Genomic DNA, 576716 nt, shown 5'->3' on the forward strand with positions numbered 1-576716 from the left:
AGATCAAAAAGTATGCCTCACCTTCAACTTTAGGTTATGCTCTACATACCAGAAAAAAATGTTTTTTTATGTAGAACACATCCACTCAGCATCGTTGTCTTCTCCTCCTATGTAGTGGCAGAGTCAAAAATAGTGACTGATTAGCTTGTTACTGCCTCAGTTTTGCATCTTTCAGATCATGTATTAAATCTAGAGGTCTCAGATTCAGTCTTCTGCTGATGATGAGCCCCACAGTGACATACTAGAGGAGCCCACACCAATTTCTCCATTGTGCCCCTCTGTGAGGTGACTGAACAAGCATTGCCAGTAGAAACAGCTAAACTGTGTGCCCCCCAGACCACCTATTCCTTTTGCTGCTATAAACTAACTGTAAACAAAAATAATATCAAACTCCCAAAACATTGGCAAAGTTCTTTTCTTTTTGGTCTCTGCTATATGAAATTTCTATTTTATTAATGCTGTTTTATTATTCTTAAGGAGCAGGGCCTCTGACGAGTGAAGAAAATAAGCACTTTGAAGTGTTCCAGATGAATTCTCCTGATCCTTTCATCCTCTCACACATCCCACCACCATTATTTAGATCTTCTTTCTGTTTGTGCAGACAGCGCTACTTTTTATTGCTAATGCTGTCCTTATTGCCAATTAGTTATATGAGCTGTCAGGAAATGGAGAAACCATCCATGAATTTTACACTTTAAAGACCTTTGCCTTTTTGAGTTTACAAAGCTCTAAGCTGTTTTGTACCCAAAACATTACAGAGCAGTAAATAGTTCTGAAAAACAGCAGTTCTCCTTGAAATAAGTCTTTCTCAAAAACTTAAGACCTAAAAATAAGACGTAATTAGAATTTTACAACATACTCTAATGCATCAAAAATCCGTTATACAGCAAACAAAGATGAGAAATAAATATTTAGTTCTTATTAATATGGAGTATTATGACTCAAAATTTGTGTTATGATCTCTTCTCAGAACTAAAGTAAAACGTTTGAACAAATTCATTTGTTTTTTCTTGATACCAGATTGCTACTAAAGTCCCTTCCATGAGCTGGCTACTTCTGATTAGACCAGGCTCTTCTTGAACAGCAGTGTGATGGAATTTGTCATTTTTATTTTATTCTGAAAATACAAAAAAATTTTTTTTCTGATTTGTATGTTTTATAACTCAATTACAACTTATAAATCAATTGCCAGCTACTTTTTTCCATAATACTGCATTTAAGTTACTCTTGTCAACTAAATTTTGTCACCTGCCACCTGGCAGGCAGAACGAACACGTAAGTCAAACATTGGCTCCTGAGCTGCACAAGTAATCTCATCTGGTTTCCAATGAATTGATGGTGTATCAATGTGTGTAAGTATTAATATGTGTAAGTATATGAGAGGAGGGTGTCAAGGGGATGTGGCCAAACTCTTTTCAGTAGCGCCATGCAAAAGGACGAGAGGCAACGGGCACGAACTGAACCACAGGAAGTTCTGCCTGACCGTGAGGAGGAATTTCTTCCCTGTGGGCGTGACAGAGCACTGGACCAGGTTGCCCAGAGAGGTTGTGGAGTCTCCTTCTCTGGAGATCTTCAGGGCCTGCCTGGATGCAACCCTGTCTGACATGCTGTAGGTGACCCTACTTGAGCAGGGGGTTTGGACTAGATGATCTCCAGAGGTCCCTTCCAACCTTACCAATTCTGTGATTCTGTGATGGTTTGTAGCGAGGCACAGTGTGAAGCTACATTGATGTAGTATCTTTGTTTTGCTCGCATATCCTTAAAACCTTCCTCATTCCCACCTCTGTCTTCATTAACAGCAAGGTTAGAGGCAAGCTCAGTGCTGTTCGGCTACATATATCTTGGCTGGTGTCACAGGTTAAAAAAAAAAAAAAAAGGCTAAACTTTGAACCCTAAAAGGCAGCACATAACTAGATGTATGTGTGTTTGGGGGGTGAATGTCTGAAATTAAACCTCTGAACTCTCAAGCACAAGCATGCCACTTGCTAGCTACAGCTGATATGGGCTCGTTACAAATTTGATAACACCTCCTGAGTCCTCTAAGTAATAAAGAGGCAGAATCATTGACTACGAGGTGTTCACACATTGTGCTTCCACATGTTCACTATTTAGATTTAGAAAATGCTGGGGTTTTTTGGAATCTGGAATCCTGGCTTTGGAATCTGGAAATAACAGCTGGTGCCAGGAAGGAGAGTTTGTGAAAAGTGGTCTCAGAGAGAAGAATGGGGCTAGGAAAAAGGTGGTAGAGATCCTGGCTAGAAGAAGGATCCTAGAAATGGGGGAAGATACTGGAGATTGGGGAGCTGCATGGACACAAGTACTGGGAATGTTCAGGGACTCTGATCAGTAAAGCCCAATGACAGTAGCTGCAACAGCAGCACAGCAGTAACTGACCCAGCTTTTTGCTTGACTATCCCAGATGGGCAGTGACCTCTCTGTGGGGAAGGAAAGTCCAGACCTAGTAAACCTAACACTGTGGGCAAGTGCCTGAATGAGTGTGTGAGGTAATGCATAGAGTAAAAGCTCTGATTTCTTTGGTTCTTAAATATTCCAGCGTTCAGATCCAGTATAGATTGCCACCTATGTGACAGGTGGCTAGGCAGTATAAACAGGCTAAGTGACTAGTTCCAAGGCAAAAGGAAAGCCTGTTGAGATCAGACTTAAGATTTTCATTCAGCAAAGCATTTCAATCTTTCTATTCAGTTACTGACTTTCACAGAACTTCAAAGAAAGTATGCTTTCTCAGGCAAGCTTTCTCCTTCTTTTCTGCCCTCATCAGACATGGCCAAAATTATTCATCAGGTTCAAAAGTTACGGGAGAGGAAAGACAGACAGACAGGCAAACAGACAGTACAATTGCGTAAGCCTCATTTCCTTAGAAAAATGGACTAAAAGGAACTTACTAACAGTCATCCTTAATAATGTGTATTTTGAATCTTTTATCTGTAATTGTGCAACACAAGAAAGTTAATCACAAAGTTGCCTTGTACAAACTTACTATTTATTTAAATAGAAGTTCTTGCAGACATACATTTTAATACCTAATTGCAGAACTGTAATTGTTCTTTTTCATTGTTTTATTATAGAAGTTGTAAATGTTTACCTTCTTCATTGCAGAAGAGTGGAGGAAAAATACCAATATATAATTTTAATAGTAAAGACACATTTTGAGAGAGGCTAGATCTGGACATTAAAAGTGCAGAGAGAAGCAGTGTCACAAATAAAGGGATTACAGGTAGAGGAAGCTCAAGTTCAAATGTGTCTCCAACAGTTACTGTAGTGGTTATTGTATCTGCTTTATATGCTCGAATGTCCTGGGTTCAAGCCCCAGTGGAGCCAGCACCAGGAAATCTTTGGGAGGTCGGACTAGATTGTCTCCAGAGGTCCCTTCCAACCTTATTGATTCTGCGATTGTTAATGTTGTGCTTTTATTTCTCACTATCTTCTGATATGCTTTCGTATCCCTTAGGAGTAAATTGCAGTGAACTCTGAGCTTAATGAAATGAACAAATGTAATAAATAACAAAATTGCTGTATTCACTGCCAGTTCGGTTCCTACGTAATCATTTACCATAAAGACCGTATTCTACAGTGACCTGAGAGGATGTATCACATGTGGACCAAGATGAAAACTTTGCAGTAACTCAAATATGAATGTCTACTTCAGACAAAAGAAAAGAGAATTCTTACCAACATGTTCACAAAACCAAAAATTATGCAGTATGTATTGTATCTCTTTCTGTCTCTCTGTGGGCCAGTAACACATAAAAGAAGCCTTGACAGTGTCCAGTCATTTCAAAACCTACATGTTGAACACAAACATAGGATGGTGCCATTCCTACTCTACCATGAACAGTGTTCGGACTGGGCAGTACTTGAAAGATAAAAACTTAAAGGATGATCCCTTTTTTTGAATAATTTCAAATATTGACCCCTGTTCTTGAGTGTTTTTACAAAAGCTGTAGGAAGATATCTGTAAAATGTGTTCAAACTCAAACAATCTTCATTCTTATCCAACTGCACCTCGGCTGTTGGAATGAAACGACAGCTGTTTTGACTCCATATATCCAGAGAAAACCCCTAACTATTTCGAAACAGGAGATTTAGAAAAATTGGAATATAGTTCTGAAGTGTAAATAATTTATAACTTTAGGGGATAATAATTTCACAGAATTACAGGATAGCTCAGAATTGGAAGGGACCTCTGGAGGTCTCCAGTACATCCGTCATCCCCTTTCATGCTCAGGGCTGAGTCAACAAGAGCAGGTTGCTCAGGGCCAAGTTTAGTCAGATTTTGAATATCTCCAAGGATGAGATTCCACAGCCTCTCCTGGCAAGCTGTTCCAGGATTGGATCACCCTCTTAGGTTTAAGTGGATTTTCCTGTGTTCAGTTTTATGCCTTTCATTTTTTTGTAGGCCACCACTCAGAAACATCTGCTTTTACCTTCTTTACATCCTCTTATCAGGTGTTCATATACATTGATAAGAACCTCCTTGAGCCTTCTCTTCTGCAGGCTAAATAGCCCCAACTCTGTAGCTTCTTCCAATATGACAGATGCTCCAGTCAACTTCGTGGCCCTTTGTTGGATGCAGCCAAGTAGGTCCCCATCTCCCTTCTACGGGGGACCCTGGGACTGGACCCTGCACTCCAGATGTGTCTTGCTAGTACTGAGAAGAGGGGAAGAATCACCTCCCTCCACCTGCTGGCAACCCTCTGCCTAGCGCAGCCTAGGATATTGTTGGCCTTTCATGCAAAGGCACCTTGCACAGTGGCACTTGCTGTCCACCAGGACCCCAGGTCCTTCTCTGCAGAGCTGCCCTCTAGCTGATCAACCCCCAGCCTGTCCTAGTGTATGGGGATATTGCTCCCCGGGGGCAAGACTTAGCCCTTCTCTTTTTTGAACTTCATAAGGGTCCTTTCTGCTCATTGGTTCTTGTCAAGGAACCTCTGAATGGCGGCTCAACTAACTGGTGTTTTGGCCACCCCTCCCAGTACTGAATCATCTGCTAACTTGTACCAATACAGGGTTCAGGGTTATTCAACTTATTCATCAAGGATTTGGATGAACGGACAGAGTGTACCCTCAGCCATTTGCTGATAATACAAAACTGGGAGGAGGGACTGATACACCAAAGGACTGTGCTGCCATTCAGAGGTATCATGACAGGCTGAAGAGATGCTCGGAGAGGAACATCATGAAGTTCAACAAAGGGAAGTTCAAGGTCTTGCCCTCAGGGAGCAATAATCCCATGCTGCAGTACAGACTGGGGGCTGACCTGGTGGAAAGCAGCTCTGTGAAGGACTTGGGAGTCCTGGTGGACACCAAGTTGACCATAAGCTAGCAATGACCCAGTGAGCCAGGAAAGGCTGAGAGAGCTGGACCTGATCAGCCTGGAGAAGAGAAGACTGAGGGGAGATCTTATCAATGTGTATAAGTATCTGAAACACGGTGGAGTGGTGAAGAGGATGGGGCTAGACTCTCTGTGTTGCCCAATGATAGGACAAAAGGCAACAGGCACAAACTGAAATACAGGAAAGTCTGTCTGAACCTTAGGAAAAACTTTTTTTGCTGTAAGGTTAAAGAGCACTGGCACAGGCTGCCCAGAGAGGTTGTGGAGTCGCTCTCCTTGGAGATATTCAAAAGCCATCTGGATAGGATCCTGGCGAATGTACTCTAGGTGATCCTGCTTGAGCAGGGGGTTGAACTAGATAGTCTCCAGAGGTCCTTTCCCACATCAGCTGTTTTGTGATTCTTCAAAACTTGATGAGGGTGCATTCGGTCCCATCGTCCAGTTCATTAATGAGGAAGTTAAACAGTATTGGATCCAGTATCAATGCTTGGGGGACACCACCACTGACTGGCCTCCAGCTGGACTTCATGGCACTGATCATAACCTTTTGAGACCAGCAGTTCAGCCAGTTTTCAGTCCATCTCATTGTCCATGTATTTAGTTTGTACTTAATCAGTTCGTCTATGAGAGTGTTATGGGACACAATGTCAAGAGCCTTACTAAAGTCAAGGTAAACAATATCTGTTGTTCCCCCCTCATCCATCCAGCCATTCAGCCATCTCATTTTAGAAGGCTATTGGATTGGTTAACCCTGATTTCCCCTTCACAAATCCATGCTGACTACGGCTACTCATGTTCTTGTCCTCTGCATGTTTGGAAATTATTTCCAAAATTAGTTGCTCCATCACCATCCCAGGTATCAAGGTGTTGCTCACCAGCCTATTGTTCCCTGAATCTTCTTTTCTTGCCTATTTGAGTACAGAAGTGACTCTTGCTTTCTTCCAGTTCCAGGAACTGGATTGTCACAGCCTTTCAAAGCTAACAGAGAGTGGCTTCACAATGGCATCTGTCAGGTCCCTTACACTTGTGGGTGCATGCCATCATGTTCCATGGACTTTTGCAGGTCCAGCTTGTGTAAGTTTTCCCTAAATGGATCCTTCTCTATTGAGGATAATTCATTGCTTTTCATTGAAAATCCTCTTGGAAGAGGACTCAACTAAAAGAAGAACTGGTCTCCTTTGAAAGATCCAGCATGGCTTCCATTGATGTCATTTTTAATACGCAGGCATGAACTTCTGAAATACCCCTTTATACCGCGTCACTCCCATCCTTTTTTTTTTTTTTTAAGATAATGCTACTCTGCTTTGGGTGTAAGGGTTAAAGCCAGACTTAATGTGATTCAATTGTGCCGTTAAAACAAAGAATCTGCTGTGGTCTGGGGAGGTATCCTGACTCCCTCTAGGTTTTTCTCAATATACAATTGAAATCTCATGACTTACAACACTGATATATGGACTGCAGCATGTAACTGTGCAGTGGATCACCGTTACCTGATCCCATTTGTGAACCTCTATCCTCTCTAGAGAGTAAACAGAGCACAGCTTTTGTGATCCCCAATTCAAGAGACATTTTTACAGGTCTTTGAAGCACCAAAAATGATGTAACCTATAATGAGTGAAAAAACAAGTGTAGTAATATTCAGCATGACAAATCTAGAATCTGAAAAGTTAAAAAATGGTAAAATAGCATTTGGGGCAGAAATGGCTTCCTTTTATATATTTTTTCCCCACTTTTTAATGTGTGTTTTTAAGAACAGAGGATTCTTAAAAATGAGTAGACGTGGCAGCAGTGGTCAACATAGGTATTATTATGTGGTTAGTCTTCAGTTTTGTAAAGAAGCACTTAGAAAGTTTCATAAGCACCTGCAATTTCAATTGGAATGAAAGCTTCATTGTACAGTAAAATAGAATAGTTAATGACAGTTTGGAAGTACTGAGAGAAATAGATAGCCCACTGTAGACTCAGTTTAGTCCTATATGTCTTTAGCATGCCATGTGAACAGGATGTGAAATAAGATAAAACTGCCTGCTATATCCTCCTGTTAAAGTGTTCTCAGAATATTAGAAAAGCTCTATACTTTCCAAGAAAAAATGTATTGATAGACTTATTGTGTCATTTTGTTTCAGTAAGCTGCTAAATATATTAAAATTAGGGTCCGTCTTAATTTTTTTTGGGGGGGAAAGGACCTTAAAATTGAAGAAAAACAGGAATTTCTGATATGAATATCAAGATACATTCTGGTATAATGAAAATATTACATATTCTCTAATAGTAAGTCACCAGATTTTAGGCGAGAAACTCCAGAGCCAAAACTAAAGCCAATATTTTAAATCTGACATCTTCAAAATCTGGAAGTCCTGTTATCAAATTGAATGATTTTAGTCATTTTCACTGAAAATGTTTACAATAAGCTTTTTTGAGGATGGTACTATTTGTGATCAGACTTGTCCTCTGCTAGTAGTACACCAGAGTCAAAATCAGAATGAAAGTTTTTATATCTGATCTTTTTCCTTGTACAGTCTATGGTATATACCCCAATTTTATAACTTCTTGAATTAGATCTCTTTGACATTCTTTGCAAATGAACTGGCTGGTAAAGCATAATTGTTGGTACATACTTTATGCTGTATATTATTCAAACAATAGCATATGATACTAGGAAAATTTTCCTTCTTTTCTGATCAATTCTGTAAAGAATATTGATTTTCTGCAGAATATTATCCTTTGATCTTAGGAGAAGAAGCATTGGAGTCCGGTTTCTACCACTGTGTTGGGCAATGGTACAAAGCTAAATGTTACCCGGCATAATAACATAAGCAAGAATGACAAGTTTTAACAGGCTTTTACAAGAGCTTTGGTTAAAGAGGCTTTATAGTACAAATAATTTAGAGACTAATAATTACACTGAAACTATGTTTAAAGACTTCTGTTGAAGTTTTTCTCAGTATAAACTGCTTTATAGTTCTGAGTGTGTGGGATTAACTAGGTCCTTTAATAATAATTTAATAAGAGATGTTAATTTGAATGTAGGTGTTTCATCTTTAAGTATGAGGAAATTTTGAAGATGTATCCAGTGACTGACTACACCTAATATCGTAACAGTGGTGACAGAGAAAATATGTTAAGACAAGTTCAAAGGCAAAAAGAACCACGGAGAAGGTGCGGGGCGGAGAGAGAAAAGAGGGAGGGTAGGGAAAGGAAAAACTCTCAAAACTCTTGAAAACAAAACTCTTGAAATAGCAATTGCAATAGCTAAACAACTGCATCTTATTACTGTACTAGGCTACTCTTAGCTTTAGTGAGGTTAGCTAAACATTCACAGTTTTTTACAATGAGGCTTATTTTGATACCACGACATGTAGGAAGTTATATGCCACCCACTTTTAAAGAACACAATCTTAAATATTTACCCATGAAACTTGAACAGCTTCTCGCTTGCTTCAAAGTTGTTAATTTTATTTGTTGAGTTCAACAAACTTCAGGGTTCACATATTTTGCGGGAAAAAGTGTGCTTTGGATACACTATCCAAAGTGTATCCACTTTCTTTTATTGGCTGTGGAGGCAACAGCACACACCTTATGGCAGCTTGTTTCTGTGAGTCAAGTCAGGAAAACATACTTCAGGGAAACTTGATATTCCCCATTCTCCAACATTCCCATAATCGCAGCCTGCTCACATTTTCTATTTTGTAATCTTTGCTGTAAACATTTTTTTTTACTGTTTTTTTTTTAATGCAGAATTCATTTCCTGAGCTACATTGTCCAGGGAAATTATTTCATTTTTCATCTGTCACTAAACTAAAAGCTCCATTTATTATTGAAAACATCTGCTGATTTGGATTTAGGAAAGCTCTTCAGATTTAGAAATGCTAAATGACATAGCTAATTACAGCTAAACAAAAATGTACTTTAAAATCTACTGTGAGTGCTAAGATGGATATCAGCTGTGACTTTGATGTGTCTTCAGTATTTAATTAGCTTTAATCTACCTACATTGTATCAATTACTATGACTTTTATGGCTACTAATGGTGTGTATTATTAGTGTCAGTGTAGTGCATTACAATATTCATGTAGTATGTTCTGTAAAATCAGAATTTTTTCTGTACTATGGCTGTAGTAATCATGGTAAAACACTACACTTAAACCTGGATTGCTGCCTTATGGACCAAATTCAGATATAGGCTGTAAGAGCTGTTCACGTGACATACAGTCTAAACCTTGCAAACTGGATCCGTCCACTCTACCAAAATGCTGCAGTTTTATCAGATCTGGCCCCTGTGTAGCCTCTGAAGAACTATATTAAAAAAAAAAAAAAAAAAAAAAAAAAAAAGACAGCCCGCTGTCATATGACATTTAAAACATGCCTACATTTTTCTACCTGCTTGAGTAATAGCCAAAGACTTGAGATTTCAATGTTTCCCATTGCTTTGTCAGTTGTAAGTGTATCTCCTAAGAGTCTTCCTATAAGTTCAGATGCTTCCACGGAGCCCAGTGAAGGTTTAAGGAACTAAAAAGGACATTTTCTAAACCAAATATAGGTAATATATAAAATTTCATTGACATGACATATAAACAGTAGGTAAAAGCAGTATCTGCATTCAGATTTTCTCTGGCAAAAAAGAAAGGTGTAATTGTTTTTAGAGGTTTTATCATTTTACTGGGCTATATAAGAGTCTGATTCACTCCTTTAAACATAATATTCAAGGTTCACTTATTAAAAGAAATTTAGTATGTGTAAATAGAGATGTGGGTGAGAGGATATAAAGGTAGATAGGTAAAATGGTAAAGCCAACTGGTAAAGCCAAATGTGAAGAATTTAAAAAATGGTTCTTGTATGCTGAAAGAGTAATCTAGGCCTTATGGGCAAAGAGATACAGCACATCTGCTTTAATCAAGTTGGCTCACATAACAGAAGCAGTCCAGCTATTGCAGTTGGAGCACAGTTTAGGCTGCAAAGCCCATTCAAATAATGGGTAAGTATTTAAGCAGTTAACCTGTTTTGAACTCTTTGCAACTGAGGCTACACTGAGTTTTCATCTGTCTGTATTTCCATAAACCTAGTATACACCCATTAAACATCCTTGGAAGGAAGTCCATAAAAGGCCTTATTTAAGAAATGAATGTGCAATAATTTTAACAAGTCTCTTCCAGCATATTGATGACACAAAATATCATCCTGATGTTCTTGGAGAGTCTGGAACTACACAGAAATCCTGGCTAAATATTTGCATAAAATTCCAGGGAGGACAGCTTCTACAGCAACTTAGAGAAAAAAAGTGAGAAATTTGTTTTTAATACTTCCAACATTCATAGAATTCCCTCACCAGTCAGAACCAAAAAAATATTGACATCAATGAGTGGATGAAGAGATCAAAAATGATTTTTCGCTTTGTAAAAAGATTAAGTCCATGTCAGGCTTTTCTTCTGTTCAGAGGTTTGGCTTCCTGCCATATGTTCAGGCAATAAATTGGTTGTAACAGAGCTGCTTCCAGCACTCTGCTGAGTAGAAGTATTCCAACAGAGACAGTAGCTGGCATAATAAGGTAAGCAAAAAGGGAAAATTAAGATTTTACTGTACCACTCATTCAGAATCTGACAAATAATGATTTTTCAGCTGCATTTAAAGTTTTCTTTTGAAGTTTCTTCCTTAATCTGAACTTAAAACTAGTTTAGAGCCTGTAGCTTTCTTAAAGGTTAAGTAATCTGAAAAAATAAGATTAATAAACATCATTTATTAATTATAGGATAATCAAATTTCTTCCAATTTACTGTTAAATTGTAACAGACTTTGATGATCTTTGACAAGCAATGTTGTCAGCTTCAACACAAAAACACATCTGATCCCTTGAGATACTGTGTTATAAATGTGCCAGTGTAGCATCTGGTAACAGTTGGATTATGCTGCTTTTAGAATGAATAAAGTTTTTAAATCTTGTTTTCAGGTACTGAATTTAATTTACTTTTATGACCACATGTGTGGGGATAAGTGGAAGAGAAAATTGTGGCTGAGAACAAAAGAGAGCAAAGGGGGCCAAGAAAGGTTACAGAACAGATTTTCTCTGCTGCCTTCATAGAAATGCATTGATATAGTTTATGTAGCAGGAAAATTCTTCAAATTCCTTATGCTTTCAGAGTCACCTTGTTGCTCTTGGCCACAAATGTGCTTAAGTGTATCTGATTTCAGCATTTAAAATGGCCATAGTTCAACTTTTCTGCTTAGCCTGGTACTTAGCTTGGATGTGAAACGAAACAAAACAGACTAAAGTCGCCAGAACAAACAGTGGTGGATTAAGTCTCTAGCCAAGAACTCTTTATACCCTTCCCAAGCCTCCTTAAGCCACATATATCTAATAGAAGAGAGGAAGAAACTGAAGAAATAGACTTGAAAAAATGTTTAAAAAAAGATTAAAAAAAAAAAAAACAGATGTAAGGGCACAAGAAACAGTAACAAGTACAAGTGAAAATAAAAAAGCAGGAGTAGCTGATACCTACCTAAGCACATGGCATGAAAGTAAAGGGTTATCAGAATAGGGACATTTACATTTCACTGAGTCTAAAGTGACATATAAGGAAGTTTCATCTATGAAGCTTGGTAATACATCTTTGCTATTTATTTTAGAAAGTTTTATTTATTTTAGAGAGCTGAGCATTCTAATGCAAACACATTTCCATTTCCGCTGGTTTAAACTTGTCTGCTCATTCAAAAAAGCCTCAATTCAAAACAATTGAAATTAAGTACAATATTTCAGAATTTCAAGAGTAGTTTCTTCTCTTTCTCAATAGCAAGTTTCTTAAGAATTTGTTCAGTTCAAAATACACTTTTGAAAATTAGTTAGAACTGCCCTGTCCTCTTCAGGATTTTTTCAGGGTCCTACCTTGTAATCATTCTCCTTCTTTTCTGACAGAGGCGGAGGAGGTGTAAGTAGCACAGATGCAAGACTGAATGTAGGTGATTTGTGTGATACGACATTGGTTCTCCATAAAAGCGAATTTTATTTCATTAAGCATTTAAGACTAACTTCTACCTAAATTAGCATCAGTAACTGCAGTAAATGAAGGTGAGATCCAGGGACAGTTCCCTGACTGCTTCACTAGGTGTAAAAATCCAGAGTTTGGATCTTCAGAACCTCTGAGTGCTGCCAAACTGGAATTGCATTTATGTTTTCATCAGAAATGTTAGGTTAAATGCCTATTTTCTGGGCATCCCTAGATTTGACTAAGTCTTGATGCTTTGTTAATGTTGAATACCTAGTACACTATTATCTTTCAAGGTCTACAGACTAGTAATATCTGCGATGTATGTGGGCAGGTAATGGGTTAAGCATTTTCAGAGGTCAGCTCCTAGACAAGACCTGACAGAAAGCCAGAGTCTTCTCTTCCATTTAGCCCTCACTGGAAAAGTAATCTGAGCAGAATGAGGGAATCAGCTTTCTAACTCTCACTACAAGGTGTAATGCCTTTGAAAAATGAAATACTTTTTACAGAAGGAGTAAGTTAATCCTTTCTAATAAAGATATTTCATTTTTCAATTACATAAATGGCTGTTCTGTTATATAAACTGAGCTAAAGACAGTGGAAAAAAGCATTGCAGACTTCTTAGTCCAGTAACAAGAAAATTGCTAGTGAGAGAAGTCCTTCATTCCTGTCATTTCACAGAAGTATTTAATGTGAAACTCTGATTCAGAAAACTGAAACAGACTAGAAGATAGCACTCTTGTTCTCTAACTTGAATTCACGAATTATTATACTAATGTCAGAGTCAGGGTCTCAGTGGCCTAAGTGACATTTAATTATTCTGTGTAAAAGTGAATGGTGATAAAATTATATCCATACCTTTATTTGCTTAGTTCATTCACCAGGGAGGTGGAAAAAATGGAAGCTAATTGTTTTCTTTAGTCTGTATTTCGTCTTAAATAGTTGTCATAAACAGGCATATTTAGGAGAGTTTTTAGAATGGAGAATTATGATCTCCCTTTCTCAAACTCTCAGGTAAAGTCCTTAGCTTATTTGAAAAGGAATGATTTAAGCTCCATCTTCAAGACATCTTACCAGCTTGTTAGGTGGTTTCTCAGTAATTCCCATTCTTAGTCATCAATCTGTCCTTAAGTAGGTTAGCCTAGGTATTTCTTCAGTCTTTTCATGGATCTAGCCCTCTAAAAATGAAGAGCATTATTTTTGTAACCACAGTTACAAATATTAGATAATTTAAAAAAAGCAGAGCACACTGAGTCAAATGGTTACATGGTAAAGAAGACACTAAACACTTGAAAATATGAACAGTGACTTATGGTAGGAAATTGATTATTTTTAGTCATCCATGGTATTCATGAATGGTTGTAGTATATTCCTCAAATTTACTAACTCTGGTCTCCATTCATTGATAAAGTTCCTGAATCTCAGTTTAGGACTACAGTATGGTAAGTTTAAATGCGTGACTTTCATGAAAGTCTGATTGTGCTATGTTGAAGTTAGCATAATTTTCTATCTTTCACGAATGCTTGGAGAATTATAATGACAAGAAGAAAATGATTTTTCAATCTAGCTAGCAGAGACTAGCTAGCTTCCTTTGAATGAAAAGCAAAGCATGCATAAATAAATATATAGAATTGAAATCACGTAAACTGATTATATTTTATCAAAGGGATGTCTTTAAAAGACATTCCTTTACCAAAACTTTTCTGTATGCTAATCTGCACCTTATTGGAAATTAAGATAAATCCAATGAATTACCATCATTGGAAACACAGCATTTTGTCTTTCAAGGTGGAGGGTTGGGTGATGCAAGCAATCAAGAATTTATTGAGTTTATCTTCAAATGTTATTAATCAAAATTATACACTTTGTAAAGTTGTCCCTGATATGAAATATGAAATATTGTGACAAATGCTAATTTATCCTTTAGGTTTGGAAAACAGTGGCAACTCAGGTCACCAGGATTTCTCAAGTACTTCCACAATGCGTCTCCGCTCAAGCTGCCGAAAGCCATGCAAATTAGATAGAAGGCAATCTGTTAAAAAGAAATGTCTACTGCGCACCAGCAAAACAGTTTTAGAAAAGCCAGGTAAACCTTTCTTTCCTGTGAATGTAAGGTATGTCTGTAATCTGGGAAAGGTGACAAAAAAGAATTAAACATCTGGAAGAGCATATGCATAGTGGGTTAAAAAATGAAAATACCTGAAGGAATACAAATCAAACTTGAATTTAAAATAACCAGCACCAAAATATACCTCAAAGTAGTGACATTAGATTTGTCACATCACCATATGAGTCCAGTACTTCCTGGGTTATGTCTGTATCTCACAGGAGTGGAATGAGCAACATAGGAGGCCTGCCAACTGTTTTATTTCCAGTATTGTACTAATTACTACACTATATCACAATTATTCTACTATGCAATTACTATTTTTAGAGATTTTCTGTACTAATTAAGCTAGTTGTTGTTCTGTTACATTTTCAACTAATACATTCCTTCTGTGGAACTCTGACAGGCTCGTTTGCCAGACCCCTGAAGAGAAAGGCTTTGCCTTTGCATACATCAATCACGCCCGTGCAGAAGGTGCAGCACAGGATGTGTCAGGCCTGCCAGTGCCAGGATTGTGACCCAGGTCCTCAGGATGTGCACAGTTAGTCTGTTTTGTTCACTCTACGTACAAAGTTTCTGCTCACAAAGTTTCTGAAAATAATGCCTCTCAAAAACAACTCTATTTTCAAAATGCCTGCTGAGACACAGATGTTTCAGAGCATCTGCATCAGTATAATGTGAGTGAAGTTTTCAGTGAGGCCAAGCATTCCCAGAAGATTATGTCACTGTTAGTAGCTGCTGCAGATGCTGTTACTTTGCTTGCCTAATTTTTCTGGCCAAGGAAGGTCAGTTTATCTTACAGCACTTGCTTATGATAGAGGTCTGTGTTGTCTCAGGAATGTCTAAGGTCTGTAATGAATTTGCAAGTAGAAAATCTATTCCAGAAAGACAATATTTGGTTTAATGTATTGTGCCTTACAGTGTTACTCAGTAGAGGTTTGACTATGTCCTTTTAACATCCAGTTATGTTCAGTAGTGATGGTGAACAGTGAGACACCCAAACAAACCATAAAATCAAAAGTGGTCTAAGACAAATGCTTTCTGTCTTAGGCTTTTTTTTTTCTTCTTTATTTTACCTTTTCAGTTTATATTTTTACTGTTTGTATTAATACTGGAAACACTATTTCAAAATCTGTGGATAACCACGGTTGCTCCAGCATTTTCCCAATATGCTGTCTCCCTCTTTCGCTCTGTACTGCTCTTTGTGCCCAAGATGCTGATTGCTAGTATGTTCCTATAGGCAAGTCTTTCATTCTTAGTTTTCACTGCTCTGAATGTTCTTCCCTTCTCTTCTGATCTGATCATGTGTAAATCCCTGAGCCTTTAGTGGCCTTTTTAGCCACAGACAAAGGAAGCAGAAAGGAGGCTGATGAAATAAGTGCATTTGCTGGAAGCTAATGTGCTTCTGAGCAATTTTAGTGCTACTTCTGTGCTCTAACGGTCTTACATACTGATCTACTGATACTCTCAGTTAAAAATAATTGTCACCATAGTCTCTGGCTATGTCCTGTTATTGTGCTTACCTTCCTTTGACTTGCTTTTTTCTGCTCAGTTCTCAGTCTCTTGGCCTAATTTCTGATAGCTCAATTTCCCTTCTAACAATTTTTATCTAAGAATATCTGTTTTATTTTCTGCAAGAAGATTGGTGTCCAAAATAAATGCTGCTATTTTAGGTAACTGTATGCATCCTGAAACTGTTCTCTGAAAGCAGATTTTATTTTCCAAGGGCAAATAAAATCTGGAAACAGGCAAGCACTTATCTATCAGATAGAGGCAATTAGTTTGGAAACAGTAGGCCACAGAGGTACTTTCTGTGCTTAACTTTTTCCCTCTTTCAGAATGAAAACTTGTAACTTAGCCCTTTCTGTTCTTCGCTGTCCTCTGTAAATGCACACCTCTGCATACAACCCTGCTCAGGCTCTGTCTCCTCACAGGACAGTCTTCCCTGCCGTAAGACTAATAGATTCATCAGCTAATTGATAATTCAGGCCCTCCCTGTTTTGCTCAGAGTCCCATCAATCTCTTCCAGCAGAGCTCTCTGCAAGTTGGCCAGAAGCCTCCTACATTCATTTTCCCTCGGGCTTAACCACTTCTCTTGATTTTGGAATCACTTTTTCAAGTGCAAGTTTTCACACACATTAGCTCTCCAAAAGGCTCAGCGTACATTTCTTCTTTTCACTGAGACAGTCTTGCAAGAACCTACTCTTTTTCTTCCTTCTTGACAGAACTAGCAAACTCCCTAAAAGACCTGCTTAAGCCCATTCTAACATTTTTATTGCATGGTGCCTATACTGTTCTAGATTACATTTAGTTTTTGTGAAATATATAGAGATTATCAAGCAAAGGCTGCTGTAAAAGTACACTTCTTTATTACGGAATTTTGCCGTTTTTCTGTTACTATTAAATTAATTAAAACTTATTTATGTTTAGGGTTTAGTCTGCGAGAAACAATAAAATGTTACATACTGACAGAAGATTCAAAAACTGTGCATTTTGACTTAGATGAACATGGTCATCATGAAATATCCACAAAGGATTCACAATCTCATGAAGGTACAGTGTGCTTTTTGTACCAAAACTCAGCAAGTATAGTACTGTAGGACATTTTTGAATGTACCATTATGCTTTCTGTTTATCAACCAGTAGAGATAACCTTCTATTGCATCTTTATGAAGTAATGATGATAATATAAGGGAACTTATTTCCAGGTTACATTAGGTACCTAACACATTTGAATGAAAAGGAGATGAACTTGTTTGCTACCATCTGAGTTAATGGCATGCCTACATGTTTGCCTATTAAGAGATAGAAAGCAAAGGTAATCCTCAGAGACAAAGGCAAAATGAAGAACAAATAGAGAAAAATTTGGAACTTGTGGGATTATTTTATAGGGAACTCTTCTATAGCCTCAGCTAGGACTTCTCTAACTGACATGAAAAATGGTATCACAACTAATATCACAGAAATAGTTGTTAGAAGGTATGCTTTTGGCAGGGAAGATCCAAATAACAATGAATGCAATTATTCCAAAATTAGACATTTTACAGAGATATGAAAGTAGGGAGAAGAAAGAAAATTTATAACCAAAATATAGGGAAGAGTTAAAATCTCTAAGATAGCTGCTAATTCCTTGAAACTTTATATTCTTATAGAAACTCAGCTTTCATAGGAATGAAAAGTCCATTACATAGTCTTAAGATAAAGGCACAAAAGGCTTGTGTGATATATTTAGAAACTAAATTATGGAATTTTATTCTATTAAACTGTGACTAATTACAACTGCACTGACGAGTAAGGTATTTAAATGTGCTTTCTGTCTTTCAAAGCATCTCTTTTACATACGATAACTTCATACAAATTCAAAGTAACTCTGATAGTTAGTAATGCTAATTTTTGAACAGCAATAAAAGCTATACTTTTAAAGCTATACTTTTATATAAAAGAAGCAGTCTGTGAATAGATTTTTAGTGTTACAGTCCAGTGCAGAAGATATCAATGTGCCTGAAGAAAAAAAATGAAATGTATGTAATATCCTTATATGTGTAAACACAAACACACACAGATTTGTATATTCATTATAATATAGTTTAGGCAGCAGTGTATGAGGAACGAACAGTGAACTGGCCACTTCTGACTTTAAGCTGAAGTAGCTGCAGTATACCTTCCCCAGACAGTTGCCTGGCATAACTTAGGCCCATGTTAGAAAAGGCAGAAAAAACGCCATTGCTATCTGTTACCTTCCAGTCACACTCACTTTGTACGAAGATCCCAACATCTGTTGCTGAAGCTTTCCAGGCTTGTCTTTCATAGCATTTAAAGCCTTACATTTCATTACCAATCTCTGTTTTCTTAAATGAATTATCCTTTGTAATTAATAAATACATTTATTAGACTCTGAATTCAGATTGAGAGTACATGTGTATAAGTCTAACTGTACTTTGGTCAAGCTTTTATGAGTTCAGATACCTACAGGGAAGGAAGTCTGATACTTACTGCCATTACACAGTTTTTCAGATTATGTTTTAAAACAATTCTTTAAATGGTTTCTAACACTTTTTAGTTTGAAGAATAACTGTTCAGTTCCTGAAATTTATTAAATATGTTTTTTTTAGATATTGCATGGTTAAGCGTGTTCACAAGCAATGAATCAATGGTTCATGGTAAGACTTGGATGACTCGTGTGAAAACAAAATTATCTCGGGAAAGTAAGGAACCTCTCCGTGGTTTCATATGGGATACTTGCACTCTTCAGGGGCAATATGGAAAATTAGACTCCTTTAAATTTACTCTAACTAAACAATGTATAAGCAACTTGCAATAAACTTTAGAAACAGAGAAAGCCAAGAATGATAAGGATGTAATTCATAATAATTTAGATCATTCGTTGACTTGCTGAATTTCCACATTCCTCTTTTGATGTTACTCTTACACGTAAGTCAGGCAGTCTTATGACTTGCATATAAAATCTCTTTTACCCACTGATGTGCCACTTACTCACTACAGCTGAAGTTGAAGAACTGCAGCTGAGGCAATCTAAACTGACGTCAGAAAAAGATCAAATTTGGTAGACTTTAGTCTCTCTGCATTCTACTACATTTATCTGATTTATTTATATATAGGGCATACTGGGTAAAATAAAGTAGGCTAGAGTGTGTCTCAACTTCTAACAAGAATTTTTGTGCTATTTCATGCAGTAGGTGGCTCAGACAAAATTCCTTGCAGAGGCTTCCTCAAAAGCATTATGGTTAGCGTAAGTTGGGTAACTAAACTCAGGACTATGATCAGAGCAGCTAAAACCAGCTAGGTGAAATGAATATGTGCTGCTGATTCAAAATACCCTTCAAAAGATAAAAAATACCTTCAGTAACCACAAAAAATGTATCTTTAATTGCAATGGCTGGTGATGTTAATGCATAGTTGTGTAATATCTATAAAGATACTGCATTGATGGACATACAGATAAACAGATGCATTTTTTTTCTTTGACTTAAACAGTATGCCTGAGATATTTTTAAAAGCAAATGTGTATTATTTGAAGTAAATCTGGAAGCCAGTCAGATAATTATGCCATCACTGGATAGTTCTTAATGTCATTGACTTTGCTAGGTAACAATAGGTTTAAGCACCTCTTGTATGCCTTTCAGCTGACAAAGTGTATCTTAATTTATTTACTTTTTGCTTTTACCTTTAATCTAAGATCTGGATTTGGACTTGAGCTACCATTTGATAATGAATATTGTCAACCTAATCAGGTTGAGGATTATGCTGTAGTATTCACCTATTGTTATTTCCTGCTGCTAAGAACATAATGTTACCTCTGAAAGGAGTAAATCCAATCAGCTTACAACTATGTTATTGCAAACGCTTTTACCCAAGAAAGCAGGCAGGGAGAAAGAGGGAAAAAATCCTACATTCTGCATAGTGACTGTACATATTAATGTATATTACAAGAGCATGTACGTTACATGTTTTTGTAATTATTTATATATATGTCTTGTAGTTTGTATTATGTGTTTTCACGTATAATTCATATTTTTATATACATATATAGATGAATCAAGTATTTATATATGGCAAATTTAAGGATTCATAAAGACATAGATCTTTCAATACTTTACAGAAGTGGGTTGTGTCAATGATGCTTATATTTATTTCTCTTCCTATGCCTATCAATATAAAGTGAACCTGAATGTTGTCTCTTTACAACATATTTCTTCGCTTATGCTTAACTTTAAAGAGCAATAAACATTTTTTTACAAAATTCTCCTCTTGGTAAAACAGGTGCTAAAAATCTGGTGGTTCTCATGCAGAGATCAAAGCTTAATGAATTTGTCCTGTTGTGCAACGGTGAAAAGCAGCTCTCTCTAAAGGTAAGACATATTCATTTTCTTTATAACTTGTAGGTCCTCTTTTGGACTATAGAGCAACTTCCCCCACAGTCCTTTCTCAAATCCATTTTCCTTTCCTACAACCTTCCACATTTCACAGCTTCTGACTACCTCCTTGTGTGCCGTCTGAGGAAATATTTGGAATGGGTTATTGCAAAAAGCATTGGAGTGCAGGTGACTACTGGCAGTGGAAGACAAGTTGGAGTTCAACTTCCACGGAAAGAGAGAGGTTTTCCTCCCTAGAAAACATGCAGGAAATAAAAGGAGAGGAAAGCAGGAAAATATTTTCTGGGAGACAGATGAGATTAAGAAGGAAATTATTTTCTCGTAATATACCTGAATTTCAAAGTGATAAAAAAAATTACAGCTGCATCTAGTAACCTGCTTTAAACATTTGCCATCTGTTGTTGGAACATTCTAATTTTCACCAGTCTTGTCAATATTTGCTTATGGTAAAGAGAATAGGCAAGGTTGAGTTTCCTTAATGTAGGTTAAAACCTTTATTGAAAAGTGTCTCTGGAAGCTGGAGTTTACCCTCTAAAATTGGGCAAAGGTCTAAGCAGCTCTATTTGCACAGGTTGTTTGAGATAAAGAATGATGTCTAATCTAACCTTGGCCATGTATGATGATGTAAATCATCGAATGATTTCTCAAATCTAATCTTTAAGATTTTCCATTTATTTTTAATTTGTAGATGACTTTCCATCAAATCCAGTACCTGAAATTATCTGGGGAAATGTGTGCTGTAAGATATATTAATTGTAACATCTTTCTCTCCTTGCAAGAGCAACTGTTTATGCAAGATTTAACTGGTTCCAAAATTAATCTTTCATAAATTAAATCTTTGAAAGAGGTACTACAGAATCAGAGAAAGAACTATGTTGAACCGTAGTAGATTTAACTTTTTATTTACCTGTTTTAAAGTAGTAGATTGTAACAGGTAATGTTCCTTAACATGATTAAAAATATCTCTTATCTGAAAAAAAGATACGATATATTTAGTGACTCCTAACTGTAAAAGCTTTGGAAAGCTCATGAACTATTTTTTCCCCAGCCAAATATGGATGATTTTCTTAATCTCAGCAAGAATTCTCATATGGAAGAAGACAGTACCTTATCTACAGTATAGCTAGGGGCATTCTGTTACAACATAATTCAGCCTTGTCTGTACTGCAAAATAGAATCTGGCCTTTTAACAGTTTGAAGGACTGTCTTTGGTATTTGTTCATTTTGCATTGCAAATGGTAAGAAAGGGATGTACTTACAAAAGTGTGTTGAGAACTTAACAACCTAGTCATTTTGGATAATTTGAATTTAATAATTTATCTATTAGAGTTTTCTTTAAAATAAATAGTAAATATGGTGGTTTAAAACAGACCAAAATATCAAGACAAAATTACCAGTCTGAGTGGTTGTAAACACAGGTCTTAAAAGCATGCTGTTCAGAACCAGATTATCCTAAAGTGAAAAGATGCAAAATGAAAACATGCAAGCATGAAGATCCTGACTTCGAACAGGTATGTAATCATGATCAGCCAAATAAAAATTTTTGTGGAAAAGTGTGTATGCATGCATATGTGTAAAAAGGGGTGGAGCTTAATGCAATCCTGCTGTTACTCATTAAATGGTTAACTACTTGTGTTCATATTTTTGATGATTTTTAGTATTTTTCTCAGAAAACAGAAAATAAGGAATGGACAACTTGTCCTTACTTTTGCCTTGACTTCTTTCTGTATGCAAACATATCTTTCAGTCTACAGGCAGAATATCTGAGCTTAACTTAAAACTCAAGGACAAAAAGATCTTTCCCACAGTATTGTGCTTGTATAAAATAATTTTAATGAATAGTAAGTCCATCAATCAAAAATCAGAGCTTCCTGGAAATAATAAAAACAAAAAAGAGAGAGTGCTAAACACTGAATATAAATAAGAAATTAAAAATAAGCAGTCTCTGAAGTACTCAAGAATAATGCATTATGTATAGGAATATATGTAGCCAGTTGGTTTTTTAACACATTTTTTGTGACAGAAGCTTGATTTTGTTGGCTATGCTCTAGATAGAAATAATAAAATGCTGTGAATATAGAAAGAAAACTAGTTTAGTTGTATCATGATTTATTTTAAACAGATGTTCTAACCTAGAGGAAATCAAAAACTAAGAAGATGCAGCTAATAATAATTTCTGTAGGTTTATGCTCTAGCTGACTTACTAGTCAGGGAGATTAAAAAGACAATCTTTCCAATTTCCATAAGCAAAATTAAAGTTGTCCGGGTTAAGATGCAGAACTTCATAAAATCAAAACTGAAAAATTGAAAAGTTGAAAGTTGAAGTTCACAGCAAAATATTTCTAACATTTCTCCTAAATCAAAAAGGAGATCTGGTAGTTTAAGGAGTTGAGCTACATGGTAGCTACAAAGCTACATGGTTGCTTTCCTTTTTTATTGAAAGATTGTCAGTATTATGAGAAATATGAGACATCTGTGAGGCCTGCTATTACCTTAGCAGGAAGTTACATGTGGTGTTTTAAATTTCTGTTTCCCTAATAGAGTTGGAAAGAGACACGGTTAACAACCAATATTTATTGCCAATAAACATCCATTATTAATTAAGCTGTTACTATAATAAAATAAGAACAGCTTACAACAACAAGTTAACAGCTTGTAATAAGAGCTTCTTATGACAGGAATTGAGTTGGGACAGGGACTGAGATTACAAAAAATATTTATTAAAATACCACATTTTTAAAAGCTGAATAGCTATTCCCAAAGCATATTCAGTCATTCCCTCAGTCACTCACTCATGGTTACTCAGAACAGCAGTGGGGAAGACTAGTTGTTCCATTATGCAATTTTGTCTCCAGACCAGTTTCATTTAGCATTTCCTGTTGAGAAATGGCTTGATGTCAGACTCAAAGGTCTGAGCTAGACTCCTCCAGCTTTACAACCTTCCTATATTTTTGCAAGCTGTTTCATCAATTAGTATTTTCTAAACAGCTGTGTAGTATCAGGGCAGAGCCCTGGATTCTTGGGACACAGGCAGCAAAACAGATAGGAGGAGGAGGCACTGAGGGGGGAAGAAATAGCATGGGGAATTATGCAGATAGAGTTACTTATATTCTCAGTTGTTACATATATGTATAAACTTTTACCATTCTCATTTTACCATCTTATTTATTATGTATAAATTGTACATTTTTTTTTTTTACTCTTCAAGAAATGCTGAGTTTAATGAGGTTCATGGTTATCAGACATATCTTCTCCAATACTTACCCTACTCTCTCTTTTGAATGATACTTCTTTTCTGGTTCAGTTATAATGCTTTACTATTCACTATATATTACTCCCTCCTAGACCTTTGCATATATCTCCCTAACTTCCAATTCTCTCAGCTTTTATTTACTTAAGTGCTGATAGTACTCAGTAGGCTTTAGGTTTCAAACCTCCCTTGATCTTCCCTTTTTGGTTGATACCCTCTCTAAAAGCTTTTTTGACTTAGATACTTGCTTATAAGAAAAGTCTGTTGGACTGAAGTCAACAATTCTGTCTTTAGGCTTGGCTGCTTCTCTTCAAATTTTTGGCCCTCATAAGATTAAAACTAATTGAATAAAATTACTGACATTACTAGGTTATTATAACTGCAGAGCATTTTCACAAAACTTTGGCTTTGATACCCCAGCTTGCATGGTCTGAAATATTAAGAGCTGCAACTCTCCAAGATCCATTAAGAGCTGTAACAGTTTTTATTCTAGGGTCTTGTCAACCTCACCAAGCAGTTAGACTATCTATAGTACTTAGATAAGTTAGCTATCCAGTCATAAAAAATCTTATTATAGGAATTACTGGTCACTCCAGTTAAACAGACCAAAACAAAGAAAACAAAGCTCCAAATAGCCAAAATCTAATGAGAAGCCCCGTAGAATTAACTTAGTGCAGAACTTTTGGCCTTATTAGTAATAGTAATGCCAAGTTTTCTGGGTAAGAGGTCACTTTTTGCCTTTTTTTTGGTAGTTTGTAAATTAGGGGGTATTACTTAGAAGTCCAGGAATGATTCTGCAGACCTTCTTGTGGCATAAGTCCTCCTAACCAGGACGAAGATAAAGATCTTCTTGAAGGCGTATGCTCCCTGATATTGAGTCCTGCTTTGTGGTAACTCCTAGGAGCTGGAGGTTAGTTGCTTGTAGTTCTTCCTAGCAGGGTATATTCACTAGCTGATTTGCTCAGTGTTAACACAGTTTATAGAAACAGCAAAACTATTACTATAGAGCCAAGATAAAAATGCCGTCAACTGCAGGTAAGCTGAGTCCAAGTGAATGAACCACACTCACCAATTTGTGTGGCTCAAGGCCAGCAGCCGCTACCAAACAGGGTTCCTCAGACAAGCTGTGTAGCTCATCTCCTCATTCTCACCTCAGTTTATATTGCTGCATTATAACTGTGACAGCCATCACTTGTTGGCAGCACTGCAATGAGATATGCTGCCCTACAAAACTTCAGGACAAGCAAAAGCTAAAGCATAAAACAGGAGCTGTAGTATATCAGCATATAAAGAGGTCTAATACACAGATGCGAGTTAAAATAACATGGAAGCAAAATAACATGTACTTGTGTGCAATGATATTATACTAGACTGGTCAGATATACAGAACTGTCTTGAAGATAGGATTAGGGTTGTAATGCTCTAATATATTGACAAGAGAAGAAGAAACAATTTGGTTGTGATGTATTCATTTGCCATCTCTGTCTTCTCCAAAAGATGTTGTAAATTTCCTACATCCTGATAGCAGATGGAGTTGGATGACACACGGCTCACAAACTTTTATTAATTAAGCCTTTATTATTAATACCAGAATAGCTGTTCCCGAAGCACGTTCAGTCGCTCACTCCCTCGCTGCGAGGCAGCCGGAGCAGCAGGGGGGGTGGCCAGCTCCAGCGGGCTGCTCGGGGGCAGCGGGTTGTGCACCCTCATGCCTGGGGCTCCGGGCAGCCCTTCAGAAAGCCCCTCACGGGGTGCCACGCTTCGCCAGCCGCGCGTATGTTACTCTGTGGTCTCGGTCCCCGTAGAGCAGCCACCGCCGCCTTGGATGCGCGGTGGGTTACACAGCCGCGCATTGGCGCCGGCGCGTCCTGGAGGCTTTGGACAGGGGCGGCAGCGCCTCGGTACCCTCGGCTGATTGACTGTTGCTCTAAGACCAGCCTGAGCCGCTGGGAGACCTTCAGACGCTTCCTCTCAGCACATGCTTTCCCTCTCTTTGGCCTGGTGTTTACTGGTAGCTCTATCACATCCAGGTTACCTACAGTGCCCATTTGCACACACTCACAGAGATGGCTGTTACAACAATAGCCACTCCTCAAAAGATGAATCTGAAAAAAAATGGAAACTTTAGATATATAGAAAATCATATGTAATAGAACAGTTGTTTAAGAGTAATAGATTCTATAACATTCTAATTTTACTGTACAATAGGCAATGACAGTACCTTAGCTTAACAGAAACTGTGACTTGACATTATTTGCCAGAGGCAGCTGGCAGGGTATATTTGGTAAGAAAATAACAAGATAAAAATATAAGTGGTCTCAATGAGAGGTGTTTTGCAAAGGAAAACTGTGCCAGGCTTTTGGGGAAGCAAGGGAATGCAGCTATGTGTCTGGAAATACTCAGTCTTTTGAGGGAAGCAGGTATTTTTTTCATTTACAGTCACCATGGAATCTGTTGCAAGAAGATTAAGTATTCCCAAAGACTTATCATATAAACACGATAAATATATACTGCTGGAGAGAAACATTCAGAATATCATAAGCTTGCAACATTTCTGAATCGTCTTTGTATATCAATTCCTATAGAAATGCTTTACAAAATAACATGTTCTTTGTTTTGCATATTTCATAGCTGAGTGAAGACAATCTGTTTTTCATCATGCATTACCAAGGAGATTCAGTGAAGTTCCAGTGCTATGAAGACACAAGTTACTATCTGCATGTGAATGAGGACTCACTAGACATACGCAAGCCAGAAGACACAGAACCTGATGGAGAGAAAAATTTTTACTTCAAGGTGTCATATTTGTAGGAAGAGTAATTTGCCAACCTTTCAGCAGCTTAAGTGTCTATACCACTCCTACAATAAGCTAACAGAAATTTTGCCTTTCTTAAGACTTTTTTGTACCATCTTAAGTCACAGTTTTCCATTTTATAAATAACATCCTTTAGTCCTGTTCTATACAATAGGAAGAGAAAATGTCTAAGTTTGGAAAACAGGTCTGTTGGCGTCTTATCTTCACAATTATTGTTTTAAGTAGCTGAGTTCTTCCTGAAGGGGAAATATAAACAGGGTCTATCTCAAAAACAGAGATAAAATACGTTATCACACATAGGTATGAAATACAAACAGTTAGTTTTCCATGTTGTAAGCATTTTCTTCTTTTAAAGTGTGTCTTAAGAATGCATCTGAGCTCAAGAAGAAAGCATTCAGATGTCATTAAATGCATATGTGCATGTACATCCACACTGACTAACTTTAGGAGTGAAGAGGATGTCTCAAATCTGCAGGAAAACAAAGGAGCAGAGCTACTAGCTAGACAGAAGAGCTCTTCAACCTCCTCTGTATCTCACATAAGAAAATATATTCCATTATGCAATTTCAGCATCTGTCCGGCAGTCTTGCTCTGTACAAAAAAACTTACATATAGCCTGAGACTCACAATGTGTTAGGCAAAAGAAGGTAGGCAAACAGGACTGGCTGCACTTAACAGATGACTGAATATTGGCAGCAAAATTAGTCTAGCTGACTTACTGGCTTCCATCTCTGAATCTTAGAACCAAACTGAAGTGTTCAGTTGCAAAGCAGAGTGCAAGATAATAATTAAATGTTCAAAATGACTGGAAAATGAAAATAAACTCCATAAGCTTATCTCGTGTGGTAAGAGTAGCTGCCTTTAAGCAACAGGGTCTGGCAATGTGAAATGAAAGGTGCTGATCCTCAGTGTCCATACATTATAACCTAAAAGGCGCAAAACATTTCAAATGCAAGGGGAAACAAACCAAAACTGTACATAGGATCAGCAGGTGTGGAATAGCTGGTCCCCATTACTCTGCAGTAAAGTTTTCCCTAGTTTAATGCATCCAGGCATGTACATGGAAATGAATGCATCTGTAACGTCATGCACTGCTGTCAAGAAGTTGTGGCTTAGCTGGAGTGGAACAATCTGTAAGCTATTCAGCACTTGCAGGAACTGCTTTGTATAAATATAATAGAGTATGCATACCATACACAGGAATCCTAATGTCAGTCGTTCACACCAATGCACATGGCAGTAAGGCAATTTATCTAGAGTAGACAAAACCTCAAATGTCTGTGAGTCCTTAAAAGAAATTTTGTTTCTTTTCCCAAGAGCCATGCAGAGTTTCACTGCTGGACTCACTGCTGTTTCTCCAGACCATGAAAAACATTTTGTTGATTTCAATGCTGAGTGAAAAGAAGAAAGCTTTTGACTTTTCCCTAATTAATACTCATGGCTTCTGGATCTGTTAAGTGGTCACTGAAGTCAGTGGAAAAAAACAGATATTGACTGCAGCATATATTCCAGTAGAACTATCTATTATGTTGCACAAGGAATAAATTCAATCATGTCTCAGGTAAAAATTCACTAATTGATACACTAACGTATTATAATTGCACATTTATTTCCGATAATGTGATCAGCCCTGGTAGACCTGAAATATGTGCCTAGCATACACTTATTACATACTCAACTTCACTACGTGCAATCATAAGAACTAGAAATTAAAAGTAGAAATTGTTAGTTTAAAAAACATTTTTACAGTTTAAGTAAAATATAAGAATTTATGTTTTATTACATTATGATAATACATGTATATAATATATAATTATATACAATGTTAATTATATAATTAATTATTGTATTACTAAAAACGTTATAATAATTACTAATCTATAATATATAAGAATGTAATTGCATTACTGCAGTGACAACAATACTGACAGTTATAAATCATCCCAGTCAGTTTCTATTAAGGCTCTTTAGTAATATAATAAATCAAGAGACAAAAGGTCTCCTTTATGCCTCTTCTCTGATGTGTTCTTATCCTTCCAATCATTCACAATCTGAAGTCAAGGACTCTTTCTTCCTTAGATAGGATGATATGGTGGATGTTAATGTTACACTAGATATTTATATATATACTTATAACAATAGATAATAACCAAATGGTTACCCACTGATTTTAACAGAACAGTATTCTGACTGATAGTTTTAGATATATGTGTTACTTAAAACTAGAATATGTGTACAGGGATATTTTTTTAATGCTACCTTGGTCTTGTTTCTATTTGTCCAGAGTTTATTTAGCCAAAGAAATCACAGGCAGTCTAAATCCCTCTGACATTTGTGTCTTTTAAATGCTGCTCCTCATAATCCCTCTTTTGGGAACAGGGCAGAATAGCAAGTTCCCCTCCAGCGCCTCTCTCCATTTTCTCTGCCAAATTACACGAGCTCATTAGTATCACCGAGAAAATAATAGCTGTTCGAGTGCCTAGGCACAGCTCATTGAAAGCCACCATTCTCTAGCACCATCTCGTGGTGCTACCAGGTAAATAGCAAAATTCTTTCCAAATTTTACCACACCAGTAAACTACAAAAAAGGTATCACCAGCTGAAAACAAAAGCATTCTTCCTTTTGCAAATATTGATAGTTAATTCCAACTCACACAAAGCCTGAATCTTCCAGACTCTGGTCTGGAATGATAGAAGAAAGCCATGAAGGTCAAGGGAAGTGATTATTCTCCTCTATCTGGTATTTGCAAAGTCATATCTGGAGTACTGTCTTCTATTTTGGGCTCCCGAGTACAAGAGAGTAATTAAAAAGCTGAAGCAAGTGTGAAGGAGAGGCTCTGGGATGGTTAGGAGGCTGGAGCACACGAGGAGGAGATGCTACAACAGCAGGGTTTGTTTAAGCTTGCAGATGAGGTAGTTAAGCCTTCACCTAGATAAAGCGTAATAATGGAGAAATCAAAGCCAGACTTTCCTTAGAGATGTACAGCAAAAGGACACAAAACAGTGGTCACTAGTTGCAGCAATAGAAATTTTGTATTTAGAGAAAGAAAAATTCAAAAAGGTAGTTAAGAATTGAACAGGTTGCCCAGACAGACTATAGCTATATGACATAGCATTGAGTTTTTATGACATTTAAGTATTTGTTCATAACCAAAGGAAACTTTACTCTGTTACCTTTTGTTTGCAGGCATCAGCTCCACAGCAGCAACTGTTTTAAGTGCCTCTTTGAAGTGACATATATAATGACTTTTTTTCCTATATGGAAGAAATGCAGAAAAGAGTATATAGAATTAGATATAACTATCCACAGATTTGGGATACTAAATTTTGGCTATTTAGAGAGTCATGTGTTGCTGTGTTGCTCATGATTCACTGCAGCTTCATGAAAGAATATGCAGACTCTCTCAAGCAGTTTTCAACCTTTTTATTTGTAGCTTAGATAGTAATTAAATAGCAATCAGTGAGACAAAGTAATTAATTAGTAATTAAAACTTGCTTGCATTCAGACTGAGCTTCTGTATGTCAAGCTATTTTTCAGAAACAAGGATATACAATTAAAAGGTACTGTTTAAGAAGACTTGTGCATTCTGACTTTTACTTCTTCCTTTACTGGAAGCTCTCTGTTTCCTGGAATCTGAAATTAATTTAGTGTTTTCTTCAGAATTGTTTTATTATCTTACATAAAGTAATACTAAATACTATGAGTCATACTAATACTTTCATATGAAAACTGATATTAACTATCACCAAATGCTGACTACTAACATCATTATAAAAAACTATACTTTGTAAATATAGGATATATTTAAGGTGCTCCTTCTTGACAATTAAGCTTCACTCTTAAGATAAGCCTTAAAATTATTTTATTGGTTTTGAATTTCAACAGTACAGACATTAATATTTCACCATGTTACATTGACGTGCTCTTGTTATAAATTACATGTCTGAACTATGTAATCAAGATTTTAAGGGTCAGCTATGTTACTAAACACCATCTGACAAGGTACCTAGAGACATTCCAATATCTAGACAGTAATTACTCTTCCTATTTATCCTATGAATGAATAAAATAATTAACAATAATAATTGTTAATTCCAGAATTTAGAAACCATTGACAATGGTTTCTAAAACTAAAGCTAACAAAATGTAATCTAAATGCAGCACCAAAGTCAGCCCCTATGGTTTTGGTACATGAAAAGAACTTCAAGATTTGTTCTTGATAATCAGGTGGATCTCACAATCAACCATGAATTAGGTAAAAAGTGATGATGTGTATCTCAATTGATGAATGATATGCTCTAGTTGACCCTGCTTTGAGCGGGGTGGGGGCTGATGGAGGTTGGACTACACAGTCTAGAGAGGTCTCTTCTGACATCAACTACCCTGCAATTCTGCAATAATTCATGGCTTCTGTGCTGCAAGAGAAATTTATTCCATGAAAGACTGCATTTGAGAGAAGCATCAGACTTACCAGCATCGTTATAAAGTTTCATATATGAATGAATTGGTAAGTTTATTAGCAGATTCATGATTGCCTTTTAGAAGGCAATTGAAATTTGCTATCATATTAGTAGTCATCAATGCTCTCCTTACATCTATTCTGGCAAACATGATTGGAGTAAACTCAATCTCTTTGTTCAAATGGACCTTTCCATTTCAGAGAGACCAAGACAACTAACTTGCTGCAAACCTTTTCTTTGGGTCTGTCCTAGGCTCTTAAATTCAGTAAGATTTTGAGTAACTTATTTAGGCTAATGTGATTTCCAGACCTACACAAAAAGCTCTGGAATTTGCATTTATTCCTAATAAAAAGCATACAAACAGCTGTGAGACACTAGTAAAACAGGTATTTGGGGAGGAAGAAATGACAGACAACCTGTCAGGGTGTAGCAAAGGATGGCTGCTCTGCCAGGGACGATAAGCCAGGAGCCCAGAGTGCCAGGGGACCCTCCATGGTAAGGGCACATTCCCACAATGGCTGAGAGTCCAGGGATCAGTGGGATAGCCCACAGCGATGAGCTGGCTTGGAGGTCAGGCCAGCAAGGCCCAGTCAGGATCAGCAATGTACTTGCCCAGGCAAGGAACAGCAATGCAAGTCTAAATGCAGACCCCCCTGAGCCAAGGTGCAAGGTGGAGGTCCTGCGTGAGGCTTCTCTGAACTCTTTTTCACAGTTACACCATATCAGAGAATACCTTAAATAAAAGCAGCCAAGTAGAGTGGAAGAGATTTCAGGGTTACAGAGAAAGGTGGTTATAACCTGCTAATTCCTTGAGGGCCCTTCTTCACAAGAGACATAGAAAAATATTTGTTTTATTATAATAAATTAGCTGATTATGTCAAAACATATAGAAATACATGTATAAAATAAAGCACATCATATTTCTTTAATTCTATTTTGCTTTAATTTTATACATAAAATTTAACTTACACATATTTATTCAAGTCTGCCACAGTATATTTTTTAACAGGGGACAGTGATCAGGAAAAATGAGCTAATTTACCCAGCCTTCCTCTTGATTATTCAAAACACATTTAAAGCTTTGAAAGATTTGAAATAGTAATTCAGAAATAAAGAAACATCATATCTTCACAGTAAGCCATCTGAAAACCTAAATGTCAGTATACTTAGCTTCACATTATAGAGGGTATATCTTGGGCCTCTGTAGTCTTTATATATGGCAGGACAGGGCTCTGTATTTTTATGTGTAAATAAGACAGTTTGTGTAAATAAGGGATCTGCTGAAGCATAAAACCTAGTTGCTGAAATAAGAAACAAAACAGACACAGAGGCATAATTTAGTCTCCAGTCATTTAGCCCAGAAGAACTTATACATTCTCTGCTTCCTTCTTCAATCCCAAAATGCATCAAAACCCACAAAAAGTATAATGCTCCAGAGAAGAGAGCATGTCATACACAAGGTATACCATAACTCTTATCTTTTCTTGCCTGTAATCCTCTTCTTGTTATTGTTTGTTATACTCTCTTGTCATCTCACACCTCAGGCAGAAATCTAAACAAAATGTGTTTGAGTAAATTCAAGTCTCAATTCTGACTATATTAGTTACGGAGAAATAAGTGCTACAGAACATAGGTCTGTGAGAAAAGTAGAAAGCCACAGGGTACACACAAGAGCGGTCATCACTCAAGTGTCTTTTAACTTCTTAGACCTGGTCTGCCATCGTGTATGACAGGTGTTCAAGATTGTCCAGTTAAATTAACTCTCAAAGAAAAAGTCATGTTTAACTAAGAATCTGATGGGTTTTACATTCTCCTAGATATAACAATATACATAATTCTGTAAACCCATCTGCACATACCTTTCTTATGGTGTACTAAGAGAATGTTTTGCATAGCCCGGTACTTGTTCAGTTCTGCAAACAGACGAATCAAATACAGCTTGTTGCTGTCTCAGTAAACAGCGCTGTCATGGAAAATAGAGTGATGATATCTTGAATTAACATGTTCTTTAACAGAAAAAGATATACTTCTTTGCCACCCCAAAACTTTACAGACACATACAGGAAAGATTTTGGATTACTTTCTCTCAGTTTTCCTGGAACTCAGTACAGAAAGTCTATATGTTGATCTTTCCTCCTCCACATACACACACAAATCTGCGGCAATAAACCATATTCTTCTGTCAAATACTATAAAAAATGAATAGAAACAGAAAAACAAGAAGAAATGAGGCGAAGGAATTACCATAAGAAAAGAGAAAGCATCATTTTCTGTCTAGTTTGAATTAGGGAAACACTGCCTGCAATACGTACTACACCTGGTGCAAAAGCCTGGTATCCTGTAGAAGAAGGAATTGTTTTCCTAGCATTACTTAAAGTAACAAATTATCCCTTTTAACTGAGTTTAACTAAGTGTACACTTAGTTAAAAATGCTTCATGCTTCCTTAATGTTTGCTGTTAAAAATACTTATTTTGCATAAACAGACTAAAATGGATTATACTGGAATACCAGAAAGAAAGAAAAAAAATAAAATGGCACTGTTATATTCAAAATACAGAATTGGACTTCCTGTGAGATATTCACCTGAAATACGATCACTTTGCACTGTATTTCAAGAAGTCTGGTCTTACAGTGTGGTTAAATAACCATGGGACACTGCTCATTGTACAGAGCATCCTCCAGCAATGTGACTGAAATGCAACTCTTCCTATAAATTCCTTTAAATTAAAGGAGAAAATTCAGCATAGGATGGGTGTCCATCTTTGAAATACACAAGTGAAATGAACTCTTTGCTCTCCCTCCAGTGTCAAAGAATAACATGAAAGATTAGCATGTTTCTGCACAATTACGTCTGCAATGAAGTGTACATCTTGCACCACACCTGTTTGGAAGGTAATGCTCTTCCCAGTTAAAGGCATCAACTTACACACAGTGGTTTTCCTACAGAAATGCCAGTTTGCACAAACCATTTTTCCACTTTGGACTCCTGCAATCTCAGCAAGCTACCTGAGCTGGATCAGACATTAATTTGCTGGTCACATAAAGAATAGAGACTAGTCTTCATTTAAGGCTAGCACTTGGTCAGTTCTCTCTGTTAACAAACAACTCTCAGACAACAGAACTAGAAGGAGGAAAAAATGAGAAAAGCTTTTTCTAGGCACTAAGACTTTAAAATACTTCAATTTCTTTAGGAAAAGAAATTATTACTATTAGCATACACAAAATAGAATCCATATGGTATTATCTAGCCCAGCCTTTCTCTCTTTCTCTCCTCTGAAAGACAAAACGATAATCTGCATTTAAAATGCAACAGCATCAAACACACTGTCATAAACTCAAAGGGTACTCCCAGCAGTACAGCCTGGGATGGCAAAGAATCAGAAAAACTTGACTGTAAGGATTTAACACAGTTCTGAGCACAGCCCTCAGCCAGCACAAAAGATCTGTTGCCTTTAATTGTCTAACAGGCAAATTTGCATAGGTGTATAAGACAAGAGAAAAATGCTGGTGAGACTGAAGTAAGGCACAATACTACGTCAGCCAGAGCTATAGTTCATATAGTACAGCATTAGCAAATGATACCAAAACTACAATATACCTAGTACGTGCATTTGTTTCAGATCCATATGAAGTTAAGTGCTTCTGGATTCTGTAGTAAAATAAAAAAGCCAGCTTAAAAATTCTGATTAGAATATCTTTACAGAGCTCAGATTTTTATACCAAAAAGTAAATTAAAAAATCATACTATGTACAGCTTTTATTATATTGTAATAAAATTAAATTTTATAAACATCATCTTGATGTATTTTGTTTGCCATGGAACTACTTCAATGACCTGATGTTGTAACTTCTCTAAATATTGAGTTTTGTCACTTTTTTATTTACTCTTGACTGTTATACCAAATTTGCTTTCCTTAACTTTTTGTAAAAGGTAAATAAAAAGTGTATAAAATACTTCAAGTTGACTCAAGGAAAAAAATAAGAAGGATTGGCTTATTTTACAGACTACACTAGCTTTTATGTCAGCAAAAGATCTCATTTTATACTGACAGTTTTTCATGGTGCTCAGGAGAGAAAAAAGTCTTGTAGAAGCATGCTACACGGAAGAATAAAAATTGGAAAGCTATCTCTGGTACTGTTCTCTTTCCTTACCAAATTACAGCTGCTCAACTACACATTTTGCTGACTTCATGCTTAGGTAACTGTATGGTAACTGTTTAAGCCTCTCTTCATTTTTTCCAAGAAACAAAGTCAAGGGTTTTTACTGAAAACCAGTCAACATGGAAACAGTCCAGTTCTGAGTTCCAATCAATAAGAATCATTGCAAAAATCCACAAAGCACTGTGTCAACAATGAATAAGGATCAATTTTCAATTTATTTTCAATTAACATTTTCTCCAAGATTATGAAACACTAAGAATTTCTCTTTATTCCTTATATAGTCTAAACTCATCTGACTCACAGATCTTGTGTTGCTATGAACATTAAGAAACATACTTTCAATTTCTATTCAGTTTATTCCAGTAAGTGAACAAATCATAGACCCACAAAATGATTGAGTTTTGAAGGGACCTCTGGCGATCATCCAGTCCACCCCCCCTGCTCAAGCAGGGTCACCCAGAACACATTGCATAGGATGATGTCCAGGCAGGTTTTGAATATCTCTAGAGAAGGAGACCCCACAACCTCTCTGGACAACTTGATCCAGCACTCTGTCATTTGCACAGTAAATGACTTTTTCCTCATATTCAGGTAGAACTTCCCATGTTTCATTTTGTGCCTGTTGTCTCTCATCCCAGCACCACTGGAAAGAGTCTGGCCCTGTCCTCTTGACACTCTTCCTTCAGGTACTTGTACACATTGATAAGATCCCCCCTCAGGCTTCTTTTCCCCAGGCTGAAGAGGCCCAGCTCTCGCAGCCGTTCCTCATAGGGCAGGTGCTCCAGCCCTCTGATCATCTTCGTAGCCCTACGCTGGACTCTCTCCAGTAGCTCCATGTCTCTCTCATACTGGGGAGCCCAGAACTGGGTGCAGTACAATGCAGATGTGCCCTCACTAGGGCTCAGCAGAGGGGCAGGATCACCTTCCTCGACCTGCTGGTAACCCGCTTCCTAATGCACCCCAGGATACCACTGGCCTTCTTGGCCACAAGGGCACGTTGCTGGCTTATGGTCAATTTGTTGTCCACCAGGACCCCTAGGTCCTTCTCAGTCTCCCAGTAGCTCATCCCCCACCCTGTACTGGTACATAAGGTTATTTCTCCCTAGGTGCAGGATCCTGCACTTTGCTTTACTGAACTTCAGAGGTTCCTCTCTGCCCAGGTCTGCAGCCTGTCCAGGTCTCTCTGAATGTCAGCACAGCCCTCAGGTGTATCAGCCACTCCTCTCAGCTTGGTATCCTCAGCAAACTTGCTGAGAAGACACTCTGTACCTTTGTCCAGGTCACTTATGAATAAGTTGAACAAAACTGGCCCCAGTACTTAGCTCTGGGGGACACCACTAGCTACAGGCCTCCAACAGGACTCTGACCCCCTAATCACAACCCTCTGAGCTCCGCCTTTACAATAAGCTTTGATCTTTACAATGAACACAAAAGGTGAGAGAACTTGGCATTAAATGGTACAAACGGGTTTTGGACAAAAGGGACAAAACCCAACATCTTGAAGTTAAAAAGGCAGAAAAACTCCTGAGATGATTTAATTTGGATTTGTCTTGTCTGTGTGTTTCACATTAGCCCACTGGATGGCTCCATTATCTCTCTCTGTTTTTGTATTTCGTAACTATCACATTATCAAGGTGTCGCTGTATCTTATGGATAGATGTCTAGGGAAACTTTGCTCAGAGTAACTACAGAAGTTTATCCATTTATAGTCTACAAACTTGTAAATGCAAAATGTCCTCCCAAAGCAGTGAAGCTGTTTCCTTTGCAAAACAACCACAGATAATCTATGAGTGTAAAAGAAGGTGGAACTGATACACAATTAGGAAAAAACCCACACAATATGCTGGCAAACAATAAAAATGAATTGGGTTAGATTCTGTGGCATATTCTTATAATTCACTACAGCAAATGACAGACATAATCATCCTAACACTAAGTAATTCATCATACTTAGAAAACCTTTTAAAGGTAATGTGGTAAAGAAAAATCAGGAGCAGAGACATGTTCAGCCTTGTGGGAGTCTAGAATGATAAAACTGAAAAGTGTCCTGAGTTACAGCATGCTGACCCTAAAATAGGCAGTCCTCCTCACTGCTTTCTTCAGCTAGATCTAATAATAGTGTTACTGCAAGATGTGTCTGACCAACCAGTTGATTGCATGGAATTTTTCTGATATAATAGTTCTAGATCAGATGGTAAAATCTGTGACTGTAGGACCTCTTGCAAGGCATGGTGTCCAGCTATAGTGGGTAACATGAAACTACATCCTCTATGGTATAAAGCATTAACTTTATGGCTCTCTTATTTTTCCATTTTTTCCACATTGGTTGCATTATTAGCTGTATTTCTAAGGAAATCTTATTGCAAAGCCTATTACTTGCTAAAATCATCTACATGAGTCCTAAAATTCCTGTATGTCTCCTAAAAAAATCCTAAAATAAGAGTTGTTCTGTTCATATTCTATAGACATTTGTTTGAAAGAAGGAAACTCTAACTCAACAAAACAGGACTGAAGTGCAATTGTCCCAAACGCACACATGCAAATAAGGAAGAGTCTATGGGGATCATATTCTCCATATTATGGAGAAAGATCTCATGCTGAAGTACCTCTCTGAAGTGCATGAGCACTAATGCATGTGGCCTGGGAAACAAACAGGCAGAAATAGACGTCTGTGCACAGCTGCAACACTGTGATCTCACTGGTGTCACAGAGACATAGCTCAAACGACTGGAGTGGTGCCATGGATGGGCACACACTCTTCAGGAAGAACAAGCCAGGAAGGTGAGGAGGAAGAGTTGCCCTTTATGAGAGAGAGCAGTGGGAATGCATGGAGCTCTGCCTGAGGGTAGGCAATATGCTGGCTGAGAGTTTATGGGTACAGATTAAAGGGCAGATCAATATAGGTAACATTATTGTGGGCATCTGCTGTACGTTGCCTGATCAGGAAGAAGTATGAGACCTTCTTCAGAAGCTTCATGTTCACAGGCCCTAGCCCTCATGAGGGACTTGAACCACCTTGATACCTGCTGGAAGGACAGCACAGCAGGACACAAGCAAACCAGGAGGTTTCTGGAGTGCATTGATTTACCTCCTAACAGAAGTGAATGAGGAGTTGGTGAGGACAGATGCTCTGCTGGACCTCATACTTACAAACAAGGGAGCTGGTCAGGGATGTGAAGACTGGGGGCAGCCTTGGCTGCAGTGACCATAAGATGGTACATCTCAGGATCCTGTGAGGAGGGAGTAGGGCAAAACCCAAGATCGCAATCCAGGAACTGAGGAGAGCAGATCTGGCCTGTTCAGCGACCTGCTTGACACAATCCCATAGGATATGGCCCTGGATGGAAGACAGGTCCAGAAGATACAGTTGACACTCAAAAAACTCCTTCTCTAATGTCAAGAATGGCCCATTCCAACAAGCAGGAAATCAAGTAAAGGCAGCAGATGAACAAGGAACTCTTGACAAAACTCAGACATAAGAAGTAAGTGTACAGGAGCTGGAAGCAGGGAGAGGTGACCCAGAAGGAATATAGAACCACTGCCCTAGCAGGAAGGGATAGGGTTAGGAAAGCCCATCTGAAGTAGCTGGTAGGAATGGTAAGGACAAGAAAGGCTTCTACAAGCACATAAGCAGTAAAAGGAAGGCTAAGAAAAAAGTGAGCCCACTGCTATATAGGGCAGCAGCCATGGTGACAAAGGACACAAAAATGGCCAAAGTATTTACTGTCTTATTTGCCTCAGTCTCTATTGGTAAGACAAGCCTTCAGGAATACCAAGCCCCTACGATTAGAGGGGAAGTTTGGAGCAAGGAAGACTTCTGCTTATAAAGATGATCAGGGAACATTTAAACTAGACTTATAGAAGTGCACAGGACCTGATAGTATGCAGCCACAAGTGTGAGGGATCTGGCAGACGCCCGTGTGAAGCCACTCTCAATTAGTTTTGACAGGCTGTGGCAATCAGAAGAGGTTCCTGAGAACTGGAAGAAAGCAAGTGTCACTCTTGTACTCAAAAAGGACGAGAAAGAGGATCTGAGGAACTACACACTGATCAGCCTCACCTCAAACCCTGGGAAGATGATGGAGCAACTAATACTAGATACCATTTCCAGATACAGGAAGGATAAGAAGGTGACTAGGAGTAGTCAGCATGGATTTGTGAAGGGGAAATTGTGGTTAACCAACTTGATAACCTTCTAAAATGAGATGGCTGGATGGCTGGATGAGGAGGGAGCAGTGAATATTGTTTTACCTTGACTTTTGTAAGGCTTTTGACATTGTGTCCCATAAAACTCATAGACAAGGTAACTAATTACAGACTAAATAAGTGGACAGTGAGGCCACTTATTCAGTCAGAGACTGCAAATTAGCTGAAGTGCTAGCCTCAGATGGTTGTAATCAGTAGCATGGAGTCCAGCTTGAGGCCAGTCAGTGGAGGTATCCCCCAAGCATTGATACTGGATCCAGTACTATTTAACCTCTTCATTTACGACCTGGATGATGGGACCAAATACACTCTCAGAAAGTTTGCAGAGGATTCAAAATTGAGAAGAGTGGCTGATACACCAATTGGTTGTGCTTCCATTCAGAGGTATCTTGATAGGCTGCAGAAATGGGCAGAGAGGACTCTCATGAAGTTCAGCAAAGGGAAGGCCCAGGCCTTGTTTCTGGGGGGCAATAATCCCATGCACCAGGACAGGTTGGGGGCTGACCAGTTGGAGAATAGCCCTGCAGAGACCCCAGGTCCTGCTGGACACCAAGTTGATCATGAGCCAGCAATGTGCCCATGTGGTGAAGAAGGCCAATGGTATGCTGGGGTGCAGCAGGAAGGTTTCACAGAAAGTGAGCAAAGCTCTCTAAATGACCAACTCAACTATAGAGTTAGGCTAAATCTAAGTTTGAACTCCTTCAGTTTACAAGGCAGACTACTTTAAAATAAGGTAATCGGAGAGGGAAACAGAAAATCAATGTCTACCTGCATACAGTTGGGTCAATATGTACCAAATACAAGCTCAGGCACTGTCTTTATGCACTCATGGAATGGCTAGAGCAACAGCAACAAGAACTTGATTCTCTCATAAAATAAAATCCTTTATTTTCCACTGTGGGACAGACAGACTTGCAATGAAGTGGGACCAAGTCCCACAGGCCCACAAGCAGAACAGAATTATAGAAGGTCCAACAATGGGGCCAGAATAGCGTGCATGTTCTACCACAAGCAGTCAATATCTATTTTGGTGCAAGAGGTTGATACGATGCCTGCACTTGTAGCTTAGATAATTTGTAACGTTTAACAAAACATTTTGTCTGCAAATTTTTATTACTGAATACAGTGATTAAAGAGCATAGCTGCTCTTTAATATTTATTATGTTAATATTAATATGTTTATGTTAATATGTATATGTTAGTATTTAATATGTTTAATATTAAACATAGCTGCTATTCAAAACCAAAGGGAGATAGTAGGATCACCTTATATAAATTCTGCTTAGCACCAACAATATTTATAAGCCATTTTATAGCTACAGGTTTCTGAATACTATCTCATAATACAGAATTCCACTTAAACTGGTGGTGTGTAGGTTTGTATATATATCCATACGCTCTCTGCTAAACCATAATATTACTCCCTATTCTATTCTTACTAACTTGGTTTATACTATGTCCCAAATGTGAAAAGAGTTAAGCAAAAGACTTACTATAATACTAATAACACTACAGATAGCTATGAAAGTTTCACATATATAAGCTTGTGATCAGATTGTATAACAATGTATAGTGACCTTAAACACAGGTAATAATCAGAATAGCCATTTGTAACACAAAACAACGTGCTTAATTTTGTCTCGCTCACAGATTCTTTTAAAATATCATGGAGTGCAAACTAATATTCTGTAAGTACTGAGACACTTAAATACTTAAGACTTAGATAATAAAATTATATTTGCAGTTTCAAATAAAGACAAGGCCCAACTTAATCTGCAGGGCCACCGGAGTACTAACATACCATAGCCCTGGCAGAGGAATATCCTCCTCACTCTCAACTTACAATTTATATCCTGAACATACTACACCCGCAAATGCTCCCAATCTTAGTATTTGTTAGAGCAATTGCAAATGTTATTCTAGGTCATCTACATGGGCTTGCTTTATCTTTCAGAAACATTTAAGTTGTATCCTTGAAGCCCAGTAAAGCTGGTGTTGCCATTGCTTATAATACGGCACAGACTTTGTTTCAAGATAAAAACTGAGGACTTGTCTGGATTTTTCTTGGTCTGCTTGGAGCTCTATTTTAGCTTGTTTTGTTTTAAGAGCAATAATCTAACTATTTTGGTAATTATCTAATATCAGGTAATAGGTGACTATTGCCTAATACATTACAGTGTTTGCTTAGCTTTGCATTACAGTATGTTATAATGCCTATTGTAACTAACTGTGGCCTTTTTGTAACAAATAGATAGCAATAATCAGTATTTTTTTTTCTGTTGAATGAAGTATCAAGGCAGCATCAACGAGCAGAGAAACTAGATGACAGCCGAGGCCATGAGAGCTCAGGCACAGACTGATGCTATAGAGGCTCAAGGCTATAAACAGCTCACTGGCTATAAACAACACAGATGGGTCACTGGTCACTAAAGGAGAACAATCTTGGGAGCTGAGTAAAACCAGTCTCCCTGGTAACAATGAGAACCAAGGTACGTAAAATATACTTGAGGTCAGTTTCAATCTACCATTCTTGTGAAGTGAGAGCAAGGCATAAAATGTGCCAGCAAACATATAAAAATGGACCCAAACAGATCCTAAAGTCAGAAGAAAAAATCATCAGCATGAACATTTCATCCTTCCTAGCAAGGAGGATTCAACCATCAGGACCACACACCTCCCAGTGGAGGACCGAGGATGCTGATAGCTTGCTGAAACTGGCCCTCAGAGTGAAATCATTAATGTTTCAGACCCAGACTGTCAGCAGAAAGGTTAGCATCAGACAAAAGAAAGGGGGAGATACTGGAAAAGTTTTGTGCATCAGTTTTAATTGCACAAAGTTTGAACTATAAATTTTACTATTAATCTAAATAGACTAACCTTGATTAGGCTTGTTAAGACTTTACTTACACTAACAGTAGATTCTTGGCTTTGCATATATGAAGTATGTTCATAAACTGCAGAAGTTGTGTAACAAACTAATGGAGAATCAAACTAGTCTGTAACTTGGATGCAATAAATCAATAACAATATACACACACAAATATGCACATAAAAACTCATCCCATGTCCCCAAAAATTTCTTCTTGCAAAAGAATCCCATTTTTTTCTTTATCAGTAAATGCACTAATGACATGCACTGTTTTTTCTCAGGGGCTAGGAGGTAAGCCACCTTGTCCTTCCTCTTAACTGTGAAAGGTCTGTTAAACGGATACTAATCCCTTTACAGTAAAAAACAGTGAAAAGATAGTTCAGAAGAATGAAACTGAAAACAATAATATATCTTGTCATCCTTAAATCTTTTTTTTCTTAAAAAAAGGAGTTCTGTACATATCATTGAAAGAAACAAAACAAGCATTTGTGTTCAGAAGTTCCAGTGACTGATTAACTGAAGATCCAGATTTAGTTGTTTGTATTATCTACAAAATAGAATTTACTATCCCCTTTATTGTTTCTGTGCTTCTGGATCTGGACAACTATTATGTGTCAATTCTTAGAGTTCCCCACCCATCACACTCCTTGTTTTGGGGGTCCTTCTTGGGTGTCTAATTTTAGCATGTACTCTGTGAAGGAAATTTAAATAATACGGCATTGCTGTGAAGTAATTTCCATCCTTTGCACACATCATTACCAACTTTTGAATGTTTTGTGCAGTTCAATGATTCCTAAACTATCGGCTCAACAGACCCTCCAGTTTTCTTATAGGCCAGTAGGACAGCTATGAAGCACAAGAATCTTCTGCATTTTTTGTTTAATGAGAACTCTCTGAGAATCTCTTAGAGGCCTTGCATATTGTTGGTTTGGAGTTATCTGTGATCCAGGCAGCATTGCTGTGATGTACAATCAGGAGTGGAAATCTTTCTGAAAAGATACACTCTACAGTTAATACCAATTACATGACAAAATTATGAAGTTCTTCAAGAGGTAACATAGCTAGTCATACAGTTTCTTCATAACGTTATAAGCCAGAATCTTTTAGATAATCTGTATTTGGAGCTAGCGCCACAATAGACCCAGACCTTCAAAAATGTACCGTAACAGTTTTACTCAGAGATACAGTATAATCCAACTGATCTTACATTACTCATACATTTGCAGAACTTAGACATTTTTATTAGTCCTTCTCTTCATTCTGGTTGCTGTTTATTTCCTTATATTGAAGCAATACACAGTAGTGGAAAATTGATTATGAAAGAAATTGTAGTTCCATTGTTAAGTTGTATTTTCTTGAGCTTATGTTGCAGAGAAAAACAACTATTTCTGGCCTTGGTACAAAAGGTTTGCAGTACATTTCTTGCCAACATTTTGTTAATAGTCTGACCATTATGTAAGGACAACTACATCCTCACAAATGAATATATTTGTATTTTATGTAACTAAAAATTGCTGTATTAAAAAAAAATAATGTGGCAAGTATGTGCTCCCTATTGAGGACTAATTGCTTCAACTTTTGCAAATACATATTTCTCCAACCAAGACATAATTATTTGTAATCTATTTTGCCTTTATGTACTTTTCACTTGGGTTGCTAGTCAAATAGCACGAAAAAATCTACACAGCACGAAGTTCATTTTTTCAAGCATTTGTATGCTTGTTTCTGGGTTAACTAGTAAAGCTGAAAGTATTCGTTTGAGAGCTGTAAGCTTTATCCTTATTTTTTAAGGGGACCAAACAGGTCCAGCTTTTTTTATTGGACTAGAAATAATTTTCAGAAGATATGCATTAATATAATTGCAAAATCAGAACCTTCACTCCTGGGTTAATAGAAAAAAAGAAGAAATTTATGGCAGTAAGACTATGGCCAAGGTTAGTATTTGACTTAGGAAATGGACTAGCAAAGCCTGATGAGCTACAGTTATGGTTGGGTATGGTATGAAAATTAGACTGAAGCTGGTTCTGCTGGGCTAAGGTTTCAGTAAGGACTAGTAGGCATCATCAAACTAGAGAAAGATCTCAAATTAGGTAACGTGATCCATACTAATACCTGCTCATTGCATATTTTTAAATCACTGAGTCTTGTTCTTAGACTTAGGTTTAAACCTAGAAGTGGTTGCCAGACATGTGCTATGGCTAGTGTTTGCACTGGCAGAATACGATGTACTGTGATTACATTTTATGTAACCTAGGAGTAAGGTGTGGGACTGATGATCTAGGGTTAGAGTTGGCCTATTGACAGCTGTAAGCATTAGGATTAAAATTACTGCTTTGGCTGACCTGATCTGGATCCACAAGGAATTGCTGAGCTGGTTTAAACATGGTGCCATTAGAACAAGTTTAGAGCATAGCCTATTTTGAAACAATATAGGTTGACAACCTAGGTGTTATGGCTGGGTGCCATTGCCATAAGGAAACACATTCTGAGCATCAGTAGAAACGAGGAATTTCAGACTGAAGTGGATGATGGTTTCAGGCAGGAGTAGCCTTTACAAAGAACGTTCATCTATTAGCTCTTGCTTTCTACACACAGTCATGGTAGAGCTTCCACCCTGCCACCAGAGAAGTGATGGTATCTCAGGCAGTAAGGCTCTGATCCGTTTGTAGAATTGTAAAGGAAAAGCAACACTTAACTCCAAAATGGAAACCAAACCAAAGTCAGTGAAAATTATGATTTTCCAGTGAAGTATTTTGCCACAAATAAATGATGGGATTCTGCATTTTGCTCCAATTTCATTTTTTGGATTTATCTGTAGTTAGCTGATCCCGTAGCAAAGGCTACATCAGAATCATGCAACTAGTTTCAAACATGAAATTACCTCAAATGTCCCAGCAAAGTATTAATATTAAAACATGTTTGATAGATATTTGATTATCTAAAAATGAGTATCTATGAAAAAATGAATGATCTAAATTTCTTGTAGTTAAAATACCATCCAGTTCCCAGGCTAAAATTAACTCAAAACTTTCTAAATATTTGTCCTTCTACAACATTATTAGTAGTTACTGTTCCCTCATAGGTGTTCACTTGCTGTGTTTAGCCTTTATTTTGCTAAGATGAATCAGTTAGATCTCCTAATCTTCTAATACAGATTCTCTATTCTGTAAATAGTCCTAGAAGCAATTGTCCAGTCATGAGTTTTCCTGACACAGTAAACAGTGTTTTAGTTAAAGCTTTGTATGAGCTTTTTACAAATGGGGTCCCTATTTGAATCCTTTTGCATGTATCCAAAATTGCTTTATTAGAAAAAGTAAGATTTATGTGATGCAAATATCCCAGATTTTGGAAACATGACCTCCCTGAGGTGTGGAAGTGGCAATGCTGCTGTGCTTCATTTTTGGTTAATGTAACTACAGATAAGATTTTTTTTGAACTGTTTCTTTAAAAGTTAACTGCAAAACTGGGAAAGTACACTTTTCTTTGCAGTATTGGGGAGAGCCAAAGAATGCAGTGGTCCTCCATTAAGTGGATAAAAGGATAATTGTGAAAAAAATCTGTATTAATTTAGATCAAGTAAATTCTTGAAATGTACTGCGAAATAACACTAGGATTGCATATCACTACATCCAGATTATTCCATTTACCTGTTTTCTCTGCTAACCTATTTTCACAAGTTTATACTTTTGCAGTAAAAATTCTCACTAAGCTGACTTTTCACATGCTCTCAAATTAGAAATATATTTCCACATTTCAGCTATCTAACTAGCATACAGTTCAGCACAGAGTCGGTGAAGGTGAGATGTTTCTCTACTGACTATAACAAAAGTTGAATGGGGTCCCAAGAGGTGAAAGATCACAATAGCTTTGGAGTGATCAGCTCCATTCAATGTTGCAGGATGTGGTTCTTTAATCTAAACTGGAGATTTGGAGTGATCTTTTAACACAATTGGAAAACTGAGGCTTAAAAAAAAGTCATTCTACATGTCCTACATATAATAAATCTAGGTGTCAAGTTCTCCTCCTTCATGAATTCAACTTTGTTAAAATGAAAGGAGATGAACTACAGATTTGCTAATTTTGATAATTCAATAGCAATGCTCCATTGGTTTCAAGGAGGACTTTTATCAAATGCTAAGTCAAGAGAGCATTATAAATGCTCTACTGATTTTAAATGAGCTGTTCTACAAAGTTTGATTCAGATGCGATACTAATTCTCTACTGAACCTAATGCAGGATTTCTTTCACATACAGTGCAATTTAGGATTTACTAGAAAAGTTCAAGTAAAACCATGGGACAACTTGATTCACTGAATTTTTATCAATACATGAAATGCTTCCAGTTTCTAATGCTTCAGAATCAATTATAAAATCACCGTAGTGTCTCTTCTACTTGTGCAATGCCAAGAGCAGTGGCATATATTCTACTGGTGATGAAGAGTTTCTTCCCTGAAGCTAAAGACGTAGTAGCAAAATAAAAATATATCCTGTGAATCATATATGTTCAGGTTCAAATAAAAAGGTGTTTTTTAAAGAAAAAAACTTCATATTTCTAATAAATCCTGCAACAGAACAGTAGCTTACAGTAAGGTTGATGTTCTAGTAACATCAGGGCTCTATAAATTGCTATCCTGATTTTTTAATTTCTTTTGCAAGCCTGAACTATAAGATTAACATCTACATACACAAATAGCTTTAATCCTCACCAACAATGGAATGACATTATTTGGAAATAAGGCAATGTTTCTAGCCTAACTCTAGGTCTACCACAAGAAAATCTACAGCTTCAGGAAAATTTCAGAGTTTCCCTTCACAAAGTTTTATATTTTTGGAAATCACTGCAATGATAAAAAATTAAGAAAATATTGTAAGACCTGTGAGAAAAACCTTACATATCTAAGATCAAGGGCAGAAAGCAAACAGACTTCTAAAAAAGCTGAAAATTTAGGTTCTTTTCCTTGGACCAAGTCTCTTAACGGAGCAAGGTTTTGAGGACTGGGCAGGACAGACTTAAGACAAGACTGTACTAACATCACACTGTCTTCTATAAGGAAATCCCTGCATGCATAAATGGTAATAGTACTGTGGAAATTATTAAATGGTCCAATATCACCCTTCAATTTGCTCTCAAAAATTACAGACACTCAAGAGGAACACAGGACAATAATGCATAAACTCAGATGCGCCTCTTTCCTTCTGCATAGCAAAATGTGAGTATTTTTGACCAGGTCTGCTCCAGAGTTTCTGACATCTATGCTTAAAAAGAGCTGTGATTTCATCTTTACTATTTTAAAACTCTCAGTTGCCCAATTCACTGTTAGTAGCATTCATTGGCATTTAGATTTCTCAAGTAGTTACTAAATTACTTAAAAATAATCTGTCTACTTATAGTAGTCTGCTTTTATCATATGCATAAAGTATCTCTCTCTGATGTAGTTACCTATATATACTATGGTCAACACCACAGTTCCAAGCTAGGAACCTTGTTAGAAGAGATTCATACACAGGACGCAATATCATTAGATTTGGAAATATTGCCACCAAAATTATAAATCAAAACTTGAAAGAAAATGTAATGTCTCAAACATTTAAGTAATGTAGGACTTCTGCCAGCTTCTTTCTGCTTCCTTTGCTTCATATCACACTCCCACTCTTCCAACCCTTCCCTTATGTGTCTAATGCATTCCTTGCTTTCTCAAGCTCATCTCTGGCTTTTTCTGTCTATATTCATGACTTTATCCATATTGAAAACATTCAATCAAATAGGTAGTCTTTGCTGACCAACTTAAAATATGTAGGGCAGTCTCCTGAGTTTTTAAAATTTCATAAAAGATTTCAAGAACAAATTCTCAAACTTTTAATTATCTTTATTTACACTCTAGAGCAATCTACCTGTGGAAAATTACTAAGATACCAACATGTACAAAAGCTTAGTCTTCAAAAAGGTCACAGGTTTCACTTTACACTTTTGAGTTTCAATACTTACAATTGACATTGATCATGTATATCAACTCAAAGCCACATTATCCTATTTTCTCATGGATGGAAATACAGCAACAGCACTAGGCACACCTCATCTCCACATTACTATTTTGTAAATGTACTGCTTGACCTCATGAAGAATGACATGCATCATGGTTAACTTTTGAATATGTCATCATCACTTTTTTTCTTAACTTCACAACAAACTCATGCTTATACTATGTTCTTTTTTATTCTCAATTTATTTGATTTTAATCTAATTTTTCATTCTTATTCTTTCAGTTTTGCCGTAAGAAAACGACCGTCTTCTCCTCCAATATCTCACTTAAAATTTTATTTTTCTGTGCATCTTTATGCTTATCACTAATTTCTGTTTGCACCTCCAATTAGATCTTTGCATTCTCCTCACTGCTTCCATGTTTAACTTACTTATCTTTGACTTCTTTTCTCTGTTCAGCTCATCTCAGTAATTCTCCTGCTGCTGTCACTTCAGTACGTAATGCATACCATGCTGCTCAGTCAGCTTCTCCTTTGTCAATAACTAGCTTGCTCTTCAGCATACCCATAGCCCAAATAGGACATTATTGCCTCCTAAACAATCAGACGATCAGATCAAACTATCTTTCTCCTCCTCTAATCTCCTCAATAACTATCTCTTTTCACATTCTGCTGCAGATTTCCAATACAGCACCCTTTACACACTTCTTTCCCTTCATATTCTAGTCTTTAATCTATCGTATGCTTTATAGAACAGGCCACCTACAATCACTCCACAGCCATGTACTCTCTCTAACCAGTTAACTCCTGTGCCAGCAATTTGATCTCTTTTTTCTTTACCAACCAGGTAATATATTTCCAAATAGTGCTGTAGCAATTGATCCCCTCTCATTTTCTGTCTCCTTAAAAATAAATAAATAAATAAAAGTTTCCAGAATTTCCTGTTCTAGCAAGTCGATCCTGTGCTTTCTGCAAAGGCTCATAAGCAAAAAACTGATCTTAATCTCTCTGATGTAGTAAAACTTATCCCATTTCAGAATACTTTGAAAAAATTTTCCTTTTTGCAAAAGAGAGCAATGTTCAACTGCAAGTTTGAAGAGAAAGACTGTATTCTGCAAAAAAGTGAAGACTAGAAAGGGGATTCTAATGGCATTCAGCTCTTTTTACTACAGATTTGATGTGTAACTATTTCAGATAAAGGTGAAGACAGCTTCATTTCTTTTTTTTTTATATATGACCATTACATCACATTCCCATTATATTCTTCTGTGTTAAATGCTCTTAGAATGTTTCAGAGAACCCAGGAAAACCGAGGCCCAAAAATGCAAACAGGTCATGCACTACTGCATTCGAGTCTGAGTCTGTGATAATACCAATAGACTACAAACTAAACTGAATTTTTGTAACAGGCAATTTGATAACATGCTGCTGTAGCAACAGGTAAGAAAGTTGCATGCATCTCAACAAGAGAGACAAATTAGCAAGATAAAAAGGAAATGGACAGATTCTCAGAAGGACTAACAAATATCACTGCAGCTGCCATTGCACGTGCTCAGTTCTCAAAGATCAAACCCAAAGCAACTGAGCTGAAACAACGGTGGGAATTCTCAAATCTGAAAGTAAAACACAGGGATCTTTGCTGGCATTCTGTCATAAAAGCTGTGTTCGTGTGAATGGGCACTGTAGGTAACTCTGGATGTGATAGAGCTACCAGTAAACACCAGGCCAAAGAGAGGGAAAGCATGTGCTGAGAGGAAGCGTCTGAAGGTCTCCCAGCGGCTCAGGCTGGTCTTAGAGCAACAGTCAATCAGCCGAGGGTACCGAGGCGCTGCCGCCCCTGTCCAAAGCCTCCAGGACGCGCCGGCGCCAATGCGCGGCTGTGTAACCCACCGCGCATCCAAGGCGGCGGTGGCTGCTCTACGGGGACCGAGACCACAGAGTAACATACGCGCGGCTGGCGAAGCGTGGCACCCCGTGAGGGGCTTTCTGAAGGGCTGCCCGGAGCCCCAGGCATGAGGGTGCACAACCCGCTGCCCCCGAGCAGCCCGCTGGAGCTGGCCACCCCCCCTGCTGCTCCGGCTGCCTCGCAGCGAGGGAGTGAGCGACTGAACGTGCTTCGGGAACAGCTATTCTGGTATTAACAGCTTGAGTCTATTAATAATAACAGCTTAATTAACAAAAGGTGTTTAATAGATCAATTTAAAAATTATAGTTGTGATCTGTTTCTCCCCAACTCCCTATCAAAGGCATATATTTGTAACATCTGGTAAGAAAAAAAAGCCACAAAATTATATACGTATCATCTGGATCTTCTCAGTCTGTAAGAATTTTAATCCAACTGCCAAAGTTTTATTATTCAGACAATAGAGCTGCTGCAAATTCCTCCCAAACGCATCGGCCTCCATGATCCCATTTCCTGGTTTCCAGCAAGTCCCGTATCAGATACTTTCATAGTAAAATGCATGTCTGATTTGTGATAAAAATTAAGGTTTTTTTCTTTGACCTGTCCCACATTTGCATCTATAATAGGATCATCAGCTAGACTTAATCTGTATCTTCTAGGCAGAGCTAAATCTGGTTGAAATGTTCTCCGTTTTCAGAGATGCTGGGGCCTAGGTTTCCCCGCGCGGACACGGTTTTCCTTGGTGTCGATGGGGAATCAGGCAATCTCACGATGCCCGCCCGCTCGGCCAGGCCAGGCCGCAGGCCCTGCTGGCCCCCGAGGCGCAGGACGCGCACCCCCACGGGGAGCGAGCCTGGCGGCCCCGCTTGGCCGCCATGGCGACGTTAACGGCCGCTTCCCCCCGCGCGCGCCATCCCTTCCCCCCCCTCCTGCGACGCCGTCTCGCGCCAGCCGCCGGGCGGGTAGCGCCGCGGGGGCGGGGCCCGGCGCGGAGGGGGGCGGCGCCGTCGCGCGGAGGGGGCGGGGCCGCCGCGCGGGCTGGCGGCGGGAGCGCGGCGAGAGGGGGAGGGGGCGTGGTGCTGCCCGCTCCCCCCACCCCCCCCCGCCCCGGTGTTGTTGTGTCTTTACGGCCGCGGCCGGGGGCTCTCGCGAGATCAGCGTTGGCGCCGTGACCTCCATGTGAGAGCGGCGGCGCCTGGTAAACACTCCCCGGGGCTCGGAGATGGCTCCCGGCGGCGCCCGTTAGAGCGGGCCGTGCCGGTTCCCGCCAGGCTCCGCCTCGCGCGGCGCTGCCTCCGGGAGCTCGCGGCGCGGGCCATCGCGAAGCGCGGGGGGGGCGGCTCGCGTCTCCTGGCCTCTCCGCGCCCCCTGGAGCGAGGACGGCGGCCCGGCGGGCGGGGAGGCTCGAGCCTCTTCCGCGGGATTTAAAAATCCTGCCCCACTGAGCCGAACAAAGAGCGGGGGAAGCGCCCGGCCCCCTCCCCTTCTGCCTCGCACAGTGCAGTCGCGCACTCGGAGAGCGGGAGAGGACCCGCTTCCCATCGCCTCCCCGGTACCTCCCTCCCCTCCCCGCGGCTGGCTGAGGTAGCGGGAGGCGCGCACCATGTGGATCCAAGTCCGCACCATAGACGGCACCGAGACCCAGACCATCGACGACCTGAGCCGCCTCACCAAGATCGAGTGCCTGCGGGAGAAGATCCAGGAGACCTTCCGCGTGAGCCCCGACCGCCAGCGCCTCTTCTACCGGGGCAAGCAGGTGAGGCGGAAACGCCCCTACCTGGATGGCAAGGGTGAAGATGGAGGGAGGCTTCCCCGTTCTCCCACCTCAGGCTTTCCTCCTCCTACTCTGCTCTTTGTGTGAAGATCCCCATCCCAACCCATGTGTCGTCCTCTCACTCCGGCTTTTGTTTACTCCCGTCCTGGCGGGCCTAGAGGGAGGTGAGGGGCAGGAGGGAGCCGAGACCTCTGGCGTGACGAGAGGCTCTGCCGTCCAGCTCGGGTCTCTTGCTCCCCCTTCTTCCTGCTGACGGGCGTGCGGGTGCTGGAGAGGCCCCTTTGTGTTTTTGTTTTCCCACCTGAACCGGGGGAGGCTCCTCCCCCATCCTCTATCGTACCTAAATGACAGGGCGGCCGGGAGGTGGTAGGAGGGGGAGGCAGTCCCCCGCCCTCCGCGGTGCCCAGATCGAGGGTGGAGGGCACGGCGGCCGTCCCTAGCCTCCCGCTCTGCGCCTTGCCGGCTGCGGGAAGAGCCCTTCGCGCGGGTGTACCGCGGGCGGTTTCCAAGGCGGACGCCGCCTCCGGGGCCCGCACGTGGGGGAGGGGGGGAGGGAGGAAGGGGAGAGGCGGCGCGAAGCGAAATGTCCCGTCAGGACCCGCTGCGGGGTCGTTACGGAGCGCCACGCCAACGGCGTCCGGGCGCCGCGCGACGGATTAACGGTTTTCGGGGACCGTCCGTTGCGAACCCCTCCCACCGGGCGCGCGCGCGCGGGGCTGAGCGGGAGGGGGGGGGGCGCCCCCCCGGCGGCGGGCACGTGACCGCCCGGCGGCGGGGCGGGGCGCAGCTCGTACGCCCCGGCGCCGCATGCGGGGCGCGCCGGCGGCAGCCGGCAGAGGCGCTTCGTCCCGGCCCGGCTGTAGTGGTGTTGGGAATCGCTCTCTGCGAGCTCCTGCACCCCTCCCCGCCCGTGCGGATAGGTGGGCTTGAATCCAAATAGATTGCCTCAGGCTACTTTTATTTTTCTCTTTTTTTTTTTCACTAGGCAGTGCAGCCTTTAAAGCTGTGTTAGGTAAACTGCGAGGTGCGGAGAGTGCTCGAGTGATCAAGTCAGGCAAGATGCAAGCTGAGAAAAAGAGTATCAGATGCATGGTATATTTCTGGGACAGTGACTCTTATGGATGGGGCAGAGGACTGTTGTGGTGTTAACTTAAGCTGAGTGATGCAAGGCAGTGAGATTGTGCCTTAAAGCAGGTGAACAGGTGTTTCAAAGATAGAAACAGCCATAAGAGTTAAAAATTTGCTATTAACTCTGGCTAGAAAGTCTTCATTGGAGACTAAATGCTAAGTCTAGATTTTGAAGCCATAGTCTGAAATGTACTTAAAGCCAATAGCAAATACATTAATGAGAAGGAGTATTTCTGAGCATGTCTGTCATGGCCATTACAGACAATCTCATGTTTCTCTGAGGAAGCTAAATGCAGATGTTGGTCTTGAAGTTGTATAACTTGCTTAGGTTTGTGCTGTGTTTGTGCCAGCATACCTCTTCCTTCAGTACAGGGCTTGGCATGGAATGCATTTTGCCTGAAAAGCAAGGGAAATGAGTCTGTATTGAGTTGTGCTTTTCTATGTTGTCTGTCAGCAGCCAGACTAATTATCTTAAATATGTGGATTTTAGTCAACTGTTGTCTTACTTTAAAAGTAGAATAGTAAAATATTGTAGATGAAGCTACCTCCATGGGCAGTGTTTATTAGTCTAGTACTTAGTTCTTGCAGTTTAGAATATACCTGGGATGGTGTTCAGTAAAGCTAGAGTAACCAAGTTTTTTTTTTTTTGTTTGTTTTCTGTAGCGTCAGTGATTCTTGAATTACTTATGTCTGTTTTCTTGTATTTATTCTAATTATTTCTGAAGCTTCCTTGATGATTTTGTATCATTTGTTGTGATAGTGTGGTGCTAGTAAGTAGAAAAAGGGTCAAAGGGATTGCTCTTTCGTAACTAAAACTGGAAGCAGAGAGAATTAGCAATGGAGAATGTAAAGAGCTGCAGCTCTCCCAGGAATATGGGGAATAAAAAGCGATTGGAATAAAAAGGGCCTCTCAATTAAATAAGAGGTGAACAAAAAGCAATATATTGAGCTTAAAGAACATGGAAAAATGGGAAGATTGCTGCATTCAGCAAGGAAAAAACATTGTATAGTCCACACATTCTTTTTCTATTCTATCAGTTTAGCAGTCAGTATGGTTAAAACTGTATAGTATGCTAGTGGAACTGTGACTGTACTACTGAGTGCTGCTAGTAATCTGTCTGGGAATTCTTAGAGGTGCTTTGACCTAGCAGGTGATGGGTACAGGCAGACTGACTGAGCAAGTACCTTTCTTCTCAGAAAAGGGAGATGCATGAAGTCACAAGGGTACAAAAGCCGAAGTGAGCCACAGTTTATGGGCTGAATTTCAAAAAAATTCATATTCTTAGCTTTTGATAAATGTGAAAACTGCTTAAGCTAAGATTTTTGACTAAACACCTTTGCAATTGAGTTGGACCAATAGTGTTCACTTTCTGTTAATGTAGCTCACCTGGTATACTGTAGTTTGCTGTAGTCTGAGCTTCAAACACGTAGGACTTTAAGTACATGATATTTCATGGTCCTGTTCTTAAGGGTTAAAATATGCTACAACTACTGAAGAACCTAGTGTTGTGGTCAATGTAGTGCTCTGTATTACTAGTCGTCTTAGTAAAACCAGGAAAACCACTACATGATCAAACAGATTGGTTCCAATTTTTCACTTCCATTGCTAGGAGGACCTGCTGTGCTGAAGCAGCACTGAAGAGTGAGAAGGATGGTCACTCTGTAAATTATACCCACACCCTTAGTTCCCTGAGGATCAGTTTCTCTGTAGAACTGAATAATTGCACATCAGCAGGACAAATCAAGTCATTCTATAGATTGAGATTTTTCTAAAGATTGGCTGTAAGAGGGTGTGTGTTCTTTACTGTGTATAGTAAGCTAACCTACAGCTAACCATAGGACTGTATTGAACACAGGAATGTGTAGTGAAATGCTTCTTGCTTTCTTTAGTGGAAAAAAAAATAAAAAGATCGTCAGCTGGAGGGAGTTTCTTGGAGGAGCACAAATATTTCTCCCTGCTGGAGTAAATAACCCCATACACCTGCTACACTCTGAGGAGTTAGGTAGGAATGTTACAGATGTATCATTAAGTGTTAACTTAGTAGACCAATAAGAGTGTATTTTGTGTGGAGTTTGTCTGAAGCTGACAAAAATAAAACAAGCCAATCTGACTTTTGATAGAAAGTTCTCTGTATTAACTGGAAAACATGTAACACTTTTTAATGAGAATAGTTACATTCTTAATATTTATTAATGATAGTGAAGGTTATCTTAGAAAGTGAAGGAGATTTTAGAGCGGATGAGTTCTAGGCATCTTGACCTAACAAAGCAGAGTTTCTGGGACTAAGATGTCATTTTGGGATTTCCAGCTTTAAATTGCAATGCTGGAAAAAATGAGCAGTAAAAACACATTGAGGTTTCTGTTTGAAAACTTGCCACAGAATTTAAGGTTATCCATAAGACCACATGTGTATTAATTTGAACTTCTGTCTTGCATAGAACTAAACTTGCACACTGTTTTACTTCAGTAGACTGTGCTTTTAAGTGGTAGCTATAAAAGCCATTAGAGCAGTGTTTTTATATGCCATAAACAATACACAGTATAATCTTATTTTGACTTCTTCCTTCATCTTCTCACATACCCTTGGAATTTGAATGCAGAAAAAAAATTTACATGACTTTTTTTATTAAAGAAATCATCATCTCAATTTGCTTTCCATAGCACTTCAGAGGAATAGAGAAGAATATTGTAGCCGAAACATTTCTTCTGAGTACAGGTATGAGGCAGTGACAGAAATTGCTCTTAAGTTACTATGTTTTTGTGAAAAAGACATTCCAAACTTATTTCATGGAAGGTTGAGGTCAGCAGGTGGAAGTGGTACTGTTGAAGTTATTTTGTTGCTTAATGTCAGAAAGAAATTAAGGCAGCAAATCAGATTTATTCTTTTGGAAGAAGTGAAAATAAGATAGCATGTATCTGATTAGTTACTTGTGCAAGTTGACTCTTAAGTGCAGTTCGTCAGGCCCATGCTGTAATATCCAAGTGATTAGGGTTTTGTTTCTATAGACTTAAATTAAAAGATTAAGGGTAGCAGAAATGGAGGGGCTTAAGTTTTTATTTGAGAGCATCCTTGTGGTAAAGCAATTTCAGTGGAACATACAATTATAAATCTGACCATAGGACATGCCTTGGTTTACCTACAGCTGTTCTTATACAAGATCTCTTTAGCTTCTGCTGTCTTGGCCTGGCATGTGAGTAGTGGATAGAATGTCGTGAATTTGAGCTTGCAAACAAGGCCTATAAACTGTGTATTTAAAAACTTTTAAAATATTTAGAGCTTGGTTGAATTCCCTGAAAGATAGAAAGGCATTATTTGTGGAGGCTTGCCCCAAAGAATGAGAGTAGCAAGCCTATTCATAAAACAATTGAGTTTCTTAATACAGTCTTTTCCCAGCTTTGTTAGACAATTGTAAACGCTTCTGGATGAAACTGTCCAAAACCCATCTGCTTGAGGCAAATACTAAGTGTGAGAAATCTTCAACTTGAGCAGCTAAAGTTTCATGTCTTGGAGACATAATTTCCAACTGACTTAGAAAGGAAGTGGTTAGCATTCTTTGAAGCTGGTAGTGCTGCTCTAGCTGGATAAAAGAAGAATCTGGAGTCTTCAGGACAGATGAGACTACATCCCAAAATTATTGAAACATTCATAGTGCGTACTTCAGATTGACGTACTAAGATTGGTAGCCCTATTAACAGGGTATTTACAGGTTTATATAATCTCAGAAGTGTTTACTCAAACCAACTTCTTGCTACATTTTCACTGTAGAGTTATAAATGGAATTTAGCAATCCTTGGTACATGTTACTCAAAACACCTAAACAAACTGAAGGAAAACTTTCAGTATATGTGAAACTAGTATTCTTTATACTAATTTGTAGGTATGGCTTCAATTAGGAAGCTGAAAAAACAATCAATGTAACTTGCAGGAAATGACAGCCTGCTTTAAGGGTATGTTTTGTGGCCTATATATTTGTTTATGTAAACTAGATATGGTTTTTTTAACTTAATTTGCACTCTTGGGTTTTTTTAACTTAATTTGGAGGCTGTTGCAAATTGCATGTTTCCAAGAAAACCTTAAATGCAGAAAAAACCTGATGCATGCCGTGGACTGACAATTGGAGGGTGAGAATTGCTTGATGTGATGAAATATGATCAAATACTGATATTGTTTATATTGATAGAAATTGTCTTGAGATTATTCCTTTCTTTGAAAGCTATTAACTATTAGATGTCTATTTCTAACCATTTAACTCTTAATTTTGCTAAAATAACTGCCCTTGCATACTTGATTCTTACTTCAAATTTTTTGACTTATGTCATTGATTGTGGAAGGTCAGATAATAACTGCTTCTTCATTACAGGTATCCTTGCAAGCTGCAGATAGTCATTTGCTCTCCCTGGCACCACTGCTGCTGAACTTCAGTTGCTTGTGCTATGGGATTCCATTCCATCATACAGGAGGTATCTAGCAACTCTAATCTAATCACCACAAAGAAGTCTTGGCATGCACCTTTATATTTTGGTGTATATTTTTTACTAATATGTCAGGTAAGACTCAACATGAGACAAAAGACACCATGAACTTCTCCCCTCCTGTCCCACGATTGAAAGACTGCTTAGCTGAAGAAAAGACAACTTACTTCCCTATTTTTTTCTTCCAGCTAGGAGTTAATGAGCAAATGTCTGGAATTGAGAATTGCATCTGAGAAGAACGTGTCATAGCAAAATAAAACTTGTTTTGCATCTCACCCTATCATCTCTAAAGGAAGAAATACTCCCCAAAATAAGTTTCTTACTGAAAAGTTTAACTTGGAAGAGTTGCAGGCTTGAATCTTGTAGAACATCTGTCTCTGCTTGAGACTTGAGACTGCTTTCAACTAATATTTTGCTTATGTCAAGGAATCGTTTCTTGCAGCTCTTGGCTTTCAGCTGTTTTCGTGCTGGCAGTAATCTTGTGCACTCGAAGTTTTTGGACTATAGTTGGTCTAAATAGAAAGGTAAAATGTTTTAGCATCACCTGTGCGCTATGCAAACAATTGTGTAGTAATGGTGTAAAGAACACTGTTTTGTTGAAGAGTGTGGTCTTAAACCTTAATTTAAGCTTCTCTTCTTACCATTGATTATAGAACTTCTGGAAGAATACATTTTTTTTTAAAGTTAGCTAGCTAAATTGATTAAGTACCAAGATGACTAGTAAGCATTTATAATGGTGTTTGTCCTGCTGTAGGTGCGTAGTTTTTGACAGTGTCAGCAACAGGATACTATAATTTTTTACATTGTGTGGCTTTGTGTAGCTTTATAATGCAGCTTGCCAGACATTCTCTTTGTGTACAAAGTTGAACAAGGACAGTGTATTCACGCAGCCTGTGCTCTGTTCCAACTGGCTGTTGTCACTGTAACTCTAGAAAAAGCTTTCTTGAATAATGGAAGTTTGGTATTCTTCCTTGGTAGGAAGCAAGCTTCCTCTTGCTCTAAACTTTGCTGTGTGTGCTGTGGGAGTTCTCTAGAACAAAGGGATCTATTTAGATTATGATTTATTGTGAGTAAGAGATTTGGTATCTTTTGATATCATGACTACCTTTTTTTGAGTCAAGAGCAGATCATTAGCTATTGTATGATGTACATAGGCAGTCAAAAGAGAGCACTGTCTCTGATTTAAAAACTAATTCATGTTAAATTGTTGGTGTAATTTGGTGGTGTAGCAGGCACATCTTCAAGCATTCTTGTAGGCCACTTGGAACCTCTTGGGAAGAAGAGCAGCAGAAATGAGTCTGATTTGGGCCATGTTCTCCAAATGGTAATTTTTTTGTTTAGTTGTGTTTTTTAAAATGTTATAATCAACCTGTGTTCTGTTCTTAGGAGATATGGATCCAGATCTATCTGAGAACTTCCTTGTCCAGATGTTTCATCTAGTGATGTAGTCTACTCTGAAAAGTTTTAAGGGAGAGCAAGCAAGACAGAGGAATGATTTCTTTTTTTTTTTTATTGTTGAGTAAATTCTCGCTCTTGAAATGAGGGAGTGATCTGCCCTTCTAATCTGTCTTTAACAGCAGTCCACTAAGTCCAAGATACAGGAACTAAAAGTTCATACAAATCTCTGAGAACATATAATCAATGATAGAATTTCTAATGGAACTGTGTATTGAAGTGCTTTTAGTGGCAAGCAAAAATCACAAGGTTGTAAAATCTCAGTCCCTTTCTGCTTGGATTCTGCATTCATTGAGGAGCTTGTGGATTAAAAGATTAAAGATAAAAAGCATTGATGAAAGGCAACCTGGAGTTTCTTTGGTATTTCTCAATGTTATTTCCTTAAGGTTAATGTTAAGATTATAACCTTAATTATTTCACATTTAAGAAACTAAACCTTTATAATAATTAATCGTTGTATGAGACTAATAGGTGCTTCTGTTAGGATCTGTGCCAACAGCAAGGAAGATGGGGATTAGAGGGAATCATTCATAAGTGCTAAGCAAAAATAATCAGGACCAGGGTCTATTTATGACCACCTAGTGCAAAAACCTGGCTGAACATGGAGCCCATCTGATAAAGCCCATATGCACTTTAAAACCATGTCCTCTGTAGAGGTGAGATGGGGAGTCACTAAACCTCTTGGATGTGCAGTCTGTGCTTGAACATGCTTGGTTGGGGTTATTTGCTTTTTCTGTTCTTTTATTATAATGGATTGTCTGCAAGCCTAGGAGTACCTTTCTGGACCACCAAAAATTGCTGATTTCAAAAATCTCACTGATAGAGGTAGAACTGTCCCATGTACAAGTATAAAAGGAGATGAGAAATTTTAACAATGTGACCTAAAGACAAAATATTTTTTTCTGAAGAAGCAGCCTGTATGTTAACTGAAACATTTGCTATTAATATTAGAGATTGTTGAGGACAGAATGAACCTCCTGGAGCTACAAAGACTTTCAGATAGCACCTCTTAAACATTACAATTCATAAAAAGATAATCAATTCCTTTATGTAATCAGCTACTACTACGATCCTTTCATTTAATTTTTTTTCTTTGTAGGAGATGAAATAACAGCACCTCTTTAGGAAATAGTTCCAGTACACAGTTTTGAAAATTTCACTTTTGCATTCAAGCTCTGCATGTAGTTAATGCCAGTTTAAAAGCTCTAGAATCCTAATGCATTCCCTTCAGGTACTAGGTGAATCAAGGTCTGTGCTATAGTTTTCTTCATACAATTAAAAAATATTGTTCAAGTTCTTTGTGTTTTGAAAATATAAGTAAAACTGAGCAAACTTTGCTAGTTGCTGAAGTCTTTCAGCTATGTGTATAATGTAGTCTACTAAAGGCTATTGAAATTTTATTGATTTGAGTTGGTCCCACTGTTACATACTTAGAAACTGATTTTGAATTTTTATTCAAGTTTACAAGAGAGACTGGTTGGAGATATGTTTGAATGCTTACCTTAGATGACCAGACCTTTAGTGTCTAAGATGATGCTGAGATTCAGAATTGAAGTCTTTTCCTTTTTTTAATGGCAGATGACTTTTAGTCCTGTCAAAAGTAGGTAGTTCTATCGATTTGGCAGCAATGCCAGCCCAGAGCCATTTCTAAGCCATAGGTTTTTCTTTAGTCTTACTAAACTCGAGACTCCTCTGAAGCAGTCTGGAAATGATGGGAGAAAAAAAGATAATTCTTGACTGGTACACAAAATTACAGTATTTGGCTAGTGTATTAAGGCATTTGCGTAAAGACACTTGCATAAAGTCACTCTTGACAAAAAGAAAACATTCTTTGGCACTGTTTAACAGAGAATACTCCATGGAATGGACTCTGTATTTTGGATGTCTGGAAGCGTTAACTTCTAGAAAATACTACATGAAAGTCACAATTCCATCGGCCCTCTTCCATAAAGGAAGAGAAGGATTTGTACTTAAGTCTTGAGATTGAGAACAGTAGAAATTCTAGAAGTCCACTTTACTTTCCTTCTTTGAGTACACAACAAGAGGTTCTGGATTCTCCTGGTTTGTTCAGAGTGACTTATCCTATGAGTAGATTCTGTAAACAACCCTTAAACAAATTTTACTTACGGAACTTGAAATTGTTTACCCTTACGTATTCTCTGTTTAAGAAACTTGTTGCAGGGACCATGTTGTGCCTGTACAGAGTAAAGATTGACATCACTTAGCTTTCGGACCTCTTTAATTAAAAAACAAAACCAGCTCTGCTGTATTCCTTGCAGAATCTTTCATCTTTATTGTTAGGTCTAGGTACTGGTGTAGTCCTTAGAAACAAAAACCTCAGATGATTCTTAAAGACATGGCCATAAGTGATTAAAACTCTTGATGGTCAGGTAGAATGACTGGATTAAGGTGATGCAGGAATTTATCATCTTGGATTACACTAAGATTAAAAACGATAGGTAAAATATTCTTAAGAATTCATCTGCAATCATAGCATGCACTCTTGGGAGGCTTTGTACAGACAGTATAACCCATAATAAAATGAACTGTGCTTCTACTAGGGCTTATTGGTAAATTAATGTTACACTAAGTAGTGAACTACTTATCAGGCCTTCTTGGAAGTAGTGCAGTATTAATTTAGTGCTGCATGGTCATTCGTGTTTGGGTAAGTGCAGTTTTTAAATCCTTCTAAGTCATTTATGACCTGCTGTTAAAAGACAGAGGTGGTCTAACAGTGGTATAACTAGGTACCAATTCCAGTATTGCATTGCTACAGCTACCCTTGTGTACTGTGAGCAGAGTGTTGTACTGCCGTAAGTATTTATAATAATCTGCTCTAGGAGTACTGTGAAATTGGTAGCCTGTACAAAACTTGAAAATGTATATGAAGGATGTAATTTGTTTCTGTGCTTATGGATTTAATGTATTTAGTGTATTGAAAGAGCTAGTTTTGGTATATACAGCAAATCCAACTGTTCTGTCGTGACACTTTGTTCAAAATGCTTTTAGAACCATGACAAACATTAAAAGCAAGAAAAACTGGAAAATAAATCTACTTCTATGGAAACAAGTACTTTTTGTTTTTTTGTAAATGAAATCACTTTCACTTATTCTTGCTATGGTACATTAGAAATTAATCACTGACTTGCATGAGATATAGCTTGATTATCTAGTGTTTACATGACAACTTCTGCTCATAATTTGCATTTGTACGTTTGTGAATGGTGTCCTTATAAACACTTAGTTAATCATCAGATGGTCTTATGTAATTTTTTTTTGTTTTTTTTTTTTTGTTTTGTTTTAATTAGTACACTGGTCAAGCAAACTTAGTCTCAGGGATTCTTCTCATTGTCTTTGAACAAAGTTCATCCCATTCTGCTGCATGTGTATTTGCATAAATGACAGTTGTTAGAAATGAACATTCCATGAAGCTGATTGGGGAGCAGTCATTCATCACCTGTTCCCACAAATTGCCAGACTGATTTTGATGAAATTTTCTACCATTCTGGATTGAATATTTAATTTGTCTATAGGATTTCTAGGGACTTGATTTAGTCATGCTTTCATGAGTGTTGGTGACATAGTAAGGCAATGTTTGCTGGGAATAGGAGTTCTTTGGCAAGAAATACTGTATTTGAAAGTGGATTTAAAATGCCATCTCGGTGTTGAAAGTATCACACTTCATTATTCTCCTCCCCACCCCTCTCAACTTGTTCATATCCAGACATAGTGCTAGATCTTGAATTTTCTGCATCTGACACCGCTTTAATACGACTTGGAAAGTCATTTTATAGTACCTGGCCAACTTGGAGGAAAGTAGGAGCTATTATCTTAAATGGAGGGAGGAGTACATTGAAGAGGAATGTGTGGATGTTACTCTTCCCTTGCTACAGCAAGCTATGAGGATATAGCCTTGATGACTAAGATACCATTGTAATATTAACAAGTAATAAGTCAATAATTCAAGAAACTGTATCTTTATAATTTATCTCTTTCTGTTGTGGAGTACTTCAAACACTGATTTCCAGCTTCACAGAATGGATGAGGTTGGAAAAGACTTTTGGATATCATCTAGTCCATCCCACTGCTCAAACAGGGTCACATAAAGCAGATTACTTAGGACCCTGTTTAGAAGGCTTTTGAATATTTCCCAGAATTGAGACTCCGCAACCTCTGGTCAACTTGTTTCAGTGTTCTGTTACACTCACAGCAAAGAAGTTTTTCCTTAGGTTCAGATGGACTGTTCTGTGTGTCAGTTTGTGCCTTTTGCCTCTTGTCCTATTACTGGTTGCTACTGGGAAGAGTCTGACTCTGTTTCCTTTACACCTTCTCTTCAGATATTAAAATGCATTGATAAGATTCCCCCCTTGGTCTTCCCTTCTCCAGGCTGAACAGACCCAACTGTCTCAGCCTTTCCTCATAGGAGATACACTCCAGTCATCATCTCTGTGGCCCTTTGCTGGACTTGCTCCAGCAGGTCACGGAATCAGAATGATTGGGGTTGGAAGGGACCTCTAGAGATCAAGTCCAAACCCCTGCTCTAGCAGGGTTACCTAAAGCATGTTACCCAAGACTCTTTCAAATGGCTTTTGAATGTCCAGGAATGGAGACTCTGCAGCATCTCTGGGCAACCTGTGCCAGTGCTCTTTAACCTCACAGTAAAGTTCTTCCGGTTTGTGCACCTCATCCTGTTGCTGGGCATCACTAGGAAGAGTCTGGCCCTGTTTTCTTGACACTCTCCCTTCAGGTGTTTATACACATTGATAAGATCTCCTCTGTCTTCTCTTTTTCCAGGCTAAATAGTCTCAGCTCTCAGCTTTTGCTCATAAGAGAGATGCTCCAATCCCTTCATCATCTTAGTAGCCTTTTACTGGACTTCCTTAAGTGTCTCTGTGTCTGTCTTGTATTGGGGAGCCCAGAACTGGATGCGATACTGCAGATGTGGCCTCACCAGGGCTGAGTAGAGGGGCAGGATCACCTCTCTCAACCTACTGGCAGTGCTGTGCCTAATGTACCCCAGGATATCATTGACCTTCTTGGCCACAGGGGCACATGGCTGGCTCATGGTCAACTTGTTGTCCACCAGGACTCCCGGGTCCTTCTTTGCAAAGCTGCTTTCTAGCAGGTCAGTCCCCAGCTTGTACTGCTGCATGGGGTTATTGCTTCCTAGGTGCAGGATTTGGCACCTTCATTTGAACTTCATGAGGTTCCTCACTCACTGCCCAGTTCTCCAGTGTGTCCAGATCTTTCTGAATGGCAGCACAGCCTTCTGGTGTATCAACCTATCCTCCCAGTTTGGTATCATCAGCAAACTGGCTGAGGGTGCTCTCTGTCCCTTCATCCAGTTCATTGATGAGTAAGTTGAAGAGGATTGGACTATGTACTGACTGCTAGGGCAGTCTGCTAGTTAAAGGTCTCAAACTAGGCTTTGCCCCACTGATCACAACTCTTTGAGCTCTGCTGTTCAGCTGATTCTCAGTCCAACTCACTGTTCATCTAGCCAGCACTTCCTGAGCTTGGTTATGAGGATGGTATGGGAGACAGTGTCAACAGCCTTTGTGAAGTCAAGAGAGACAGCGTCCACTGCTCTCCTCTAATCTACTCAATCATTCCATCACTGAAGACTACCAGATTGATTAAGTAGGATTTCTCCTTTGTAGCTCCATGTTGACTACTGCTGATGACCTTATCCTTCATATGCTTAGGAATGGTGTCCAGGATTAGCTGCTTGTGTCCATGTCTCTCTTGTACTGTAGATCCTGCGGCGGACCCAGCACTCCAGGTGTGTCTCACCAGGGCTGAACAGAGAGGAAGGATCACCTCCTTCAGCCTGCTGGCAGTGCAGTGGCTGGTGCAGCTCAGGATACCATTGGCATTCTGCACCACAAGGGCACATTGCTGGCTTAAGGGCACATTGTTATTTTCCAGGTTCTTCTCTACAAAGCTGCTTTACAGCATATCAGTCTGCTTCTGTTACTCTTAATGTTTCAACTATCATTGATGCAGGGTAGCACTTGAGATTGATTTTGCTGATTACACTTTTATATGTTTGTCTCCAGAAGTGGGCACTGTTGCAGAGTAACTGACTTGATGTAAGTGTATACCTTTGCTGACATTCTAGGAACTTATTTTTGCTCCTACTATAAACAGATATTCTTTCACTGAATATGCTGATAGACACCACATCCTGCCTCATGTGAGGCATGCTTGCAGCAGTTTAGTATCTGTTGCTGTGCTTCCAGACTTAAACATGACATCACTAGCCACAAAATAGTGTCTGATCATAAAACATCTCTGCCAAGAAGACTGATGTTAGAAAAAAAACAAACCCCAACCCTTGGGCAGGGAACAAAACACCAATTCACTGTAAAACGGTATTATAAATTAAATAAACTTGCAGTCATCAGCCTAGTCTGTTAAGCAGTAAGCTAGTGTCAATCAAAGCTGGCACACTCTGAAGGAATCTGTAGTTTGTACGTGGTGATGTGTGTGTGTGTGTGTGGATCACTGGAGAAGGCTTCTTCCTAGTCAAAGCCTAGGTTAGGTAAGCTGGCTTTCTGAATATGTTAAATGTAACTATTCCTGGACAGATGGCCTAACTTCCTCAAGTCTTATTTCTTTGCCTCTTCCCTCTCCTGTGAATGGAAGGGATTCAGTAGTGGATTAAAGATACAACTTGTTTTGTAGTCATAACTGATGAATGTATCACACTGACTAAACTCAGGGTGTTCTTGCTTAGTGTTAGCACAGGATGGCTTCTGATGATGCTTCTCAACGAGACATAGCTGGGCACCAGAATTCTGACTGCTACCCTCTGTAATGCAGGTATTTTAGGATAATTAAATTTCCCCTCCCTGGTAAGTATTATGTTTATTATATCAAAACTATATCAATTAGGTGATGGGGTTTTTTAGGCAGGTATATTTATAAAGAAGCAAAACCAAAACTTCCTTAACTTCTCTTAAGTCATAGTAGTGCTTTTAAAGATATATTTGATCCTAACAACTGAAGACCCACCTAAATGTTCTTTCTGTTGAATCTGCTGTTTATTGAAAGTTCAGGGGAGAGTAATTTTTAGTTATGATGAACAGGCATTTCCAAGTAAAGGTGATACAATAGTTAGTCATTGAAAAAGTAAGCAGTGATTTGTTTCTTGGGGGTTCAGTTGAGCTGATCTGTAGCAATAATTCTGTATATTTACATTGATAAAAGTGTAAAATATGTAGCAGGACTACCTGACCTGTAACTTGACTATTTAAGCAAGAAGAAAATAAAGATGTATTAGCAGATTTCTCATTATTTCCATAAGTCATTTTATGGTATGCAACATCCAGTCGGATAAAAATTCTAGCCTTATATAAAAATCATTTATCAGGGGCAGTCTTCTAAGAAGCAACATGGGTTGAGATTTTGTAGACAGAGAAGAAATAAACTACTAATCTGTTCTTTAAACCTTTCCACATGAATACAATGCCTGGATGAGCTATAGGAAAATGATACTTCCAGGTGTCAGGTCAGTATCTCTGACTGTTCCTCTTTGGTCCTGGCCTAATTTCTTGATTTTTGCAGGACCAGGGCTGCTACCTGTAGAGTCGTCAGATAGAAGGATTTGCATACATTTGGCATCTACATTTTGAACTCGGTATAGGAGATTCGAAAGTACAGATGATCGTGTGCATGGAACAGTGAAGATAAAACTTAAGTCAACACTAAGGTGTTCAGCAGTCTGTAATCCTGACCTTGAATCTTTCTGGAAACTTGTGTAGAGAAGTACTAAATATAGGAATCCTTTCCACATACAAAAAAATGCAGTAGCTACTGTCTGGAAGAGCAGCTTTCAATTTGAAGTGCCTATGTATTAAAATAAAGTTTTGGTTCCAGTAAGGTGATATGACGATGCTGAAGGAAGAATAACTGAGGAAGCTAAACATAAGAATTACCTTATAGTAAGGAGCTGTCATAAATGAAATTTATGCGTAGGGGATAGGAATAAAGTTCTCTGAAGCCTACTGTTACTTTGCTTAAGTGATTTGATGGGGTTGCAGTATGGTGTCTTAAGAACTATTGGCAAAAACCTGCAAGAGATCTATATTAGTTTTGCAGTCTAGAACATACAAATAGTTGCTGTATTTGGTTTTTGTTAGAGCATTCAGGTTGTTCAAGTCAAGATCTTAACTGGTTTGGTTTCAGATTTCAAACTGCAGTGCCATAAAACATGTATTTCCTATCTGTCTGCACATAGCAAATCATGAGAGAAATGGAAGGATGACTTGTTTCCTCCCACATGTGTGTTATCTGCATGCCTTGAGTCTGTCAGAAGTCAGGTTATCCTTTTGCTTGCCACAGCATTGGCTTTCAGTAGCTTGGCACATATTCTGTCTAGAAATTATGCATCTGAGCCTCTGCCACAGCTTTTCCGATCTAAGTGGAAAAAGTAGAACACAAGTTCTGTTTTTTCTGATAACATCCAGCTTTTTCATCATTTCAGGAGTAGTCTGGTTTGCACATGTACTTTCCAACAACACTATGTAAATTAGAGTAATACATAATTCTCATAAATAGAGAATTTGGTCAGGGATTTAAGCTTCCAAGTGGGCTAGTGCTCAAAAGCATTAGCAGCACCAGAAATGGATGGAAATCTGTATTTTCTTCCTTTTTTTTTCCAGATGTGTCATTGCAAGATGATTATTTGTCTTTGAGTTTATTTGCACTTCAAATCCAAGAATCTCTATTTTTATACCATATTAACAAACTTTGTAGCAAAGTTATAGATTCATGTCTCCTGAAAAATCTCCTAATGTGGGTTGTCATAGGGCTACAAAGCATTTGTATGTGCATGGTTAAAAAGGTATCAAAGAATATAAACAAATACTGTGGCAGGAGGGGAAAGGTTGCTTAAACGTGTTGAAGTAGCTTATTCTGTAACCATTACCTAAAGCTCCTGACATATGAGGCAACATTGGTATCACTCCTAGAATAACACTTGTTTGAGGTTCCATTTAAAGACCTGTTTTTCAGATGATAAAGTTAGAACTGTTTGTACTGAAGATTTTATGCTGTATCTGTTATGTGTTGTACTGGTTTGAAAACTTTCAGCTGAACAAGGGTCATTCCCATAGTTGTTAAGCAGACCTGGTGCTGTTGTTCCATTGTAGTGCTGTTGCAGCATTACAAAGCATCATCACTAGGCTTTTTCTGTGTGTTTAGTTTTGCTGACTTTTGGCTATTGCCTGACTAAAGAGTGGAATTAATGTCAGGAGACTTTAATTTTTGACTTCAGTGTACTTACTGTTGCTTTTGGGGAATGCAGACTTAATCAAACATAGATGGCTAACTGAAGCTGATGAAGTTGTCTTTATATTGAAACATAGTAGGAGAACGTTTGTTTGCATATTTCAGCTGTGGATACAAAACAATGAGGAGTGTAATTTTCTACACAGATCTTAAATTCATAATGGGGACAGCTGACTCGTTTTTTTTTGAGTGTCAGACAGTTTGTGTTCATAGTTGTCCTTTGCCCTTTTGAGATTTTTCCGAAAAGGGCAGAGGGAATGGAGGAGAAAGAAACTTCCAGTCTAGTTTTGTCTGCCCTAAGATAGCTTGAATGTGACAGAATTCCTACATTTGTGGGAAGCTGAAGAATTCCTTCCTACCTTTGTCTTTTTTCTTGCTCCCTCCTTTTTGTTATTGAATTAATACTGCCTATGTTTTGATGAAAAATTTGAGAAGATTCCTAAAACAGCGGTGATGAAAACAGTACTTGCTGTCTTGTGAAAAAGTCAAGGAGTTTTTTGTTGCAAAAATAATTTTGTAATTGGGTAGGAGGTTTCTGAGGGTTTTCTTGTTTTTTAAGTTATATATTTCTTTGTCATCTTACATCTCAGCATGAAACAAAAGGTAACTACTTATATCCTAGTTTTGAAATTTGAAGAAGTGCATTAAACCTTTTAATAAGTCAGATACTCTCTCCTTCAAAGATGCTGCTGGTCGTTAAAGAGTATTTAACTGAAATGCCGTGCTCACTACTCTGTGTTTTTCCTCTCTTCTGTTAAACAACATGACAGCTGTTTTATGAATTTATTAGCTTCATTGTAGGTAGGTAAGATTATCAGGTAAATTAAAGGATAATAACTGGTAACTCAAAGACAGATGTGATAGAAAAATTCACTCATAGTCTGGCGTTCTGCAGGAACTGATTGCATCTGAAATTTGTAGGGGCTTACAAAGTTATTTGAAGGAAAACAATATTGTGCCTGTTTTTTCACTTTTATAATAGCTTTTTAACTAATCAGGTTGTTTTTGATGAATGAAATTTTATGTTTGATGCTTCTTGGGAAAAAAGAGGGAAACTGGGTAAATCTGGAATAATATTTTTGGATGCTCTTGATTTAAAAGAGTTCTTTTTGTAAACTTGAAGGCCCTATATGTATTTCTGGTGTTGTGTCTTTCTAACTCTAATTGCTCTTGCACAACACTTTCATATCTTAGTTCTGATAAGTAAATGAATATGCATGAGGTTTTTGTATCTAGATGTTTTTATTTAGGAAATAGTTTGCAAAACTAGAGAAATGTCAAGTACTGAGTTGCTTTTTAGAAAAGCTAGGGAAGGAATGAATTGTGAAATTATGTAGCTATGATGAACCAAATACTATGATTGTTGTTTCAAAATTCTCATTTTAATTACTGTGTATATAATATAAGAGGCAATATAGATCCTATCTATATTTTGATTAGAAAATAACTGCAGTATCTCAGATACCGCTCCATAATAAAAATGTCAAGTCGGTAAAGATACCTATTTTTAAGTCTGTGAGTGATGTCATTGTATGAAATTGTGGCCACAGTTAACTTGATGGAAGTTTTTTGTTGAGTTTGCTCAAGACATAGGATTTTATATTTGCCTGAAATAGATGCATCTTGAAAATAATAAATTTTGAAACAAATTTCTGGTCTATATGATTATTGTATTTAAAAGTAAGATTTGGAACCTACATATTTACCTCAAGATAGAATTTTACAAGTATGTTTTTCTCTTGACAGCTGGAGGATGGACACACTTTATTTGACTACAATGTTGGACTAAATGACATAGTTCAGCTTTTGATACGTTCTGAATCTGAAGCACCTACCACTGCTTCTGGTGCAGATCAGGATGGAGAGGTCAACCCCTGTGCCGTTTCCAACTGTAAGAACAAAGTCAAAAAAACAGCGGGTGGTGGATCACCCAATCAGCCATCTACATCATCTCGTTCATTTCTGATTGATCCTGGTATTGGATTGTACAAGGTATGTACAAACTATGAATGTTGGGACCTTCTCTCACACCTATGAGTTTAATTTTATTGTCTGTAAAAGCCTGTATCCTTATTACTTGCTTTCATGATTGACTTTAAATTTGACTTCAGTGGAGCTAGACTGTACTTAAGTAGGTATCTCTACAGTTCTCTGAAGCTTCACTGATACATGTGTTCCATAAACGCAGATATTAATTGAGATGATAACTTAATTGAGGAATTTATTTTTAAAATATAATTACTTTATGCCTAAGCAACAGTACTACATTTTCGAGCTATAGAGGGTAAATGTGTTAGGATAGAATTCAGGAGTGATTGATTCAGTGATTCAGGAGTGGTTGATAACCTGACAGACTCAGCTCTGCCAAAAAAAAACATGCATCCACTTATAGTTAGACATCATCAGTCTTCAGTCATCTATGTTGGAAAATCTGATTTAGCAGTAGTAGTTTGTGGACAGTGTTGAAGTCAAGCTTTTTAACTTAAAACCTTCCAGCTGACTCTTGCAGACTCATTGAAGTGTCTCTATACCACTAGTCACTACTGTTGCAGCTTATAGGAGGGTTCATAATCTTCAACACAATGCTGGCGGTATTCTCCAATACTCTCTAGTATTCTGCAGTAAGTTTTGGAGCATATCTGAAACATAAATAACTTTTAAAAGCAGAGGTAGCTAGTGCAAAAATCTGTTGAAGAATTCTAGTTTCACGCTGTTTATTTTCAATCTTAGCAGTATTGTCAATTAGGAGAAACTGAGCGAGCAGTGATAAAAATTGCTGTTCTCATAAAGTAGGATAAATGTCTTAGAGCAGTGTGAGGAGAGAATTCAGAGAAGACTCCTTAACTGATCTCACATGAATAATCAGTTGTATATTGGAGAGCTCTTGATTGGAATTAATAGTTGGAGTTGTGCTTGCTTATGGATCTAAACATTCCAGGGAAAATGAAACTGCATGTTTTAATCTAAAGGCTATGAAAGCAGTGTTAGGACAAGATAAATTGTGGAAAAACATGCTGCTTTTTAATTATATGTGATGCAGTAATTGATTTTTTTTTACTAGGTTGTATAGAATCATGAATATTATATTTATTGTTAGTTTTGTACCTCATTAGATTTTACCATATTATCAGGTAGGCTTGTACCAGAGTAACCTAAGTTTAAATTAAACAGAAAATCAACAATTTCTGGATTGCTGAATAGCTGGTCTTTTGCAAGATTTCTATATAAAAGGAATGGTAGCATTTCATCTGCTTTTCAGGTGTTTCTCTCAGGTAAAAAATATCAGTGACAGTGATTATTTTGCTAGAAAGTATCCAAAATTACAGAAAAAGGAAAGGAGGCTATGATTGCCTCATGTACAATTTTGTGTGAGTTAGAGGAATGTTCTATTTAGATCCATCATCCTGATACGCAACTTTATTAGTTTCTTGTGAACTCTTACTTGATGTTTGTGGTATAATGGGCAAGTAATCATTTAGTCATTCTCTGTTCCAGCAGCTTTTTGAGCAAGGAGTTTTATAGTTCCCTCTCTAAGGAAGCAAGAAGTCAGAAAATTAGCAAATCAGGTGCAATGATGTGAGCTTGCAAGCATCCCCTTCTGTTGTCCCGTCTCCCACAATTTCTTACAGTGGAAATAAACCTGTTTCTTCAGCTCTTATGCTTTACCATTTATACTCCGTATTGATTAATTGCACTATGAGAAATGATGAGAGAGAAAATAGGAGAGTTGAAAGGCCACAAGAGACGGTCCATTGATCCAAGCAAAGAAATATTAAAATGCATATATTCAAGAACGTTAGCAGTGATATCAGCTTATTTCTCAGCTGTCTTAGGTTAAAAACAGAAAAAAAAAAAAAAAGGGAGGGGATAGTGAGATTGGATTCAAGAAAACTTTCTGTTGAGTCAGCTGAAAATTTTGCTATCTCCACTACTAGGGACCTGGCACTACTTCCTTTCTTTTACATGGCTTTATTTCTTTTTCTTTGTTGGAAATTACAGATTAGTGATAATTAAATTACTGCCATGTGGTTAAAATAGTGACTTAAACAGATTTTCTCTGTATGGTTTCTGTATGTTACATAAATCAAAATGCTTTGCCTGATAGCATATTCCAGTTGTACCTGGCAATGGATACTAGCATGGGTCCAGAAGGAGTAGTAGCAGATGAAAACATGTTCAGCTCCTGTTTCTTGTATTGAGAATGAGAATTGTTAATGGTAGACACGGTTTAAGAACTGTGCTGTTATCAGCTCTTTGTAAGCAGTATTAAACAGTAACTGTTTTTAATTACAGATTCAGTTTTGTTTACAAGATTTTCTCTAGAAAAGTTAGTAAGCCTGGTTGAGAATGTGAAGGGGAAACATGTACACTTCAGTTTGAGCTTTGGCTTTTCTAACACTATTTCAGTGTGCTCAAGTAATGCTATTATGACATCTCTCTGTCCTTGCTGTACCTGCTGTATTCCTGCTTTTGGCACTGAAGATCAGTTATGGATACTCTGCCTAGCCAAGCTACTGTCCTGGTATGTCTGCTCATTTTCCTGATTGTGGGCATGGACCCTCCTAGTAGCTGGAGGAGGCTATCCTTGAAACCTGTCAGCTCTCTTGAGCTCCTTTTCGAGCTAGGGATGCCTTCCACAGGATTCCACCTACCAGTTCCTTGACTAAGCTCACGAGGTCTGCTCTCCTTAGGTCCCTGTATGTTGTTATTTGTCTTCATCAGTTCCTCTCAGGATCCTGATCTCACTGCATGAAAGGCTGTCACTGATGATCATGTTCCCAACAAGTTCTTGTCTGGGAATAATTGGAGCAGGTTCAGCAAAGCACTACCCTTGGTTGGCCCCTCTGCCATCTGAATTAGAAGATGCCCAGACACCTTCCAGAAACTTCCTGGATACCACTGTCTGGTAAAGTACGCAGAGGGCAACAAAAAGAGCTTTTATTGTTACAAACAAAGTTTAAACAAAGAAAACGTGGATTTATTGCTGAGTGGGACAAGTGATTTAGTGACAGCAGATGCAGATAAGGTTGAGGTACTCAATGCCTTGTTTGTATGGATCTTCAGCAATGAGTTGTTGTACCTAGAGAAAGTGTTTGAGGAGGAAAGGGACTGCTAGTGGTTAGAAAGAATTGAGGCAGAAATCTCTTGAGACATCTTGAGTGAAATGGGGAGATCTGGCTGATACCATTGTAAGGCTGTGAAAGGTCATGAAGATTGGGTAAGATCTTTGATGACTGGAGGAGGCAAATATTGCACCTGTCTGCAAAAAAAAAAAAAAAAAAAAAAAAGAAAAAAAAAAAAAAAAAAAGGCAAGAGGGCCATCCAGGCAACTATAAGCTGGTCAGTTTTACTTTGTTCTCTGGAAAAATCAGTCATGGAATAGTCTTTTTGGAAGCTCTTTCTGCGTACATGAAAAAGAAGGTGATAATTTGGAATAGCCAGCATGGATTCTTTTTTTTAAGGTAAGTCATGCTTGGTAGTTTGACTGCCTTTATGATGAAATGGCTAGATCTGTGGATGAGGGAAGGGTGATGAGTGTTGTCTACCTTGATTTTAGCAAAGATTTCCGTATGTTTTTCTACAGTATCCTTGTTTTAAGTGGGCCACTATGGTCAGGATAGGAGGAATACTAAAGGATTGAAAAGCTGGCTGGATCATTGGGCTCAGTGTAGTGGCTAATGTTTGATACTCTACCTGGAGGCTTGTTACAAGTGCGGTTCCTCAGGTGTCTGTCCTGGAACCTGTCCCGTTTAACATCAGTGGCATGGAGGGAAAGCTGAAATACACTTTGAGCAAGTTTGTGAACAAGAGCATAGTGGGGCTGGAGGAATGGGCTGACAGGATCTTTATGAAATGCGAAGTCCTGCACTTGGGATGGGCTAACCGCCTCCAGTAGCACAGGCTGAGGCATTTGCTACCCACCTGGGGAATGGCTTTGCTCTAGGGGGGCCTGGGATTGTAGGACACTTGGCTTACACGTAAGTCAGCAGTGCATCATAGCAGCACTGGAGGAAACTATATATCAACAGGTGCTGGCCTGTATCAAGAAGAGCAGAGCTGTATCAATGGGAAAATAGTCAGTGAATTGAGGGAAGCAACTATTCTTTTTCACTTGTAACTTGCTACGCAACATACCACATCTGGTTTGGGGTGCTTTATTGCAAGAAAGACATTGCTAAACTTGACAAGTTCAGCCGAGGGTCAGTAGGACTGTTAAGGTGGAAGCATGTGACTATCTCAGAGAGGTGAGATTTGTTTAGACTGGAAACCAGAAGGTTTGAGGGGACTTTCCAATACCTTCAAAGAGGTTACTTTGAAGGCAAAGCCAGACTTTTTATTGAAGTGCAGAACAAGAGGATGAAACACAATTGTTTGGCATTAAAAAGGGGAGATTCTGATGGATTATAAAGAAAAAAAATAACTTTTAGGGTAAGGAGATGCTGGAACAGGTTACTTTGAGAGGTTGTGAAATCTCCATTTGTAGATGTTTCAAGATGCAGTGACTAGAAAAAGCCCAGGAAAAACTGACCTAAATTCAGGACTGATCTTCCTCTGAGCAGAAGTTTCTCTTGTTAGGCACTCTGCAGACTGGATTTTCTTAAATCACATTTAGGAACCATGATTTTATATGTTGCTTGTTTTGCTTTTTTGATTTTGTAGTGTCTTGTAATTTCTTTGTTGCATGGCTCCTTACGTCAGCCATACAAGCCCTCTTGTATTTGCTACATTTTCTTCTGCCCCTCAGAGCTTTTTAATTTCAGGATTCTCTCTACGAAGAAATAAAATAAGAGTCTCTTGGGTTTTTCTCCTCTGCATATGTACATATGTATGTATTTATGACTGTACTTGCACACGATTTTATTTAATTATTAAATGTGTGCTTGCTCATTTTATTTGATAATAATGAGCTTGCACTGTTGGTTTGATTGGACTGAAAATTGCTGTCATTTGCATATATCCCACTAAATATTCGATTAATATAGAAATTTGCTGATACTGAATTATATGCAGTTGCAGCATTCCTATTTTATTTTTTCCATAAGTGTTTGATGTTCAAATATTTAGAATGATTGTATTGGTTGGTAACATTTCCTCCTTCAGTTGGCCTTAATTCATGTTATATGTTCTCTGTGACAATTAGGAATTCTTATTAATATTACAGTTCTACTTGTAGAACTTGTATCTATTCAAATACCCTAAGGTTATGCAGGGAGGCTTTCTTGAGGGTTCCTTACACACTTTTTATGTTTAAAACAGATGAATATATATAAGTTATCCTTTTATTTGGAGCAATTATTCTGGTAAAAGCTGTACTTCTGAATATTGTAAGATTTAATAAAAAGATAGATGTGATTTTTTTATGCAAGAAAAAGAAATGGGTTTTGGAGATTGATAATGTTTTTGACTTGTCCCTGTCTAACTATAATCAGGTTATTTAGTTTTTAGAAGCTAGTCTTTGGGTTTAGCAAGAAAACATACTCATTCCCGCCACTTTTGGGGTACTTGACAAAGGCTGTAGCATAAACCATGTATATACCTTACTAGTTGTTTTGAAGACCTTTTCTATGGTATGGCCTAGCAGTAGCTCTGTTCCAATGACGATTTTTTATAGTTGGTGTACAATGGGTGAGGTGTTCTTTAAATCATCTTTTGAATAGGCAGTGTTTTGAATCCAGTTAATGTTTAAAGACTGCTCATGGCTTTTTAACTCTAAAAATTCACTGTTCTCATTATTAAAAATACATCTATTTAGTTAGCTGAAGACTTGAGAAAACACATAAGGAGCTCATAGAATCATAGAATCGGTAAGGTTGGAAGGGACCTCTGGAGATCATCTAGTCCAACCTCCCTGCTCGGCAGGGTCACCTAGAGCATGTTAGACAGGGTTGCAGCCAGGCAGCTCTTGAATATCTCCAGAGAAGGAGACTCCACAACCTCTCTGGGCAACCTGTGCCAGTGCTCCGTCACTCTCACTGGGAAGAAATTCCCCCTCATGTTCAGGGAGAACTTCCTGTGCTTCAATTTCTGCCCATTGCCTCTTGTCCTGTCACATGGGACAACTGAAGAGAGTTTGTCCCCATCCCCTTGACACCCTCCCTTCAGGTACTTGTACACATTGATAAGATCCCCCCTCAGGCTTCTCTTCCCCAGGCTGAAGAGGCCCAGCTCTCGCAGCCGTTCCTCATGGGAGAGATGCTCCAGCCCTCTGATCATCTTTGTAGCCCTATGCTGGACTCTTTCCGGTAGCTTCGTGTCTCTCTTGTGCTGGGGAGTCCAGAACTGTAGACAGTACTCAAGCTGAGGCCTCCCCAGAGCTGAGTAGAGGGGCAGGATCACCTCCCTCGACCTGCTGGCAACAGTCTTTCCAATGCACCCCAGGATAGCATAGGCCTTCCTGGCCACAAGGGCACATTGCTGGCTCATGGTCAACTTGTTGTCCACCAGCACTCCCAGGTCCTTCTCTGCAGAGCTGCTCTCCAGCAGGTCAGCCCCCAGCTTGTCCTGGTGCCTATGGTTATTTCTCTCTAGGTGCTGGACTCTACCCTTGCCCTTGTTGACCCTCAGGAGGTTCCTCTCTGCCCAACTCTCCAACCTGTCCATCTCTGTCTGTATGGCAGCACAGCCCTCAGCTGTGTCAGCCACTCCTCCCAGCTTGGTATCATCAGCAGACTTGCTGAGTAGGCACTCTGTCCCCTCATCCAGGTCATCGATGAAGAAGTTGAACAGGATGGACCCAGTGCTGGGGGACGCCGCTAGCCACAGGCCTCCAACTAGACTTAGCGCCAACTGATGATGAACCTCTGAGCTCTGCCCTTCAGCCAGTTCTCAATCCACCTCACTGTCCACTCATATAACCCACACTTCCTGAGCTTCTCTAGGAGGATATTCTGGGAGATGGTGTCAAAAGCCTTGCTAAAGTCAAGGTACACAGTGTCCACTGCTCTCCCCTCTTCTACCCAGCCAGTCATTCCATCAGAGAAGGCTATCAGATTGGTTAAGCAGGGTTTCCCCTTGGTGGATCCATGCTGGCTACTCCTGATCACCTGCTTTTCCTCCACATGTCTGGAGATGACATCTAGAATGAGCTGTTCCACCACCTTTGCAGGGATGGAGGTGAGACTGATGAGCCTGTAGTTGCCTGGGTCCTCCTTCTTGCCCTTCTTGAAGACTGAAGTGACATTGGCTTTCTTCCAGTCCTCAGGCAACTCTCCAGTTCTCCAGGACTTTTCAAAGATGATGGAGAGCGGCTTGGTGACAACACCCGCCAGCTCCCTCAGTACCCGTGGGTGCATCCCATCAGGGCCCATGGATTTGTGAATGTCTAACCTGCCCAGAAGGTCTCTAATCCTTTCCTCCTCAACCAAAGGAAAGTCTTCCCTTCTCCAGTCTTTCTCCCTCACGTCCAGGCTCTGGGATTCCTGAGGGCTGTCCTTGGCAGGGAAGACTGCAGCAGAGAAGGCATTCAGTAATTCTGCCTTCTCTGTATCCCTTGTCACCAGAGCCCCGCCCCATTCAGTAGCGGGCCCACATTTTCCCCAGTCTTCCTTATGCTGCTGATGTATTTGAAGAAGCCCTTCCTGTTGTCCTTGACATCCCTTGCAGGACTCAATTCCAGCTGGGCCTTAGCCTTCCTCGCTGCATCTCTACACACTCTGACTGTATTCCTATAATCCTCCCAAGTAGCCTGTCCCCTCTTCCACATTCTGTGTACTTCTTCTATCTGAATTTGGCCAGGAGCTGCTTGCTCACCCATGCAGGTCTCCTACCCCTTTTGCTGCATTTCTTACTCATAGGGATGCACCGCTCTTGAGCTTGGAAGAAGTGATGTTTGAATATTAGCCAGCTCTCCTGGACCCCCCCTTCCTTCTAGGGCCTTAACCCATGAGATTCTTCCAATTAGGTCTCTGAAGAGCCCAGACTCCACTCTACTGAAGTCCAGAGTTGCAGTCCTGCTTGTTGCCTTCTTTGCTGCCGGATCCTGAACTCCACCATCTCGTGGTTGCTGCAGCCAAGGCTGCCCCCGACCTTCACATCTCTAACCAGTTCCTCTCTGTTGGTAAGGACAAGGTCCAGCAGGACACCCTTCCTCGTAGGCTCCTCCAGTGTTTGTGACAAGAAGTTACCATCAGTGCATTGCAGGAGCCTCCTGGACTGTTTGTGCCTTGCTGTGTTGTCCCTCCAGCAGATGTCATGGTGGTTGAAGTCCCCCATGAGAACCAGGGCCTGTGATCTTGAGGCTACTTCCAGCTGCCTATAGAAGGCCTCATCAACTTCCTCTTCCTGGTCAGGTGGCCTGTAGTAGACACTCACAACAGTGTCCCCCGTGCTAGCCTGCCCTGTGATCTTTACCCATAAGCTCTCGACTGCCTCCTCCTCCACCCCTAGGCAGAGCTTGATGCGTTCCAGTTGCTCTGTCACATAAAGAGCAACTCCACCACCTCACCTTCCTGACCTGTCTCTCCTAAAAAGCACATAGCCATCCATGGCAGCATTCCAGTCATGTGAGCTATATGAATGAATGAGCTGAATGAATCGAGCATGCTGTAGAGTAGTAAAGTAATTTGGTTGCTTAATACCCACATTATTTTTGAGCACAGAAAGGAGAAATGTCATGAGATATTTCTGTTTCTTACAGTCAAAAGATTTTAGTGGACTATGACGTCAACCTTATTAGACTTAGAGAGTCTGTTTATTTCTTACCTTTCTTTTCTTGAACCCTGAAGGATTCAAAAGCATTGCAGTCCAGAAAGACAGAAGGTTAAATGCTAACTGCAGTTTGGATGTCCAGAAAATTCTTGGGACATCATGATTGTGGCCTAGTATTTTAAGGCTCTAGAAATATAAGCATATTTTAGTCATAAAAACCCAGTTCTGTGAAGCCAGTGAGAGATCAGTGAAAGACAGATTAAGCTAACTTTTATGTTCCAGAAAAAAAACCCTCATTTAGCCTCCCCTTTTAAATTCATACCATATTTTATTGAGAAAAGATGAATAAAATACTGAAAGCCAAAATATGAATGACTGCATGTTTCTCGAACTTGCGTAAGCTCCGTCAATTACTGGAATGTAATGTACTGATCCTGAAGTTAAGTAATTGCATAATCAACTGTGGGCTTTTTCTTTCTTTCTTTTTTTTTTTTTCCTTAGTCAGGATTATAGAAAGCAAGTATGAATTCATTATTTAATTTTCCTTTTAGATAAACGAACTGGTGGATGCCCGAGATGTCAGCATCGGAGCCTGGTTTGAAGCTCATATAGAAAATGTTACCCGAGCAACAAAGGGACATAAGAATGGTAAAGCTCAAGGAAAGAGTGGTAATACTTACAAAAGGACTAATGGAAACTTAAGTCAAGATCACTCTAGAGAAAATGCAAATAATTTGGACAGTACCCCATCCACATCTTACTCAGACTGTATGGACACTGATGAAGAAGCTATTTATCATATCAAGTATGATGAGTAAGTGCTCCTGATATTATTTTGAAGACATCACATATTGTTATTTGGTTTTGTATAAACCAAGAATTTCTTGAAGAAACTTGGAACCAAAGAAAGCAAGTTCAGTATTGCCACCAAGAAAAAATATTAAAAAAAACATAACACTTGTCAGTTGGATATAGTGAATACCTTGGGAGTATTTCATTCCTAAGTTCCTGTCAAGTATTAATTTCTGTGTCACGCCTTTATGAAACTTGGTCCATTCTCTTTTATAAGATAAGGAGACTGTATAAATGGATTTTTCTGAAGGTGTTTTCCAAGTAAAATATGAGTTTAATTAATCAGCAGTCTACTAGAGTCATGTTGGATGCTCAGTTTAATGGAGTTTCTTATCAACAGCTTTATACCATTTCATTCCCTTGAGAAATCGGTCTTTTTCATTTTTTTGTAATAACATCTGTTGAAGTAGCAAACTAAGCTGCTAAAAGAATAGAATCGGTGAGAGTTTTTAACTTCTATTACTGAGAGCAGTAAACCTATGCAATGGGAGATTAAAGGGTAGACAAACATCAAGTATGTTCAGTATTGGTCTTCTTGAGGATAAACTCATTAAATTTAAATTTCTGAAGTATGTTTTCAGAGTGTCTACTTTGAATTTAGCTATTTCAATAAATAACTGCAAAACTTCTCTTGCCAGGAGGATTTTAAATGTTGTAGACTAGAACAGACTACCTTTCTGATGCTTGTAGTAGTAGCAGGAGTAGAAAAAATTTGAGGCATATTTTGACTATATGTTGAGTTCAGATACAGTTTTATATCTCCAACTTTTTTTAACTTTGCTCACTTAATGTTAGATAATCACAATGCTGAAAGCAAAAATTTAAATATTTACCAAAATATTGAAAGTTGTAAGAAATGCGTAGAAACAACTTAATTGTCCAGGATGATCAAAATGCAGATGTTTTCTCTTAAATGTTACAACTGCATTGTGGTCTAAGTTCAAAATCTGACTTTAAGACTGCCTAACTTTACAGCCCTGCAGATGTGTTTGAGTGAGCTCTGGGTAAAAATTTGTGAGGAGCAATGTTTCTAATTGTTTCAGTGAAACTGTGTTCCTCATTTTGTGGATATTATTGTTTATTTATGAGTCAAAGCAGTACTGAAGTGAGTGTTGCAGAACAGATCTGACTGTCTTATTTATTCATGCTTTAAAAAAAATATGTATACTGCCAGGATCTAGCTGTTAACTTGCAGCAGTTGAGGACAATCATCTTTTTAGTCTTGCTATAAAAGGATTGTAGCAGTTGTATATTTTTAGCCAGCAAAACCAGTTACAGCATAGTGTACATACATACACAGTGTTACAAGGTGGTTGCTGAAGTCAAGGTTATTTACTTGATCAGTCTAAGGTATTGAAAGTTTGAGCTTTTGGGAAGAAAAATCATTTAATGGATTTCTAGCAAGCAAGACATGTACTTTTATCAGTTACAAGGTTCTATTTTAATAGAAATTAACATGCAAATTTGTACAGTGATTTTCTATGCACTCAAAGTATTATGTTATTATATATTAGTATTTAACTTTTTCATGTTTTGAGACCACGTGTATCCTGTCACTTGTATGCTTGATATAGGGACAGAAATAGGGAGGGCTCAGTGTGCTTTGCCGGTCCGTTCCTCTGTGCTCCTAATCAACTAATTCTCATCTGATTTCTTAGGTAGTCTTACTCATTTGAGGTTCATATTGTAAGATCTTTCTTCTGCACATAGTTACTTGTTCATGGATATTCTACTCTTCAGCTTTGGATTGTGCTGTTTACCACCAGATTTGACATTTTTGGATCTGTCTTTGCTGTGTGCTGTGTTGAAGAAGTTTTCCTTCCTTTTATCTGCTATGGAAGATGATTCTGTTGGGTTGGGGGCTTTCAGCTCTGCCTTCTCCACAGTAGGTATATTTTTACTAGAGATGAAAGCACTTGCAGTTTCAGAAGCAGAATAAAAACAACTTACAAATGGACAGCATAAGCCTGATGCTTATCTAGAGCTATCAGCTCTAGATATCAGAATTGCTTTCAGAATTACTTCAAAACAGTGTAGAAACATAGCCACCTGTCTGTCTCTGACACAAGTCCATGATTCAGCAAGTCCTCAGTGATGCTAAGATTCTAGAATGTTTCTCCCTCTTTGCTTGTTTCATCTTTCAGTTTGGAGAAATCTCACTGAAACAAATACTAGAGCTGAGAGAGAGGTCATGTATAGTGCTTTGAAATGGTCTACTCCAAACATAACTCTGATTCCAAGACTTCATGATAATGGCAGATATATTTTACTATCCCACATGTTGTGGCAGATTTAGTTGGACAATGCAGAAAAGCAAAAATACAAACAACATCCATTTTCTTTCTGTTGATTCCTGAAACCAGTCACTCCAGATGCAATGGTTAGATGGGAGGTACTAGAAGATGGTTCAGTCTTGTATCAGGAGCAAGTCTTCTGTCAAGAAGATCCTGTTGTGCTGAACTCATTCCCCTACTGTTTCCAAAACCCACTCCGTATGTCTCAACTTAGATGAAGACCTGAAACTGTTCTTTTATTCCTTTTCTTGCTATCCTATTGGTATTGACACTATATTCTTAGATTCAGGACTGAGTTACAGACAGTGTTGTCTGACACCATCTTTCTCTAGCTGAGAACTTAAGTGTTAATTATATCTAAAGGTGAAGCTTCACTTCATCCTCCTCTCTTGGGCTGTATTTATTATCCTTAATTATCCTATTGTTACGTTGTTCTGGAGCATACTTCTCTCTACTTCTTGCTATATTCGTCTGAGAGAGAATGAAGAACTAACTAAGAATTTTTCAGCTAGAATGTCTGCAAAAATTGTGGCGTTTACCTTTTCTACCTCAAGTTCTGTAAGGGTTAGTACTGCCCTAGCTGCTGATCTAGTTAGTCCTGTAGTAGTGCATCAGAAGGCTGGCTGCCTGTGCAAATCAGGCTTCACCCTTGAAAGTAGGTAAAAGAATATCAACAGATTTCAGGTTCATTCTGGCGTATGCTTTCTAGCCAGAGATATTTGGCAGTCTCATCAAGAGAGGAAGCCAACCAATTGTTCATTTCTTCTCAACAAGGTAACTTATAAGTGGCTGAGCTCTCCAAAGAACAGTCTTTCTTAGAGGATGAATCTGAACTTGTCCTTCCCTTAACTGAGAAGGCTGGTCTTAACAGTGGCACTACTAGACTTACAGGTGTCTGTGTATATATATATATATATATATGTATATGTATAAAATTTATATAGATTAATATGTTACTCTTTACCCTCCCTTGCCTGTTCAGTAGTATGGCTACCGCAGATGTGGAGAGGGGAAAATGGCAAAGCTCCTCTGGTAAAGAATGTGGTGAAGAAAGATTAGACTTTCTATGAGAACTTAGTTATAGTAATTTGAAAGAGGGCAATCACCAGTCCCTCCTGACTGTCCACTACAAACTATCTGAGTTCTACATATCTCTTCTTAGTTGGTAAGGAGCAGAATGGCTGAATTTCTTTGCTGTAGAGGCTTTAGGCCTAGCATTTCATTATCATGCAATTGTTATAAGGCCTGCATACTTCTGTAGAGGAATAGTTCTGCTTATAGAAAACCTATTGCCATTTGGAGAAATGGCAATTTCTCTAAGTTCCAGGTTAAACAGAGTTGCTCATAAGCAAGTACAGCATGACTTTTAAGTCATTCAGTTTAAGAGTGCTGTCTTCATCAGTGAGATAGAAAGCAGAGTATCAGTTTTATCAGTGCTGTCATTCTGTCAGCCTTCGGTACCAACTCTCTTGGCATCCAGTCATAGTATCAGCGCTTTTGCTTGATACTTCACCTTATGCTTCAGTTTCTCAAGACAGGCTTTTTGCCTTGAGGCTGGCTGCCTGTTAATAGGTGTGTTCCTACTTCTATTAGTGTTGTCTTCCTCCTTTTCTGCCACTTTATTCACTGTATTTCTATTTCTCTTTTGCATGTGTCGATGTCACAGATGGGCACTAGAAACTTTTTAAGTCAGGGTTTGATACCACATTTTGTACCTTACGGTCATCCAGTCCTTTCTTCTCCCCTGAACAACTGTCTTTTATTACAAAAGAATACAAGAGAGTGAAAATCTGAGATGTGCTTAGATATTCAAGTCAGCTGAGGTAACTGTAGATTCAGTCTTTGCTGCTGATGGCTTGCTCAAGAGTCAGTCCTAGATTATGAGCCAGAGACTGCAATATCTTAATGTGACACAATAAAGACAAGTCTTACAGTACCGCATCATATGAAGGCTTGCCATTAACTTACTCCATTTTGCATTTTTGTGCAGTGTTGGCTATAGTTTGTTTACTTTCAGTATGTGAAGCATAGTTTTTTGATACTTAGCTCTTCACTAAAATAGTAGAAAGACTTGCTGATTTACAAACATGCTGTTTTTTCTTAAATTTTTCATTCAAGTCATTTATAGTGAAGGCCTTTATCTATTTAAGCAGACTGTTACACTGATTGTCGCCAGGAAGCCTAGAGATGTTTACAGCCTGAAGAATGTCAGCATGCATATCTACTAATACACAGATAATTAAGTGTGAGTCAAGTGTGTGTAACTTTTTTCAGGGCCCTCACATTCTGATGATGATACCTGTAGGATATTGTATCAATCAACAGAGAAGTTGAAATTATGTTTTAGGGTAGTATCTGCATTATGTGACATAAAGTACACCATTCTGTGGTTAATTCTTCTAGAGTGCTAAATACCTTAGCAAAAGTGATTGTCAATTTGTATCACAGCTAATAGATGTTGTGGAATAATACCCTCTGAGCTCCTTCAGAACTGGAAGCACTCCGAGGTGTCTTTTTTTTTTTCAGTCCAACAAGAGACTGTAATCTCTTTTGTTTAGGTTGTGTGCTGGAAGTTTTCATGATTCATTAGAATTTAAATGCAAGTCTTTTCTTTGATGTTGTGAAGAACTCCTCCAAAAACCAGTGTGATGCAGTGACAGTGAACTCCATGCCCAGCCTAGTTAAGACAGTTTAGGTCTCCAGATGGCCATTGGTGTTAGTGAGAATTCCTAAAAACTCCAGAAGGTTCATGGATTTGTACAGGCAGAAGTTGGGGTACTGCACCATTCCAAGACCTTATACTGTTCCTTCCCACTCCTTTTGCCAGTTCTGAACGTTTCTGCTTGTTAGTGTAGACCTGTTCCTTGTTGGTGATCTGTGTCTTTATTGTTAACAGGAAGATTTTAGCACGAGAGACTTACATTGCGAGGTAGGTCAGTGATGTTACCAAAGCATGTTCCTTGTCTAATAGAGGTTCTTTTGTTGATTGTCCAATGGATGTTAAGGGTAAATCTACCTATTAAGTTAGTCGGAGTCTTTGTTGCCATTTCAGTTCACTGTCTTTCAGTGGTGTGTTTCTCAGGTTTATCTCACTGTACATTATTTAAGTTAAGGTTTCTTCCGAGTTTAGTGCAAGTTCTCCCATCTTTGTGGTCCTTATCATTAACAAAGCTGAAAATTCGTGGTTAATGTTAACTTTCAGAGCCTGTGGAAACCAACTTGCTACTTTGTCTCCTCGGGAAGGTGGTTTTCCTGCTTTCTTTCACCTCTTCAGGAAGAACGACAGCCTACATGTGTTTTTGTTGTTCTTATCTTAAAAGGCTTCATTTAGGACCTAGTTTAAATTCTGACTTAGAATCACAGAATGGTTGAGGTTGGAAGGGACCTGGAGATCATCTAGTCCTACCTCCCTGCTCAAGCAGGGTAACCTAGAGCATGTTAGACAGCACCTAGGCGGGTTTTGAATGTCTCCAGAGAAGGAGACTCCACAACCTCTCTGGGGAACCTTCAGATATTTATACACATTGTTAAGATAAGATTTAGATTAAACTTAGATTAAACTTGAATCTGATTTTTGCTTTGTTTAGGAAATTAGTTTACTTTTATTCCCAAATTCTATGTCTCTTCAAATGTTGGATGTAATTTCAGAGGAGGTTTCAGTGAATGTTGGCAGTGTGAAAAATGCATTGCAAGACTGCTAAGACAGATTTGCCCTTGAGTTTAAGTGCACTCCGTCAGAGTGCAGAGTATATTGGTAATCTTATTAAAGAATGTCTCAATTCTGGATATCTTTAGAATGTGCTGTTACTGAGTACTTTTCATTACAGCTAAATGTTTAGAAATTACGCTATCCTTGAATGTGATCCTGTTGTAACTGTTGTGTTACAAAGACTTTAGAAATCAATTTCATGTAAACTGTAAATGTCAGGAGTTACTGTGCATGTAGCCTGAAAAGCAGAAAAGAGAAATTCTTAAGAACAACTGATTTCTCTGAGGCATATTTTCCACGTGTGCATTCATCATCTATCCATCCTGGAGTCTGTGTGCTGTTCAGGGTTTTGCAGTTGAGTAGAACCAACAGCTATGCTGTGCAGACAGTCCTGATGAATGTTTTTGCACACAGCCTGGCAGAGCAGGCATCACCATGAAGATGTCTTTGCTAGGGCAAAGCTCAGCACTTGCACTCTGGGCATGGTGACCCCTGCAATTTTCCTGTGGAAGTCACAGCTACATAGTTTTTAGTAGGAGTGTGTTCACACATACTTCTGGTAACTCCTCCTCTCTTCCCACCTCCAAAGAAAAACAGTGAAGAGGAGGAGAATATGTGAAGATTTATGTCTGTTACAAAGGTGCTTGCTGGCATTTGCATTTAGAGAGTGAAGGTGGGCAGTGCATTTCTTGGAAATAAAGTTACTAGTGAGTAGTCTATTTCGTTCTTCAGCGTGAAGAATTCAGAACAGTGTTAACTTTGCTTGGTTATCTAGTAGCATGTCTGTTGTTATTATGAAGTTGTTGATACTTGTGCATCTAAATAGGTTGTATTAGTGTATTACATGCTTTTACCAAACGCTGTTATTAAGCGTTTGGTAACCTGAAGTCTTGAAGAATAAATCAGGATACTATTGTGCTAAAATCTGTAGAACCATTAAAAAAAAAAAGACATTCTTAACCCCAAAGACTTCACAGTAGTCTTTGAAAGTAAAGGAACATATCACTGTGCCATTGCCATACCTGTAAGCTTCAGTCAGTACTTCAGTGGGGTTATCATTTCTGTTTAGCCAATATTTTTAGGAGAGCCACTAATCTTCTATAAGCTGTGTAAAACTTCATAAAAAATAAAAATGACCCGTGGAAAATAAAACAGTAAATTTGGAAACTGAAAATCATAAGTTGAGGTACTGATCTCAGTGATCCAGGACATCCGTTAGACTCTGGTGTTCGTAAATGTAAATTGACCTAATACAGTTGTATCAGTCTGTCACTGGTAGTTCTCATCTGGAGATGGAAGGCTTATGGTTAAAATACTTAAATGCCTTGACCTCTCCACTCTGTACTCGTGTGTTGTGGTTCTTTTTTTTCTTCTGTTTCTGCTTCCATCTGGGAAGAATTTGTGAGATTGCCTTCCTTTTCTTCCATTCTATGCTTACTGTATGCTTTTGATACTGAAGTATTGGAGGCCTAGGCATATTGTGCTAGCCAGGAGAGATGCAAAATTAGGAACTTTGACAACACACTTTATTTAGGGGGATGGAAGGCAATGCAAGATTTTTTTTTAAAAAAAAAAGAGAGGTAGAAATAATCCTATTTGATTTTTTAAAAATGTTTTTTTTTTTTTTTTTTTTTTTTCCCCAGATCTCATCCTTCCCAGATGGAATATGTTTATTCTAGTATTATTTCATGTTGTAGAAGAACAGTCTTTAACTGCAGCGTGACTTCTCACAGGGCAATTACATTCTCTCTCTCTCTTTTTTTTTTTTTTTTTAACCTTTTTCTCAGACAACATTTATTCTGTTAGTCCAGGACTAATCAGAGTTAAAGGCAGTAAGAGAAGTTGTCCTTGAAATCAGAGTGAAGAGAAATGGTTCTCAATGAAGGCTAAAGGTGTTAGTCATTATTCCTTTAAAAAGGGGAGAAGACGAAATAAAAAGCATAGAGCATTTTAGTTGAAAGACTGTGTTATATACTAGCACTCTAAAATGCTCTGTCCTGCTTCAGCTGTTCTCTTCACAAAACTGTTGCCTAGTTCAGCTGAAGTTATTTAAGGGTTTATAGGCCTGAAAAATAACTGGTATTCATCCACTAATGGTAATATATTTTGTATAATTCCACGTTTTCTTAAAAAATATGTACATATATTTTAGACGTATAGATATATACCTATATATCTAAAAAAATCAATATTTCACTGAATTGTCATAATGCTCAAGAGTATTAGTCCACTTTTGTACAGTGTAAGTAATACACGAGAGAGTTTGACATTCTTGTAAACTTTGTCAGACTGAAACTGCTCTATCCTAATGTCTCAAAATTATAACTTTGAATTGTTGGAAGTCACAGAGCAATTTAAAGAAATGAGAAAGAAAATAAATGGTAGTCTTAAATAGGCACACCATTCCTTGTTCTAAATACTATCTTGTCAAGAAAAATCATTTTCTGCTCAAAACTGTCTACTTAGCTGAAGAAATTGTCAAGAGGAGAACAGTCTTAAACTTGTTCTTTCTTCCTCACAAAATGATTTGTAGTTGAGACTTTCTTGAGTTTTTCCTGTTTTTGTCATATTTGGTTTTATAAGATGTAACAGTTTCTTATTAAATATTCTTCTTGATGTGTATTTCTTATTGTTTCCGAACTTTGTCTCAGTGCTTTGTTTTCCAGCTTGTCTTCTTTCAGAGTATCAGTGACTTCCACTCCTGTAACACAGTGAAGTGGTGCACATCTGGAAGTTAATTTTTTCTAATTACTAGGAAAGTAAGAAGTTTTTCTTCAAATTATTAATAAAGTTTATCAGTGTAATCTGTAATTATTGGTTAATAAGTGAGGTTTTCCAAGATTCTGTTTATTACATACTTCCGATTTTTTTTTATTGTGGTGTGGGTTTTCTTGCGGGATGGGGAGGAAGAGTGTGTTTGTGTGGTATTTGTGTGTTCACACACTTGTACCCTTCCAATTTTCCATTTATGGATATGTATGGAGTTACTTTCTTCAGAGTTTGTAGGCTGGGAAAATGAATTATATTTTTTGTTCTCTTTTAGTGGAAAATGACAATTGTAATAAGATTTACTTCTGAGCTTACATCATGTCTCATGCCTGGAGGAGGGACAGGGAAGTCCTGACACTGTACTTTGGTTCCAGTACATGATTTTCAGGAGTTTATCTTTCCAGTTTCAGCTGTTCTAGTAATATTTTTGGATTTTAGGAATGCACAGATATTTACTGTAGCCAAGATACTGGAGTTTTTACTTCTTGGGTAATTCATTGCTAAGGAGGATGCCTACTGAGATAGGAAATTAGATGAAAAACTTGCTGAACTAGTATTAATATTTACAATTAGAGGTTAGGGAAATAAGGTTTAACAATGAATGTGAGAATTCTTCTGAGCAGTATTTATTTAACTGTTATGACTATACTTACTGTTGTCATGTCTGCTTTTTAACTATTAGATGCTAAGAGTAATTAACAAGGAAAAATAATAGCATCTCAAATTGGTTTGAGTTCAAAGATTGAATTGTATCAAATCAGCTTCATTTGAATTATACTAAACTTAAGTTGATATAATTAGACCAGAATTTACTGTGTTATATTCACTAAATTATTTAGGTTTGATGTATGCTGTGAAACACAGATTTTGTTCTCCTGAGAGTCATCTTAGGATTTTAAAAGCAAGGCAGTAGATAAGAAAATAGCTTTACTAAAGATACTAATGTTTAACAGTAGTCTTTTATTATGGTTTTGCTCGCATGGACTCTTCACTTACTTTTTTAGGCTTGTTAAAAAATTGTATTTGTTGTTTTGTATCGCCACAACCTACATATTCCATTTTGTGATACTGTAATTACATAGTAGCTTTGCACATTTAGGATCTTAGATTTTAAACTAGAATTGTGTGATTTACGCAAATAACATGTGGTAAGTTAACCTCAGGTATCTTTACCTGGGGTAAACTTAACATGATGTGAGTAACATTATCTAATATCACTCTGTTTTCTCCATACTTATTTCGGTAAGTTGTGACACTAGTTTACCTTTGAGATCAGAAGTTTACTGTGGAAATACTTAGTGTAATGAGGAATAAGGTTATTCTGCTTAACATACTTAAGTCTGACCACAAATGTGTGATTTTAAGCCTAACTCAAAAGCTTCTGACAAACGCTGTTTCAGCTATAAATGCATATCTGGCTGTTCTGCCCAGGGTGTCATGGACAAATGTGAATAGTTAGCCACTTTTCCTGTCTGCGTCTCATTGTTTTTAAGGATTGTTGCAGCTTAGCTCATAGAAGGGGTTCCTTGGACCAAGATTTTGGTGAACGGTAACAGCTGTAAGAGCCTATTACTTGTTAGTCTTTTTTTTTCCAGAAACTTCCTGACAATCAGACAAAAATTATGAGCTGTAAGGAAGATCTGTTCAGTTGATACACTTACATGCAGATTTTCTATTTATGTGTAACAATTCATTTGTAAAAATTGCTGGCTAGAGACATAAGGAAGCTCATGCGGAGTGTTTTTAAATTTTTTATTTATTTTCTAGTGCCTGGCATCCTTGTTTTTATCTTTGATCAGTTTCTAGGTTACAGAGGTACTAGATGATTGGCTTGATTTCTCTTCTAGATTGACTTAATTTTTCTTTCATGGTTGTAGCTGATTAATTAAATCGTTACATGATCTTTATTTTAAAGAATTTTTAATTTTAAAGTTAAAATTTCGATTCAAATTTTTAAATTTAACATTTTTGACACTTTTTTCTTAACCACATCTTTCTTAAACACTTTCACTTTTCCTGAATGAAAATGTCATCTGAGATCAGATGACTGAGTGATTTGAGAGAATGGAAGGCAAATAATGCCTTTAATGAACGCCTCTCCCACAGTGATTTTAGGACAAACCTGACATTCAGGGAAAAGCATGCAGTAATGAATATGCAAGATGAATATTATTTCTTCACAGTTCTCCTGTGCTGTGGAAGATAAATGTCAAATGCTTGAGTGAAAAAAAGGACTTTTGAGAGTGTTTAGCTTTTGTTAAATTTCTTGATGAACTGCTGAGAAACACTGGCATAATTCAGGAAAGACAGAATTAAAAATTATTTTGCATTATAAAAGCTTGATTTCCCCGATGACTGAATGTTTCACTATAGAATTTGCTCAGTTTGGGGCAAAATGTTTTGTGATTAGCTCCAACGATAAAAGAAATACTGTTTTAATGGTAGAGCTTTAGCTATATGCTGTGGAGTGTTGATTATAGAGCTGCTGTTCAAGCATCAGATGTCTTGTGGAAATGTTAAACCAAATCTGTACAACATTTGATGTCTGGAACCTGATGCAAAAGAATGTTGACTTACGACAAGGAAAATAAAAACCCTTTTATAAATCTTTTCTTCTAAAGGCAGGTTTTTGAACCTAAGTCTCTGAGTAGCTAGTAAGAGAAGAAATTCACTCAGTGAAGTCTTCACCTTTCTTTTGTTTTTTTCAAAACCAGCTAGTTTCCTTTTGTCTATAAAAGGGTATTTTGGGGGTGTCTGTTTTTGTTGTTCTGCTCATGCTTGTTAGCAGTCTTCCTTGTTTCACAGAATCACAGAATCAGTAAGGTTGGAAGGGACCTCTGGAGATCATCTAGTCCAACCTCCCTGCTCGGCAGGGTCACCTAGAGCATGTTAGACAGGGTTGCAGCCAGGTGGGCCTTGAAGATCTCCAGAGAAGGAGACTTCACAACCTCTCTGGGCAACCTGTGCCAGGGCTCCGTCACTCTCACAGGGAAGAAATTCCCCCTCATGCTCAGGCGGAACTACCTGTGCTTCAATTTCTGCCCATTGCCTCTTGTCCTGTCACATGGGGACAACTGAAGAGAGTTTGTCCCCATCCCCTTGACACCCTCCCTTCAGGTACTTGTACACATTGATAAGATCCCCCCTCAGGCTTCTCTTCCCCGGGCTAAACAGGCCCAGCTCTCGCAGCCGTTCCTCATGGGAGAGATGCTCCAGCCCTCTGATCATCTTTGTAGCCCTATGCTGGACTCTTTCCGGTAGCTCCGTGTCTCTCTTGTGCTGGGGAGTCCAGAACTGTAGACAGCACTCAAGCTGAGGCCTCCTCAGAGCTGAGTAGAGGGGCAGGATCACCTCCCTCGACCTGCTGGCAACAGTCTTTCCAATGCACCCCAGGATAGCATAGGCCTTCCTGGCCACAAGGGCACATTGCTGGCTCATGGTCAACTTGTTGTCCACCAGCACTCCCAGGTCCTTCTCTGCAGAGCTGCTCTCCAGCAGGTCAGCCCCCAGCTTGTCCTGGTGCCTATGGTTATTTCTCTCTAGGTGCTGGACTCTACCCTTGCCCTTGTTGAACCTCAGGAGGTTCCTCTCTGCCCAACTCTCCAACCTGTCCAGGTCTCTCTGTGTGGCAGCAGAGAACAGTTTGGCTTCTTTCATCAGATGCTTCTGAGAACAGAGCTGGAATCATTTTTAAGAAAGAAAATCTTTAAAGTTCCTCATCAGTACGGCAGGAAGGATTCTCTTCTGATTATTAAAGGAATGGGAAAGAGGGCGCAAAGTTAAATGTGGGCCAAAACAGCTCTCAGTGGTGAAGTAAAGGATTAATTTGTCCAAATGTCTCCCTGGAAGAGGAAAACATGAAGAGGATTTTAATTTTAGAAAGAGAATAGATTTTCAGAGGGAGTTTAATTTTTATGAATCAGAACTGTTGTAAATCACGCTTGTTTGATTCTTTGTAGGTAGTAGCATTGGAACTTTCTTAATGTGCACTGTATCTTTATAGCCTCACTTGCATCATACGTACTGTTTACAGTTACTGTCTTCACTTGATTCTTTCATTGTCTACAAGAATGAAATGTCTGTTAAATTTTTTTTCTTCTTTAGTGTCTAGATGTTAGGTCTTGTCTCCATTTCAGACTTTAGTAAACTTGATTCTCAGTTTACTATATCCTACTTTATCCTTTCTCAGAATTTTAGGAAGTTTTGTTGTAAAATAATTGGATTTGACCACTATACAGAAGCTCAGCTGTTTATGTTTTTGGAAGCCTGTTGTACTATAATGCTATGTCGCTATCCAGGCTTATCAATAAAGTAGAAATTATCTCATTATAGTTGTTTTTTGCATTGTTTTTCTTACTTTAGATGAACCAGTTTTCTTGGCATATTATAATTGGACATATTATAGTTATTGTAATAATTAGACTATTGTATAGCTATGGAATAGTTCTTAGAAGGGAAAGCCACAAGGCAAAATTAAATACAAATGTTGGCATTGCAGTAAACACTTTCAAATTTGAAATAAAGTAAAAAATCAGAAGGTGTGAAGAGTTGCGTCACATGACACTGTGATATGAATAGCAGCTGTATCCCAAATACCTGTATTTGTGTGATACTATTCTTATCCAATAAAGTTTGATAATTAGAAAAATCCACGAACATTTAGGGGGAAAACACTTCTGGATTTAACTTTCTTAAGTAATTAAGGATAGATATGTCTGTTACTTGGCTGTTGGTTTGCCTGAACTACAGCCACTTTTAAGCTGCTGTGGTTCATATTTTTCAGACAAATTTGATATTCCCAGCAAATTTATGCTGGGTTTTAGATAGCTGGATAGTAGAGGACAAACAAAGTCTCAGAGACAGAAGATCAGCTCTTGGTTCTGTTTTTGTTTTTTTCTTCCTGGAAGAAAATGAAATGGAAATTTTGTTTTGGGTACTTGCAGTATCAGAAGTTAATCCATCCTATAGCATTTTACTTTTACTTTTTTATAACAGGCCTTTTTTTTTCTGCCAGCAATTTTTCTATGGTATCCATAGTGCACTGTTTTTTTTCAACACATGGGAAGACTACACAACCACTACTGTTATTGAAGAGTTGCCTTATATACAGGATTTAAGAAGGCTGTGTTGTTAAGCTGAAAAATTAGCATTTCCAAAATCTTAAAAGCCTTCTTTTTGCTTTGTACTTTTTAGTTGTGTTACTATCAAATATTCTTGTCTTAATTCTGCTAAATAAACCTTTCAACTTAGAAAGGAAGTGAAGCTTTTCATAAATTATTCGTTAGTTACATGAGTTACAATTTGATTTATGTATTTTCTGTGATACACACTAGCACAGGAGGAAGAAGAAAGCAAACCTCAGGAATCTGTGTTTAATGTTCTGTAAAACACTGTGTAAAATTGTGGAAAGAGTCACCAGGTTCCCACTGAAAAATAACAGATTAACCAAAATCTCTTAACTATGATTTAGTGAACTATTTTCTTGCAACTTTTTCTTTCTTTTTCTGTTGCATTTCTTCCTACACCTTATCAAGAAAAGTGTGTTGTCAACGAAAGGAATGATCTTCCTGTTAATTTTTTTTCTTTTTAAATTTTTCCTTACATAAACTAAAGGGAGAAATACTTTTAAATTGTTACCTCATATCTCAGAGGGAGTCTTACTTCTATTTTTTGCTTGCTGGATTCTGTAATTAGCCTTTTTTAAAAACTTGATGAATGGAATGTGGACTTGGACTGTATTCATCCCATGGATCTGATATGCTATGTGTGTAGGGTGATATTTTTTAAAGAGTTCTGTTAAGTTGTTGCTGTTGAAGTTAGTGGAAACGTAACAGATCTATGAAAGCAGAGTTAAACTAGTAATATGCTATTTTGAAAATTTTAGGTTTACTCTTCATCACTTTTTCATTGTTAGTTTCTTTGAACATTGACTTTACGAGGAGCAAATTTGGGCTATGTCTATGCTGAAGCTCGAAAGTGACTTCATTCCAATTATGATTTTTTTTGCTTTGTTTTGAGAATTGGTGGAGGCTGTTTCTAAGATTGTCAAATTACAAGTCTGTATTTAGATTAAAATCTGATTTTCAAAAATAAACTAAGTCAGATTTTTCCTTTTTATAAAATCCCAAAATTAATTCAAAATTTGTACATTTGAAAAATATTATCTGTGACTTTTTACTGTTATAGGAGTAGTAATTATTACTGTTGTTGATTTCATTTTTCAAGGTACCCAGAGAATGGCATAGTGGAAATGAACACCAGTAATCTTCGACCTCGAGCAAGAACCATTCTGAAGTGGAGTGAACTAAACGTGGGTGATGTGGTGATGGTTAACTACAATGTTGAGACTCCAGAAGAAAGAGGATTTTGGTTTGATGCAGAAATTACCTCTTTGAGAGAAATCTCAAGGACTAACAAAGAGGTTCATGCTAAAATTCTGCTGGGGTAAGATTTACTTGACCAATTAGTAAAGTCTGTTTACTTATCTTAGAAAGTTTTTTTTGTCTGTTAGTCATCACTAAATTAAAAAGAATTTGATACTTAATTTCTGGAGCTGTTAGAGTCATAGGATTACAGTGCATGATTGTCAGGTTGTGGAAACCTACTCATGTAGTTGGAATTCTTGATTTTCTTGAAATTGCTGGTGGTAACCATAGGATTTCTTATGTTATCTGTGATTCCAGTGATTGAACCATATTATTATATATATATTCAATTCTATCAAAGCTGGACTGTATGTTTTCAGTAATTTTTGAGTCATATAGGAATATCTAGGTGTTACCAAGTATTGCTTATCTCTTCTAATTCAAGTAAGTCTCTGAACTGGCTGTTAAAATTTTTAAAAGCAAAAATGTTCATCAGGAAGGTATAGTTTGCGATAAATAGTAGAACGTTAGTGAACTGCAGGATGCATGTGTTACTTGAGTTTTCATATGGATTGAGTTACCTATGATTTTCACTTGATTTGTTTTCCTGATTGATGTAAGAACTTGCATACAGAACTTTTAGAACCATATTTTCTACAGAAATCTATATGACATTACTTTAAGTGTGTGATTGCCTTCTTAGGAAAGAAGGGATGAGCAATCTTTATGGACAGTCTCGCTGAAGATGTCATTCTAGCCTTGCCCCTCCAATCAGCTTTCCTTGCTCCTTTAACATAGTCTTTTTCTTACCATATCATATTCACAAAGGAACAGAATGCATTTGGATCCAGTCGATCATCTTCATCCCTTCAGAAGAGGGAGACAAGAGCACTTGTACGCTAAGAGTGAAACCGATGTTAAAGCTGAAAACTGGAACTGAAGTGACAATTTCTTTTTACTTAAATGATTGATTTAATGTTGTCATGTCTTACATTTATTCAGGGAGTAGCATCATAGTTTTGCAAGTATATTCCTTAAAATGAATTAAGCTATTTAGATTTTAGAGTATTTTTCGTTATGAGAGAAGAGAAATACTGGATATGGAGGAAGAGACAAAAGAACTACGATTCTACACCATTCAAAATTTTGCCTAGAAGTACAACCATGTCTATGGAAATATGGAAGATACTGACTAGTAACTTACCCAAGTTAAAAAATAGGAAAGAAAAATCTGAAAAAAAATTAAATCTTCTGTTTGTGGTTTTCAATTTTAAGATAATAGGAGTATTTTAAAGAAAAATATCAAGGGCATTATTTTCTAGTGTAATGTAAAGCAAACACATGAACTTGTTTTGGAGACAAAAATAATTCAAATGAAAAATAGTAAGAAACTGAGTAGAAAGTTTGAATTGTTAACCATAAACTTAAAAAGTAAGACAGATTTAAAAAATGGAAGCCAGTCCAGGGTGATGAAGGTTTTTGTTGTAATGCATTTAATATTTGTATGACATTCTGTGAAGCATAGAGAGGGACTTTAAGACCTTTTACAAGCAGGACTGTCCAGACACCAGTTTACATGAAGCTGAAATGTTTATTAATAACATTATTTAAAACAAGAATTTGCGGGGTTTGGAGGTGTGATTGGAATCTTCTTTCAGTGACTATTCTGCCTATTCTGACAAAGAGTTCAGGTGTCATTTACATATTGAGAGATTATATATATGGCTAATAAACCATGGTGATTTGCAGAAAGGAAGGTGTTCTGAGCCCTGTTGTTTCTGTGATTTATAAAGGAGTAATTCGGAATCACCAAGGCTACTTAAGTCAATTAACAGTAAAAGTACAACATAAATATCCTGGTACTGATAACCTGGCGTGGGGAACATGCTACAACAGGGATCACTTTACATGTCACGTGGGTGGGTTTGTAAGACAATGAGGGATTATTTTATTTTAATGCTATTAATATAATGTTAGGATTAATAAGTTATTTTAAATAAAGATACAATCTATTCTGAAAGCTGTATGGGTATATATTAGTGATTGATTAATTTTTCACTAAAGTATCTTGGCAGGCAGTAAAGGGAGTTAGAGCTTGAATACTGAGTTACTTTAGAAATAGTGACAGCTGTGACTTTTCCCTTTCTTATGTTAAAGAGACTTTGTATACTACAATTAAAGTAGGTTTTGTACAAAATAGTGCAAATTTTGATTGATGTATTGATCTTGATTGCTTTTTACAGAGGTTTCATGGAGTTGTTGGCACAATGACAGGAAATAACAAGGACATATACGTGTATACTGTTTGTGATCATGTTTTAGAGTCAGTAGAACCTGTGAATATTTTTTTTAACTATATTTATTGACATGCATGTCTCTTAGGTGTTATTTTTATTCATGTATCAGTCATGGCCTTAAAAAAACCTGTAAAATATGTCTTAATTAGTTTGTGTTTTGCAAAGATGTAGGGATTAGAGAACTTTATCAAATAGAGGAATGAGACTGAACAATGAAAAATACATAATTATGCAGAAAAAATAGTCACATACTAATAATTCTCATTTGTACTGTATCTGTGTTGCAACTGAAAGTTGTAATTGTAGAATGTCTAAAGCCTATCCAAACTGGACTTAATGCATCTCAGATAATACCAGCGAAGCTGTGGTGCTTTTAGTATGCGCTATCCTACTTTGCCTAGGATTATAGTCTTCTATCACAGTGTATGCACACTTAATGTTCAGCATTGTCTTTGTGGGATTGCCTCGGGACTGACTTGAGCTGAATTTCAGGGCATACCTCTGAATTTTTGAATATCCTTTATTCTTCTATTCTTTAGTGAGTATCTTAGGTTTCATGATGAAAGTAGTTACTTGTGATGTAATGTTTGTCTTCTCTGGACCTTCAAGGGCATATATCAAGTGCCTGTTAGTGGAAGACAGTTGTGAGGCAAACTGTTCACAGTTTATCCGAATTTTGATAGTTGACTGACATAATTAAAGTCACCCAAGCAAACTGAATTGAAGTAGTTCATAGGATGCTTTGTGATGCCTTGCTAAACTTGGTGGTAAATTGGGACAAGATCATCTTTCTTTTCTTCAATCACCTTTTAAAAGTTTGAATTTGCCAAGGACCTTTGTAAGTACCTTGCAAATTATGAATTGTGTTTTGTGTAAACCTTTGGATTAATTCAATGATATCAGTAAAATCATTTTATTCTGCAGATTTTACACATCTTTCATCAACTGAATCTTTAATGAATTCAAGAGTTCTATGTGAGTAGTGATAATGGAGGATAATAGGAAGGATCTTAATGTGTCAGCTTTATGTATGGATCATCTTTTAGTTCTGCAGGCTTTTGTGCGAATCTTCCTGCTCCTAAAAGGGAATGATTTTTTTTTCTTTGTTTTCAGATTTATCTCTATTTTTAATATGCTTATTATATTTATTTATTTATGTTTTTATTTATTTAACTGGCCAGATTTTGAACTTATCTTCCTGATTTGGACACAATTTCTGCTTTTTGTAGGATGCTTTATAGTTTACCTTTGCTTCAATTCCTTTTATTTATATGTTCAGCAAACATTTTTACTCACAACACAGTATGTTATGCTTGAACAGTCTTCATGCTACCTGTAAAAATTTTACTCTTGGCTGCACCTTCTGTTTTTTTTTTTTTTTTTTTTTTTTGAACAAGCTTTCTGATTTTTGTTTATTTTTTTAATATAAATTCATATGTAATATTTGTTCTTCTAGTTTTGCAAAGATAATGGATTTAAGCATCTTATTACAGAATAATAAACAAACTGTTGTGCACTGTTCTGGACCAGTTCAAGAACTCCTTCTGCTTTTGTGGATTTCTATCTATCTGGTCCAAAAAATTGTTTCTGGCAGTTGCAGCTTGTTCTCGTACTCATCCAGTGCATTACTGTTATTTTCATTTCTCAGTATGTGACATTCAATCTGTAAGGTTGCTCTTGTGATGCTGTTTGTAGTCCCAGTAGTGCCCAGCAGTGCAGTCTTGCTTTTGCATGTTTCTTACTTAGGCCTTGAATTTTAGTCTGTATGGATTTTTTCTTTCTTACTGGTATTTCCACACTCTTCTGGTATAATTCTGTACCTAAAGTAATTTCCCATTTTATTTGTTTATTTTACTGTTACGTCTTTGGTACTGGCTTATTGATCTTAGAAGACGTTGTTTTACTGAGACGTAGAATATTTTGGGGCCTTTTTTCAAATAGCTTTCATACTACAGTGGCAAGAATTCTGATAAACATTTTGTTGGCTCATTCCTGACCAACTATGATTAAGTTAACTTGTTGAAACAACTTGCCTGAAGATCTCTTGCACAAACATGAAAATTGCTTATTTTCCTTCTAGGTGACAAATCCAATGAAAGGGTTAATTCATGCCTCTCTGCTTGTCCTCTCTCTCTGTTGTTCTCTGTCTGTCTGTCCTTCCCTCTCTCTCTCTCTGGCTGTCCCTCTCTCTCTGGCTGTCCTTCTGTCCCTCCCTCCCTCTCTGTCCCTCCCTCCCTCTCTGTCCCTCCCTCCCTCTCGCTCTCTCCGTCCCTCTCTGTCCTTCTCGCCCTCCCTCCCTCTGTCCCCCCCGTCCCTCTCTCTCTCTCTCTGTCCCTCTCTCTCTCTCTCTGTCCCTCTGTCCTTCTGTCCCCCCTTCTCTCTCTGTCCCCCCGTCCCCCCCGTCCTTCTCTGTCCCTCTCTCTCTCTGTCCTCTCCTCCTATGACTTTCCAAAGGAGGCTCACCTCTTTTGAAGAGGAGATCACTTTTAATCAAGACTTCTATTTCAAATGAAGATACATTCTGATAAGCGTACTGGGATTTTTTGTTGTGAGCTTGTGGAGCTGATGCTTAACTACTTTAGCACATCTGTAAAATGCCTTTCCCTAGTCTCTATAACTAGAGATAGCTCTTCTTGTAGTATACAGTCTTACAGAATAATCTTGCAGTTTTTACTAGGTGTGATGCTAACAATAATGAGAATACTTTTGGGCCCCACTTAGTTGTCATGTTGGACAAAGCAAAGATCCTCTGTTTGTGATGTATGTCAAAAAAAAAGGATGTTTCTGGACAGAACATCATAAAAATGCCAAATTGCAGAATACTGCAAATCAAACATTTTATTTTTAAACTCTGAATTAGATGTTAGATCATCTTATCTCAGTTAACTTTCCTTTCTGAAGAAGGACTCAAGATTTGAAAGATAAAGTGGATAAGAGGACAGAATGTTATTCAAGAGACTTTTGAGTAGCATGCAGTGCCTCATTCTATGGAAAAAAGAGAATCATAGTCAAACTGGATGCTGAGGGGTAGGAGAAAGTACCCAGAAGGCATAGGAACACTTTTCCAGTCATTGTTTCTTTCATTAGAAGAAATTTAGCTCATCTCCTGATACTTTCTCATTCCTGAAAGTCATTTATTTGGCCTTCCTGTCACTCCTCTGCATATCCCCTGTATTCTTAATTGGCAGTATGGAAGAATTCATGCGTGATCATTGGTGGTGATGTTTGCTTTGCCAAAATGGAGGGAAACTAGACCAAGTGCTTGTAATTCATGTTGAGTCATGTGGACTGTGAATATGCTGTGCTTGTCATGAAATTTACAAATGTTTGAGGCTTGCAAACCAAGTTTATATTACCAGGGATAGTGCTATCTCTCTAGCTTAAACAATTCAGGTATGTAAGAGCTCATTGATCTTGCCAGTTAAGAGGAGAGGTTTGGGGAAGAGCAGCAATTCCTGCAGAGCAGTACTTAGTTGCACAGCTGATGTTGTTGATGGGGATTTGGCTTTTAACGTATTGGGACCCATTCTGAGGATCAAGGACTGTTAGGGAGAGATGACATCCCCTTGCCAAAGTAAGGCAAGAGTATCCATGTTAACAGGCTGACCAGCCTGGCGAAGAGAGCTTCAGATGTTGGAGAGATTATGACCCAGGTTTAAGGGAGGTAGGGAGAGTGTCTGCAGGGTGTTAGGGATAGCTTCTTGATAAAGGTACTGAGTGGGCCAACTAAGGGTGACATAAAGGTAGATCTGCTGTTGACCAACAAGGAAGAACTGGTTGGGTAGGTGATACTCAATCCAGCCTTAGTAATAGCAACCATAGAATAGTGGAGATGAAGACCCTGAGGGGATTGAAAATAGCAGAGTACAGGCCCTGGACTTCAGGAGAGCAAATTTCAGTTTATTCAGGGAAATGGTTAGTGAGGTCCCATAGAAGGCAACTCCAAATAGTAAGGGAGCTCAGTAAAACTGTCAGATACTTCAGGACTCCTTCCTTCAATTTCAAGAACCGCTCATGCTTGTACTCAGGAAATCAAGTTTTATGAGGAGACAGACAACTCATGACTTAGCTCCAGTGCAAAAAGGCAGTGTACCTAAGAGCTGGAATCAGGCACAAGATACAAAGGAGGAATTTTGGAAATGTCGGAATGGTGTCAGCCAAAGTGTAGCCTAAGTTTGTCTAGTGTTAATGCTTTCAAGCTCCATCGAGGGGAACCTGAGAAGCTTTTACTCTGATAGTAAAAGGCTAAACAAGGAAAATGTGGATCTGTTGATGAATAGGACAGGTTATCTAATGAAAACAAAGATAAAAAAGGCTAATGTGCCTTTTTTATCTGAGTCTTCACTGGCAGGGTGTCTCAAGCTGCTGTGCTTACTGAAGGCATTCAAAAAGAGGAACTATCAGCAGTGCCTAAGGATTGAGTCAGAGATTGCTTGCAAGAATTTGATCCATACAGTTCCACAGGACCAGAGGAGCTGCATCTAAGTGTGCTGAAGGAACTTTCTGATGCTGCGGCAAGGCTGCTCTCTATCACCCTTGAAAAGTCATGGAGATCAGAGGAGGGCCACTGATGACTGGAGAAAGGCAGATGTTTGCACACATCTTCAAAGAAGGCCAAAAGAGAGCCATAGGCCTTACTTCGCTGCAGAGAACGTCATGTGTCAGTCTGCTTGGGAGCTCTTGTTTTGTGAAAGTTATGATTTTGAATATCCAGCATGGTTTTTCCAACTGTAAATCGCACCTGACCAACCTGCTTTCCTTGTGTGATAGAATTATTGGATGTGTGACTGATGGGAGAGCAATGGATATTATTTACTTTGACTTCAGCAAGACGTTAGAAACTGTTGTCCTCATATCCAGATTAGGATGTTGTGCTCATCTGAGTGAGTGGACAACTAGATGGTTAATTGGGGGGGGGGGAAGATGGATGATTAGGCTTAGAGGGTAGTGGTTAATGAGTAATAGAGGTTAGTGTGGTGGTTATCACATCTGCTTTAAATGGAGATGGTCCTGGGTTCGAGCCCCAGTGGAACCAGCACCAGGATGTCTTTGGGAGGTTGGACTAGATGATCTCCAGAGGTCCCTTCCAACCTTACTGATTCTGTGATTCCGTAATGCTATGTGGACACAGGTAACAAGTGGGTACTGCAGGGGTTTGTACTGGGACCTGTCCTGTTTCTTTAGAAACAGCCTGGAGGAGGCAATGCAGTGTAGTCTCATCAGGTTTATAAAAGGCACCAAGTTGGTGGAGACCAGCTGATACACTTGAGGACAGGGCTGCCATTCAGAGGTACCTGGACAGGCAGAAAGATTGAGCTGGCAGAAACCTTATGAAGTTCAGCAAGGGTAAATGAAGTGTCCTCCTGTATGTCAGAAGGAAGCACCTCTAACAACCATACAGTCTGGGAATAGACTTACTGTTCTTTCTTTTTTGGAAGTCTTTCTATCCTAATAGAGTTCCTGTGAGTTTTATTACTAGAGGAGCTACTTTTTCTCCTGTCTCTCTCTTTTTTTTTTTTTTTTTTTTTTTGAATTGAGATTCTTATTTGATACAGTTGGATTCACAAATTGCTCTCTTATGGTGATCATATTTAAGCTGATAAGTTTATGTGCTGCACCTACTTGTGGGAATGTAATATAATTTAAAATTTGAATAGTGGCCTTTAATCTTTTCTACTAAGAATCACCTGTGTTTTTAAGTTCTGACCCCTTCTGATGTAAAAGGGCTTAGTGACTGACCCGGGTACCAGGAATGATGCCATGAACAGACTGCATTATTCTGAATCTGGTGATTCAGGCCACAAACACATGGAAGAACAGCCTGAGCTTAGATCATGTCCTATGCTACCATGTTCAGATCCTGTAGTGCCATCTTCCACACAGGAAGCCTTTGGGGTTCCATCCTCGTGGATCTTGAAACAGCTCTTTTTGCTTGACTCTTTCTGGATATTCTGTGAATTACATTTTGACATACATGTTTGGACATCAGTTTGGAATCTCTGGACCACCATTTAGCTTTGTAATAGTGCCAAAATTAATTGAGTTCATGATGGGAAGAGTTTGAGTAACTGGAAGTCCTTTTCCATCTCCTGTTCCAGTCCAGTGGCCTTTCTGCAGAACCATGGACAGGTCCTCATTGTTGATGCACTATAGGCAAAAGGCAGATCTCAAAGTATAGGATTTTTCTGTGAGTGTGTGGATTCTTTCTTCATTCATTGCCTTTTTGCTATCTCCTTAGTAGATTTCATGTCACAGGACATGTTCCTGAGCTACCTTGATCAGTAGATCTTTAGCACCTGACGGTTGTAACTCGCTGTTTTCTCAGGCCTGGAAGCCTTCTGCATTTTTTTACAGGCATTATGATCATACTTTGCCTTCCAATATTCATTTCATTTACAGAGCCCAAGCTAAGGAAGTAAGGATAGTTCCTGCAACCAGACCTCCCACTTCCAGAGTTTGTGCTCATGATCCTATGATAGATTTTTTTCATAAATGCTTCAAGCGTGATGATCCTTGGATATATAGCTTGTGGCTGATGCTGAGGTTAAAGTAATATCTTGACTTGTGTCCTGTGTGTGTCTGCATGACAAATCTGTAGTTTAGAGTGCTTACATGTTTTTTTAGTCGGTTGGTTGGAGATATTTTGGTCAGCTTTTTTTTTTTTTTGTTGTTGTTCAATATAATCTGGGAAAGAGAGCATGTTTTAAATTCTCTATATTAGAAGAAAACTTATATTTGCTTAGTTGCAAAGTTTTGTCTTGCCTATTATGTTTTTGTTATTAGAGTGCTTCGTGTTGTGAAGATAAATTAAGTTGCATTAAAAGCACAGCTAACGTTCTTCCATATTGTAAGTGTGCGTTTATATTTTCATGATAACCCAAATGTCTGTGGAACATTCTGAAAGAATCTTGAAAATATATTAAATACTCAGTTTGCCTGCAATACAGAATCAAAGAACCTGAACACAATTCTATCAGAACCTGATCAAATTAATAATATATCATGCTGTCTTGATTTGGGAAGATTCTTCGAGTCACCTTTAGAACAAATATTGATCTCCAGTACTGTCTGGTTAGGATTGCAGGTGGGTTCTATGGATTTGTTTAAGCCTCTGTAAACAAATTTTGTTTGCAGTTCATTAAAACTGCAGTTTAGTTGATATTTGTTTTTAAATATAAACCAATTGGTAGTGATTCCATTTTATGTCAAACTTTGTTAAATTTTTACGTTGCAAGCACTTCATGTCACATTGTGATATTTTTCCATTTTACCTCTTTTGAAATACATGTTGTCTGAGTTTTTTTTAATTTTAGAAACATTCTTTTAGTTGATAATGACTTAGATTGAATATGTTAATGTGACAGTATTTTCCATCTTTCGGAGTGGCTCTCTGTAGAGATTATTATTTATAACAGTAGCACACTAGTCTAATTAATTTAACAGGCAATTATAATTGTTCATAATAAAGGTTGGTAAGCATTTTTCTGGTGCCTGAGAGTTCTGTTCATGAAATCAGCTTTTCTTGTTTAAAAGCTAAAGAAACACATTTTAAAAAGTCATTCCCTACTTCAAGGAGGGTATATTGAAAAAATGACGATATGAGTTTATGCAACCGTTAAATATGAAAGCACAAAAGTACAAAAAAAAGCAATGACAAAAGCTTCTACTTTGAATGTTAAACATTAATTTCAAAATCTTGGTGGCCCTGCTGTTGTAAATTTTTTGGGGGGCGTAATGGTAGAAACATCTCTAACAAACTTTGTAGATGGTAATTATGAAAAAGTTGTTTATATAGTTCTGGAAGAGATGTTATCCAACTGTTGTGTAGTAATGCAGGATAAAAGATGAGGCTGCTGCCTGAAAACTTTGCAAAGGCTATAGAGTAGAGGCTGATTGATCATAAATAGGAGGTAAACAAAGTAGTGGATATAAAAAGATAAATCTTGAAAGTGAAGAGAACTAACTAATAACAAATTTGGTTGTATTTTAATTTTTATGTGGTTTGTCAAATGAATTTGCACATCTACAGATTATAGCCATTGATATATTTTGTCAGTTTTTATTCCTGCTGTGACTGTTGCCTCGTTGCTGGCCTTTATGAATCTCTTCAACAGTAACCATAGAAGCTGATGAATTAATATTTTGTGGCAAACATGACTTAGTGTAAATATGGCTTTGCTATTAGGAGGCCTAAATTTAAATTGTCATTGGACATTTCCCTTTATGGTTCAGTGTGTGAATGTAACATTTGTGTGTATTTGTTGAGTAATAAAACTTCTACTGTTTGGGTTTACCGCTGCATTTGAGTTTGAAATAACTTTTTAATAATTTAAATATAGTAAAGTGGTAACCCCCACCCCAAATAAATATGGTAACATGGTAAAAATTAGAGATAACTTTGGTAATTTTAACTAAATATCTCAAACTAAAAGAGCTGATGGAATTTTCACAGAATGATAATTGCCATATAGTAGCTTTTGTTCCCTGCAAAGCTAATCTTTGAAATAAGCAGGATAATGCCCAGAAGTCAGATTTCTATTCAACTGTGATTACCTTTATATAGCGTGCCTTGCAATCTGAGGGTTTGGGGTGGGGGAGGAGTGAAAACTCTAAAGTGGTACAGACTTTCCTCTGCCTGTGGCTTATTTATCTCAAAGGATAGCTTATATTAGGAATTCTGTTGTATTGGATGGCCTGCTTCTGCTTGAGGTTTAATTTCATTAAGGAATTTAACATACTTTCTAAAATGTAAATGTTGTCTCATATACTGTGCATAATGTATGATTTAAGATGTTTTTGGTCTCATTTTTAGAGTGAAAGGTGAAGAAATGTAGAAAGATGGTATTTCTTGCTTGTGTTTATATGTGACAGAATAATGTAACCACATTTTTGTTATATAACCTTAACTTTTTAAAGACAAATAACCATGCTTCCAGGTCACTATTGAAAGATTTTGTCATTTGACAGAAGAATTAGGTTTTTTAAGTGCAACTACCAGAGCTTTTCAGCTTTAGTAAGACTAAACATTTTATTACTAGCTATCAGTTGTCACTCTGATAGTTCATATTCCACAGTAATTCCTGATATGTGACTGTTATATATGTTGGAATATAACAGCTTATTAGTGCTATTTGATAGTGTTTTTTTTTCTTACTTGTGTTACTTGTGAGTATGGGTTTTTTCTGCTTCAGACAGTGGATATGTCTTTAGGAATAAGTTACTCTGAAAGTTACTTTCTGAGTGCCCTTACCACAAAAGAATAATACCAAGGAGGCAGCCAGAAGTGGAGGTATATCTGCAGTGACCTGATGTGTACTATTGAAATTATAAATTCCATCTGTTTTATCAGTTCTATCTATCAGTTCTATCTATGGGAGTTAGTTCTATATATGGGAATAATGCTCATGTCAACAAAACTGCAGTGCTATGAGAGAAAAACATACTTTTACCAAATGGTCTGCTGCTCACAACTGAATTCTCTTAGTATTTTGAGAGTTCTAGCGTTAATTAGCGGCTGTTTTATTTAACTAATTACAGGACAGAAAGTGGGGTGGGCTTCAACACTTTGCAGTTTAAATGATGAATACATGACCTTAGAGTCAGGAAGACTAAAACTCATCTGGAATTAAACCTGATGAGGGATGGGAAGGACATCAAGAAGGTCTTTTTGTGCTTATACGCTTGTGAGAGCCTTGGGAAAATGTGGACCTGCTACCAAGTGGGACAGAGGCCCTGGTTAAAAAGGACACGGAAAAGGCCAAGGTACTCAGTGCCTTCTTTGCCCCAATCCTTATTGGTAAGACCAGCCTTCAGGAATCCCAGGCCTCTGAGATGAGAGAGGAAGTCTGGAGCAAGGAAGACTTGCCCTTGGTAGAAGAGGAACAGCTTTGGAAACATTTGAAGAGACTGTATATATGCAAGACCATAGGACCCAATGGAAAGCACGTGCGAGTCCTGAGGGAACTGGCTGGTGTCATTACAAGGCCACTCTCAATCATCACTGACAGGTTGTGCTGACTGGGAGACATTGCTGAAGGCTGGAAGAAAGAAAACATTGCTCCTGTTTTTAAGAATGAAGATTTGACAAATTTGAGGACAGTTGGCTTCACCTCGATCCCTGGGAAGGTGATGGAGCAACTAATCCTGACTGCCATTTCCAGACGTGTTAAGGACAAACGGGTGATCAGGAGCTGTCAGCATGGATTTATGAAGGGGAAATCATATGTGACCAGCCTCATAGCCTTCTTTCTACCATGAGCTAGTTGGCTTGGTGGATGAGGGAGGAGCAATAGATCTTGTCTTCCTTGACTTCAATAAGGCTTTTGACACTGTATCCCATAACATGCTCATAAACAAGCTGATGAAGCGTGGGTCAGATGAGCAGACAGTTAGGTGGATTCAAAACTGGCTGAACGGCCAAGTTCAGAAGATGATGATCAGTGGTACAAAGTCTAATAACAGCTGTACCCTGGTGATCTGTATATGCTCCAGTTCTGTTCAATTTACTCATCAGTGACCTGGATGAAGGGACAGAGTACCTCCTCTGCCACTTTGCTGATGATACAAAACTGAGAAGAGTGGCTAAAAGCTGTTTTTTTGTGCTTCCATTCAGAAGGACCTTGACAAGCTGGAGAGACTGGCAGAGAGGAACCTCATGAAGTTCAATAAAACTAAGTGCAGGGTCCTGCATCTGGGACGGTCCCCTGCACCAGTACAGGCTGTGGGCTGACCTACTGGAAAGCAGCTCTACAAAGAAGGACCTGGGAGTCCTGGTGGACAAGTTGACTGTGAGCTAGCAATGTGCCCCTGTGGCAAAGGCCAATGCTATCCTGGGGGACTTAGGCAAAGCTTTGCCAGCAGGTTGAGGGAGGTGATCCTGCCCCTCTACTCAGCCCTGGGGAGGCCTCATCTGGAGTACTGCATCCAGTTCTGGGCTCCATAAGACAAGAGAGACATGGAGCTACTGGAGAGAGTCCAGCATAGGGCTACTAAGGTGATGAAGTAACCAGAGCATCTCTTTTATGAAGAAAAGCTGAGAAAGCTGGGCCTGTTCAGCCTGGAGGAAAGAAGGCTGAGTCCGGGGAGGGGGGTCTTATCAAAGTCTATAAATACTTTGATAAGACCAGATGGGACCAGACTCCTCAGTGGTGCCAAGTGACAGGACAAGAGGCAACAGCCACAAACTGAAATACAGAATGTTCCACTGAGCCTCAGCAAACACTTCTGCATTGACAGGGTATCGGAGCACCGGAATAGGTTGCCTAGAGAGGTTGATCCATCCTTGGAGCTACTTGAAATGTGACATGGTCCTGGGCAGTGTGCTCTAGGTGACCCTGCAGAGCAGGGGAGTTGGACCAGAGAATCTCCAGAGGTCCCTTCCAACCTCACCTATTCTGTGATCTTTTATAATAAAATTGGCAGTAAAAATCTTTGCTTTCATACTTAATAAAAGCTTTTTGCCTGTGTGCCTTTTTGAACGCCAATACCTGTGCAAATAATTTGTAAATCTGTTTCTGGATATTTCTCAAGAAATAAAATTATCATTGTAGTGAAAAAGTAATTTTAATAATTTAAATAGCCACCAATGGAATTGACTCCTAATAAATAATCTGCTGAGCTCGGATATTGTTTGTTCCACGAAGATATGGATAGCAGTAACATAAGTGTGTGTTGATTTGTGACTAGAGCTTTAGGATGTTTTTCTGCCTTTCCTATTATCTAAAAGCTATATGTGAAGGAATTATATGCAGTGAGAAACTTTGCATTTTTTTTAAACAAAATACCTATTTTCTAAATTTCTTGAGAAAACACTATGATAAAAGACGTAAATCAGATTAAAACCACTCTAACCAATATGACAACGTACACATAGGGGAAGTGGAGGTGTTGCGTGTTTTTATTAGCTGCTCTTTTGCTGGTAGCAGTGATAGTGTCCTTAGCGGCAAAAGCATACAGATATTGAAGAACTGCAAAATCTAAAAATTGGTGGGACGTCTGCTGTGCAAATGTGTTGAAAATATCAGAGTATACAGGAAGAACCTTTTTTGTAGCCACAATGTTCTGATTCACATTGAGACTTACTATCATTTCTTGACTAAGTTTTATTAGTTTGATGTGTTATGCTTTAGACTTTCTGTAGATGCACATGTAGCTGTATTCTTACTAATATCCAGCATGTTACTCAACTTCAGTGGCTATTTTAACTTCGCCATTCTGGTGATCTTGAAGTTTAGGATATGCTTGTGTATTTTTTATAATTTGTGTTGTATACATACAGAAATAAAAAAGCATGCACACATTTTGAAGAACGTAAAATTTAATGCTGTTTAGGAGAAATGAGGCATAATTCTTCAGATGTTAAAATACATTCACTGCTATTTTGTTGTATTTGAAGTAGGTCCTAGAGAAACCAAACTGGACATGCAAACGATAGTATAGCTAAGGATTGTCCCAGCAGACTAACAGGCTTTTTAGAATTGAAGGAGATCAGGAGTTTTGTTGCCATGGTTTAGAAGATGGAAGGGCACAGTGGCATTTTTTAAAAAACCTTTAAGGACTCTTGGGTAAGGAAAAGTATAAGGAAGCTAAGAAAGACTCTTAGAAAAAAAAATCAGCAGGGAAATCTTAATGCTCTGAAAAGCCTAATCTGTATTTGTTCATTGTTTTCCCTACCAGAGATTGTGTTTTTGATTTCCTGCCTTCCTCTCATATTTCAATGTGTATTTCTTTTATGACTGAGAGTTTTGGGGTTGTATTTTAGTTAATCTGAAATATCTTTTTGTGCTAATGCAGAAGAAAGGAGCTTCCACTGTCTCTTTCCCTGTGGCAGTGTGCTAGTCCCTGCAGTCCTGTTAGAGGAGCAGTGGTTTGGGGGGGGGGTGTTCTTTATCTGTTTCAGGCATAGTTTTCTAGATAGGTAGTTCTCTTTAAGCTAAACTTGCAGATTTTGTCTGAAGTGGTCTAGGGCGCATTATTCTAGTATAGCAGCAAACATGGTAAAAGACAGCTGGAAGAAATTAAGTGCCATAGCTATTTGCAGTCAGAAAGTGTATCTATAATTTTATGTTGTCACAGATATATTTTGTATTTCAGAATCTAGTGTCTAAAGTTCTAATGTTGGACCATGCAGTTTTATTCAGACAGAGTTGCAGAAAATCAGACCTTCTGTGTGTCACTGCACTGTATAGAAACTTGAATAGATCTCAGGCCTGTTTTCCCCAATGTACAGAACTGCTTTATAGAATGCCCCCAGTGTACAAAAGACAATCATCTTAATATATGGCTTTTTTGGTCAGGAAATTGAACTGTTCTCAGTCTATATTTTTGATTGATACATTTATACAACATTTGTTTGTTCTCTTTAATATACCAAATTTTCAAAATTTGCCAGTGTCTACTTTTTATTTATCTGACCAACAATGGCACATTATTTCCCTCCAAAAGATGAAGCAGAGAGGAAGAAAGGGGTGAAAGTATACATGCTGAAGTGAATAGCTGTTCATACACATAAAAGGCAGTCAGAGTGAATCAAGACAGCATCAAAGCCTTCTCAAACTTTACTTGAGATTTACAAGGACAGGAAGGCCTAGTATTTACTTTGATAGTAAAACAGTTCTTAGGCAATGGTAATATTAGGGCAGAGATAATAATGAGATTTATGTGAATGAATACAACACACATTCTTTTGTGAGCAAACTATATCCATGTATTTATTTCCCACATTTCTTTTAGTAATAGTAAAAAAGTTTCCCGACTCATTTAGACCTGTGAATCTGATCATATTCAGTCACAGATCCCAGATGACAGTCAGCTGTTCTGAAACTTTTCTGTTACTGCAATTATTTACTAGGGACTAATATCTTGTTCCCTACCTTTCTGTAGTTTGATTTAGGTATGCAGTCATGAGCTTTTAATAAAGGTACAACATCTGGCTGACTGTCTTTAAAAGGATTCTGGAGTCTTCTCTGTGATTTTTTCCTACAAATAAAGCTAAGAAGCCCTAATTGTTCGCCTTCTTCCTACATATTTTCTGGCCTGTGTATACTCTAAATACATGAAAGAAGCATAACTTTTTTTTTTAATGGTCTTCACCTGGAAAATTATCTCCAATTTGGCAATGTTTAACCATTATTTTTAACCATTATATTAGCCATTACTTTGCAGTTACTCATTTTCATGATTTATGTTTTGTTCCAAAGAGATACTTGTAATGGTACTGCTGCACTTTAGATTTGGCAGAACCTTACACAGCATTCCTCAAGTACTGAACAGTAAGCAATATAGTAATTTGTTTTTCCATTCACAATAAATCCTCAGAAAACTATTTAGTGTTACTATCTTCTAGCCTGGAATTAGACTGACTGTGTGCTGCTTCTTTTCTTTTATGTCCAGCATATCCAATATCTTTGTATGGGAAAAATGAAAAAAAAATCTGTTTTATTTCTTGTGTTGCAGGATGTTCATTGGACATTTTCACTACAAACATCACAGGCTTGATAGAATATTACATTTTAATAATCAAAGCTACAGTATTTATAATCTGTGTTCCTTTAGTTGCTTGTATAGTTTCAGATTTCAGAGTATTTGCTTGAACCAAAACAGGTGTGCGTTTGAGTTGAAAGAAATTTTGAAAAGAGAGTTCAGTAGACCCAAATCTCGTTCATAGCTTTTTCCATTTTTTTAATGGCTAGGTCTCACTCTCTGCAAAAAATAAAGCTCTTTTGTAAGTAAATTAGTTTTTCTTTTGTCAGACCGCTCAATCCTGAAATCTGTAATAACACACATGGCTCTGAGATATTAATGAAGCTATGTTCAGTATTAAATATTTCCAATATAGGTCATACTGAAAGTTCTTACTTGGTTTTGGATTAGATATTAAGTTGAAAATAGAAAGAGAAAATGCAGATGGAGAAGGCACAGTATCATACTGAGGAAGGAGGAAAACAGAGCATTTTGAAACTACTTGTGTTTTTATGGCATTTGCTTCCTAGGTACCGTTGATTGCATTTGGATTAGAACTTTAGTAAGTGCAGAGAGACAGTAGAGGAGGTGAAAACCTTTACTGTGTGTTTGATGTTACCCATTCCTTCTGAAGAAGACTTTAGCATTGGTGTACTTTGATTATGGATTTATTGCTGAGACCTGGAGAATGGATTTCGCACTAAAAACTGGTATTAACAGGATTCATAGTATATTAAATCAAGTATTGTACATGTCCTTGCAAGATTGTATTTTAGTTTCCCTAAACATTTTAGTAGTCAAAGAAAGGCTTCTGAAGGGCTTTTTGTTGTTGAAGAGTTGACAATAATTTCTGCTATTGCTTTTCTTGCTCTGAAGGTTCCAAGTAGTGTCTATTATTCTGTCATTTATAAGTTACGATTCTGGTTTGTTATTAACTGTCTGCTTTTGTAATAATGTCAGTACAAATAGTTAATGTTTGAAATGATGTAACCAGGTGAGTTTTATGTTTATTTGATTTGCTATGTACAGCCAACAAAACTATTCGAGGTTTTAGAAGTGGAATTACGGTGTTATGGGATGCTGTCAATAAGGACATATCAGTTGCAGTCTTTGACATGGCAGCCAGGTAATCTGAGTGTAATGAGGTAACTGTTCATTGTATGCCAGTGTAAAGTATATATTTTATATATATATTTTATATTTTTAGAAGTTACAGCACTTTACTGAATTGTGTGTGTGAATTGAAATAAGTATTTTATCTATCAATGATAACAAAAGCTGAGATGTTGGTTGGATATATCCCATTGCGTATAGTTGCTCAATTACAGAAGCTAGGTCTGAGAAACAAAGTTGAATGTGTTGGTTTTTTTTATTTTTCAGAGGCCCAGAAGACACAATAAATGACTGTAAAATCCTTTTTATAGAGGAAATGTACAAGATTGAAAAGCCAGGAGCTTATCCGTTGACATTTGGGGATGGAGATTTCAAAAGTATGCATTTTTATTATATGAATAGGAGCATAAATTAAATATTTGAATGGTATTTCTTTAAAAAGCATGAGGATCAGCATGTAGAAATAATAATTTAATAACTGTTTTATGTGTTCAGGAAAGCAATAACATAGAACCCTCACTAGATTTAGAACCCTTACTAGATTTCAGCTTCAAAAGTATTTTTATTGTAAGATGACTTTACTACATGACATATTTAGATAGCATTTTAATGCTATTGGTTCTGATAAGGGAAACAACGTACAGCTGATAACAACCTCAGCTGAGTTTCTAGGCTGGTTTTCAGATCACCAAAACTACTATTACAATTGATGTGTTTCTTAAGACTTCTTTAGTCTGTAATGCTGCACTTTAACCCTCTCATTATCTGAGAATGAAAAAAGATACAGAACTTCAGACCAAAGCTGCTAGTGCTATCAAAAAGCAGATACTTAATGTTTAGATTGGCCCTTTAAGGCACCATTCCTTCTCATCATACCCCCCCCGCAACACAGGAAGAGGTTGATGATAGCATATCTAAAAAGTAGGGTGACATTATATCCGAAGTTTAACAATATATTAAAATTAGATGTTTTGTAATAAGATGATTTTTATGATGGAAACACAAAGAGGTTGAGCTGCAGTACTATTAATAAATATTACTGAATTAAAAAATCAAGCAGATTTACCATAATTTAGGCTTCTGTTATAATCTGAGGACAGGGTGTTTCAGAAACTTTTTGTTTCACTGTCAGTGCAGAAGACATAATGTACTTACAGTTTATTTGCACTCATCTAAGTAATGGCTGTTTTTTGAAGCAGCAAACACCATTTGCCATAGTATTTTTAAAAGTAAAAATGTAAATTTCTATAAATGAATTTTAAGCATTTTTTATTATTTATGATTTACTTTTCTGAGATTGCTAAAAGAATATCTTAACTAGTTTTCATGTGCTTAAATTAGCTAAAATGGGCATGAGTTGTAATTATTTGTTTAGCTGTTACATTTAAGAGTAAGATAATTATTTTGAAATTATTTAATTGAAATTCTACAGCCCAGAAAAAGAATAGAGATTAAAGGTTAAGAAATTAAGAACCTACATACCCAAAAGTACATGGCAAAAGTTTTATGCAAAACAGAAATAACGATGAGTTATCAACTTATGTTACTGTAACAAATTGGAATCAATATTTATACTAAAAACATGATATAACTTCCAGCAAAAGAAGAGAATATGAAATAATATAGGCAACTAAACTCTACAGTGTTGGTAGGCATGAGCAGACTCGTCTCTGACAAATGGTACAGATAAAATCAGGGCATTTGGGTTAACTAAAACAGTTCAAAGCAGAAATTGGAAAAATTCAAATCATGTTATGAACCTGATAGATTGTATTATGTTTGTATATAGAATAAAGTCCCAAAAGAGTTTATTACTAATCTTTACCCTGAGAATCTGGTTTTATAACAGAAAACAAATCACATAGGCCTAGACAACCAGCAGAGATAAGATATATACAGAAAAATACGCAATATCTTTTTGGCTACTGATCATCTAATGAGGTAGACAGTTGAGTTTCTTGAGGGAGGGCTCCATCATCAATTTTAAAATTTTTCAAATGGGAGACCAGCTTTAGTCTGATTTTACTTGAATTGATGTTGACACTCTGGACAAGTTAGTGAGTTTTTCCCAGCTGTGCTGGAAATACCACAGAAACAGCCATGTACAAATTTGTCTTCAGCTGTTTCCTTTCTTTTCCAATGAAACCTTGAAGAGAAGTCTCAGACAAACAGATCACTTCCATTCTCATACACAGCATGCAGAAAAATCTAGGCTAGGCTTCATTAGGCACACTATACTGAAAGATTTTTCCTTTCTTTTAAGTGTGTCTTCTGCCATTGAGGCTTCATTAAACAGTTAATGCTGGTGGCATTAGACATTTCTCTTACAGTTTTTAGGTCAGCGCATCTCACCAGACTTTCTACCACCAGACCTTCTAACTGTAGCTGCTAATTTTCTCTCTTAAGTAGTTCTTCTTGTATGTTTTTCTGCTTTTATGTTTTTTTTGTTTTAAATAAAAGTTAGCAAACCTCAGTGTTCTAGCATCTCTTCCATTTGTGAAGACAGAATGCTGCTCAGAATCACACAGAGGGATTGTAGATAAAGCACAATACTTGGCTATGTAGTCCTCCTTTCTTAAAAGACTTTGAGGACTGAGATATTCTTAAACAGTTACTCTGTATGGATTCAATTTTCTGTAAAGTCTTTTCAACTGGGAGAACATGTTTTTTTCCCTAGCAGTAAGAGGCAGGGATTTTCCCAAACCCTTAAGTCATTCCTTTCCTGCTCCATACACTTAGGAAACATTAAAAAAAATAAAAAGGTACTCAAAACTCTTCTGGAATCACCAGGAAGCCATCTTATCTTCTTCTATTCAAGAACTAACTCATAAAAGAGATCTCTACTCTGGCTTGCATTATCTAATCAAAAATCTTCAGAGAAAAGGTTTGTCCATCCAAATGAGTAAGATAATTGAATATTGTAGTAGGTGCAGAAAGCCAAGAAATGAAGCTGTAAACTTGCTAGTCAGGCTGAGGAAAGTTATGTAATTACCTTTTCCTTTTTCCCATATCCCAAACTTTAAGAAAATCTATGTTACTAATTTCTCCACTATTACTATAGCATTTTGATCCTTCAGCTTCTTACTTCCAATTCCAAACTCTAAAATAGGTTTTCTGGTCCTCCTTGTTTTCTGATTCAAAACTAACTTCTTTCAGGTAGAATGCTATTTTCAGAGCAGTTTGGATAATACAATAATTATCATATTGTCTAGTTCAGGCTCAGATTCACTGCTATGACCTTTCTAGGTGATTTTCATAAGGAATACATAGATCAAAGTTGTTTCCTTCTGGTGTCTAAGTTCTTTGACCTGTGATCAAGATCTTTTCTTCAGCCTTCTCTCACTACTTTGGAACTTCCAATTGCTTCAGGCATTTTCTCTGTAAATGTTCTCCGCTATATATAAGCAATGTTTCTTCACCCTCCTCTTCTGTACCTCCTAGAACATTCTGCCTGTGGAATGTTTTTCCTCATCTGTAAAAGTTTTTTTTTTTTGTTTTTTTTTTTAATTAGCTGAGGAGCCAGTGGGAGTGGGTTTCTTTGGGGAGTGGAAGGGACTTAACTAGTTCAAATATGCAGAAACAGAAATTCAGCATTTCTTTGTGTCTAACCAAAACTTCTGCTGGGAAACAACTGGTGATCTGAGGTGGTGTATGGTCTTAGACTATTAATTCTTCTATCCACTTTAAACAAGGGGGGAAGAGTGTTGTTCCAAATTGTAATTAGATCTTCATTGTACTTTTATCCATTTCTGAATTAGCATTTCTTCATAACTGTGTTTAAGAAGACGAGAAGAATGTGCAGGTGGGGTGTTGCAGGAGAGGGGAGAAGTCAGTGAATCTGCTGATTGGTCATTTTCATTTCTGTGGAAGAAGAAGAAGAAATCCCATTAGTCTAGTTAGCCAAATATTTTATTGTACTGAAAAAAACTAAAGAAAAAATTTCAAGACAGCGGTGTTCGTAAGTAGAAAGAATTGTTTCATGTTAATATGCATTTTCCTAAAATATGACATTTGACTTTTTTCTTTGTTATTGACAGGAAAGAGTGGCCCTGAATGCAAGCACTGTAGGGCTGATCCAGATAAGGAATGCCGTTTTTGCTCTTGTTATTTGTGTGGTGGAAAACAGGATGCTCACATGCAGCTCCTGTGTGATGAATGTAATATGGCTTATCATATATACTGCCTGAACCCTCCCTTAAGCAAGATACCAGAAGATGAGGACTGGTAAATATACAAGGATGATTTACTTATCTATATTGTCATTCTACACAAGGTACCTCCTTTGTTATTTGCTAGAGAGAGTCAGCACTGAAGAATTTTGTAATTCTGGTGTGTTTTTGACCCTTCCACTTTATTTAAAAATTCACATTTTTTGTTAAGGTAACTTCTGAAAACCATTCGTAAACTGCTTGTAGTAAGAATCAGGATATTGAGTTTCATTATATACAGTTTCAAAAAAAAGTAGGTTCATTTTATGATCTCCTGTGACATTACCTGATGTGATTTATATTTACCTTCAGTGATTTTTGCCCAGCCTTTTAATTTTTGTTCAAGCTTTATTGCTTGAACAAATTTTTTTTTCTCCTCCTTTTCCCCTTCAACCTCTGCCCCTATGTCATTCCTTATTTTCTGGTTGCCTCTACTCAATTAATTTCTTCTGCTGCAAGAGGACTGCCACCTTACTGTTTTCAGTTTCTAGTGCCCTGTAGTCAGTGATCAGCAAAGTCGAGCTAATGGGCATTGTTATATTAAGATAACTTTATTTTGGAATGAATCTACATGGAGCCCCTAGCAGTTCATTAAGCTGATCTTTGGCTGAGTGCCATGTTTCACCTTTATCTGCAGCTTACACTACTTGTATTTGTAGCTGGTCTATAATATATATCAGATGCTAATCCTCTATAAGCAAATAATAAATAGAATTTTATTTTAAAGCTTTTGATTACATTGTATCAGTAGATATTTAAGATGCCTCTGGATACAGTTTATGGAATCTCTTTGGACTTTTAATTAATTTTATGGAACTGTACACTTCAAATAAAAATACTAATTTAGTTTAAGTGCTTTGGAAATTTTAACATTTTCTGGGAATAAATAACTCAGCCTAATGTACCACAGTGGCTGCCACATATAAAGTACATTTGTTTGTTGGCCAGTACCTAATGCTCTGCTTATTTACTGAGATGCTGCAGTTTTTGCAAACTCCGCCTCTGTTTATGCCAGGATGTGATTTAGCAATAGAGGATATTAAGATTGGTAGGCGATTCCCATTGTACATTTAGCTTCAAGATACTTTTGTTGCCAATTGATAATTGGATTCTGAATTGAGAAGAATTTCATTTCCTGTCTTTGGAATTACTGACTTGAAACACTGTCTAGAAAGTATTTCGGTACCAACCGGAAATATGTATGGCCCACTGGGACTAAATACAACATTTATTTGAATATTGTCTGTGTGCCTTCCATTTCTTGATTACATGAAATAATTACAGTGTTTATTCAGCAGTATTTATTAGGCAACACATAAATCCTGGTTTCCCAAGGTTTTCTGCTGTCTGGTCAGGTTGGTCTTCTCTGCATGACATCTTCTTGCTTCGTACTAATTGTTAACATCAACGAGTTGAAATCATATGTTGGAAAATATTCTCAACATTGAAGTACTTTATTGTTGATTGTAGTCCTTAAACAATATTCTTACTTGAATGCGCTTGATCTTTGGAAGTTATGGGCGAGTTCTTTTTTGACTTCTGTCATTTAGAGTATTCAGTTAGGCCAAATACTATTTACATCTGTCCTCTGAAAGTACGCATCTGTTCAGTCCATTAATTCTTCTTCAGTTGCCTCTTATTCACAAAAACAACAGCTTTAAACCGGTACTGCCACAGTCATAAAGTCTGTTTATAATCTAATAAAAAAAACACATGCCTCGAAACAATGCCCACCTCCAAGTCCTTTGTTCTACTCCAAGAAAAACTTTATTCTGTCTAGTTTCTTCTGTATCCCCAAATGTATGACAGGTTAGGCATCGGGGATAGTGATACTGAGATCTCTCTAATGTTGATTGTTTTATGCTAGGATTATCTTGGACTGTTGGATGCTTCAGGTAATTTTCCAGATCAGACATTGATACTCTAATCTCACTGACACCTGTTCTTTTTCAGGAGCTTCTTTTGAGATGTTATTTTGAGTTACCCTACTTACATCTCAGAGACCTGCAGAGAAAGTTTGAAGAATACGTCTCTTTTCAGTGTTGTAATTATTACTGATGTCTCCCTAGACTCTTCCAATAATGTAACCATAACTGCATTACATACATCTCCAGGACTGTTTTCAGCCATAGAGGAAAAAGCCTTAGTGTTCTGTAGAGTCCCAAATAAAAATAGAGCTGATCAACAACACGGTCTTGTCATTGTGGTTTAAGTACATATTTAGACTCTACAACCAACATTTCTGGCCAAAAGATTATGAAATTCCACAAGTTGTAGAAATCTGAGTGATAAAAATTAAATACCCTGAAAAAATTGTCAAGCTATTTAACTTCATTTTATCTGCTACATTACTGTGTGACCTTCAAGATATATTCATGTAAGCAGATAGCTGGAACTATACATGAAATCAGTAGGTGAGAGATGTAGAGTTACAGAACTAGCTCCTGACTAGCTCTTGTTAATTTTAACATTAATTTTAATTGCCAGCCCTGTGCAATCTCAGTGCTTAGTAGTATGTAAAAGGACTGCAGTTATACTGAGCAATGCATTGTCTTCTAACAGAAAAATCAGGTCTGTGTTCTCCGTTTTTCTTGGTATAGTAGCAAAAGGACAGGGCACAGTCTGGTCTTTTAGTATCTTGACAGATCCTGTTTGTTTTAGAAGTGAAAAGTTTTCATGTTCTTTTTTTACTATAAAACTTGGAAGATTCTCTGAAGGGGCCAGGTCTGCAGTTTCGGAAATGTTGTTAGGATACTTTTGTGGAGATAAAGTTACTCTATATGCTAAGCTGTATTTAAAATTCTGTACGATCTGACTTTAAAAATAGTAAGGTAACTTATTTTCCAATCATGAAGCAGGAAATTTCAAAGTTATATTTGCCTTCTTGTGAGTTTACATTATGTCATGTTCCTTGTTTTTACTTAACCATTGAATAGTCTTTTTCAGACAATTGTAATGTTATACACAAAGTCTTAAAGTGTTAGTTAATTTCGATATCTTGTATTATTTCTCATTCCTTTTTTATAAATATAACTTCATTGTCTTAATAGGCTTAAGACCTCTGTTGACATAATGAAATCCATTCCTATTGATACTATTTGGAGTTTTGTAATAATTTCACTGTAGCTAAAATTTACCCTCAGATAATTTTATGTAAACCTGTTTCATAACTGTCCATGAATTAGTTATTTTTTTTTTAATTAGCAGCAGTGCTCTCCTTATGTGTAACTCAAAGAAGTCAGTTTACTGTGAAATTAGGTTAATGTCGTTTGTATACATACTGCAGCCATCTTTTGCTGCTCAGGTTGTGTGCCTTAGCCAAAATGCAGGACACGTGATTTTGAAAAAGTCATGTCTAGAACCATGCTTTATATCTGCTATCTGTTGTGCCAGCTTGCATTAGACTGACTCTGGCACACTTGCAGAAACACAAAATAACTTAAACCATATCTTGTTCATTTTAGAAGATGACCTCTTGATGCCAGCATTCACTGGAGAAGGCATTTTGAAATCTTTGATACTGTTGTTGTCTGTAAATTTCTGGCACTTGTCGTCATGAGGCAGGCCTTGAAATTTGAGCTTTGAGCTACACTTCTTATTTTTGTTTTAACCAAGTCCTGACATGGAGGCTTATCTTGTAAAAGAGGAGACTTTATTAGGCCTCTTAATATTCTCAGGGAAAATTCTAAGTTCTCCTCATCCAGTGTTTTAAAGAGCTATCATCTAATAATGGAACTAGACGTTTTATCAGTAGAGACTCCTATGTAAGCTTCTAACTTAGTTCCTCATCCTCTGATCTTAGATTTTTTTTCTCATTAACTTCTCCAAGTAGGTTTGCAGGACTCTCACTAGAAGATGGATTGAGTCCATCTCAATCTGAGAGGAATTATGCCATCTGTCTCACGCTTTGGCTGAGATTGTTTTACGCTAGCTTGCTAGCAGTAAGATGAGCACATTTCCTTTCATTCACTGAGGCCATTGTAGTCTAACAGCATGACATCTGATACCTGATTTGTGTACAGAGACTACCTTAAATGGGTAAGATAGATTAAAATTTGTTATGAAACTTCTAGATAGAATTGCCTGTGGAGAGCAGGACACCTGACATCCTTCAGTATTGGAGATACCTACTGAACTGAATGGTCACTTAAATTTCCATGCTATACCTTTTATGAAGACATGAGGAAACCATACATTTAGAGAAGCAGAAAAACCTGTTCACCTGAGTAATCTGTGTTTTATTGTAGGGTTATCTGTGAATGTGCTAAAGAGTAAGGGGATATTTCTGTTTAGAGTATGAACGTGCAAGTACCCGTGTCATCTGAAGAAAAGTCAGCTATGCAACTGTAACTGGACTATTTGTGTTGTCCATGTGCACTTTGGTATCTCTGTTTGCCATTCAAAATGGCATAGGTCTCTTTACCTTTCAACTGAATAGGCACAATCCAAAAATGGTTGTTTAGTCTGTTTTCTTTCAATTTTTAGAATACTTTAATATTACTTTTTAAATAAAAAGTTATGTCAAGTATTTTGAGAGTACAGAGATCCAGGTCTTGAGCTGAGTTGCAAACTGACTTCTGCAATAAGGATCCATTTCAAAATTAATGGTAGCTTGCATATAAGAACATGGTTTGAGGGAGCTCCCTTCTTTATGGAGGCATGAAAACTCATACACAGGCAATCATTGTGAAATCTGTTCCACAGTGACTTATTCCCCTTTGATTCTTTTATTCACATCCAAATACAGCAGTGAACTAATAAATCCAAAACTGTAGTGCTAGTAGTAGTAGTAGTAGTAATCTAAATGTATTATCAATGTTACTCTAGATCAGACTTCCACCATTGGCGTATGGGCCAAGCTCAGTCCACAGGAGCCAGAAACAAGGGCAGTTGCCTTTGCATTGCCATTCCTGGAGCAGGATAAAAATGCTGTTAGAAGCAATAAAAGGACCAGTGTGCTCTCTTTCTCCCTCTGCTGTCGTCACTGTGTACTGGTGTCTCTCACTCTCCTATGATGGTATCTTTGTGTTAGCTGGAATGAGTCCCCCCAGTGCTGCACAGTCCAAAGGACTATGTCAAAGTGGAGCTTGGAAGCGCCTTTGCTGTTTGTTCTGTATTGAATATCATTCCACCTGTCTTAGGTGTGGTGAGGTGTTGTGCACGCGTGTGTATTTGTGCATGCACACCTGTTCCAGGATGCCTTGGCTCTGATCCACATTCAGCTGTCTGGAGTGGTATTTGGTGCGGTAGAAGAAAATCAGGGTAGAGTGGGCAGAATGTAGAAAAAAGCCATGAGCCTTTTTTAGCAGCACGCTAATGTCAGTTATCTTTTCCCTCACATGATCTGAACAAAAGAGGACAGAATGAAAAGGGAATACTGGAAACGTGGGGACCACTCAGATCACGTGAGAAAGAATAGTGAAATGTTTTGCCTCTAACACTCTACCTTCAAAAGAACGTTGAAATGCCCTGTTTTAGAAGCTGACAGTATTTGAGTATTTGTTCTTGTTAGGGTTTTTTTTCAATTTGAGGCCTCAGTTGCTTAAGACTGGTATATATTTGCTAGCTTGAAAATAGTCAGGATGAACAAATTGACACTATTTTGGCTACAAGAAATGTATTGCCATTATTATGAAGTAATTGAGAATTTACTAAAACCTTTTTTTAGGTATTGTCCTTCCTGCAAAAATGATTCTAATGAAGTTGTAAAGGCTGGAGAAAAACTCAAACAGAGTAAAAAGAAAGCAAAGATGCCATCTGCCAGTACTGAAAGCCAGAGAGACTGGGGCAAGGTAGAGTGTGTTTTAGAAATAGCTGTTACTCTGACTGTTCATGTATGTGCTACATCTGTAATTATACTTTTATATGCACACACAAAATTCAGTACTGGATTGTACAGACTATAAAACAATGTTGAATCCTGCCCACAATCTACTGAAACTTAAAGCAGCTAAAGAATTGTTAAGGTGACTAGAGGTAAAACCAAAAAAAAGAATAACCCCCAAAATGCCCATAAGTACACATTACTTCATTAACATTATTGTTAATATATTTTTAAGTATGCATTTGTAATAAGTAGATTTATTAGCACATGCGTCTGATTTTTCAAATAGCCTTGAATATTTTAAAAACTAATTAATTCTCTCTGCTGTGTTTTCAGGGCATGGCCTGTGTTGGTCGCACTAAGGAATGCACTATTGTTCCTTCTAATCATTATGGTCCTATACCTGGTGTTCCTGTTGGGACGACGTGGAAATTCAGAGTTCAGGTATGTTTTTCTAATATTAATTGTAGTTGAAGTAAGAAAGAATAATAGGTATGAGTTGAGCACAAAAATTATTTTGGATTGATAATTGTCCTTTTTACCAGAAGTAAAAAAATAATACATTGTAATCATAATATTGGAAATGATGCTAATTCTAGGAAAAAATGAAGAATGCTGATTTTACAGTACCACTTAAGAAGAAGTATTTTTAAGTTTAGAACTATCTTTTTAAGGGAAAGTCTGTCTGGTTAGGATGCTGATGCATGCTCACATGCTAAAATTCAAAAGGGGATAGTAATTAGTGATAGAGTCAAATATCTTACGAAGTCTTCTTCCTGTGAGCTGATAATCACCTTAGGAGGTGTAGACTGTAGATTCCAAAACGATTATATTGTATCTCTGTACACCGCCTATTATTTTTTTGGTCATACATAACTGATACCTGAATCTTATTTTAGGCTGATCAGTGGCTCAAACCAGCATTCACCAGTACTACTACTGAAAGTAGCAGTCTGTTCAACCTTTTCTACTTCCTGCACTGTCCCATTTTCTGTCTTGCATTGTCCCATTTTCTTAAACTCTACGGTAAACTAGATTAGTAACAAATGTGACAGAAAAATAATTCTTTTTTCGGAGTTAACTTTTCCCAATCCACTTCACTTTTCAGTTGTACAGAGGGGCAGGAAAGAACAAAGCAGAAAGAATGGGACAAGCATCTTTTTGTACCAATACTGATTTTATGTGATTTTGATGTGTCCAACAAATAGAAACCTTACATCCTCACCCTTATCTTGGCTAATATCGCAAATCTTTGTTTTATCATTTATTTATTGTTGTTTGGGGGGGGGTTAGTCAGGGAAATGGGTGCTGCTTTATCTTACAAATCCGTTAATTCTGTTATGTAAAAGAGTGCGGTTGAGGAGTATTTTCCATGATATCCAGAGAAACAGAAATAAGGGTTTTTTTCTGTTTGTGGAGGGGCATGGCAAAAACTGAAATCCTCTACTGATGTTCTTTCTAAACTTCTTATCACCTACTGTATTCTTAGAAAAACAGATATTTTTAGTACACAATTTGTAGAAGAGTACACATGCCAAGAGACTTTCCTCTTGTGGTAGTGTCTTCCAATACTGACTGAAGAATTCTGACTTTGAAATGGCATGCAAGTTTTAAGGCTGAAATGGTTAACAGAGGCCTTTTGGTTAGCAACAGTTTTCAGTTTCTCTTCTTGGTGGAACTCAGAAGGAGACAGCTGGAAACTATACGAGTTCTTTGGATCTTTTCTGACCTACGTTTCTATCATCTACACTATCATCAATACAGACATTAGAAAATAATGGACCAAATTAATTTTTTATTGTAAAGTTACAGTGTTCATTACACCAACACAAAACTACTTGGCTGAGAGGAAAACTATGGTTTTTTTGTTGACTTCTCTGGTTTTGATGAACGTTTTTGTGAAGGGAATAAAAACAAATAATTTAAAGTGCATCTGTAATCTTTTAATCTGTTTTTAATCTTTTTTATTGGCTTCCATGTTAAGTCTAGTCTCATAAATCAGGGAAGCTTTCAGAATTACTTAAGTGAACTTAAATTTTCAAAATCAAGGTTCATTCTTACTGATTCAGTAGTGATAAAAGTTAAGTTTACCTTTTTGTTAGAAATTCCATTGGTGACACACAAGTTCGTAGTTTTACAGGTATTTCTAGTACTAATAGCAAAAAAGAACATAATTAGCTGTTTTTGTCAGAAAGTTGAGAATGCTTATAAGGAAGAGATATCATAAAGCAAGTTACTATTTGTGTATATTTATTTAATTTTGGATACAAATTAACTATTTCATACTTCAAATGTTTTGGGAAAAAATGATTGAAAAGATTTTTACATAGATAGCTAAATTATGCCTTTTTTCATTCACTCTCTCTCATTTTTGTCTTTTGTATGAGAAAAGGATTTGTCTCACCATGAGACTTTAGAGATAGTGGTTTCTTACACTTTCTTTTTTTATTATGTAAACTCTTTTCGCTAGATGGAATTTGCTCTGTAGAGCATCTTTGATGTGAATTACTTACCTAAGTTCATCACTGGTGTGAATCACTTACTAGAAATGTTAATTTAATTCACAAATCCTGAAAGTGAAAGAAGGGAGGTAGGAATGAATGAAAGGATATTTGATAGAGCAGGAAAGGGAGCATGATAGCAGGGTGTTCTTATTCAGCATACTTGTAAACAATCTGGAAAAACTAGCAAATAGTTGACAAAGTTGAGTGAGAGTGCTAAGTGGCAATGGATAGCAAACATGGGAGGTGCAATTCTAAATTTACATACATTGTGATGGACTCTCAACCACTTATTTAAGAAAGAAATCCCCTAATAATTCTGAAAATATGCCCTCTCAGTGCTCAGTAGTGATCAAAAATGCAAATTACGTTAAAATTATTAAGAAAGTAAGGAGAAGAGAAATAGAAGATTGTGAACAACGAGGATGGTTAAAGGAATGGAATACTTTTCTTTCAAGAATTAACTGAGAAGACTTTTCATTTTGGAACAGAGATTGTATCATACGCGAAATCATGTACAGTGTTGAAAAAAGTAATTAGAAAACAACTATACATAGTTTTGTGATGCAAAAAGAGGAATTATCAAGCAAAACAATCAGGTGTCAGATTCAAAATGAACAGTAGCGTTAGTTCATATGACATACAGTAATATTGTGAATTCTACTTTTAGATACTGTGAATTCAAAGTTTACAGTAGTTCAGGAAGTCCTGACCACAGACAACTGGAAGCTGAGAAGTTACGCAAGGATGTATCACTGTGTCCTTGCATAGTTTTCACATTGTGCACAGGTGTCTGCTCTTGAATGTTGTCAGAGGTAGCATTTCTTGCCAACTGGGTCTTTGATTTGATGTGTAACATTATTATGAGAGTAGAAGACTATAGCAAAAGAACATAAACTTTTACTGAGGTTACTCAAAAATGTAGGCTGGGAGAAAAGGTTCAATAGCTGGAGATGCAGCGTCAGGAAAATAGAAAATGTTCGGGTAGGAAGGACGCTCTCAGAAAGGCTCTTAATTGTTTTTGCTGCTGGGAACATTAGTTCTGGTACACTGTGTTTAGTATCATCCACCTAGAAAATACTTAATTTAAAACTTAGAGTTTTTTTTTTTGTTTTGTTTTGGTTTTTTGCTTTTTAAAACTTGGTAGTTTGAAGCAAGCTGTGAAAAGATGATACACTGGAATTTTTTCCCAAAGAAGAAAGTAAACCTTTACATCTTCTGTTGTTGCCACTGTATCGTCTTTCCATTTTCTTAGGTGTTTTATTTTGGGCTTTTCTTTATTAAAAACATGTAAAATTCTCACCTGTCATTGTAGTCTTATGTTAACTATTTACACAGACATCTCATACATTTTTTTTTAAGCAGAATGTTGATGGTAAAAAGTGATTGAAGATGGCTGATTCTTTGGGAAGAAAAAATCTAGAAGCTGTTTTTTTCTGTTGCCAGGTGAGCGAAGCAGGTGTTCACAGGCCCCATGTGGGTGGAATCCATGGACGTAGTAATGATGGAGCTTATTCACTTGTGTTAGCTGGGGGATTCGAAGATGAAGTGGTAAGTCATTTATCCAAGCCATTCTTTTGTTTTGTTATTCTAAAGTATTAAAGTTTGTACAGATGGAGAGTTTATGTTCATTGCTGATCTTAAAATTGGTGGTTAAGCAAATAGGACTATGCAAAAGAAAACTACTACTTACGTCAAATCTAGTAGTTGTTTAGTATTTTGGGGAGAAATATTTAAGCTATCTTCTCTTAAAGGGTATTATAATGCTTATACTGACACAAAACACCTCAATTACAACTGAATTTTATATTGGTTAGTGGAATTAAATTTCAGTAGGCTTTCATTATCTGAATTTATCATTATTCAATATCTGATACTATAATTATATGCAAGTTACATATTTTAGATTCTACTTCGGTCACTGTTTTTATTGCTTCCAAGTCAATCAAGCAAATGAATGCCTTTTCCGGGGCTTACTTTACTCTATTTCTAAATACAATGTAATGTATCTGTTTTACATTGTATCTGTATCCTTGAAGTAAGGATAAAATATGCATGTTGTGAGATTCTGTGAAGTTCTGAAGGTTCTTGACTCCTATGATTAGACCTTTGAGAACTTCTCAGGACAATTCACAATATTTTGTATTATCATCCTCAGAGGAAGATATTGGAAAAATTTCTGCTTTGATGTCAACATCTAAGTACAGTAACCAATGCAATTATACTGCTAAACAAAACAAAAATGTTTTTGTCTGACTTACTTCTCATAATGACCAAGTTTTGTATATAATTAGATTACTATTCTCTGTAATAAAATAATGTTTACGTAAGGTACATCCCTTCCTGCAGTTCTGTTCCATCAGGTGGGATTTTGAATCATGCGTCAGGTGAAGGATAAAGCAGTAAGCAACTTGTTTTTGAAAACATGGTAGCTGTTAATCACAAAGAACAAGGCGTTGGAGAAGGAAATGAAATAAACATCTGAAATAGCATCAGGATGTTATGTATTCTTTGCCAACAGCACTTACCAGCTGCTGCTGCTGCAGGGTATTGCCTCTGAAGGCGTCTGTCTCTCTGTTGGACAAGTCACATGAGGAGGTACTTGGTGTTGGTACATTGCTACATCCTTGGAGTCAACTCCAACCCAACCTCTAGGACCTTAGCCAGTGCATCCTAAGAACATTGTTGCTCAGTAGTTGTAACTACTAGCTTGGGATGCTGCACATTTCTTTTTTCTTTCTTTTTTTTTTTTTTTTTCCCTTTTGATGGTGATACTGATGTGTTAGCCTTACTTCTGCTGCTGTAATTATTCAGTCTATAACGTTTAATAAACTTATTTCGATCATTTGCATGTCTTCCAGTTTGGCTAAGTGATGTTGTGAGCGTGTGTTTTTATGGGCATCTAAGTAATGTCACAGTCTTAATGACATATAAGATTTGAAAGAAGCATTGCTGGAGAAATACTGGAGGTGCTACGCTAAAAAGCTGTGTGAATATCAATTTTTTATTTTTTGTAGAGCTGTAAACTAAGGATTCAGTAGAAACCCCTCTTTTTTTCCCCAGGTGCATTTTGTTACAAACTTTTCTTCAGTTCTCTTTTCATGTATCTTTTTTTTTTTTTTTTTTTTTTTTTTTTTTTTTTTTTTTTAAGTTTGCTTCATTTTCCCATTTTTTGAAAGAGCTAGAAGTAAGAATCTTCCAGGAACACTCAGGGAAAAAGCCAATTCTGTACTTCTAAATATCCTAAAGGCACTATCTTTTTTTTCCAATTAAGCTTTTAAATAAACATTAAAATAAAATCTTCTGCTCACGTCTAGTCACTTATTGTATAAGAGCAAGATATGACAGGTGATTTGCTCGAATTTTAGTAGTGTGATATAATTACTGTGTGACTGAGAAATAAATACATTTTGGAAGACTGTGTGTTTTACTGTATGTTTACAATCTTTCTCAAACTATTTTTGCACACTGCTAACATGCTGCATCTTAGTGGTCTTCTTGTGGCTTTAAGCTAACAGTTCACCATTGGGATAAAAATAATTGCAAAAAAATATACTGTAGAAATAGAATTCAGTGTTCAGCTTCCAATTCTTGCAGTTTTTATGCTATCTCTTTGAGAGGGGTATGTATTTTTAACCTAATATTTTATTAACAAAAAGTTAGTTTATGTATATTACTTGTTTTAAAATACAATAATTATAATAGTTAGCTTTAGAGTCTTGCATATGTTAATACTACAGATCTTCTGGTCTTGATAATAACCATAATGGGAACATCAGCTGAAGAAATTGTGATAATTTTTTCATGAAGTTGAAATCTGAGGACTATTTCAGTATAAACTAATATTTATAAGGATCCAGAACACCAGGTATTAGCCATTAGCAATGATTATGCAATCACAATATTCAAAATTAAAGTATTTTAATGTGTCTGTCCATCAAATCAAATAGGTGAAGAAATGTCACTTTTGAGTTGAAAACTACCTTTCTAGTTTGTTTTTAAAATACAAGGGTAAAAATGATGTTTATTTACTTTTGAAAGTTTCAAGATCCATATTTCTGCTGGTTAGAAGTAGTGTTATTAAGATGATAAATTAATTGTCTTTTGGTGTAGTCGGTTCAATCAGAATAAAGATTGTTTCTTCTTTAAGAGATTTTGCATATGGGATCATACGGGAAATCTAAGAACTGAGATTCAAAATCTCTTGGAGCATGATATCTGCTGGGATCATTCACATTCTCTTGTAAAAGATTTTGAGGGTATAAAAGTGAGTGGACTCTATAATGACTTAAAAGAGACCCCAAGCAAATATATTTGTTGCTAAGATTCCTTGATTAATTTATGTCAGAGCAATCTACTTCATGAAAAGGTCCACTGCCCATTTTGAGTGTGCAGTGTTCACATCAATCTTTTGTTTGAATAATCTGTTTCAAGGTGTCAGAACAGCTACTGTTGCATTTCCTTGAAATCATCCAGTTGCAAATAAGTGGTATTTAGCGCTCTAGATTTGTCTGAGCCTGAGACGTATCATGTCTGGACCTCTGCTTCATGTTCATTGCACAGTGAAAATACTAGATCAGTTCCATGGGGTGCAATTCTGCCAGTGCCATGACTGGTGAACTGCGTATTAAAATGACTTTAAATCAAGTGGCAACAAGAGCTTCAGGTCAGACTTTTTTATTTCCAAAGATCTGAGTGACTGCTAGTCACAGTGGCAGGTATGTTTTATCTGCAGCTATACTAACTAGATTGTGAGTTTTCCTTGGTTGCCTGAATCCGATGTGAGCCTTGGTATCTCTGTGCTCGGTACCAAAGAGAAGGATCCTATGTAAGTTTCCTGAAATAGGATGCCGTACTGCTAAGGGAACAGGTCCTTTCAGATTTTCCCAGTTCTCTTTATATTATTGAGAACCCAACATAATAAATCTGTTACAGTCATTGTACTGTGAATCTGTCCATGGTGAGCCATCTAGATTGATTTTTGAGCTTAAAATCTGACATTTACTCTCCTGAAACTTGCTATTTTTCAGATGCTCTCAGCTTTCCAAAGTCTAATGACCCTGCTAGGTTGGTATCTACTTAGAACTCCAATGTAATGTGAGACAATTTGTGCATCTCACTATGGTGATAGCTACTGAATATCTTCCTTTTCACTCAGATTTGTTACTTGCCCCTTTTTGCTACTTCCATACTCAACATTATTTTGTTGGGAAATATCATTAATATTCACACTTGCTTTCTGATGGTGTTTCGGATTCACAGGACAGCTCCTGTTCTCCAACAGTCTCGACTCGTCCATTCTGTTCCATATTGTTAACCATCAGTTCGTAAAAACTGCTAATATGAAAAATTATCTTTCTGCATAAGTTTCTGAAATCCTTTGTGTTTCTTTGTGAGGTCAAAACCCCTCATTTTTTCCTCTGTATTTGCATTGTATTGGCAATTATTTTAAGATCTTGAGAAGTTTTTATTTTGTCACATAGACCCTTTCTGTCTTATTTTTATTGTTAGTGTTACGTCTGTCATAGTAGACTTATTTGTCTGCTTCTCTCAAAATTAGTTTGGAACCCTTGTCCATATTGCTTCTATTCATACTTTTTTTTAATATTACTTGCTTTCTGAGAAACATTTTGTGACTTGTGAATACCTTAGGTTAAGGACCCAGGTCTCTACTTTTTTTTTTTTTTTTTCCTTATTGACTGCTTAAAGTACTGAGACTTTTTCTTTCTGGAAGTACATACCTTTTCAAGGAGAGTTTCGTCAATCTGTTAGTATAATAGTATATGGAATATGATCATTCTATTTCCTTCTTAAATTTTTGAAGATGATCATTATTATACTGGTCGTCATCTTTTTCCATTTTGCCAGCTCTGGCACAAACCAGGGATTTCTTGCAGGATTTTGTGTATTTTTCACATGAACGCTAATAAAACTTTCTCTTTATGATACTAAGCATATATTTACATATGTAAAATAGAAATAATTAAAATAACATGCTGTGTACAAAAATAAATTAATGTCAAATAGTATGTGCATGTCTTTTGAGACAGGCAAAGTGTTCCTTGTCTTGCCTGAAATATAGTTATATTAGCTAATTATATTCTTTGTACAGAGTGCAGGGTCCCTTGCCCTCAAAAAGAGGATGCATCAGTGAACTCCAGCAAATAATCGAAGTTTTCTGTCACTAAAAAATGTTATCTTGAAAAATTGTTGCATTTCCTACATATTCTCCCATTGCAGAAAAAGATCTTTGAACTGAAAAAGCTCTCTATATTTTGTATCTAGGATGTACCTTTTTTGAAGTCTGAAACGGGACTCACATTCTGATTTTGAGCTTCTGGGAGCAGAACATAATGAATCGAGATTGGATATCCTTCATTAGTTTACGTATTAATATTTATTTTAAATGTGTGGAGATTCACCATTTTGTCCCTTAATACTGAGAGGAATAATTTCCAGAAGTGGGGCACATACCGTAGTTTTCTAGTACTTTAATTTGGGAGTTATTTTTCAAAATGTTGACATACCTGCCTCACTAATTAGCCCATTTTTGTTGCTTCTTACACTGAAGCAGTCTTATTTACCATTCTGAAAATTCTTCTAGCTTGAGGAATCTTTAGCTAGATTGGCTATCAGTGAAATGATTAACAAGTTTTTATCATCATGGAATATGTCACGATATTGGAAGGTTTTTGCTGTTCAGGATGAGATGAAGATCCAAAAACTCCAAATAAGATATGTCAAACTTTGAATGTACTGCAGAGATTTTTATTGATTTATGAATGATTTATAACTATATATATTTTATATAATTTTTATATATATATATAAATATGCATAAATTAATATTTATATATTTATAAATTTATGTATTTAACACTTCTTTTAATTGATACCTTTTATTGAAGTACTGAACCATGAAACTGACAAAAGTAAATCACAGACTTGGTACTTCTACTAGGGAAAGAAAAATCCTTTCAAACAAAATATTCTGGTATTTAGAATGTCTTAATAACCACATTTAGAAAGACTTAGTGCTTTTGCATTTCTCATGCCTACAAATACCTTAGCTGTTATTCACTATCTTTTGCTGATGTGAAACTGATGCATCTAAATTTGTTTTTTTTTTCCATTAAAAAACTGATAAAACATTTTTGTTTGGATGGAAGATTGAAGCTCATCTAGAACATCTGTTCATCTCTGTGTTCCTAATAGAATATTTTACTTGATTTTTAGCTGTATTTTTTTTGTGTATTTGTGGGACCAAGGTTTGACATCTGAGTATAATAACTAAAAGGTGTTGAATGAAAAGAGAAAGAAAAAGTTGGAGCCATCTTGAAATAGCTGAAATTCAAAAAACTTGTAGTGTCTAATGCCCCTTTCTGCTGATGTGTAGAAACAGCTCATAGAAACACTATGATCAAGGACTTACTTGGCGTTTACAATCTTACTTTTGCATTCTTCATTATATATTTCCTAGATTTAAGATTGATAATGTAACCAACTTTGAAAAAGTGGTGCATAGTGCAGTGTAATTTGCTTCATGACTGTTTGGCATTATCTGCTTATCTTATGTATTTGAGGCTGACTAGCTCATAGTAATAGAGTTTGAGGTTCATCTTCCATTTGAATGCCTCAGTATCTCAGCGGCTAGTGCTACCATGGCAGATGCTTGTTCGTTCTAAAACACCAGAAAAATCTACAAGCAGGACAGTTAAGAAATAACTTTCTGGAGACAACATAAAACAAAGGAGAAATACAGAAGGCATTAAGAAAGGACAGAATAACGAAAGGTCCTGCTAGCTACTGACAGAAAGTTTTTGTACAGAAAGTTGAATTAAGCTGTAGATTGCCTTTCTAGATTTTTTCTCTATATATATTATATATTCTGGTATTTTTTTCTCTCCTTCTAGTGGTTGCTCTCATCAGAGGTTCAAGTGTCCTCTCCATTTCTCTTCTTCAAAGTTAGCACACTGTATTGGCAGGATCTTTATGATATTTTCTTTCTATTCCAAGAACTGTGTGTCTTTGTTCACTGCTTTTTTTTTTTTTTTTTTTTTTTTTTTTTTTCCCCTCCCTCAATCTGATGTTAGATAAATGGGTTTATCAGCTTGTGGAGTTCTTCTAGAAAACTGAGTGTAAATGAGATAAAGGGCACTATTACACTGGAAATTGTTAGCAGATACCATCTAATTATTTGAGCTATAACAATTATGCTTACAGCTATGCAGATACCAGGGTTCTGTTTCTCCCCTGCTTTCCTTCTTCTAGATTTCCAGTTTGCCCATAATCCGTATCATTTTGCCTGTATATGTGTAGAACACTTTGATATTTGAGAGATGCAAATTTAATCAAATTAGAATGTCTTCAAGAAGCGAACATGTATTCAAAACCTTGTATCCAACTTAATCTCATTAAACTCAATAATCTTGTGACTGGCTTTGGCTAAAAAATACCACTTAGAGAACCAATCAGTCTTGCTCTGAAGGCATCAGAAGTTTGATATTTTTAACCCATTTAAGTTTAGTCTGTTTTTATTGTACTGTGTTCCAGTAGATCCAAATATAAAAAGTATGTTTGAATATATTTGCACTTATGCCTTCTCATTTGTCTTTATTTTGCTTAAGTCTTTAGTTCTTTGTCCTTGATTTTTGTATCTATTCTTTTGATAAACCGAGCAGTTTATCAAAACCGTTTATCTCATGTAAGCTATCGTTTCCAGTCTTGCTAATATGTATATTCTTTTTGTTTTCCCTCCATCTTTCTGCATTCCTTTATGTGGTGTTCCAATGTCTGTTTCAACAACGTTACAAGAAGAGGTGAAATCATTTACTAGTTTCAGCTTACTTTTGCTTATATATCAAAAAACTTCATTAGCTATTTCTGCCATTCTGCTGGACCATGAATACATTTTCAGTTTCATGTCTCATATGAAATCCAGAACATTCCTGGATTCATGACTTTCCTGGATACACCTTTCTGGTTATTCTGAATTTGACGCTTGCTTAACGTTCAGTTTTAAAATGCAGTTTGTTTTAGTGGGCCTGATTCATCAGGCAAATCCCTTTCAATCTGTTTGACCGCCCTATTTGCATTATTATTATTCCTGTCATCTTTATGTGCTCAGCACATTTTGTTTCCTGTGACTTTAATTACCAGTCACTGAAGAAAATAAACAGATTAGAGTTCTATTCCCCATAATTTTGTGTGATCTATTTTATGTCCTTTGTTAGTAAACAATTCTAGTCTTTTTGGTCTCTCATCCTTTTGTTTTCTTTTCATGTGTTGTTCTCTAATAACACTATTTTTGCTGTATTTTCCTGGAGTCATTGAGCAGTAGTAAGAGTGTTTTAGGAAAGGATATACAAGAATTTATATAATGGCATTGTTAGGTTTTCAGTATCTTCCGCTTCATAGTATTTGCTAGTTGTTGTGTCTAGAGAAATCTTGAGAGGGAAATACTCTTAGTTCTTCAGTGGAATTTCTATTAAGTTTTCCTTACACAGAATTAAATGAATATAAAATCTGTAATTACTTCATGGCTCTGCACCACTTTATCTCCCTTTCTCTCTCTCTCTCTAGTTCTAATGTTGTCACTCATAAAATAGCTGTTACTATAATCTTGCAGTAGATTTGTATTATTTCCTTAATAGTGTCAAACATTTATTTAATAGTGGTAAGAAATAGACTGAATTTTACTAGTGCATACTAGTAATGTTTAGTTTTTTGCTATAAAAATTCATATAAACATTAGTCTCCTATTAATTATTCATCTTATACTATTGTTTGGTGGCTTTGTGCATTTTGGAAACATTACCATATTAAATATAATTTTATCTTTTTAGCAGTATTTGAATTTACCAGAAATACTGTGTCTGTTATATGTTACTGAAATAAAGTAGTAGTAATGACTTTACTTAGATGTATGTGTATTTCTGTTATTTTTAAGGTTCATGGTAAAAGGTTTCATCAACCTTCCTTCAGTTTCCAAAACATTAGTTTCAGGAAATATAGCACAAAACTGTATCAGCTTATAAAATTCAAATGTAAGTAAGTTTAAGCTCTTAGTGGTTCAGAATACCTGAATTTTTTACTGAATTTACTGACCTGCCCTGTATTTAAGTACAAACAGTTGTGCCTTATTAGCACTCAGCCTCTTGCACAAGCAAAAATGAACCATCCGTGTTAAGTATTACATATTTTACAAACCTGACATTGTTGTAAACTGATTCAAAGCTACAGAGCATGTAATCACTGACTAGAATGTTTTCTTTCCACCAGAGATATTTTGTGCTTAAAGGCAATTTTTAAGAAGTCATAAAAGTTAATTTTTTTAAGGCAGGCATATTTTTAGAAAAATTCTCTGGTGAATATGTTACAGGTAGACCAGTAGCCTTCTGCTGGCACAAGTACTGTGTAAGGCAGTGATGGTGAAGTTGAGAACACCTTTCAAGGCCTTGGACTATTTTCTTTTCTATCTGAGTGAACAGAATCAATGAAGCAGCGTTTTTTCAATTCAGTTGTTTTAATTTGGAGTGTTAAAACCAAGGATGATCTTCTTGCACAGGATCGAGGAGATGAATTCACTTATACTGGGAGTGGAGGTAGAGATCTTTCTGGCAATAAAAGAATTGGAGAGCATTCATTTGATCAGACATTAACACACATGAACAGGTAAGCTTTGAGAAGAAATTAAAGAATATTTTAAAACAAAGGGTTTAAGTTTAATCTTAATGAATTTGATTTATTCAATTAATTATTTGATTTTTTTTTCTATGTATTTCATTTATTTTTTTAATGGATTCTGAAAGTTAAGTATGAAGACGGTGATTCATTTGCCCATACTGAAAGAAATCTTTCATATTTTGATAGTACTTTCTGCCATCGTAATTTGTTATGAAGAATGAGGAGTTAGCATATTGCTTTGTCTTACAGATATACACTTTAATGTCCATGATAAAATTGGGTCAATCTTTTGCCTAACTGTGGTCAAAAACAGTTGCTTGAAAAAGCAAATTTGCTTGGAAAAAAAATGAATTAGACATCTACTTAAAGTATTGTAATGTTGTTTACAAAGCCTGCCTGAACTAAGAATTCTCCATCCTTTTCTGTGTGCATGAGATGTATTTTCACATAACTGACCATGCACTAGTTGTGAGGTGCCAAGACTGACTGAGACCTTTTCTTTCTCAGAGGTGCTCTTAGATGTGATGTACTGCAGTCAAGTACAAAAACTGAGAGTCAAGCGAGGTTCTTACAGGGTTTTTGGTGGTGCTCAGAGAAGAGGAGGAAAAGCCTCACTTGGATGCTGAGGAAGGGAGGGAGGTAGAGACTAAGCCATGAAGTACAATAAAGAGCGAAAGGAGGTGGAAAGTGGGTTTGAGCAAAACGTTTAGACATGATTTGCATGAATAGAACAAATTTCCTTTTGGAACTAGAAGGGAAAATTGGACTTAGTCTTAACATCTCTCTACTCCTAGCAAATGCAATTGATGCACGTAGAGTATAATGTACTGTCAGTTACTGAATTTCATCAGTCCTCAGACACTTCGATAACTGATGTAGGAGATTATTGTTATTCTGTGTAGCAGATTCAGAATTGTTCTTCACTTGTCCAGATAATTTTCTTCTTTTTAAGTTTGTCTTTACAAACGATACATCTTTAAAATCTGCATTGCATCCCTGTTTTTTACTGTTTCATACACTGCAGCTTTTAGACTCATCCCATCACAGATTATGGGCCATGTTATTTCTTCCATTCTGTGAAATGTGATGATTTGGTTTGAGTCTGATTCTGGAGGCTTTTTCAATAGCTGGTCAAATTAGTCTGTGGTTGTAGAGAGACTGTCCATTTCAACAAATTGGTCAAGTTGGTATTCATAGTGCCTTGCTCCAGCTGTCTAGTATAGGGCCCACATATAATTACTGAAAAAAGGCGTTTGCTTGTCCTTGAGTTAGCTGCTGTTATTTAGCTCCTATTTAGAGGCAATTTATGGACTGTGAGAAAGTTTTCAATTATTGATACTTCTTTTGATGATTACTTTCTACTTTTTCCCATATCCTGTTTTTCATAATCATCAATATTATATACACACTAAGCACAATAATCTGCAGTTATGTGCAACAGAGGTAAAATTTGTTTTTATACTTTTCTGATTCCCTCAATGTTATTTAAGAGGAGGTAATTTTTAAACATGAAGAACATTAAATCAGAAAGGATTGGTTTATTTTATTTAGTGGTATTACATCAGTTTTAATCTTGAAAACTGACAGTAAAATAGAATATGTTCTACTTTTTTTTCACATATCACATATGGTAGCATGGATCTTAGTGCTTCCATAGTGCTGTAATTTCTTGAAGAAGTTCCAGGATTTTTCTGTGCTGCTTGATTAAAAAAAAAATAATTAGACAAGACAGAGACGTGTATTATATTAATTCTCAATAAAATGTTGTAGGAAACAATCTAGCTTATGAAGTTGTTAAATGTGTTTTTAGAGCTTTGGCCCTTAACTGTGATGCCCCACTGGATGATAAAAATGGAGCGGAGTCTAAGAATTGGAGAGCTGGTAAGCCAGTCAGAGTAGTGCGCAGCTCAAAAGGACGCAGAATCAGCAAATATGCCCCAGAGGAAGGCAACAGATATGATGGCATTTACAAGGTATTTTGGTTTCTGTGGAGTACCTCATAACATTTTTTTCATGTTCTTTTCATGTTTCAGATTCTATTATTACATTGCAAATTATAATAATAGAATTATTAGTAGTAGAATAGTGTATTATTACTTTGAAGAAATCTTTTGTCTCCATGATGACAGTTTGTTCTTACCTCATTTTGTAATGAAGAGAAAGGAAAATATTTAGAGCAGTGATAATGGAACATAATCCATAATAGATTATGTAAAGTTAGAATGTGTAAGCTATATTATGTGTGCTTACTTAATCATTTTTATCCCTGGAAATCAATTGATTTCTTCATTCCTTAAAACTGCATCCTAGCTTTTCGCACATTTAATGATTTCTTAGTGTCTGCAATAAAGATATGTATTTTTAAGGATGCTGTCTTTATCAAAAATACGGAAATTGTGCAGCTGAGGGAACACCTGCTGTATAACAGCAGCATATAACTCAATTTCTCATTTCTTCTTGAACAATCAAAATATGACCACATGCATGCATTTAGCTTGTGTTAAAATAATGACTACTTAGCAGAGTGACTATTGAGTATCTGTCCAGATTTTCTTAAATTAGATTAGAAGAATGTATATTTATGACAGTAAGTAATGTTTATAATGACATTTTATAAACATTGATTATATGTTTATAATTGTTCCCATTGTTTATAATGTTTATAGTGAAAGTTTATAATGTTTGCGACCATAAATTTTTATGGTTATTTAGGTGGTGAAATATTGGCCAGAAATTGGAAAATGTGGATTTTTAGTTTGGCGCTACCTTCTGAGAAGAGATGATGTCGAGCCTGCACCTTGGACTTCAGAAGGAATGGAGCGGTCAAAGAAACTGGGTCTAAGTGTACAGGTCAGAATCAGTATTCACAGTTGTACTTAGTTCAAATAAATAAATTGCAGAAATAGGGATCAGAGTTAAATTCAAGACACCCTCCACCCCTTTTTTTTCCTACTTCGTTGTGGGAAGAGCTAAAAAGCAAACAAACAAACAAACAAAACACTTAAGATTATCTGCAAACTGGAAGAATCCTATAATAGTGATAATGCAGAAGGAATTGTGGATGAAACTTTCCACTTCTTGGTGCATTGTTTTATATATATGGATTAGAAAATAAAGATTTAGAATCTGGTTTTGTGATCCTTTTGCTGGGTACGGTTTATAAAATTAACTTCTGTAATAGTTGAGTCCATCTGAGTGTTCATGAAGATTACACCATTGTATGTATTTTTCTGTATGTGAGAGTGAGTAATCTGTATAGATAATGTATTTCAGGTGGGGAAGTAAACTAACCCATGAGGACTGGCCATTGCAGAATCCGTGAAAGATTGAAAGAAGTAACATAGTGTTTCTTTCTTCAGAAAGTCAATGGTTTGTTTTGCCATCATCTTCAATTTTAGTCTGCTGATTTTTATAGCTTGAAGGACGTAGATACAGATACCAGGTTCTTTTTAATACAGTCCAGTCCAGATCAGATCCTTTGACTTGACTACAGTTTTCTGAAAACAGATATTCATTTAGAAATTTTCTCCTTCCTGTATGTTTTTAAATCTTTTAAAATTATTTCAGTATGTACTCAATGAGTTTTAGAATCCTTTAGCAGTCAGTCTTGTTGATATTTGGGAATTCCTGTATGCCAGTGGGTTTTGTTTTAAACAAATATTTTTTTATTTTAGTATCCAGAAGGTTATTTGGAAGCCATGGCTAGTAAGGAGAAGAAAGATAAGGTTAAAAAGCAAACTGTGAAACAGGAGCCAACCACCCAGAGTAATGGAAACCAGAAAAGGACAATTGATGATGGTATTTCTTCTTACTTTTTAGCATTCATCAGTAAAGACTGTCGTGTTGTGTTTATTAAGCCAATAGCAAAAAAACTTTGCAGAAGCAGGAAGATTTTTTGGAATACGAATATAACACATTAAGTAAATGTTCAGTTACAAGGTAGTAGGGAAGGGGTTATAAGATTCTGCTTACAGCATTTAAGGATTTTTTTTCTTTAAGTTCAGTAGGAAAATGAAGTCTTCTGTGCAATTGTGCACTGCAGTCCAAAATAACACTAACAATGGAGTAGGGACTTTATTTCAGCATCACATAGATGTAGTTCATATTTTAGCTTTCTGGAAAATTTTATCTTTACCTTTTGCTAGTTCAGACTAACTCTCTGTTGTTACTGTGTCTCATGGTCATAATCTTAAGCAGGTGTAGAGGAACCTGTGAATACATCCAAAGCCATGAGAATGGCAGATGGAGGGAAAGGAGAGGCTTTCCAACTGACCCAAGAGCAGCAGTGGCTGATTAGAGAAGACTGTATGAACCAGAAACTGTGGGATGAAGTACTTGCTTCTCTTAAGGAAGGACCAGTATGTTTTGTGCATGCTTGAATTTTCAGTTTTTAACTTTTCTTTGTAGTGTAAGGAAAAATCTGAGTCTCTGTTAAAATTTAATGGACTGGTTGAACTTTCACTGAGTGTATTCTATTTCAATGAAACAATAGAGTTTATTACTGATCATTTTTACAGTTTGTTACTGTAGGTTTGCATCTATATAGGAGAGTTCTTTTCTTGCTCAAAACACCATATTAATGTAAAAAGTACCGGCTTTTGAAGGGAATGCAAGAGAGACAGTTCCAGTCACTACTTTTTCTTTAGACAGAATTGACAGCAAATATCATTTTCTTTCTTTAAGAAGACAACAGAAGTATTGTCATTTTCAAAATTTAAAACTTGCATATGAAATAGAAATAAGTAAGAAAAGAAATACTTTTCTCCCTCTGCATGTCCAGAAAATAGGAAGAGATTGACGTGACTAGACACTAGCACAAAAAAAAATCTGCAGAAGGAAGAACATATTATGTTCTTCAGTGATAACTAGTCTTATCAATGTCTAGTTTAGTTATTTTAGCTGTTCTGCAGAATAAGAAATTCAGGCACTAAGAAGTTAAAGTGGCTTGATAAAGGTCAATATCGACTCAAGAAAAAAACAAACCATTAGCTGGAAAACGGATACCTAAAAGTGATCATACATAATCTGTTATTTGGAGAATTAGCTCTAGCTGGTTTTGCTGTTTCTGTTACAGAAAAAAACCTCTATAACTTGTGATTCTCCCACTTATAGTATCTTGGCTATAATGCTACAGCATGACTATTTGTGTAGGAGCTGATACTGTAAGGTTATTCTAGTAAAATACTGTAATGTTACTACCTTTTATCTGTGTACTGTCTAGTGTTTGTAATTGATTAGAAAGAATTTCAACTCTTAAAATTGTACGTGATCAAAGGCAATAGAGAGATGTGTTGCTAAAGAAAAGGGGAGAAAAAAAAGGCATTTTAAAGGCAGTCCAATTACTGGAAAGTAATTTTTCTACAGATTCTTTCATATAATTTTGATAATAGTTCTGTATGGTTGCCACTAACGGGAATTACAGAGCTAGTTTATGTAGCTGCAATGAAAGTTGCTTGAAACAACCACCTTTCCGTTTCACAGGGTACAGTTTGAAATATATCTGATATTTTTAAAATGATTGCACAATGCTATATTTTGAGTAATTGTAAATCTACTTTTATATATATATATATTTGCACACTGGTATTTTTTTAGGCATTTGCAGATCACTGACATACTAGAGCTAAGAATGCTTGTATGTGTAAAATGCATGATACAAATGTATCTGACGTTCCTCAGAGCTGCTCAGAGAAGACAGAAAAACCAGGGAGGTTCTTTTACCTAATGCAGATAAATTGGAGAGTGAGGACAGAAGAAGCAAGTAAGATAGCCATAGTCCATAATCACAACAGGACCTGCAGAGGTGACTTTCTTAATAGAAGTAGTGTAAGGTACTTTTCTTCTCCCTTGGCAGAGCAGCAGAGATCTTTTCATGGGTGCAAATTTCTAACAGCAAGCATTAAGTACAGATACTAGCCTCTGAATTGTCTGTGCTAAGAATCATACTTGAAGGGCCTGATGATCTGTTTTATTTTGTTTATAACAGTACTCATGTGCAAATAGATACTGCTTAAAACCTTCATTCTCTGAATTGTGGGAGAGCAAAGAAACTGCTTGATTGCTTTCAGAAATCACACTCTGCTTATGGAGCTTTTGAAAGTTCATCATGTTAATGAAATAAACAGCATTTACAAAATCTGTACTGTTCACTGAAATCACACAGAAAAAAACATGGTTCCATTCTGATGGCATGAAAGAAAAGGCTGTAAGCAGCAGTATAGTACAGATGAGCAGCAGATAGTTGTCGATAGTAGTAGCAGGGGGTGCTGAGAATGCTTTTACAAAAATGTCAGTATAGACTTCATGCTAGTTGGCTCTGAAATGAAATCTGAAACTTGTAGTGAGTCCTGAAGGTAGTAGAAAAATTTCAGTATTAGCAAAAACCTTTGAGAGGTAAAGCTGTTGTCTAACTACGTTGTTCGTTGAATTTAACAGCTTCCAGTGCTTGTGTAGTATTTTTATTCATTGCTATGTAAGTTTGAAGAAAGAGTAACAGCTGTGGTACACAGTCTATTTGCCAGATTTTCAGAGAGCCAACTTACTTTCTCAGATTAGATCTGAAAGTTCAGTGTGAATTTGGTGCCTAAGTTTGTAAATAATGTAAATATGTGTTGTAATTACAGAAGTAGGGCAAGGTAGTTTGAAAAAAAGATTAACTTAGTTAAAATTCTTTTATTTTTACTTTTGTTTGCATATTTGTGGGTGTGCTTTTAATAGAGTTTGACTGTTTTATTCCTTTTTCCTACATCAGAATTTCCTGAAGAAACTGGAACAATCCTTTATGTGTGTCTGCTGCCAGGAGCTGGTTTACCAGCCAGTGACAACAGAGTGCCTCCACAATGTCTGCAAAGTAAGAATGAATTCCATCTTGTTCTGTGCTTTTTTTCTGGCTCTGAGACACCAGACACCAGAGCCAAAGAGCATTTTAGAAAAACAATTATTGCGTAGCATTAAGAGCAAGAAAACATAACAAGTTTGCTTTTAGTGATTGCTGTGTATTCAGGTCGTCTTAATTTTCTGTTGAAAAAAAAGGTGGAAGGTAGAAGCATATTATTTAGTATTATATAGGTATAATGAGTTGAACTGATCGTTGCTGTCATTCAGTTGTAATTAGTGGAGTTACTGTAGGAATTTGTTTGGTCCAGGAGGTAGATATTGGTAGAGTAACAGTAATTTATTTTTTATGGCTAAGAAATAAAAAGAGATTTAAAAAAGATGGGCTACACTTTTATTAGGAATGGTTGAAAGGATATAGGGTAAATATGAAAAAATATTTGGGCTTATTAGGAATAAATTATTTTGTTATTCTTGCCATAATTTATATTCATTTTATTTATATTTAGGAGGGGTAAAGAAGTAATGTTAAATATAGACATTAACTTAAAAGTTGTGCGTCTTAAAATCATGAATAGTAAGATACAACATAAGGAGTCTAGAATCCAATTTCTGGTAGAGTTACTTTTAATAGCACAAGTACACAGAGTCATGCACTCAGAGGTGCATATTTATAAACTGTGCCTGTCATAGCTAATATTTCTGCCTAAGAGCCTAAAAGGACTCAAACTAATTATCTTGCTAGTACAGTATCTGATTATATATATTCATTGTTTAAGAAAGTATATATTAACCCACTATAACTCACTTTGTTGTTATGGATAGCCCCTGACAATGATAAACAGAGATTTGATGCATGCATATAGGGTGATTATTTCTCCTTCAAAGGCATTACTGTTACTTAAAGGCAAAAGTTTATGAAGGGGTTAATATTAGAGTGGTTTTCTAAAACCACAGAGAAGAGAAAGCTGAATGGCAACAAACTCAGCACAGAATTTGAAGCTGTCAGTAAGTAGTTTGCAGATAGAAAATAATATCTAGTTAAAGCTTTAGGGAATAGTTTGTTAGTCAGATTATATTGGGGTTTAGGCACATGCCTGCCCTGAATAATTTCTTGTATTAAACTTGCATGCTTCTGCTGTCTGCTGCAGCTTGTGCTAACAAAGAAAGGGCAGTGCCAATACCACTGTGTTAAGAGATTGTAACGAATGTAATGTATTTTATTATTCTACACATCTTTAACTGACTTAACTGAATATTTTCAGATGAGGTAGATGCAGGTTGTTAGATAAAGGCTGTACTTTCATATTCCCTTACAGCTTGAACTGAAAATCTGAAATACTGTTGCAGTCTAGCTGTGATTCATGGAAATGGAAATGAAGGGGAAATCTTAGTAGTGGTCCTTTCTTAATTCTTCCCAAACACGTTCCACATTCTGGCCCAGAGCAGAGTTCTTTTGCTAGGTCATTTTAACCCTGTAGGCAGATAGAGCCACCCAAGGACTTTGTTAAGACTTCCTTTTCCTGGAAGTATAGGCAATTGTGTCTTTGCTTTATAGTCGGTCTTTATTTTTTGGTGGATAAGCTGTCAATATAAAGCAAAGTTCTGACAATTTACTTCTTTATCTTTGTATGTCCTAGAGTTGTTTACAGCGGTCCTTCAGAGCTGAAGTCTTCACCTGCCCTGCCTGCCGCTATGACCTGGGAAAGGGCTACACCATGGTTCCCAACAAGATACTGCAGACACTACTGGACCAGTTCTTCCCTGGTTACAGTAAAGGACGATGATGTGCTGAGATCCTTCTAAACTTGTGACAGTTTATAGACTTTATAGACAGTACAGGAGAACAAACATGGGAAATTCAACAGTGGACCAGCCAGCTTGATGGGACTCAATATATTGTCACATTTTGAAGCAGCTAACCCTCTTCCCCTCGTAGCCATCTTTTTTGTGTAGTGAGAACTCTAACTCTCAGCTGTCTTTTAACATCAAAGGTAGTATTGGCCAGTTGACAAATAGTTTTTAAAGAAAAAAAAAGAAGCCTCAGCTCTGACTGGCCTAGCTGATGCTTAATTTATGATTTGTTTTTGTAACTACCTCAGGACAGAGGAAAATAAATTGTGGGGATGATAAAAAGTTCAGTGAAGTTTTAGCTACACACTGCCTCCTGAATAGTAGTTGTGCCTGGTCCATGTGGTTTGATTTACAAAAAAAAAAAAAAAAAAAAAAAGAAAAAAAATAAAGAAAAGAAAAAAAAAAAAAAAGAATAAAAAACCCCAAAACAAAAACCCACAAAAACAGCAAAAAACAGAAACAGCACTTAAGCCAGCTGGATTAAAGAACAGCAAATTCTGTGGTGTGCATAATCCTTTTTTGTCTTTTTCTTCCATTTATGCTGTATTTTTTTGCAAGAACAGGCTGATTTTTAGTCTATTTTTGTGAGCTTCATTGTGCTTTTTCTTGTATCTTAAGCAAGTTGACTACTAATGACTAATGAGAACAATATGAATGCATTGTTGCTGCATTAGTGTAAAGTGATCTGTGTTTTTTGCACTTAAAGAGGGTATTCAAGACACTCTAGTTGTGTAAAAAAAAATTGATATGAAAAAGCCACTTCTGTATTAGTTAAACTGTATGCTTTTAGTAGGTCTTGTATCAGTGGCAATACATCTACACAGCATTGAAGGCAGTGCTAGCTTGGAGAGGGTTCAAATAGCTTCATATTGTGATCTGAAATTTTATATACAATATATTTCCCCCAAAATATACCTTATTAAATATTTTATGATTCAGAAAAGTTGCTAATTTCGGGTTTTTTTCCCTGTTATCCAAACTTAGTTAACTCATGAACTGTAAAAAAAGAGGTATTTTTTTCAGATAACTAAATGTTTTCTTTATGTAGGCTGCTTATTTTTCAAACATTAAGCTTTATATTCCTTATCTCATTCATCAGGAAAAAAGAACAAATAGTGTTGACTCAAGAGAGAAGGCTTTTTTCTCCCAAGAAATTAAGATAATATAACTCAAAGTATATTCATCGATTTAACACATTGGGTACATACACACTCTATAGCAGTGGCTGCAGTGTAGCAGTCTGATCTCTGCTGAACATTTGAGAGCAGCACAGTAGCTCTCGGTCTGTGAGCCAGAGCAGGAGTCCCAGGACCTGCGGCAGGTGAAGCAGTGGGGTCAGCACAGCCACTGGGCAGAGGCTACCAGTGTAGTCAGGGGGCTGCACTGGGCTTTGTAGTCTACAAAGTAAATGTGTTGTGAGGCTGGGGGGAGAGGGAAGGCATATTATTTTGTGATGGGGGTGGGGGTGGAGAGCCTTTTTATTTTTATATATAGCAGTTTTAGGAGTTTGTATTTCAAATCTTTGAAATATGAAATACCTGTTTTTTGAACATCAGGTGTGAATTTGCATTTCAGCTCTTTGAATATGGAATACAATTTTTGAAATATCGTTCAACATGAGGCTACATTGTGACGTAGTAAGGCAATACTGTTAATTCTATAACTTGATGTAAAAGCACTTCTTTGAGGGCTTCTCAACATGTTCATTTGTATTGGAGAAGTATATACATCATCCTCTTTGAAATGTAAACCTACTTAACAGTTTTTGAAGAATCACCTCTTACGGTTAAGCAAACAGTCCTGAAGAACTGTGGATAGTTTCTTACATCCTATTTTTTGCGAAATGGTAGTTCAGTACTTCATGGTGAAAAAAGATGTAATTTTACCTCTAACAATCCTATTTATCCTTGCAAAAAGCCCATGAGATCTGCAACTTTTTATTTGCTAGATGAATGCTGTGAAGTATTTCATACCTTCTGATGCTTTTTTTCCATTTGATAACTTTTACCAATCAACTGATGTGTTATTGCATCATTTTAAGAGGAAAAAATCTCTCAAAACTCTACATAGAAGGCAGCAATTCATGCATCTCCCCACAGCCTTAAATTCACATTGGTTAGTGTTCAGTATTTGCTTTTTGAACATTTCTTGGTTTATCTTTAGATGAGTAGAGAAGGTAAATCATTCAGATTGCCAAGAAACTATTTTAAGAACTTACTTTTCTTGTTTGGAAGAATTAGTGAATTCTATTTACTAGAAAACATAGTTGTTTCTGATTCACATTAATGCAGGATGATCTCTTTGAGCTTACCATGAGTCTTTCACTAGCTGCCAGAATGTCAGTTTAAAGTCAGCCATGGGAAATTTTCCTTTCAGTACTAAAACATATAAAAAATATTTTTTATTTATTTATTTTACATTTTTTAAGTGGTGGATATAGTCAGGCAATGTGAAACTGACATAGAACAAACACAGAAGTAGCCTGGCAAAACTTTGTGGAGTTAGGCTGGCAACTCAGAAAGATCGTCTTCCCTTATATTACAAAGAGAGTTTGCAATGGTATATCACAATTTTGTACCCTCCCTCATTAATACTATGTCAATCAGTACCTAATCAAAAATGCCCTTTTCAGTAAAATTTTCTAATGTAGAATCTGCTACTATTATTACCTGTGTATTCAGACATCTTAGGACTCAGATGCAGCTTTTAACATAAAATTGGTTTCTGACCCAACCTTCCTCTCTCTCTCAAATTTCTGCATGGAAGTTATGAGGTAGATGATAAGGAATTGCAGCTTCAAAACCTTCATTACACAGGACACGAGTAGAGTACTTAAAATAGTGCTGTAAAGACCAGCCTTGTCTGCGTCTCTTCAGAGAAAGCCCCCAGGCTTTTATGTGCCTGTATACCTTCAAGAAGGGTGCCAGCGGTTACTTTTCAGAGAGCATGAAATGTGCAGTCTTTCCCCAGTCCGAATGTTTCCATAGTACCTTCTCGATGCACCAAAATTGTGCTTCGTGTGGCTGAGTTAGTTTGTCTAACTAGCTGCACAAATGAGCTTTCGAGTTCCTTCCAAATACACTATTTTACTGTAACATGTACTGTCTAGGTAGGTTTCACTTTTGAGGCTAAATTATGGGAACATGTTACTGCATTTGGGATACTTCTAAAGTAAATATAGCATTATATTTAGCAGCAGGACTCTAGTTTCAGAAGATCTGTTGGTGGTCTTGGAGGGCCAGAGTGAAAGTTTGAAATAGTTTAGGCACTGTACTCACCTTGCCTTGTCTTGACATGTGAGTCTATGGCTTGTGTAAAAACTAAAGCTACTATTCAAAATAAGAGGTTTGAGATATTTTGAAAGAAACGTACTTAGACAAATTAACTCAAACTAAACAGTTTAGCATATGTTAGTAAAGATCTTTCTTTGATAACTTTCAGAGGAACTACATGGAAAAATTGATGTGATACAGAAAAAAAAGTAAGGTTACTCAGTGTAGCTATCTCATAAGAAACACAGATCTGTAACATCAACTACACAAATTAAAATACTGCCAAGAGTTTTAAACAGGCCTTATTTCATACTGCTGTTAAATAAATCTACTTTAAAAGTTAAGAACCCAAATGAACAATACTTAAAATTGACCAGTTAGTACTGCAATACAAACATTGGTAAGTAAGCTTAAGAAAAAAAAAAAATAACACTAGGCAAGGCTGGTGGTAATCAGTGAAGTAAAGTAAACAATCTACTTCATCTGTTTTTACAAAATATGACAATTACTCCAGCAGTTAATGTTCATTGCTATTGCCTTATAGATATGCATCTATTTGTCTTCTTTCTTTTCAATGTATTTTCTACAGTTATGAAAATTCTATGTTAATTATTAAAACTTTAGCTTGAATCAAGGCAATTTCAACAACTGCTGAGGACCTAACACATTCTGCTTATCTCTAGTACACTGATTGTATTTACATTTTTACTGAGCAGTGATACAATTAAAAAATGTGGAGATTGCCCAAAATATACACAGTATATATATCCCCTATCAATAAAAAGCCATCCTGGTAGACTCAGAAATCCAGGCAGCTGGAGGCAGCGTTACGAAGATGCTCTCTTCTGTTCAGAAAAGGGAGATTCATAAGCTTCCACTGGTGGACAGGTACAAACCAGATGTTGATCTCCATATATATCATCAATGCGAGCAATTGTGGGCCAGAACTTGCTTTCAGGCTTCACAAAAGGCTAAATACAGGAAAAGAATTGGCTAATTATTTTATCTGTCATACCAAGAAGATTTGTGTATGTGTAGTAAATGCTAGTCTAAGAATGAAAAATGCTGAAGTTGATTTTTAAAGGGAAGTCATACCTCAAAGCTATCTGCAGTCCCTGAATTTTAATAAGGATGTGGAATAGGGTTGGCAGTCAAAACACCATGTAGATTTTCAAGAATGTTAACAGTATCCTCTAAAAAAGGCTTGCAAAAAAGCAGTTATTACAGGATTTAAAAAACAAACTGTCCTATGAATAACTGGCTAAATAATAGGAACCGAGGAAAAGTGGAGGAGATGATAGCGAGATCTGTGACACTTTGCTTTTCTCCATTGTTTCAGGTAACTTATATTGAGCAAAGTTCACAGTGCAAGTCCAGTTCTTCCTCTTTGAAACAGATAAATAGCAAGTAGATAAATTTGGTTTCAAGTGAGGAAAGTTACACATACAGTTAAGTTCTAAATGAGCTGTTAAGATTCTAGAAGCAATTCTGGATATTTCTCTTAAGACATTTGCGATTTCCAGTGCCCAAATCTGATTGGCCTTTATTTGTAGTTGGCTCACGTTAGAGTTTGGTGCCCCATGTGGCCCTTGCATCTGTTCAAACCTTCATTTAAGGTCTTTGGAGCAGAACTTTGAACATGGTGTGGGATGGTTTGGGGAGGCTCTGAACTGACTGGAATTCCAAATCACATTCCAAGAATATCCAGTATTGAAACACTGAGATTTAGAAATCAAAGTCTGCACAGAGGTGTGTAGAGACTTTAAAAGACTTTTTCTCAACTTGAAAGACAAAACTAATAGGACTGCTGTACAGCTTACACTTAAAAATTCAACAACATTAAAAAAGCTCTAAAGTTGTTACTCCTATCAGATTAGTTCTTCTAATTAGTTCTACAACAGCCCAGAAAACCACAGAGCAGATGGCAAATTTACGTATTACTGAATCATAAGTTTACTCACCAATGGGAAGGCTGCTACTTCTCTGGAATAGGGACGATCCCACTTCGAAGAAGCGATACAGTTCAGAGTATGTGGTGACATCTACAGCAGGAAGATGGTTAAGACAGGTGAAATTACTGAGTTCAATTGACTCTGTTAGTGTGAACTTCAGATCCACATTAGTACATACAAATTGTTGAATTTAATTCCTGGGAATATAATGTATTGGGGGGAGGAGAGGAGGAAAGACATTTAAAATAGAAAACAAGACAGAATCTAGGTTTTTGAAACTGGCTAAAGATGTCTGACATCTGAACATGTGTCCAGCTTTTCACTAAAAATTCCCCCTGGTATTTACAAATACAGTGCAGCATCAGAACAGTTACTGTGCAAATTGAGCTAATAGCCTTTTCTGCTGCAGTTGCTAAAATAATTCTCTCCATTTTTATTTTACAGTTACTTTTAAGGCTGTTAAACCTTGTTTCTTAAATAAATAAGCAACTCATCACTTTGAGAAAACCTTGGAACAGACACATAGTTCATAAGCTTCCTGAAATAACTTCCTCCAGTCTCTCAGTAAAGGCTAGACTTTTGACATGGCAGGGGAGAGAATCAGAATTCAGATTTTGAAAAAAATTTTATAAAAGTAAAAATTCAGGAAGAAATCAGTATGAGATTCTTAACTACCATTCATACTATTGACATTCAGCCTGCAACGTTCACACCAACTTCTGCACATCCGTTTTTGTTTAATTTCATTGTTGCACACAGTTATTTTTGCAGAGTTTCAGAAGACAAGGAAGCAGTCCGAAAGGCTATGTTATGTTGGTGGCTTGATCTGTATGTCATCTTACCTTTAGTGGGTTAACTTGGGGGTCCATCCTGCCCTCCTCTATTTCAGCAATTTCCTGTCGAATGTTGATCATTGCATCACAAAATCTATCCAGCTCTGCCTTGTCTTCAGACTCTGTTGGTTCAATCATAAGTGTTCCTGCCACTGGCCAGGACATGGTTGGAGCATGAAAACCTGATAAATAAAAAAGGAATCCAGTCACTGACAACAGGTTATGATTTTATATAAGCTCTAGCTAGGATTGATTCACAAATTTAGTCTGTTCTGTAACAGGACTTTTTACAGGATAGAACATACAGGTTGGCAGTGTAGTTACAGAGGTGAGAGAGTGTTCAAATATCTTAGTTTTGAACAGTGAAGTATTATTCTATTATGCTATTTATGATAGTTTACAGTTACACATTGATTTCAAGATATGTTCTTGAAACCTGCACTTCTAGCTTTTATTTTTCAACCCCAAATACTTCTTCCCAGTATGATTCCTGTCCTCATCTGCTCACTTCAGTAGAGGTGTTTGTAACTTTACCTTCAGGTAGGCAGCCAGGCTGAGTGGCAAAGTGTAGATTTGTGCAACTGAGAAGCAAGGTAAAAAGAAAAGGTGGTCTTCTCTCATGCTTCCTTTTCTGCATTACTGCTAATTACAGCTTGTGACACTTTTAGTCTGGTTGCAGGGGATGAAACTTAAATTTATCCATATAGCTCACCTTCATATGCATGGAAAAGTTTGTGTAAAATGGTCTGTTCTGTTGAAGATGGTAGCAGTCCTCTACAAAGATCAGGGAGGATTTTTTTTTTGCTATCAAGACTTCTGGATTATTTCACTGACAAGGTATTAAAACACTAGATAGTTTTACTACCCAGTAAAATAGCTTTTACCCATAATAAGTTAGAAGCACAGCTGTAAGGTGAATTGTAATCAAGCAGTTCAGTAGTTCCATCTTTTCCAGTAACCAGGATCAATCAGATGCCTCAGAGCAGCTATAAACAGGTAACAAGGCATCTCTGAAGTATCCAGCCCAAGAGGAACACTTGCTACCTAGACCGTATGATGAAGCAGGTATTCAATAACCATTATCCGACTTTAAAAGCTTTTATGTTTACTTTCTATGCATGTCTGATGTTGGAACCTTGTTCCAACCTGCTTGCTCATCACTGCACATCACGTCATCACAAATTTGTGAGGGCAGATTATAGAAATGGGAGTAGCAGCAGACTCATAAGTAGTTGCTATCACTCCACTGATGCAAACACCTCTCTAAGCCCTTAATGAACACAAATACACAAAATAACAGAATGGTTGGTGTTGGAAGGCACCTCTGAAGATCTAGTCCAACTCCCCTGCTCAAGCAGGGGCACCTAGAGAATGTTGCCCAGGACTGTCCAGCTGGCTTTTGAATATCTCCAAGGATGGACACTCTCAAGATTATCATGGCAGATTCACCATCCAGAAGCACAAGACTGGAATGTTTTTGGTGCCCTTTAAAAGAGGTTTAAGAAATTCTCACCTAACCTGCTATTTTAAAAGAGAAAAAAAATATTCCTGTGTCTCACCATAATCCTGAAGTCTCTTAGCAAGATCTACAGCTTCAATATTTGCTGTTTTTTTGAAAGGTCTTGTATCCAAAATGAATTCATGGGCTACATAACCTGTAAACAACAACAACAAAGTGTACTGTGCTTACTTGCTGGGAGATTGCTGTAGTCTTATCAGTCTCATAGGTTTGCTGGAGAACATGGAAGACAGACAAGTAAGAAATAAATACACAGGGAAAAACTCAAACTTGAGAAACTAGTAGGTAAGAAAGAGATGCAACTCAGTATTTGCAGATTAGCCATTTCTGAGTCCCAGTATGTAAAGGAAAGGTCTCATTTTCTAATATCTGGACTGGGAAAGAGTGCTCAAAGCAGACTATTTAAGTATAGTAAATATTACAATTAGATTCATTAGTTGTCCAGCACCAGTTGTCTCCCAGGCTTTCTCTCAACCTCCTCAAATTAGCCGTGTACAAGATGATTAGTTACACATTATGCAGGATTGGAGCTCAAATCTGGTATAGCGAGACCAGAGACAAATTCCTCTAAGCTTACATACATTAGTCAGAAGACCCTGGTTTTATTTCTGAACCTTCCAAAATTTGCAACTTTGTATTCTGAGAGACTATACCATTTTTTCATAGAAGTAAACAATCTGCAGATTCAGCTGGCGTGGTTCCTTAAGGCATGCACAATTTGAATAGCGTACATACTGGATTTAGAGTTTTTTTGGTGCCATTCAACTTCAACAAAAGTCAAATAGTATTCTGTGATAGTTGCAATAGTCTATATTAATACATAATTCTTTCATCTCTTAAAAGTAGGACAAATATACTGAATAAGATGCATTACAGCTGGAACACACTCAAGAAAGGTTGCAAAGACTTGAGGAACTAGAATATAGCTGAAGTATTTTCGCATTGCTAAAGGTATTCTTTTCCCTTCTCCTGAAGGAGGAAAAGGGAACAACAACAAGAGAAAGGGTGGAAATGAGAGAAATTTCTCATCTTTCTGAGAAAATGTGCAAGGAAAAGTGTAAGTCCAAAAATTATTTCAAATTTTATTTGCTGTGCCTTTGGTTGTGGGATATTTGGCGATATTCAACACAGCTTCCATTTTTCTATTCTTTCATTAATAAGACTTTAAGGAGAACAATCTGATACTGCAGTTCATTCTATTTTATATCATTATTTCTTCTGATTACAAATCAGTGCTTTTTTCTTCTGCTTACACATCTCTCAGTTCGCTTCCTCTACACAACTAGTGCAGCAGGTTACTTCTCTCCTTATGAACTGCATCAGGAGAATGCTGAGACTCAGCTACCACACAGTATTTAATAAGAGATCATATTACAATCCAACTTTTACTTCCAAAGCTAGAAAAAGGGTCATCTCTGTCAGAAGAAAAAAAAAAGTGTTCAATACTTGCCTTTTACTCCTCTGAAAAGGATTTTGTAGTGCTTCTCTAGTCTCTTTGCCATGTAGTTTGCATTTAATATAGCAATCTCAGAAGCGTGTTTAAGACCCTTTGCTCCCATTGTCTGAAAGAGGAATAACACAAAGAAACAGGTCTGAAAAACCCAAGCAAGCTAAGCATGTTCTAGTAATGGGCAAACATGAAAGGCAACAGCATCTTACCTCATCTGACTAACTATAAGGCAATCATGCAGCTATTACACTTCTCCATACTACACAAACAAAAAAGCAATGGGCTTTACAAATGTAGCTTCGGTACATACAGCTTAGAAGTATTACATAAAAATATTTGCTTAAAACAGATGAGCAAACAATCCAAACCTTTCCTCAAATTAAACAGGTTTGTAGTGAATAGAAAAAAACAAGTAGCACTCACAAATTTCATCAGCCTCTAGATGTACCTGTACTGACCATACTGACCTATACATGTTGCCTTTCACCGTCTGTATCCACAGGAGAAGAGCAGTTCACAGAGCTGCCCATAAAGCTATTTTGACTATATGTACAAATTATCCCAGCAATTCAAATTCTTCTTACTGGTGCCATGGATAACATTATATATTAAAAAAATTCAGAGCCAAATGAACACAGAAGTATACTTATTTCTGTGTTAACCTATGGTATAAAATGCTGGAATTGAGCTGTTTCTAAATTTCCCAAGAGGCTAAGTTGGCAGAGAAGAATGGCAGAGCAGCCTTCAAGATAGTTCCTTCAGATGGGAATGTCTGAACAGATGGCACCTTGCATTGTGAAGAAATAGCTTTTCTTAAGATTAAATATTCTGTAATAGGCACTGTAATATTTTGTAACCACAGATGCTGTACCAGCTGATACTTGTTACCTTCAAATCCAGTGACAGCTGGTTCACCGGGAGTGGATGTTTCCAGGCTAGATATCAAACTGATTGCAAGATGCTCCAAATGACATTGCCCTTGAAGTTCACTATTGCAACTCTTTCTCTCATTGAAAGCTTTACGTGCTGTGCAGAACCATAGAATACCTTCTTCTGAAATAGGAATTGAGTCTACACTCCTGGCTGAAATCTTCCATATATGTTAACAAATATTTACAGATTTAGCAAACTGCAAATCATTACAAAGTTACTTAGATCTGGATCAAGTTGTCACACATCCAAAGTCAAAACTAAGTTAATTCTCCAAATTCAGTAAAAACTCCTGGAATTCAAGTTGTTCTCTTTTAAACAGATTTTGAAAAGTTAAATATTATGTAGGTCAGATAACACTACTACAGCATACAGCCAAAAATATTCTAATTACCAAGCAGTTCTTTGAACATGAAAATTTTCAAGTCAGAGACAGTGGAGAGGCAAGCCTGATGATTGATTCTGCTGTCTCTTGTCTGGAATGTTTCTTGAGGCGTGGAAGCTAAGCCCACAAGACAGAAAGCTGCAATCAGGCTGCATATTTACAGCAATTGTATTGCCATCCTGCCCATACTGGTAATTGCACAATCACAGCACCACTGATGGCAATAGGTTGTTCTATTACTGTACTGCAAAACAAGGAGCTTCAGAGGATCTAAATGATCTGTCACCATGATCACCATCTTCAGATGTGTTACAGTCTGTGCAGACAGAGAGTTACCCTCAGACTGTTTATGTGATTTCAGTGATAGGGTCTTCAGACTCACTTGAACAGAAAACAGATCATCAGCTCACACTCCTTAGAAAAGCCTACTCACCTTGATATACACCCAAGAGATAGGCAATATAGCACTGGAACCCCAAGGTGCAGCACTGACAGTACCCAAAGGACATGCATCCTTATCCATCTGCATTTTGATGACAGGATGGGTAGGCAAGTAGGGAGCCAAATGTTTCTTCCTAAAACAAAAAAGAAAATAAACAAAAATAACACTGGTTTTTAGAACTTAAATACATGCTTCTCTCTTATCATTCCTGGACAATTCAGGTAGTCTCTTATACCTTCCTTCCAAAGGATGCTAGTCTATGTCTTCCTCAATAACAAGTATATCAGCACAGCTGGTGACAATGGAGGATGGTATTCAGTTTTCAATCTGTTCATGCAGATACAAAAATCAAATGATTTTTAAATGGGTAGGATTGCCCTGTAGGATAGATTCCTGTTTATATGCTCCTCATGCACCACTTCTGCATTCAGGACTAAATACAGTATTAGTTCTTAAAGCCCTCAAACCATTTCTGCACCTACACAGAAAATGGGCTGCTGAGCCAAATGTACCGTACTTAGTAAATGGCCAGCACGGACGTCAGGGCTTGGGAGTACACGGAAAACTTGTGATTCAGTGAATCGGGACAGGACCAACCTGACCAAACATAAAAGCTTACAAACAACAGAACAGCTCTCATACATAAGTGAACTGCCAGCTGAGACTCACTAAGTTTGTTTTATTCTAGAAAAGCTAATAGAAAGATACTCACACTCCTATCGGTCCCATTCCAGGTCCTCCTCCTCCATGGGGAATGCAAAAGGTTTTGTGAAGGTTTAAGTGAGAGACATCAGAGCCATAATCCCCTGGACGACATAGACCCACCTGTGAAGGACATTCTCTGTCTCCAGAAGTTCTTTATGTACAAACAAACAGATCCCCTAAATATTACTGCCATTTAAAACTTTAAGACTTGTTCCTGCATTTAAGAAAACTAGGCTATAAGTGGTGATACATACCTTTCCATTTTCCTTTACCATGATGTTTCATAAACAAGAATTGAGGCAAACACAGTACTTTTTGCTTTAGAAATTCTTATTCATATATAAAGAACATTTTTGAAAAGGATTTAGCACACTAAGACGTTTAAAATTCCCATTACTGTTTTCAGTGAACTTTTTTTAAATAATAGATCTTTTATTTAGATCTATACATTTATTTAGATTTAGAGAAAAGCTCAGATAATTAAAGAACAATTTCACTATCTAATTTTTACTACTATTCTTGGAAATCTCACCTCACTCACCCAAACGCTGTATAATCTTGTGGTGAAACTATGTTACAGTCTGAACGGAGCACTTTTATTTATTCCAGTGAAAGTACAGTCCCAACAGTAACAAATCTACGTAACAGTTTTCATACCTGGGCATTCATATTTGCTCCGTCTAAGTAAACCTGGCCTCCATGTTTGTGAATCAGATCACACACATCTCCAATCTCCTCTTCGAAAACACCGTTGGTAGAGGGGTATGTGATCATGATGGCTGCCAGGTTCTCCTTATGTTTATCCACCTGGAGGTGGGGGAAGACAGAGGACAAGGTCCCTGAAGCTCATAAATCTTCTTAATGGAGGACCTTCACAAAAGTATGTAGTTAAGCCTATCGAGTGTTTCACGGGTGAGAAGCAAGTCTATCAGCAGATAAGTCACTAACAGTAAAAGACACTGACATCTTCCCTTCAACAATCCCCATGGGAAAAAAATGATTTCTTAACAAGCAAGAATTTTAAATTGGGGAAGCAGGCTCAATACCAAAACATGTGGGTATGATCACTTCTGAGAGACTTAAAACAAGCTAAATTCAACATTCAGCGTTCAGAGGTAATGAGAGCAAGTGACCGTCCCCTGACTTAGAGCAATACAGTTCTATCATTACCATAGGAGCCTGCTCAAATATGTATTTTTAGAAATGTGGCCAGCTAATCCTTTGGATTCCCAAGATTCACTTGCAGCCATTTTACTCAAAAAGCCCCCCAAAGTTGCCTAGCAACATCTTCCCCAGCAGCAGTGAGCCTGAGCTTCTCTAAGTGAAGGCTAAAGTGCAACTACAAACGTTCGAGATTCATGAACATGCTTCGTTCATTTCAGATACTGAATGTAGAAAAAAAAAAGCCCTGCTGTAAAAGAGCCTGCTGTGTAAAAAGACTTGCTCAGCCGCTCCTGAACAAAAGATCCACAAATTACAAGTGTCACAAGGCTTGTGTGTGAGTTCGCAAAAAGAGGAAGGAATTACTTATCCTTTTCAAGCATGTATTCACTAATTTTTTGCCCTATTTTCTCTCGGAAAAAAATCTGATTCAGCTGCCAAGTCTATTGCCTGTAGAGGAGAAGGAGTCTTCATATCTGAACATTAAAGCTGATTACTCACCATTGCTTTTAAATGGGCAATGTCAATGCTCCCATTTTTATCCACTTCGATTGGCTGAATCTTCATCCCTACCATTTGGGCACTTGCTGGATTTGTACCATGAGCAGATTTAGGAATAAGACAAACCTTAAAAAGAAAAAGAAGCAGAGCCTAAAGCAAAAATCTTAAAGTGCTGTTGGTTATCTTCAGCTGCAATTCATTATCAAAGTTTTCTAAAGGGAGCCTGAGTGAGTGTTTACTGGCACAGTGCCATTTGCACTAAAGCCTGCAACTCAGTTTTCCTTGGAAAAGAAAGAAAAACATACAAGTAGCAGAGTCAAAGTACCCATTAGCAGAATGAAGTTTCATCTGCTGCTAAACTCACACTTAGGATTGCTTTTTCACAACATTATTTCAGATATTTGCATTTAAGATTTTTTTTTTCACACATTTTTTTAAAACAGTAATCAGCTTCTATACATATAGTGACTAAACAGAAAAAATATCCTAATGCCTGTTTCCTACTATATTTTCAGTTGAGTTCCGAAGCTTTTTCTTCTGTATTCTATTCAAAACAGATCTTAGCCATAAGTATTTTGGCTATAGCTAAGAAGTTTAGGAAAGCTGTTTATATTATTTATATAATTTAAGATATATATATATATATATATTTTAAATAAATGTAGGTTGTTGTTGCTGTTAATTAGGAAAATAGAGCTCAGGATATTTCTAGACTTTTACAATGACCTCCACCACACTTAATAAGTGTACCTTTTCCTAAAAAAAAAAAAAAAATCTTGTTCAGTGAGGACACTGAAATGTTTGTCTAATATGATTCTCTTTTGGGGATGAATTTACAACTAGTTCATTAAATAAATTATTAAACCTTAGCTGCATTAAGCAGTTGATGGTAAGACACTTTATAAGAAAAACTGCATTATGACCCCTATCTGATCTCCCATACAGATGCTAAGATAAATGTTAGTTACAGTAAAACTTCAAAAGCTAACCTAAGAACTAATTAGTCTATCTCAGCACCTGCGTGTTTTCCCTGCTTGCACTGAAAGACCAGTATTTTACTACGCAACCACGCCGTACAGAAACGCAGAAGGATCTTGGTCCACGGGTGGAATCGCTGTGGTCTGCACTGTATCTGCTGTGGCTACAGTGATTTTAGCTGTACAGCAGAAATGTAAAGATCTTGCTGGGTTGCCACTGGATATGGAAGCTATTGATTGGGCAGCAAGGGCAATAAAGCAGACAGATGTGAGCTGTGCAGGAGTAATTCCAGGATTTTTTCCACAGGAGGGCACCAAACCCAAATGAGGCTGATCGACAGGAAGGAAAGTAAAGCAGCTGATCAAGCTTCTGTCAGAGCAACAGTCCTAGCTAAAACGTCTTAACATCTGCTCTGCAGAGGAAGCAGTGGGACATCTCTGCTTTCTGTAAAATAGTCAACATCTGAAAACAAACAGGTATGAAATGAAGCAGTCCTGAACCTGTTATTAACAAGTGCAGGCATTGCTTTGTAACTAGCAGCAGCAAAGCTATAGAGTAACACAGCAAACTTCAAAACAGTCCAAATCTGGGCAACAGTGACACTGCTCTACCCTTAAGCATTATGCACTCTCTTCTGTTACCTCTTCATGGCTCTAACACAGATTAGGCTTCTTGCCAGCAACCAACCCTGTACAACTTCTCTTTTTGATTACTGCTCTAACTCTCGTATTGTCTATGACAGGCTTTCTCTTCATTTCACACCTGCCTGCCATGCAGATATGGAATAAAGATAATGAAAGAGTCTTTAAATTGATACAAAAAGTGTATGTTACTGATAAAGTTTAAAAGAGTATAACTTAACACTAAGCCTTTAAATAAGGATAGCTAAAAACATTCCTTCATAACATGATCTGAGAGGTTTTGTATGAAAGATCTAATTTTACCAAAAAGCTGTTTAGAATAAACACAGCAGCAAAATAAGTTGCATAAATTGTGTGGACATCACCAAGACTTCTGTGCTATGGCTACTTCTGGCCAGCCCAGGAGAAGGTCAGTTTGGTTTAAGAGTAAACATTTTGCAGTATCTTGTATGAAAAAAGAGAAGCAGCAACATCGATGATCATAAAAGAACTAGCTCTGTAATAAATTTCATCCTAATTTCACTTCAGATGGAGAAAAAGTACTCATCAATCAAAGCTTGTAATCACAATACTTAACAGCAATGAATGAACTTCAGATATACCTATGCTCTTGCAAATTTCACTTGTGGAGGAAAACTGTGAATCTTTTTGCATGATTTCATTGATGTTGGGTTTGTTGTTTCTTCAACCTAATAGAAGTTAGAACTTTCAATATCAATATACTTTATAATTATCTTGCTGAACTAGATATTAAATATTCATGGTACTGAGATTTATGGTAGCAATTGTGTCAGACCAGAATCAACTGTCAGAGGCTCAGCTCCAGGAAGTCTAAGGTGAACGTGGTACAGTGAAGAAACAAAATTAAAGACAAGAGAGAACAAACTAATTTCAATTTTAGCTAGTTTCCTCACACAGAGATTACAGTGTCCAGGAACTGGGACTACTACCTTTCCCTACCCTCTGAGTAGGCAAATAAGTTCCAAAGCAAAGTTCAAAATTAAGTTCAGAAATATGAGTATTGCCATAATAAGCACTTCTTCTTACCCTTACAGTCTGAGAGTGTGAAAGAGGAAGATCTAGCCAATCTAAGATTTCCAATAACTTTTTGATGTGGTCTCTAAACCAAAGTGCTTAAGCTAACTTCCAATGGGATAAGTGAAAAAGTCCATGTAAGCAAATACTTAATTAAAATAAAATGAAGAAAAAAGATAAATGGTTAGTTTTCGCTGTGGAGAAAGGTCATCTCATAGAATGCTATATTCTACTGTACAAAGAGCTGTCCTGGGTCCCTAGCATTTCAACTTATTCAAAGCTGGTTTAGAAAGAGATGAACAGTGAGTGACAAATACCTGATCAAAAATCTGAAATTATTCAGGATGCTAAAAAATGGATGGCATAGTTGAGAAAGATCCCACAGTACCAAGTGATGCACATGAAAATAGAAGATATTGAACACAAATACATCTAGAATAATATGCAACAGAAAAGATCTTAATATTATGTAACAGTGATTGTAATTTTGAACTTACTGCCATTCAGAAAGGTCTTGCATTATGAGGGGAAAAATAGCATGTTAACAGTTAGAAAGAAAAAGAGAACAAAGGAAAAGGGACAAAAAAGTGGTGATGATAATCAAACCTTTAAGATGGCTTTTGTGAGATAGAAGAGCATATAACTGGAATCAACTGGAATTGAGGAAGAATATAACAAAAATTTCAGCATTACCATGTGATATGTAGGTTGTGAATAGGATATCATAGTGCATCATCTTTGACGAGTGAGACAGTATTGGATAAAATAGTAAAAACATTCAAAAAAATGAATTATTTCTACATATAATGCAGGATGAAGCCACAGACAGACATTTTTCTCCAAGATGCAGTAAATATCAAAAATTTGATCAGATTTTGTGGGAAAAAGAATCCAGTAACAGCACCTTTGGGTCAGGAAGTTCCTGAATGCAAAAAGATGTGTACTGGAAGCATGTTCTGGATAAGTATTGTGGAATGCTTGCTGTCGTCTCTAAGGTCTACAAGAACTGCGTTTTCATAAGTTCCAATAGTACAGTTGAGAAGTGATTCGTTATGGTCAAAGTTTCAAGTGGTGAGTATAAAAGATAAACAAAAAAACCCTTCAAGCCTTTTGACTCAAACATTACCTATATATAATTAGCCTAATGAATCACAACCAAATTACCTTTTTCATCCATGGTATTGTGGCCAGGGTGAAGCAAGTTTATCTCTGTATATGCTAGAGGGCTAAAATTATCAGACAGTTTGAAGGGACAAGAACTGGATGAACCTGTACATTTTTTATGAATCTGTTTTATGTGCCACGGTTCACCAGACCCTTGTCTGCTACTTCTGTCAGGAGTGTTCAGTGACTGTTTCAAGAGTAGACTGATATTCCAAACATTAGTTTTAGATACTCAATTCTTATTCCCTTTATACTTAAAAAAAGCTGGGGAAGGAATGTCATAGCATCTTGAAAAATTAGGAAACTGTCATTGCCCATTTTATTTCTAGGACATGGACATCTGGATCTGGATTAATCACAGTGAATCTCTGAGTCATATTTCAGAGAAGTCCTGTTCCCATTCACTGTATAAAAAAGGAATAGTTTTAAGATGGTACACATGATCTGTGAGGGAAGCAGGGAATACTGAAGGCTTGTGGCAGACTAGGAAACAGAACTTAGTTTCCCCAGTCCTATGCTAATCCTAGTTACTGCACCATCTCTCCTTTTTGTTTCCCACTCAAAGTTCTTCTCCATAAAAATGTGGAAACTTACACTTCTATTACGTTCTCCTTTTGCATTCAAATAAGCCTTGATTGCAGCCAAACCCGCATATTCTCCTTGGGCTCCACTGTAAGAAAAACACAAAGCCTGTTATGCAAACATATGAACCAGAATGTATCAGTAAGGTACCGAAACTTCAAAATCATTCTGTTCTAATCCTTCCTACTGACCTTCAGTAAGTGATAGGAAATTAAGATATAGCTTTAATTACAAGTGCACGAGCATTGATTAACAACTCCTGCATCTTTTTCGAACAGCACATCATAGAAAAACATTATGGTGTTTTATATTCTAACAGCACTAGGTTCAGTCCCTTTGGTTGCTGAGTTGATCCCCATTTCTCAATCAGCAAGAGGCTTTCTTTACTACAGAGAGGAAGACTAGTGCTGAAATGCACAGTAACGCAGAACACGTATAGCCGTACAAGCATAAGAACTCTTTTGGTGGGATCCCAAGAGCCTGAATAAGTCCTTGCTACTCATTTTGTAATCAGAACTATTAAAGATGACAAAAAACAGCAAGAGCAAAAAGAAAGAGCAACAGTGCTCATTCACATCTGCTTTAATTATTTCGTTGTGCATGCAGATCCCAGAGACTCTCCAGTCAAACCTAGGATTACCTAATGCATCAGATATCACTTTTAACAACACTAAAGGAGCCTGCTCACTCCAATTTCAAAACTTTGCTGATATCTTTATATGAATTAAACCTAACATCACCATTCTAAGCAAGCAGCAGTGAAGGAGCCAGCCTTCAAAAAGAAGAAAATATGAAAAAAAATGATTAAAAGAATTGAAAAGACCAAGACTAATTACTGTCCCTAAATATTAAACTTTTGGAAGGAAACAGACAAAAAACAATTCTGCAGTTTTGACAAAAACAAATCCTGTCATTACAGCTTTGTATTCAAGACTTTTGTTTGTGAAACTTAATTCCAGAAACTTCAACCATTTTTTGGCTAACAAATTTTTCTTAGAGGTAAGTTTTTTGAGGCTTGTCAAGGAGTAGCTGTTCAGTAAAAACTTTTCTACCTGTTTGGCTGGAAGGAGATTGAGTCATAGCCTGTAATCTCACACAGATCTTTCTCCAGGTCCCTGAAAAGTTGCTGATATCCTTCAGCCTGATCCAGAGGCACAAAAGGGTGGATGTTGGCAAACTCTTTCCATGTGATAGGCTAAAAAAATAAATAAGTAAATAAAAGACTATAATATGTTTCTCAACTAAAATGTAAAGATTCATTAACTTGAAAACAACTATTCTGTTGTTAAAACTCCACAAATGAAAGAAAAGCTGCTTTGTGCTCAAAAAAGTAGTTCTTGTATAGCAAAGTAAACTCCTGACCTCAAGACAGGATGATTTCCATTAACTTTTTTTTAAACACTCAAGTGCTGCTTCTATTATTGCCAATCCCCAAAATTCTTGGTTTCTCCTTCCAGGACACCTACACTGAAATAGAGCTCTGATCACAAGAGAAAAGGAAAGAACCAAAGCAGTTGAGCTTTGAGCAGTTGAGCAGTTGAGCATGAGCTAACATTTATGAATCTGTTTTATGTGCCACGGTTCACCAGACCTTGTCTGCTACTTCTGTCAGGAGTGTTCAGTGACTGTTTCAAGAGTAGACTGATATTCCAAACATTAGTTTTAGATACTCAATTCTTATTCCCTTTATACTTAAAAAAGCTGGGGAAGGAATGACACTCCGTGTCAGCTGCATGCAGCTCTGTTGCTTTCCACTTTAGTTAGAAGGGACTATACCAGATACAAACAAGAAGGATGAGATGCACAGAAGGGTTTGAGAGAAAAAGGGACAGAAGAAGTCTACTGAATGATCAAAGCAAGCAGCCAACCTGCAGAGAGCAGAGGAAACCCGTTCAGAGTCAGAGAGCAACATCAACCCCTGAAGGGCATAGCCAAGGCTTTGCTTCCTTTGCTGCTACAAGCTAGAAAAATGAAGGTACCTAGAAACTCCAGTTCATCAGATCAAAAAAAGGAGTGCTAAACTAAAAACTGGCAAGTAGACAAAAAGCTATGAATAGTCTTTTTATTATTATTTCTGACATTTTATGCCAAGATTTGTAAAGCAACTAGAAATTAGGTATGGCAATACCACTTGAATTCAATGGGAGTTTGATGCCTAATTGCAAAAGTTATTTTCATAATCTTTTTCCAGAATACTGTCTTCAAAGACAATCTTTTGGTTTCAATGCTCCTACAGCACTTCTTGAAACTTTCTTCTTTTTTCCTGCCAGAAAAGGGAGCCGATGCCATTGGCTACTTCCAAATCTATTTTCTAGTTGGAGTTTTAGATCAAAAGCAATCTGCACTTCTAATATCTATTACGACTCTGCCTGACTGACTAGATGGTTTATTTCAGGTTAATCTCAAATAAGGCATAGTTTTTTACAACTTACTGTAAGTTCAGCTGAACTATTGAGCTTCATTGTACAGGAACCCTAAAAATACAAACACATGTATCAGTTTATGCATAATTTTATATATATATATGATGCCTAATACCTTCTTTTTGGTAAATACTTACCAAAGGAATCATGCTGTGAACAAGGGAAATGTCTTTGTTTTCCAACCTTTTCATGTACCGGACAATATTTGTTTCGGAGTGATAGCTGAAGAATACAAAATACAGTGTTAAGGCAAGTAGATTAACTAAACAAGCTCTAGAATAGGAAATGGCATAAAAAAGAAGTAAGATTGAGTAGGCCTCTCCTTTTAATTTTTATTATATATTAAGTACCTCTTTCCAAATCTGTATTTTATGTCTGCTGAGAACAATTTGGATGAAAAACATCTATCATCATTTACCCACAAACATTATCACTAGATATGTAATATAAAGGTTCTACTAAGTTCAGCAATATTACATGCTGAAACTCTTGCTTGTAGGATGTAGCAGACTAATAGACAAACACATGACCCAAGTGACGAAGAGTATTGTTTTGTTCATTTAAAACTTGAAAATCAATCTAAAAAAGCTATCAGATAGTTTTAGAGTAATGCATGACCCTGTCCATATAGATGTGAAACTCCAGCTGACCACTGTACAATTTATGAAACTGAGATACTTTCTGCTTCCATTAAAATATCAGATATACAGTAATTTCACAAACCTGTTGAAAACTTGATGTGTCAAGAATTTGGAAGTTCTCTTAAATGGAGTGCTGAGAATACCTTTGGTTTCCTCACCCATACCCTCAGCAACTAGTTCCTTTGACACAAAGAAACACAAAGTCAAGTATCTTCAGAGATACTTCTTCCCACAATTATCATCAGAACTCACTTACACTATTAGCTTAACACAAAATTTAGACTGTTCTTTAGATTACAAACTTCATTAGTATACACACCTGTACATATCTAGCATATCAACAGCTTTATATTAAAGAGGATGGGATCTCAGCAATACATATCTTGGAAGTGTTGCTGATAAATGTCAAAGGTGTGCAACAAAATTCTAGCAGGAGAGAAATAATTGACCACTATGTCCCAACCCTCACAAAACAACTAACGGGCTCAACACAAGTTGATCCAAGGAATTAAGCATTGTAACCACAGAATGGCAGTGCTCGGTTACATAGATCATTTTCATCTCATCCTATCTCTTTCTTCAAGGGAAGATTGGAAATTGCCAGTATACAACAGTCATGCTACAGGGAATCACTGCCTCGAAGAGCAGTTCTGGTTTTCACTGAGTTACTGAAACGTTCAGATGAATTTAATCCATACGATCTACCGTCTACTTACGGCTGAAGACTCACAACCAAAAATCCATAATATGTCATCTAGATCTTTCTCATTTACAGTTTCATCAAGTGATACTCCAAACTACAGATAAAAACAAGAGTAATTACTCAGAGCTCTCAAATCCAGGGGTATTGTGCTTTGCATTTAATAGCATATTTAAAGTGAAGCAAACAGATAATCTTTTTCAAATAGGCAAGAAATGGACAGCAACATGTATTTCCAGAAGTTTAGTGCCTCACTTCATAATTTCATTCTTTATATTATCCTCATAATTGAATGAGGTATCTAAGCCAATTAGCAAGAGGACTTAACTACTTTTGTTCCATTTAGCACATGTAATGACAAGAAACAATGTAAAAAAGGTAATGCTATAAAAATTTTTATAGGTTTAGAGATTTGCTTACTCTGCCATCACTATAAGTCCGAAAATTTATCTTTCTGAGAGCTGCCCTCTCCAAAACTTCTTTGACTGAGCATCCACATGTGATCGTCAAGGTATCAAAGAACAGATCATGATGTAGTTTATGACCAGCTCGTCTGAGACCTATAAAAAACAGTTAATTCTATTAGCTGCTATATTGCTTGTGTATACAATACTGCCATAACAATGCTACATTTCTCTTAAGTAAATGCTATTAGATGATAAAGCAAGACATTTCCCTTGTTTATATAGCAATGAAATCACCAGCTTTCTACTGTATGTCACTCTGCATGAAATGCATCTAAATCAGGTTGAGACCTAATTAATAATACATATAGAATCTACAATTCTTCCTGATACATCAAGTTTGCAATATACCTTGGTAGCAGAATTGGTATATGAATGGAATAAGGTCACAAACCCACAAGGCTTGAAAGAAAAACAACATTATATAAATGGATATAGCTATCATAAAATTTGGCAAAAGCAGTCAAGAGGCTTAGATTTTTACACAGCAGCAACAGCTCTTCAGACTAAGCTGGCAAATAAAGCATAGGTAATTTGGGCAATCCTCCCTCAGTTCCCAGGACCAGTCTTTTTGAGAGCAACAGTAGCCATGCTGGTCAACAGCATCCACCAAGGCACTGCACCCCTGCCATCACCATTTACTACTACAGCGTTCTTCAAGCTTGTGAGAAGGTCAAGACCAGTCTGTGTATGTTACCACCTCAACCAGCTTAACACAACTGTTCTTACTGTTTTAGTACAGTTAATCTTCACTCATGGTATGGAAAGACATATTCTCAAGTAGTATTTTTCACCAAGGGAAGCAAGAGGTTTCCTGCAGTTACACTGGTGTGAACTTCCCCAATATAAAAATCAATGCTTGCTAGAACCCCCTCCAGTTATTAATAAAATCCATTGGTCAAATCATATGGAGTACGATTGTCATTGCTTTCAGTGACCTTTCAATACATGCACTGAAACCCTCTGCTGATCACAAATATTTTTATTAACAGCAGCAGTTGCACTAGATAAATAGTATGTTTATCCAGCTGTGCAAGATTTACTTTTTGAATCCAGACATTCTTCAGACACCTGTATTGCAGCCATTTGTACAAAACAAGAGAGAACTATTCAGTGAGGTTTTGCTAACAAAGCAAAACAGAAATATTTTGTGCTCTCAGACAGCTATTACGTTTTGGGACCTCAGTGCTCATAGCACTATGATTCTACACCCAGTTTAACTGAAATGTTTCTATTTCTTTAATCTCAATTATTAATTATATTTGCAGATGTTAGTTATATCCTGTGCAGATTGCTGTAAACCAGAATGATATAAGTGATTACACCTGGAAAACAGCATTTGAATCTTGTCAGCCAGAGACTTGCTATGTAGACTTCTCTTAGTTTCCTAAGGAAATAAATACTTTCAAACTCATATCATATGGCTGCCTTATTCTTGGATTTCATTGGCAAAAGAATATAAATATATTAGCTATGGATTTTGTATAAAATTGTTATCTCTATAGTTGAGAGCTAAAACACATCACAGCTCTCAAGAGACTGATGGATGCTGTTTAAGAAGGTATAAGGAGTTAAGATCAATTTCTGTAATCTTCACCTATAAACTCACCTTCAGCCAAGATTAGAGTAGCATTATGTACCCGCCTTGCAATATGCCTTAATCCATCAGAACCATGGTAGACACCAAACATGGCTGCCATGTTAGCAAGAAGAGCCTAAGATCCAAGCAGATTTTACAACATTATCACAGTTTATTTCATGTTAGTTTAGCAGAAAGTTTCCTTAGCACCCAGAGACTGCTATATTTCCTCAGCTGATGTTACACTTGACTACATGTAGCCCACAAGACAAGCAATGGGAAAGACAAAATATTGTTATGAAACTGTAAGCACTGATAAATTAATGTCCTTTGAAATTTAAATATTTCAATAATTAACATAAATTTAAACAACTTCAACTACTACTGCATCTTACAGAGTGAGTATTTGAAGAATCTCAAGAAAAAATAATCCAGGAAGCTCATTATTTGGGCTTGCTATATAACATTTATGAAATATCTCAGGAATGCTAAGTAATTACTAAAACCTTCTCAAAATAAAGCACAACATTGAGAGCATGAACAAAGCATTCATAGGAACAGAAAAATTTTTAAGCTTGTCAGGGTGAAAATATGTGGATACATGCCAAAAACAACTATTTGGAACAATTACTAGTTTAATCATGACATTTTATTGTAAAATAGCTATTTGGTAGTGTAATAAAATAAAACTTGATCAAACAGCCATAATTTCTGGTTTTCTACAAGTAATCTTAGAATTTCAAAATGGAATTTTTATTTTGTGTGGGCAATTTTCAGTTGTTAGAACTCCCTTTGTTAGAACTCACAAAAGCAAAGCTAACTCAAAGCACTGTGTTGTTACAGCTACAGTCTCATGGTTTAGCTACATCTTTTCTAGTGCTGAAAACAAAGTCTGACAAGTTACCTGTGCTGTACAGATATTACTCGTAGCTTTATCTCTTCTGATATGCTGCTCTCGTGTTTGTAAAGCAAGTCGATACACTTCCTTTCCATTTGCATCTCTAGGTCACAAAAGAAAATGTTTCTGTTACTTTAAATCATGGTAGATTAAGAGATGGGGCTCTGAGCTTGCTAACCTGAGACAGAAAGTTGCTGAAGTGAATAAACACAAGGTGGGTCAGATATGTCTCTGAACAGGCAGCACATGGGATCTGTACTCCCACGTGAAGCCAAATAGGACAGAGGGAACAGGCAGCTCTGCAGCCATTTGCCTCTTCCAGTGATGGTGCTACTAACAAGACAACTTGCTCCAAAGAGCTTTCTGGTGTCTCTATGTTTTCACTTACATCATACTTGGCTGATGTGTCTGATTAGGCAGAGCACACAGTGCATTTTCTGAGCAAACTACACCAAAACTTAGAGTGCTAGAAACAACTGTAATCATTTTAGTTAGTTAGTAACCCAGAAATAAAGCTGAACAAATGCCAAGAAGGATGTATTTTTTCTAACAATACTAGGAAAGAACATGCAGAATTTACATATCAGAATAACTCCTCCAACAATGTTGTATGTGATAAGTAAACAAGATCTGGCCAATCCATCATTTAAGATATCCTTTTGTAGAGTTACTAACATGTCGAAGCTGGATGGTAAGACTCAATCTAATATACTTTAATAGGATGAAAATTTTCAGAACAGCCACAAAAAAGAAAAACCCATCAATATATACATATACATATATATGTATATTATATGTATGTATATATGTATATTATATGTATATTATATGTATATGTATATAAGGTTTTGAAACTTTGTGAGTTCCTCAAAGACATTAAAGGCAGTCTTTACCTTGTAACTCCCACCATGCGGCCTGGCATCATTCTCACTAGGTTTTCCTTGACAGCAAAGAATGCTGCATGGGGTCCCCCATAGCAGAGCGGCACGCCAAATCTCTGGGAGCTACCCAGGACAACATCTGCCCCAAACTCTCCAGGAGGCCTCAAAATACAGAGAGCCAGAAGATCAGTAGCACAGCAGGCAAGAGTCTGAAAACAGAAGTGGGTAGAGCGGTCATTCTCTTTTCTGAAGGAACAGTGCTTGCAGTAGAGCTAAATTTGAACATGGTATACCTCGTCAGGAGCTGAAGCATAACAATAACCTTTGTGTGGTATCTCATGCAATATCTGGTGTCTACGTCTATGGCTGTTTAATGCATCAGACTGAAACCTGAATGGCCAAATAAAATTTACGTTACCCCATTTTGATGAGCTCTTTCAACCAGCTCAGAGAAGTCTTCCACCTTCCCTTCAGTATCTGGGTACTGAAATAATACACCACTGACATCCTTTCCAGTGAAATCCATCTCATGTGGTAATTTGAGCTCAGTAATAACACCAGTGTAACTGCAAAACAAAAATATGCAAAAGACAACACATTCAAGCTGCTTCCTGTCTTAGAGACATATTTAACATATTTTCATAGATCTATGATTTTTTTTCAGGGAAATTTTCTTTTTCAGAGAATTCCACCTGCTTTGCATCATTAAATAATATTGAGAGAATATGGTGTTGTGGTACACAGTACAGAAGAATTGCATTTTATTTCACCATCAGAATTACGGAGCAGAGCAGACAGTGAATGTACTACTTGATTTCAACATTTTGCCACTTTAGCAAATTTAACTTGAACACCCAATTAATATTGTATTATAATAGTTACCTCAAACTGTAAACTTAAAAGGGATTTAGCTTTCATTATAAAAGTTTTACTATCAAGGGTAAGTCATTTCCTAACTAAAAATGATTAGATTGAATTTAATAACAAAATATACATATTTGTCTGAAGAACTTAGAAAGAAAATTAAATATTTTCTTGTTGTCATATGTTAACTCTCTCTCTCTAAACATCTTGGATTACCTCGGTTATACTTAAATGGAAAAGTGGAAGCAATACTAAATATCATATTTATGTATTTATTTTGCAGAAAAAGAGTAATCCTACATCTCAAACACATTAGGCATGTGATAAAGCTATCAAAAGTGACTCGTGTAAGTGAAAATATAATGGAGAAAAATTGAGTTAAACATTACTTGGCTCTAGTCTGGACCACTGCTATTGTTTGAGGGTGGCATCGAGCATCTACATAGAACTTCCTTCTTTTATTGTGCCTGTTTAAAAGAAAAAAAGAAAAGAGCAACCATCAAGGATATATTCTTCTCCACAGAAATAAAATCAAAGGCCTTTTAAAATATGAGTCTTCCTAAACTAAAAAGCAATTATAAATTTTAGTTATCATAACTCAAATGTGATTGAATGAGAATCACATTCCCTTTAGAAAGAGAAGGTTCTTCTTAGACACTCAAATGATACTTATACATGGCAAAACAATTAAAACAGGCTATGTAGCAAAATCAGGAGCCAACTTAAACAGTAAGAATGCCTCCATTCATACATACTTTTTAAAATGCAAGCAAGAAGAATACCACTCTAATTTTTAATACAAATTCCCTTTTTTGTCCTGAATAACCAGTCGTGTGCCATCCAAATAGTGGATGTAGTGGAAGTAGTGGAATAGAGACTAACACATGACCTTACATCAGACTGATGTGTTGAACAACTGAATAGTTATACTACAACCTCGGCTATGTAACTTCCTTCAGGATATACATACTTGCACTGACCTTCAATAACGTCCCTCAGATTTAATTTTTGGTTTGCAGATCCCCCTCCAAATATCCCTACAATGAAGATCCCTGAAAGTAAATTTTGGTATACCAATATTAGGTTTACTATGGTGTGTGCGGTTTTTTTGTTTGTTTTGTTTGCTTTTTTCCAATCTCCTTTTAAGCAAAATTTGAATTTCACATCTTTACTGCTCATGGTTGCAAGAGATTCATACCACAGACAAACACACATGGCTGAACATTCACAGCAACACCAAAACCTTCTTTTGTGACTGATAACACGGGCCATGGTTGACCACTGATCTGCTCAGTGAAGAGGCCACGCTCTACTTCAGCTCACTCATCTGCCTAACCCCTGCATAAGTGAGATGCCTTTCCAACTCCCAGATTTCCCTCTGATTATGTAATTTAGCCATACATTTAAACATATTACCGATGACACAATTGCATGGCTTCTGCAGCAGCTGTCCCCTCATCCAGCAAAGATGCATTAGCCACATCCATTCCTGTGATGTCACACACCATAGTTTGGTAATTTAGCAGGCTCTCCAGTCTGCCCTGAGAAACCTCGGGTTGGTAAGGAGTATACTGGGTAACCCTGTAAGAAAAGAATTCTGAATTTAGATCTTTGAAAAGAAATGCATAACAGAATTATTCTGCTGGAAAAAGCATATATATTGTAAAGCACAATCATTAACACGAAAATCTGTTTTAAACCAGCTATTTTCAGAGAGTTGTAATTTATTCTCAGGCTCTCACGACAGTAATATTTTTCATATTGGTTTTGACTTAGTTCTTTACAGGATAAACTTTATCTCTTTCTATGAGTACTCTTTTTGGGTGGGGAAGACCAAGTGGAAATTGGACTTCAAAGTTGCAGTCAACTGAGTGTGGGAGAAATGAGTCAAGTCACAGTATGTGAATGAGAACGCTTCATTCAGTCATACTTAGGTATTGTTGTTATCTTTCAACATACTGTTTCTAAAGTCCTTACTTTTACTGAGTATTCTCCACTCCTATGGGAGAGAAGGCATGTAGCACCTTGCAGGGTCAAGCTCAGAATTATGCCACTTCTTGTAAAATTACAACTTGCATTTTTGCTATTGGAGAGAAGAAAGACTGACCCGAATTTTACTTGATATCATTGAGAGAATAAAGGCATAAAGGAAATACAAATTACTCCTTAAAGACAGCCTACAGCCAGGGAAACACCTCATTAGAACAACAAAGGGGAAAATAAATAAATAAAGTTGCACAGCATGCTGTGAGAAGGCCAGAGACACAGCGATGAAAGGCAAAAATAGAGATTAGACTCTCTTTTCACTTCCAAAACTCTAGGGTCCTGGATTTCAGCGTGCATTAGGCCAGATTTTATGTTACTTTGAATCCAGAGGAAACTCCAGAAACAAGTGACAAGTAGGAACATGCATAGCCATAGTTTTTCAGTTTTCTCACTGAAAGGATGCTAGTAAGCTCTGGACCTTTGAAAGGGCCTTTCACGATGCATGAGTGAAGGTATCATCTTTCAAGAGACACTGAAGAACTTGGGAGCTGAAGCCCCATATAAAGTTGAAAGGAGATAAAAAGACAGATTTTTAAAGGACATTAGTTAATATTTGACCGAATAATCAGCTACTAAAAATGAGGTATTAATTAAGGGTGCATATACATGCTGTATTTTTTCATTTCGACAAAGACATTGTGCTATTAAACCATTACTAATTAAGGACCGGTGCAAAATGAGAAAAGACAAAGGGAAAAAAATCCGTAGTGGAAAAGTAACATCTAGTAGCAAAAAATTACACCTTACATTAACCTTGGGTGTAAATTTTGCTAGAAGACTTTAAAGTTCCATCTGTTCATATTGTGCAAATTCTTTCTTTATTTTGTTTTCAAGGATAAAGCAACTTTCTTAAGATGTTGTTAATAATAATGATGACACCATCCAATACTAGTGCAAATTTTCATCCATTTTAAGTGTTCTACAGCACATGGTGAAGACATTTAAATTACAAAGAGATTTGTTTATAAATATATATTCATATATATATATATATTTTTTTTTTCCCTATAAATATATAGGAAGGGTGTCCTGCTGGACCTTGTCCTTACCAACAGAGAGGGGCTGGTTAGAGATGTGACGGTTGGGGGCAGCCTTGGCTGCAGTGACTCCACCATGAGATGGTGGAGTTCAGGATCTGGCAGGAAAGAATTAAGGCAACAGGCAGGATAGTAACCTTGGACTTCAGGAGAGCAGACTCTTCAGAGACCTACTTGGAGGAGTCTCATGGGTTAAGGCCCTAGAAGGAAGAGGAGTCCAGGAGAGCTGGCTAATATTCAAAGATCACTTCCTCCAAGCTCAAGAGCAGTGCATCTCTATGAGTAAGAAGGCAGGATACCTGCATGGGTGAGCAAGCAGCTCCTGGCCAAATTCAGACAGAAGAAGAAAGTACACAGACTGTGGAAGAGGGGACAGGCTACTTGGGAGAATTACAGGAATGCAGCCAGAGCATGTAGAGATGCTGTGAGGAAGGCTAAGGCCCAGTTGGAACTGAGTCTGGCAGGGGATGTCAAGGACAGCAGGAAGGGCTTCTTCAAATACATCAGCAGCAAGAGGAGGACTGGGGAAAATGTGGGCCCGCTACTGAATGGGGCGGGGGCCCTGGTGACAAGGGATACAGAGAAGGCAGAATTACTGAATGCCTTCTCTGCTGCAGTCTTCACTGCTAAGGGCAGCCCTCAGGAATCCTGCAGCCTGGACGTGAGGGAGAAAGACTGGAGAAGGGAAGACTTTCCTTTGGTTGAGGAGGAAAGGATTAGAGACCTTCTGGGCAGGCTAGACATCCACAAATCCATGGGCCCTGATGGGATGCACCCACGGGTACCGAGGGAGCTGGCGGGTGTTGTTGCCAGGATGCTCTCCATCATCTTTGAAAGGTGCTGGAGAACTGGAGAGGTGCCTGAGGACTGGAAGAAAGCCAATGTCACTCCAGTCTTCAAGAAGGAGGACCCAGGCAACTATAGGCCAGTCAGCTTCACCTCCATCCCTGGAAAGGTGATGGAACAGCTCCTTCTGGATGTCGTCTCCAGACATGTGGAGGAAAAGCAGGTGATCAGGAGTAGCCAGCATGGATTCACCAACGGGAATCCTGCTTAACCAATCTGATAGCCTTCTCTGATGGAATGACTGGCTGGGGAGATGAGGGGAGAGCAGTGGACACTGTGTACCTTGACTTCAGCAAGGCTTTTGACACTGTCTCCCAGAACACCCTCTTAGAGAAGCTCAGGAAGTGTGGGTTGGATGAGTGGATAGTAAACTGGATTGAGAACTGGCTGAAGGGCAGAGCTCAGAGGGTTGTCATCAGTGGCGTGGAGTCTAGTTGGAGGCTCGTGGCTAGTGGAGTAGGCCAGGGGTCAGTACTGGGTCCCATCCTGTTCAAGTTCTTCATCAGTGACCTGGATGAGGGGACAGAGTGCCTACTCAGTAAGTTTGCCGATGATCCCAAGCTGGGAGGAGTGGCTGATACACCTGAGGGCTGTGCTGCCATTCAGAGAGACCTGGACAGGCTGGAGAGCTGGGCGGAGAGGAACCTCCTGAGGTTCAACAAGGGCAAGTGCAGAGTCCTGCACCTAGAGAGAAATAACCGTAGGCACCAGGACAAGCTGGGGGCTGACCTGCTGGAGAGCAGCTCTGCAGAGAAGGACCTGGGAGTTCTGGCGGATGACAAAGTGACCATGAGCCAGCAATGTGCCCTTGTGGCCAGGAAGGCCAGTGTTATCCTGGGGTGCATTAGGAAGAGTGTTGCCAGTAGGTCAAGGGAGGTGATCCTGCCCCTCTCCTCAGCCCTGGGGAGGCCTCATCTCGAGTCCTGTGTCCAGTTGTGGGCTCCCCAGGACAAGAGAGACATGGAGCTACTGGAGAGAGTCCAGCTATGAAGGGCTATGAAGATGATCAGAGGGCTGGAGCACCTGCCCTGTGAGGAACGGCTGCGAGAGCTGGGCCTGTTTAGCCTGGAGAAGAGAAGACTGAAGGGGGATCTTATCAATGTGTACAAGTACCTGAAGGGAGGGTGTCAAGGGGATGGGGACAAACTCTTTTCAGTTGTCCCATGTGACAGGACAAGAGGCAATGGGTAGAAATTGAAGCACAGGAAGTTCTGCCTGAGCATGAGGGGGAATTTCTTCCCAGTGAGAGTGACGGAGCACTGGCACAGGTTGCCCAGAGAGGTTGTGGAGCCTCCTTCTCTGGAGATATTCAAGAGCTGCCTGGCTGCAACCTTGTCTAACATGCTCTAGGTGACCCTGCTGAGCAGAGAGGTTGGACTAAATGATCTCCAGAGGTCCCTTCCAACCTTACTGATTCTATGATTCTGTGATTCTATATTTTTTCCTGAGAAGTAGGACTAGACAGTGTCTAAAAGACACTAACTCTCTGCCTGATGTTTTCTAACCATTTTTCTGTGTTATTTGTAAAATGACTTTCTAAAATTAACTTAAATAAATAAAATCTCTAAAGAGCATATCAAATGGCTCTTATTCAAAAAAAAAAAAAAAAATCTGTTCTGCTTAAGCTTGTTCAAATTGCTATTAATTCAAGTCCAGTAACAGCAATGTTGCAATGTTCAAATTAAAAAAAGAGGAAGAATTACTATTGTGACAACGAATATAAATGCTCCTTGTTCAGTCAAACTGGTGGAAAATAATCATTTTCAGTCAGTATTTTCTGCCTAGAGGTGTATCTACAAACATTCCCAAGTTAGCTAAGGCAGACTGGTCATGACACAAAAGAAATCTTCCATGAGAAACCAGAGGACTCTTTCTTGAGTCAGTGCCAGCTTTTTCAAAAGTCTGAGGGGAAATGGCTTTCGCTTTTGTAAGTTCTTTGCTTTAGTTCAGTTTTCTGCCCTTTACCACATCCTACTTTCAAAAGGATTTGTATAAATACAAACGTTAAGATACTGATGAATGTTTTAAAGGACTCTGAGGTAATATTATGTGTCCTCGGAGCCCCTGGAGACTGGGATCAACAGACTGGCAGCAAGGCAAGCAGTATCCAGGAAACACATGCTTCCAGCCAAAGGCTAGGCTGCTGATCGAAAGACCTGGCTGAGAAAGGAGCAGAAGTCCTCCTGCTTTGAAGATGGAATAGTTTTACATTCAACAAAGAAACAAACAGACTATACATTAACCACAGAATTAACAGTTACAGTTTCTTTATACTAAAGCCAGCTCTTGCTGTTACTTTGCCTAAAGTTTGGCAGATCACAAAAAAGATTCAGAAAACACCATCACCAAGTAGTACTCAGTGAACTAGTTCTTGGTTAGTTTTTGCAGGTATGTAGTCAGTAAGCCAAAGTCTAAACTTCATTTATTTCTGTTGTCATATGGGGGGTTGAGGGGTAGATAGAGAGATAATTCATTCACCTTAAATACTTGAAAATTGAAAACCACAGTACATGAATTTTCTAAATTATCTGACTTTTTAGAATTTTAGGACTGAATTTCATCAGCAAGGGCAAGATTGGATCCCTCCCTCCCTTCCCCCTGCAAGCCATCCATATTTAACATAAATACGCAATATATAAACACTGTAGTGTAGAAAAATATTGCAGCAAAGCTGAGCACCGGTGGCTTTCCAACTTGAAGTGATTCTACCTGACTTGCAAAATTCCCCAGTTCTTTAACTGTTTGTAGAGTTCCAGACATGTCACTTGGCACTTCATGATTCTTTGAAGAGTTGATATAAAGGTGATCCTGAAACTTACCCATCTATCTGAGAGCTGAATAGTCTTATGAAATGGCATGTTTATGAAAGACAATTTCAGTTTCAAAAAAGAAGCATAAAAATTCTAAATACTTCACACAAAAAATATTTTAATTTCCCGTCAAATTTGGCATGTTTGCTAGTTGCTTGTGCAATTTTCTGTATCTTTTCTGGAAGTAGAAATCAGTTACTTGGAGTACACATCTGACATTTTTGCAAGGTATGCAATGATTTTCAGGAGAGGTGAGTGCTAATTGCTAATGAGTCAGTCTACTGATGTAAAGATTGCTGATATCCCTGGAACATATTCTTATTTCTTTATTCTTACAAATTTAATATTTAGGGACAAAATAAGCAGGTGAGCTGTTTCAATTATTGAAATCATTTTTTTCTAAGACTTCCACCTAAGGTTAGTAGGGAATTATTAGTTACAGACTTCGCAGATACAAAATAACTAAGACCAAAAAGACAAAGGATCAAAAACAAGAGCCTCCCATCCTCCACCTTCTGCAAACAAATCCTTTTCTTAGGAAACTGGAATTGTAACTATGGCATTCTGTCAAGCAACAGTCCACTACAAAAAACTTGCAGCTTATTTTATAACTTTGAATCAGAGTGTTCTTTGGATAAAATAAATTGTCTGAAGACCATCTCCTCTAAGTATTTTCAAGTAGCTTCTTTCAAGAATACAGTTTCAAATGGGTTTAAGACTTAAAAGAGAAAGATAACTATGCTTTTTCAAAAGCTACCAATACAAGGTATTCTTGAATGCCAACTTCCCAGGCATTAATTAGTACTAGCTTTGGTCAGACAATTTTATCTCAAAATAATTCAGCTATTCAAATTTTTATTGTGAATAAAGATCTTGTACACCACTGTCTGAATACTTCAAAAAGCTTTGAAACTCCAGCAGGGCTGACTATTTTCTTAGCAGAATCTAACATCCAGGAAGATTTTCTGACCAAACTTCTGAAGAATGCAGTATGGGTCAATAGTCCCATTTCCAGCTGAAAATACATTTTGTTCTAAACAGTTTCTTCCTGAAATCTACCCCTTTTCTTCCTACCTCCTCCTACTAAGTCTGAATGTCATAAATACTAAAATGTCCTTCATTTCTGTATTCATACACTTTTGTGAGCAATTCTAAAGAAGGTCAAGCAATGAGAAGCAACAAATCATGTGAAAGACACAGAATTGAGCAGAAACAAAAAGCCTTAACTTGCAGTGTTTCCCCTGAAGCTGTAATGGGTAGATGTTAGTGTTTAACATACACATTTAGCAGATGTGCAAGAAGAGGCTTGACTTCTGACACACTGTCCATAAAAGTCTGTACGGCTAAGAAGCTTGCTTTTATCTCTCCCTTTCCAGCAAACTCAATTTACTTTAACCTTCTGCAGGTTTAGCTTTTAGCATTCTAGTTTGATTTTATAAGACAGTCCAAGAATAGATTTTTGAATAAACTCTCACAGGTGCTTTACTAACATCATATAATTTTTTTTAGTATCTAAAAACATGCAATTTATTTCAAGTCATTTACTTTAACCATTCTTATTTTTCACTCTAGCAATGCATTCTTTTTCATAAACTCCTCAAGTCTAAGAAGTGCAACTCCTAGAAATATCTGTGCCTTCTTGGTCAGTGTGCAACTTCTTAATTCAAAAGCCTGATGATACACAAATAAAACAAAGTGTAATAATAAACAGGATTGGAAGTTTATGTATACAGTTACCCACATGAAGTACATGTCAGTCGTTATTTGTAAAAATGCAGTATTTGGTTAACCTGATAAAAATAAAGTACTTAATAAACAATGAGTTTTACAGTAACTAATTTGATTCCACTTTTTAATTATCTCTTTAAACATTGGTTTTATTCAAGCAAAAATTGCTCAGTAACAAAGATGTTAATTATGATATAACTATAGTGCAAAAAAGGACACAGGAACTTCAAAATGAGACAATGCATGATATTAGCGCCATTCAGTCTGGTGGACAGAATTTCATTTTCATTTTTCTGATGTATTAATTCTGAGTTACAGATGTTTAGAATAACATCCAAAGCTAAATGAGTATTTATTACCAAGTTTTAGAACCTTTCTCCTGAAAAGTCCTTTGAGAGACAAAAAGCTTTTACTATTTAGAATAATGTTGCTCAAAATATATAAAGGAACACATTGAAAGATTTTTCCATTTTATGTTTTAAAAAATAGTAAAATTCAAGTCTGACAGACTGTTTTTTGGCTTATCCTAAACAACTAAACCATCAGTCTATTCAAAAAATAATTATCAAGCACACTATCAAGCTGTTCTCAGAAAACAGAAGACTGAGTTATTTGCTTAAAGAGAGGCATACTTTGTGGATATATGTTCACGCTTTTGAAGCTCTCTGGTCTCAAACAAACAAACAAACAAAACCTAAAAAACACTTGAAATTTCCAAAGCTGTATAAGAAAACCTCATAAGAAAACCATAATCAGAGTATTGCATAGCATTTTATTGTGTCCATAATCGGCCACATTAGTGGAGGAGAAAGCTCTTTAATTTTAGTCAGAATCTAGGAAAGAATAGTTTTATTTAGAGTTAAATCTGCATACTTCCTTTAAAGCAAATTAAAACATTATGTTTTAGTTCATAAGAAGTTTAAGCTGTGAACAGAAGTCATGGAAGTCTATGTAATAAGTAAAAATCTTTTATAGAATGAGATATAAGATGAAATTTAAGCAGGTATTCATACATATATATTTAATAAGGAAATCTTGTACATTACCATCCAGCATTCTCCAGTAAGTTCCGTGCAATGGGCTGAGGTACTGAGCAGTTGTAATAACCCATGCCAATATAGGACCTCCATATATCGTTCTTGCTTGCAATATTGTACAGAGTTTCAAGGATTTCATTTTCACCTAATTGAAAAAGTAATAGCAGAAAAGTTCAGTTACGTATAATGTTAGCACAGTTTTCAACTAAACTGCCTTGTATTTTTTTTTTAATGCAGTAAATAAATTCTATCAGAAAAAGATACCAAACAAGAACAGGAAAAGCAAAAAAAAAATCTGGTAAAATGTAATGGGAAAATTTAACTTCTACCAGATCTAACTCTGGTGGTTTTTTTTTTTTTGTTTTGTTTTGTTTTCTCTCTCTATGAGGTGACTTTTCTGGATGCAACTGGAAAAACATATTTGTTAACAGCTTCATTTTCAGTTTTCTTTCACATTAATCATATTCAATAGTTCCACCATAAATATTTCATTTTGGAGAATTTTTCTTTTTTTAACATTGAATAAAACACTGCGCATCCTAAACAATGTAAATGTCACTCGTGTCAAAAGCGCAACAACTGAACAATCAGAGGACTCTGACCAATGTGAAAGCCGTAACAAGAGAAATAGTTGGTGTTATGGGGAAGTGGCTTTTGGCTGCCTTTTGTTTGATGGCGGTCTTTGAATAGTTTCTTCCTCAGACACATAATAAATAATAACTCTACATTATATACTCTATTATTCATTGATCAAAACCTCTGATTTCAAAACTCATCATTGTTAAATCAATTTATAAATACATTTCTTGTTTTCAGTAAAATACTTCTTTCCCCCCCCCCCCTCCCCCCGGGGACTCTCAGGTCCTATATTCATCGAACTTGAACTCAGCAATACCCAAGGCAAAGTTTCTGAAATGTAGTAAACAGTTCCACTCCCCTAAACTACTCCTACAGAACTTATTTCAGACAAATGTACTTTGTTTATAGTGAGTTTTAACATTTTAAACCTCTTTCTCTCTGTCACTATCAAACAAATACTTTGATGAAAGGCATTTCCGTGCATAGCTTCTATATTCTTGCAGAACTGAAATTTCAACAATTTGTTTGGAAATGCTATTGCATTTGTTCATTTAAATCTAAATTCAGTTAAAGGCAGAAGTTGGATAGCACTTAACTTGCTCACTAGCCCAATGTCATACACAAAAAATACATTAAGAGTAAGATTTCTGTAGTGAACACATACTGGAAATATTATACTACGTGCCAGATGCTATTTGTTTCCTTTGTTAACCTGATTGGATGATTATTCTAGAAAGCTGAGAGTCATTTCACAGCAGACATAGCTAACAACCGCCAAAGGAAAACACTGAAGTTGTACTAGAGCTCCCTGAAATACCACGTTTTCCCAAATGGATTCAAGAGATACAGCATAAAGCTTAGTGAGACAGTAAGCAGCTCAGGCAGCAAGTAAGCTCCCACATGCCATCCAGAAGAGCTGCATATACAGATTCCAACACAGACTATATTTCTTAATTACAATATTTATATAAGAATTATCTGTGAAGAAAGTTGTATCACTAGCTTTTTAATCAGGACAATGCTGGAGGGCACACTCCCTCCATCTCTGCTTCACTTCACTTGCCCTGATCCTTTGGTCACTACAAAGGCAACAGCAGCAGGTCTCAGTATTCATCTCCTACATCTGGTATGCCTCTTTGAAGAGATCTGGGGTAAACAGCCCTTTCACTTTACCCTAGGCTGAACACTTCCTTGAAGGAGTTCATCAAAGCTCTAGGCATCATTTTAGTAAGATACTTACAACCAATAAGGAGCTCTACACCAGTGTAACTGATGTCAATAGCCCCTGATTTGACTGTCCAGCCTGGCTTCTCTAAGAACAAATATACGTGCTTGTAGATTTAAGATGATTTAATTTGTAATCAGATCCGTGCTTGGTTTACACCGATAAGGTTCTGGATTAAAGTGAAAATTAAGGAGATACACCCAGGCTTTTCACAGAGGTGGGTGGCAACAGCAAGATACAAGGAACCTTTCCCCCATCAAAGACAGCCCATCAGCAGAGCTAGGGCCCATGGGGGTTGTGCTACCTTGGAAATTTTCAAGCACCAACTGGTTAAAGCCCTGAGTGACCTGGTCTGAACCCATGGCTGAGCCTGCTTTGGGCTGGAGGTTGGAACTAGATCCCTGTCAGCCCACATTGCCTTGCGATCCACTTCCTTCCTGGTCACAGTAATCATATTCTCCATTCCAGCACATCCATTTTTCAACTGCAGATTCCCATAACATGAACTATAGAATGGGTCTGACACTGCAACGTTCACTTTGTAAATGAACATTCAATATAAAGACAGAATAATGCTATACCTGCAAGAGTGAGCTTCAATATGCTTAAAAATTATTTTTCAAATTCAAAATTAGATTGCTAAGTTTCCATTTTGGTAGATAAGAATGCCACCAAATCAAAAAAACTGCCTAGAAACATAGAACCTTTCTGCCACAACCCCACACTTCGGGTGTAGTATAGTCATGTAAATAATTGCTGATGATTTTTCTTTTAAGCCAGAACACACGAACAAGACTAGTATATTTTGGAAGGTTTCAATATATATGGTTTAAGCATAGCTTGTTTTAAGACCTCAGTGCTGGGTTAATGATTTCAGTTCTTACCACCAGCTGGTAAAGTAAGGAAGCAATATGGGGAACAGGGAATCAAAAAAGAATTAGAAAAAAAAGATGCTATTAAGAAACCAGCCATCACACTCAGCTGTTTGTTTCCAGTTTTCTAAGAAGCACAGTTGAAATACCTTTATCTTGAATTCATTCTATTGGATATAGTCTATAAATCCTTCAAGAACCTTATTCAGCAAGAAAAGAATTGCCAATTAAGTCACTGCAGTTATCTTTATTCCCTGCACTCAACACACTAGAATATAAGATCAGAGGCAGTACACGGAATAAAGTTCATTGATCTTGTAGCACTGCTATCTTAGAGCTGTGGAGAAAACCACAGAAGCTCTCACTATGAGTTCAGTGAGGACATTTCATGAGTGCCACTCATACATACACATGCACACACACACACAGGTAAAACAAAGGCAAAAAATCAGGAAAACTGGAAGAGGGAAGGATTATCTGGTTCTGAAGTGTTAATGCTATTATTTACGCTGGTGTTCTATTGGCTAGTATAGTAGCTCTGCTTTGGACCTGTGAGATATCTACAAGGAAGCAAGGTACCCAAAGAAGTTAAGACAGGGGTTGGGGCGGGGGGGAGAGAAGAAAGAAGAAATCAAGAGAATAGATGAGAAGTGGCTATTTCTCCACTGTAATTTTGCTCAAGTTATGTAAGTTCTTCAAGAAATCTAAATTCTGAGGTCAAGTTTTTTAAAACAGAAAAAGGGGGGGGGCAATTTATTTCCCTCGCTTCAGCAATTCCATCTCTGCAATAAAGTAAAATTAAATAGAAGTAAAACTACTCTGAAATGCTGTCAAATTCTGTTGGACATGTAAAACACCGTAGAATGGCCTGGGAGAAGCAGATGCTCCACATGGCGAGTCCTGCTAGAGACTCCTCATGAGAAGGGCTGAAAGCCAACACGATCTGCTGCCCTGCCTCCTCTTCCTCCTCTGTTTGCTCAGGCCAAGCCTGCCTGGGCAGCAGAGGCAACCGAGGGTGCTGTAAGGAGAGGGAGTCATGCTGCGGCTGAGGGCCAGCAACTGGTCTGCCTTTCACCTTCCTACCCTGAAAGCCTGCCAGCCGCTGGACCGGGAGCAGCGGCCAAAAAGTGCCAAGAGGAGTGAAATGCGGCGGGGGAAGGCAAGTTCCAGCCCCGTTTGTGGCAGCTCTTTGGAGAGCAGTGATCGTCCAGGCTGTAGAGATCCCAGGTGTACAATATGTTCTCCAGTCAAAAATGACAAAGTCAGCTCTAAAGTCTACTTAAAACTGACTCCTGACATCAGTCCCATGCAGAATTACTTCTAAGTATTGCTTTATTTTCTAACTGCCATTTTTAATTTAACTACAAGAACAACTAACTTGAAGATACAAACTGTTTTTGAATATGGCTACTTTTGAATCATATGCATTTTAAAAATGCTTAGATTGGAGACCCAGTTAGTTGCCTATGCAGGTTACCAACATTTACAACAGAAAATTTTAGAGTTAAATTTGAAATATTTTGAAGAGTCATTGTAAAGTTTGTAAAATCATTCTTTTAATTCAAATTCTAATTGAAAAGTAGAAATACGTATCAGAATCTATAAAGTCTTTGAATTTTAACAGAGTACACTCGTGAAACAGAGATGGGCCTATGACAAAAAAAGCATTACAGAGATAGCTATTACTAAAACACACAGCAGGTTTACAAGGATAAAAGAAAGAGGATTACCCTTATATAAGGTGGCTTGTTCTTTTACTTCAACTAGGGCAGTCACTATATGTGCTAAAGCACCTTCAATACCTAAAGAAAAACTGATTGTTAAAGGTGCTTGTAGTGACAGTGGGAAAAAGAGCTCTACAACACCACCCGATAGCCAACAATTATATACCAAACAGACAGCTGGCCTTTGTTATCAGTATTGATTTGAAAATAAGTGATATTTCAAAATAACATTCTTCCTCTGAACTTTATCTACAGAGAAAGGTGACTTTAAAAGCCTCCCTCACAGAATTAGTTCAGATATGGGATTGCAACTTACTATTCTCAGAATCAGGTAGTTTGTTCTGTTTCACTGCTACTGACTTTCAGCTGTACGTTCAAGTGGTTTTACAACATGAATTATCAGTGGGCTAATGGCAGCAGGTACCTCTAAAATGGCTTCCCCTCCCCTCAAAAACAAACAAACAAACAAACCAAAAAAAAAAAAAAAAATAAAAAGAAGAAAGCTTAACATCAGGACAGTGACATAAGACACTTCTGTCAGATTACATAGCAAAGGAAGCAATTTATTTCAGCACAAGTTATATTCCTTTATTTTTCTACTTCATCACTGACCAATTCTATACCTGAAGAGATCTACCGATACAGAAATACTAGTATTATATTTCTAGTATAGATGCACTTTTACCAGCAAAGCACAGTATTTACTAGGATGCCTTTTCCATTCAGACCATCCAGTTGAGGTTACAGTACAGGCTTTCTATGTCAATATGTTATGTCAGTCAAGGAAGTAATGAAGCCCAATTCTTCCACTGAAGGTAGGGCTATGCTAAAAAAAAAAAAAAAAAAAAAAAAGCGCGCACACACACACACACACACACCACAAAACCACATAGTAAAGATAAAAGGTGTCAGGAAAGCTGTGCTTCTGCTGTAATAAGATGTTTTGTTTAGGAACAGTGTTATCATTCCTAATGTTAGACCACTTAAAAATTCCTCATGTGGCTGCAGTTTATATTAAAAAGTTGTTTTTATTGCTCTTGGATAGATTAAGCTTACAGATGTTTTAACTTTCAGACAATTTCTTACCAGTAGAATTACCAACAGAAGCAGCAGTAATGCAAAACAATCTTTCCTACTGCCACACCTAATCAAAGTTTGAAAATACAGATATATGTGAAATGTCTCCATCAGGGACATCCCCACCCTTCTCCAGTTGGTACTGTGTTGTTACACAGTTTGCATAACAGCTTTGCCTAAGCTGAAAAACGTTGCCAACGTATATAGATTAACTATGCAAATATATAACCCTGTATGGACATTTTTCTCCTGCATAACTTTTTTCCTCCTAATTAGGATAGACTCCTAACTAGGGGAGTCACATGAATATTTTTTAAACAGAAATTGCAAATAAAAAAGTGAAGTGTCTACTTACGCCTTTATAACTCGCCATTTTAGGAAATCGTGAGCTTTATGAATGATAAAGTTGAAGAATAAAACTGGAATTGCCTTGCCCTGTTCTCACATTGCATATCTGAGTTCTGGTAGCAAGGGAGTAAGATTTGTCTTTATCTAAATTAACAGAACACACTTAAAAATAATACAGTTCTCATGACGTTTTACTTATTTTGCTACGGCTCTTTAATACAAAAGATGTAAGAGGGAAATAATACACCATATGTACAGAACAAATCCCACACTGCTAATTGGAAAGACAGTGTTCTCTCTAATAATACATTGATCAGGAAGCAAGTTTGACTCAGAATACAATGTTCTAGGCACAAGATGTTCAATGTGAAGTTGCACAACTTTAGGCTGAAGCTTTTAACTGGTCTTCTACAGGCTGTGTGATTTCCTTCTAGCAATACAGCATAAAACTAGTGGCAAAAATCTACATACCAGATTACAAAATATAGTTAGTACATCAAAGTGTAAGGAAAAGAAAACACTACAGTGTACAGACAAGTTTTCTGCACCTCATGCAAGTGTCTATATTTTTAAAATTCATTGTTGCATGCAGCGCAGGAGTCTGCATCAAGTCACATTCTTTTCAAGTTTACTACGGGGGAAAAGGAACAGCACAGCAAATGGAGTAAATACCAATGAACTACACACACTGTTAGCTAATGAGGTCCTGCTGTACAATGAGAACTTGTATACAGCAGAATATCACTAATTCATAGTAATTAATTGTGAGACCACTTCAAAATAATTGTGCAAATTAGTACGTGAACACACAAAACAATGCATGAAGATTTTCATTTAGGTTGACAGTATTGGCTTAGTTTTAAGTAACAGCATAGTTAAAAAGGTATTAAAGTAAGCATGTGTATCATATTTATGCAAAGTCTCAATAATAAAAAGCATTATAACAGCTTAATATACTAAATCCAAAATATCATGAAGAAACCACCTAGAATGACTTTTAAGATGTAGTTATTAATGACAGTCTACATTATCCCCTCTTACAGACCTAAATATACCCTCCAGCTCCCCTTCCCCCAAAACTCCCTAGAGTTCTTTCCCTTAAGGGCAAGCTTAAAAATAAATAAAAAAAAAAATAAAATCGCTCTTTCAGCTTCCAATACGGGAACATCTTGATTAAAACATATTTCCCATGAGTGAATATATCAAGAAATATTTACACTATTCAAGTAGAAAGAAGAAGAAAATTAAATTCCATCTCTCCCTCCCTTCCCCCAATATTAATAGGATGGAAAAGCTTACCTAAAAAAAAATCATTGTACAAATTAAAAGTTTATATTTTTAAAACATTTTATCACTGATGTATTATTCCTGTCTAGAATCTGTCTTTTCAGGCTGTGATTTTCCCGGCTGTTCATTGTGGCGGCTGCTTCTCGCGTGTGATGTCATCTCAGACTAACCAGATTGAACTGGCCAGGAACCCCACAGAAGCTTCAGGGCCTGAAGTTTACACTCAAATTACAATGTGCTGATGAGCAGCGTAAAGCCCAGCAAGAGGGACCAAAACGCTAACAAAATAGGCAAGTGATCCTAAAACAAACATAGTGAATATTGATGTAATCGTCTTTACTGGCTACTAAGCTTTGTACGTTTCCATGGAATTATTTAGCTAGTTGCATTTTAAAGTTTTTTTTTTTTTCTTCCACTAACAGGTTTTCAAAGCATGATGCTTACAGTTATCTATCAAAATTGCAATTAACGCAGCCAGAAGTTTTGGGCTCTGATCAAAGCCTCGCTTTAACAAACAAACAAACAAAAAAAAGTATCTAAAACTTTATCATGTCTCAAAGTTTTCTAAAGCAATCTGCTGAATTTCTGTAGTGCCACTACAACTGGATCTGAGGTTTTGTATTCCTGCTGTTTATCCGTTTCCCTCAATCAGATAGATTCAAAACGCTAACCATTGTCTCTAGTGCGTGTTATATGGAGATACATGCAGGTTTCAAGTATTATTTGAATATGCATGATATTGTTGAAAAACTCACAGTCGTGCCAATCGTATAAGGCACTGGAAGGCAGCAGCTCATTTGAAAGGGCAATTTCCTACAGTCCGCGGTAAAGTGACTATTTAACCACACCTTCCCCCCACGTCGGACTCCTGGGGCAAAGCGAAGGCACCGCTGCACTCGGATTCAGGAACGGTTCCCAGACAACTCCCATCCGCTGCACAAGTTTTCCTGCGGATCCCAAACCCGAGGGCAAGTCCCGCAGGAAGCACGCTCCTGCGGCGGGAGCGGGAGGACACGGACGGGCGGCGGGCGCAGCTACCTCGCTAGACCTGATCCTTCATTTTACGCGGCGCGGGAGGTCCCTCTGCTCCGCGCCTGGAGGGGACGCGCGGCGGGAGGGAGCCAAGCACCCCGCGCCCGGCGCGGCCCCGGCCTGGGCGGCCGGAAGGGGGCGAGGGGAGGGGGCGAGCGGCGGCCGGGGCGCGGCGGGCACTTACAGACGCGGTCATCCATCTTCAGCGGCCTCCGGAGACGGATGCTGGCCGGAATGGTTTTCTCCATCAGCTCCTCGACGCTCTGCAAAGAGGCGACCGGCGCGCCGCCGTCAGCTCCCCCGGCGCGGCCTGGCGCTGGGGGCCGCCCCGCCGGCCGCGCGCCGTGGGGCGGCGCGGGGAGAGGGGCGGCGCGGCCACCTACCTGCACCCCGACGGCTCGCAGCATCTCCCGCTTCTCGCCGTCCCGCGGCCCGATGTGCCGCCGGCAGAAGTCGTCGTGCGGCGGCAGGAGCTGCTCGATGCACCGCGCCGCCCCGCCGCCGCCGCCGCCCCACCGCCGCTGCTGCTGCCCCACGGCGGCGGGCCGCAGGTGCCGCGGCGCCCCGCGGGCCGCCAGCCGCCCCCACCACCGCCCGCAGCTCTGCATGGCCAAGCACCGACGCCGCCGCCGCCGCCGCACCGGCACTTTGTGCCCGGGGGCGGCGCGGCGCGGCGCGGCCCCCGCCGGCGGCGCCAATGGGCCGCGGGGGCGGCGCCGCGCTCGCCCCGCCCCGCCCCGCCCCGCCGCCACCTGCCCGCCCGCCCGCCCGCCCGCGGCCCTGACCCGCGGCGCCGCGCACCGCCCGCGGGCGGGCGGGCGCGCACGGCGCCGCCGCGGGGCGCCGCGGCCTCCCGCCGGCCTGGCCATGGACGACGCCCTCCGCGGCTGCTGGAAGGGGGAAACGTCTCCCTGCGGGTTTCTCCTAGAAAGGAGACTTTACCCCGGGGCGAGGTGGACGCTGCGGGCGCTGCCCAGCGCTGCTGAGCTGGGTCCGCGCTGAGCGCGGAAGAGCGGTGGTTCGCAGCCACAGCGGCGGGTGGCCGTGAGCCAGCAACGTGCCCCCGTGGCCAAGGCGGCCAGCGGTATCCCGGGGTGCAGCGGGCAGAGTGCTGCCAGCAGGTCGGGGGAGGCGATCCTGCCCCTCTGCTCGGCCCTGGTGAGACACACCCCGAGCGCTGGGTGCAGTTCTGCGCTCCTGAATACAGGAGACACAGATCTCCTGGAGCGAGTCCAGTGAGGGGCCGTGGAGGTGACGAAAGGACTGGAGCATCTCTCCTATGAGGAAAGGCAGAGAGCTGGGACTGTTCAGCCTGCAGAAGACTGAGGTGGGATCTTATCAATGTGTTTAAGTATCTGAAGGGAGGGTGTAAAGAGAACGAGGCCAGGGTCTTTTCAGTGGTGTCCAGTGATAGGACGAGAGGCAGCGGGCAGAAACTGAAACACATGAAGTTCTTTCTGAACATGAGGAAAACATTTTACTGTGAGGGTGACTGAGCACTGGAACAGGTTACCCAGAGAGGTTATGGACTCTCTTAGAGATATTCAAGAGCTATCTGGACAACATCCTGGGTAACCTGCTGTATCAGACCCTATCTGAACAGGGGGTTTGGACTAGATGGTCTCTAAAGATCCCCTTCAACATCAACTGTTCTTTGATTCTGTATTGTGCAGTCACTGTAAAAGGGACACATGCCTTGGCTCATGTGCTTGAGCAGCTGGCCAGCTATCTGGCTACCTCCTAAAATCTCTTCTGTGGCCTTAATGAGTAAAATAGGGATCCTGAATTTGAGCCTTAATAGAAAACTAAGTTCCGATGGTAAACGTGAAGGTTGTGGAGTCTCCTTCTCTGGAGATCTTCAAGGCCCACTTGGATGCAACCCTGTCTGACATGCTCTAGGTGACCCTGCTGAGCAGGGAGATTGGACTAGATGATCTCCAAAGGACCATTCCAACTTTACTGATTCTATGACTTTGATGTCAAATAAATAAAATATAGCTAATCTTGTCACTTCAAACAAATCATTTTGAAGTATTCTGCTAATACAATGGATGTAATTTTTATTAGACAAGTACAGTTAGGCAGGTATTATGGGAAAAAACCCTACAATTGTTAGGAAAAAAAGAAAAGCTAAATTCGTGCAGGAGTATTTGCCTGGTGAATAGCTACACCAATCGATCAGCAGCAGCTCAGAGTGGTCCATTCACCTGTAAAGATGAGCCTGGAAGATGTTCTCCCTGTCATAAGCCTCATCTATCTCAGCCTGAAGCTGGCTGAAGCCTTTGCTCTACCTCTGGGGATGCCTGCTGTGGGGGACCTCCAGGGATGCCTGAGACCAAGGTTGCACAGGCAGAACCTCCACACTTAACACCCTGTTTCTCCTGACTGCTGATACCCACTGCTTGTGCCAGCAAGGAAAGCAGAGATAACCAGTTTTCTGCTAGTTGGTCCTGTTCTTTGCATTATTAATCCCTCCTTCACAGAAGCAAAAAACATCCCAGCTCCTTTACAAATATCCAATTACTGTGTATTAACTCACATGTGCATTTAGTCTGTCCTCATCTAAACCACAACAAATTGTTACGAAATACCTAAACCCACAAGTCAAGTATCAAAGTAACAAAAACTTGTTACAGCAAACCCTATGTCATTAAAATTAAACTGACATTGTATACATACTCTTTTTCTTAAGTGTTGGGTTTTTTTTTAGTTTTATCTGAGTACCATGGTAAGAAGGATAAAAATCCTGTAATATCCTCGACTAGTCATTTAGTTAAAAACTATGTGTTTTACTACATGGAATATTACAAGGCTTTTTGTGTTAACACCAACACCAATTTAATTCACAAACCGACCCAATAAGAAAATTGTGGTTTGCTCTTAAGATCAGTTTCAGTTCCTTCCTATCATCTAAAACTGCAACTTCAGCATATTCAGCCAATATGCTTCTGAACCTCCAAAGCACAGAACATACGCGATATACTGAGTCAGACTGCGGTTTCACCTAGAATAATATTCTGACAGTACCAACTACAGTTATCTAATGAGGAATGTAAGAGTAGGGCAAAAAAGTACTGATATTTTTCTGGAATATTTCTCTAGTCACTGACAGTTAGCAGCCTGAGATTTGCGTACTTAGTAGTTCTCAACAGACTTCTTTCCCAAAATTTGTTCAGCTGCCAACTGATCCCACATAAACTTTTAGTGAAAAAACTGTAACAAATTTTCAAGAGCAGTCGCTTTGCAGTCCTTCCTTTCTATTCCTTAAAGCCATAAAAAACACTCGTTACTATTCCTTAGAGCCATAAAAAATACTCGTAAGTCAAGACATTGCAACAAACCAATTGATAAGAGAGACATTGCATGAGTGGATTGAGTCATAAAAATTTAATAAGATAATACAGGGCTATTGTAAGAATAAAGTTTAAAAATATCTGTAAATAGTCTCAACAAAAAAGCGTGATGCGTTCCTTACAACAGCATAGAATATGTATTATTCTAAATCAGTTTCCTAATCTACTGTGCAAGCCATTGTAAAGTTTCCAGTAAGTCTCTTTCTGTACTGAGAAAGGACACTCTTACACCAAATTTAAGGAAAATAATTTCTCTGTGGTGTACCCAACTCTAAACAGAGCAGATTTACTTACCTCTTTCAAATTCAATATTATTTGTTTGCAAAAGATAGCTAGGGTCTGTGCTGAACAGAGAATCTCAAACACATTTTTTTTTCCTGTTTGGGACTCTATCAATATCATTCCAGCTAGAATGCAAAATGTGAAACCCCCAGAACGCTGGGGAACCCCAGCACAACTATACTCATGAACTCTTGCATGCATTCAGAAAATGTTTATAAAAATCTGCTTATTCTACTATAAATAACTTGTATTATTATACAATACTGTTTCCTGTGTTCTTGCTGTGTTCTGTAAAATATTTCTAAAGGTTTATTTCTTAGACTTTAAGGCAAACTTAGGATTTTAAAAAGTTTTAACTATATGTATGGCCTTGTTTTTATAGATTGTTTTGTTAGACTTTGAAAAGCTTCAGAGCTTTTTCTCGTTAGAATAAGATCATAAATCAGTGAGAATACCATGATTAACATGAGGCAGAATAAAGCCAAAAAACCATGCACATATCTGCACTGATACCTGCATGTTTTTGTTTTGCTTTATTTTATGTCCAGTATATGCTCCCTTCTGTCCTGATACAGGATTTTTTTTTCTCCCACTGAAATTTCCCAACAGAAAGAAAGGTTTTAGCAGTTGAAATAGCTACCTTTGATGCCTTTTCTATGAAAATTACTAAGCCATCACCACTACTTACAGACAGCACTGGCCCATCAAGTGAGGAATGCCTACGAAAAGGCCTTTAAATGGCCAGTCTTATCTGGAGCATTATTAACAGGTAGAGGACTTCACTTTCTTGTCTTGAAACTGTCTTAAAATGCAGAGGTGTAAGAGGTGCAGAGTATCTCTTTTAGCTTGGTTATATCTAATTTGATACTGAAGACCACCTGAACTTCTACCAGTAATGGTAATCAATCCTTAAACAGAAAAAAGAAGAGCAGGTCACAAAAATCTCTCTCTTTTTTTTAATTAATGAAGACTACATTCATTTGTTAGCAAAAATATTTTAGCCCTTAGAAAATAAAAGATAAAATATGACATGGTTCTTACTTTTGAGCTTGTACTATAAATATTACTACCTTTAATTTGAAAGGTCATTACCACAGTTGTCCTTATAAAATGTTCAAGGTCTAGCCTGATTCTTTGCTTAGAATGAGATTTGAAAGGTGCTGTGGCTCTCACTGCCTAAAGCAGCAATACTTAATACAGATATTTACCATATGTATGAAGAAAGGAATTGCTTCCTCTTCCTTCTGAACTTACTGTTTTAAGACAAGGAGGATACATAGGGATAAAATTGCTTCTCTCCAATGCATCTATGTAAAAATCCCCTAACACATGCACCAGTATTTACTGAGGTCTGAACTAACATCGTTTTGTTTTTTTCTTTTTTTTTTTTTTTTTTGAATCTCTTTATACCTCTTCATGGTTAACAGAACCATGAACTGCAAGGAATCTGTACCCAGAAAACAGTTTTTATGTTCCTAAACATAATAGGGTAGTTTCATGAAATGTTCTTTGGATATCACAGCCTCAGAACACAGTGTGGCACAAGCAATGCCACATTAAGGAAAGATAGTCAACTTCTAACTATTCTTGACTTCATACTACCTTTCAGAAACTTAATACATCCATTACTACTAAAGGGTTAGGAGCCATTTTTTTGCTATCTATTCTTTTGCTACTGTACTTTCATGGACCACAACTGGATCACAAAATAAAATCTATATTAGAGCATAAGATAACACACTGCATATAGGAGATTTCTCACAATGGTTTGATTTCAGGACTGCCAGAGTTCACAGAAAGAATAAGTAACACTATCATATCAGATAACACAGTGTAAGTTTTTTCAGTAAAAATTACTGTAAAATGTCCTCAGTGAGATGTTTGTTAGACGTTTGCTTTGTGTCTTACTTATTAGATTAATACATGTTTAAGCTTTTAAGCATACCTTCCTTATCTGGCAGTCTCTAATTGATAGAGTCTTTTACTTGCTTAAACTCAGAAGGAACCCTGTACCTTGTTAAGGGTTGATACTTCTAAAATTTCAAAATTTATTCATTTCCAGTTATTTGATAAAGTGGAATTACATGAAAACTGAACTGTCCTTCCTCTCATGATTGTACGACAAATGCCAACCTTTGATACCAAACTTTGTTTTTTTTGTACCAGAGGATTTTTACTCTCATACGCATCCACAGCTTCAGTTTCTTCACAATGCAGCCTTTGTTTTCCTCGTGCTCGTGGAAATACAAGCCTTAACAAATCTGCTATGTACCACACTTGCAAAATCAATACAGCAGTCTTTGATTGTTTCACAATTTGAAAGCGTATGTCTCAAAGTATATCGCATCTCAAAGCAATAATCAGTAAATCTCAGTATAGCCAGTGACCATACTGAGACCACACACATTTTTTTCTCTTTGAAGTGAATGTAGCAAGGATAACTACTTAGGCTCTGGATATATTTCTTGGATACTACACAGATATAAGTGTATGCATAATTTACTACCTCCCATATTCATGTTTAACTAGTCAAACAAAAAACCCATCTCTAAGACTCTAAAGAAAAAAAACATGTAGAAGATAAAAAATCTAAACATCTCTGAACGTTAAGGTCAGATCAAAGTCCTCCTAATCCTCTGCTCTTTGTTACAGGAAGTGAGTAAGATATGAACCTTCTGCTTTTTAAGGTACTAAGTGTCCTTACTGTGATTTGTCATTTTCCTCTTTCAGGGAGCAGTGAGGTCCATCTGTTCCTTAAAGGCAGGCAGGGTGGAAGCCAAGGGTTATGCCAGTGTAGGCAGTGACCCCCACAGACAGGGCACATTCCCACAGGGTCTGGACACAGCAGGCAGAGTCAAGAGCTTTTAACAGGGTCCACAGTTGCTCCCAGGCAAGGCATGAACTAGTTTCAGAGTCCGTTCTGGGAATCTAGTCAGCAGCAAAAGGAAACAAGGCCAGAGACAAGGTTGGACTAGATGATCTCCAGAGGTCCCTTTCAAACTCTACCATTCTGTGTGTGAGGACTAAAGACAAGGCTACAAAATGAGTCTAACATCCATCCAGCAGATCAAGCTAGAGACAAGTTACAGGATTCATCCAAGGGACTTAACCAGGAGACAAGCCAGTTACAATGTAGGTCACAAGTCCATCTAAGCATTAAAGCCAGAGACCAACACTCCTGCAACATAGCTCAGGCAATGGCTAAAGGCCCAGAGCTGAGCTTAAATGGAGGCCCAGTACCCATGTGGGTGTAGGCCCTAGGTGAGGCTGTTCAGTGTCATTAAGGCGTACTGGTACACATAGGGCCCTGACATCCACCTACAACAGAAAAACAACAGTGTGAGTAGGTAGGGACTCTCTGCAAGTTTGGTTTACCTGCATGCATTAAAATGATTTTTAAAAGCTCTTGAAAGATTCTCAGTCTCTGACAGAAAAGGTGTCTTAACCTCTCAAGATGAATTAAATCCTTTTCCTTTGCGCTTGGAGCTGGGGATTCCCACAGTTAGCTTTGCTTCCTACAGAGGAGAGATGGTGAATTAACTACAAACATCACTAGGTTTGTTCTCTGATTGCCATCTTGCTCCCTCATGCTGTGACTAACTGAACTGCTGCCTATCTCTGTGACGATGTTACAACATTCTAATACTCCAGGGTAGTGCAGCTGCTGAAAATGTGCAAAAATCTTTTAAAAAGTCCACAGCTATTCTCTGTAAACCTTCCAAAGTCAGAAAGGAGAAAATCAGGAGGATCTATGTGATATTCCTTATGAGTTCAAAATTACTTGCTGCTGAGTGGGTGATTTTCTAGTCTGTCTTTCTGTCTCTCACTCTTTTTAAACTTGTTTCAAAGGTAAGCTTGATAGACCTTGAATACTAATTCAGTTACTTAATATATTATACCTCTTATCATGTTATTTGTGTCCATTGACTTTTAGACACTAAATATGGCTATATGATTAAAACTTTATCTATTCACATACTATGTATCAATAGATGTTATCTATTATGAATATCTATGTAAAACGTATTGCATTGCAAGGATTTTTCTTGCCTAGTCTACTTTTATTAGGCAATAAAGAGTGCTCTCTGGCATATTCAGATGTATACAGTTACCTCAAGAGGTGTATAGTGCAGACAAGGTACTGATACTCTTTGGGAAACAAACATCCGTCCTGTCTTATTCTGATCTAGCAGTTAAAGGTATTAGGCAACAGAGTGTATGGATTTTGAAAATTCAGGAAATCTAAGGTTGTTTTTTCAGAAAAATCCCTTCTGCATATATGTGCATATGTTTTATTTCATGTTATTTTATATTGGAAATAGAGTTTTTGCTTCTGTATGTACGTCAAGTAGTATGCCAATACAGACTGCTGAGATGACAACTTCCGCACAAAGAGTTTTCTTCAGTTTTCTTTAGGAAGAAAGTTCCCAGTTCCCAGATGTCTATCAGGACATTCAATTAAACAGGTGTTAACAAAATGAAAGCTTGCAAGACTTTGACTAAAAATCCTTTCTAAATCAGGTTATCTGCCTCTCATATTACAGTGGTTTTATTTTTCTACTAGTCTTCTAGAGTGATCAAGATTCTTTCGCAACAGCAAATCATTTACAAAGCTGTTTTCCTCTAGTGAGGAGGAGATTTGTCCATATTGGCATATTGATAGACATAGTTTAATGACATGATTAAACTGCTCTAAGATCTTACTGTCCCAAATCAAGCCTAAATAAAGGGAATGCTTCTCTTGGCTGAATGAGTTTAATTGGTACACTGAAGGATCACAAAAGATGAGTACCACAGTCAGGACAGTGGAGAAAGCAGGATATCCTCAGGATAGAGGAGTAAAACAAACTGGACTGATTCTTTGGATGATAGCAGCTGTTCAGGTTAATTCTCAATGAACTGTGTTTGCAAATGGTTAGAGTATGTTTAAAAACTTTAAAAACTCCTAATGAAAACTGCTATGTGAGCCTGTTAAACCCAGACCAAGACTGTATCAGTACTGCACAATCTGGCTATGGAATCAAAACTGAATAAATACTTTAATGTTACATAATGTCTTAGTTAACAGATAACTTAGAAAATACTTGAAATTTTACAGTGGCCTTCCTCTGGTAGTGGATACTTACTGCTACTGTTAAAAAATAAAATGTAAATCCACCAAATGTGGCTAACGATTATACTCATCAAGGAATCAATTTGCATATACTTCCTAGAGACTTCTTTGGCCATAACTTCTCTGAATATTTCATCTACAGTAAGCATGTTTTAGCTTGGTGTGGCATAATCTGAACAAGATTTACCATTCACTTGTATCCCCTAAATCTTTCAGTGATTACACGTTTTGTACAGTTGGGACTGTGCAAATCTCACCCAAGAGCCTTGTAATCATGTTGGTTCAGTGCAGTACTGCTTTAAGATATTCCTTTCAGCAGGACCCTTAAATGTGCCACTGAGCCTGAACTAATTCAGATATCAGTTATTTTGCAATAGTACAGGCCTGAACTGTGATACTGGGGATGGGATATATCCAAGTATCTGCATGTGGTCAGCACTGTGAGAGGCAGAACTGAAATACTCTTGTGTTACCAGTGGTCCACCTATCTTTTTTGTGTAGTAGAGTGAGGCAGAATCCTGTCTCAGATGAAGGAACAACAGTCAGATTTTGGGGAGTGGCTAGAAGAAGCTGAAAAATACAGCTTTGGATAACTTATAGAGTACAGTAAATTAGAGATGTTGATCACAGTCAGTATAGTTTATGTGGAAAGAGGACAGTGGATTAAATACAGTGGAGTGGTGGGAGTCAAGATTGAGACGGAGCTGAACAATGGATAAGAATAAGAGAAAAGAATATGGGGAGGCTAGGAAAAATATTAAGTGTAGAGCTGAGAAAAAATATCAAATAACCACACATTTACTAAATCAGTCATGTGCCCTGTGGAAACAACAGTGAGTTAAAATACTTAAAAACAATATTGTGATGAACCTGTCCACAAACTAGATTAAACCTGCAAAAGAACTCTATGCCTTCATTTCCTGATTTGAATGTTTCACTTCTTTGGATGTAAAATATAACAGATATCTCAAAATCTGTAATTAAAGTAGTGTGGTAGCATGCAATAGTGGGGGAAGCAGAGAAGCCTCAGATGCTACTAAGAGTTCTTTTGTTGTAGTTTAATGTAATAATGACATACAAAGGGCCCTCTGTCTCATACTTTTTCGTTGTTACAGCCATTCTCTCAAAGAATGACATGGCTAAACAACTAAGAGATGAGGAGAAGCTGGAGGATGCTATAATTTCCATACTACTACCACTTGAAAAATTATGCATTTCATATTTTCATATTATGCCTACTCTTATAGAACACTACACCTATTACTCACAGATAAATCTGAAATGCTTATCTTTATTTTTCAATGGGCATCAAGTTAATTAAGAGCAGTCTGTTAATCTATTACTATAGCAATGAGACCATCAGAGATCGCCATCTTCTAACACTGCTAATACATTAGCCTTCCTAAGTGCAAATATTTAAAATGTATCTTCTCTGTATTTACATTTACCAATTGCAAAATAACATTATGCAACACAGTCTTTGGCAATCTTTTTAAAAGCTGAAATAAACAATAGGATCAACTCACCCTTATTTTTTTCCTAGATTAAGGTTAACACAGATCAGAAACATGGCCTCTGCAAATTTTGCAAAGGAAAAGAGCACAATCGCACTTCCTTATGGGAGTGACAACTGCTTTCTAGCAAAGTGTGCCACCGCAGTTACCTCTGCTAGGTGATCATAAAGAACTTCCACAAACAAAAAACATGATCCAGCTTAGTGGTTTAAGGAACACATTAATTTTATCAGTCAATACGGATGAAATCTGAAAAAAAAATAAAGGGTATAATATGCCTTTCCAATGAAAAAGCCTAGGCTCATTTGTAGGGAAAATACTGGGCAAGGAACATTGATTAGTACAGTCTGTATCTCCTTGCCTAAGCAATTTTTAATCAAGGTAAGCAACATGAACTGTAAAAATGGGACTTAGTACTGAAAAACTCTTAAAGTAATAGAATGCAGTATTGATAAAGAAAACTAACAAGAAAAACAAGAATAGATTTGTCTGTGTGCCAGGTCATATCTCTCAGAATCAATTCCTTCAGTAAAATAAGAAATAATCAAAGAACTAAGCACAGCTCATCCATTATTAAGAAGTAGATTACAGAAACTGAAAAATGCACACCCTCCATTTTGAGCCTCTGATCAGTCACAAGTAAGATTTTTCAATTTTTCTAAGCATTTTCTTTCACAAAATTATCTGACCTTTTCAGCAATTTCAAAGTAGCATAGTTGTGGAAGAAACTGAACAGCCAATGGATGAAGAGACCTGAATAATTAAACATACAGCTAAGAAATGTTAAAACAGTGGTTTCAGATGGTCAACAAAGCAAGACCAAGTGATCTATGAAATAAATAGTAAATTTATGAAAACAGCTGTTAAGTGTTTGAAAAAGTAGACGGCAGTCCACTGAAAAAAAAGAGCATTGTCAATGGTCTGTTTAATTAAAACAATTAAGAACCACTGCTTTAGGGATTCTGTTTCCTTTGAAAATAATGTTACTGAGCTGAGATTTTAATTGTACTTAACAGATTATAAAATTAACCTGCCTCCCCTAAGTATCCTTTTCCTAAATCACAGCAACATTTATGAGGAAAATACCAATGATTAGACAAGAGAATTGAACATAAAATCGTTAATGAAATCCTGTACTGCATATTTGAAGTTTGTGTTCCTGTGAAACTCAAATTATACAGAATCTGAAATGTACTTTGATTGCCTATGATAATACGTGAATGGCCAATAATCTACAAAAACTGACTCATTGGGAGCATGATCTATTTTACAGAGAGGGCAGCCTTCTGCAAAACTAAAGCAAAGTAAGAGAGAACACTGTCTCAAAACACAGAACTGTAACCAGCATGTAAAAAAGTTAATGTAAAATCTAATCCCTATTGTTGTCCCCACCCCTACAGACAATCCAGCCAGACTTCACTAGATGTTCTTTTTCCCCGCAGAAGAGAACTTGTTTAAATAGTGGATTTAGAAAGAGAACCTTGGCAAATTGCAAACTGCACACAGGATAGACAGTTGCCTACAATTTTTCTTTTAATAAAAAAAGAGTAAAAAGCTGAGCATCTCCCCTAACTTCATGGTCTCCTGTGCTACTGCAACGCATTTCCCATAAATTTCCCATTTATACCTTCCTGTTCTTTTATACTGAGCATAACTAGATTGTCCTACCTACCTGGAGTACTCAAGATCATTTAACCAGTTGGTATTAGAGTGCAACAAAACAAAAATTCTGCCCAGCTTCTCGTAAGTCAAATGCAAGAATGCTATCAAAGTACACAATTGTCCAAATACAGATGACTGAATACATATATTTTTTTACGAAGTGTCACATGTTCATCAGTATTGTAGATGGCACTTTGTTCTACTGGTAATCATAATGATTACAGCAAGATCTAGGTGCCTGAACAGGATTTGGTTATAATTTAAAGTTGGCTGAGCTTCAAAAGACAAAGCAAAAAGAATAGTCAGAAGAAGTATTTCTGACTATTGCAGTGAGCTTCAAAAAAGTCAGAAAGTGATGAAATCACCTAGGCAACAACAGAATTTAATATTTGTACATGTCTACCCAAAAAAATTTCAAGTCCCTCTTCCTTCCTGCATAAACTCGACCGTACAAGGAAAGACTTTGCTGATGGTGACACTTTCCTATAATTAGAACATTTTCTACAGAAATAGCAGATCGGTGCTCCATTTTCCAAACTCTCCTCAGGTTTCAGGCCACACTAAACAGCAGCAGTCAAGATCCTAGAAATCTGATGATTCTAAAAACATTTATTCTGTGCTTGGGGTTTGCAAATATGGCAGATGACACCTGTGAGGACATACTTCCTAGGAGAATGTATCAGTGCATTTCAGGGCTTCAAGGTTACATCAATCAGAATCATACTTGTTTCAGTTCTGTTTTTTCCTTACATACTCTTATATCCTTTTTTCTGCTTCTTTTGGCTTCTCACTTCTTTGTCTATTGTCTTCTTCAAAGTTTTCTTTCAAAGCAACTTTTTGGTTACTCTGTTGTTTGCTTATACATTTGCATTCCTTCTTCCTGCTCACAGGTAGAATTGTTTACTTGAAACCACACTAATCACAATTGTATTTTCTCTATTCATATTTTATCTTCTGTTTTTATATTTCTTTCCATCTACACTACTTACTTTTTCCCAACTATTACTTTTCAATTCTAACTCCATGGATCAAAATAACAGCACTGATTAAGCCAGCTTCAGTCCTCAAAACTAGAGCATGAATTTTAATATACGTATCTTTCTGGAGAAATAATTATAATTTTTGATTTTTAAAAACTTGAGTGTTTTTGTTATGATTTTTCTCTTTTGCTACATGTAGTATTAGATTACACTACTAGTTCTAGTATCCTGAAGCGCAATAATGCTCATTAATACATTCATTGATATTAATTCAGTATTGCAAAGTCTATTTTGAAGTTAAGGTAACTACTAGTTCTTTGTTCGTAAGACATGAGCCGTCTCACCTCTAAAGCACTAAGGTTTTATGACAGTCACTGTTGCCAAAATAATAGTAACTTTTGCCCTTCCTTTCCTTTTCTCCCTCTCTTCTCTCCTTATTCTCAGTTGTGAGTTTCTCCTTCTCCCTTGGATAATGAATGATTTCATCTTACTAACTGTGCAGGAAACTATCTTTTTAGAAATTAGTTTTCTGCTTAGTTAATGAGTCAGATCAACTAACAAAAAAGTCTGGTAAGTGCTTGGATTGTCTGAAAGAGAAAGAGGGAAGAGCAGCTGGAAGGAGCTGTTAGATTCATTCACATTATCTTTTGAAATTGCAGACTTAGTATTAGGATTTCCATTTACTAAAAAGCCTCATTATACTAGTCATCTAAAAAATCAAAAGTGTCTTTCAAAGGTCTGTGCTAGAATAGGGAAAGGAACTCTATTGTAAATGAGTCTTTACACACCTCTGTGTAGCAGTCAAGTCCTCAATCTCTTGATTTTCATTCTTTGTAAAGCCATCTGTAAACTAACTTGAAAACTCTTGCTTACAAGAGGTTTGTTTACAGTTACGTGCACGACTGACAGTGACACTGAGATCTGGTTGCCACAGCTGTCAGACACAACCTACATTTCATTTTGCCTTGGAAATAGGGGGGTGGAGTTCCTTCCTCCTTGGGCAAGGTCCTGGAATAATTCAATGAGGGCTTTTAAAGTTTACTCAGGTGTTACCAATGCCTTGTCAGAGTCCCATGCACACATAAGCTTGCCTTCCTTTCCTTTTTGCTTACCAAGCTGTTTATGTGCTCTCTGGTAGGGGAGATAGGTTCAAAACAATTGCCAAGCAATGATTAAATCAAGAATGTAGATTATGTATTTACAGTAAAAGCAGATGCAAGAGCAAATGGACAGTGATTTTGCAGTAGTAACTGCTACTATACAGGAGTATTTACAGCAATTTGACATGGGGGCTAAGAATGCTGGCATTGCAGAAAGTTAGTGAAGATGGAAAAACAGGAAGGAAAGACTAAAGGGAATTGCATGTACAGCTCACAGCAGCTCTTTTCCTGAGCCTGCTCATCTTACTGTTTTATAAAATTGAAGTGTATTCGTGCAATATCTCTCTCTGCAAAAATGCCAAGTAGCAAAGAGGATACCATTAAAACTGTTGTACTACTTTTTCTGAAGAATATAGGAATTCCTAAAATGCCGTTTAAGTCAGAAAGTAGAGAAGCACAGCCTACAACTATGACAGGACTTAGCTTACAGTTGTAAGTGGTGGTTCTGTATCCATTGATCAGATTTCTAAACGCTACCTGCTGCATTGTTCAGGCAGCTTAACTCAGTGGACTGCTCGTTAATTTGAAGTGGAATGATCCAGAAGAGTGTCATTTTTTATTTACTTCTAGGTGCTGTAAAATTTTTTGAGATAAACAGATAAAGTTATATTAGTAAAAGGATGCAGAAGAGAACCAATGGACAGCGACGTAACACGTGATAGCTTGAACTGATTACTCTTGAAAAGAAGAGGTTTCACTTTATTGTCTGCTTCTCCCACTTGCCTAGTGCTTTTGTGGTATCTCTTTACACTGAAGGGCACCTTTTATGTGCTAATTCAATTCTCTAGCAGAAAATCATCTGTTTCTTACTTGCTTGATTAATAAGCTAAGTACCTAGTGGGTGGGGGGATGGGAGTTGGGAGGGAATCTAGTAAGCCCTAGAGCAGATGAAAGGTAAGTAGAGAAGTGTACAAATGCATGTGCATAGAATGTAGTCTTCCCCTCTCAGAAGGAGCAAGCTGTAGGATTGGCCTCACCTTGTTATGAGAAATTATGGTGTGTTCAACAAAAATGCCACTAAGCCCACCACATTTAGGGGGCAGATACTAAATGATAGTGCTGTACACTGTGGAAAGTCTCTGCTTCTGTGGGCTGTGCCTCTGAAACACGCAAAATGTCACATTTCATTACCAAGCTACATTTCTGAAAGGACACTGTTTGGGTGCAGGTCAACATCAAGACTTGTATGTGTGTATTAATAATGTTATTGTTTTATTCTAATTGACTTACTTTACTAGTGCTACAACTATGTTATGTGCACAGTTTCCTCCTAATCTTCTTTCCACAGGTTTATACCATTAATACTGTTTAGTCTTGGGCCAAATGAATGCTTTATGTTTACCGTAATACAATATACCATTTTCTACATCTAACACTAACTAATAGTTTGCTTCTCTGTCACTCACTGTTTTCCTTCTCCTTTTTTTCATTAAATTACTCCATTGGTATATTTGATCATATATTTGGAGCATGCTTTCTTCTGTACCAGCTGTGGCTCTCCGATCTAGCTTTATTTCTAGTATTTGTAAAGGCTTTATCACTATAAAATTTCCCCTTAGCTATCCTTTACAGTTTCAGTTAAGTCAAAAAATTGCAGAGATTTTTGTGGAAGAACAATTTGGCTTAATGCCTTTGATTTTTAGCTACTAAGAGCTGTTCTTTACTTCAGGCCTAATGGTCAAACCAAAAGAGACTGATTGTATAGAGTTAATCAGAATTTGAAAAATAGGGATTAGCTGGCACCACAGCTCTCAAAAGAATTAATAGACAACATTGCATGACCTAAAGCATTTCACCATCTGTACTTTGCAACACATGGAAGAGCACACTGAAATGATAAAAGGAACACAGAAGAATAAAAGGCATGTAGCAGTGGCTCAGCTGGAAAAGAACACTGCTAGTAGCAATAAGCTCCGAGATCAAATGATGAATTTGTTTCTTCTAACATTCAAATGAAAGGCACAAACACAATAATAGTAGTGAAAGCTTTTGAAAATCTGCTTCGACAGCTGGCTTACTCATTTTAAAAGAATTTTTAATTTGTGGTGCTGGTCCTTTAATTAATTCTGTGGTGTCCCAAGATCTTGATCTAGTTGAAGAATTAGAGGCCATGCCAACTATGCAAGCCCCAACATGATGAGTTTGTCCCAGACCTAAAATCCAGCTTTTTCACGTTTTAAAATTTCAGAAATATTAGAAGAAGGGAGGTTACATGAACCACGTTTATTTCCAACAGTGCACTGTTAAAACTTACTCTATTCAAGAGCTCTTCTCTTCAGAATTGTGAAGCCAGATAATCCAGAATTGTTCCAGGATCTTTTATTTATACTTGCAACAGAGGGTACCTTATACTTTCTGCATATCTCAATAAGGAATTGATGGGAATTAAGAACCGAACTGGTACTCTGTCAGATTTTGCACATATAGGTGAAAAGGGAGAAATGCAAGAGAATTAGGCTGATGAAAGACTTTCATTTTTGTGGAACTTCTGACCCTTGCTTATCTTTCCTTGGATGACCTCTGGATTGGAGCTGCCACTGATGTCATTCAGTTAAAAAAACCTTGGACTATTGTCTCTCAAAATGTCGTCATTATCCTGGACAGACATTTGAAACTTCCTGTATGTTTTTAAAAACAAGGCAGAAAAGAATCAAGGATGTACTCTTTTGAAATATTTAACAGATGTTTCCATTCAACATAAAAAAGAAGATCTGATATTACTCTAAAAATATATATTATTTTTCTTAGCTATTGAGCTCAGGAATCTAACTCTCTGGATACTTTCTATTTAACTTTTTTGGATAGTATTTTTGGATACTTTTTATGTGTATAGTACAGACCTCTCATATCAGCCTTCAGCAGATTAGTATAACTAGTATATATATCCCATCACTGCACTAGGAGAAGAATCCTACTGGCACTAAAGAAACTTGTTCCATGTCATTTCTGAATAGACATATGATGGTTCATAATTACTTTTCAAGACTGAGATTGTGTGTGGGAAGGAAGAGTAAAGTGATAGAAAATACGGTATGAAATAGATGTACAGAACTACAACAATTATTAAAAAAAAATCAATTTCTTATACTAACCTCAGAACAAAAACGTGTCTTCAGGAGTGTTTGTATACGTTAGTATACAGTATTTACGATGTGTCTGCTTACTACTTGCATTTCCCCTTATAACTTGTGATTCATATGCATCAGCCTGCATCTAATTTTTATTCCATTGCTGACTTTAATCTTTTCTATTTAACATAGAAAACACATCTTTGTGTGTTTTTAATACAGTCAAAATGTACCAAGATGAGGATAACACTATGTACATGTTATTGACAGAAACTTTATTGACATCATCCTTGTTAGATTCCAGTATAGCAGATGTTATTCTTCACTGTTTTACAGATAGAAAGAGTGAATTAAATATAAACAATTATATTCAGTTAAGTGTTGGATGAAGTCCATATGAATTTATGGACTTATTCAGGTACTTAAGATACTATAGGTATTATTAATGGATGAACAACTAAGTCAAAATACACCAAAGGCTAAATGAAATCACCTATAAGGCCATCTTATAAAATTGCTTGGTTAGAATGCTCCCAGATCCTCAACAGTTCTGAATTCATGTTGCTTACTGACAGATGTGACAGCATCAGTGCTTTGAATTTCATTTAAAATATTACACATATAAAATACATGATCCTTGTAAAGATTCTCGTAAAGACTATTATACTAAAAATGCAGCTATAAAACCACCGAGTATCAAAATCAAATCTAGTATATTTTAATACTTAATTACATCAGGTTAATTCTCAAAACATTCAGCCTTTAAAACTTCAAATTTAAGAACATTTATCCATGCTATGTTAATTCCAACTACTTCTAAATCACAATTTATTTACCAAAGAATGTTGCACATTACCTAAAGCTTGTTAAATATCCTACTACTGACACCAAACTTTTTGATGTCTGCAACACAATTTTAAAAAGAAAAATGAGGTTTCCTCCTTTGGATTCTTTTCTTGTATTATTCTATACCTTCTTATTCCATATAAAATACTATAATTCAGAATTTAAGGGAATGTTTAGAAGTGTGGCAACTCCTCTTTACTATAAATTACAGATAACTTTCAGTCAAGAATTTTAAAGCAAGTACAGATACTAGAAAACAGTATTTTGACATATACTTTGGGCCGTATAAACTTAGGTAAATTTCCCCTTCACACTTGTTGTGTGTAATGAACAGAAGACCAAGTTATTTCAGCTTCTTCCTGCATTATTATAGAAAGGCATTTTAAAAACAAAAGATCAGAGAATAAACAATGTAGCTAATGGATAGCTCATAGGCGTAATACTTTCTTTTTTAAGCATGTATTCTTAGTTTCCACTTACAAGCATGGGAGTATTGGACTCCTCTGCAGGCTGACTTTCCTTTTAAGTCAGCTGTGGTAGAGATCAGGTCCATTATGTTTTGGGACCTTCCCCAACTTGAAAAGGTAAGTTTTGTTAAATCTTACCTGTATCAGGCCAACAGGTGTGATTTCTTTCGACTGGAGAAGGCTGTCAAAATCTTTCTGCACTGCTCTATAAAAAAAAATACAGTATTTTATTCAAACCCATTTAACAAAAGAAAAATTCCAGTTTGGTTAAACATAAACAACTGAATAGTCTTTTTTTTTTTTTTTTTTTTTTTTCCACATGTTGACACAGTTTTAGCATCAGCTAGGCTAAACTAAACAAGAGATTGTTAGCTCTCTTCTGCGGATTCTGCTCTCAGTACTCATCCAATTAGTGTCTGGTGCTTTTTCTCAGCCTTGCCCCTCTCAGCTCTATTGCCTTTCTTGTGCAAGGCAAAACCACTGTGAGCAACCCCTCTCATTCATCTGTCCAATTATAAAGGGTAAAATGTGTCTGTGTTTTTGGATTGAGGGCTTTATAAAGGGATTTAATTAATTTCTTTCACTTCACCTCTTAAATCAGACCATGTCAAGAAAGGGTGGTGAGGGTTATATGCTACTTGTTTGCAGGTTCATGTTCATGTTCAGGTTTGCCAGAGCCTGGATGCCTTGTAAACAGTTTACTGAGGTTTAATTTATGGCTTCAATATAGGCAGATAGATCATGGGAAAAGCTCGGCTCTCCTGGCTTTCTGTTGTTCCACTCTGAGCAGATTAGTTATTCTTAGTGTGGAGAAAAAAATCTTAACTGCTAGTGACAAGACAAATAGAAGATAAAGACTGCCACCTACTGTGTCCTGAAATAAAACACAGATTCTGTATATAACAAAATAACAGGTAGGCAATGCAATGGGGGGTCAAAGTAAACAAACATAGTATAAGACTTCCTTTTTCCAGATTTGTTAAAAGCACTAAGAGGGTTCTCTTCTTCTAGTTGGTATCACTACAGTGCTCCATACACTGCTGTCTTTTTCCTAATAAAAGTATTACAAGACTTTGCCTTTTCATAGATGGTGCCTCTAACACATATTTTAACTGCCAGGAAGCACTGATCACAGTGAAGATGGTCTTGAGTCTGTGCACAGTTTCTGATTTAGAAAACTTTCTTTTCACGTATTTCAGTGGTCTCAAACAAACCAAAATGATAGCACACAATTAGGTGAAGTACTTAATGATCAGGTATATTTGCACCATTTTTAGGATGAGTTTACACATATTTATTCTTTTATTTACTTAAAATGAAAGAAAATTTTCAACTTTCTTCCTCATCTTGAATATTAATTGTCAGCCTTGTTGTTATCCCAGTCTTTGTCTTTTTGCATGTAAAAAATGATGGAAGTCACATGGGTGAGAAAATAAGCAGATGATACGGTGAAAATTTTGACTATAATACAATTAAAACTATGTCAGACAACTCACTCACTGTACTGGAAGGAACTTAATTTCAGTGACAGAGGGGAGACAAGATGGTATTTTAAATCTTTCATCCCTATTGAGCTACAGTAGAATCAAGATTCTTGACCATCTGTCTGGTAGGGATAGACAGCATTACATTTTTCATACAACTAACAGCAAGAAGACAGTCAAAGAAAAAGTCAGTTATCACCAAATAATGTAATGTGATAAAACTTTTGCTGTTAGGTACTAATGATGCTTGAGTTGGAGTAGTGACTTTCCAACTTCGACTCCTGTTCAGCAACACACCTGAACCAACTGGGAAGCCAGAACTTGGGCTTGCGAGACTTGACACTGAAGAAGACTTGCAGGGCATTCTTACAGCACAGTTCCCTCAACAGTCCATGGACATCCTGTAACCCCCATGTGCAGCCTCTCTATTTTACCTGACAACTTGCTTAGGGAATGGGAGCTACTTGCTGAAAGAAACACTGTCCGGATAGTTAAGCTTTATGAGAAAGGTTATCGGGATTAAATACAGTAAATATTATATTAAACATACAATAAAGCCTCTATGTTTAATATAAAACAGCAGGAAGTCAAAATAAATATTTAATGTGAATTCTCAACTCAGAAGAGGTATTTATGATTATCTTGTCTGACCTGTTTAACAGTTGCTGAGAAATTCACAGAATTTCTGCATCAAGTCAGCAAAATTTTTGTCGTGTGTTGGAGCACTCCAAGTTCTTTTGATCTGATTTAATAACTTCAAGGAAAAGAGGCTACTTACCTAATACTCCTGAGTAAATTAGCTGGCTATTTTTACTGCTAAATATATATACCTCAGTTCCAGTCTAACTTCACCTTGAAATCGCCAAACTATGTTAAACACAGTTCCATATGTGAATGAATTTACAAAATGCTTCTAAAAGAAATATGCTTACATATTGCTGACATCGTTTTTCAGATAGGGACAATGTGACGTAAGTGTAAAACTGACAGAAGATGATAGTCCAGAGAACAGTTGTGTGTATTCTTGTAGTCTACACAACCTACTAACTTATATAATTCTGCTGAGTTACATATTGCCTATTAATCAAACATAAAGTTTACAGTTTACACTCAGGACTACATTCAAACTGCCATCATTCAAATTCTGATTGATAGCTCAACGTACTATACTGGAAATTTCAGCAAGACTGCACAGACTACACAGTAATATCGGGAACATGGCAAAAGTTGCCTCACTGCTTTGGGCTGGCAGCATTGTTTGTTTCCCGGAGTTTGCTGCCATCTCCTGTGTTTTCGGCAGCATAGCAGTAGAATTCCACCAGAGAATTTTTTTTGCCTCAAAACAGAAATAGCTATGCTACTGACATGTTAAGCAAGCAGGTTGCTTACAGTTCAGAATGTAAGTACACAACGCAGAACTGACCTACATTCAAGAATTTAAAAAACCCCCACCTTGAATCAAACTTGGACAAAAGAGCATACTGTGTCCAGTTTTGGGCTTCCCAGTACAAGACAGACATTGATATACTGGGATGAGTCCAGAGGAGGGCCACAGGATTACTGGCCATGGATGGCCATGACACCAATCACCACGATACCAGTACCAACACTGAAATGGGGGCCTAGACAAGCTGTGGGATCTCAACCCTCAGAGATATTCGAAGTGCAAGTGGACAAGGTCTCGAACAACCTACCTAGTTACAGCTACTCTGGGCAGGGGACAGAACTAATGTCCTTCAGAGGTCCTTTCCTACCTAAATTATCCTGTGATTCTATGTTGTTGGTTTCATTCAGTACTCTAGTTAGTATGTAAGCTCATGGTAATCTCTTTTCTTTTTTTTAAAGAGAACAAGTTTTTAACTTATTTAAAAACACCTCTTACTTGAACAGGAGCAGCTTCTAACTTCAGTTCAGGTAAAAGTGGGTTAAAGAGGTAAAGAACTGAGACTATCATGCAGCAAAAAGTCTGTTTTTTTTTGTCCTAAATTCCTGTAATATCTGAATAGCATGCATAGTATACACTCATGTGTATGTAATTTATGTGCACTTATACACATGTATTTGAGAGTCTCTGCATAGTGTCCAAAGAGCTAGAGAAGCCTATACTGGAATTTCAGAAGCTAGATCAGCAACTTAAAACCAAGGTGAAGGAACCAATGGATTACAGCCTTTTTCCACTGACGGTGTGGTCATGTGATTAAGGTGTTATTATGCATAGCCCAAAATATGAAAGGTTGGAAAAAATAAAGTACACGAAAGCCTATTTAAACCTCATTAGAAAAAAATAGATTCATGCCACAGGAACATGTCAGCAAATACACAGGACAGGATTAACCCACTAAGGCAGAGAAAGTGACTCTCAAGTGCTGACAGCATTGTGCTACAGCAGTTTAGTAAAGCTAAAAATATTGATCTATAGACAATAGATCTGTCTTGAAGAAGTCTGTAACACTACGCTACAGTCTGATGCAAGCCCAGAAGAGACCAACCAAGTCACATCACTGCTGTATTTTCTCTTCAACAAATATTTAGCACGAGGCTTAAGAGATCTTACTCAAAAGAACTGTATGTGTCTGATCAATCTTTTGTGTTTTATAATCAGAATCACTGACAGCAAGAGAGTAAAAACCGTATTCAACTGCATTGCTTTCTCTTTGAAAAAGCATTAAATGAGTATTTTCTTCTTCATTGCTGCAAGGGCAAACAGAAGGAAAAGGCAGGCAAATTACCTCCTCTGTTTCTCCTGCTTAGGTTCAATGAAATGATATTCCCTTCCTCAGGCATGAGAATGAGAGTTCACTGTAGACAATACTGGAAGTAGCTCTGCCAGAGAGAAGTTTAAAGACTGCATGAGTGTTAAGACTGCAGATATAGTATACCTTAAGGCCTAGTACTTGGGTCAAATGACAAAACAATGCAACTTTGCTACTGAAGTTAGCTTATAATGCTAAGACATATTTCTTTTTAAAAAATATTCCCTAAATTTTCAGGTTTCATTAGTAATTTTATACTAATGACTGGTACTGTAAAAAGTCTTTGACAGTTAAAGATAAAACTAAGTCTAAAATAAGACTTCTTTTGTTCCAAAGGTGTTTTAAAAAAGGTATCTAAAGAGGGCTCACCCCTTTTATTTTGCTCATTTTTCATTATTTTCCGTAACACAGATAGTGACTCACACCTTAAAGGGAAGACTGAGGGTATTGAACAGTAACAAATTTAAGTAAGAGCATAGTACACAGTAGGAAGAACCGATTTATTTTAGCACCTTGAATGATCAAAATTACACAGTGCTGTAGCACTTTAAAATCATGATACACACATAGCATTACACTCTGTTAACACCTGGTATGTAAGGATAAAAGTGAGGTTAACAGCTAACTTTGTTCATAACATTACAGCTTTTATTTTGTTCACAGGCTTCCTGTTGGGTGCCACAGCATTTCTATGCACACATGCTGCAGCCAGCTGGAAGGCGATGCCAGCTACTTGTTCGAGGGCACGTGCTGCTCTGTAGCGGCTGCGACAAGATATCTTGTCTGAGTGTACACGAGTGAAGAGTAAAAGAGAAGGCATCCACGCTTCCTTTTCCTCTCCCCTCAGCAACGACCCTCCTCCGTGGTCAGCTCTTCCAGTGCGACTTACGCCGCTCATCCCTCCCCACGCTGCAGGGGCAAGCCGCTCGCACGGCTGCGCGCAACGCCTGGGCCGGCTGCCGTGAGCATCCGTGCCTGCGCCGAGCCGCCCCCCATCTTGGCTTCCTTCGGCGAGCGTTAATGCCCGTAACAGCCGCCAGCGGCCACGCCCGTCGCTGGCGCTTCTCATTGGCCGCCGCAAGGCGGCGAACCCCGCCCCCCGCCGGCTCAGGTAGGCACGCGCCGGGGCCAAGCGGCTGCCCCGCCACTTTCCGGGCCTTACGGGGCAAGGCGGGCGGTGAAAGAGAGCCGTGGAGCCACGTGACCGCCCCGTGACGTCTCCACCCACGCTGCCACTGCGCCTCTAGAGCAGGGGACGCATCTTCCCCACGCGCGGTGAGACAGCCGCCCCCTCCCTCTCCCCCCGGAAGCGGCGCCGCGAGCACGTGACAAAGCTCCCCCCTTCCCCCGCCACGGGCTATGTCTGCCTCCCTCCCCCCGTCACGTGCTCCCCTGGGCGGCCCCCGCGTGCTCCCGGTGCGCGTGCGGTCCTTGCGCATGCGCAGCCAACAGCTGTCATCCGCGCACGGAACAAGAAGTCCCAGAGAAAAAGAAAGGGGGGGGGGGGGGGAAAAAAAAACCCGAACCCACAAGAAACGGAGCGAGAAGGCGAGAAAAGAGAGTGGTGGTGGCGGTGGGGGAGACGGGGCGCGGGGAGCTGCCGCCATCCCGCGCCGGTGCGGAGCAGAGCGCGACTCTCGTCGTTCCCCCCCCCCCCCCCCCGGCGAGGCGGCGCGGCGTTAACCCCCGGCTGCCCGGTACGGCGGGGGGCGGGAGTAGGCCGCAGGGTGCGTGTGCGTGGGCGCGTGGTGCCTGAGGTAAGGTGAGGGCGGGAGAGGCGAGGTGTGGGTAGGACGAGGACCACGGCGGGTGACGGGGAGGGGTTTAAGTGAAGTGGGGCAGGGGCGAGGGTGGCAGGAGGTGGGCAGGCTGCTCGTGACCCTGTGGGCGGTTGGGGGGCGCAGTGCGAGCGGTGGGGCTGACGGCTGCCGTGTTTTTCGGAGTATTTGTACACCTGCTGTCTGCTTTGCGTCTGAGGTGCCACTAAGAGGAATGGAGGTGACAGTGGGGTGAGAAGCTGTCATGCTTTCGGGGTGGCTGTGGGGTGGTCTGTGACCTCCTAAGGGGTGGGAGGTGGAGTAGGTCTTTCTGCTTTACGTTGTGGGTGGGTAGGTAGGCATGTTGAATCAAGAACAGAAAATGAAACCAGCAGGTGTTGGAAAAAGCAGCCTCAAGTTTTGGTTTGTACCTTGTAATACTAGGTCAGGACAATCCTGTTCTGAACTGCTTAGTGAAAAACCTCGAAAAGGTGGTGCTATTTCCCTGGGTCTTCAAAGTGGATGAAGAGATTAAAGCACACTTCTACATCTCGTGCTTGCTCCCTGTCTTCTTTCTAGACTGTGTAGGAAAAACAAGCTGTTCAGAAAGGACTTCATCAAGTTCCATGATGTCCTAAGTATTTCATCAAATTATAGGTGTAGAGATATTACTCATTCATTTCTTAATGTCGTTAAGATATTACTGAAAGTTAACAGTTGTAAAACACTAGGAAAAGACAATAAAACTCTCCTGAGTAAAATAATGACCTCATCATCTGTTCTTTGTTTGTCTGTGGCTATAGTGTCCACAAGTTCAGAGCAGTTTCAGTGTCAGAGCTTTATGCAACATTAACAGCCCTCTGTTTGCAAGTCTCAGTTGATTTTAACTGAGAATTTGAAATGAAATATATTATGAAAATTGTTTTTCTGCTAGGTTAACTCTGTGTTATAATGTAGAAAACTAATGATGAGTTTGCTTCTGTAATTAAGAAAAATACTTTATGTCCTTGTCCTTTTATAATAGGGAGCATTTTGTGTTTTTTCAGAGAATGAAACATTTATTTTTGATGTTATTAAACTGCAGTTTTCTAAATAGTTATACTTATCTAAGACTTTAACAATAGCAGTAATGGAATTTCTAATAAAACCGCCACTTTTACATTGAAATTTTTTTCAAAAGAAAGAAATTTAATGACAGGCTAATGCAGATTTATTTTTTGTCCCCATACAATGTTTTCTTGATCACAATTTTTCCAAAACAAGAATGTGATTATGACTGTGGTATAAAATTTGTCTTGGCGGTGGAACCATGGTAACTAGCTAATGCTACTCCTTCACAGAAGTATCTTCCAAATACAAAGCAGTGGAAGACACAACTAGCATGAGCTAGTCCTCACTACTTGAAATGAGGGTAAACTAAACCACTGCCAGTCATACTTATCTTATTCTCAGCTTTGCTGTGGAGTGATGTTGATGTTGCTGGTTGTTGGCAGCTGCTGGTTGATTTTTAGCTAAATGCAGATACAGATAAGTTTAACAGTAATCTTCTTTTTTGTGATTGACCCGGGAAATAAATCGTCTCATCTAGATAAGTGAGCATGAATTAAATAATAGTTAGATCAAAACATTTAGTCTGTCTTTTTTAAAACTCTCAGATTTGACCTCTGAATTTTTAAGGGAAAAATAGACACCCCCTCCCAAATATCTCATTTTTAGTCCTTAATTCTTGATGAGTAGATTGAGTACAATATTTTGTATTTTTGGGCCTGATTTTTAAAGTCAGAAGTTGTGCACCAAATGCACAATTGCTTCAGTAATACATTCAAATCAATAAATTGCACTGGCAAGTGCTAATTATTGTAATTGTCCTAAGTTGTTATGCACAAATACAGTAATTATCTAAAAAAGATGATTTCTTACACACCTACTAAAAGTGGATTTAATAGTTTGTAGGCCTTTCTCAGTTTCAGCAGCTCTTGATTGGGCTACTACTTAATTCTGTAATTAATTTTGAAATTTTCTAGTTTTTACAGGTTTCTTTTGCTGGACTATGCTTCTGCAACATGATGCTGAACATAATGTGTATGGGGTTTATGATTTAACATTTTAATACTTATCCAGTAACAAATCTAGTCATCTGCTAATCTTAATAGTTCATGTCTCAAAACAGTAAATAAGTGGCATGTTGAGTTCTTTCCTTGCTGCTCACTTAGATTCATAAACTAACTCATAATTAAGCAAGTTTAAAAACTGGAGTATTTTATATTTGAAAGATGGTAATTGTGGTATATCCAAATCCTTTATTATAAACATTTCTTGATGCAAAGTCTAGAGTGTATTATCAACTGTTACTGTTGTGATTAACTATTTCTGATTTCTTAGGTAATATTGTATATTGCATTTCATACTATTTTAGGCTTGTATTCTTTCCAGTTTTATCTCAGCTGTTGAAAACTGTAAAGCTGAACACAGCACATTAATTTGTTAACTTTAAGTACAGTTAACTTCATCCACATGAATAGTCCTACTGATCTTAAACAGAATCAAGGATAAAAATCAGTGCTTGTATAATTCTAACATTTAGATAAAAATAACAATGTTATGCTAACAATAGATCTGAAAAATCATCAGTGTTTTAACCTAAGATATTAAAATTTAAAACACATCTTTGTGATGTATCTAATCAGTTTGATTTTTCTGATCCTCTGAGGCAGTAGGATACTTCATTGCTTTTGTTGCAGACCTTATGGAAGAGTGCTTAAATTCACAAACAAAATGCATTCCAGTTCCTTTGTGACATTTCTGCTGGAATGGTTTGACTAATGTGGTTGAGGCTGTTGTGATTTAGCTCACCGGACCTAGGATTTCTTTCTGGCTTTTGTCTGATAAAACTGAAATGTTCATGGATAACCATTCTTGAAGAGGACATAGATAATCATTCCCTTCAAACTTCTTAATAGATACTTTATAGTAAAGAGATTGCTACGATGGATCAGATTTTTTTTTCTTTTTTTTTTGCTTTCAAGGTTTATTTTCTCATTTAAGAGTAATGATTTATAACTTGATAAAATTATAAATGAATCTACTTTGAATTGGATAAATTACCTGTATTGGGAGGAAAAAAAAGATAATTGTAATTCAAAGCTTAAATAAGTTAGAATTGAGGGAAAAAATGTAAAAGTCTGCAAATGAGATTTGAATGAATGAAAAGAAGAAATGAGTTTAAGAAACAGTTGGGTCTGATAAATGTAAAATTAAAGATGAAGTAAGCAGAAGAGTTATAATACATAGAAGATTTTGCACTAAGATTTTAAATGTGTTTTGTTATCTGTCATGACGTCATATTAATACCTGTATACTATTCTTAGAGCTTTGGCAAATTTATATTTTTAGGCAAAAAAAAAGTTCTTTATGCTTTGGCTTGATTACAGATTGAACTATTTGGAATACTTGATCTGAAAGAATGATGACAAATATTTGAAAGTGAGGTCAGTGAAATATAAGTATCTAGTATTAGAAAAAATACTAGGGAATAGTAGAGAAAAAAGCTGACTTCTAATGGTTTTGTCACCTTATGAATTGTAGGTATGGCTTACATCTAAGTTGATGATGTTTCTGAACTGTTCTTTTATTGTCCCAGTGGAAATACCTTCTGGTTTTATTGAGTTATAAATCATTGCAAGTTCCCACTGTAGAAATATTAAAACACAGATTATTCTTCATTGAACTCTTTGCATCAAAAAGCAATACAATGTACTAGTGCTGCAACTTCAACACAGGCAAAACGAATACTCTTGCTTATTTCTCTTATAATACTGTGGATTAGAGGCATGTGTTTTACAGAATCTGTTTTGTGAGTTAATGTTAAGCAGCCTGTTGTATTAAATGGTGTGCCATTTATATATACTGAATGCTCTGAAGAAACTAGTACATTTGGATGTTGGTTTCTGAGAAATTCTGAATCCAAACTGTCATTCATTAGTCCTGAAAATGTGGGGATTGCGGGCTTTAGAGGAAGGAACATTATGCGGAGAATCAGGTGAGCACAGAGAGAAGGAAAGTCGGTGATAAATACCAGATATTGTCCCTCTCTTCTATCCCAGTTAGCCTTAGCGGTTTGAAGATATCAAAGTCAAACAATCACCTGGCAGAGATGAAATGCACTTAACTTTTTTTTTTGTATTTACTCTGCAATTCTTTACCGTGAGATGAAGTCCTCTGCTAACAGCTGTTTCTCCATTTCTGCTTAAGCTGTGGAGCCTTCCAGGAGAGTTTCTTTACCTATGGCAACGTTTCACAATAGCTAGAGGAGGAACAATATGTGCTGAATAGGTTGCATAAAAATGTTCTTTTTGTAAGTAGTACTAGATATGGTATTTTGGAGCCCAAGTTATAACTACAGAAAGTTTGTGGTCAGTATGCAGTGGTTCAAACAATGATGGAGTAAAATAATAGATCTATGTAAAAACTTGGAAGTTGGGAATGGATATATGGTGGAGGCATTTTGACAGGTTTGGTAGATTATGGAGTGCAAATCATTAAGGTGTGCCAAAAAGCATGTTAAGCAGTAGCCCAAGAAACAGCTGAGTGGAAGGTAGTTGTTAGACTATCTAAAATTTGTGTAGATTAGCAAGAATTTGGAATGGAGGTGCTCAGTGCAGCCTGCTGTGGCATAAATGCTACTTGATGAAAATAGCTCCCTTATCCTGTTAAGCTGCAGCATCTCTTGTAAGAGAAGGAGCCTAATTGCTTGTTGTTGATAAACCATAGTGATTCTGTGAAGTCAGAATGCAGGCTGCAAATACTTGCAAATTCTTGCATCATCTCCTGAGTTGCAGAAATCCAGTCTATGAATATATCAACTACTTTGGGCAAGCTTACGAATATTGGTATTAAAATTACTGGTCTATTCAGTTTTATTCCCCTGCTCAGTAGAAAACCTGATAATTTCAGAAAAAAACACTTCATACTTAGGTGAGGAACTTTATTGTTTTTCCACAAGACATTTCTGTCTTCCATATTAGAAGCACTAATGTGAGAGCAGGGAAGAGGAGATGGGAAGATTTTGCAATATTACATGGAAGTGTTTCAACAGTTTTTATGAAGAGAATTTGTGGCCTTCCTGATGAAACGTAAGGCCTTCTACTTCCTACAGTCAGGAGGAGTTTTGCTGTACAAAGAGCATCAGAGTGATGTAAAATATTTGTCAGTCTAACTGGAATTGTTGGAATTGCAGAAGTCTGGTGGCCAGCTCTTAGACTGATGAGAATGGAGTCAATTTCATGTTATATCCCTCTAGGGAAGACCACAGGCACAGAACATGCAAAAGCTAGGCAATTTTTATGACAGAACACAAAAAACAAGGGTATGTATATGTATGAAGGTAGTTGGAGGAGAGAGGGTAAGAAAGTTGGCCATGTCAGTATCTATGAGCTTTGCAAATTAAAGGAGGAAGAAGAGCTCCATTCTTCCAAGATATAGAAGTAATGAACAGGAGTAAATAATCATATTTAATAAACTGTGGCTACCAGAGAATTTCGTTTGCGTGATGTTAAATTTCTGCCATGGCAGAAACTGCAGCAAATGAGGCAAAGGGGGCATTCAGGACTACAGAGGAGGAGCAGAAATACTTGCCTAGGGAATTGGCCATGAGTCCTGCTAGTGCTTGTGTGTGTGTGTGTGTGTGTGTGTGTGTGTGTGTGTGTGTGTGTCTGTCCATCCATCCATCCATCCTGCTAGTGTGTTTTTTTTTTTTTTTTTTTTGTGTGTGTGTGTGAATATCTGTCTCTGCCCGATTGTCTTTTTTTCTGTAGTCAAGAAATAGTGCTTCTAAGGTTCATGCTTAAGTACACTTGAGTTTCTTAGTGAGTGAGGAATTGATGCCACTGTTATGAGGTGCAATATGTACTTTCTTGTCCTGGCTTTATTAAAGTACCCAAATCTTTGTCTTCAGCCATGATGAGTTTCCTGACAGACTGCTGGTAATACTGGTTCTGTGCTAGGAGTAAGACAGATGCAAACATATAAATAAGGATTCCTGAGTCTGTAGAAACTTTTGATAACTTCATTAAACCAGCATGAAATTTAACCTGTTTTTTGGAGGATAGAGAGCAGGAGAAATTCATTCAGCTGTTCCATTTTTCATGAGAAGTGGCATACAGTGCTGTTCCAGTGACTTGTGGCAGAAGCCATCCAGTTCTTAGGTCTTTTTATGTTTTCCCTCTGATTCTTTTTATTTTATAGCTTTTCTTTTTTGACAAGGAGAAATGGATATAATAATTTTAATAGATCATTAAGAGCTGCTGCAAACAGATTCCTAGCCTAGACTGTAGTCCACAATTGTTCCTTTCTAAAATTTAATATCTTTAGACTTACTCCTTTCCCTGCTGCCTGAGTCTTGTGCGTACTTAGTTCGTGTTAGACCACATGAAAGATCTTTATTTGCTTTCTTGTATATCGATGTGATTCTTTCAGAGAGGCATTTTTAAAAAAAATTTGTGCTATTTTTGCTTTAATTGGCAGGGTAGGAGATTGGTGACCAAGAAGATTTATCAGAGCTTCTGAATATCCAGAATTAGTTCTGAATATTGTCCTCTGTTTTCATGAAAAAAGAAAAAATGTAACTATATAAATCCATTTCATCTAATAACAAAATCCTGGGGAATATGGAAAAAAATAGAAACAAACAAAAAAAACCCGCGCATCCCGTATCTGAGACAAATTTTGAACAGCCTGTCTTTTGGTTACCAAATTACCTAGCTTGTTTTCCACAATTTAAAGTGGCAAAATTAACCAAAGCCGGGTGAAAGATTCTTTTTGTAAAGAGAAGAACACTTTCTGTGAGAAATGGACATTTTGCCTGATATGAGCATGTCCATGCACATATCTTTAGCGATCTGAGGAATAAATTCCATGCAAGACAGTTGTGGATATTTACAGTACCTGTCTGGAGGAAGTTTTAAGGACTTTTGCAGGACTTGAACCCTATGAGAGCAGAAGATAGGAAGAAGCTGGAGTGTTAATGCCATAACTGAACAGCCATACTACTCAAGGCCCAACTTGTCATTTGGACTATGTTGAATGACTGAAAAAATGCTGCATCTGGGCTACAGAAAGGCATCTGCTGAGACTTGCCAGATCTCAGCCAATGCCTTGCTTTTGGTGTTTCTGTTCTGTTTTGTGTATTCTGCTGCTTTTTTATGTCCTGTGAAAATTGTGACCAGATATTCTTAAAGTGTGGGCTTTCAGGATAAGAAAAGTAGCTGGTGGTCAGTTTGGAAGTGAAGAGGCTCCTAGCCTTGTGAGCTAATCAGATGCTTTTCCCCTACTGTGAGTATCTTAGCAGTCTATGTATTGTGCAGGTGCATATAATATAGTAATTCAGTATAGTGTGTGTACTTCCAGTCATAACAGCTGGAAGACATGTATGACTCTTCCCTGACGACTACACCAAGATATATTCTGTGCTAACAAGGTGTAAGGGTGGGGAGATCATATGATTTCTTTTAACCTCTGGAGAGCAAAGGGGAAATACTCATTGGGAAGGTCACAGGGATAATTAGTTCTGTACTGGAGATAAGGTCTATGGTTTGTGGTCTGCCATGCTGCAGCTTTCAAGGTGGCAATCACATCTGTTTCTCTGGCTGCAGAGGCTTAAACTTCATCCTTATTCTGCATCTGATAAAGGATTTGCCACGTAGTGGTTGCTTGAGGAAAAAACAGTTAATATGGTTATCTTGGTGAAATTCAGACAGAAGAAGAAAGTACACAGAATGTGGAAGAGGGGACAGGCTACTTGGGAGAATTACAGGAATGCAGCCAGAGTAGGTAGAGATGCTGTGAGGAAGGCTAAGGCCCAGTTGGAACTGAGTCTGGCAGGGGATGTCAAGGACAGCAGGAAGGGCTTCTTCAAATACATCAGCAGCAAGAGGAGGACTGGGGAAAATGTGGGCCCACTACTGAATGGGGCAGGGGCCCTGGTGACAAGGGATACAGAGAAGGCAGAATTACTGAGTACCTTCTTTGCTTCAGTCTTCCCTGCTAAGGGCAGCCCTCAGGAATCCTGCAGCCTGGACGTGAGGGAGAAAGACTGGAGAAGGGAAGACTTTCCTTTGGTTGAGGAGGAAAGGATTAGAGACCTTCTGGGCAGGCTAGACATCCACAAATCCATGGGCCCTGATGGGATGCACCCACGGGTACTGAGGGAGCTGGCGGGTGTTGTTGCCAGGATGCTCTCCATCATCTTTGAAAGGTGCTGGAGAACTGGAGAGGTGCCTGAGGACTGGAAGAAAGCCAATGTCACTCCAGTCTTCAAGAAGGAGGACCCAGGCAACTATAGGCCAGTCAGCTTCACCTCCATCCCTGGAAAGGTGATGGAACAGCTCCTTCTGGATGTCGTCTCCAGACATGTGGAGGAAAAGCAGGTGATCAGGAGTAGCCAGCGTGGATTCACCAAGGGGAAATCCTGCTTAACCAATCTGATAGCCTTCTCTGATGGAATGACTGGCTGGGGAGATGAGGGGAGAGCAGTGGACGCTGTGTACCTTGACTTCTGCAAGGCTTTTGACACCGTCTCCCAGAACATCCTCCTAGAGAAGCTCAGGAAGTATGGGTTAGGTGAGTGGACAGTGAGGTGGATTGAGAACTGGCTGAAGGGCAGAGCTCAGAGGGTTGTCATCAGTGGCGTGGAGTCTAGTTGGAGGTCCGTGGCTAGTGGAGTTGCCCATGGGTCAGTACTGGGTCCCATCCTGTTCAAGTTCTTCATCAGTGACCTGGATGAGGGGACAGAGTGCCTCCTCAGTAAGTTTGCCGATGATCCCAAGCTGGGAGGAGTGGCTGACACACCAGAGGGCCGTGCTGCCATTCAGAGAGACCTGGACAGGCTGGAGAGCTGGGCGGAGAGGAACCTCCTGAGGTTCAACAAGGGCAAGTGCAGAGTCCTGCACCTAGAGAGAAATAACCGTAGGCACCAGGACAAGCTGGGGGCTGACCTGCTGGAGAGCAGCTCTGCAGAGAAGGACCTGGGAGTGCTGGTGGATGACAAGTTGAGCATGAGCCAGCAATGTGCCCTTGTGGCCAGGAAGGCCAGTGTTATCCTGGGGTGCATTAGGAAGAGTGTTGCCAGCAGGTCAAGGGAGGTGATCCTGCCCCTCTCCTCAGCCCTGGGGAGGCCTCATCTCGAGTCCTGTGTCCAGTTGTGGGCTCCCCAGGACAAGAGAGACATGGAGATACTGGAGAGAGTCCAGCTATGAAGGGCTATGAAGATGATCAGAGGGCTGGAGCACCTGCCCTGTGAGGAACAGCTGCGAGAGCTGGGCCTCTTCAGCCTGGGGAAGAGAAGCCTGAGGGGGGATCTTATCAATGTGTACAAGTACCTGAAGGGAGGGTGTCAAGGGGATGGGGACAAACTCTTTTCAGTTGTCCCGTGTGACAGGACAAGAGGCAAAGGGCAGAAATTGAAGCACAGGAAGTTCTGCCTGACCGTGAGGGGGAATTTCTTCCCAGTGAGAGTGACGGAGCCCTGGCACAGGTTGCCCAGAGAGGCTGTGGAGCCTCCTTCTGTGGAGATCTTCAAGGCCCCCCTGGACACAACCCTCTCTAACATGCTCTGGGTGACCCTGCTTGAGCAGGGGGGTTTGGACTAGATGATCTCCAGAGGTCCCTTCCAATCTTACTGATTCGGTGATTGTGTGAAAGCCTGGTAACTTACCTCTGCAAACATCTTAAGGAATTTTGAAATCCAGAATGTTTCCATCTGAGAGTACCTGTTGGTAGTAAGTGGTGATTATTAACCTGCCATCTACCAGTTGGCTACCATCATCGTAGTTAGTGGTGTGTCTTTTAAAAAATAAATAATAAATAAATAAAAACATAAGCAAGTGGACTTTTGAAGAAATGATCAGGTAATAGAATTAGTTATTTATGTTGCGTTAAGATCTGAAAAGTCTTCTATACTGAATATGAGTATCAAACATACTTTCCTGCAACCAGGTCTCTTTCACCTGTTCTTCCATGATTCCTCCATGGGCTAAGTTGACTGTTAGGCACTGCTCTTAAAAATGCAGACCTACCAGTACAGGTGTTTTCAGTGTTGCATGTTGGAGAAGTGGAAACTTGAAAGTTTACTGCACTCCATGCAGTGATACTGCATCTTTTGAATATATTTGAAGCTCCAGATATGTATGTGGGAGAAATTGAAACTGTATTCATGAAGTATGTTACTGATAGCAGTTGGACTATGATTCTAAAATCTGCTTTAAAGACCACCTTAATTATGCCTTGCTACACAATAATGAAGATATGAAATCCTCTGGTAAATTTAGCAACTGCTTACAGAAATAAGTTAATGTAAGAGAAATATTTTAATTAACATCTAATACGTCTTAGCATCAGGTCACGTGATTGGGATAAATTTGATCTTTATACCCATTTCCACTGTGGAAGAGGGGCTACAGTTGCATTTGAGCAGTGTGCCAGTGTTCTTGTCTTGATTCTTTATATGTGCAGTCCTTCGGATGAACTGGGTTGCAGCTTGTTTTATGCTCTAAGGCCCTGCAGACCTCAGACCTTGCAGTGGTTTGACAAGTTGGACCTCATGTGTGGGGTCATCTGGGAGGGATATCCTACCTATGTTCTAGAAATACATGCATTTCTGGTACGCATATAGGCAGGGTGAAACAGGAACCAAATTAGAAAGTCTTGCAAAAAATGAGACCTGACAGAACTGTGTGCAAGTGCTGCATCAGTTCACTTCTGCCATCTGCTGTTTATGTCTCCAGCAATGTTAGAGTCTGCATTAGCAATGCACATTTTCTGAACTTTTAGGAGATAGTAAATTACCTGTTTAAAAAAGGTATTTTAGGCCGAACTGCTTTGTGGTATTTGTGAGGACCACACCTAAAAAGGAGAGTGTTATTACATGATTGTGTGAATCCATGGTACGCTCCTATCTTGAGTAGTCCTGACAGTTTTTGCCCACCCCCTTGCAAGGTACAGCTAACTAGTCAAGGGGTCTTCAGCGTGGAAAACAGATTACTGAGGGAGATGATGATAGAGGTCTGTAAATCGTCTGTGGCATAAAAGCAAATATGAGAAGATAGTGAGCAGCTGTTTCCTGTATGCACACTGGATATGCCAGATGAAACTAGAAATATTCTTTTGGCACATTGTTGAGCTGTGAAATGCTTTGTCACTGAATGTCCTGGGTATTAAAAGCTAACGGAGATTCAAAATCATGGACCCCCCCCCAAAAAAAAAAAAAAAAAAAAAAAATCCACCAAACTCCACTAAATGCGAAGATATCCTCTCTGTCTCATGATTCCTTAAGCTGTGAACTGCTGAAGGCTGAGGACTTTCTTGAAAAGTATAAGCATAAGCTCCGCTTATACTTCTACTTTTTCCCAGATATCTGCTGTTAGCAACTGTGGAAGCTGGAGGCTGAGTAGATGAACTTTGTCTGACTTCCAGTTGCTATTCTTAGATTATTATATGCTGCCTCCAAATAGGATGGCAAGTTTCACACCTTTATTTCCATTACTTAGAAAGTGAAAACTCTTGAAACAGGGGTTACAAATAAAAATAAGAGATTCTTTCTCATCTTGTCCTTGCCCCAAATCAAACACAAAGATAGAATATTGTGACCTATAAATTTTTTCAATGGTTAATAATATCCCAAAACATAAATAATTGAGGTAGAATCCTTAATAAATAGCTTATTTTTTAAGCTCAGTGCACAAATCAGTGGAAAATCCATATTTAAATAACATCTATGAGAAGTGATGACTTAGAGAAGGGGTGGGGTGTGGAGAAAAATCATTTTAACTGCTAAGAATGGCAAGTGATGTGTTGAGTGGAATGGGGAAAAATGAAGACATAAAAGAGAATTTGAAAGATAAAAAGTTTAAGAAGTCTAAATGTTGGATTATTAGCGGGAGAGTGAAACAGACACAAAGGAATCTTCCCCATACAGCTTTTCTGTACAGACATTCACACAAAAGCAAGCTAGAAGAAACGCGAAGCTGTAATGAAATCGGTGGGCTAATACAATAACATGAAAGTAGAATATAAGACTACAGGATGTTGCATGTATTTTGCAGATGAAGAAGATGAGGCATGAGTTAAGTCATCTGCTCAGGACAGCAAAATCACTGAAAAGCTAGTCAAAGTTGTTACTTGTATTTTGTGATAGGCTTTTCTTTAAGGAAAAGAGGAATTCTTTGTACAATAGATGACAAACATGGTGATGTATAGTTAGAAATTACAAAAGCAACTGAAGATGAAGTATCTGCATCAGTCGCCTAAAGTACAGTCCTCTCATGACTACTGTATCTTGGTGTGAAATGGAAATATGATTTTTTTGGTCTTTTAAATCATTTTCTTGGCTGATATGGAAGTAAACAAAAAGATATATTCTCCCTTCTCTTGCCTGCTTTGTTTATGTTGATGGGGTTTCAAAGAATGAAGGGTGACATAATCATGTAGTTGAAATGCTGACAAGAGAATTGAGAAATCCAGGTGTAGACCTTTTTTGCTTATTTCTTCACATTCAGAATGTGACTGGAGAATCACTAATCTGTAGTTTAGTTTTCCCATATAAGATGTCACTTCCCATCCTACATTAAATGTACAGCTCTGTAACTTTGGACTAGGCCTGTATAATGTAAGTATCTAGGCAGAAATGACAGCAATATGCGGATGGATTACCGCAGGAAGGTGCTAGTGTGATATTAAAGTGTGTGATGTTTAGAAAATGTACCATGAAAATGAAGAGGGTTGAATAGTCTTAAAGGAGTAGGAATAAAAGGTAAATACTGGTTTTATGCCTTTTATACCAGCATGGGCAGGGGTTTCTGAAAGCTTTATTCATGTTTGAAACATACTCAAACTCCTAAATCATTTAACAGAAGATTTTTCTCTTAAGCATATTTTTATTTTTTTAATTTATTTTTTAGCTGGATTGAAAGTGAACCACAATGGCTACTCTCATCTCAGACAGTCCTGCAAATCCAAGTTGTAAAATTATGACTTTCAGACCTTCAATGAATGAATTCAGGGAGTTCAACAAATACGTAGCATACATGGAATCCCAAGGTGCTCATAGGGCTGGAGTTGCAAAGGTAAGCATCCTCTAGCTAAAAGGAAAATTGTTCTTAATACTACTTTTCCTAATTTTTTGTATTTCATTGACCACAAAACTGACTTTTTTGGAATTTAACGTTTTTTCCAGTGATTTTTCCAATAGATAGACATTGGTCTCTTACTCTTTTTAAGAGCGAGCTTTGTGGTCTTTCTCATGTTTCATGTAGACTAATGAAGATGGTATATACTTTTCTCTCTGACCTTCAGTTCTTTCCATCCTTGCAAAAGCAGAAGAGGGTCTCTATGTAAGGCAAACTTAAACTACCTTTTGTAATGCGGTGCAAGGTAGAGTTCATCATATAAATCAGAAAATCTTGTTCCATCAGAGAGAGAACTCAGTTGTTTAGGGCTGTGCTTAACTTTATTAAAGCATGCAGTCCCTCGGTAATCAGTGGGTGTATGCAGACGTTTGATGAGGCTCTGCCTTAAATTGAAACGAAAGTGCCTTTTTTTTTTTTTAACTGGTATTTGTGTCACCTTTTTGTTAATGAGATTGGGATACGTCAGCAACCATTATCTTACACATTTGTTAATGATATATTCATGACCAGAGATCTTCAAGGCCTGCCTGGATGCAACCCTGTCTAACATGCTCTAGGTGACCCCGCTTGAGCAGGGAGGTTGGACTAGATGATCTCCAGAGGTCCCTTCCAACCTTGCTGATTCTGTGATCTTTTACAGCAGGTATTCATACCCTATTGGAGTGTGATTGTCTAATTTTAAGTCTGATGCAGTTTAGTGTTACATTGTATAAGTATTTGTGCCTTATATCTGTTCTGTTACTTTTCAAATAAACAATACAGTGCACATCTAGATATCCTAACTTAGTCATCCTAAGTAGTTGGTGAGAACAGGTCTTCATTACTGGGTTTTTGAGCCAATATTGCAAACACAAGACATTTAAAAATTGAAAAACAAAAACTGCAGCTCCTCTTTATCCCTCCTCCCCACTACTCATTATAAAACAAAGCAAAAGTGAATCCTCTTGAATTTTTCAAAACCTTGTGGTCTCTTTATTTGCTTTCTGAGGAGAGAATGAACATGGATCGTATCTTCTAACTCTTCTCTGCAAACATGAGGGCTACAATTGTGTTAAACAGACAAAACAGGAAAGGAAAAGAAACAGATTTTTCACCTACTCAGCTGTATTATGAAAACTTTTTGTTTGAATGGGGCTGAACAATTACAGCCTTGTTGTCTTAATAAGGATAACAGCAAGTTCATTGTGACGTCTGGTCTTGTGCTTAATATGTATATGAGCAGGAGATTCAAGCTATGAAATATTTTGTGGATTGTGTACGTGGATTTTAACTTTTAAACAAAATCCTTACTTTCATTAAAATATTGTTTAAAGAGTTTTATCTCAACTGGTGCTAGTTTTCAATACCATTTCATGAAATCTAGCTAAATAAATAGAAACTGTTGTATGAGCATCTGCTATAATGATACTGACTTTCTTCCATTTCAGTTTCTTTATTCATATATAATATTTTTTGGTTGTGGCTTGCTTTCTTTGATATGTTGTGTATAAAACAGACAAGTGTGCGTAAGCTGTATCCCTTGCTACTCCTCGCTATATGAGAAAGTATTGTATGAGCCAACATTTGTCTATAGCATGTTTGCAAAAAACAAAGAATGAAATACTTTTAATTAAAAGAAAAATATTTGTGAAGTGCTCTATATCATGGGTTCTGTCTTTTCTAGTCTGTAACTAGTCTTTTCATTAGGCAGGCAATAGTCAAAAAGTGTCTTAATTTAAAAAAAAGAACTACAATGTTTTCCATTTTAAAGGAAAATGGAAAAAAGTACATGTATTGTTTCTTTTACCTTTTAATAATACTCTGGAGATATGTTATCAGATATGATACTGTATCCTTAAAACAGCTATGCAAACTTACATTCATTTTTCCCCAGAGCTCTTCACAATAAATAAGAGCTTCTGTTAGTCCCCTATCATTTTGTGCACATTCTGTTCTTATCTGTGAGACACTGAAAAATCTGGGAACCCTGCTTAGTGACTTCAAGATACATTGTGCTAAGTGCTTCCAGTGAAGACTGTGGGTTAGCCATGGGCCTAAAATATGTCTTTGATCAAGTGCAGTGCACTAATCATTTGTATATATGAACTTCAGGATGCCTTGAGAAGGAGAACCTTCTCTATCCTGACATTCTTGATGGCAAAATTTTGGCCAGTAGGAAGTAAAGAAAAAGAATGAATTTGTCTTACTGCAGTAATGGAAAGACTGTACACATTCTTCAGATGCATTTTTGAAGACAGGAATATGGCTTCTGTTGTTGTTCCGATTTGTTTCCTTACCTGGTTTTTGGTTCTACTTTCTTTCCTGTCATCCAGCAATAAAACCTTCAAGTGCAAGCAGTTAAGAGAAAATGGCAAAAGCTTTGACCATAAGACTGCCCTGCTGAAAAATTGAGGATGTCCTGAGGAGAAGGACTAATACAGTTACATTAGGGAAGAATAGGAAAGAAAAGGATGAGAAATCCATCTTGCCTTTATTGAGTCATTTCAGATTTCTGTAATGTTCCTATCATCTTCATCTGTAATATTCCTGCTATCATCTTCCTCTTCTTACCCTTAGTGTTGCTTCTCTCTCTCTCTCTCTCTCTCTCAGCAGACTAATTACTGAATATATGAACTGTATGTGATATGAATATTTTTTATGGAAAGGCAAAGATCAAATAACTGTCAGCAAAATAAAATTCAATACTAATAAAATAGTTATGCTGTCATTTTAGTGGTAATATAAGATTAAAAAGTGTGGATTTTTAGATTCTTTCCTGTAAACATTGCTTCAAAGTGGAAGTGTAACATCTTAATGGAATATTAGCTCTGTCAGTAGGAATCTTTTAGGTTAGGTATATGAATATGTGAAAATAATGGGTTTTCTATTTTGGTACTGTTTGTTAATGTTTGAATTAGGATGAAAAATAATATACATATCCCTAATTAATATTGTTTAACTGCTATTAATTTTTAAATTATCAAACAAATGTGCTTCAGTTGCTATCAGACCATTTCCTTTCTTAACAAGGCAATGTGCCTTTTCCTCAGTGATGAGTACTTTTATCAAACTATAGCCATTTATTTTTTAGTTTTACTTGTACTATACAATAGTACTATTAGAAACACCCTCCCCCTTCTTATTAAAAATGTGATATTTTTTCCTTCATGACTCTCATTAACATAATCTCTGAAGAGTTGTGCTTGAACTCTTGATAGAAATTATCAGATAGTAGGCATCAAGCAATTCATCTCCATACTGTTGTTTTTACAGGTGTGTGTGTGTGTGTCTGTGTGTGTGTATATGCACACACATACATATAAATGAAGATAAACTAGAAATCATCAGACTCTTGGAAATGATTCCATGGTTTGATTTACACAGATTGCTACTACTTTTATTGCTCTTCATTTTCCATATTTTTTCTACCAAAGTCACTAAAACTGTGAATGTCTTTGCTAGGGACAGGATTTGACTGTGTAGTCAGGGTTTTGTAGTATTTGAATGGGGCTTGTTTGAAGTTAATATCCCTATGGTTATATGACTGAAAATGTGTACACCTCCTTCTTTGGCCATACGGCTCTGGTGCAACTTTGCTATAGGAGGAAAATGATCTTTGAATGAAATGAATATATTTAGATGCCTAGGACTTCCCTCCCATCCCATATATAACATTTTGAAACAGAAAACCATCTTTATATTTCTGTGATTATATGCAGGCAGGATATCTGATTAGGGTTTATGGAACAGCTGGAAAAATGTTCATGATGCAAGAAAGTGTAATGAAATCTTTTGAAAATAGTTTGCTTACTTTAGCTGTGTTCCAGTTGTATAGTAAATGAGGAGGAGCCTTTGTAACCATGTCATGTAGGTCTTACCTACCTTTCCTCTGCTTGCTGCTATTACAGAGGTTAAAGCTTCCTTAACTGCCTCTACCTTGTGAACAAATTGTATCATATTGAGTCTTTGAGTCATATTGGACTGTTAATATTCTAACTTCTTGCTAGGTCATTTAAATTAGTTTTGCTTAAGAAAAATAGAAAGAACCAACTAATTTAAAATAAATAATGGAAGTCAGTAACTTATACTGCAAGCTTAAAGCTCATCAAGTTAGTATTGTTTAAGAGAATTCTCTGGGTTTTGGAAGTGGTTTAATTCTTACTTCTATAACCAGTTTTTAACATTTTGAAAGTAATATGAAATGAACGTCCAGAAGAACTAATTTGCATTAAGACTAGAACTAAAATCTTGTAAGCACAAATACAAATGGAAAGAGAATAAAGGAATATTGCAAGAGGAGTTGTAGGTTTGTGCAGAAACACTAACTTAACCACTAAACAACCCTAAGCATAGCAGGCATACAGATTACTGAACAATTTATGTTAAATGTGAAAATGCAAGGAAAAAAAACCTGTTGCCTGTGTGTAAGTAGTGCATGTATACAAAACAGAGGAGATAAAATAAATCTAAGACTTATGTGGGGAATACAGGACTATGGGAGGAGGGGGAGGAAATGTAGAATGCTTGCAGGTGCAATGACATGAAATAAGTGTGTCCAGGGCAAGTATGTCAAAGCCTGGAGAACAGGAAAGTGAAGGAAAACATGTCTGTGAATATGAGGAAACTTGCAGAGAGTGAAATGATGAGATTCTGCATGTGTATGCTATCAGGTAGAAACTGAGTGTCTATTTGTGGGGCATCTATGGTGAGGGTAGGTGGGCTGTTTTAGCTATTATGCAAAGGGAGAAGACAAAACTGTAGCTGAGTAAAATCAGAGTAGAACTATGTATTGGAATGATTATAATACCAGTAGGATGATAACCACATCCTACTGGTAACCACAAAATTAAAAGGAAAAGCGTAAAGGCTGTGGCTTTCCATTAAACTAAAAAGTTTGAAGTCACTAAGCCTGAAGCAAATGATTCATGAGTAGATGAATAACATTAAACCATTTCCAGAGCAGCTTTGGCATCCCTGGTGTAAATTGGCTGAAAAATTGCCAGCAGGCTTTTGAAAGTCTGGTATGACTCCTAGGCATAGATAGTGTGTTTCAGTCTCATTGATACAAGGAATTACATGCTTGAAAAGGGAGAGGAGGAAAAAAATTGATGGAAGCAATACAATGCATGAAAAAGAAAACACAGTGATAGGTTACTTTGTTCTTTTCTTCAGTGAGAAGTGTTTTGGAGATTCAGAAAGTGCATTTACACGGACTAGAACAGTGAAATGAATTTGTAGTCAAATTGACAAGTACAAAAGTAATCTTGGAACATGACACTGCAAATTGATATTAGCAAGTTCAAGGAAAACAACTTTTTTCAGAAGATTTTGAACAGCAGTAACTGCATAAATATAGTAGTGCCATGTAGAATCAATTGTACAACAGGAGATTACCAGCACATAAAGAGCATTTAACAAAAACTTTACTGATTGGCAGCACTCTGAATTAACTTCAGATGTACTAATGTGCAGCCTTCATGCAGGATGTAGTATAAGTTTGACTGTGCCATCCTCCACCTAAAACTAAATACATACCACAGTGAATTACATTGGTCATTGCTAGTATACTTAGGATGCTTATATAGAAAAATGACAAAAGCTTGCCCATAGGTCTTTCCTTTTTTATATTTGAATACTGAACAGCTTGACTGATGAATTTAAGCTGCTTCCATGGGATAAAATTGACTTTCCTGACTTCGAAAATGTTATTTTTTTCTAAAGGGAATGTGAAGAGGCTTCTATGGGACAGGTTCTTGGTGAAAACTCAAATAACTAGTTTTTCATTCTAGCTTTAATACTGACCAGCCATGTATTGCTTTGGACAAGACATTTTTATGTTTCCATTCCTTGCCATGACTGTTGTTTGTTTTTTAAAAAAACTTGCAGTCTTTGGAGGAAGAGAGTATTTTTTATTTTCTTTAAAAATAATACTTAGCATAACAGTGCCTACACACAATTCACTTCTCTAAGCAGAACTTTTAAGTCTAACAATACAAAGTATGTTCCAGTTAGCTGAAAGAGGATATTTTGAACTGGTATTCACAAAAATATCTTTACTGCTTAAAAATACACTGACCTTGAACTAAATAAGAGAATGCAAGTTTTATTTTTCAGTATTCCTATATAGTTGAGTCTAACCTACGAGTTCATGCTTAATAATCATTAAAATGGAAATCTCTATATATGTGTTTGATTTCTATGCATATATTCTGAATGCATGGCTTCTCTGCTTCCAAAGCAACATTTTGTATTTTTTGTTGATGTGCATTATTTAGTATTTATGTGAAAGAAACAAGCAGGAATTACAAGATGATTGAATGTTCTTTTTCTCTAAAACACTGAACTCTAGTCTGCAGTCTCTTTTCAGCTGAAGCCCCACAGAAGCTGAGGAGGGAAAAATGAAAAGCAGGAGTTTCATCCATGTAAAAAATGAATAAAATAGTTGATTTACATTTAAAGCTGAAAATACTAGGTGTGAAAGTAGGTTAGCACCTGGTAACTTTTCTTTGGCTTGATGCATCTAGAATTCAGTGCACCCTGTGGTACTATAAATGGTATTGACCAGATCTCTTTTAAGGTGTAGAATATTAAGTATATTAGCATTACAGTTTGGCCCTTTTATGATTGTTTTCCAGAGATATCAAAAGATGTTAGGATATTAGATAAATTTTTAAAAAGTATTTCGTTTTGAGTTAGTTAAAAACAAAATCTCTAATAAACATGGTTGTCATATAATCTTGAAATCTTTATTAGAAGAAAGATTTAGGCAGCCTAGAGTAAAGGCTATCTCCAAGATGCAAGCTAATCATTCCAGTTACTGTAATTCTAAAGTGGTAGATATTTATGTAATGAAAGCCAGGCTACTTTCATAGAATCATAGAATGGTAAAGTTGGAAGGGACCTCTGGAGGTCATCTATCCGACCCTCAGCATAGCCCATACGGGGATTGAACCCATGACCTTGGCATTAGCAGCACCATGCTCTAACCAACTGAGCTAAACCTGCCCCCGATAACTTTGTTTTATGTTGCTTTAAAAAATTTCCAAGACAATGCTTGTGAAAAATTCTGTGAATTAAAAATGTCTATTGCTGTGTTTTAAAATTGTTGGAATTTCAAAACAGAAAATTTATGAGCAGAAATGCATGAAATTGTGAGTTTTTGGTTTTCAGCTAAACCAATGTATAAAAAGAATATTCAAAATTATGTACCTTGTTAGAGCCGTACAAGCCAATGTCTTTGACATTTCTTTGACAAGTATCTTTGACATTTGAGAGATTTTATATAATACAGTATGTAATGTTTGTTAAGCATAAGTTTTTCTGCAGGTAAAATGTTTGGCAGTTCTATTACATAATACATGTATATGTTTGTACAGTTACATGTGATTGAATTCCTGTAGATTAGTGATTTGCTGCTTGTCAGCTGACATGTTGAAAGTGTTGCTGTGTACTTTGGGAGAAGCTGAGGTGGCATCTGCATCATCTAGGAGTGCTCGCCTGGTCAGTTAGTTATTGTGACAGGGCTGACAAGTGGTTCGTGCCCTCATGTGGGCATACCACACTAATTCTTTGGGTGTTCCAGCGTGTTACAAATTGGTTGTGCCACTGTTGATGTCATGTTTTTACTCTGCTGAATTTTCAGGTTATCCCGCCAAAGGAGTGGAAACCAAGAAAACATTATAATGATATTGAAGATTTGGTGATTCCTGCTCCAATTCAGCAGATGGTCACTGGTCAGTCGGGGCTCTTCACACAATACAACATTCAGAAAAAGCCAATGACAGTGAAGGAATTCAGGCAGCTGGCCAACAGTGACAAGTGTGTATATATGAAGTCATGTTTAGAAAGACAAATATTTACTTGTTTCTAAACTGTGATATCTTTGAAATGCATTAGGCAGCTGGTGTTTTGTTTTGATTTTTTGGTTTTTTTTTGAACTTCTCAATAGGGTTACTGTGTCTAAATTGTGGAAGAACACCACACTTTAACTTTCCTTTCGCCTAGATGTTGGAATAGCCTATAGTCAGATAAAATACTGTGCCATACCACCACAAATCTCAAAATTATTTAACTCATCCAGAGGTTTTTGCAGTAATGCAAGAGTGCACTACTCCTTCTGCTGAGCTTCTGTGTTCTGATTAAGACAAGATATTTATTAAAGGAGGAAAAAATATACTATGAAAGGCTAGGCAGTAGCCTGAAAAACTTCAGGTCAATGGATATTTGAAGAAGAAGGAAGTGATAGGAGAAATGCTTTCCCAGTCCTTTTTGACTAAGTAAAAAGAATGAATTCTGCTTTAATGTTTCTGGAAACTGACTGGAAATAATTTCTGGATAACGGGTCAAAATATCTTGGGAAAAAATATTTGAATGTAATGAATTGGAGAAAGTAAGATAGGACTAACTTAATCTGAAGTAGAAAGAGAAATTAAGGGGTATGGAGAGAGGCTGTTATTAAGCTCAGCAAAAACTAGGAGACGCTAAAGAGGCTCCACAGCAAATGTCACATAACGTGCTATTGTAAAAGTGCAAAATTGATCTCCTTTATTAAATTAAGAAGGATCAGTGTGTTGTTGCTCGTATATTACTTTATAAAAACTGATGTTATCACACTCTATAATATTCTTTCTATGGTAAGTGGGGATGGGAATCTATCTTATGCTTATGTATGCAGTAGCTGTTAGAGGGAGGATAAAATATAAAACTTATATGCTATCTGATGGAAATTTCTATCCTAAGTATGTTTCAAATGTGAATCTGATTAAGCTATGGTAAAATGATAAGCAGAAACTTCCTAAAATAGATGTGATAATGAATAAGTACCTATGAAGATATATTATATACCGCAATGTTAAGTCAGATTTAATTTATTCTGTATCTTGGAAAAATTTTGGAAGCATTTCTTATTTCAATTTTCGTGCTCTTTTTACTGAAATCAGGCTACAACTTTATAAGTATAGGTAAGCACACTTGAGATGACTTTTAACCTGTTGTTAGCTGTGGGTCTCTTTCTAACTGTTTGTCACTGCTTGTGAGAAATGTGTCATGCAACCTCCCATTGGACTCTCAATATACTCTGTTTTTCTTACACTATCCAGTAGTTAAGAGCTCCTGTAATTCTCTGTAAAAGGATTTTTTTAATGAAGAAGTTGGACTTCTCTGAGGACAGCTTCTCTTCTTGAGTATTAATTGTGTTATCCCTTTCCTTTGGAAAAGAGAAGTGCCGTCTTAATGGAAATGAAAGATGCATTTGGAAAGAATTGCATGCACTTAAGCTAGGAGGTTAATATATTCTATCCTTTATTTGTTATGGGATTTTCAGTTGACCATCAGGTGCTCTGGGAAATATAAGCATACCTGCATCCCACAACAAAGATCCTTGCGTTATGGTAACTGAGCTTATGTATCCATATTACTTAGGGCAAGGCAGAAATAGAAGCTGATTTCTGGAGCCATATCATCAGAAATAATGGTAAAAATTGCATTGCTTGTAATATTTTGGTTAATACTTATTACTAACGTCTTCCCCTCTGTTCATTGTTATTGCATGATATAAATGTATTTGGTTTACATAGTTCCTGTATGTTTAGATTTTCTTTCCAGTAGTTCAGACACAGTCACATTGACACTGCCAGTGTGAAAATGTCCTTCTCAGAGTGGCAAGCTTTCTTTTCCAAAGTCTCAGAGAATGGAGGCCAAACAAAAGGATACTGAAGTGAAAGATATTAATGGATGGCTTTTCTGGTAGTATGCTTCTGCTGTATTTCCATGAGACTTTCTAGGAGACTTGAGTAACCTTCCAAAAGTGTATATGTTTATGTATGTAAAAGCGTAGTTGTCTTGGGCTGCTCTAAAAGCAAAGAGGAAAAGTTTCTTTTGACCTTCTATTTTTTGTTGCAGGAGGGGAGAACCTTTATAGTAAGAGGGGTTTTGGTACCAGCTGTTTGAAAAAGTATGCCTTTTTCTCAAAAGGGGAAGAGGTAGAGAAGGAAGAGGTGCTTTTTTTTTTTTTTTTTTTCTTTTTTTCTTTTCCCCCCTTTTTTCCCCTAGCATGGCAGAATGATTGTTTGTATTGTTTTGAGTTTGAGACCAGCACATGCTGGATCTGCCTCTCTGTCTTTGCAGAGCAGGAATCGAAGAGGAAAATAACAAATACTGGCCAGCTGATAGAGAAGCCACTCTTCCATGTGCTTCTTTCTTATGGAAGATAAACTCAAAGCAAGGCTCAGGCTGAGGGCTGTCAGTAGATACGTTGTTTAGCTGCTGGAGACTGAAGCAAGTGTTGTATGGATAGGTGTATGACTTCAATCACTGTAGTGATCAGGTAGGAGGTTACATGTTATGATGAACTATGAAACTAGGAATTTAGTACAACTAATAGTTCTATTTCAGTAAATTTGAAATAAAGTGATCTGTTATAATTCAGTTTGCATAATCAGGAACATAGTCCATTGTGAAAGTGGTTGCTGAGACTATGCTGAACCTTTTCCAACTTTTTTTTTGCAGGTACTGTACCCCAAGATACATAGATTATGAAGATCTGGAGCGAAAATACTGGAAGAATTTGACTTTTGTGGCACCAATTTATGGAGCAGATATCAATGGCAGCATTTATGATGAAGTATGCATAACTTTATAAAAAGTTTATCTCTCCTTGCCCTCTTTTAAAGGGTCCTGTACTTAAAGATTGCATTCTTGCTTTATGCTTGAAAATCCGTCCTTTTGAAAACTTTGTGTCGCTCTTTTAAGACTCCAGGCAAGGTTGAAATAAACTCTACATCTGCAAAAGTGAGACAATTCTATTCTTGGTAGGCTATTGACACTGTACATAATTATAAGACCTCACTTTTTTTTTTTTTTTTTTTTAAACCATGAACTGTCTAGCACTTTGAGATTCCTTTGTTTCTTCTTTAATTTTTTGTTTATTAGCTATTTCAGGATACATTCTGTCTATATACTTGTATGGAAAGTTAGTGAGATTTTAACTAATTTTACTTCATCTTTAAATTTTAAGGTAGGTAACTTTATTTCTCTCTTTCACTTAGAAAAATTGATAGTTATGTTTTCACATTTTTAGAATGTCTGTAGTTTCCCAGAAATGCACTTACAATTACTGTGTACTTCTGGATTAACATAGATGAAAAAGCAAACTTGGTAAGGAAATATATTTTGCTAGTTACTGATATAGGTCACTAGGAGTAAAAGGGGCTACTAATAGAGATCCTGTTACCCAAGAAATATGGAATATCTGTTGGTATCAAATCACTGTGTAGGTAACAACAGGAACTAGATATTGAAAGGGTTATTTGTAGTAAGACTAACAGAAGAAATGTTAGGATTTCAGAAAAGGTTTGAGGTCATGCAAAATATAGGGCAGTACATTTCTCCAAAAGAATCCACTCTGTGTAGATTTTCGAAGTTACTTCATATTCTCAGTAATTCCCTTCTCCAGTCATTTTAAAAATAGCAGAATTTCCCTTTGGCAGATGGTCTGAGGCCCTGCCAATATTTCATATTTCTTTGCAAAAGACAAATTACTTAAGGACTCTGTCCAAAAATAAATACAGTCAGCCAACATGGTTTGAGGCAATTCAGTTTTCTTCAGTAGGTTATGCTGTCTTTGAAAGACAGCTATAAATGTCCAGTAATCCTTTTTTAAAAAAGGAACAAATCCAAATTCTATTGTGTGTCCAAATAACTGTGTAAAAATTAGTTAGGAGATCATCAGAGATTCTGATGTGAAGCATTTTGGTAAAGAGACGCTTCAGACATAGACAGCTATTGGTTTGTGGAGATCAAAATGGGATACAGGAGAACAGTGTTTTTTTCAATAAACAGAATAAGTAGTTTTTTTTCCTTGTCTCATTTTTTTTATATTGGCAGATAATATATCAATGTATACTTTGTTTTGATTGTTTTCTTTGATCTTTAAAATCTACTAAAGATTACTTCCTCAAAGAAAAGATAAGACAGTAGTATTTTTATTTATTTATTTATTTTTAGGTGGTAACTGGTAATAGAGAAGGATAGAGATTTTCTTCTCATGGAATTGCACACTCATTAAACTAAGAGGCTAAAGTAAAGAGGTCAAAAAACAAAAAGGGGAATAAGAAGTACAACGATCTTAATTCATGAGAAATGTTAGATATGTAGGATTAGGAGACAAAGCATTGAAAGGTATAGGCGGAAGGAAATAACTTAAGTAATAGATCTTAATGTAGAACAAAAGGACTAGATGATTATGATTAAATAGCTATGATTTAAAAATAATGGATAACAAGAGATACTAGTGAAAGGAACAGAGACTGAGGAGTGTAAACAGACTGAATAGTTAATGTGGCAGCAGGTTTTATAGCTCCATCGATTTAGAGGAAAGGGAGGAATAACCTCTGTACCAAATTGTTGGTTAGGAAGTCATGAAAGCCAATGATAGAAATATTTTTTTTCTTATTAGGATATTTTTTTCAAAGTTAGTTTTGGCCACCAGATGGTGCACTTGGGCAGCTAGTATTTTTCATTTCTTTTCATTTGAACGTAGTGAATGCAAAGAGACTATCTTTTTGATTTGGTTTTGAATTTGGATATTGCTTTTATGTTTATTCAATTCATGGATTTTCATTATTCAGGGAAAGGCGATGAATACAGTTATATACCTTTCTGGACAAAGTACAGGAGAAAGAGGATGACAAATAATTTGTCATAACAGCCTATTTGTGATAAATGAGACAAATATTTGCTTTTTATGAAATGCATTTATAGAGAACATGGTGCTATGGACTTTGCATTTAATACAGAAAGGTAAATATCTTGCAGAATTCCATTAAAAATACTAGACGCTGGCACAGTTTTTAGATTTGATTGTATCTTTGTTTTCAATGAAACTATAATATTTGCATGTACTTGGACCATCAAAATTGGTAAGAATTGATGCTATGCTGCAAGTCCTTAGTCTTCAGTTTAAAAATTGCCACTGGCAATTTTTTTTCCTTTTTGTATGATGACATTGAGTTTCAGATAGAAATAGTAAAGTCTTGATTTTTACAACTTAGGTTATTTAACAAATAATATCCTGACTTGTGGAATCCAGCACCTTACTGGCTTTATGTTAGAAAGAGCATAGATCATGCAGTGTTCTTTGATTTTCTTAGAACAGCTGATGACAGATTTTGAGGCTTTGGAAGGAAAGGCAAAGTTCTAAAACTTATGTTATCCAGTACAAAAGAAATAGGAAAGGAACAAAGCTACAAATACATGTTCTGGAATTTTATGACTACCACTGATTTAACTCTTATGATACATTTTTTTTTCTAGAATCTCTTGTGTATTTATAATGTTATATTTATGCTTAGCTGTCAGTATTGAATATAGAGGAAGTCTTTATGAATTAGGAAATACCCTGAGAGAGCAAGTGGTCTGTATACTGTATAGAGCCTTCTAGAAAATAATTTTAAGGTAGCTGAGCATTTATTTGAAGTATTATTCTGTATTTTATGTATTTTTGATTGCTTTTACATTTAATTACAGTGCTTTGTAAGAGAAGGACAACACAGGTAAGTAATACAGGGCAGTGTTGCAAAAAAGGTAGACTGCAAAGATCATTATTTGCTTTGAAATCATAATTCTAACGGGGACTTGGAAAGCTTATGAACTTTCTTAGATAAATGCTCTAGGTTTTGTTTTTCTGTTGCTATAAGATCATCTAGATTTGAGTGAAAATTAGTATTCCTGATACAGTATAGAGCTTGTAATGTCAATAATAAATCATCATTTCACTACCTTCAGTTACTAATCTGATTCATAAACTGGTTGTGAAGAAGTAAGAAATATGATTGTTTAGGCAGCAGAATTGAAAAATAGTTATTTTTGCTTTATTATGTTATTTCAAGAGAAATATCTTGCAAACTAGCTTGAATTTTATTTTAACTTGAGCCAGTCTAGACTGAAACTGAAAATGTGAAACAGCTGCAGCAAATTACTGTTCCTGTCAGAAAGGATGAAGAGAGTGATTTTTGTTTCCTCATATGCTAAATTATTAACTTGTTTGGCAATTATAACTCTGAAAGAACTGGAGAGTGTAATTCACTTACTTTTTTTGGGCAGTACCTGTTCTGGTGAACTATCATCAGATCTTTCATTTCCATGTCACTCCTAGCTGTTGTTGGAATTATATCACAGTCATTGAGGCTGCAGATTAGATTGTCTTCTTGTTGTGCCAGCTAGTAGGAGATCAAATTCACATTTTGTTTTCTAGGAGCCTTTTTCCTAACAAATTTTTCTATTTGAAATTTCATCCCTACAGAAGGGTGGGAAGGATGCATAGATTGCCTATGTGGGCTTATCTAGCATCTAGGGCAAAAATTCTTCCTCATTTCAAAAAAAACTTCTAAGGACAAATTCCTTCCTTCACTAGATTAGTCTGGTGTTTACAGCAGGCCATAAAACAGATCTGACTGTGAATGGAATCTGTTGCTCAGTAGAGAGAAGCCGGGGTTTGGACTAAGGGTATAACTGTTGTCCTGTCTGTCTCTGATAACTGTTCTTACATTCCTGACTTGAAGACATTATTCTGCTTCTTTTTTTCCCTTAGTCTTATTCCATCTAATTAGATAGTCTCTTATGCTTGCTTTTTCCCATATCTTAGCTTTAGGGAACACTTTTGTTCAGTAACATAAAGTGATTGGATTAGCAGAGCCATTAGATTATCTGTTGATTAATTTTGCTGAATAGTGTTGTAGCTACAACTCTCATGGTACACCAACTTTAGCATCAGGTATATTTGAATTTCCAGCTCTACCCTTTGATAGACCAACTGACTTGATTTTAAGGTATCACCTAACAGTGGCTGTAAGAGTTTGAATTTGACCATAAGGTAAGTTAGGGACAGCACTGGTGTTGTGGTTTAACCTGAGGCTTTAGGAGCGACAAGCTAGTGGGGTTGGAGACTAACACTTTATTTATAGGTTAATGGATGCTAAGGGACCAAAATATATCTAGAGTAAAAAGCTGGTATTAAAAGAAGAAGTAAAGGAAACTGAAAACTGATTCTGTTCCTTTGGTTTAACTCAACAGATATTTGATAACTCTTTTTTTTGAATCACTGTACATTCCTTTATTAGAGAATTTCACCATACTTTCCCTCATTAAAGAATTAAGACTAATGGTATTAGGAGAGTAAGGATGTGGAACAGATTTAGACCAGAAGGGATGCTGAAGAGAGAAAGATGAGAATTTTGAATGAGAGCGCAAGTTGGGAAAGGTGGGTTGATCCACGGAAGAGGCTGTTTTTGCTATCAAAGAACAGATGTGAAGAAAGTATTTTTTCAGGAGTATTTTATAGAACTGCAAAGGATGGCAGCTGTACTTTGCCTCAGTTAGATTGGAGGAGTTTTTTATTACCTTGTATTTGTTCTGTGAAGTATACCAAAAAAGATCTGTTTTTTTCATCATAGCTTGGACAGGCGCGTTAGGACTCCTCCTAATGGTGAACACTCTGGTCAAAAATTCAAGTATCTTGAATTTCTTAATCTGAAAGGAATTATCAAGTTATTTTGTGGAGAAATTACTGAGATAGTCCTACAGATTTTCTTCTGCAATCTGCTGTCATCATTCTGTATGCCGTCCTTTGCGGTGGATACAAGAACTTACTGTGTAGCGTAATGAGGAGCTGTAGAGTACAGTGTTTTCATTAACAATGACTGAAGAATAAGAATAAAAGAAAGATAATGTATTAATATAAGAACAGAATATAAGAACAAAAGAACAGTAAAATAAACTTCTGATAATGAGTGATGATAGCCTTTAAGTCTGGATGAGTTGTATCTCATTACAATTTACAGTAAATTTTAAAAAAAGTCACTGAATAGAAAGAAGTAACTATAAGAATGAGGTAGAGGAATAAAAAGGGTTGGACTGGACATGTGACTTGCCCAGTTTGCTCTTTTACTGTGCCTAAAGGCCAGGATCTGGATTTTGGCTAGCTACCTCAGTCATATCCTGGTCAGATATGTGCAGTTTTCTTACTCACAGTAGAATTCTGTATGCGTACTTTGTTGTCTGCAATAGAGGCCCAAAGTAATTCAACACTTTTTGTTTTTAAATGTAGAAAGTCCTAGATGTCATAACCTCGTCCTCGTTACCAGAGAGATCCTTTCTCTTCATGTTCCCTCCATCGTAGAGGTCAAAGTGGTTATTTCCTCACTTACATGCTTGTTTTTCATATGCATTTTCAAAGGGAATCCGGTTACTTCTGGATTTTTCACCTTTCAAAAAGTGCCACAAAGCAGAAGTCATACCTGAAAAAATACTGAGGAGAAAAAATGGATTAAACAAGGAAAATTGATTACACTTTTCTACTAGTGTTTTATGGTGCAGGAATACTGATCATAGCATTTCTATATCTGTACTTTATGAAGTTTGAAGAAGTAATAAAAATCTGGCATTTTGTTACTATTTTTGTGGCTGCGAGTGGGTGTGTGTATAGAGAAAGTGAGTGAGGAGTGGGTGACCAAGCACAATTTTTTCCTGTATATTTTTCCTACACCTTTTCACTCTGTCTTTTTTTTTTTTTTTCACTCTTTTTATTTGAGCTGTTAGTTTGTCATAGGGGCTTTTTAATCCTACTTGTAGAGCAGATTTCATTTTGACAAGACAAACAAGAACTCATAAAAGAAAAATTGAACACTGAGAATTGTGTGAATTAAGTTAGATACAGAAATTATGTTGATAAAGGCAGAATACATCAGATTGATTTGTGGAAGGAAAGTGTGAAGAAGAGTACTATATCACTATTGTAATTGCTTTAAAAAGGGAAATGAATAGAAATTAATTTCATATGGAGCTTGTCTTATTGGCAGAGAGCTTGTCATTCTGTTTAAAATGTTGAACTTGACTTCTTATGCAAGGTATTGAGAGCTACAGTTTCTCTGTGCCTTTGAGAAACGGAATGAGTCAGCTCCTTCCAAACTGCGTGTGTGTGCAGATCTTTGAGGGCTACGTGTAGTCTCTCCCATTTTATCTCCACATCACATTAAAAGCTGGTTCTGATGAGGTTAAAAGAGCCATAACAACTCTGGACAGCAATTTACAGTAAGTTTGAGTCAACCAGCAAATAAATAAAGATTAGTCTAGTGGTCTTTTTTATAAATTGCTACCTTTATAATTATTTCTCAGAAGTATAAGACAAGTCTAGTGTACTGTGGCAACAACCGTACATGGGAGGTTGTATCAAGCTTGTAGTATTGGGAAGCTATTTCTGTATTATAGTAAATATAGAAAAATATGCTTGTTTTTCAGCTTTTTTCTGATTTTGGATTGAATGGTACATGGGAGGTACTGTTTAAAGAATTTGCCATCAAAAATATGGATTTACAATATTTTCCTTGCTTGTTCCCTTGAAATTATTGTAAACCAATATTCTGATATAGAATAAAAATTTGTTATTTTCCTAGATTATAATGTCTAGATAGCTTTTTGTATTTTTAAGAAACTTCCAGCTAAAATTTAGTGACACATAACGTGTATTAGTGCTTTAGTGCTGATAATTAAATGTGAAATACTCTTCTAAGATACACTTTGAGAAGTAGTTTTGAGAAGTAATGTTGTTTTGACATTTTACTCTTCTAAAGCTCGTGAGTTCAAGGAATATGGAGAGTTAAAATTAGTGTAGTTTTTAGAGTTACAGCCAAACTGAGCATTTCTGCTAAAGGTAAAACTTCTACAGCTTGTCTGAAGTAATCCTTAGGAAATGGCTCGTGTTTCTTGCAGAGGATGTATATTTTGTATGTTCTGTATCTTGAAGCAACTTAGTTTTCTGTTCATTGGCTGATTGGCTTTTGTGACAAGGACAAAACACTGGCAGTGTGTTTGTTTGCTGACTAGCAGCAACTTAACATAGAGTGTGAAAATGAGATGTGTTTAAAAACAGTATCTTTCTTTTTCTCCTAAATTTCTTCACTTAATTGTTGACAAGCATAGAGTTAGATTTCAGGATGTTATGATTGCTTACGTTCATTAAAAAAAGGTGACGGGACAAATCAGTGAAAAGCATACTGGGACTTGTTCACAGAATCACAGAATGGTTCAGGTTGGAAGGGACCTCTGGAGATCATCTAGTCCAACCCCCCTGCTCAGCAGGGCCACCTAGAGCATGTTAGACAGGGTTGCGTCCGGGTGGGCCTTGAAGATCTCCAGAGAAGGAGGCTCCACAACCTCTCTGGGCAACCTGGTCCAGTGCTCCGTCACTCTCACTGGGAAGAAATTCCCCCTCACGGTCAGGCAGAACTTCCTGTGCTTCAATTTCTGCCCACTGCCTCTTGTCCTGTCACAGGGGACAGCTGAAAAGAGTTTGTCCCCATCCCCTTGACACCCTCCGTTCAGATACTTGTACACATTGATAAGATCCCCCTTCAGTCTTCTCTTCTCCAGGCTGAACAGGCCCAGCTCTCGCAGCCGTTCCTCGTAGGGCAGGTGCTCCAGCCCTCTGATCATCTTTGTAGCCCTACGCTGGACTCTCTCCAGTAGCTCCATGTCTCTCTTGTCCTGGGGAGCCCACAACTGGACACAGGACTCAAGATGAGGCCTCCCCAGGGCTGAGTAGAGGGGCAGGATCACCTCCCTCGACCTACTGGCAACACTCTTCCTAATGCACCCCAGGAGACGATTGGCCTTCCTGGCCACAAGGGCACATTGCTGGCTCATGGTCAACTTGTCATCCACCAGCACTCCCAGGTCCTTCTCTGCAGAGCTGCTCTCCAGCAGGTCAGCCCCCAGCCTGTACTGGTGCATGGAGTTATTCCTCCCTAGGTGCAGGACCCTGCACTGACCCTTGCTGAACCTCAGGAGGTTCCTCTCTGCCCAGCTCTCCAGCCTGTCCAGGTCTCTCTGAATGGCAGCACAGCCCTCAGGTGTGTCAGCCACTCCTCCCAGCTTGGGATCATCAGCAAACTTGCTGGGGAGGCACTCTGTCCCCTCATCCAGGTCATAAAATACAACTCTACCACTTCTGGCTGCAGAATCCTTCAATTTGCAAATTTCTGGAGGCTGGAAAGGTATTACTGTAAAAATACTACCCCATTTACCCTGTTTTTGGACTCTTCGCTAGATGTCTGCTTTTGGCCACTCTCAAAGTGGATAGAGTTGATTAACAGTTTTTTATCTAGTGTATTTGTTCTTGTATTACAACCTTATGTAAGAGGCTTTGTGACTCCACAGTGAAGTTGTTGCCTCCATTTTTCCGTATTTAGTAGGTATCTGGTCTTTTGCTGTATATGTAGTAGATAGACTTTGTTTCTCCAAAATGACTGCTCATAATCTGTGACCAAATATGTATATGTTCTTCAAGTAAATGTGTAAATTGATTTGAAGAATAAATTTAAATTCCTTCTTCAAACATTTTTTCATCTCATAACTTTTCTGCCTTGCTGATGGTTAGAATTTTGAGATTTGAAAGCAGCAAATTTTACCAACATCTGCTATTTAAATTTAAATTTGTTTAATTTTTTATTGTGATAATGCTTATCATATTGTTTTAAAACTTACGTACCCTTTCTGTCACATGAATACATCAAATCTAAAGCTGTCATCAAAAAATAAAAAATACTGTCACAAATTAACTCAATGTGTAAATAGAACCCCTTTGTTCCAGTTCCCAGACAAGTTAAGGATAGCTTTTCTTTTTAAATGAAATAATCACTGCAGTCAGAGGTGATTCTTCAATTAAAGTTGAAGTTAATACAGAAGTTACTGTCTTGAATATCAGTTCTGGTTTCTGCATACATAACATACTTGATTTAAAATTTCAAAAAATAAGGAAATGAAAACTGAGAGTTTTAACAGTCTGTTATTTCTTCCTTTACCTTGGACATACATCCTTCATTACCTGTTCAACTGCCGTATGTTACCGTGTTTCTTAATTTATTTCCAGCAATCCATTCCCCAAATTTGATTAAGATTGCCGTAAGTGTTCAGCATATCAGTGTAGGATTGCAGTGGGGGAGGAGATGGTGGTTAATAACATGCTTAGATGTTATTTTCTCAGTTCAGTATACCTGAATTGATTTTATAATTAAAATAGTTTACTTATATTCCTTGATTCTTCTCTCCCTATCTCTTATTTATTTATTTCTGTCTGTGCACCTGGTAGTGCCTTTTCTGGAGGTGCTAATGATTGCTGTTATAATGAAATGTAATCCCTTTCTTTTCAGTTTTGTAGCTTTGATCTTGGCTCTACTCATTTTTGTATGCTGTATGACCTTAGATCAGTACTGCACTTTGTGGGTGAACCTGAAATATAACAAAAACTACATGCAGGGCTTTTTATACATAAACTCTTTAGGCAATAATGGAAGAAAAACAGCTGAAATCACATGAAATCACTAGATTTCTTCTGAAGTGCTGTATTGTGCAGTATTTCATTATGATTAGAATTATCTGTGAAGTGATGTAATAGTTTTGTTCTTCATACTTTTCAGAGAATATGGCAAATTTAGAGAGGAAAGTTGCCATTTGTTAAGCATTTTTCATACTGTGTAGTATTACTTTATAAGTAATATAAAAGCATAGATATGCCTGGTGAAACTTAGTGTCTTCTAGCTATTCATTGATCAAAGATTTTTTGTCTGGTGCTATTACTTCTGTTGTGGATGGAGTTTTAATCCTTTTTAGGATTGATGTATTAAACCTTAGCAGATGTGAAGCTCTGTACATTTCTTCTCTGAACATCTTGGAGTTAGAATCTGATCTAAATCTTACTAAAGGTCAAAAGTTTTTTTTTTTTTCAGGTAACTTCACCACTTTCCTAAAGTACTTACAAATTTGTTGGGATCTGTAGTCCCCTTAAACTCTAGATCTTGACATTTATCTTTTGAATGAGACTATTAAATAAGCTTGCATTACTTTAATACTTTTGTTATGTATCTTTTTCAGGATATTGAGGAATGGAATATTGGCCATCTTAATACAATATTGGATGTTGTAGGAGAAGACTGTGGAATTTCTATTGAGGGTGTAAATACTCCATATCTCTATTTTGGCATGTGGAAAACAACATTTGCATGGCATACTGAAGACATGGATCTCTACAGTATTAATTATCTTCACTTTGGGGAGCCAAAGTCATGGCAAGTTTAAATTTTTATGAAAGCTTATATCTGTTTTCTGTTTGTTCTAACTAAAGCAAACAGTTGAGGTAGAATTGCTTCAGAGTGATAGGCCAAGATAGTCATATTATTTGAGAATGCTATGAAACAGGTAATATTTGTCAGTGTAAAGAACATCTCAGTAACTCAAATCTTTATCTTAGGAGGAGGCTAAAAATATGTATAAGGCTTGTCTGAGTTCAGTAGGAAAAAGTAGTAATGAATTAGTATGAGAAGTTCAGTGAGTTGGGAACCGCTCACACTACTTGAACTCTTCTAAGGCCTCTTTAAAATCTGTCTCTTAGGTTCAGTTCTTGTAGACATGTGAATAGTCCTTTGAGACTGCCTCTGTGCTTTCTATTAAACATGCACTGAATCAGGGATATTCTCTGCTGTTACTCAACAACCCAGGTAAGAGAAGAGATTTAATCTTGAAGGTAGTGCCTAAGTATGAGGCTTTTTGTTCACCATTTATGTCTTACGGTGAAGATATGAATTATTTTCCATATAAAGAGTCTGATACTTTACTATTAAAAAGTACAAACTGTAAAGCCAATACAAACAGATAATCTATGTACTGGTTTATGAGGATGTTTCCTGGTGTTCTTTGGTCAGTTCTTAACTCTATGAACAGAGTGGAAATGGCAATGGGTAATAAATTCTATCAACAAAAAAACAAACGTAGTAATACATTCTGTTTATCACAGAATACCTTACAGGGAGTGTCAGTTGTAAAATAAAGACATATATATGCTGCAGGAAGGGAAGATGATTCCATCTCTGTGATAATGTCAAGAAAGAGGCCAAATTTTTGGAGAAAGAGAACTTAGCCAAAACTAGATGAGCAAAGTGTATAAGGTTTTACCTACAACTTTAGTGATTAGTTTCAAAGGAGCAGAGTGAAAAGATCCATAGTGAAGCCTAAAATAAAACAAGTGATTTAGGTTCAGGAATTCTATATTCTAGAGTAAGTGGATATAGCATAGTGATAAGTCTGATTCTCTAGAGACTCCCTAAGATTCTGCCATGTGCAGCTATTCAAGTTGCCTCTTGAATAACATGACTAGAATATATAGTTGTGGATTTGCCAGGGTGGAATGTGTACCAACACCTGGTATCTTCTCTTATTAAGGAAAAATGGAGAAAGTTTTGAATGTCAGCAGTAGAGAAAGGAGTGATGGGGTTATGCATATGGTGAGATAAAATGATGGGATCCTGATATTAGTTGAAATTAATATTATGTACAAAAAGATGTCGGAGAGAAAGCATACTCGTGCTGATGCTGACACTGTATGGTTTCAGAACAAATGTAATAATCAAGTAGGTAGTGTAAAAGAGACTCAGCTGGAGTTTAAAGATTTTCCCAGGGTTATCTGGGATTTCATTAGTATGATTTTCAGGGTGATCAGCAGCTGACAAAGACTAATCAAGATTTGATCAGGTGATGGAGCTGAACTCAGCATGAGTGGAAGTATGTTGCCACTTTCGCACAAATTATGTGTACCATTGACAAAAATGGCATGTTTCTCAGTTATGTTTTCTGGAAAATGAAAAATGATGAAAAATTTAAAGTGCTAACATTTTAATGTGAAATGTAGCGGTAAAGTATAGAACTTCTGTGAGAGGTGGGGAGATGTTTATACGTATATTGAAAGGAGAATATTAGCCACATTATCTATCAGAAGAGTTATAAAACAGATCTAATAAAAAGGGAGTTATAATCAGAAACAAATGGTATACAGGTTTATCAGCAATGGGAAAGATTCATCACTATACATGAAACCAGACAAGTATTTAGTAGTGAAGAGCACTCTCCATAAAGTGGAAGAACTTTGAGGGAGATGTGGCAGTTAGTGAAGAGAGGCAATAACAGGGAGTTGTTAAAGGCTGTTCTGAAAACAGCAGCGACAACACCACTTCTGAGGAGTGAAGAGATTGAAAGTAAAACTTGATTTTGGATTTTAAAAGGTAGCTTAATGGAAGAGGATTTGCTTTTTATGAATTTTATCTATATTTTAAAAATCCATTATTTATTGAATCTATATATGCACAAATATTAACTTCCTAAATAGATTGTAAAGCAAACTAATGTTACTTGTGATTGACATGGAATTCTGAGCCCAGTGTCTGAAATTAGAGAGCCTTACTTTGCTGTAACCTAGAGTATGCAATTTGCGTGTTATCAACTGTAAAACCAATGAATTATATTTACTGTGAACAAATTACAGTTACAAGTTTAACAACAACATTTTATTTCCTTGAAGCTTTGGAATTTTTTTAAATAGTAATTAGCACAAAGTAATACTCAGCTATTGTTCCCCTGTCAATATATAACAAAGGCTTCAGAGTAGTAGCTTGGTAAAGTATTTAGTGTCACGCAGAATTAGCTTGTATCTGATGGCATTATCCATTATCGCTGCATGTATCTGGCATATTTCCCATCCTATTTCTTGTCACTGAGATAAGAATAATGAGGTTAATAAAATGGTCCAATGACCATCTTGCTATTTGGCTGATTATTTATTTATTTATTTTTATTTTTTAAGCACAAAACCTATGAGTCTTTGTTTTCAAGGTGCTTTTACCTTACTTCGAATAGTGCTGTTCTAAAAGCCATTTCACTTGTAAAACATACAGTTTACTCAGCACCTTAAAAGTTTTCAAATTTCAAATATAACTGCTACCTACACTTAGGCAATTCTACAGTACTGAATAACCAATTTCCAGCCCAAAAAGCAAGATGAATGGCATAACCTTTCAGACCATTTCTATCTGCTACCAAGAAATTTCTGTAATTTCCATTAGTTTCTCGCTAGATAAATGGTCCCTAAGACCTGGGAACAGAATCAAGATCTTGTGAGAATTTACTGGTTTTCAATGCAATCTGCTAGTGTGGCAGGGAAAAAGTATTAAAAAAACCCCCTCTCAGCCTGCTGTATGTATTTGTGTGTATTTTGGAGGCATGACAAGGCTTTTACAAGGTTTCAGATTGAGAAATGAACCAATTCTTGAATTTACTTACATTAATATCACAAGCAGGCAAAGCAGTAGTATCAAAATATACAGTCTGAAATTATATACAGTGATTTAACAAATAACTGAACTTAAAATTGGCTTCTGGGGTTGTAAAGCTTGACTTCCTGAACACTTGCAGGATGCAGATGTGAGAGAGATGAAACTAATTGAATCAAAAATTTTCTTTAAAACTCAGCTAATGTAATAATTTTTCATGTCCTGTCTTTTCTTGAAGTTACATTAATATAATAATATTTCTGAACAAAACTTACGTACCTATTTCTTCCCTGTCACTTCCTCAGTCTCATTTTAATATAAATGTAGAAATTTGACCTTCTTAATTTCCTCTTTAGATATCTGTGAGCTTTGAACAGTTTTTCTTTTCATGACCTACTTTGATTATCTAAAGAGTCATGGTTATACCATACATTGTTAGATGGGAGGGTAAAAGATGTGAAGGTAATGAAAAATATGCAAAATGATCTGTAAGTGATGCAGTTAATAATGGTCATGCTCTAGAGTTGTTTTAAGATGAACATTGTGAATGTGTCAGCGTCAATTTTTACTTCAATTTTCTATAAGCTTTGTTTGTATAATAGAATTACTTTGTGTTGTCTGATGTTTCTGCAACAGTCTCTTGAATGAAAATGTGAAAAAGTAGATATTACTGTGGAGATATGATGACATTAAATGATTTGCCTTGTACCCTCTGAAATTTTATTAGTTATTGCTTCTTTTGAAAGCTGCCATTTTTATCCACACTTTCCTTTGAGTTATGCAATTTCGTCTGTGGTCCTCCTGCTTTTCATGAATATTTTTGAGTGAGGGACTAAAGAGTCTTGTTTCCAACTTAAAGGAAAAGGAGTATTTTTTTCTTGATGTGTTGTTATGTGTGTGCTTCTCAATGTAATGTCCAAACATTCCTAATAAAACTCCAATGTCTGTACTCATTTCTATTGACTGTTAGTAAAAACTACATATTTTTTTCTGTACTGGATTTTATTTGCCATGTGAAGTAAAATTGTTGTATTTTACTGTAGTAGAATAGCAGCTGTTTTATTGGGAGACAAAAAATAAATTCACCCTCATACAGAAAAAACGAAACGACATGAAAGCAGCAGTAAATCAAAGATAATATTATAAGTTGTGCTTCTCAGTCAATAGTAACCAAAGTAGTTACTGAAATTATTAAGCAGCTATTTCAGCCAAGTTCCCAGTAGACCAGCTTTCTGCATCATACTCTACTATCTTAATTGTCACCAATCATATTTTCTGAGTTAAAGACATGACTAAGTAATCGTTGGGACTAGAGTACTGCCTGTTACTACATCCACTAGGGGGTTGAGGAATATGGATAGGACAGTGAACTTATATTGCTACTAGTTCATGGGTAAACAGTGGATGTTATTCCCTAAGACTGAGGATACTTAAAGTTCACTGAGAAATAATGTAAAGTATTTAACCTTGAAAAGGTAAGGGAAATATTAGGTATATAGCTGTTTGTGAGACACAGTCTTGGCTTGCATATAATATTTATTATCATTTATTTATAGATCTTGTTGCCTGTACCCTTGCATTGCTGCATTATGTATATTTCAGAGCAGATGGTCCTGAATAATATTCAGCATATGTATATCTATCATAATTACCCAGCCTTTATGGTGTAACTCCAGCAATGAACAGTGATGAACTCAGTTTTTATCATATATCTGTCTTTTCAAGAGTTTACACAAGTATGTCTTCCTGAACTAATACAATTAAAAGGTACTTAGCATCACCGATAATACTTTTTTCTTCTTTTTTGTAAATTTGTTTTGTATCTGAGAAACTTTCTCTTTGCCTCCTAGTGATTTAGCATTTAACATCCTTTACATTTAGTTTTAAAGAGGGCAGGATTTGGCCTTAAGATTTGAGAAATCAAAAATTAGTGGCTTTTTGTTAATGTAGCTAGAAGAGGTTGGACACAAGCTTTCTAAAAACTGTAACACTGCAGCTGCAGAAGTGAGATCAGTATAGGAAAGAGTGCTTGGTGCCTCCTTCAGGAGTGGCTGTATTCCTTTAACCTTCTTTCTTCCATAGTTCGACTGACGTAGGGTTTGGAGTTTTTGCTTAATTTGTATTGTAGACCAAAGATCTAGTAAGATTCATGTTGGTATAATTTGACAGGTATCCAAGGCAGCTACTCATGTATGAAGAAGCTCAGTTTTCTAATAACTTACATTTGGAGCCAAGGAAAGTCATTAGCCTGAAATATCTGGAGAGTGAAACTGGGTTCCTGATGCGTGATACTACAAAGTTTTCTTTTCTTGGTCCATTAACTGAGAAAAGAGGGCAGTAGTAACACCGGGAAGAAACAAAAGGTCAAGGAGTAGATGGTATCACCAGAAACAAGAGAGTGGTAAAAAGGACTAACTTTAATTTAATGAATTATTGCTTGACAGTTTTGGATTCACTAGATCAATAGGTTCAGCCTAGTTAAATCACATCTTGTCTTTCCAAGTGATATATTGAGAGTTCAGTTGTCAAATTCTGCATTTTTATGCTGTTGATAAATACCTACATGCCCACGTGTACAAGCGGAAGCATGTGACAACACGTTAACACAAAAATGTAGTACTTTGTACTGAGCAACTTTTTAGAAAGAATCCCAGTCTAATTAGAGGCATGAAAAGCAAAGAAAGGCCTAATTAGAGTTTTTTGTTAGACATACACACTATTTCTTTTGGCTTTAATTTATGGAGTTGTGTAATGTAATGACATAGTACAATACACAGTGCTATACATAGCAATTTGTTTGCACTGGGCTGTGAAAGATGCAAACATATTTTAGATTACTTTGTACACACTGATGCATGGGTAATAAACAGTAGAGGGCAGATATATAAACAGTTTGGAATGACAAATGGAGAGAAACAATTCATTTTGGGGAGATAATGAAATTCTGATTAAAACTGAAATAGTGAATGGAGTCAAACTGAAAATCGTCTTTTGTTTAATATCATTTGGTGTGGGTTCTCAATGAGCATGGGCTTTGTTAGAGTTGTACTTGGAGCACTGACTTCTGGGATACACAAATCTTGCTTTTATGCGGCAGTTTTTCTTGTAATACAGAGCAATGGTGGGGAGTGTATATGTGTGCACACAAGTGTTTATCTGAGAGACAGAGAAAAGGAGATGTTTAATTGTTGTACAAAATAAGGGGCCTAGGATTCTTCATTTGGTTTAGTCAAGTTGTGAATGTTAGTGAGTTGACAAGGGAGTTGAATTAAATCTGTGTTCACAGAATAGTAAAAGAAAAAAGCTGAATGTTAACTTGCTTTGAAAATGTGGCTTTGGACTACGTGGTACTGCTAAATATTCATTTTCTCCTTTTTTGAACTATATATTTTACAGAGAAGATTCAATCCAAATCTGTTACAATATTAAACTGAAATAGAAGCTAATTATGTCATGTTCAAGCTGTTGAAGTCGATTAGTACAGACTAATGCATCCAATAAATGTATGAAATACATTAAATATTAAATAATAAAGTTGCAATTTTATACATTCTGTGTGTGTTCAGAAAAGCAGAATGAAACTTCATTTTTCAATAATCTAGAATTTTCTAGCTGTAATAAACATTAAAAGTAACATGATGATGATTCCAGTCCTGCTATATTCTTACTGATTTGCTGCAAATAGATTATGAAATCTCATGAAAGTAGCTATTGTAGGATTAAAATGTTTCCAAGGACTGTATAATTGCTGAATTTAAAGGAAGTGCATTTCTTAGAGTTAAAAAAAAAAAAAAAAAAAGATTTAATTGTATTGATTTGCAGTAAGTAACTCTCTTATTCACTAGCATTGACTATAAGGAAAAAATAAAAAACGTTTGTTTAATGCTCATGTTTTTCTGTTGAATGCTTGTGAAGTATAGTAAGATTCAAAGAAAGTAATCCCATATGAATTGGGTATTATACTGTTTTATGCGTGTCTGCTTCATTTTGCAAATAAAAATACCTGCATCTTCTTTTAACTGAAATGGTAAGTGGTGTAATCATGTAAAATATTGTCAATATCCATGATTTTACATAGTGAATAAACCATTCTTAGTCTACATATTATAATGTTTAAGCTGAGATAAGCTAAGACATTTTCTCAAGAATAATGAAATCACAAGTTTTTTTGCAGATCATACCTTTCTTCATTCTTCAATCTTGCTGGCTTCTGTGTTTTTTGGTATTTAACTTATATGAAACTATGGCTTGTTTAGCAATTATGTCTTTAAACACTTTATGTTTTTCCTTGTGTGAATTTTTAGGTATGCTGTTCCTCCAGAACATGGGAGGCGTCTGGAACGACTAGCTCAAGGTAATATTTATTATGAGATTATTATTGATTATTATTGATGGATATCATTAGATTATTATTGATAGATATCATTGTTTCCTCTGTCCCCCCTTTTCCCTTCTTATAGCTCCTTGCCCCCAGTAACTTTTGAATCTTTTAGCCAAATTTGATGAAAAAATAGAACTGTCAGAGGTAGCTGAGTCTTGAAGTTTTATAAAAGTTAATGACTGGGTGGAGCCCAAATGGAGACCTTCAGGTAAAACGAAGCAGGCAAAACCTGCCAACTCAAATCCTGTTTTGATAGCAGACTGTCTCGCCAGTGAGCAGGCAAATAAATCCAGCCTAGCCAAGTGTAATCTGGTTTTTGCATTCTAGAGATGTGAGGGTACCCCTTCTGAAAGAGCAGAGGATATTGCTGTAGGGAAGAGACTTAAGGGCCAAGTATTACTTATGCACAGGAAAATAATTTCTCACATAGTAATTTGGTTTATTTTAAGCTATACTACAGCTCCCTGTTTTGTTCCAGATTTAGAGCACTGATTATGAATATAAAAAACTATTAGACATGTTTTTTGATATGGCAGCACACGTTTTGCAGTTTGCTATTAACCGTATTATATAAGAAATACTATTGAAAGTGGTAACTAGATATTATACATGAGGACTAAATTCTGAAAATATTTGTACATTTTCTTTTCAGACCTATTTTGTGTGCATATATGTGTATGATTATTATTCTGAGCTATTTTTAAACTAGTTACTGTGATCAGTAACTTGATGTATATCACTGAGATGTGAAAGAAAAGGCCTGTGAACTTGTACTCTTGGGAAAAAAAACTTCTCAGGTGGGCAGATATCAACCTAGATAATTGTATTTCATAGTCCTAAAATTACCTGTTGTTCCATTTGAGAAAGTTTTCCCTCATTTTCTCCTTTCCAGATTCTTTTATGGCTTGTAAAGTACAGATTGCTGTACATGTATATCTTAAAGCTTGCAGGAGTCACTATTGAACAAGTCAATATTAATTATATAAAGTGCAGATGACACTGAGTTTTATGTTAAGGTGGTTCAATAGTTATTTTTAAGGGTTACAGGAAAAGAGTAGTGAATAAAAGGAATGGGGAAATAAAAAAGGTCCAGAAAGGGGCAGTGAGGATGACCAGAAATATGGCTTTTCTGTACAAAGAACTTCGGAAAGCTAGAATTTTTCAGTCTAGAAAAGATCCAAAGAGAAGTTGTGTCATAAAGGTCTGTGATGACTGCTGTGAAAAAGATAACTGAAGGATGATTCTTCGTTGGATCTTCCAGGACAATTGCAGACTCTGAATGAAGTGTCTTAGCAGTTTCAAAACAAGCAGAGGAACATGATTCTTCATATAGTTTGAACTCGTTGCCAATAGTGAATCTAAAAGTTTACATGGATTGGAGACTGGATAATACAGGCAGAGAAATTTGTTAAAGGGGACATGGAAACCACATACAGCTTTGGAACTTTTTGAGCCTTGACTAGTAGGTCCTGGAGGAGTACTTAGAGGACGTGAAGGTTTCATGCTGTATTTAAACTCTTCTCTCTATATCTGCTTTTGACCTTTGTAAATAGGATTCTTGGGCAGATAGACTTTGCAGTTACTATGATGTATTACAGGATTTCATATTTGTTGCTTACAGCTGTGCAGAATTTTAAAATGATTTGGACTTAAACGTTTCATAACAAGTGCACGTCCAAACTTTTTTTTTGAGAGAGAAAGAAGAGAAGGGTCAATTTCAGCAACACTCGTTCATCCATTTCTGAAAAATAAATGGAATTAAGGGGTTGCCTTGTTTGGTTTGTATTGAAAATAGTGCAGAAAAAAAGAATGAAACATAAAACATGGGGTAGAAGTGGAAACCCTAAAACCACTGTTTGTCAGGGGCTGGTAGGTTGTCCTGGGGGATCAATGACCTAATGTTATACCAATACCATAGTTGGATAAGCATCCAGAACTTCAGTGTCATCCGTAGTAATGGTTCTCTGGACTAGAACTGACTAGGGGAAGATAGGGCAGAGAGGGATCAGGCTTGAGTAACACACACACACAGACTTCCTTCCTTCCAGAGCTTGGAACACTAACCCAGTTCCTTGATTCTTACTGATCACTGTATTTAAAGAACCTGCTGAAGCGCATTGCTCATTCTTTTCTGTTGCGCATCTGCATTCAAGTAATTTTTCTACCATAGCTATTGTTTATATGTTAATTCAAGTTATTAAAGACTAGTGTGGTGAATACAAATCTACTTTTTGTGATGAATAATGTTTATGATAAAAACTTAATTAGTCTTATTTCAGAACTGTCTTTTTGAACAGTGAATGCAAAAAACATAGAATCAGATATTGAACAGTGAAGATAAAATTTCAAATACTTGTTTTTTCTGTTATAGCCACTGAATGAAACTGGGTTTCTGCAGGAAAGCTTACATGCTCAAAGATTTTATCATAACACCTTTATAAGGTAGATAAGTTAGTTTTACAAATAACCATCTCTGATACTTCTTAAGTTTAGTGCTTGATTTTTTTGATGTATTTTAGCTTGTGTTTCTGTGAGTAAAGTATTTTCGTGGTATTTTTGGTCCAGATAATACCTCAGAATAGATTCCAGAAGGTAATACTGTCATTCTTAAGCATAGGTGATGAATTTTATGCTCACTTTGACAAATATGTTCAGATTTTTTTTAAAATAGTTATCATTTCTGATGATTTTCCTGCTCATGGAGTTCGGGACATTTGTGATCTTCCATGTTGCAATTGCCATCTGCCAAAATATATTCCGAATTTTGCAGTAAGGTATTCTAAAATGATGAAAATGTAAACCAACCTAATGGCTATTGAGTTAATAATAAGGGTTAATAAAAATGTAGCATAAATGAGACCTTCAGACTGAATTACATATTTATTAAAAGTATTTTTAATCATACTTCTGCAGGTCTGCAACATCTGAAAGGAAAAAAGCAGATTATTAAGGGTAGCTGTGCTGACCAGCTATCTCTTGAATTGAGTGCTCCTAAATAATAAAAATGATAAAATAATTCAGCAAATGTGGCAGGTTGTCTAGGTCAAGGCAGCAGCTGATACATAAAATTAAAGGAAGATTTGGATATTTCTCATTATTTTGTCTGTACATCTCAATTATCACACATGCCTTTTGTGCATGAGTGCTTTAATCTTTGTTTTCCATTGAAATCTCGATTGACTGTGGCACCTACGAATATTTTATCTGAAAGACATTAGACTTGCATCTAATAAAGGCAACAGTTTGATTTTGCCCTTCAGCTGTTTTCTCATTTATGTAGTTTTTTTCAATTTTTATGTAGACATAAACATAATAAAAATCTCAAGTGAGCTGTTACTACAATTTTTATACTTGTTATGTTAATCTATAATACCATAGTATTTTAAAGGATTTTTTGTTTCACAAAATAGGTTTGAAAATAAAGCAAAAGTAGAAGCAGAGTGGCAGATCAGATATGATAGTTTGAAGAATGTTCAAATTCTTTTGCTAGATCCTTTAACTGCAGTAACTGTTTTAGAAAAGAGATAACATCTGTCCGTTCAATTATGTTAAAGTAGAAACTAAGGTAAAGTTTATTGTATTTTAAATATTGTTTTAAAAAGCTTTGTATGGTTTATAGTATTAATTTCATGCAGAAGTTACATGTATGTATGAAAATAAGTGTAAATAGTTGTTGAAATGAAACTTAATGCAGCAGCTTGGATAACTTGTAAGTGCCTCCAATCTGAAAACTGCAGCATCTGAAGAATATAACTTTTTTCCAGTTATTTGAGTTAAGTTAGGAAACTTGCATCTGAGAGATAATAAACTTTGGGCTATAACATTCATCTGGGCATAATTTTGCAATAGTTGCTATCTTCTGTGGCTTTAGTATTCTGCACTTTGTATAGCATACAAATTGCCAGTGTTTCTTTGTGAGGACTGTTGCCATGTGAACTCATTCTTCTAATTTTTCTTTTATCTGCAATATGGAAATTCAGACCACATTAATTCAAATCATTGCAAATTCATTCAAATACATTATATCAAGTTTTTATTTGTATCTACCAAAGTAAAATATAAACATAAAATGACTCAAAATTCTGTCCTTCCTTCATCTCTCCTGTGTTGAGAGAATATTGATCAATGGATTATGATTAATATTTTTTATGTTTTGAAATCCTTTAAGTGAAGTTTGATGATCTACATAAGATAAAATTACATTAAATTTGAGATTTCCTTTGTTTAGTTAATTATGTTATTTGAGATTAATTTTAATTATATTGGACTTACTTACAATTTGGAATGTCCTCTTTTGAATATTTAGGTTTTGTGTTTTCATTTTAAATTAATATTGAGAAACAAGTTAGAAATATAGCACATCTAATGTAAAATTTCAGGTGAAGCATTAACTGAGTGTGCACTGATAAAGAATAGATAGTAAACATTGCCTCATTAATTCACTGGTCAGAATCCAAATTTAAAGTTCTATCAGAAGATGATTTTTATGCGTGTTTATAAAATAATGACATTATTATTGGCCAAAATGTGATATCCTTGATCATACAAAATAATACATACTGTCAGTTGCCCTGTTCAAGTCAATGAAGTTACTTGCAGAGTTGAAAGAGTACTTACTTGAGAACAGAAGTGTTCCATTTTGTCCATGTATTATCATAACTGAACAATTTAATTGAAATCAGTATGAATGCATTCCTAGTAGATAAGTATTTCAATTATTTCAAATACTAACCAACCAGGTAATGAAACCCAATCTGCTTAATTTTGCATGAATCATAGTTGTGATATGAAGATACAGTCATCTGATACAGAGTTGTGCGTGACATTAAGGAATGGTACTCTCAGGTTAAAAAAAGAGAGTCTTCCAGGTAACAATGCTCATTGTTCCTTAATGATTTATCTAATGATTGGCCTGAATTTACTTATTTTAAAATATTATCCCAGATCTTTAGTTATCCTTAAAGACTCTCAGTACAGCACTCTCCAGTGTGCGTGTGTGTGCTCCTGTCCTCCTCAGATATAGCTTGGTGCCCATTGCCCCCAATTTCACCTGAAAGCAAGCTTTTGGGTCGAATCTGGAATATGTTTCAGAAAACCAGTAATTGTGTTGGAGCATTGTAGTCTAACCAGTAGAATAACCTTGGCAAAAGATGCATCTTTGGCCTAGTGGTAAGACTGACATTTAGATATGTCATTTTGTTAGTACAAACAACATTGTTTATCTTGTGTAAGATTAATTCATTTTGCTCTGTGTCATGTCAAAGTACGTATTTGAAGTCTTCTGAAAGTATGTTTTTGATTGTTAGCACAGTCTACAATTGTTACTTCTGCTATAACTGTAGACTGTCTGTTACGTATTATATATATTATATAACTGTAACTGCTTCTACTATAAACCAGATAAGGCAAAACCTCAGTGAGACCTTCAATTTCCAGGATTAATGTACTTGTAAAATGTACTTTACCTGTAGTTTATGTACTCATAACCAAACATTTGGCCACCAAAATCTTGGATCATTCTTATGTTGGAGATGGTTCTAATTCAGCCTGAGGTGTTTAGAATATCAGAAAAGCAGCAACTGGAGAAGTTTTAAACGAATTTGTTGGTAATGAATGTAAGTCAATGGGCAGACTGAGCCTATCTTATTCTGTTCTTTCCAGACTTGGTCTTTCCCTTCTGTGAAATAATTATTTTGACATGGCCTATTGGGTTGTGTGTAATCGTTTCCAAGAGGATGTGGAAGGCCCAGTAGGCTAAATATAAGTACCTAGAAGAAATCTAGAATGTCTGCTACATCTCAGTTGACTAGCTATGACCACAAAAATTCCTGCTTTTGTAGAGATGATTTAGAGTTAATGGACGCTTAATTTCACATAAGTAATAAAAATGTTTAAAAGAATCTACTATAGAACTTGAATGCTGTGAATATTCTGGGTACATGGCAGGTATTTTTCTTTTTGATGTGAGAGTTACACTTGTAAGCTGGTAATTCTGTAAATAATTTCAGCATCAGTTTTGAAGAGGTTCTAGACTCGAACTATGTTGTGGCCTGTCTTGAATTGGCCTGAAATGACTTAATAGGAACTTGATGAAGGTAAATAGAATAAAATTTTATCATATTTTGTTTATTTAAATTTCAAGGTTCCTTAAAGTTTGTTCCTCACTATCCATACATTTAATATGTTTGGAAAGTACTTGTTATGCTTCTAATGTGAAGTACTCTATTCAGTGTGCTGGCAGGCATACCTTTGTATCTGCTAACCCATTCTCATTTAAGGTTTTTCTCTGATCAGAGAAAAGCTTGTGCAGTATTGCCAGTGACTTTAGAGTTAGGCCAGGCAGAACAGAGGTCCTTCTGATAAATGGAGACTATTACAGGGAAATTACCCTCTTTCTTCCCATGTTCATGGAAAAGAACAATTTTTGAGAAATGCTGTGAATGAAACTGAAAATTTGAATTTATATCTAAGTGTAGACTTTGACAGTCAAAAATATTTTGTAGTGGCACAGAATGCTTAAGCTGCACATACTGGTGCAAGAGTGAAACTGTTTCTGTGAAGGACAGCAAAATATCTGGAAGAGAAGGATATAACTCAAGTATGCAGGCGCAGTAAAGAGATGACAGAAAGTACTTATTTCTGTTAAATTTCCTGTGGCTAAATTTATGTCAGTTAAGCAATATTTTTATATCATTTTTCTTGATTTTCTTTTTTCCTATTAATTTTATACATATTTACCGTATTTTTCAGCAAAATGGTTAGAATTCAATTTGTTGAATATTAGGTATTATTTTTGTATACTTGTTCCTTGTGGAATCAGTCTTAATAAAGTCATTAAGCAGATTTGTTTTGGTTTTTCTTTTGACCATGAAGAACTGGTGTCCTGTCTTCTCCACTGTCTCTTCTACTTCATTTTAATGTCACTGTAAGTTACTAGGCAAGATAACTGGTAAATTGTAAGGTTTTTTTTTTGTTTGTTTTCTCTTTTTATACATTGTTTTCTTCACTTTAATTTTGTCCTCGGTACTTTTACGTGAAAGAATAACTATATATATTCTCCTTGTATTTAGAAAAAAAAGGAATGTTTTTATATTTATATTTCAATTTATATTGAAATTTTCTTACCTTATGAATTGTTAGGTAGATTTATAATGCAACTGAAAATTTGAGGGAATCCACTGAGAGTATTTTTTTGAAGCAAAAACTTTCTTAAAATTTCTTTCGTAAATTGGAATCGAAATCCTATTTAGGAATTTACAAAACTGACTGACTTAAGGATGTATTGCATCTTCTGGAAATCAAATGGAATACTTACTTTTCTAAATATTTATTGAGATGCTTAACTTTATGCTTAAGTTTCATGAGTGGGAGTTCATGAAAATACTCTCCTTCATTTTACAAAAGATATATTCTGCCTTATACGTGATGTGTTTTGTTGAGATGATAGAATGCATAATTTTTGTGGACAGAATTATGTGTATCTATTGTAAATATAAATTTCAAATTAAATGGAGTATTTAATACAATGCACATTATCTTCCTTCAATGGTTTTCCAATTTAAATTAATTTATGACCAGTAACTGAATTTGTTTGGGGGCAGATTACAAATCTATGTAGAGAGTGACTCAAACACTATTTTCTTCATTGATTATAAATATACATTTTAATTCATTTAATGCAGCACAAATCTGTAGATTTCTAAAGTTAATTCAAAATGCACGATTTAGAAAGTGGTTTTAGAGTTTTGCATTTGTTAAGAATTCTCTTGTAAATGGTATAGTTTAACCCTTAATGGGAAACACATACTTGGTACTTAAAGTACTTGTACACCTCTGAATTTCCTGTATGTGGGTTGGTGTAGTGGATTGCTTTTTTATAATTAATTGGTAACTTGTTCCATTTAATTTGCCTACTTCTTTCTTTTCATCTGTGAATATTAGAAAGAATAGATGGCAATATATTTATTGTAGAGGAAAATGAGAAGATTTCATAATTACTGCACAGTTTCTCCTGTTATCTTCTTTGTATTGTTTGCATGAAACAGTGATATTGTGTGTAAACACAAACACAGATTTTTTTAATCATTTCTAAGAATCTTTTCTAAGAACACTTTTTCTAATCTTGTCAAAATGCAATATATCAACCTTTCTTACCCCACTTTTTTCCTTTTTTGTAGTCATGCTAGCTTATATTTCTCTAGTTAAAAATCTTAATTTCATCTTTGTTTTTTAACACATTTGTGTGCGTGTGTGTGTTTAAGAGAGGACGGTGGTAAAATTCTCTCTCTCTCTCTCTCTGTATATGTGAATATATATATATAATGAAAAACAGTGTGATCTCATTCTTAAAAAAAATACACAAGAAACCAGGACTTTGTTCAGCTTTCTTTTCTTCTTTCTTTTTCTTTTTTTTTTTTTTTCCTATGAAGTTGTTGCAGGTAGAGTGAACTTCTTTCTGCCTCGGTTATACTTTCTGAAAATTAGGATATATTTTTAAAACAATTACTTTATTGTACTACATTTGGCAGTAACTTGCCAATCTTTACAAAGTATTCTGAAATCTCTAGAGGATAAATGACATACAGTGCCGTGTGAACTGTTGAGAGCAGGAAGTCTTGGCAGCATTGCAGAATATGCTCTGTATAAAAAAGTGCAGGGAATAAATAAAATGAAGTTTTACTGGATAAAAATGAATTATTTTCAAATGTTGTATCCTTGATACAGTAAAATGACCTATTTTCTGTCATTGTTAAATACATGGATTTCAGTTATTCATGGCCAATCTCGTGGTAATTCATGATAAATGCCACCCCCTTGTGAAGATAAGTAATAATTAGTCTTTTAAAATAATAAAAACTTTCTCTTGTTGCTGTTTATTGAGTTAGTTGGTCCTCTTTACTATCAAGCCACCTCTGCTGGTCTGTTAGTGATATCACTTTGTAAGGCTTCTGTGTATTTCTGTTATGTTACCTTTTAACATTACAAGTATTCCTTGCTGCTCCATCAAGAGACTTATGCTCATCTGAGGGTGAGGAATATACCTGTACTTAAGGAAGATAGGGATTGGGAGTGCGTGTTTAAAGAAGTGTAGGTGGTTAATGGCTCTCACTCTACTCCTTCAGTATTTCAATGTTCTGGGCTTTTTAGGAACATCTTGCTGTCACTAACTACTGTGCTGTTCTTTTCCTTCATCTTATAATTTGCAGAAATGGTGTTTTCAGCTTCTGAGAGTCTTGTTATGGGAAAACTTTTCCTTGAAACTTTCTTGCTCTTTCTCCCTGTTTTTCTTATTGTTGTATAATATTTTCGTACTCTGATATTGTGAGGTTGAAGAACCTGGTGCTTTCATTTTAGAGGGCAGGACTGATTTGCTGATGTGAACTGCAGCTTCTGTGCTCATTGCATCCCTGTTAGAGGGACGGATACTGGAGTTTAGTGACATCTGCTTATTTTTCCATACTGATGTTATTCCTGTTTGAGAAAGGAAATCCTAAAGTCTGTGCAAAATCAAGTCTCAAATAGTATTGTTTCTCTCCACATGGAACAGGATAACGAGTGTTGGAAATAAGAGGTGTAGTCTCCTTATGCTATCTTCTGTTACTGATGCCATGATGGAAGCTCCCTAGTGCCATGCATGGCCCAGTTAGCAACTGGTTTGAGTAACCCTTCCTCATTTATTTCCGTGTGCTGGTCAGCTGCATTGTATCGTTACGAAATGAACTAACCAGGGTTGCTACATAAATAATGATGAAAGCTGAAACCTGAATAGCAATCTTTGTTCATACAAATCAGAACAAGATGCAAAGAAGCAAAGAACACTTGCTTAGAAATGCACCAGGTATTTCTGTAAAGTGTAGGGAATAGAGAGAAGTAAGATTGCTGTACTTTCTGTTCTATTCCAGATAGACAGACATATACTGTATAGGTAGTCTGGAGAAGCTAGGTAAATCTGATTCTTGTGAGATGCTTCTAAATTTAAATATTAATGTTGGTCTTTTTATATGTACAGGAGATACGTCCAGGGTTTGCAGGCTGATGAATAAACTTAGAAAAATACAGAACAAAACATTTCTGGAAAGGATAAAAAGATGCTTAAAATTACAGGTCCAAATTTGTTTTAAATTATTTCACCACTTTCAAAAAAAAGGAAAAAAGAGCTGAAAATCAGTTAAATCGTGTAGGAGCTGTTTGTTTTTTATACCTGTCTCTCAGTAACTAGCAATGACTGGATGAAAAATGCCGAAACAAGTCTTCAACAGTATATTTGTTATAAAATACTACTAAAAGTTCCTACTTGACTTAATTAAAACAAACCCAATGTTGCTTATTTTACCTTCTTAGGTTTCTTTCCAAGCAGCTCTCAAGGATGTGATGCTTTTCTTCGCCACAAGATGACCTTGATTTCTCCCTCAATATTGAAAAAGTACGGAATTCCTTTTGACAAGGTACATTAGTGTTTGTTTTTAAACTGTGTATTCATGCGTTGAATTAGATTGCGTGTGCTCTAAAGATTGTTTATAATAAAGATGAGGCAAAATTATTATTTCTTATTTAGGTACTGTCTCCCTGACAAGGTTAAAATAAGTGCTTAAAGTATTATGGCTTTTAGGTGGTTTAGTCTGGAATTTTCTAGTAGAAAATAATTACAGGTGTCATAATTTGAACCCTAAAGGTTTCTGTGCTTTTAAGACATCAACAGTGTATTTATATTTTATTTCCGTGCTACCTTGTATTGGGTTCTGTGTTGATTTAAACCCTCTCTAACTTTTACTAAATTATATTTTATATCTGATATTTTAAAATAAGTGTTCATTTCTACCTGTTTGCATATTGCACATAGTTCGGTGTGACTAATTTATTATTATCCAAAAAGTTTGAGAATATTTACGGGGTGGAATAAAACTAAAAGAAATATTATTTAATATAAAATATATTTTTAAAGCTCTAACATATTACAAAACTTGTGGATTTTTTTTATGCTGCTAGGTAGTGGCAGGTTCAGAATGCGTAGTTAATTTGTACTTTTATATATAAACAGACAGTGGGGAGAACAATTTTGTGTCTCTTGTGGATGAATGTAATACACACCTGCTTTCAAAAATAAAGTGTACTGTAGTGTTCTCCTTCCCTAAAAGATTTTCTGCCTTATTCTCCTCCACTAAGAATGTTTTCACCTGTGAATAACTTTGGACTTTATGTAGATGCTAGCTAGTAAAAGCATTTCTGCTGTATTGCTTTTTTTAAACATCCATATTCTGTATCTTGAACAGCTTTGTAAATTCTGAATTTCTAAATTCAACATCTTTGCAAACCTACACAGAAGTGTAGAACTTGATTCTGAAAGTCCCCTGCCTAAACATCTATTTGTTACACGGAGTTTTTTAAAAGCCTTCTCATCACTAGTCAATTATGATTCTTGTTTTCCCACTGCCCAGATTATTTTAAGGTGTTTGGATGAACCAGGCAATACACACTTGTTCTAACTCTTGTTCCCCTTGCAAAATAATACTATAAACCGTCCTTGCCACACTCCTTGTTTATTATTGTAGTTTCTGTTTTCATTTGTGAGATATTTTATTTATAGGTACCGTGGGCATCTTTGTATACAAGCTCAGCTTCTCACTTTCCCTTGCCTAGAATATAGAGTAAGGTGGTACGGTTTACCTGTTTTTAGTTGAGATTTATGTAATAGCATGAAATTTAGCCCTTAGAAATAATATTTTAAGGGAATATTTTCCCATGCTATCAGCAACAAAAACTAGTAATCTTAAAATTTATAGGATGGTCTTATGATATGTTGTACTTCATAAACTAAGTACTCTCCCTTGAAGTATGTACAATATATCTCCAATTGTATTTACTTCTTCAGTAATGTATCTTTGAAAGGATTTACCGTAGAAATTTATCAACAATGTAAGAGGTCCTCAAACACTCTTAGAAATAATATTTCATAGCAAATTGAAAAGCATGCAAGCACCTACACATCAATAATCAATATCTACAACAATGGTTATTATCAGTAGCGCTATTGTTAGTAAAACAATGCCAACTTGTAGAGCCAGTTATATTTTATGCTTTCAGTAAAACTGAATGGATGCAAATTTATAAAATTTACTTGATTGGAAGAAGCTTGTGAGAAATACATCATTACAATAAAATCAAAAAAGCCGGGAGTAAGGTAGACTTATGTGGAATGAAGTCATTGATTTGTTCTGTGTCTTTTGGATGGTTGCTTAAATTTTCGTGCTTAAATCAACCAAAGTGTAAAATGTAGGCAGTTGGAATGAGACTGCCTGGCCTGGAAAGAAAGCTTTTACTCACATAAATGTATCATTCAGAAAACAAACTACTTTTTATCATATGGAAATGCAGTCGAGGAGTTCAGTTTTTGTAATATATACTAACTACTCTCTTTGTAGCCTTGAACTTCATCATGAATTGTCAGATAAAACTAATAAAGTTTCATTGGTTGAAATATAAACTGTAAAATCCTGCTGAATGCTGACATATTTATTCTCAGTACCACCCATCTAAGCTGATGGCTTTATTTCAGTGTCTTGGATTTTCCTGTATTCTAATTTTGAAAAGCAGTGCTAGAAATAGTTAAATAAGTTTAGTTCTGTCACCTAGTGTTAGGAGGAGGAGGCAGATTGTACCTAAGTGTAATTGTAATTAATGGGATTCAGTGAGAAAGTGAATAGAGAGAACCAGCCTGTGATCTCTCATGGCTCGAAGTGATAGAAGTGGAAACATGCTGAATGCTGATAAGACAGCCTACGCCTACCAGGTGACAGCTGAGCTGCAGCTTGTTGCAATAGAACACCTGCTATACTGTCCTCAGTGGGAGGGTGTATTGAGATAAATTCGGGAATTGCTAGCATTGAGAATAATCTTTCTTACACATTCTCACAGCAATTGTTTGATAACTACAGTAACAGTTGTAATATATGTACCTATCTGTGTTTGTCTGTATACCACGTACAGCCCACACGAAATCAAGTTTCTATAAGATGCAAATGTAATTTTTTATTCTATATTTCATTCTTTTATTCTGTTAACTATATTTTTCTTATTTTTCTCTCTCTCCATACTTCTATGATAATATCAAAAATTTACATAAAGATGTGAAACACTCACTGTATATTTTTACTTGCATTAAGCACAAAAAGCACACAATTCATATCACTTCAAGGTGAGAATTTTGAGGGAGAAGAGGAAAGGGGAACTCAAAAGTGGAAATGTGTAGAATTTCTATGATAGTAGGAAGATGAGGTTTAAGATACGATATTTTAATATGAAAAAATGTGTGGAATTGTTTTGCTAGTTGTTTAAATTTAAACTTTCATTTTTACTCTTTACAAATCTTATTGTATTGCTTATGCAAAGCATTGTCTTATAATAAAAAAAAAACTGTCACATCTTTATCAATTTTCCTTATTTTCCAATGATCAGTAAGTAGAACCTTGCTGAACAGACATCCATCGTTGTTCAGATTATTTACTGAGTGTAAAGTGGATATATTTTCTTTTTAGTGGCCCATCTTACGTAAATCCAATATAAAAGGGCACATCAAAGGGAATATGGCAAGTCTCATTAGACACTTTACTTTTGGATCTTCTTGTTTATTTACTCCTTCAGGTAGCTGAAAAGACAGCATGGTTGTGCCATTGCCAGTCTTTGACCAGTTTGTCGTTCATACAGTCCTTGGTGGCATGACTTTAAAACTACCCCTGTGTGGTAAGAATATTAGTGGGTGTCAAGAAATGTTTGTCCTCCTTTTCATATCCAGAAGACAGCACCAGTCTGTGCTAGTGCAGTAAGATGAGTCTTTCTCTTTTGAAAGAAATATCTAGAAATGTCTTGAGCAATCTTTGGCATGCATTCTCCCCACATTTTTTGTAGCATTCTCTAGAAGCATGTTTTTGTCTAATACCTGATTTTGATAGGTGCTTAGGAATTTAATTTCTTATAAACTGTGCAAAATACAACTATCTGTTGCAGTGCCTTTTTGTTTTCCATATTCAAAAATAGTGCTCTCAAGTTGTGCTTAAAAAGAAAGAGGGACTCATTACGGCAGAATAAGATTTATTTTAATGTAAAGTAAAAGCGGGATTTTATTTACTTAAAATTGGGAAATTTTGCATAGTATTGAACTCTCTTCCTTGTTAGTAGCCATAAGGCTGAAGAATTGGTGCAATGCAGTTATCCATAGTTCTTCCTCCTCTCCTATCCAGAATGACTTGAAAATATTGCCTCGGGGATCCAAATATATTGTTTCACTGTTTTGCTTATAATGTGTTTTCCTTGGCATGAAAACCATGTTTTCCCTAACTGCCAAGGCTCATTAACTTACTTAGGGTTCCTCCTACTATTTTATGCTTGATCATCAGTAAAAAGTAACTTCAAAGTCGAATGAATCCCTCAATCACAGGTTTCAGGCCATATTTTTTTGAAATATGTGAGTATAGAAGAGAAGGGTAAGAATAAAGTCTCTTCAGCCTCTCCAAGAATAGTTGAATAATTCTGGTGCCATTCTAGAGAAATATCTTCATGTGGTGAACAGAATAATTTGTTCAACAATTAATACGCACCAGTATTCAGTGCTGATAACTATGGGCATTTGGTTCACCCTACCTCTGCTTCCTCTCAGTTAAGAAGATTTGTATAGCTTTGGCACAGTCTTCTAGTCTCACTGTCCTTTCCAGGTTTTATTAGCAGTGAATGTCTGCTGCTGGGTTTGCTTTATTGAAAGTACTTTCTGAATTTGTAGAGTGATACGTATGGTTATGCTGAGAAGCCAAGTTTTATTATTCCAAATTATAGTCAATAATATTTTCTCAAGTATATTATTTCTGCACACATTAAACTGCAACTGCATGCTAGAGGAAAAAAATCTATTTTTATATAATCACAAAGGGAAGCATAATTTTCATTTTTTCAGGAGCAGAATTCCTTCTGTAATGTGTTTCACTTTCTTGTTTTGTTTGTTTTTATGCTGTAGGTTACACAAGAGGCAGGGGAATTTATGATCACTTTCCCATATGGATATCATGCAGGATTTAACCATGGTTTTAACTGTGCAGAGTCAACAAACTTTGCCACAATCCGATGGATTGATTATGGAAAAGCAGCAAAATTGGTAAGTCTCATTGCAGAACTGTTGCCTAAGAAAATCTTACCTAAATGAGCAGTTAATCTTTAAAGTTATCAGAAAGCTTATAGTATATAATGATAAAATAACTGTGAACCCTGAGTAGATATTTTTGGGGTTATAAAACTATGAACATGTTTTACCAAAGCTGAGTATTGAAGTTACTTTAGACTGAAATTTTGTTATGCCACATACCTTTTTGGCTTCTTTTCATATACAGAATGTCATACACAGAATCAAGGAAGTATGTAATTTGTTCAAGAAAGGATTGTTTCAGTATTATATGTATGTTTCAGTATTATATTTTTCTCAGAATTATGACTTATGTAAGCTTTGGTTAATGTGCTTCCAAAAACATTTAATGCAGAAGCATTTTTTGCATTGAAATGATTGTTACTGAGGAAATCATAATGGCTTGTTTAGCATATTTTATTAGCTAGTAAGATGACATGGACTTGAGTGTAAAACGAGATGTGCAAGTTTAACCATTATGTAATTGTAGAAAGCTCTTATTAAACACTTGAGATTGGAGGACCACGTTTTCAAACGTTGCAGAGTTACCTGAAATACTAAGAATACTAAGAACTACTACCAAGTTCTCAAATGCTAGAAATGCTATCAATTATTGTTGGTAATAAGAATGAGTATGTTTCAAAAGGTAAAAAATGTGAAAATAATATGTCTTTTTTCCACATTTTTTTCCACTGTGTATGTGACAGTAAAGAAAATACCAATATACACTAATGTCTGGTTGGTATTCACTTTTAATGAGAAAATTGCTTTTATAATAGCCAACTGATAAGGCATTGAGTGTAAAGTCAGTTAAAAACATCTGTGTATTTAATAGTTCAGACTTTCAATAGACGGTACAGTTAAAACAAATTTGAGAGAAATACGGGCGCGGACACATTGAGTTAATTGTAGCAAGTAAAACTATCCTGAATTTTAAAACTATGAATGTGTTACAGCTCTAAGGTTGATTCAGCTAAATCTCAAGAATGGCAGATTTTATCCTTTGATGTAGTGAGGCTGAACTGGGAATACCTTCAACTGCGTCACTTTCAGTGTACAGGCTTCATATTTCTCACGTTTTTAAAATTATGTTTACTTATATACATATACCTATTCTTGTGCAACTGCTCTAGAAAAAAGTATCATTTTTTATGCTTCCAACATAGTCTCTCAGTTACTGTATTGTGCTGTAAATTCAGAGTCAGGATCAAGTTCAAAGGAATTAGAAGATAATTTGTCAAAGCTAAAGAAATTTTTAACTAGGTAGTTACGGCTTATATGTTTTAAATGTGGTTTTACTTATTTAGAACTCTAGTACATGGATATACTTTTCATCACAGGACGCTAACTTCTGTGCTGTGTGGTCATACACTTAGAAGCAATATTCTGTACATACATAGTATAAGAACTTAAACTAGATACGTGTTGTCTGCAGTTTAGTTTAAATGTTTAAAAGTTTCAAAGTGGCAGCCAGATTAGTTTCCTTCTGTGGAGAAATCTATATGACAGTCATATCTGATGTCTAGTTTCTTTGGCAACTGGTCTAAGTATTTTACTTATTTATTTTTTGTTATTTTTTACAAAAAGCACATGAGAATTGAAGTGTGTATATATATATATATATATATTCTCTTTTTAAATAAAAAGCGCATACAAAGATGTGGCGATAGTTAGATTTTTAAAAAAATTTTTACTGGCTTTGAAAAAAGAGATACTGATAGAAAGGTTGTGAAATCATTCTACATAACACTTCCTTATATTTGTTTATGCCAAGCAAGCTGATCAAAAACAAGACATTGTACATGGCTATCTGTTCTTTGATTGTGTGATGCTCTGAAAGAACAAACAAATTACCAGAGTTAGTGCAAACTAAGTATTTTGTTTTTTGGTTATGGTGTTTCTCTACAAAAATGTAAGAAAGGCTCTGATTACTTTTTATCTTCTTTAACTTCAGAAAACTTCCTGAAAGTGTTTAATTAAAAAGTAGAGAAACTGTGAGCCCAGAGCTGATGCTAGTTAGTTTGTTTTTCTTTTTTGTTTTGTTTTTGGTCTATTTTTGCCTCTCTGGTAACATCATGATATCATCAACAAACCAGAGAACTTTACATTTCCATTTGTCATTCCTTAAAGTGTCGGCATTGTATTTAGCTTATCTTTTCTTCCTATATGTAGTATGTACAAGAATTTTAATTGAAAAAAATACTTTGAATCTCTTGGTTGCTCTTCATTGTACATTGTAGTGGAGAAATTGTGTCAGCAAAACGCAGTAATACCCAGGTCAGTTTATTGCTGCATTCCCTTGAGAGAATATTGCATGTTGATGACTCATTATTTGTCTCCCTACAGGAACATACTTATTTTTACAGAACAGTTTCTAATTGCTTACAGCTGGATCTCTGTCTTAGAAAAAGAAAAAAAATCATAAAGTACAGTCAATATTCATTCTTCATTAATTTATTGGGAAAAAAAGGCATGCATGTAATTGTATGAAGATTTCCATCAAAGTCATAGTAAATATTTAGGCCAGGTGATGATACTGCTTTCCTGCACAAAATGAGATGATGTTAAAGGTTTAGTGAAATTGATTGCAAATGTTAAATCAAAGACCACTTAAACCCTAAGTATTGGAAAATTGGGTTAAACACAGATTATAGATACAAATTCTAAAATTGGTTTTCTATCCTTGAAAATGCTGAACTTGTGATCTTGATTCCTCTGTGTTGTACCCTACCTACTGGCAGTAGTTAAATCCTTGCAGCAGTGATGTACCTTCAGCTTGTATTCCAGTATTTGTGTAAAATTTCCAGATTCTTTATGAAGGGGAAGAGGCTATGAGTTGTCAGCTCCATGCTTCAATTAGCTGCTTCTTTGAGCTGTGGTCTTAGTTGTGGTAGTCGGACCCAATATCGCTACAGACAAGGTGTGAAGTAGAGGATGAAGGATGGGAAGGACACAGGTGATTAACAACAAAAGACATGATTTGGAATAAGCAAAAGTAAAAAGGAATAAAATACATAGCAGAAATGGAGAAATAGGTGAGGTGTAGTAAAAATTCCCCAGCTCCAGGAGAGAAACAGTATAGTTCTTGCTTTCTAACTTTTTCCGCTGACAAGAACACATACAAGAAGAAATAGGTGCTGGTGAAAGGAGCAAACCATTTATACTCTCCTGAAAGTACTTGCAAATGGGTATGATACAGTGGCACACTGGTAAAATGCTGAAGTACAGTAATGTTGTAGACTTAAAGTATCAAAGGTAGTGCTGAGCACAAATGCTTTAGTTAATTGTGCTTGTTATGTTCTGTGAAGACAAAAGGTACACTCATAGATTTAGACATAGAATGTAGATATTCTTAATAATCATCGTCCTGTAACCTCAAATAGTAGAATAAAATTCATTTCTGAAAAAATTAAAAGGCACAGAAGAGTGGCAAATGGGATATTTCTTTAGGCTTCTGTGAATTCTGTTGTGTTCATAATGGAGCTGAATTTCATAGAACAATAGAATCAGTAAGGTTGGAAGGGACCTCTGGAGATCATCTAGTCCAACCCCCCTGCTCAAGCAGGGTCACCTAAAGCATGTTAGACAGGGTTGCAGCCAGGCGGGCCTTGAAGATCTCCAGAGAAGGAGACTCCACTACCTCTCTGGGCAACCTGATCCAGTGCTCCGTCACTCTCACAGGGAAGAAATTCCCCCTCACGGTCAGGCGGAACTTCCTGTACTTCAGTTTCTGCCCATTGCCTCTTGTCCTGTCACATGGGACAACTGAAAAGAGTTTGTCCCCATCCCCTTGACACCCTCCCTTCAGGTACTTGTACACATTGATAAGATCCCCCCCTCACTCTTCTCTTCTCCAGGCTGAAGAGGCCCAGCTCTCACAGCCATTCCTCATAGGGCAGGTGCTCCAGCCCTCTGATCATCTTTGTAGCCTTACGCTGGACTCTCTCCAGTAGCTCCATGTCTCTCTTGTCCTGGGGAGCCCACAACTGGATACAGGACTCGAGATGAGGCCTCCCCAGGGCTGAGGAGAGGGGCAGGATCACCTCCCTCGACCTGCTGGCAACACTCCTCCTAATGCAGCCCAGGAGACCATTGGCCACAAGGGCACATTGCTGGCTCATGGTCAACTTGTCATCCACCAGCACTCCCAGGTCTTTCTCTGCAGAGCTGCTCTCCAGCAGGTCAGCCCCCAGCTTGTCCTGGTGCCTACGATTATTTCTCTCTAGGTGCAGGACTCTGCGCTTGCCCTTGTTGAACCTCAGGAGGTTCCTCTCCGCCCAGCTATCCAGCCTGTCCAGGTCTCTGAATGGCAGCACAGCCCTCTGGTGCACCACCACTCCTCCCAGCTTGGGATCATTGGCAAAACTTGCTGGGGAGGCACTCTGTCCCCTCATCCAGGTCACTGATGAAGAATTTGAACAGGATGGGACCTAATACTGAGCCCTGGGGGATGCCACTAGCCACAGGCCTGCAACTAGACTCCACGCCACTGATGACAACCCTCTGAGCTCTGCCTTCAGCCAGTTCTCAGTCCACCTCACTGTCCACTCACCTAACCCACACTTCCTGAGCTTCTCTAGGAGGATGTTCTGGGAGACGGTGTCAAAAGCCTTGCTGAAGTCAAGGTACATAGTGTCCACTGCTCTCCCCTCATCTCCCCAGCCAGTCATTCCATCAGAGAAGGCTATCAGATTGGTTAAGCAGGATTTCCCCTTGGTGAATCCACGCTGGCTACTCCTGATCACCTGCTTTTCCTCCACATGTCTGGAGACGACATCCAGAAGGAGCTGTTCCATCACCTTTGCAGGGATGGAGGTGAGGCTGACCGGCCTGTAGTTTCCTGTGTCCTCCTTCTTGCCCTTCTTGAAGACTAGAGTGACATTGGCTTTCTTCCAGTCCTCAGGCACCTCTCCAGTTCTCCAGGACCTTTCAAAGATGATGGAGAGCATCCTGGCAGCAACACCCGCCAGCTCCCTCAGTACCTGTGGGTGCATCCCATTTGGGCCCATGGATTTGTGGATGTCTAGCCTGCCCAGAAGGTCTCTAATCCTTTCCTCCTCAACCAAAGGAAAGTCTTCCCTTCTCCAGTCTTTCTCCCTCACGTCCAGGCTGCAGGATTCCTGAGGGCTGCCCTTAGCAGGGAAGACTGCAGCAGAGAAGGCATTCAGTAATTTTGCCTTCTCTGTATCCCTTGTCACCAGAGCCCCCACCCCCGTCAGTAGCGGGCCCACATTTTCCCCAGTCCTCCTTTTGCTGCTGATGTATTTGAAGAAGCCCTTCTTGTTGTCCTTGACATCCCTTGCCAGACTCAGTTCCAACTGGGCCTTAGCCTTCCTCGCAGCATCTCTACCTACTCTGGCTGCATTCCTGTAATTCTCCCAAGTAGCCTGTCCCCTCTTCCACATTCTGTGTACTTTCTTCTGTCTGAATTTGGCCAGGAGGTCCTTGCTCACCCATGCAGGTCTCCTGCCCCTTTTGCTGCACTTCTTACTCACAGGGATGCACTGCTCTTGAGCTTGGAGGAAGTGATGTTTGAATATTAGCCAGCTCTCCTGCACCCCCCTTCCTTCTAGGACCTTAACCTGTGAGACTCCACCAATTACTTTCTTCTTGGCTCTTAACCTGTGAGACTCCTCTGAAGAGCCCAAAGTCCGCTCTCCTGAAGTCCAGGGTTGCAGTCCTGCTTGTTGCATTGTTTCTTGTTGGATGCTGAACTCCACTGTCTCATGGTCACTGCAGCCAATGCTGCCCCCAACCTTCACATCTCTGAACAGTCCCTCTCTGTTGGTAAGGAGAAGGTCCAGCAGGACACCCTTCCTCGTAGGCTCCTCCACCATTTGTGACAAGTTGTTGTCATCAATGCATTGCAGGAGCCTCCTGGACTGTTTGTGCTTTGCTATGTTGTCCCTCCAGCAGATGTCATGGTGGTTGAAGTCCCCCATGAGAACCAGGGCTTGTGATCTTGAGGCTGCTTCCAGCTGTCTGTAGAAGGCTTCATCAACTTCCTCTTCCTGGTCAGGTGACCTGTAGTAGACACCCACAACAGAGTTCCCTGTGCTAGCCTGCTCTTTGATCTTTACCCATAAGCTCTTGACTGCCTCCTCCTCCACCCCTAGGCAGAGCTCGACACATTCCAGTTGCTCTTTCACATAAAGAGGAACTCCACCACCTCGCCTTCCTGGCCTGTCTCTCCTAAAAAGCACATAGCCATCCATGGCAGCATTCCAGTCATGTGAGCTATCCCACCATGTCTCTGTGACTGCGGTGAGATCATGGCCCTGCGATTGCACACAGATCTCCAGCTCCTCCTGTTTGTTCCCCATGCTGCATGCATTGGTGTACAGGCATTTCAAAGAGGTGGTCATGCCTGCAGGTTTCCCAGGAGGGGTGTACGGGGGTTGCCCGTAGCCATGTCCCAAATGCACATCCCCAGCTGCCTGCACCCGTTGGAGGTCCCCCAACTTGTGTTTTGGTGTCTACCCTGTCTGCATGACACTCCCCCTTCTCCCTCCTACCTAGTTTAAAGCCCTCTTTACTAGGCTGGCCAACCTGTTTGCAAAGGCAGATGTGCCCCGCCTTTGTGGCAGATGTGGTGAGGTGAATCCCCTCTCTCCTCACTAGTTGTTGGTCTTCAAACCATGTTCCATGGTCATAGAATCCAAAATGCTGTTGCAAGCACCAGTGGTGTAGCCAGGTATTGATTTGGAAGATCTTCCTATTACTCCTCCCATACATCTCCCTAATGGGCAGGACTGATGAGAAGACCACCTGGGCTCCAAGACCTTTGACCACTGTGCCCAAGGCCTTGAAGTCTTTGATTGTCTCTAGTTTGTTCTCTGTATCGTTAGCACCCACATGAAAGAGCAGCAGAAGGTAGTAGTCTGATGAGCGGACAAGCCTTGGTAGCCTTTCAGACACATCTCGTATCCTTGCCCCAGCAGGCAGCAAACCTCTCTAGAGGAGGGGTCAGGTCAGCAGATAGGCGCCTCTGTCCCCCTCAGCATGGAATCACCCACTACAACCACTTGTTGCCTCTTCCGAGTGCTCGCAGAAAGCACAGGCTCAGGCAGCCCAGTTGCTTCCCCTGAGGCCGGGTCTGGGTTCTCCTCATCCTGGAGTGCACTAAACCTGTTCTTCAACTGTAACTCCAGCTCTGCAGGAGGATTAGGGGCCTTTCTTCTTTTTGCTCGAGAAGCAACTAGCTTCCAGCCTTCTTGGACAGTGCTGTGCTGAACTGTTTCACTCTTCACAGAGTCCTCCAGCAACTCCCGTGCTGCAGGGGATTGGGACTCTGGGAGCAGCATGATCTCTGAGGACACCCTGTCTATCTCCTGCTCACTTTCTCACATGTTTCACAGTCTGCTGACTTCATCCCGCTACTCTTTGACTTGACAACACAAATCCTCAACAACAGCACACCTCTTGCAGGAGGGCGGACCATCAGTCCAGGCCTTCTGGAGAGGCTCCAAGCGCTCCCTGCAGCCTGGGACCTGTAAGGCAGTGTCTGGTGCAAGAGGCTCTGTCTGGGTTGGTGCTTCCGACACAGCTGATGCAGCAATTCCCACAGCAACTGGCAAATAAGCTTTGCAGCGAGTTATAACCATGTTAGCAAGAGTGGGCACTACTGGTGCTGGAAGATGTCCTCTATGCACCTAATTACGCGTCTCCTGCACAAATTCCTGCGTCTGTTCACTGCCTCTGTTAGCTGCGCTCCAGTCCTGGCTCTTAAGTAGACCTCTCCCTGCTGCTGACCCACAGGGTACTTGATCCACCCTAAAGGAGGGCTACCTGTGTCAAAAGCCCCAGCTCCCTCTATTCAGGGGCAACGCAGGCTGCTCGTTAGCAGTAGCTGCACCCAGCTACAGTGGGGGATAATTGCTGCGGCTTCTTCCAGGAGAGCCTAAGGCTTCCTGCAGTTGCCCTTGCCCAGCTCCCCTTACCTGTTAGCAGAGTCACACTCTAGTCCTCTCGTCCCACAAGGGTCAGCAGACCACAACATCCAACACAGGCCCCAGAAGTTCAAGGCAGAGCCGAGACAGTGCTGCGCAAACTGCTGCATCTGTTTGCTGCCTCTGTATTTCACTAGGCTGCAAACTTGCAGTTTCATGGAGTGCATTTTGAATTGTGTTACTCCAGTGCATTTTCTTACTGTTGGTAAAACAGTTGAGCAAGTGGCAATTAGCTTGCATGTTTTGTAGGGATCTACTTTGATTTATGCTGAGCAGGCAAATTGTGTGCTGAACAAAGATTGGTGTTTAGGTATTAAAGTTGCTGAATATAAATATTTATACACAATGTTTTTATGGTTAGTAAATAAAAATCTTTCTGAATCAATTGAATAAAAGACATCCTTAGTCTGAGGAAAATCTTGTGTTTCTTTAGCTAAGATTTAATGTTTATTAGCTGCAGGAGTTGGGGAGGAAAACCCTATAATTTCTAGAGCCTCTGTGTTAACTTCAATATCTCTTGCGGTCATCACAGATCTCTCTGTTTAGCACACAAAAGTTAAGATGAGGGATTGTGGTTTCCTGTTACTACTCTTAAGTATCAGTTTACAGGCATATTGTGCAGAACAATTTATTAAAATGTCTTTTGTCTATCAATACATTTATCTGCTTCCAATTTTAATGAAAACGTTCTCTGTGTGCTTGATTGGTGGTTTTCCTACCCTTCTCGATATCACTTATTCTTAGATCGCTACATTTTTTCATGCTTTGTATGTGTTTAGTTTTCAAATTCTAGTATCTGTTGCGTGTAGTTGGATGTAAAAGTCTAAATTCGGGATTGGATGAATTTTAATTTTCAGACTGGGATATCTTCTTGTGTATACTGCAACCATAAGACTGATTCAGGAATTTGCTGTGGTATTGATATTATATAGCACATTCTTAAGATACTGCTGTGAATGGCTATTAGTTCTGATTATTACTGTTCTTTGAATAGTCTTTGATGTGTGCATTTCGATTTGCTAAATAATCGAAACATAACATAATCTGTGGATGGTGAATCAGTGGACTCTACCCATTGATATAAAAACTGGAAAAAGATTTAAATTTGAACAAAATCCTGTACTTTTGTATACAGGCAGGTTTTTTCTTATCATTTCATTTTTTCCATGCTGCTGTTCATAGGTAGTCATTTGAAAAACTTGGATGCAGATCAATTATTTGCTTTTTACAGGGGACCCCTTCTCCAAATTGTCTTCCTCGGACTTTATGCAGAGTTCCCTCTGTGGGCTGTATGGTCCATCTAAGCCAATGGATATAGGATAAAAAAGTGCTCAGAGCAAGGAAGTTCAGAAGTAGACTCTACGTAGAAAACATCCAGGAGACTGGTGATTGGACCAGATTGGGTCAAGACTCTGTTCTTTTTCACTCACTGATGATTATTTTAGTTTCCTCCTTTTCATCGTCCTTCTGTTGCATTTTAAGTCCCCCACATCCCCCTGTTTTTTCAAATCCTCTTGTCTCAGTTGGTTACTGCTCTCCATTATCCCTTGCCCAATACCCTTACTCTCAAAAGCTTTAGAGAAAGCACTGACATTTCCACATGCTGCTCTCATTGCTCGCTGTCTGTGTTTTGTGGCACCACTTAATGACTTTCATCCAGTGTAAGTGTATGTAAATTATATTGCCTTACATCAGGGACAGAGTCACACTACCTGATTTTAGTAGTAATTATAACGATTCTTTTGTATTATAGCTGTTTTTGAAACTGGGTTTGTTTTCAGATGTTGAAGGGTTCCGTGTTGGAAATCTTTTCATTACCTAGCTGATGTGTAGAACCTGAAGAGAGAAGTCTGCTAACCTTTTCTGCTCAAGAGTCAGACTACTTAAGTATTATTTCTTCCTTCCAAAAAATTAAGTCAGTAATTACGCATGCATATTCTTCAGTTGTAGCTGCTTAGCAACGTGTTTTCTGTGGATAGGTTAGATCAAAGTGCTGGCCTGCAGGTTGTATTTCATTTTTCCCTTTGGTGGGATGAAGTGCAGTTGTTTTGATGTTAGGTTTGATGGATTTGTTTGCCACTGCATTCATTAGCTTCACATCAAAAAACTGACAGGCTGTTAAATGAAACTTTGGCTTAGATTTTCAGCTTGACTGTTTGGAGACATTTGTGAAGGTATTTTGGTTTTGTGCTGCAGCAGCCTCAAGCAGTTAGGACTCTTTCAAAGGAAAGAAAAGTTATTTACTATCCTGATTTGTTTGGGTAAAATAAAAAAAAATCATTGTTTTGAGGATAGCCGTGTCCAGCTTATGCTATAGAAGATGATATATTTATCTGAGTGTATACACTGAAAGACAATATGCATGATTTAACTTTCCTGGAGGAAAAAAATATATTTAGTGACCACACAAAAGCAGTTTTCCATCTCTTACAATCTGTAGAAATAACAATTTCTTTAATAAAGACCAAGTTTGAATTGGTTTTGTATAATAAGATAAGTTTTCTGTTTTAAAAATGAAAGTACAATTTTTGCTTAATTGCCCTTTCAGCCCACTTTACTAGTTTGAATTATGTACTCCTGTCACATAACTTTTTTTTTCTTTTTTCTAATGCTGCATGTTGGTACAACTGGTATCAGTTTGCAATGGTGTCAGCATCATTTAAGATGTAAACATTAATGTTTTTACTTGCTCAAAATCATAATTAGACTCCTTACATTGTTGATTTGGTTGTCAGTGAAATCTTACAAGGGTTCAGGAACCAGACATCTTTCTATTTCTAGTCCTGATGTTGGTATGCCATTTCACTGCAAATCATATGCATTCTACAGTTCGACATTTCACTTCGTAATCAGTATTTACCTTTAGCTTTTACTAACGTTTCCTAGTTGTCATGGAACGTTCTTGCAGACAGAATATTGCAGGATATTTACTCAAGTTCCATTTCTTAACCTCGTTTTTTGGATAGGTATCTTATGTTTTTGTGAAATTAGCTTGTCACTTTGTAAGCCAGTATGAAATTAATGAACATGTTGGCACCTCAGAGTCATGCTTGCATAATATTATAGAACTGTGGGGTTCAGTGCAGAGCTTCGGAGGAAGTACCTGAATACAGCCAAGTAGCAGTAATTATATCTTCTGAGATTAGAGTTACAATTAAAAGTATACATGGTTGCTATGTAAAGGTATTGTTAGAGTACCTAGAGGTAATGTAATGGTGTGTTTCGTTTACCTCTCTCCTTGAGCAAGCAGCACTTGAGATGGCTGGTTTCTTAGTGGATGTCATCAAGAGGTAAAATGAATCCATTTCTTTCTAAGGCTTGTAGCTCACGCATTAATTATAACTTGTGTGTAATACAGAACTGACCATATAGAACAAATAGATTTTATAGTGTAATTCTGACATGTAACTGTCTTCCTATAGGAGCATAGTTGAGGCTAGTGGAAATACTGTGTGAATTTAAACAAATGGGAGCACAAACAAGAAGTAAAAGTATGACCTGCATGTACCATGTGTACCTGGCCTAACTTGTCTTGTGTGATGTTACAGTATGTGCAGTTAGGTAAAACATGCATGTTTTTAGGACAGAAGTGTCAAGCAAGCTTTATTGTTATATTAAATTAAAATCAAACAAATCCTATAAAAAAGTATTAAATATGTTATGGTTAATGTGATCATATATATATATTTTTATGCAGCTTTGAACAAGAAGTAGGGGGAGAAGATTTTCTTAAAATAAGATTTTAAATATTGCTGTACTTTCTGGCAACTAAAAATGAGTAGAAATGCTAGAATCTAATTTTTCTTAGATTTTTCTAAGCGATAATGTAGAAGTTTCATTTATCAACGTAATAAATACACCAGGTTGGCATACATACTTGGTGGAAGCCCCCCAGATATTTAGAAGTTTTTGTTTTATAGAAGTTCTAACCAAAGATTAGGTGATTATTTCCTAGAAAAAGTCAATAATTTGCAATAAACTTGTCTTTTCAGAATATCATTTATATGAAATCTTGAGAAAATCAATGCAGTTTCTTTCCTTACTTTTCAGCAGAATGCAGATTGTAATTGTCTTTGATTTACTAAGAAAAAATATTGTCACTAGATACCTTTCTGTATATTAATGTCACAGCCTGTTAGGAGATCGTTCTCATTGCAAGTTTTTAAAGGAAGAAGACTTAAAACCAAGAAAATGTTTTCATAAACTTACTGGAGCTTCACAAAATAGACTCTTTGGATTTGAACCAGTTACTGAAACTCAGATGTCTAGTAACATTTGAGGTACCTTAGGATATGCTCCCTTTTTCTGTCAAACCAGAAGAATGCATGTCTTTTATGAGTCCTTTGTAATATTTTCAGCTTGGGCAGATGTCATAAATACCAGAAAGTGATCCAAGTAGCACTGGATGCCCAGGCAACTGAAGTGAGCTATCTGTCATTGTATTCTCTTATTTATATTCGATAAAAGTGGTCAAAAAATTAACTACATTCTCCTGCCTAGAAAGGCAGTAGTTTATCGATGTCTACTAGCATATTTTTGTATGTTTACCACAGGAAGGCTACCTATCCTGATAGGCAAAAAATGACTTTCTTATAGATTCTTAAATGTTTCTTAAATGTTAGGGTTCAATTAAAAAAAAAAGAAAAAAAATCTTTTGCAAACCAGCCCCCTCATGCTTCCCTAAAGAATTAAAAAAAGCTATTACTTGCAGCCATATTGATTGTAAGTTTGAATCGTCATGGAGTTCTGATCTTCACTGTTGTGGCAAATATTTCTAGTGCTAGAGCTCAATAATGGGAACTACTGGTAAGCAGTATTCCCCAAGTGGCCTACTAATTAAAGATAAAGCTTTAGATGTAGATTATTTGATGATTTCGGATGATTAATTATTAGATTCTTTTAGATTAGATTAGATTGTTTAGATTTTAGATTTTCACTTCAGTTAGTTTATGTAGCCTTCACTGGGACAGCAGAGGGGAGGTGAAGCACTCCTGCGCTTGGTACTGTTCTCACTCTATGGTGTTAGTAAGTAGTATCAGCTCAGAGAAATCATTTACACAGTGTGAATGATCTGTGATGCTAAGCCAATTCCAGTTGAATTAATTTGGTTATTTCTTCTGGATGCTTTAAAATGGGATTGTGAGCACTGACCTTTTGGTGACTTTTCCAAACCACGTTAAGAAAAATCAAAATGTGTAAGAAAGAGATCTGACTGTTTTGATACATTATTATGAACTGGAGTACTGTGGGCATGTATCTGTGAGATATGTGGAGAAGAAATTTACTTCAGAATTTTTGTTTTGATTTGATCCATTTGATTTAGCTGGATTGATGATGGAGTGTTGATACACTTGGCTTAGTGTATCAGCTGTTAATTTTTAATCAGGATGTAAGATTCAATATGGAACAAATTGGACTTGAATTTTGCAGGTCTTATGCTGTGTAGAAAAGAGACTGATGCTTACTTTGGTGAGACAAAGGCTAACCATTATTATAAAATCCTCAAGAAAGAATGTGAAAGAAACATATACCTGACTTCAAGGTCTGCTGAGCATAGAACTTTCTATTATATGGGAGATTAGAAAGCAAGTTACTTGAGGTGATAGAATTAAAGTGCTTTTGTCAGGATCTTTCTTTTGATTCATGCTTCCTATTAAATAGTAATGGCATTATGGTGAATGTCAGACTTTGGAGAAGATCTTGGGGTGATTTTGAAAGTGACGGGGCATATATTTAGCAGTTGTTGGAAAAAGGAGGTTTCTACATCAAGATGACAATAAGCAGTAACGAACTATAAAAAAATGTTTTCAAATGGAATATCCTCCATGGAATATGGTTGCAAAGATACAAGAAAGGGATAAAGAAATCATTGAGTTTTCAGGAGTAAGAGGAAGAGTGGCTTTTTTTTTCATACTGGAATTATGGTTTGAGCGAGTTACTTTGGTACAACATTGGTTAAGTAAGAAGGAAGGAACTAATTTGTCAGAAGTTTTAATCAAGACTCCTGTGTTGTTAGTAAAGATCTATATTCTTCATGGTTAAGAAAATGTAATCTCTGTTGCATTAATAAAGCAGTACATGTATATGTGTCCTTGTATTCTTTATTGTGAATAACCAGTTGTTGTTTCCAGAAGATCACAGCTTCAAGTCCTTCCTAAACCATTAATTTGCATGCAGATAGCCCACTGATGGAAGCGTTTCTCAATCTTGACTTCAGATTATGGCTGATGTATTGAGACAAATCAATTGATTAATAAGTTTGCATCATTTCTGCACTTGTGCACCCTGATTGGCTGTGGTGGCTGCCTCTTTATTCAGCAAATAGTTTGGAAATTCCTTCGGGTTAATAGACAAAAGTGCTGTTGATAGTGTAGCTTTAGTGTATGGTTGAGCTCAAATAATCTGTGCAATTTGTAAGCATCTCTGATCAGAAATAGATCAAGTCATCTCTGATTTGTATTCTAATCTCCAGTTAGTTGGCTCTCCAAAAGTTATGACGTTTGAGAAAACTAATCCCCACTTACTTTCAAGAAAGCTGGAGCGATCATACAAAAATTGTAATTGTCAGATTTGATCCATTTAATCTATTTTTATGTATCAAATTGAATGTAGTTGCTCTGAATTTCTGTAGAGCTGTTGCTCTTTCTTCCTCAAACTTCGCATTCTTAAATTGAATATGCAGTCTGTACAGTAATCTCTGGTTTAGGAAACCATTTAATTGGAGGATGGCTATGCTAGTGTTAGTTACTGTAAAAAGTGTTCTTGGCATTCTAGGAATTGTTCTCTTCGTTTGGGTAGTGCAGGTAATGCCTAACTCTGGACAAGTCAGTTAATTTTCTGACTGTAGAGCAGACAGTCCTGCAGGTTTGATACTGGCAACTAGGAGTTAGGTTCTCTGAACACAGGTGTCAAAGCATACGGGGTTTTTCTTCTCATAACACAAGCATTTTGCAATAGTAGATAAAAATTGTATGTGACTCAGTTGTCATTATTTAAAGTTTATAAATTGTTTTAAGTGCTTTCCAAATGATTTTTTTTCTCTTTTTAAAATCGTTACCATTGACTTACTAGTAAGTGGCAATGTCTTGATTAGTATAATGATTGCATTAGTTTTAGATTTTGGTTACTTCTTAAGCAGTCAAAAATTTAAGTATTCGGTTGGAATTTTTTTTTCCTATCATGTGTGACAGATGTCTAACTATTTTGCCAGCTATTACCAATTATTATCAGTTTCCTATCATATATTTCCTAAAAATGAAATGCCATATGTTAATTGAACAATAGTGAGTCATGCACATACAAGAAGAGTCACTCATCAATAAGCACTCATAAGTAACTTTATTTTCTACTCAAAGTGAAAAAGAAAACCTTGATAGTGATTTGAAAACAGGACAGTTTTATAGCTCTTCTGTTCAGAAGCTCTAATCATCTTGTAGAAGAGATGATTTAGAGCACTGGTGTCTTGTAAGCAAATTGTATTTAGAATAGTGTATATTCTATTTTTTGTGCTTAAATGATCAGAATACAGGAGGAATAGGTCAATAGTAAATTTTATATATAAAATAAGTTGGTATTAATAAATCTGTATATAGTGTTAATGTACAATCTGCAACTTAGAGGCTTTCAGCAAAGCATCTTTAGTTATAGTAACTACATTATTAGCAGCAGAAAAAGCAGATGGCTTGCTTTGCCATATTTTTTCCCTATTCCCTCACATGCACTCTTGATTCAAACAAAAACAGGGTCTATAAGAATAAAAAGAGAAAAGCCCACGTATAACACCTGACACTTCCTGAAGCCCAGATCACTGAGAGGAGGAATTTAAGAAATGTTCTTTGTCTTTACAATTACGTACTGTTGCTCTTGCGCCTCCGAAATACAACACTATGTCATATGTTGCAGGAGCGGGGGACAAATTTGCAAACTTTTAATCAGTTAGTGATTGGCTGTGTTTCATGTGCATATGTATATTCTTGTAAATAAAAATGCCTCAAGGTTTTTTCTTAAAATCAGCAACCTATCAATTCTAAAAGTTTTGAGAAATAGACTGTTTTGAGAAATATTCATGTCATTTTGCATATTTACTCAGCACAGTGTTGTCTACTTGGAAAGGAGTGAAATCTTTTGTGATCCTTATGTGGCTGAGGCTGAGATTTCCTTCCAATGCTTAAGTTAGGCATTCTCCCTTTCTTTCTGTGGTATTGACAGGGTAGTTTGTTAGCTATTTGATCTTGCAATTCTAACCAGTCAGATTTCTTATAAGTAGTTACCCCATGATGTTTTCCATATTGTGGTTCTTGTATGACAATTTCTGTTCTTGTCTGCTCTAAATCCCTAGGTAGAGAATATTTTTGTCCAAAATCATTCAACTCAGAAATTTTTTAGACAAAGTTGTGCAATATGAATTTAGAAAATCTGCCTTTGCAACCTTTTTCAGCAACATAAATTAAATGCTAAATTTGTAGTGCAGATTTTGCATGTGTGTTGTGTGTGTCTGTCTGCGTTTGTGTTTTCTGACACAACTGTGTTTTCTAAGCTAGTTTGACATAAATGTATTCTGACAAACTTCCATAGATAACCAAACTTTTAGTTCTCGCTTTTGGAAGGTACTGTGCACTTTTAGGTCCAATGCTATCATGTTTCTCTATGACCTGTCATAGACAGCTACCATAATATCTCTAAAAATCAAGCAGTAATTTTTACTGAATTTTAGAATTTTAGTCAGGACAGAAATTTAATCTTAATCAAGAATTACTATGGGTATTCTGTTCCTTTTTGGCTCTGCACTGTTTGTGAAAAATGCTACATGTAAATTTGTAGGCAGATTCATATTTTCTGTGGGAGATAATTTCTGTCAAATAGTCACCAAGTGTTTGTCTTGCAAGAGTAGAGAGGTAGAATCATTCAGTTGCTTGGTATAACATAGGGCACCATAACCATAAGCAAATCATAGAATCACAGAATCAGTAAGGTTGGAAGGGACCTCTGGAGATCATCTAGTCCAACCTCCCTGCTAAAGCAGGGTCACCTACAGCATGTTAGACAGGGTTGCATCCAGGTGGGCCTTGAAGATCCCCAGAGAAGGAGACTCCACAACCTCTCTGGGCAACCTGTGCCAGTGCTCCGTCACTCTCACTGGGAAGAAATTCCCCCTCACGGTCAGGCAGAACTTCTAGTGGTTCAACTTTTGCCCATTGCCTCTTGTCCTGTCACACTGGACAACTGAAAAGAGTTTGTCCCCATCCCCTTGACACCCTCCCTTCAGGTACTTGTACACATTGATAAGATCCCCCCTCAGGCTTCTCTTCCCCAGGCTAAGGAGGCATTAGCAGCACAGAGCGTTTGCATAGAATCAGCGTGGAGATTAAAGCAGTTTTGTCATTTAGTGCCTTTGTTGCTGAATTCCAACGTGCAAAAGAATCAGCATTTCATTTCATAAAAATAATGTGACTAACATAATTGCTAATTTAGAATAATGTGAAATTTTACTGACTGCTGTGCTGCTTATAAAATTTGTTATAAAACAGTTTGAATTAGAAAGCTTTGAATCCAAAGAGAATAAAATTAATGTGAATGCCTTTAATTAAATTTTGCTTAATTTAAATAATGTAATTTTTATTGATTATACTACTGCAGTTCGTTTAGATTTTTTTTTATAATTAAATTCAATAATCTTGTTTTACCTTCCACAGCTAGTCACAAAATGACCGTGAAGAAAATTTATCCTAATTAAATTGACATTATATACATTTGTAAAATCAAAATCAAACTATAATCTCATTTTTCTTTGTGACAGTAAGTAAAATATACATTTCTCTTTTTTTGATCTCAGGTATTCCTGAAATGTTGTAAGTACTTTGTTTTTTCTTATTGTCTGAGGTATTGTCAGTAGTACTTGCTGAAGCAGTAGGGATGCTGGCTGAAGTGCAAGGTATTGCTATTTTTTCTTCTCCATCCTATGACTTACTGTGCTGCTCCGCTATGTTGCTGGTGGCTGTGGTGCACTGAAGAGCAGGCACAGTCTGAAAGTTAATAAATTTTTAGCAAGGTAGTTGCGAGCTTAGTGCTGTATATGTTGAAAATAATCAAGTCTTAAAGACTTATATTATGCCCAACTTAGAACACGAATGCTATGTTGTTCAGTGATCTCTTCAAGGTTGTTATAGCTTAACGTCGTTTTTCTTTTTAGTGGTATTGCTAGCAATTAGACAAGACAGGTGTAAGATTATTGGGACCTAAGACACATGACACACTTATTGATAAATGTAAGGTGATATAAATGTGATTCATTTCTGTGTGCATATAAAGGAGAAGTAATGTAAACGGTTACTGGAAATACTGAAGGTGAGAGCAGGTGATCAGAAAATGGATCAGAAAGTGGCAGCCTCGGACACCAAGTTTTGAACTTGTATTTGTAATTCTCTTGCTTGAATTCAGTCAGAAGAAGTGAACTACTGTTCACTCACAAATTAGAAGACTTTTTTTTTTTTTTTTTTTTTTCCTTTCAGATATTGCTAAGCCAGTGGTATTATGCCCATTCTGTCATACTAGAGTAGCAGCATAAAAATGCTGATCTAGTCAGACCATACTATTATTTTTGGAAGCAAAATTATATATATGTTGACAAGATAGAAGGAAATCTGGAGCAGTTGTAGTGTTCTGAAGTAAAAGTATTTTTGAAGTTCTGTCATCTTTGTTGTATCTTCTAAGTTCATTTGGGATTGGCTGATTGATAGGTTTTATTATGATTCATGATAAAATCATAGCAGCAAGCAACTCTGCAAGTTGTATTATCAGTTCTGCCTGCAGTTATGACAATTACTGTTGGAATGCATGGGTGAGAAATTTAACGTAAAGTAGAAGAATTTTCCTCTCCAAATTGCTTTTTCTATTTTTCTGTGCAGACACACATTTGTCAGGCCTGTGGCCATGATTATCTTTCAAACTCCTATATGGTTAAGCATTTTCAAAGTAATTAGTGACAGTGTTGTGTAGAAGTCTTGTGTAAAAGCAGTGTACTTGGTTATTTGCCAGATTGGTTCATCTCCTTCCTTACTTCAGTTAAATAGTGCACAGTGGGTGTCATGTCACTATTGTAAACTGAAAACGTAAAAATTGTGCTATTTTCTTATCTTTCTTGAATGACCTACTGACCAAATTAATACCGTACAAAACAAAGGACTAAAAAATTGTGTTTAAGTTATTATCTAGGTGCACTAGACAATATGCAAATACTAATTTATTGAACAATAATGTGTTTGTATTTTCTGCATGAATATCACAGAATCAGTAAGGTTGAAAGGGACCTCTGGAGATCATCTAGTCCAACCTCCCTGCTCAAGCAGGGTCACCCAGAGCATGTTAGACAGGGTTGTGTCCAGGGGGGCCTTGAAGATCTCCAGAGAAGGAGACTCCACAGCCTCTCTGGGCAACCTGGTCCAGGGCTCCGTCACTCTCACTGGGAAAAATTCCCCCTCACGGTCAGGCAGAACTTCCTGTGCTTCAATTTCTACCCATTGCCTCTTGTCCTGTCACACTGGACAACTGAAAAGAGTTTGTCCCCATCCCCTTGACACCCTCCCTTCAGGTACTTGTACACATTGATCAGATCCCCCCTCAGGCTTCTCTTCCCCAGGCTGAAGAGGCCCAGCTCTCGCAGCCGTTCCTCATAGGGCAGGTGCTCCAGCCCTCTGATCATCCTCGTAGCCCTACTCTGGACTCTCTGCAGTAGCTCCATGTCTCTCTTGTGCTGAGGAGCCCACAACTGGACACAGTACTTGAGATGAGGCCTCCCCAGGGCTGAGTAGAGGGGCAGGATCACCTCCCTCGACCTGCTGGCAACCCTTTTCCTAATGCAGCCCAGGATACCATTGGCCTTCCTGGCTATAAGAGCACATTGCTGGCTCAAAATAATCTGCAAATGTTCATGTTACAAATATGCAAATAGCAAAATACTTCTGTGAACTGTATTGTTATATGTTCTATATATTTTTATATATTTAGTCTTAGAAGGAATACATCTTTATAGGAGACCTCTTATCTCTTCCATCTTTGAGCTCTTAAGCTCTTGTGCACGGTTTAGTCTCTGAACATTCAATCTCTTCAAGTATTTTTCTGACAAGCTTAGTTTTTTAGCATGAACAATGATAGATACCAGAAAAGATTAATGACTCCCTGATCATTCTTAATTCTGACTTTGCTTACTGTGCTTTCTTTTTCTTTTTTTCCCCAGGCAGGGAAAACAAGTACAGAAAAATTCTGGTTCTAAGTTCAGAAAAGATTTAATTTAAAATTTCCTAGCACCTTGTATTTCATTAAGGTTACCTCCAAGAAGCACTTTGTAAAAGTTGGGGATTTCCAATAGGACAAGTGAACTGGTAATCATTATAAGCCTGGATGAAATTAGCACAGCCTGGTCAACAATCTTAATGAAAATTCAAAGATGGGAGAAGCCTAATGAGGAATTGATTCACTTAACCCCAGAATGTTTTTAGCTTATTGTATCATTTTTGGGTTTGCTGAGTATCTCCTCAAAAGGACTTTAAAAGTAATCTTTAAATTTTTTCTTATTTCTGTTGCACCTCTTTGAGATGAGACTTCTTTTGTAACCAGATCAATTCTCTGATCTTTTTTTCAGTCTCACAGAATAATGTGTGTTTTTCAGTTCTCCTGTTTTGTTTCAAAAACTGTGGTGATAATCTTTCCTTTCAGCTGGCATTTCCCGGGCCTATCCTGACTTCTCAGATCCTTACGCTGAGCGCTTCTGATTCAGAAAGTCTGGCCTCATGAGAACCATAAAAATCACTTTATCTTATTTGCAGCAATCGTTTTCCAGAAACCACCTATGTAACGATTCATTTTTCTACCTGTGGGCCAGTTACAAACTGTTTTATTTTCATAAGAATATCTAAAAACCTGCTGAAGTCCTGTCTAAAGATGCAGCTGGACTGGCCTGTATGTGTGATTGCTGAGACCGTTTTGCTTTGGAAACTGCAAAATTCTTTCTAATTTCAGGAAGACTCTTCAGTTTCTTGGATTTAGGCAATATGAGGGAATTCATGCTGACTTTTCTGTGTCTTGGCAGTGGTGCTGCTTTAACAGTGTGGCTTGACATGATTTACTTGTGTGGCTTAAGTGTTCTCTCCCAGAACAGTTAAGAGTGCTACTTGCAGGAACACCCATGGCTTTGAACTACATAATGAGCAAGACAGAGTAGATGTGTTCACATGCACGAACTCTGAAATCTTTGATACAAGAGGATGACTGCCTCCCTGGTATCAGATGCTTACTAGTAGTCTCCCCAGAGTCAGATATATATTTTTTTTCTGGTTAGCTATTTGAATGAAAATGGCTGCAAACTTTCAGATGGAGCTTGATCTTGCTAGATATGTGTATAGCTTGTCTTGATAATAATGATATTTGTTCTGGAAATCCTAGTTTGGTTTGGATTTTGAGCTGGTCAGCTGTCTCAAAACAGAAATCATCAGATATTAAGCAAAAGCATTAAAATCTGTAGGTAACCTGGAAACACCACTGCCAGAAATACAGCTGTGTGTGGCTTAAGGCAAACATCTGGTAGTTGATGTGTTTTTATTTTTGGAGTAAAATGAAAAAGATTTACCATGAGAATTATTTAAGAACTTAATGACTTTTATGTACTTGAGTTTTGTTTCTTTACTTTGCTGATACTTGCTTTTCATTTTTGGTCTTGTCACTGTAGTTGAATTTCAGTAAAGAGTTGAACAGTTAACCTTTGTAATTGCTCCTGTCCATACATATGTGTCAGGATAGCAGCTTATCATTCTGGTAACCAAGTCCTTTGTATTTGTGATAATGTTCAGGAACCTCAAGAGAGAATACCTTATTTTACACCTGACATCTCCCTTCACCCTAACCCCCTGTTGTGTTCTTCCCAGGAATTTTTTTTAAGAAATGCATTGATATGTATCCTGAAAAACCATCTAATCTAAAACCATTCTAAACCATCAGCTTGAGAAATAAAAGAACATGAAAGAGGGAAAGGACAAGAAGGAACAGAGATTATGGAAAACAGCTGCATAGCTATTCAGCTGAGACAAATAGAAATCTTGGTGGATCTCAAAACAAATTATTTTTAATATCATGTGTGGCTAAAACTATTGCAAGACTTTCTGTGTATCATGTAGTTAGAAGATATTTGTAAGCTGAAATCCCAAAGGCTTGTTATTATTTAGGAAGCTATCCAATGAATAACGGAGAGGAAGTGAAGCTCATGGCCATCTTTCTTGGGTGTACTTGATCAAGTGAAGAAAAGTTTTAAGTGGATATGAAAGACAACTTGGTCAGATTTATAATCTGGCTGTACAAACTGTAGGAACTGAAACCATGCCCTAAATAAATCTGTAAAGAGACTAAGGTGTTCTGTGAGGGTTCAGCTATGCGTCAGAGGCTTAGTAGGCCTTTATTTTTATTTAAGATACATCGAGAAACAAACTGGGGCATGGTTACCTAATCCAAGAGGTCTGAACGTGTGGTAAAGTTATCCAGATTGTCCTTTCTTTGAGGTTCTTTTGGATGGGAAATAAGCACTGGAATAAGAGTGAATAATTAATCAGTATGAACTCAAAATCTCCATTTCAAGACCAGGCCATTACTGCCATTTAGGATTGATTAAAAAAAAAAAGAAAAAAAAAAAAAAAAAAAAGAACTATCAACCAGCAATATAGAAAGGAAATAAAAAGAAAGTATAGTTCTTTACATGTGACCATACCTTTTCAGTTTTACACCAGTTGCATGGTTTTCTCCTATTTACAGTGAAGTTTCACCATTTTTTTTTCATTTGACAGCTGAATATTCTAGCTTAATACCATCAGTAATCTATGTTAATTGATAACCTATCTGCTAGTTAGAAATATCAAAGAAATACCTGTATTTTGTCTTAGTTCTTACTCTTTTTTTTTCCTTTCAAATAGTTAATGTTGTTGACTTGCAGTATCTATGAGTATTGCAAATAAAATTTATATTTTTAAGGTATTGTATACTTTTCACATGTTGGCAAGAAAAAAAATCACAGAAAATCACATAATGTTCTCCTTTCATAATCATAAATTTGTTAAGTTGTAGAGGAAGTGACCTTTAAAACAGAAGGAATATAAAATGTTCATATTAAAATGACGAAAAAGTCTCTTTTATTTAGTGTACCTTATAGATACTGTTTCCTTTTTGTCAAATTTATCTTGGGCCTGAAGTCTTTTGAGGTAAAAAGCATTATGGAAGGATCCTGTTGTGAAAATGCAAGATTGTATTTTTATTTACTTACATGCTGGGGTGACATACTGTATCTTATTTCAAATTTCATATATTTATTTTCAGTATGCTACTAAGGAAGTTTAATAAGAGCACATGGAAATCAGAGGCTATGTAGGTTAGAGCTTAAAGGTGTGAAATAAGAAGAAACTACATATTCTGATCTAATTAGCATGTTCTAAAGCTGTAGTCAAAACAAAGTAATTGTACTTTGACGCATGCAGGACCAAGAAATTAAAGGCTGGAGAGGAATTTAGGCTATAATTTGATCTTCTGAAGAGTCTCAATGTTCAACTGTATCTGCAGTGTTCTTCTTCATCCAGACTAATTGTACTCAAGATAATTAGTCTAGGCAAGGACATGGCTAAAATGAACAACACAATCTGTAAGCTCTCCCAGTGTGTTGAATTAGGTGGCTCACGTGGTTCTCTGTGGCTCCAGCAGGTATTAGTAACACATTGGCATTACAGAACAGTAAGCTATGCTGTTTGGGGAAAAAAAAGTTACAAAGGCTACAAGAATTCCTTCTAAATAACAAATAAAATATTTATAAATGTAAATCCAGTGTTTAACCAAGATGAAACCTGGAGGCTGTATGGTAAGATAGTGTTTAATTTGTAATTTATGTAAGTGTGTTTTCATCGTAATATGGTCTCTATAGACTGAATATAAGGTTTTTCCTAACCTTTACTATGTAGTTTCTTTAAACTGCCTTTTAACAGCAGTGCTTGGTAGATTATTGTGTTTATTGCTAACTGTAACATCATTTCTTATTCATTTGAAGGAAAAAGAGTGTTAATAATATGCAACTTGATTGGACAAACATTTTCATTTGGTAAATAATTTCAAGTGGGATCATGCAGACAAAATTGTCTTAGACTAGAATGAAATTAGCTAAGTGCATTTTCCAGCTCATGGAGCAGAAAAACCTGCATGTTCTTTCCTCAGATCTCTTATGTTGTTCTATTTGCTGATAATTCTTTCAAAAACAGAACTGAAATGTGGGATCTGTTGAAATTATATATATCATTGCAAAATAAATATTTGAATTTCAGTAACATACAATACGTTATTTAAAGTATTTTCTGAAGAAATCAATTGGGGCACAAGCCCTTGTTTTATGTCTGATTTAATCTGTTCATCAGCAGAGGGCAATATAACTTCATACATTTGCTTGAAATGAATTGCTTCGTTGAGCTCTTTATTTCCAGCTTTAACTAAAAGAGCACCTACGTGTAAATATTGAGAAAATATGTGAACTGATGATGAAAAAGCAATGAGCTATGATATTAGTAGTCCTTATGAACCTTCATAAGGCTATATAAACTTTCTACTACTTGTACCCAATGGGAACTGTGCTGTAAGTTCACAAGCAAGCAGATAGTGTCTGGGCAAAGTATACCACTAGTTTTTTGCAAGCCATGTAAATTGCGATTAGTTGATTCAGCAGTCTGTTCTTGGGACAGAATTGTGCAAAATCTGAGACATCGCTTGACATCTCTTTCTACATCTATTTTGGTGTTATTGTGGGAGTAAATCCATTTTAAATGAGTTACATTTTGTTACAAACTGTAAGTACCTGTGTTGTGAGTTAAGTGTAATGAGAAGCTATGCTGCGATAACTCAGAAAAAGTGGATTCAAGCCTCCATTACAAAGCATTCTGCTTGTTGTGACAAAATGAGTTTTGTTTTTATAGCTGGGGTGAAAAAATAAGCCTTTACAGACTCTTAGAAAATGTATGTGTCCTTCTCTGTGTACTGTAACATTTCAGGGTACATCATATTAATAATAATCCTTTGATTTCAGTTGCCATTTAAATTTTCATTTAGCTTTTCAGAACATATCAGGAGTCCTGAAATGGATGTTCATGTGCAGTAATTTTTTTTAAATATGCTTTTCTATCTCTGATGCTCTTGAGGCATATTCAGAAAGACTTCAGACATATGGTTTCTTGTTTTTCATCTTCTCCTTTGGGCATCACACATTCAAAGAGTCTATTTTGCTGTCAGTGTGTACATACAATTCCTGCTAACAGCCTGGGACAGGCAGCATTTACCACTGTTAAAACATGAGGCTTGGATTAAAAGATTTTGAGGTCTAGCTCCAGCTCTGCCCTTGGCTTGCTGAATGACCTTAAGCAGTAACATCCATCTCTTTAGTGGGAAAAATGCAGTCTTTCTGCATTTGTTGGTTGAAAATACTTGTCTGCCTCTTTTCCCAGAATTGTTTTGAACATTAATTTACTAATATTTAAAATGCATAGGCAGACAAACAACAATAAAACTTGTTTTTGTATTGAATGCAAATATGAATGGCAGAATAGATTGTGAAAAAGAATGTCTGTATTTAGTGTGATACAGCTCTAAAATCTCATTTTTTTGCACAAATTCTTGTGCTCATGAATTCTGTGTTTTACTCTGACATCTGTCCCTAATTATATGATTTAAGTAGATCACTTAGTCTTTCAGTCAGTTTTATTTGTTGCAAAATAAGGCCAAATATGTATGTGTTCACCTTTCTAAAGAGTTTGAAGTCTTCCAATTTTTATTTAGAGAATCAGTCTAAATTTGTATGCATATATGTAATGCATATATGTAATGCTTATACATCCAAATGGTTAATTAAATACAGCAGTGTTAAATGCGTAAACTTAACATAGTATGTTTCTACAAATGTAACTAGCAAATATATGCATTAGGTAAGTAATTTAAAAGTCATTTCTCTAGCATCATAGCTTTCCCCTTAAAAAGGTTTCTGCTCCCCCAAAGAGATTGTTTACTCTCTCTAAAACCAATTAATTGGAAAGAATACAAATTTTGGTTTTGTGGACATCTCACTGCAGCTTCTAATTCCGTTATCAATTTTAAGAGTTAGGTGGGGAAAAAGAAGCTAGCATAGTAAAACAGGTTCTGATTCTTAGTGCTGTAGCTAGGTATGTGATCATTTACTGTGTCTTGGCAGAGAGGTGGTAGCTTAAAATGTACTAACCAGATAACTTTTGATCCTACCATATTCTGTTTATTTGGGATTGTGCCATGTCCTAGAACAAAGCAGAATGTTTTTTTTTTTCAGTAATTCAGAAGTGTGAATCATCCTTGTTATTAAAGTGCTCTTAATAAGCAAGTGTGTATGTTACTACTGTTCTATAATTGTTATATATGTTTTATTGAACAAATGAAAAATGATGTAGACTCATGGACAAGCTGAGACTTAATTCAAATTTTATTCAGCAGATTCTCAGTAAAATACAAAGTATTCAGAGTGCTTATATAACACAGTGACTGGTGACTAATGAATTTAATGGAGATGTACTTAGGTAGAAATGTATTCAGTAGTCTTTCAATAGACATTTTCTATGTAGATTGCAGAGTTTTGGAGGATATGGTATTTGAAGAAAGTTTGTAAACTACTGGTGAACAGATGCATCTCTAGCATCTGACTCTGTTTGTTAGAACCTACTTTCAAACCAAAGTAATGATGGTTAACGAGCTTGTTTTCAGAAGTATATTTTGATCTGGGGCTTTCCTAATGTTTTATTTTGGGTGTTTTTATTTAAATAGTCTCATTTTGGTTATGGAAAGTTCTTTTTTTTAAAAAAATACTTCGTGTCTCAAGCTCTGTTGAAATGTTTATGTAATTAAACTTTTAATTCTGCAGTTAAATTACATGGGAAAGGATACGTATAGCTTCAAGTGTCCTTTTCCTGTCATCTGTAATTAAAAATAAGTGCATCGTGGTCATTTCAGAGACTTGGATAGTATCGCAGATGAATAGTATGTATAGCTGCTCCTATTATAGTTCAATGTTTGAAAAACTGTATGTATGACAAGATGGCATAGATTGTTTTGTTAAAACCATTAATTCTTAATATCTAGTGTATTTGTATATAGAAGTGGTAAGTAGTATAGAAAATTACAGGGATTTTCTGTCCCCCACCCTAGTACCCTATTTCTTTGCTGACTTTCTTGAACAGGTTTTTTGAAAGGAGTAAGAGGAGAATTAAAACTAACTTTACCGTACATTACCTGTCTGATCCCCACACTGTTGAATCCATTTTTATTGTCTTGGTTATACAAGACAGAAGACTGTAAGAAGAATATGACTTATGTTACAACTTAACACCTGCTGCTTATCAACTGGTGTAGCTTCAACCTAACCCTCAGCCAGCTATATTTTTGCATAGCTGAAAGATGAAAAATACACTACTTTTTGCTTTCACCTATTCTAGTATAAAAGGCACATTTTGAGATCACCTAGATGTGGTGAGATCTTTGAAAACCCCTGGCTAGTTCTTGTCATAGGTTTTACTTCCCTTCCTCTTTTGAAAGAAGATGGGAGAGAGAAGCAATCTTAAAGGAAATTGACATTTCCTTCTCATCTGTCCTGCTTCCTTCTGTAATTACAAGCATTGCATTTTCATGACTTAGAGCTGTAAATTAATTTTCATGTCAGTGCTTCTTCAGTACTGTACTGCAAATATATACAACATGAGATATACTGTATGGCAAGCTTAACTAATCTTTGTTGATGTCTGCAGAAGGTTTCATTGTCCTGATGCTGCTTAAAAACTACACTTAAAGGGGGCTGAAATAGAGACAAATTTTCTGTACACTGTCAGAGGAAGTTTGGGAAAAGAGGTCTGTTCAAACCAGAGGGGGCAAGAGAAGAATTCAGTGCTCATTCCAGAGAGGATAGGCTGGTCCTTACAAGTCCTTTCTGTGATGTTACTTTGGTGTTGGGGAGCCAGTGCAAAAAGGCTGCATTTTCTGCAAGCTGTGCATTTGGGCATCTGTTGGATTCTATTACCCTTGTTGCTCTTCTCAGGTTTAGTGTAGTGTAAGTATTTTTGACATTTAGTTGATAAGAATGAAAGACTGATCCCGAGCTATATATCTGCATTGCACAGATCCCCATAAATGGGCATTAATACTGATTTATGATGGGAATGCATCAGCCTATTAACAGTTTCATGTCAGTCTGGTACTGTGATATTAATAATCCAGGATACCCATTAAATTAGATGAAATCTTAAAACTCATATGAGGACAGGGCTGGACTCTTGTGCAAAGTCAAGTCAAATGGATTTTTCTGTGTAGGATTCCCTAAGCCATGGAGCAGTACTTTCATGCATATGGTTTTGCCAGGATTTGTGCCTGCTCTCTAGGTATCCCTGGCCTGCCAATTTTGAGAGTTGGGACTCACATCACAATTTTTTCTTCACTTTAGCTTTTTTTTTTTTAATAGGTTTTATATATGGATTTTTATTTGCTATATCTTTTAAAACACAGATGTTCGTTGTATTTCAAACTTCTTTTTCTGTCTGTTCTTGATGCTATAAATGGTGGCAATCAGTGAGATAAAATTGAATCTGAACTTACGCTTTTCCATGTTTCAAATTGTATGGCAGTTATTTTAAATACATTGTTTGAACTATCACCTTGACAAAATTTGTGTGTGTTTGACTGTTAGTTTGATATTATTTCATATATATGTGTGTATATATAAGTATATAAAAAAGAGTAGGTTGTATCATGTTTGTAATATTTTCTTATTTTGACAGTTGATAAAGAATTAATTTCCAATTCAAATTCTCTTCTCTGCCTGAACCTGTAAGAGCATGTTAAGGAAATGTTATTCAGTATATGTTTTCTGAGGCTATAGTCAGATGTCTTTTATTTTATTTTTTTTTGTGAGGGGGGTTGTTTGGGTGTATTTTAGCTTTTTGTTTGTTTACTTTCATTAAGTCAGCAAATAATCTAAACCCTGCTATGTATGTTAGCGTTTTTGAATGTTCTTTCCTCTTACAGAGCAAGCAGGTATTTAGGAGAAAGTGGACAACACTGTATTCAATTATGGTAATACATACAAGTAGACGTGAGACCTACTAGTGAATTTGTTAGTAGCTAACTCAAATAGTTATTGGAAAAAAATATGAAGAAAGCTTCACGTTCCTTGAAAATAGCCTACTTTGTGGTAAGTCTTGATAGGATATTCAGTTTTATTTTGAAATATTAATCTTACAGAAAGGGAATAACAAATATGATAGCTGGAGGTAAACAACGAGTTAAGGGTCATTGCGGTGAACTTACTTTTTCTGATGAGTCAAATTAAGATATCCTACCATGCTTTCTGTGATTTAAATTAGAGACCTTATTATTCATCATTCTCAGCCTCAAAATATTATTATTTTTATTATATACTTTTAAATATTTTCATTAGTTCAAAGTAAACTGGTAAAAATTGACATAGGAGTTCACTAGCTGGAAACTATCTGTATCATATAGTTGCAGTCTAGCTGGAAATAAGATATGGTAAACCACAAGCACAGACACTCTCAAGAATGTAAAACCTTCAGCATATGGCATATTCTAAGAGGAACTAAATGCCAAGCAGTTGTAAACTTTTTCCCCACACTGCAAACTTAAATCTTGAAAATATTCTAGAAATTGTTTTTTGGAACCTGGTTATTACTGCAATGATTGTTCCAGGCTGTAGAGAATGTGGTTGATTTATCCTTTATCTTGTTTTGAACTTCACTTGAAATAATGATTTTCTTTAAAAACTTTCTTGCTATTATATAATGGGACAGTTTATCTAAAAACTAATGATAGGAAAAGAAAAAAATTGATTAAAAAAATCTTTTATAATGCATCCCAGTTTTATGTTCTAAAATTATCATGTAATAATTCCAAAACTATAATATAAAACAAAATAATACATGACTTATTTTTACATTGATAAATATAATTAGTATAATAGAATTCTAAATGGGAAGAGGTTTGGAAATTGATATTCTAATCAGGATATTAATTGATTTGGAAATTGGTACTTGCTGTTCTATACCAGCTGGTAATTAGTATAGTAACAAGTGTGAAAAAATCCCTAAATTATGAAGAGGTGATAAGTAAATGTTACAAAATACCTAATTTCAGAATAAAAATGAACCATACTTCATTGTAATTGGATTAAAACAGAATCTTATAAAGATATTTAATTTTATTTATTTTTTTAAATAGAAACAGAATCTTGTTGAGATTAATGTGAAACAGAGACATCAGCTGATGATGATATTTGAATAACAAAATATTTAATTGGGGATTTTCTTAGGATACCTAGACGAATCAGGTTCCTGATCTCTTCCCCATGGAATAATAAACCCAGCTATTATTTATCACCATTGTGTATCTTCTTTTTGACTGCTGGTGTTTACACCTTTTTATTTTCTTATTTTTTCTTTTTGTTGATGATTCTGGTAATGAAAATAGATATTGTAAGTACGTATTTTATAAATTTTATTGTAAGATAATGCATGCATGTATGTACAAAGAGGATATACATGTCTTGGTGCTGTGTGGCAAGAAACTGATTTTATTTTTTTCTTCTTGGTGTAGAAGTATGCTTACATGGGAAGTCTTTAAGATATGAAGAGACCATACCAGAATTCATTCTGTATGATTTATGTGTTTTGAGCCGTTATATGGTTTTACTTTAAAATTTCTCTGAAATAGACTAACCAGGTTAGATACTCTGCTTGGGAATGATTTCAAGAGAAGGAATGTGTTTTGTAATTTTATACATAAGTGGAACTAGAGTTTGATACCAAATCTTACTAGGTTCCAGAGAGCTCTTTAAATCACAATATAATGCTTTGGGATGTAGATTAGAATGAGTTTATATACATCTTTTGCCTTTGCCTTTGCTTTGAAGAAAGCACACAATGTCTTTTTATTGTTTAAATTATGAAAATATATTATTTTAGTTAAGAAATACATTTGATACTGCTAGAGAATGAGAACTCATATAAGAAAAAGGGAGGAGGCGATTCAAGCTAATTTGCCTCTGAATCAGTTGAATACACTATTTTTTTTTTTTTTTGGAATAAGGCAAATAATGCCCTTTTCACAACTTGTAAGTTACCTAGTGTATTCATATAAACTTCTCATCCCTGTATTGCAGTAGAAATGCTTAATTAAAACAGTTATTCTGGACTTCGTGATAGACATTAAATTAATTAATTAAAGCTTACTTTTTGTGTATGTGTTTCTTGGACAGATCTACTAGCCTTTGTTGACAGTGACAGCTTAGTTGACTTGGCCTGTTCTCATCTTTAAGTTTTGGTGGGTCTTATGTTGGTTCTGTGATGCTGGAAATAAGACTTCTTCTTATTTTTCCTTTCTTAAAGACTGTAAGCCTGTGACAGTGTTCTTGTGGATTACACTAAGGATGTCTAGACTTAATGAGTACGAGCTACTGTGGTTTAAGCAAGTGTTGATAATGTGGGGCTGTAACAATTCATACTTCATGAAGATCAGCGTGGAGAAAGGAGCTGGTTGCTTACACTCCAGGATTAGATGACCATACTCAGTAACAGGTGACAGTCAGGTAGTCAGTATGGAGTTTGGGAGCAGTCTCACAATTGTCTTATGCTGTTGTTCCAGGGATGAAACATAGCTCAGAATGGAAAGGTGATATTTCGGTTGGTGTCCATTGCTGTGTCTGTAGCCACATTTGCAAGCCATGGCACTACGTTCCTTCTCTTCTTTGCAATTTTCCTTAGGCAGTAGGAAGAAATAAAAAGAACAAGAAAAATCAGAACAAGAGGTAGAAAACTTTAAAACCAAAGGTAGGAGGAAAAGAGATAATCAGAAAAATCTGGGAAGTACACTGAAGACAGAAAGGGGGTAATGACAAGAGGGAAGTTGTGTGGGAAAAAGCCGTTCTTTAATAAGGCATAACTTTATGACAGAAGAGGAGGTGGTGATTTTTATATTGTTTTATTTCTTGTGGCATAAGTGTTTATTTGCATGGGTAGGTTCAATTTTAATAGGTGGTTAATAAAATTTGTATGATCTGTTTAAATAGCAGCAATACTGGCTTTGACTGGAATGTCTGATGCTTTTTTTTTCCCTTTAATTTTTTGCACTGCATGGACTATGAGCTTGTTGAAGTTCATTACATGTCACATTTGACAGTCTTGCTCTTTTGTTTCTCCATGATTGCTTTTTGATTGTAAGGAAACTGTTATGTCTCAGGGAACATTGGAAAGCACTTCTATTGTATTCTTGCACTCTTCTTTTTTGCTTTCCCCGCTCATTCTCAATTTTGTGTATCTCTCGAGAGTGGCTTGAGCTTGTCAGGAAAAATTCTTAAAAATAATTTTTCACTAAGCAGTAAGCAACTGATTGCTTGTGACATTTTCTAAAATAGCCATCTTCGTTGTTGCTAAAACTTAATATTTATGTCAGATCCAAATAATTATTAACTGTTTTTTCTTAAAGACAAAAGTCAATTCTGTAAACTTAGATAAACATGCAATTAAGACTGGAGAGGTTTCTTTATCATAACTTAGAAAAAGGTGGGAGGAGTAAAAGCTTACTGCCTTTCTGTTAATTGGTACTGTATTAAAGCTGAAATAATGGAAACCATGTGTGACTTTTGGAAGGAAGACAGTGTGAGACATTTTCCTTTTCAAGGCTCTGTATTTTAATTCTGATCCATGTACTGAAAATTGTATATGTGGGCTTTGATTAGTGCAGATTTAATAAAGCTTTTGTGGAAAGAAGTCTTCACAGAATCACAAAACAGTGAGTAGGATTTAGGTCCAGCTTGTTCTTGTCTGAATTTGGACAGAACAATTCTAAGAGCTGTCATTTTCAGGCAGGAATTGAGAACTCTATGCTGATAGAAAAGAGGGGCAGAGTCTACTGATTTTTGTTGATATACATATTTGGAGAGAAGTTTTTTTTTGAGGAAAACTCTCAAATGTTGAGGTTGCTTTGCTGATGAGGCCTAGCAATACTGCTGGTAATGAAAATGTTGCTTGAGAGAATTGTGTTATAGGAACCCAAGAAAGGAGGTAAGAAAAAAATATTAGAATACTAGAAGGCAGACAAATTCTAAAAGTGATGCTGAGGAGGAGAGAGAAGAGGAAAGATACCTTTCCTAGGTTACATTTCTAATAGGTTGGAAGTAACATGCCTATATTTTACAGGCAATAGGAAGGAAGGACTTATTCAACAGGTGCAACCATTGGGAAGGATCTAAACAGTGATAATGGAGATGTAAAGTGCCTCTTCTGTGATCTTTTCTTCCTGGAAAGACAAAGCTCTTATTGGTCCTGCAGAAAGTTAATACTCATTAAAAGTGAATCAGTTAGTGAAGAAGGGAGAATTAAGGTGCTGACCACACTTGCCCAAAAGGATTAGATGCAGTCTAATGTGGGTTCATTTGAAAGAGCAGATTAAATGCATTTCTGAATTTCATTTTTATCTTTTACTATTCTGATAGCAGCTTGAAAATTGAAATGTGAAGTAGCTCATTAATACTTCAGAATACATTTAGTGTTAAGGATTTACTTTTAACCTAGTTATATTGAAATCCGTATTCTGTGTTTGGCTTCCTAGGTCCTTGGTAAGATATAGGTAATTCAGAATTACCTATATTCTGGATTCTCAGAAGAGCAGACTGCCAGGCAGAATATATCCTCTTCAGCAGTGTTAAATATATCATATTACTTAAAGGAGAGGGAAATCAACTTTAAAATCAGGGATCTTTTGATATTATAGTTGTTAAAAAAATTTTGCTTTCTGTTGCAATAAGTTGCTAATAATATTGAATATAGGACTTGCAAGACATTTTTGTGGAAATAATGTAGGTAAAAAATATAGCAGGAGTATCTTGTTGTGACTGTCAGGGAAAGAGAGCTAAAGGAAAAGGTGCTTGAGGGCATGTAGGACCGGAGAAACCATCCTGCCTGTGATTGTTAGAAATTTCTTTGTGGTATTTTTAACGTTATCAGTGTGTCTCCCTTAGGTGCCTTAGAGGAGTGAATGTTTACTTCCTATGAAACTCTGATATGGTAATCTAGAAACATCTTTCAAATAGCTATCAGCTTTGCTGTACAAAGAAAAGGCAGTTTCTTGTAGTACAGGAAAAGATATTTATTGATGGAATGGTGAGGTCTTCTTTGGACCAAAGACAGGGAAGAGCTTGTGTGAATTACAGCTCTTTTATAATTCTAGAAATTCCGGTATATATATGCTCTAATATTTAGGTAAGTAATTTTTTAAACTGTTCTTGAGGAAAATTTGTACTTCTATAATCTGAAGTACAAATTTATCTACAAATTTACTTACAAATCAGTTTAAATCACTGTATTAACAGTTTTAACACATTCCACTTGCTAAAAGTATTTAAATGCAATGAAAAATTTTATATGGAAACAAAGATGTTAAATCTCTCCTTAAAAGTGAAATTAATGCAGCAAATCCATTAATTAGTTATGCTTTCCTAGTTCTATACGTGTAACTGGAGTGCCTGAATTAATATCCTGAGTTCCCTACAGAGGCAACAGGACCTCTGGAGAGCAGTTTAGAGTATTTAAGAGCTGAAATTGTTAATTCAGGCACCTGAATAAGATATGTAAAGCCTTCAAATTTAACTTTTAAAGTATAAATGGCTCTACATCCGTCTAAATCTTTTTTTGTGGAGGAGGAAGAGGGGAAGGAAAGGAAGCTCTCTGTGGTTCCTAGACTACATACTTTAAATTATTTGATTTTTATATATATTATATATATAAAATGATATTAAACTGTCACCTTTACCTAGTAAAATTTCTTAAACTTGTCCTATATAATCTCCTATTAAAAGAAGGCTTGGCACAGGGTTTTTTGGTACAGGTTTTTTTCTCAGTACACTGGACAGTTGTACTTATAGAGTAGTTATATTACGACTTCAGTAGTCCTGCCATTAAAAATTGAATAGTAATGAAGAGTTAAAGCTAGTTTTAAGATTATCTAGCCTCCTAGAGCCTGAACTGTCCTAACTTCTAAGATTTTTGAAAAGAGCCCACTTTTCTTTTTGTCATGGATTAGTTAGAGTTGTACTTTGTGGTCCTGCTTGTTCATGAGGGACCAGAAAGAAATTTGGTACGCCACATATTTTTTAGCGTGTCAAAGAAATACAGCCAAGAAAAATGTCTTGGATTTTTTTTGTTTTGTCATTGTCCCTCTCTCTTTGCCAAGCATATTGTGTGTGAGCATAAACAGACCCCCTTCTTGCATGTTACTGGGCTACTTCAGTGCTCAAAGTTTAGCAGTGCTAGAGCTTTGGAGATTTTAAGGGAGTAGATTTCCTTCCTTTATCATGTTCTCTCCTAAGTCATGGATTTCCAGAAAAGTATTTTATTTAGGTAGAATTAGAAGCTTCTAGGAAAGGTCAGAATAAATGTGCAAGAGCTGCAAAGTTGAATTGTGGAAATCTTGTATGTCCTAATGGTATTAGATGTGCTGTGCATGTATTCATCACCTGGCCAATAATCACGGTAAGCTTGATGTTTCCAAGCCGTGGATTCAGAGTCCATGTACTACACAGTACATGTACATGCCTTTCCATTTGGGAAACTGCAGTTAGAAATGTACAGTACCTTGCAAAATTAAGTTTGTTAATGAAGATACCTTGAAATCAATCTGCAGAGTAAAATGGTTCTATCATTTTAATATTGTGAATACACGTGTGTGTGTATATATATATAAATATAAATACATATAAATAATATATATATAAAAACTCACTATAGTGAGCTATAACTGTACTTACAATCAATATGCAATCAGCACGAAGTTATTTACATAAAAGATTAATATTATTTGTTAAAAGTCAGTGCTCACACACTTCAGTTATTCAAAAATGTTGAAGGTATTTTAAAATATTTCCTTCAGCTCATACAATTCAGTTCAGTGTTTGTAAGACATTAGTGATAGTCTTACATTTTCACTGAGATACTTTACTGTAAGATTAGCAAAGTAATTTGCATTCTTATTCCAGCTGTTCCTATAGATAGGTCCTGTCATGAGGAACATACCTTACTGATAAAAACAAATCAAGTGCATCTTCACAGTGTTTCACAGACAGGTGCTTGTAAGATGTCAGCCCTGGATTTCAAAACAATCCATGTATTTTGACTTGTCTGCATATCAGCAAGAAGATAGTCTGTACTTTATTTATATAATGGCTTAATAATGAGGAGACTGAAATTGTACTGTTACAGTTTAGTGAGATTAATGTAGATCATTAGGTCATTTTGATATTGGCCAAGGAACTGTGTTTGAAAGAACAGCAAGGTTAAAAAATCAAGTACTGAGAAGTAATCTGTCAAAACTGACAGGTGTCAGTTAAACTCTAGTTTGGCACTATTATGTTAGTATGTTGTGATACACTTTTATACATTTTAAGGTTATATTTTCTTTCCACAGGACCTTCCTCCATTAACTAAATCCATTTATTCAGTTCTACGCATTTAATGTGTAGTCATGCTGTTCATCATTCAAACCTTACACCAAAAAAATCCCACCCCACTTCTTTGATGTTTTGATAGTGCTTTCATCATTGCTTCTGTAAACATCATAAACATTAATTTAACATCAGAATATTCCTGTGAATTAGTTGATCCTATTATCTGCATTTTACTGCTGGGAAACCTAAGCTCAACAGGTAACAATGTTGTAGTAGTTTGTTAATTTAAGGTGTCCAACTTGAGATGTCTGTGATCTATTTTAATGAAATTTTAGTGTTTTCTTGCAACAGTTTGAGGCACAATTTAGTTGACTGAAATGACAACAGTGCTCACTTTTGCAGCTGTGCATTGGGCAACAAAGAGTCTGGAACATTTTATTATGGTTTTTCCACTTAGGAAATGTTGGATTCTGTAGTTGGTCTGTCATCACACAGGAACTCAGTGACTGAGTAAAGCAAAAACATCCATTTCTTCTGATTGCTATTCTGCTTCCTTAAAAGTGAGATTGTCCATTCTGTTAGGGTGTGCTTTGCTTCATGCTGCTTGTGTCTTCCTTGCAGGAGTCTGGAGGAGACAGTACTTCAGTAGTTAATGACCACTCTGTCACTGGCCTCTTCTCTTTGCTGTGTGTATTGAGAGTCTTGCCAGCCATCCTGCCTCACCCCCCTACCGGTCTCTTTCCATTCTGTCTCCTGATTCATGGTTCCTGGAGGCCTTTTCTTCCTGCTTATCTACCTGTTCATTCCCCTAGAGTTTCACATCTTCTCTCTACCAGTATCCAAATCCTTTTTTCCACCTTGTTCCTGTTCCCTCTGTCTTTTGTAACCCTCTCATGCAGCTGCATACTCTCCTGCCTGTTGTGCTCTTCCTTCTCTTCCAACTCTTTATATGCTTCAGACAGCTTCATTCTCTCTGCTGTGCTCTGCTTTCTTGATGTTATTTCTGTCTGTTCTTGAAAGTATACTGTTGTGTAGTTTCATGTAAATCTTGATGAGTGTTTCTGTGTAACATGCATAGAGAGCATGTTCCCAAGATTTTAGACCACGTATGCTTTCCTGTTAAGAGTAATCCTGGACCAGCAAAAAGTACTAAAAAGATGGGAATATAAAAAAAAAAAAAAAAATTGCAATAAAAGTGATGAAAATTCAAAATTTTTATGGATGAGGCTTTCTCCTCCATCTTTCAAAAATATTATGAATTCTTACCAGGATCCTTATACTGAGCTCTACAGCATGATCTAACTTTATCATTTTACATGAACGTCTTGCAGTAGCTTCGAAGAGATGAATAATTTTGTTATCCCATGGAACTTTTCACAACTGGTGAATCCTAAAGTCCTACAAGACTTCTTTTGTTAAAAGAAAACCTTACTAGCATGACAGTGCTAAGATGTTTTGCTAATAGAATTAGGATACTACTCCCTTCGGAGCTAGTTACAGCTATGTATCTCATAGGAGTCAGTCAAGAACATTCTGTGTGCATCCCCAGTGCACAACTTACTGTGACTAATTATACCTTTTGAGACACTTCTCCCTGCTACTTTGAGGCATGAAAGACTAAATTTGGAACTAATGTCCTTTAATTGATTTTTGCTTTGTGTAGGAAATATTTTTAGTGGTACCTGAAGTCCAGAACTTTCCTTTTTATTTATCTTTGTTGTAATGCTATTTTGTAAATTTGAGTTAAAATATCACTTACTGGAGCTTAGAAATGAACCAAACTGGGCTTTACTGGCAGGTTATTCATAATAGAATCCAGCAAAACTGAAAACACAAAAATAAATTGAATATACCATATGACTTACTCTTGACATGTGCAGTTCTTGGATAATCATTTTCAGTACAATAGCAGTACTGTAGTAAGAGTAGATGCTTTTAAACAATTGTATTTCATGTGCTTTCTAACTACATAAAAATCTCAAGGTAAGACTCTATAGAAAGGAAAAGCAGTTTTAAAAAAAGGAAAAAAAAGCTGATTTTACTCATATGTAATACCTCATAAATTTATCTCTTTCTGTTATGCTTATTCTGTCATGCTTATAAGCCTTGAGATGTGTTTGTCCAAGCGGTGTGACTAGGATTACTTGTAGTCATGGAATGGACAAGGATGTACAGGCTGAGTTCTCATTGCATATTTTGGTTTATTCTAAATCAGTGGTGATTATGTGTGTTTTCCTTGTATTTTATACCTAAGGGGCAGGTTAAGTTCTGTCACACCATTGTTCCTTCTGTACTGTGGCCCTAATTGTAGTGTTTGGTGGTGTTGCAGTCATCACTACACCCGCAGCTGCTTATTTGTTGTTATCTGTGTTCTTCATTGGATTTGTCAATCTATTTATTTTGATTAACTACATGCACATTTTTTTAAAAACTTCATCTGACATTTCCTCTTGCGCATTTACACACTCATGCTGTCATTCGTGCTGCATCCGCAAGAATGTAATATTGCCTTTACAGAGCTGTTTGCTACATCTGGAATAGATGATAAGTTGGGATTAAATAAGGAAGTGACAATTGCATAAATGTATATTAAAATGTAGGAAGAGAGACATAACCTTTTTAATGTAGGATGAATGTATGTCTTTAAAGACAAATATAGGAAACTTAAAATTTTTTTTCAAGAAAGCTTTTATTTTAATAAGGTCATCCATTAATGTATTTATAAAATATTAATGAGTTATTTTATTTGATTTATTAATATACTTGATTAAGTTTTATTATCCAAGTCACTATTAATAGCACATGATTTTGGTAAGAATTGATTGGGGCATCTTGTATCTGGTTGTATATATTTATAATTGCATTTTATTTATGTCTGAATTGTTTGTTTACTTCTTGCTTTCTCTCGTCACATAACTCTGCAAACAGTAATGTTTTAAAGTTTGAGTTATGTCCTGCAGCTTAAAAAAGTATTTTATTAAAAATCCAGGACATGTCTGCAGTGGTTATATAGTGATATCAGAAGTATTACATTTTCTAGTTACTGGATATTGAGAAGGTTATTGTCATATCTATTAAGATTGCATGAGAGGTAAGAATTTAATTTAGAGTGGTGGCTACTGTATTTTGCCTATAAAAAGCCTATTGACAGTTCTGATTTTTAAAGATGATTAATATTAATTTTAATTTAGAGGAGAGATCTGAACAGTGGAAATATCAAGAAGATGTTTATTTCAACATAAGTTAAAAATTGCTATCGATTTAAAATGACGAGGCAATGTAATTGCTATACAAAGATGTTTCCTTTTTCTGCAAGCAGATCCATTGGCCAATTTAAAGTGACATTGATGGAATCACCTTGTAGGTTCAGTAATCATTAAAAAGAGATGACATAACCTTAAAAAGAGATGACAATCTTAAAAAGTCTTTAAAAATATTTGGTGGTCAAAATAAGATGATGAATTAAAAAATCATTTTTAAATTAAAATTTAAATATTATAGAAAGAAAGACATAATTTGGTTTTGTGAAAATAAATGCTGTGCCAGTACATGATATTTTCAGTGAAAGTTATCGCACAACTGTATTACAGTAAGACAGAGTATCATGACTGAGAATGAACATGTAATGATCAGATAGCTAAAGATTAATGAATTAAAATCATAATTTAAAGTATAGATGCATAAATCTTTGTCCAGTGATACACCATCATATATTTAAGTGAGCAAAAAAGCAAAAAGTAACCAGCATCCAAATTGATTTTATGTAGATATAGCTAGATAGATATATTTACAGTACATGATTAATCATTAACCTGATTTTTACTTTCAGTTTTGTGGAAAACTTGAACCAAGGCTGTACTGGGGGAACATGTGGAAATGCATGATGTAATAAGGTCTTCAAAAAGATGTAGTGAGCAGAAATTCATGTTGTCATATAACTTTCATTTCACAGATTGTACTGTGTTGTAAAACTGCATGTACTCTGAAAGTGAATATTTAACCTTTTTTAGAGAAAAAGTTACAAAGAACTTTGGGGATTTTCTATTTCCTTATGGCTTTACGCCTTAAAAAATAGTTTCATTTGATTATTGTTTTCTGCTTATGATTAAACTACAAGTTTCTATGTCCTTATATATGCTGTACTTTTGCATATTGTTTTGCTAGTGATTTTTCTGATCTAGGATGCTACAATTTTGCCATGTAAGCCCTGAGAACAAGCAAACATTTAATTTTAACAAAGGCTTTTTTTAAAAAATGGGTAATTTTTAGAGATATACTTTAAAAGTTCTTTTTTCTCCTGCCATACTTTCTGCCTTATATTTCCTCTCAAGAGTTCTGTTTTTTATGTATGTATTAAAATGAAATGTGTTACGATTTGCAGTATAACATGGGTATAGTCTAATGCAAGCAGTATATCCTGTTCATAATAAATAAAAATTTTGTGAGTGAATAGAAAACACTTTTTGCAAGGTGAATGGGTTCCAAGATTTAAAACTGACCTAATAAGTCAATGGTATTAGCAAACAAAGCCTGCTGTAGTCTGAGATAAAAACCATCAGTAATCTTTTTATTCTAGCATTTCTCCTGCAGTATTTCATTATGAATATCTTATACCTGTGCCATGAGAAAATCCCAATCTCCTATAGAAGATCAACTCTTAATTACTCTAGTGTGTGATAGTGCTTATTATAAGATATGAGAACTGTCTGGATAAGAGAGGCTTTCTTCAGTTTGTGTTTGGACTTCTACCCACTTGAGACAAATTTATACTCTGTGGCTATGTTTGCTTTTAGAAAATGAGACAATTTTAATCGAGGTTGTAAACACAGTAGCTCAGCTGGGGTTTACTTCTGAAAATCATTTCTAGGTCAACTGCTTAGATCAGGAAGTCTTCTAAATATCTTTTTCTAACTAGTGAGTTTTACTAAGTTTACAGATACATTTCCTGGAGCTAAGCAAAGAACATGAGAATTCTAAATATGTTTTTTGCATTTGGATTATTTTTTTTAGTTTACTTCTTAAAAGTACTTTGACTTTGTTTTTAAATGTATTTGTATCGGATTCCATTTAAATGCATTTGTATTTGGCTTCATTGTTTGTTGTTTTGATCCGTACTCATAACAGGGTGACCTTTCTACATTTTGCACTTTCTATAGTTTGTACTTTCTAAAGAAATAGATAGAGCAGATGTTTCAATGTTTTCAAGGAATAAATCACCAGTAGCAGAAATTGAGTAAAAGTTTGCTTTCTGAGTAGCAAAGTAGAGCTTGAACTTAATATTGTATGCTTTTGTTTCCAAGCCATCATGTATTGCACTCTTTCCCCTAAATCACCTCAAGGATTTAGATTGTTCAAAGGCATATATGTTCTTAGAATAGAGGGGACTTTGAAAGGGACTGAGATTACCTCCGTGTCCTGCTTTCCTGAGACATCTGTAATTGGGATCCTCACTTTGTGCCTGACAGCACCATCTCCTTCCCCCCAAGACAAAACTGCTGGAAGCTGTCCCTTATGTTCTCCATTTTTCCTATAAGAAGTTTTATAATCTTAATATGGTATGTGCAAGGCTCAGGGATGAAACTAAAATATACTTCCATAATTTAAATTTTAAAACATGTCTAGCCTGTGAAGAGGATTATGTAAGCCTAAACTTTTGGAAATTTGTAAGAGTCCAGTTATGTTCTAGACAAATGTGTTTGGCAGGCATCCCCCACTTTGGCCACTAGAAGCTGAGGAAAAACAGTATACTGTAGGTGCTTGGAGTCATTTTCCCACGTTGATCAGTGCACTCTGGTACTGCTCTGCTGAGCTGGGAGACTGTGGAAATCCTTTCCAGCTGTATGGGTAACTTCACTGTGTTTGTGTGACTTCCTAGTTCTGTGGAAAATTCTTTGCAGTTCCAGAGTTTCTGCTGTTGAGGCTTGAATATTTTATTTTCTTCTTCCAAAATGGGGAAGAGTTACTTACAGTACAGAATTTTCATTATAATAAACTGCCTTTGAAAATTTCTTTATGGTGAGCATTACAGTAGATTTTTTCTTTCAAGATATCTGTGTAATACATAAGCAAGGGAAAAATTTCTTCTCTGAATTTTTTTTTGTTCAAAACATCACATTTGTAACTTTTGTTTATGTATTTTGTTATCACATTATCCTGAGATACAGTACTATATTTGGAACTTCATATATATCAAAGTATTCTCCTTGTCTAGAAAGAATTATATAAGTTAACTTTGGAGTCTTAAAGACTACAGTGTCTTTCTTAGAGAAGTAAATTTTGGATGTTTGGATTTTGGATGTTTTTTGGATGTCAGTAGCTCTGCATTTAAAGCATCACTGCAGTGATGAGGCTACACTGCAAAAGAAAACCTCTAGTTTGTGTTTTTCTAGCTTTCCCGATTAATGATGATAAGATGTAAGAATAAATTTTCTTAAATCTGTTATTGCATACTGTTAAACAGTGTTCAGCCTCTAGAATTGTTCACAGCCTTTTTTGAATGTGGCAGTAGGACTAGTAGTAGTCCTTGTGGATAGCTTGTGGATAATCAAGTGGGTATTCCCTGCTGACTATGAATTTAGCTTACTTGCTTTTGTCAGACAATCTTTAAAGTGCCTACCAAACAAATTACTTTTCCATTGTTTTCATATTTGCATTCTCAACTATAGCTGTAATGTCTTCATGTACTCTTCAGCAATGTGCTTTTATTTTTTTTTATTTAATTAGAAGTAAGATTTGTTGAAGAAAATGTTTAAAGCAAACATGATATTTTATGTTTATTATTCCAGAAGTTCAGTGCAACATAGCAGTAATTAATAGCTATGAAACATTACTATTCATATGCCAGGCATTATGTAGAGAGTTTTGCTATGTTCTGTAATTAATAAATTACAGGTTTATTTAAATTAAGAGCTGATTTCAAATAAACTAGTGACCCCCTTCAGCCCCATCCCCCAAAAAAAGACACTCGCCTAAAAAGCTTCCATTTTTTTCTATGTGTCAACTAATCTAATAAATTATTAGGGCTTTGCCTTTTTTATGTTGTTCTTTCAAAACATGTGCTTATATCAGTGTTTGTGTAGAACCTGTAAAAATAAATATGTTCTGGGGAAGCAGCCCTTGGAGAGGATGTATATGTGTGTGTATGAACTCAGTCAGAGCTCAGACCTGCCAGTGCACCAAGAAACTCAAAAGTAGCACAAAGGCATGTAGCCCGTTCTAGAGTTGCTGAGAACTTAGCAGAACCAAGCTCTAATTGCAATTTAATGCTCTTCCTGTAACAATGTTATGTAACACTTTAGGATATTCCAGCAGTGTGACCTGAAAATTGAATTGTCTTTATTGAACTTACATGAACTACTTTGAAAGTAATTTAAATTACTTCTTAATGCTGAACTCTATCATGGAAGGTGTTTGAATTAGTATCTTGAACTTGTTCACGCACTTAATTTTTAGAAAAAAAAGGTTAATATATATATATTTAAAAATAAGTTATTCAGTACATCTGGTTTTGATTGGTGTTGTGATTCATACCTAGAGCTTCTGAATGTTTTTGCTTTTCTGAGTGAATGTTACTGCATCTAAACTGGTGCCTGATCCAATGAGGTTGAGTAATGCTAGAAGTTGTTCATGTTGCAGTGTTAGTGGGGGTACGTAAGTTGCTAAAAACTAGACTGCTGAATTTAATCCTAAAAATTGATTTAGCTTTAGAGGATGTAACACATCAGTGACAGATAATGGAGCTTTTTAAGACTTTGGAATGATACAACAAGGCAAGCAGCGGTAAATATATGGCTGTATGTTATCTCTAAGATGTCTCATATTAGCTTTCTTTGTGTTTCTGTGGATAAAATTGTATGATCATGTTAATTGTTCCCAAGTTTTGTTTGAATTCTTTTGTCTTGAAGATTGCTTTGAGAAACGTTTTTACCAAAGTTTCTTAATTTTTAGATGGAAAAGATGATTAAATCTAATGTAATACAATATCCATATAGGTGAGTATCTCAGCATTATTACAGTTAAGATAATAGTTCATAAACTGAAAGTTCTGTGTCTGTGCCACTTAGCCATGTTAGAAGGAAGCCTGTGAAACTTTACCAGTTGAAGATTTCTTTTACATAGAAGAATCCTTGCATGACTCAGAGGCACTGCAGTGGGCAGACGATCTTGTGCATGACCCTCAATAAGACGAGTGTGGCAAGGGACCAGGGACTATCTGTTTTAGAGGTTCCTCTCAGGGAACAGCTCCATAAAGCTATGTGTCATAACAAGAAGAAAAACAACTTTAGAGGTACAGTATTTTATATTATTTTGAGGCTGACCTCCAGGTGGAGAGATGAGGGAAATGCATAGGAAATAGTGATAGTTTCCTCTAAATTCTGTGATAAGTGCGGAGTAGAATTTGGGCCAGTGTGTTATCACTATTTTTTTTACTTACCTACATAGTCTTTTCTTATGACTGATGATTTTTCCAGCTTAATTAACACTTTAATGATATAGAATGGAAAGAATAGGGAAAGTATGGGAGTTGAACAGAGTTTTTTGAAATAAATAAATAGATGTTCCCTAGTTTTCCAGCATCTCCCCTGCCAGGTGGAGAATGGCTCTACAACAGAAAATTTGTGAGTTTTTTCAAAGAAACGATTACAAGTAGTCTTTTGTGGTAAGAAGGTTAGGTATTTTAATAGCAACTCTAATTGCTACTCACTCTTCCTGTTGTGTGCAAATAACTGTTATTGTCTGCAGTATGCTTTTAATTTACAAGGAAAAAATGTTGTAAACTATATAGCATTAGGTGTATTTCTGAGCTAATAAAAAATCTAGAAAAAGGGAAATAGCTTTATATATAAACAAAAAATCTTACATATTTGTTACTAGCCTAGGTTCCAAGTAATGCTTCTGCAGCAGCTACTTTTTCATGACAGTACGGAATTGAAAATTTGACATTCTCTCTTTTCCAGAATCTGCATAAGTTTAATACACATTTATTGTATGCAACTAGTTTTAAACATACCACATTTGTTAAAATAATTCAGGGATCAGTGCAAATTCTTTTCGAGAAGAATTATTTTCTAGTTATACATATTGTTCATATAATTTTTAAGTAAAGAAAAGTTTTCTGTTGAATTCCTAACATCTTGCATCTAGATGAGTATTATGTGGAAAAACGTGGAATTAGTTATTGCATCTGAAGCAGGTGACGTTTCACTTTGGAGTACTATGATTTGGCTAGAACACTTCCAAAAGTGTTTTGAATTGCTGCCTTCCCTTAATTTTCTGTGACCAGAATCTCCCTGTAATTTAAGATCTGTATAAATAGCACAATTTTTGTATAGTGTACGTAGGAAGTTGTGGATTTGGAAAATTATATGATAGAGTAAGTTGGTGGCAAAATCTGTAAAACTTTCGAACTTCCATATGAAGTTGCTTTAGGACAGTTAGTCCTCTTAATTCATAGGAAAGTTATCAGATTTTTTTTAATAGTTTTTTTTTAAAGAACATCAAATTTGTTTTGATCATTCTTTACCTTCATATGGCAAAAGTACATCTAAGATGCTGCTTGTGATCATTCTGTGATTTTGCTTTCAAACTGCTCTTGCCTTTCAATCTGCGTTTCAAGTTAACCTTCTGATTTGAATTTCATTTTATTTTCTGCCTTGTATCGCAGCTGGTTAATACTGTACTGTATAGCTGTAATCCTCCCTGACTTTATCCATCAACAGTTTAGGGATTTACAGCTGAGCTAGTCACCACAGATTGTTCCATTGCCAGTATATGAAAACAGACATTTGCAGATGTTGTTGTTGTAGCAAGAGACCTTAGACATCATTTAAGCATGATATGAGTTGTGTGCTAAATGCTACTGACTATATAGACTGGTTTACTACTGGCTGCAAAGGGAGTTTAGAGTGATTGTCTTACCCATATTCACATTTAGTCAGAAGATTGATGTCCTAGGCCTGCTACAATTTTTTTTTTTGTGTGTGCTTTGAAAAGATACAGAATACATATGATTCAAACTGTATTGTTTATACAAGAAATGTTAACTTATTCTTCATTAGCAAATAGTTTTTGCAGGGTTGCTATGGAAATATTTCTGAATGCCTTTATGTTTTAGGACAGTTTTCGGAAATGAACAGATTTTAGTCTGAAGTCTAGATGTTAAGGTGTTGTTTCTTTCATTTCACTCATATTAATATAAACAGTCCTGTTACTCTCCACTGTGTGCGTTACTGCTGATGCTTAGCATTACCTTGCTCTAGTTTCTAACAATATTACTGTATTTTCTTTACAAAATGTATTTGGCTCTGTATTGATTTTGCTCATCCATACTTAATACTTCTACTATCTTTAAGACTGTTGAACATTAATGAAGAATCCCATTTGGATTTCAAAGATTAAACAAATTCACCTGTGAAGATACTGTGCTGTAACTCACTTGCTAACCTTGATTCTTGAAAAAAGAAACTGGGGCACATCTGGCATAGCAAATGTCAACATTGATAAAAACTTTTTTATCATATTTTGAAAAACTTACATATGCTTCTTTTTACATAGTAGATAAAATGTTGATTCCCATTTGTTTCCATTTGTCATGGTCAGATGTACAAAAATCTGTTTGGAGTGATTGTATTTGCTCATCCAGACTAAAATGAATGAAAAAGATACAACTAGGTGTTAAAAGGCTATCCACTTACATTTTTTATTAGACAAAGGCAGGCAAAAATTATTAGTCAAATTATTGTTCTCAGTACCAAATGGATTTGTTTCCCTGCTGATCTAACACTAATGGTGCTTAGCATGAACAGTAACTGCATACTTTGCATACTTCTGATACTCTTTAGCTCAAGCTTTTTGAGAGAGGAAGGGTAATGACTTTGTCACTTACTCCTTATTCATAATGCTTAGAAAACATCTGTGTGAAAGCTGCCTGGCACATGACTGCTTAGGAGCATGATGTCCCAGAGGGCCGTGCTGCCCTTCAGAGAGACCTGGACAGGCTGGATAGCTGGGCGGAGAGGAACCTCCTGAGGTTCAACAAGGGCAAGCGCAGGGTCCGGCACCTAGAGAGAAATAACCGTAGGCACCAGGACAAGCTGGGGACTGACCTCCTGGGGAGCAGCTCTGCAGAGAAAGACCTGGGAGTGCTGGCGGATGACAAACTGACCATGAGCCAGCAATGTGCCCTTGTGGCCAATGGTCTCCCGGGCTGCATTAGGAGGAGTGTTGCCAGCAGGTCGAGGGAGGTGATCCTGCCCCTCTACTCAGCCCTGGGGAGGCCTCATCTCAAGTCCTGTGTCCAGTTGTGGGCCACCCAGCACAAGAGAGACATGGAGCTACTGGAGAGAGACCGGCCTAGGGCTACAAAGATGATCCGAGGGCTGGAGCACCTGCCCTATGAGGAACGGCTGCGAGAGCTGGGCCTGTTCAGCCTGGGGAAGAGAAGCCTGAGGGGGGATCTTATCAATGTGTACAAGTACCTGAAGGGAGGGTGTCAAGGGGACGGGGACAAACTCCTTTCAGTTGTCCCGCGTGACAGGACAAGAGGCAGTGGACACAAACTGAACCGCAGGCAGTTCTGCCTGACCGTGAGGGGGAATTTCTTCCCTGTGAGAGTGATGGAGCACTGGACCAGGTTGCCCAGAGAGGTTGTGGAGTCTCCTACTCTGGAGATCTTCAAGGCCCGCATGGATGCAACCCTGTCTAACATGCTGTAGGTGACCCTACTGAGCAGAGAGGTTGGACTAGATGATCTCCAGAGGTCCCTTCCAACCTTGCTGATCCTATGATTCTATGCATGCAAATATCTTCAATGATAGATGAGGAATGCAAAACTATTACTGCTGTTTATGATGTATTTAGCCTACTAATACCTTTTTTTTTTTTTTTTTTTTTTTTTTTTTTTTTTCCTTTCTGTAGAAGCTCATTTCATATTTTCCCTTTGGAGCCTTGTCAGTGCTAGTCTGTTTACACTAAAATTTCCAACCAGTGTTCAGCTGTATGGCTGGCAGGAGTGGTAGAAGCTGCAGCATAAGCAAGGCGCTGAAAGCTTTTGGCAGCTTTGCCTTTTTACTATCTAAATCTGTTATGAGCAAAGTTAACACAGTGGAAGTTTGCCTTTGTCATTGTTTACATCATTGTAACTTTTGGTGGAGATAGACTGGTCATAATGATGGTAAGGAAATTCTGTGATAAAAGGTTGGTGTAAAAATAGCACAGGAGTTTTCTGCATAGCTGTTGGAAACCAGTGATAATCCTTCTGTGGCCTATGTCATGGTTGCCAAGGAGGATTGGATATGGTTTCTTTCAGAGCTTTCAACAATGCTCTTGTCGACAGTGCATAACTGGATAAGAAGATAGCTGAAGAGTCAAGTGAGGCACCACCTCCCCCAAAAAAGCATGGGCGTTAGTTCTGTTGAACAAATTTATTGTATGTAAAAAAAGAAAAAAAAGGTGCTGGTAGTTTTTTTAAGATGTTCTTTAGACAGAAGCTGTAAAAGTAGTGTGCTTTCAATAATAAAAGGCCACCTTTTTGGGGGGGCTTAGAATTTTTACAAAATGAGTGATCATCAGAAAACATCTGATTTTATTGAAACAAAAATTAAAGCCCCGTTATATTTTAGCACTTTTAGATGATTGTACTTGTGGAAGATTACAGCTGAAATTCACTCTGAAGCATTTTAAAAAAATAGAGTCCTTTTAAGATGCATATATTTTATAAACTTGAAGAATCTGAATAACGAAACAAAAATTAACAGTAAAATAAAAGAGTAAGCATTACAGAATGGAACAATACCAATGTTGAAAGCACAGATAATGCAAAAGACCAAATTTCCTTGTCACAGTAATTTGACCGTATTATAGAACTTTTGATTTTTTTGGATTAAGACTGTGATAATTTCAGGATGCATCCTTCTGCCATTAGTCAGTTTCATGCAGACTTTATTTCATTGATACAAACAGATACTACTTATTTTCATTAAATATAGTATCAAATAATATTGTGAGTAATCGGTTAACATGTTTTCCAAAAGCCATCCAAAATACCTGCTGTTTCTTTTTGCAGGACAAATACTAAATTGTGAACTGCAGTCTTGGAAAGTCTTTTCCAGCTTCTTAGGAGCTGTAATATGGTTCTTACTAGCCATTTCTTTAACACTATCTACCATGTTTAAAAATTTATTTTCATTGATAACAGTAATATGCAAGATATGAGGGCAAACAACTCATTGATACAATGTCCTCATGCTTACAAAACTCATTTCCTTCTTCTCACCAGTGTCATTTATGCTATTTAAAGTGTTCTGCCTTTGCATTTATTCTGTATTTAAACTTAAATGTTTTAGGGTCAACAAACTTTAAAAATTACATTAACATGATGATGATTTAGTTGTATATATCCAGTTGCTGTGGTGTTTCAAAATCCCTGCATCTGCAATTTGGAATTTTGCTGTATTATGTTGCTGCTGGGATGCTGGGACTCAGATAAGCCTGAACCCTTGGAGAATTCACTGATATTTGAATCACAGCAGCTTTACTAATCTCCCCACTGTATTTCATTTTGGAATCTGTTTTTTCCTAAATACCTTAGTCACATTTACATTAAAAAATGTTATATTGCAGATGTGGTGCTTTTGGCATTGGGTCATGTTATAGTGGGGATTCAAGATACTCAAGATACACTTTTTTTTCCATGGGGACAGATGCAGTATGACTGCAATTCTCTAGATACTGTAGCTAATTATTAAGGTACAATAGACTTTGTGGGAAAAAACAATATAGCTTTACACACAGGTATGTTCTAAATGTAGTGTGCATTACATTTGACTAATTTTGGCTTGTAATATATGTCTGAACAGCACAATGCACATTTGATTATAGCATTTGTTAGCACATGTTTACATTTACGTGAAAGTATGTTTGTGTAATTTTAACATGTCTGAGAAATGAGTACGTATTTCTGGTAACTGGATATCCACACTGGTTTCTATGTAGTGTTAAAGCTTATGGTGTGTTACCTCTGACTTGCCTTTTTCTATTTATTTTTTTAAACCTTTGCTTATGCATGTAAGCTAGTTCAGGCATGACAACATCAGCTGCAGCTGTACCTTTTTTTTCCTTGTGCAATCATATGAAAGTTTCTGATTTAGGTTATATATATAAAAATATATTTTACATGAAAATAGTGTTTTGGTATTTGTTGCAATGTTAGACAATACTTTTTGTCTTGCAAATTATTTCCAAGTGAGCTATTTTCAGGCTTAGTAGTGAGGGAGGGAACAGTAGTTTTTCTTCTGTTTTTCTTCTGTATGTCTTCTGATCATTTTTCAGTTTTCTGAGTCTGTTCAGTTTGGCTTTCAGAATCACTTTTCACTGAAAAATGCTTAGGCTGTAAAAACTCAAGAATGTTGTGGGTAAACTTGTTTTTAGTGAGGTCACTGTGACACAAGAAAAATACTAACTTTAGTTCTTCTGTGTACTGAGCTGCTGCAGATTGTTTAAGAAAGTGTGTGATTTCCATGTAAAACATCTCTGACCATAAAAGGGGATATCCAGAATCAGACGCCGGGCTTCTTAGAAAGAGATAAGAATGATCTATTATGTACGAGAAGCCTGGTTTAAGATAATCATTTATTCTCCAGAAAGCCATTCAACAAGTACTGTGAAGCTGAAGCCAAAAAGAAGTGCTGTGTGTATTTTTTGTGTCTATTTATTTATTTATTTATTTTTACACATACACTTCCCTGCTCTTGTTCTCATGTTTTCCCAGTGCACATAAAGCAAGCTTCTGATTTAACTGACTGCAACAAATGGCTCTGTGGGCCTTGTGCAGGCATCGCAGGAGTTCAGAACACATTCTCACTGTTCTCTTTGTGCATTTGTATTTGTGCTTAAAATGATACCACTACTGTTCAGTTGTATGCTACTGAAAGTCCTATTCTCAAATAAATTTACTAAAGCTAGTCTGACTATCTCAAATAAATTTACTAAAGCTAGTCTGACTATCAGATAAGATTGCAGTTGCCTAGAGACAAGTGCAAGCTCAACTGTGGAGCTCTCTACTTTTGATAGCTCTGCTTTCTTGGGATATCTTTACCCCTGCATAGTACAGAGAGATATACAGTAGTTTTGTACAGTATCTTTTAGCTAAATTTTTTAATACTACCCCTCTTGCTATCTCAGCCACTTCAGTTGCTCTCTGCTCCTTACTCAGTTGCTTTGTCTTAACCTGAATGGTTTTCTCCCATTTATAGACTCCTCTATCTGTGTAGCTTCAGTCTGGACAGAGAATGTAAAAGGGCCATCTGCTGTGTTGTCTCTGCCAACATGCTGCTGCCTCACAGTAGGCCAAAAGTACAGTATGCCGCAGAGACAGTCACCAGCTCCTACAGCTGATTCAGATCTTCCAGAACCTAGGAGTGTAACCCTATCAGGAGTAAGCACATAGTGTGTCACAGAATTAATCACTCTTTCATAGTATTCACTGTCTGTATTTGGATGTTATTAGTGATAGCTCTTCTTTTCCAGACACTCTGCTTTATTTTTTTTTTTTATTGTAAGGGACTGCATTGTTAGTTTTACTTCTGAATACAGCCAGTCTTTCGTTTGTCCTCTGTTGCAAATTATTGAAGTTTTTTAAAAAATGTGTATCGTAACTGAAGAGCCTAAATTCACTAGACATTCTTTAAACTATAATCACTTCTGGAGTAAATTTGTTTAAAAATATTGTGAAAGTAATCCTTCTCAGTATAGTTTTATTGTTTTCAGGCTATGTTGTAAGCCATGCATGTGGCTTACAACAGAGCCTGCAACAACAGGTTAGAAGGGACCTTGTCCAAAGCCATGTGGTCAGATGAGATTGCTCAGGCTTTACTCAGAAGAGAACCTGAGGTAAATGGCATCTACTGATCTTCTCACTCACAAATCCAGTTATTTTATTACAGAAGGCAATCAGGCTGGTCAGGCAAGATTTACCCTTGGTAAATGCATCCTGGCTCTTCCCAGGCATGTGCTCTTTCTTCCCCTTCATGTGCCCAGAAGTATATTCCCAGACAACTCACTCTATGATTTTCCTGGGACAAGAGCAGGCCAACTGGCCAGCGGTTTTCAAATCATCCTTTTGGCAATTTTTGAAGACAGGAGCAACCTTTGCCTTTCTCAGTCATCAGGGATTTTCCTTGATCTCCACAACCTTTCAAATATGATAGTGCAACCTCACTACAACATTGGCCAGCTCTCACAGCACCTTCAGGTGCAGCTTATTAGGTCCTGTGGACTCATATGGGTTGCATTTTTGTCAAGTACTCCCTGACTCAACACTCAGCTGCCACTGGTAGTAGTTCTCCTCCTCAAACCCTATACTAAGCACAGAGGCTGGAGAGACTTTGTCATGAAGACTGGAGCAAAGGCAGCACCTCAGCTGCCACCACTAGCACTACATGATGTGCTCCACTCAGCAGTGGGCCCTCGCTTTTCTTGTTCAGCCTTTTACTGCTGATCTAGTGGTAGAAGCTGTTATATTTGCCCTTGATATCCCCTGCAAGTGTCAACTCCAGGAGCTCTGGCTCTCCTAACAGCATCCCTGCATCCATAAAATTCCTCTTTTGTAGATTGTTTCTGCCTCAAACTCCTATACGCTGCCTTTTTACACTGCAGCTCAGTCCTGAGATACTGTTTTGCCAAGCCAGCTCCTGGCACACGTGCTTGTTTTCCTGAGTACCGCAGTGAACCTCATTGCACTTAGAGGAGATTGTCCTTAAGTGCCTGCCACTTTCCTTAACTCCTTTTTCCCTCAGAGCTTCCTCCTATGGGAACCCTCCTATTGGATTCCTGAATAAGCCGAAATCTGCTTTCCTGAACTCCAGGGCCTGTACTACGCTACTTTCCTTCCTTACTCCCCTTAGGATCTTCATCTCCAGGACACTACAGACGAGACTACCCTTGACTATCGCATCCCCAAATTAGTTCTTTCTTACTTGTGAATAGAAAATCCAGCTCTACATTTCTCCTGCTTGGCCCTTACCAGCCTTATCACATTGTATTCCCCAGTGCCCTCCAGAAATCTCCTTAACTGTTGGCCCCATTGCCCTCCTGGCAGATGCCAAGGAGTTTAAAGTTCCCCAGAAAAAGAAAAAATCTCTGTGATGTAGAGACATCCTCCAGTTGTTTAAAGGAGGCTTTGTCCACTTCCTCACCCTTGATGAGTTTTCTGTACCACACCCCACCATGGTGTCACCCCTGCTGGCCTCTCCTATGACGTGGACCCACAAACTCTCACTGTACCTGTTGCCCATCCGGTAGAAGAGCCCCAGATATCTGAGATGTTCCTTCACATTGTGGGCAGTACCTTTCCCCATCTTCATTGCCTGTCTTTCCTGAAGATCTTGTATCTGTCCCTTATAGCACTCCAGCCACGTGAACTGTCCTTCCATGTCTCAGCCATTCTGGTGATGTAGTTTCTCACAGCATGTGCCATTTTTGTTCCTTCTGCTTGTTTTTCACAGGCTCCATTCGTTTGTGTAAATACAGTTGAGGACTGTATTTACAGTTCACGGAAAAAATATGGTTTAGTTATATGATACTTGGATTTTTTCACTACTCAAAATTGAGCACTCACCTAACAAAGTGGTTTCTTGTTGTGGGAAGATGTGCACAGTCCAATGAAAACAGAACAGAACTGAAAATAAAGAAACAGAAACATATCAGAAAAAACTTGTATGAGAAAGGCTCTTCAGATTTTTACGAAATCTTTACAGAAGGACCACATGTAAACTTGTGTACATGGAATTAATTTTAACCTACTGAATTTCCTTCTTGATTTTATTTGATTTATTATATGACTTATTGTTACAACAATATATAACAATGCTCTACAACAGAAAAAAAAAAAGAATCAACACAAAACAGGTGGTGGAACTGAGTGAGATATAGTAAATGCATACTTTGGTAACTGTAGTTTTATTAGTTTAGCTTGAAAACCCATCTGAGAAAATCCACTTGGAAATTTATACGTAGTAGAGAATTAAATTCACTTGCTAGAGATTTATTGGTAAAAAAGATGAAATTCTTTTATTTCATGGAGAAATAGTCCTACTGTAGTGAAAAAACTCAACTTGTAATCAAATCATGGCTTCCCCTTCCACCCTTTGGGAATTTAGAGTATCAGCAAGTGTGTCTTGTTAGAGCAGTGATTAAAAAAGTGGCTGGGGTGTTCAGTCAAGTTCAAGGCACTTTGTAATATCTCTGTGGAGGTCTTACTCATTTTTTTTTTTTCTGAGTTCTCCATAATGATCAGGACCCCAGTTTGATCTTTCAGCTTTTTTCCAGGAAAAGTAGTAAAACTGAGTAAATCTTTCAAGAAGCTTTGTTGCTGACCTGTGAGTTGCAGCAGGCTGTTCACAAGGCAGAAAGAGCAGCAGAGTGTTGAAAGGTGACTAGAGAAGAAACCTTCCCTCCCTCTCTGTTCTGTTCCCAGTCTGTGCCAAAAGCCATTCAAGATTGGGTCTTCAGTCTCCTTCTACAAGCTTTTATTGTTTTCCGGCAGATTTTCCTACTCCTCTGTATTGTTTGCCAAGTATTAATAAACACATTCATGCGCTTAAGACCATCAACAAATACCTTGCTATGAAAGCTGTTTGTTTAATAATAATAATAATAATAGTAAAGGCTTTATTAAGTGAAACAGTTTCAGAGGTTGCATAGTGAGTTTAAGCATTTAATCAGAAAGCAGCTCTTTAGCATGACCACTTGTATTCTCAGAAGTTTCTAGAACATGTAAGAAATGTTTTGGGCTACCCATTTGTATTTTCCTCAGACAAGCTAATTGGCATTGTGCTGTGCAACAAGCTCAATTTTACAGCACTTTCCTTCAGTTTTTCCCCTCCCAAGGCCTCTCTGCATCTCCACATTATAAAATCAAAATTGGCATGGGTTGCTTAAGTGAATCCCTTACCTCTTCAAATAGATTCAAGTGCACTCTAATCTAGTTTTACAGCAATAAAATATTCCCACTGCTTTCAGATATTATGTTACTTTCTCAAAAAAGTGTGCCTTTATCCTCACCGCACAAGCTTTTCTGAGAGATAGTGAAATTAAATGCCATATGATATTGTTCCTATTGTGGATTGCATGATAAATATCTGATAGGTAGCAGCTTTAATAATAATAATAGCACTCAGTATTAAGTTATGTCCTACCTGTTTTTTGATTACAGTTGCTCATTGGAAGGATCTAGCGAAGAATGAATTCTCTTCCTTTGAGCTTATCAAGTCGTGACAAAGGATAGCTCTTTATTTCTGAGGGTGATGGAAGATCCAGGAATGAACCAATCTGTCTGAAATTCATATTACTACATATAAGTTGACTAGATGCAGGCTCATACTAGCCTCCTTCCAATCTCTTTAAGTGTTCAGCTTTAGAAATGTTTTTCTCAGGCTTATTTGCCATGAGTGCAGAGGTAAATGTTTTAAAAATGTATCTAGAAAATTCAGAGTTTTAAACCTCTCAACTAACCATATGACTTTTAGTTGCATGATTAGTTTGTAAAAGGAAAATATCTCAGCTTTGCAACATTTATAGTATGCATCACTGTAGTTTTACTTAGTTTTAGTTGATTATGAATTAATAAAAGAAATGCATTGCACAGCAATCAAGTAAAAAGTGAAGGTAATTGCTTCTAATAAAGACCTGAAATCCAAAGCTGAACATTTCACTTCTCTGTTACTGTCAGTAGAATTCCTAGGTGCCTGTTACTTATTGCAGCCGGATACTTTTGGCTGATAAATTACTGCTTTAGAGGCATCTGTTTTGTGAGTTTTTTCCTATTTAATGTTTTTCTTTGATCAATGCAGTCAAATCTGTTAGCCGAAACTATTTTTTTCTGCTAACGACAAAGAAGGTGGCAGTTCAGTGATGGTCTTAAACATACAGCTTGATTTTTATCTATTTGACATAGTGATGAGACCTCTCTTTTCTGTACTGTGTTATCTGAGTAAAAGTTTAAGATACCTACTGAAACATCTGTCTTGCAAAGTGAAGTGAGCAGTGCTTTTCTCAGGCAAATGGCTTGCAAGTGGGGCAGTAAAGTGTGCAATGTACCATTTTATAGTTTCCTAACCTGTGCATTAACTACTGAACTCTAACAGTGCCCATTAAAAGTATAACCATGGCCTTGCAGAGCCAAATGAGTGGAATGTAAGATTTGTAATACTTAATGGATCAGACAAATACGGCAAGTTAATAACCCCACCTCTATTTATGGCTAGCATTTATAGTCTACCTAAAAGCTATGTCCTTGTTTTACACTAACTGGTATTGGGAATAAATGCATTCTTCCCGACCTGAACAGGTGGTCGACTTATATTATGCATTTGATATCATCAGTTTGCTTTACCTTATTAGAGATGACAAAGCTACAAATACGGGTAGGAGCTATAAAAATTACTGTATTCCCTGAGCAGCACCCTTTACTTTCATTTCAAAAATAAAATGACATGTTCCTCAGTCAAACTGAAGAGGAAGTTGATATATTATTTGTATATATTTCATTCTCCTTGTTTATAACCCAGGAGGCATTGATGATTTTTTGAAACAGAAAATATTAACAGGGAATCTCTAATTGAGTTTAATAAATCTGAGAATCAAAGATATAAGGAAGTATGACTCTTCCTGTGCCTGTTTTCACTTTTCTAAGAACATTTTTATAGTTTCATTTTTAACAAGTTCCTAGTTACACTTTCTGTTAAGTTGGCTTGAGGTAGTGTTTTCCACTAGTGGTAGAAGATTCTGTTCCTGGTAGCACCCAGTAGCAATTGCCCCAGAATGTTTATGATCCTTTAAATGGTTACAAAACTAGAATATGAAAGGCAAAGAAAATCAAAATCCTTATAATGAGAATTTGGCTCTGAAGTGGCAGCATTTGTTTTTAATTATTTTCTAAACTTCAGTAAAAAGAATAGTGAAATTGAATATGCCTTTTAAAAATACTGAATTAGGATTCGCCTTTAATGTTCAATTTCAGTAAAAGTAATGTAGTGTCAAATTTTTATATACTGTAGCTATTTGTATGACTCAGTGGTTCTCGGTAATATTATATTTCTTGGTGCAGGCTGCCACATTTCTGTCCTTTTTTCCCTATAAATAGGAGCTTGGATTAAAGTAATGTGGTATTGTAGAATAGTCCTGTAGAAGTTATATTTGTTCTAGTACATTAGAGTACGTTATCTTCTTTTGGATGGATTAATAGTTAATTGCTATTTTGAAGTTGTTATTTTGTTGACATAGTCAAAAATGTAATGCATTTAAATACACATCTTTATATTCTCTGTTCTTTTAAAATCATGACTAGATTTTGTAATCATGGAGGAAGGTGAAAGTCTTCCTGCAAAAAAGCAGTTTACACTGGGAAAGAACTCGTTGAATTTGTTCTTTGGAGACTATAAATTTATTGATCTGTGAAGAAGTTATTATTTTATATTAAAATTACAGAAACTAAGTGTAGTTTTGAAGAGTGTATTTAAAAATATTATAAAAGGCCAGACTTGGAAGGTGGTTAAATATTAATGCCTTCCAGTAACCTCTAACTGGTAACTTTCTAAATGTGTATTACCTAGTATAGTTCTGTGTATACTGTGCTTCACTGTACTTTTTACATGAGGAGGAAGAAAGTCTTTTGGCTGAAGTATGTGGTATGGAAACAGATGTATCTTTATTTTCTGTTCTGTTAACCTTAATAAATTAGAATTTTGGCCTGTTACAACATGCAGTGCAGCTTTAGGTCAGTATATGAAAACTAGTCTTGAAACAGGAAAAGGCTGCTCTGTGAGTGTGCTGGAAAGGTACTGTATGCATAAATACTGCAGTTCAACAGTAAGTCTGTTAAAGAAGCTATTGTTAGGTTATTCTAGTGATTAAATAACTAGATCTCCTGGTTTCTAAGGTAAGAAACAATAGATATTTTTAATTGTGAAAGCAGTTCTTCCAGGCCTAGCTTATGATGATGTATTTTTTTGCTATGATTTGGAAGAGGCTAATTCAAACAATTGAAGTGGTTTAAAAAGCATTATTCTCTAAAAAGTGTTTGACAATTATTTACAGAAAAAACAGGCAGATGCAGAGATTGACTCTACAAGTTCGATCTAAGGCCGTTGGAGCTTTGTAAACTTGTGAAAAGCAGATATCCATATCAAATATTTAATTGTTTCTCTTGTTCCTTTAAGATGAAAAACTTGTTTATTTTATAAAAGCTGTAAAATTTCTGTATTGATTATTGGTCACAGATTCTGAAAAATAAAGGCTTGCAGATATGCTGTACTCACTATTATGTAGCGTGCTCATTGCTGTACTATATACTAATTATGATGAACTTTCAGGACATATCAGAGAAATAGACCTGTTACTTGAAGTAGAAGACTTGGAGGCAGGTTCATCTAGTCTGTAATTACTACAGATTGTAGAGGCCCGTATTAAAAGTCATCTGAAAACCTATACAATTCCTATCACTTACGGTCAGAAAAAGTTAACTAAAAAGAGTTGTTGAAAAGGGAGAATTTCATATGAAAGCAAACCAAAAAGGCCCAGTTGATGGGAACAGATTTCAGTAGATAGCACAGACATGAAAGCTGGATTGAAAGAAAAGCTATAGCATTTTATCTTTTTGATTATTTTTTCTTGCAAGGAATAATCCCTGTATCTTTTGGGTAGGCATACAACACCAAACTGCACTCAAGCTGTGGGTAACTAGTTGCAGACCTGTGGGTTTTGAAACACATCCTTGTAATATGAAAGTGTTCACCTGGACACAAATATAAACTATTCAAATAGACAATCTCTGAGTCTGTTTAGACTACTATTGGAAGAGATTTTTATGCATAGTGCAAGTGAAATTCAAGATTAGGCTTAAGAATAGCTTGGGAAAAACATAGCTAAGTGCTTATTCTGTTCTTAGTATTAGAGCTGGCAACCTGGTTGTTCAAACAGAAAAAGGAAGTGATGTAAGTGTGATTTCATTAACAACTGCAAAAACATACAGCAAGAATGAATTAGACTTACTTTTTTTCCAACATGAAAGCTGACTGCCAGAGCAGTAGAACACGAAAGGGTAAAAAGAATAACCATCTAGCTTCCTGTGCCACAGAAACCACCATCTTGGTTCTGCTTTTCTTTCTGTCGTTAAAATCACCTGAAGTTATGCTTCCTTTAAGCTGGAGTACCCATGATTCCCAAAGTAGTAGGGATTGGAACAATTTATTTTACGGTTGGATCTTAAGTAGTAAAATCTTAACCTGTCTAAAAGCTATCCTTAAAAAATAGGTGCATGTTTAAAGAGGTGGCTTTTTAGTTCTTATAATATATTGCATCATTTATTTTTTATTTTCTTCTCTTTTTTCCCCTATGTAATCTACATACAAAAAATAAACATTACTGTAGTAATTTTAGGTCTATTGTTAGGTGGTTTGTTTCTGTCTACTTGATACTGTGCCCAAGGAAAACTTGATGAAGCTTTTTAGCACTTCAGTTTACTGCAGTTGACATCCTCATTTAAAATGTTATGCTAAAAAAAAAAAAAAAAAGACAAGCCTTACGATAAACCCATTGCATTTTCTTATATGTTCTTTCACATATAATAGTGAGGAAGTTGGAAGTAATTTCTTTGACTATTCATAGAGTGGTAGAAAAGGTGATTTTTTTTTGTAAGTACACTTTTCACAGAAAAATGATTTTAAGATTTGCATTTCATTTTGGAAAGTTCTTATCAGTCTTTTTTCCTGCAATACACAAATTTCACATGTGCTTGTGATGAGTTCAGATACAAAAGCAATGTTACTGGCCCAGGTTTCAATCTTTATTTAGAATTTTTTTTTGCTTAGGTTTTCTTCCATTTCTCCCTTGAAGCTAGTTTTATTTTCTCCTTAAGCCACGTTTATTTATCAAACATCTGATTTCTCAGGGCATAGTGTGTCCTCAGCTTCTATTGAAATCAATAGAATCAATGAAAAATCTTTTCACCTTCTCAGAAGTTAGATCAGGCTTAAAAGTAACATACCATAGAATATATTTCAGAATTCCTTTGTCTTCTCTATTGTGATTTCTTGATTGTGCAAGACTTGAGATTAAACTGCTAGTTCTTTTTCACTAGGATAGTTTATAGGAAAGAGCGTCAAGCAGCCTTTCCCTTTCTGTGTCATGTCCTCCCCTGAGGCAGGTTGTTTAATGTTCACTGCATGTGTCTATTAAGCATTAATTCTTTAACTGTATTTTAGTGAGAGAGAGCAATATGGTATGTCTTAATGCAAAAATCTTAATTCCTACACAAACATATGGCATAGAATTATCTACTTAAAGATAGAACAGTTTGATAATAATTTGGTAGAGTGACATCTGCACAATAAAATAAGATGCTAATCACACTGGAAAAGTGAACACAAAAGTTTTATTCTAACTATTTTGACATCATCAGAAAGGCATTATCATTCCTCCATGGAATGTTAAAATTTAATGATCTAATTTGGTCTCATCACATGTAATATAAATAAAACATAACCCTGTTAAGTGTTCAAAGACTTACAGTGAAACAAAACTCTAAGTCCTGTTTTATAGAATTTGGACTTTAAACACTTGCATATGTTTAGCAGAGAATAAGGGAAAATATTAGAAAAAAAGATTGTTTGGTCATCTCCATCTTTTAATGAAGTTGTTTACGTTGAACTTCTATTCTCTACATAGTTTATTTTCTTCTCCTGTTGGTCAGGCAGATAATTCGAAAAGATACATAATTTGATATTTTAGCTTTTGGAGGTAATCATGTTGACACAAACGTAATTACAGCTTTCCCCAAGATCAAATGGGAATGATAATTCTTTGAGGGCAATAGGAAGTGTATTTTGTTTTTTGTTCTGTATTTCTGAGCTTTCCCACTTCAATTTACTGTGTCAAACGGCCAAGGAGAATGGCTTTTGCATTTCTTAATGGACAGCTATTTTCTGAAGGTAGAACATATTTCTATGCATTTTCTTCTTGACAGTTAATAGATCACAATAGGAAGGTTCTTTTCAAGACGTAAGTACAGGAACTGCCTGTAGAGATTTTGTTCTACACACTTATGTTAATAACCTTTATTTTTTGTCATGGTGTAAAACATAAAGATCTGATTTTTGGAATCAGAAATACAGCTGTCTAGGATGAGGCTGAATTATCTTAGATTGGTCTTTCCTCTCTCCCAATCTAAGGAACCGATACCAGCTCGTTTATGGTAAATTTCGACTGCAAGTCTGGATAGAACATTTTGTGGAAATGTGTGAGACTATTGAAAATGAATACAGAGTTGAATTAGAAGTGCTTTTCAGTCTTTGGGCATGTTCTGTCTCATTAATAGAATTTCACAGATTAAAAAACAAACAAACAAACAACATACCATACAGGACCATTTATTGGGTCTGTAATCTCTCTGCCAAATACATAATTACTGTTAAGACTTCTCTGAGGGAAGAATATGTGACGTAATACCCCTTTGCATTTAACATAAATGAGATATTTCTCTGATATTAAAACCTTTAAATTTCAGTAGCAGTTTTATTTATTTGAAGTGGAATAAATTTATTTATTTCAAAATGGAATAAAATCAACAAAAGATTATCTCTTATGGCTTGTAAATAAAAATCACAGTAATGTCAACTCCATATACAAAATCTTGTGTCTATTTGATTAAGCCAAACATCATTAAGGAAGTATCAGCATCAAAAATGCAGTATTTAATGTTTTATTCTCACCCAAAATCCTTTGCTAAAAATATTTGTATTTAATATTTTAGATGAGCTGAGTATGAGAAAGTAAAGCTAATGACTGGATTATCATGAAACCATCAAGTGACCACTCTTAATGAACTATTCATCCTAAATTTGGGGCCCAATCCACACGAAGCTAATTATATTTTTGCTTTGCCTACAGAAGTTTCATTAGTTTCCTAGACAGTAGGACTGCAGAAGTCCTTTATCACTTGAAACTGTTGTGGGGAAAATATCTCCTACTCACTTGATGTAAAAATGTAATAATCATTGCATTGTATTGTCACCTTCTCTGAAGTGGAATCCTGATCTTTTGTCAAAGAATAAGGAGAAATATTGATAGGAATGTAAATTTATTTAAAAAGTAATTACTGAAAGAAGGCACACAAGTCTTAGGTAATCATTTTATCACCTGCTGTCCCCCCTAAATGAATAGGAATAAAATGTTACATTCTATTTATTGCGTTCTGTTTAATTAAAAAAAGAAAAAGAGAAAAACTAAAATAAGCATGGTGTTTGATAAGAGAAAAATCATCAACAAAGGCATGGTGCTTTTTGAATCTACTACCTAGAAATAAATAGTCCTTAGTAACATTTTTGAGAAGTTAACATTTTTGAGAAGTTTCTTCTACTGAGGCATACATCACCCTAGCTAGAGAATATAAGCTTTGCATTTTTACTTACATAACGTTTTGCCATGTCCACATTAGGAAGGCATTTTAGTAACTTTGTTGATTAATAAATATGTTTAATTATATGCAGGTTTAAAAATAGGTCATGGTTTCAGCACTCTTGGCATGTCAAGAGTCATCGTTGGCTACTTCCAAATGAAGACAAATCTGCTTTGAGCATACTTCCTCAAAAGCACCTAAAAAAATCATCTAAAAACACCTAAAGATTTTTTTTTTTTAGGAGGAATAAACAGGTTTATAATGCAGTCATCTAGCAAAAACATTAGCGAGACTTTTATATTTTGTAGCTGCACAGAATGTCTTTAGTAATATCAACTTTCCCACTTCTCCTGCTCTTCTAGATGACTGGGGGATTTTGTGTGTTAGGAGTATTGGGACCATGCAGGTACATGACCACATGTTGTTTTAGATAGCTCCATGGCTTTTGATTCTAAGTTTTTTTAAATGTGCAGTAGGATATAAGAATAATACTCTATGATGACAAACTTTTTGTGTGTTTTGTATTTACTGGGGTGCAAAACACATTCCTGTTCAACTAATGTTTTACAAATTCAATTTCAAAATAAAATCAGTATAATTTTACTGATTGACATCTGTATAATTTTAATTATTGGTTTTTGATACTACCAGACATTGATTGAGCCAAAGGCATAGGAAGTAATACTGATACTTATAATTTTTTTCCATTTTATATCTAATAGTGAGCTTCAGTGCCCAGCACTGAGCTACGTATACCAGCTTGCTATTCGTTCTTACCTATTGTAAGACTTGGTGGTATGTATTTTGCTCCAAGTCCGATACTGTCCTATGGAGTGACGAAGGTATAAACAAATTAAATGCTTGTATTTTACATAGCTGTAGAATTAATGTGCCCTGCTTTCCTATTTCCTTGAAAAGCTTGACTACCCTAAAATGGAATTGTTAGAGCATTTTAAGGAATGTTCCTGCCTTATCTAATGTGGCCAGCGTAGGTATTCCCAACTGGGGCAGCATGAACACTTAGGTAAATAATGAAGTAATGTTTATTTTTTAAAATCTAGACCTGGTAAATTACCTGTAGCAGGAGGCATGTTGGTCCTCATATGCTGTCAAGTTACTATCATTCTTTTAGAAATCTTAAGCTAGATAACAAAAAGTTCTATGTTAGCAAGATGATTGTGACTTCTTTTTCTTCACTTGAGCGAAAGGAGATCCAGTTGCTTTGAATGGCCTGTTATTTTTTTAATTAGGAGTTTAAATTGAACACAAGCTCAGTTTACACTGTTTGTCTGCCATATGTTACCTGGAAACTCATTTTTTCCAGTACTGGGTTCAATTTTGCATGACTATTGGCAGATGTTTCTCTTGGATCTTTAATGACAATGATGTATTTGTTGATAACCCTGTGCTAGCTAGAAGGGGCATTACTTTGCATCAGTGAATCTGTTTTTTTATACTAGAGCCTCAGTCAATAGAAACGTACCCCATTTCTTTCAGAAAATGTCTAGGGGTAGTTTCACCATTTTTTGAATGCATACTTTGTGCAATGAATTTTCTTTCAGTTCAGCTACTCTTTCCTCTTTGCTGCAGGTGAGATGTGTAATGCTCTGGTTACAGTCTTTTGGCACTTATATTTTTAGAAGTGATATATTTGGGTAATTTTTAAGAGTTGAGCCCAATGTTCCAATATACTAACTGTAACAGTTGGGTTGGGAGTAGATTTCATTCTTTTAGCACTGTTACTAATTTAAGGCTCATTTGCCTTTTAGCACTCTAGTAGGAACAGTTGAGGGGCTTGCTTCATAGGCCTGAAGATTGTTTATAGCAATACCATTATGCGTGTGTCAGTGTATGAGTTGATAAATGAACAGGAAAGTTTTTGATGGGCTTTCCATACAGCTTCTAAGTATTAGAGGAAGAGTCATAGTGTATTCTGCAGTTTCTGCCTTTTTGTAATTTTCTTTCTAGCTTCTCCCCCACTTTTGCAAATGGAGACACCCTGAATCACAAATGCTTTGTTCTTAAATGACAACATAGTATGACTTGCAGCCACATGGTTAACTGGACAATGACAGAAAATGATCTTCCCCAAAGGTGGTGTTCTGTTTGGCATTGAACAATTATCTTTTTTTAAAAAAGATTTTTTTTGTCATTTTAATATGAAGTAATAAAGTAGTAAGAAAAACAAAACGTTGTGTAAAATCTTGATAGGATATTGGTATAAGATTTCCTGAACAGGTTAACTGGTAGCAGGCATGACTATTCTTGTGCATAAGGAGAAGTTTCAAACAAACGTAAGATGCCAGGTTGTCCCCCTCCTTCCCCCCCCCAAATTTAAAAAAATGCCCTTTTTGCTACTCAGTATCAAAGCTTTTATTGTTAACAGAAGAAAATCTTAGTTTTTTAGTATTTTACTTAGTACTTTAGTATAATTAGTATCTTAGTATTAGGGTATACTGTAAGAAAATATAAAAAGTACAATTCTCATCTGGAAGTAGTTTCTTCTGGTTAACTGTAATCAAATTATAGGGTGCTTCATGTTCTGGTAACATTACTCAGGAAATTTCAAGTATCCAGAGAATGATTTAATCGGAAGAGATAAATCAAATATTTATTTAACAATGATATGTAATAAATAAGGTCTTATGATAAAAGGTTTTCATTATCGATAAAGGTTGAGGTTTTTGAAAAGCCATATAAATAGTACAAATCAATTTAAAACTCTGTGTTCACCAGATTTTTAATCCTGGAAAGCTTTGATAGCGTTACCTGTTTGAAAGCTGAACAATGCCATCAAGTGTAGAATTTCTAGTTTTCCTCATTAAAATGTAGTTGTAGCCAGAAATGATATGCAAATAATATCATGTTATTCAGTAACTCTTCTCCTGCTTGGATATTCCAAATCATTTCTGTGTCGTTGACTGTTATTTTTTAACTCATGGTAGCCCAGAGGTGCCAAAAAAAGCAAAAAAAAAAAAAAAAAAAAAAAAAAAAAAAAAAAAAAGAGAAAGTTTGCCTGTTATTAACAGAACAATTAATTAAGTAACAGAACAAATGAATGGCTGGTAGTGACCCAGAAGAACCATACTCTGCATTTCTAAACTCAGGTTAAGTTTACATTACTGGTAGGTTTTAGGGGGGAATAGAATTTGGTAGGAAGAAGTGTGAATTAAAACCTAAATGAATATGACCGAGGAGTTACTGGGGACATAGTTCAACATATAATTAAATCAAGCTCCTCTGACTTAAAGACACTTGGATGGCTAAGGTGTTTGTGGTGATGCTTCAAGGCTACGCTGAAGATACTGAAATGCATTCCAATTAGGTGTTCTTTGTTTACATTGTTTCTGACAGAATGGCTTTTTATTTTCAGGAGGGCTGAAGGTCCTTTTTTTTATCCCTATACCCTATTTCTTAATTTGGATTTAAATGCTGATATAACATTTTACTCCTATTGTCTCTTTTCTTTCCATATTTTTTTTTGTTAAAAGATAAACTACATTAATGGATAGCTGCAAATTATTTGAAATTTCTTTTTCTTCTGCCTTTTAAAATACATATTGGGATCATATCGTGATTTTCTTACTGCCTTGTATTTTTTGGTTCTCCTTAATAGAATTGAAGCTGCCAAGGAGAACCATGAGAAAATGTTATTTTAAGAACTATGGGAAAATCATTCTGTTTTCCTCTGTTCAGTTCAGAAATAAGTTACGCTTGGAGCAGGGAACTGATACTCTAGTTTCAGTTCTGACTGTGACTTGTCTTGTGACCTTGAGAAAATAAGCATTTCTATGGTCTGCTTTCTTCCTTTCTGTTACTAGAAAGAAAGCCATCAATATTTGCAAATCATTCTGAAATTCCTGGAATGAAGTTGTACATTTTGTCATTATCTGTTGGTAGGCGTACAAAAGTTTGCTAAATATTGTTCTGCTACAGTGAGCAAGAGTACAAATGAAGTGTCTTTGGGAGACATACACTGGATTTAAGATTTTTATTTGCTGAAAAATGATTTAATATATTGACAGGCTAGAATAAATCTATACTAGTGTTAATTCTTGTAGTTTTAATTAAGGAAAACACTTAACAGTTGGAATCATGTGGCTATTGAAATAACAAACAACAAAAATGGTTGAACCACTTAGCTTGCTGTTTGACATAGCACTTAGAGATGATGGAAAATGTACACAAACAATTAATTTGGGGCATCTAATCTTAAAAACTGAGCCAAGTGATGACAAATATTTATCACATACCTTAGAAGAACTGAATGAATATAATGATACTTTACATACTTTGCATAAGACTTGTACACACTTTTCTTCTCTGAAATTTCATTGCTTTTGTCTCTTTCCTCCAGGTAAAAGTCACTATGTATTGTGATTTTCCATTGATAACATTAATTTGCTATTTCTAAAATCCCGTAGTACAATGTTCTAGATACTAAGAGGTGAAACCTGAGAAAAATGTGTCTTGATCATGACGTTTTAGAACATCTTGAAAATGTTTAGAAAAAGCTTATTTTCTACACTACTAAAAAGTAACTTACTATTATATTGATAAAAGGTCAACTCACTCAACCCTGTTTTCTATACTGTGCTTCATAAGCAACATTCTGGAATGCCCAGTAGTGTCAAAACATTATATGAGTCTAACTGTATCTAGTTTTCAACACGGTCCATTAGTAAGCCCTATCACATGTAAATGCAACTATATTTTTTAAACATAGCAGCCAGATTTGGAGCCTTCTAAAGTGCAAAATGTGGTGAAAAAATCGACATAGTTATACTTCACTACTTATTGCTATTAATCTTTTTTTTTTTTTTTATTGAATTTCAACATGAAAATTAGAACTTCCATTTAAAAAGTAGTTCTGAAGGTCCTGAAGTTAGATTTACTGAAGTAATTAGCAACATTGATAGTGATATACAGAAAATTAGTTGTGCCAGAAAGTGGTCTTAAGTAATGCAATGAAGGTCACAATTTATGTTAGCCAACAGAAAAAACAGCCCAAAATTACAGGAAAAACTTCTTATTCTTCAGCGTATGTTCTTACAGCAAGTATGTATTTATGTTCTTCCCAGAACCCTCTCAAATCTGCAACATATGGAGTTCCAGTCTGAGGCTTTTCACTGGTGGGAATAGAAATAACAATTTTCAAATTTTAACTCAATGTACCATTTTTTTTGAGTCTATCTGAAATATAAAAGGAACATTTCCTGTTACTGCATTTCTTGTTTTACTGACCTCTTACATACAGTATGTTAATGACTATCGCTCTGCCGGAACTCCTAAGCTAAGGAGATGATCCATTTGTTCAGAATTTCCGTACTTGCTCATTGGTGCATTCCCTTTTTGTGCTTAAAAGTAGCATATTCTGCAAGTATGTCCGTGATAGACTGTGGCTGTGTCTCTGGAATTCAGATAATCAGGATGAGGAATCAGATAGTAGTGAGCCTGTGTTATGTAACCCACAAATGCTATTTATTGTTTTTAATGCAATATATTTATATGTATATATATTACTGATAGATGGGGTGTTTGTTTTCTCACTTCAGTAGACATTTTAAAATTGGTTAATTCTATTTTGTTTCCCTTCTGCAAATGGAAATTAATTTCTTTATACTAAATTCTAACGTCACAGGCCAGAATTCTTCTGATTTAAAAGACAGGCATTGTAAGATAATTTAAGGAACAAAAACCGTTCGTCTTCTGGATCTAAGGAAATGAAATCCAAATGTACTCAGCAAAGAAGGATGGGTAGAGAAGGAGATGAAGGACAGAGTGACTGCATTTGACACTCAGGAGAGAGATAAAGACTGGGCAAAGGGTCTCTCTGAGTAGGTATCAGAGATGGCAGGAGAAGTGAATCTTAGCAAAAAAAAGAGAAGAATTTGGGGTAGAGATATGGAGAGAAATCAAAGTGGAGAGAGAAGAATTAATAGCTAATGATTACATCTTTCCTGCGGTAAAAGCAGTGTCGTGAAAGATACCAGTGAAGAGTTTTAGAGTAAATGGAAACACAGGGGTAATGCAGTTGTGGAAACTCTGGTAATTAATTCAAGTTAGATTTTTTTTTTTTTTTTAAAAAAGCAGTAGAGAACTTTAAACAATTGTCTTATGGATTTTTTTTTTCTCATTTTAGTTTTACTCAAACTGGTTGAGTTATTTTTTCATAGGCTTTCAGAAACCAAGTTTCTTCCAAAACTGTTACGAAACATAGCATGTCTAGAAAGATACAAAGAACAGGTGAAGGACTCAAAGCAGAAATGTGCATCTTTTGCATATTCTGATGTTCCTCATTTTCTAGTTCCAGTGTGCTGAAACTTCATTAAATGGTAATTTTACTTTAATTATTTTCTAGTATTAAAGAATGAATTTTCCTACTTTTCATTTGGCAGTGGTATTCAGTTCTCACTGTAATAAACATGACAATATCTATTGCAACAAATCTACTTTTTTGCTTAAAATTACTGGCAAACTGGTGGCAAAACTTGAAAAGTGAGATTGCTGCCCTATGTATCTGTTACTCTGTGATGACAACCTAAACGTAGGGTTCAAGTGCTGCGGAATCACCCAACATGTACATAAAGCCTCTTCTCTCCTCTTACTATCTGTAGATGATATTTTTTCTCCTTTTCTTTACCTGTCTCCAGCAAATTCTGTGATGACATTCACATGTAAACTGATATCTAGCTTCCTTTTTTAATTTTATCAGTTTTCTCATCTGCACCACTTGCTTGATTCAGTGATTTTGGGGTCATAAAAACCAGGAAATAGCATAATTAAGGAGGGTACTACTGATGGGCTAAAGGAAAGAAAGGCTGAGTGGCAGGGCATTTAAAAAATATGGGTTTCTTTATGCTGTTTCCTAGTGTTTCTATTATCATCATTTCAATGATGCTTTAGTGGGAAAATGGCCATATTTTGAAGAGGCATCAGGGATTGATGGAATCAAGTCTACATTTTCATGTTTTTTAATATAAATGTAGTCTTTTTGCAGTGGGATGTATAAGTGGCATTTTGTGTAACTGGAAAATAAACTGGAAATAAGACTCAAGAAAAAAATATATTTTTGGAAATACCCTGTTTAAATATTAGACTCCATTTTAAATATTGAGGAATATTTGAATATTTGCTTGTGCACATATGAATATAAATAACTAATTTATTGGAAATATTTTGCCCTAGTATGTACCTAAAACATCACGGAATATTAAAAAAAAGCTTAAGAGTGCTTTTTATGATTTTTTTTTTTTTTTTTTTTTTGGGGTATGGCGGCTTGTGTCAGAGAACTGAGTGAACTGAGTGTACTTTCTATAACTTTTACTGAACTTGTTTTTTGAAGGTTGCATAGATGAATAAATGATATCAAAAGTTTTGGCCAGTGTCTACAAGTTGCCAGAAGGTCGGTGTGAAAATATATCACTGCCTGATTCTGTAGCAAAGAACAGTTATTGTTACTACAGTTTATTAAATTCTGTCCTTCAAAAAACAGTGCCTATCTAGCACTATTTCTGCAGGTAATTTGGAGGAAATAGGCAGTTCTAGTTTATCAAAATAAGCCTTTACACTTTTAAAAACATGATTCTTTTAGAGTATTGCAGGAAAACTGGATTACAGTAAGTAAAACAGTCTTTTAAAAAGTATCCATAATGTTTTACATGCATCTATCTGGTAAATATATCATTAATCATTATAGACAGTTAGGAAGGTATATCAATGAAAAATGACTAGATCATTTTTAGAAAATCCTTTTAGATGGGGATTTATATAACATACAAAGACTATTACAAGTCTTATGCCTTCCTCACACTTCTAATTTATCTGTTATATATTTTGTAGATATCCATTCTCTATTTCCAAAAAGAGAACTTTTCAAGATTTCTCAGCTGTTATTCTTGTGCATGCTATCACATAGGTGTATAAAGTAAGATTTTACTTGTGGTATGCAACTGCATCATGAGTTAAGTGGCTCTTTTTTCTGAAATTCTTACATGAAGGAGGGACAGTGCAAGGAAAAAAGTAGCCGAAAAAAGAAATGCTCGCCCCCACATAATAGTCAAATTGTAATATAAACTGCATTTTTGTTTTCTTATGTAAGATATGAAACTGTACAGAATGAATACTTTTTATATTCATTTAAAAATCTAATGATTCTTTCTGGTGAAAGAGTTAAATGTTAATGATTAGACAGACCCTTAAGATATATACTTGATTTTTAATATGTAAGATGTTATTTAAGAACAACATCAACAAGATGATGTTTAAATGCATTAAAAGAATGCATTATCTATGCATTCTTAGATAATAGCATAGATGTCAGCAGGTCAAAATGTTGCAGGTAAAAGATTAACTATACTTTTACCTCAGTGAAAGTACGTAGGGAAAAACTCTCACTGTTTTAAGAGATGTCTAAATGTTTATCTAACATGCATAGTTCTAGAAGCTTGGTGTATTCCTTATTTTTGAGAATCACAGCCCAAAATGGGAAGAACTTCACATTTCAATGCAAAATATATGTTCTTTCTTCCCTTCGCAAGTGACATGCTTGAAAAAATTCTTTTGGCCACATACACATCTTTTAGGCAATTTTCTATTACTACAAATATATCTCACATTTAGTTATAGCAATTAAAGTGATTGTAACATTTTTCTTCCAATTCATTGCTGTAAAAGCCTTGCAGCTACTAATAAATGTTATTTGAATTACTTTCCCTAAAGCTGTATTCTTATGCAAGGAAAAATAAAAATAATAATGATGATGATGATGATGAAGATAAGAATAACATTAAAGGATTGTGATGTGGTTCTATTCCCATAAGCATTTTGATTGTCATACTGATCTTTAATTGAAGACTGCTTTTCGACCTAATTGTACTCTGTACAGAAAAGAATTTCAGCCATTGCATAGGCTATGATGTTTATCTGTCCCAACATCAGCTGGTTTTTAGATGCTTTTTATAGATAAAGAGCGTATGTTATCAGTAAATGATAGTTTACCCACATACAGGATTGTGTTATACAGGCAGTAATACCTACCATTCTCTCACTTCTTTTCAATATATTTCAGTCTTCACTGGGATCTTCTAGGCCTATTCATTTTGTCATTTTCCAGGGAGTCTGCCACTGAGAGGGCTGTTGGGTGATGGGGATTCCTCTTACCAGTGGACAGTGATCTGGGACAAATTAAGTTTGTAACTTTGTTGGGGTGGAGTATCATTCTTTTTGTCACTTTGCGAAAGAAGTGACTTTTGATTTTTCTGATTTTACTGATTATTCAGTTGTATTATCTGACAACTTTGTTTATACATTTACTATTAAAAATGTGATCAGTTGCTTCTAAAATTATTGTGATCTGTGAAAATAGTGTGTGAATATTTTAGTAGAATTCCACTGGAATCCAATTTCCAGTAGAAATCTCTCCCCAGAGGCTTCTTCAACAGAATGGCATTATTTTACTTTGGAGTGAGAGGCCTTCTGTAACTCTTTTTCCTCAGAAGCAGGAAGCCATGTAACTGTCAGCTACAAGTCAGTCAAATGGGAAATGAAAGAACAGGAAAAAATATCACCACCACCAATAAGAACAACTCTCCTTCCATGGCATTTATCAAACCAACATATTTTTTCTTGACACATTTTAAGAAATAAAATGCTTTTCAGAATGTATCGGCTTTCATTGTGTGATAAGATATTTTTAAATATTTGCAGCCTTTACTTTCAAATATTTCCAGTTTTTAGACCAGAAGCTTAAGTCTTCTGTATTTTTGAACAAGCAATAATGGCACTGAGTGTATTGTTTCTCCTTTATCTTTCACTCAAAAGTATATGTGTTTGTAATGGTTCAAAAACTTTTAAAAAATTCAAAACTATTACTGGTAACTGTTTGCTCTTAATAAAGCACTTACAGTAGTGCTATTAAAATCCATCATGAAGAATTCAGATTACTGGAAGAAGGAAATTGTATATTTTATTTAGAGAGAGTTTATTCTGAGCCTTCCTTTTTATTGTTCCATCATAGAATGTATTTTTTGTGATGGACTTTCTTCTTTGATACATCAATGATTCCTTAAATAATGGCTCTTTTCTCCACTGCTGGAAGTCATGACGTCTAACTGCAAAGAAAGTTATTGTCAATATTGTTACTTAAATAACCATTTGTCATCAGTGTATAGCAATATGTCTTGAATTTGAAAAGATTTATGTGCAAATGAGGAGAAAATTCAGTGGCATTTATCCTTATGTTACAAATTCTGTTTTTTAGAAAGAAAGATTTTATAATCAGAAGTCTGCGTAACTTCCCACTACCCAGAAGTATCTCAGTTCCTTTTCTGTTGCTGTTCATTGCTACTGATGCTGTTACTGAGCTGTTACTATTCTTTTACTGATGACTCTCTGAATGAGAGGCACCGTTCAGAATAATGTAAACTTTTTTATAGAGTATGTGTATGTGTGTGTATGTATGTACACATATATAGGGTGGTGTTTGAAAAGAGAAAACTATGTGCAGGTAGTTTTTGGTGAAAACTATCATGAAATGCAGATGTATTAATGTTTTCGATAAAATTGCAGCTTCTATTTTTTTTTTACATCCTTGTAAATTTTACATTCTTGCTCCCATTAAATGGCTTTAGTATGGGCTTTATTATAATGTATTGATGCTGACATTTGGATGAGTTACACTAGACTCTTTAGTAGAATGTGAGATTTAACCAAAAGTCAGGTTTTAAACATTCATATTAAATAAAGCGTAGTTTAAAAATAACAAAATTACTGGTTTTTGTGTAGGCTTTATTTATTATAAACTGAAAAATACGAAAGTTTAGATTCTTTTAAAAATATAATTTAAACTTTCCAATATCTTGTGTCAAATTCTGCTATATTGTGCTTATAGCAAAAGCTCTAGCAAAAATCAGGCTGAAGTGTATTTCTGGTATCAATAATAGAGGAGTCAAAAAGTTTTCCGTTCACATTTTTGAATGAGGGTTCTAATCTCAGCTTTGCCTTTACTCTGAAGGATGAGTTGCACAGGGATTTTCCACTCCCAAAGTATATAACTGGGATGGTGACTTCCTTGGTATAGTGCTGTAAGATGCGCTATTGACAACAGTCAGTTATGCTCTAATATTGTAATGTGTGAAATTAAGCTGTACTGTTAATACTGGAGATGGGTAGAGCATACCTTGCTTCCTTTTGTAGCCATGGAGACTCTAGACCATCATAATGCAGAGCTGCCCCTTGTGGCACTCGAAATGTGATAGAACATAATGTAAATTCAGTAATCTTTCCTTCAAATGTTTATTGAATCCAAAAATTAGTATGTCGAACGAAAATACTTCCAAAGACTGAATTGCATTACCTTCTGAAGTAAGAAAACAATGTTTCTGAGAAGTAATGAGTTTAAATAATGAAATAATACATCATTTGTATGCTTAGGTTTCAAAAGTTGGTCAGTCAGTAAAATAATTTTACTTTTGAGTTAGGCCCCACTTGACTTTACGTTGTATTCTGGACTTAAAATTTAATATGCTAAAGCGCTTCTTGCTTGTTTATTTCTCTTTGTAGGAAAATCTGAACAAAATAAAACTGATAGAATTCTTGTATTTATTTCCTAACTGTCAAATGTTTCATTTGAAGAGTTAAAAGTTTAGAACATTAAGAACCTATGAAGACCTCTGGGACAGGTGGATACTGCTCAAGTTCTTTTAAAAACAAGATTGAGATGCACTTAAAATATGTCCGGTCTTTGGTTGCAACACAATATTATGCTTAAAGCTATATTATAAAATAATATAAGCTTTCAAAAAATAATAAAAAAAAAGCTCTCAAGGACAGCTAATAGAGTTAGAAATGCTATAGCTTTTTCTTTGCTCTTAATCTGTAGGAGTTAATCAAACAATGGCATGTCTGTACGTGTGTGGAGTTGTGGAATATCGTATTTGTTCAGATAGTATCTTTTTTTGAACTATCCTTACCCCTAGGAGATGCAAAGACGAGGAGAAATGAGGAAGATTTGGATTAAAGATAGTGCTGTTTTTCACATGTAGGATTTTTATTTTCCATTTTTTTAAATTGCAGACTGTAGCCTTTTTTTTTTTATATAATTTGTCACTTACAAATGTCTACTTTCTCTTGCAGTGCACTTGCAGGAGAGACATGGTGACAATATCCATGGATGTCTTTGTAAGGAAGTTTCAACCAGACAGATACCAGCTGTGGAAACAAGGGAAGGATTTATACACCATTGATCATACAAAACCAACTCCTGAATCAACGCCTGAAGTAAAGGCCTGGCTGCAGCGAAAAAAGAAAATAAAAGATGAGCCTAAGTGGTACTTACGCTTCTTTATCTTCCACTTAGTTGTCTAAAACATGATGTCAATTCTTTTCATTTTTGTGCCCCTTTTTCTGATGTTCCATTTGAATTCATTTACTTCAGATAAAATTTATTTTTCTATTTTCTTCCGTAATGTGCATTCAAGCAAGTCCTTTTTCAGAGTGACTGTGAAAAACTCATTCAACTTACAAGCAACATGCATAGCTGAAGTTGATGCATACAGAGAGCATGAAAATACTTTCCAGTGTGGTAATAAGGATCTTCCTTTTGTAAAGATACATTCCGTTTAAATTTTCAAGGTACAGATGGTTGTCTTTGTTTCTAGCGACATCTGCAACCAAAAGACAAGAGAGAAGTCCCCTGCAAATTGGGCTGAAGGTTATTATTAAATTGGAAAAACATGACATGAAATTGTGGCAGTTGTGTGGAGTCTCTAGCAATAGTCTTAGCCTTCATTACCTTTTAGCTCCAAGGTCTTATTACTGCCTATTTGGCAGACTCTCACAGAGCAGCTGCCAAAACCTCTTTGTCTACCACAGGTCAGTTACAGATCAAAATTTGGTGTAAGGAAAATCTTAATCTTAAAATTGTTGATCCTGACATTCAAACAAAATTAGGAAAAATGTTTTTTTGTCTCTGATGCTATCAAAATTGTGGCTTACTCCATAACTGGATCCACTTTCATAGTCTGAATCTTTTTTCTTTTTTTTGCATTACATAAGCATTTTCTGAATATTAATGCTTTCCTCTTTTACTGTTATTTAATGGGACCTTTACTGATTGCATTTTTGATTATCTATTAAGAATCAAGCTTGACCCAAGGATCTAGCTTAACCTTGGGTTTTAGGTAGAGGTGAACAGTTTTTTTGGTATCTAGTTACTGCAGGGTGCAGTTTGCTAGAATCAGTACATACTTTTTTTTAAAGAAGTTTTTTCATTTTCAAGTTATTTTATAATATATTAGCCATATTAGCCAGCTTAAACTGGGAATTTTCTCATTGTCTTTATAAACAAATGTATTTTTTGTGGAAAGTGATAGGAAAGTGAACTGGGAGAGCAAATAAAGAAGTATTGTTGAATAGTATCAGTTCTTGCGGATAACCAGTCAAGAAACTGAAAAGCCTGTTTGTTAGTCTTCAGAAAAATACAGGTGACATTCCTGTAGCATGACACCAACTTGGACCAATGAATTTTGGTTTATAGTGAGCTGTCTGGGCCATCCTTGCAGCCCCAGCTTTCAGTCTTCTACTGGGCATAGGCTTCCTCTTTTGTCTGATTACTCTGCTTCTTAGGCTTATACTGTGCTTCAAAAAAGAGGCGTTTTGGACCTACCTAGTGCTATGACAACACCAGAACAAATACATGTGTTTTGGTCTTAGGTTATGTTTCCTATTCCATTCAGTTGGCTGAAATAAATTCAGTGGATTATAGACTGCTGCCTCTTTCGGTTTGGATCCTGGAATGGTATTTCTTTTTATTCTTGTTGTACTATTTTTCTAATTTTAAGATAGACAGTTTAACATGGAGGTAGTTCCCTAGAATGAAGCAGCAGACATTCAGGATGATATTGGGATTCCTGTTCTAGAATAGATGATAGCAAAGTGGTAGGTGGTAACAAAGTGAAGTTAATGCCCTATACCTGGTCATCACAAATTCTGAACAGATCCTACCAGATGTTGCAAAAGCAACTGATTGCAGGGTCAGTTTCAAGTCACAGAAAAGAGGGGAAGTGAATCTTCAAAAAGAAAGGGGGATTGATCTCACTTTGAAAATGATCTTGAAGCTTTTAGAAATTATAAGAATTTTTCAGTTACAACTTCTGTACTTTCTTTTGTTGCCTATTATTTCATAAGACATGCACTGAAGAAAAAGTTTACTACTTTTGAAGTAACAAAACTTGACTGGCAAAGACCGTTCTTTAGTTTCTGAAACTTTCAAAAGAAGGGCTTTGTATTAGTGGATTTTCTTTGAAGTATGGCCTAAACATGTTGCTTCCCAACTTGATGGATCTCCTTCTTCCTCTGTTGTCCCTCTAAGAACCTCCTATTAATTTTGTTGAAACATCTGTGTTTAAAAAATCAACCTCCCCCAAAGTGTTTCATGATTGACCCACTTGAATATTCTGTATATGTATAATACTAACCTAGACACATACAGAGAGAGTAGTTTTATTGTTTAGTTGTCTGAATGCCATTTTGCCCTGCAATAAGTTTCACTCTATGGACTGTACAACATAACTGCCTGGGTTTACGGTTGGACCAGCAGTGATTCATTTAATACAGCTCTTTTAATTAAAAGCTAAGCCTTTATAATAATTATATTAAAAGTTTTATCATAGGAACACATGGACTGATTTTATGCACTTAACTAAACTAGTAAGCACATTCTCATCCTGTTTAATTCTTAATTTGGCTTTCATTCAATGATGGTAACAATGCATGACACAAAGGGAGAATAGTATTCCTTCTACTGTAATGTATTGACTGAAAATGTGATAATTTTGGTTATGGAAATAGGATGAGTTCCAACCAAGTAAAACCAGATATATCAGCTGTGGGAGTCTTCATAAATATAGGGACAGAGAGAGCTTTAATTCTGGTATTTATGGTTTAGACATTTTGCTATAATATGACGGATAATGACTACATTATAAATAAACAATATTAATATAGGCAATTATATTACAATGTGAATTGATGGGCATGGTTCCTTTGTCAGCAATTTTCCCAGAAATTATTGTTTTGTAGTGAGGATGTTGAAAGATATATACTGGTGGACAAAGGACAAAGTGGAAGGAATTATAAAACATTTCTCTGGAGACATCTAAAGGCTGAGATGCAAGGCCCTTTGTGAACTCCTGGTGTTCCTGCCATTGGTGGGCATTTATCACTGGTGTGTCTCTCTCGGAACCTGACGCACGGTGAAGTAGCAGATAAAATCATCTCCTCCTACTGAACCAAATTGTTGAATTTGAAAACAGACTTCAATCTCCTGTTACTTTTATTTTGAGCATTTAAATCCACTTTTTGGCAGGAGCTTTCAACTGGTTTGCTTCAGTACTGTGCTTCTTCAACATCCTGCTTTTGCTTCTGAAAAAGTAGCAAAAACTTATCCTGAAGACTTTGTTTCAACTTCATTTTTAAACAGAATTGCAAGATACATTGCTTAATATAATAACTATTTAAATGTTTGAGGATAAAGAATTTTCCTCTGTTCAGATTCTTGTCCGTAGTGTTAAAATGAGTATAAAACCCTCAAAAATATCAAACCAAACTTGCTTTTACAAGGGTATTCAGACTGATGTCTTATTAGTTTTGGGGTTTTGTGCTATCACCCAATTTTAGTGCACCTGAGAATATTTTGTCTTCATTACATTTTTTTAAGGGTTAGTCTTTTTCAGGTACAGAAGAATTGTTCATCAAAAATGGAGTTTGGTTGCTCTTTAAGTAATAGTTACTTAAGGTTATTTTACTTTTATAGTTTAATAACTTTTGCCGTAGAATGGCGATAAAAGATTAGAAGGTTAAACCCAATCAATTGTTAATCTATCACTTAATAAATTGTAAACACTATCTCAGCACAAAAAGATGAAAAATTGTCATTTTTCTACCACTTTAAGCAGGTGAAAAGGACATATATATTGGTAAACGTTTTATCTTATCCAAGACAGACATTCTACATTGACAGCAATATCTCTTATAACAGCTTCCAGCACACCAGATCTCGATCTAAAAAGCTTAAAGCTCCAGAGGATGAGAGAATATCTGCTATAGTAGCTGGTGCAGAAATCATAGCAACAGAAGCAGCCACTGATGACTTCAAGGTCAATGAAAAACCAGGAGAAAAAGTGAGACTGGTAAATACACAGGAGCCTTCTGGGGAAGAAGAAAACAATAATGGAATGCAGCTGGATCAACATTTATTGGATAATATTAAGGTCTCAGGTGAGATAAGGACTGATTGTGTTTCACATGTAAGTTGTAGACTGTTGATATTCTAATGCCACAAATCAGTGGATGTTAAAGATATTATTATTTGAAGTAGCATACTAAAAATACTTATTTATAAAGTTATGCAGAGAAGATTGATACATTGTAGGGGTGAGAGAATGACCAAGTTATTTTGGACTGAGAGTAACATCACCTAGTCTGTTCTGTTCAGGTGTTTTTTAAAGGGGCAAAAAGAACTATCCTTATTACATTTCTTCAATACCTTGTACTGAAGAATTTTTATAGAAAATTGTATGGACTGTCCTGACACTGAAACAAACAGTATAAAACATGTATGTGTGAAATATGCTGTATGTCTTTACAGCATTAGGGAAACTTTGTACTAGGAAACTACATATAAGGAAACTGTGTTTTCCTTCTACACAAAAATATTCACTTTTGAAACTCCAGAGTTTTCTTACTTCCGTTTCCCTTGTATTGTTTGATAATGCAAGTTACACAGGGCTTGTGAAGTCTTAGAAGGTTCTTTTCTCCCCACACCTATTTTATAACAATGTAGTTTGCGTGTTCTGGAGCTTATCTCTTGTGTTAAATTTGATTTTCATTGTAGTTCAGGTTCAGTTCACATTCCTGTTCAGAAAGGCAAAATGCAGCCTTATCTTCAAGTTTGTATAAAGTTATGTTGGTTTCATACTGATACTGAAAACGTGCAGGTACATATGGATAGTGTTTCTGTGATTGCAATTATTAATGTTAATAGAGATGGCAAGCACCAGCACTGAGCAGCGTTAAAGACAACAAAGGGAGTAGTATTCTGAGATGGATGCTTGGAAACTGCTACTTAAAAATTAGTTTGTGCTCTTTGAATCAAAGCCGTTCCAGGTGTCGTTGAGTGTTCTTTTTCAAAAATGTTCTAATCCCTTACAACTTTTTCTGACTTTAATAGAAGTTTGAGGAGTTCATGAACACTTGGAAACTATCATTTAGTTACCATTCTATGCTCATTGCCAAGAGAAGAGTGGAGGAGAGTCCTTTTCCTTTGTGCTGCTGAAGGATGGTCCCCTGGACCTTTTGTGGGAAGAAAGAGCTTTTGGATGTGATTATGGGAATTCCCATGCTCACATTTGAGCTTTATTACCACTGGCTAGTACATCCTTGGTGTTCAGACAAGGCAATATTCTTCATACTCAGAGATTATGTTTCAGTTTTGGATGGGCTTTATATGACTGAATTTTATAATCAGAAATGGAATTTCCAGAAAAGTTAATTCGCATAATCATTGTAAGAGGAAAAAAAGGGGGAAAAAGGGGACTTTTCAGATGCTATTTCTTGGATATGACATATTTAAATACATTGTGGATGTGACATAGAGTTCCTGGGTTTTTTTGAAAGTGTGGTTTGAGTGAACTTTCCAACCCACTGTTGTCTCTGTTCTATGGAAACACCAGCAGATTAAGAATTCTGATGTAAAATACACACAAATTCACTCTTCATCATCTTTGAAGTACAAAAATACGCTATTTGCTTTTAAATTTTAGGTTGCTATTGTTTTCAAAATACTCTTGCTACCTATTTTAAATCTATTTTCCTAATTATAAACCATTTACCTTTTATTTACAGTTTTCCAAACAGACATAGCAGGTATAAATACAGAGCATGAAGTTCAATATAACAACCTTTTGTATTACTTTTTTCTCCAACTAGTTAAAGTGCTTGTAGGCCGTAAAACAAACAAGCTACATTGATTATTTTGAATGACATAAAAATAGTCCCACAGTTCAAATAAAAACTACCAATTAAAAAGAATAAAACTATATTTCACACTCCAAACTCAAAAAGATTATTTATATTTATTTTGATCAAACTTATGCTACAAATTTGTGTATGTTTTCCTACTACTAGTACTTCTGCTTTCCTCAATGATTTCTAAATGAAGAACTAAGCTTTGAATTTCAGTAATGCAGATTGTTGTGAAATTAAATATAGTAATATAAAGTGATATTTATTAACAAAAATATTCTTGATCTATAGGAAATGTCTGTTCAGACTCATTTGCCAGCCCTGTTCCAGTAACAGAGAAAAAAAATATCAAAGATGAGGCCAAGACAGATTCTAGTCATCCTCCACTTATATTTGAAGACTCTGTGCCCATCCTGCCCACTCCTCATAGATGCAGAAAAGAAGAATATTTGAAATCTGAGGGACATATTTCTGAAGCAGAGAGCCCAGAGAAAGCGGAAAGCATCTCTACAGTGGATGATGTCAGCGACTTAGAAAGCAGTGAAAGTAGCTTGGAAAATGGAGAAACACCTTTTATAAAAAAGGATGAAGATGATTGCACGGAAACACCCAGTGTATGTGAAACAAATTACATGATTATATTAATATATTCCTGATTTAATGAAATGTGAATGAACATGTTTCTAACAAGACCTGATACAGTCCATATTAAAGTACTTAAGAAAATACATAACTTTAATCAAATGCTAATTTGAATATGCTCTGAAGTGTTCAAGTGAGAATACATACTACAAAATTAGATTTTTTTTTGCGGCTTGCTTGTTGACATATTTTCATTCTGATTTTAGCTGTCTAGTAATCTCACATTATACCTGTAAATCCAAACTGTCAGTGACTATAGTTGAGCTGCTCCCATTTTCTCTGCCTGCCAGTATGATGAAAGCTAGCAGCTTTAAGTGCTGCTACTAACATGAAATAAAAATTATTAGAGATAAATACTGTATTTGGTGCCAAGTTTCAAAACAATGTTTCAAAAAATGCGATTTTGGTCCAGTCTTAAGGAGAGTCAACAGTATAACAGTAAGGAAGCATATGGTGATTTGTTTTTGGTCTAGTGCTTTTTTCGAGTTAAGAAGTGGATGGGGCAAAGTTGAGGATCATCTCTGCATCAGATTTATGGAAAATCTGTTTTCATTCCATTACATCATCTGACATAGCTTTTTCCTCCAGTTCTCTTTGATCTCAGCCAAGTATTCACTTGAGGGTATGTCTTTATCTATAGAAGTCATTTGGACATTCTTTCCTTGCTTTAGTCGAAGTCAGCAAACCAATACATAGTATTGAAGTTGTTAGAGTAAGTGAATCCTCAAGGAACGGCTAGGGTAGGATAATGCAGGTAGTATGATTTCAGGGTCTGAACTTTACTATTCTTTTTGATGTTAAAAAAAACTCATGGAGCGTGTATAGGTTATACACAGGATGTTGAGAAACAGAATGGTGTGGTATCTGAGACTCCTTATATATGATAAGCAATTGATTTACTTTGTGGTTTTCCCCCCATATCACTGTCATTCGGAGTTTAGAAAGTGGCTCTTTTAGAAATTGGACAGTTTGTTTTAGTTCTTGAAGTCTGGCTATCTTCAAGCTGAATGTTATGTATTTTAGGGCATTTGGGGAAGAAAAGAATTTCCTAGGCTCCCAATCTCAGCTATTAGTCCTAGATGAGGACTCTGATTTCTTATCATTACACCCTCCTGGTCCATTTTTACTTCCAAAGGAAAAGTATTTCCTCAAGTATTAGTACTCTTTTGCAAATGAAGTCAGTGGATTTTTGCTTCTCAGCATCAATTAGTGACTAAGTTGTACTTCTAGCTATGGAGAATTGTTTGGGCTGCTCTTCCAAATACCACTTGAACAAAACAGAATTTAGGCTCTGTAAATTTGGGAAGGTCTTGAGTAAGATCCCCTCAAATCATTTGTGTTTGAAAAAGCTTACATATAGTTTTGATTCAGGGCTTCTTTGGAATGATGACCCTGGAAAAATGAAGTGCTCTAAAACAGATTGAATGAATGGAGAAATCAGATTATGGTTGGTTGTACACTTGAGGGAATTTTTGCTCTCCCTATTGATAATGATATTTGTAATTTGCAGTTTGAGTACAGTGGAAGTCTTACCAGACTTCCTGGTCCCTTGTGCACAATTACATGGACTAAGATGAGTCCTTCTCCAGAGGTATTTCTCTACAGTATTAAAGACGAAAGAGAATGGAAGAAAGGCAAAGTCGTTCAAAATCGAGAAGATTGTGCAATAATACAAGTTGGCTGTTGTGCAGCATGATGTCTTCTGATTGCTTCTCTTCGACTAAAAATAGCTTTCAAAAATTCTATAGTACAGAAATATTTTTATGGTAGCTTATATGGACTGTAGGTTTCACATGTTGCTTTCAAACATGGGCACACTTGAAGACGAGCCTTTGATGTCTTAACATGTGTGTTTTGTAGTGGGTGGGAATCTGTGATACTCTTTCTTGTCTGATTTTGCAATCAGATTCCTGCTAGTCCTCCAGTTCCTCCAAAACCTGCTGAAAGTTTTGACTGCAAGTTTCCTGACCTCAGAGATGTACTCTCTTCTTTTGGCAAAATCTAGAAATTGTTTCTGGTGCTGGTTCTTGAGAAATAATCTGATGGGATCTGATCTTTCCCTTTTAAAGAAATATGAACTATGATGTTAGCAGTAATTGCTTGTAATTTCCAGATTGAGAACATTATGGTTGCACCGAAAAATAAAATTTCATACTTTTCAACAGAAAAGTATTCTTGCATTGTTGATGATTGCATTCATCAACAAGGAACTATGTCAAAATAGTTGTGGCAATCTTACACTGAGAATATAAATACATGTTAATTTTCTGCTGTTGTTAATAATCTAATGTAGTATTTATTTAAGTGTTAATATTTGATTTTATTTTTCTATAAGAGCAAAGATATTTAAGTAATAGAATTTAACCATTTGTTCCTACATAACCCTTCCCTAAATTCATTGCTTCTTCCTTATTCCCAGGAAAAAAAAAAAAAAAAGAAAGAAAGAAATTGCTTCATACTCCTCTCCGTATAATATTATTCCACTGTGTGGATTTAATTTAATTTTTTTTTCAGAAGGTAAATGAATCATTGTCCTAACTGCTGGATTAACACAACAGAAAACATTATTGGTGAAGGAGAGGTACTTTGAGTACCATAATAGCACCTATCTAATAAAATCAACATCTTTGCTCATTATTGAAGCAAAGCTTCTATTCATCAATATTAACTTTACAGAGCAGCAAACTAAATTGGTTTTGTTTTTTTCCTTTATAGTCAGCAGAAATTGATAGAAAGAAAGCATCTAAGAGTTGGCGTCATCCACTAAGTAAACCCCCAGCTAGATCTCCAATGACTTTGGTTAAACAGCAAGCAACTAGTGATGAAGGTGAGTGTAATGTTTAATAAATCTATCTGATTATTTTGGTCTGTCTATGTGGTACCAAACATTTGCGAAAACAACTGGGATGAAATAAATTCTTTCTGTGTGTGAAATGTAAACAATGTAGTAAAATTGCATTGAAAAGCTGTCAGTGTGGTCTCTCAGTCTACAGATCCTGTACTTTTTCTCTATTTTTACTCAAGTTCCAAACAATAGTAAGTCATACAAACTGCTTTACGTATTCACAAATCAAATCAGCCTTGTTCAGACTTATTATAATTACAGTTATAAATACTATATATTCAAATTCACAGAAGTTGTATTTAAGAGCAAGTTTTTCATTATGTATCCATGCTAAAAATGCCATAAAAATCCTTTAAATAGAGATCTTAGGTCAAAGCTCTGGTCCTCTATATTGCTTTAAAATTATTTTTTCCTTTCTGTGTTTTTGATCGACTTTAGACATTTGGGAAATGGTTCTCTTAAGATAACTGTAGTTCTTGTTCATGAAAAAGGCTACTGACTTCTCAGCACTATTCAAACTTTACAAAGAATTGTTATTTTTTAGTTTCAGGTGGAAAGAGTGAACTTCTGTTTCCCTGTAGGTTTTGTAAAACAGTTTTACTATATTGGTTTAAAATAGAATAAATTAAAAGATATTTTGAGCATATTCCATCTATGTTTGTCATACCTCTAGATATGGTATTAACTGTGTCTAAGTACTAATGTACAAGATGTTAAAACTAAGGGCTACACTTCCACCAATCACAAAAAGAGCTGGAAAAACATGATTCTGTTTTTTGGACCTAACGAAAATAACCTTTGCCTGTTTGAAAGCATCCAAATGACTCTCTGTTTCCCCAGCTGCACAATTCTTCAGGAATTTTAATATAGCAGTTTTCTGCTTGCTCTCATGTGGAAAAAAACAACTGAAAGCAAGGTAGAAGACCTGGCTAAGACTGAGTTTCTAATATGACATTTAAATGTTTTAAGTAGTTGAACTTTTCTTTATTCAATGCTGAGTGATGACCACCAAATTCCATTTTTAACTTAATTACTGAAATAAGCCTAATGTTTGTTAATAATTTTGAGCAAGTTGGACCATATCTTCACTGTGGATCACAGGTATGCATATACTACTGTCATATACTATATGATAGCTCCAAGTACTTTAAGTAATAAAGTGAAGTAGAATTTTAAAGAAGAAACAAAAGCTTGCCTGGTAATAATGATGATGAACCATAGTGATGTACAGAACAGAATCCAGTGGACAGCAAATAAATAAATAAATACATAATTCTGCAATAATAAAAATCAGTGCTCTGTAACTAGATAGCACAGTGATTGATAAAGTTGAAATACTACTCAAAGCTTCTCAGACCAACTTTATTAAGGGTATTAACTGAGTGCTTTAACTCTAGAGAGCCACCATCTTGTGTGGACAGACTGCAAAAGGTAAGCAGTTTACCCAATAAAGGGATTTGCTGTTCTGGAAGAAATAGAAAAAGTAAATCAGCTTTACCCAGCAATCACATATACAGCCAGCTGAATTTGATGAATAAAGCTACTTTATTCTATCAGATGTAGCTTGTAAAGCTTATTGAACTGTGCATTGAACTATCCATCAAATGGAAACAAATACCTGCCTTTGTTCATATTACCTCAACAATGTAGTTTTGTAACTCACAGATCTTTCAGGTGCCGTTCTCCAAAATCTCTTCAGCTCTCAGAACTGAAGATTCATTCTCACACTCCCTTAACCATTTTGATTCTCTATGTAATGCAGAATGCAGCTAATATCCTCTGTGGCCGCAGGCCTGGTTGCAGGCCTTGCTATGCGCTTCAGTGTTTGTGTGCAGTTTGTACCTGGGTATTTGTATTGTGCTCCTGTTTTATACTTTTAAGTGGTATAGGAGCCTTGTTGAGCATTGTGATTTTACTGTTTCTCAATTATTATGTCTAGTGAAAAATGGTTGTTTCTTACAGCTGCCCGAATAGACTTCCCTGACTTCAAAGAGAGACAGCTTGCATATTAATTGCCTAAATTTTTTTTTTTTGCAACTAAGCAATATTTTGCTTTCGGTTAGCACCAATTTAAGCACTATTGAACTGCATGCTGTAATTATAACTAGTCCCTTGGCCAGACATCTCCAACTTTTTTCAAAGCCTAAACTCATTTCTTCTTTCTTACTATTGTGAAAAGGCCATAATCTCCCTCTCTTTTTTTCATCTGAGCCTTAGAGCAATATATCAATTGGCTGTTAAGCATCTTTCTGAAAATTAGGGACAGCTTAGGTCTGTGTTCCTTATCTCGTACAGATACGTTTGGATAACTTGTGGGGCTAGACAGAATACATTTCAGAAAGAGTTATGGTAATTTACATAAAAAGAATGATATTAATATTAAGAGTCATGTAGCAAAGTGGTTACGGATTAAAACGTGGTATGTTGGAGTGAAATTGCTCTTTTTTAATGAGTGATTATATTTTTTGTAGCTGCTGATTTTTTTTTAACATTGGCTGTGGTTAAGACATAGGGTAAATTTCCTATTTTAGCATGGACTGTCCATGATATAATCTGGCCAGATGATGATGCGATGACAAAGGCTTGTCAACCTCAAGGATTCTGTTCTTCTTTTGCAGTCCTATCCAGTAATTTGTCAGCTTCCAGGCATCTTAATAGGACCCTAGTGTCTGAAAGACTTAAAATACAGTAATTTCAGTGTGAATCTCTGTTCTGTAATTCTGTGATCTTCATTTTACGTGCAAGTAGCAGCATCCCAGCAACGAGTCAGATATCAGTACATGTGTGCCAGTCTTTTCTATGTGCATGATAATTGTTCCTCTTGTGGATGAAGATATTTTTTGGTTAGGATAGAAAAGGCAGTTGTTTCAGAATGATGACAAATAGCTCTTAAGCTTGTATCTACTGATTGAAAGAAGAAATAAAGATTTTTTTTGGAAATGGCAGTTACTGCTGTTTCCTACCTGAAAAGTTGGAACTTTGATGTTACTTTTGTCCATCTACTTTTCTCTATGATATAATTTACTAGCATGCTTTTTGAGACCATCAGAAGAAAAACCACAGATTTTGCTGAATGGGATGTTTATACCCAGGAGAGAGATTAAAGAATGGGACTGAGGGAAGGGGTGTTTCCTCCAGCAAGCTATTTAGCTTTCTTGTCCATCCTGACATGCAAGTCAGAGATCTGTGGTTGCCAGTTAAAGGAGATATTTCTGAGCATGTTCCAGGAAGTTTGTTGTCAGGTATCAGGGGAGCAACAGTCAGTATCACTTTACTAATGATTATATTCCGCTTTATGACTGTGTTTCATCCATGTTCTGGATTTACCAAATAAAGTAATTCAACATGTATACTTACATAGTTCCTGTTCTCTGTCTTTTCCTATAAACAGGTTGCTAGTTTTGGTTAGGAGAGTATAGTCTCTTGGTACCATAACTTTTGAGTTTACCTGTCCTTTAAAGAGGTGAAAGTATGTATTGGATAGATTATCTCCTCCCTCCACACACAGATAATAAATATAAATAAAATGAAAGATGATGATGATGATGATACAGGGTAGTCGAATTTGAAAATTCTTTTTTAAAAGCAAACATCTTTATAGTTCATCCATAATTCATATCACTTTTTACTAGTTGCATAATCTGTTTGTAGCTGTTTCTAATGCAGATAATTTATATTCAAATTAGTATGTTTGAACTCCTTGAGATACTAGGGTTCCATTAAGAAGTTCCTGAAAATACTGAGCCGTTTAATAATAAGAAGACAGCCTTGTTTGACACTATCAGCTATTTCAGAATTATAATTTTGCAAATAAAATATTATTATATTTAACAGCATACTTGAATCTTAGTGAAGATTTTTTTTAAGTCTCTGCTTGGATGTATCTGACCCTTTACTCTCCCTTATTATACTAGTAGGGTAGAGTTAATGCCTAAGTGAATAACAGCAATAATGAATACAGGGAACAGTGGAATCGAACCCAGAAAATACAACTGTCTTCCAGTTTAGAAAAATAAGTGCAGCAATACAGCATGAGCTGTGTGTCACACTCAAAATATTAATAGTTTTACATAATGAATTCTGAGCATATGAGCTGATATTATTCTTTTGTATTTAATGCAGTTATATTTCTGCTCACTGAAGCAACAAAAAAAGCAAATTCAGCAGAAGAGCAAGTATACTGACTTTGGATGCACATTGATTGGTCCCAGAGATTTCTTTCTAGCAGTGTTTGGGTGTGCAACATTAGCAATCGCTTTTAGATCCAAAGTGACAAAATTTTACATTGCTCTAAATGCTATGATAGTAGTCTAAAGATTGAGTTCAGAAGCGGGACTTTCTTTGTACACAGTTTTTAGTGTTTTATGTAGGATTCAGAATTTCAAAATCATTTTGCTTATTTAGTAAAATAAGAACATAGAAAAGGAGAAAGCTATAGAGAAAGCTAGTTTTAGAGTTCTGATTTTCCCTTATGTTGTAACAAGAAGTAAAGCTTCTTTTGTTTTCACATTCAGTCTCAGCTTCCTGAAGATGTTCTTGAGCTGAAACCAGTATTCAAGTCATATAAGGCATACTCAATAAAGTCATAAATAGGTTAAGCATGCTGAAAAAAAGGTAAAACTATATTTGTAGACTTGTAAATTATGGTTCTTTTGCTTGAAAGCTTAAAGTACTGGATTCTAGTTGAGGATTGTTACTCATGTATGAAAGAAATACTAACTCTCTTTTCCTAATGGTTAGTTAGGAGGTAGAGAGGACTCTGTTAACTAGTCGATAGATACATGTTTATTTTTGCCACATTAGTATTAAAGTTTACATTAAAATTTTTATTTCTGTACTGCATTGATCTTGTTTTTAAGTGAAATTTTACTTCTTTAAAAATATGTTATTCTTGTATGGGTAGGGAGGTAGTCAGGTACAAAATTTGTATTTTCCATACTTCAGCATCTTTAAGAGACACAAGCATGATCTACCACTTACAATTGTATCAGTACATTAGGAAATATTGTGCCCTGTCTGTTCCTGTGGTACTTAACATTATTTCTGATCTGTCTAAATTTAATTTTGCAGAATTGATTATAATAAGTAAATTAATATAATAATAATATAATAATTAAGGATAAGTTCCAGCAGGTAGGTAGCATGATGTATCCTGAAAACTCATAGAGCTTTACAAAATTATGTTAGAACCTCACGTAGCTATTAGGAAAAGGGAGGTGCCGAAAGGTCAAAGATAAGCTTTCCCTGAATGTCCAGTACTCTTTGTCAACTTTGTGAGCTAGCAACTCATCTCCAGAAATGGCAAGAATTGACAACTGTGATTATAGCCACTGGTAACTCTTGTCTGTTGACATCTTTCACAAGCAGAGCTAATCTTCCTCAGATTGGACATCTACAAATATCAGGACTAAAACCTAGCCATTATTTTGATTGAAGAGGAGAATACAACCCAGCTACTCTGACTCTTACTTCTCATTTGCTGGACTGCAGTGTATGTAATGTTCATTAAGGCTCATTATCTGCCTTGCAACGCCAATTGCACAGGTTTATCAGATAGCTTAAAAATATTATACAACAATTATATTTTACCTCGTGAAGTGGGGGATAGGACTCAGATACAGAGTCATATATAATTCCTCATTATCAGGTGTGCCAAAATGAAAATGTTATTTCTGCTGTATTACCACAGCCTCCCAACAGTCTTTTCAAGGATAGCTGCAGAGTCAGTAAGCAAACCGGATGTAAAGTTTGCCAGGGAAACAGATGTCTCTTCCATAAGATTATCTTCCAGAGTCTAGCTTTTGCTTTTATAATTACAGTCCAAAGAGAAACAGAAAATGTATGACTTACATTTAAGGAAGAATAATTCCCTGGGGAAATTGGTGCAGAGCATTGCATTATAAGTTATCCTAGTTCCAGGATATCACAGGAGTGATTTTTTTTCCACATTAAAAAAGAAAGCCTGTAGAGTTATCATTACCTTTGTCTGTCAAAATCTGAAGCTGCTTGTAAACTATCACTATGTAAGTGACTTGATTGTAATGCCAATGTTATTTTACTACATGTTTTTTCTTGGTTGAGAAGTGTGTGTAATAATATTATTTTAATGTACAAAAAATACAGAAGTTGATCCTTGAGAGTTCAACTGAGAATGCAGTTGTTGCAGAATATTTACTTTATGGAGCATTCACTGGATATTTGTTTTAGTGATCTGTGCTGGGACTGTAGCCTGGAGTTATTGATTTATAATTCCAGTTGAAGTATTGATCTATCATGTGAATTTGGAGCTGTGATTGAATCTTTCTGTTCTGAGTCTTCTGTGTTTAATTTATGAAGAAATGCAAATACCCAAGACCTTACTTCAGTAGAAAACTTTAGTATACTCTTAACTTTCAGCGTTTGAATAACCTGGATCCTCAAAATTTAACCTGTGGTTTGCTCAGAAGCATTTGGGCTGGAATGGCATGTTGACAAAGGTCATACTCAGGTGTTCTGTGCTGTCCTGGAGATAGAAAATAACCATAGACCAGGTGTTCCCCACTTGGTACTGCTTTTCATCTCTAGAGTGGCATTAAAAAACTAGAGAGTGTTGATGAATTCGGACTGTAACGTTTCTAAAATGCTTTAAAGGCTTTAGTAAATACTTGGGTACTTATTTGACTGTACGGTTTAATTAATGAAAATATATATTTCTAGAACATGGATGAAAATACAAAATAATTTTGTCATATCTCACTGACTCCTTTTATTAATAGACAAGAAATACCTGAAAATTGGGAGAAAGGCTTTTGTATTTTTCCACTTTTGTACAAATATGCACATGGAGTAGCAGATTGGACTAACTTTGTAGAAGGTTTTAGAAAATAGTAATAATCAGATTGTGTGTTAGCTTGGAAAATTCTCAGAAAGAAAACTGGGGAGAAAAAACATACTACACTAATACTTGCTGCACTAGTAAGGTAATACTTCTCTTTGATAACTCCCAGAGGCAACAGGTGAAGGTAGACCTTCTCTACTGTTGGTTTTCAGGGGCCATTTTTTAAGTGTCCAGAGAGTCAAGAGATGTTAAAGAAAGAGGCATAAGTGAATAAAATACTGGTTTTGTCTTTATGTAAAGAAACTCATGTATTTCATTGAATCCTTTATGATATGCTAATTTGATATCATTGATATCCCTTGACTAAAATTAGCATAAAAGGAAACATGATCAGAGTGTGAGGCCTAAGTAGTTCTTAATTCTGTAAAATAAATGTAAGTGCAGATTATGTTTGTATTTGGAGTCTGATAGCTTTAAATGAGCTTTAGTGAACTCCTGAAATTCTTTGGAACTATGGTGTTGAATATGTTAATCAGCAAGCATTTGTTTGAATGCTAAAAGCAATTCCTAAAAATTCAGGTCTAATTTATTTTTAGCTATTTATCAAATCTTGTAACTGATAAGTGCAGTGACTGCAAGTGAATTGATTTTGAGTGGAAATTGAAAATTTTGCCCATTAAAACACTAAAAATTAACGTGGAGGAATGGAATGGAAAGAACAGTGAGTAATGAATTATTTAGAGTGCTGTGAATTATAGCTTTTACAAGTGAGAAGATAGCAGCCTGTTTTTAGCTCATAGACCATTCTTCAATGTTTTACCTTGCCAGTTATATTTTTTGCTGATAGTGTGAGTGGTAAGTTCCAGGAAGTTTGCTATTGTTTCTGTTTCAATTCAGAACTAAGTTACAAAGACATTGAATATTCTTTAAACTTGTACTCTGTAAAGATGGGAGAATGTCTATCTCAGTTACACATCATGTTATCTTTTCTAACCATTTCTTTTTTTTATATATGATGCTAGTCTTACATTTCTTCTCTTCCAACATCTCTACTTCTACCCAAAAGCAGCTCCTCAACACGTACAGCCCTGCTTTTTCTTTTTTTTTTCTTCAGTTTGTTAGAACTTTTATATTTTTTTGAATTAATCCTAAGTATCAGTGGGACTACTGCAGTGTATTTCTAACCGTGAGAAATCCCAGCTGGGTTTTTCCATCCCACCTTTTCAAATTTATTGGTGAGATTTTTCCAGTAGTGTTCCCATCTGCAGCCAGTCTTATCATGACGTGTTCTTGATCACGGTGCAGTTCTCCTTTATTAGGATCTTAATCACAACTGTAATACCAAACCGGGAATCATGTATGTGACAAAGTAATCATTACTGCTATAAGGAGTAACACTCATCCTCAGGAATATCCTGCCAACTATGCCAGTTTATATCGGTGTTCAATACATGCTGACCAACTGCCTTTAAACAGATGAAGGGTTTAGTGCACAATACAAAATTGACTTATTTGAAGTTTGTTGATGTTTTATGGAATTTTTATTTAGCATAGTAATACAGCAGTGTAGTTAAATCACCATACATGTAACAATTATATTCAGCAGAATGTAACAGTTGCAAAATACAGTTCAATCATGATGCAAGCATAAATTTAATTCCTGGGCTATAATAATATGTACAAGAAAGGTCAGAATATCCTAATATCTAAATTAATCTTTCAATTCTGTAATTTTTTTTTACAAATTTTTTTAAACTCTTTTCTGATCTTTCAAAAGACTGAGTTCTGCTAATACTAGTTCTCTCCACTTTTTTGATATTTTACTTTTTTTAGGAAACAGCCCATTAGTTTATGTTGTGAGCTAAACTAAATTTATTCCAGGAGCTCTTTGGCTTAGCCGGTAGTGCTTTGATCCAGCATGTCTATCTTCATATGCAACTTTTATGAAAACTGAAGTCTTAATTGATAACTCAGCAGTCAGAGTCTTTAACCAAATGTGTACGTACTTTACAGTATTGTAAAAAGAATAGTTCACATTTTTATCTTTTACTATAAAATTATGACTTTCATGACTGAAAAAAAGGAAGCACAATTTCCAAAATTAAGTTTACTGATATACTGCAAAAATGGTAAAGTTTCATAATTGCAAGTCTTTTCCCCTGACTTCTTTCTTTCTTTTTTTTTCTTTCTTTCTTTCTTTCTTTTTTTTTTTTTTTTTTAATTATTATTTCCTCCAGGACATTTGAAACTATATATAATGCCTCCCAGGGCTGAGATTATGCTTAACTACCTGAAAAATAACAGATGCTGCTGTGCTCTTCATAGCAGAGAATGTTGCTATACAAAGCCAGGAAACATCAGTGGAACATAACCCCAAGCAGCAAAATCATTGTTGAGATTGGCAAAAGAAAATTGTACTGTATTAGCGTCTATGGCTTTTCACATCTGCTAGGTTAGATCAGCAAATACTGGCAACAGCCCATTCTGCAAATGGCCCAAATGTTTTCCTTCTGAGAATCGGAGTTTAACTTAGTAAGCAAAAATTGTTCAAAGCAATGGTATTGAGTGTTGGAACAAGTTTACCTCAAACTATTAAACTAATAACGGTTGTGAAAACAACCATTTATTTCATTCAAGCATTATTCGATTACCCACTTGGAAAACAGCAAGGTAACTGGTTATATGTACTTTGTTTCAGAAGGAGATTCCTTTGTACTAAAACACATTCCAGGATTACTTTCTTTTAATTTCTTTCTTTTTTTTTCTTTTTCTTTCTTTCTTTCTTCTTCTTTTTTTTTTTTTTTTTTTTTTTTTTTTTGTCTGGACAGCTTCACATAAATGTGTAAATCAGGTCTGGTATATGCTAAATGACAATGTTGAAATGAATTACAAATTAATGAATAAATATTATTTTCAGGTATAAATGTGGTATCAGGAAATAGGATGGAGTTTGGCATGGCTAACCATCATATAGCATCGTTATCACTAAGACTGAATTATTGTTATCATACAGTAAGTTATAACATATGTTACTCATTTATATGAAGTCATTAACTAACTCATCAAATGTTTCTGCATCTTCTTTGGAAGCAAAGATTGCTTGTTCTGTTCCCTCAGGAAACAAATGCCTAACCTCATTATGATCTGCATCTGGTAAAGAAGTACTACAACAAGAATTAGATCTCTGGCCGCTCTTAGCTGTGGCTGTAGGAAATGCCAATAAAAAAAAATATTCTACATAGCTTACATTACCCCATTATTTTTATTTTTTATTTTTTGGCAGATATTCAACCATTTTAGGTTTCTATACAGATATGTGATGCAGTCACAGCCAAAAACATAGAAGTTAGAAGAAGAAGCAGACATATGTACGAATATTAAAAAGAAAAAATTTGTGTCCTAACAGCCTCACAAACTAAGCTGTCCTTGGAAGGCTGTAATGACTGGGAGTGTTCTGATGGTGCAAAGGCCACCACATAGCTATTATCAAAGCATACCAAAATTAGGGGTGTATATGTAATGATGTATTGTCATCTTTTGATAAGGTATTCGAATTCATAAAATAAGTCATATGTTATCAAAGTGTATTCAGTAAAAGGTCTTTGGGCCTTTTAAGTATGAATTCCAACTGTGAAGGTTCTTACTTTGAAGGTTCCAATTTAGGCATGAAATTTCTGTTTGCTTTAAATTGTATTGTGAAACAGTCTAGCAGAACTCAGTCAGTCTTTTCAGTTGTGCATACAGTTTCAGGTACTGCTGCTGTAGCACTCTTTTTGTGTTCTTTGTGTGTGTAGCATTAATGTGTAAATTGGAGGGACAATGCCGTGATACACGTAAAAATACACATGCTGCCATCAACAAAAATACCTTTAAGAGACTGCCAGTGTTTGTGTAAGTGAAGGAGTCTCTGACTGCTTAATGACTTGTTTTCCTCCACAAAATATTTACTGATCTTGAAACCCCTGTTAAGTTTAATCTGTTTAAAGATAACAGGCTTCCCCTCCCTGGAAATCTTGAAACTCTGAAGTTAACTTCATATTTGTTTTCTTGAATAACATTGTTAATGAACAAATTTTATGAGGTCCTTACCACTCTCACTCATCGCACAAGGGCAATGTGAAGCTTAATTTGTAACTTTAAAGTTAGTGGTTGGTTTGAAATTAGAATATACTTCAATGCATGCTTACAGCCATATTTGGAACTTTACAAGGATGCAAGGTTATAAAAGTTATATGATTTTTATTTTTTTTTTCTGCCTGTGATTGATCTTTCTCAGCTACAACTTTTCTGAGGTTGTGTCTACATTACTGATTCCAATGATACAACTACAGGCCTTATTTCCTTTAAAAATGTCTTATTTTGATTTATATTTCCTTAATTTAGTTTGAATTATTTAGTTTAAGTACTTAAGATATTTTAGAGACTGTCCTCTTTTGCTTAAAAATAGTTTATTTTAATGCAGATTATTTATTCTTTTTTTCATATAATTCCTAATACGTGTCACATTCCAGATGATAAAGTCTTCATCTAATAACTAGAGGAATTGCCCCGAAAACTTTTACTTTTGCAGTTAAAGAAACCCCATATTATATTTCCTTTGTTACGGAATTTTAATGCATCCTGAGAATCCTGATGAACATCCTGATGAACACACACATCTTTATATTTTGTCTGCTTCTAAGCATGATGGCATAGCTACTGAAGTTCTCCTGAGACAAACAGTCTTGGGAAAAGAGAAACCTTGACAACAAGATAATGAATCAGATAATTGTAGTTCCATTGCAGTGTTACACAATTTCGAACTCCTGTAAGTAACACTTGCATTTCAGGTGCCATAACATTTACACTTGAACATAGTGTTGTGTGGAAAGGTGTTTAGCAAGCCATATATATATATATATATATATTTGTGTATATATATATATATATGTGTGTGTGTATGTATGTATAAATCTAAAGTGATGGCCTCAGTTTTTGAGAAAATATTTGTTACTATGGAAAAAAATATTTTATCTGGAGTAGTATGATTCAATTGCAGATTAAACAATCGGAATAGACTAACTGTAAACTTAAAAGATGATTTTTTGAGTATTTGTTATATGTGCATGTACCTTATGCATATGATTTTGAAAGCTTTTAAAAAGTGCTGTCAGCTGGGCTGCAGATGTATACTGAGTTTCCTGGTCATAGCTAGCAGATGCACTGCCTGTATTTTCTTATTGCCTCTTAGAGGAAGATGTAAACTGTATTATGCATAAGCTGATATGACATTTCTTTGCTGTAAAATATCAAGAATTAATCAAGACAAGAATGAATAATGTATTCTTAATTTTCATGTGAAAAAATGGAATAGGGAATTCTAATATGCACTGAAATCCTATTCGTATACTTACTGCCAGTGAGCTGTGACAAACTGTCAATGACTTGATCCTGGTAACAGCAGTCATAGGAGTCAAGACAGCATCCTTAGTTGTACTTCATGCACTCTTTAGATACGTGCTGTGCGTTGTATCAGCACATTGGTAGATCTCAGTCTTTCAGGTTGTTCTGTATCTGTTTTGATCAATTGGTAGCTGCTTTTGGGGCTGAGTCTGTTTATCACAAAGAGGGTTTGATTGAATAATGGCTTGTATTGTGGAGTGTTGCTGGTTGGAGGAAGGATGTAAGTGACCGTTCATCAAAATTTATTCTACCAGAACTTGAGCAACGTTTTCAGGCTCTTTCAGAAAAGTTCAAATATATAAGATTATTAGTGAAACAGCATGCTTCCTGAAAAGCGGCATACTGGTTTTTGAAAGTAAGTGTGTGGTTTTGGAAGGGAATGTTTGAACCTCTTCCACTGTGAGGGCTGATACTTTCATCATGATTTTTGCTAGTTTTGGGTGATGGGACTCTACACTGTTACCTGTTGAAGAAGAGAACATATTTGCTTTTGACAGCTGAGCTTCTGAATTTTTTCGGTCAACATGGACACCAAGAGTTGTTATTTATTCTTACTTTGAGAGTTGTCAGTTAAAGTGCATTTTAAATGGATGGAAACTAGAGTTTGTGTTTGCTTTGGTTTTTTTTGTAGCATTGCTTGGGATCATGAGGAGGTGCAAGATGCTTCTGTAGTTCTAACAGAAATATCTGATCAAGAAGTTCCGAGCTCAGATGTGGCATGTAAATGCCTATCCTGAACATACTAATGTGAATCAGGAAATTAATTTTACTCGAGGCTAAGTCACTGATGGCTCTTCAGCTATGTAGTGAGTGTTGAAAGGGGTCACTAAAGAGAATACATCAAGTGATTATGTATTATATGAATTCTTTCAAACAATAACCGTATTTTTGAGCACTGCTTTTTATTTTCTTCCATTACTGTTTTGGGTAACCACTTCTTATAAATGATATCTAACTTCTCTGACTTGATGGACACTAGGAAGCCTACTCTGCCTGTACCAGCTGGGGGGCTGATTTGCGCATTTTTCCTGTTAATGGTATTGGTAAAATGAAACAGAACAAGGCAGATTAATTCAGTTTGTATAGAATACTTTACAGATGAGATTGCATGTTTCTCCTGATGGGAAAATTATCAAAGGCAGCATTATTGTCATATTCTGTTATTGGAGTCAGGCATTCTGTAGCTATCATTTTTTAATATCAATTTATTTTTACATTCCACGATTTCAGTATGGGGGTGGGTGGATGTTGATAGAAAGTAGATGAAACAATGTTTCTGAAACCCCTGAAATATGATAAATTAAGCCCTATATTGGCTTGGAAATTCTTAAAGACAACTGAAAATCATAAACTACACTGCAGTGACAACAAAGGATAAGACAAAACTTGAATCTCCTGTTTTTGTTTTGTGTGCTCTTAGGTTGTGTAGCGTTCCTTTATGAAGTACTGAGTTAGGTAGCCTTTCTCTGGAAGGTGGGGCGGGATATTGTTCTTTTCCTGAGTGAATTTCTGAGCCTATTCTGGAGAGAACAGTGAGATTGCAAGGTGTAATATGCAAGAAGATCACAGCAGAGAGGTTAGATCCTGTAGTTCATGCAAAGGGACTAAGAGGCTGCAGTAGGGAGGGTTGAGAAGAATGTCTCAAAGGAGAGGGAGTAACTTGTTTGAGACCAGAGGCAACTGGGGAGGGTTTGCTTCTGGTTAACAAGCCAGTTAACCAGAAGTAGTTGCTCTAAACATAATGTAAAGATGAAAATAAATTTATTAAAGTAGTTTTGAAGTGTTAATTTTTTTGAAGTTGTGGTAGATACAGTCCTGTATGTCTGTATACAGTATTTGGTCCATAACTTGAATTGTGGTTTGAAAATGAATACAAAACGCTTGAAAGCAACAAAGTGATGTAAGAGTGTTGCCTGCTTTCTTCCTGTCTTTTGTGTTCTTTTTGCTCTCTCTGTCTACAAAGGACTGTAAAGTTCACAAAAGATAAATCTGAAATAATGGAGTTTATCTGTAATTAAGACATAAATATTGGTCTCATCAAAAGCAGAGCCAATATACTCATGAATTCAGCAGTGTGCTGGAGCAGTGGGAAACCAGAGGACTATGTGAGAGAAGTATAGGTCTTAGTCTAGAACTCATTCCAGGGTTGAAAACTGAATTTTGGGCTCTGACTAAGAGGAGAGTCTGAGGTGCAGGGTGATGGCTTCAATCCCAAGGTGGAACCATTCAGCAATGGTACAGAGTGGTGAAGTCAGAGTCTTATCAGAGCCAAAATGAGTAACAGATATGAAACAAGCTATAAACCTTCGCAGCAAATTTTGCCTTCCTCTCTGTTTTCTTCATAGCTTTGCAGTATCAAGCCCAGAATTCTCTGTCAGGGTACAACTAGAATGAAAGTATTTAATATTATGGTTGTGTAAGCATCTAGAAAAGAACACCAAAGAAGTAATTCTGAAAGCTAGCTAGCAAAGTTGAAGCCGCTCATGAGATCATTCTGTAAGGAAAGGTTAAAAAAAATTGGAATGGAACTAAAGGCAGAAATTTGAGTGTTGTTTATTTTTTCAGTTCAGGAAAAGTTATAAGTAACAAAAACCTATATATTGACAGAGGTTTTTTAACTAAAAAGAAAGTAATCAGACAACTACAAAACGGATGTCCACATTTTATATTTCATCCCCTCCTTGTGTTCAGCTATTTCTTCATTGCTATACTTTTGTAGCTACATAATCAACAGTAAAGATCTGCTGCTGAATGTGGATTTAGTGAAAGGCTTTTTTTTTGCAGGCATTTTGTATTTTTTCCTTATACATGGATTATGGACAAATGTTTATTGAAGTGATAGTAGTTCTCTTGAGAAACTCTAGAAAATTCACATGAAGGATATACTAATTAATTTCTTTATGCAACATTTGGCTTTCTTGTAGACAAATATTATATAATCCATATTTTATTTGACACTAGTAATTGCTATCAAATTTATAATGTTTTGTGGCAATGGATGCTAATTTATCATGGAGGAGATCTATAAAGCCTTTGCATTTTTGTAAAGCTGATGTAGGCAGTCATGGGCTGGAGGAATGTGATGATTCAGCTTATTGTACTTCATTAAACATTCCTCTGTTAGAATTCTCTACTGAAATAAAGAATTTTTCCTAAATATATCATTAGAAACAGACTACATGCTACAGACTTTTTCTTATTTGAAAGTTCTATTCAATCACTTTTCAATATGCTATGCCATTTTCCTTTCCACATTCACATCATTTTCTTTAACCTTAATTGACACCTACATGCCTTCTCATTGATCACAAAAGATTTAATGGGCACAGTCTATCTGAAGGAGCAGAACCACAGACCTCATCATTAGTCAGAACAAATGTAAGAAACGAATTCAGAAAAAAAGACTTAACAATTTACTCTTGGGTTTCCAGAATGAAAAGACTTTTCTATATTTTTCAGGTGCTAACATAACCAGACTGCCCGTGAAGCTACCCTGAGGTTCCCAGCCAGCTAGAGCACACAATTGCACTGAAATTTGTTGACTGAATCATTAATAATTAAGACACTGATTTCATCGGGACAAGGGTTTTACACCTACTCTTCTTTTCCCAGGGTTCCTATTTTCCACATCTCTTTCTCAATGTAAAATGATGACATTTTAAAATTACTCAAAGTCAGATGCTTTCAATTTCATAAGATCATTTTTATGAAGAAGTTCTGCACAGAAATACTGTTAATATGTAAAATGAACTTTTGCAACAGCCAGAACTGACCATTGACATTATTAAATCATTTCTCCTGTAATGGGGTCTAACATGCACCATTCCTGAAAGTCCTGCTGTGTGTCAGGTCTGATTGTTCCCCATTATTCTATGCCTATAGCATTGTCTATTTTTCCTGTCAGAGAATGAATGTCAGGTTTCATAAAAAGCTGAAAGGTGCCAATCAGGTTGATTTACTTGGTGCTATTTGACTTGATGCGGCATGTTTCTTCAATGAAGAATTTAAAACAGAGTTTGTGACATGATAGAGGCTAGAGGTTGGAGGAAATAAGGAATGGGCAATGATGTTAATTTTGTGGATAAGATTATGAACACAAATTCTAAGCAGTAGGACTACTGAACTACTTTATTATGCTGTATGTGACATAGTTGGCTTTTGACATAGGTGTCAAATCTCTTTTCTAACTGCTTGTCCTTAAGCATAATTCTCTGGGTTTTTTGCACACAAAGAATTCTTTTAGAATTGTTTGTTATTCATTGTCAGTGCACATGACAACATCAGTATTTTTTGTTTTGTAAAGTTATTTGTTTTCTTTAAGAAATACCTGAGACTACCTTAACTGAAGAGGAAGTGCAGGCGACAGAGGCATGGGCCAAGCCTCTTGTATACCTTTGGCAGAAAAGACCACATAATTTCAAGGCTGAAAAAGAATATAATGAAGCCTGCGCCAAAAAGGAGCCACACTGTGCCATTTGCACTCTTCTCATGCCATACTACAAGGTAAGCAAGATCCTTATAGTTTTATCTTTGAGTGAAATGTGAAATAGCTGTCCAGCTACTTCATTCCCAGTAAAAGAGCAATTTAGAAATTAGATAAACTTATGTGTTTGATTTATATTAGGAGTGAATATACCCAGTATGGCTAAAATTAGAACTTACACTCCATTCACCTGTGTTTAGCATTCATTGCTGATGGTATTTACCTTCTGCTTGGGTTCATGTAGGATAAGCAATAGAGCCACTATCACTCCTTCTTCCTGAAAGGTTAAGAAATAACTATTTTCACTGTGCTTGGGACTTTTTAGGAATAATAGTCTCATAGAAACAGTCTAACCTACAGCACTGTTTGATATCAGACTGTGGAATTCTGACATCTTACGTCAGTTAAAAACGCTGACAAAAGTACTATTTATTTTGTAATACTCAGTGTTTACAGCTTCATAAAATATTGAACCTGAAAGCTGACCTTCAAGTTGCTTTGAAATACCTTGCAAGGGCTGTAACACTCTACTGTATAGTAATTTTTTTTCACATTTGATACAGTAACACTTGTGGTTTTTGGTGTTGTTTTGACATGGTACATTAGGAATGAGATACACTGAACTCTAAAGGCTAGATGTTTAGCAAAAGCAAATCTTTCATCTGAATATCTTTTTTAGTCTGTGATTTTACTAGTTAACACTATTATATGAATAGAAAAATACTTGTTGCTACAACATTCTCATCTCTAGGAGAGTTGTGAGTGAAACTTTATAGTATTTTAAGTGCATATGATAGCAGATAGAAAAATCCTGAATGAGTAAGACTATTTTAAACATTTAATGAATAAAGTTAGTTCTGAAGGACTTCTGGATGTCGTAAGAAAAAGTAGTCACCTGCTGGATCTTGTACACTCCATGGACTTACATAACACAGTGGCCTCTGATGTAAAGTTGAGAACTTCAGGCTAGAAGATAGCAAGCCTTCCATACTCAGAAATCCTAAACTAGGTGGAAACTACAATTCTTTTTATGGAGAAAAGAGCTATTCTGTGTTAACTCCACAATTATGTATTCTCATTTTATTCACATTTTGCTAGGGACTTCTCTCTTCTGTTCTCTCTCTGAAAAACTCTTAAAAGGAAATCCCCCTCTGTGTGAGGACTAGGAAGAAGACTCTGTTGACCCTTCAGAGGTCAGGGAAGCAAGCTGTAAAGCGATTGGTTTTGGTTTCTCTCTTACTTCCCCTGACACTGCTTGCTGCTTCCAATGCCAACCTTTCCACTCCGGGAAATGTTTGTGCATTTCCAGCTGCCAACTGGGGAAACTTTTTTTGTGTTGAAAGCTAGACTACTAGAGTCCCCATTTTTTTTATTTTCATGGCTAAAGGAAAGCATAATTGGATTGAAATTACCAATCAATTAAATCTCTCTTTATAGACAGGTGCTGCTTTATTTAATTATTCTTCCTAGCTGACAGAAAAGTATCAGATGTGTCAGCATTACCAGGGAGTTCCTATCATTTTTCTGGAATTTTAGCAGCTTTTCATGGATGAATGTCAGTTGCACTGGGCCCAACTGAAGAGCTCAAAGGGAGAAAATACCATTGAACACAATTGCAATATCACCAATTTTCAGTTTATCTGAGTGGTATTTTTTGATTTCACAGTTACTAGAATAGTCAAGGAACTGTAGAATGGTAGTGATAGATACCCAGAAGCATCAATCTTTTCTAAAACTGTTACCTTGTTAGTGCAAGGACTGGAAGAGGAAAGGTGATTTCACCATCATTGGAAGGACCAGTAAGTCAAACTCTCCTTTCTTTTAGTTAAATACAGTGTATATATATGTATATGTATATTTTTTTTTTCCAGGCAGACATCCATAATGAAGACAATTATACCTTTGGGGAAACAAATGCTGAAAAAACATTTATGGCTGAAAATGAAAAGACAAAACCACTTATTCCAGAGATGTGTTTTATATATAGTGAAGAAAACACTGAAAACTATCCATCAAATGCCTTTATTGAAGAAGATGGAACAAGCCTTCTGATTTCCTGTTCAAAGTGTTGTGTACGGATTCACGCAAGTAAATAAACTAATTGTTCACTTGGTAGAAATATCATATCAAATTTTGTTTAACTGATAAATGTTTATTAACTAGGCATCAGGTATGTCAAAGTAAGTATTTGAAGAACATTTCCATATGTAACACTTAAATTGCTGGCTAAAATTCTCCATAAGCTATATTAAATATTCTGTTATTAGTTAATTGTTGTTGTGAAAATAGTGAAGAATTACAACTTAGAAGTTTACGTATCATTAAAGAAAAGAAGAAAAAAAAAACTTTTATAGTTAGAGCATTGATTTTGGTAGGTAGCAGGCAATAACCTGACCTGTGTAAAATACGCATTCATGCCATTCTTTGGTGCAATTCCAAAAGATATCACATGTCTTAGCTGGTGTTTGTAGGGAATTTTTGGAGTTGCATTGAATGGAAGATAATGCACTTCCTTAGTCAGCGAAAGCTAAAATTCCAGCTGTGTACAACATTCAAGGTCCTCAATTACTTGGGTCAGTCATTGTCTGAGACAACTTTATAATCTCCAGATACAGTGACCTTATCAGCTGTCTTAGATGACCTCGTAAATGTTTCTGTAACCTTTCAATTGTGGAGTGCCAACTTCTGATGCCTGTTTCAATCTCTAGCTGTTAAATTCCTATTCTGCTCCTCATATTTTAAATGACAGTGTGATGTCAATATATTGTAGTCAGGGTAAATTTTCTTCTATATGTGAGGACTTGTGAATATGGCCATTGACCGTAGATACGCAGCAATTTCATTTCTCTTCTTTTTTCTTTTGAGAGTGATTGATGAATGAGCAAATTTTCTACAGTGTCTCCTACAGATGTTAGCACCTGACTCTGAGAAGTCCGTGTGAAATCCATATCTGGAAGTGCTATATGATTGTACAGAGTGAATGTCAATGCACTAATTGGAGTTGTTCATTGTAACTGCAGGGAAGATTTGGTTACTTGCTATTGAACTGAAAGGAAATAATAAATTCTTTTCTTTTTTGACATTTGCGAAACACATATAATTTATATATTTCATAGACTACTTAGAAATAGCATTAAGCTGAATATTGGAAGGGCCTCGTGGTCACAATTGTACTAGTGTTTGTACCCAGCTGAATTGTGTGATGCCATAGAAAGAAAGGCAGAATATATTACTTAACCCAGCTCTCTTATTTTAGGTTGCTATGGTGTCCCTTCTCATGAAATCCATAGGGAATGGTTGTGTGCTCGATGCAGAAAAGGAGACTGGACAGCTGTAAGTTATACATATTGCTCAGTTATCTAACACATTACAGACCTCCCCGCCCCCCCCCCCAAAAAAGACACACACATTATATGTGGAACGTGTCTGGGTTTTTCTGAAGACACTTGTTGACCAAAGGTTTATTTTCAAGATATGATTGGATTGCAATGTAAAATGTAATTGCATTTTGAGACACAGAAACTTGGAGAAGTTTTATATGCTCAAGAAAAGTTTTGGCTAACAATACAGTTCTGTGTAAAATATTGTTCAAAGAAACAACCGATGTATGTATGTAAGAGAGAGAGTAAGAAATGAAATTGCCTCTAAATATTTTAGACTTTGAATATGTATATGTGGCAGCTGGGGACAGAGAAAGGAAAATAGAATAGTAAATTGCAGTCTAAAATGAAAGTGTTCTTTTAGAGCATTTACAGATTTATTGCAGTGTATAATCAGAAAAAGATTTCATTCCTGAAGCTCCTAAATACCTATTGTTTGATACAAAAATATGTTTGCAATAATTTTATATAAGAGAAATAAATAGAAGTAATGGTTGATAAAATTCCTAAATTCTGTATTTGTTTAAAAAGAAAGTGATTGAAAATTTTACATTTTACCAATCTATCAGTTGGCCTGTCAAGGCAACTAATTGTTTTCTTTAAAACAGCTTGAGGAAATGTGATAAAGGTTTTTAGTGGCAACACAGGTTTTCTTCAATTGTTGAATTAAAATCTTTAAAAGTCTAGGTACCTTAAAATGTAAACCCTTAAGTGGAATGATAAAATTTTTAGATGTGTTCAAAAAGAAATGAGGATTCATATTCCTGGTAGCTGTAATATCACTTTTTACACTTCATTTCTTATAATTATGGACTTTAATTTTAAGATAACAAATGATGATAGTATTAGCAAAGTAAAAGTACAAATAAATGTGAAAACTTGCATTTTCCTTTTGTATATGGTCAACATTTTCAAGGTCCTTTGTGAATGCTGAGTATTAGGGAAACAAATGAGGAACTAGCATTTACAGTGCACATACTATGTAAGCTGGGAAAAACAAAAGGAGAAGATGACTTAGAACTGCTCATTACAAAAGTATAGTCTGTTTATAATGTTTAGTCCAGTGTTCTCACAGCAGATAACTATTAAAAATATACTGGATCAATTTCTATTTCTATAATATGTTCACATTTCAGTAGGTATTCTTACTAGGTAAAATCCGATTTTCATCATTCAGTGGTAACCAGGAAACCTTTATCTGACAGTCAGGAGTTTTAGGATCTCTGGAACTACTTTTGCAACTATTTTTCCAGTGTTAGGTGGAAAAGCAAGAGTCTGCCCTGTCAGGTGGCAGAGTGCCATTAATTTGGAATCTAATGAGCAGTTAAGCAAATAAGGTTAGACAGTCCTGCTTCTCTATCAAAAAGTTTTCTCAATTTTCTTTCGTGATAGAGACAGCAATGGCATGTGTAAGCATGGGAATTCTAGGGAGACCATTCATGTGATATTTGGTATGAAAGCAGTAGGACTGGGTCTCCTGTTAACTGCAATATAACAGTGACACATTTTCAGGGAAATTTGGAGAGAATCTTCATATTTTGATTATTATATATTTATTTATCAAAATTCACTGAGAAAATGAAACAAAAATCAGTCCCATATTTTGTTAATACCATCTTGTAGAGAGGTTTCTAAAATAGTTTAGAGTTTTGGGATTATTTTACAAATTATTTTGATTATTTTACAGATAAAGAGGGCTTTCAGATTGCACGGTGGTAGGTGGAATATAAGTATAAAAACAGTCAATTAGTGACTGGTTTGACTCTTATTTCCACTGTGGGCAGTAAGGGACAATTGTGGAATGTGATAGAAAAATGAAAATGTGGGGAAAAAAGATAAAGCTTGACCTCATTAGGATTTTTCTTTGGCAAAATTTTAGGGGATAATTTCACTTTTGGGGGCTCTAGTATTTCTTATTAAAATCTTCCATGAGGAAAATTACGAATATCATGCTGAAAAAGTGGTACACACAGCTTTCTGAAACTCAAGAAAAGCCAATTTGTAAGGATGGTATTTTTTGGCCAAATTATTTATATTTTCTGAGATGAGGTAGTAGAAGAGTAACTGGAATGTAAAGAACGTGCAGAAAATAAATAAATAGAAACTTTATGCAAAGAGGTTTTATTAGGTTTTGTGAAAAGTATACTGTAGGAACTGGAGAGAACACTCGATGGATTTCTGGGATTTAATGTCATAGGTTCTGAGAAGCTCACAGAGGTGGAATGGAGCACCATTCATGGTGCAAAGACTCAATACTAAAAGTTGCCTACTTAAAAGGACAATTTGCTTAATTTAATGTAAACCTCATCTATTGCGTATTTAACTGAATTGCTATGATTTTGTATTGATAAAAACACAGCTAAATTATTAGAGCTGACAGCTTTTTTTTTTTTTTTTTTTTTTTTTTAATTTTAACTCTGATCTGGTGACCTGAATGAAATGAACTGATGCCCTCAAGAGAGTTTCTCATTCAGATATCTCTGTGGAATAAAATTCCTGTTCTTAATGTTGTATTCTGACATTCAGTAGGATGTTGAAGACTCAATAGAGATGCGATGAAAAAATTGCTTGCCCATTCTTAGATAAGGTCTCTGAAGCAGCTAAAGAAGCAAGTTAGTTGTACAGTCTTTAGAAGCTTTAATTATTGTATTGCTTGTTTACTTATGTATTTTATTTTTTATTATTGTTTATAGTCTTGTTTTGCTTTCTTTGGGGGCAATAAATCTGGCATCTCATTAATATTAAATTTACTTAAAGGTTGTCGTTCATAGTCTAGTGTCTCGTATTCTTTGTTGCTGTGTATGAGTCATGTTGATGTGAACTATTCTTTGTCAGTTGAAAGATACAGGAAATGACCGATACTAGGTATGAAATCTGCTATCCATTGGTAGTAAGTAACAAAAATTCTACAGTTTCAAGGATGTGAATAAGGCTATATTTGAAATTTTATTATTTACTTATGTATGAATGATACCCAGATTAATTTTTCTTTTTAGTATTAGGGTGTCTCAGCAGCCCAGAAAAATGAGTGACTGAGAGTAGCAGTGGCAGTCAATTTAATTTGAATTCCAAGAGAAATACCAGAAAGATTACCAATCTGTCAATTTCTAAGCACTTGGACAATAGTGAAGTTCTAAGTACAAAGGAGTATGTGTTTAAAAACAAATCATATCACATTTTTTTGCTGTGACAGTTCCTGAGAATAAGGCATAAGCGTAAGATTTGATATGTCCTAACTTTCACAGGCTTTTAATAATGCTTAGATTCTGATATTCAAGCCAGAGAAACATGATCTAGATCAGCAGTTATCAAATATACTGGAATATGGATTTGCTTTCAACCCTCAGTGTCTCAGGCCACCAACAATTGTTCTCGTCAGACTCTTAATTTAAATTGCTAAGATGATGATAAATTCCTGTGGACCATTTGTTGCTTACTTTTTATGTCCTATGAAGTATACATGGGAATCTGGACTGGTCCATTTAAAGTCATTTTAAGATAAATACACAGCTGATTGGTAAGTGAATTTAATGGGCAAATTCCAAGATGTTAAACTTGTAGAGTATGTCAAACTGTTTCACTACTGTGTAGTATTATTAATATACTCTTTTCTTGATTTATTTCAATGCTCCAATGAAATTAAAGGATAAATAAAAGCATTCCTGCTGAATTTTCTGTGAGTACAAAAGATATGAGGCATTTTGTAGGATGAAACTAGAAACAGTGTTACTGTATTGCAGAAATGATATCAAATAAATTATATGTAATTTAACAGAGATAGGTAAAATACTTAGCAGTTAACAGTTACACACATATGAGATTGGAGTGCTTCTCTAGATAGGAGCTCCTGCTGCCATCAGGGTGGTCACAACCTCGACGTAAGTCATCAGTATAATACCGTTCTAAGAATGTCCAAAGATCATACAGGGATTTTTAAACTCTATCCTGGGAGTAAAACCAGGAAAACACGAGGAATGATCTTTCTGCAGTCTTTAGCTTTGATGATAGCCCGGCTGAAGAGCTGTGTTTGGCTATGAGTGCATATACTTCAAAAAAAGATAAGACTGAGTGGACTAGAAGAGGAGTAATTGAGATTTCAAAAAAAATTTTTTTTTCAGTCATTATTCCTAGATTTTAATCATTGCCTAGGGAAGGATTGAAAAGAAATCAGTTTCTTCAGTATGGCCGGTAGAAGACAGAAGGGGAATACATAAGGTTATACGTATACTGCAAAGAGGAACATAATCAGTTGTTATCCCTCCCTGCTAAGGACAAATCAGGGTGTAGCAGCTTTAAACTGCATCAGCAGATGTTTGTGTTACTTTCATGGAATTTTACAAATTTCGATTTGTGAAAATAATGGAATACTGGAATGGGCTATGTAGAGATTTTGCAGAATCTCCTCCATAAAGATTTTAAAAAATATATTAGGCAAATATTTATCAAGAGTAGTGGAAGAAGAGGTGATTGTTCCTTGAAGCATAAGGGTAAAGTAGACATTGAAGTTTCTTTTTCCTGTGGTTCTCTTTTGTCATTGTCTATTTGAATAGTATTACTCATTGCAAGCAGTGTGAATCTAGTACTCTGTGGAGAAAAACTTGCTTGATATACAACATGTGTACTTGTGTACTTGATGTACAGCAAAGTTAATTGAATATAGTACTGCCCAGGGTGCTCTTTTGCCTTTCAAAATATGCGATTTCTGCTAGTCTCACCGAACTTCTGCTGAAAGGTTTATTCTACCTTTGAATTACATGCTAATTATTTTTTATTAACCATTTTTTGATTTGTATATTTTTTTCTATACCTGTTATTATACATACAATATTTAATTGTATTTTAATTTGCTCTGCAGCACCATAAGTGTCTCTGGAAAGAGAGACATAATTAAAGAAAACTACTTGTTTGCATGACCTCTTTTTGCTTAAAGGAATATAGAGTGAGTGTATTTCATATACCAGTTTACATCAGACTTCACATAAAAAAAAAAGAAAAAAAAAATCTTACTCATCTACATTCTTGATCAGATTAAGTCTTCCTAAACACTATGGCTATTGTAGAAGATTTGAAACTGAGATCTGATGAACTGTGGGACTTATGTGCCTACATGCCTTTTAAAATACCAGTTCTTGCATCAGAAAAGTGCACAAAATTGGAAGGTTTAATTGTCAGTAAATACCCATTGTCTGATAGTCCCACTTGCAAAGCATTTGAAATGTTTTCATTCCTTTTCACACTGCTGCAGAGAAAAAGGATATTTAATTGAGGAAGATCTGTCTGAGGAATCCTCTTCTGAGTAAGAGTTTGAATCCTTAATGGAATGTGCTTGGCAAACAAGGAAAAACAGCAGTTTTGTGCAATGGAGAATAAAATAGAAGTTATGGAAAGAATAGTGGTATGAATGCTTTACAATATTTTGTGTCAGCCTTTTCATCTTTTGAGCTTATCTTTGTATTCCACTATACAGGAGGTCCTGTTTGATAATGATTATCGACAAGGGAGAAGAGTGATATTGAATCCATCTTTGTTAAAGCCCCCAATATAGTGATAAAGCACCCTTCCAAAACAACAAAAAAATCAAATAATATTAAATAAGTCATCTGCATGGCTTCTGAAAGTGTGACTGTATTCATACAAAATGTCTTGATTGAGAACAAATGCCTCATTAATCTTAAATGCTTCAGCTGGAGATAGTTAGTGAAGTCAGGAAGAATAATGACAGGCATTATAGGCAGTGCAACATACTGTACTGTGTGCAAGGATGTAGTCACCTAGTAGTTATACTCCATAAACACAATACCTTTAGTGAGGAAAAAAAATGGAGAGGAAAGAGTTAGAAAGAAGAAATCTGGGGAATAATTAAATGCACTCGGATGATTTACTTCATAGTAAGTTAGCTGCAAATAAGGCTGCTAAGGAAACTGCTTGACTTTTTACAGATTGATTTAACTATCCTTAGCACTACAGGAATAGTTCAGCATCTTATGTCACCAACAGCACTGATTATAAGACCACATGTATTTCAAGTATCCTGTGTTGAATATTAATGACAAGTGTGAAACAGCTGTGTGGTGTTTTCCCTGTAGGTGAATTGTTTCATGCATTATGTTTTACTGCTTATCTGCGGACATTTGCTTTATTTGGAATTTCTGGTTAAGGTAGCCTAATATATAGGTTAATGGAATTCTTAAAGCCTATTCTTTTTTTTCCTTTACTTTTTCTTCCTTTTTGGAAGACATTCAGAAAAGTAGCATATACTGACTTTTGGTATTCATGCTCCAAACCAGGAGACTACCTTCAGCTGACATTTCTGTGTTTTCAGAGTAGTCTACTGGAGCATTATTTCATTCTACTAAAAATAATGAATTTGAATAGTCTTCTTATAATGGTGCCCTTCTTGCTGGTATAGTTAAATTTATGTCAGCATTTCTATTATGAAATCCTATTTTTAGAGCCTGATAACTGCCAAAATAGTTCACTTCATGTAAGTTGGTATACAGTGTCTTAATTTTCAGACTGATATTGCTAAGCATCTTTAAAAGCGTTTGGATGTTGTTAAAGAGAATTTCTGGACCAAATATAAAAATTTGGCTATAACAGGAAATGTTTGAACTTTTTCTCCTCTTTTTTTCCTTTCTTTTTCTTTCCTTTTCTCTTTTTCTCTCTCCTCCTCTCCTTTTCTTTTTTTCCTCTCCCTCTCTCTTCCTACCAGAAAAAAGAAAAAAGTCTTTTCAATCTGTCTTTTCACCAACTTTCTCCATAAAAAGGTGGCTTACTGTGAGAATCACTTTTAGATTCCTGTGCTAACCATGTTTGGACTGGAAAGTGGGGAGAGTGATATTTTCTTCTGGTTTGCTGTTAGTTTGGTAACAATACATGGAGTGCTTGTAAAAGCACAACATAGACAAGTTTGTTAACACTGTATTTCCTGATGCTGTCAGAGAAAGTGAATTAAAGACTGGTAAACAGTCCTTTTAGTTGATTATCTGATCTCTAGGAATATCACTATTAAATTATTTGTGTGTGTGTAAATAGCCAGTAACAAGATAACTTGCCCTGTGCAGCTGGTGTTAAGCTGCTTTCTTGAAGAAGCAGTTTTTCATCCACTGGTGTTCAGTCTTAAACCTGATATTTACTATCGCTTCCAGATAGTGTATTATAATAATATGAATAATTCTGCATATTTTTATCATTATAAATACCATCATTCTGTTTTTGTTTGTGAAGTGTTTAGCTTCACTGTTATCATCTGTCAGTGATTTTTATGGTCGCATTATGCTTGGCAGAAAAGCTATCAGTTTTGTATTTGGTACCTTTTAATTTTTGTTTAACTTTCATAGGATCATAGGACCAGTAAGGTTGGAAGGGACCTCTGGAGATCATCTAGTCCAACCTCCCCGCTCAGCAGGGTCACCTACAGCATGTTAGACAGGGTTGCATCCAGGCGGGCCTTGAATATCTCCAGAGAAGGAGACTCCACAACCTCTCTGGGCAACCTGGTCCAGTGCTCTGTCACTCTCACAGGGAAGAAATTCCCCCTCACGGTCAGGCAGAACTTCCTGTGCTTCAGTTTCTGCCCATTGCCTCTTGTCCTGTCACATGGGACAGCTGAAAAGAGTTCGTCCCCATCTCCTTGACACCCTCCCTTCAGGTACTTGTACACATTGATCAGATCCCCCCTCAGGTTTCTCTTCCCCAGGCTGAAGAGGCCCAGCTCTCGCAGCCGTTCCTCATAGGGCAGGTGCTCCAGCCCTCTGATCATCTTCGTAGCCCTACGCTGGACTCTCTCCAGTGGCTCCCTGTCTCTCTTGTCCGAGGGAGCCCAGAACTGGACACAGGACTTGAGATGAGGCCTCCCCAGGGCTGAGTAGAGGGGCAGGATCACCTCCCTCGACCTGCTGGCAGCGCTCTTCCTAGTGCAGCCCAGGACACCATTGGCTTTCTTGGCCACAAGGGCACATTGCTGGCTCATGGTCAATCTGTCATCCGCCAGCACTCCCAGGTCCTTCTCTGCAGAGCTGCTCTCCAGCAGGTCAGCCCCCAGCTTGTCCTGGTGCCTACGGTTATTTCTCTCTAGGTGCAGGACTCTGCACTGGCCCTTGTTGAACCTCAGGAGGTTCCTCTCTGCCCAACTCTCCAGCCTGTCCAGGTCTCTCTGAACAGCAGCACAGCCCTCTGGTGTGTCAGCCACTCCTCCCAGCTTGGTATCATCAGCAAAGTTGCTGAGGAGGCACTCTGTCCCCTCGTCCAGGTCACTGATGAAGAAGTTGAACGGGATGGGACCCAGTACTGAGCCCTGGGGGGTGCCACTAGCCACAGGCCTCCAACTAGACTTTGCGCAAACTGATGACAACCTTCTGAGCTCTGCCTTTTAACCAGTTCTCAATCCACCTCACTTTGATACTTTTTATGGTTTTCTTCTTCTTCTTTTTTTCTTTTTTTTTTTGGAGGCAGCTGATTTCATTCATTTTGACTTCTCTTAAGAAATAGTTTGTCTCTAATCTTTCTCAGTGGGATGCTTATGAGTAGTCATTTTTTTCCCAATAAATATCTTCCAAATTTTCTGATTGCATTCTGCTCTTTCTTTCCTTTTGCATTTGGGCAGATAACTCTACTTGTATATATTATCCAGCCAATAATGGTATGTCATTGAGACCTAAAGGAAAAAAGACTACTTACTCTCTGCAGTGTTGTCACAGCCTGATATGACATGGGAGCTGCTGTTATGAGGAAATTTCTGGCCATCCCTGGATCAGTCTCAAGGCAAACTGAATACTTGAGGGATTTCGCTTCTGAACTGTGCAAATTTGGTAGTTGAGGTTGTGCAGACTTTGAATTCTCACAGGTGGATGTCTTGAACAGATTTGTATACATCAGAAAGAGTAAAATTGCTTATCTACAGCAGAAGTGCAATCACTTGCAAATTTCAAGAACCTTTTTCAAACTTACAGTTTCTAAATCTGCCTTAGCCAAAGTAGTGTCTATGCATTAAATGAACAGTAACACTTGATGGATTTCTCTTTCATGAAACTAGCCAGGCTGTTCAATCAGTATCAACTTTCAGCATCTACAAACTGCTAAAAAAAAAAAAAAAAAAAAAAAGAAGATAATTTATTCTTGTGGACAGAATAACATTTTTCCTCTAATATTTTCTAAGAAAACCAATGATTAAAATGATCTTGAAAATCCTATTTTTAATAAAAAAATAGAGGCACTGCTGAGGCAGATGACAGTGAAAATTTGGCAACATTTATAAACAACTGAAAATGACTTAAAATGGTAGCATCTTGCAACTCTGCCAGTAACGGAGTTTCCAGACGTGCAAGTGAATCCTTTTACTAAACTACTTCTAATGTGTTTGTAATTTGTTATTTCTAAGAATTTCCGCCCAAAGCTAGAAGTCTGTTCCTAGAAATCTGATTTTAAGGTATTACGTTTAAAGGGAATACAGCAACATACTCTGAATTAAAACTAAATAATCTCAAAAGCTGGTTTCAAAGTGAAGATTATCCTGCTGCTGTGGAAAAATTAAAATACTCATTAACGAACAGTTTCTGAAAATAAAACTCGCAAAAGTGTTATTTAACATTGAAGTAGTAATGAGCTGGGTAAATGAGATAGCTGAAAAGGGAGCAGTGCCATACCCAAATGCACATCTGGGTTAATATTGAGAGATTGTATCTTGAGCATTACGAAGCAGTTGAGAGAGAAGATGGTAACTAAGGGCATGTATTTTGAGTTCAAGTGCTGCTCTGTAAAAGCCCACCACACTGACTTGAAGAAAGCAAAAATTGTTGCTCTACCTCATCCATTCAAATTGTATCGGTGTGACTTGGCTGTGGCAGAGTTCAAGGTTAAAAGTCTGTATTAAGTAGTGATTTTCTTCCATCCAGCTACTTTCTAATGAGACTACTAAGTCAGCATTACTCTGACACAGCTTTGCAATGGTTTACTCTCGAAAGGAAAGCAATTATTCTGGTCTCTTGCTGGATGAATTTGTAGAAAAAAGAAAAAAATTACCTATCCTAAACACTATCATTAGATTCTTACGTGCTTCTAGACACTAGTTAGAGTCAGTAGAGGCACAGAAAAAATAGTTAACAAGGAGGGTGGAAATATATCGTTGACTGGGTAAATAGTGTCCTACTTAAAGTGCTACAAACATCATAAGCACTTGCAGTTCTTTAAACTATGAGCCAAAAGGCGGGCTTACCTGAAATGACTCATTCTAGTATCACTGCTAAATAAAGTAGATTTTCTGTATTTCAATGTATACATTTTGGGTTTTTTGTTTTAATGTTTTCTTTCTCAAAATCAAGAATCTTTCAAAAAATAAAAATTAAATGATAATAACATTAGGATACTTGAGAATAAAACAATGATTCAAAGTTGCATTGACTCTATTGCTGTGTTTTTATGAGTCAGAATGTATGTGGAGTATAGTTGTTTTTATCTCTGAATACTTGGTAGTGCCAAGGAATTGAGTATTTTCCTAATATCTTTGGATCTTTCATAAAAGATCTTAAAATGTATTTTGCAAAGTTTTAAAATGTCAGCTCGCATAAAAAGGTAAGATCTGCCATAATGAATTAAACCAAAGTCTGTTCCAGCCTGATATTTTGTCTCCAGCATGGACAGAAAAGAATACGTGGAAAGAATATGGCTCTAGGGCAAGCATTCCTTAATGCTCTGCAATCAACAATTTTCAAATAAGAAACTGCCTTAGCAAAAGGCAGTACCCATATATTTACCAAGTAAAAAGTAACCTTTGACAAATTTCTTTTTCCTGAACTTACCCAGCCTCCTCTTCAAGCAGTGTGAACTGTTAGCATCTATATGTGGTAAGCTTATGGAAGACATTTTTGTTTGTTTAGAACCTGCTGCTTTCTGGTCTCCTGTGGTAGCGGCAATCTAGTTCTTGTGTTGAAGTACTCAATCACCCTTTCCATGCTGCTCATGCTTTTATTGGTGCCTGTCAACCTCTTATCTTCTCTATCCCATGCTGAACAACCACAACCTGCTCAGTTACCCCTGGTGCAGAAACTGTTGCAGCTGTTGTTAGTCAAATCCAAGTACTTTTTAAGTGAAGTTTGAGTAAAGATAATCGGAAGCAAACAGCATCATAGTCAATTATTGAAATATTCTGGAAAAAAAGGAAAAGTGCAAAATACTGAAGCTAGAATACTCACACACTGTCACCAGAATTTATGAGGAAGTTTTTTAACACGTCTGACAAAATCCATGAGAAATAATGTGTTCTGTTGATTCTGTCTTTTAGAAGCACCAGATAGCCTTTCAAAGTCCTGTTCAGCCTCATTATTCTGTATCCTTTTTGTCTTATTTACAGATGCATAATGACACAATATTATCAAAAGTATCTACAGAATTTAGCTGTTGAGGGAAGAAATATGCGAGGAGAGATGGTTAGAAGTGAACAAATAGCTTCTTTCTTTGCTTCAGACATAATGACTTTCACTAAATCACAATTTTCTTGGACTTTTTTAGTATTCAAAATTTATCAAGAGATTTTTACAAATTAATTTCTTCAAACTTACTGGATAGATTTGCTCCAACCTTTCAGATTGATTACATGTTATTATTCACTGTAATCAGTATCCACTTACATTTCCTTTAACTAGATAAAAGCAGTTCTTTGAAGATGCCGTTGTAATTTACAGGGTCTTAGTGGAAAGAAGAGAGACTAATTTAACAAGAAAAAGGACAGTGTGGGGCATGTGCATAGTTTTCCAAGGGAGTAATCATTATTTGACTTGTTTATATGTCCTTCTGCTTTTGCTGGTCTGCATACCATTTCTTCTCAGTATTAGGCAGCTTCTTGTCTCATAGAGAATATTATTGCTGATGAAGTATGGAAATACAGAAGAGTAGAAACTGCTTTTTATGAGTGTTGCTGTCAGAGTGGTGTTGGATTTTGACAGAGTGTAAAAGGTACTCAGAGACAACCATACATATTTTCAAAGTATAAGAAATTTTGATCAGGCTTTTTTGTAGTAGTCATTTGTGCAACAATAATTAATATACAGTTACAGCTGAGTAATGACATATCATTCCAACCATGTGATCTGTCTTTTGGATTTATACATCAAAGGAAGCATGCTTAATTCACATTGACTTTAGGCTTTTCCTGCAGTTCCTAGTTGTGGCTGTAACAGAGAAGTGAAAACCAAAACAGATTAGGAACGCTGGTTGCAAAATTCACTGTATCGTTATAAGCAAGGAAAAGTGTCCAGACCAGGAACTACAATTATGGTTTGTATTATCAACAACAAAAAAAGTATTGTCTTCACTAAAAATCTAAAAGATGAAGGGAACACTAGTAGGATAACGCTTGTGAATTATATGGAAGTGGCCTAGTTTATATGGATACTGGAAGAAAGGATTTTCTTTTTTGATTCTAGAATGTTCTGGAGATTTTTAAGTGGATGAGCATTTTAAAATTGTCTAAAATGTAATTTAGACAAATGTAAAATAATATGTTTAAGAAGAAATCATTATTTAGTGCAAATACAAGTTACTGTGTGAAGGATTTGGGAAGCAACAGTGAGTAAGAAATTGGATAAGTTCAAAGCTGATGCTCTGTAACGAAGTTGGTAGCTATTCTGTTTTTTACACCTGGACAGAAGGCACAGATGGGTGCACAAATACTCTCATTTTCTGTAAGGGCATTGGTAACAATTGCTAATATACATCCGATTTAACTGCTGTCCATATCTGGTAAACCTGCACTAAGAACTACTGAATTTATTAAGCTTTTAATTTAAATTTAAGCCTTTCTAGGCATTATTTTCCCTGTGTTTTCATTGTCTGTGGTGTGGTTAAACTGGAGGTAAAGTAACAGCCATTTCAGGTGGATACAGGAGAATATTCTGCAGTGCATGGCTGAGTTGAGGAATAGATCTGATGGACTTTTAGTCTATGTGTCTTCCCGCCCAGGTTTGCTATGAACACTACTGACAATTTCTTGTTCTTAGAGCCTAAGTTATAATAGTCTATATCCCGCAGAAAAAAAAAAATTCTGTATTGCCTGGTCCTTACTATCTACTCATCAAAGATTTTTATAGGCTTTCTTTGAAAAGGAATGTGGTTAGGGAGTGAGGATTGTGTCTAATGTCTCTTGCAGTGTATAATTCTCAATTCTTTATTTTTGCAGTGGTTAGGAGATGAGAAATCTGCAAAGGAATTTATTTGTAATATCTTATATGGATTTTTTCCGTATGTTATTTTAGCTTAATTTTTTGTGGAACTTTTTTTTAGGGCCTTGGACTCTAGTTGCATCAACAACTTACAGAGCAAGGGATCACACTAAGTTTTTTCTTAGAAAAACGCTTAGTACAAGCAAAAAATGTTCACATTATTCAGGTATTGAATTTTAAAGTAAATTGGAATAAGAACATGAAACATGAATGTGAAATAGAGAAGCAGTCAATTAAAGGATTTTTTACAGCAAACATGAAGAAAGAGCTTCAATTAAAAAGAAGTGGAGGAGACTTTTACATCTGAATCATGAGCATGACTGCTGTTTTTGCCCCCACAAAAATATCTATTGAGTCAGACTTGTTCTCTCTTCTCCCGACAGATATTATTCTACATATGCATTGTAAGGTTCAAGTTCCTGCAGAACTGTAGATGAGTTTGGGATCAGTTTGTCAAAAAGTCCTGCATGGCTCCTTTTGCAGGAGATTGTGATATTTGCCTCTTCCTGTATGGCTGTTCCATTTTGGGTATTATCTTCTAAGCCAGTTAGTTCATTTACTTTGGTACTCTCATGTGGTCTAAGAGGAGCCTCCCATGTACTTTCACTGTTTTTATCTCCCACAGTCATATATAAAAATGAAAAACTTATTCTAGAGCATTGCTTTGATCAGTAGGTCTTGGAGCTTATTACAGTGGTGGGCGAGCTCTATTCATAAAGATAAAAAAAAAGGCTGGTAGCAGAAGACATGACCCGTTCCCTTAAGGTGTCAAATTTAGCCAAGGGAAGAACTGAGAAGGAGTTGATCTCTCCTCTGCTGGCCTCTAAGCAAGGTTCTAGGAACAGTAAATAAGAATGGAGAGGATGCAGTGTAGAATGGTTACTCCATGGTCATGCTAAGCAGTCCTCTGAATTCATGGGTAGGTGTGAAGAAGTCCTAGAGACTGTTTTGTGCCATAATTTCATGTATAAGTGTTTGCCTTTGAGAACTGAATGTTCATTTAGAATCTAATCCTTTTTTTCATTTCTTGTAGCACAATTTTTTTAACTACTTAAAAGTTATCTTTTGACTTAGATGACCTTCAAAGATAAAATACAAATTTTTCTCTGTGTGATGTGACCTCAAAGCTTCAAATTTTCCATGACTTTAGTGGTACTTTACTGGAAATAGTGCACTAAGCCCTTCATGTATTTAGTGGAATTTTTCTCGTATTGGAATCGGTTCATCATGAAGTGAATTCAAGTGCATAAAGCCTAAACAATGTGATTACTTAGCATCTAGTAGGAAAGCTTTTTTCTCACCCTTATGTAGTTCAGTAACTTCTCCACTTGGGTATTGCTTGTGAAACCAAAATACCGTATTCAGAATAAGGTAGTAGTGGTTTTTCACAGGGCTCTGTTAGGACAACACTTGAGAGTATACCTGCTTGCATGGCAGCAACACATTATTTTAGTGATGTCCAACACTTGAGAGTATACCTGCTTGCATGGCAGCAACACATTATTTTAGTGATGTCCAAAGAAGTACAACAAATGTAGTAAACAGATTTGAAGATAGGACTTTGAGGGAATTTAATTGCTTAAAGAAAAGTACAGCAAGAGGGTAGGATATCAGGAGAATCTGCAAGTATTTTAAAGATAAAAGAATGAAAAGAACTACTGTGTTCAGTAGTTCAACAGCATCATAGACTAATGATTTGAAACTAAAATAGGAATTGGTACATAAGACTTTATCTGACGTGAATCTAGAATTGTAGGAAGCTTGTTTTGATCTCTCTTTGCTTGTGCTTCTACAGAGAAGTACACATAAAATAAATAATAAATAAAAATAAATAAATAAAAAATAAATGTCAGTAAAAAGACTTTCCCATCCTTTTCAAGGGACAAAGTGGAGAGGTCATAGTCAGGGTAGAAGGGAATGAAGAAAGAGAGGAGAAGATTGGAAAATAAATAAGGTTGTGCATCTGTTTAAGGGCACAGTTTTAAGTAGGTATAGGAAAGCCCCTGTTTATTTGGCATTTTCTCTGGAACCACTGAAATATGCATTGCTGAGTACCCTGAAAGCAGATGGAGAGGGACTGAAGATCAAGGCAGTGAACTTATTCCACAGCAAAAGGATTTTTTGCACAAAGTGAAGTCACAACCTGCCCTGTACTCTGTAGGTTTATAAATTTGAGGGCTGTAAGGAGGAAGCAGCAGATATTCAAGGTATTTGAGTTGAATCGGTGGAGTATAAATCAAAGATTTCCCAGTAATTTTTATTAAGCTAATTATATGTTATCTCAATTTGTTTTAACTTAGTGCACTGCATGGTAGTTCCAGCCTTTCTGTTGTAGCACTGATTGAATACCCTTTCATTTGCTATGTCTTTTGGTAATTCTGACAGTTTGTTCAAGGGTAATACTTAAAATTTATTTTTGTTCAATTCTTTTGAGTTATTACTCTTTTTGTAAGAGTATTTGTGCTCTTTTTGTAAGAATATTTCTGTATTCTTTATATAAGGAAATGAAATGCTTAAAATGGCAGATTGTAAGCTAGTAATTAATTAACTATTTGCATATCCATAATGTCAGCTGAATAAAACTAAAGCCAGTCAGTGAAGGTCACTTGTTTCTGCACTATTTTTATTTTAGGAATGTTGTCTCTGCAATTTGAGAGGTGGTGCATTAAAGCAAACTACTGACAAGAAGTAAGTAATATATACTTCAAGATGGTATATACATTTTAAAAACTTTTTATTTACAGTCTATTCTCATATAAAGAACATTTGCAAATATTGTTACTTGATAGTGCCCATTTAAGTTGAATTATTGCAGAACTAAAGTTACTCTTATTGAAATGTGCCACTGACATTTATGAAAGTAGGTGTCAGAATACAGGTTTTTTTTGTTATTTGCACTGTCCCAGATTCCAAGCTGCTGGTCAGTTGGTAAAGAAGGCACATGAGAGCTCGCATGGGATTGTTTGCATGGGCAAGTCTTATCAAATAGTGAAGCATATTTTCTTCTTTAATCCTGAAGATCTCTGATTATATGTAATGTAATACCTCTAAACTGTTGTTAGAAGCAAATATTTTAAATCAATTAATCTGAATCATTTAAGAAATGATGCTAGATTTAAAGTGGTTTTTAATACATTTTTATCACACACTCTCAAAAGTAGTATTATTGCTGACATCATACTATTAACAGAATCAATATTTTTGTGTGCATTTTGATGATAGTACTGTACATGAAATAACCTTAAACAATAAAACAGAAAATGTTGCAGCTTAATATTTCTTCAAGCCCAGTAGTGGAACAGTTTATGCGTTCTGGATCTTTACATAATTAAGTGTTCTTTTTAACTACAATAGTATAATGCAGATGTCTTTTTTTTTTAACCTTTTGTGATGTACTGTGATTTACTGAGAATAAAGTGATAAGTTCAGTGATAAGAGATCATCTACCTGCAATATTTTTTACCACTTACCTGGAATAGCTATCAGTGATTTGGAAATGGTTGCCTAATTTTTTAAATTAGCCAGTGAATAGAAAGTTTTACTTGAAACTTACGAGCCAAATCTTATCTTCAAAAAATGTTGTTATCAAACTAAAGAATGTTTTGACCCATTCATTAAAATATTCAACTGCTTTTCAGTGTCACTTTAAACTGCCATAAACCATTATTTCCTACTTGCTTTTCTCATTAAAATAAAATAAAAGCAAGAAAGAGTCATCTGAGTAGAATTTAGGATTGTCCTTTTGATGCTTGCTGTTGATATTGCATGGTGAACCCTTGTAAACGCATCTTTTTTGTGCTTTACCTAAAATATTTCAGAAATATGCTTTGTAAGATTTATTCATAGGAAAATCCTCCAGAGAGGTTGAAGCAAGTGACTTTCTCTACATGATTATGCTTAAAGTCTTTGCTTTTGCATTATATCTCTCTATAGGTTTCTGTTACGGATTTCTGAAATGAGACTTCCGTAGAATTATTTCTACTCTTGCTTCCTGTTTCCATAACACATGACAGTTGCTATACAACACTGAGTCCCTGATCTGCACTTAATCCGGACCTTCATATCTCTTTGAGCATTACCTACTGTTCCAAACATGTATGAGTGTGTTGCAATTACATCTTTTTTTCCCCAAGAAATGTAAAATCCAACATAGATTTTCCCTTCTTTTTCTTCCTTCCCCTCTATTCTCTCTCTGATTAAAACACTGACTAAAGATGCAGGATGAGTATTACAGTTAAATCAGAAGTGGTTGATGGTATCGACTTTGGCACGTAGGAGAGCTGATATTCCTTCTTCCCAGGGGACACAGCACTTTTTCTGAATTCTAGTAAGTTGAGCATATCAAATCTATAAAAGCTTGAAATATAGATGGATTGAAGAGCTATTTTATTTACAACATTTCTGTCCACATAAACATTAGATGGTAAGACACATTGCAGTAAGGCACTGTACTTTTGTACTGAGGAAGGCAGCAATAAAAAGAAACAGTGTTAGTAAAAAATAAAAATCTGTAAGCAAGATTTTTTCTGTAAGTTGGAACATAGAATAGTCAGAATAATGGAATGATAGAGCTACAAGCTCTATCTGCTTTAATTTGGGCTGAGTAATATAATTTACTAATGGTTATTGTCATCTTTGCATACAGCTTTCTTATCACACTTTGGCTAATACAACCTCAACATCAGATGACAGTGGTGTGCCTGGTCCCTATACTTCTTTTTATACTCTTACAGATATTATTGTCAAATATGAGTGGTTGAAATAGCACCACTCTGTAGTGCAGGAAAGTGAAATGATTTCTACTTTGCTGTGTTGCCTCTTTTCACTTTTGGCTCCAACCCGCATTCCTTTGATCTGCTACGATGTTTATGTCATATATCTCTCTGAAGACCTACAGCAGGTGAAATGAGGCAAGAATATGGAGCTTGGAAAAATGAGCAAATGGAGTAATGAGATGAGATAAATAATGCAGGATAGTATGTTATAAAGCAAGCATTAGAGTTAAAGAATGGAAATATTCCTCTATCCCCCTTTCTTCAGATTTTAGGGAGTTCATTTCTGTCTTGTTATCTGCCTCCCCCTTACTCCACCAAATATTTTAGATGTAGCCTCAGAAAGCTACTTTTTCTTAATAAAAATTCTATTATCTTGGCTTTTACTTTTAGTTAATATGGTATGTACTTTACAACATGAATTATTCCATTGACTTTTTTGGGGGTCTCTATCTGAAGGGTAGAGCAGTGCTCCTTAATGAGAATAGAAGGCACATAGTGTAATCCTGATTCATCTGACAATCCACTTGAATTTGAATGGAAGTCTTGCATGTAGCACTAGTCCTAAGCACTTGTCAGGTGTTTTCACTAATTGCAAGGATCTAGTTCGTTTTGGGCATTTCAGGGATAGCAGCTTCTATGCTTTTGTGTATGGAAACAGAATGTCCTGATACTATACTATATATTATGCTTTGATAGATACATGATCTTGTGACCACGTGTGCTATTTAAGAATAGTTACTAAAATCTGAATAATGTTAACCCAAAATGCTATAGGTGATGAATTACTCACAAATGAAATGGCATGAACTATGTATGCATTCAGTTAACACAATTGCAAAAACTTCGTACTTCAAAAATCAAATAAACCAGCCAGCTAGAAAAATATAATAAAGCTCAGCCTGCAATAATATTTATACCAAGTTGTATTACTATTAAGATTCTTGAATATGTTTGAAAGAAGAGTAAGAAATCTTAGTAAGAAAACACCTGGAGTTGGTGACCTTGTACTGATAACTGGCAAGGGAAGGACTTTGGTATATTTCATTTAATAAACTAGTGTTAATAAACACTAGTTTTGCTTGTTATGGGGATCTTCTCTTTTCTGAAATGCAGTGACAATATTTCAAATAATTGCTAATGCTGCTTGAAGTTATCTTTTAAATTAATGCAGAACATAAAATAGACCTTAAATTTTAAATGAAAATAATGAAGGATAGATGTATATTACTGAGGGCTATTGTATTTCTTAATACGTGCATTTCTGTGTCTTCCTTTGGTGATATTCTTTACTTGTCACTTTCCACAGGTGGGCACATGTAATGTGTGCCATTGCCATCCCAGAAGTCAGATTTGGTAATGTTACAGAGCGTACACCAATAGACACAAGCAGAATACCTTTGCAAAGATTAAAATTGGTGAGTAGTAAGGCGGCATATATATACTTTGCTATCTGAAGATGTTCCTACTTTTGGAAATGTATTCCAAGTCTGAATTACGAATATTATTACTGGTTACAGAACACTAAACTGTTTCAGAGTAAGGAATAAATAAATTTGGTTTTATCAAGATTAGCCCATTGCTTTTAACTTTAATAAATGGCAATTCACTAACATTATTTACAGCCTTTGTAAGCAGCTGTTTGATAGAAAAGGTTTGAATCCACCATCCCCCAAAAGAACAACAACAAACTTGATACACGTCAGCTGTGAAAGTTTCACTTTTGAAGCTGTATTGTTGAGGAAGGTGCTAAAATGAAAATAGAAGAGAATATTCCACAGTAAATATTTTTGGTCTTTTTTTTTTGTTTTATTTTTACTGTGTGTTTTCACCTCAAGGAACTATTTATAAAAGTAAAATGATGAATGAATGACTTGTCAACTGGTAATCTGTACCATCAGGGCATTGAAAAATGTTCACAGAACAGATCACATTGTATACTGGACAAATAGACTATTTTTTGAGGCATTTTAAAGGATAGTGAGTATCATAAATACGAACGCATCAGCTTCAAACAATTACACTTTGTACCTCATTCCAGGTAACTACCATTCAGGAAGGTTGCTGTTTACTAGCAGAAAACAAGGAAAATTGCTTATTAAATAAAAGAGAATTTTTCTCACTGAATTAAATGAGGACTACTTAATTTAGCAGCATATGCCTCAATCTGATATCATCTGAGAGAAGGAAGGTGATCAGCTGCTAATTGGAAAAGTATAGGAAAATGACACTCATTTTTTTCATATTTCCAGAATGGTTCTTTATCTACTTTCCTTCATACTAGCCATTTTTACTACATCATTTTGAACTATTGAAACTTTAATTGTGTTTTCATTTCTTTCATTATGTTTTGTGTTTTGCCACTTATTACTCTTAATGTAGAGATGCAACCTTGACTGAATTAAATTTGTAACGTATCCTTCAAATAAGAATCTATTCAAAGAGATTTTTCAGTTTTGATTTTCGTATTTCCTTTGTTTAAATCTCGTAAATAGTATTTCACAGAATCACAGAATGGGTAAGGTTTGAAGGGACCTCTGGAGATCATCTAGTCTAACCCCCCTGCTCAAACAGGGTCACCTAGAGCATGTTAGACAGGGTTGCATCCAGGCGGGCTTTGAAAAATGTTGAAAGCTGCTTGATTACTTCCATAGTTTTCAAAAGTATTTCTGAATGCCATTTCAGGCTTTGCGTATTGCTAATATCTTTCCTGGAAGAAATGGAATCTGGTAAACGATCTGTCATCTTTTGCTCTACTTTCTTGCCTCAGAATATTGAAATCTTGGGTTTTCTTACAGCAATGAGTTCAGTACACCTTTTGTGTTTTTGTTTTGTTGTGAGATCTCTCAGAATTTTATTTTAACCCAGTGTCTTAATATTTTTGAAACAACCTCCAATTCTTCCCAATATGAAAATATGAACAATAGAAGCACTAAAAATTATTTTAATATGTTTTCACATATTTTTTTGAAGATCTTAAACCCTTGCAGTCTTTCAATGCAGTCACTGCAGTGATTGCAGTCACTCGTCTGGTTGGAAATTGTTAATTCAGAGGCTGAGACCACAGGAATGTTTAATTTACCAAGTTTTGAAATAGTTCTAATTGGAGTATCCAAGACTTGAAATATATGAGAGTACTAGGAATTTTCTGAAAAAGGCTTGAATTTATTTTAAATTATTGATTATGAATATGGAGCCAAAATGCAAAAAATCTGTGAAATTACATGATTTACTATTCATAGGTCGTACTGCTGAATATGAAGCAACTGTAGATCAATGATGATGTTAATCAGTTATTCATAACTGAAAGCTTTTTCTTCTGTTCTTTCCTGCAACTGATGTTGAAGGACTGATGAGAATTCTTAGTGTTTTTTCAGTTGTTGAAGACTGCTGTAATTTTTACATGATGTTGAGGTACTACGGACTATATTAATTTACATATACTGTTTTGGTCTCCAGTGAGTCCCTGAATATTTGGAAACTTAGTGCTTTCTTTCTTCAATTCTTTTTTTTTTTTTTTTTTTTTTTTTTAAGCAAAAGAGTTTTTATTTTGGGGTGCAATGAATGTTTTGATGAAGGAACTCAGATAAATACAAAAAAAAATGACAGCCAGGGTAATTTATAGTAGCGAGAAGTGTGGTATTGCTGCAGGTAGTGGGCAGCCTTGCAGTGAGGAAAAGCACTGTAATCTTGATTTGGCTAATCAAACCTTACTTTTCCAAGACTTAATTTCTTCCATTCAATTTGTAATCAATTATCTAGGCTTGTACTAGTTTAAAGGTAGTATACTGCTTGGCCACCTCAAAAGACTCTGTAATGGTATAATGGTTTAATTGTTTATTGACAAATACATGGTTATACCTTCAGTAAGAGACAAGAGAAAAATGTGAACATCTCTGGAAAAACAGAATCAGTGTGAGTGTGCTTTTTAGTTTTGGTGTTTGGCATTTTACTCTATTTTCTTGGTGCTTGTCTTTTATTTTTATGGGGTTTCTTTGCTGACAGGACCATAGTTTTGTATTGTCATGATTTCATAAGCATGTATTTTCAGATATTCATTTATAAAGTGAAAAAGGTTTTTTTTGATTAGATTCTTTTATCACGCTGGTTCATTCAAATACACCTAAGAGGAAAATCTGCAATGCTGGTTGAGTCCTTAACATCTCTAAGCCTACAGCAACAACATTCAGATTCTCAGATGTACATAAACAAGCGCTCTTTAGACATGCTGTGACTAGCTCTCTTTAAACAACATAAGTAAAGCTAAGTGAAGTACTGAGCATTTAGAAATGGCAGTGAAGATGATGCAATGAAACAAGAAACAATGAAATAAGAATATTGTTTGGTGAGAGAAAGGCTGACCTATTGTCAGTGAAAACATCTCTTTTTTTTTTTCTTTTTTCTGAGAAACAAATTGAGTGCTTAAGAAAAAAAGCTGCAATGAAAATTGAGAAATCTAGGCCTGCCAGAACTTTGCAGCAAACTGGAGATGAATATTTTTCTAAGAAGTATGTTTTATGCTAGAAAAAATGCAAGAAGACTTTTACTTTACATTCAGATCATTTTATGTGGAACTCTTTTCTACCTTTCTACTCCTAAGAAATGATGTTGTGGACTGTGCAGACTGTAACCCAATCAATAGATTGTGTACCCACTTTGTGGGTAAGAAACCAACTTTTCCTTTTCTGCCTTATCAGCCACACTGGGCAAAATTCTGTTAAATTTCACCTGTGAGTTCTGCCCAGGTAAGTTCAATTACGTGTTTATTTTGACTGTCTTCTGTCCAGCCATGAAGTGAAATATGTGTTTGCAAAGCTCACAAAATGAATAACTTAGCCAGAATAAAATCTCCCAATTAACATTATAGTATTTTGTTCATTTTTTAAAAAACTAATACTTAGCGGGGATTGCACAGATATCTTATGTATTTTCTCCAAATATTTTTAAAGGGCTGTGTAATAGATATTTTTCACAAATGATTTATCTTATTTCCTCAGAAACTGGGATCACAATTCTCTGAAGAGATTGCTCTCAGTAAGACTGTACATATGCCACCTCATTCCTAACACAAATGTTATCTTGCATTGAGCTTCCCTTCTCAACTATTACTAAACTTTTGATGCTACTGAATAATCATGATATTCTAATACCACTGACAGTGGTATTTCTATCTTGCAGAAGGCATGAAGAGTCGTATCCAAATTCATCTCCTTTCTTTCCATAGGAATTCTTCCTTTGCCTTACTTCTGATTATTTACTTATTCTCCACTGCTCCCCGCTGTCATATACTCTGTATTTTGGAGTAGCCAGCTGAGACTGATACTTTATAAAAGCATAATGAGAAACTCAGACTTTGACATTAACACTGGATTTCGATAAACTATTGAATCAAGTTAGTTTCCTTTTCCTTTGAAAGTTATAGGGCTTGCCAGTTCTGGTCTCCAGCAGCTAATTCCTATTTCACATCTTTGCTATTTCTTAGGACGGGGTATATTCATGTATCAGTCTCAACCTTTGAAAATCAAAGAGTGTACATTGCTTGAGCAAAGGAAGCTTTGTACATCGTTGATACTGATAACTCGTAAGTGATTCAATTTTAAAAAAGCTCGTAGGACTACCTTCAAAATGTTTGTCTTTCTGTAAAAGTTCGAGATAATAACAACTTTGTCAGTCTCTGCTTTTTAAAATTTGGGATATGTTTGGTTATTTTTTTAAATGAGTAGAAAACAAGAAAAAGAATATAAAAGGATAGGTTACATTTTAGTGTTGGAGAAACAACAACTAGATCTTACAGTGTTTGAGCAAATAGTTCTAGTCATTTTTAAACATTTTTCTTTCTCTCCCTGTCTCCTTTCTGCCACTGAAATAGTAAGATACCCAAATAAGCAGAACGTGTTCTATTTTCAGAGATCCTTAGAGTCTGATCTGACATTTTCACTAATGTAGTATGTACAAAGGAGTAGCAAAGGAAATAAAAAGTCAATGTTTTTCTTTTGACAAATTAAATAACATCTGTGCAAAGATGAACATATTGGTAGGCTGTTTTTATTGCCTCGTTGATAAGTATACTGATTGCTGTTAAATAGTTTTAATTCCCTAGACATTGTAGAATCAATGTTTTGTATCAATTTTTCTATTATTAAATATTCAGAATGTACTCATTTCTTCCAAAATAAAAATCAATATTTGCATTACGCTTACAGTAGCTCATAGCTTCAAAGTTATTTTTTACAGCCATTTCATATTTACAAGTTAATGGGTTCACTTAACCAATTTTATTTATGTTTTTGCTTTTATATAATGCCTAAATGTTTTCATCATTTCCCCAGCTCATTTCAGTGGGTTATGTGCTGTTTGCCATCATTGCTGAAAATTTATGTGACACATCGAAATGTTCATTAAAAATTAATTCCCTTATAAATGATTCCTTAATGCTGGTGGATAAAACAATTGTATATCAATTGAATACCTATTCATCGTATAGATATTCATCTTACAGATATATAAGATTTTGATTATTGTTTTGCATAGGGGAATTTTTAAAGAAAAGAATGTGGCACCTACTGTGTTGAATTAAGTTTGACCATGCCTTATATTTTAGGGGCATAGATGTAAATGGAATCTATTTGACTTTTCACATGAAAGCAAAAGGTGTCTCAGGTAACCTGGATGTACAGAACCACAGAAAGGATATAACCTGCAGTTTCTCTATTTTACCTCTGTGTGATGTGACTACACCTTCTCCTTTTCTCCCTCTCTCCCTCTCTCCTTTTTTTTTTTTTGTTTTTTTTTTTTTTTTTGGCCATTGAACTTGCAGGAGTGGAAAAATGAGACTCTACTGAACTCTTTTGTGAAAGTATTAGGCCTTCTTTCTTTCTTTCAGATTCACTGTAGATAATCATACCCATAAGAGATTCACTTTAAGTCCCAAGCTGTGTGAAATTTACTTTTGTGATTATATCCATAAAAACAGGAAACAAATATGTTTCATGTAGAATTCAGAGGCTTATGCATAGCTTTTGAAATGAAATGGCTGGAGGATGTACCCTACTGTATTACACAACTTAAACCCATATTTGTTTATCAGATAGAGTATGCTATCTGCTTTGCTGCCGACGGTAAGGGATGGTTTCTGTTCCAGTGATCTTATAGCCTCATCTCAGCAGACATACAAGTGAAAGGCAGTGCTGAAAATGGGCAATTTAAATACTATTTCAGGATAGTGAAAAAGTTAGAAGGGGACAAAATGGGAGACAGTTGGTAAAAATGTGATGGTATGGATGAAAGCCAATGAAATTTGTCGTAAGTGTATTTGGAGCATTTCAGTTGATAACAGCTTGGAACAAGTTTGTAATATGGAGAAAAGTTTATAGCATTCAGCTATCAACCTGGCCATAGTTAATGGTATCTCATAATTTATGCCCCAGAGCAGGTAAAGTTTAGACCTTTAGCTGGGTTTTATTTATTTATTTATTGGTTTGTTTGTTCCATTTGTCCCTAACTCATCAAAAGAAACCTGGGTGTAAATTCCTGCCTTTGAAAACTTCTGTCCTTGACTGTTTATATTTATGAGGCTCTGTGTTACAGAAAACAGATTGTGGATTCTTGGGGTTGTTGAAATCAGAGGTAAAACTGCATTTTAATTTGGAAAGGGAAGGGAAGGGAAGGAAAGGGAAGAACTTCTCCCTACGTCCCCCACAGTGTATTCTCTACTTTCAAAAGAATGTTAATTACTCGTCTCTAACTATAAATATGAACTGTAGTTACAGGAACAGGTCTCTGGATATAAAAAGCCAAACTAATCTCTCCAACAAAAAACCTGACTTTTAAAAAATATGAATTAAGTATTATCTTTCATTCTGTTTTAATAAAACATAAAACTTACATAAAAATAGAATTATATATAAACAGTTGCTAGTATATGGCCAACAAATATAAGCCAACAGGAATACTAAGCCTGGTTTCATTTACCCTTGTCAGACTTGTGACTTACAATGAACAGTAGACTTTGTAAATGAGAGTGTTTAAATGTTTCATCTGTTACAAAAGAAACACTTAAATAGAATCATTAGCATCTATTCCTAAGCATATATATTTAAAATGTCAACTCTAAAATCATGTTTTGAATAGAATACATATCAGCTCAATAGCAAGATATATTACCTGCCTTTGATATTGTCAGTGTTTTAAAAATGCTAGGGTATTGGATTGACTTTGTCCTTACACGCAGTCACTACAATGCTGTGCTGAAACATGCACATAATGTGCCTTTGTTTCTTTATCTGTAGAGCTTTTTCTGTAGAGCTATTATTTTTACATTTGAAATCCTATTTCTCCAACAAAATAGAGGTAGAAAATGAGTTTTCGAATAGCTGAAGTTGCCCTGAAGCTTTTGATGACCTCAAATTTGTATTTGACAAGTGAACCGAGTATAAGCACAAGTGTACTCAGAGTGAGGAACATTATCTTGAAAAGAAATTTACACTGTGATGATGACTGATCTACAAGTCTTTCAGTATCTGGCTGAGGCTATAAAGTTCTTTTTAGAAGCCTATACACTTTAAAATTTGCGCCTGAAGGCAAATAATAGTGAGCTTGAAAGCCAAAGATTATGGTTTTGAAAGCTACATCAATTCTGAAAATATGAAGGTTTCACTGTGGTATGCCAGCTGAAGAATGGAATCAAAGGAAAAATGTGTCTGAGCTTTTATAAGAATGAACAAATAGTCTCTTGCCTGTCATTCTATTTTAATGATGTATAAAACAAAAAAAAAAAAAAAAAAAAAAAAAAAAAGGCTTAAATATATTTGAGGACACTGCTTATCTTCTGAGTTCTAATTCATAATAAAATTTCTCTGTGAAACTACAGTAGGATAGTAGAACTGTTGCAACTGTGTTTGTGAAAGAGTAAGGAAGCACTTGCAGTGAAGTATACCAGTGTTGCTGTGTGTTCCTTGTAATATACAGAGGTATTGATTACTTTTCAGCATTTTCATGAATATGACTGGAAGGCCAGTTGAGGAGAATCATTATTAGTATGCATAAGCTCATGCATCAGGTAGGTAGTTGCACATATTCACAAAGATAAGGGGAGAAAAACAAACAGAAAACTTGAGATAGACTTGATAATGTTTTCAAATAGTTTTAAAACAGTTATTGAAGTAACTTTAACACTTTTTTCCGATTAAAAAAATGTTAAAGGTGATGCAATAATTATATAATGATGGTTAAAATGTACAGACTCTTTATTATCATGTACAAAGTAAAATTTGATATGCATATGTTAGTCACAGCCTTCTTAAGATTTTTAATAAGTAAAGTACACTGCTGACAATATAAAACTGTCATAGTATACTTATATATATATAAAAATATACTGTCAGAATAATTTGCTACAATGAAGAAATCTTACTGCAAACTGTCAAATTTCTATCACACAGCAGTACCAAGTCTTCAGAAAAATACGGAAAATGTTAGTTGTGTGTGACTACAAATACTGTTTTGAAGATTTAAACATGTTTGTGAGAGTGAAAGCAGAGAGTTTAAAATGTTAACCTGTCATCTGAATTTCCTTTTACTTGCAAAGAGGCAGAACCCTATGGAAAAGAAAATGGATTCTTATTACAAAAATACTTTGATTTTTTTTAAGGTTTAAATCATTAAAATTCTATAATGAACTACACATGTCTGATAGAGGGAGGCCTATTTTTGAGGCCTTCTCCATCTATATGATTTGTATTTTTATATAGATGAGGCCATGTGCATCAACACGCAAATGGACTTTAAAGCAGCATGTGTTTGAGAAAGCTAATTCATAAGTTCAACTGGCAGATATGTAGAAGTGAATGTTGTTTGAGAGCTAAATTAAATATTGTTTTGAATTAATTGAAAATCTTCAAGCTTATAGAATGATTTCATTTCATAATTTCATGATTTCATAATAGTCTAAATTTCTGTTATTAATAGAATGTTTTTTTTAAAAGGCTTTAGAATTAATGTCTTAATTTCTATTTTTGGTACTACTTGGATAAAAATGAGTATGAAAATAGCATTGCAGGTCTTGTCAAACGTGGAATACTTTCTGAGCTCCAATATGACAGCAAAATAACAACAGAATCACATTAGGATCATCACTTATCTAACTGATTTATTTTTAATCATTGAAAAAGATTTTTATAACAATCTAAATTTAAGAGATTATGAAACTGCTGAACTTACTTCCGTTTTCCTTTAAGTTCCTTCATACCTACATGATATAAAGAGAGCATCCACTTTCAAAAAAGATTTAAATAGGAACAATTGTATTTCTAACCAAAAGAACAAAAGGGCTTATGATTACAGGTCACACACAAGCTTAATGTTTTAGTGGATTTTATATGATAAATTTTATAATTAGACCAATAAAGGAGCAGATCCTGTCTGAGAGGGGAGAAGATGGATTTATTAAGTCACATTCTCCTTCTATGGTTATTCAGCTGAAAGTGCACGAAGTGTAATATTAGATATGTCAGTTTATGCCCTGATTCCCCTTCCTGTTTTCTCATTGATGGTGACACAGTTATTTATCACTCCGTCATACTTCTGTTCCTCTCAGTCAGTTATGCTGACTGTTCTATGGAGTTGATGTGTTTGAGGAGAAAACCATAAGAAATTACTAAATTAATTATTTGGAAATAATTGGAAATAATTGCATTTTCCAAATAGTTCGAAACTGAGCACAATGAGGATATTTACCTTTCAGAGGCTGAAGTTTGGATTTTAAGTGCTCGAAGACTATACTTTCTGCCATTTTCCTCTTTTAAAATTCTCTACCTCAAGGCAATGCTGCAGTGATTCTTGGAACATTATTGTCAGAGCTGTTCCCTGATGTGAAAAAAGTACAGTTCAGATTATAAGCTTGAGAAGCTGTCTACATGAGCAGATACTAGTTTCCCTTTAGGAAGCTGACTGTTAATTGAAATAATATTTATGAGGACTTACTGAAGAAATAAGTAGGTTGAACTGAGCAGAAAATGCTGTGAATTTGGAAGAACCCAAGTTGATTTTAAAGTACAAAGAGTCACCGCTGGATTGCTGCAAGGAAATACATTTTTTCCATTAGTGGAAATATTTCTCTGTGAGCTTTCTTTATATGCGGCTTCTAAGAGAAAGGATGAGAGATCTCTGCTGGAGATCATTTTTATTACAGGAAAAGATGTTCTGTTTTGTCCTTCTTTGTTCAGAATGTGTCTCTTGTAATGAGCATTTTTTTCATCCTTCTGTTTTGCATCCCATTGTTATCAGAGAAAGGTGTGGTCTTTTAGATAGCCACAACTTGAACAAAAAATTAGTGTCTTAAATTACAACAAAGAAAGAACAAAATTGTCTCTCTCTGAAGGAATGGCATATTCTCCTTTATACACGGAGTGATGTGGGATGATTTAACTGTGGTCTTCAGGAATGGCTGTATGTTGTTTTCATTCCCAGCAAACATTGCATCTATCTTGTCAGCTCTGAACTTAAGCAGCTTACTTGTTCCTTGCACCTTATCATAGCAAGGCACTTGGAAAGCTGAGAGACTATATTGTCCAAGGCTGACAAATATAAGTCATAGTGATATGTGTCAACACTATAATGATGGGTCTGCAGCCTACACCATCTTCTGATTTCTCCAGTAGCCTGTATGTTACATAGTGACATGAGATATGACAGAAACGTTTTAGTGGACAGCAGGTATAACATGATTAAACTCACATAAATTAATGTTAAATTCAAAAAACCAGTAATTAATATGTTAACTTTGTATTTCATAAAATCTAACTTCTTTATGAGACTTTGCACAGGAAGACTGTAAAAAATATCCTAAACTCAACTGGAAAAAATGGTATATTCTTCTGCTTTTTGGACATCAGAACAACACTTGAGATCTCTTTTTGTACAAGTGTAATTTAGTATGACTGTAAATAAGCATCTATGGCAGATAGAACCTTTGTTTTAAAGACCTTCTTACCCAATGAGTGGATTCGTACACATGAACCTTTAATTTTTTGTGTGAGGTCTCCTTAATGTATTTGCTGTTATTGAATTGTAGCTGTCTATCTTATCTTATCCAAGGTGATTTGTTAGCCATGGAAACAATGGCTGGAGGGAGTGCAAGTGAAATGATTATTCATATTTCCTGATTCTGTATAATACCTACCTAACCATCTGGTCTGTAGCTCATTGGTTTTCTTCTGAGATGTTAAATATCAATTCTTTAATAACAGAGGAACTAGAGTCTTGCATCAGGCAGCACTTCTGTGATCTTGGAGAACTTCCAGATCTGTTTGAAGTAATAAGGCTTGAGTTACACTGCAGATGTCCTTTAGTTATAGAGACTTTTTATTTTAGATTGTCATGAAAGAGTATTTCCATGGCTTTGTGGATGGCCATTATCTTTTATAACAGAAATCATGATTCATGGCTAATTCATTTCACTGCTATAGCACTGTTTGCAGCGCAGGCCTATCCTCATCAGAGCTTCCTAAAATTTACGTTTTCCAGTTCAGCGTCGTACCCTTGTCTAAAGGAAAAATACTGTGCTTACTGTGAAAATTGCCCTTGAGATAACTGTCATGGAAGCCTCTTCTACCTCTTTTTTTTTTTGTTTGTTTGTTTATTTATTTTTTTTTTTTGCACAGACTTCTGATTGTGACCTGTTTATCATAAGCTACGTATATAAAAACACACTTAATGTCTCCAGAAGATTTTATTGCTCAAAATCGCTTATTTGTTGATGGCTGTCAACTCAGAATCCTTAAAAGCAGCTGCCCACATTTTTTGCTTTGCATTTTGTGATTGTGCTGTCACTGAGTGCTGTACTGTACCTCCTGCATTATACAGAAGGTAACCATTAATTAAAAATTTTAAAGGGTTGGAATTAAATTTAATATACATATAGTAACTTTTTTGTTCCAGGTATTTCAAAGATCTTTGCAAATCAGTAAGGTGATATAGTATTATACAAGACTAAATGCTTGTATTGCATTTTATTTTAGTGTAGATCTTTTGTCACATATCAGAGAACATTTGAAGTAGTTATGAAGCAATATGAACAATATCCATAGTGTTCATAATTTTTCTTTCTTTCTACGAAGGCTGAATTTTATGTGCACAGTATTGTAGGGATTTTTTGTAGGGTATTTTTTCCTTGCTTTCTTCTTTTAAATGTATGCAATTCAGCATGTTTATGTTGAAGAGTGAGGGGAAGAAATGTGAATAGTATGTACTTTGCACTGGAATGCAAGGTGATTAAGGTAGTGGGTGACTGGTCCTCCAAAGGCTGTCTTCAGTGCTATCAACTTTATTTTACAGTCAATATTTCCACTGTTCTGAGGTTTTTGTGGAGCAGAACTGAAATTTTTTTTCATTTGCTGACCCCGAGCAATGAAGACTTTGGGTGGGGTGACCTTAAACTGACATAGTTATTTTGTGGGGACCAATCTAAAGAAGAAGGAATGATGTCTTATGTTTTAAACACTGGGGCAAAATTGTCCTGGAAATGTTACCTATTATATGTAATGATTTCTATTGGTAGAAACTTTCTTGATGTCATTTGGATTTCTTAGGTATAGCTTTTGATAATAAGTTTCAAATATCCCTATTCTGCATAGAATTTGCTTGGAAATTAAAAAACAAAAAGATGGCATTGCTAAATAGAACAAACACGATTTTATAGATCTAGATGTTTAGTTATAAATAAGGAAGTCTGAGGTTACATACCACTTAGTTATAACAAGCAAACTAGAAAATAAATTGATTAAAACAATAAATGTTCTATTTTAAGTAAGTGTCTTGCTATACTTAAATTTACATGTTTTGGAGCCTCCTTCAGTCTCCTCATTCTTAAAATTTCACTGTATTAAACTGTTTTATTCAGCAATATGTAAGTTATATCACAGCTGATTCCATCCCTGTTGATTTCTTTTAATAAAGAATGTTATACTTCAATATTTTTTAAAAATGAGTAGCAGTAAACATTCTTTCCATAGGTGCCAGTGTTGTATTTTAGAGTTAAGAAAAATTGATTTATTTATTTCAGTGAAATAGTTTTAAATAACATGGTTTTCTTCATTGTAGTATCTTTGTAGATACTACAAAGTGTAGTAGTAGAGTGTTACTCCGTAATGATTACAGAGGTATACAGTTCTCCAGAGCAGGTTTGTAACTTGTTAGGGAGGGTTTAGAGTGCAGAGTCAGAACTGTTGGTGAATTGTCTGAATTCTGTGTTTCTTAATGTGTGATGAAATTTCTTCTTATCTAAACATATAGCTTCAAACTTATCAAAATGGCAAATCTTGAGCAGCCAACTTGAAAAGAGAAAGTTTTTTTGTATAAACAAAGTGATAATTTGTTGTGTTTAATAAAAAGTCTTGAATGCTTAAATCTCCACGATCTGCCCCTGTGTCATTGTCATGGGTTGATGTTCCCAGAATTGTCTGGGATTTTTTTTTTTTTTGAAGTGATCTGAACATTTCCACCTGTGTGTGTGGAATCTGTAGGCAGCCCACACTTACCTGGTCATATTTAAGATGTAGATGCACTGAATTAGCTGTCTTAGGAGCGCTCTGCACTTCCATGAACCCCTACTGCACAGCAAGCCATACTGACTAGCTATTAGCAATGCAGGCTAATGTTCTTGATCTGAGATCATTTTGTACTGGCTGTTATTTGTCCTGAATAGACTCATGCATAAATTTTTCCATGAAAAGCAGTTAGCTGTTGTACCTGCTGAGGTTTTTAGAGCTGTTTGGGATTGCAGCTGTCTGTCTGTCTGGAGTCATTTGCAGAATTAGAGGTCTGTGACAAAAATCCTTAAAAGGGAATTTTAACACTGTCAGTGTTAGATTTTTAACGCAGCTGTTCTGATTAGTGATACCTGTATCTCTACATTTGATGCAAATGAAACAAAAATGTCTAACTTCAAGCTTTAGGCCTTGATTAACCCTAAGTACCTGTACAACAGCCAATTTGTGCCCACAATTAGATGGGATAAAGTCCATAAGAATCTCTGAGCCTAGTAATGATTTTCATTTCTCATAATTTATTTAGACTCTCTAAGCATCTTGGTTAGGTCTCTGTGGAAACCTTCAACGAGGCAAGAGGACGCATCATATTTGGACCTACACTGGAATATAAACTGATTTAAATATAGCACACTGTGCTTGGATCAGAAGAAACATACTTCCATCCTGACCCTTATTCTGCCATGCTGTTATCTTTATTTTAGTGAGATTTGACTTAGGATCTCAAAGCAGTTACTATTAGAAGAATATGGAAAGCAATTTTTTGACTCCTAAGAATTTTCAAGATACAAAAAAGTTCTTGCCTGAAATTGAACCAAGTTGAAACCCTAATTGATACGTATCAAAATTTATGTGATCTCAGTCATTTTGAAATTATTTATTTAAATTTTGAGCCTGTTTTTTCATCTTTCCTTCATATAAGGTAATCTTTCAATAGACAATGCCACTTGTTTAGAAATGTTTATTTTTCTGAAACGTTTGGACCTGTTCTGAATTACTAAACAAATCATAAACTCCTTGAACTCATCCATCTGCTTTCTCTATCCACTGAGTCCTATACAGTTTTATTAACAAGGACTGCTTTTGGCATTTCTGCCTTATTTAAAATGGGAGACCAAAACCGTAGTGGAGGAGGTTGACAATTACCTTTCAGCTTCTTGGTGATCATTTTTAATAAAAAGAATGTTGGAGTTCTAGGTATAGTATAATTTTAATGAAATAATGAGCTTCCTGACTACAGCAGACTGAGTTTTGTCTGATTTCTACAGTGATGAATTGACTATGTCAGACATTACTAGTGAAATATTTTGCTATGAAAGTTTAATTTTCACTATTTATGAAACCAGTAGTACTGTCACAACATGTTAGTGTACAGATGCCATTTTGTGTGATTTATTTTTATGAATGTCAGTCGTTGATATGTTTAGTGATTTTGACCCATATTTAATGCTAAAAACTCGAAGTGTTCTGGAATATAATGAGCCCTCCATTGTTATTTTCTCTTAAATCAGCACACTACACATTGAAGTTTTATCCCATCTCAAAAGCTGCAGTGATAGTTATGATAGTTCGTTAGATACAATAGAGTAAAAAATCTTCTTGTGAAATCTTCTCTGGAGAGACCCAATAATTAGTAAATGCAAGTATCAAATTGTTTTAAAATACCCATTCTCTGAATAGCTGCTCTGAAGAATCTATAAAAATGCTTTTCTTCAAGAAACCTTACTAATTCATGCACATCTGGGAGAGAAAAATACAGCACATTGCTTCTTTATAGCAAAAGTAGGCTTAAAGGAGGTATCATCTGTACTTGCAATTCAGTAATTTAAAGATGTAATACATATGGCTGAATGAGATTAAAATTGAAGATTTTAGTAGATGTCTAAGGGAACAGTTTAGTTAGGCTCATCATATAAATTAAATCTTTTAAACTTATCATTAAAAACATTCTAGAAATCAGGCTACAAATGATGACATGTATGCACTACATTTTGTTTGTTTCAATAGCAGGTTTTTTGTAACAGTTTTAGCACTGATAATAAAGTGATGAATAAACATCATTAAAAGATCTGCAAGGCTGTCACTTGTTTTTGTGGTTCTGCTAAAACTGTAAACTTTGCAAATGTTGAAATGAAAACTCATAGAAAAAAGCCTGCTTATGTCTGGATTAATACGATCTTAGTGTGTCATATTTAAAATTCTGTAGAAGTGCTGCTTATATTAAAAAAAAAAGAAAAATATTTTTTTAAAGATTCTAAAATTTGATATTAAAGATCTTTTGGTTTTATCCTTAAACCTTCATGACTACAGCAACTAACTACCATAGTAAACATGAATTATTTAATACATGTAATGAGCTACCATGTGCATTTTGTAAGAAGGGAACTTTCAAAGTATAAATTCAGCAGTAATTTGACTTGAGGTATAGGTTTTGAAATCAAAAGACCACAGATTCCGGCTTTCCTACATGCTTCCTGATTACTTGATTTTCTCTTTTCTTACATTTCTTCCACTGTCCTTGAAGTATGTTATCATTATGCTATATATAATGTTACCACTATTTTCTATCCTGAGACTAAAGACCAAACTAAAGATGAAGCATTATTATGATTCATTGCTTCCTATGTACCCATACATGAATAAATTATTATTGTTATTATACGTGCAGACTATTGTTTCCAGCTATTTCAGTTTTACACAATGCAGTTTTCCCGGATTCTTAAGTTCTTACAATCATTAGAATTTCAACTGTAAAAATAAAAAGGAGATCCCTCTATGCCTAATGGAAAACATACAGTAACAAAAGAAGCTGGACTAGGAGTGTACTTGAGAAAGAGAGAGAAAAAGGAAGAAAAAAGGGGAGAGAGAAAATGGGAGAGAGAGAGAGAGAAAGAAAGAAGGGTAGGAAAGGGGAAGGGAAAGGGGAAGGGAAAAGGGAAGGATGAGAGGAGGGAAGGATAAATAGTCAGAAGCTATTCAAACCTGTCCCACTGCTAAAAATCTGGAATTCAGGTCATAATTTGAAACTGAAATACACAGTGAAATATACTATGATGCAGAGCAGTGGTCTGATACAGCTTATTGCTCAGACTAAATCTCTCTTCTAGTATGTAAAGTACAATTATGGTACAAACTCTTACTGTCACCTGCAAAGAAGTATGCAGTCCATGTATCTATTTGTCTATGCAGTTCACAGAATCTTCAAAAAATTGATAGTACTTAAAATGTGTAGTGTGGTAGAATCATAGCTGTTTCGCCTTTGCTGGGATTCAGACCAATGCTTCTTAGGAATTGTACACCCTTTAACTAGAAGAATAATCTATCCTTACTGGTACAAATGAATGCTTAGCATGATTGGAATTCTCACAAATGCAAACCTGAAAATTTCTTACAGCCATCCAGGAAATAAGATATGATGTAGGGTATAGCTATCTTGATTTTACAAGAACTCTCACAAAGTAATTCTAAAGCACTTCTCTGTTTTTTTGATGGCCTGCATGATCATGCTAAAATATATAATGCTCATGTCGTAATCATGCTGCTTGCTTCCCTCATGTGAAAACCTGAATCTGAATGTCCCTTACCTTTCTTGTTTCTTCCATGTAATAAAATATGCAGCCTGTAGAGATAATGCAGAATAATCTTGCAACTTCAACAGTCTGGCAAACCGTGTTACTGAATTATAAGGAAAAAGGATCATCACTGTGGATATTTTTTGTACCTCAGAGTTTGTAATTCCCCAGGAGAATTATTATGTCATGCAGTTTCAATTAGCAGATCAGGACAAAAGACTTAATTGACTTCCATACAGCTGGAGCTGCTGACTTCTAACTTGCTTGTGACTCAGGTGATAGATTTGCAAAATGGACTTTATTTCATTTTTTTGGTGTTTAGACTTATGAAGACAAATAATATTTGTTAATCCTTCTTTTTACAAGCAGCGTTTTCAGTTTGATATGGATTATCATTTTCATAGTGCTCATACGATTGTTTCCCACTTCATTATTACAATGCAGCCCTTGGAATGTCCTTATTATGTCCTGTTTATACTGGGTTAGCATTTTTATATAACTGTTATTAGCAGTCCTTTATATTTTTGAAATAAATTAACAGAAGAGAAGGAAATTAAGCAGGAAAGCAGATAACAAAGAAACAAGATAGTATGAATAAAATAGAATAGATATCAATAATAGTGTTATTGAAAGTAATGACACTACCCAAGAACATTCATAACATTCCTCCCTGTGAACATTACCAAAATGATTTTGAAAAAGTTATTTTTGAAGGATGGTTTTGCTTGCTCACAATTTGATCTTACTTCAATTAGTAATAACCTTTTTAAATTTTGATCACAAAAGAACAGATTTTGAGCTTTGTAGTGAGTTTACCAGATACACACACCCTAGAAGCTCAAAATAAGCTAAAAAATAAGTGAATGTGAAATAGGCAAGCTGCCAGTAGAGCTTTAGCAGAATCTTACTGCATCTACAGAGCTGAAAAGTCTGGATAAGTGCTAGCATAGCTAGCATGTCATCAGGAATGCCAGATATGCCAGATAGCAAAAAAAAAAAAAAAAAAAAAAAAAAAAAAAAAAAAAAAAAAAAAAAAAAAAGATGTCCTCTTAAATGTTTAAGTACCTTGTCCTGGAAAAAAAAGGCATAAGGGGCAATTACTCATTTAAACACTCACACATTTCTTACAGTCTTCAGGTTACAGCACAAAGAGACCCCAGGCCAAAATGACACAAGGGGAACAGGGAACTTCACGCCAGAGAGCGAGAACAGCCTTGCAGAACCAAGTTACAATGTCCAGTATCCAGCTGTGCGGACATGCTGAGCCAGCCCATAGAACATAGGCGATACCAGTTTTTTCCTGGAGTTACAGCTCAACCATAGCATCTAAATGTTGCTTCTTCAGCAGACATTTTTGTGTTTTTGTAGCATTTTAAAGATGAATGCTTTCAATACTCAATTTCAATACCATTGTTTCCTGTAACAGCAATATTGATTTGTTATGTGTCTTGTCCAGAATATCTTTTTGTCTTCCTGCTTCTTTTCTTTCTATTATATTAGTTTGTATGTTGATGTCTTCCACTGACACCATATAGCATTTATTTTACTTACACAGTCTTGTGTTTTCTCTTCCCTTTCAAACTTGCCTAGTTCATATTCCTCACTGCAAGTAGTACAGATGTACTAATTTAGAATTTGCAGGAGCTCTGGTCTTTGAAACAGTAGCATTTAGCACTTTAAAGATCATGAACTCCTTTATATGTGTTTTATTTTCATTCCACACAGTTAATGAATTTTTATTGTGGTGTTTATAACTTTTACCATTGAGCTTTCTTTCAAAACTGTATGCAGTGAAATGCTTTCTTACTTTAAGATGCCCTTGAATTTCAGATTTGCTGTTAGAAAATAAAAAGGTAGATTGGTTTTTCAAGCTATCAAATACAGCAGTCCTTTAAAAATAGATTATAAATACTGGTGTGTAAGTTCAGCTTTTGTTCACCATGTTTTCAAAATTTTAAATTTCTTTTTAGATACATTACTGTGTATTAATTAGGGACTTATGCATGAAATCAAATAACATTAACAAAAAAAGCTGTATTTAATATATTTCTCCATCTCTTCTTAAGCCATATGGATTTTGTGTCCTACGAGATACTATATTAGCATGATTTTAGAATGGAATTAAAATACTGCTTTCAAAGGTAGAACTGTAAAGATAATATCAGTGGATTTCTTTGTGAACAGTGTGTCTCTGTAACTTGATTGTATTTTGTAAATTTTGTAACTATAATGGCAGGACAGAAGAACCCTCTTGATACAGCCATTGCACAAATTCTAGGAGTGGCTTTGCAAATATCTGGCTGCCCAAACACACAAAATAGGCTAAACTTCTGAAGAGGGCAGAAGAATTAGGCTGCTTTTATCTGGTTCACAGTGCAAGTCAGTAGCATAGCCTTCAAATCAATGAAGAGCCAATTTTGGATAATATTGCTTCTCAAACAGAAACACATTCAAATAGAGGAGTAGTTTGCATTATTTCTGAGGTGTATTATGTCAATATCACAATTGCCTTTAGATTGTCTAAATCTTAATACCTTCTGCAAATTTTAATTGCAGTAGGTAGGTCTTCTTTTTCAACTTCTGGAGGGAGGAAAAAGAAAAGGGAAGGAGTAGATACTGGTCAATACTTAGATAGCTCCTTATCGTGTGGAAATAAGACCTAATCTCACAGAGTTGATTACAATAAGCACATCCGAGCTCTAACCCTGAAATGGAAGCTGAACTAGTTGCTCCTGTAATGGAGGACTGCTTATTAAATTAATTTGGACTCAAGCCAGTAACCCAACCAAAGCAGTCTATAAATTAGAGTTTAGATGTCGATCTCCATTCATGATTATAAGTAGGGGTCCATTAGCTTTATTCTGAGACCCTTTTGTCCCAAGTTTTCTGTAGACTTTTCAATGCCAATATCTAGTGGAGTCTTTGAAAACAAATCTGCAGCAGAGCAGAACAGCAGGAGCAGATGACTTGGCCCCACCTTAGTGAGAGAGCTATGGAAATAAGAGTCTACAGTTGCATCCATGCGTCTCAGGTGTGATCTCCAAGAAACATGGTAAAACTGTGGAGTGTGGAAAACTGACAGCTAGTCCTCCCCTTAACATTAACACTTGAAGCAAACACCCCCCTCCCCCATCACAGCAGCCAGAGAGTGTTGTTATCATAGTTTCTCTTCTTTGATGACATGCTGGTTTCAGCACTGTTCTTTTTGTTCTTTTTTTGTCTGGTTTCCAGTAGCAACCATTGCTGACCTGTCCCTTGGTTCTTTAGGTGAGGTGTAATTTCTTCCTCCTTCCCCTTTCCTTCTTATGTATGTGTGCCCTCAGGAGGTAACTAGCATCTGAGCAGCTACCTGAGCAGCACTGAAAAAGAGAAGTTTTCTTTTCTCTTCCAGCCACGTAACCTTCTATTTTCCCAACTTTTATTTTGCTTAGCACCACTGGAATAGATTCTAACAAAGCTTCAACACATCTCAGGGCATCATACTTCCTATATGAATATGCAGTTATTGCATATATGAGTGGATAATGCTAACATACTTCTTTAAGAAAAGCACAGCTGAAATGTTTTTAATAGAAATATGTGAATTGTCCCTGTCAGGTATGTCCCAGCTATCGCCCTAACAGTAACAGCATTTACCATGTGATTGTGTAGATGCGGTCAAACACAACACAAACTGTTTCTTTCCAATAAATGGACTGCTTATATGAGAAAGATTTCACAAAGCATTAAAAATCTTAGGATGAATATATTTACTGACTTGGATGTTATACGTTTTTACCGTTCTTGGACGTGGAAAGAAGGAAAAAAATGTGTAGCTGAACATGAAACAAATTTTTCTTTTCTAAAGCTTTATACCATTGCTTTAGCTATGGCTTTATATATGGTGCATGCTGCAGAACATCAGCTGTTAATGAATATTAGAAGTTTCTTAATTGGATATCTGAACATTTGCTTTTTTAAAAGCTTTGAAGATATCAAAAGCTAATTTTTAGATTTTCTATTATTTTATTAAAAAAAATGATAATTATGAAAAATTGTGTAAAATTGTATTAAAGTTTTCATAATCTAACAAGCTTTGTGTTGTCCTAGGCGGTGTCTAAACCTGAGAATAAATGCATGCTTCTAAAGTCAAGTGTCCAAATGTGCTCTGCAGCTGCAATTTGAATCCATTTTGCAGGAAGAATGGATGTACAATGACTCCCTCCATCCCTTGTTCCTTTTGAAGGAAGTGCAGGAATATGGGTCATCAGTGGACCTCTGACATCCTCTGTCCAAGTCCTTGTGCTAAATTATTGAGGAAGCAGGGTCTGGAGTGAGTTGTGTCATGTATTTTTTCAAAAATAACCATATTCTCCTTTTAAAATATGGTTATATCAATGTATTTCTAGAATACTGCTTTCCATTTGAATGAGTTGTATCTATCAGTCGGTGAAATCACTCATTTGTTCTCCACAGCGGATAGAAAATTTACAGAACTTGTATCCGGATTCAAAATGGACTTATTTACCAAATATAAGAACTGTCTCATTCACCTGATTTTCAGTGGATATTTGCAGGGATATTTCATTGTTCAAAGCTTGAAAATATGTTTAATATTCTGAAAGAGAATGAGTATGATATTTACATTCATCAGTGAAGAGAACAAATTAACTAAAGATGTACAGAAACACTTAACTTTTCAAATAATCAAAGTTTTGCTATAGCAAAAGCAGCAGCACAACTGTTCTGATAGAAATCTGCCATGGCAGAAAACAGCATTACGCATTTGAATAGATGTACTGGCTCACTAGGTTAAAGATAGACACCTGGGGTTCTGCATTAAACTTGCAGAGAATATGGAAATATTGCAGATGAAAGGGGATAAGTAGAAAGTAGGTGAGTGTGCAGTTTCAGATTCTCTAATTAACAAGCTCTTGGTGATATGATTAAGTTCTTTTTTCCATTCTCTTGTGTAATGGGTTAAAACATACAGATTCTTCTTGTTTCAATGCATTGGTCTGTAGGGACTGAAAAATAAAGTTTTATCTTAGCGGTCTTTCTGAGGAAAAGAATTATCTGCTGCATAGCACCTGTAGGGAATCTGACATAATTATCCACTTTTAATCAAATAATTTTGATCTCATCTTTGAATTTATATCCTGAGACACAATTTACTTTTGTTCTAATTAAAGTCACATTAATAGTCATTTATCATAGTGCTGTTTCTGTGTATTGACAATTGCTTGAAAATAATGAATATGGATGCTCTTGTTTGAGGCTCCACACTTCAGGTTGTGATGTTTTTCTAGGTGGTTTTATTGTTTTCTTTTTTTATCCTGGTATGTAATTTAAAGCAAACACTATGGCAAAATCAGGACCATTTTGGAATGTAGTGTTGCGTATGTGATAGTCTGAACAGTTTGTGTTACAGAAGTCATATCTTTCATGTGGGTGCCTAGGCAGTGTCATTATGAGCAAATGAAACCTTACAAGATCTTAGAAGAAGAAGAATGTATATATTGCTGTTGAAACTCAGCTTGGAGGAAGATCTGCAGGTTGTGCCACAGTTAAGTGTCAAGGGTTAGGTTTCAGGTAGGTTGGGTCAGTTCCTTGAGAAACTTTTATTGGAATAGTCATGAGAAAATGCAGATGGAGAAGGTCATCTTTTGTCACTCACAGCTCGCCTGTCTGCTCTAACATTGGCCAGATCTTTTGTAGGCAGCTGCTGCTATGTTGTAGTTATTTCCTTGTCCTAACATCTAGGCATGTACTTCTACCGTGTACATGTACTCTGCTTGAGATTAGAGTCAGTAAGCAATTTGGACTTGTAACTAAACATCCAAGCTGCATTTAGAGACTTCTCTTGTATTGATTATATCTTCCATAAGTATGTTGATAAAATGTGGGTCTTAATCAAACCGTGTTCTCTTACCAAATAACCACTCCAATTCTACTACAGTAAATGTTTGTGAATGCTAAACTAAATAGGAAGAGATCCTTTATATGGGGTGAAAACTTACTGATGTGTAATTCACTTCCTTCCTCATGCAGCATGGAAAAATGAAAGGATAAGCACCTCTGGATTTATTTAAAATCAATAGTGTTGATTACATCTGTTTTTTTTTTTTTTTTTTTTTTTTTTGCAGTGAGAAAGCCTTCTATCTTAATTTCTTCTCTAAAAATGATACACTGTTGTGCTGGATGTATTTGCTGCATGTTAATTCTTCCTTGTATTTGCTGATTTGAAAAATCAACAAACATTAATACAGAGAAATTATATCTAATCATGGGAAAACAGCAACATTTGTCTGCAACATACAGTGAGGAACAAAAATAATGCCCAGCAAATATATGACAAACCACATTTATTCTAAATTCTGTATTTCTACAGTATTTAAATGCAAGTGTGGCTTTAGTGAGAGCTTTAAAATATGTAGTCTTCTTTTTACTAAAGAACTCACAATAATCTTTATTGCACCATTTACATCTCTGTCCTTGGTCTGCTGGCAGATAATACTGCAAAACCCACTCAGCAGGAGGAGCCTATTAGACTTACAAACTTCACTTGATCATGCACAGAAATTACCCAAACAAATATGACCAATTGAAAATGGTCTTTAATAAATTACACTGAACCTTGTATAAACAAATACCAAAGTGTACATTCCTCCCCACCAATAATTTTTAAGTAGTGACTCGTTCTTATACCAAAAAGGTATTTCTATTTTCTTTTGATAATCATATGGTATACAAGTTTAAATGACAATAACTTGGTTAGATATTTATAACCACTTCAGTTGTCATTGAGTAAAGAGCTTCCAATAAATTACATTTTTTTCTTAGACTGTTTTCCCATATCTTCTAACAAAAGAAGTGGCTGTTCTGCATCATAGCATATCTTTTAGGGGTTTAGGAGGATATTTGAAGGAACCAGTAGAAATTCAGTTAGGAAAAATACAGCTAAGGGTAAGGAAATTTCTCAAGCTTATTATTTAAAAGCTTTTAAATAAAGGATTGATAAAAGTTTTCTGTACACATATGCATATATTTATAGTATATTGTATTGACAAATTATGGGATGCATTACTTATTTTAAAGGTGATCATGTGACATTGAAAATATCACATATTTTAATCAAAAAGTTTTTAGATATGCTTCACTTAGGTCTTCACTGTTTCTTCAGCTCATAAGGTTTTTGTGTTAGAAAACATGAAGGCCATTCAGTTGAAAAAACAGGTTTAATAATTTTCCTCTTACTGCTCTTGATAGTGGATGGAACAGTAATGCCAAATTATTCCAAGAAACAGACAAATTTAAAAGAAATACATCTCCTTACTTCACAGCAACACAGTGTAATTGAACATGCCTGCTGTGGACAAATCACAGATAAGTTGATGGTGTCATATATAGGTAGCATGCAGAGAGGCACCCTTTTAGTTTGTCCATTTTCACTGCAATAAAATGCAGCTACTCAAACTGATGCAATCCATTCTTGTAAAGTCTGATGGAGCAGTTCAGCTGGTCATGCTTTTGGCAAAGGGAATGTGGTGACAGCCACGGCAATAGAAGTTTTCATGCTGTGTTAGTTCTCCAGAACTCAGTTCATTTTGTCTGGTGCATTACCACGATCCCAGAATGCACTTCCTTAGATGACACAAAAATTTTTCAATAAAGTAATTTTGTTCAAACCAAATGTTGCCTGATTGCTGATAGCTAAACTCATCAGCACATAGTTGTCATTCATTCTTGCCTCCAGGTCACACAGTGCTTTAGATCCAGGGCAAAAAGATGTAGAGGGAATGGTTTCCACTTTTACTGAGAATTTGTAGCGTGGAAAATAAGATTACTACTGGAGCTTTAAAGACTGAATGAAGATGAATAGAACAAAATTTTTTAAAAGTTTACTTTAGGGGGAAACACATTTTTCCTTTTCCTTTTGAATTGTTTATAATCTCAGTCTTTTTCTGATCTACTAATAAATAACTGAGAACTTAAAGGTGCTCTTCTACTATTCATTTCTTTGAGAAAAATCCCTAAAATCTTAAAAACTAGTTGTTAACAAAAAGTAAAAAATGTTTTTTTTGAGTGAGGCAGTGAAGGTAGTAAAATACTCTTTGAACCCTAAATGCAACAAGAAGTTTGTTCTCTTGGCCTTTGTCCAGTGTCTTTTCTGTGGTCTATTAGAAATAAGTCTGTAAAAAAGCAGTTAAAAAAAACAAACAACTCTTTTAAAGTATCGTTTATTAATATGGTTTCCTCTCTGTTGGAGAGGCCATTTGTTACGAGGTTATAAACGAAAGGTGAACTGTCCTCAGGGAGATTTATGCCTGCCTCATTAATATGGAGAGGGAGAATAACAGCTATGCCATCTGCAGACCTGAGCAATTCTTAAGAATTCCAAAGTATCAGAGAGATTCCCTCAATGTTTCCTTTCATTGTTCTCTCTCTCTCTCTCTTTTTTTTCCCCCCTTTTGGGCCACAGATGCTCAATGTTGCTTTCTTCTGTGAAAATTTCAAGTTAGGCAGGGGTCTCTCAGAAGAAGGCGGGGTGCTGTATGGCAAGATCTGTACCGTACATGCCTCAGCTTGTGCAAATCACAGGGGTTTATTAGTGCTAATTTAATCTTTTGTGTGCTGATTCCATTCTTCCTTGAATTTTTAGAAATTTTTAGAGATCATGCATGGTGCACTGGGTCATTAAAAGGGGTATTTAGGTACTAAAGCAACAAATTTATGCTTTTAAATATTATTCTTGTTCTGTTGCAACAATTTAGCAGGATGCTTAGACCTATGAATGACATGTTGAAATCAATGTCAAAAGCTTCAAGTCAGACTATAACTTAATAAATGGTGTAAGCTTTAAGAAGTCTTTTCTATGAAAGACAAGTTTTCACTGGTTATTTGACAGTACAGTATTAGCAAATTGTTCTTTCTGGAAATATCAGCTATGGCTTTTTATATGACATGTTTTAGATTGAGAGGTATAATTCTTCCTTCACCTGACTTTTGTAATGTATTATGCCATTAAGACACAATGAAGCATCTTTTAATGGTCCATTAACACAAAGCTTGGACGCACTGTGTGGAGAGAAAGAACATCTTCCAAAAGTGTAACTAGTCATAAAGTTGTCTTGAAAATTATTATCAAAAGTCAAGCTGTATACTGGACATTCTTTCCTTCTGACTTTTTAAGTGTTGGGCTTCTGTTGATACTCTTTTTCGTATCACTGCTGATAACCCGGTTGGTAGGGAAATTAAAAAGTTTTAAAATTAAATCTGTTGTTAGCTTTATTCTCTGTGAATGACTCTCACACACAAAAAAAAAAAAAAAAAAAAAGAAAAGAAAAAAAAAGTCTATGGTACAAAAAGAAAAAAAGAAGCTTTCAAAATCATACAGTGGGCAAAAAGGAGCCAGGCCCTGCTTGAGGCTTCATAAGCTAAGAAGATTCCATTAACTGTGAGAAATGGTGCATTCCAGTTTGGAACAGTAGAGAGGCAGACAACAGAGACTGATTGTGCCGAAAAGGTTATTTTAAAACTGAAAAGAGCGGTTTGTATGCTAAATGCATCCAGGTAGACTGAAAAGGAGGGGAACCCTGGACAGGAAAAACAGACTTTTTGTGTTTTCTTTTTATAATACACTTTTATTAGACTGGACATCACGGTGGTAGAGCGTACATCTTGCCCTTCAGTAGCAGTCCTTGCTAAACACTAACACTAAACAAATCAATTACATGTCCATCAAGGAGGTGAAGCGTTCCCCAGAGTGGGAAATTAGAAAATGAAAAATGTCAAAGACGTGAGGAAAAGTCTAACCTCCTTCAAGTCTAATCACTGTGCCAGAAAAGCTGGGAGAAGAGAAAATCACACTGAATAAATTAGATATAAAAATTAAATATATATGTTTCAATATGAAGCAAAATATGAGCTGCATATAGGAAGCAGGAGCTGTACAAAGCATAACCATGTGTTCCCTGAGTCTGGTTATAATTCTCTTGAAAAAAACTAAAACACATTTAGCTTTATTCAGGTTTTCTTTGAACAGCATTATTCCACTTTTCATTGTGCTTTTAGAATATTACGTTCCAGTAAGAATTTTATGTCTATCTGGTCTATATATTTGGAATTTGAACACGATATTGTGGATATCACCAGTAATTACAGACCTTTATAATGTTGCACATACAAAATTTTGTCTGGCATTGTTCACTATTCCAATATAAAAGCTATGTATTCATGCCTATATTCTAGTGTAAGTTCCTGTATAAGTCATGATTGGTGGCACAATTTCAGAAATTGTGCTTTCACGTGCTTGAAAGGTCCTCAGTGGGTTTCATACGCTATCTTTCTAGATGCCCTAAGTTCAAAGAGGATCACTTTGAAGGAGGAGGAATGCTATCTCTGTTTTGAGAATCATATTCTTAGGGCCCAGTGGAAACTCAGGAACAGAACTGGTCTACTGAATTGCAGTACATTACTCTGTCCTCTGAGCCATCTTCCTTACTATAACTTGGGCTCTAATAACGTCAATGGAAATAAGACGCTTTGCATTAACTGTGTGATCTATTGTATTCATCATCTCAGAGTTGCGTGGTATAATGGGTGAAGTATATGATGGAAATTACACCTTAAGTCCGAGTCCTTAGGAGAAAATAATTTAAATCTGGCTGCATTTAATGGGGTACTAAAAATATTACTTATTTTCTGAAAAGTATGAAGACAAAATCAAAACCAGTTAAAAACATTTTTGTTTAGCTAATATTAACCTTTTTCTTTCTTTTTAAGATCTTACATCAGAACGGAGTGCGTTTTTTCTAATGAATAAAAATGTATTCTTTGGGAAATTTAGCTTAAGTAATTTATATAGAAAGATGCCATCTGCCTTCTTTTCCTTCCCCTCTTTCCCTTCTCCCCTCTTTTCCTCACTTTTTCCCTTTTCCTGTTCCCCCTTTACCATTTCCCCCTTCTTGTTTCTTCCTTCCCTCTTCCTCCTTCACCCTTTTCACATTTTCCCCTTTCCTCCTTCCCCCCTTTCCGTTTTCTTTCTCTCCTTTCCCCCTTCCTCTTTTCTCTCCTTTCCCCCCTTTTCCATTTTCTTCCTTTTCCTTCTTTTCCTTTCCCCCTTTCCTTTCTTCCTCTCTTGCTTTGCTTTTTTCTATAAACATGAAACAGTCTCAGTTTCTTCCCATGTCTCAGCAAGATAAATGAACTAATTTAAAATATTTTCCATGCCTCATCTGTCCACTCCACAAGCTGTCAATGAGCTTGGATTGGGAGCTTTCATGCCAATAGTCCACAGCGAGCAGTCGCATTATTTTGAAATAAGAATGTTGTTTCCATGGCAAACTTGGAACTCTTCACAACTGTGCTGACATCCACATACTTTCAAGTTTATGCAAGAAAGATGATACTTTATGAGATTTCTTGTAGCAGAAGGTCATTTCTCTACCAGACCATGGTATTGTTCTTTTTAATTTTTCATCTTCTGAGGGAAAGCAATAGAAGGAAATAAAAGATGGAGGGAAAACAACTTGTTTTAAACAGGTTATAATTTTATTTTTTGCTTCATCATTTTTCCAGGAACCTTTTGAAACACAAAATTGATTTTAAATATGTTTTAATTTAAGAGGGGAAAATATTTTGGCAAATTTTTATAATGGTAACAACTTGAAGACACTCCTCACCCTGTTCTGCATTGGGATCATATTATTCTAAATATTTATTCAGTGAAGTTACTATGGGACTTAGAAATGAGAGAAAGGTTTATAAATGACCGTTTCTGAGATACTACAAGCTGATTCATTTTGGATTGTGAAATTTTTTAAACTGCTTATACTAGATACATTTTCGTATGTCTCTAGAGAATATCGTAGCTTTTCTGTACTGCCTTATCACCTTTGCCTGTTCAAATGACATAATTATCTGGTGAGGTGTAATGTTAAGATTGGCTCTGCTGAAAAATAGATTTTGGTTTTTGTCTGAAGCTGTGCAAATAAATCTTTTCTCTGTAAGCTAAGCATTTTCCTAAGCTTTTCAAAAGTGAACAAAATCTTTTAGTGAGACTATGATGCAGAGTGTTTTTAAATTGTGTGCCTTGCCCCTTCTCAAAATTAAAAAAAAAATGCTCTCCATATTGGGAGTAGCCCAACTTTTCCAGGTTTGACTTACTCCCTTTCATAGATGTTATTGCTAGCACCTGGAAATAGCACATTTGCTCAATTTACTGTCAGGATGCCAGGTGGTTCCTGGATAGTTGCATAACCTCACTGAAATGCTTTACTTCTCCCTATTTTCTAATAATGTATTCTGTCGACATTTGCCTCCCTTCAAAAGAATAAGTTGACAAACAGCTGTGTCCCTGTTCAGTGTACTTCCCAAGCAAAGTATTTTCTTTCCCAGAGGCAGAGTGCATTCACCTACATAATTGGCCATGACCTCTTCTTGCCCAGTGGACATGTACTGAAGTCCATTCCCATTTCCTAATGCTTTAAGACACAAAGCAGCATATTACTGTCATGCTAGTAGGTAGATGAAATTTTGATATGTGTTCTTGTATTGTCATCAGATGTTTCTGTTTGATTCTTGTTTCTAAATATTTGAACATGCGTATCTTAAATACTTCATGATTCTCTCTTGAGTGTATGTTTAATTTAAAATTAATATATTTTTTAAAAAAAAACCCAAACTTTTTAGCTTACAGCTTGCATACTAGCCATTCTCAGAAGGATGGGGGTTTATGGAATAAGAGATGTAGGGACCTTTATTTTGATAAAGACTTTCTTTGCATTTTTTTCATTTCAGTAAATTGCTTGCAGGATATTGCTAAGAATATAATCCTTTCAATGCTGCATCTCAATGTTCTGATTTTTAACTGCTCTCTTATTAAAATATTAAATTGTGTGTCTGTGTGTTTCATATGTGTATGTATTCATATGAAGTATTTTAATGAAATTATTATAAACTTTGTGGAAACAGTGACCTCTTCTCTACTGAGTGTAAATAATGATATCCTTTTTCTGAGCAGTGTTTTGCATTAAAAGCCAACTCATAAAGGAGTGAAGCCTGAAATGGCCAGGTCATCCGTAGAGGTTATTTATTCATCATCTGCTAAGGACTTTGTATCAGAGTTTGCAAATTCTAGGTGGCTTTTCTAACTCTTTATATACTTACTCTCTGTTTTTGTTGATGTTCTGTCTTTCTTGAAACCTGAGTAATCCACAGTCTGTCATTAGAATTTATCTTGACAATGATTTTCCTCATGGAAGAAGGATAGGAATCAGCTTTGGAAAGGAAGACCTGTGAATCATGGTTGAAAATGACGTGATCATGAGCCAGCAGTGTGCCCTTGTAGCAAAGAAAGTCAACTGCATCATAGGCTTTATTTGTAGGCTGCAACTGGTAATCTGTGGAAGTGATCCTTTCTCTTTATTAGGCACCATATGTGGTCGCCTCATTGCAAGAAAGATTTTGGTGCACTGGAGTGAGTCCAGTGAAGAGCCACCAAGATGGTCAGGAACTGGAGCATAGAATGTATGTTGAGAGGCTGAAGAAGCAGGGTTTGTTCAGCTTCGAGAAGATGCAGCTTCAGAAGGACCTTACTTGTATTTGTACAGATACAGAGAATATGGAGCTAGACATTTTCCAGAGATACCCAACAACAGGTTAAGAGGCAAAGGATGCAAATGGGACATGAGAAGGAACTTTTAAGGAACCTGTAAGGAAAGGGGTTTTTTTACCATGAGAGTGGTCAAACACTGGAACAGATGCCCAGAGAGCTTGTAGGAGCTCCACCCTTGGAGCTGTTCAAGATTCAGTTGGACAGGCCTTGAGCAACGTGATCTGATTTAGGTAGGAGGTTCCGTCCTACATAGGTTATTCTATGGTTCTGTGAAAATAATTTAGGTCTCCTTTACCATCATTGTTTTATCTCTGTGGTATGTACTTGAGTTAAGCACTAACCTCTACAGAAACCTGCTGGAAAGAGGGTTTCTATGAGACCTGCCCTAACCACCATATCTGGTGGAGACTGAAGCTGCAGGGCAGTGAATTGGTGCCTCATAGCCCTGTCAGCCAAACTGGCCTTTCACATTTGTTTGTTTTTCAGTTTTTGTGTAAATGCTAAATCTACCCCTACTGATCTATGCAAATCAGAAGCAAAATAATAATAAATATGCTTTCCTCCAGGAGGACAATGAAAAGGAGATTCTTTTGAACCTCCTGTATTTGTATTCCTGGAAAATTACTCTTCCAGCAGCAGTGTAAAGCACTACTTCTCTTTCATTTCAGGATACCTGAAAGATGCATAGAATATGGGCGTGATGCTTCTTTAAAATTTCATGTTTTAAGGTTATGTTTGATTGCTTATACAATGCAATGTGGATGCTAAAGTGTGAAAAACGTTAGGAAAAACAAAAGAAGAGATGCAACATTTTGAAACCATAGGCATTGTTTGGTGAAAAGATTTGTTCTGTCCTGTAATAAAAATACATTTGTAAAAATATAGAGGAAAACTGAAAAGGAAGGTAGATAGGAAGTAGGCAGAAGAAACAGTTGGAATGACTAAATTCTCAGCATGTCACTTATTATACATCAATCTAGAGGGAAGAGGGCAGTATTCTAATGTTCAAAGACTATGTACTAGCAACAAATAAATTGGAAATGTAGTGATTCTGCTTTTTAAAAGGGATATTGAAGATCTGCCATCCATATTTTCCTTTTAGTATTTGTTGATAGTTTGAAGAGAAAGTAGAGAGATGTGTATAGATATCTAGGTTAGGATTACTTACTGGATATCTCTGGCAGTAGAATTTTAATGGCATGGCTTTAACTGAAAAAAGATGGTAGCAGGGACTTAACTGCAGTCCTTAGCGCCAAGACCTATTACAGATTTTGAGGACTTCAAGAATATTGAAATACAGAAATATACTTCTGTATATATGGCATGGTCATAGGTATTGTGGTGGTAAGTAGCACTATACAGGCTACAGCTGGAGTTTTGGTAGGGTCTAATTTTTTTTATATATATTTAGAGCAGTTTCAAGTTCTTTTGATAATTAATTCAAAATCAAACAATATAGTTTCAAAGTCTTGAATTGCAAGTCATAATCAGCTTTTATGTTCACCATATTAGACCCAAAATACATTACTTCAGCATTATTAGAAAATAAAACAATTCTGTAGCTGCTACTGATGCATAGGTGTTATGTTTACTTCTCTGCTAGAATGTACGGATAACAGAATTTCACCTACTTCTGGATAATGTCTGCTGTTTTTAATTTGTTACAAGCAGAATTTATTGAGTAAAAAGAAATTGTAAGTCATTTTCTTCAATCATTGTTTTCTTTTGTGTCTCCCCCCTTCCCTACCTCTTGTGTTTTAATACCAGAAGGATACAAAATGGTCTTTTGAGGCTTTACCTAGTAACTTTCTTGGATAATTTTATATAATTGTCTCAACATATTGAGCAAAGAAGTGGAGCATACGACGATCCAAGAAACCCGTTTTCTTTAGATTTTCTGAGTTCCATCAATTTCGTAGCTGTAATATTCAGCATATTTCAAATTAATCAGGGGTAAAAGGAAACATAAAGAAAAAAGTCATGAGCTCGTTTCCATAGAAACACACTACGCTTTCTAGCAAAATTAAGTGCTGACTTTGTATTCTGAAAGATGGTTGTGCAGACAACATGTGTTCACTGGCCTGTAGATAATATGTCAAAATGTCTTCATAGTATGTATCTTCTGATAGTATTGTGCATTATTGAAAAATCTTTGGGCTGGTATCTTACTACCACCCCTTGTAGTTGACTAGACTATAATATTTTCTCATTTCTAATCCACATTATACCTTTGGATTATAGAGAAAGAGAGGATTGGTATCGCTGCGCATTTTAACACTGTGTATCTGAAGCACCTGCCCTGTGAGGAACGGCTGCGAGAGCTGGGCCTCTTCAGCCTGGGGAAGAGAAGCCTGAGGGGGGATCTGATCAATGTGTACAAGTACCTGAAGGGAGGGTGTCAAGGGGATGGGGACAAACTCTTTTCAGTTGTCCCATATGACAGGACAAGAGGCAATGGGCAGAAATTGAAGCACAGGAAGTTCTGCCTGACCGTGAGGGGAAATTTCTTCCCAGTGAGAGTGACGGAGCCCTGGACCAGGTTGCCCAGAGAGGCTGTGGAGTCTCCTTCTCTGGAGACAGTCAAGGCCCACCTGGATGCAACCCTGTCTAACATGCTGTAGGTGACCCTGCTGAGCGGGGAGGTTGGACTAGATGATCTCCAGGGGTCCCTTCCAACCTCAATCATTCTGTGATGTCTCAGGTCATAACAGCTGATAACATGGTGAAGCTTCTCCTTGTAATATCCTCCATGAAATCTTTATGTTGTAAAAATCTATGGATATTTTACTCTTGGTTATAGTATGACCAACATGCTGTACCTAGAGTGTGATAATGCATGATGGCCATATTGCATCTCTGTGAATATAAATTCTGGAGCAAAGCAGATGAATTGCCAAACACAGAGGTGCGGTAGAATCAGATGTTAGGGAAAGAAATAGTTAACTTTTATTTTTCATTAATTTACTAAACTTTACAGTGGTGCCTCTTGTCTTACTGTTTTTTTCTGATGGTGCCTAAAAAGCCAGAAAAGGTATGAAAGGATGAGAAGATATAATTGAATTACTAACTGATGGTTAATACCCATCTGAAAGAGTTGAGGAGATCTCATGGGTCACTTTTTAGTGGCTTTCAAAAATGACATTCTAATAATTTTTAGAAGATCATCTTTTTTTTTTATTTTTTTTTTGATTTAATGTTTTAAGTGAGCTTCTTCACATAAGATGTTCTTACTGCTAAGTTTTAGAAATTCTTTTGAGAGAAATCAATACTCCAAATAGTTTCTCAAAAGCCAGCTCCTGCTTTCGGTCATAACATCAGCTTTTGTTTATTTTTATAAATCCTTGCCTTAGAAAGCACTCTTATTGTGTTTAGATCATGATCATGTTAGGGACTATAATTTTTTTCGTAAGTATTACTCTCTTTAAGGGAAGCAATATCAAGTTGTTTATTGCTTAAAAATCATTATGAAATTGCATAAAAATCATTATGAAAGCTATCGGGGACTTATTTCTACAAAATGTTGGCATCCAGTTTCCTCTTCTCAGAGTCATTCTTTAAAATCCATTCTGTTTGTATATTTGCAATCTATTAATATTAAAGAGCTATTCTATGATTATGAAATCCATTTACAGCAGAATATTTTTCATTTTGGGGGCAAAGAGAGGTCATTTCACCATCTAGAAAATTGCAGTGCATAGTTATGTCCTATATTCTTAATCTCCAGTTATATAAACAATTTTATTTATTCCCCAATTCATTCTGCATCTGAATCTCTGATTAAGATTGATTCTCAGCCACTTCCTGCATTGTCTCTGCTTTGCACTAATATCTAGCAAACATTCAATCATAATGAGATTCTTTGTAGCTATCTAGGATTTGGAATTTGTTTTACCTGGTAGGAGCAGCTTTAGTTTCAGGGTACCAAAGAGCTATCAGCTGGGTATTGAATTAGCTTGAATGTATTTCAGTAAATGTATGTATACTTTGTCCAGCTTGTTAATGTCACAAGTATCATGTTTATATACCCAAACATGAAGTTAGTCCTGACAGAGAAAATGTTTAGGTTCTGCCCTCTGCAAGGTCAATTCAAGATCAGTTCCATTTTGTATAACTCTTTCATTTTACAAACTTTAAAAATTCAGACTTCGAAAGAGGGAGAGTGAAACTTCAGTCTTTGCATCCTTTTCCTATGTTCGCTTTGATTGTTTTTCCTCTGAAATATTTTTTTAAATTAGTTTCAATTTTGTTCTGCTTTATCTGTACCATTCTTTAGAAATATGGAATAACAGCATTCTCATACCATGTATATAGATTAACAAAATAATATTAGCATAGGAGAAAAAAGCAAAAAAACCACTTGACTCCACCATGCATTAAGGACTATTCGAGTAGAAGAAATACATTATCAACAAGAAGCTTGGTAGGAGAATAATGACCAGCGTGTGTCAGAAATAGCACTGTGCAGGTTACCACTAGCAGCTAATACCTACCTGCTCACTGTACTGCTCAGCTGAAGTTTCAAAAATCTGTGCAGAATAGATTTTTATGTTTTTCTCTGTTCTGCTTTTTGTTAATTAAATATGGAAAAATAAATATTTTGTCTTAAATTTTCAAAGATCGAGAAGCTTTTTCTCATATCTCTGAATGGGGACATGCTGCATGGTATGGTTATGCAAGTTGGGAATTTACTTTTTTGTGTGCGTACCTGCATTTTTCAAAATGCATGCCTTTGGTTTGGGACTGTCATTGAAAGCTGAGGTATGTCTGCATCACCACTTCCAATGCATGTTTGCATCTTTGGTTCTTGGAACAAGTGCAGCCCACAATTAAGGAGAGCACCATTTTCTGCTGAAAGATGCTGTCTTAAGTTAGTGCTAGTTTAGCCGCACCTTACCATTTTTGCCCTATTTCCCATTATCTGCATTTTATTTGAACTGTACTTGGTGTGATATATCAGTCAAAACACCTAGCTATTTTTAAGAATATGGTTAAGGAAACCAAGATTTGTTAGACTCACGTATGTTTCATGATTTAGTCTTTCCTTCTTTGCTTAAGGTAACTTAAGAGTTTCACAGTAATCTGAATAAAAACTCAAAATGTGTTTACATGAACTTTCATCTATGTTCTTCTTCTGGAATTACTGGTTTACTGTTCTCTAAATTTTTATGAGTGTATATATGTGGATGTATATAAAAAAATCCTAAGCTCTTTCAGAAAACAGTTCCTTGACTTGTCTGAAAATGTCTTCGTGCATGTGGACATAAATACAATGTTATGTCAGCATATCAGTGAAGTCTTGGACTTGGCTTTTGATGCTGAAATCCTCTTTACCTCCTACTAGTCTTGCAGACCTAATGTAGCTGCAGGAGACTAGGCAAGGTGCTTGTCCCATTAGTGAATGATCAGTAAGATGCTTAACTAAGCTCCAAATGGTACTCGTTTCTCCTGCAAAGTCATTCAGGCCATAGGCTTTCACAGATGGGATATGAAGGCAGAATGTGACCTGGAGAGTTTTTCTTACTCAAAATGATCCATGTACTAGAATGCTGCATAGTCAAGCCTGAAACTGAGGAGCTTAACAGGGCTAGCACTTGCAAAAAACGTTATTTTAGACATAAACCAGAAGCCACTGAGCCTGAGTGCTGAGTGCTACGGTACAATTTCTGCAGATTTCCTTTACAACATAAAGGAAAGTAGCTGCTGAGAATTTAATGATAACATAAATACTCTAGTATTTGGAAAAAGGAATTTGATGTGTGTTAATTTGAAATATTTTGAATTACTAATCGTACAGTGAAAATAGATGGAAGTTATTTTTACTCCTGTTTGCAGAGTAGGCATAAAAGGGGATGTTTAACAAAATCAGTGATTAGCAAATTTAGGACAAATGGAAGGAATCACTATTGCAACAGTATGATTTCAAATATGGAATTCACTCTTGTCACATCATTAAGCAAAATATTGTGGCTAAATTTTAGAATAGCTCAGATGGTTTTATGATAATTGATGACATTTACAGTTTTGTTAGCCGTGATGAGAGTAAACAGAAAATAGTTCCAGAACAGAACAGAAAATACATGTGATATAATTCTGTTGTCGATACAGAATAATAAAGTAATTATCCAGTCTGGCATGTTGATTTCTTCTGGTGGCATGATACCAGTCATCTTGCACTCTGATTTTTCTAGTGTGGTGGAGCCTATTTCACAGACTTAGCTAACTTAGCTGACTGAAGCCCCTCCAATTGTTTCCTGGCTTATGAAAGCTGTGACAAAGCTTATTCACTAGAACACAAAATAGCAACATCATTTTCTCATGTTCTCCACACTGGAAGAAGGAATGAATGTGGTATGGCTTGACATTGATAAGGCTTTTGATACGATATTTTCATAAACAAAGTGAGCGAATACAGCCTACTCAGTCAGCGGTATAGAAATACACAACCAGTGAAAAACACAGTGAAAAAAATTAAAAGGGGCATGGGAACAGCCTTCAGCTGTGTAGCTATGTGAAGGCTTGATAGTAGGAAAATATTTATAACTTCAGGTAACAGGTTATCTGAGGGTGTTGTGGAAGCTCTTTCATTGAAGGTCTTTAAGGAGAAGTTAAGACAGCCACCTGCCAAAGCCAGTGTAGGTATACCTCTAGTCTAGTCTCAAGCAGAGGGGGAGATTAAGTGGTATCTGGAAGTCCTACCTATCCCTAAAGTTCTGTGATTCTCTTTATTTTTTTACACTTGCTGTTATTTTTTGCAGAATTATATGTAGGTTTTTCAATTTATTCATTTTAGGAGGTAATTTAGCAGGTTAATTTTCAAAACATTATGCAAAATTTGAAATTAAACTTCTAAATAATGTATGTACGTATCAATTTTCTTATTATAGCAACCAAGCAGTCTTTATGCTTACATGAAAAGAAAAAAATGCTGTCTATAAATTAATGTTGCAGAATTATCTTATAACTTATAAATGCTTGTTCTTTCCTCATGCAGATTGCAAGGTATAGAAACAGAATATAAGCAGTAAAGCACAAATATCTTTGTAGTCCTTGACATCCTTGCAGAAGTCAACTGAACTGTAGTAGTATGGTAAATATTCTTTTTTGTTTTGTCTCTGTAGAAGTGCATTTTCTGCAGGCAGAGAATTAAGAAAATTTCTGGTGCCTGCATTCAGTGTTCATACGGACGCTGTCCAGCCTCCTTCCATGTTACCTGTGCCCATGCTGCAGGAGTACTTATGGAACCTGATGACTGGCCATATGTTGTCTACATCACGTGTTTCAGGCACAAGATCAACCAAAATGTGGTAAGGAATTTGTTTCCTTATTTTTTAAAAAATGGAACAGAAGAATTAAAATATGTTTCTAGAGAAAATGGGAGAAGGGATTCACGTTGTGTATAATAATAAAACTATTGTATCTCAAAGATTTTTTCTTATCGCATTACCTGGAAGAAATGATACTTGATATGCCTGGCACATTTTTCTATTAGAATCATTGCTGAATATATTGTTTTGGCTGCCATAACCACTCACTGAATTCTCTGTTTTGTTAATTTGGAGCGTATTACAAATATCAGCTCGTAATATCTTAAAAAGACTCACAGATACTGTGAGATAAAGCATATGGTAAGTAAGCCCTTTTTCCTGCCTCTGAAAAACATCTTGCAAATATCCTGTTATAATTATTCTGTCATCTGGCAAAATAACACTGGTTTGTCAGGAAAATCCCTGCTATTACTGTGTGCTCCTATTTTCTAGTCTGAGCTGAGGAGGAACTTTTAATTTTAGATGGGATACATACAGGATTATCATTATTGTCTTGTAGGTTTTAATACCTTTTATTCCACCAAATTGTTATTATCTCAGTTAAGAAATAACTTCAGCCATTTATCTTGGGCTTTTAAAATCGTATTTATTTGTTTCCGAGCAATGTACAACTAGAATGACTACTAAATAATAGTCCTGATAAGGAAATTACTATTAGATACTTTAAACAACAATTTCTCACTTTTTTCAAGTTGAGAACTCTATATTTGAATAAATTTTTCATCTCCTTTGTATATTAAAAATGAAAGAGTAAACCCATGTTACAGTGCTAATGAAAGTCTATAATATATGTCTTTCTTTCAAGAGGTGGTCAGTGAATTCTTGGTCTTAGAGACAAGACTTTTAAAGGGTAAGATTTACTTCTGTGTATAATAAAATGTAGTGCCTTGCAACTAGAGTAATCACGCAGACCAGAGTATTCAGTCTCCTAGCAGTTCTGAAAAAATCGAGACAAACAAATTGTGTGTTCTTTTCAAGACTTCCCCAGAACAATTTTGCCTTTTGAAGATTGTTGCATTCCAAAATAAATAATAGTATGAAACCACTACACTTTTGTAGGAATTTTCTGTCTTTATAATTTTTTTATGAAAACTAGTCTGGTTTCAAAACAAATTTGAAACACTGTCTGTACAGGCAACTTCTCAGATAATTTTTATGGCTTTCTTAGAATGCATTATCCACTAGATAAAATTACTGGATTAGGTTCATAGCTAATAAGAACAGGACTGTTCTGACAAAATATTTTCTAACATTGATTCCCGATAAATTTCCATCTTTCAAATTGTGAGATTTTCATCATTAGCTTGGGAAACTGTTCCTGGATCAAATAGGACTTTCTGTTGTATACTGTCTTCTATACTGACTTTATGCATGCAATGCTGCCATTGCTCCTTAATTCTTTGAGCTTCCTGTAAAACAAGTCCCTGTCTGATGCTGGAGTCTCCTGGTGCTGTCCAACAAATTATATTATTTTTTCCTTATATTTTCTTTTGTAATATTAATTGGTAAATGTGATAAAGTTACGGATTGCTTCTTTAGTGTTTTTACAGTACCTAACCTAGTGCTACCCCTGTCTTAAACAGAGGCCTTTTCTGGCCCTTCTATATCAATGTTAGTTATTAAATAATACTGACAGAATATTCTGAAGCCAGTTTGACCAGAATTTATGCTTCCATTCTAATCTAAAACAGTGCTGACCTTACTACTTAACATTTAACTTTCTAATTATGAATTTTCCTTGGAACAGTAAAAACAGTTATTAAATAGCTATTATTTTGTACGCTAAGACACAAAATGAATATTCATCTAAAACAATGCAACACTAATGAGGTGAGAGGGACACTCACGAAGTTTTTTTTTTTTCTCCTAGTGATTTTCTTGATCTGAATTTTGTATTTTCAAAGAAAACAAACAATATAGAGAAAAAGGAATAATTGCTTATGAAGTGATTGTGTGAAGCATAAGCAAGGTAGCTCAGTTAAGAATGAGACTCTCTCAGGCCTTTCTTGAAACTCAGCACCAACCTTTTTGAAAAAGTTGTTTGATTAGCTTATTTCATGTGGCTCAAATCAAAATCAAAAGTACAGAAGAGAAAGTGTGTTTCTCATTGGGCTAAAACTTCGAAGGATCAGACATACTGCTAAAAATCTTTTTCTGTAAAATTCTTAACTTTGTCTTGAAACAAAGGAGGTTGCCGTATATTTATGTATGATTGGATTTATACGTTGTCTTTTGGATAATTAATCTAAACCCATCTTTAAGCCTTTGGAAGTTTTTCACTATTGGTTTTCTTATTATACTTTTCCTGTTATTAGCTAGCCTTTGATGCACAAACTACATTGCTCTTCATCATTAGGCAGAGCAATGCTCCTTACTTATAACTAAATTTTTTTGTTCATCCATTGTTCTAAATTTCTTGCTCAAAACAGCGTAATCCTAAGGACTGAAATATTATTTTGCACATTTTTACAGGAATCTAATAGATTGTCTTGTTAGCAAGTACAAATTTCTTCTGATGTTTAGGAGTTCAAGGGATACTTGAAAGGATATTATTATTTTTCCTTCATTTTAAGGAAGTAAAATTATAGTTGTCTGGTGTTTCCTTAATATAGCCTCTAGATATTGTGCCTGAATTCTCAGTGAATATCTTTGATTACTACTTTTCTGAAGTTAAATAACAAAATAAAACAAAACTCACCAACTAAAGGATGGCTTCTGGACTATTACAGATATCTACAGTAGTATTGTAATATGAAAATCAAGCAGGTTGTTCAACCAGGAACTTAGCTATGTACTGATAACTATGTATTATTACCAGTGTTAATGTGTCTCTTCACCTCAGGATTATGGCGTATTGCAGTGCTGAGGTAGGTTTTGTGTCCTAATTATAATTTGCCATGATATTAAGCAAATTGTGCCCAAATTATTTATCAGTATTCTTTCATATATCTTTTTGACTGAGGGTCCAATTCTTTCTGAATTGTCTTCATTATTTCTTCCTAAGGTACATTTTTAATGTCAATAATGGTAAACATTGGTAGGTCTTCTGATGATAAATCATCATAAACAAAAGCAGAAGGAAAACATAGTTCTTCTCTACATACAGTGCTGATGAATGAATAAATGTACAAATACTACAAATTTTAATTTTTAAATATTGAGATGACTTTTTAAAATATGCACTTTTGATGTCCACACTCAAGTCTAAAGTCTTGTATTTACCAAGCGTACAGCTCCAGAAATAATGCAGAATTTTGGTAGCAGAAAAGTTTTACTTAGCTAGAGGCAAGGAAATTCATGAGTAAGATTTCATTTGGAAACTGTGATCATAAAAGGCCATGTAGGCAGCCCCTGTGATGTGCATTTGGCAAGACTCATTGTCTTAAGAAGGGGCAGTTATGATAATAATTGCAAAAACTCACTGTTGCTGATCTTTTAATAATTGCAAAAACTCACTGTTGCTGATCTCTTAACTGTTTTAAGTGATGAAATGGGCTTTGATTTCCCAGATGATTTACTGCAACTATGGGCCAGTTCTTACCTCTGTAGGCACACAGGGGATGAAGGGATGAAGTCATGTGGAAGCTATAGATGCTTTTCCTTTTGCATACGTGAGTGATGTATTGTCATTGTATGTGTCTGCCTGCTAACTGCTGTCAGGCCGTTTGCATTTTAGAAAGTCTTGAGGCATGCCTTGTTTTAAGGATATAGTACTCAAAAATCATGAGCTGGCCTATTTTTGAAAGGTCATGCATCATTTCCATTCCCAAATTATAGTTCTAGAGAGTAAACGTAAAGTGATGAAATAAGAGTTACATTTCCTTATCAATCTTAGAATTTTGAGGATCCTCCATTAAGAATTGTTGTCTGAGAACATTTCAAGATATTTTTTTATATATATATATATGTATCAAGATATTTAACTATTATATGTTTATATATGTATAGTTTATATATTTTATTTAACAAGATTTTTGTATGTCCTGCCATACAGAAAATGAGGGAGAAAGTCATTTTCCCTCTTATCTTTTCAAAGTTTGCACACAGAAGAAGAGGTTAATTTTTTTTTCTTTTCCTCTGTGACTGGTTGCTTTCTGTATTTCTGCTGCTATCTTAGTTCATCCTTGGCTTAGGTACTGTTAAAAAAAAACATGCTTTTTAAACCACAGCTTCCTCAATAATCTGGTAACTGGCACAGCTGTTTCTTTAATCTGATAGATTCCCTTGCGTAACAACTGTCCTTTCTGATCAAAAATGACATTCTTAACATCAATAAATTCTTAGGATTTTCTGACAGGAAATGTTTTCGGGGACATGCAATCAATTATAGAGGGTGTTTGTCAATACTTTTTTGTGTGAAATAAATCAAGAATCCTACCAAGATGGCATACTGAAAAATAAACTCCTTGAACTAGGATGCATTTCTGATTTTTATTATTTGTTCTGATGAGCTATGGCATTTCTTTTTTGAATATTTTATCATTAAATGAGCCTGTATTGTCTTTTAATACTATATTTTACTTAAATAGAGTACCAGCTTGAGATTTTAAAAACATAAAAATTTGATCGAGATATTTCTCCTTGGACTCCTGTACTATAATCACAAATTTCTATTATCTCATACAAATAACTAATAGTCTCTAGTTTACTTCTGCTTTTCTTTTTTATTTATTTTTCCTAAATAACTGATGACTAAAATTGAGACTTGATTGGAAAATTAACACTTTGATGTTTATATATATTTGAAGATTGGATAAAAGGTTGCTATAGCAAGATAGTAACTCCTATAATCCTTACACCAGTAAATCATTCTTTCTTCCTTTTACATATCTGTAGTTATACTAAGTGGGCAGAATTAATTACATAAATGCATAAATAATAATTTTATTCTACAAGTAAATGATTAAGTAGTTCTTTAGTATGATCATAACATTGTTTCTAGATAAACTTGGAAATGCTGTAGAAACGTAATGGATTTTTACTATCTGAGGTGACCTGAATTAAACAGGAATATTCAGGTTTGGTTATTTTTTCTCAAAAAGATTGACATTACTATTAATATTTGGAATCTAACAAAAAGAACTGATACTGCTCTTAGTTTTCCTTTGACAGTAGTGTTAAAAATTCTGTAGCTGTATCATTTTCTGGATTTTCACAGACAGTTTTTTAGCTTATTGTACTGATTGAAGATTTCACTGCCTTGAAGGAGATTTGAGAAGCAATGGTAGAAAATTGAGTAATTACATTATCATATGCCATAAATTATTTTCATGCTTTTTACACAAATATTTCTAATAAAAAATACTTTAAGAAAGGCATACCATTTCTATTGCCTCTTGTCTTAGTGTCTTCCATTGACAGAAAAGTTCAAATGTCCTGCCATAGCCAAAGTCACAGTAACTTTTCTTTTTGTGTGAGCAAATGGACTTGTGTTAGGAAATGAACGGACAGTCAGACGCGTAGGAGATAAGTTCTTTCCTTATTTTATTGGGATAAGAGGCTCATGGGTTTATTTTTCACAGTGAAGAAGCTTGCTCTTCTGATAGGAAGTTCGAGGGGATACATCAGTTGGGAGCTGATGTGTACATCTGTTTACATCATGTGAGCTTAGCATTTGCTGACTTAAAGGTTCAATTCTGTTATATATAGAAACTATCAAGCAGTTACTGATGTAGAATTTTTGCATAGTTTGACAACCCTGCTACACTTTTGACCGACCTAAGTAGCTCTAGTGAATTCAAAGTGAAAACTGAAAATTATTGTTACTGATGTGCTACATAAATAAGTGATGAAGAGTGATCAATGCTGCCTGGAGTTTTAAAGCAAATGTTCTGCACAGTATTGGTTAAGAAGTTACTCAGATACACTGTTGTAAACAGCTCTGACAAGAACTGGATATCCATTTAATTGTTTCACCCCATTCACTAAAATATTAAGCAATTATGAAGAATCATACAGAAATACAGTATTTAAGAATACACCCTTTGAAATGGCTTCATAGCATTGTCTAGGCTTCCCATATCTTGTATCTTCCAGCACAACAAATAAGATGTACAAATATTGCTAGTTGTTTAAGTATTCTTACCCTATTGCAAAGGCATCAGCTGTAAAAATATTTTTGAATGCCATAATTTGTTATTCTATGGAAGCTGTTTGCTTTCTTATGAAACATAGAAGCTTTGTATGTCATATAATCATATCTATAACAAACAATCTTGCATTTGAAGATTTTGTGTTAAGTGGGGAATTCGCATCAGTTCTAACATTGCTAAATTTCTGTTGAGCAAACTAATATTTTAAATTTGCTTTTTCCTTTAAATTCTTCTTTTTCAAGAGAACTAAAGCATGTGAGAAGGCTATTACAGTTGGGCAGACAGTCATCACGAAACACAGGAATACACGATACTACAGTTGCAGAGTCACAGGAGTCACATCTCAAGTTTTCTATGAAGTCATGTTTGATGATGGCTCTTTCAGTCGGGATACTTTTCCTGAAGACATTGTAGTAAGTTCTTTTTCAGATACCTGTTATTTCTATTTTTTGGAAAATTAAACAGATGGAACTTTTTGAAATATTTCTTTTGACTTTTAGAGGAGATAAAGCCTTAATATTCAGTTCATGTTTGCTAGTTTCACTGCTGGGAATGATTATTTTCTAATGGTCTTCCAAACTTTGGTTGTTCTAATTAGTCTCTGCCATTTGACCAAATGAATCAAAACTAATCTTACGAAGTCTTTTAATTAAATAAGAAATATGTATTTAATAAAGGATATGAGAGTGGGAATTACATATATCCTTATCTGTCTCATAGAGATAACTTGTAAAAATTCCTTGCTGAGTTGAAAAATTCTGCTGTAATGGGAAGAACAGCTCTCAAGAATCTGTTCCAACAACTTGTTTACACCTTCTGATGTTTAGTTTGTAAGATTACATTATTAATGATAAAAACCATCAGGGAGAAGAATGTGTAGTTTACTGCATTTCCAAAAAGCAATTGAGATTTTGATTTCCCTTATGCACTTACATAAACTGGCACACATTGTGTACTTAGAAATGAACAGAATTTGCAGACAGTTGAGAAAGATTCTGTTTCCTTCCATATTTACAATGAGTAGATTGGATGGTAACCTTCACTGTGTTAATCAGATGCTGTTTGACGTCTGTGTCACAATATGATCTAATCTGTGTTTACCTTCATGCTCCTGTGGTCATGGCGTTTCTTTGTGCAGAACTGATTTTTTTGGTGTACTTCCTACTAATAATCAGTTACAGCCTCCATCAGGCTAGCCTCAGCATGCAAAAGGGCTGTTTGTTGCCAGATTGCTTTTCGCTTCACACCATGTGCTGGATGTAGAGGGAGAGTCAGGTGTATGTGAGGATGTATGCTTAGAAGTTCAAGGGACACTGCCCCAGCAATGCTCAATGTTCCTGTCCTGTAAAGATGTCTTTGAGCTGTTCTGTTTTCTGCAAGCCTAACATTTTCATGGAAGTAGAGTTAGTTGTCCGATAGCATCAGTGAAATGATACTGTTGTTCTTGGAAGCTTCTTAGTTATTGAAAAGTCTGATGCCTTTTTGAAAATACGGCATTTGAAGGGGTGCGTTTCAAAGCAGGATATGGGAATATAGCTGTTTACCTCCCACTGGTGTTAACAGAAGACAGGCAGCAAATCCCTCTTACATGTCTTTGAAAATTTATCCTTTAATTTGAAATACTCTGAAAAGCTCCATTAATGGAGCCTCCATCAAAGGCATTTTGATTTAGAAACATCAAGATATTAAGCAAATGTGGCTGTCTTATTATTAGAAACTGCTCTCTTGTGTATGCCAGCATCAAGGATCTGGTATGGAAGAGATGAGAAAATGTTTGCCACCCTAGTGGGGTTGCCTGATCTGGAGCTAAGAAGAAATGTAATCAGGCCTGGATATGCCTCAGTGCTTCGCAGATAGTGGATGAACAACATATAATTGTTTGATGGAAACACCAAACGAATTTCACATTCCTTAGAGAAATCTTGTTGTGTTTTCATTAGATAATATACCTGCAGCAGTTACTGGAAGGAAAAAAAAAATGTTTTTTCTTCTGCCTGGACTAAAACTTGCTAATCCATGCAATGTGCGTATCAGGTGTTAGTGCCGCTGGGAGGACTTATTCATCAAATCTGGTGTGAAAGCAATGTTGCTGCCTATTGAAGAACTTATTTCTCTAATCTGTTTTCACTTTTCAACTAGCTCACAAAGATAGGAGCTTTCTGCTTTTCCAGTATGTGTTGAATCCACTACATAATTTCAGCTGAGTTCACAGTAGACCACTATTTCAGTGTTCAGACCCAGTGATTTATTTTTAAGGAGGAAAATAGGGAGCAGGGAAACTTCGGTTTCCTTCATGAAACTCTGTGGGGATTCAATATTTATTCAATAACTACCAAAGCAAGGTATACATTGTTCTCTTCTGTGTATTTTTCTTGATTGTATTAGCATTTGCTAAATAGATTAGGATTTACCAAATAAGGATAGCTATATTCTAGTTTCTTTTTTATTTCAAACTATTGTTTGGGTGCTGTATCTCATTTCTACCTTGTCAGAATTTTTTAGAAAAATCACTCCTGAATTACAATGGTTAAACCCATTAGTTAGTTTGGTGATGTACTAACCAGTCAGCCTTCCGTGCAGCAGGAGTGAGAGAGTGCAAAAAAGTATATGCCTACAGTTTTCTGCTGCACAAAACTGCAGGAAAGCTCCCTCCATACATCATAGAAAGGCTACATTGATGAGGATAGCATGTCAAATCTATAAGGAGATGAGATGGCAGCCTTAACAGTTGGTTTAACCATATGAACAGGAGTACATATGCTGCAATCCTCAGTAAGTGCTACCAACAGTGTGTACGAGTTCAGTTTTCCCCTTCTTGAAGGATTATCTGGTAATGCTCTGGAGATTGTCACACAAACCCTGTCTCAGCACCAGGAAGACCCAGTGGGCCAGGAGTCATCTAACAGATGCTGCCCTAGGTAGGCTCTCTGCTCTTTAGATTGCTCAGTTAGGGAGGGTTTCCCACAGTTGCCTTTTTTTTTTTTTTTTTACCTTTTTTCTTTTTTTTTTTTTAATACCTGACAGACGTATCTCCACTGGAACAGCTTGGCAGTTTGCTAGATATGAATATACTGTGCCAGATTTACTTAGATAGGGGTTTTCTATTTATTTGTATGTATCTTTCTCTACGTATTGTATCTGTCAAAAGTACCTTAACAGCAAGTATAGTTTAAAAAAAAAATAAATACAAGGTCATTAGAAGTAAGGATGCAGCTGATCCCACATTACCTCATTAAAATTCTAGCTAGTCCTGGAAAGGGAGGCCTCATGGGGAGAGGTGAGAAAGGTCTCACCAAATTATTTTAAGGAAGAAAGGAAGAAAAAAGATTATGGACTTAAGCATAAGAGTAAGTAAGTCTGCAAGAAGGTCTGATTATGGGAGAGGGAAGAACACTTGAAGGAACTATGATTGCACTAAACTACGTAATAGTCCTAGCAGAGATGTTGCAGCAGGAATGGACATTCCTGCTTGCCCCAACAAGTACTTTGGTTCTCCAGTAACCAGTTTGCACAGAATTCTTTGCTGTTGAGGTTTCACCATCTGATTACTCAGCAAAATGGATGAACAGCAATGGCCATGCTTACTCATGCTTCCATGACATACCCACATTGCAGTTTAGCTTACCATCAAGTATAAATTCAGGAGTTCTCCATTCAGACTCTAAGGCTAATTAAGCTTCTGTACCCACAACCCAAAATATAATGGACTTTACTGATTAAAATTTATAACCTGAATCCCCAAATTACAGCTTATGGAATGCTGCTGTAAATGTTCCTTAGAAGAAAGGGCTTCTTAAGAGATGAGGAAGTCAGAAGTGTTTGAACTTGCACATGCACAAGCACTGGCAGTAGCACTTGGTCGCTATTTTCAAGAGTTCAATGAGTTTGTTTTTCAGAACCTCATTACTTAAATTTTCTATGGGCCTGGTAATATCCAAAAAACATACCTGTGAAAAAGTGTGTATTAGTTCAGTTTAAGACAGCATTCAAACAGAAACTGAGACTGTAAAAAAAAGAGGAGCAAAGATATTATTTTTGCATTTATAAATTCAGTCCATCCAAGATCTGCTTTTCTTTTCTTTTTTTCTTTTTTTTTCTTTTTTTTTTTTTTTTGGTACCACTCTTTTTTTGAAATGGAACTTGCTTTGTCTGAACAAATTCAAGCATGAAAAACTCCTCATCAAGCAGTGGATTTTCTAAATGCCAGCAGTGATACTTGGAACCCTTTACAGAATTATGCTGATACTAATGTGACTACTGTCTTTTTGTAGTGGACCCAAGGGAGCCTTCAGTGTGAAGAGAATGGTGAAGATTAAGCTCTATCTTTCTGGGTCTATCAATACTTGAAATTCACCACTGGCAATGAAGGGAGGAATAAGGCTATTTAGAACTCTGACAGCAAAAATACATCACTGAAATTATCAAGAAGGCTACAGCTGCTTACTGTGCGCACCTAAATTTCACAACGTCCCAAATTGTTATCCTCAGCTTTCTTTGTAATAGAATGGAGCACATTTTAGTTACTAGCATTTGAACAAAAACCTGCCAGTATAATACCAAGGCAGTTTGAGAAGCTATTTAAAAAATACTTTTCTCAGCCAGGGACCTTCTTTGCAATCCTTTAGCTCTGTTCTTGCCCACAGATGTTCACTTGACATCCCTACAAAATTATGAAATGAAAGCTTCAACAACTCCTGACCTGCACTCTAATATATACACATACTGTGTGTCTGGGCTTGCCAGTTATCCATTTTTTCTTGCTGATTCTCGGTTGTTTGAGATTCTCAGTGATCTTTCCTGGCCCAGATACCTGGCAGATGTTTGAAGTTGCATTGGCATTTATAATCTCAGTAGTTGCCCAAGATGAGGTGAACTAATTGGGGCAAAGTATAGGTACAGGGATAGGGCTGAATACAGATTGTCCCAGGGATATTACTACTTTCTGTGTGTTGTAGACTATTGAGGGAGAGAACAAATTTACTTCATCTGCTTTTGAGATATAACACCAATGACATGAAGCCTGGCAGTTCTTTAAAAATTATTTCTTCCGTAGCCTTATAGGAGAAGAGGGATTACAAAGTGCGGCAGAGGGGCTTGGTGAAGGATGCAGTAGTTTAATACTGCAAAATGACATAATGCAGGTGAAAATTTTTATGTATGGAGGTTGGAGTTCTGTGAGCTAAGGCAGCACCCCTGGGGTGGTGCAGCTTCAAAAAAAAACAGGGTCTTTTTATTGACAAGAAATTCTCCATAAGGATTTGAGCTGCTTTTGACTCTACTAGCTTTCCCTAGTGCAGAAAAGAATTTCTTTCCTTGTTTCTGAAGCTGGTGGGAAGAGAGGCCTTTAAAGGGGAATAGCATGTAATAAGATCATATCTAGAGACCCAGCGCTCACGGTTACGTCTGTGTGGACAGCTTAATCAGCTTCTCAACTACTCTATGCATTAATACTTTTGCTACTGCTGCATATCCATATTGCTTAAACATTTGAAAGTATTGGGCTAGCACTTAAGTCTTCACAGTTCGTGAATGTCCAAGTGGGCATGAAACATAGAGAGGGCTTGATTTGCACCATAATCATCTCCTAAGGGTGCTGCATTCTGTTAAAATCTGCCCAAGAAACCAAATTCTATTACTCCTCTTCCCCCTCAAACCTGGCTGGCCTTCTACATGACTAAACTGATACCAGAGGTTTTCCTGCAGCTTCTTTTCTGTCTGCCTTCCTCTCTCTACTTCTTCTGACAACTGTTTTCTGCTTGTCTGCCTGCTCAGATCAAAACCTGAAATAGCAGCGGTTAGCTGCTTTCTTATACCTGTGAAAGATCCGTTAGACTTCTGACAGTGAATAATAGCTTATTGTCTGTTTTTATTATGTATGTAAATCTGCAGAGAATAGCTAAGGAAATTAGAACAGTTGAACTCATACTCCTTGGCAATTTATGCATGCCTTGGATGCTCTGCAGTGTCGCCATCACCAGTGATATCTGAGAACGTAAAATAGAAAAATAAGTAATCATTATCTGAAAGGAACAAGAGGATAGGTTGGATTTGGCATAAATGTACTCAAAAAGTCATCAGAACTACTTGCTTGATGCAGGGAAAAGAAAGCTACAGAATAGTAATATGTTCGGCAACTTTTTTATTATGTCTCAAGAAAGACACAAACTGGCACAAATTTTTTCAGCATTAAAAAATTACCTGCTGATAAGTGAACTTACCATTCAGTAATTTGTATTTCTGAAAGGAGACAGAGACTTCTGAAAAATTCAGGAAAGCAAATTTGAGAACTGCCTGACATGTCTTTGAAGAGAAAACTTGGGTTTCTCTTTGTATTCAATAAATTTGTAAGAATTGGGTTTGCTATGATTTCTATGATTTTTGCATACTTGTTCTGTGAAATACTCCAAAAAATTAAATACCTAGTAGGTTTTGAAGAGTTGTACTCAAGTTCAAGTGAGCTGACAAATTTATTTAAACACCTTTTTAGTTGTGAATGCTATGCCTCCCATACACAAATCATTGTGTATAGCCTCTGAATATGAATTGAATGAATTTCTGGATTTGAAATTTTACTCTTACTAAGTAAGTTAAACTCAAACTCCTTTAAAAACGAAATCTAAGCACATTGAGAGTGGAGGGTTTTTTTTTTTTAAAAAATCTTGAGGCTCAAAAGATGTAACAGTCTCATTCTAATCTGAAACTGGTTGTACACTACTGTAAACATAATGATTTAACAGCCTTTCTTTCTATTTACTCCGGGATGTAGAAGAGAATTAATTTTTCTTTCGGTTTTGCTTTTTTTCTTAGCTTTCTGCTATATGAGAAAGGCAATTCAGTAGATAAGCATTTAGGACAGACTAGGGCAAATTAAATCTTCAAATGTAAGTATTATCTATACATAGTTTCCTGTGTATAGGGTGTGTTCCACTTCATAATGGAACACTTTATAGAACCTTATCAATAGTGTTTTTTGATGCGCTGAAGGTAATACCTGCACAGCTCAGCCGGAGAAACAAAATGGAAGCTAATCCACTGCTCAGCTGCTTCAGTGTGCAGCGGCTGAGGGACACGAGTAGATTAAAATGCTCCTTCTGCTTGCAAAGTGAGTGCACGTCCATATCCTGACTCATGAAGAACACAGCAGAGCGCAGGGAAAACTCACGAGTCAGTCACGGGCTCTTGGGCTGAAGTAAGAATGGTTGGAGCAAGGAAACAGCGTTATTTCCCCCTCCCCTTTATTTTGTAAGGTAGCCCGGGAATTATAGGAGTTTCAGATATGGTAATTTATCCACTTACTGTGCATTGCAGAAGCAGATTGTTTCCAGACTTGCCATACGTGTGCAGCTGGTGGAGGGGAAAAGGAAGAACATTTTCTTTTCTATTCTTCATTAAATCCTGAGGCACAGGAAGGTGCAGGAGAAGGACAGGAACTGGTCCTTGTACCCCTTTGACTGCAGTAGATTTGCTAGGAACTTCAGACACGTTGGCAGGGTACGAGGTGGGACTATAGGGCTATAGCATCTGCTCTAACTTTACATGTGAGGTGAAGCAAGGAGACCTTGTCAGGCGTGACGCACTGTGATGTCCTTGCCAATCCAACCTTCCCACCACCCACACCAAGTTTTATCCCATAAGAGTACCTTGTATCCTAAATTAAGGCTGCCTCAGTGTCCTCTGTGCTGCACCTCCTTCTGATGCCTAGTACCACCCTGGCCGACCTAAGCCACATTCTGCAGTTTGGGTTAGAACTATGGTCCTTCGGGCGATTCTGCATCTATCAGTTAACAATAGGCATGTATTTGTGTTACTAATGCTTTGCTGAAAGATTATGTAACAGTTCAATGAAATAGTAACTTTTAAAGCTAAATAGAAATTAATAAAAGTTTTAAACTGCATTCGTGAATGTGTAAGCCATTTGAGTTCCAGTTTCCTTCTAATGAAAGCCTGTATTCATTGTATAGGGAAAGATTCATTGACATTTTAAGGACAATGTATTATACACAAGTTTAAAGTGTTTTTAGACTGTGCATGCTGTTTTCGCTTGTGATCCAAGACTGAATTTGTTGAATTCCAGAAAGCACTCTGTTAATCTGGTGATTTCAGTGAATTTATACCAGTTCAAAAACAGAATTACGCCACTGGGAATCAGGCCTGCTCTTTCAAATGCTAATGTGCTGTGCAAAAAGCTGTTCCTGTTTAGATAAAACTGTAACTATTGCACATTAGCTACCACTCTCTTTTTCATTCTTGGAACATATGAAACCTAATTTTGTCTTTTTTAACAATTTACATAAGTACTGTATGCTATCTGCTTCCCAGAGACAAACACAGTTAGACAGTCTTCTGACATCAGCGGGTATATTCAGGGAGTTTCTTACTTCACTTCCGCTTTAATGGTGTTAGTAAATATATTCACTGTTTTCAACTGCGGTATGTTCTTTGTCTGTATGATAGGCTTTTCTAACTCAGAGGTGTTAGCTGTAATCATGTTGATCATGCCCCTTTTAAAACATTCAGTTGGAAGCATGACTGTGGAAGCTTAATCACTAGCGTTGAAGTTGAAAGTTAATGCTAGCTGAGGTAACATGAACAGAGGAGACAACTTGCGTTATGTGCTGTAGCAGAATGGCCTTGCAGACATTTCAGCTCCATCATCAGAGAAGTTCTGCCTACCTCAGGGAACCCGAGGTGAGTCACCTTTCCCACTTTGCCACAGGTGCTGCCTTCTCTCCTGGGTTTTGCACAGTAAGACCTAACTCTTTGTGGCAGCTTACTCACTGTGTGTTCAGTTCTGCACTCCACCAATTTAGAGCAATCTTCTGCTGGTTAGTACAGAGAGCAGTGTCTTGTGGTAGGTTTCCTAGTAGCAGTGAGGTAGGATAGGAGAATAAATTCAGTTCCTAATTTAAGAAGAAAATTTAAAAATGGTATCTGCAGTTCAACTGCAGTTGGTGAGAAGATTACTTCTGTGCTAAAGCCCAATAATAAAACTTAAGATTCTTATACTTTCCAGGTTATCGATCTATGGACTAGAAATTCACTTGAAATCCAGTCAATGAAAATCGGGTGTATTTTGTACATCTCATTTAAAGTTGTGTGAATTAGATGTTTCCATAAAAGTTTCATGAATTCTGTGATTAATTCCAGCATACTCTTTAGCTTTAAGTTGAATTTGTGTCCCTGTAAGAAGAGGAGAATGATGTTCGTTCATCGGTTTTGGAGACTACACATTTTTTAAAGTTATCTTTCAGAAACTATGGAATTTCTAATTATAAAAGCTCAGATGAGTCAATATCATGTCTTGCTCCATGCAAATAGCTGTTAGATTGACAAATACTGAAGTCTGAGCTGTTGTTATGGGTTTAAGCAATGTAGCAAGCAACTGAAAATGGACAGTTTTTTTATGCTATAATTTGATTTTAAAAGTATATAAAAATTACAAACAGACACATGATGAGTGATAGTTTTTTTAAAAAAAGCAGATAGGCAGGATAGAAAGGCCAGGTTTATTGCAATTATAAAGTCTGATTTAGCTCTAATTCATCTTTTTGGTATCTATTTCTCTTTGATCTTTAAAACCTCAGGGCTAGATTATCAGCTTTCAGTCTTCCTGGAGGAGGATTAAAATATTGTACCATAGCACCTCAAAATCTGTAAAGCTGTGAGTCAGGGAGGAAGCAGTATGTAGTGGGTCTGCATCACCAGACATGTTAGGGGTCTGGAGTCTGGTTTCTGCTTACCTCTTCTTTTCGCCATTCCTTCTTGCTAAGTTGCATGAGAGCAGTATAGAGGAATTCAAGAGCCTTCGGATATAGACAGCAGCAGCAGCACAACAGGGATTTTCACTCGTTATTCCTGCAAGACTGTAGTGTGATGATTGGAAGATGTCTTCCTAGAGGGTTTTGATGTCTCATTGTACGAAAATAATGATCAGTTTCAAATTTCTAAGATACATTCAGCTAAAATCATTGTTACAGGTATGTCTCATTACCAAATTTTGAATTAACATTTAAGCTATCTTTAAACTGATAGCGCCCAGGGAGAATAATACCAGACAGATTCTGTGTAAATTTGGCAGTAGCTGGTTATATGGTTACTTTATAGTTACTTTAGCAGTAACTGAAATTTTAAATAAATTCTTATATATTTCAATCTGTTGCTGCATTACAGAGACATATGGATAAAACAGTGTTAGAAGCATGTGCTAGCTCACAAAACTTGTTGCAAGAGCCACAGTTAACCACTTTAGTCTTGTTTGTTCACATCAATTATATTGTTAGTGGTACTTGACAAGAGTTTGAATAAACAATGAGCCATTTTATGCTTTGTGTTGCAAACAAAAGCAAACCAGCAAGTAAAACCTAGGAATGTCAAGGAGGTAGAAAGGTTTCTTCTTAATAAGTGACATTGAGAATAATGCTGTAATTAGAATATAGTCTAAGCAAAAATATTTTTATTTAGAATACATTCTAAACAAAGATACAAAAAATAACAGGGCTCAGCACTGTTGCTGCCAGTTACACAGATAAGCAATCCTTTTAGCTTTGATGAAAATAAAATTGGAGTTGCTGAGATTATTCACGTGATAGAGGCTACTGGGTCTGACCCTCTGCTGATGGAAAAGGATGCTACCTGATTGTGTTTACTCTCTTGGTTAATGCTTGCTGAAAGTTGTTTGCTTCATGTTGTGAATTTATAGAAATACCTTCATGGGAACAATGTAAAGGAATGTTACTGGATGGTGGATGTGGAAATGATTTAACAAGTTCCAGAAAGATGAAATATCACAGAACAGAAAGAGTTAACATACTACGCATGTTAAAGGAGATGTCTAACAAAATAGATCAAGTTATGCCAGTTCATGAATATAAACCGCAGGTCTGTGAAACAGTGCAGCTTTAAGGAGATAATTCGTGCTTATCCAGATAGGTTAGTGGTAAATATGAATATACTTCGAGAACAAACTGCTCACAGGCAGTATTCCCACTTTATTCTGTTTATCATAAATGAGCTTTTCATCAATATGTTTCAAATTTTCTACCCTTATTTTTATAAGCAGAAAAGGAAATCTCAGTCTTCATTTAATAGTTATATGTATCTGAATGTTCTAGGGTTCTGCTGTGGGAAAACTCATGGCCAATAATATTCGTCAGCTGTGGAGTAGGGTCTGGAGATGGTAGCTTACTGATGGCAAATCTTTTTTGCAATGCAATAGTTCATTCTCTTCCCTATTAAGCCCAGTGTAGAAGCACAGCTGCAAGAGCTCAATTTAGTAATCTCCTACAAAAAATATTCTGATCTGATCAAGATGGAAATTGATTTTCTTCCTGATAGGAGAGGTTCCATACAGTGCACGTGCAATAGTGAGAGCAGCAGGCAAAATACAGCTCTTAAGACAAGACATATTAGTCTGTGTTGTCAGTTGGGAGGATCAAATCTGGGAACTTCATCATCGCATTAATTGTATTTTCTTTTGAATCAGGATGGAATTATTTTTTACACTTGTATCAAAACAATTAACAAGGGCCAGGTGATTCAATGAATTTGCCAGGTGATCTGATGTAGTTGTCCTGTGATTCAAATAAACAAATATTGGCATTATTACATGTTGAATGGGATTATTTTCTAGCAGGAATTTTAAATATTCTGCTGTAGTTAGGTTGATAGACCTCCTATACAAAATGCCATGTAGATTATTTCCTCTTTGGTTTTGCTGCTTCCTTTGAAACAAATATTTGAAGGACAATGACCAGTATTATTGCTATGGTATTAAATGTACATGATCAACATCTGTTGAGTTGCTCCCTCTTTCACCAATCATATTTCATATTCACTCAGAACTGTGAATCAAATTTGGAGACTCCATTTAAGTTCTGAAAAGATCAAACTTTGAATTAGAAACTGACTGTTGAAAGGCAAAAAATTACAGACAATACAAGTTAATGAAAATTATTTTCTGCTGCTAGATTGAGCAGGTACGTAGTATTGGATATTTTGTCCATTCACAATATTTAGGGATTTTTTAAGACCTTCTTGCTTTTCACATATTTAACCTTATTGCAGCCTTTGGTTGTTTCTAATTTAATTGCTGCTTTTCCTCACTGATGGAGAAAAAATTCTCAAAAGGAAAATTATACTTTCTTTGTTTATTAAAATATTTACTTTGGCTATGCCAATATTTTCCTTCCTATGGTTTACCTCTGTATCTAGTTTTCTGTTAGACTAGAGTTTCTGTAAATTAACTTTGGCTGACATGCGTAGTCACAGACTGATTTCATCCTCTCCTACAACAATCTTTATATGAAAGACTACAGTATCCCTTCAAATATCCCTTTAACTTGCAGGCTTCTTTTAGCCAATGCCTAAAGGTCTGAACTACATTTGCAGAAGATGCTCTGTTTGTGGGCACTGAACTTTAGTCCTGTTGACTATGACGACTGCATCACAGATTTTTTGTTCCATCTGAATTCACTGAAGATACTTGTTTTCAATCTGAAAACCAAGACTTCTTCTTAAACCAAGAAGGAGTCAAGGACTGTTATATTTACATAATTCTTAAAACAATTGTAGAATTTAGAATAGCTGAATTCATAACATAATTGCCAGGCAAAAAAAAAAAAAAAAAAAAAAAATAAAATAAAATTGTAGGAATCCAAGAAAATCTGTTTTGGAGAACAGTGTTAGTTGCAGTTCATTTTAGATCAGAATAACCATACTTTTTAGCCTTCATGTAGGTAATGTCCATATAACATAGGTAATATATTAGGAACATATCCCTTTTTAAAAAAATATATAGCATATTTACCTCAGGTCTTGGTGACTATGTTTAGATTAGGGGAACTTTGCAACCTTTCTCAGCTCCTGGATCCAAGAGCATGCTTCACATAGTGACTTTCTGACTTGTTTTTCTTAGTGTGGATTCACACATGTTCCCATTCTTATATCTAACCCATGTCAGCCATCACCAACTCACCACTGCAACTGAATTGGCAACTTGCAAGTATTCTGTCCAGCTTTAATGGACCAAAGTGTTGTTCAACTTTAATGGTAAAAACAAAGGAATAGCAACAGAGAAACAATGTAGGAGAAAAGCAAAATGTCTACTGTATCTGTAGCATTGTACCCAAGAATTTCTGAGTCACAGCATTAGGAAACTAAAACAGTATTTCTGTATCTTTTCAGCACATTTTCCAATATCTGTTGCTAATGGATTGCTTACTGTTTTATTAAAATGCCTATTTGTGTATATTTGTATCTGTGTGTGCATATATATTATGTGTACATATATGTGTATGTATACGTATGTATACGTACACACACACACACACGTATATATGTATATACATATTTATATATGTATGTGTATGTATGTGTGTATATGTATGTATATATATACATACACACACACACCCCAAATTGAATGTTTCTAAAACCAGGAAATATTAGTTGTAATAAACAAGAACAGTTTAAAAATTATTATAATTTATGGATTTTAGCTCATAAAGAAATTATTTAAATGGCTGTAGACTTAGCACTGGTGAGACCACAACTAGTTACTAGGCTTCCCAATACAAGAAGTACTTGGTCATACTAAAGTGAGTCCAGTGAAGGCTCATGAAGATGATTAAGGATTTTGGGCATCTGACATTTGAGTAGAGGCTCAGAAGGCTGGGACTGTTCAGCCTGGAGAAGAGAAGATTGAGGGGGATCTTATTAATGTGTATAAATATCTAATGTAGGGAAAAAAGAAAAAGGAGCCAGACTCTCCTCCGTGGTACACAGTGACGGAATAAAATGCAATGAGCATTTGCCCGTTGCAATGGGCAAGCTGAAACAGAGGAAATTCCATACCTGGAATTTCTTAAAAATAAGAAAAAGCTTTTTTACTATGAGGGTGGTCTAACACTGGAACAAGTTGCCCAAAGAAGCTGTGGAGGCTGCATATGTGGAGATATTTATAATTTGGAGATATTTATAATTTGACTTGAGTCAAATACATGACCCTGAGTAACCTGCTATAGCTGACCCACTTTGAGCAAGAGAATTGGACTAGATGATCTGCAGAGGTGCCTGTCAGCCTCAGCAGTTCAGTGATTTACGAAACAGGTGGAATGAGAAATTAGACACAAGTGTTTCAGTACAGGTGGGTAGGATTTGTATCTGTTTATCTGAAGAAGAAAATTTGCTGTGCAGGGCTTTCTTTTACAAAACAGAAAATATAAAGTGTAGGGGAAATGTACATGGTTTACAAATTCAGTGTAGATTTAGCCTACAACTGAGAAGTGTGAGGTTGCATATTTGCAGCTTTGGGAATGTAAGAAATGGGTCTAATCTTGTCACAGAAAAAAATAATTAAAATTATTTTTGTAGAAAAAAGATAGAATCTTTAAATAAGTCCTGTAGATCAACACAAAATAAAAGTCAGGTTTTCTGTGGCAGAGAGCAGCACAAACTATTTAATATAGCTTTCCCAAAGATTGTTCTGTAGACCGGGATATTGTGGTAAAACATGAAGAATGGGTTTCTTTTATAATTTGAGATCACATTAGTTATTTGCATGAGAACTCTAATTTTCCATATGAGCAATTCCATTAGCTCTCCTAGGGAAGCTGCGAGAATTTTTCCTTATAGAAGGTGCAGAGGGAGCTATTCAGGCTGCGTTTGTATTCTTGGAAAATTAATGTTTGGCTTGATATTGTTGATGGATTGTTTGTTTTTAGGAAATTTGCTATCTTCCCTGATACATTTTAAAAGCCAAGATGTGTTTTTTTTTTTTTTTTTTTTTTTTTTCCTTTTTGTGCTTTATGTTAAAGAGATGGAAAAAAGAGAAGTTATGAGAATGGACATCTTCACTGTCATCACAAAGGATAAACTGTTCAAAACATAAAAACATAATCTCATTTAAATTACAGCAAGTGCTGTGAAAGAGTTTAGCAGTCCCTGTTTCCTAGAGAAGTTGTAATTATTCTGCTGTTGAAAATCGGGCAGTAGCCCTTCTTTTCCTGCTGTTCCTTCCTGTTGTCGTAGAGAAGTTGTAATTATTCTGCTGTTGAAAATCGGGCAGTAGCCCTTCTTTTCCTGCTGTTCCTTCCTGTTGTCGTAAAGAGCAGGGTAGAGCAGTAATGCCACCTACTACCCTAGAAGTGGGTAGACCTACGGGGTAGATAATGAAGTTGAGAGGATGCATCTTTCTGTGTCCGTCACAGCAGTCTTTGCAAGCCAGACGAGCAAGGCACTGTTCAGAACTGTCCCCTTGGCATTGCTCCTGAGCGACCATGGAGGCAGCATCTGTTCTGCAGGAGCATGTGTTTCTCTGAAAGTCCAGCTTTTCACTACTTTTCTCATTGGTTGAATCAAATTCCTAGATTAAGATACAGATGATAAAATCAGTTTATAAGGCCTGGATTTGACTAATCTGATGTGATAACAAGGTAATATTCAAAACAGGATAATTACCTGTGTCACTTCTGATGTATTTTTGCTCTGTTCTTCTATTCTTTGTCATAATGATTGGCAGCCTCAGTTTGAAGTGCCTGGTGAACTCAGAAGTACATGAAGGCAATAATATGTCTTTTGGAAACGACTCAGTAAATCTGAGACTGAAAATGGCAGTAGTGCTGCAGCAGTTTAAACCTAAGTCCTTCTTGGCTTTATCCCTTCTCTTCCCATTTTAGATCACTCAACAGTGTGCTCAGACAACATGGGCACTGAGCAGCACACACTCACACCTTGGGGAATGCCACTAAATTAGCTCTAATTTATATCACAAGTCTACATAGTATGTAGTGACTATACTACGAAGTATGGCTATCCTTTTAGGGGTGAATATGTGGCAGACATGGCTTCCAAAGAACTGGTAAGCACAGATAGGACCTGAGTTTTTCTCTGGCCATTCATACATCTCCTGATGTGTACTGCTGTCTTACTGGGTCTGTGGTTGGTGTGCTCTGCAGTTGGGCCATTTGGAGCAAAGGAAACCATGGAAAGGACGTAACATAATAATCATAAAATGTGCTGCTCTGATAAGTGCAGTAAGTGAGGCAAGTGTAATTGTTCCTGCAATTACTCTTTGTTTTGTTTCTCCAAATGTATTGGTTCTTAAAGTGCTTTAAAAAATAAAGATCCATGTCTGCAAACTAGTGCACTTTCTCACAGTATCACCTAGCCCTTGGCTTACATCTAAAAGCAAGTACCTTCATCTCTTCCTTCTTCCACAAGCTTCAAATATGTAGAAACAACCCAACACTCTGTCAGACATATTTTGTATATTTTGATGGAAGCTGTTTGACTGCAGTTGAAAGCTCACGAATTACCAAGGGTGTAACACAATTTTATTTATTTTCCTTACATGGTCAAAAAGATAGCGTGTTTCTCTGCCAGCATCCAAGCTGGAAAAAAACTGCCTATATCTTCTCAAAAAAGAAAGTTCCTTGCCATTAGCATTTAGACTCTGTGTTCCTCCAATGAGCAAAGCAGTCATTGACATTCTCACCCTTTGTAGTTTGATCAGTCATGAGTATTTTTCAGGTGCTAAAGTTAGCATCTAGCAAAAATGTACTGCTGTTAACAAAACGTAAATTACTTAAATATGTAATAGAAAAAGTGCTGCAAATATGCAGTTGCACTTTAATGCTCTTCATTTTCGATCTGTGACAGAAATGAATTTGGGGAAATGTAGCATAGTTGCTGATAGCTGTTTGATTTATGCATATGTTGTTTAGCCAGTGCAACATCAAGCTGCTAAGGGAGTGTTTCTATGGTCACTGTTTCCTTTTCATAAAGGCTAACAGGATGTTCTTGTAGCCTATTAGCAAGACTACAAAACTTGAAACACATAGTAATAACTCTTATCCAATTATCTAGCTGTAAGAAGCAGTTTACTATTAATTTCCAAATAGCTCACTCACTGACTTGAGAACTATCTCTGTTTGTAAATAGAGCAGAGATTGCCTAAAGCTGGGTCCACCTGCAGAGGGAGAGGTTGTCCAGGTGAAGTGGCCTGATGGAAAACTGTATGGTGCAAAGTATTTGGGAACAAATATATCTTACATGTATCAGGTGAGTGTCTGTATTTATTACTGTTTATTACCTGTCTTTCAGATGTCTTTATTTTGAGTTAGTCATTCTGCTTTAGCATTGGAGTGGCAAGCCACAGCTTGAGAGCTGCAGAAGGCAGCAGGGTGGACTCTGTTGTAGCTGATAAATACCAATATACTTAGACTAGCAGCTCTCTAAAACATTAGTAAGCACTGTGCACTCTTTGAGATTTAAGGTTTCATCTATTCTTACAAAAGTAAGAAATATGGGTTATTTAGTAAGAACTCACTATTAATCAATAGTTTTCATTCTACAAGGTGGAGCATTAAGATAGCAAGATGACATGTATTATCTTCTCTAGGTTATTTGCTTGTATTTAATGTCAGGTAATTATTTAATTAATGATAAAAATGTAGTTAGTGACATGTGACCATAATCAGCCTCAAGCATTTCATAAAAAGGATGGAAAGAAGGACAGTGAAAATAAGAGTGCAAATAGCCCCATCTTCATTTACTTGAGGCTTTTTCATATTAATTAACACATAATCTAAGGAGTGTTTTATCCTTAGCAAACAAAATATGCAACTGAGCAGTGTAGACAAGGGCAGAAAGCTGACTTCTGATTTCAAAGACATAATCATTGGTTTTTTATATGCTTGCCTTTGAGAAAAATCAGTCAGCAGATTTCAGTACCTGAGTGAGTGGTAGAAACAGCAATAAAACAATCACAATAATAATAGCACTTCTGAAAGAGTGAGAGTCTAGGTACATTTCGTTCATATATATATAATCATTTTCAGTTATGTAATTCTTTTCATCTGAGGCTCACATTACTCTAGAAAAATGGCAAATTTACTGTTGTATCTGTAGATAAATTTAGGCACAGAGAGGCTAAATGACTTGCTGCGGTGACCTTCTCACTTTGCCAATGACTTGCCATCGAACTCAAGTCCTTAAGTGCCTGATCCCTTGAGCTAGTCTCTAAATCTTACCTCTTCCCTTATGTTTAATGGCTGTATTATGTTGTGCAGGTGAAAAGTTCTTTATAAAACACAAAGATTGTTGTTCTATAGTAATGTTAATCTTCAAAGCATTTAATCTTCTAAACATTTTGTCTTCTGAGGAATAAGGTAGGTTAGATGAATGTTGTTATCTTTCACATGTGAAAAAATGATGTAGTAAAACTGAACTTCTTAGTCTTATTTTCGACTTCTAACACAATGCAAGGAAATCGGATTAATTTAAGGAAAATGGATTAGCATAAGGAGATTCAGGAAGGTTCTGAGTTCTTCAGCATAACAGTGATGGGAGATTACAGTAAACTGCCTTGTAACAGCCCCTATTCTTGGGAAAGCAGCAGTTATTAGAAGGAGTCCAGATTGCACTGAAATACCTGGCATTGGAGATTGCCAGGTATTTCAATCTGAAGGAGACGATAGGAGGATACCATAATGGGGTCACTGGTTACAAAGAGCCTGTGACTTAGAGGGTGCAAGGCTAACCTCAGGACACGTTAGTAGCACTTCCTCCACTTTTTTCTGCATGCTTTATCTGATAGCTCCCAGCACATGTGCATACACATACACCCTTCTTCTAACTCTAACTTAACACAAAGGTGAAACTGAAAAGGAGGCTCTGAAAGAAGCTATTATAATCTTATAAAACAGCAATAAATCTATTTTAGTCAGGTGAATCTGTGACTTTTCATCATGTTCACAACACGTTTGCACAGAAGGTGATAGCACTTGTGCATACAGGAGTTCTGGCAGTGCACTAGAATTTGTGTTATCCAGTTGGACATCAGCAAAACAGTTTTGCTGCTCAATCCCAAAGAAGAATTGTACATGCCAAATGAAGCATGATCGTGTCATGATCATTTTCGGTATTGACTTGATTGTTTTCAATATTTTTATGAGTTTTAGGAGATGATTAAATCATTCATTTACCCTATTAATTGCTTTCTAGCAATTTCAGCTGACCCTTTAATTTATAAGCTCCTGATATGAAAAAACCTCATGGAGCTAATAACATACTACACAGTCTGATACAGTGCAGTAGAGAGTGCAAACAGAATATCATACGAGATAAAATTACTGGTTTGAAGTATAGTGCCTGCAGTCTGTATTAAATTGGAGCTATTAGAGGTGGTGGGTTTACATTTTGCATGAATCATGATACTACTGAAAGTCTTGGAGAAAATTTCATGTTTGCCTTGAACAGTACTGCAAATTTATTTCCAGTGTGGTGTGCTGAAATATAGCTTAAAAAAATCCATTTACTTTTCACTGTAAGTGTTCAATATATCTCACACACCAGATTCTCTGGTTTGAAGCAGTTGCCTCTTGCTATGCTACTAGTGAAACCAAAAAGATTGCCCATTCAGTAGGTCATTTTCTGATTATATGGAATCAACAGAGATTATTTCCTGCCAATGTCTTCTGCCAGTGGTACAAAAAAAAATTGCAAAATGTTTTATACAGTAAGGAGCAAGAGTAGCGTAAAGCCTTCCCATGTCCTGGTGAAAAATAGTTAAATTATCATTTGGTTAAAAGAGTTGAAACTGAAGTGATTTTAAGTTTTGTAACTTATAACTTAAAAGTCTTTATGTACAGACTATGTCTATGGGTTTATTAATGGCAGCAGAGAGGAGCAAAGATGACTTCTGGATTCTTTTCACTGCTGTGCTTGTTGGGTTTTAAATGCATTCCAGATTGGTGCATCTCTGTTAAATTACTGTTAAAAATCCTGCTTTGAAATATATTGATAACTCTTAGATCTCTAACCTGACTGTTGATACTGGATATACTGTACCCATTTTTTTTTAGCTATTCTCAATTAATCCAATGTATTTATTGCATTTAGTTAGTAGTTTGAAACTTCATAGCAAGATTTTAACTGGAATCTACAAAACACAGTTAATTTACAATACAGGATTTTTCAAATTTGTCTATGATAATACTTTTGATAAGTTAATATTTTTCCATATATGTATTTGGGCTTACTCTTCCAATCTAAGTATATTGGCATTCAGATGGTCTTATTAAGTGGCCTATGGCTGCGGGATGCGACTTCTTTTAACTTTTTGCCAAACTTTTTTTAAAATACAATTTTTGTAGGAACTCAAACTACAGTCACAGATAACTGAAATGCACTATTGTTAGGTGAAGTATTAAAAAAAATCAGCAGCTACTGAAAAGGCATAAATGCTTGAAAGCCTCAGCATTTTAACATTCCCCACACCTACTTACATTTCCTTTCTCATTTTCTGCTAACAGGGTTCATGTTGGATTAAATCTAAACCTAAGCATGATAAAGCTTTTCATCTTCTGAACAGAGCATTTTAAAGAAATTCCATCAGATTCAATAAAATTCTGTTAACTGGTATTTCCTTAGTTGTCACTCATACTTTCTTTCTTTTGACATGGTCTTCCTCAACCTTGAAGCATAGGATGTTAAAATTATTTTTTATTTATTAGAAACATGTGAAAAATTAGAGGCAAATAAAAAAGACATTAAGCTGTTTTAATGTGCCACTCCTACAAAATAGTGTTGTTTGTTACTACTATTTGGCTTTCCTAATCTAATAAACTTTTACTTTGTTGTATGGGTGCATGTCAGTGTTGATTTTGAAGTCTTTTTGCTCTGTAGACTGAGTAGTGATTGTTTTCTACCTATACTGGGTTGTAATTTATCAAAAATAACATTTTTTTCTGTTTTATCCTAATTGTACTTTCCTAAAACAGGTAACAAAGCATTTTCATATAAATCTTTTGTGTTTGCAAAGCTATTTCAGAGATGGTCTCAGAAACGTCCTTTTTTTAAAAAATTCTCTTTTTTCAATTAGGTTGAATTTGAAGATGGTTCTCAATTAGCAATGAAGAGAGAAGAGATATACACACTAGATGAAGAACTGCCTAAGAGAGTAAAAGCACGTCTTGTGAGTATTTGCAGATGATGCCTTTTTAGTATTTATGCTCAAAATGTCAATAACACTAGCCTAGGTTTTATTCTGGATCCTTCCTTTAAAATGAACGAAGATTTTTGTAAAGGCTATAGTAATATGACTGGCTAAGTTAGCACAACAGTTAAGACAAATACACAGATGACAGTGATAACGTTTACTTGTTCTTCCAGTACAAGCAAATGCTGTTATCAGACAGTTCTTGTTTTCTGAAGGGAATGTCTTGGTAGAACGTCTGTCAGATCATGAAGGATCAAGTTAAGAAACTTTTTAAATTGACAAACATACCATTTTTTCTGTATACTTAAAAAAATAAGTATGCTGCTGTTTTAAACTTCCCATGTTCTCAGAACTTTTTGAAAGCGCCGAATTTAATAAAAATATGATTAACTTGTCCCAGGAAACTAAGTGGCTGATCAGAACTCATCAAATCAATGTTTGGACTCACCATCCTTTCAGTAGTCTTTGCTTTAAGGCCAAAGACTGCTTCCCTATGTTTTCTCAGTTTCCTGCAGTTTCAAACAAGATCCACCAAATATATGTCCAAATATATGACGGTTGGAAAATAGGTGAGGTTCATAAGGAGCATAACTCTTTATGATTAAAAGGGCCAAATTCTGATATATTGCTGTTGAATAAGACAGGCATTTGCTATTGTCTGTCAATAATTTTGTGCAACTAATATTAATATCCAATATATTTTCTAATCCAATATTATATTTTCTGTGGTATGTCCATTTAGATGAATGTCATGGACTAAACATGGCATTATGTAGAGAGGTAGAGGTCACTGATGCAGATTTCAATCTGACCTTCACTTTCTGTGCTTCTTTCCACCTGCGGCTGCTATCACCATAAGCATCTCCCTGCAGCCGGTTCCCAACAGGTGCCCCCTAAATGGTGTATGTCAGAAGATAGCAGTGTGTCAGAAAAAAGGTTTGGCATCATGTTTAGCAAGGAAAACAATGGGGAAGTGAGATGGAGAAACACGAGGTTGTCAGCCAGGAGGATACTCTTTTTTCCCAAAGAAGTAGAAAAGGATTAGGAGAGCTCTTTCTGATGGGAGGTGCAGTGATCAGATGTTCTTGACTAAGATGCTTTTTTGTCAGCTTCTTTGGGATAAGTGCAGTCATCTTTCGGTGTCCCAACCATCTAGGGTTGAGATAGATGGCTTGAAAAATATTAAGTGAGCCACGTGCCTGTATTCATTATGGGATTTTACATTATGTTCAGAAAGGGTTCTACTACCATTTGTTGTTCTTACAGACTATTTGTAGAAGGTATTTATAATTAACGCGTTGTTCTGTAAATCTATTTTACTGTTGCATTTCACTAAGAATAACAATACGGATATGGCTAGGTTTACGCTATTCTTTTTAAAATGGCATTTTTATAGATCAGTATTTTATTCTTGTGTGCAACACCATTAACTTTTTATGGGAGTTAAGTGTAGTTTAAAAACATTAAATTTAGTCAACTAAATAAAACAAACCCCAGCCTGTGCTCAGGCCTCTGCATGATTTCCCAGTAATCCCTCAGATTTCATGAATACACTGCTTAGTCCTCAAAGTATTCTTGACATCTTCTTCACCTCTTCATGCTGAAAACAGAGAAATTTAAACTCTTTTTAAATGATGCATTTTCTGATCCTGGGAGTTTTACTGTTGACAGCAATAATGGAAGCTTGTCTAAAAATTTCTGCTTCTTCTTTTTTTTTTTTTTTTTTTTTTTTTTCCCAAGTGGCTTGCTGTTTGCTGTACCTATGTGTTTTTTCATTTGGTGCCCAGTTGCTTTACATTTGCTGACAAGTAGCTGTATCTGTAACTCCTATCCTTTGCAAATTAGGCAATGGGCAGGTTTTTTTCCAGTGGTCAATGTCACAGTGCCTTACACTTACAACTTACTGAATAAAACACAGTGATCCATAATAGCAGGTATTGTTAGGAATGAGCCTGCCAAACAGCTGCGTCACTTAAGTGTTACCATTTTTAAGAATGATCTCTGATCTCTGGATGAAATTGAAGATAACTAGCATCAGTCACATGATTTTAAGGAAAAGTACAGCTCTATAGAATTAAATGATGTATAATACGTGCAAAAGCTAGAAAAGAAAAAGAAAGTATTTAAAAAAGTGTACTTAACATGGAGGCATTTTTCTGAAAACTGTAATATAGCAGTATAAGCAATAATATCGTTAACTTGATAGCAATGTAATGAAATGTATCTATATTACCATGTGACTTTTCTATTGTATGCCAGAGTGTGATGGCCTGTATGAAACTGAATGTTTAATTAATGTCAAATTTTAGTCTACAGCCTCTGACATGAGATTTGAAGATACATTTTATGGAGCAGATATAATTCAGGGAGAAAAGAAGAGGCAGAGAGTATTGAGTTCCCGTTTTAAGAATGAATATGTGGATGACCCAGGATACCGCACGTTCTTGAAAAGCTCATTCCAGAAAAAGTGCCAGAAGGGTCTATAAAGGATGCAGTGAAGTTGCGCATAGACACAAAAAGCACATGCACAGACACGTGTGATGCAGAGACCCAAGCAGGTTACAGCTGGTTAGAAAGCATACAGCATTAGCAAATGCTGTAATGGTTTGGAGATGGCATCTCGTCAGTCTATTAAATTGGTTTTGGTTTAATTGGTTTTGCAGCAAATTAGTCCATACATCAACCTACTAAGTTCAAGTACTTCAGTTATGATTTCTTCAGTTAATGTATTACAAGTTTTGTGTCAGTTCTGCGTCATGAAACAGAGGAAATCAAGCGAGGTTAAGAGGGGTTGCACAGTTAAATGCTGAAGATAACTTTCAGTCCAGCACCCACTGAAGTCAGTGGTAAAATCCGCACTGACTAATATGGGAGAAGATTCAAGTTCTAGGTGATCCAGTAACAAAGGTAGATGCATTGCCTTGTCTTTCCCAAAGAAGAGGAGAAGTTTTGGTAGCCAGAGCTTAATTTCAGAGGCTATTTTTTTTTCTGCAGACAGGAAAGGATGTTAAATTTAATAATAGCAGTTTTTATAAAACATTTTTAAAACAAATACATGTACACTGTTAAGACCTATAAAAGCTGTACTTATTTACTTTGTACAGTGCTTTTACATTTTTGTATCACTACTGCTTTCAGTAGGGTTTGTGGAATCAACTGTTGTCAAATATTTTTTTGGCTTTTGAGAAAGAAATCTTCAACACAGCAAGGGGATTTTGTATATTTAAAGATGGATATTTTGGCAGTTATTTTTAAATATGTATTTCATAAGGCCTATTAAAATAGCTATTTGTAAAATAAAAATTTCTTTCATAATGTATATGTAAAATTAGAGTTTAAATATATATATACTTAACAGGATAGTTTTGAACTAATATAATATGATCTTCCTTTTAAAATAAGAGTCTGTTGATGTAATAATGCTTAAATAAATAAATGATGCCCTTATACTTATTATATTCTGTGTCTGTTGATGTGGTTATCATTCAGGAATCAACTCCAGTATATGCAATATGAATGTACACAACACATTGTACACACAGACACACACGTGGGATGTATTAAACTAGTATCTTAATGGGTACTTTGATTTCTTGTCTTTCTGTTTCCTGTTTATCTTTTTGATCTTGAACTTTTTGAGTGTTTCACAGAAAGCAGAATGTCTGAATGTATATCCAGCCTATTTCTCTGAAACCCTTGGGTATATGAAGCTAAAATAGAGCTTTATCAAAATGACATCATCTGTTTTTTGTAAATCAGTCCACCAGCAGGATTTCTGACTGTCTGCTGCAGGAAAAAAAAAGCACTCTCAAAATCTGGTTTAAACTTGAATGCTGCTGTTTCTAGGGTACATTTTGCAAAAAAAAAAAAATTTTTTTTTGTGCTAAACTTAGTCCTTTATATGTTGAGACACATGCATCTCTGCTTCAGTGTGGCCCTTGTATTACTATTCTTGTTTCCTTAAAGTGGACAATGAAATCTTTTCATTTGGTGTGTGATATGTCAATTGACAATTTAATTTTTCTGTGTTATGTTTCCTGCATTACTGTCTTTTTGGTTCTGTGAAATCACACAGAATCCCTTTAGTCTCAAAGAAATTGCTTAGCTGTGACAATTGTAATGTATTTCTAATTGAGAACACTTTCTTGAGGTAGTAAGGTGTAGTGAGGACTGTCTGACATATTCCAGTATCAGAGCTCTTTCTGGCATTTGCAAAGGAAAAATAACTAATGGTACAGAGGTCTCACTTGCAAAATGCAGGATTGTTGCTGCCTTTTTCAGAGTTAAATCTAGCTGATAACCTATTTATCTTATCATACTGTTGTCAGATAAGAATGATTTTATTATCCCTTGTGAAGATTCAAAAAACTATAATGTTTTACAGTGGTTAAATACATATAAATGCATCTTGTAGTTAAACATACGAGCCTATGAGATACTACAGAGGGTAGGGGTCAAATGTGTGTTCTTTTCCTGGATCTGATGTGCCCTGTTATGAGCCAGTGAATAAATCTCAGTGAATAAATTACCCAGTCTCCATAAAATGGAGTCAACATTTTTCTCTTCAGGTTCTTTGCAGTCAGCTGATTAATGTTCTACCAAAAAAAAAAAAAAAAAAAAAAGAAATTGTAAAATATTCATTTAAAAAAATGAGTTGGCTTGCTCTAAAAATCGGTTTTTCCTTACATCTCAGCAAAAAACTTTGGAAGTTCTGTAAGGCTTCTGAATATTTTTTTTTTAACTTTTTACATCCCTATGAAACACCTGTCCTTCTTTTCTCAAACTGGAAAGATATTAATAAATAGCTTCGGAATTTGAAGAGAAATAACACTGTGGTTTCTTATGAAACACTAAACTGCCTCATTGTTTAGTAGTGGAAAATCTGAAGAATTGACTTAAAAAAACCAGTGTTTAAGACGTTGGGGTGGAAAGTGGCTGAGTCAAAAATCTTCTGTTGGAAACCAAGGATTTGTCGTGACACCTTTCTAATAATAATACCATGTTTTAAGTAGGGAGGAATGTTAGGCTTAAAAGAATATAACAGGAATTTTGTTTTATTACTTAAACCACTGAACTTTACCTCTTGAAGACATCTGTATAACTAGACTTCTTGATTTCTCTGTCTTTGTTTCCTTATCTGTTAAGTTGAGATTTTGACACTCATCTCATGGATCATTGTGGAGGTTTGTCCTTTGACAGATGCCAGAAGCAGGGAGCTATGCAAATGAAGAGCACATTCACTGTCGCAGTCACAGTTTTGTGCCTCCTGTCTCAGGACCTCATGGCACTTGCAGACTGTATTGGCCTTAAACTGGTCTTGAAGGAGCTTTCCTACACCTTTACTGTGTTCCTGAAATTTCATCTACTTTTCAATTCCACGTCAGTTGTCAGCTGTGGACTTCCCAGGTGTGGAAGAGGCAGCTGCACACCCCGTGGCTGGTGTGCTGTGCTTTGAGACACCAGGAGCTTGCTACTGTCCAAGTCAGGCAGATAGGCACCAAAATGGAGCCCCTTGCAGCCCTCGTGGACAATTTTGAATAGCCAAGAAAACCCTGGGTTTTTTCTCTTATGTCAGTGAAGATTATGTGCTATCTCTGTCCTGATTTTAGAAGCAGAATAAAGTGTAACTATTAGTGTGTCTTTCATCCAGCAAATAGGAGGTTTCCACTTACCCTTTTCAAGCCACTGACTGGGGAAGTTACCTTTAATCAGAATCACAGAAAAGTTGTCCATGCAATCACCAAACACCAGAGGTATGTCCATATCAAATACCCCCCCCCCAAGCCTCTTCTTATCTTGTTTCTTTATGCAAATGCAGTTCTCTCTGTATCTTGGTCCTTTTATTTTTGAGCAAAATCCTGTCTAGGCCATGAGGAAATTAATTCCTTTCTGCAAAAATTTCAAGTACAAAAGTGTCTTTTCTGATGAAGAATCATCAGATCAGTCAGCATTCATGACCATTCTACCTGCAGCACCTAAGTGAGGTCTAATAGGAAGAGTGAAACGTTAGCTTTAAAGGTAGGTTAACTGAATCATTGATCATTTTCCAAGGGTAGAAAAAACCTTAGTGCCCATAGCTGAGGGAGCTGTATACCTCAGGCACAAAAAGAATGAATTTCTTTCTGTTCTGTTGTTATGTGAGATACAGGGTACTTGTTTTGCATATTCAGAAATCCTGAAGGCTACGTGTGTGTGTGTGAAAACAAAAAAGTTTTGATAGACCATGGTACATTAAAACATTTTTTCTTACTGTATTCATATTTATCTCAAAAATATCAAAAAGAGTGTGAAGTAGTTGGATTTATGGTAGTTTGTAAAGTAAAATGTTCAAGCACTATGGCTATGATTTCCACTGCGATAGCTAAGATTTGATAAAATCAAATTACTAGAATTAGATAAAAATTAGATTACTTTTCTTGAATCCTATTTGCTCTTGTATTACTATAGTAAAGCAATTTTGTTGGCACTTAATAGGAATGATACAATATATTGTGTTCTGCTACAGTGCTTAAAATTTTTCAATTAAAAGAAGAAATAGATAAGTTCCTGCAAAATTCTTGTGCTTTCGAGTTTGTTTATACTTACTAGATGTAAGTGAATAGCAAATTTTTTTTGTAACAGAAAAACCAATGATACTTTGATGCTTATAACAAGATATAGGAGGACAAAAGCTTCTCTGATTTGTACCGAGGCGCCCTTTCAGATCTTGGGTACTGTGATGTTCTCCAGACTAGAAAGCATAAATGAAAAAGTTATTGATAAGCCAAATCCTGCTTGAGTGATCATCTGGATAAATAGTGAATAGATGTATTTGCTACCTGCTTTGCTTGATTTAGTCATCCTTATTTAGTGGCACAATCACAGCTGTTTACTTTGATAAGAGATAAAGGCAAAATGATAATTTCAATAAGAGTCAGGAAATTCTTTTTTTGGTCTCTAAATTTTGTAACGGTATTCTTCTGTTATATTAAAAACTAAAGCATTTCATACTAATACCAGTAGCATATGAGTATAAAGAAACATTTATGTATGGTGTGCAAGAAAAATCTTTTGTACACACATGCACAAAGGTGGTATCTTTTTAAAAAATCACAGAACTGTCTGCTAAGTCTTTATCACACACCTTTGAACTTCAGAAGCCATCACTGAGGCATCTAGTCTTGAATTCTAAATCCCTTAGAAAGGAGTTTTCTGTGGCATATCTACGAAAAATAAAATGAGTGATGATATGGTGGGGCATAAAGGTTTTATTGGAGTTCATCTGAAATGTTGTATATACTGTCTACTTGGTTATGGCTGTGTTATGACAGTGTTACTAGCAGGCAGAACTGTCCTGGAGCCATGCTGCTGAAATGCTATTCTCAACACTTTAATGCATTTCCTCTATATCTGGAATTGTAGGCAGAGCTGGTAGCTGCCAACACATTCTTCTGTAAAAGCCTGTTTTCAGTTTCTAATAACTTTGGCAATTTAGATCTCTTACAGCTGTATTTTTTTTTTGCATCAGCTATGTGCCTGAGAAAAGTCAGGAATTTCTGCTTTAAGCAGTTCGGTCATTTGGAAGAAGAGGATTGGGGAAAAAAATCTTCATTTTTAATGTCTCAAGGAGATTTCCCAGTCATTTACTTGAGAGCCTCTGCATTTCCTTTATACAGTGGACTGAAGACTTGCTGGCGGATGGAGGAAACACGGGTGTTGCCATCAGATATCAGGAGTAGATTTGTTAGTGGTTCTGTAAATGTGCTGCTGTTTAACTGAGCTATGAACGCACTGGTTTATGGTGGTTTATGGGAAGGGCTCTCAGCCTTGGAAATCTGTTTTCCATGCTCGTCCCATCCACATGCACCACTGTGGTGGTGGTGGGGATACTGCTACCGAGTCAGCTCAGCACTGACCTCCCCAGCCTTGCAAACCAAACTCTGATCTGGTCCCTCGAATGAAGGACAAAGAGATCAGCTCTTCTTTGATCTCAGTGCCCTGCTTGTGTTGCTGCAAAGAAGCAGGAGGGAGGAAAAAAATCCAGCTGCAATACAAAGGGGTGAAGCACTGAACGCAGACAGGGAGACCGCATGGAGCTGGAAGGGGAAGTAATAGGGAGACCAGACTCTGAACAAGATATTTGGTCACAGTCCTCTGCAGAACCGAGGATGCCTGAGGCTCAAATTTCTTCTGGTATAAGCAAATAGCTGTGAAATGTACCAGCAAATTACAGGCTGGTTCCCTTAAGGACAGCTATTCTTGGTACCAATTACTACATGAACTCAGGGAGCAGTCTCCTTTGTTCTCCCAAGGATCTGGTCCTGCTGTACAGAGTTAAAGGCAGTTAGATGTGATCAGCTTTTAGACGTATTGGGCTTTTTTCACACTAGTCTTTAGGAAGACCAGTTTGCAAGCTTGTGTGCATTTAAATTTCTGTGATATGGCTAAAGTCTGGGTTGCAAATGAGGTAGCTGCACATGCAAAGGCCAGAATTTTCCCAGGAGAAGAAACATCATGCTTGAACCTTCCTGATATGTTATTTACAGATCTGGCCACTAGGCAAACTGTGGAACAGAGTCACCGTAATGACTCTCTGGGATGTATGGTAGTTAAAGAAGGAATGAAGAAGAGGCACTGCTTTCCCATAAGGCATTTCTTGATACAGGTAATGACAGCTGATGGCATGCAGCATTACTGAGGAGAAGAGGTCTAAGGAACAATGTAGCAGAACAAAGTTATCTTTGAGAAATTTCCACATCTAAAAGCAGTCTACTGCCATCCAAATCTCTCTGTCATTTCTTTGTGTGCATGTGCAGCGAACACATGTAATAAACAAGGCTGTTAAGTCTTGTGCCCCTGACATGGCAGTCAAGGGTGTCTGCATGGCACTACTGTTTCCCTGTTAAAGGATGAAAGCCAGAAACAGGAGAAACTTTGTGCTAGCTGTAGAGAAGGAAGAGCAGATGACAAGATGCTCTCTCTTTCCTTCTCTTGTTGACCATGATAGGTAGGAGGAAATGGCAATAAGATAGATTTCTGGGCTGAATGCTTCCTGTCAATTCAGGTAAAAAATCCTCTCGAAGGATTCTGTTCTCTGCCTATCCACTTTTGTAGATCAAACTCTCCCAGTTCACAATTCCTCTTTTCCAAAAGACGTAAGAAAGACAACTAATTTTTTTCTTCCAGTAGAAAAAAAGAGAAATTTCTGTCCTCCTTTGGCAATGACGTTGAGCTAAACTACAAAAGACAGGTCTCCGATGAGGGAGCTAGTTTAGTGGCTCCAGTTCTGTGACTTTGACACATGTAAAGGAGCTTGCCTAATGAATGTGAGTTTAGTATGTTTCTCTCATTCAAGTGTCCATATGTTGAAAGTCTCTGACTGAAAACTTTGGGATTGCAAGCAGTTAAGTAGTTAATTTTTTACCTGCCTCATATTTCAGATCCTGTGCACGACAGAAGCATCCAGGTCAGTAACACAAAGAATGAAGTCTCAGTTCCACTGAAATCAACGGTAAATTCCCCCTCTGTCATGGATTTCAATCCTTGATCATTTGAGGGCAATGTTTGCAGCTGCAAAAACTAGAAGCATAACTGATTTTACTTTTAATGAAACTCTGTATTCCTGAATACAAAATAATGTCCACCAGAAACGAATAAATGATCAGAACGCACTAGATACTAGCATATTTCGCTTTATTGGCTTACTGAAATAAGATGAAGCGGAATTAACTTGTAGATTTCTTCATGATTAGTCACTCTTAACATATATGTACAAAATCTCTTTGCTTCAATAAAGAGAAGACAAAGCTGACTTGGGAAAGACAGAAGGAAAACAAGTTAGATTTTCAGGGAAATTATTAGAGGGATCTAAACTATATACACAGCTCTACTAGTAGAATGAGGTGTATACTTATACTATATTTTCACATGCAGACATCTTGGTCCCTGCAAGCAAAGCGCTATGGTTGAATGTGCTACAAAATGCAGTGCCTCCCCTTCATGCTTCCTGCTTTAATTATCACATATCTCTGAGAATCACTACAATGACTCTTTCTCACCATCTCCCTAGTGGTTAGCGGTATTTTGATAGTATACCTTTGTAACTGAGAATACATGTGCATAAAGGGAAAGGGATTCAGCTTTTGAAAACTAGTGAGACATTTGAAATAAAGGTGAGTGGGTCAGTATTTATGCACAGCTGGACAGGCCCTCTCACAGGTGAGGTATCAGCTATGGATCTAAGTAGTCAGCTCTGGACTTTGAGAACACAATTTCCAGGAAAACGTCATTGCTTTTGCCTGGCGTGCTACCTGTATGAAGTTGTGTCATGCCAGGAGTTCATGGATGGCTATGGAGCACGCCAAAGAGCTGACTGCTCCGTGCTCTGCGTGTCCCTGCTGCTATCATCTGGAGGATGCCTGATCTCTCTTGTGCCTCCACGGTCTCTCTGTGGCCTTTTTCCTCTGGCCACTGGAAGCTTGGCTGATGAGCTGCCTATGTTGTGCTTCATTCATACACGAGCAGCACTGGGGCCACCTGGAAAAGAGAATTGGTGCTAGCCCAGTTAAGGAAGCGAGTACCTGCCTGCAAATATTGTGTATTTGCAGACTAGTAAAGAAAGATGCAGGTACGGGAAATAGTGGTAAGTGCTGTCATAAGCAGAAGGTAAAGAGTGTGAGTTTTGTGATGGTCTCACTTGCACCTTTGCCATTTGCAGCTGAAACACACATGGCCCAGGCTGTTGTGGTGATAGGCCAACAGTCAGTCTTCAGCTCACAGCTTTGACACCACCTTCCTGTGTGATTTTGGGCAAGTCCTAGCTTTTCTCTGCTTAGAGAAATTAGAGGACATATGACATCATGTGGGTTGATTCAATAAGTATTTGAAAAAATGGGAAATCTGAGAGATGCTGTATTGTCACATGCAACCACAGAAATAAAACTCTTTAATATCTCCTTTCTGACAAAGGAAAGGCAAGGAGTAGCTGCTTGTGACAGCACCTGTAACCAGAGGCAAATCTTTGCAGAAAGCACTTTGAGTTACAGGTAACCACTTGTACAGTGATATAAATATCTCCACGTGCTTAGAAAATGAGCAGGAAGAAGATGTGTTCTGTGTGGAGGAGTTCTTTCTCAGTCCTTTGAGACACTAGGGAAAAAGGATGAGCTCTAAAGTAAGCAGTGCAGGCTCCGAGGTCTGTGTCCTTGAGAGAGTGGGGATGCCTGAGACACAGTAGCAGTGCTGCTCTACAGCGCCCTGAGATTTTGGACTGATCAGAGAGATGACTGTGCCTTGAGAAAATCACCTGCTTTCTGACTGTGTGCCCACCGTTGGGGATACTAACGATTGCTGTATGTGCACACACAGAGCGCGACCCATACCCACAAACATACGATCTGTGTGCATCGTTCTCAAGTTCCAATGCTTTGATTTATGTTACTCCCTCAAAACTGTGTAACAGTTGGCATTTTATGGGGGAAAAAAAAACAGAAAACATATTGTAGACACTTTCACTGTGAAACGTCCATCAGATTAATAGGTGAGACAGTAGCGAGGAAATTGATGTCAATTATTAATATTTTAAAGAGACACAGAAGCCAATTGAGAAACCCCAGGAGGGTAATTACTAGCCATCAAAGTTATTAATTTCATGATGTCTTTTAAAGGAAATGACAGTAGCCACTAAGAAAGGCCTCAGAGGAAACTACTACTGGTGTGTAAGTCCAAGTGGTATCTCAGTGCTTAATAGCAACTGATCTCAGCCACAAACAACTTTTACCAGTTGGAAAGGAAACGTTACCTCTGGGTTATTGACCATTGCAGTCGGGCTATGATCGCTAGGACGAAAGTCATGAAGGGTGCTTGTAGACCTTGCTGGATGTGCTGAGAAATGCTGTGGGTGTATTTGCCTGCTTCACAAGGTCTCCAGCCTGTCTTCTCCCTTTCCTTGCCCAAGTCAGTCTGGTACCTCAACACTCAAGGGTGAAATGACAGCTGAGGTCTGAGCCGTGTACATCTCTGTTCAGGCTACTGTGAAGCAGAGAAAGAGCAGGTTTGACTCCCCCGCGAGTATTATCACTGGTATTTGTCTGCTGTGCCTGTTTAAGTGAGGAGGCACAAAAATTTCCTTTGTCTTAGGTAGAACAGAAATTTTTCAAATACAGGATGGAAGCACAAATCCCTTGCTAAACACTGCTTAGCACCAACAGTTCTGTTGTGCCACCACCAAGTTTTGTCCCAATGGAAATTTTAACAGTGCAGCAATTACAGTCTAGTTTCACTGTGAGAAGAGTCTCTGGCATCCCCTTGCTGTTGTCAGGCCATGTAATCCATTTTCTCTAGTGAATTATGTGGTATTCCCTATGGCAGAAACACTGCTTTGCATTTTGTTACGTTTCTTTTTATCAGGTTTTTATGTTTTATGCTTTGCATACAGCCTTTAGCCAATATAATTTCTTTACTAGAAACTCTCTCTCTCTGGCAGTCCGTTTCCCTGGTTGTGGTTAACATATGACTGGCTGGGTGGCGTGGGTGTCTGAAAACATGCTTAGTCATTGAACAGTTCTGCATATAATATCGTAGTATTAGTAACAAACTAATGCTGAGTTACTGTTATGAGAGCTAGATTTTCTTCCATCTTATTGCAGATTAAGACCTTTAATGTACATTTAATGCTGCATTTGCTGCTTTTGAATCTTTTACAATTTGTTAGGGTGCAGTTCTGAGGTTAGAGTTCAGCCCAGGGTAAAAACATCTCAAGAACCCTTGCTAAATCAGTTGAGACTATACTTACTACACGAAAGTCCTGCTTGAACTAGTTTTAGTCCTTTTGTGGCGGCATACAGAAAAAAAAATCATTCACAACTGCTTTAGAACTAATTCCTTGGTTATTTTTATATTAAAAACATGTTTCTGAAAGAATTTGTAAATTGCATATACAATTAAGGAGTCATTTTTCCCACATTTCTCCTGCTGGTTGTGAAAATACCCTTCAAAACCCCGGGTGTTTATCCGTTACGCTGCAACATACCTCTGTACAATGTACGGTGACTCTTACCACGTTAATTCCCACACTTCCCTGTAACGACCTCATTTAGAAAATGATTTTGGTGAGAAAACCGTTGAAGGAAGTCCAAATGCAATATTTGGATATTCAGCGCAACCGTCCTGGGATGTAAAATACATTTTTAAGTGTGCATGTTCTGATCAACCTTAGACAGATATCAATAGCTTTTCATTGGTGGAGACATTGAGCAAAAATTTTTTAGCTGTTTTCTTGGAGAGCTAATGAAAAGCTGTGAAGGTATCCAATTTGACAGCCATTACATTGTTAGCATTTGTTAGAGATAAGAAATTATGTTTAGCTACAAATGGTCACTTTTGCAGAAAGCAGAGCAGTAATATAACCATAATTTCTGATTTTTGCTTTGTCTTTAAGTGTAAAATGCAGTAAATTAAGATGCTTGATCTGTGACTGTAAGATGCATAATTATTTCATATTCTTTAAAACTGTAAATCAGACATCCAAACACTGGGAATTTGTTTTTCTTTTTCTTTTTTTTTTTGTTTTGTTTTAGAAAGGAGGACTACCTTCTGCAGACATTAATAAAGCTATTAGAAAATGAAGACATCATGATGGATTCTTGCAAAATAGGACATTTCCTTTTGTTCTAAAGCACTAAAAGCAGTTGAAATAGGAAAGCAAGAAATAAGCTAATAAGTAGCAGAGGACAAGGTTGTACAACCTTGAGGAAATAAAACAAAGTATAGATCTGAAGAAGGAACTAAAGTTTTCAGAATGAAAGTTCACTGTATTTTACCTAAACTTATAAAAACCTCCCTCCTCTGCAGTAAAATGAATCCTGATTATCTGCTTTTAAAGCTAAGTAAAATAAGGAAGAAAATGCATTTTTTTTGGTCTGTCTCTTCTAGTTATGCTTTTAAGGGGCAGAATGGGCATTCCAAGTGCATAAATATAAAGTAATTTTATCTTAAATGACAGAAAATGCACAATTTAGAAAAGAAAGGATAAGACAAGCTAATACCTAATGATTATTTGGTTTCAAACTAACCAACAGTTGTGATACTAACCTTTTTAGCCATATAAATATATTTAAAAAAAATATAAATTGGTAAATGAGGGTAATCTCAGTTAAGCCTTACAAAGCCAAAAAAAGTATCGAAATTATTTACTTAAAAGAAGTGTTCAAAGAGTTGTCCTGTGGCAGACAAATCAATGAGCATCCAGACCCTTAATTCTGAGTAAAAGCTCATTCCCGTTTTCTTTTTCAAGACAGCGTATTGCCAGGAACACGTGACTTTTAAACAATTTGTTACCAGATGAGGGGGTTTGATAATATCTTTAATTAACATGGAGTGCAAATATCCCTTAAAATCATCACAAGAACCTGCGCCCTTGGCAAAGAGTTTCAGGTTTATGGCCTGGTAAACCTTGTTGCACCTTTTGCTCTCCGTTCGTGTGGTTTGACTGCTGGCTGCTTGTTGACATGAACCAGATATCCCCTTATCCTCACTGGAGTTTAATAAGATTTGACATTTTCTTCAACGGAGAACAAAGAATCAGGCCTCATAGGAAAGCTTTTCATGATTAAAAAAGAGTCTTCAAAAGCTTATTTCTTAAGCAGACTTTAAGTGTAAATAGTCATTGAGGCAGGAATTGGGTTTTCCCCATCAGTCTTTCAGGGGCAACTTATTTTCTGCGTTTGGAAAAAAAGGACGTAACACTGCTCACTAATTAATTCCCCAATTATTGTTACTTTTCAAATGGCTTATTTTGTTTAATACCGTTTTGGCACGAAGTGATCTTTTCTTATTCAACAGCATATCGCTCTTCGCACAGAGGAAGAGGCATTACAAAGATATTCAGGAAAGAGGGAGCTGCGTTCACTCGAGGGCAGGAGTCTGAAGGTTTCTTCCAGGTTAAGATGTCACGAGGAAGTCCCCAGCTGCCTAGCCGAACAGAAAGCCCGTGCCTTTAACCATGGGTAATATGGGTGGCATGACTGGAATACCATTTTCTGCAGAGATCCCTGTGAGATCCCCGTGAGATCCTGAGATCCCAGGCCAGGCTGCATGCGTATGAACAGGTGTGGCTCGGCTTAGCACGGTCGTCCACGTGCCAACAGCAGCAGCTGTACAAAGAATTGAAAATACACAGTAAGGTCCTAATTAAGACAGCAAGAGGGATTGAGATGATTTGAGGTGAAATCAGTACAGGTTGCCAAGACAAGTCGGTAATTAATGACTCTACAGAAGTGCATAATTTTAGTCCCTTGTTTTTCTGTTCCCATTACATGACAACTCTGTCGTGGGTAGAGAAGTGCTGCAATAGATTGACAGAGGACATCATTGCAAAATCTCCATTTTTCAAGGTCTTTAAGACCAGCTCAGACTAGCATCTGTCAGAAGCAGCTCAGGGACAGCGGGCCCTGTTTTCAGAGAGGAGATATGCCTTCTTCTGTCCCAACTTTCTGTGATTTTATCATGTAAAAAGAGCAAGTTTTTCAAAGATATTAAACTAAATGAGCCAAGGTGAGTGGAATATAAGTACTTGATTGCCGGGTAGGTTCTTTAAGAGCAGTGTTCTCTGGTCCATCAAAATAGTATTAAAAGACACTTACTGGATAATTATTTTTTTCTGCAAACACAAAGGTTCTGTGATCAAGTTTTTCCACTTCGTCAGCAAATGAGAAGTCTGTTTGTGATGAGACTAATTTGAAATAATCAATCTGCTGTTCATTGGCCTTCGTTGTCTTACTAAAGAAGATGTTGGTGTCTTAATTCCTTGTGAAGAAAACGTTATTTTGTCCAAGGATAACATAGTCAGGAGAGATTATGTTTCATCTTTTATATGGCCCACACTACAACAATGCTACTATCTTGAATTTCAGATGAAGTTAATTGAACTCTAATGAATAAAATTAGTTGTCCTTGTGTAATTAGAATCTCATTTGAATGGTTTAGCAAATGAATACAACAGTAATTGTGGTTGACTTGATCTTTCTGCAGCCTGGTTTTCTCAGCTGCCTCTTTCCCTTTCCCACGTAGAAGACAGGCAGTGACCCCAGCAAGCGCACTGCACCAGATCTGCCTGCCTGGGTGCTTACTGAAGAAGTTTTACTGCAGGACAAATTGAAAACTTAGTGAAGGGCTGAAGAAACAAGGCTGTTGTTGGAGACAGAATAAGCAAGAAAATTTGGTGTTTGTGGTTGTATAATGCTGAATACTTCTTCATATGATAGACAAAGGCAGGGGCGATCTGGTCCAGACACATTGAGAAATGAGTCTTTAAAACACTGGCTGTGAAATAAAAGTATGATCCTAGGCACAGTCCTGATAATCTCTGTGGAGAGCATTTTGGTTTTCAGATGATTTAGATTTTCCAACCTTGACTCCCCACCTAACTGCTGTAAATTTACCATTCCTTCTCATTTTTCCCATTCAGGTGCAGCCAGCCTGACCCCATTTTGTAAAATGTTACTTTCTTCTTATTTAATAATTACACCATCTCAGGAAGGAGCAACTCACCTGTCCCTCCTTCCTCCTGCTTCAAGCCTGCATATCAGAGAAAAACATGGGAGAGCTATCTGGAGGAGAAAGTAATGGAAAAATACTTTTTAACTCTGCTGTAAGTCTCCTATTCTTTCAATCTCTTTATTTTTATTTCTGCACATCATACATCGTCTATGTCTTTTTCCTTATTTATTGGATTCTTCTTCTAACCACTCTCCAATAAAAGCTGTGCTCTGCGACCCTATGTCCTGTCTTGGGCTGTTTTGATCTGTGATTTGCTGGTGGCAGTGAGCTTTGCTCCATTGCTGCGCACAGTGAGAGCACTTCATTAATCCTCCTCCCTGATTCACCCCAGGGAGGCACCAGACCTGGGGCTTTGTGTGAGCAGCCAGAAAGTTTTGCAAGATAAATCTTGAGAAAGTTGCATCTCTGAAACACCCACATATAACAGAGCAGTGGAGAGATTCAACAGGGAAATACTGAACATTTACTGACTGCCTGAACTGGATAAGGAGGACAGTAGTGCTCTGTATCTCGTTGCATCACTAAAATGTTTGGGAGAAGTAATAACTTTGCAATTTATCTTCTACTCATATCTGAAAGGCAAGACATTAGCTTGCAAGTTCCTTGTCTTTTGCAGCTGAGTTTTCTGGGCTACATAAAACTTCTCACTGTGCTGGCTTGTTTATTTTAGATGGAGATAAACAAGTCTTTTTGCTGAGATGCAACTTGCTAGCCACAGGGTGGGCAACACTGCTCAGTCAGAGAGACCTTACTGGCTCTCTTTGCTGTGCTATTGCTGTTGTTCCTGCAGCTGCTGCTCCTCTTCCTGAATTTTATCAGCACTAAAGTATCTGATTGCTGTTTGTGCATGTAATATCACAGGAAGGTGGTAAATCCCCCATAAAACAGGACTGGATTTTGCAGAAAACTGGAAGATATGGCTTGCCAAACACAAGTAAGCACACAGGTTTCAAGTATTGCCCGAATTGCCAGATCTTACATAAATACAGAAGTATTCTCTTCCACATAGCAGCAAGAACTTCCTTTCAACCCTGGTAGATCTTCACACACCTTCTCTTGGCTTGAGTACCTCATTCCTAAGCCTATGCAGGCGGCAGCATATGCAAGAGGACACACATCTCCTTGCCCTGGGCTGATATTTGCCCAAGCACTGCAGCAGGCAGCCAGGACTCCTCGAGCAGCCAGGTATGATGAAAGTCCTCCAGAGGGGATGAACCTAAGCATTAAATATAGCTGTCAGTGAAGTGATTCCCACTACAGCTGCTTCTTGGGGCTTGGAAGGGTAGCTCAGAGCCAAAGGACCTGGAACTAGGGGAAGAGTCAGTTACACAGGGTGCAGAGTGGATAAAAGCAAAGTAAATGAAAGACTCACTGTTTTGTTGAATTTGGATGGCCTGTTTCCTGGAATAGGTATGCAGAACTGGAATATGCATGGACTTGAAAAGGAAATATTATGAACTTTAATTATTCTTAGGCAAATCAGATCTGGAAGCACAGAGTGGAGAGGAACACTTCGGGAAGAAGAAGTAGAGAAGTTACATGTTATACATACAGACAGACATAAATACATTTTATATATATATATATGTATGTATACACACACACATGTATACATACAATGTCAAAGCAAGGGTTGGTAGAGCAAAAACTCACAGTGTCCTGACACCTGGATGAGTCTCTTATGTCTCTGCAACACACACCCAGGCTTCGGGGAGGTTATGAAGCACCAGCAGGGAGAAGACACTCTCTTCTGGCTGTGGGCCTACTCATTTCTAAGTTCACTTTGTCGCTGTGGTTTGTTTATTGCTTTGTAGCCTTGATACATGATGCAAGCATGAAAAGTGAGTGAAAAATAAAGAGAAGAGGGACATGCAGCCAGGATCTGCCACGAGTATATCAGAGTAAACTGCCGATGTTTGTGAGCACAGAAGGTTTTAGCTGGGCTTTGCCTCTTGGGATTGATCATTTACATCTGAGCTATCATTCTGGCAGCCAGTGTGGCTTCTAAGGATAAAACAAACAGACAAACATCCTCACTGGTGGCTCACGACTAATGGGAAGCAGCAGTACTTAGAAGGAGTACTAAGGCAGTTAAATCCTGTAATAATACCAAGCGTAATTTTCCTTTGTTTTGCATTCCAAATGGGATACTTTGCAAGAACCCAGGAGCATATTTGGGAGTTTTGCTTTCTTTTATGTGAATTTCCAACGTTTTGGCTCTGGAAGTTCAGTAAATCCTCTGAAGCAGTTTGCATTGAATTGCTCTGATGCAGTGATTCACAGAGCAATTCCATTAATGGGAGCGATCAAAAGCTCTTTGAAATCTTTCCCTTGATTTCCATGGGCTCTAGATTGGTCTTGTTATGATTTAGCATAACCCAGGCATTGCTGTAAAGCTTAGTTCCTTCTGCAGAGCGGTTCATACACTTCTCCCAAGTCAGATTTGTTACATTTCTTTGTTTGGAGAAATAGTAAGTAAAATTCCTGCTGGGAAGATTTAACTCTACCATCTACCCATGTAGCTATGAGTCTGTTAACCTGTCTACCTCTACCTGACATTCAGGTTAGGAAAAAAAATGAACGATTCAGAAGAGGATTTACCAGAGAAAAAGGTTTCATGAAACCTGGAAGTATTTATTTTCATTATGCTGGCAGCTTGTCACTGTGAAGTTGGGCAAAAAAGTGTGGTGTTATCTTTTTGTACGTGGACATGAAGTTAGGAGATATTCCAAAAAGTCTGAATTCTGAATGTTTTGTGGCTTTGATAAAACCACATCATTAAAGTTCATGTAGTGCCGCAGTGTATGACTCAGTACAATGTAATGGGAAGGAGTATATCTGTCTGCGTATAATGAGTTAGGTAGGTTAAATCCTCTAAGAAAGGAACTACAGGATCCTGTGGCTTATTTAAAGAAAGTCTAGCTTATTCACCCCATCTCGGAGAAAAATCCGTGAATAGCATGTCAATTCTTTAAAGAAGCTACCCAGGAATATTTGAGAGTAGCATGCTGAGAAAATAGTTCAGTTTAGGCATTAAGTTCGTTGTTCGTTGTTATTCATTATTTCATTGTTATTCATTATTTCATTGTTATTGCGCTAACCCTTTCATGTAATGAATGAGAAAAACACAAGCTTTATTGTTCAGTATCAGACTGAATTTTACTGAGAATTTACCTGAATTGCTGGAAATTAGTCATATTTACAAGATATTTTACTACTTCTATCCACCCAAAAAGACTGTAGTGATTGAACTAAAGATGGTGTAGGAAGTATAAGACAATACATTTGATTTCTTCCAGTGCTTTAGAAAGATGTTGCCCTTTTTCTAAGCCGGTGTTATGATATGTGATATTACATTGCACTCGAACATACATGCCTTGCACTTTCTTTAAGGCATCAGCAGTCCTTCTGTTTTGGAGCTTTATTTGTACTTCTGAACGGGAGCGTTGCAACTTGAATGGATGGAAATGTGTGAGGACAAATCAAAATGATGTCCACATGTTGGCCATACTCATAGCACTAGATTCTTGGTTGCTAGTGGTGGTAGTCAGTGAAAGTCTGCCTGTGTTGTAAGTAAAGTAAACTTGCCGTGAGAGCATTAAAAAAAGAGTTCAATTAGAGACATCATTTGCTAGTCTCCAAACAGAATTTGCATGCAACTTATTACTAGTCTATTACAAATTATCACTAACTGTCAACTGATCATTGACATCAGGTACTGGGAAGAACTGTAAAATCAGCTGCAGCTTAGATTTCTGGCAAATCTTGCTGTTGAAGGAATTGTTCCGGTTATTGGCTCACGGGAAGTGCCGAGATGAGGTGCCCATATTCCCAATGAGCTTTTTGCTTGCACTGTAACATCCTCCTTTTTCTGTCAGATACTTTGTGGTTTATGTTCTTTTGATGGATTATCTTCAGTTTATTGTTATCATATTCCCATGCTTGCATTTATGCTATCATTATTTGATTTTATAATATCAGATCATCTTGGGACTCTGCTTTACCTGGACTTAACAGTGCCTGCTCAGCATATCTTTACATATTCCTTTTTTTTTCTTTTTAAGTGATTACCATACACTGATTTCTAAATGCTTCTTTCTTATTCTATTTTTTATATGCACATCATAACATTCATTACTGTCAAAAAGTGCTATGTGCATGAAATGGGACAAGATAATTCGTCTTGGATGCTACATTTAATTCTGCAAATTGTGTAGCATTTTCTGCTATGTATGTTGAACTGTCCTTCACTGGAAAAATGTCATGTTTTTTAAACCCTAGGGCCAGGACATCAGATTTATTGTTGTTTTTATCAACCCCTTCTGTTCTCCCCCCAAAACAAGAAAACTGATACAGCCATTGATTTTATAGTATCTATAATATTTTCACCCTATGGCTGCAGAGATGGAAAAGGAAATACAATTAACTAAAGAAATCTATTCCCAGTACTGCTTTAATGGTAACAAACTACTGTCAAGGGTGCTAGTGAACAAATAATGGAACATTTTGAATCAGGTTAGTCTCTGAGACTAATAACACTTTAATGTCAGTGAAAATTCAAGAAAGATGTAACTGTTTGACAAACAAAACAAATGAAACAGCTAAGCACATTTTTAAAAAGGTATGTATAATAAAACTGTCTAAGAGTATTTCATCATGGTGAATATAAAATATTGTTAAATTAGACTTTAAAAAAAATAGGAGTGGTAGAAAAGATAGAAGAGGTATAAAAGATATATTTAAAAAGATGGGAGGCAGATAAAGAGATAAATGGGAAGCGGTTAAAAGGCACTGCTCCTGGGTGCTTGAGTCTTACTGACTTCCAAAATTAGTTTTTTTATTTAAGTAATATTTGCATCTAATTATGCAGTTATATGGGTTATTAAAAAGACTACTCAGAAGTGCAACACTTACTGAGTTATACCAATGTGTCAATAGAAAAATTGATGGCTCTCAAATTTGAAACTTATAATTGAGGAGAATTTTGTGGAGCCTTGAAACTAAGCAAATTGTTTTTCAGTAAAAATAGCTTAAAAATATTGAGTATTAGTGGGTTTATTATTAGTAGGCAGTCTGAATGTTCTCCATAGATAAATATATCAAATGTGTTTTTTTTATCCTCAATGCCTCTTGCATATTGAGGAAAAACAATAAAAGTAGAAGAAAAGAACCATTCCAAGGTACATTTAGGGCAATGCATAGGCTTCACAAAAAGCAGCTGTCTCTATAAACCATAGACGCTCTGCCCCAACACACTTCTGCCTAGAAGTGCAGGTTGTAGTGAACTGTATGAAGTTACACAGCTAGGTACAACATGTAAGATGTCTCCTGCAAAGCACCGAGCTATCGGCAGTGGGTTTTCTCCCTAAAAAAAAACCAGAGAAATCAATCCTCTCCCAAGTACGTTAGAAATCTTATTCTTTTTCCTCTTCTGACTTGCCTGAAGTTTTACAGTTTTCCCTCAGGACCTCCCCTGCCCGCATTGCTGCCAGAGACAAGTGATTTTGCTGCCGTGGTTGGCAAGAGCGAAAAACAGAGGCTGCCCTGGTGGTTTGGGGCTAAATCGCTTGGGAAAGGCTGCTCGCTTGCTTTGGAAGACGGCTCTGCTAATTTCAACCAGCTCTTAATAGCCTTAGTCCCATGGGCATTAAATTTCAAATTTTGACTCCTATTGTGTTACTGGTGCTAAGGGAAAGCTGGCACTGCTGGAGCTAAGGTTTCAGATTATCCTAGGGTTATACTGTTGGCTTGTTAGCTAGGCAAATGTGTGTGTGTGTGTGTGTGTGTGTGTGAACAACTGCTTTTAAATTAATTAACCTTTCCCTCCCTCCCCTGCCACAAGTTTGTTTTTTTGGATGGACCTTGCCTCTACTTTTAGTTTGTATCTGTCACCTACTTGAAAAACGGACAAAGGACAAAATAAAACACTACACTAGTGACACGTTGGAAGAAAGTTATTAATTATGGACACTGACATCTGAATACAGAGGAGCAGTTTCTTGCCATGATCTTTCACCATTTCTGTATCTGCCTCTTGCTAAAAGGAAGTCTGCATATTAGGGCATCTTTTTGAGTAACCAAGCATTTATTCTCAAGAAAAATTGTCTCTGTAGTGGGTCTATAAATGCTTTTAGTGCGTTATTGGTTCACATCATGGTAGACTAGGCAGGAGGTATTTTTTTCAGTTTAATATATGAAACAAATTTTACCATGCCTTTAAAGTCATGCTGATGTTATAGCTTGGGGATTCGGGCATTAGTTTTGGCATGCAGGCATTTTCATCATATTTGTGAAGTCTGCTTGACTGGCTGCAGAAAGTTGCTTAAAGCTGAAAAAAACATTTAGAGAAAAATATCAGAAGGGAGATGCATGGCAGCTACTCTGCAGATGAACTGAAGATCCTACTGATGTGCCTTATTAACACACTGATAAAGGTTTGGGTTTCTCCTGTATACAGGAAAACACAGTTTTGATAGTAGAACAGTCATAGCAGTGTGATATTGTCACGGGAAATGAACTAGGTTTCCACCTACTTTGATATGCTGGCTAATAAACAGCTTTCAGAGCTGGAGGGTGTACATTTAAATGTTGACTTTGCTTTGAGGGCTAATAATTTCAAATGTGTGATCAGCCTGGATTTCTATGTGGCTTTATCCTAAAACAGCCAGGAAAGGTGCCCCAGAGTACATGACTGTTAAAGCACTAATCACTCATTCATGTGCTTGTTTCTACCAAGACTCTCTTCTGCCAGATACTGAGTGCCTATTTCATACCTGTAGTACAAAGACCAAAACACAATACTGTATGCTTATATATACTGTAGATTGCTTTCCTCACTGAAAAATCATTTTTCCTTGAGAGTGCAAACCTGTAACTGAAATGACAGCACGTTTTGGATCCCATGTGTATTAAAAAGCTTCTATTAAAATACAGTTCATCACTGGAATGCCGTTACTATCCACAGAAGTATTTTAAAGTTATTCATTGCATGCTTACTGAACCCAGTTGAGGAAATGTTTGGAGCAGACTGTAACTTCTCTCAGTTCATATCTTTCATGGATAATTCTTTCTTTACTATCATACCAGTGAAAAAGTGCTAACCATTCAATCTTAGTTTTGCACCCATTGTCCCAAAGTGTGCTTTGCAGCACTTTGAACTTCAGAAGTATTTTCAGTGGATGCCCAGAAGCAAGGTGGAAGATTTATGAATATGTCTTTCTGTCAACTGACGATTGTATATGTGTATGTGTATATATATATGTATATGTAAAATATATATATATATATGGAGCTGAAACATATGTTCTTTGATTTACACTTTATAAGATATGTGGTAGTTTAGAAAGAATTGTAGAAAACTCTACATATTTTGGCTTATATCTATTTTCACAAAACAGTATGGAGTATGACCTGTGTTCAAAAGATCTGATACTTTAATAGCATTTTCCTCTCTGTTTAGTAGAAATTTGTAGAAAATCACTATTTTGGGCTATGAATTTGTGAAATTAATTTAAAAAACACAGCTTTATTATATTACCATAAGATATATCTCTTATTTTATTTATATTTTTATGCAGATTTTTTTTGTTAATTTAATGTTCCTTATGTAAGCATGTAAAAATTCAGCACCAAGTTCAATTCTATCTATAGTAAAACAAAAGGAAATCCAAGGCAACTGCAGAACTGTGGTAATTTTATGTGATTGCCATTCAATTTTCTTTTTATGGTTCTCTAAGTAACCACCATGTAATAAACAATCCTTTCCTTTTTTTTTTTTTTTTTTTTTTTTTTTGAGACTGTAATTTTTCCTTTCAGAATGAAGGCATTTCACTGCTGCTTAAGCTCATCCAAAATAGTTGGGAGGGGGATTTTACTTCCTTTTTGTTGAATGCTCCCCAAAAGGTAAGACTACTGTCAAGCCAGATATGGCAACTGAAAACAGTTTGATATGGACACAGATAGTAACAACATGAGAAATTCAATGTGTATCCCGTTATAAAGAATATAAATCAAGCTTTTTTTGGGCTGGCCTAAAATTTGCTTGACTAAAAATAGGGTTTTATTTTTGGAGTTCTGGTGTGGTGGCTCTGAAGTTATTGGTTCATGGACTCTACAAACAAGGGAAAATATTACTGGAACTCAGGTTCTAGCTCTTTTTCGTATGGGAACTACTGTAAAGGCTGGTAATTTATGTTATAAGGAAATCTTGTGTTACTGTCTGCCTCCCGCCACATCTAGGATTAAGGCTGAGCTGCTTTATTATTCTCGGCCTTTCCACTGAACTGGAGAAACTAACTGTAGCTGTTGGCAGAGGCTCAGTTTGTCTTTCCTAGCTGCTAACATGTTTGATGACACCAATATTTGTGATCTTTCAAATCTAGTTTTGTTTCAGCTGTGCTGGAGATCTGCTCATTGATATCAAGTGGAAGGAGACACAAAATTGCCTTCAACTAGAGAAAAATGAAATGAAAAACACATTTTTATTGTTGTTACAGGCTGGTTCATCAGCCCCGTGAATATCAGGTCCTGTGTGACTGGAGATATAAATTGCTTGCTCAAAAGATATTCACAATTGTTTCTGACATCTATCAATGGCATTCATGTGCTGATGGATTATCTGAGCGGTTTTTAATCTCTAACCTACCTATTTCATAGGAAATCCATGCAGCAACCCTGCTGTTGTTTCCACTGTGTAGATGGAAAACTGATCAATGGAGAGACTAAAAGCAAGATAGATCCAGAAAGGAATTTAGACAGTTATCTGCCACTTCGAGTATCTATATCCAAAAGTGAAATCTGTAGCTGCTACTTAGCCCTGAAGCTTCTTAAAGTATGTGGGTACCTAATTCTTAAATCTCCAGGGAAGTTCTTCTTTTGAGATTTAGTGAGCGAGATTTGCATATATAAAGAGTCACACTGGTGTGCAGCTAATGTCTTTATGTTAGGTTACTGCCTACACTGCTGCGTGCTGGAGTTTCCTCAGAAGAAAAGGAGGACTATGAGAAATACATGGGGTCGACTGGCAGAACTTGCAGCAGAGAGACTAAGTTGGACTCCTGAATAGAGAGCAAATCAGGAAATTTCTCCAACTTCTCTGTCGTGAAGGGGCGTAAGGCTCCCCTTGTTCCTCACTGCCCCACAGCCCCAGTTATGCAAACCCGAGAGCGGAGGCAGAGAGTTGCCTGCAGAGCATGGATGTGATGGATTGGCAAGAGCAGCTCACAGGAGCTAGACTGAGCCACAACCACTTATGCAGCACAGGAGAGTCAACCTGGTGGCATTACGTGGTTGACCTCTTATCCCACCCTTTCAGCCGCATCCCTCAGTAAGCTTCTCTTTAGTCATCTTACAAGCATGCTCTGCATCAAACATCTTCATTGATAGCTTATTACTGAAGTATCTTACTGCTTAGGTAAGCATAGGTAACTGCCTATGACCAAGGAAGAAACTGTTGCTCAGAAAAGGTAAGGCAAGATCCCAGTAAGGGAGTAACTCTCTTTTCTGTTTTATTATAGCTTACTGTCAAGAGACTATACAGTTTCCTCCACAGGAGCAGAGAGCTCAGCAAAGGAAAATGTGATGAGACAGGAAAGAAGTCAGGTGTCGATAGGAAGAACGAAGGGAACCGGTAACTACACAGATAAAGATCAGGATGGGCTGCCAGCGGTCACAGCCACAGACAGAGCTGGAGCAACCTCTCCTCCTTTCACACCGAGCCGCGTTTCCACAGGAAGATATGTGGAGTGGCTGTTATGTCCAATTTAAAAATATCTAAAATGTCAGCCCTCCTGTGCAGTGTGCATATTCCTGGAGTTTATGGAGCAGATATGATGTACTGCCTATCCTATTGCCTCTCATTCCTGTTTCTCTGCTAAGTCTGAGCTGTCTGGAGCAATGAAACAAGCCACAAAACACTTGCTTTATCTGAGACTTGGGAGATACTAGCAGAATACAACCGAAAAAATGCTGGTGGATCTTTGGAGTTAGTGGAAGTTGTATGCAGAACAGGATGATGTCTGTAACTGAGACAACGTGTTTTCTTCAGATAACACGGGTACACGATATTCATGTGGTTCTACATGATCTGTAGGGCGACTCTCGGGACATGGCTCAACCCCACATGCACCTTCACAAAAGTCAGTGAATGATGCACTGGCCAAAACAATCTACCTACACTAAGAGGAAAATCTAGACCTGAATTTTGGTGTATGCCTTGGCTCTTTCAGTTTCATAGTGAGTCTCAACTCTGAATATGTCAAACTAAATTTTGCCCAAATACTTTCAGTTGTATTATTTTTCATAAAAGCACAAAGAACTGAATTTTGGGAAATAAAGGTGGCAATTGTCATAGCAGGGCTCTGCAAGTCATGAAAAAATGCTTTGGCAAAACCTGAAAATTTCTATGCAGCTTGTACAAATAATTTGATTTAATTTCAATCTCCCTTTTTTACTTACAAGCTAGAGAAATATAATTACAAAATATAATTGGTTTGATAAGAAAAAATGCTATAACTTTGAAAAAAAATGTAAACCAAAGCTTTTCCAAGTAAATTGGAAAACATGGGTAATATATTTAAGATTTAGCATTCGTTTTGGAATAACCAGTCTGACAAAGAGTAATATGCAGCTTGATCTGAAAATTGAAAAAGCTGCAGACAAGAATAGGAAAATGAAATTAGATTTTCAAAGAGACGTATGGAAACACACACAGAAGAGCAAAACTCATGAAATGCAAACACTTACAATGTGGGGGGGAAGGTTATGACTGTTCCTCCTCCTCCTCCTCCTCAAAAAAAAAGGCATCTGTTGTCCGGATTTATTTATTTATTAAAGCAGAAACTCCGCGGCTCCGAGTCTATTACCCAAATGAATGGATTCAATATCTGTGCAATGATGTGTTCAAAATGAAAGCAACATCATTAAATGTCAGAGATGTTATTATCACATTTTCCTCCTTACCCGACATAAACAGGCATTATCCCACCAGGTGCCTGCGCCACCGGCTCGCTGCGCTGCAGTGGGCTGCGCTCCCCGCGCCCGCGGGAACCCGGTGCTTGACCGGCGTCTCCGAACTCCCGCGGGAGCAGCTGCCACCCGGTAAAACTGGGGACGCGGCTGCTGCGTGGAGGCACTAAAACCTGAGTTATGCCTGCACCACTGCAGGACGTTCATGCCCAGAGCCTTTTTTTTTTTTTCCTCTTTTTTCCACCAGCTTCGTGGCGAAGCAAATCCGAGGGCCCGCCAGGAGAGCGGAAGCGCTGACTTGCAGCCCTGTAAGCATATTCAACAAGGAGCCGCTCTAACCTTCATCTCCTGGAAGTCTCCTATCTGTTACATGCCTGGAGCTGTTACCCACTATAGGACTTCACATTTCTGAATACGTAAACTGAAAGAAACAGATATGGGAGAAACTACATAAATCCATTATTGCAGCAGGAATATCTTTCTGCTTCAGGCGGAGAAGATAAATTGCCACCAAAGTGATACAAAGTTGGTTTGATTATTTCATTGGATCAAATATATCATGCTGTCTCGAAATCTCCCTGCTTTCAAGTCAAAATTAAAGAATTTTACCATAACCATAATAGACATTATCATTTGCATATTTTTCATCTCAAAAGAGACTTTTGAAGTTATGTAATGCTTAAGTATTTAATTGTTCTTCACATCATTGAAATATCAAATTATATCCAGAAACAGAGAGGATTCTCTTGCTAGATAGCAATGATTGACTCTCTATCTGACAAGAACAGAATTCTTGTGTCAGGGAAAGAAACAGCATTAAGGAAAGAAGTAACTCAAAGAGCATCAGCTCTTACTTTGTTCAGCACTGGGACTTGGGCAGTCTTTCTGCCTGGAACTAACAGTGCCAATGTTTTACACTTGCACAAAAAACAGCCACTGAGCTGATACTAATTTAATCTGTAAGATCACAACTTGTGCCATACTGTTTCAAAAATAGTGAGGGCCTGATTCTGCATGGATTTCTTTCGCATAGCTTATCAGTCATCCTCTCAATTTAATTGCAAATGCAGATCGAGTAATTATCCAGCATTCATAACCCCAGGCTACCGAGGAAGTGTGGAACACTTGTAAATGAAATTCTTCCTACTAAAACTTACCAAGTGCAGATTTGAGGGTTTTTTTTTTCACCATCAAGAATTTTTATAAATCAGCTGGAAAGCTTCTGAAATACTTGCTACTTTCCAGATTCTGTTATTTTCCAGTTTAGTTTCTCTCTTCCTTTCTCATTTTATTCTATGCAGAGCCACTACAACCCAGCAATATGAAACTGTAGCTATTTCATTAGCAGTTAATTCGGCTCCTTCCAGCCACGATGCCAGTGATGTTATAGATGAGATTATATACTGTGGATGTTAGTACTGTGTGAGGTGCAGATACTAAGAGGATGTTATCTGATGCCACTGTGTCAGGAAGAGTTAAATCTTTTTGACAATTCAATGGTTCCCTTTAGGTTTGCACAAATAGCACCTGTTGTTGAAGTCAATAGAGCTTACAATTTAATTTCATCTGCCTGCAAACAATCTCTCTCATTAGGGGGTGAAATGATGATAGAATTCACTGAGGCCTGCAGTCTCACTTTCTACAGGGCAATACGTAAGTACAGTCATTATTTTCAGTGAAGGAAGGCACAATTATCTTGGAAACTGATTGTAAAGAAGAAGAAAGGAAAAGAATCTCTGGGAAAAACATCAGAAAAAGTCAGCTTCACTGCATTTTTCAACTGATGCCAATTTGCAACTTAATTATTGTGTTTAGCAGAACTAGAAAATGTAATAATCCAAACAAATGGATTACTAAAATATTTTCCCATATATTTTAAATTAGTTAATCAGTTTTGGAAAATAGGTATGTGAAAAGAATATCCTCGGTGGGATTTAAGGGTTAATTCATACTGAACTTCATTTATTTGTTTTGCAGATACCTGCCTTTACTTGCTTCAGCTTTTTAGGTGAATTAACCGGCCAGATAATGTGTTTCCTATATTCTAGTGCAAAGACTGTTAACTTGACAGCATATTAAGTTAATGGGGCCTAGCATTCACTTGGACACCTCTCTGCCTCACATTAAATTGACCAACTTCCAATTGCTATCCCACAGTGCATCTTGCTAAGCCTAACTGGTCAATTTATCTACGTGCCTCTATTGCCTTTGCACCGGGCTACCAGTATGTCATCTCCTTGCTCAAATGTTGATCCATAGCCAAACCTGAGTCATCATCTTGAAGACAACATTATCATGCTGTAGGCTGGTAACTTTCCACTTTTCATGCACGGACCTGGAACAGTGCTGATGCCCTTTGCTCAGGTAATGCTCTTAAGGAAATATCAGAAAAAGAACAGTTACAAAAATACTGCTAAAAAAGCTAGGCAAAGTGTTCAACCCCTTTCTGCAAAGGACAGTTAAAAGCATGAAACTGAAATCAGCTTAAAAATAGTTAAGGACAAATATTACTCCTATGGCAATGCTTGCATCACTGTCTTTGTCCTTTCAGGAATGGGGGCAGTATTTTGCCCTGGGATGCTGTTCTCCAGCTGCTGTGATCAAACTAAGCATGACCCTGATGAGGCAGTGGTTTTGTAGCAGAGCCTGACTCACTCCCCAGCACAGGAGCCTGGGACAAGCTGGGATGCCCTGATGGAAACATGCGGAAGCTCTCAGATTGACTCAACTATGTTGCCCAATACAGTTAATTTTATTCAGAGCAAGTAATAGAAAGTGATTAAACTGTAAGTGTTGTGTGCTAGCTTCAGATAGGTTCAGCTACCATCTACATAATCTAGCTAGGATTTTTTCTGAGAGATTCTCTTCCTCCAGCAAATTTACTCAAAAGAGTAACTGCACTAAGAAGAAAGGTGTTGTTTCTGAAAAGCAGAGGATTTATGTGCTCTGTGATCATGTCTTGCCTGGTACAAACCTCCAAAATCTCTTCCATCTCCTAGTTTCCATCACCTTCCTGTTTTTGATTCTCTCCATAGCCCCCTCCTGACCAGGAGGTTAAGATATCTCTTCTTCTACATGCTCAAAGTGGAAAACTTATGTTTCTTTCTCATCTTCTCCCTTTGACAATAACAGACTTTTTGCTATGTGAATACACATACTGAGTGCTATGAAACCTAGGCACTGCCCCAATTTGTTGCTGTTTGATAACTGAATGACCTGCTTGGGTTATAGGTACTGTAGCTTTAAATATCCTAGGATTTTATTACTGCAGCCTGAGAACTTGATTTCATGGTATTTAGTACAATGGCAAATCGAGCAATATCTACATCTTCCTGTGGGATATTTCAGTGCTTTGTTTTATGTGCATACATATCAATCAAGGCCAAGAACACTAAAGTCCTGAATTTTTGTGTAAAATGGTTTCTTTTTAATAGATTTCATATGTATCTACAGTCATGATGAGTGTTCTACCACTGCACATTATTGCAGATCAAAATGAATGCCAGAGCAAACGACAAAAATTATTAGGTGGTGACACTGTCCAAGTGTCCATGATACAGCCTCGAGCTGTTTTTTGTCCTTTTGCCATATGTGGCCTCTTCCAGCTCCTGTGCATCCTGCGGCTAGTAGTGGAGGTCTCTGGCGACATTTGAAGGAATGATGTGGTGGCGGGAGCCTAGGGAAGACTGAAGTACCAATGTCAGTCCTGGCTCTCCAGCGAGATTATGTCATCTGAAGAGTAAGGTTTAGAGGCAAAAAAAGCTCAGCTGAAGCTTCACCATGATCCCTCTTAAATAAAAGGTTCAATAGCAATTTCATGATACTTTCTTGGTATCTAATCCATGAAAGATTCAAATGGAGGAATCTACTGCTCTGTAGGAGATAGGAACAGGGTTGCAACATTGAAACTCTTCTTGTCTTTTCCCAACATAGACTTATGTCTATGCTCTTCCCAGACTGACCACTCTGTTGAAAATAGATTTAGAAAGCTTCATTTTTACTTCCTTAAACATCATCTCTCACCCCTGATGATTTGTTCAATATGAAGATTGCCATAACAGGCTCCCAAACGATTATTGTCATTTCTGTCTCCTACCTTTGTAGTTTTACTTCATTTTCATGTCAAATCTCTCCCTAAAGCTCTGCCTACCATACACGGCTATGGTACATTAAGCAACCACAACTTGCAAGACAACTGATGAACGTTATGTTGCCCATTGTCCTGGAAAATACCACCCATGGTGTCTTCATGGTCTTCCCACGGTCTTACTGGGAGGAGGTTTTGAGTATGGCCTCTAAAATGGATGAAAAAAATAACTTGTTCATTAATTTGTATCAAAGTTAGTACAGTTTCATTACCAAAAATATTTTTTATGATATTGCATTGTGTTTGCCCATAAAAAAGAGCTATTTCCAATATAAGGACATTTTTTCTTAAGCCAGAGCTTAAGCAAATAAAACACCTGGCATTTTAGTCTCAGAACTGACCTGCTCATACAGTGGTTAATCTGGTAAGTAGCAGTCTTTATTTCTTTTTAAATTTACCACTTTATTAGTTAAAGGCAATATTTATATCAATTAAAGGCAGCATTAGGCAAAGGTAATTAGCCATTAAGATGGCTTACAAACAGTGGTGGTGAATTTCTAACTGTGGCCTTTTTTTTCCAACAGAACTGGTTGTATTTTTGACAGACATGCTCCAGCTCATACAGCAATTAATTATGTTGCCTCTGCTGTAAAGCAGGTCACAGTGTTCCCTTGTGGCCATATTCTGTGAAACTGCAGAAAAACCTTAGTGGCACCTGTAAATGCACATACACTTATTGTTTTGATTCATGGAAAAAGGCAGCAAGAGAGGACAGGAGCTGTTTAACACTTCTTTGTCCTAGTGTTGTTCTGATGTTATTGTGATACCATGAGTGATCTAACAGCCCAGGAGCATACGCACCTTAATGTCCTTCCTGGCTTGTTTCCAGGAATGGTGCATAATTCTCTGGGCAGAGAGGAGAAGTTTGAAATCAGTAGGGATTTAGTATTTTATTTCCATGCTTTAGCATGCTGTTAATCTCCAGAAAATGATGATTTAAAAAACAGTTATAGATAACCATTTTGAAAGTTTTTCTTTAGTCATGAGTAAGTCTACTTTCATGTATATCAAAGTCCTTCTGGAGATGGACAATAAACAGTTGAAACTAAAGCTTCAAAGTGCATTACAGAATGGAAAGCACGTAAGGCTGGAAGTCAGGAACTGTCAGTTTTGCTGCTGGAGTTTCCTCAGGTTCGCTGTCTCTTAATTTTTCTGTCTCTTGTCTTACAGAGACAGAAAATGGAAATTATAATTTGTATAACAGAAGTTCAAAACAGATTAGGTCCATTGTGTTGTCATTAAGAAAATAGCCTATTGTTTTAGACCCACGTCTATCCTGAATTATTTTCAATCTAAAAAAATATGAGAGGTAAAGCCTTGGGGACTGGCATAATGATAGTGGAGCCAAAGAGATGAAATACCTTGCCTCAAGTTAAATGCTAGAGTTTACGGAAGAACTAAGCACAGGCAAATGCCCAGAAGTGTAGGAGTTACCACGCTTAAACAAATAATCACCCATCAGCTGAGCTACAGTGCTAAAATGTTATGAACTCTTCACTCTCACCGTGATACAAAAACTATTTGCTTATTTTTAGTTTATATTCACAAAATATGGTTAGAAGGTTAAGATTTCTTAAATAGCTGAGGCCCATGGATAAAAAAGTGGTATATTACCGGTAGAGTTGGTTTTTCTTCTTCTTCTTTTTTTCCTGCTCTCAGATTACTGACATTTGTGGATATCATGTACTGAACAGCAGCAGGGATCTGCATTGCAGATAGGCGTTCCTGCAGTGCTAATCTGGGAGCAAGATTTCCTCCAGTGTCATTACCAAGCATCCACACATTACTAAGAAAGTAGAAGAATATCATGAGGTGAGAGATGCTCAATTTTGCCACTAAACTTGTGGAATATCTAGAAGGAAAGGAGAATTAAGGAATCTTCCTTTGAGGATCATATTTTATAACTCCATTTTAGTGCATTAAACTTGACAGTTTGTAAATTCTGTGTTTATGGTACTTAATGCCTAGAAAAGAGTAGTGTGCCCGCGGTCTAACTTTAAAAATTGTATTAGTTACAGATCCTCCCCCTCTCCAGCTAAGTACAGTATTTGTGCCCCACCTCTCCTGCAAGTGTTTTGCTATCTATTAAACTAGTATAGACAGCAGGTGGCCTGAAGAAATTGGAAAACAACAGCTGATGTGTGTCGGAGCAGGCTGTGGATGCCTGCAATGGAAAGGAGATGCTGGCTCTATTACACCACCTGCTCAGTCAGGAGCCACCCCCACCAGAGCTCACATCAGCTCTGTCATGGCAGGAGGTTTTTCGAAGCACACTCAGAAGCCACCACCAAATTTACTTTAACTCCTTCACAACCCTCTCTGCTAAAACATTACAAGGCTTCGAGGGTTGGGTTCATAGACTGTATGATTTATGTCTTGCTATTTGTAAACCTTTGCTGTCCAAAAGATGTGTTTGTTGGGGCAGACTGTGCAGAGTTGGGATGTGTCTGGTGTTCAATGCTGGCCAGACTGTCCTTGGAGAAGTTATAAAAGCCCTGTTCCTATTCCAGCTGGAGCCCTGAGTAAAGACCAATTGGATCCTATCTGGATAAGGAAAGTGCTTATTTGTGCTGGTTGTCATCAACAGCAGAGCTGGAAGGATTTTTCTGGGGGAAGATCAGTTTGGCCAGAGTTGGTAATTTTTTTCCTCATTTTTTATAGCAGCAACAACAAAATAGAAATGGCCCTGAAGAAGTCAAACTCTTCAGTTTCGTCTCTAGCTGAGTTTAGTTTGAGGTTGAGGGAGACAGAGCACAGTCCAGAAGACTTTGAAGGGGTCACGTAAGGGGCTAACACAAAGAAGAAAAATTTGAATGTCATTTGGGAGGAGCTGGGCCTTGGAAGAGGGACAGAGATGTAGAGATATCCATAAAATTGGCCCATGAAATTTTGCTGTCTCCCTGAGCAGTGGGCAAATGGGCATTCTGTAATTAACACACTGAAAAACAAGCATACCCATTTTATATCACGTATTAAATCTGTATTGCTTACTGTTTTGGTTTGACAGTCCATGTATAAATTGCCTATGCATCTGAGGTGAAATGCTAAGAGCATATGTATGTCAACAGATATAAGCAGCAAGGCTGCTTTTAGGATTCGAGTAAAACCTTGTTATGGATATGCCTATGGAATAACAAGATGCTATGATCTTTAGAGACATTTTAGTTAGGATGTAGCAATGATCATAGGTATGTTTGCAAAACGGGTGCTGAAGGTCTTTCTCCTGTGACCACTCTGCTGATGGCTAGCTCATGTATATCTGTGCATGTGGCAGTCACACCCCTGCAGTGTGCTGTATCTGTACCCTTTCCATCTCAAACTCTCAGCTCATTACAATCTGTATGCATTTGGGAGCAGAACTGCAAAATTCCTTATTTTGATGCAGTAGCTTGTAGTTACGTCTAATGTGATTACGTATATTGGAACACATGATAATTTGACTTCATACACTAACAGAGTAACACCTTTTGATACAAAATACCTCTGATTTTGGCAAGCCATAAACTTTATGTATATCTATTTTCAATTTCTTTGGTACTATTGTATTGGAACTACAGCAAATCTAGAAATCAAAAAATAACAGATTACTCACTGTAAATGTACAAAGAGATTCTACAGAAAAGTAACAGCAGTAAATGTTACGCAGCAAGCAGTATCAGAGTAAATTAGTGAATTTAACATTCTCATAGGTTCTTGAAGAAACTTAAAAATTGGTATTCAGTAAAGAAGTTGATTACTTCAATTTACCATAACTACCCTATTGCTTTTTCTAGATCAGTTACTATTTAAGACCAAAATTAGATCATTCACTATATTAAAATGCACAATGCTATTTCTTTTCCATTTTCAAAGCAGTAAAATGTATTGCAAGTCACTTAGTGTATGTTTTCTGTGGCTTCGGTAAGGTCATGAATGGAGAAGTGACTGTGGAGGGTGAACATAGAGTCCCCACTCACAAACTGGTACTAGCAGTGGTACTGCTAGACCTGTATCTGTTTATGCTGGAGTGAACATACCAGAGTCAGCAGGCTTGTGTGTCTGTGCATTCTGATCTAACGCTGCTTTTATTATTTTGGCATTCAGGTTAACAGCTGTATGGTTTCAGCTGAGTAAAATGACTGGGTAGAAATACTGATCTAATGATCACTTAGGTAATCTGTAAGTATAGACCTAGCCAAACTCCTTGAAGGTTCTTCACTAGTAAAGCAGTTAGATACCTACATTTTTCTGAGATTAAAACCCCCTTCAATTTAGGAAGATAATGGTGGTAAGATCATCTGAGGGTCAGGATCTTTTCTGTGCTGGAGAAAACCTGCACTTCAACAAGACTGCAGAATCTTGTTGCCTTGGATTTTAGTTTCTTCATTTTAGGCTGAAAAGTGCCCTTTTAAAGATCTACCCAATCTTTGGATTGGGTTCCAAAATTCTGACTAAGTCAATTGAACTTCTAAATGAAATTCGTCTTCATTCTAGTTCTAGCATCTAGTTCTTTACATAGCTGTGCTCTGTGGGCTCTGGTCTCAGGTATTTTTCATCACCTTAGTCTTACAGTTTGCCTGCCTGTCTGTCATTTTTTCGGATGGACATTTGTGGAGAACCTTGGGTTCAAGGGCCTTGCAATCTAATTGCAATCTATGCTTGCAGTCTGTGTCCTAGAGAGCAGAGAATGAAGAATATTAATTTCATCACTGAATATTTCTTGGGTTTATAAGAAAGGACATTCACACTTTTCCTGCTCTTTCACAATCATTTTCTATGAACTTTCCTGTAAAAATGATAGCATCAAATCCTAGTTAACAAAGTATTAACAGAAGTTTTAGGTCCAGCTGTGGTAGCTAGGGGAAGCTAGATTTGTGAGGCAGCTGTGAGCAGGGAACAGAGAACAGGCTTGTAGCTGAAATTACAGACCATCTAATGAATGTATTTTTTAAGAAGTTATTGAAACTCTCAGAAAGAAGACTTGTCTAATCTATTAAGAACATGCATTGTACCAGTGGCTGGAAAATTAGGATGAGACATAGCCATATATTGGGTTGTGCTGCTGCTGCTTCTAAAGAGTCTGCTTCAGTCCATGCCTCAGAGGGAAACTTTCCTCAAAGGGAAAAAGTTGCCATAAATTCTGCCAATTAGGGAGCTGCAGTGCCTTCCCCTTAAGTGCTGGATAATCTGGCAGGTGAAAACAGTGTGGTGCCATCAAATGAAGGCACGTCTGAGTCATCCTGAGCCTTTGTTCAGCAGCTCACACAGGATACTGTTGTAACACAATTGCCTTAAAGATTGGCTCAATTTTCAATAATCCTGCATTTGTGAAGGGGGAAAGGAATCTCTGTTGGGGAAAATGCTGTATCTCACAGCTACAAACCACGGTAAATAAGGTAAAATAAAACCAGAGAATTTTAAGGAGGCTGAGATTGCTTATTTCCTAAGGACCAAGGTTACACACTTCCTTAGTCACAGGTGGTAACCTGTTTCTGTTGTCTCAGATCCTGCAAGTTACGATAGCTGTGGAATAATTGTAAATACGATTTCCTGGGGCTACTATCTTTTTCTATAGTTAGGCAGAATTAGTTAGGAATGAGCATTCCTGATGCTCACTACTACTTTCTGTAAATTTATGCCTCTCTTCAGGAGTTCAGCCCAGCCACAGTGTGTTGTATGGTTCTGCACATATCTACTGAAGTTTGTGTTGTTATTCTGATGCATCTCTTAACTTTCTATAAGTACTTTTGCTTCTTTTGATGAAAACAAAATGCACGGCACTTTCTGGTTCAAATCCAGGCAATTCAGATGTTTATTGCGTACAGAGTATCTTCTCACTTCAGTGATTCTAGAGAAGTTTTCCATTCAATGCTCTACCAAACGATTTCAGCAGCAAAACAAGCTACTTAACCCACATATCCCAAGTTCAGCAGGTTGAATACCCTACTTACTAGTCAGCTCAGTGTCATTATTTCTTTGATTGTTTTCCTTATAGCTACACACATCTCATCAGCTTCCAGGTCATCTTTCACTAAACACAGGAATCTACAGCTACCTCTGTACCTTAAACTTGAAACACTGCAGATGGAGCTAGCATGCATATGTAATGACACACAAAAAGGAATTCTAGATTATAACTCTTCTAAAAACTGTAAATCGTGATGTTTTCCCTTGGAATATAGTAGATCTTGTGCAGATATCTTAAATTTCCTCTACTGATATATACAGCTCTCTTATTTCAGTCTCTAACTCTCAGGAAAGGATTAATTCTTAGTATCCTGAAATCATATCAGGGTACAAATAGCCAATATACAATGTAGCCAGTATATACAATAAGTGTAGTGATTTTTAACCTTTCAATTTTTCTTCTCTTTCTTTAGAAATCTGAGATCATCCGTGTCTGTGTTTCAGCTCCTGTGAGCCCCAGCCTGGACGCTTTGTAACCTCTCTATATTTGGGTGTGGATTCTGATGGTCTAATGAACAGGCATTTTTCAGGTTTTCTTTCTGATATCGTTGTGCTTCTTTCATGCTGAAATTGCTTGGAATTGCTCTAGTTCAGCTATGCTTTAGGGTGAATAAAAAGGAAAGGTTTTTTTGCCTTTTTATTTTTTTCTTCTCAGTGATGAATGGAAAAAAACCTAAACTTAAAGTAAACAATTTTTTCTGATTTTCCCTTTGGAAAAATACTATATCAGATACTATTTTCCCCATGTTTCTTGCAAAATTTTATGGAGAAATGAAGCAACAGTTCTCTTAACCTTTTAAGATGGAACTGAATCCGCCTAAAATGTTTGTTAAATGTGTAAGTTATTTTAACAAGACCAAAAACAAATCAAGGAGACAGTCTGACTGTAAACTACTTATTCTCTCAACTGTGCCTGATACATGTTTCAGCATTTTGAGTAAAAATTGTAGGGGCTGCTGGTGGAAATACAAACTGAGCCTGGCATAGAGGTTCAAATATATGTAATATTGACACTGTAATTTCTTCTGCCAAATGGTCCTGCTTATCAGCATGATTATACCATAGGTCCTAGTAAATCATCAAGCCCTTTGATCAAAGGCGGAATGATAATTTTCTTCAGACTGACTGCTCATATTGACGAAATTGTTGCTTTGAAAGATAGGATCATGGAAATATTCTTAAACATGCAGCTAGCCTATGGACGCCCCTCCAAATCTAGATAGTGAAGTATAAAGGAAAAAAAAGCGTAAGTCTTGTCTTGGCAAACAGTTCACTGCATGAGAAAGTGGATATTTGGGGCAAAATGCCGAAGGCCCAAAAGCCATGAGTTGTAGGAAGTGGGGTATTAGAAGGGCAGAGCCTACTGCCAGTCCTGTGTGCAAAGCATGCTGTATGTGTATGCATATATCTTTCTGCCAAACTAAATGGTTTTGGTCATGTTTCTCCTTGCTAAGCAGCTTGAATCTTTTTGATATGGCTTTTTTAATTCCTTTGGGTAAGTTGAGCTCCCTCTCTGACAGCTTCAGCAGTGTGGTGCTGACGAAGGCATGAGCCTTACTGGGGGATGAGAAACACTGTTGACATCCTACCACCAGCTCTGTAGAGAAGGAACATTGCTGGATCTCCTTACCCTCTCTTTCTCCCTAAAGCTCATAGGTTTGAAAGTTGTTAAGTGGTATCTAACAAATACATGATCAAATTAATATTTTTCAAAGGTCTGAAGCGGCTTTCATTATGCACAATGCTTAAATAAAGATATTCTAAATCCCCGGTTTATATGAGTTTTCAGTAATTAAAGAAAGTAAGAATTTTATTCAGATTCAACATTCCCCATTTGTAATTATCCTCTTGAAGTCCCTTTATAATTACTCTTTTTTTTAATGATCCTTTACATTAGCATATTCAATCTAAATTGTTTAATTAGATGATAGTTTACTCAAATTACAGATGCATAAGTTTTCTGTATAGAAGTTCAGAAAATAGAGAGCTTTTGAGCTTGGGGTATGTTGAAAAGAAAAGAGAAAAGTATTGCACTGCTGTTGTTAACTGCTAATGCAAATTTACTCCTTTTAAGTCCCTATTCTATTTAGGCAGTACAGACAGAAACAAATCCTGTGCTGTTATTTAGACAAGTCCCTGCTACAATGAGATTTCATCTTTAAACCACATAGCTATGAAGCTGTGCATAATTAATATTTTTTAGCTCAGGGTGAACACACTGGAAATCTTAGTGTAATATAGAGACATAATATATGTACATCAGCAAAAGAAAAATTCTCTCACAACAGTCCCTCCTTAAATGTACCAGGATCATCTAAGACTGTTTAATAGCCACAAGAAAGACTTCACTAACGAACACACTGATTTCATGGCTGATGGCATTACCACTATTTTTTGTGATGGTCAATCATATTTCTGCCCTGTGAGGGGGCAAAACTTAAAGTTCAGTTTGGTCACATTTCTTGTGTTGACCAAATTAGTCATTCCACATTCTTGGCAGTTATCTTTAGATGTCTTACTACTCAGTTATGCATCCTGACTTTTCTTGGAATCCATTGTGAGTTGCCCACCAGAAACTATAGGAATTCTGAGATTTTAAGGATGAAACTAAGAAACTTACTTTCTTGCTTGCCCCTAAGGAAACCACCAATTTAACCAATACTGTTTGAATGGTTGTCTTTTTTTTTTTTTTTTTTTTTTTTTTTTTTTTTTTTGAGTTCTTAGGTCATGACAGATGTGTTTACACTGAAAATTGCTGTGTCATACTTACTTACTGTAAAGCAAACAGAGTTTTTTGTTGACTGTCACCTCTGAACTCTATCTACTAGGGCTATGGGACACGCCAGTGATGAAGAAATACCCTGAGAAGCAGTATGACACAAGTCTACATATTCCTACAAAACAGTGCAGAGCTCACTGGCCAAATAATAGTATGAGTTGTAGTTAGCAGTTCAGCAGGAAATACACTCATGCATCTCTAATACCTCCAAACTGATTACTGTAATTGTGGAGATTACTAATTAATTCATTGGTTTGGATTACAACACTGTAAGGACAGTTTTGAGTTTTCTACTACTTGATGACAATAATAAGAATTTATGGCAAATCATCAACATTCAAACAGGGAGGTAAAATATAGTCAGATGACTTGGAAGAGTGTAAAGAACATATGAAATATAGATAGGAAATAGTGCATCCTAGCTGTAGGACAACTTCTAGAAGAGATTGTCCTTTTTAAGAACAATCATGTGGACATCCTTTTAACCAGTCTCATTGAAATATAAATTTGTTTTAGATCTAAGGAAAAAAACTGCTTACTATGACAATAAGGTGAAATATTTCCAGTGAAAAGTAGTACCAGATTCTGCTTATCACCACATGACCTTTCTGAGATAAGAGGGCAAAGGCAAGCTGATTTCCCAGAGAAACAGCAGCTCAAGTCTGCTTGAATTCCTTTACGATTGGTCACTTTGGTCCTTCAATACCCTACCCTCACTTCTTGGGGCAAAGAACACAGGAGAAAGAAGAGGTTTGGGGCTACCAAGTGAATCTACAAGCAAAGGGCCAGCAGTGACCTAAAGAGCTTTCAGAAGAGGTTCAAAACATGCATCTGATGTTGGAGACTAGGAAGTCTGGCTTTTCCACTGCAGAAGGCCTACTGCTGCCTGGTAGCTTCCTCTGTGACCCCATTTGCTGGTGTTAGGTATGCAAAGTCCTTCATATTTCATTTTCTCTTCTGTTTCCTCCCCTGTCACGATCAGAAGTTTATGCTGCATGTATGACACACACTGTGGGACACAACATATAATACACTTATTCTTACTGTCCAGTTCCCTTGAGCTTTGTCTTTATTTTCTTTGACTGGCTGGCCCAATATACAAGGCAAAATACATGTTAAGAAAGTCAGAAAGAAAAAAATGCTTGGCAGGTGTCTCTGCTGCTGAAAGCAAAACCAGTGAGCTTCCTCTTCAGCGAGAAGGAGGAAGAACATCTTTATCTCTTCCTCTGTATTTCACAGACATTACGTACAGTACACAACAGGGAAGAAAAGAAACCACACGATACAATATTGGTGAACAGGCTGAAGTTTACCTCGCGGCAGGCCCGATGCAGTTCTCTGGCCAAGCAGCACGCTGTCCAAGGCGGAGGTGGGGTACGTGTGAACACCCTCGCTGTGCCAGGGGACAGACGCTCCCCAGAATTTTCACTGGTCTGGAGGGTTTGGGGCCTTTTTATAAGTAGAAGAGGCTCTAAAATGCCCCTTTATTATAGAAGAGGTAATATTCCCGGGGTGTCTAAACCACAGCCATAGACCCCCCCATCATCTGACGAAAACGTTGTTGAAATTAACTAAATGTTTATAAAGCACTGTGAGCATGAAAAGTAAATATAAGGATTTCTTTATACGATTTAAGCTGGCCTGTCTTCATTTCTTACTAGACTTTTCAGGAGCAGTTAAAAAAGGAATCAGACTTAAGGCAGAAGTAAGCCATCCGTAAAGAAACTGTATGCTTTTGAAATATGCATTTGACATTAAACATTCTCCTTTTTTTGTCTTCATTCTGCAAGATATATACTATACAAATGCATACAACTAGCAGAGAAATATTCTTTAGTTCAGATAATGAAAGATGTTAAACTCCTACTGCATTAATATATATATATATATAAACTGCTCTGGTGAGAGAAAATTTTTATGCAGTTTTCATAGGGACTTTGTGCACAGTTCATTCTTAACTGTAGGGAATCCCTCTCAGAACCAGTAAATAAGCAACTCAGGAATTAAATTAGCCCCCAGCCATCTTAAGCAAATAACCTACATGGGAAATTGTGTTATCTAACTGTCCAGTTGATGCTTTGCTTTTTCCAGCTTTAAGAAAGAAATTAAATGGTACAGCAGTATATTACTCTCATTTCCAATCCTCTGGAGCAGATAAACATTATCATGAAACTGGCCAAGGATGAAATTTAAATAAGTTAGTGATTGGATACGATGACAGGAAGAGTTTCCAACTTATAAAAACTGACAAATTAGTTTAATTAACTGCAAATTTTGGAGTACAAAAATATAGGGGAATTATTTATTTTGATGTGTAATGCATGCTCAATATTTCTGTAAACAGATTAGGGTAAAGAAACCCTGCCATATAATTATTCAAAAAAGAAGTAAGAAAGAAAGATGGAGCCTTCTACATATTTTTCCTTTTAAGTCACTGCCACTTTACTGTTCCAGTGTGGATTACAGATTCATCTCATTTCATCCGAGTTCGCTAACAACCTCAGCTCTTTCTCCAGTGCACTTTTAAACAGCCATATAATATAATTGTGACTGTCATTTAAGCATCCTAGATGCTCATAATGAATACGAGATTATGAGTCTCATATCATGATCATACTCTTACAGCATTAATTTCTTTCTGAAAAGTCTGAATTGTGAAAACATAATCTGCCCAGTAAATACAGTACCGAGAGAGCTAAATAGGCAGTAGGCAGCAGACCAAAATGGAGGGCCGATCTGCTTTTGCAGTTGCTTGGAAAGCAAAACCTGTTGGCCTGAGGTTCTTCAACCTCTTTCTACAGTCCTCCAAATGCAAACAATGAAAATGGTCATAGCAATGTGGTCAAATCACTCACTTGACTTGGACACTTCCCATTTTTTATGCTCATAATGTTCTTTGTATTGTGATATTCCTTGTTTATAGTATGGAAATAATAATTTAAGATGTATATGAAGAATGGTAGTGTCTGGTAGTAAATAAAATGAAGAATTCAACAAGAAACCTCCCATACTGTCCCCAAATTACTGATTTTGTGTCCTTGGACAACTAATATACATTCAGCATGTCTTTTGTTTAACCAATATCTCACATGGACAGTGCCATATTGGTGAATTGTTGGATGCACAATGAGATTCTTGCTGGGACTCTTGCATCTTACTCCAGGGCATTTTGTATCCTTGGAAGTAATTTCCAGCAGGCCAAACTTAGGCTTGGCAGATGCAAAGAACAAACTGAGGTCACAGGCTGTGGCAGAAAATGTTAGTGAAGGTTGATATTAGCACTCGTGCTAGTTGAGGTAAATGATCAAATTCAGTGATGCAGAAGGACAAGAGAAAGTTTTTGCCTTCTAGATATTTGCCTACTAGATATTACACTTATCACAGGCACTTTAATAGACTGCATAGATTTTTAATAATCACTTTTTTTTTTCAAATATGAAAAATCTAGGTCTGACTTGAGAAGAACAGTAACATTAAATAGCACAGCTCTTTGATGTCTCTGAGGTTACAATGTGATGGAGCTCTCTGTTTAAATTGTATGCACTGCAGAAAATACCATGGCAGTAGAAGCTGCCTTTGTTTCACCCTTGACATTTCGTGTTATTTCTGTCTTTTGTACCCTGAAGTACTTCCCTTCATGAATACTGTTTTTTGTACTTCCATTACATTTTTAGAGGTGAAGACTTATTCACATTTTAAAGCTTAGTTTAAGAAGTCAGACTTGTGTAAGATTTTTGCCTTCCTCCCCACCCCCTATTTTGAAAGCAACCTGTCGAGGAATCCCAGATGTTTGATCTTGCTGGGGTCAGCCTCTGGGCTTGGCTTTCATCCTTATTTTTCTGGTCAGATTTGGTGAAGCAGGCAGAGCGTATGTGAAAAGTGGAGATACCACTGGCTGTGGTAGCTCTTCAGCTTGGGAAGGAGCTTTCCTTAGGCTAGTGGACTACCTGTAGGGCTACCTATTTGTCTCTTCTGTAGGTCAATCATCTATGGTAAGAAACTAAATAACAGTGAAGTGCGAGGCTAACTACAATCCTTTTACCTTTGAATTGGGTGGTTTCAGCAGTTCCAGGTAACACTAAATCAGAAAGGAATACCACATTTGGATGAAGCAGAGAAATAAAACAGGGACTGTTTCATCACAAGCATCCCCTAAAACCCACCTTCTCTACCTACATAGCAAGGACCCATGTGCCCTGATACTCACGTTGCAGAGCTATCCAGCTCTTGGTGCAGGACACCCAATGTAATGAACCCAACGTGTTTTGGGTCTCACCCAGGGCCATGTCATTTTCCTTGGATGTATTCCCATCAACTTAGTTACTCGCTCCATATTTGGCCACAAGGGAATATGAATTCTTGTGAAGGGATAAATAAAGCATGCATTGCAGGAAAACCTTTTCTTTTTTTCTTTCTTTCCTTTTTTTTTTTTTTTTTTTTTTTTGAAGAGATAACAGAAATGCTTGTAAGAGATGAAGTGAAACTGAAACACTGCCAATGCAGGAGCCTCAGTACACAGAGAACAGACTTCAGAAGTGGGGATGTTCCTTGACAATGATTATTTCTGCTTGCTTTGATGGTAAATTTTATGGAAGTGCTGCCCAATCCAAGTGCAGCAGGATTTTTACCTGAGAACAGCAGAGCTTCTGTGTTGAGTTGGCTAATTAATGAGAAACTGTGGGTGGAAATGGGGGTGCATGCCATGCTTCAGCATGTGCAGAGGGTAACACTGCATGCTGTTTGCTCCTCCCCTGCCTCACAGAGATCCCCCCATGTGCCTGGAGAGGAGAAAGAAATGGGATAGCTCTCAGCATGAAGAGCTGAGAGATGTGCCACTAGAAGTCCTCTCAATGAGTACCGTTCTGATGCTAACACAGCAATTTGTCCATTATTTAACAATAAGTTTACTCTCTCTTGAGTTATTCTCAGGAGAGTAGGCAGTTATTATTCCACACTGCAAGTGAATATTTCACATATAAGGGATTAAGTAAAACAAACAACCCCCCCATCAAAACTTCCCAGAAAAATTCTGTTTAATTAATGACACTGGATTTTTACTTTAAAGATTCCTGGTGCATTGTCTTAGCTAAATGCAGATCCTAGAGGAAGGGTAGACGAAGAATTCAAAAGAATAGGTCAGTACAGCTGAAGTGCAAGATACATTATTTTACAAGTTACTGTTAGAATTTTGTAATAGCTACGTTGTAGTAGCTTCAATGAATAAAGACAACATAATTTGATTAAGGAAAATACTAACAAATATTCTTAATAATAGTAGTGGTCAAATAGTAAAGAATGAAGATACCACAAATGCTATATTTATATATGCAATATAACTATCTAGAAGGATCTACTGGCAATTCATATTTGATACAGAGAACAAATATCAGTAATGTAATTTCTGAGAAATAGATGCTTTGGCTCTCTTTAAAGTAGTTACTCAAACTTAGCACTTAAAGACATGTAACACAGACCTTTCTTGAAACACACTAAATGGGCTTATCAAAATGCCCTTTATTTAACCATCTACAGTTAGCTTGAATATGGTTGCAGAGACACAGATGTAGGCTGAGATTCAGTTATAGTATGGATACCCTTTCTAAATACATGTTGAAAAAATCAGTTATGAAGGGACTACGGGGAAAAAAACAGAAACTTTGAGTTGTTGCAGTACACATAGACCTGGAGGAAGCTGGAGAGTAAGCATTACACAGCTGGAGTCCTATGGGTCAAGAACATGAAAATATAAAAATCTTTTACTTTTAAAAACTACTGGGAAGTGCTTATCATGGACACCTTAACAGAGAACACTGATTTTTGCAACGCTTTTCCTTTTTAAAATTGAAATAGTAAGTTTAGGTCTGACTTGAAAAGCAACAATAGGATTGTGTGGATGCCTATCACAAGCCTTAGTCTGGAACAGTGCATGTATCACATGCATACCTGGCTTTACTGTAAGCTATTTTAGCTGGGTCATCTCGAGTGAGCATGCCATCAACTAGGGTGAGATTACAAACTTCTGCTGTATCCATGTGAGTTTCAGTGAATTTTGGTTTTAACACCTGCTTAGCATTGTAGTGGAGGATGTAGTAGAGTTACTCAGTGTAAACATAACCTGCAGCAATTTACAAGTTCTAAATGATTTACTGTTCTGGGGTGTTTGGAAGATTTGGAAGAGACTCAGCACCAAATCAACCTTTTCTGTTTATTCCTGAGGTGGTGACTCTTTCACCTCCATAAAGTTGAGTATGGGCATAAGCGAGAACCTTAATCTCAAGCTTGCTTTTTGTCCTCAGGGTTGGTAAGTTTCTAGCCCCTTGGTATGCGTGTTCTCTCAGCTCCAGGAACAGAGAATAAAGAAGGACATGCTTTGAGCAATGCATGGACGTTTACGAAAAGATGCACTCATGTGCCCAAGAGTACTGAGCTACGGAAGTGCTCAGCTGTGTCTTCTTCTCTTAGGGAATAAGACAGCTGCATGGCAACATCCTCATTAACGCAAGATCAAATTCCTCTGAATTCGTCACTTTCTACCTGATGCTTATAATCTATTCCTCCACACCTGAGCTGTTTGCACTTAAAATCCTTTCCGCCTTCCTGATTGGAAACTAGAAATCAGGCTGCAGAACTCTAGCTCAGTGTAAGAAAGCTGCATTGAATCAATTTATGTGCTAATTTTGTGTCAAAACAGGATGTGAAGAGTGTTGGAAATCCACTGTCAAAAGAATAGTTAGCATGTGCACCTCTTATTCTCTGTAGGCCATTAGGCTATGTGCATTGTTTATTCTTCTAGAACATAGTAATATGCCATAAAAATAATGGTGTCGATCTGGATATTATGAAAAAGGCAATTGAACCCAACATTGGCTAAAGCAATTGGAAGGTATTAAAGCTGCTGATATACTGCATGCAACTAGCATACTGTGTGTGTAATTAAGGCCTTACGCGAAAAAAACCCTCTTGTTTTAGTACCAAAGATCACCACTATGATTTGACTGCAGCTCTGTGTGAATAATGTTTTCTGATCTAACACCACATAAAGATTTTTATGTGAGTTTCAATGCAAGCCACAGACAAAAGTATTCTTAGGCAAATTCAGTAAAATGCACCATTTAACACTAGCAGAACCCTTGCACTCCTAAAGCATGTTTTGTTTACCCAAGTTCATGAGTGTGTAAGAAATATTGGTGGAACAAGTGGTTTAGAGTCTCGTAATTTTTTTAAAGTTGATCTCAGAAAGATATTCACAGGCTGTTGAACAGTAAACATTTTAAACTCCTGCAACAGCTTAAGAAGGCTGTAGTGCTGGGACCTAAATTGAGTTATATTTTCTGGGAAAGCTGAAAGTAAAGCAAGTTTAGCACTGGAATAATTTCTGTGTTTCACTTCCTGTGCACAATTTACTTTCTACAGGGAGATGTGAAGCCATGCAATAAACCTGCAGTCTGCCTGGCTGATGTAGCAGGTTCCAGTTTATGTCAGCTTTGATGGGTGCACTTAAAACATTTTGATAACATGACACTCCCCAATGTCCAAATACAGCTGAAGCAGAGTGCACCAGCTGTTGCTTTGACTGATGATCAAGAATCTCCCAGATAAAGGCAATCTCATGTAAATCTGCCATGAAAATGAAAATCCTCTCATGTGAACCTACATTTTTCCAATTACATTGTAATATAGAAGAAAGTTCAGGAAGAAAACCTGAATATAAAAAGTTGTGAAACTGGAAAACAGTGTGATCATTAGGATGGGGTGTTTTCTTTCTATTTAATTATACTGCTAGAAAAATAATGAAGAATTTCAAGAATGGCCAGATTTTTTTATTCCTTGTATTGGTAGAAAATCTCCTGATGAGTAAGGGAAAATGAAGCATTTGCTCTCACCTTCCTACAAATCGCTGCTCCTTCCCTTGACTCCTTCGTTGCATAATGTTTATGTGGGCAGATGTTCCCAGAATCCCCCTCCCTGCATGGGACCTCTTTACAACCCCAGCAGGCAGCCAGATTTTGCAGTGCAACTCGAACATCAAGACTTAAACTGCGAGCAATCTGTTACACTTTAGCAAAGGAAATAAAAGTTCTGCAACTGTCAAGGAGAGATGTATTAGTTTGGCCATGCCTAAAATGCTTAGGGAGGTTTTCTGAAAATAAACATGCCAATCTTGCTCTTAGCCCTGTTGTATGGGGAGATCTGAAAATGTATGTCTTCTGTTTCTGGATTTAATGCAGCCAACAGGTAGAACTGATTCAAAAAGACTATTATTTTTTCCTAAGGGGCTAGGGAGTTCATTAGAAATAATTGCACATATACTCTGCTGGAGTTAACAAATGCTCAGCAAGCTATTACAGTGTATAACAGCGGACTATAGCTCCCCCATACTGCAGTAATTTAGAGGTACTGAACAGCCCTAAGATTAACCAGATTGGATGATCTCGAATTTAGAAATTTCCCTCTGTTTCTTCAAGATATTCCTAGGTAATTGGTCATTTTTACTGAAGTGTTTGGCTTTGTGTAAACTTCCTATTTTGTTAGATGAGCCAAAACAGTGCACAGGTCTGAACTGGCGCTTTCTCCCCATCCCTCTGAACAATACAGCTCCTTCCTTTCTGGCAAGGGTCCAGAAATTACATTTTAGACTTCTACTCTGTCTTGCCAGGGGAGGTTGTTAGACCATCATTTTGGTCTCCAGCTTGTTTTGAATCTCTGATTTAGCTCTCTTCTATGTGCATGGCGTGGGCCCAGAACTGAGGATCTTTCAGGAGAATGTGAGAGAAAAGAAGTGAAAGGTGATGACCACCAAGGTCACGTCTTGCTGGCACGTGCAGGATATCAGCTTTCTGTAAATGGCAGGAGGGCAGAGTCTGCGCTCCTCTCAATCCTCTGCAATGCTGCCCATGCCTGGCAGATGTCCTTTGCCCACTAGCCCATGAAAAATAAATATACTTACTGATTAAAAGCTTCAGAGAAGATAGCATAGTGTGGAAATCTTGTTTCTCAAACACAGGGCAAATACTCTGTTTTAGTGAGCTTATTGTTTCTGATTTTTCCTCCTCTCTACCCTTAAGGTAGGCTTATTTGTTATAGTACCCTAGGATTTGTTTCTTTTCCTTTTGTTTCCGGGCGAGATGCAAAATTATGCATCTCAGCACAGAGGCTATCCTTTCTCTCAATCTTGACTTACTTCTTTTCTTTTTTTTTTTTTTTTCTTTTCTTCTCTATGACGGATTCTTGCTAGATCAAACACAAGGATATTATTTTTGCTTGCTTCTGCACATTGCCACTATTCTCCATCCCAATGACTAGATTATTTCTCATTCTCTTTCTCTGTGAGAAAATCACTTAGAGAAATGTTCTGTGATCATCTTTCATATGTCCAAAGCCTTTTTATTTTCAGTGATCTGTTAACTTCAAAAAACCTTGCAGTTAAGCATTTTTCTCATAAAACCAATACTTTCAGTAAGGCTCATTTTTGGTTACTAGGAAAATGAAATCACAGGTTCTTTTCCTCTAACCATTTACATCCTTATTTTGCAGCACAGCCTCCCTTTCTCCATGGCAAAAGGATGTTACCCAAGCAAGCCACTATGTTAGTCCTCACTTGGCTCAAAGAAAGGACAGAATATTTTCAGGAAAACATTGCCTCAGAAAACCTCAGCCTTGGAAGTTTTTACTTTCTTTTCCCCTCTCCCCCTTTTCTCTCTTTTCAGGAAAGCCTCCTTTCTTTTTGTCAGCCAAGACGTCTCCTTGAAGCTTTAGAATGGGTGTTCATGGTGGCAGCACACTTTCCGGCATTCCCATGCGCTCAAGGGAAAATTAAAAGCAACATATCTTTTCATCTAGTGCTCTATCTAGAGAAAAGCAGTCTTTCCCTCAATTTCTTTGATCACTTTTTTAGTGAGCTTGTAGGTAAGTCAGTAAATAGTAAGAGTAGATTTTTTTAAAAAATCTTATTGTAAAGATATACCGATGTTTTTAAAAATCCAATAGGGTTTTTTTTTCATCATTGAAATTCCCCTGGACATATGGCCATTTCAACTTATTTCTTTAGAGATTATAATTGCATTTGATGGCACACTGTGTAGTAATTTTACATTAAAGAATAAGTTAGCAGCATTATAAGTGGCCCTGTCCTCACTGTGCGGTATTCATTAGGCTAGTGCTCTTATTTAGGAAATAAAGCTCGAGAATAACTGTGGTAACTAGACAAATACACTACTCCCTTTACCATTATCATTAAGTGTTACTTGTTGCCTGCTGAGTGGCTGTAAATTATATCATGCCCAGGCCAAAATGTCCTGCCAGAAAATCCCAGAAAAGTCCTTGAAATGGTTCTTTTTGTCAAACTGCTTGTGGATCCTTAATGCTGCCCTCTCCCCAGTCTCTGGGGTCATATTTAATTCTTCACTCAAAGGCACCAAAACCTTGTCTCTGCTGTGAGGGCTGGTTGCTCCAGGTAATAGTAGAAATATGAAACTGCTGCTGTAGTCCTTATTCCAGATACTCTTAAAAAAACACAAAACCCAGAAACAACCGAGATCACCTCCACTCTGTTGCAAAGTCCGAGCTTGTTCTCATTTGTCGGCATATTAACTACGTTCTTCTGGGAGACATCGGTTTGCAAGCTGGTTATCACGTCAGAGTTGCAGTGTTATGGGAGTTTGTGTCAGCATGTAATTGGACACTGCCAATAGCACTTATGGTCTACTCCAGGCAGATGATGCTTCAAATCACTGCTGGTAATCTGACACATCTCAAAGGATGTTGTAAGTGTTTCTTTGGAGACAGCTGGCTAGGTTAGCTTGAGCCACTGAACTTATTTATCTCTAAAAGGTACTTGAGGATTACCGGCAGCTGTGAGCTGGTGTTATCTTTCAGATATCATAGGCTGTGCATGTCTCAGTATGTAGCTTTGAATGCGAATGTCCAGAGTACCCTGGCTGGTAACAGGAGTTTTGAACTACCAACTCTCAAAAATAGTCACCATCAAATTTTTTTTTTTTTTTTTTTTTTTTTTTACTTCTCTGCAGATCCAGTGTACCACTGGCTTTATGCCTCTCTAGCAAAGACTTTTCGAAAACATTTGACTTCATCTTATTATCTCTTCCTAACACAGCAAGTCCCTTGTTCATTTCTAGACATAGTTAGACAATACATGTGTTAGATGAGATGACAGGTATGTTTCCCATTTAAAAGTGATAGGTGGAAACATCTTGCTATCAGCCATTACTGATAGAGTACTATAATAGGCAGTTTATCCTGGATAGCTGCAAAACAGGCAGGCCAATTTAGTCCTCTTTAGGAGTGCTGTGCTACTTACAGGCATATCATGTTGTCACTTTGCATGACAGCCATATCCATGTTTCTCGATGCTGTATTCACAATTAAGCTGTGGAACTACTATGTTAAAAGCTTGCCAGATATTCCAAGCCTGTTTTTTTGTTCTTTATGTACAGATTTTTCCAGTTTCTTAATTTGCCTTAAAGCTATCATCAAAATAATAATAATAAAGAAATCCATATATCTGCAACTAGCTAAGAAATAACATTCTGGTCCCAAGAATAAACCTGCAGCTCCCATTAAAGGCCATTTCTGTAAGACTAGTATAATATATTTGAATTGGATCCTACGGCGGCTTTAATGAGGTGAAGACAGACCTGTCATTGGTGGGTTTGCTTTGCTATGCAGACTTGTTTTGTGCTGAGCAGTGCATCAGTGTTGACCAACACATTTGCTTATGCTTCCCTTTGATGAAGTCATTGCGCTCTTCACCACCACTCACAACACATGAAGAGGAGAGTGAATGCAATCAGAAACTTACCCAGCGGAAGGCCAAACGTGATGCTTCAAATTACATTTTAGTAGCAGCCTATGTGAAAGAAAATGTAGAGGAGAGAAGTGCAGGGTCAGAGAAGGAGCGATAAGCCAGGCACAGACAGAGAAACCACAAACGCGTTGCAGTGGTGAGAGGGCTGTGCGCACTGCATGCTGGCTGGCGGGAGCTTGAGCTTGCCCTCAAAGTTACCTTGTTCTCTTTGCATTTGAGAAAACAAGAGGTGTTCTTAGGAAATACCTGTGGCCAGATTGTTTCACCATTTCAATTTTCTGCTTGAAACCAGTCACTGAGTCCCAAATTCCAAGCAGCTATGTAGGTGGGAGAGGCATCACTAGAGTCAATAGAAAGGGCACACTGAAAGCATGAAGTATTGGGCACAAGCAAGAAAAGTTAGAGTTCCTTGTTAACATGATTTTCTATAAATACACACGCTGGTGAAGTGTCTTGCCTGAGACCATGCACTACGCTGTCATACAGCAGTAGGATACATGCAGTTATTTGCTGCACAGCAGAAGATGTTTTTTTTTTTTTCCACTTTCTCCCAACTAGTTCTAGTTTTCACTCCAACTTATCCAGTACACAGTAGACTTTTCTCTTGGGTCTTTAAAAATGTAAAAGATCCTACAGCTGGGTTATTGCTCCTCACACCGTTTCAAGCTTAGTCTCCAAACAGTTCCAACAGGAGGTATACCTAGAAATACCTACGCCATATTAGGTATTTTCTAGTGGTAAAACATCTGTTTAACCTGAGAGAAAAATTTTCAAGAGGAGGTAATTAAACTCTATAGCTGGATGCTTGCAACACTTTGGGATGTAAAAGGTCCTCAAATTCCTGAGGTTGCGATCTCTGTTCCAATCTTCACATATGCTGAGTTCACATGGATTCACAGGGACTGGGTATTCATTAAGTGATATTTTTAATACAAATGGCTGTACAAGCTAAAAGTGGAGGAATGCTGACTGCCCAAATAGCATGTTCCAATCTGATAATTCAGTAGAGAATATAAAACCCTATGGATTTGAGACATGGCACAAAAGTAAGTTTACTTCCGAAACTACATCAACTTTTTTTCTGGTCCACGTCTGTGAAACATCTTGCAGAGGGTTACAGAAATGGAAAATGAGATAGAAGGGAAGGGAAGTGTATCACACTTTTTAGAGGTCATAGAAAGTTTTACTTCACTCTTTGAGTAATGGTTTGGCATGATTCTTATTTTATTCAAATTATAGCATCTCTTCTTTGGCAGATAATACTGGAATGACCCCTGAGTTTAGTGTATTTAATTTTCTCTCATCTTCTGAGGCAGCTTCAGTTATATAAATTGCTACTTTTTCTTCCCCTTTCAAAATGTGATATTTTCTCCAGTTTTTATCAGTATGGGGCAACATTTCTGATCTGGTGTAATGCTTTAAATTACCAGATCTATTTTGCATTGATTGGCTGCTAAATAAACCTAGACAAAAGCCATCCATACTAGAGCTGGGCAATTCGAGATCGTTAATCAAAGTGTGTTTTGTTACTATTTTACTGCCTATTCCTACTATTAACTTGTCACAGCTGGGTTGCTTTTATGTTTTCACACACAGAGTGATGGATTAAACTAGTTAGCTGGCTAGATAGATTATATGCATTAACACTTAACAGCTTTGCACAAGCACTGGGGAAAGCACAAGGCTTTCCTTATATAAAGCTTTAAAGGATCTGATTTCCTATGTTTTAGTCTGTGTTGATTCTTTTTTCTGCCTGTGGCTAAATAATGGCAATAAAGCCACTTTTGAACAGAAACATCTGATGATTGTATTTCTTGGGATGTTCTTATTGAAGTTTAATGGATAGCACCACTGAGCTCTTTTCTACCAGCTATGCCCCTATTTTTAACAAAACTACTTACAAATTCCTGAAGCAATCTAATTCGATCTGGGAGTAGTTTGCTACTTTTTATTCCCTTTGGGAGGCTGGCAGCCTTTCCACCATTCAGGTGGTTAAGTGTGCTACCTTAGCTTGCACTGTTTAATTGACCATTATCCTGCAGACTTGCAGTCAGGGTTTTTTTTCTGGTTAAAATCACAAATGTCTAAACTTTATACTTATGGGACCTTTATAGACCACAGATGTAGAAGAAACCATCGAAATATGAATCACACAGGCACTTTAGGTACCCTTATTCTATCCCAGCTATGTCACTTTTCATGTAAACATTTATTTTGTACTGATATTTATTTACCGATGCTTTCTCTCCTTGGCAGTAGTTCCTGTACTTGGCTGGTTTCTCCGTTGCAGAACACCAACCACTTCCACTGTTTCAGGCCTGTCTGAAGCCATGGGTATGCACAAGCAGTATGAAACAAAGAGGTTAAGTTTCACTGGTTATAAATGCTGGTAGGAGCATGGGTTTGCAGTGCTGTACAGTATTTTTGGAAATGAACTTTGATTAGCTTAGAGGACTTGGTGGAGGCACCCTGTGGCATTTAGATTTAACAGTTAGTCCAAAAGGGCAGCTAAACAGACCCATTAAGCCGAGTCAGTAAAACCTTAAACCAAATACTAAAACATAATTCCTGTTAATGATAACAGAACAATCCCTACAAAAGTGGCAGCACAGTGGAGGGTGTTAGGGAGATTAGCTCCGCCTATTTGTTTCTGAGATAGGGCTCCAGCACAGCTGCCTCTTTTTGTTGCAGTCTTCTACAGATTTTAAAGACAACTCCACCTGCTCTATCTGCCATGGACAGTTTCATCTGGTTGTTACGAAGCTGCATATCTGTAGCTGGCCATTTGTGTGACTAATCCTGGGGGCCTCCGGTACTGTCCTGTCCCTGAGTTTGCAGGGCTTCTGCTAGCCTGTGTCTCAGAGACCTCTGCTATGCCTCTGACAGATCATTGCTACAAACACTTACTCTCACGTTATTGGTAATTCGCTCTACACAATCGAGTAGAATTTGAAAATATGTGTGTATGTGTTTATTTATACAGAAACACATATGATTTTGTAGCTGCTTGATATTAACAATCCAATTACAACAGTGTTAGTGGCAGGGATTAAAGCTTTCTTCTTTCCAGGTTATAATAACCCTGTGCACTTCCTAAACTGTAGCTGCTGTTTTACTCTGAGACAAGTAGACATAGTACTCTTGGAATAATTGCAGATGTCCTCAGAATAAAGCCCAGACTGAACAGCATCGCTTTCATATTCATGTTCAAAGGGGATGAGGAAGGGCTCCTGGATCAGTTGTAATATTTGAAGCACATACATAGTTGTCTCTCGGATAAGGTAAATGACAGCAGGTGAATAGAACAGGCAGGATAAATAAAACACAGTAGCGAAACACATATGGATAGAGTAATAAGCGTCTGCTAAAGCACACCCCCCCATTTGGTCATGATGGAAGAGGTTAGAGACATGATGGAAGTGGCAGATTTTAAAGATGGGCATTAATGTAGTTCCTCTTGCACTGAGATGGCAAGGTGAGTATGAGAATGAGGTGCTGGAAAATCTGAGGAAGACTTGATCAGAGGGGCAATACTTTCAGGTTAGAGAATGGAGTTAGCAGTCTGAATGTGTATCTTTTGAACCTAGTATGGCGAGGATAGTCCATTGCATCTGAAAATAGGAATTGCTGAGTGATGCCATGAAGAAAGTAAAAAAACTGATAACATTTGGCAGATGCAGAGGTACAATGACACATAAAAAAGGTCATATTTAGTTTTTTGTAAGAGTATCAACATAGCATTTTTCAAGATGATTCACAAAAGCCAACAGGCGAAACATGGAAGATATAGAGAGGAGCTTTTATTGTGATGGGGCAGTCAGCAAAAATAGCATCTCTGGTGTCCTGTTTCATAAAACATCGTATGATACAATACAGAGAGATGTGAACACATGGGAGAAAACAAGATCTAAAGTGACACAGAAGTTTCAGGATGTAGTGATGTGATGGTGGAGCTGTCCCTGCTGATTGTGAAAATATTTTCTGATCTGTATTAACATAATGCAATCTCAACATTACTCGTTTGCTTCTTGCCAAGTTGTGGTAGGCATTATGGAGGGCCATATCAGTCAGAAATACACAAACTTGATGAAGACCTTGGTTTTTGGCCCTAAAACTTGCAAAACTGTTAACTTTTTTTTAAACAATAACTACGTAAAATGAGAATTTGGAGCCTAGACAAATTGCACCCTTCCTCTGAAAGCTAACTGTAGCTAAGTATACACATTCTTCTGGCTGAATACCTTCCTAAAGCCAAATTTGCAGTACAAGGACAGATTATAAACTGTTAAATGTATAGAATTCCAACCAGAAGTCTGATTAAATAGGTATTCATTCCTGCTTTAGAGATTTTAAACATTATTACTGACCAGTAGCAGTAATTCTGAATTAAGAAAAAAATGCCAAGGACTTTTTAAACTACTGATAGACTCTGTGTTTTGCTTTGTTTTATTTTATTGTACCCCATTAGTACACTTTTTAAAAAAGGATAAGTTTAAAAATGAGTGGAATAAGAAGGCAATTTTTTCCAGTTCCACTCTCTCCACATAGGTTAAAACTACACAGAAAGAAACGGTTAAATCCTAGACTCTTGTCTTGGCTATTCAGCCTTTCCAAGGACGTGATGTGAGGTGAGAGCCCCCTTTCATTTTCAGAAAGTTATTTAGTCTCATCACTTAGAAGGAAGCAGGGATCTTTGCTTGGTTATTCCCTCACCAGAGCGGGGGATAGGAAACGGAGGAGGAATTCTCTATACGCTGCTTCTTGAATGTTGATCTTTGCAGCACAGCTGGCGCTGGAAGCATGAGGGTAGAATTGAGCACCGTTAGCCTGGTAGCAGCTTTTCATCCCCTGGGAACAAGGAGGAACCAGTGGAGAAATTACTTTCCAGGAGGGTTCTCAGGTGCATAACTTTTCCTGGAGACTACAGCTCGGATGTTACCCTGCTCTAGGTTGTGTCTCTGCCTGTGTCCTTACGTGAGGTTCTGGCTCCCTGTATGCATAGGTTTCACAATATTCCCCTATAGAATTCTCCCGTCACTTTTACAGGCAGGTACGTGAATGAAAATGAATATCTAATAATGAGGCCTGGAGCAAGTGACGCTGACTCCAAGTACAGTGCAAGCTCTGCGGAAAGAAGCAGCGATTCCTCCCAGAGCTCCCTATCCTCCGACCCTCTTTTCCCCCTGGAATGGCTGTGACAAATTGCCTGATGGTTTTGTAATGTGGATTAATGTCCACTAGAGGCTAGGGTGAGATCACTGAACTTGTGTTCCCTTCTTCCCTAAGCCAAAATTTCTAGCTCACTGTGCCTGAAATGAAAGATCTGGGTGACTTCACGACCCACTATGCTGCCAATATCCCAGATATTATTGCTTTCTCCCGAGGTCTGTAATGCCGTCACGATGACTGCCACCTCCTTTGGCAAAGTAGAGGGAAAATTAAAGCAAAAAAGAAGCAAAGCATTAAACATCTGAACAGCTATTCTCTGTAGAAAAAAAAGGCAGCCTTTTGGAGAAGGACTAGCCTTTAACGAGTGCTAAAACTTCATGAAATGAATCTTTTTATCAGGGGCATAAAGAGGGCATTTCACAGCCCCTCTGACATGAACGGCCTTGGCCAGAGGTCTGCACTAGCTGTTGTTGTCCGTAAACAGGTATACGAGCGAGCGAGTGTTGTTTCCCCGAGAGATCCCATGGCTGAGCTTGTTTCTCTAACGTGTTATTCATTACCTCTCAAGACTCCTCAGCACAGCCAGTCATTTTCATTGCAGAAAATAACAAGCAGAGCAGCACACCCAGTTATGTCGCACTGACAGAATGTCAAGAAAATGAAAACAAATGGTTTGAGCGGTCCTTCAGGGGAAAAAGAGTTCAGTTATGAAGCTACCCACCAGAAACAGTGTGATTTAGTCATCTAGGATGATTTTATTTCTTTATCTGTTACAAGTTTTACCACGTAGATGTGTGTTTGTTACTGGAGAGAGAGATCAGAGAAATTTGGGACTGCTTTTGGCACGGTTAGCATTTGTGGACTGCTGTGCTGAGATGTGTTTGGGTAAAGTGAGAAGCAAAACTGTAACATGTGTCTCTATTTGCTCAGGTCTGGGAGCACGTGTCAGACTGCCATGCAAAAAGCAAGTGACCTACTTGGTAATACTAGTGACTCTACTGTAATAAATACAGGATGCCTCCTGCATGTTCCCTCCCTCTCTGAACTTGTGTTTGAATCCATTCCTCCAGGGATCAAGTGACTTACTTAAAATATAAATTAAAATAGATCTGGATGAGTTATGAAGGAAGAGAAACGAAAATCTAAATGGTTTAAAAACTATGTGTGAAAACAGGAGACTTCTGCTTGCACCAATGTGTGGTATGGGGACCTGTGCTTATCTTCTCTTAACTAGCCTAAATGAATCAGCTTCACTTTAACTCTGTGCACATAATGGTAAAATCTCTATGTTGCTATTCTTTCACCCATAGATGCATAGCATTGCTTAGGGCATATAGCAGTTTATTGATATTTGTCTAGGAAACGTAGACCAAAATGGTCATGTAGGCACTTAAATCCCCTTTAAAAACCTTTGTGTAAATCATGAAAGAAAAGGAATTACAGCATGATAATTACTGCTTCCCTGTTCCCCACTGTATGGTCTTAGCCTGTACTAAGAATAAAGAAGTTATGCCACTCTCAGAGTGAATGCAGTGAGCAACTAGTTAGTTTCGACTTCACAGCCCCAATTCCTGAATGTTAAATTTGTGATGTAGGTAGACCTATGTGCTCAGATTAACATCACCTGAATCATGAAGATTTGCAGCACTAACAGTGCCAGGAAGATTTGTTAGCAGATATAGATACTTTGCATCCTTCAGCACTAGCCTACATCTAATGTATGCAGATAGGTGTCTAAACTTAAATTAATACATTTGAAAATTTTAGCTACAGCATGTGACTGCTGAATCGAAGCTTTACATCTTCTTATCCAGTACAAGTGCTGCAGTGTGCCCACTGCATCTTTCTAAATGCACGAAGAAAAAATCTGGTTTGTCCATCTTTCACGAGGTCAGTTCTTAAGATCAATAGAATTTAGACTGCTGGGGAAACATGAAATGTTCCTAATTAAAGTCAGAGTGTGTAATTTTTTCTTTATTTTGTTACAAAAGCTCTGTTTACAGTCACACTTTGCAAGGAGTTTCAGAAAAACTCAGAAAGCATATGACAAAATAAATTTATTCTGGCTTCAGAAATAAAACTATATATTATTTCTACTTGTGATTAATTAAACAGTGGTCTTACACTCCTATGGCATAGCATGCCTTAGTGTTTTTATGGCATTTTGAGCTATGTCTGTGGCATTTAAAATTATAGGTTAATGTATAATAGGTGTTTTTGTACTAGAAAATATTCAGAAGACTTTAAAAATTGCATACAAATTGAAAACATATATAGAAATTTCAGACATATTTTTCTGCCTCCCTCTAAGACAATTACAAGTATTTGAAAGCAGGATCTTGAAATGGAAGTGCCACTTCAGCTATATTGTGCTGTAACTCACATGGCACTTCAGTAATATTATGGATTTTTATGAGGCAATTCTTCTTAAAGTTATTTTATCTTCCTTGTTCTCAATCAGCCTTATAGAAGATGAGGTGTTGGTTTAACTATCCTTTCCATGACCCTCTTTCCCAGTTGTTCACATCCAAAGCAAAGAAGAAAATGTCATATATATTGGAGTAGCTATCTGTATATGACATGTTTTGATCTCTTAGAGTGCTGACTTTTTTGGAGGTATTCATTAGCCCCTGAACTATACCATATTTTAGAGCAGTTTAAGTGGTTAAAGGTTGTGGAACAGGATAGTTGATGCAGATATATTTTCTGTCTTAGTACAGCTGTTTTTTCAGTAACAGTGTATTGACCTTTAGTGGAAAGCATCAGCAGGCCTGCTAAAAATATGGACAGTCTTTATTAAAGCCATTACGTTATTTCTCCCATCACAAAGTGTTAGCTAGGATAGGTGAGCTATTTAAAATAATATGGAGACTACAGTGGAATGACTATTTAATAAATGATTTACTAAATTCAAGATATGGTGGAAAACCAAGAATTTTAAGCTATTGCTAACTGTTGAGGACTTTCTGTTGCATTTGTGCAAACGGCATGTTTACCTACAATGTTTGTGGTGGAAGTACAAGTACATGGAGAAGAAAACTTTCTTGTCTACAGAGGTCTTTCAGAGGCTTTTTCGAGCTAGACATGCTTTAAAAGCAATTGGAACACAGAGTGCCACTCTGCTGGGTAGCCTCTCCTCTTTTGGCTGTGGTGAGATGAGTTTCTTGAGAACAATTTTCACTTGACTTGATTCTTCCTGATCCAGTAGTGAACGTTTAGGTCTATCTTTATCTCACTAATGATTTAGTCCTGATAAAGTTCCTATTACCAGACATGCTGAGGTTGTTCAAGAGTTCGCTAAATCAAGATTCCTGTGTCTTTATTAAACAAATGTTAGAGCTGAAGCAGAGATTACAATGCTGAAGTAGAAATTACTGATTGACGTTTATGGTTTCTACCGGGCAGGAAATCAGAAGTTCATCGTGATTCCTTGGAGGCTCTGAACCTGTCCTCTGTCCGAGGACACACCACTCTCTCCATGTAATTCACAGCTCTAATTTGATGCAACTCCGTGATAATCTTTGGTTTGCTCATATGAATAACTGATGTTTGCTCTGGTTCTTTGCCATGATGTGTGCAGATGCCTTTGCTGTATGTGCACGATAACTTCTCAGAGGAGGAAAACAAGGAAGTCAACCCCTAAAGGAAAGCAGAGAAGCTCAGCAAATTCCTTAAAGGCTTCTGCTTCAAAAGAAAATCACAGAATAATAGAATCACAGAATCAGTAAGGTTGGAAGGGACCTCTGGAGGTCATCTAGGCCAACCCCCCTGCTCAGCAGGGTCACCTAGAGCATGTTAGACAGGGTTGCATCCAGGCGGGCCTTGAATATCTCCAGAGAAGGAGACTCCACAACCTCTCTGGGCAACCTGGTCCAGTGCTCCGTCACTCTCACAGGGAAGAAATTCCCCCTCACAGTCAGGCGGAACTTCCTGTGCTTCAGTTTCTGCCCATCGCCTCTTGTCCTGTCACACGGGACAACTGAAAAGAGTTTTTCCCCATCCCCTTGACACCCTCCCTTCAGGTATTTGTACACATTGATAAGATCCCCCCTCAGGCTTCTCTTCCCCAGGCTGAACAGGCCCAGCTCTCGCAGCCGTTCCTCATAGGGCAGGTGCTCCAGCCCTCTGATCATCTTCGTAGCCCTACGCTGGACTCTCTCCAGTAGCTCCATGTCTATCTTGTCCTGGGGAGCCCACAACTGGACACAGGACTCGAGATGAGGCCTCCCCAGGGCTGAGGAGAGGGGCAGGATCAGCTCCCTCAACCTGCTGGCAACACTCTTACCAATGCATCCCAGGAGACCACTGGCTTTCTTGGCCACAAGGGCACATTGCTGGCTCATGCTCAACTTGTCATCCACCAGCACTCCCAGGTCCTTCTCTGCAGAGCTGCTCTCCAGCAGGTCAGCCCCCAGCTTGTCCTGGTGCCTAGGGTTATTTCTCTCTAGGTGCAGGACTCTGCACTTGCCCTTGTTGAGCCTCAGGAGGTTCCTCTCCGCCCAACTCTCCAGCCTGTCCTGGTCTCTCTGAATGGCAGCACAGCCCTCAGGTGCACTCCTCCTAGCTTGGTATCATCAGCAAAGTTGCTGAGGAGGCACTCTGTCCCTTCATCCAGGTCATTGATGAAGAAGTTGGACAGGATGGGGCCCAGTACCGAGCCCTGGGGGACGCCACTAGCCACAGGCCTCCAACTAGACTTTGCGCCAGCTCATGACATCCCTCTGAGCTCTGCCTTTCAGCCAGTTCTCAATCCACCTCACTGTCCACTCTTACAACCCACACTTCCTGAGCTTCTCTGGGAGGATGTTCTGGGAGACAATGTCAAAAGCCTTGCTGAAGTCAAGGCACATAGCGTCCACTGCTCTCTCCTCATCTCCCCAGCCAGTCATTCTATCCGAGAAGGCTATCAGATTGGTTACGCAGGATTTCCCCTTGGTGAATCCATGCTGGCTTTTCCTCCATATGCCTGGAGGTGACATCCAGAATGAACTGTTGCATCACCTTTCCATGGATGGAGGTGAGGCTGACTGGCCTGTAGTTGCCTGGGTCCTCCTTCTTGCCCTTCTTGAAGACTGGAGTGACACTGGCTTTCTTCCAGTCCTCAGGCACCTCTCCAGTTCTCCAGCACCTTTCAAAGTTGATGGAGAGCAGTCTGGCAATCACACCCGCCAGCTCCCTCAGTACCTGTGGGTGCATCCCGTCTGTGCCCATGGATTTGTGAATGTCTAACCTACCCAGAAGGTCTCTAATCCTTTCCTCCTCAACCAAAGGAAAGTCTTCCCTTCTCTGGACTTTCTCCCTCACGTCCAGACTACAGGATTCCTGAGGGCTGCCCTTAGCAGTGAAGACTGAAGCAAAGAAGGCGTTCAGTAATTCTGCCTTCTCTGTATCCCTTGTCACCAGGGCCCCTGCCCCATTCAGTAGTGGGCCCACATTTTCCCCAGTCCTCCTCTTGCTGCTGATGTATTTGAAGAAGCCCTTCCTGTTGTCCTTGACATCCCTTGCTAGACTCAATTCCAGCTGGGCCTTAGCCTTCCTCACAGCATCTCTACCTACTCTGACTGCATTCCTGTAATCCTCCCAAGTAGCCTGTCCCCTCTTCCACATTCTGTGTACTTTCTTCTTCTGTCTGAAGTTGACCAAGAGCTCCTTGCTCACCCATGGAGGTCTCCTGCTCCTTTTGCTGCATTTATTACTCATAGGGATGCACCTCTTTCTGTCTCTGTCTTCTTCAGAGGAAACTTTTGAAGTCACTTTCTCACAGAATGCTCTGCCTTAAAACACCTGGACCAGATGAAATACAAGCTGTCCTTGAGAAACCGACTGGAAAACTCAAACCTGCAGCCACGGGGGCCTCAGCTCTGAACTTGCTAATCCCCAAGCTCTTCCTTTGTATTGCTGCTATTACAATTGGAAGCTGCCAGTGAAAAATGTTTTATGTTTAAACTTTTACTTAGTGGAGCTGAAGTAGAGGCTCACACCAAGATAATAATTCTGATTGGACATGTGCTTGCTCATTTTTTTCCTCTGTCAGATGCATCTGTCAACATATGCCTTTGTGGCATGGTACAAAGTCATGACCTTGTTTTCTAGTGCCACAGCTCTGATCCTGTAAAAGACACTATGTTTATTGCTATGTCTTATTGCATGTCTAGTGCTTTTGCACACATGACTGTCTTTTAACGTTCCTGAGTTCTTTTTCATACAGATTTTAAATGTCATTTTAATAGAGAAAAAATGTGCAGCTGAGATTTCTGTTTGTATCTGCTTAGTCTCAGGCTTGGCAATATGACAGCTTAATATTATGTTTATATGCATTGTCTGCGTATTTCCTACTCTCCTATAGAATGTGAGTCTAAGCATTTATATATGATTTATTTAATGCATATAGTGCAAGTTTTGTCCTTAATAATTTTGGTTCTACATGCCCCTTTTGTGTTTAGATATCACAGATTTGGTTACTGGAAAATCTCTGTATGCCTCGATAAATAGGGGAAGGAACTGCCAAAACAAACTACATACATATCCTGAAAGCTAGTAAATGTAGAAGTGTTTTATTTTTCAGTAGAAACCAGATTTAGTTAAAAGAATCAGTCAAACATTTACCTCTAGGGCAGTACTAGCGATGGATTTATAACATAGTTACTTTTCAGCATACATATAATCTTTATTATTGTTAACTCTTCTACTGTTTTTAAGCAGATTTAATTCATCTGTAAAACATTAAAGCATAAATAATATATTTTGTCCTTAAAAGCTAAGGAATACTCTTCAGTGTGGATAAGCCCTTTTGTAGAATAATAGTCACTTGAATTTTGCCAAATCAAATGTTTGCTGGAAAAAAATCCTGATTTTTGTCTGATTGTATGTTAGTCTTGCTATTTTTCCATGAGTGTTTCAGTAATTTTTTCACTACCTAATGAAGCACACCTAGTGGCACCAGTGAAGTTGCAATTTCTGTCAGCTCAGACCACTATTCTTTAGCCCCTGTCTTTAAATAATAACCAGTAGCTTGGCTTCTGTGGAACTTGGTGCTGCAACACCTCTGGTCTTGCTCTGGCCATTTCATCACTCAGATTCAGTCTATCTCTGAAACTAAGGGGGGGAAAAAAAGCATAATTCCCTGTCTTTGAAAGGACTGTAGAATTACAAAAACAGTATGAAATTTGGATCCCTCAGTCAAACTTAGGGTAATCCTCCTTTTTTTGTTTGTTTTACATTCTGTTCCTAGGGGATTAGAGGATGGGAAGGAGTTTGTGGTGCAATTTCTATAAGTATGTATTGGAAAAGCAGCCCATCAGGTCATTTCAGATAACATGGATCATCACTAGCCACGGGTGAATCTGAAGCGAAGCTCAGAGATGACAGAGTCACTGTCTCATCATCCCTCCAGTTTGTACCTTCCTCCTGGGGCTTGGACCCTGCCACGAATCCTGTTTGCTGCTTTTCCAAAGTCTACAGAAAGGCTGTTAGGCAACAAGAGATTAAGGAAGTCATTAAGAATTAGCTCATAACTTGCCTCTAGTCTAGTGCTAAATACATCCCTGAGTCTCTGAAATGTAGGAGTGGCCTCTGTAAATTAATCTGTGAACAGTCCTGTTCTGTGGTGCTGTAGATTCGTTTCTCTAATTTAGAAAGCAAGTGTAAAGTCAGCAATGAGTATTTATTGGCTGGTAACCTAGATAGTTAAGAGACTAATGTCAGCAGTCAGAGTGTTATTGCCTAGATATGGCTTTTTCAGAGGGGAGTGATGAGATCATCTTCTTTTCCTTATTTATTATTATTAATGATTCCTCTTCTGCAGTCATCTTGCTGAACAATGCAAATGATAACATCACCAGACTGTTCTGCAGCCTATTTGGCTTCCATGCCTGAAACACGTAATGCCTTGAAGACTAGCAGAAAACATAGATGTGTAAATAAAGCAGCTTTCTCTTTTTATTTAGTGAGCAATTTCACAACAGAACTGTTAAGTTAACCCCATCTTGTCATTCCTAATATAAAGATACAACTACTTCTTTCTTGTTATTGCCTGGATATACCACAGAACTAGTGCGACAAGCAAGTCGGGTATACTATCTCATTATTTCTGATCGGAAAGCTGTACTTATATTTGCTCTATTTTCTGTAGGATGGGACAGACCTGAGGGAGGAATATGTAGGTTTTGGTCATAGGTGTGGTATGATCCTCCCGACCTGAGAAGTCTCATGACCTGATTTCCTTTCTAGTCTTCATGTTTACTGTGATGCAAGTACAACATAGGCAGGCCTTCCCTTACCAAGTACCTGTGGTGAGGAAAGGTTAATGTAAATATTAAAAAACTGTGTATTTATCAGTATTAAAATTTTCACTTTCTGTCTGAGCTTTATATGAAAGTTTCTACAGGATTGCAATTTATCAGAATGAATTTATGCATTTGCATATGTCCTTTCATTGTAATTGCTGTCTCATTGCCATAGGACTCAGTGGATCTTGCCAGTATGAATATGCTTGTGGGTGAATAGATGTTTATGTCAAGGTCAGGTGTATATACATAAATCTGCACTGTTCTATGAACAGGGAGTGGAAAATAAGGTTATCAAAATCTACATCTATTTTTAAATACCAAAAGAATCAAAAACAAGACAGCGGTTGTTCAGCAGAAGCTGAGGAGTGCTAAGAAACTTTCTGTTGTCTTTGCTGTTTATAGATATTCTGTTCACTTGTCCTGCAGGTAGGTGTCACAAGGTGCTGCCTGCCTAAAAGCATGGTTTTTACTGCATCTGCCCAGCCCTTGCTCATTCGACGATTTTCCTGCAGGTGTTAAATACAGCGAAAGCTCAGGTACTTGTTATGGAGGGCTCTAGAGCTGAGAGCTCCAGACTGCATCTGGCCTGCTGTAAACTGACTAGAAATGGCAGGGGAGAAATGAGAATGAACAGATAATAACAGTTTACATCTTGGTAACGCACTGGGGCAGAAGACCGGAAGGTGGTAAAAATCCAGTTAACAACTAGGTATGGGGAAAGCTGCAGAAACTGGCTAGGGATGATGTGACCAACAAGGCTATAGGTGGCTCGTGATGTTCACCTGAGGTAGAAAGCAAAAAAATAGTGAAAATGGTAGCAGTTGGAGCCAGTGTCCTGCTCCCCAGGGCTGGTCAGTGTGGGTGTGAGAGTGTGTTCTGCAGAGAAAGTCTGATTGTGCCATGACATAGAAAACTGAGACTGGAAATCACTAGTTGTCCATTGCATCTATCCCATTTAGTAAATAAAATCTAAATTTTATGTCAGTGATTGATGTGGTCCTGTACTTGCAGCTACCTCATGAGTAAGTTCTCCTGTGACAGTAGGACATCTATGGGGTTATACAAATTTTCCAGTAGTTAACATTTTATTGTGATTAAACAATATTTGTCACCTAGCTTAAGCAACACATTCTTGTGATTATGTATACATCTCATCTTTCATTTTTGTAAATTCATTCTACAGTTCATGCTTGTAGACAAAAGTTTGAAAATATAGTCATGCTATAGCCACTGGGGATTTAAAAGCTCTAATTCTAGGATTCATATGGCCCTAAATCCACAAAACAAGCAAAGCAGCCCCAAATTTTTCTCCATTTTCTTCATCTCTAAAGCCAACTTGGTGGTTCTGGGAGAGCGATGACGGGATAAAACATAATTATTTATGAAGTATATATTCTGTAAGGCATCTGTCCATTGCTCCTGACACTGGTCCCTTAAAGGGAAGCTTTTTTGACTAGTCAATAGTTAATCTGATGTCCACATAAGCTTACGAAGTGCCATATGGCTGAATTCTGCTGTTACTGCTAATGCTCTACTCTGGAAAAGATGTGTTGCTTAATCATGTGCCTGGAACCAGTTAGGAGGTAATTTTATTCAAGAGGGAGGAAATGAGTTAAAAAAATACGGAAGGCTGAAAAGTGGTGAGTGGCTGGCAAGGGTACAAGGGAACAATCAATACTTACTTCTTAGGGTAAATTTACTATTTGCAATATTCAAAACCTGGATGTGGACACTGTGTTGGGAGTTGTCATGAAGAGCCTAATATTAACAAAAACAAAGTAAAAATGTACTTTTTAATATATCTAGCTTTTAAAATAACTTCTAAATGTACTTTTTCACTTGAGACTTTATTCTTTTTAATATAATGCCTTCTACCTTGTTCCTCACTCTAGTAGCTGAAGAGCTTCCTGTTACACATGGAGGAAAATGTGATACATGTTGCTTATGTGTTTTCAAGTGCAAAATTATTTGAAATGGAGTCTTATTTTGGTGGGAGTTTTTCTCTGCTTTACATATGTGCAAGTTAGTACGTGTTTAGATTAAAGATCGCAGGGAAAATAAAAAGAAAACAACTTTACATTGGGAGTAAGTGTACCAAAAGAAGTATGTGCTGGTGCATAATTGCTTGAAAAATTCATTCAGGAGTCTTGGTTCAGCTTCTGAGAAACCTCTGCTTCCATGCAGAGGAGCTATGTAGCTAAGGGCTTGCTGCTTGCCACCCTCTGAAAAAAAAGGAAAGGAAAACCTGGAAAATAGAGCCAACATGAAGAAAGCTTCTATGTTAAGCCCATATAGAAAGGAGAGGGTACATATGACACATTGATAATATCTGTGGAAAATTATATTCTTATAAACAAACTGGAAAGAGACAATGGTAGCCAAGATCAAGCCAACATCCCATTTCTTAGTTTCAGCCTTCTAACCTAAGTTTCCTCCACGATAGTTAGACTAATGTGCACTTGAAGAAGGATGTGAAAATCCCTTTTCTGATGTTGTCTTTTTAGGAAAAAAGGAACATTGATGATTCACAATGCTTTGTTAGCCAGAAAGGGCATAACTAGCATTAGCATTAGCATTATTAGCATTGCGGATGTTTTCTAGGAACTTTAAAAAAACGAATGTGTTGAACACTGGAAATGTAGATAATTACAGCCTGGTGGAACAGATGGAGGATCTATGCTTAAAAAGGCTTTCCAGATATATATGATGTTCAGAGAGGTCTTGGTGCTCTGTTCTTTTGTATATTTTGAGCACTCAGAGTTGAGAAAATGATGTACTGTACTGGATGGCTCCTTGGGGCACGATTTGGCAGCCTGAGTGGAGGCTGATAGGCAAAATCTCTTGGTCTGTAACACAGCCTCAGCATAAGCTTGGAGAAATTTTGTATGTATCATCCTATCAGTTTAAGCCTTTGTTTTCTGCCATCAACACTCTTGTCTGAACTAGCCTTTGTCACCTACCATCTGTTTGGATCCACAGCCCTGGCTTGGACCCATCTTTATTACTTTAAATATGTAGATGCTGCCTGTTTAACAAAGATGCATCTCTGCTGTGTAATAGTATAAAATATATGTACAACTCTTGTCACATAAAATGTTGTCTCAGGAATGTATAGCACAACAAAATGTTCTGCAAGCATCTCCCCCTTTCACTTATATATATACATCTTTAGTTAATTTCCCCTTTCTTAAGAAGACAAAATCAATATCTATGAAGTTCCAGCTACATTTTCTTGCATCAGAATGAAATAGTTTTTCACTTTCCAGTGTTTGCAGGTACATGTGGTGCTCAGGACTGACAATGTCAGACAGTAGTCAATTTGAGGATGATGGAGGATTAGAAGGAGTTTCTGCCACTCTAACCTAAGAAATGCAATAAGCTTCATATTCTGTATTCCAAAGTAGTCCGTTGAAACTAAAATCAGAGAAAAGGGGAAAAAGTGTTCAACTTTGGTAAATGTCAGTTGAAGTTTCCAAGGCTTTTTTTTATATTAGGTTACACCTTTACCCGAGGTGATCTTTTGACTTCACCATCTTGGATTTGCAGCAGACAAAAATCAGGATCAGTATGGGACTAAATCGGTGAGAATGAAAGAGCTAAATTGTTATGAAATTTAAACTGCTTCCTAACCATTTTTCTTAAGTTTCTAACTGCCCAGAGGAATTTTAGGCTGATATGTATATTGAACAGACTATTTTCTGTGAAAGAAATGGTAGAAGCATTAAAATGGAGACATATCTGTAGTTATTTTAAAAATAAATGAATGCTTCCGATCTGTGGATGAACCCACTGTCACAAATGGAGGTCATTAAGATATTTTTCTTTTTTACTATGAGAGTTAGAAAAGGTGAGTGGTAGGTGATCTTGTTTTCTCCTGCATCTCTGACACAGGAGGCTTGTAGTACTTTATTTTCCTAGAACTGCCTCAGGATATCCTTATGGCAAATATTGATTATTTATTGAAAAAAAATGTTAAATAAAGACAGACAGCATGCTTTCAAAGTTCAAAATTTAATAGTGAAGGTGAGGGTACTGTGTGAAAGACATAAGTATCAGAACTAAAACAATCTAATAACAGATCTACTAGTTTAAAAAGAAGAGAAGGAAAAATCACTCATTATATTTTCCTAAACATTTGGAAATGATTTTCTAGTTTCCGTACAGTTCCAGGTGTATGCATACGATTGTACCAAATTTAAGGTCAAAGATATAGATGGGCATCAAAAATGAATCTGTTTGTAATTTAACAGCAGTGGTCCATCTGTTTTGATTCTTTCCCTAGGGCTACGCACCTTTGGAAAACAATGGACTAATGTAAGTGGAACAAAGTTTACAGACTCACGCTTTTTAGGTGTTCTGCAGGACAAAAAACAGGGAATCACGCTGAGACAAAACTAACTGGAGGAATTTGAAATGTACTTCTCTGTTTTAAACAAATGTTTATAGAAGAAAAATGGAATATTCATCAATAGATCTGTATATCACTGAAGACTCCAGGATCCTTCCATCTCCCCCAAAGCAGTTGGCTAGGAGAGAGTATCTGAAAGAAGAATTTTACAGTATAGAAGTTTCAGAAAAACAGTATTAGACAAGGCAGATACAATCCATTAAGAAACAGGAGGCCAAAACTAATGATTCAATCAGCTGAGTTGCTAGACTCATAACATTTGCCTTTTACAAGGAAAAAAAAAATGTTTGAACTGTAAGTACATAAAAGGTCACTCATAAAATAGATATGTATGAACATACATAAAGAAATGATCCAGCCAGGACTATATGTAGCACTTTTAATTAAACTAGGGAAAAAGAATAGGTGCTCCTGCAAAAAAAAAAAAAAAAAAAAAAAAAAAAAAAGAAAAAAACAACAAAACAAAAAAACCCCCTTGTTTTTAAAAGGAGGGCTTTCAAAAACACTTAAACAGAATGAGCTATTGATTTTTGATTCAATAGTTAAATATAAATACCATTAATGTTAAACAAGTCTCTCCCTTAAGAGAGAGATCACTACAAGTATCAAAATATCCAAGATGTTCAGAGGATTAATTGCAAGATTTTACTCTATGATATTTTTTTACTTGAGACGTGACCAATTAGAAAATTGGAAGAAAAGTAAATGTTATGGTCTTTATTCCAAAAATGTCAGTCAGAGTATTTATTTACCTTCCAACATGAGCAACAGTACAAATACTAAATTAATCACAATATGTAGAGAATAGCTGAATTACACTTGGTAACAAATATTTTATAAACAAAAATGCTTACCAGAAAAAAATACAGAGTTTTAAAATAGCTAATTAAATAAGAATGCTATTATACATTTTCCACATACATCATAATAAAAAAAATGCTAATGATTAAAGTATTTGATAATGTTTATTTAATTTTCTCTTTCAAATATAATACTAGTTAGTTTTATTCTTGCCAGAGGTTTAGGTTTGGCTTACGTAGTTCAGGTTTCACTGAACACTAAGAAATGTATTTGGCACGTAGGCTGGAGATACCTGGCCCAGGAATTTAAAGCTGTAGAGGAATCAGCTCTCTCCAAACCACCACATGTAGGAAGCCCAGACTCCTGGAGGCAGGTGGCTGAGCAAGCTGCTCCAGGCAGCAGTTAGCATCACTGCACCCTGCTCAGAGGTGGCCTGGGCACAAGCCATCCGCCAGATCTAAGCACTTCTGATAGTGTATGCTCATGTGGAGTGAAGATCGGGTGCAGCACGCTGCAAAGACACAAATGAAAGGTTATCATTACACATCAGGTTAAGATGTTGGATTACAGGAGCTGCTTTCTTTCATCTACTCTACTGTGGTGTGAAAAGGGGGAAAGACATCATGTAATGCTGCCTCTAAAGAAAGACAAACCATAAAGAAACTCAAATTTCAGAGAGCAAACAATCAGAGATTCTTGTGAAAGATAAGGATAGAAAAAAAAAGGGATTTAGAAGGGCCACACGATCAAGTAGTGGGTTAAGAAGAACCATGAAACAACAAGACAAGGGAAGTTGAAAGTGTGTAGCTTAATCAGGGCTAAAATATGATGGGAGCTCAATGTGGTTTCTGTTCCAAGACTTGCATGTTTTTTGCACTTTCCAGCAAAGTCTGTCTAAACTGGAAGAAGTATGTTCTCAAGAGGTGTTCCTGTGCCTGCCTTGTACTGCAGGAGGCTTTTTGCTACTCTTGTCTCTGTAAGGGAGAGGGATCTGCTACCGGCCTGAAGAAATCTCTTGTTGTGCCACTCTACTGCTTCAGAAGAGAAGAAGGCTTCCTTCCCCTTCCCCCTCTGAGAGGCATTTAAGACTGTAGTTTGCATCATATGTGCTTGGCTTTGGATTGCTCTATGAACAATGTACTTGGAAACTTAAAGTCCTTCAGGAAATAATGCTGTAGTCATAGGAGCCTGGCTAAAAATCTGTAATTGGTAGGAAACTTCTCCTAGGCCTTTAGCATTCAAAAAAGAAAGAAAGAAAGAAAGAAAGTTTCAAACTCATAATTATTTTTTGATTTCTTCCTTCCTCACTCCTAGAAACTTCATTAGTATGTGACAAACTGGATTCATATGACTTTAAGTCCAGTGGCAAAAGGATGCAGTGCATCAACTCAGAGCTGTTTTTCAAATGTCACGGAGTAGCTGGGTTTCTACTTGGTTGAACTGGAGAGTGCCAGTTTGCGTCAGATTGATGAATTATGTAAAACCTGGTTTTCTTATGTATTATTAATCACCCCAAACAAAGGAAGACATTCTAATTAATTTGTGATGATTTTTACCTGTTAACTCCAAAGTAACTCATTCAAATTAAAAACTCCTTTTCTGAGGACTTGCTTCTTGTTAAAAATGCAGTGAGACTGAATTAACAGACTTTGTTGAAAGATATATACATTGGTATGGAAATCTGTGGTCTTTAAAAAAATATAGGGTGATACTTCTGAAACATCATCCAGGGGGTTTGTATCCACAATATTTGAATGTAGGAGTGAGTTAGTAGCCTTAAAATTCACAGATGGGTACCTGTGTGCACAATATACAGTTGTACCTGGACATATGCCTGTTGCATACAACACCTGGTGCTTTGGAGGCATCAATAGCTGAAAATGAGGTCCTTGATTTTTATTTTTTATTTTTTTTAAAGGCACTAAGTAAACTAAGAAAAAAACAGTGATTAATTTTACAAACCTATATAGTGTGTTATACATGCTTCAAAAGTGCTCCATTTTGCAATGCTGCTTTATCTCACTTTGATAATAAGGTATATATCATGACCACATCAGAAAAGTATTTCCATCAGGGAGTCATTCATTTATCATGTGAACAATGCTTAAAATTCCTCTGCAGTCACGAAATCCCCCACAGACTTGGAGAAAGGCTGTCCTTGGTGCAAACAGCAGAACATAGTAGGCAGGTGGATGCTTTCTCTTAACCAGAGGCACAAACTGAGTTCCTGAGACCACTTTAATGGTGAGATCAAGCTTCTCTTTACCACCACTCTCTCTCCACTGAATACTTGATTAAACTACAAAGTCCAACGTAGTCATTGTCCTCTTTTGTCTTAGTATAATGCAAATGAAAGCTGCACTTTGTATTTTGTATTACATTAATATTGTCCCTGGACTTCCAGGGTAGCACCATGCAGATAAAATTAGTTATCTTGCTGTGTACAAAAAACCAGTCACGAATAACTGGAAATTAATGAGTCATTTGTGTAATCATTGCCTGGATTTAGGGACTGAAATCTATTCTGAGGTGCCTAAATTAAAGGATCTGTTTTCTTTTTTTGAGGTAAATATATATTTTTTTAATTATATGACTTTCTTCTCTATTTACTAAAAATGCTAAGCAGTAACGTTACTTGTATTATATTAACTCCAAATCAGTGCAAGTGAGAGCTGAAATAAAGCTCATTGACTCTGGTTGGAAGTAGATGTACTTGGCCATCTCAAAAAAAACCCCTGACACTATATTTAGGAAACTACATTTAAAATTGTCTGCTTAAGATTTTGTCCTCAGAGTTTCTTATTCACGAATGAAACACAGAGCTAGAAGGCCAAATTCTCCTGTGAATGATACTAGTATAAGTGAGGACTCTCTGAACCCATTGGGCAGAGACGATGTCAGAGTCAAGAAAAAGGTCTGTTGTTCCTTCAGGAGTTTGCTCCCTTTTGACAGCACAGAGGGCACAAGCTTAATATATGTTATTTCCCTATTGGTAACCTAGATTGGCTTTAATGACTGGAAACTTAACAGCTAGCAACTTTTAAGAAAAAAGAGGTTGTTTGTTGCATCAAAGCACCTTGTAAAGACATTGTCAGAGATGGATTCTGGACTAGAATGAACTCCAATCTGATTCAAAATGACTTACTTTACCATTGAGTATGGTCCCTCTTCACCACTCAATCCAATTATAGTCACTGTCAAGCGAAACTACAGTTCAGTACATTTTGTGCTTAGCTGTCATGTTTTCATGACATTTTAGTGCAGTTGTTATTCAGCCATTTATACTTTTCACGGAAACTCACTAATAAAATGATGGCTTACAGCACACAAAGAAGGTTTCTTTCCGTGGCTTATTTGTGATTACCCAGCTTCTCTTAAGGTCCTCTTTCTAAGGTTTCAGTACCCTTCTTGTAGTTGAGAATTGAGCTTAACAGCATCGTGTTCAAACTGTGATGTCACCAATATATATAGGTATATTTCATCTATTCTTTTCCCTGTTGTTACAGGGATCTCAGACGTCAATGGCATTTTGGCTTTTATTTTTATCTGTCCCAAGGCACATAGCTGAAACCTGAAAGGAGTTAAGTAGTTTGGTATAACCATAGTCTTTTGCCTGAATACCACAGAACCACAGAATCAGTAAGGTTGGAAGGGACCTCTGGAGATCATCTAGGCCAACCTCCTCACTCAGCAGGGTCACCTAGAGCATGTTAGACAGGGTTGCAGCCAGGCGGGCGTTGAAGATTTCCAGAGAAGGAGACTCCACTACCTCTCTGGGCAACCTGAGATGTATTTGTATTATGTGGAATTAAACAATATTTCAGGCTAGATATTCTGAGTGTTACTGGTCTTAAACTGTATGAAACCATGGTTTAATTTACTAAATAACTTGTTCTTACATGAAATCCTTGGGTTGGATTTTAAATAAATTTTGTAAAACAGTTTCTCATTTCTTCACAGGTTTTTCATTCTTTGAAAAAGACTGATTTCATAACCAAAAATTCTTGAACTTCTTTTTCAAACTTTATATCTAAAATCTGTATCTCATCTGTTCTGTATCTCACAGCTGTGATAAAGCAAAAGAGACCATGTTAATGATTTTAACTGAGGATGATACTTTCTCTTCTACATCATGTTGAGATAAAGATTACATAGCATATGGTCTTTTGATCTATCCTCAAAAACAGTGAGCTAGATAGTTTACAGTCAAGATAATTTACATGAGAACCAATGAGGCTTTGAGAGATTTTAAAAAGCTAAAGAGCCTGAGAAAAGTGGTTTGTAGAAGTTCCTAAAGTGCCTAAAGAGCACACCTGGCTCTAAGTACTTGCCAAATTCAGTTTCTGAACTCTTCTAATTAGCTTTCCTTGGGGTGCCCATTAGGCATTTCTAACACCAAGAGCTAAAAGGGTTTCATGTTTTTACAGAGCAGTATTTTACTCCATTAATGCTCGAGTGTGAAATGTTTACAAGTGGCCTGGATGAATGCATTTGCTTTTGCTTTCTGCCTCGTTTTCTGCATTTTAAATGACATGCCTTATCAAAGGGAATTCTCTGCTGTTTCTGTTCGTGATCTTGCTGAAGCAACGAGGTCCTCCTTTCATTGCTTTGTTTAGGAGTTGTGGTAGATAACATCCTCTAACTTCATGCTTTATATACCTGTAGGTTTTTTTTTCTTTCTTTTTTAATTTCATGACTTATGAATGTCAAATTTCACATGATGATTTGATCTCTGATCCCTACCTGGCTAGTATTAGCATCATTTAAAACATCACATTGCTCTTTAGAGGACCCCTGATTATACTAGAGGTATTTTAGCTTTGAGAGTTTTCATTTGAAAAAAATATTTTTTAAAAATTCTGCAGAGTGGATCTGACAGTTCTCATATTGTCAACAAGTAAGTATTCTGTGTACAGTGTGGAAATTAATTTTACTAATAGCTAAACAAAGAAGAAAAAGTCCCTTATATTAACAAAACATCGTATTGGCTGCAAATAGACATGAAAAAGAAAATAGGACAGACTGAAACTGGTTTAGGCAGTCCACGTAATTGAAGGCAAAAAGGTATACTAGTAATCTTAAAAATAAGAAAAGTAACAAATGCATGAATTATAGGGAGAAAAAGAACACTTTGGAAACAAGGTTAATCATAAATAATACACTAAAGCTATTTGTATAGTCTTTGGCGGGAGTAAAAAGACAGACTCATCGGGGTTAGGATTATAAATTGGTTAATGCTTGGCATTAGTGGGAACATAGCTGGAGCCTACATGTTCAATTCTTAGAGCTATATTTTAGGAAAGAAATTATGAAGCATGAAAGGTCTGAAACTGAAAGATCAACATGAATCAGAGTTTCAGAGATCTTAATTATAAAAATCAGTCAGGTGTGGCCTTTGATATACAGGCTCAAATAAAAGAAGATTGGAAACCATCTTCTAGAAATATTTTATGGAGTACCTCAAAGACAGCAACTGCTGCCAGGCGGAGGTTTAAACCAGTTAGTTACTGCTATGGCCAGCCGTACACTGACAAATGGATGTCTCCTCACCTTTCTCTCTCATTTGCTCACTCAGAAAGAGTTCAGAATACTTTTAAGGTCAACAAAATTGAGTTCCTGGTGAAAAAGGGTGCTCTCTATGGTGTCAGATTAAATATTTTACCTAACAAGCTGCGCTGACAAATTCTCTCCTCTAACAGAGGCATAAATAGAATCAAACAGAGGTTGAGTGGGAAAGGAAAAATAATATCGCTGGACACTATTTTCTTAGACTGCCTTGTGTGTTCAGCAGTATACGTGCCATGTCAAGAGTAGTGGTGGCTGAATACAACGCACAGGTGCTGTACGCCCTGTCAGTAGTGCTCATCTCAGCGCCCCTGTCTGCTTCCACGGATGCAGCCGGCCTCAGAACTGACCAAAGGAAAAGAAGGGCAGAGAACAAGATCTCCTCATGCAGCAGTTCTTTCCTGCAAAGATTTCCATCACAACAAAATATAACAAAAAAGAAGCAACAATGCTTTTCTTTACTTACTAAGAGAAGATACGCCCTACAACACTTCTGCAAGCTCAGTGTAACGGTACCATCCTATACCTGCCACTCTGGCAATATTAAGATGTGGCCAAAGATCATGCCAAAATGCACTTTACAGTCTGGTCTAAGGTAAAACGCACTAAACTGTTTCAGCCCTGTGTGTGACCTAGCTAATGACCAAAAGGCTTGTAAATACAGTTTTCACCCTAAACTAGGCTGGTTTTGTATATTCCTTACAAAGCTTTAAAAGAATTTTAAAGTCACGGCTGAAGGCTAATGAGACTCTCTGCTGGTCCCCCATCCTACTACCATTCTTCCCAGTGTCAAGCGTATGGACAGCCAAAACTGCAGTGTTCCTGTGTCTCTAGAAAACATATAGACAGGCTTCCTATTGAGACTCCGAAGGCAGGGCACTTCCCGCAACTTGTTTACGTTGTCTGTGTTTCATGATAGAATGCCTACTCAAAATGCAACTGACCTGCTCAGTTCAAAGGTTCATTTTCTCACTCAGAAAGGAAAGGACTGTGTTTCACTGGAAGCAAAGGGAGAAGACAAGCCTTTACTATTTCATTCTGAGGTGATCTACTTAATTGTTTCATGAAGGAAGGAAGACAGACTTTCATGACGTAGCTGTGGCCAAGTATATAACAATAGGTAGACCTGCATTAATTTTTTCATTGATAAGTGTGGAGAAATAGATATGGGGAGATTGTAGCAGCCTCCTGAAAAGAGGAGAAAGTTAGCTATTTGAGAATGTCATGTCTGAGGACGAAGGTCACAATTACTGCAGTTGCGTTTCAGAGGAACAAACAATTTTTTTTCGAGACTGTGTCCTTTGATCTCCAGCTTTCCGTTATTAAGATCTCTCTCTTGCCTGCTTGGTCCTTAAGCCATCTACCAAGGTAACCTAATTCTGCCCTCTTGCAATTTCTGATGTACTTCACAAGGGAAGTGATGAGTCATGACTCTTAAGGAACTAACTTCAAGAAAATGACTTCTTTTGGGACTATTTTTATCTTTCTTGTTTGCAAAAATCTGTCACTGAGAACCCCTGGAGACTCTATGTCTAAATGAAAGATGTGACAAAAAACCCCAAGACCAATATTAATTATATTCCTTTGAACTTAGGCATCTTGAAAGGCTGTATAGCCTTTTGTGAATTTAAGCCCCAAACACCAGTGCTTATAAATGGAAAAAGTGAGAGAAAATGAGAGAACTGCTGACTCCTAGAGAAGTTCCTCTAGTATCTGTTGGAGAAGAGTTGATGTAAGCCACTGATCTTCTTCAGCACAGACCTGATTTAAGAAGCCATGAAAGGTAATCTGAGGAAGGAGAGAAAAGTGCAGGAAATCATACACATACTGCCGCTGCTCTATCTGCAGGGCAGTGGCGATCTTTCCAGTTGATCTTCAGGCTTGTTAATATGAGCAGAAACATCAGTGTCAAGTGAGACCATAACCTGGAGGGGCAGAGGAAGGGATAGTCAGTGGATTCACTCTTTGGCACACATTTGTGTGGTTTTGGGAAAGTTACTTTAATAGTCTCTGCTTCAGGTTCCAATCAATATAATGAGAATGTAATGGAACAATTGAACAATTAGTCTGCTCTTAAGGACTGCAGAATGCTGGCAAGTCTCTCTTATATTCTGAATTACACTAGTCCATCCTGACTGACCTTTATTATTGTGCTTGTATTATTGTATTATATTATTGTATACCGTATTATTGTATTATAGTATGCCATACAATATAGTACAAATGAAATATATTCAATAAACAGCACTATAAATGCTTCTTCTGCAGACATCATGGCAATGTTTTGAAACACTACCATTTCAAGGTAGTTTAGAAAATGTCCATGTTTAGAGCTTCCTAAGTAGCTGAGCCTGTTTCCATGCATGCACATCATAATGTATGCAAGGAACTGAATAGCAGAGTGATGAAAATAGGCAAGAAAGGCGGTATAAAAAAGCTGTTTGTGGGCAGCATCAATTATGAGCTGAAAATATGTGCCTAGCACTATCCATTTTAAACACAGAAATGTACCATTAACTAGTTATTGATCATGAGCCACAATTCCAATGCTTAAGTTCTAATAATAATACATTATAAATAAGTATATTAAAATGACATAAGATGAACCATATGCTTTCTTTTAAAAAAGCAATTTAAGTATTTTTGAGTATACCATTAATATTTCCATTGCTCCACATTGGTAAAAAAAGGTTAATACAATAAAGTAATGTTATTTTTCCTCCAGTGCAGGGGAATTTAGTAAATCTGATGGATTTGTATCTGAATCCATCTCAGAGAACTGGATTGTTCCTGTCTAATAAAAAGTATGAAAGAAAATAATACCACATTATTCGGTCCGGAAGCAGTATTTTCTGAGGTCAGCACCCGCTCTTCACCTCTTTCATCTCTGGCCGTACTGTATTTACTTTTCTTTTTCCTTCAGAAGTGTATAAATGGTGCAAAGTGCCCTTGTTGCACGTATGATTTTTGCTGTTTCGTAGCGGTTTTCCAACCCTGACCTGCAGAATGCCTCACTGAGCTCTCGCTCTTCCTTTCAATTGAACAAGATAGTGTGCTGTCTGCGTGCTCAACTGTGTCTGCACAGTTCAGATGTTAGCCCTTCTGCATTACAGTAGAAATGGGTTTTATGGGAGGTTTTCTGCCTCCAAAGTATAAGTGATCCAGAAGGTGCTTACTTACTTCCACTCTCAGCCTATACAGAGCAGCAGTGTCATCAGTCAGATTCCCTATGATTTATTACTTTATCCATCCATCTCCACAATGGCAGAATAGCCTTCACTTTGTACACCAGCTGTACATCTGGCTCTCCCTCTGCGGGAAATGCTCAGCAAAATGTGTAAGAAAATGATATTTACAAAGGTTTTAGGTTGTTTATTTACTGTTTACTATAGCTTGTTCTGTCATAATCAGGTAAATTGCATAATTAAACACAGGAGACTGATACTTAATTAGAAAGACAGTTCATTAGGAGTTGGCTATTTTAGAGTTTGTAAAAGACCAAAAAAGAAAAAACAAGCCCCAGGCTCCCACAAACCCAAAATCTGAATCAAATCACTTGATGTCAAACATATAATTTATTGTCTTGGTAAAATTTGAAAGGAAATTAATTATATGGTACTATGTAGTAGCACCACTACTAATACTACTTTCAAAATCATGAAACTGGTTCATGTTTGGATTCTTCAGACAAGTAACAGACTACACATAGAGAGGGTTTATGGCAGGGACTGTTATGCCCTTTGGCAGGTTATGCCCTTTGGGGACTGTAGGGATCAGCCTTGATATGAATCTTATTTTCCAGGGATGGCTGTGGTTATTACACTAGCTAGCCCAGCTAGTCCAGTGCTGTGGCAGAAACTAGATCTCACCCTGCTCTTAGAGTTGCTGAATGCATTTTGGCTTGTTATTCCATTACTCTGCAGTCTTGCAACAAAGATCTTTTTTTCAGTCCTTGATTTGCCACATTATTCATATATTAGTTGATATATGGGAGGGAAACAAGCCCATAATTCAGTGTTTTTGCACACTAACTTTAGATTATTAGCAAATGAACAATTTAAGGTACCACCTTCCCACTTATTTGTTTTTTTTTCCTGTGAAATTACCCTGTTACACAAAAAGCTTTTACAAAGAATTCCTTTCATGTTGAAAATTCATGTAATTTTCTGCAGATTGCTTTTTTGTCTGTGGATATCTTTTAATGTCAGTGTTCTCTTAGATGAAATGTATCAGTTTTCATTTGGCATCAATTTGCTAGAGCTGGGGGAAATCCCAAATTTCCGGATCCAGTGGCATATAAAAGTTGTGGGGTTTACCAGCTTAGTTCTCTCTATATTATAGTTCTCCCCCTCATTTTCTCCTCCTTCGTGTATGTTATTATAACTCTTCCTCTGGAGTCTTATCAGTATTTCTTCAGATCCTTTTTGTCCCTCTCTTTGCTTCCAGCATTAATTTTCATGGTTACGCTATGCCAAATTTTCTGCCTTTTATATTTATTCACCTTCACTCCCCCTTCTTTCTCTCTTCAGCAGAAGGACATGGTAAGTTTTTCTCTGCACTGAAATTTGCTTTCCTTTTGGCAGACTTGTCTCTTGTTAAATACGAGCATGGCTTTTATTTTTGCTGAACATTTACTTATGCAGTATCTTTTTACCCTACTTGTAGAGCTAGAATACCAGGCCTGATGTTTTGATTTAGGCTGTTTATTTGATTACAGTTCAGATGGTTACATTTTTTCTCAAGTATTCCCTTCCTCCCTCCACTTTAGTTTGGATTCTGCCAATTTTACCAAAATTTACAATGTCAGGTCTCATCAGTACGTGGCTGGGGGAACTCCAAGTTTATTGTGGCCAAGCAGTGCTTGCCCCACACAGTATTACAGCTCTTCAAGGAACCGGCTATGTATTCCCCAGGGTAATGAACAGCCCTATGCTTCATGTTTTTGAGCATAAATAAAGATTTGTGGCAAAAATTAAGAAAAAGAGTACCTCTGCTGTAGGATACCACCAGGAGAAACAAGAATGGTTCTCTTGTTGGAACCTTTAGACTGAAATATACACATGACCTTGGGAATATGGATAGTCTTGCAAAAGACATGCTTTGCTTACGTCTTGTTTCTCTAAAGAAGGTGCATATTCTGTAGCTTGTGCTCATTCAGTCTTTAGTTACATATTTTGGGCAGTATGATCGGCACCTTCCAAATGTGCCTGTGTACTTCTTGCCCAGATGTTTTCCTACAGCTAGTAAGACTGAGATGACTTTGAAGCAGGATCATAAAAAGGGATTTCAAGACAGCAAATGCGAGGCTGTTGGTGGTGCTGTAGGTACATGTGAATGGCCAGTCAGCGGAGCTGGGATGCTGATCCATCTCAAGCAAAAGTGTCAGAGCCACTGGTATCACAGCCAGGTGAGGAATTACCGTTTTGTTTTCAGCAACTTTCTAGCATTCTCAGATAGCTTTAATCTATGCACTGGGGCAAAAGCAAGCGTTTCACACTTTTCTCCTATGCAGCATTATGCTAGAAAGTCCAGTTCTCAATTGAAAAGGTCATGGTTTTTATTTGGCAGTCTCTCTTTCTTTCTCCCACTGAAAGCCACATCAAAATCAATATGCCTCTGCAAATGCTCCAGCTCTTGTGAAACACTTGTCCCGATGAAAATGTCCCAGCGAGCTCTAACAAGGGCCATATACAATATTTCTGGACCAGTGGGATCATTAGGCTGCTCTAAGCTGGACGATCTTTCTCCTTTATTTGTTACATTCAGGTTTCTAAGGTTTGGCATTGACCATATTTTATCCCACAGAGAGTGTTCTAGTGACACATTTTAACCTAACTTTTGCCTCCTAAATTCAGGATTCTTATTTTCTCTATTTTGGCCTGTAGAAGCTTTGCCTGAAGCTTTTCTTTTCGGTGCTTTGTGTTGCTCTTTCTTTTTCCTTGATAGTTTTGACATCTTGGCTGCTAATTTGCCTTGCTTCTAATTGTAAGACAGAAATTAATTAATCTACTTGCCTAATTGCACAATCAAAATAAATGATGTCCACAAATTAGAAGGCACAGAAATTGCATGTGTGTTTTGGATACCTAGATAATGTCCAACAATAAATTGTTTTCATATAAATCGCATGCTTAATTAATTGCTTTAAAATGCTCATATATTTTTGTGCGAATATATCTATGCCTGCAATTCATAAAATGAAAGACAAATTAAATTGCCCAGCCACATATAAAAATGTTGCCCTTGGTGTATCCTGGCTGTACTTGGTCATCTGCTTTTTCCCCAGCCATTGCGATAAATTTGGATGAGTTCCTTATACTCTGAATTGCCACCGGGTATCCAACAGATTTCATTTTCTTCTGAATTACTGACATGTGAGATTGTGTTGCTTGGTTAACTTGAACACATTGTAATATGCCTAATACATAAATATTTTTTGCCTTTCAAGAAAAAATTGTCTCAACAAGAAGCAAAAAATAAAATAAACAGGCTACTGAGGAATGAGGAAAATGTATTTGTGGATTTTGATTTGACTGCGTATTGGGTAAATTAGTGATTTGAATTATTCATCATTGGCTAAACCCTGCAACAGTGTAGTCTACAAATATCCCTAAGGCCAAGTTCGCACATTAATCTATTTCAACAGACAGAAGTTAGTTTTAAAGAATGACCATGAATTGAACTGCTGTCCTCTTGTTTATTAAACCCCCTCCCAAACCCCCCAAAATACAGAAAGTGAACTTATATAAAAACTCCAGCAAAAGCAGTTAGCTGTCTTTGGCTTTCTTTCCTGGAAGAATGGAAACAAAACTATATAAGTTATTGGAATGATAAATGTCGTGGCATCCTAAATTACTTTTTTCTATTTTTGATAAAATTATTTAGTCTCAGGGAAATGCAGGAACTTCTGTTGTTCTTCAGTGGTAGTCAGTAAACCTTTGAGCCCATTTAAATTTCTAGATTAACTGTTCTTTGGGTTAGCAAAGGGAAGAATGTATCTGAAGATATCATGCTCAAAACTGTCTTTTTCTCTGGATATAATGTGTGTAACTCAGTGCAGAACATGATGTTTACTGAGCTCAGAAAAGGAAATACACTCTGTACTCCTCAGTGAGCTTTAAAAAGCTAACCGTAAGCTTTAAAAAAGCTTTTAAAACAGTAAGCTTTATGTTCCTGATTATATAAAAGCATAGAACATGAAATTCCTCTCGAGATTTCTGAGATTTCTTTCTGTGCTTTCTATGTAAGTCTTCGTTGCATGCCACCGAAGAGCCTTAAACCGGAAAAGATCAGCTTGCAGATTTCTGCTGAAACAACAGCAGCTCCTTTTGCAGCTTGACTGGCTTCTTCCGTATCCGCTGCTCCGGCAGCTGCCGCTCCGTGAGCAGCTGCTGCTCCGCATGCTCTGCCGCCCGAGTGGCACCGCCAGCCTCGCTAGCGGCCCAGGTGGCCGGGAAGCTCCTCGACACGTCAGGGAGTGGGTTTTCGGCTGTGGCCCTGCTTGAAACGGTTGTGTACAAGGTCACTGGAGAGCCGCAGGGAGCAGAAGCTCCTGAGGACAGCCAGCTGGAAAGTGTTGGACATGGAATAAACCTCTGCAGTGCAGTCAGTGCTGGTGAACTCTGAGATATGGAGCAAAGCAGGAGAGTAGGAAGATGTTATAAGAAATAAATCAGGTTGTAGATAGAGCTTTGTGTATTAATCCTGGCAAAGTCCTTTTTCGATTTTCAGGATCAGTTTTATGGAAGGAGCTGACAGCTGGACCATCTTCCCAACCACCTCGAATTTTTGACTCGCCTCACATTGAAATTGAGCCCTGCCAGCCTATCTGCAGGTGATCTGCCAAGGCCTCTTAGGTGTGCTGCCAAGACCTCCTGGATTTGCTGCAGGGACCCCTCTGTGGCTGTCAGCTAAGAAGCCCCACACCTGCTGTCCTTCAGATAAGAAGTCCTGCAGTCTAATAGTTAAGGCCCAGTTTAACCACTGAAAAAGAGATGAGTTTGGACTCAGGTCTGGCTTCAAGATTCAATACCTTGAAGTATTTCCTGGCAGAGACAAAAGAGCAGCAAGAGAAAAGTGTGAGGTACAAGAGAAGTCTGAAGAGGGAGAAGCTACTAGGAAAACTTGACCCAGTATGAGCAGACTGAGAACGTGCAAGGCTTTGTTTGTATCCAAGCCAGAATAAGGGCAAGGCATATGGTCACGATGACAAGAGTAATTTTACACAACATTAATGCTCAGGTATCTACCATCAGTACTGGTCACTTTTGAGTTGATCATAGAATCATAGTATCAGTAAGGTTGGAAGGGACCTCTGGAGATCATCTAGGCCAACCCCCCTGCTCAGCAGGGTCACCTAGAGCATGTTAGACAGGGTTACATCCAGGCGTGCCTTGAATATCTCCAGAGAAGGAGACTCCACAACCTCTCTGGGCAACCTGGTCCAGTGCTCCGTCACTCTCACAGGGAAGAAATTCACCCTCACGGTCAGGCGGAACTTCCTGTGCTTCAGTTTCTGCCCATCGCCTCTTGTCCTGTCACACAGGACAACAGAAAGGAGTTTGTCCCCATCCCCTTGACACCCTCCCTTCAGGTACTTGTACACATTGATAAGATCCCCCCTCAGGCTTCTCTTCCCCAGGCTGAAGAGGCCCAGCTCTTGCAGCCGTTCCTCATAGGGCAGGTGCTCCAGCCCTCGGATCATCTTTGTAGCCCTACGCCGGTCTCTCTCCAGTAGCTCCATGTCTCTGTTGTGCTGGGGAGCCCACAACTGGACACAGGACTTGAGATGAGGCCTCCCAGGGGCTGAGGAGAGGGGCAGGATCACCTCCCTCAACCTGCTGGCAACACTCTTCCCCATGCACCCCAGGAGACCACTGGCTTTCTTGGCCACAAGGGCACATTGCTGGCTCATGCTCAACTTGTCATCCACCAGCACTCCCAGGTCCTTCTCTGCAGAGCTGCTCTCCAGCAGGTCAGCCCCCAGCTTGTCCTGGTGCCTAGGGTTATTTCTCTCTAGGTGCAGGACTCTGCACTTGCCCTTGTTGAACCTCAGGAGGTTCCTCTCCGCCCAGCTCTCCAGCCTGTCCTGGTCTCTCTGAATGGCAGCACAGCCCTCTGGTGTATCAACCTCTCCTCCTAGCTTGGTATCATCAGCAAAGTTGCTGAGGAGGCACTCTGTCCCTTCATCCAGGTCATTGATGAAGAAGTTGAACAGGATGGGACCCAGTACCGAGCCCTGGGGGACGCCACTAGCCACAGGCCTCCAACTAGACTTTGCGCCAACTGATGACATCCCTCTGAGCTCTGCCTTTCAGCCAGTTCTCAATCCACCTCACTGTCCACTCTTATAACCCACACTTCCTGAGCTTCTCTGGGAGGATGTTCTGGGAGACAATGTCAAAAGCCTTGCTGAAGTCAAGGTACACAGCGTCCACTGCTCTGCCCTCATCTCCCCAGCCAGTCATTCCATCAGAGAAGGCTATCAGGTTGGTTAAGAGGGATTTCGCCTTGGTGAATCCATGCTGGCTACTCCTGATCACCTGCTTTTCCTCCATATGCCTGGAGGTGACATCCAGAAGGAGCTGTTCCATCACCTCTCCAGAGATGGAGGTAAGGCTGACTGGCCTGTAGTTGCCTGGGTCCTCCTTCTTGCCCTTCTTGAAGACTGGAGTGACATTGGCTTTCTTCCAGTCCTCAGGCACCTCTCCAGTTCTCCAGCACCTTTCAAAGATGATGGAGAGCAGTCTGGCAACAACACCCGCCAGGCCCTCAGTACCCGTGGGTGCATCCCGTCTGTGCCCATGGATTTGTGGATGTCTAGCCTGCCCAGAAGGTCTCTAAGGCTTTCCTCCTCAACCAAAGGAAAGTCTTCCCTTCTCTGGACTTTCTCCCTCGCCTCCAGGCTGCAGGATTCCTGAGGGCTGCCCTTAGCAGTGAAGACTGAAGCAAAGAAGGCGTTCAGTAATTCTGCCTTCTCTGTACCCCTTGTCACCAGGGCCCCTGCCCCATTCAGCAGCGGACCCACATTTTCCATAGTCTGCTTGCTACTAATATGTACTGATGTGTATTATCCAGATAAGGGCTTCAAATACTGTAGGAAATTCACATTAGTTTTTTGAAAAATATAATCTATATACCAGTTAGACTTCCTCTAAAAACTGCCTGGTTATACATTATGTGAAATAGTTTTCTATTTAATGAATTAGAGACACACGTCCTGTCTCCTCAGAGTTGCGCAGACCTGGAACCATGACTTTTGAGGGAAAGTCTTCCAAGCAATATTTTCAATGCTTGTTGTATTATTAAATAAAAGGGCATATTTAAAGTGAAATCCTTAAAGGAAATTATGGTCAAAAATGAAATTAGAAAAAAAGGTTCCTTCATAATAGATTATTGAATTAATGTTAGGTGATATCCCGAAGTCTGTGTTCCAGTTCAGTTTCCTCCAGAAGAAATTTAGTTCTTGTGCTCTGGGGATGATCTGAGGTATGAAAGAAAGTGTGGCATATGGGAATGATCTGAATGTTTTTTTGAGAAGTGCATTTCTGATTTGAACTAAGATGCTAATGGAGGTGTACTCTTAGTTAATCAGCTCCATTGGTTTCAATATCTAATTAATGCGTTCAATACCAGATCAATATTTGAAACAAAGAGGATCAAGTAATTCTCAGTTTGAGACTACTCTTCTGAGATCAGTTAAAATATCTGCTAGGGTTACTGGCTGCTAGGTAGTAGTCACTCCTTTTTCCCTGGTCTATTTTCTCTTTAACCTCAACACTGGGTTAAGGTTAAACATCACAATGTAATTTAAAAGAACAGTACTTTTTACTTTTGAGGTTATAATGACAAATGTAAATGAAGATAAAAATTTCTTATGCTTAATCAGGCACATCCTAATACATAAAATTAAGTGCATGTTAGCTCTTTTAAGCAAGGTTAACATCCACATTTTCTAGGAATTTAAGCAGCCACTTTCAGGCCAATGTCAAGAGTTTTCTCTACTAGTGTCTCTTCATAGATCCATAGCCAAGTACTTCCTGTAATTAAAAACAGTTAAAAAATTCATAGACACAATTTCTCTGTTAGTATAAGCAGTGGAAATGGAAAGCTTATTCCCCAAATCTGATACTTTAGGAGATGATGAATGTGTTTCCACACATCCACTTCCAGAAACCAGTATAGGGTTTAGAAGATGGAATTAGGGGTTTTCATCTAGGGTATTTTACAAAAGCATCAACACTGGTGGCTAGAAACTGTTTACTTCTAATGGTAAAAACGTTGCATTTTACTAAATGCTTTTGGCTGAAGTAGATATACAGACCTCTTCATCAGGCGTAGTGGTATATGGTGGTTTGGTGCTAACACTCCCTGCAGCAGTCAGCAGCAAAGGCGGTAGTAAAAGCTATTGATCTACCTTCAGTTTTGAGGATGGCGATCTTACTGGTTTCTGCCGCTTGGGGCTTACCATGGTCAGCAAAATGTACTAAATAATTTGATGCCTTTGATACGTAAACATATTTTAGTAAACTTCTTGGGTATATTTTGCAGCATTCACAGTGGCCCACGTTACCGTAGCTTAGGGCTGCTGGTGGTCCCTAAGCTCACTGCTTAAGGAAGAAGTTGAGTTTGCCTACTCCAGCTGCAGCATATGTGGCGTAGGAGTACCCTTGTTTTTACTCTGGGATTTCTCAGCCAGCCTGTTGGAAGGACTCTGTCCCCAAGGGAAAAAACAGACTATTTTGGTAGCTGACTATACTTGTTAGCTATGACTGTTCTTTTTTCTCACAGGCGTCTCGATACCTAACTCTCTAGACGCAATAGGGAATGGCAATAAAGAACGTCTTTATTAAAGGCCTATATGCTTGGACTTTGCCAGAGTTGGGGAGAAGCATTTTATTCATTCAGTTAATAGGGTTAGGTAGACTTAACTTGTAAGCCATCAAAAGGGAGTAAGTTGTCTTTTTGGTTTATTTGCATAGATATGTTTGAGATAAAGCAGTCCAAGTGCCTTTGCCATGTGTTAGTAATACCATCAAATTAGCTCAGATTTAGTCCATAATAGCCCAAATTTCTGTGACTTTAGTTCTAAAATAATCTTGCCTGATTTTTGAAAGCGGTTCTGCTGGGGCGGGTGCCCATGGGAGGAAGCTTCTTTGCCAGAAGTATTGACAACCAGGACCAGTTGTTCTTTCATTCCCCTTTGTTGCAATCTGTTGCTAGTTAGAGGTTTAAAGTAATCTCAGAACAGTGTAGGAGTGTTGACTTTCTAACTAAACCATTAGTTTGCTTTTACTAATGCAGTTATTCAGATGGCAATTTAAGGCTCACATCACAAATAGAAAGTGAGATTTGCATAATTGCATGCAGGGAAAAATAACCAGCATCGTGGCCTTGAGCCTGAAAAAACATATGTCTGTCAGAGAATCGGAGTTCTTCTGACTTCAGTGGGTCTAAGTGCTTATTAAATGTTGAATATGGTGCATAAGTGTTGCCAAATACTGACCTCTATTTTCTTCTCTTGAAAACCGGTGGAGTCCCCAAAGTAGAGAAAAGAGGAGATAGCTATTTTAATTTTTTTTAACGTTTTATAACAATTTTGAACAAGTTTCGGTTATTGTATCAGCAGAGAGAATCAGATCCAGTCTCCTTGAAATTATTTTTGAGATGGAAATGGATTTGTGCATCTGTGTGTGTGTGTGTGTGCATATTTCTTCTGCACCCTCATAGGTAGTATGTCTTTATGGTGGAAAGAGATGACTCTCAACATTTAACTGCCTTCTCAGAAGGGCTAAAAAAAATCTGTTGAATGGAAAGACTAGTTTCAGAAATATTGCTTTCCTTTTTGTAAAACTTATTTTTAATTGGCAGAAATCTGTGCAGAACTCTCTCGGTCATCAGGTGCAGCCCTTGGGTACACAGACAAGAACCTGCTGTTACCACCATTCTCCGCTCTCTCCCTTGGCTTCATGTTCCTGAAGTTTGCTCTCTATTGTGTAAAAAAAGTACTTTCTTTTTTAAGTTTTAAACTGATCTCCGAGCTTCCTGAAGTGTCGTGATATATTCCTAAATGTTTTTGTGCAAAAAAAAATATTTTTTTAAAATTTCACAGGCATGAAAGAATGGCAAACTGCCATAGAACAGCTAGAAAACAGAGGGAAGAGGCTTATGAGACATTACACAGAAACCATCTTTTTCCAAATATAGAGAAAAATTTCTAGGGAACTTGCCTTCAAGTTTTGCACTGGCTAATACAGCTTCTTCATCATCAGTTTTATTTAAATGCATAAACTAAGAAAACAAGTGGCAGCTACGTTATTCATGAGGACTGGTTGTAATATCCTGTTAACAATTTCTGTGTCACTCTGAAGATGCTTTGATACTGTTAAAAAAAATGGCAGAATTGGGTTTTTGAGCTTTTTTGCCTTTTGTAGTGAATTTCTTCAAAATTTGTCTTCCTTCTTAAGTAATTTGACGTAATGACATATTATCACAGAGGTGGAAAAATTCAGAAGATAGAAGAGTTCAGGTATGAGATATAGAACATTGCTTCTTTCCTTTCTTTTTATTCCATCACTTCAGGCTCCAGAAATAGCTATTCCAGAGGACAACCATAGTTTTTAGGAGTCAACAAGAGTTAAAAAAAAAAAAAAAAAGAGAGAGAGAGAAAGGTCATAGAAACAGCAAAAGAAAAGGAAATGTAAATGGACTTTGCATAAATGTATTTGCTTTCCATGACTCTCTCTTCTGAAGTTAACTAGGATCTGTTATACACAGGTTTGGGGAAGAAGAGTAAAAGGGTGGACTGAAACCAGAAAAGGAGTAAATTTATTTATATAGTGGAATGAGTTAAGATGTTTTCTGGTATGGCTATACATAACTGGGAGATGTTTGGTTAAATCAACTTCATAGGGAGTTCAAGGAAAACAATTTTAATTTATTCTTTATTATTATATAATTTTATTATTTACAAAAAGAAAAAAATAATTCTAACTGAAAACTCTAGTTTCTTCCATTTTATGTACATGTTGCAGCCATGGCTCAACACGTTTAGAACTGAGGTAAGGCAAGGCAATGTTGAGACATTCAGGTGTGAATTTCCAGGAAGAGAGGCAGCCCACCATAGGCACTGGGCAAGGAAGAGGAGCCAGGCTTGTATGGTGGTGGTTTGGAGGTGAGCATATGAAAATAGTTTTAGAGTTGTCTCTGCTGAGTGCAAATCAGATTTGCTTAGTAATGAGAAACAACTTTAGAGTGCCAATAGTTTCAGAAATGTTTATTTTTATAAAAAAAAATCTGGAACAAATTACCAGAGCTGCAGGAAATAGCTATATGTTTGGGAGTGTTGGCAAGTGGTCGTGCAGTCCTAGGGGGGCTTCTCAAAGACAAGTTTAAATAGATGCTTAGACACTGTTGCCATAATAGAGCAAGAGCTAACCAATCCTTTCCTTTTTAGACTTTCCTCACTGAACTTCAGCTCATCTTGCACTCGTTAGTGATACAATGGTATCTTTACAGAAGACAGTATACTGAATAACTGTTTTTAACTATTTATTTAGCTTTCAGGTTAAACTCTCCATCTTCCAGAAGCTCCTCACGGGTTTGCTTAATGTACCTGTCAATCTCACAGTTCTTTCTCTGTCAGCTAGCCCTCTAACAGTGTTTTCTTTAGGGGGATACGGGTTGTGTTTAGATAGCCATAAAATTTAAAAAGAGCAAACTTGAAAATGTCCACAACATACCAAAAACTTTAAATTTTATTAAAGCATATGTGAGGAAAACTGACAGAGAAAAATGAGAAAAATTCAAGCAGTTCAAGTGTTATAAAATAATTCATTCTGAATAAATAATATTATTAGTAACTCACAATAAAATATTCCCTCACTCTCTCCTTTCACCCTCCCTTTCTTACAGATTTAATGTGTTTAAAATCTGCACTGTTAAATTATTGCCCAACACAGTGAAAATCCCTTACAAGCTTCTTTCTGGATCAGATAAGAAGTCTTCATGCTGTAGATCTCTCTGTCACTGGCGAATGGGCTGCTTTTTGGTCTAAGTTCAATAGGAAATGTTTTTTCTTTTGAGTAACCATTAAAAGTAAATCTCTTTTTTCTTGTAGTGTTTGATGGCTGTGTTTGAACTGTGACTATCTGATCATCCACACAAATTTATTTTTGTAAGCCTGCTTTTCCTTCTATGTATTTCTCAAAAGCTATTGTTATTTATTTTGCTATTAAAGTTGTAGATAATTAATTAGTCTATCTAATGATTGTAGATTGTTTAAAATTATAAAGTAATTGTTTGGGGAGGACATGAGAAAAGAAAGGAAGAAAAAAAGAAATCCCAATTAATTATTTTGAATTGCAACATTGCCAGTTGATGTGCTGTCCAGAACCTGGATTACTGCAGTTTCTGTATTGGTCATGGGGCATGGCTTCTATGCCAATAAACATTTAAAAATATACGGTCTAAAAAGTCAAATTTGAAAGATCTTTATAAAGACTTCATCTAAATAAGAAATTAGATACTTATTTTGTACTATTCTGCAATGGTTACATGCATATACAGACACTGTTCACAGATACGTCTATTTATATTTTCGTGGTGAAGGAGTCATCCAAATACTTGATGCTTTGCATTGATTAGCATAAGCTACAGTTCAATTTTATTTGCACTTCTGTAAACTTCTATAACTTTTATGGTGTTAGATTACTCCATATTTACATTGCTGTAGAGGAGATGTGCTTGGATATCTGGCCATGGCCTTTTGGCTTGTATTCCTTAATGAATAGCTTGTTACCTGATAGCTCACACTCATTCCAAGAGAAAACTTGCAGTATACTAAAAAAAATAATATCGGTTTTAAGAGCTAGTATGATATCTGAATGAAAAAAATTTGGAAGAGAATTAAGAGAGAGCAAACATGAACACTGAAAAGGCAGATGTTAGAGAAGATCAGAGGTAATCAGCTTATCTCAACCATTATTCTCAAAATAGTCAAAGTGGAGACAATTCCCTATTCTGCAATATGCCGACCCAGATCCTCAGCTGCCCTCAATTGTTTTAACCTGGATATTATGTGTAAGTCCTCACAGCTTAGCTGAAATTCAGGGAAGCTGATTGGGTTCCAAGTACTTATTCACACCACGTTTTTTATAGTGTATTATTGCAGACAACACAATCACAACAGCTGACTTTTGTGTATAGAAATCTCATGTTCAAGTAACAAACAAAATGGGCAAAGAAATACATCCCATATATGTGCTGTCAGTAGCAACACAGAGCTGCGTAGCTGCAATACAGACCTTCTTCTTAACTTTCTGTGCTTCTGAAATATCACCATTGCAAGAATTAATGCATGATATATGCTCTGTGCAGCAACATCTTGTGGCAGACATACCACCCTCTTTTGTGAGCCTGTGTGCTGAATAACACAACTAATGTTAAGTATTACCAATTTGTTGCACCTAAATTACAGAAGACATTGACTGAATTCCCACTGGTTTTTTACACACACAATTCTTTTCCTGGCTGGAGGAACACATCATACATGGAAAACCAATAATCCATCGTCTGTCTAATTAAAATCTGAATAGGCTAATTGAACAATTTTAGTGATCCAGTTGCAGTGATACCAACACTTACAGTTCAAATTACATGTAGATAACATCATATCTACACTGAGTTCCTGTTACCTTTCTCTTTCTCTGTGTTTTGTTCAGCTTCCCACGGTTCCCTGTGCCTAAATCCTATCCATCGATGATAACTTCACTCCAGGAGCTGCAGGGTACGGGCATCCTGCCCCGGAGGGAGGGTGATACCGATGTTAATTTTTTTTTTCCTCTTCAGTCTAGGATACACCTGAGGCCAATTTTGTGTGTTTGGTAACACACTCTATACCTTACTTTTCTTCAGAACTCTGCAAGTTCGTATCACACTTCCTATATAGGGCATGTTTTATAGATATTGGAAACTTATTCTTCCTTTTTTTTTGCTATCATTAAGGTTGCTTTTATCCAGCTGTCAAGATTGCACCCCTTTACTCATTGGGAATGGCCAGTGATTTGTCTGTTGTCTGTGCTGGTGTCTGCTGCGCCCAAGCTCTCTCAGCCTCCATTTCTGTGCACCTCCAGGCTGCGTTTTATTCTGGCTCACAGGTGGTTCGTGCCACATAGGGTAACTTCCTGTTACCTACTCAATGCATATCACAACAACAACTGTTACAATGCATCACTTCACAAAGCTAAACAAAACCTAAAGCAAAGCAAGGAATAGTTACCTTGTTATTAGACAATTGCTGTTATTGCTTGAAAAGTGAAGGCGAATCTCCGGGCAGAGCAAGCCAAGCCCAAAGCTTCGTAGGTGCTGAGTGAGCCCTGATGGCCTAATACAAATCCCTTGCAAGCACTGGCAGTACCATTTTGACAGGGCTGCACTGCTGTAGGGACTTAACTTCTATAATGTGTAACTAACAGTGATGCATTTTGGACCGTATTTTCGTTTGCTGTAACCAGGTTGTGGAAAACTACCTGGACATCTGTATGGTCTTGACTATTGGGCCTGTCACCAATGATTACTGCAAGTGTGAACCTTTTATCTTAACTTAACTCAACTCTGAAGCTATTTAGTTTGCTAGACTTAATTGCTCTGCCACCAAGAAAAGGTTATAACCTTTGTGATGAAGTCAAGGGCATATTTTTGTGTACACCCTTAGAGGCTCCAGTTGGCAATCCAAATATCTTTCTGCTGGCTGCTCTCTCTTATCTGATGAAAAGACAATCCTTTGCCTAAATAATTTATAGTCCATAGGATCTGATTTCAGATTCTCACTGAAACTTTCTCTGCTTTTGAAACTGATTGGTTGTCTCCTCTTCAGCCTTCGTTCACTCCTAAGGAAAGTTTTTGTGCAAGCAAACCAACTTCACACCTTTGTGAATATGCTACTAATGTTGCATCCTTTGTAGTAGTTGACCCTACTAATGTGAACATGTTCATACAGTTAAGATTAATGACTCAATTATTTCTACACAAGCTACCTGTCACGTGGACTGTTTTCCTTGACTAGATTATATTAATTAACAAAAAAGTGTTTGGTTCTCTTTTTCACTGATGCTCTTGAATTAATCAGGAATAATTATTAGTAAGTCTTTGGTATATGATTACTTCCAGGCTCCATAACTGAATATACAAATACCTAGAGAGATGGAAGAGGCTAATGTTTTTTACTGAGGACTTCTAAACAAATCCCGAGTGTTCCCCCTATGTACAGGATGGATTGCCTCTTGTGAATAATATGGAACCAATGCGCATAAACTGCAAGTGCATTTCTCTGTTTTACTCTGGAGCAAATATCAGCGCTTACACCTCAACCATAAACTATTTCTGCCAGGTTAAAATCTGCTTGATTCTTTTAAGTGACAAATTTTAAACATACCCTCAGCTATGCTGGGTTTGTGAGACTTGTGTGTACTACCAGCTTTAAGGACTTGAATCTTGACATTTGTTGAATTCAGAATTAAGCTTTGAACCATGGCACAGGGGCAACGGCCTGCTCATTGCCTGGGCTTATGTCACTCACTCCAGGGATGTCAGGAGCCTATTTATTAATAGTTGATAGAGTTATTTCATTAATTTGAGTGTTTGATGTGATTCAGTCACCAGGTGGCACTATTACATACAGTGTTTATCTTTGCAGATAGTAGTTAAAACTCAGAAAAATATTTGTGAACTGTTATGATCCTTCTTAGATTCTAGATATATCACTAATAAAGTTTCTCTTTCCCAAATCTCCTTGGCTTTGCCTTAGTCTCTTTAACTCAGGACAGTTTTACATACTACTGCTGCTTAACAGTTGCAAAGAAAAGACAAAAACGCTGCCAGACCCACAACAGTAAAGTGCTTATGTTTTAGGTCAAAACACAGTGTGGTTTTAGGTCCCTGAAATCAAACTAAGTGCAATGAACAAATGCAATCAACCCGTCCCCTGCCTGGTTGCAGCTCTCTCGATCGTGCAGCAGTTCAGGTGCTGGCAGCTGCCAACACTTTGGCTCTCCAGGTCCTGATGTCATCAGACCTGACTTGAAATGTGGTCACACAGCAAATAGGTTGGCTGTGTGCTATGTAACAGCTCTTGTCGTTGGAATAATGTCTGTTTTGATGATTTAACAGAAGCTTGTCTGCAGCTATTTTGTGACTTTCACCTTAAACTCTTAAGATTTTGTTACTGTGAATTTTATAAGAAAAGATCAAACTGTACTTTCAGTTGCAATATTAATGATGCAATTAAAATACTTGGTAAGGGACAATATGACTGTATTTAATGGCAATGTTTGCTCCCATGAAAGGAGGTTTAAAGCAAGACAAGACCTTGACAAACCCTTTACCAGGCTCACGCAGTAAAATTAATAGGTCATTTTTTGTGTGATTATATAGTTGCAAGTGATGGCTTGACTTCATCATACAAATGATTAATGATTTATATGAATTTTACCTAAATTACAAGACAACCCTCCACTTACATAACTTTGTGCTGCATATACTCCTTGAGGAAAAATGCAGCCCTTAAGATAAGTGGTATATTTTACCCTGCTCAATTGCATATCAATATCCAGAATACACTTTTCTTTGTAAGCAAATTCAGAAAAATGGTTGACTGAAACAATAAGCCATACATATATCCTTATTGTGTTCTTTTCTTACAGAATGCTTTGTTTATCAAAATCATAGATCTCCCTTCTTTCCTGTTCCTCCCAGTTCTTTCCTTCCTTCCTTCTTTCTTTCTTTCCTTCTTTCCTTCCTTCCTTCCTCCCAGTTCTTCCCTCTCCATTCTTCCTCTCCTTCCTCTCCTTCATCCTTGTGATTTGCATGGATCTGGGTAGATTGAATCAGAAGATCAGATGCTTACCTGGTATATATCAGATGGGGCTAGTGAAAGAATCATAATTTGTCTTAACTGTGGTTCTTTGCTTTTTATAATGCATGTCTGCCAAGTTCTCTTAAAAGGAACGTGTACGTTGGAAAATTACGTATGTATACTAATGTCTTATATTCCTTTGAGGTAAGAATAGCTTAACTGTGCAAGCTGATGCCAGTGTGAGTGTAATGTTTCATTTTTCCACTTAATGTAAGGCCAGATTTAACAGTTATTTAGTTAACACATATTTGTGAACTGAGCAATTTTGAGTTTAGACTGCTCTGCGTATTCCAGGGAAAACATCTGAATGGAGGCAGGCTGAAGGCATGCACTTGAACAAACCAGAGCTGTTGCTGCTCTGATAAGCCATTTGTTTTCTTTCTTTCTTTTTTTTTTTTTTTTTTTCAGTGTTCTTGTTGTAAAATCAGCACGAAGTGTAAAATCAGCTCCAGTGGAATTCACTTGCTGCCCTTTCTTTTTTTGTGTTTTTTCCATCCCAGGAATGCGTAGGCTCCTCTTTGGCCCAATTTGCCATGAATAGACTGTTACATAGTAGTCCAAGAGTATTGGATTTAGTTGTAAATGTGTTGAAGTTGTGAAAGTAACACTCGTATAAATTATTCAAGCAGCCCCTTGATTCAACTCGAGTTGTGCTGGAGGTCGGTGTAGAGCGTGCTGTTGTCAAGGCAGGTATCTGAAGGCAGCCATTTACCAAGCATCAGGAATACCACAGAGGCTGAAAGAGGAGCTAACAAGGCCAGGCAGATATTTAGAGCACTGAATCAGTGTCTGGATATTCTCTTAAACACATGTGTACAGCAAATGTCACCGAGTGCAATAGAACATGCAGCTCTCCATGCAGCTCCTCCAGCTCTTCCCCCCTCAGTAACGAGATTTCCAGACTCACAACAGAGAAGCTGGGCTAGAATATGTTATGTCCTTCTGGGTGGGTTCTACTGTTTAAAGCCAAGGAAGACAGCTGGCTTTGCTTCAGATGCAAGAGAATGAAGATACTCAACCCTGACCGTGATAGTGGGAATGATTTTTGATGTCCGCCTGTCAAATTAGAAAACCTTTTCTGATGGGGTACACCAGAGGTTTGCTGTAGTCACAGGCTGGTTCAGCATCTTCACTGATGACTACATGGTGGAATAGACAATACTTGTCCGAAATACACAGGGTGGCACCAAGCGGGAGAGGTTTCAAGCACCATGAAGGGAAGGTCCAGAATCCGCAATGACACTGTGAAACTGAAGTGTTTCCGTAAAGACAGCCGAAAGGCAGCAGATTACCATGATCAGATTGTATTTGACAAAGAGCTGTAAAGGCACTCTGCAGGAAATTTCTGACCTATTAACTGTGGTGTATAACCTGCTGTTTAAAATGACCCAGAGATCAGAAATGCATGGAGTGGCAAACTTGAAACTGGTTTTTAGAAAGGGATTCAGATTTAGATTTGGAAAGGGAGGCCTGGGATGCAGCAGGTACATATGTCTGACTTCCATTCTGAGCAAACTGCAAGAAGCTATAATATGAAGAAAATACTACACATGAATCAAAGCGATATTATGGGGAAGATTGAGCATGGCTTGAGCAGAATGACGTCACGCCTTGCAAATGAATTAGAATTTGTTGTAGGAGCCAGTAAAAGGAATAACTATCAGGTATTACAGTGTTCACCAGGAGAGTCCCACAGGGGTGTGAGCTGAGACATGTATTAATCCCCAATTTCATCAGATTTCTAGGAAAGGGGATAGATAGTGAGATAAAGAGGTTTGCTGATGGTATAAAATTATTCAGGACAGTAAAACGAAAGCTGACTGCAAAATGCTGCAGGAGGATGTCACAATACTGAGTGACTTGGCAATAAAACAAAAGATAGATAAATTCAGCACTGAGAAAGTAATGCACACAGGAAAAAACGCTATCTGTGTGTACACATTGTGTATATATACCCAGTGATGGGCTCTAAATGAACTGTTACTATTCAGAAGGGAAATTGTAGAGGCATTGTGCATATGTCTGTGAAAACATCAGCTTAATATCCAGAGACAGTTAAAAAGGAAAATCAACTGTTAGGAATTATTAGGAAAGAAAATTAGAGCAAACTAGAAAGCACTGTTATACCCCTAGACCAAGATATGTTCGTATTGTTAATAGTGAGCACAACTCTTCTTACAGCGTCTCAAAAAGGACACAATAGAACTAGAAAGGGAGAAAGATGACAACGATGATCCATTTGTTTCCACATGAGGATAGATTAAACAGACTAGGATTCTTTCTTCTGGGAAAAAAAATGACTGGAGGTACTAGATAAATCCGGGAACCATGTGGAAAAAGTGCACAGGGACTGATTATTCACACTCTCTCACAGTAGAAAGAAGATGGAGAAAATGATGTTATCTGGCAGTACATTTACAACAAATGAATTTTTTTTTTCTTTCCCACACAATACATGACACTGTCGAATTTATTGTCAGGTGAGAAGTATTCAGAAAGTAACTGAAAACATTCAAAAAACAAAAGTTCACCAAGCACTGTTAAGTACGAGCATTAAAAAGCTTTTGTTTTTACTAAAAGCTGGAAAGCTACGCTGGTGGAATAATATTGTGATTCTTGCCCAGTTATAATTATTGATAAGCACCATCTCTGAGAGGGTGCTGTTTGCAGACGTGATGCTCTGTATGCACCTTCAAGCCACAAAACCTGGCTGGCTGGTGGGCACAGAGGTTGCGATTAACGAAGGGCAGCGGCAAGAGTGTCCCACGTAGATCGAAGCCAGCACAGCTGGCGTGGGGGCAGCAGCGAGGGCTCTGGTGGGGACAGCCAGAAATGTTTCCCCAAGGAGCTGGGCAGAGAGGTGCTGCTGGCTCCGTCCTTAGAGGGTGCCCAGCCCTGATGGAGTAAAGCCCGGAGTGACCTGGTCTGTCCCCAGGGCTGAGTCTGCTCTGGGCAGGGCTGCACCAAGGACCTCCCAAGACCTCCACCAGCCTGAACTGTTCAGCGATCCTCTGATCCTACCCTGTGATTTGATCCAACTTGGCTACTTGTGTATTCCTTTCCCTTCCCTTGTTTTATATATTCTGTTTAAATGGAAGAAATTTCTTAATTTTGAATAGCCTAATCAGGAATGCTAATAAATTCTAATTTTATGCCTGATTTTGTGTTTCTGCTACTCAGGTAACCAGACTCCTTCTCGACACAGAAGTTAGGGGAACAAAAACACCGAGAGCTGCTTTGCTTGTGAAGAGAACATAAGACGGTTAATGGATTACAAAAGGAGATGGCACTGTCACCAAAATAACACCAGGTGACGGGGCAGTAAAGTCAAGCAGCACTGGAAGCTGCTTTTTGGACACTGTCGGGAACTGGGTTGCATGGGAAGCGGTTCCTCCTGACCAGCAGTGTAGCTCTATGGGGAATCTACTGGAATTTCTAGATTATTCTGGTTGTAATAACTCATATCAATACATAGAAATAAGCAGACTCAGTGACATTTTGTCAGGGGAGAAAGACGTGTATAAGCAAGTAACGTAGAAGAGTGCTGTTGGCTTTCAGTGAAAAGTTTTCATGCACAAATCCTTATTTCTCAGGGTGTTAGGCACTGAGAGTGATTTTGGGGTAAAAAGCTGTTTGATGTGAAGCTATGTGTTGTTTATACTTCTAGAAAATTCTGACCTTATTTGTTGAATTTTGGAACTTTTATCTACCTTTCTTTCCTTTGTATCCCAGATCTGTTCATTATGAGTTAGGCATCAGAATTGAGATCTACCACACAAACATAAGAAATATCCAGGGTCCAATGTCAATTTATACTAATTGACATCTTTTTTTGAGGCTCCTTCTTACTTCCTTGAGAATTAAGCAATATGAAACACAATAACTTCTTTTTACTCAACTGAAACATTCTTAAATGTATGTGTTTAAGAACGACTCATCTCCCATTAGGTCATTATAAAGGCATCACAGACTGAAAAAGTGCTAGTGTTTTTCCCCTGGACTTAGCCTTTCCCTTATCTTATGACTAAACTGTAAGACAAAAACAGCAACGGAAAGTTTATTTAGAAATCATGTCTAATCAGTATTTAGATTCAGTATTCAAACACGATGATTTTTCTGTCAGTCATTCTGTAGAGTCAATAATGACAGTTTAAAAGCTGATTTCTTATAAAAGAAAGTTTTAGCTAACAGCAGATAGGCTCCAAAGTGTGCTAACTGGCTGCAATTTCAACAAACACATATGCGGATTCAGTTTTGTACACGTAAACTGCAAAAGAGTGTGATGTAGGAGAGACCTAAAATGTACAGGAAGACTGCTTTGCCAAACTGAGTTAAATGAGGTGGTTACCACTTGTCCTGAGACACAGCATTCTCCCAAATATGTGCAGTGTATGCTATGTGTGGCTGCTTTATTTTAAAGCTAGCTGAAGTCTGTTTGAATATGTGCTCCAGATTTGTGAACATTTGCTCATTTGTTAGTAGCAGAGTCTGCAGTGGAGCCAGATGCTTAGCTATAGGGGACACTCTGAGCAGCATTTGCTGAGACATGTTCACCTCCAGCAAGGGCCAAGAATTGTAAATAACCAACTTGGGTCAGGGACCAAGTTGGTCGGAAAGTCTAGTATGTCTAAAGAATTTGCCTTCTTAGTTTGATTTGCTCAGTAAATCCCTTTACAGCCTTTATATTACTTCAGATTCAATCTTGATACATACGTGGAATGCTCTGTTTTTTTTTCTCAGCTTCTCTTCCTTGAATATGGCTCCAGGTGCTTTAGATGTTCTTGGGGAATATGAGGGTGTTAGGTTTTGTGCTTCTGAACCACACAAGGATCTTCAAGCATCAGACACTAATACGACTCCTTGTTCATAAGCTGAAAATCCAGCCGGGGTTCTTATGAAAAGAAGGTACGCAGAATGCGCACACACACGCATATGTATGTGTACGTGGTCAAAGAAGTGACAATAGAGCTAATGAACTCTCAGCACTTAGGATAATGCAAGCTGAGGGAGCCGAGCATTTGAAAATCTGCCCCCAGAAGTCAGGAATATACAAATCACAGGGCATCTATACATACTCTGTTTCCCCAAACAGTATTTCACTGAAAACGAAATGAACTGATTGCATATCTGAATGAATCACATGGATGCTGTGGCTACCTCTGCAAACTTTTTATTAACGTTGTTAATGAAGGCAATATAGGTTGCAGCCAAATCCTGTTACTCCTTCAGATTGACAGTGATTGCGAAGGCATTGCTATCATAAAACTCAGACACAAATTTACTCAGAAATAGGTGACAGAAGCCCCAGCTAGCATTTTTTACGTATCATTGTTTGATTTGTTTTCCACATCTGTGCATTTTGTTTAAACTTGGGCCTTTACCCATTTTGGGTGACGGCAATAGGCAATTAGATTCTCTCTTGATTTGACTCAATTTCATATTCTGGCTTTTGTGCATTAGCACATTGCTGCTGCTGCACAGGGCTGTTATGTTTATGATTCTTCCTTGAAATTAAATGATGGTTGGAGTCTTTAATACTGTACCCAACATTTGAATTCTAGAGCTCAAATCAGCTCTGCAATTTCTATGGTTCAGAGATTACTAATCACGAGTGACAAAAAGCCACAGATTATGTGTTGTTTGGAATGTGGGATTCATATCACAATGCTGTGGGAGAATGTTGAAATTAAATCAGAAATATTTTTCTTAATTTTAAATGCCAATATTGATACTAATATTTTTGTAGAAGTTCAGCAAATTATAATGTTGAGCCTGTATTTACAGTGGCTAGTCATCTACATGTGGATGTAATTTGTTTTCTTTTTAATAGAAATTTTGCAAAAATGTGTGGAGTGTTGAGAAGTCAGCCTTTCAAACAGTTGCTTTTCTCTCATGTGTTAACCTGACCGCAGCAAAACAAGCTTTCAAAAACTGAAACCCCGTAAGAGACAAGGGTTGGTTTCTATACTGATAAGAGTTTCATGGGATTGACTCCTCGTCTCTCAGAAAGAAGAGGTTTGTAGCAATTGCTGCACACTGCAATAATAAAAACTATTCTTACCTAATTTCCTAAAGCTCCTTTAAAATCCTTTTCCAATTAGTCTGCAACTGTTATAGGGATTTTTAATCTAAATTAAAAAAAGTAATCAAGGCAGTATTACTCTGCTCAGCCCTTAGGGAAGATTATCCATATTCAACCCCTTCTAATGGCCTATTGCAACCTGATATATTGGCAGTCCTCCAGCTATGTAGCAGTCCTAACAGAGTCTCAGGCCTTGAGCCCTTAAAAGGACTTTTCTTTAAATTGAAACAGTGTGTTTGGTTTGATTTGTTTGACTTGTTTCCTTTTCACTCTTTTTTCTTCCATCCTTACTTGGAACGTTTTTTACCTCTCTCTAGCTGCTGCCAAAACCCAAGCTCAAAACTCATTCAAGGGAAAGGGAGGTATTCACCACCATTAGAGGAAATCTTTGCTCCTGTGAAACAAATATTCCCCGTCCTTCTTCGATCCATCTTGCCAGCATCCGTGTCCAGTAAATAAATCACACGAATTGAGGATGACCAGGAATCATGTCTTTCTCTGATGTGCAAAGTGAAAAATACGTCTCTTACCTAGAGAGAGAGATGTGTCATTGGTTGAAGGCGGTAAGCTGGAGATGCAAGAAGGCAGGATTTGGCCGTCTGGGTAGTTATACCACGAGTTTAAATGCAGGTACGTGTAGGCTCAGAAGAGCTGTCATGTCCTGGCAGGTACACCTTCCTCAGAGCTGCCTCCTTCACATGGTGACCACAGATTTTCTTGCCAATGTGCAGGAAAGACAGATTTTTGGAGCAGAAAATGGGGACTATGGGAATTAAACTGTCTTATTAGGCCATCGGTCCAAAGAAGGAATTAGAGCCTTGTCTCTGCAACAGAGTAGGAAAGGGCTATCTCTCTCCTTGCACTGCTAGAGAGTTTGGGCAGTCTGGCTCCTGAATGGTAGTGAATAAATAAGTGTCTGCAGACAAAGTTTACCCATTAGGCTTTGGATCATTTTCTGCATAGCTCACTGGCTGGATTCTGAGCTTTCTTAGGAGAGTAGCTTGAGTAATGTTGAGAAAAAGATACTCCTGAACTTGGAAAATGTAGCTGTCTGCCCCATACTCACCTGTATTTGCATACTGAGGAGAATTCACCTTTCTCTCATGGTATTTCAAACTTCAAGGTTCATGACTGCTCATTTTGCCTGCTCACTGCAGGGTTATCACATCATCACTGCAGTCATTTGGGTGCAATAAATACTTGCATGCTCTCTCCCAGCTCCCTTTCAGACTTCCTCAGAGCCTTCTTCTCCCCCTGCATTTCGCAGAAGCAATGTTTGCACTGACATCAGAATAAAGCTACCCGAACTCGTACATACTCCATTTTTCACACATCGCTGCTCTGAGAGAGAGACCGCTCCTGGAAAGTGATCAGGATTAGGTTAGGACAGAGTCTTGTTGCAGCTGAACTGAGTGCATTTATTCGGTATTTCTCCTTGTGCTGCATTCCCCTCGTCATGCCGGCTTTCTCTTGTCACCTGCATAGTGAGATCTTGTCGTCATATGCTGCTTTGGAGCATCAGTAAATGAAACTGCACCTTGTCTCAGAAAAGGGAAAGAAACAAAGGAGCATTTCTGTGAAAGTTAAAATGAAGTATGTACGTTTATTCCCTGGTCTGGGGAGATAAGTATTTGTGTACTGATGGAAATTCTGATAATTTTCTTGTCTGATTATTTTTCTGTCCTTCTTTCGAACATTTCAGGAAATGGTTCGTTTGTCTAGCTAGTGCCCATTATGTGAGGCATATAATATGGGCAGGATTTCTGATGATTAAACTCCATACACATGCCCAAGTCAACAATAATACAACTCTTCTAAAAATATACATGTTTCTCATATGTGTCATTGCTTGGGATGCCAGGAAAATGCGATTCATATGCAAGTGTAATAAAATGGAAAAATAATCAGTGTTCTTGTAAATCTTTTTGTTTTTCTTCACTTTCTAGAGATTCCAGCAATTTTTAAAAATATGCACTGTCTTTGCAATTTTGCTGCCAAAGAAGAAAAGCTAGTTCATTCTGTAATATGACCCCATAATGTGGCTGCATATATTCAGCTTTTGTATTACTCAGTGCTGTTTGAAGTGTTTCCAAGGTGACATCTAGCACACTCTGGCTTAGTAAAGTATTTAATTAGTATAATGACTAGCCAACATGATGAGGGGAAAAAATTCTCTCTGGGTCATGTCAGGAGAGAAACTTACCCTGAACTATAACTGAACTGTTTTAAGCAAACTGCTCTTTTAATAGAGGCACTGTTTTTATCGTAAGTACTTGACCTTTTCTTTTTTCTTGTTTTTTTCTTTTCCCTTTTTTAAGAAAAAAAATTACTCCAAGATGTATTGGCTAAGGAGGCATCATTTCTTACAGTCTTTATCATGGATTTTCTCTTTGAATACACAGAAATTTTGAGTTCAACTGGGAAACTGCTGCTTGTCTTTTTGTTACAGGAATATCTATCATAAGAAAAGGTATGTAAGCTTTCATTTTCCTTGTAGCATATGATGAACATTGTTGTGGACTCAATAGGTGGCACTCTTACCTCTGAGCTGGACTCGTGTAACTCTGTTATGCACAGGGAAATAGGATATAGAAAAGGCCAAACAAACAAGAGGTAGATATTAAAAAGTGAATGGAGTAGAACAGGGCTGATCCAGTTGTGAAATTAGCTGCTCTTTTCTTCTTACTTGCAAAATTCTTCAAGCTCCCTTGAAAGGTGCTACTCAGTGACCGTTTTAAAAGTGAGGAGCCAGTATAAAACCTGTGAATACATCCAAGGCTAGGAATGCAAATAGTGCTCTGCTTTGCATTCAAAGCAGGAAATAGGCATCCCTGTCGGCCTGCCTCCTCCCTGGGTAACAACTGCCTGCACCCTCGGTGGAGCCCATGGTGCTGGCCAAGAAGGACACAAATACTCCTGAGAACTCCCTCATTTTGCTCTGACCGAGGTTTAGAAGTGTAGTTCCAGTATGCTGCAAGAGTGACAATTATTAGATTTCTTTCTGGCAGTGTGGCAGGAAGTAGCAGATTCCAGTCTAGTTTTGTAGTGTTAGGTTTGATTACAGCTCAGGAAAATCTTCAGACTTTTGAGTGTTTATTCTAGTGGAAAAATTCGCATTGATTTTTAATACGTTTGGTATCATGCACTAGTTTTCTAGTTGTTATAAAATGTCCCAGGAGAGATTTTGTAAGGTTTGGAGGTTAGCAAACTTCGGCTAACAATTGGCACAAATGCACTATGTTAATTTTTAGAACCAGTAGTCAGGAGATCTGGTTTCACTTACGGCTGTTAATCAGCTTTCCTGTCCTTGTTTCTAGATTTGCAGATTGGGGAAGATAATCCCATTAGCATCTCCTGTTCTTATTCACCTTGCTAAGGGTCTGTGAGGATTCATTTATTTTTGAAATGTTCAGAAATCCTCAGAGAATGCTATGTAAGTACAAAGCCTTGTTTTATTTTATTATTCAGTGCATTCTGTTGGAGACTCAAGAAATATTAGGTTCCCAGTTTGGAACTTACCATAGAAGGAATTATTATTGAGGGCTTCAGAGAACTATTAAATCACACAGAGCTCTTAGGAAGAAAAAAACTCAGACCAAACCAAAAACAAAAACAGAACTCCCAAGCCAATCCTCCCAACCCATCTTGCTGTCTGAACAGAGAATATTTTTGTATTCTTGCATTCTGCATAAAGCCCACATACATTGTTCCTGAAATTTGTATATGAAGGGCATCAGAGTGATCCCTGTTACATCTGACCACTCCCTGGGATTCAGTCATTTCTACTGCATTTTGGGGTTGCTTTCCTTCAATCTAATACAAGAGTTAGCAGTTCTGTTAGAAGATACGAGCCAAAGTTGTCACTTGCGCATTGCAGATTGTGGATGAAATACATCACGATATGTTTAAATAAATAAACAGATGGGAACCTGTCTGCTGATTTCATGGCTTTTGACATAGAACACGTTTGTCTTCTGGTAGGCTTTTAAAAAATATTTATTAAATTTCAACTAAACCACATACTGCACACATTCTTTTTTCCAACAATAAACCCCCACAGAGGCTTGAGAAGAGAGAATGCTATGTAATTCTCAGGAGGTTGTAGTGCACTACACATTTGCTTTGCCAATTTCTTATAGTGGATGTTTTTCTAAAACCTTTGAACTGCAACTTCATTCTAACAAGAGGGAAAATATCCTGTTTAATCAATAAGACATGGCAGGGCGTGAATAAGTGAATATTTATGATCAAAGCTGCTTGTCCTAAATGAACATCCTCTAGTACAATTCAAATAGTGGAAAGTCTGAATAGGATAATGCAATATTATTACAAAATGTTACTTTTTGTCAAAGACTTTACATAATGTTAATTAAATGAACAGGCTAATAAGCTCTGAGTGGAGAATTCTGCTGTTTTACACTCTAGCCAATTAGATCATTCCATTTTCCAGGCATTCTTTATTGTGCAGATTAAATGACTATATAATGTTAGGTTGATTTTCCTTTTTTCTGTTTTAGCAGAAAAACATAGCTAGCAATAAACAGAAAATTAAATAATTGTCAAAATAATTAATAGGATCATTTCCTTGCCAACCCCAATAATTAAAATAACATAAAAATGGCTGGATTGCATGACACAGAAAACACTGCCCAAAGAAGAAATTTTACTGCTGATAAAGGACTAGTTTCTTCATCCTTCGCAATCATCTAAACTCTACTAGATTTTAAGTATCTAGAATGCTATATTAGCTACTAAATGTTATGGCAGAAATGTAAAGACATGATTTCTTCCTTTTCTTCATTGGAGCTCCGAGAAGTTGTTGGTTTCTTCTCTGCGCATGCTGGTGTGTCTTATAGGCATCTGTAACAAATCTCTTGTGAATCCAGAACAGGACAGCAGATGACTACTGAGAGCTGTTCCCAACATTTTGGTAAACTATGGGTGCTCGAAAAGGTGATTAGATGTGAGCAAAGAGAAAATTGGGATCCCTCTCTTTGAGAGCATATTTAAAAGCGAAAGCTGAGTGTGCAATATGCACACTCATAGAGTACTGAGAGTGTGATGTAAGTTTCGCCATTTAGAAGTTACTACTTAGAAAGATTTTGTGTATGGGGCAAAATGTACTTCCTCTGTGTAAAAACTCACGGGAACAGCAGCCGTTTCCTTTATCAAAAAAAGAAAAGAAAATCCCTTGAGGACTGCAAAGTAAACTATGTGAAAAACAATAGTTAATCTACATTCATGAGATGGACATCTCTTCTCTACTCCAGATGTCTAATGGAGAAATTGCTTGACTTCTTTAAGGTTGATTTTCTCACCCGTTAAAGGGTACAACACGTGCTTTGAATGAGGGATGCAGAGTAGCCTCGTCAGGGGATGCTCTCTGGGCCTAGGTCAGCAAAGGTGGCTCAATCTCTACAGAACTCTCCAAAATCAGTATTGGAAATGTTGAGTTTGGGGGATGGACATGAGTGAATCAGTGTGGAAAGGACTTCCAGGCACCGTCTCCTCCACTCTGCAGTAGAGCTGTCCCAAAGCTGCCGCAAAGACCTGTTGTGGTGCCTCTCTTCTCTGTCGGTCCCGGGCACACTTGGACCTGGTGAAAGTAGAGCTTCATCCAGCAGGAAGAAGAATCTCATCCTTCTGGACTGACACAGGGAAACAACTGGGCAGGGAGTTTACAAAGAACACGTTCCTGTTCTCAGTGTGCCGTTTTGTTGAAATCTGTTTCACTGTTCAAGTACTTTTCTTCAGTGAAGTTCTCACCATTGGCAATCTTCATTCAGGCCCCAAACAAAGAGAATAAAAATACAAAAGATAGTCCTTGAGCTGTAGGAAGAGCTTATCCAGGCTGCGGGGAAATTAATTCTCTTGTTTCTATATTGAATTTACTGGATACAAATATTTTGTAAATGAATAATACTATGAAAAAAAAATCCTGTGGACAATCATAGTGGCATCTCAGCTGCAACAGAATAGATGCACAAGACACTTTATAATCCAAGAACCCCTAGACCCAGCAAACAGGAATTGTGTTCTCATCTCACTTCCTAGCCCAGTTATTGTATGTGCTGCTCATTATCTGTGTTCTGCTATTTCTGTGTTTGTGAGCACAAGTACCCAGGGAAAAATGGCTAACCAGAATTTTTGTTGCTAACTGGACTGCTTTAAGCGCAGTTCCCCTACGTTTTTCAACCTCCTTAACCTCCTCAATCCTTCTACAAAAAGTATGTTTAAGAAATATTGTTTTCACAGTCTCACCATAATACTCTTTCACTGAGAAGTCCACTTTGTCTTGTCAGCATTTAAATAAAATAGTGTTATTTTCAACCACCCTTTTAGACTATTGTATAGTAGAATGTATGATACAGTATGATACTACATCCCTTATTATTTTATTATTTGTCCAATGTACATCTGCTAAATACTTTCTTGCCCACAAAAATGATATTTGAACTTTTTCTTTCATGTAGATCTTTTCTTTTTCTTGCTATATCCATCACACATACACAGTACCACATCTGGTCCATGCACAAATGTGCATTCCTTCAGAAGCTTTTTGTGCTTCTACAGCTTCGTATCCATCGATGCTTTTCTCTTCTAGAATATATGTTTCTTTATGAGCCAGTTAAATGACAGGGAGTAACTCCCTGTATTTCTGACTCTGTTTTAGTGAGGAATACAGAAATAAACTGTTTTAAAAGGACTGTGGTTTCAGCAGGTGCCCTTCAATTAGACTCCAGTGTACTGTAATGCTACAGTAACTGCCTGAAGGCACAGATATTTGGAAAGCAATGTTTAAATAACAAGGTATTTGATTCTACCTGCCTTGTGCTATGTCTTACCTTTTTTGAAATAAGCTATTTGTGAAATTCATCAAAAGAAAAGGATGCCAACAAGAGTAGAGAATAACAATTGCAGCTAATTTGTAACCAAGCCTGGAAAGGAGTACCTTACTTCAGGGCTAGATCCAAAGATACGATTAGCAGTCGCTAGTGGAATTAAAGTGAAATCATTTGAACAATGATTTCTTTTAAAGTATATGCTGTTCTGGTTTAATTTGAAAGCCCATGGGATAAGAAAGTGAAGTCATGCTAATTACCACAAGAGGGAGATGTTATAAATGACAGACGAGGCACTGACTTGCTTTTATTTAGTTCTTAACCTGATGAGTTCCCCTTTCTGTGTGTATTTCTTTGGAAAGAGAGAGAGAGGAAGCTTTACTGTATAGTATCCTCATGACATAAAACAGCAACTGTCGTTTCAGAGATATAATTATCTCATTTCTTACTGTTATCAGTAATACTTGTATCATCACTGGTAGTCTGAAAAGTTTCACTGCTTATTAACATGTATTCACATATCCTCAGTATCCTTGCTATTGCACTTTCAGTCAAGTTTCTGTTTCTGATTGGACATTTTAGAAAGCAGATAATGTTAAGTATATACTCACCACAGGTGTTTTACTTACCTGTGTCTATAGACGAGGCAGTTCAGTTTCTTAGGAGCATTTAAACTGTGAGGGTGTTGAGTTTAAAATCTGTTAATAACAACTGAAAGGCAGATGTGCATGCTGAATCCTTCAGTGCTTTTATTTATTAAGTGTCGCTGATATTTTGTTTTCTTAAAACAGACATTTCACATATCTGCAATGTGTGAAAACTCCAAAGAGTTTGTAATAGAGCAGCCTTTAAAATACATACGATCATCACTTTTTTGGAAATGTACTATTACAATGAGCAAATATTTTCCATCTTTCTGCACTTTATCCCAGAGGATACAGAGAAGAAAAGCATGTATGCAAAATTTTAGTTTCAGTGCTTGCTCCCAGTAATCAGCTGGTGGTAGTTGCTCCCTTGTTATTTGTTTCATGTTGTTTTATAGTCCAGAAAATTACTTACTGTACATGCTCAACTATCTCTTACATAAGATTGCAGAAGATTTCTTTGACATTACTGATATCCTGCAGTGAAATCCTTTGACATGCACGTGTCAATAGTCATGACTCAGAAGACATTGGGTTTATGGAGATGACTGGACTCAGAGAAAACCCCTCAGAAGAAGGTGGACTTTGACAATGAATTGTTTCTCCAGGATTATTAGCCCTGACATACCACCTTTCTGACACAATCAAAATCTTAATGTATATTCACTTAATGTTTTTAGTCCTGCAAATGTATGAGATTTTATTAAAGCATCCCAGAGACTCTGGCTGTGTTGCATGAGTTCAGAGATATACCTAAACTAGACATGACTTTTAACTACATGCTTCCTACCTTCATTAGCACTGCAAACAGAAGGTGGTTGAAAGAGAGTTAGCAGAATTCTGGGATGTTTTTCATGTCAGTCAGACTGCCCAATTTAAATGCTGCTTTGCTACACAATCTGTCAGTAGAGACAGTCAGCAGTCCAGGCTGATCGTATCCCTGAGCAACCTGATCTAGTAAGATCTGCTTTGAGCAGAAGTTGGATCTCTGTAACCTCTGGAGGTATCCTCCAAACTAAATTATTCTGTTACCTGTGAATTGTTCCATTCAAAATTTTTGGTTCAGTGAAGATGTTTGCTACCTGAGAATAGCATTTTTAGTTGCCTTCAGGTAATAGAGGAACAATAGTGAAATTAAGACTGTTAAACTTCAAACTACAAGAGGCTAGATCCAAAAATAAAGCAGTCCCCTGTCTATGTGTCTGGGGGATATGTGGTGCAGAAATGGCTGAGAGAAACAAATCTGACTTGATGTGTCCCTATGACAAGCTACCATGCAACACAATGGTAAGGCCTCAGTCCTTGGAATGGTACTGGGTCCTGATCTTCCCTCAGAGTTGGGATACACTCCCGCATTTTATTGGTGGAGCTGCTTCCCCTCTTGAAGTTGGGTTACGGCAGATACTCAGAGGTTAGATTAACATGTTGTAGCTAAGTTTACTTGGGATCTGTGCACTAATTGTCCCTAAGCCAAAATTCTGCAAGACAGCTGCTGTGAAAGGCATCTTCAGGCTACACTTTTCATAAACTGCGTGGCTAAGCTAAGCATAAAGCACAACAACCACTGATTTTTCATGCAAAACCAGGAAAAGGTTTAGCACCTGCACATTTAGCACAGGCTGAAATGCTGGGATAAATCCCATTTAAACCCCATATAAAAGGCTTCAAATTTACAGCTCACTGGAGTGTACCGTAACCATACAGCACTTAATAATGCCAAGCCGGTGCCTCCTAACCTCCTTCCCCTGCAACCAGAAGCACAAAATGTATGAGGCATGGGGTGTGAGCAGGATGGAAACCAGGATAAACCCGTGGGAAGATGCAGATCAGGACTCCAGATCGTGTTTTTCGCTTGTGTATGTTGTAACGAAGAGAGTTGTTGGGGGAAAATAAATTCATTCTTTGTTCCCTGTTGTACCTAAAGTTACATTTTTCCCTCAGATATATAAGAGCTGTTCTGCTTCAAAATTAAATTATGCCTTGCTAGATCTTGTCTTGGAAGACACTGTTGAGTCTTATTTGCTACTTAGGAGCTCTCATGAAGTCTTGGATGTCTCAGAAGGTCAGACTCCAAATCAGCAGTCTGTTCTGCATTTATAGTTCATTCATTAATCAGCTACACTTCATGTTCTTGCCATGATAATGTTTTCTATTCTTATCTCCCTCCCAACTTCCCCCTGTGAAAAAGGGTGTGTGTGTGGGAACACTCAAAATTCCCAGTTCTCTGCCAAACCTAAAAAACTGTCCTCAGCAAAGGAAGTGTTTACAAACCGGTTCTTATAAGCTGTAACTGCAATTTATTAAGGTCAAATACCAGTTCTCACAACTATTGTATGGAGCTGATTTGCTATACTTATTTAATGGGAAAGATCTTGCAATGGTCTGGAATTTATTGTGTCTGGGGCTTCTCGGTCTTGCTCTCCAAGCTGCTTGCTTATCTTGCAGACAGTGTGGAGATATCTTTGCTAAACAACAAGTGAAGGAACAGAAACAACTTTCCATGACCATTGTGATACAAAGGTGGGACAAAGTGAAAAAGCAAAGAGAAGAAAAGCAGACAAAGATGAGGTATCAGAAAAGAATATTAAACTCCGCACCTTTTTAAAGTCCGCTTCCTCAAGAAATATTGACTGAAGTCCCATGGAAGGTTTGCGCTTAACCACATTTTTAAAAGCTTTCATAAATATTGCAATAAAGTGAAATTCATTGCTAGTTAAACCCTAAGACCAGCATAAGCTTATTTCTTATTCAGATGACTGAGCTCTAGCAGCTAAGGAGCACAGGGATAGCACTGGATTTATGCTGCAAAACTTGAAATATCTTTCTGCATGAAGTAATAAAGGACACTTTCCATATTCTATTCTAATGGCCAATAAAACATAAGACCAGCTAGAAAAAATAAGGCTGGCAGAAACATGGAACACATTAGGAAATTATATTTACACTACAGTCAATTACTACAGCAGCATTTTACTTTACAATGCAAACTTTTCTTGTAAACTACAAGGTGCCAGAAATCTAATAACGAGGGAATAGCTTGTCACATCTTAGTCCAAACTACAAAAAAATATTTCCATTACCCACAACTGTTTCAAAGTTTGCTAGATTGAATACCAAAGTTTGACTGGAAACTACCCGTGCAGGCTGGAAAGGAAGTGTAAAGAGGTCCTGAAGGTCTCTGTATCTGCAGCTGGTCTGCCAGCAGAATTCAAGGCAACCTTTAGGCTGCTTTAATTTGTGCTGCGTGGCAAAAATACAAATAGGGCATGACGCTGCATCAATCGATCCGATTTCCTCACAAAGACTTCTCATGGTGGCCTTCTTGAGCCTGTAGCCATGGCTGGACATCAGAAAAACTCCAATAGCATGTTTGCTTTTTCTGTTTTTTGGATACACAAGAGAATGGCATTCATCACAAAGCTTGGCCCTCTACTGATTGGCATAGGCACAATTCAGTTCCTTCCATGCTTGTTGGCAGCAGCAACATCTGAGTCCACTAGTAAGAGGATTTTCATGCAAGGATAAACATATTTTGCAATGGATGGTATGATCACTCTCTGTTGGATTCCATCTAGTTATCGAAATTGGTTTCCAACAGATTTTTGGCAGACAATTAAGACACTGATTTTTGACCACTGGAGCCCTGAAGAAGTGGTTTGGTTTTATTAGCAGCAGATTTCCATGAGAAATGTCATAGGACCTGAGGTTAACTGAGGTACTCAGACTGTCACCCTTTCAATTTAAAAAGAAATTGATGGTAGGGTGAGAGGCCTAATAAAAACTTGCCTTCTTGCCCTGCCATTGGCAGGGCTTGCTCACCAGTAAAATATTTGTGGAAACAGGGTAGTTTTCGATAAAGGGAGCTTTTCTCCCTAATTTTCCAGTGTTTTCAGGCTAACAGAATTCAAGACTGTTATTCACAGCACTCTCAAAGTGTTTTAAAAAAGGCAGTTATGAAAGTATCCCTTTCAAAATCACTACACAATAAATGTATCCTGTGCACGTGGGCTATTGTAATTTTTGGCTTCTGCACTGAACTGAGAAGGAAAATAAAGTCCAGGAGAAGAAGCAGTAAAACATTGTTGTGTTGGACTTTGGATTTCAAAGTGCCCACTGCATGGCTAGCTGTGGCTGTACTTAATAGCTTAATCAAAACTTTTGAACAAGACCCATATGCTGGATATTATAATTTAGCAGACATGCTATGAGCTACCAAAACAGTGCAGCTGTGCAAACTTTCATATTACCCAGAGCCTTGTTCTTGCATGGACGTCAGTGTCTGGTAGCTGTTCACCCCAGCTGGACTAGACACATCCAATAAAATATCCTGCAGTAGCTTTCATGGGTACTATGATATCATATTTGCTTTATTCACTCTCAATTTAAGAAACAGTTTCCAAGGTCCTTGCCAAAAACATCAAAGGTTAGACTGAAAATCTTAAATGCCATTTTTTTCCTGAACAAAATGCTGCTCAGATGATGTAAATTACCCTGCCACATTTCTTAGAACGGATTTTTTTCCCCCTTTTCTCCAAGCTTTGAATCTAAAACAGCTTTCTGGAGGAGTTTCCATTAAGGCTCAGTACTGAACTGTGCTTAAATATATTCTGTGTTTCCTGATGTTCACAGTTAAAGCAGTTGCTTAGCACAGCCTGAAAATATTGTATGCATGGTAGACTTCAGTTATGCTTTATTTTCCTTTCCTGTGTGTCAGAACTGGGATCGCCTTAGCTGTCATATAACCTCATTCGGCTTAACATTTTTAGAGCTTGCTGAATGTATTTTTGCCAGTTAAAATGCTGGCTATTGCTGTCCTGAGAAGTCACTTGAAACAAGCAGACCCATATCTTGCTAACGTCTGCAGCATCATCTCTCCTTCAGCTGCTGTCCCTCTCACTGGCAGCAACTTGTCAGGGATGGACGGGGCAATGAGAGACAGGAAAGCAGTGTCACACCCCAGAGCGGATTCCAAGGAAAACAGGTTGTACTCCCAAGTTTTTCAAATTCATCTAAAAATAGGTGGATGTGATGGCATTTGTGCTAATTAAATATTACGTTGAGTATGTCTCACTCTGCAAAATGTCATCACTGTAATTTCATATGGGGCCATTTTTTTCTCCATCCCCAGCTTACACCAGTCAAGGTTTTCACTTGGAGGGAAGTTGGTTAAACGTCCCTTGCCGCATCCCCTAAGAGAGTTTGTTCAGGGTTAATTAAATAATCTAACAAAGCAATTAGTGCATGGTTCAGCAATGTGCTAAGCCAGTCCCTTAAGGGTGAAGGACATTGAGTAGCTTTGAGGTCAGGCCTTCTGAATAAAAAGCAAACTAACTTTTCAGTCCCATTCTCTTCAGTTACAAAGATAGACATCTTGTTATGCTTGACTGCAATTAACTACTGTGAACATACAAAGCCACTTACCCATCACCCAAACAGATTTTTTTTCCATAGCCTTAAGAAGACTAACTTGTCTAGTTTTAATAAATATTTTCAGTTTTCCCACTCTGTACAAAAAATGTGTGGTTCCTCTCTCTCAAACTCCCAATTGCATAAACCTTGACAAGGAGAGATTTATTAATATACTGATGCTTATTTCTTGAAAGCAAGTCTGAATTTTGCATTCTCAGCTCTAAACAGACCTGAGAAAGATCTAGGACTTCCAAAAGGCAGAGTTATACATTTTTCTTCATAACAGTTTTTTTCACAGGAAACTGCAAAAGCTCCTGAAGTAAGGGTTGACAGATAGCTGAAAACCCAGAGGTCATAAGCAAAGAACTGCCACTGACTTGTTCTTACTTCCAGCTCCCTGGTTCCTGTTTTCATTGACTTGCTCCCACACGAGTTTTAGAGAATAAAGACTACAGTTTTATTTACACAACAAGGCTGACAAATGCCAGCCCTTTACATGGTGTACAGTATGTTCAGAATAAAACTATTAACTTCAGACAACCACCTTTTGGAGTCGCCGTTCTTGGGAGCAATATCTTACTCTGCAACCTATGTATCACTGAGTGCTTTACTTCAAACAGAATACATAGGCTATGGTCTCCCAAGTCTGGAAGAAGCTTAAATTACCTTTTTACAGTAGCATAGCTAAATATCTTTATGCCCATATTTCTTATGGAGATTTTGCTGTGATAATAAGAAGAACAGCTATATCCATTAAGCAGAAAACATAACATCAGGCCTTTCTTTAATGCACTGATTCCTCTGAGCGAGCTGAAATAGTGAGTGTCTTACTGACCTCATCAGAGCTCCAAAACCATCAAGATCTGGCTCAGTTATGAGCCTCCACTGATATCTCAAACCAAACATTATTTCTGTCTGAGTTGTTTCCATGTGTATCAAATCGTACAAATGAAGAATTTCATAAGTCTATAATTCCATATTTCGATAAGACTGTATTTTCAGATGGCTGGCTCTAATTCTGCCCTTTTGGAGATTTTAACACTCTCAAGATCAAAACAAATGCTTTTTTTTTTTTTTTTTTTTTCATTGCCTTATCCTTTTTTTTTTGCTGTGAGATAGATGAAAATAAAATTTTCTTACTTTGGCAACTGGCCCTTTCAGTTCAGTTCTAAAAGAGTGATCATTGGGATTAATTACAGAGTTTTTGTTTCTTTCAGTGTTTTCTCTACCTGATAAAATATTTCTCCTCTTGTAGTTACAAGTGTAAAAATGTGGACATTGACAACAAAAACTGGTATGAGATTGCATAAACTTCCTGAGGTTTTCTTAAACCATTTTAAAGCAGTAAATGTTTATTTATATATATGTTCTTAAAGATATTGCCTTCCTGCTTATACATGTTACTCCATTTTTGGAAAAATTGCTTTGATCCTAAAGTTACCATCTTTTCTGAAGAAAGTGTAAAAAAAAAGAGAGATCTGAAGAATAGCCATTTCCTGTCCTGGAAATATAATTAAGAGAAAGTATCTGTGTTAACAAAAATAATTCAGGTATCAGTACCGTAGGGATCCTTAAACCTCAAACATGTCTCATGATAATCTTGCTTAAGGTGTAGAAATAGCATAAAATTTTCTGGATCCCTTATAACATCCTCCTGAACTAGAAAAAATTATTCGCTTTGATCACTGCCTCTATTGTGTTTCTGATTGCTCAATAATCAAAATTATTTTAATTCTTTTTTTTTTTTTTTAAAAAAAGGGAAATAGCTCAGCTGCCTTGAAGCTGAAGTATTCTGAAGTCTTCAGAGCTATGAAACAATCCAAGATAAAATTCTCTATCTAATGAAAGACTTGGTCAAAATCTCCACATATCTACTTTAGCTGTGTAGAGAACTTAATTTTAAACACATACTAATAAGAATATCATCTATGACATGTTCATTGTTTTGATTTTTTAAGATTTGGTCAAACAGTAAACAAAAAGCTTATGAGAGGGGGAATTCCCAAGTGGTTACAAGGAGTTTAGAAAAGAAAAAATAACTCCCCTCTGAAGTAGTTGCTGGTTGCTTTAACAGATAATTTGGAGCCAGATGATCTGCAAATGAGTCAATTTAAAAGTATTCAAGGCTACTTTCTTCTAACTGAACACAAGTATATCGTAGGATTCTGTTTCATAATTTTTAAATTAAGTTGAAACTATAAAAAGTCTGAATTTTGGAAAGACCTTTTACAATATTTTCTTTAAAGTGGTGAGATCTCTTTGAACTACTTGCTAGCGAGTATGTCTGCCAAAGTATTCATGGGAACAACACCAGAAAGACACAGAGCCATTTAAAAATGTGAAAGCATTTCTCCTTTTCCAAGAATCTTTTAATCTTTTTTTTTTTTTTTTTTTTTTTTTTTTTTTTTTGCTTGTAGAGGTGTTACATGCTTTTGTCACTGGTGTCTAGTTGCTGTGCACATGCCCTACTGCCAAGCAAAAGAAATAGGGCTATTGCTTACCTTCTTCTGTCAGAGCCACCCATTCCTGGTAGTAAATTAACCATGTAAAACCTCTCTATGTAATTTAACTCTGATTATGCATTTACAGCGGTTGACCAACACATCACCCTACAGAACAGAGCTCAGGAAAAACAAAAGAAAAGGAGTTTCTGGCATATGCTAGATTTGCTTTTGACTCGGGGGATGTACCTTCCATTTGCTTGGGTCTGAGAATACTAGAGAGTTTGGTTGTGCTATTTTTCCTTTGGTGGCATGCCTACAGCAATGTGGTTTGTTTGAAATTCAATTATCTAGTTTTCATCTGTTTTGTGAGATTTGAGTTTTATTGCAGGCTGAGACCATCAAACTAGAATCTTATAACTGAAGTAAAAGGAAACATGAAAGCCCTCTATTAAGATGACTAATATTCCAGATGAAGCTAATTAGTATGATAACCTATGCACATAACAGAATTGTAAAATTAGTGAGATCAGCCCTGCAATACCATTAACTACATTATAACTCTTCACATGATTCCCCCTCCCCCCAACGAAAGGTCTTAGAAATGTGAGATTTCAATTTGCTTTATCATCTGGTGGAGCTCATCAGCACCACACGCTACAGCGAATATTGTGGTTTTCACAGCAGGACCTTTCTTTATCTCTGCAAATTTGTAAATTAAAATAATTTCACCTGGGGAAATCTTTCACCAGAAAAATGCTGGTGACCTTGACAATGCTTTTCCCATCTTTTTTCTATTCCTTCTTTTTTTTCCATAACAAAGCACAACGGCAAACAAATGATAAAA

General features: G+C 36.9%; 4 protein-coding genes and 1 long non-coding RNA gene across 15 annotated transcripts in view; 4 read left to right on the forward strand and 1 right to left on the reverse strand.

Moving 5' to 3' along the window:
• The first annotated feature begins 10843 nt into the window (after positions 1-10843).
• LOC134153661 (uncharacterized) lies at positions 10844-27232 on the forward strand. Of its 4 annotated transcripts, none has more exons than XM_062600010.1 (8): positions 10844-10898; positions 14258-14416; positions 14844-14978; positions 16868-16990; positions 18550-18597; positions 20219-20307; positions 21750-21842; positions 26213-27232. In XM_062600010.1, the coding sequence occupies exons 2-8, from the start codon at positions 14311-14313 to the stop codon at positions 26390-26392; spliced, it is 774 nt and encodes a 257-aa protein (XP_062455994.1). In that variant the 5' UTR covers positions 10844-10898; positions 14258-14310; the 3' UTR covers positions 26393-27232. The 4 variants fall into 4 exon arrangements, with proteins under 4 accessions (XP_062455994.1, XP_062455995.1, XP_062455997.1 ...); XM_062600011.1 differs by having other exon boundaries at positions 14844-14960; XM_062600013.1 differs by lacking the exon at positions 21750-21842.
• A 23942-nt stretch (positions 27233-51174) lies between these two features.
• On the forward strand, positions 51175-145460 carry UHRF2 (ubiquitin like with PHD and ring finger domains 2). 2 transcript variants are annotated; one of them, XM_062599480.1, is made up of 16 exons: positions 51175-51732; positions 69848-70093; positions 79300-79562; positions 94598-94816; positions 112875-112984; positions 116645-116831; positions 122484-122607; positions 122976-123083; positions 126587-126691; positions 135708-135814; positions 137637-137799; positions 138539-138676; positions 139501-139624; positions 140021-140184; positions 142578-142676; positions 144301-145460. In XM_062599480.1, the coding sequence occupies exons 1-16, from the start codon at positions 51580-51582 to the stop codon at positions 144445-144447; spliced, it is 2457 nt and encodes an 818-aa protein (XP_062455464.1). In that variant the 5' UTR covers positions 51175-51579; the 3' UTR covers positions 144448-145460. The 2 variants fall into 2 exon arrangements, with proteins under 2 accessions (XP_062455464.1, XP_062455465.1); XM_062599481.1 differs by having other exon boundaries at positions 140024-140184.
• A 2453-nt stretch (positions 145461-147913) lies between these two features.
• Positions 147914-188770, reverse strand: GLDC (glycine decarboxylase). The gene is made up of 25 exons (XM_062599962.1): positions 188546-188770; positions 188347-188425; positions 180028-180163; positions 171931-172095; positions 170904-170981; positions 170069-170216; positions 169663-169859; positions 168776-168872; positions 167902-168007; positions 166249-166388; positions 165845-165925; positions 165211-165308; positions 164625-164709; positions 164497-164538; positions 163117-163259; positions 162077-162152; positions 157665-157790; positions 156660-156809; positions 156010-156122; positions 155289-155430; positions 153541-153652; positions 152131-152226; positions 150581-150753; positions 149748-149828; positions 147914-148757 (listed from the first exon to the last, which is right to left on the reverse strand). The coding sequence occupies exons 1-25, from the start codon at positions 188768-188770 to the stop codon at positions 148614-148616; spliced, it is 3033 nt and encodes a 1010-aa protein (XP_062455946.1). The 3' UTR covers positions 147914-148613.
• A 23071-nt stretch (positions 188771-211841) lies between these two features.
• On the forward strand, positions 211842-461448 carry KDM4C (lysine demethylase 4C). 7 transcript variants are annotated; one of them, XM_062599330.1, is made up of 22 exons: positions 211842-211955; positions 225552-225716; positions 233401-233576; positions 236265-236379; positions 246681-246874; positions 254209-254258; positions 264627-264730; positions 269287-269424; positions 344501-344694; positions 348405-348643; positions 350681-351003; positions 353747-353858; positions 370457-370638; positions 372490-372706; positions 373875-373951; positions 389845-389900; positions 393294-393402; positions 430815-431000; positions 437356-437526; positions 454052-454171; positions 457995-458087; positions 460421-461448. In XM_062599330.1, the coding sequence occupies exons 2-22, from the start codon at positions 225573-225575 to the stop codon at positions 460595-460597; spliced, it is 3177 nt and encodes a 1058-aa protein (XP_062455314.1). In that variant the 5' UTR covers positions 211842-211955; positions 225552-225572; the 3' UTR covers positions 460598-461448. The 7 variants fall into 7 exon arrangements, 6 of the variants coding, with proteins under 6 accessions (XP_062455314.1, XP_062455309.1, XP_062455312.1 ...); XM_062599325.1 differs by lacking the exon at positions 211842-211955 and adding an exon at positions 212370-212601; XM_062599328.1 differs by lacking the exon at positions 211842-211955 and adding an exon at positions 212370-212541.
• A 101486-nt stretch (positions 461449-562934) lies between these two features.
• Positions 562935-576716, forward strand: part of LOC134153968 (uncharacterized) — a 15486-nt gene continuing 1704 nt past the window's right edge. Inside the window, exons 1-2 of the long non-coding RNA XR_009961287.1 lie at positions 562935-563003; positions 563851-563966. This is a non-coding gene — a long non-coding RNA (uncharacterized LOC134153968). The remainder of the gene's footprint in view (positions 563004-563850; positions 563967-576716) is intronic.

This window comes from Rhea pennata, chromosome Z (assembly GCF_028389875.1).
Source record: "Rhea pennata isolate bPtePen1 chromosome Z, bPtePen1.pri, whole genome shotgun sequence".
In the NCBI taxonomy this organism is placed as follows: Eukaryota; Metazoa; Chordata; class Aves; order Rheiformes; family Rheidae; genus Rhea; species Rhea pennata.

Excerpts from the sequence above, each read along its gene's own strand:
- LOC134153661 (XM_062600010.1), top strand. The coding sequence starts at position 14,311 with ATGCGTCTCCGCTCAAGCTGCCGAAAGCCATGCAAATTAGATAGAAGG. Across the intron at positions 14,979-16,867 it reads AGGTCCTCAGGATGTGCACA|GGTTTAGTCTGCGAGAAACA; the intron begins GTTAGTCTGTTT and ends ATTTATGTTTAG. Across the intron at positions 21,843-26,212 it reads AAGATCCTGACTTCGAACAG|CTGAGTGAAGACAATCTGTT; the intron begins GTATGTAATCAT and ends CATATTTCATAG.
- UHRF2 (XM_062599480.1), top strand. The coding sequence starts at position 51,580 with ATGTGGATCCAAGTCCGCACCATAGACGGCACCGAGACCCAGACCATC. Across the intron at positions 123,084-126,586 it reads CGTGGAAATTCAGAGTTCAG|GTGAGCGAAGCAGGTGTTCA; the intron begins GTATGTTTTTCT and ends TTCTGTTGCCAG. Across the intron at positions 137,800-138,538 it reads GATATGATGGCATTTACAAG|GTGGTGAAATATTGGCCAGA; the intron begins GTATTTTGGTTT and ends ATGGTTATTTAG.
- GLDC (XM_062599962.1), bottom strand. The coding sequence starts at position 188,770 with ATGCAGAGCTGCGGGCGGTGGTGGGGGCGGCTGGCGGCCCGCGGGGCG. Across the intron at positions 170,982-171,930 it reads GCCATGCAATTGTGTCATCG|GCACAATAAAAGAAGGAAGT; the intron begins GTAATATGTTTA and ends TCTTTTAAACAG. Across the intron at positions 156,123-156,659 it reads GAGCAAATATGAATGCCCAG|GTGGGTCTATGTCGTCCAGG; the intron begins GTATGAAAACTG and ends TGTCCTTCACAG.
- KDM4C (XM_062599330.1), top strand. The coding sequence starts at position 225,573 with ATGGCTACTCTCATCTCAGACAGTCCTGCAAATCCAAGTTGTAAAATT. Across the intron at positions 353,859-370,456 it reads GCAAGCAACTAGTGATGAAG|AAATACCTGAGACTACCTTA; the intron begins GTGAGTGTAATG and ends GTTTTCTTTAAG. Across the intron at positions 437,527-454,051 it reads CTTTTCCTGAAGACATTGTA|AGCAGAGATTGCCTAAAGCT; the intron begins GTAAGTTCTTTT and ends GTTTGTAAATAG.